General features: G+C 40.2%; 2 protein-coding genes across 7 annotated transcripts in view; one reads left to right on the forward strand and one right to left on the reverse strand.

The window, feature by feature from the left end:
• Positions 1 to 28,667: 28,667 nt before the first annotated feature.
• On the reverse strand, positions 28,668 to 400,236 carry POU6F2 (POU class 6 homeobox 2). The gene is made up of 10 exons (XM_073329486.1): positions 400,132 to 400,236; positions 337,696 to 337,867; positions 248,843 to 248,934; positions 247,586 to 247,814; positions 143,395 to 143,723; positions 95,142 to 95,288; positions 57,178 to 57,384; positions 41,039 to 41,207; positions 32,810 to 32,978; positions 28,668 to 29,428 (listed from the first exon to the last, which is right to left on the reverse strand). Exons 1-10 carry the CDS (start codon positions 400,234 to 400,236, stop codon positions 28,924 to 28,926), a joined length of 2,124 nt encoding a protein of 707 aa, XP_073185587.1. The 3' UTR covers positions 28,668 to 28,923.
• Positions 400,237 to 438,071: 37,835 nt separating this feature from the next.
• VPS41 (VPS41 subunit of HOPS complex) overlaps positions 438,072 to 576,716 on the forward strand; it is a 171,768-nt gene continuing 33,123 nt past the window's right edge. Inside the window, exons 1-24 of one of the 6 annotated variants that reach the window (XM_073332850.1) lie at positions 438,072 to 438,137; positions 443,061 to 443,099; positions 468,107 to 468,214; positions 471,181 to 471,258; positions 471,927 to 472,069; positions 472,672 to 472,879; positions 496,525 to 496,599; positions 503,860 to 503,922; positions 504,738 to 504,803; positions 521,231 to 521,350; positions 524,138 to 524,284; positions 525,621 to 525,687; positions 536,827 to 536,924; positions 540,172 to 540,301; positions 546,875 to 546,990; positions 552,861 to 552,917; positions 557,387 to 557,448; positions 558,440 to 558,521; positions 563,396 to 563,488; positions 564,869 to 564,996; positions 565,918 to 566,062; positions 567,492 to 567,533; positions 567,659 to 567,709; positions 569,031 to 569,168. In XM_073332850.1, coding sequence (XP_073188951.1) covers positions 438,117 to 438,137; positions 443,061 to 443,099; positions 468,107 to 468,214; positions 471,181 to 471,258; positions 471,927 to 472,069; positions 472,672 to 472,879; positions 496,525 to 496,599; positions 503,860 to 503,922; positions 504,738 to 504,803; positions 521,231 to 521,350; positions 524,138 to 524,284; positions 525,621 to 525,687; positions 536,827 to 536,924; positions 540,172 to 540,301; positions 546,875 to 546,990; positions 552,861 to 552,917; positions 557,387 to 557,448; positions 558,440 to 558,521; positions 563,396 to 563,488; positions 564,869 to 564,996; positions 565,918 to 566,062; positions 567,492 to 567,533; positions 567,659 to 567,709; positions 569,031 to 569,168 — 2,277 coding nt within the window. In that variant the 5' untranslated portion in view covers positions 438,072 to 438,116. Of the gene's footprint in view, positions 438,138 to 441,105; positions 441,203 to 443,060; positions 443,100 to 468,106; positions 468,215 to 471,180; positions 471,259 to 471,926; positions 472,070 to 472,671; positions 472,880 to 496,524; positions 496,600 to 503,859; positions 503,923 to 504,737; positions 504,804 to 521,230; positions 521,351 to 524,137; positions 524,285 to 525,620; positions 525,688 to 536,826; positions 536,925 to 540,171; positions 540,302 to 546,874; positions 546,991 to 552,860; positions 552,918 to 557,386; positions 557,449 to 558,439; positions 558,522 to 563,395; positions 563,489 to 564,868; positions 564,997 to 565,917; positions 566,063 to 567,491; positions 567,534 to 567,658; positions 567,710 to 569,030; positions 569,169 to 576,716 lie in introns of those variants that run through there. The other 5 variants (XM_073332852.1, XM_073332851.1, XM_073332853.1 and 2 more) reach the window with 5 other exon arrangements.

Below are 576,716 nucleotides of genomic sequence, written 5' to 3' on the forward strand. Positions count from 1 at the left end.
CAGCCATCCCCCATATATCCCTTTGCACCCCCTCCCCATCTGTCCTTGTGCCCCTTCAGCCAGTCCCCTCCCCCTTCCCCGTACCCCCTCCCCCCGCCCCCAGTGCCTCTATGCCCTCACTCAGCCCACCCTCCTTCCTCCATGTGGCCCTGCACCCCTCCCCCATGTCTCTGTGCCCGCATTCAGCCACCCTCTTCCCCCATGTGGCGCTTCACCGCCCTCCCTCTGTCCCTATATGGCCCAGTACCTCCACTCCCATTGAGCCCTTACCCCTGAGGAACCCCGGTCTGTGACCCCCACACTGTCTGTCCCCCCCATACTCCTTGTCTCCTGACCTGACCCCACAGGCATGGCGCTGCCAGTCAGGCAACCTCTTCTTTTCCTTATTGGCAGCTGGGGCAGGAGCAGCTGCTCTGTTCTAGTGCCACAGCAGCCCCTGGTGGGCAAAAGGTGGAACTGCAGGAAACTTTCCGGCAGAAGTTATTTTCTGCAGGAAAAAAAAAGACGTGCAGCACATTAATTATGCACATGAGCAGGGGCACTGAATTCCCTTAGGAGTAAATTAGGTGCATAGGATCCTATTTTTTTAAGGGGGTTGAGGAGAAAGGGACTTGTATGGGAACCATTTGGTCTTCTGTTGCTGAAGGGAAATGTCTCTTCCCTCTTCCAACTCTCTGGCCAAAATGACTCCACTGATAATGCAGGCATCTTACATGTAGCAAAAGTGTGATAACTGGGGTACTTTAGTGTATGACTCATGTAACTACAAAGACGTTATTTTCGTGCACATTGTATCTGCTATGTGAGTTCAGTGGTAAGTAAATGTATGGAAAATATAACTAGTGTAACTACAGCACAGATAACATACTGTACAAGGTCGGCAACTCAAACTATTGAAACTTGCAAAACCTCATGCTCCACAGGGCTGATCCGCCATAGCAATATCCTTATATTGGGCTGAATGAACTGCAAAGATGAAGAAGACATGGTGTTAAAACTGCCATAGGATATTTGCCTCCAAGGAATTTTTCACCCATATAACGCCTTGCATGCAATGAGCTCAAACTACTTTAGGACCTGCTTCTGCTCGCGGAAATCAGTAAGAGCAGGATTCTGACCTACTGAATGGAGGCACAGAGTGACTGAGTTTCTTATCTAAGGTTCTATAGTGAGAATGTGGCTGAGGTGGGTGTAGAACTCAAAGGTCCCTACACCCAATTGACTGCTCTAAGTGCATTATGAGATTCGAATCTGAGCTTTGGTATTAAGACCTAGCGCCATGCAATGAACACACAAGTCAACATTCATCATAGCCCTACCAAATGAGATTTTGCTCTTTTGCTGCTTTGAGCTTCTTCTCAAGATGGATGTCATTCTGTTTATCTCCAGGGGTTCACATCAAGAAAGAATGAAGACTAAGGGCAAGTTAGTGTGTGGCAAGACTGGGTTTGAATCTACAATACATCAGCTTGCTGTGCACTAATGCCCTGCGTGGTCACTGCTACGGACAGCCTCACTCCAGGACTTCCACTGCACTGTATCTTTGACCACATGGAACGTTAGTGCATGGCAAACTATTGCATTGTAGATTCACACCCTAGCTTGCCATGCAATAATTCACTGCGTAGACAAGTCCTAATTCAATTGAAGGTAGAATTCTCTCATCTTGACTAGATAGCTACCAGTTTTACTGTGGCTTGCAAACATTGCTAACACTATGGTCATTGTCCTGTGGGGAAAGGGCCAACTCCCAGTGATTTAGGTTAAATGTCAGAGTTAAGGTTCAAATATTTGTCTCTGGGGATCACTAAGTCAGTTATTTCACTACAGTACCAGAGTAAAAGGAAATCCTCTGTATCATCCTCCATCATTAACAACTATTTCTAAGATAGTCTGCTAGGAGAAGACTTTTTTTCACACTGATCCAGTGGATCACGCTGACAAGTTTGATTGAAGATATAGCATACCTGACCTGATGAGGGATGATGATGTTAGCCAAGTCCTTACCCACAAAAAAACTTACCAGACTGGTTGATCATGCTAGGGACCATCATCTTGACTGGCCCAGTGTGTGTGAAATATGATATCTTCAAAATTTGAGTCAGAATACAGCTGAAGATGTCCATGAATAGAACGTTCTGTGGTGGTATATAGGATATTACTAAACATATGAAGCAGGTAGATAAAGTTGCTTGTGGTGCTCCCTCAAAAGTTCTATAAAATGGCATCCATGCCCTTGACTGTCTAGAAAGAGGTGATCACTTTAGTCTTATCAATAAGTGCAGTCTTAAGTCCTATTGCCCAAAGCTTAAACTTCAGGAGTCACCATTAAAAAGCCAGCATTTACCAACAGCTATCACATCATGATGTCAGTGATACTGCAGTTATTCCCTATTAAGTATAGGGGCCAAGATTTTCAAAAGTGACTAGTGATTTGGGCCGGGGGGGGTGCGCGGGTGGGGGCGGAAAGAGTGTTCAATTTTTGGGTGCCCAACTCGAGACACCTTCATGGTCCCCGATTTACATAGATTGGGTGCTCAGCTGTATTAGAGTAGATTAAATTGTTGCAGCATGTTGGACGTGACTGACATATCTTCCAGTGACTTGATTCACTTGCCTCCATTGTCATGCTGCTTGTACATATTAGGCTCACTTTGGAACAAAGGTCCCCAGTGGTTCCTAAAGCAGAAATGCAGCACCTAGTCCATGCTTGTAGCATTCTCTACAGCAAGTGAAAACAGAAGAGCTAGCTGGTGATCACTCTCCTTGTTTTTGAAAACCCAACACCGGCACAGCAATTTTACGTTTATTATTACAGGCTTCAGAAGTATCGTCTGCATCTCAGTTTACTCCCCCGTAAGAGGATTCTAATCAAGTCACAGTGGGTGACAAGGATAAGCTTCTTCACTGCTCTGACACGAGGCCTAAATCTGCTGTCCAATAGTCAGCTGTTGTAACTGATGACTTTCTCTACGAGAAAAGTCTGTCCACCAAGAGGTTAGCTTCACCTTGGTGATTCTATACCAGATAAATAAATAAAAATATCTAAAGTCATGACCCTTCTGTTCCACACATTCAGCATGTTTTGCCACTATAAGCAGCCATAGTTCAGGCCCAGAATATATAAACACAGAGATTAAAATGCCCTTTTGTCCTAGAGTTTGGCACCTTGCAAGGAGGGGATGTGCACTGGCTGAACTGTGATAGGAAGTCAACACAAAGGCCACCTGCACAGTCCATTGTCTGAATTGTATTGTTATTGCAGATATCAGAAGAGGCCTAGAAACAGTGAATAGATAGCACAGTCAATCACATGCATTTGTCTCTTGCAAAGTTTTTGTAGAAGAGACTGGTAGGTGAGGGGTGGGGTATAGAGTGTTACTGTATATATGGCAAACAAATTACATTGTCATTAATATTGCAAGCCTTTTTTTACAGCAGAAAAAAAAAATCTCTGCTTTATTTTAAGGTTTTTAGTATGGTTTATTCTGAGATTTAGAAAACACAGGAGAGTCAGGCCTTCCAGACAAATGCATTTACCTTGACAGAATGCATTTGCAATAGCTTTACAACAATGGCCTAGAGAATACTCACAATTCACATTGGACTTCATGTTTTTTTTTTTTTTTTTTAGTGCTTAGAAAATGGACCAGGTTCGCGGGCCTAATTCACAGCTACCACACCTACTCTTTCTGCGCAGAGAGCGAAGAGAATGAATGGGTCAATCACCTGACATATTTCCATCCAATTTCAAGGGTAGAATGTGTTCATTTTCTGACTAATGGCATGTCATTTTGCAGAAGCCTTTGGTCGTGAATTAATCCTGGAATCAAAACAGATTTTCCGGGGAGCAATCTTCCATCAAGTATTGATTTTTTTACACTCATGGAGTCTGTACTCCCTAATTTAACCTGACAATGATTCTGCACAATGGGCTGAGAGCACCTTGGCAACTGACAGAAGGAACTTTTACTGTCTTTTCTTTCTGCAAAGTGGGGGTGATTGAGGGGGGAGAAAAGGGAAGAAAATGGCATAGTCAGTCACTAGGGGGGCATTTACTGTTTGATGTTTTATTTCTGATTATTTGGAATGGGCAAAGAGATGCCGTCTAACTTTAGAAGTAATGTACGCTGGCAATGTCTCTGAAAGAACACATGACTTTGTGAAATCCTGTTTATAGCAACATTTTTTTTCCAAAAGGCCAATAATGTACAAGTATAATGGCATATCTAGTAACAGCCATTGTTTTCATGTGATGACATTTTACTCTCCAATAAATAAATAAAAACAATAAAAATGCCTCCTTTACCAAAAGGGGTTTTTGTCTTTGGGCTCAAAAGTCTAACTTCTAAGACTTATGCTTTTTTTAGCATCTCCTAAAGGATCAACGCCTTTGTGTCTACTTCTCCACGTGTTGTGTATTATACATCTGTTCTAGCTATTTATGCTGTAAATATAACAAAGAGGAAAGATGAAATGTCTATCCGTTGTGAAACAATAAAAAGAACAGAATAAAAAAAGGCAGAGATCATTTGTGGGCAGGAAGATTGATGGGACTAGGTGTGAAGAAGATGCCATCAGAGCCAGGTCCTTAATAGAAACGCAAGGAAGTTTTTCTTTTTTGAAAGGTACCACTGCAAAAGCAAAATAATGCAGTATAATCATTACACCCAGGTTAAAGCTCCTTTCTCATAGAGGAGATACAATACATATATTTAAAAGAGACTAGGCAAGCTGTCAATCCTGTTGCTTATTCTGAGCTGAAATGGAAGAGGTTTGAGGCATTGAGACAACTATCTTCACAGAAAAATAACAATGTCTCTCTGCTGATGATTTCTTCATTAGAAATGGCATGTTACTGGGAACATTGCTATATGCCCTAAAGAATAATACTCCCCCCAGCCCTGTCTGCCATTTTGGAGGTGCACAAAGTTCTGAGACCCTGTTTCTGCAAACAAACAAACAAATAAAAGAAGATTTCCAGCAAGATACTTTTCAGTTTTACAAGGAAGAAAAGGAATAAAACAGCCCTTCTGGGCCTAATGGCAAAAACCGACCTAGAAAAGCACATCAGTCTTTTCCTCACTCCAGCCATCACACACAAACAATAATAAATACAGGATAGCTTTGTTTCTAGAGTGCATCATATGATCTAAAAATTGTAGACCTCCTCTTTGCAGTTTTCTGGGTGCTGTAACTCTAGCACTGCCCATGTTAAATCAAAGAGAGGGGGGAAAAAGACACAAAAGAGGAAAATGACAGGGAATAACTTAAAAGAATACTATGGAATCTGATTCTGCAGGCTCAGGTCAATAAGTACAGCAGCAAAGTGCTTTACAACTCTATTTGATAACTTCAGCCATGCAATTAAGTGGCTTTTGAGGTATTTGTGTTTCACTTCAAACAGTTAGAGCAGGAAGATGCTAAAATACGTATCCATGTTTGACTTTATTAATTTGTAAAAAAACCCACGTAAGTCACATGGATGTTAGAAGGCAAAAGGTATGTCTTCACTGCGGAGTTAACTTCAGTTATCTGCACTTGAATAACTCCTCTTGAGTTATCTTAGCTAGCGTGTGAGCGGCCACATTGCGAAATCACAGTCAAGTTTTGTCCACGCTGGCACTGCACTCACTTGTGTGTGGTGCTAAGACTCCTGGTGGCACATCCCATGGTTTTTAGAGGTGCAGTGAGCTGAGTCACCTGAGGAATTCTTTCCAGGTGAATTGTGGGAGAACTTGTCTGTCTTTTCTGGGCACATGGGGGGAATTATGGGAAGGCACTGGAGGACTAGTGGCCGTGTGAGGGAGCTGGCTTGTATCCACTCAGTAGAGTGGAACTGTTAGCAGCTGATGAGTGCTCACTCAAGCTTTAGCTTATATCCCTGCTGGGCCAGAGAACTCAAAGAACCACTACAATGGAGTTAAGGGTCTTTATGTGTGGTTGGGACTTGAGTTAGAGGCAACACTTCACTTATAACTCAAGTTAACTTTGCAGCAAAGACAAGTCCTTTGTTAGTAAATAGTTGTAAAAGCATTTTGAGATTCTTGGATGAAAGTTATTTTCAAAGTATAAAGTATTGCAGGTGGTGGCCATCCAGATCCATGATTACTTTCTGTGACGTTTCTTTCTTGCCTGTGTCCAATCTAAAGTCCTGATCCAGCAAATCACTTGCTTGGCTTTAAGCACACAAATAATTCCATTGACTACAATTGGAATATTCACATGCATAGAGTTAAGCATGTACTTTGCTAGAAAAGGGCTTAAGTTCCTAACAACCACATTTCAGGGCAGATGATTCTAGAGGTCCAGACACCAAACACATATAGTATCATTGCCAATCATGACACAAAACTTAAAGTTAAAGGGGTAATGTAATGAGGCAGGCTCCTCTCCCACCCTGGAGTTCCTCACAAACAGTCTTGGATGCTTTTTGGTTGGTTATCACCTCTTAGAGTGATATTTTATTTACTAACTTCACCAAACCAACATCGTGTTCCTGTGCAGTCAGTCTATTTACAGCTTTTCCTGATCCTCAACTCTTTCTCATCACCCTGAGTCATTTCTTCCTCTGGACTCTGCTAGCCTTCCACACATTGCACCTGCTTCCTGGGCTTTTAACTAGACTCCCATGTAGGGGGTATAAATAGCTCCTTTGCTCATCAACTCCCAGTTTGCTTAAACAACGAAGTACTCTCCTCCATCAGGTCTTTCCTGGTGGAGATAATTAATGCTTAAGTGATCAGAGTGCTGGGCCAGCTACTGGCTCTCAGCACTCTGTCACAGGTATCCAGGTGCAAGAGGTCCAAATTCAGCTTCACTAACAATCTTAAAAACAAGTTGGTGTTAGTTACTTCAGAACACTAGCAATGTTTTTGTATTTCCCCATGATACTATTTTTGGAATTCTTTGGAGAGCCCAATATAAGTGTGTTCTGGCTTCAACTAAAATATTAGGGTGGAGCGCTTTTGTGTGAAAAGTTTTGAGTGACACAATATGTTTAAATGGTTACAAACGTTTATAAAAGTACTTCTAGGCATAAAGGTGAGAACTAAAATCATACAGTGGAACAGCTTAAGACAGCTTTCTTATTGTTAAAGACCTCTTTGCTTCCCTCAGTTTTTTTCTACTTTCATTTCATTTTCCAAAGACAGTTTGAAAGAGGGCTGCTTCTCTCTTTCCTTGTTTTATGAAAGTGCTTCTGTACATTAGCAAAGTACTTTAATAACATATGCTTTATAAAAGTCAAAATGATCACTGTCAGAAAGATGAGTCAAACTGCTTTCAGTCTTTGAATGGGATCAAAAGTCAAATTTATCTCAGGTCTGAGTTTCTTTCAAATGAGAATGCCTTCTAGCCGTTAAGTGGTTAAAATGCTAACTGGTTAATAGACTTACACCTTGTCTACACACAAATGTTGTACTGATTTACCTAAATCCCCCATCCCCCATCCTTTCCATTGTCACTTAAATCAGTCCAAGAATGCCTTATATTTAACTGATTCCTCACCAACTTACGCAAAATTGAAATAAGGCACTCTAAAACCTATTCAAGAGTGTTCAAGGTGTGTGTGGCCGGGGGATGGGGGTGGGGTGGGTGGGAAGAGGGTTGTGCTGATGTAACTAAAATTACTTGCTAAACCAATTTAATTTTGTATGACGACAAAGCCTAAGTGTGCCAGGTTAGTCCCATGCCAATTGGAGTTGAAGCCATGCCTATTTTGCTTTTGTATTTGGAATGAGAACTAAGGTTAGATACCAAACCAGTTAGAAAATGAAGTTAATGAAAGAACTGAACTGGTTCATGACTGAATTTAGTTTTCAATAGTGAACAAATACATAATAATAATAAAATAATAATACCCAGAGAAAAAAATTGTAATTTACTACCTGCCTTTTACTACATCCACCTGGATTAAGACTAGTTATAAAAGGCTCAATCCATAGCCCATTTCCGTTGTCTTCAATAGCTTTGGATCATGGCTTAAAAAAGGTAAACCTCCATTTTCAGAACCTGTGCTCACTCTCTGTTATTATTGATTCATATGATGGTGCTTCCTAGAAAACTCAGTCAGAATAGGGGCTCCATTGTGCTAGCCCTGTTGGGCTGCCAAAGGCTGGCAGTGCTGCTCAGAATCCGCACAGCGTTACGTGTTGTGGCCCATAGCCTGACATGTCCTCCACAGCAGAGTTTGCGGATGAAACCTTGAAGAACAATCTAAGCTCCCCTTATATAACACTTGTATCTGAGGGAATTCTCCCCGATTTGCACTGGAGCTCAATGGAGCTTTAAATACTGCCAGTGTAAAAGGGCTATAGTTAAGAGGAGTATCCCTCCCACAGGAGAAGGGAAACGACTTTCCCAAGTGTAGGCCTGGCTTGACATAAGTAATTTGCATCACGTCTTAGTGGGTGTAATTGGGAAGGTGAATGGAAGGTTAAGTTGTAAGTAGGGGCTTGACAAACAGTCTGCTGGAGTCAGGAAGTCTGTGTTAGTTAAGATAAGCAGCAACACTAATGCTAGGGACTATGGATAAGATAAACCTGGAATGTAAAGATCAGGTTCCACATGAACAGCACACTGACTGTGCATGCTGTACAGGGATTGGTTCCTGGGAAGTAACCAGGCCAATCCAAAAATGTGTGATGTAATATATAGCAAATGCAATGTCATGTGTAAATGTATATAAAGGAAGCGGTTTACTGTGTAACTGTGGATGTGAGGTACACCCTATGCCCATCCCCTACTCTTGAGTCTGATCAACTCAGCATAGCTTTGCCGTATTCCAAATAAAGGAACCCGAGAAATGAAATCCAGAATCAAACTGTGTGTTTTGGATCCCAGGGAACTGGATGAAGTGTTCTCCTAGAACTGGACAAGGTGCTCTGGATAAGAGAAGTGAAAAAGGTCTTGGCGGGAATCCCAAGGTCAGACAGCAGGTATTGGCAGAGCTGAGATTACAACTCCCAACTGCAAGCCCTATCTACCCCACACCACACTGTCTTCCCCACAGTTGATGTGAGAAAGAAATAATAATTCATAGCCCATCATATCATCAGTAGCTTGGAGATTCTAGAGCAAAACTGTCATTATCCTTTGGAGTCAAGATTAATGGAATAAATATATTTCCTGTTAAGCAGAATTGCTGACTCTGCAACTTCCTTAGTCTCCTGCTTTACGGTTTGGATAGTAGGAGGTGTTATGTGAGTAGTGTGACTATATACTCTGAGATCTGAAAGTGGAGATATATACATGTAAGATATAGATAGGAGGGGTGAAATTCTGGCTCAGCTGAAGTCAATGGCAAAACTTCCATTGATTTCAGTGGGGCATGGATTTCACTCTAGGTTTCTCCCACCACCACAAAGGGTCTTCATGACTGGAGAAAAATCCCTGCATCTATTAAGTTGATTGGATGAAGTGTGCATGGGGTGGTAACCAGATTGACCAGGTAGCATCAGTATCTAAAAATACATTCTTTCACCTCCACCTTGCTTGGAAATTTCACTCTTTCCTCCTGGATGAGAATCTGGCCATGCTTTTGTCATCTTCAGGCTGGATTTCTATAATTCTCTGTATCTGAAGCCGAATGTGATGACGATGCACAGGTTCCGGCTGGTACAGAATGAACTTTCTTCATGCTCTAGGCTCCCCCCCTCCATGAGCACATCAGGCTCATGCTCAGGTGCCTCCACTGGCTCTCAGCCATTTTAAGATACAAATTTGAAAGCTAAGTCCTAATCTTCAAAGAAATGAATGGATCAAGCCCCAGTTACATTAAAAACCACATTTTGATCTCTGAACCACCATGACAGCTGCACTCCTCTGGGACAATACTGATCTTAGAGCCAAGGGAAAAGCACATGAGAGCTGGGGATACAGTGTTCTGTTAAAGGGATCCAGCTATGGAATGAACTTCCAGAGGGGATCAGGTGAATCTAGAATCTGACCACCTCTAGAAAACTCTGCAAAATCTTCCTCTTCCACTGCAGCAAGAATAACATGACGTTGGCACCCTCATCTTCCCAATGCCACACCAAAAAACCTGAAACAAACAATATAATCAGCAAATAAAATAGAATACCACCAAGCAGAATTTCTTCCCTTAAATGTAAGAGCCAGACACTCCATGAAGCCCACCGGGGACTTTGCTATTGCTATAGATTTTAAACAGACATGCTCAGATAGTGATTCCAAAGCCACATAAGTTAAAACCAGAGAAAGACACTCTAATTCCAGACTTAGAGTTCATATTGGAGTTCTAGTGGTATAATTATAGAGATGTAATTATGTTGGCATTATTCTGCTGGTAAATTTCCCTTTGTAAATAAGCTTGTATATTGAGTATGTGACAAAGTTCCTCCTCTACCTTGATGGGTATTGCGCTTATTGGCGGATTTTCTCGCCTTGGAGCTTCACAGCAGCCCTCAGTTCGGCCGTTTTCATGAACCCACAGTCTAGGTCAACTCCTCTTGTGTCTGACCAGGAGTTGGGAGGTTTGGGGGGAACCTGGGCCTGCTCTCTCCTCCGGGTTCCAGCCCAGGGCCCTGTGGAATGCAGCTGTTTAGAGTGCCTCCTGGAACAGCTGTGCAACAGCAACAACTCCCTGGGCTACTTCCCCATGGCCTCCTCCCAACACCTTCTTTATCCTCACCATAGGACCTTCCTCCTGGTGTCTGATAATGCGTGTACTCCTCAGTCCTCCAACAGTACACATTCTCACTCTCAGCTCCTAGCGCCTCTTGCTCCCAGCTCCTTACATGCGCACCACAAACTGAAGTGAGCTCCTTTTTAAACCCAGGTGCCCCGATTAGCCTGCCTTAATTGAGTCTAGCAGCTTCTTGATTGGCTGTAGGTGTTCTAATCAGCCTGTCATCTTAATTGTCTCCAGAAGGTTCCTGATTGTTCTGGAACCTTCCCTGTTACCTTACCCAGGGAAAAGGGACCTACTTAACCTGGGGCTAATATATCTGCCTTCTATTACTCTCCTATAGCCATCTGGCCCGACCCTGTCACAAGTAATATCTTATGTTGTGAACTGCCCCAATGGGAGAGTGAGGTACTACTCAGTGCGAGTAAGGGTGGTAGAACTTGGCCTAGAAATGCCAACACTGTATATTACATTATTTTGGAAGTGAGAACTTGCCTGACCTGTAGGGAAAGAATGGGATGGACAGCAGGAGATAGTAATGAGGCAGAAGGAGGGAAATGAATAATTTATTTAAACTCCTGTTTTGATTGTTTAAGTCTCTCTTCCAGCACCTGGACAATCCCTTATTCTTTGTTTCTTGATATTTTACTTTCCTCTTACTTGTCTGTTTTAGCTGAAGGGAGTGAGAAGACAGCATCTTTGTTGCTGGCAAACAGCTTGAAAATTATGACTTGAGCCAATCAGAAAAGAGGGATCATAGTAGCCAGTGAAACTAAAGAGATCTGTATATTTATAGAGTTACCATACACCCAGGTTTTCACAGACATGTGTCTACCTCCCTTGGAATGCAGACCCAAAGGTATATTATGAAATCCACCTCCTCCCTCAATGTGGAGGAAGGTATGCACCACTTCATACCCCACCACAGCCCCGGTTTAAAGGGGTAGCAAACTGAACAAAGCAGATTACTAAGCAAATGGAACCAATCATGCAAACTAAGCTAGTTTCAGTAAAGAAATTGATTACAAATAGTATTTCTCACCCTAGATATTGTTACAGGCAGATTACAGAAAGTCTTGAAAGGCAGCTGCACTGGTCTTCCTCTTGAGACCTCAGGCGTTATTACTCACAAGATAAACGCCCTTCCAGCTTGGGTTCAACCCTTCTCCCCTCTGTTCAGTTTTTGCTTCCAGGTCTTTTTCAGTGTCTCTTTGGAGGAGGACAGAAGAGAACCCTGATGATGTCACTCCCCTGCCTTATGTAGCTCTTGTGTAAGGTGGGAACCCTTTGTCTTCTAGTTAAAAATCACTGGTATTCCAAAAGGGGAGGAGGAGTATCCAGCACCAGGTGACTCAGACCCATGTCTCTGCATGGCTGTGGCAGCCATTGCTCGTAGGCTGTCTCCACCGTCCACAGAAAGACTAAGCTCTTTCACAGTCCATTGTTTCTGCTAATGGCCCATTAGCCCTGTCTGGCTTTTCCACTGTTGTATCTGAAGGGCTGGTTGGGGTTGACACCCAAAGTAACACATTTGAAATATAGATACATAGTTAATATTCCTAACTTCAGACACAGAAATGATACAGGTGTACAAATTGGATAATCACATTCAGTAAATCATAACCTTTCTATTGATATCTTACACGAGCCATCTTGCATAAAGTACATCTTAGTTATGCTTATTCATATTATAAGCATATTTTCATAAGTAATATGGAATGGAATGTCTCACACTGATTATGCAAATGAGACAAACAGCCTATCAGAAGGCATTTTATAACAGAGCAACAATCGTACTGTGCTGAATCAGTAACTGAACAACGTCTGTAGCCTTAGATTGACTGGGACAATTACTTGTTGGGATACTTTTTTGATAGCTTCTTGACTTATTTCTATGTAGTTTATAATGAAGGCCAACTGACAAATCAAATACTATGATGAAATCCTGGCCCCACTCACGTCAATGGGAAAACTCCCATTGACTTCAGTGGGCCAGGATTTCACCCTATTGGCTAATATTGACAAAATTCAGCCATTTCAAACATTACTCTTGCCACACCTTCAATTGTGTTATACCCCATGTTCTGCCCTATTGCTATGCTACACTCCCAGCTCTGACATACCTGTCACACATCTGACTCTGACCTATCTTTAGGGCTATTGAATATAACATACCTCCTGTTTCCTAGTCAGAGATTGCAAGGGAGAGCTTGTAAAATTGGGTCTTTTCTCAGCTATCCATTTATTTGCTGCAACACAATAAAATAAATAAATAATAAATAAATAAATAAATAACAACAACAATAATAATTCATAATTAATAAAATACTTCCCAGGACAAATGCTGGACACCAGACTCCTAGAGAATTGTCAGCACTGAGAAATGTTATTTTCAAATATGCAGACATCTATGTTGGTTATAAATGCCAGCACCATTTTAACATCCATAGAACTCGCTAATGTTAATGATGAGAGTGGATCATACTGTAAGTGTATTGGAAATGGCAGCATTCAGTTACCTGTAAATGTTAAAACATGGTCTCCTAAGAGCTGACAAAGAGGATCAGCAGATGCATGTTTTAGTTTGTCGGACATTCAGCCCCTGAAGACCTGTTCCAGCTTGCTTTGTGCTCATCTGAACCTTTTGTTCATGGTTCCAAGAGGCCAGATTTGGCTTGAGACTTTAACGACTTTTGTCCCGGGGAAGGAGAGCGAGGAAACAATAAAAGCCTCAAGATGATCTAAAAGGAAGAGAGACATTTGCTGGCATCACAGGTGGTGGTTGCTGTCTGAGTGTATTTGTAGGAACCTGCAGTGATTCCATATTGTCTTTATTGGTTGGAGCTCAGGAAAATTATTTGAAAGGGTGTCAGAGAAAATAGTAGGGTAATATGCCCTTATGGAAAAGTCCTGTAGAATTTAATGCAGATGAAACTAGAGAGCTCTATAGATGTGTTACCGGCTTCCACAGAACGTACTATGAAAACTTAATATAATTTAATAGGAAATGAGAAGCTTTTCATAGATGTTTATAGACCCTATAGATTTCTATCACAAAGATATATTTCTCTATTAAATTCTGTAGAATGGCTTAAAAAAGTTTTGTTTTCTTTGGCAAGGGTCACTTGCTAAAATATAAATACAAATTGAATTTGAATCCTTTGGAGGCTATATAACCTTCCAAGCACACATTTGGCTGACAGTATGCAACATGGTAGAGTTCTAAGAGTTAAATAAAGTAATTTATGTACCCCTTATGTAAATAGCTCTATTTTATTAGATGTATTGTATTGGGCAGTGGAAAATAACTGCAGTATAGATTGCATCAAGTAATTTCTAATAGTGACAGGCTATCTTGACAGGACAATTTGTGCTTGATTTCACAATATAAAGCATGGAATCCACTGCTGAGCCGGAATTATTCCATCACAACTTCAAAACAGGCCTGGTAGCCAGAAGCCCCTGATTTCTAAGTCTGGCAATGACATTGGCTCCTTAAGCTTTGGGTAAGTCACTTGTCCTCTTTGCCTCATTTGTGCCTTAGAAGACCTCCCACAAAGTAACTAATAAGCCAGGTGCCAATTATGACTTTCATAATTTGAACTTTGCTTGCAATGGATAGTTGAGCTTAAGATGTAGAAATATAGAGGACATTAAAGTGGAAGACCATGAACGTTCAGAGAAAATAGGCACAAAAGGGTCACAAACAAAATCTAATCAAAATTCACCTTTGCATTTCAACAAATATATGCAGAAGTCATTTTTCCACTGTTCACTCAGTTTTAGCTAATTTTTACTGTCATTGTTACTGATTATAGTATAATGTCACAGAATCAAAATCACATACACACACACATTTCCTTGTTTTAGAAATGCTATAAGGGTGAGTTACTATATAAATATCTTACACAAAACTCTCTCTGAATTTTCTTCCAGGAAGACATATAAGAAAACACTCTGAAAAAGTTGTTAGACTTTTATGTGGTTATTTTGTGTGTGCATTTACTTTGCTGCAGGCTAGGAAAGAAGAAAAATCAATCTATGTTTGTATGGGATGAAAAGATGAAAAGAAAAAAAATACATACAAAATAATTAGCTGTGTGGTGTAAGGAATGAAATCAGCAAAAACAAAGCAAGCAAGAAAGCAAACAAACAAATAAGAAACAACCCCAAAAATATGACCAGGTCTCCTGCTGCTGCAGTTCTGCCCTTAAAATACACATTAAAATAAATTGTTATTAAGGTTTATTTTGGGGTACAGACTGCTCTTGTTCTGAAGACTAATTGTAACTAGCCTTTTCTGAAGCCTGGAACCTCCTGAGTTCTAGGGGTTAGTGCTTTAAAAATGCATCTACAGCCAAAAATAACATAGAAAACCATTTATTTTAAAAAGAATAAGTGGGTCAACCATCAATTCAGGAATGGATTTTGGACTTAACTCAAAATGTCCACATCTGAAAAGGTCACACTCTCTCTTTCTCTCTCTCTCTCTCTGAAGAAATCTGGAATCCACTCCTAAAGACCATAGCCTCCCCTCTGCTAAATGACTCAAATCACACCTAGGGGTTCTGGGGGGAGGGGAAAAGGACATGTAGATGTAATATGTCCCCCAACTGGAAAATATTTGAAAAATGGAATGGCCTTTAAATGTTTAAACATGTAGTCATACCATGATGGTGCATTAAGAGTGCCAACGTAAAACACGCCTCCAGCAGGAAAGATTAATATTACTTATAAAAAGGCCCATGTAGAATGTTTGTTGTACTGCCAAGAACACAGTGTAGCAGGTGATTTTTTTAGTCTCTGGCAATGATTTTTGCACAACATAAGGCGTAATCATGGTCTACAATGCCCTTTTTTCCACCATAAAACCTGTAGAAGGAATAATAATGGCCCTCATTTTTCCTCTAGCGTCTGAGGACAACTCTAAAATATCTACCTCATGGCAGGAGTCCATAAACTCCAGTTGTGATAGAGCAGTATGCAACCTGAAGCTGGCAAGATCAGTATAATTATTAAACCAACAAATAAATATCCCTATAGTTAGTCTTTTTAGGGAAAAGTTTAGAGAAACCTATATCTATATATATGAAATACACAAAGAGGCCTTTATGAGTTGTAGGAGGCCCAAAATATTCAGTGAACACATGCTGGCTTTATGCTGCTACAGTGATCATCAGAACTGGGACACTCAGGGTTTGGTGCTAGCTATTTCAATGTTGATGAAAAAGAATGTCATGCTTCAATTCCTTTGGCTAATATAACCAACCATCACTTAATTTCTTGCTCAAAGAACATGCTCTCTGTGCTTCATTAATGAGAATTCATTTATTTATTGGAACTCACTTATAATTTTCTCTCTTTGGCTTGATGAATAAGGAGTTTGGTATCAGAAAGGAATTTCCCTCAAAAATCGTTTCCTTTTTCAGAACAAATTCCATTGTCTTTGTGTCACCAGAGGAAAAAGTATTATTAAGGGTACTTAATCAAGTAGCATGTTCTAGGACCCTGCATAGGAATGCAAAGCTCTTCTGTTGAATTTCCCTAAGTAATTTCCCTACGTAAATTTTCCCTAAGTAAATTCCCTAAATTTCCCTAAGTAAAGTGCTAGGACTCTGATAATACACATTGCAGTGTTTTCTGACTCTTGTTGGCAGGCGAATCTTTTTTGCTCCAACCACTGTCTCCCTCTAAAGCAGAGGGAAGGAGGGGCTGTAAGAACAGCCAGGTGTGGAAGGAAAACTTACATCCAGGTCTATATTCAATTTATTTTGAAGTTTACCTTTTTAACAAAAAATGGGTGAGATGGGTTATGGCTCGTTTCAAACATTTGGCCTTCCCATTTCAGCACAAGCAGGCTAACTTTGTATTTTCCCTTACCTACCATAGTGAATTCAGTCAGCATCCAGGCTTATGAAACTAAAGAGTGGGAGATGGGTGCACCCCTATAAAAGTTCATTCTTAATCCAACTGAAACCCATGCCAGCAGCCCTTGGGAGGAAAAACAGCACAAAAACGGCTTAAGGATTGTAACAGAGACTAAAGCTCAACTGCATCCTCTAGCTATTAGCACATGAAAGAATTACTTCATAATGCTGCTGTGATGCTTGGACCCTGGAATCCACTACAGTAGTCAGAGGTGGCATTCTTACCTTCTTGGCATTGGGAATATCACCTGTACAGTGCATCCATTCGTCTCGTTGCCAGTGGTTGAGGCGTGAGTAGTTGGAGCCTTACTCAGATCTCCTATGCTGCAGCATGATGTGCTACCACCATGCTGGAATAGTCTTCCCCTTCAAAAAAACAGGAAATTAGTGCTGTGGGGATATAGATATGCATATGCCAATCACAGGGATTATCATGAGATTGTAAGTGAAGTTTACTCCAGCCTAAAAGACAACTCACTGAATTGGGAGTATGACTTCACTAGCATTCACAAAATACTGAGTCCTCTTACACTCCTTGGAAGGAGAATATGTTTTCCTACTTGGGATGGCTAGATTGCTGAGGACAGCGGTTCTTGGGAGATCAGTAAACCTCACTGCCAGGGATGATCAGCCTTTACACCTATACATTAAATTGGGTATCGACTTTGCTGCCCTAGATTGACCTATTTAGCACAGACATGTTGAAGGTAGAGAGATTTATAGCTTTTTTTGAAGTATCCAACCAGCATTAAAAGGAGATGTACAAACACCGTCCATTTCTGGAATCCAATGAGTGAAAAACCTACTCCAAAGTCAATCAGCTGGGCAACCAACCAAGTTGAGGTAAAACCCCTCATTCACTCAAGCACATTGTTATAGGTAGCCATAGAAAAGTAAATTGACCAATCCAGTTTCCCAGATTCAGCTGACAGGTGTTTGCAGAAGTGGCCTTAAACAGACCTGAATTTCCTGAAGTTAATGGATGCAAATCTGATATCTTGATTTTGCACCTGTATGCATTAATGACCTAGAGATTTTGTGATACAAACGCTCAGTCAAAATACCACCTTATATTTTACTTGTTAATAACTCCAGCATCTTATAATCAGGTTTTATCAGAAGTCAGGTAACTTGAATAGCTCTTTCAGTGCACTAACAGTGGAAATCCACTTTCAGCTAAATAGATTGTGTAAATTACTAATAAATACTGAGTTGAATCTCACCAACAAATGAAAATTTGGTGAAAATGACATTACACATGCTTCTAAACTTGTCACCATCTCACAGTAAGGAACAAGCTTAAAGAAAATGGAGGCCTAAACATTGTGTGGAGAAAAATGCTTGCACTGTGATTTAACTGCATACTGCAGGGTTTCTTCTATGCCATTGTCAGAGACAGGCCACTGGACTAGACAGACCACTGTTCTGAGTCAGTATGCCAATTCCTACACACTTGTGATTATGCATGTAAATCCCATGAAAAATTGGCTAGTTAGGCATTTAACTGCATGCAAAAATGATTACTTACTTATGCAATTGTTGCGATTGCATGCACCATCCTGGGGCACTTTTTTTGTACAGGATTGGGCCTCTGCTTCTGGATCATAAATGTCACAGAATTGCACCATCTGAGTGGAATTAAAAACAACTAAACGTAAAGTGCCTATGCTATTAAAATAAAGGAGCACTCATGAACCATCTAAGTTTATTTGAAAATATAACTTTTCCCTCTCCTGCCCTCTGTTGTCCCTTTCTGACCCAAGAGGTTAGTCAAAGTTCAGGGCTCTGGGATGTTCCAGCTGGGAGTAAAAAGTGATGATGGAGGCCAGTATGTTCTTGTTTGTTTATAAGGAATGTGCAAAGTCCTGCTTCTGTAAATGCAGGAGGAACTAAAACCATGGGATGGCTTCTTTGCTTACAGCCCATGCCTCTTTCAGACGCAGCCATGACCCAGAATCTTCCTCTAGGCTTCTCCCAGGGTTACACCTGCTGCCTGGCTTTCTTGCTGCCTGTCTCTCTCTCGCTGGTGCTGGGTTCTGCGTGCCTTCCCTCACACTCGCCTTCTCCCAAAACAATACTCAGCAAAACCCTTCCACCTATACAGTGCAAAACTCCTGAGTGGGGTCACATAACCCTTTTTTTTGTCGTACGTGGGAGCTTGTGCTTAATTTAGCCTTATAGTAAATTGAAGGATGCATGTCCACCCATCAATCTCAGCATGGTTTTAAATCAATCAATCAATCAATCAATCAATCAATCAATCAATCCATCCATCCATCCATCAAGGGGTTTCAGCCCGCTCATAAAACCTCTCTCCAAAGGATAAATTATGGAATATGGGGCCAGGTTTGTATTTGATTTAGGAAAAGTATGTATGATCTTCTAAAGAAATTCTAAATCACATGGTTAAACTTTTTTTTATATTAGCTTCTTTCGAAAGGGCAGATTTCAGTTTTATTATGAAATTCAAGTAATTTCCAGATATAAATTTACCTTGTCGTTTTCTCATCTTCAGTTGATATGTGGGCCAGGGCCTGGTTTTTGATATCACACCTCTAACCACAGTAAAAGAAAGTATGTTATAAATAATACAGCCTCCTCATAAACTTGACCTGCTCTGATCCTCTGCTCTGTTGATACCAGGTGCTGATAGCCTTTTGTATTACAGCAGAGAGCTGAGCTAATAATTCAAAACAAAAAACATATTCAGTTAATTTGCCTCTTCTGCTGTTAACAAAGGACCAGAGATAGTGACTTTCTGAAATGTATTCTTTATTCTAAATTACTCTCTGAATGATTGCTGTGAAGATTTCTTGATTCCTAGAGATTATGTGTGTGTGTGTGTGTCAGTGTAGGCTTTTGCTCCTTGAAATGTGAACTGTTTTGCTTAGAAACATAGGCCACATTATACGTCTGTTCTCAGATTTAAGGGGGGAGGAGGGGGAAATAATTATTAGAATCAGGTGCAAATACTCTTGATTATGATGTTTTTAAATTCTGTTTCTGTGAATTGTCTACCCTAGTCACTTGAAATCTGAGGTGTCTATGAGCACTACTTACCAGTTAGCACATTTGCTAGAATATCCCGAAAGAGTAAACACAGCAGGGATGTGAATGAAATTGAAAGCAATTTTGCGCAAAAATATGACAGAATATTTGTGGATTTTTTTTCAGTATTTGCCAGCCCCCATTTTTATATATGATCTAGATACAGTGGACGAGAAGCTGGATATGAGTCAACACTGTGCTCTGGTTGCCAAGAAGGCCAACGGCATATTGGGCTGTATTAGTAGAAGCATTGCCAGCAGCTTGAGGGAAGTGATCGTTCCCCTCTATTCGGCACTGGTGAGGCCACACCTGGAGTATTGCGTCCAGTTTTGGTCCCCCCACTACAGAAGGGTTGTGGACAATTTGGAGAGAATCCAGCGGAGGGCAACGAAAATGATTAGGTGGCTGGGGCACATGACTTCTGAGGAGAGGCTGAGGGAACTGGGGTTATTTAGTCTGCAGAAGAGAGGAGTGAGGGGGGATTTGATAGCAGCCTTCAACTATCTGAAGGCGGGTTCCAAAGAGGATGGAGCTAGGCTGTTCTCAGTGGTGACAGATGACAGAACAAGAAGCATTTGTTCCCCCCACTACAGAAGGGTTGTGGACAATTTGGAGAGAATCCAGCGGAGGGCAACGAAAATGATTAGGTGGCTGGGGCACATGACTTCTCAGGAGAGGCTGAGGGAACTGGGGTTATTTAGTCTGCAGAAGAGAGGAGTGAGGGGGGATTTGATAGCAGCCTTCAACTATCTGAAGGCGGGTTCCAAAGAGGATGGAGCAAGGCTGTTCTCAGTGGTGACAGATGACAGAACAAGAAGCAATGGTCTCAGGTTGCAGTGGGGGTGGTCTAGGTTGGATATTAGGAAACACTATTTCACTAGGAGGGTGGTGAAGCACTGGGATGGGTTACCTAACGAGGTAGTGGAATCTCCATCCTTAGAGGTTTTTAAAGCCCAGTTTGACAAAGTCTTGGCTGGGATGATTTAGTTGGTGTTGGTCCTGCTTTGAGCAGGGGGTTGGACTAGATGACCTCCTGAGGTCTCTTCCAACCCTAATATTCTATGATTTACTGTTTCTCCAGAAAAATTCCTTCAGTTAGCTTTTTGTACCTTATGCTTATGGCAGTGATTTACTGTTCAACACTGGTAGCTAGGGTAGAACCGAGAAAGTAGATGCATCTAACGTTTGTGGAAAGATATTGTCTCCCCTCAGTGGTTTGTGTTTTAAAAATAATAAAGTATGTAACAAAGTCATCTGAATGATCCTGGAAAGACTTATGCATGTGAATAACTTACTTATGTGAGTAGAACCAAAATGTCAATCATCTTCAAAACAGCTGTGTTTGGTTATTACTGCGTGTGTATGTGAGCGTGTGCGAGGAGAGAAAGATGAGTTTGAGTCAAATCCATAATCCAAACTTTGGGAGGTGTTTGAAATCCAGATTTGAATCCAGATCTGAGTTTTGTGACTTCGGCCCCACTCACGCTAATGGCCATTGGGTTGGTGCCTAGAGTGGTACAGGAAGGTATCTGGGGTTATGAAGTGATGGAAATGATTAGCAGACGATGGCAAGTTCAGTGCTTTTCGCCAACACATGAAAATGACAGGTTTTATATCATACATATCTCCTACCAGGCTTGTACTTGAAATCCCTGCTACTGCTTTGGTGAGATGTCTGTGGCAGACACTATTGAGCCAGTATGGGATGTTTTCTCTGGGCTACCTGATTCTGAGTTTAAAATATGTGGGAGCTAGGGAAATGAGAGACTCTGACTACCCAGTCCTGAACCTTTCTGCACAGACTACTGCACAGTGCAACTGACTGTGACTGAGACAGAAAGCATGCGAGTAGCGCAGAGAAAAAACACTTACTCCTCAATTATTTTTAAGATCACCATCTCATACAGGAACGATTCATATTGAGACTACTGGCTTAACAAGCTTATTTAGAGACATGGTGAATCCCCAGATAAAAATGTAGCCAAGTCTCTAGAGAACCCTCCTGCCTGATGAATCTATTTTGCTTTTGGAGCTTTCACTTCATTGAAGTTAAAGTCAGCAGAAGAGCATGTCAGTTCCAATATTCGCACTTTCTTTTTCCAGCTGTAGCACTAGACTGTGACTAGTCCCAATATGGCTGCCCAGGGAATAGGGTGTGTAAGGATTCTTCTTCCCTTACATGGCCACCTGGTCTTACCTCTGGGTACTGGGGTGGGAACTGCAGAAGATGCATGCCAGATCTTCCCACCATGAAGCAAATCTGCAGGGAGGGGCAGGGGCGGTATGCAGGCAATGACTATGCATTGTCAAGTGAAAGTGTCACAGTGTTGCAGATTACTTCCCTCTCTGCCTTGCCACAAAGTGCAGAGCTCTAGGAAGAATTATGCCTCTGGGGCTCTTTGCCTCCAGTGCTCTGCATAGGCTGAGGCCTACAGGTACAGTCAAGCACCTAGGAATTTGTCTTTTAGGGAAGGGAAACTGGCTGGGATTTTTTGAAGCCATTTCAGAGGCTTCTACTGATGCTGGTTTGGGAGCATGTCTAGTGTTGATAAGACAAGGTGAGTGAGGTAATATCTGTAATTGGAACAACTTCTGTTGGTGAAAGAAACAAGCTTTTGAGCCACACACAGCTTGTCTTCAGGTCTGGGAAAGATACTTCAGGGTATGGCTTCACTAGCAACGTTAAATCACTGTTGTGGCACCAGCTGTCTCCCAGCACTGTAAAAAAAACCCCTCCACGAGGGGAGCAGCTACCAGCGCTGGGAGCACGGCTCCGGCACTGGTGCACTGTCTACACTGCCATGTTACAGCGCTGAAACTTGCAGCGCTCGGGGGGGGGGGGGAAGGGGTGTGTTTTTTCACACCTCTGAGCGAGAAAGTTGCAGCGCTGTAAAGTGGCAGTGTCGGCAAGGCCTAAGTGTCACAGCTAAATGCAAGGTGGACCAGGCTGTGTAGCGTAAGTAGTTAGCACATATTCCAAGGGACCACTCAAGGGAGAGTGGCCCATTAACACCTGTGCAGTCACAGGACAAAAAGAAGGGGTAGTGGGTTACAGATTGTTGTAAAAAGCCATAAATACAGTATCTCTGTCCAGTCCCTCTTTTGGTGCTCAACATTTTCTGGGACCTCCATCTAGCGCTCCCAGCTTCCCATCCTCTGTGCTCTGGAAATGCAGATAGTCACATCATGGGAGCAGAAGAAGGGAAAGGGTTTCCTGTACCCAACACACTTGTGCTGGAGCAGTTATGCTGTGATTTGGTCCAAAATACATACAAAAGGAGTTTCAGCTATTACTATGGTGTGTGTTCAAACAGCCGGGGTGTCCCAGTGCAGATGAACCTCTGTCCTTTACCATTCATATGGATCTCTTATTGCTGTGTGGAGAATGGAAGTCCAGCTTCATGAAGGATTTTGAGATTTCGAAATCTGGTTTAGTTCCGAATGGAACTGAAACCAGAACATTTCAGAATTCTCTGTGAGGGAAAAATCCAAATGATAGTTTGTTTCAGTTTGGACTCTGTAAAACTTTGTATTATAATGTATATGAATACAAAATTTAAAAAATTCAAAATGTTCTGAAAATATTGACATGGGAAATTTTGACATTGTCAATTTTTTTTTCTGGTTTTCTTCCAAAATTAAATTCCAACAAAACTGACCCAATTTTGTGAAGCATTTTGATTTTGATTGAATGGCATATTCTGAGGAATATGGTTCTGTCAAAGTTTCTTCAATCCACTCTAACGGAAAATCTTCCTTCTACCCACTACCATAGTCACAAAGGATGAAGAAAGAATTGAAGAGTGAAGCTATATAAATTACGCAAAAAATGTGAGAGAAACCTTTTGAGACAAATATAGAAGCCTAAAATCAGGCTAGTCAACTCTACTCTCTTCTTTCCTAAACTTATCTTGCTTTGTTATGGAAACTGTGGTGCACTGGAAGATTCAGTGGTTCTAGCCTTAACTTTAATTTCTGTTGTGTTTCATTTGGCCTTGGGGATGATACAAACTTATCTGAATGACTATGATATTCTTTAGACATTATCTCTACCCTGCATCCCATATTTATACAGAAATTAATAAAATATTGCTACGGTCCTACCAAATTCATGGCCGTGAAAAATACGTCACGGACCGTGAAATCTGGTCTCCCCCATAAAATCTGGTCTTTTGTGTGCTTTTACTCTAGACCAGTGTTTCCCAAACTTGGGACGCTGCTTGTTCAGGGAAAGCCCCTGGCGGGCCCGGCCGGTTTGTTTACCTGCCACTTCTGCAGGTTCGGCCGATCGCGGCTTCCACTGCCCGTGGTTTGCTGTGCCTGGCCAATGGGGTCTGTGAGAAGCAGCGGCCAGTACGTCCCTCGGCCCGCGCCACTTCCTGCAGCCCCCATTGGCTGGGCACAGCGAACCATGGCCAGTGGGAGCCGCGATAGGCCGAACCTGCCAGGGGCTTTCCCTGCACAAGTGGTGTCCCAAGTTTGGGAAACACTGCCCTATACTATACAGATTTCATGGGGAGACCAGCGTTTCTCAGTTTGAGGGGCCTGTCCCAAAAGAGAGTTGAAGGGGGGTCACAAGGTTATTTTAGTATTGCCACCCTAACTTCTGCGCTGCCTTCAGATCTGAGCAGCTGGAGAGCGGCAGCTGTTAGCCAGGCCCCCAGCTCTGAAGGTGGCACCCTGCCAGCTGCAGTGCAGAAGTAAGGGTGGCAGTACCATACCCTGCCTTTCTTTCAAGCATTTCTACCATACCCAGTACCATACGATACCTTTCTTTCAAGCATTTAACTATTTTTTTTATTGAACTGATGTGAATTTACATGAGCTCTGATCATGTGAATAATGCATGAGTTTTTCGACAAACACGATACAAGCTTATTTTTCATGTCAAACAATTCTTTATTTTTTATGGTACAAATTAAAAGTGACAGATCTGAAGCTGTTAAGAAATACACAAAGTGCAGCTTTACTGACCATACAGATATTGCTCTAGATTAAGTACAGTTTTTGTCAGTTTTTTTTAAAATGTTAAGCAACCTGTGCAGATAAATCAGCTTTGGTTTCAAAGTCAGAGCAGTAAGGAGCTTTTAAATATCCAGTTTGGCTTCTTGGTCACAAGTCCACCAAATCAACTCCTTTTTAAATTATTCTTTTTTAAATAACACAATACAGTCCATTTCGTACTGCCATCTTTCCTGCTGCATGCTCCATGCATGGAAAAGCAGATCTCTTTGCAGTGCTTCATAAGTGACCCTGGTGACCATTCTGTAGATTATAGCACATAGGACAAAAAAAGAAATAGTAATATCACTTTTTTTTTTAACAATAAATAAACTAATGTGCCCCACATAATCTCAAGTTGGAAACAAGCAAACCACATGACAAAAAGCTCATTACAAAATGTTATCCAAACAGATTTTACAGTCAAACATTGACATGGAAATCGATTTCCTCTCTTATTTTATTTCTTATTTGAATGGTGGTCATTAACTGGGTACAAGTAGAGTGCTGAGGTAAAACACTGATGAACAGTTTTATTTCTGTATTTCTTTTTTTTTAAAATAGTAACAGTTTAGTATTGCGAGATTGTCAGCAACATTTAGCCATATCTATACAATGTGCATATACCTACATACATTGAGCTTTGGTCCAGCATTGAGAAGACGAGCAAAGGCATTTTACATATTTCTTTTTGGTTATAGCTTGAGTTCTTTGATACGCCTCTACTTGTTCCTTCCTAGCTCCTTTTTGCTTTCTTGTTCTCTCTTTCTCTCTTTTTGTTTTCTTTTTTTCAGTTATAACATAAAGAAACCGGAACGTTTTGAAAGCATTTAATTTTTTAACTGTTCAAAATAGTTTTTAGTGGAAAACATAAAAAGACAAAAACAGAACAAAAATTTTACTTGTGGTTCATTAGTCAAATAATTATGTTTTTTTAAAAAATCTCCTTTTAAACAAATTGTAAAACCGATATGCAATCATACATTGCTAGAGAGTCTCTTGTTTCATTTGTTGGTAGCAGCCTACCTTTTTGTCACATGGAAACTTAAAAGGTATTCGAATGTAATTGATATATGAAATTTGTTTACAAATGGAAATGTAGCCAGTAACAAACTAAAACAAAAAGATTTATGAGACGCGCATAATTTATCTCCTAAGAATCTGTTCAGGCACCATATATGCCTTATAGCAAAAATCTGTTCATTAAAAAAATTAATACAAGAAGCATTACAATACCTTATAAATAATTTACAAAACATAATACAAAATTAGAAAGCTGTAAAAAAAAAAATCACCGCATATGAATGGTTTTAAGACTGTGGGATGAGCTTCATTTTTTTGTTCCAAACTGGCGATTTGTATTTATTTTACATTTTCACTGTCCTAGTTATATCCTTCCAGTATGTACTTTTGAACAGACCAGACCTTATATAACTGCTTTATATTTTTAAACATTTAGCATCCTTTATGTGATGTTTGGTTAACTTTCCTTCTCAGGGAATTTTTCTTTGCAGAATTTAGAGCAGTTCCTGGGAGATATGAACTCTAGTTTTTTGATAGAGCAAGGATGACAATTTTGGTCCCAGGGCTGTTGATTTTGTATGTGTGTGTGGAGTTTCAGAGGTGGTGGAATGGGTGATCACATTGCTGGTATTAATGACTGGACAAGCTGTAGTCCAATTAGTTGCATACTGAAGAGATGGGTAGGATTTTATGAGCATCCGCTTCCAAACACTGTCTATTCTTCATAGTTTCCAAGCTGGTCTCCTGATCATTATATAAATTCAGTTGCAGCCACAAATATACATACCACAACTTTACCTTAATTAGCTAACTAGCTATATAGGTGTGCTTGAGGAAGAGAAAAGAAGAAGAAAAAGAAGAAGCAGACCCAGAGGGGCAGATGTTGCTATGAAGTTATTTCGCTCATCACTTCGAATACACAGCTTGGATTAGGGATTTTTATTTTCTGTTTCCCCTTACAAAATTTACCTGCACTTATTAGTAGGATTTTATTTTTCACAGATATTTACATTTCAACAGCAGGGAAAGTGACTATTCTTTCCCCCCTCAGAAAAAAGAACAACAAAAAAATATCCTTATACACCCTGCTGAAGTTTGAAGCCTAAACAGTATTCACTAGAATGAGTCCAACCTGGGACAGTGGATCCACATCACTCTTCTCCTTTGAGCAGCTCAGATCTGGATGCCGTGCCACACATGGAAGGGGATCTCTGGAGACTTAACATTCCATGGGCCCTGCAGAGATTTTCTCATACTACAGGGTGAATTCCATTAATAAAGCATAGAGAGTGAGATCCAAAGCCCATTGAAGTCAATGGGAGTCTTTCTATTGCTTTCAGTGGCTTTTGGATCAGGCCCTGCATTCTTGAAAAAAATAATTCTGCAGGTGTAATTTGAAGGTTCCAGAGTTCTGGGACTGATTCAGATCCCATTTAGACTCTCAAAAATCCAGACCAACTCTACTGAAGTCAGTGGAGTTAACTGGGATTTATACCAGCATAACTGAGAGCAGAATTTTACTCTACATCTGTACAATAGACTGAACCTAATTCCCAGATGTGAACTTTTGGAAAGTCCAGATCAGGATGTGGTCTTTACTTTACAATAGCCCAACCCACAACTCTGGATCAGAATTTCAAGGAAGTTTGGATCCATATATGAGTTTTTCAGGTGAGGTTCACACCACACCCTTTTCCTTCTCTGAGCCTTGATATATTTTTTGATCCAATGACCACAGAGTTTTAGAAGATGCCAAGTCCATCAGGAAATGAAGCCACAGAGTGAGATAAGTTGCCTTTCAAAAAATTTTTTTTCAGATGAAAAATGTGACAAGTGACCCCCCTCCCCCATTCCCAAAGGATATTTAATGCATTGTTCCCAAATCCTGATTGTTTAGGTTTTTTAGCCTGCCATGGCAGTATGCACCCACACAAACCCACACACATTCCAAGAGTAGCAGTTGATAGGGAAAACGTCGGTGCCAGGAGGAAAAAGGAGAGAAAAAAAAAGAACGGCAGAAAAGATAAAAGTAGTAAAACAGTCCATAAGGGTGTAATGATCAAAATGTCCTCATTACTTCTTGACCTGTCCTTTTGTTTGTTTTCATCGGACTCTCACGAAACTTCTTTGGCTAGCAGACTTTGGAGAGAAATTGCTTCACACAGAACCGTAACATAGATGCAGTATCAAACCAAGTGTGCAGTTTATATTACAAAATTAGTTTTGGTAACCTCTCCAGGTTCATGGCCAAAGGACAGAGAAATCAGGAGCCATGCTGTTGACAATGAGCACAACGCTGAGCGTGTGTGCTACGCTGATAGTTCCTCAGACATAATTCTAATCCTTCTTTGTCCTCTATTGCATTTCAACATAATCTATATAAAAGTGTTTAGGTTTCACTTTTCTTTTAAAAATCTTTAAACAGTATTGGGAAAAGAGGAAGGGGGCAGGAAATGTGTTAGACAAATCAAAATAGAAACCAATACTTTACACTTTCAGGGGAAAAATACTGAACTCCACAATTCACAATAAAAAGAAAGTCATTTTGGCACACAAACACTTGGAGATTGCAAAACTGTGCAGATAAAAAAAAGGTGTGTGTGTGTGTGTGTTTGTGAGCACTATGGAATGGCTTTAACATCTGTTATATCCACCTGTAGGGGGTGTGACAAGGGTGGGAGAAATTAATCGTACTATTTTTTTTCCTCTTTGTAAAGTACAAATGTAAAAACTCATAACACAATTTTAAGCTTGTAAAAGAGTAGACTAACAATCTAGTTTGCAATGCCATGTTTCTGACTTTGGTTAATAGTTTTCATAGTGAATCAGCACTTGATACCTGAAAGGCTACAATCACTCCTCCAGGTGGCAGGCTTGTATTCTCTTTTAAACAGATAAAAGGTTTTTTTTTTCTTTTTTTTTCTTTTCCTTAAAACATATTCACATTTTCATAATTCACAGAAAAAAAGTAAGCAGTTATTTGGTTTGCTTTAAGTCCATTTAAAAAACTGGCTTTTTTGGGTAGGTGGGGGGAGCTAATTCTACAACACACACACAGACTAAGTGCTGTGTATTTTGTTTGTTTTTGTTTGGTGGTTTTTTTGTTTTGTTTTTTGTTTTTATATAGGAAAACCCACGGACATTTATAAACTATTCTGTCCATCTTGTAGCTTTCTCAGTCTTTTACTTACAAGGGTGATGAATGGGCATTTTCAGAGTCCAAATGGTTAAATTTTTGTTTGTGTGTTTCCTTTTTTTTTTCTTTTTTTCTTTTTAGGAGTTTTCTTCGAGAGAGTCTGTTAAGGGCTCCATAGGGACTGCTGTCGCAGGCTCATGCTGTTTTAAACGTTTAATTGTGTTCTTCAGTGCTTGCCTCTTATTGCAGAACCAAACTCTAACTACTTCCCGGTCATAGTTCAGTTTCTCTGCAATCTCTGTCATTTCCTGCCCAGAGGGATGAGTGTTCTTCTCAAAGTGGGCATTCAAGATCTCAAGAGCTTGTGGCGTGAATGAGGTACGCCTCTTGCGCTTTTTGGATGGTTCGCTTCCGATAAACTCAGTCAGGTTCTGCATACCTGCTCGATGGCGGGCCTCAGCCTCAGCCATCCACCGCTCAAGCACCGGCTTTATCTTCTGGGCACTTTTAGGGGTGATGTCCAGCTTTTCAAACCTGGCAGGATACAAAAGGCCAGGGTTCAGTTTGGCTGTCAGACTGCTAGCTATAGTGTTCTCTTGGGCTTCCTGTGGTAGGAAAAAGTGGCTTCTCAGGATGGTGTGTCTGAGGGAAAATTGAGAAAGAAGAGTCTTACACTGATGCTCTGCCAGGGTGGGACTTCCTGCCTGCCTGACTAATTGACTGGCAGAGGTAATTTACAATGGATTACAACAGAAAGCCATCATATATCTAGGTATATACAGATAGATAGTTAAGCAAACACAAAACGAGCACTGTGACAAAATACCGAGAATTCAGTATGCTACATAATACAGGCTATAAAGTTCAGTTTTCGTAGTTCAAGATCAATTTTTCATGATCCTCAAATGCCTGAAGACTAAACCTAATTACAGGAAATGACATCAAAGGCAACTGATTCTTATTCACGATTAATTATCTTGTTTACCCTTCCATCCCATATTGTCCAAATGCCACAGCTTTAGTAATACAAAGCAACAGTGGCTGCTAGCCTCTGAATTTCAGATTTCTTTTCCCATTTTTTTAAAGCAATTTTCACTGTATGCAAGTTAACACCGTGTCCCTTCTCTGGGTAGGAAAAAAACCTCCCATAGCTACTGTAGTGTTCGGCTCAAGCAGCTGGACACATTGTAATTATCTTGAATGCCCGCACAATGTGCTAAAACAGACTCATGCCTTTCGGATGAAACCCAGCATAATAGTGCACTAATCTGCTGTGGCACCAAGCTGGGTTTATTATGGGATATCTGCAAACTGTGCTGGAATGATATAATTTCCTGTAAATGAGGTCTTCTATGTATCGTTCTGCCATCAAAAGTCCTTTGCTAGATTTCAGATCAAGTTTTACAAATATTGTGAAATATCTGAAGAAACACCACACAGAGCTTTCATTCTTTCAAAAACAACCGTAAGAACTAACTTCACTTTTCAAGTCTTCATTGTAAGTCCTTGCTGCTTTGATTTCTCATTTTGTCTAGCTTTACATTTAAAATTCTTTAACTTTAATCAAATTCTATAACATCACTCATTTGTATTTTCCCCATCCTCATTTCCACCCCGACCTTAGAATATTTAATGCTGTTGAAAAGCAACATTACTGCCTGCCATCCTCTTGCACTATCCAGTCCTCATGGTGTGCTCTTGGTAATTAGAAGATGCTTTAAAGAGGAGGCAGACCGAATCCATGCCTTTATGCCTCTTAACCCAGGGTCTGGAACTGGGATTCTGTAGCTACCGGCGCAGCATCAACTGCAGAGAATTCTGGATGCACCAAGTGGCAAGCTTAGAAAGCATCCCAGGAGCAAATATAATCTCTCACACACAAACAAAGGAGGGGAATAACTAATGCGCCAGAAAATGTATAATTGGTGGTTACGTTCCTATGGCAGTACTGACTGCCAGGTTTTCCCCTCCTGTTGTCCAGTGATATTTTGATTGCATAATGTATTTTTATAACTGTGTCACAAGTTTGGAAAGCGCCAATATTGATATGGATTGCATTTTATTTTTGCATGAAGAATATGTTCGTAAAGTGGAATATTATATTGCATGCACTGCAAATGGCACCAAGATATTCCACTAGGGCGTGTGAGTTGGAAATTCAATTTGCTTATCCTTTTCCCATGATATTCATATAGTAGCTGCTTCTGTATCATTAAGGGAAAGAGAGAACTCAGTATTTCTGAGGAAGGGGTTACTGCTATTCATGAAGTGGCCTGCCTTTGTGCTTAACAAGAAGTGCACTGTCATTACAGATTATTGCATCCCAATGGGATGCCTCAAAAGGTAGAGGGGAAAAGGTAAAAATTATAACCTTGCAAGCATTTGGGACCAGATTCTGAACCTGTTACTCAGACTCAGCATTGATTCACTCCTCCAATACATCCACTGATCTCAATGGGGCTACTGAGGGGGGGGGGGTAAGTGTGTACTTAATGTCAGGCTCCCCACTTCTGGCCCTTAATTAGCTATCTCCTTCTAACTTAATCATAGCTGTGTTTTTCATTCTGATCACTTCGTGGGTAATCCTTTTTTCATTGTAATTCAAAGCATCCCAACCAGGTTAGTGGGATCTGCATGTTAAAGGCGGGGGAGACGGGGGAGAGGAGTGGAGGGGAGAAACAAGATGAAAATAAACCAAACATAAGCAAAGCAAACTGCAATTTATAAGCTTAAAGTATGGCATGTTAAAAAGCAATCTACAGCTACTACAAATTGGCAGTTGCCAAAAACACTTCCTGTTTTAGGTGTTTCTTTACCAATTGACCATACAGAAGAAATAAAATTAACAAGCAGCAATCGCATTCATATCATTGGTGTTGCTTGTTAGTGTTGATGCTTCAGTACACGTTGTTTGGTATAACAATATACAAGTCTTGAAACAAATTTCCCAGCAGTAGTATCCTTGTATAGACTGAATAAAGGTTATTTTCTACAGGGAGGTATCTTATAAGAAAAAACAGTAGGGGAGACCATAGAAGTGAGAGGATCCTATGGAGCTTTTTGTATTTAACAACAATCAATGGGTTTTATGGAAAATCATTGAGCAAAATGTGAGCTGCAAGCTCACTACCCCATACTGATGTTATTTATAACCTTAGTCTTAAACTGCAGGAAAAGTACACTTCCGTTCTATGGGGAATACATTAAAAGTATAAAGAGCAGATAAAAAGACAGAGCATTTCATGGATCACCAAGAACAAAATCCACTTAAATGAGCTTAGAGTTGGTTTCTTGGCTTTCACTGATGGAGGAGGACTATAAGGCATTGCCCAAGAGGAAAAAGCTGTTACCTAAGTGTGTTTGTTACCTCATGCATAAACATGGGATTAGTGTAACATACATACACATATACATGGTGTTTGCTTCTGACTACTTCACTTTAACTCCATCAAGACTGCATCATTTTTTTTCTTAAGATTAGAGCGGATTCTTACTCATTTTCTGTACATTTTTTTTAACACTTGGGTAATAAAAAGATGAACGCTCGGAAGTTTGCAAGATATCATGTACTAAATTTTTTCTCCCTTCTGTGTTGCCTAGGTAAATCATCATTAACATCCTGCATGTGAAGTGCAAACCACAATAATACAGGCTTTAACTTAGCAGGGATGCAGCCATGAAATATCTGTTCAGTAACCCTATCTGTAGAAAATGGCACAGTATGAAGAGGGTCAGCTGGTGCTTATACAGCATCAGCAGGGTCTCCTGCTCCACTACTGAATTAAGTCTCAATGCCAGGAACGTATTTATTGTTTCATACCTTCCGTTAAAAAAGGAAAAGACAAAAGTTGCTTTAGAGGTACACAGTAAGCACAGTTTATCTGCCAGATACCGACATTATTTGCTAGTCTAAGTAAGTAATGAATTCTAAGGACACATGATTAAAACACTCGTATACTCCAGAATAATAAATACAATTAAGAACAAAGAGAGGAGAATATAGCTTATTATGTAACTTGTTACCTGCAGATGGCAGACTGGCTATAGGCTGGGCCTTCTGTGGCACTTAGAGCTTGGCCAACTTGAGTCTGGGTCAGACCAAGAGACAGGCGCCGGATTTTAAAAGCTTTGGCAAATTCTCGAATTTCCTCCAAATTCACCCCATCCACCTCGCCAGTGGCTGTTTGAGGATCTGTTGAAATATTTTTTAAATTGTGTAAATGCTTCATACTATGTTTGAGCCGTCCAGAATTACTATATTTTCTTGGGAAGTGTAAAGTGGATTTTTTCCCTCTAATAGAGACAGATTGGTACTGTCAGAAGTTACAAAACATTCTTAATTATTTTCTTCACTAAAATGCTACCAAGTTTGCAGACCGAGGTATTTACAGTTCATTTCAAGGCAGTAGGGAAGATTTTCAAAGGCACAAATGGCAGGTAGGTGCCTCCACTGTAAGAACTTAAGAACATAAGAACGGCCATACTGGGTCAGACCAAAGGTCCATCTAGCCCAGAACAGGTAATCATCAAGTGAGCCATCCCCTGTCTCCCATTCTCAGCTTCTGGCAAACAGAGGCTAAGGACACCGTCCCTGCCCATACTGGCTAATAGCCATTGATGGACCTATCCTCCATGAACTTATCTAGTTCTTTTTTGAACCCTGCTATACTCTTGGCCTTCACAATAGGCTCTGGCAAGGAGTTCCATAGGTTGACTGTGCATTGTGTGAAAAAATACTTCCTTTTGTTTTAAACCTGCTGCCTACTAATTTCATGTGGTGACCCCTAGTTCTTGTGTTATGAGAAGGAGTAAATCATAGAATCATAGAATATCAGGGTCGGAAGGGACCTCAGGAGGTCATCTAGTCCAACCCCCTGCTCAAAGCAGGACCAATCCCCAATTAAATCATCCCAGCCAGGGCTTTGTCAAGCCTGACCTTAAAAACTTCTAAGGAAGGAGATTCTACCACCTCCCTAGGTAACGCATTCCAGTGTTTCACCACCCTCCTAGTGAAAAAGTTTTTCCTAATATCCAACCTAAACCTCCCCCACTGCAACTTGATAACTAAATAACACTTCCTTATTACTTTCTCCACACCAGACATGATTTTATAGACCTCTATCATATTCCCCCTTAGGCGTCTCTTTTCCAAGCTGAAAAGTCCCTGTCCTATTAATTCCTTCTCATATGGAAGCCGTTCCATACCCTTAAATATTTTTGTTGTCCTTTTCTGAACCTTTTCCAATTCCAATATCTCTTTTTGGAGATGGGGCGACCATCTGCACACAGTATTCAAGATGTGGGCATACCATGGATTTATATAGTGGCACTATGCTATTTTTTATCTTATTATCTATCCCTTTCTTAATGATTCCCAACATTCTGTTTCCTTTTTTGACTGCCGCTGCACAATGAGTGGATGTTTTCAGAGAACTATCCACAGTGACTCCAAGATCTCTTTCTTGAGTGGTAACAGCTAATTTAGACCCCATCATTTTATATGTATAGTTGGGATTATATTTTCCAGTGTGCATTACTTTGCATTTATCAACACTGAATTTCATCTTCATTTTTTTGTCCAGTCACCTAGTTTTGTGAGATCCTTTGTAGCTCTTCACAGTCTGCTTGGGACTTAACTATCTTGAGTAGTTTTGTATCATCTGCAAATTTTGCCACCTCACTGTTTACCCCTTTTCCCAGATCATTTATGACTATGTTGAATAGGGCTGGTTCCAGTACAGACCCCTCGGGGACACTACTGTTTACCGTTTTCCATTCTGAAAACTGACCATTTATTCCTAGTCTTTGTTTCCTATCTTTTAACCAGTTACCAATCCATGATAGGACCTTCCCTCTTATCCCATGACAGATTACTTTGCTTAAGAGCCTTTAGTGAGGGACCTTGTCAAAGACTTTCTGAAAATCTAAGTACACTATATCCACTGGATCCCCCTTGTCTATACACTTATTGACCCCATCAAAGAATTCTAAGATTGGTGAGGCATGATTTCCCTTTATAAAAACCATGTTGACTCTTCCCCAATAAATTACATACATACGTCTGACAATTTTGTTCTTTACAAAAGTTTCTACAACTTTGCCCAGTACTGAAATCAGGCTTACCGGCCTGTAATTGCCAGGATCACCTCGGGAGCCCTTTTAAAAAATTGGCGTCACATTAGCCATCCTCCAGTCATTTAGTACAGAGGCTGATTTAAATGATAGTGTACAGACTATAGTTAGTAGTTTCACATTTGAGTTCCTTCAGAACTCTTTGGTGAATACCATGTGGTCCTGGTGACTTATTACTGTTTATTTTATCAATTTGTTCCCAAACCTCCTCTAACGACATCTCAATCTGTGAAAGTTCCTCAGATTTGTCACCTACAAAGAATGGCTCAGGTTTGGGAATCTCCCTCACATCCTCAGCCATGATGCAAAGAATTCATTTAGTTCCTCCGCAATAGGCTTATCATCCTTGAGTGCTCCTTTAGCATTTCGATCATCCAGTGGTTCTGATGTACTTAAAATTTTTTGCTACTACTTTTTGAATCAATGGGATTTAGATGCTTCATTACCATTCCTGCCTTTGAAAATCTCCTCCAGTTTCAACAAATAACGCTCACAATCTTCTCTGATTATCTTTGGCTGATTATCTTTGGAGCTTAAAATGTGCACAACTGATGAAAATGGGCTGAGTCTTTAAATTTGAAATTAAGACTTTTCTGCTTTAGCTGGAACAAATGCAAACAAACCAACCAAAGGAAAACCAAAAAAACCACTCAAGCCCATCCCATCCAAATATTTCTGTTTGAAACATCTTAATTTTGTAACCAGTGCTTCAAACATGTCTTTGTGGGAAACATCCTTTCAGGGTTTACATTCTGCACCCATCACGTTGCCAACCAAGCAGCAGAGTATTTGCAACTTCAGCAATCGTGCTTTAGATGGTAGTGCTGCACAATATTTTACTTTTACATTAGACCCAGAAGATAATGCTTATGAAGCTGTGAGAATAAATTTGTCCTTTTTCTCCATAGCGGTTTACTGACACAGAAACCTTTGTCCCTGAAAGGGCACATAATAAAGGATGTCTACCATAGGAAGGCTCCTTTGGTGCTGGATAACTCGGTCAATTTAGGACTTATCAAGGGAAATGACACAACAGCTGGAGAATGAAACTTTCCCCCCCCCAAGCTACTGATCCCTGGCTAAATGAAAGCATTCACCAAGTCGGAGACAGCATGGGACTAGGATGGTGGAAGATTTCAAAGTCTTGTTCAATCCTGCGTGTAGTGAAGGCATTCTCCCTGCGAGACATCTCTATTGTTCTTCACCTCATTCCTGAGACTTCTTAGGTGAAAAGTTTTCAGCACAATAACCCATCAATTTCTGTAAATGCAAGGACTGTGCTAGACTACATTACTGTGCTGAACACCACATTATAGTGGCTCCTGCTAGTACTGCTACAGTTAAGGACTTGTCAGTAACAAAGCTCTCATTTTCAGGGGTTTATAATTTGATGTAAAAATTCCCTTAGGATTGAAATGTCATCTAAAAAGTCTCTTAGATGAATGAGAGCAAAAGAGAGAGATTTTTAGCATATCAATTTAGCCTATGATGATTAGAAACCCTAAATAATTTTTATCAGAAACAATGCTATTTTTCTCTTCCACAGTTTCAAAATAGCTTGGATTTTAAATGAAATTGCAGAGGGTTATATCCCATACTGTGGGCTATTGTATGCATGTCTGTGTGCGCGTGTGTGTGTAGTGTGGAGCACTCAACCATGCAACTCCTGTTGAAGTCAGTGGAGACTGCATGTGCTCAGATAAATTAGGACTTATATGTAATCTATAATAGAAAGGAAAGAAAGGAGGGAATATATACACACACTATACCTTTGTGTGTGTGCATAATATATATGTATAAATTGTATGTTTTTATATATAGTTAGTGTGTGTAAATATAACTAAGATCATTCGGGTTTACAAAGTTTGATTGTTCACAGAAAGTAACTGTTACCCCATAAAATGTTTGAAATATTCCTACTTTATGTACATACATGATTTACACACCACATTGGTTATTAATGGGGAAATTTTCAAAGACACAAATGGGAGTTGGGAGCCTAAGTGCCTTTTATGCCTTTCTAAATCTTTTCAGAAATGTATATAACCCCACTGACACAATACATTGTAAAGAGTCCCCTGAATAATCCAAAGGATACAAGGCATTAAGATGATGGCCTCCCCCATTTCTTTCCTTTCTTTGCTTTAGGATGCCCTAGGATGCTAGGGACAGACCAATGGACAAATCAGCCATTTCCAAAGTACTTTTAAATGTAGTTCTGAAAGCAGCAAACTCAGTATTAAGGGTATTTATAGCTATTGCTGGGAGTCGGTGGAAAGATTGAAGCCTGTTGGGAGGGAAAGGATAAAGGAGTAAGAAGCTAAGGCTTGTTTGTTTGTACATGATTATGGATGCTTTGCGTTGAGTTTTATTTCAACTGGACTCTTTTGTTATGGCAGGGTTGCCATAGTGGACTCCTCCTGTAGGTCATTTCCTGAACTGGGATCTTGGACTAGGGAAGAATTAGCCTGAACTCCTCCTTGGGCATGGAGATCAAAACCTATCATGCAAAACATGAACAGAGGAGGAAAATATCTGACACGCATGGTAGAGAATAGCTGGTATCTGTATTAGTGAAATGGCATGTTACTCTCATGTGATGTCTTTAGAATAGGGATTGTATTAGTAGACAGGGGTAGTACTGGAATACTTTCTTCCACCCCTGAACTTTGCAGAAAGTAGCTTTTGGATCAGATTTGATCAGATTTCTATTTAGAGTCTGATTCAAAGCCCACTGAAGTCTATGGCAAGACTCCTCTGACTTCAGTCAGACCCTTACTGCTCATATATGCAGAAAATTAGTTTTTGTATGATTCCTTTGACACAATCATCTATAATGGCTCAGGCCCATCTCACACTATTGCCAGGTTAGATTTTTCTTGCCATCTTTCTTGCTAAGTCTGTAATTTCCCTCCTGTTTTAATGCAAATTTCTCATTCTACATTGTAAAGAAGGTGGTTGATTTTTAAATCCAGCTGATAGCGTGGAGTAGATAGTATAATGCCAATGAGGAAAAAGGGGTATATGCCTGTCTTATGGAGTTGTCATGGTCAATAGTATCAGTGTTTAGATTAAAGCTCTACCATGGCTGCAGAGCTACCAGCTTCTGCTGAGAGGAGAAGGAGCCATTTGGGACCTCTACCGGGAGAGATGCATACTGGGAACCCCTCCACTTGAGGAGACAGAGAAGACACCACATGGAATTTCCTCTCTGGTGCTGGGGGCATTAATGGAGGAGGAGGCAAGAGAATCTGGTGTGAAACCAGGGGATTCAAAAACTCCTACAGATTCTTTCCTGTTCTCCTGCCTTGGAGAGCTTTCCTCCTTCTTCAGGGATGTCTCCTTCCAGTGTCAGCTCTGCAGGGATTAAGTAAGGCCTGGTATGCTTTTTCTCCTGCAGAATGAAAATCTGTTCCTATCTGTGTAGTAATGGACAAAAAACAGTGCAGAGGAAATAACACACCCTGAGGGAAGGTAGAACTCCTGGTGTGAGGAACACCAGCAAGAGGGAAGATGTGGGTGAGGACTTCCTCACTGTGGAAGACAGAATAGAGGGTAGCTGGTCAGGTAAGGACAACAGAAAGTAAATAGAGTAGGGAGAGGCAGGACAAGACAGTGCAGTTGGGAAATATGTGGGCTCACAGGAGAGGGGAAAAGGAAGAGAGAAATAGCTTTGTTGTAGTTCGTTTATTTGTGGGAAGTGCTCAGATACTATGGTGATGGGTGACCCGGATAGACAAAGAGAGAATGGGATTCAGGGAAAGATGGGTCCCATAGCGAGAGGAAGAGAGATATAGTATTCATAGCAATGTGTGGTGAGAAAGATCAAGAAATGCAGGGGAAGAAGAATTAGAGGTTAGGGAACTGGATGGGGAAGTAGGAGAAAAATGACCCTTAACATTTTTTCTTTGGGGGTATGTGAATAAGAAAGAAAGAAAGAAAGAAAGAAAGAAAGAAAGAAAGAAAGAAAACAAGTGGGGAGGAGTGAATTATCTGAGAGAAGAGTACACACACAGGATAAGAGAATAAGGGTAAGTACAGCATACCAGGAAAAGGAAAAAAAACAGAGTGAATCTTGCAGTCCTTGCTCAGGTCAAACTCTTATTTAAATTGATCATAGAATATCAGGGTTGGAAGGGACCTCAGGAGGTCATCTAGTCCAACCCCCTGCTCAAAGCAGGACCAATCCCCAATTTTTGCCCCAGATCCCTAAATGACCCCCCTCAAGGATTGAGCTCACAACCCTGGGTTTAGCAGGCCAGTGCACAAACCACTGAGCTATCACTCTCCCCCCATGAACAGCTTGAATGAGGACTAACAACTGCAAGATCTGACCTTAAAAGCTAAAATTAAAATAAAAACCTTTAAAGGAAAAAGACAGTGGGAGAGAGAGAGAGGAAAAGAAAAAGGAAACACAAAAGGAAACATAAAAAGGTATCACAGAACATCATCGGAGATAATCTATAATAGAAAGGAAAGAAAGGAGGGGATTAGAGAAAATATACAGAAATTTAAAAAAGGCTGAAAGATTTTAGAAAACATATTGGGGGAAAACAGATGTAAAATCACAAAGAAAATATATACATAGAATGAAAAACAAACAGAAACAGACAACATGGAAAATGTATTTCACTGGAAGCTATGAAGGGCCAGATTCTGTTACCCTTACTCATGCTGAGTAGCACCTTAGTCCGTGGATTTCAGTAGGACTACCTGTAAAGTAAGTTATGACTCAATGTGAGTAAGGATGGCAGAATCTTGCCCTAAGTAATTCATTAGATTACCACACAGATGTCACCCCTAAGTAACTTACCTCTTTTAAATAGACATGGGCACATGAATATTTGCAATGTTACTATTCTCACTAATTATACCTGAAATAAATACTGCAAATCCCTACTGAGGTAAAATTATGTAGGGCTGAATTGTAGCTCAAGACTAGACAGAGCTTTTAGAAAGTGGGTACATTACTGTCTCAGGAGCAGGACAGGGGTCAAATTGTTGTTTAAAGGGCCACAATTCCTCCCTTGCTTCCCACATGAGGTACTGATTTACTGCTTGCCTGTTGGAGCAGTAAGGGACTGATCCTACTGAAGTCAATGTGAGGCTTTCAATTGACTTCAGTGGGCATTGGATCAGGTCCTAAATTATTACCCTTGGTGTACTATCTCAGCCATGCTGGCCAATGTATGGGTAGGGATGGAGCCAAGGCTTTGTTCATTCCTTGCCCACTCTTCTTCCATTTGCCCAAAATGGAGAGTAATTGGGCATACAGTGCCTCTGACCACTTATGGCTGGAATTCAAGGTCAAGGCAGCTCACACAGATGAGTAAAGGGAAGCCTTACTGTCCGGTTACTCCCCTTTCCACACACAAATTAGTTCACACTCTCGGTCAACACACAAATTAGTCTTTAGTTATGTAAGGCAACTTTTTAAGGCATCACATATTTTGTACATCTTTTCATATTTTCCTGATCTTGTCCCATTGAAGCTGTTGGGAGAAAATAAACCTCACTTTAAGCAATATCCAGAAACCAGCAGGCAGCCAGTGCATACCTTTGAGCACTGGTGTCATATGTTCCTGGAAAGATACACTACTTAAAAAGCAGGCTGATATATTCTGCACCAGCTTCAGTTTCTAGGTTGGCTAAAGGAACGAAGCACTTGCCAGCCTGGATCAGATCCAAGATCCATCTAGTCAAGCATACTGTTCGATAGTGGCCAGAAACAGATGCTTCAAAGGAAGATGCATAAACCGCACAGTAGACAGATGTTGGGTAGTCCTCTCCTCATGTAGGTATCATTCTGATCACAGATAGTTAGAGACTGGCACAACATGAAATACCTTTTAGTTTTAAGAATGAGGATAGGTTGCCACTTTGTCCACGATTAGGGTAATCAATCAAGGGCTACTACAGTTTTTAGGACCATTTTTAGTGCTGGTTTGGATTTCTTAGGCCCCTTGAATCACAGCACTGAGCAATTCTTATTGGCAAAGATTACTCCAGTTAGCAATATACAGTCCATTATATGAATAAGAAGGAAAGGTAGATAAGGAAGATAAGCAAGAATGGAAACAAACAGATAGGAGAAAGAGAGAGCCAGGGCGCAATACTTACTGCTGACTAACTGGCCAACACTCAAAGCTGAAGAGGAGGAGGATGAGGAGGAAGAAGAGGAAGCCTGACGCACTGGGCTTTGAGACATAGATGCTTGACTGTGAGCCAAATGCAGAAGGTTGGATTGTGAGGCTGCTTGTCCCACTTGCGTCTGGGAGGGCTGATGGAGCTATATGTTAAAATGTAAGAATAAAAATTTATAAATGTACTAGTAATCAGAGACTTTCCCAAAGAAACTGTTGACTCTGAAGGCGCATATAATAACATGTGCAAAGTTAGATGACAAAGGGTTTACTGGGGCAGCTTGAGCTGCGTCAAACAACCACCCTTCCAATTTTGTTTAATATAATCAGATAATTTCTCTACTACTAAAAACTTCACAGGTTCTTTATATTTTTTTTATTGGAATGAGTATCAGAGAGATTCCTGCTACATCCAGCAAGACTCTGATTTTATCAGTATAAGCCCTCACCCTACAACCTGATCCATGAAGACAAGCCCTAATTCCCTATTTAATGTAGTCAATGTAGTTTCATGAAGGTGGAAGGGTCCTTTCAGAGTGGGACCATGGGACTATAAATAAAGGAATAGTCCATTTCGTGACACTAGCCAATGATTCAAAATTATTTGTAATGCCTTATTATTACTTAGTCCACAAACCTGTTCTTTCTTGGTAGCACCCTGTGACACTGCTGAAATCCATTCATGTACCATCAGGATTGGCATTTCTCTCTCTATTTTCCAATAGCTAAGATGTTCCTCAAATATGGCTAGATGCAATTCATATACCATGATACATTATGGATCTGACTCTGATCTTCCACCAACTTTACAATGGTATAATCCTGTTAACTTTAGTGGAGATACTTCTGATTTACACTGGAGGAAGCAAGAGGAGGATCAGACCCTTTCTCCTCATAAATGGACTCTTATGCAGGCCTGAAAAGCTAAAGACCATTGTCCAGGTATGCCGGAAGGAGGACAGGAGACACTGGATGTCATTCAATTAGGCTGCAACTTTATTCCTAAATGTCCAGGAGTACACAGCAGATAAAATTGTACAGTGCAGATAATTCCATAAACATTTACACGTGCCCAAGAGGGGAGGGCTGCTGTCTGTCTTCCCCCTTTACCCATTCTGGTTCCTACCCAGTTCACTGCTGGGACCTAATCCCCTCCTCAAATGAAGGTTAAGGGAGGTTATAAAGGAACAGGAGGGATGACTCCCGGACATACTGGTCATAAGAGCCCCGAGCCCCACTTCTTTCCACTCCTGTAAAGAATACCTTCTTTACCAATCCATTTTATCTGATCACCGTATCCCTTCCCTATGGAGTACCTGCACTAGACATCCACCCCAAGCTTACACAGTGAGCTGCAACATCATAATCTAACTCCCATTTCTTTTTTGCCCGAACTAAACCCCCACCCTGCTGTGGGGAAGGCGAATGCTCCCCCCATGTCGCTTTGCCTACCTGGGGCTGAGGGAAAAATTCCTTCCCATCCCTCTGAGAAAGGTGTGACTGGCATAATGCCCAAGTGGATCATGACAAAACCTGGTATTTAACTACCTCCACAGACAGGAGGGTGTATACTGCTCTGCCTGGTCCGGATAAAAGAGGTCTTTTTCTGTACAAGCGTAGACATATACAGTCCCCCCTTTTCTTCTGGTCACCAGGGGCAGGGATGGGTGAGCTTCCCCACGCTGACCTGGTATGGAAATGCCACTGCAAATCACTCCCTATCCCTTAAAGGGGAACACACCTTTTCCAACAAGCCAGGCAGCACCACCACCGCTTAATGTTCAGTGAGGTCAGTCTGTCTCACTCATTTTACACAAAACTCCCTCAAATTCAAGGGGAGATCTTTACCAGGAATGAAGGTGGGATATATTATCCTATAATATAAAACAGCCTTACTATATCCTAATATTATAGATTTATTATAACCTGGCACAGCCTTATTAGACTACAGTAAAATATCATAATATATCATCTTAAGATAACAAGTCCTTATTATCGCTTTATAACGTATTGATTCTTTCTGTAGGCCTAAAAGATTACAAAAATGAACAAAAAGGACTCATAAGTCATGCTAATTGTTAGCCCTGTGAGAAAATAAAGAACCACTTGGTGTTGTTGAGGAGGAATGAGTTACATTTGAATTTTTAAGGTGCATAAAGAAAATTATTGTTCGATTTTACTGAACAAGTAGCTTCACGTAAGAGGTCTGTTTGGCATCTTTAGTGGCACCCAAAATTAGGAGTACATTCCACATACACACAAAAAGACTGATGATAAACAGAGACACAATTAAAGTACCCAGAACAACTGATACCTGTTAGATGTATTTGTTCTAATTCAAGGTGGTTTACCACCTCCTTTGGAACACATATTTGCATCTTTTTTACTTTTAATGTACTTGTTCCTATTATAGAACAATTCAAAAATTGGGGGTTGGGGGAAAATCATGTTAATTTTTTAATAATTGATTTCATTTACTTGTATAAGTCAGTCTACCAGCTCTAGACTACTATGGTTTCCTTATGGATCGAAAAGCAAAATCATTTCACAGTCCTGAGGTTTAGTTAAACAATTGGATTTTCTCCAAAAAACTTCAAGCCCTATCAGAGTTATACTGGCCAAGGATGTGACTGACATACTTGCAACTTTCAAAGATCTCAATACATCAAAAATACCCGTAAAGATTTTTTTTCAGTTGGGGAGGATTTTGCCTATGGGCAAAATGTCCATGGAAAACCCCCAACATAGCAGAACTACTGTGGTAATGCTGGGAGGTAGGGAAGGAGCTCATGGAGGGAGCTGAATATGGCAGAGCTGGCCATTCCATCCCTTGTGCATAAGCCACATCAGAGCGGTGCTTTCAGGAGCAGTGCCTCTGAGTGGGTGGCTTCTCTTCCAGTCGCTGCAGAGAGGCTGGAGAATTACCCCATATCATATCCATGGGTAGAGGGTAGATTCCATCCTCTCTCCCTCCTGTATAGTTTCCTGCAAACCCCCTGTTTTAATTGTGTGATGGGTGGGCTGCAAATGTCATGCTTAAAGAACAATGATGGTGTTCTATGACATGAAATTGCATTAAAGTACTCTCTGTTTTCACCCACTATAATTTCCATTCCAGAAATAGGACTTAAAGAGAGGTGATGATTAGATTGTGAATAAGGCAGTTTGTTTAACTTTGACTTTTCCAGATGACACAATCAATTCAAGCTAATGCAAGCGTTGACATTTTCCCAGTTTTGGACATGTATGTAAGCCATGAGATATAGTTATGACTATTCTACATTTTCCATCCAAAGACAGAAGGGTGTATAGAAATTGCAGCAGCTGTTGCTGTATGTGTCACTCTGTGTAGGTGGATATAGTGGGCACACAGAGAATAACTACTGTATGCAACACTGATCAGAATCTGGCAGGGATGCATGTTTGTGCTACAGCCACAGAAATAAGATGAACATGAAAAACATCAAAATGGAGCATAATATTTTACAGAAATATGACTGCATTTTCACAAAAGTACATAAATGGAAAGGGCCAGATTATTATCTCTCTTCCCCCAGTTTTACATCAATGGAGTTAGTCCTGATTTATGCCAGCATAAGTGAGGACAGAATTATGCCCATAAAACTGAATTTTGTCACTCAAATGATTGTGTGTGATATTTTGCCACATCTGGGATTGTTGACTGTAAATATACAATAAGGCCCACAGGTGAAATTGGTGATCTTCTGACCTGCACCAGAAAGTTACAGGTCAATTGTGGAACATAAATTGCAGGACTGTGCTATGATTTTGCATAGACTATGAGAGGAGAAGAGTGAGAGAAGAGGAAATAAAGACCAAACTAGGGGAAATAGTCTGCTCCCAGACTGCACACAGAACTGAAATTGACTTTACTTGGAGTATGGACAAAGATCTAGGCAAAATATGGCCCTACAGAAAAGAATGAAAGGCAAGGAACTCTGAGAGAAGAGGAAATAGACAACCAATCAAGAACAGAAAAGGATGAGAAAGGCAACAAGAATGAGGAAAAAGGACAGAGTAGGTGAGATTAACAGGAATGACAAGAATGGTATGAAACATTTAAAAATAAGACTTTGGTAATAAAAATAGAGGACTGTAGTTTTTCTGTTGTAAGTACTATTTTTTGAGAAATATAATTAAAACTGGTCAGAATTTCTTTCCCCCCTGGAAAATTTGACAAAAATGAAAACGAATTATTTTTTGTCAAAGTTTTCCATGGATAAATTGAATTTTTCTCACAAAATCAAAATATGAACTTTCTTGATTCTGAAATGTGCATGGGATGCTTCATGGGAGTTGTAGTTTGGGTGACTGATGTTCCCATTCCCCTCTATAGGCTGGATTCCCTGTTTAGACTACATATCCCATGATGCACCACAGCCTCTCCTCTTGGTGAGGGGAGGTGGTGCATCATGACAGTGTCATGGATATAGCACATCATGAGAGATGAAGTCCAGCTCACAGAGGTGAATGGGAGCATAAGGCACCTGAAATGCAACTTCCATGAGGCAACATGGCAACACTTCAGAATTGAAATATTTCAGTTTTCTGTAAAAATATTTTGGGTTTCAGGCATCCAGTATTTTGATAAAAAATTGAAATTTTCAGTGGAAAGCAGACACTTTTTGTGAAGAATTTCATTTAGTCAAAAACCCAATTTTCCATTGAAAAATAGTTTCAATCAAAATTTTTTGACCAGCCTTAATAAATGTCTATCCCACATTCTCTACTATTAAAGATGTGTTCTATTTATCTTTCCTTTGGGCCTCAAAACTAGTGATACTGTAATGTTATTCCCTGCATAAACAGGCATGGCATTCAAAAACAATTTATTAATCTTGCAGTGCTCAGCAAAACGCACACCCTTACATGCTTGCACCTCACACCAAATCCCACTCACACTCAAACTCAAAGCAGGCACACTCAGACCTAAACACTGTACCCAAAGCCTAAATTTAGCATACACACACCAAGTACAAACACAAAGTATCCCGTTCTATCCACCCTCAGAGGGTCCAGTCTTGCAAATAGATTTATACACATGGAGCTTCACTCCTATGTGGAGTTCTCCACAGGAGTAAGATTTTACACAAGTGGATCTGACTGCAGAATGAAACCCATATTTGACATTTCAAAATATACTTATAATCATCTTATGTCTAGGGAGCATGTTATGGGGGACTCCACAAACACTGCACAGCCGAACAGTGTGTGTGCATGTGCGAAAGTGGTGTGGTCAGAGTCCACACACACATTGTGCATCCTGAGCGTCAAACCTTCACAGGGGGAGAACAGCAAGGCACCGCCACTAGTACAGCCTGTGAACACTCATAGCTGTGAATAGGGCATGCAGATGCACTGGATCCTACACCTGAGTTGGGACAAGGATTCCATCCCCATAGCATCTGCCTACATCCCCCCTGCAAGGCCCTGTTCCTTGAGCTTTGCTTGTGGGACCAGAATTGCACTCTAAGTCCAACTTGTTGAGTTGTAAAATGCAGCCTATGACCACAATAAATCAGGTTGAAGAGAAAGTTGATCAGCAGCCAGATTTTTATTGATGATGTACCACAAACAACCAACAAATTCACTGAGGAAGGTATATGTATTGTGACAGACACAGACTGGTTGGGTGCAGGAGTCTGGCAGAAGGAAAACGCACTGGACACTGGATGACTAGTTTTCTGTTTCCTGACTGACCAAGGCAGGGGGCCAGAGCAGTCAGGAACGTGCTAGAAGCAATTAAGTCAGGCAGACACCTGGAACCAATTAAGAACTGATTAGAAGCAATCAAAGGAAAGAGGCTAATCAGATCACCTGAAGCCCATTCAGAACTGTCTGGGACTAGTTTAAAAGGAAGCCCCTTTAGAAAGGCTGGCTGGTAGGTAGGAGCAAGGTGTGTTCTGGGAAGACTGGGAGAAAGAAGGTGCCCAGTGAAAGAGCTGGAAGGATAATTATGGTCAGGTACCTAGGAGGGGCTGTTTGGGGAAGGGAAGGGCTATAGCTCTGGTAGTACAGGAAAACTATCTGTTGCTGTTGGCAATTAGGGTCCCTGGGCTGGAACCCAGAGAAGAGGGCGGGCCTGGGTTTTCTCTCACTGCCCCCGCACCACAAATACTCCCTGAGAAAGAGGACCGGGACTAAAGAGGGCTCTTACACCAAACCTGTTGACTGGCTGCTGATGAAGGTGGCTCAGTAAGCTGTAACCCTTGCCTCTAGGAGGGGAGAGAAGCTACACTGTGGGTCACAGCAAACCTCTGAGGCAAACCCTAACCACCTAGAAGCACAGGACCCCCACCCCGAGGCAAAGCCGATGCTCTGCCACAGTATGTATAGGTATATATCTGTATACACCCCAACCCCCCATCTAGGATATATATATATATGTCTGGTATAGGTGTGAGTATGTGTATCTATCTATCTAGTTCTCCATCCATCCACACCCATACATACATACATACATATAACTTCCTCATGGAATTTGTTGGTTGTTTGATTACACACACTTATTTTTTGTACAAAATATACTTTTATATGCAGCATTCAGTCTCCTGGCCCACCATCAGTACTGAAATAAAAATACTATTGTGTCAATTAGACTTAAACACATACTTAAGTGCTTAACACAACAGGGATGAGACCAACTAACATGCTTAATATTAAGTTGATTGAAGCCTTAATCTTTCTGTGCCTCAGGTCCCCATCTGTAAAATGGGGATAATAATATTTTCATCCCTCACGGAGATGTTTTGCAGATACAGTATTGGTTGTGACACTCTCAGATACTACTGTGATGAAAGCCATAGGTACATAGATAGGTGACCTTGCAGACTTCTGAAATCCTTAATTTTATTGGAAGGTTACTATGAGTATTTTGTAGCCTTAGTCTACCACATTAAAACAGCGATAATGGACAAAGCTGTTTCTACCCCAAAATTACACTATTTCACCCATGTAATTGGCTGAAGGATTATGGAGAATGTAATTAGTGTGCCAGAGACACAGATGTGCAATAGATGAAGAAATGAGAAAAACTGGTGTCATCGGCATCATCAAGAAAAATCAGATACTACGAAAAGCAAAGGAAGGGAGTGAAGTTAGACTGAGACACCGCAATTTAGTGGTGACATTGAAACACAGAGAAAGAAGAGCATGGTCTTCATAAAAGAACAAAGCAACAAGAGCGCAGCAGAGAAGAAATGATTAAGAGCAAGTTACATTTTAATGTGAGAGAAGAAAACAAGGGATTGCATGGAGTTGTGGTAATGAGGTGGGACAGTGGATGTGGTGGGAAGAAGCTGAAGGAAGAAAACTTTCTTGGCCTGAAATTTGGAATGCAGATGTACAAAGAATGAACACAGTCCCATCTGAGAGCTGTCCTCAGCCTTTCAGCAACAGCTAATTTGGAACATATAAGCAAAAATGACGAGGTGCAGAATATGTAGGAGAATGCTGCCTTGAGCATGTTTTATCCTGTTGGAGTGTAGCCGTACCCCAAGGCACTAGTGCTGTAAGACACAATGAAATATTAAAAGTCCTGGAAGGCACAGTAGACAAGTCAAGACTGAGGACAAGTCAGACTACATACCAGATTTACTGAATCTGCTATGTAGAAGGAAATAGCAAGAAAGTGCATTAAATGCAAAGGTAACTACCTCACCTAAAGCAGACTGGAAAATAACACAGCAGCCTTAGCAGGTACCTCTATGTACTGTGGGCGAGCAGGTGATCATAATAGCACCAACTATTAGGAATATTGTGTTGAAGTGATACATGAATTGGAGCGTGTTTTAAACACAAGTGGTATATTTAGAACTACAGTTCATTGGCCAAGTTCTCCTGTCAGTTACATTGGTGCAACCCCATGTAAGTCAGTTCTTCAGAAAAGAATATTGTGATGGCTGGGGTAATGGTAAGCCCCAGAAAAGACCCCATTATTGAGGTCCTCCAAGTATGGAAATATTTTAGTGTTAACAGGCTGGTAAAACAACAGCAGCTAAGCAGCTGTTTTTTTGTTTTTGTTTTGTTTTTCTTAAAAAGATGCACTTGTCAGTATACTATGGATTTGGATAAGTCCCTCACAAAAGGCTATTGAGGAAACTAAGTAATCAAGGGGTATGAGGTGAAGGTCTGTCCTGGATTATGAACTGGTTAAGAGAGGAAATACAAAGAGTAGGAACAAATGGTCAATTTTCTCATGGAGGGAGGTTATTATGGATTCATATTAGGACAAGTGTTTTATGATTTTAATAAATACCTGGAGAATACGGTGAAAAATGACCAGGTAAAATCTGCAAGTGACACAATGATGTAGGTTGGTACAGAAGACCATGAGGAACCCCAAAAGGACCTAAGATTCATGGTTGGGGAAACACCATGACAGATTAAATGCAATATAGATAGAATAATTTCAGTGACTCACACAAATTGTTGAGTTCCAAATTAACTATAACAACTCAGGGGAAAAACATGTGTCACAGTGGACAGCTCCCTGAAAACACCTACTCAAAGAGCACTGGTGATCAAAAAAGCAAACAAAATGTTAGATTGTATTAAGAGAAGGACAGAGAATCATACCAAAGATATAATGCCATTATATTGTTGCTGATGCACCTCACCATTATTACTGTGTTCAGTTCCGATTACAGAATCTCAAAGAGGTTATTGCAGAAATGAAAAGGGTTGAGACGAAGGCAATGAAAATGTTTAGGTACATGGAAAGAACTGGTTATGAAGAGAGATTAAAAACATGAAGCCTACAACAGGTGCACTTTAGTCATACCTTTCACAACATTAAAAATGTTTAGAAAGGTATTACTGGTTCTAGTAAAATTCTCATTATACATATAGGCAACTGTATATGCTTAAACTGATACCTTTGAAAACAGTAAAAACTTTGAAACAGCAACTATTTCATGTTTCAGAGTAGCAGCCGTGTTAGTCTGTATTCGCAAAAAGAAAAGGAGGACTTGTGGCACCTTAGAGACTAACCAATAAGCTTTCATGCATCCGATGAAGTGAGCTGTAGCTCATGAAAGCTTATGCTCAAATAAATTGGTTAGTCTCTAAGGTGCCACAAGTCCTCTTCTTTTTGCAACTATTTCATATAGCTTGGAGAAGAAATGGATAGGCGGTGACGTAATAGAGGTGTGTATATATAATGAATAGTTTAGAGCACATAAATTGGAAGCTTGTATTTATTTCTTATAATAGAACAAGATGGCACCCAATGAAATTAAAAAGAAACATATTTACAACTCATAGAAAGAAACAATGTTTTGCACAACACATAATTAACCTGTGGAGTCAATGCCACAGAGTATAATTGAAGCCAAGAACGTAGCAAGATTCAAAAATCCATTAGACATTCCAGTTACATTAGATAGGCTAGAAAGTATATAAGCAATATAAACCCTCATACTCAGAGCACAAGTTCATCACTAAAGGTAAAATTTTCAAAAAGTTCCTAAGTGACTTAGAAGCTGAAGTCTCATTGACTTTTAACTGGTAATTCGGCACTTCTGAAAATTTTACCCTCATTGCCTGGATTTAGAAAAGAAATTCCACTAAGAGTACTATATTTCATACTTGTTCATTGTAAGGTTTCTTGCATCTTCTGCTGATGCACCTGGTGCTGACCACTGTCAGAGACAGGATACTGGACTAAATGGGCCACTGGTCCATTATGCTATGGCAATTCCTGTGTTTCTGTGGCTGCCACTGGAGGGTTTTAATTAAAAGTGACTATAGATTGGTTTTGGCAAGTCTGGTGGCTCTTATGAGAAAGTTGGATGACTGAATTTTAAAATAAAACAGAATAATTTGGACCCACATTCATTTGGGATATAAGCTAGAACTAGGTTCACAATGCAGGAATATATTAATAGACTCATAGAATAGAATCACAGAAATGTAGGGCTGGAAGAGACCTTGGGAGATGATCAAATCTATCCCCCGCACTGAGGTAGGACCAAGAATACCTAGACCATTCTTGAGGAGTGTTTGTCTAATTTGTTCTTAAAAACCTCCAATGAAGAGAGTTCCACAACCTCCCTTGGGAGCCTATTCCGGTGCTTAGCTATTCTTATAGTTAGAAAGTTTTCCTAATATCTAAGCTAAATCTTCCTTGCTGTGGATTAAGCCAAATACTACTTGTCCTATCGTCAATGGACATGGAGAACAAATGATCACTGTCCTCCTCATAACAGCCCTTAACATAATTGAAGACTATCAGGTCTCCCCTCAGTCTTCTTTTCTCAAGACTAAACATGCCCAGTTTTTTCTAACCTTTCCTCAGAGGTCAGGTTTTCTAAAACATTTATCATTTTTTGTTGCTCTCCTCTGGACTCTCTCCAATTTGTCCATATCTTTGCTGAAGTGTGGTGCCCAGAACTGTACACAGTATTCCAGCTGAGGCCAGAGCAGGACAACTACCTCCTGTAGCTAACGTATGACACTCCTGTTAATATACTTCAGACCGATATTAGCCTTTTTCACAACTGCATCACACTGTTGACTCACATTCAATTTGTGATTCAGTAAAACCTCCAGATCCTTTTCAGCAGTACTATGTCTAGCTAGTTATTCCCCATGTTGTAATTGTGCATTTGAATTTTCCTTCCAAAGTGAAGTACTTTGCACTTGTCTTTACTGAATTTCATTTTGTTGATTTCAAACCAACTGTCCTATTTGTCAAGGTTGTTTTGAATTCTAACCCTGTCCTCCTGTCATAGAATCATAGACTATCAGGGTTGGAAGGGACTGTCATTCTGGACACCACCCGCAAATGCTAGGCATTCATTTAAAAAACCCAGAAAGAAGCTAACAAGGTACATACTTGACACAGGCTGCAAAGATTTATGAACAAACTATTTAGGAAATCACTGTTTTCATTATTTGCGCAGCACAAGTTGTGAATATGGTCAAGTCAAATTTCCCTTTTGAATCTGAATAGTCACAAATAACTTTTGCAGTACTGACTCGAAAAGGAACTGCTGCATGCTCTGGAATCTGAAAACTCAGCCAGGTGCCTAAATATGAGCAGAAACATTTTCAGCCCAAAATATAATTATTATTAGCTAAGGAATTGCCTCTTTAAGGGCCAAATTCTGGTTTCAGCTGCACTGGTGTAAACCTGGAGTAACTCCGTGGAAATAAGTAGTGTTCCACTGAATTTACAGTCCTGCGAAGTACTGGCCTCTTGGTTCAACTACTGGCTCTGTCGCCGAACTCCCACGTGACCTTGGGCAAGTCTCTTAAGGGTGGGACTTTTCAATGTGATTTGTGTTCCCAAACCATTGAAGCATTTTTGAAAATCCCAGGGTTAATTTTTCTGTTCCCCATTTGTAAAATGAAGATAATACTTTCAGTCTTCTACCCTCTTCTTGTCCATTTAGATGGTAAGCTCTTCAAGGCAGGATCTAACCTCTTAACATGAGTATGTACAGGGCCTCACACAATGCATCCCTGTATTACTGTAATACTACTAATAAAAATACTTTAACCATGAGCAGAATTTGGTTTTGTACATTTTACATACAAATATGGAATGGGAAAAGTCTAAAGAAAATTTTTCTGAAACACAGCAAAATAGCATGTGACTTTACTTCTATACATGATTTTGATAAGAACATAAAATAGCCCACACTGGGTCAGACTAATGGTCCATAATGGCAATGAAAGGTGCTAGATGCTTCAGAGGGAATAAATAGAACATGACAATCATCCCATCATCAAGTCCCAGCTTCTGGCAGTTAGACTCATAGACTTTAAGGTCAGAAGGGACCATCGTGATCATCTAGTCTGACCTCCTGAAATAAACCCAAACCTCTGGCTGAGTTACTGAAGTTCTCAAATCATGGTTTAAAGACTTCAAGTTACAGAGAAATCACTAGTTACATAGTTTAAACCTGCAAGCGACCCATGGCCCATGTTGCAGAGAAAGGCAACCCTCCCCCCCAGGGTTTCAGCCAATCTGACCTGAGGGAAAGTCAGAGGCTTAGGGACACCCAATGCATGGGATTGTCTCCTTAACCATCTTGGCTAATAGTCATTGATGGACCTCCATGAATTTATCTAATTCTTTTTTGAACTCTGTTGTACTTTTGGTCTTCACAACTTCCCCTGGAAACATGTTCCACAGGTTGACTGTGTATTGTGTGAAGAAGCACTTCCTTTTGTTTGTTTTAAATTTAATGACTATTTATTTCATCAGGTGACTGTTGATACTTGTGTTATGTGAAAAGGTAAATAACACTTCCTTATTCACTTTCTCCACACCATTCATGGTTTTATAGACCTCTATCATATCCCCCCTTAGTCATCTCTTTTCTAATTTAAGATGTTCCAGTCTTTTTAAATTTTTCCTCGTATGGAAGCTGTTGCATACTTATCATTTTTGTTGCCTTTCTCTGTACCTTTCCCAAGTCTCACATATCCTTTAGGAGATGGGGCAACCAGAATTGCATGCAATTTTCAAGGTGTGAGAGTACCATGGATTTCTATAGTGGCACTATATTTCCTATTTTGTTATCTATCCCATTCCTAATGGTTCCTAATAGTCTGTTTGCTTTTTTGACTGTTGCTGCACATTGAGCAGATGTTTTCAGAGAACTATCCACAAGATCTCTTTCTCAAGTGGTAACAGTTAATTTTGACCCCATCACTTTGTATGTACAGTTTGGATTATATTTTCCAGTGTGCATTACTTAGTATTTATCAACATTGAATTTCATCTGCCATTTTGTTGCCCAGTTTTGTGAGATCCCCTTTGACTCCTTGCACTCAGCTTTGGGTTAACTATCTTGAGTAGTTTTGTATCATCTGCAAATTTAGCCACCTTTTTCCAGATTATTTTTTGAATATGCTGAACAGGATTGCATATATTTTTATCTCACAATGGGAAAATATTTAATTAACTTGCAGAGTTTCCTTAACTGCCGAGTTTCCAAGAGGATGGAAAGTTGCATGATGAGTTGAGATTGGCTGTAACCCTATTTTAATACATCATTTTTACTTCATTGATTTATTTTTACACTCTCAACTTAAAAAAATGGTTTGCAATTTTTCTCCCCAATACACTTTAAGAAATTTGAAAATTATCTACCAAATAGAGTATGGGTCTGAGTTTCAAAGATCCTGAATACCTGTGGCTCCCACTGAGTTTAAATGGAGTTAGGTGCTCAGCTCTTCTGAAAATTAGCCTTTATAGCAGAGGAGTAGAGATGAGTTTAACCAAAATGTTGGACTGAAACATCCCTGGCCTGTGGGAAGGTTCATATCTACAGCCAAAAATTGAGACGGGTTCATACCCTGTTATCTGACAGACAACTTCAGTACTGATTTATAGCTTGTGCAATCCCATTTACTTTTCAAAGGGCCCAACTGCCAGTATTGTTACATCTCATTTGATTCTTTATCTGAGCATCAGCACTATCAACTTGTAGGACGAGGTTCTTAGGCCTCAGCTCTGCTCCAATTGTAATCAATGTCAACACTCCACTGACTTTAGTTGGGGGCCTTAGGTAAAAGCTTGAAGAGCCAGTAGAGGGAGCACCTGCAGCTCTGATCTGTAGGTCCGATCAAAATAGTGATTTTTATAGTATTTTTAATATAACGGTAATTTTGTATTCGATTTTTTTTTTTACATTCACACTGAGGAGGACATTCAGCATCAGCTTTCCATAGATTTAAGAAAGGGATTATTTTTGGTGCTGAACTACTCGGGGCAATCCATTGAAATCCTGGAGTTTGACTGAATAAGGTCAGTGGGATTGGGCCCGGAGATGCTGATCTTTTGAAAAATTGTTACTTAAATAAATCTTGAAAAAATATTTGTTATTTCTCCTTTGAAAATAAAATCCCTCAAGGACTCATTTGCTTGCTTTTAAAGATTCGCCTTACTACTCAATAGAACTTGAAGCAAATACATTATTTAACATATATCTGTGTTTCCTTCATTTATTGGTGGGCAGTTTACAGTACTCTTTTTTTTAATTTATATTGTACAATATGTAGCAGATCCTACATACTGACATACAATATGGGAAGACCAGATAGTGGCTCTTCAGCCATTGGACTGTCCCACTGCAACTAGTCGAACCACCTAGCAACAGTTAATAGAGGCACTGTGCTTCTCTCCATGTGAGGCTGACTCCATCAGCACCGCAGAGGAGGGGATGAGGCCCTGCTCCACTGCCATCCGCCCCCTTCTCACCTACTTTGCGGGATCTAGTACCACAAGCAGCTCTAGCTTGAATGGGTTCCTCTTCTGCATCAGCCAGCAGGGATTCCTTAGGAACCTGGCTCGGCAGAGAGTTGTGATGCTTTTTAGACCTCTAACAGGCCTCTGTGCTCCATCGTTGTCCTAAGATCCAGGGATCTCCCAGGGGATCCCAGGAGAGCAACAGTTTTTGTGAATCTCACTCCCTGCCTGCTCCCAGAGGGAGGGAAAGCCCTGCCCTCTCAGTGGGACAAGCAGAAGGAAACCGTGGGATGAAACCTGCTGCATTTCCTAACCCATACGCAGATTTTCCACTGCAGGGGCTCTGGGCTCTTTATATTCCTCTGTTACTAAACATTTAAGGGTGGCATTTTCACAAACACTCAACATTGGCCTAACTCTGCTCCCGCTAAAGTCGATGGGAGTTTTACTAGTGACTGCAATGGGAGTAGAGTTGGGCCAATGCTGAGCACTTTTGAAATTCCTCCCTTAAATGACCCAAAGAGTAGGCTGGCAAAAGAACCCTGTAGCCATATAAAGGTATGAGACCTAAGAAAAGAGCCATCTTAGAAATTCATTAGCTTTTTAAATCTCAAGCTAAACAAGGCACAGTTGAGATTAATTTATAGTTCACTCTATCCTAGAGTTCTCACAAACATGGGACAGCTAATTAGTATTTGGGATAGGGTGTGGGATAGACTTATTGGTGTCTAAAAATATACAGAGATTCAATAACACCACCACCATAATAACTTGACCATTGAAATGACTGACCCTTTCATAATATGACTTCTCTTGGCAATCACAGCGTGATATCATTGCACTGATCTGTTCTACACTTGGATTTTCCTTTTTCAAATGAAAAGGTTTTGGACTGGACAGCATTTGATTCTTTACAGACATGACAAGAACTAATTAATCTTGCCTGTTGAGCATTAGACAATCATGAAGGATTTAATGAACTATAGAATCTTTTCTGGACTATATGAGGTTGCTACATCCATCCTGAAATTTGTGGATTGCATGGTACATTATATTGAATGACATTTTTTCACTGCAACCTTTCCCTTGTTTTCCTTTGTGCATACACTCATATATATTTTAAAGGAGCAAGTTAGTGAATAGTCTCGGTTTTTTTAAAAGGAAAATGAAACTTGCTATATTTTTGAAATGAACTATTATGGAAGTGCCTGCAATATAAGTCACTCCATTCAACTTTAGACAACAATTTTTCCTTTCAGAATAACACATTTCTGGTTGAAGTACTTTGCTCATAAGAGAGAAAAACAAAACTACTTATTTGAATTTTTCCCCCTGCCTGAATGAGTCTGATTATAATTAAAATATACCTTTCATTCCATGACACAGAATGGTAACAAAACAGGGAACTCTGAAAAAAGGCTATGAAAGTGAGTAAGGAGCAGATGATTTCAGAGTAACAGCCGTGTTAGTCTGTATTCACAAAAAGAAAAGGAGTACTTGTGGCACCTTAGAGACTAACCAATTTATTTGAGCATGAGCTTTCGTGAGCTACAGCTCACTTCATCGGATGCATACCATGGAAACTGCAGCAGACTTTATATATACACAGAGAATATGAAACAATACCTCCTCCTACCCCACTGTCCTGCTGGTAATAGCTTATCTAAAGTGATCATCAGGTTGGGCCATTTCCAGCACAAATCCAGGTTTTCTCACTCTCCACCCCCCACACAAATTCACTCTCCTGCTGGTGATAGCCCATCCAAAGTGACAACTCTTTACACAATGTGCATGATAATCAAGTTGGGCTATTTCCTGCACAAATCCAGGTTTTCAGATGGTTATTTCTGTTGCAGCTGCTTTTGAAATCACTGAAGCTATAGATAATTTACCTGTTGGCCTGGTTTGAGTGGTGATAGTGTTATTCCTTGGGTGTTGATCACTGGTAGTATCTGGTTTCCAATGACTGTAGCAATGATCTGACCCTGGGCATTAGTCAATAACTGTGGGGTAATTGGCTGCACTTGAAGGCCCTGAGCTCCTCCTGCTGCCTGATTGGATGGGACTGGATTAGGCATCAGTGGAATTGTTCCAATAATCTACAAGAAACAAAACAATAGGTGAAAATCTACACATAACACAAATATTTATTCTATATTATTACTTGTTTTATATATATGCATTTTATATCAGGTAAACCAAAGACTGTCCTTTTTTCCCCACAAGTTCACTTTTCATCAATTGCTCAATACATTATAGGCTTACACCTCAAAAGTGCTGAGCATCCTGACTCCTATTGATTTCAGTGAGAATTCACACACACACACACACCTTCAGTGATCAGCAAAAAGCAGGCAAATTCTGGCTGACGACTAAGCAGCACAACACAAAAATGCGGGGGGGGGGGGCACTGACATTTTGACTAATAAAATGGGCAAAATGTTGCATTTATAAAAAATGACACGGAGCCAAATTTGGAGGGGACAAAGAGAACAGAAATAGCTGCCAAACTGAGTCAGACCGTGTTCCATCTTGCCTAGTATCCTGTCTCCAACATTGGCCTGTACCAGAGCTTCTGGGGGCGTGTATCAAAGAGGACAATTAGGGAGTGATCCATTCCTGTCTTCCACTCCCAGCTTCTGGCAGTCAGAGATTTCAGGTTGCCGCGAGCATGGGGTTATGTCCCTATCCTCCATGAACGTATCCAGTTCTTTTTTGAGCCCCGGTGTACTTATGGCCATCAAAACAGCCCACGGCAATTGTGTGTTGTGTGAAAAAGTACTTCCTCTTGTTTGTATTAAACCTGTTTCCTATCAAATTGGTCAGGTTACTCCTGGTTTTTGTATTGTGTGAAAGGGTAAACAACACTTTTCTATTCACTTTTTCCTCATAATTTGTGATTTTATAGACCTCTATCATATTCCCCTTTAATCGTCTCTCTTCTAAGCTGAACAGTGCTAATATTTTTAGTCTCTCCTCATATGGAAGCTATTTAGGGTGACTAGATGTCCCGATTTTATAGGGACAGTCACAATATTTGGGGCTTTGTGTTATATAGGCACCTATTACCCTCTACCCCCTGTCCCGATTTTTCATACTTGCTGTCTGGTCACCCTAAAGCCATTCCATTTCCCTAATCACCTTTGCTTCTCTTCTCTGAACCTTTTCCAGTTCCACTGTATCCTTTTTGGGATGTGTTGACCAGAACGGGACACAGTACTATAAGTGTGGGCACGCCAGGAATTTATGTAGTGGCACTACGATATTTTACGTCTTTTTTGTCCTCTTTCCTAATAGTTCCTAACATACTTCTAGCCTGTTTGACTGCTGCTGAGCACTGCATGGAAGTGTTCAGAGAATTATCCATGGTGACGTCAAGATCTCTTTCTTGGGTGGTTATAGCTAATTCAGAACCCATCGTTGTATACATATAGTTGGGATTATTTTTTTTTCAGTGTGCATTACTTTGCACTTATCAGCATTGAATTTTGCCATTCTGTTTGCCATTTTGTGAGATCCCTCAGTAACACTTTGTAGTCAGCTTTGGATGTAATTATCTTGAATAATTTTATATTGCCTGCAAACTTTGCCATTTCACTGTTCACCCCTTTTCCAGATTATTAATTAATATGTTGAACAACAGAGGTCCCAGTACAGATCCTTGGCGGACCCCCTCCCCAGTTCACTTTTCCATTGTGAAAACTGACCATTTATTCCTACCCTTTGTTTCCTCTTTCAACCAGTTACTGCTCCATGAAAGGACCTTACCTCTTATCCCATGGCTACTTAGTTTTACTACTTAGTACTTTAAAAGCCTTTGGTGTAAGGAGCATAAATTACTATAAGGGTAATTTACCCATCACTTCAGAGTCTTTAAGATCCATAAGAAAAGATTGGGTCTCAGTTTCTGAGGTCTTATCTGAAAGAGCCACACATGGTAACCTGCACTGAACTCTAGTTAGACACCTCAGAAGGAAGAAGGACTGAGCGGACCCCTCTCTCATTTGAAACCTGAGCTTAGAGCAGTAAGCAATCCCCTGAAATATTAACATACCTGTAAAACTGAAATACAGATAAGATGACAGACATGTACTGATTGAAAGGCAGCAGGATCTTTACACAAATATTATAGCACATAAATACACCTCAGGTGAGGCTCGTTTTTTTTAAAAAAAAGTTTTTCAAGATAGTGAATGGCCAAAGTTATCTTCAGCATAAACAGGTGCAAATCCCACTGACTTCAATAGCTATTTTTAAAACATCAATGGAAAATAATACTAATACCACCCTAGTGCTTATATAGTACATCTCATTTGTAGATTTCAAAGTGCTTTACAAAGGAGCTCTGTGTAATTAATTTTTATGTGGTATAAGTTTTAACACAATTTGCTGTAAAAATAGCTTTAAAAATTGCTTAATAAGAATACTGGATGCTTGGTGGCCAGATCACAGAAATATTAGCTGGGTCTATTGAAAATTAAAGGGGATACACATGTGAGTTCCAACAGAGAAGAATGAAGGCCTCCATCGAATGTGCCTTGACATACAACTCAGTGGCATTCAGTTCTGTCCAGGGTGACGCTGACATGCCTTCTTTCTTAAACTAAACATTCTGGGAAGAAATCAGGGGTTGGAAGCATGGGGTGGGACGAGCAGAGGGATTAAGAGGAAAATTGTAGTTCTCAAAATGAAGACAGAAGAGAATGCGAAAGTTCCACCCTGAATTAGCTTTTCTGTGGGATGGCCAGGTGGAGTATTCAACCCACCAATTTGAACTATATAATGACACCAGGGTACATTTTACATGCTCAAAGCATTGCACAGATATTATCTAATTTAGCCTTACCACACCCCTGTAAGGCAGATAGTTAAATAACCAGATGGGGAAATTGAGATGGAGAAGTGAAGTGACATACTCAAGATCAAACTGCAAATGATTGGCAGAGTCAGACTTTGAACTTAGATCTGCCACAGCAGTGCATTTTTCTCTAGACCACACTATTTCAGGCATCCTCATTTGGGCTGCACCTATGTTACCAGAAAGAAGCTGTACCTCATGAAAGCTTATGCTCAAATAAATTTGTTAGTCTCTAAGGTGCCACAAGTACTCCTTTTCTTTTTGCGAATACAGACTAACACGGCTGCTACTCTGAAACCTATGCTACCGTCTCTGAAAGGATGATTAATCCGATGGGGATTAATTTGAATAATTAAAAAGAAAAGGAGTACTTGTGGCACCTTAGAGATTAACCAATTTATTTGAGCATGAGCTTTCGTGAGCTACAGCTCACTTCATCGGATGCATACCATGGAAACTGCAGCAGACTTTATATACACACAGAGAATATGAAACAATACCTCCTCCCACCCCACTGTCCTGCTGGTAATAGCTTATCTAAAGTGATCATCAGGTTGGGCCATTTCCAGCACAAATCCAGGTTTTCTCACCCTCCACCCCCCCACACAAATTCACTCTCCTTGTGTGGGGGGGTGGAGGGTGAGAAAACCTGGATTTGTGCTGGAAATGGCCCAACCTGATGATCACTTTAGATAAGCTATTACCAGCAGGACAGTGGGGTGGGAGGAGGTATTGTTTCATATTCTCTGTGTGTATATAAAGTCTGCTGCAGTTTCCATGGTATGCATCCGATGAAGTGAGCTGTAGCTCACGAAAGCTCATGCTCAAATAAATTGGTTAGTCTCTAAGGTGCCACAAGTACTCCTTTTCTTTTTGCGAATACAGACTAACACGGCTGTCACTCTGAAACCTTTGAATAATTAGTAGACCACAGGCTATTTTAAAGGGTCTGACTTTCATCATTAACTAAGATAGCACAGAGCACAGCATATTAGCCGGCTCACATGTCCTGGAAGGTTTTTGGACTATACAATATATTCTTTCACTTTCAGCAAGTGTTAACAAATGGGAAGAAGAACGCTTCTTCACTTCATCAGCAGAAACTTTGCATAGGGATCTCATCACTTCACCATGTCAGTAAAGGACATGCCTTGAGATGTTACTACTGGGCCTGTAACTTTAACCAGGAGGGTTTGAATTCCTGAAAGGCAAAACATGCTGCTCTGCTTTATCACTAATAGATATGTTTGCACCCACATTTAAAATGCATTTCTTGGATTGCAGCTGACATTTATAGACTGACAGTGCTCAAGACAACAGTTTGTAAGGTCAGAAGCAAAAGGATATCGATACGTGTTAGTATGTGTCACACCCTACTGTACTCTGTGCACTGTACACACACAGAGCCAGCAACAGAGTGGGGAAAGGATATATAGTACCGAGCTACCCTATACATTTAGGCACACAGACCTGTTGAGGCGTAGGTGTTATGATACAGTCTTTAACTACATGATCCCAGATGACTTTTTCCACAGGACTCCTGTCTCACTCAGTGCACAGGATGGATAGTGCTCAGGGAATGAGTCAGCCATTCAGTGTTTTTATCCTGGTCATTCAATTAGTGGTTCTAACCTATTTCTAAAGCCTGCAATGAATACAGAATTATTCACTTCCTCAGGGCTTTTTTTAAAATCACTGTAGTATTTGAGTTTTATCACAAACATTAATTATTTTGTCTCCATTGCAAAATAAGAGAGCATTATTATCTCCATTTTACAGTTGGGGAAACAAAGAGACATATCTCAGGCCACGGAGTGGCAGAACCAGGACGAGAATCCTTTTGCTCATTCCTCCAGGCTATGCTACCTTTAGCATCTTTAGGCTACTGTGTATACGTTTTTGCAATTCTTTTGCTTACACAAAGATAGGAAGCCAAAGAGCTGCTGCTTCCACCCTTGTAGGATGGGGTGGCTAATTGTGCACATATTTGCACTTCAGCTACCGAATTGTGTTTTTGTTTAAGTGTATAATACTAGTTGTTTATTTCCCAACAGTGGATCTTTTCTTATTGCTGCTGTTGCATTTATTGGGGTTTGAAATTTGTTTAAAAGTGACTATTAAGTTCTAAAATGTATCCTGTGTTGGATTTTTATTAGTAGTTCAACAAGCATTTACCTTCAGTCAGAAACAGGCATGCCGCCTTGTTTGGCTGCTTCCCAGCACAGCCAAAGGCAGATGGCAAATTGTGGCAAAATGAACGGTTTAACATCTGCCTGTGTCCCTGTTCAAAAAGAGCTGAGTAAAGGCAAAGTCAGGCTTCATTGGGCTGTTTCTGATGTAAACTAAAGGCTGCTTCCAAGCAAATGCTGCTGCTCATTTTGAAAACTGGTTATGAAGTATTAAAGAAGGGAAATGCTGAGGTTTTTTCAATAGCAGGGCCCAAAAGCATTTATCGCCTGGCTTTATTAGTGTGTCATATTGCACTTGAAAAATGTACCCAGTTTTGATCTTTTAATCAATGGAAAAGCTGTTCTAAAAAACAATCATATGCACATAAAACCCATTTAACATCCCAAACCACAAGCAGAATATGCGTGAAAAACTTATACTTAAAGTAGTGAGAATTGCTAAGTTGGTGGCAGGGAGGAGAGATGGCCTCTAATAGAATAGAACGAAAACCCCAAATCAATACTGAAAAGACAATACAGTGTAACTGAAAATAAAGCAGCTTTATTAATAAACAAATATTTAAAAAGAGAAATAATTATTTTTAGAGTGGAACTCAATGCTGTATATTCTTCCTGGAGCTCACAAGAAGTTCAATAGCTATCAGATGGTGAAACTGTTTGCTTGCTGCTTCCCATCATGGTCTGCACCAGGTTGTGCAGAAAAGGACTCTTGCTCTGCGCTAGTCTCCCAAGGTTCAAGCAACCAAGCTCAGTGGCCAGAAGGGCTCTCATGGCTAGAAGTGAACAGCAGCAGTCAAAATGTCTTTGCTCTTGGCTGTCAAACTCCTGCTCCCAATTACTAGAGGTGATCGATACCTTAGGGAGCACCATTCCCCAGCTGTGGAAAATCGGTCCACCAGCAGCAAAATATTTATTGCTCACATAGGGCTAACTCATAGTGTCTATAGAATACACTGGTGTGGTTGCTAGTAGGCTCTTTTTCTTCCCATGCAATGCCTGGGTCCCATGTGTGGCCTCTTAGCCCATCCATCCATAGCATTCTCCACCCCATCCAGGGACCCATCAAGTTTGCTCTGTGCCGAAGACTACACAGAATGTGGTGAATGAGTCTATGTTGCACTGATAAAGCCCTCCTCTTCCAGGCCTTCGGTTAATTCTCAAAGATACATAGTGATACGTGGTAGCAGTTCCCATATCTCATCTCATCCTGGTAATCCTTAGGAACTATTTCATCACCCACCAGGAGTTCTCTGGGTGTCACTGAATAAATATCTGCTATATGTGTGACTTCGGGCATTTCCATGCCCTGTGGTGGATCTGCCCGGATGCAGGGAAACACCACACTTAGGATCTTCGTCTGAAAGGTAATGTGTCCAGGACATTAATGTGTGCCAAAAGATAAAAGCAACAATGATACAAAACAACCCTATCCATCAGCTCCCCCGTTCTGATAACACATTTTCTCCATCTTGCTTGGCTAATAAATATGATGCGCCATGCACACCAGCAAGAATAAAATCCATTGCATGGCCACTGTACAGTGAATTATATTATCTCCCTACCAATGGCATTCCAGAGTAGCTTGGAAATGCTTTGGTCATATTGTACTTCCTTAGCAAGGTCTGCATTTTCTTGCTGACTTCATTTGTTGTCTCCTTTGGCATATACTTGGATTTCCATCTCCTTAGATTTTCACTGCAGCTTTAACTTACCTTTGCTATCTGTGGAGTTAAAAGTAACTTATTATTAGAGTGCAAAACAGCACCAACAAATACTGCCAGCCAGTATATAAAGGCACAAAAAATACAATATATTACTTTCCAGCTTCATCATCTCAGTCCCAAACATCCATCACTGTAGGTTTTCTTCAAGTAAGCTTCTTGTCAATCCTTCGCATTGCCTCTGAGTTCTCTGGTATCAACGATGTCTGAGATAAAATCATCCACTCAGAGTGATACAGATTTTTTTAGCAGGAAGATGGTGAAATGTTTTTGAACTAAGGGTAGTATAGCAAGATGATTATCCACGAATGTGCACATTCTATAGCTGGTCTTCAATTTGACGATCCTCAGGCATGAATCAGATGTCCAATGAATACTTTGCTGGCCCATTCTGCAAACAGTTCAGTGGCCATAACATAGTTAGATAACTTTGGTCATCACAACTTCGTGGTACCTGAGTCCTTAAGCTCTGCAAGAGGTAACATTGCAACACATGATTCATTCTCTGAGACACAAGTAGGTTTTTAAGCTTCCTGCAATGTACAACATATTGGGAGTTAAAGTATCATCTAAATACATTTCCTTTCTTAGCTTTTGAATGGAGAAAAGTGTCTGTATACAGAAATTCAGACAATAACCAAAATCAGAAGGGTCATCAGCATCATGCTGCACAAGTTAAAGACATATCTTATCTTAGGTTACATTTCTGCAACCCATTAAGAGAAGAATGAGAAAAGTGGAAATGAGTGAAATGTATTAGGGATTTTAAGTTACTGAACATTTGCCAGTCACTTTAAGGCTACTGATGGTAGGACCAACAGGATAACAAGACACCTCATTAGCCAAGAATCTGTGCCTATTTGTTTCAGTGTTTCAACTTTAGGATTTTGAATTATTCCAAGTAAGCTATAAGACCATAAGTATGTATGAAATATGGAAGGAAGAGATAAGTTCTTGTAATCTATGGTACACAGCACAATGTTTGATTACAGTATGGTGCATTTACTACAGGTTAATAAATTGCCTTCAGAATCTGTTTGTATTAATAGAAGGGTTCTTTCCTGATAGTCACTGTCCCATGATCGTAGATAGTTTGAGGATAAAAAGAGAGAGTAAGGGACAGAGTAAAGCAGGGTGAGGATTTTGAGGTGAGATTCCCATATTCTTAGTTACATCTACTCTACCAGTATGTATGGGAGTCTGTTATTGTGTACTTTGCACACTGAAGATCTGGAAGGTATAAGATGTAAGTTCAAGTCAATGAGTGCTTTGCACTTGCACCTTTTTCTGGCTCCTCAGTAGGTAAGTTACACTAATGTAGACTTCCTTAAAGATCAAGAGATTAGGTGTAAAACTAAAGCAGCCTGACTGAATCTGTCTGTCTACTGGGGTCAAAGAGATGATAGTTTACATCACGCGTATTTGCATTTGAGGCTGAGAGAGCTTGAAAACATGATACAACAGAATGCTCTTCCAGAGAATGGGGCATCAGATAATGAAACTACAGCCAAGTATCTATGAAAGTACATCTCAGGATTGTCATTGCATATAAAGAATTATGGTTTTCAAGGTTGAGCATTGTTCATACATCTCATGGTAAGTACCATAATGGAACATTGAATTTGACATTCCACGTTCCTACTTTTGCAGCAATTCTTTTTACCAAGTAGTGTTTGTACAGTAACACTACACTGTACAAGATTTTGTTTTTCATTGTAGCAGGAATGATGTGCTGAAATTATTCTCAAGCAAATACAATGATGCTCTATTAAAGGAGACACGTCTGTAGTTGGAGAAATGTCTCTTCTCATCAAACATCCCTAATAACACAGTTGGGGTTTTCATGTAGCAAAAACTTAAAAGAAATATAACAGACCAAATAAAAATCAGAAGTTATGTAGGGTTTCTGTTTAAGCTGGTTCTCAGGGAACAGTTTATTCAACAAATGTAGTTCCTTTTTTTGCTATGGGAATCCAAATTAGTCAAGAGTCTTTAAAGGCTTGATTTCCAGAGTTGCCTGGGCACTTGCTGAATTCGACTGGATATCTGGGTGCTAAGAACAGCACACCTGTCGATTTCTGCAAAACTGTTCATCATTTAAAACTGTTTGATGAACGGCTAATGCAAATGCATTTCAGCATATGGACTGCTTGCAAATTATTGTTGTGATTAAGTATTTGCTATAACTGGCTGTTTTAACTGTCTTCCAGTACCAGGAGCCTGTAAGTGAGTGTGGCTGCGTGGGGAGGGTGGCTGACATGGGTGTGGTGCAGTATATGGTTCTCCTGCAGCAAGCCTTATTGAGGGAAGGAAGGGAGCATACAATATGCCTATAGCTAGATAAGGCAAGTAAGGCGGCTTCAGCAGCATTGTGAAGATTTAAAGAGGCAGCGTTGGTTTAACAACTGATAATGAAAACACAGTTTCACGGGCTGTGACGTAATGGGGTACCAAAATTAACATATGGACACATTTGAGAGCACAGTAGAAGACTGGCCTATGTACATTGAGTGGTTGGAGCAGTATTTTGCGCTCCAAGATGCTCCACAAGAGAAGAAAATGGCTGCATTGCTGAATTGTATGGATGACAAGACAGATCATCTACTTGGCAGTCTGTCATCTCCAGACAAAGATGAGTTAGCGACAATATTACAAGAGCACTGACTATTGCACTGTACATTTACCATGTGTACTTCCAACAGGGTGATTTTCTTTCCTGTGAAAATATTTAACATAATGTCAGTCCATTCCTAATTGCTGTTACTGAAGGTTTCCAGGGATGCTTTTTGTGGAATCACAGACTCAGCTGAACCCATGTCCAGCTCCATCACAAGGGGTTTCCCATTCATCACAGGTGTCTCCCAGATACACACTTCAAGGCATGCATTGCTTAACTTGGTGAAGTCATCCGCGCTGTTTTCAGCTTCTGCTTTCAAACGTGTACTTTATGGTGTGTTTCTGGTCTCTTCTTCTTGTCATTTGGTGTTTTGTTCTTTGTGGAGGACCTGCAGACCCTTGAAGGGGCCCCTTTTTGCCACAGTGCCGATGGCCCCAGGCCAGAAACAGCAGTCAGTTGCACTCTATTCACCATTGCCACAGCGATAGCAATTTACTGTGACTTTGTCTTTTCTCTTCATTTTGGAATATAATGTAATTTGTGTGTAGAGTGTCCACTCTTACCTATTGTTTGAAACTCATTTTGACTCTCAGTCAGCACCTCTATAGAAGTAGCTATCTCCATAGTTCTCTTGAATGTGAAAGTGGTTGTTGTTAGAAGATGCTTCTGGGTTGTTTCATCTCTAATACCACATGCCAATTGATCCCTCATGGCAACTTGCAGGGAGTATTTCCAAAACGGTAGTGTTCTGCTAATCTTTGTAGTGTAGCCCAATGCATCATGATGGTTTCATCTTCCTGCTGGCTGTACTTATGGGATCTAAAGTGCTCAGCTATCTCTAAGGGTTTTTCTGCAAAATGCTCTATGCATCATTGTTTGGAGATGTCAGACTGCTGGCTGTACTTATGGAACGTTGTACTTATGGAACAGCCAAATAGCATTGTTTGGATGAAGGTGGCTGAACATTATTCACTTGGTTTGGCAATTGATCAAGGCTCTTCAAGTCCATGGCTAGCTCACAACAGCAGCTGGAAGAGATTTTATTTAGAACTCTGCCAGTGTTTCAGAAGGGCATTGGACATCTAAAGGGCATTAAAGCCAACTCATACTCCCAGAAGGGGCAAACCCTCAGCTCTTCAAGGCTCATCAAGTACCACTTGCCATCAGAGATGCAGCTCACAAGGACCTGGAATGTCTAGAAGGTATGGCATAGTAATCAAGATTAAGTGGACTGAATGGGCAACTCCCATTGTTCCTGTCATGAAGATAAATGATGCAGTAAGAGTTTGTACTCTGGATGGAACAATAACCCTTACCTCGCATTGAAGACATTTTCTTATCACTGGCCAGAGGGAAGAAATTCAGAAAACTGGACTTAGCTCAGGCTTTCCTGCAAATAGAAATAGAGGAAGGGTCGAGGAAATTCCTCACCATCAACACCGAAAAAGGCACGTTCCAGTACAACTGAGTGGTATTTGGAGTGGCATCCACCTCTGCAGCTTGGCAGAGGGTGATGGATCATGTATTCCAAGGAATACTGTAGCTGATATTTAGATGACATCATTGGCACCAGATCCAGTGATGAGGATCATTTGAAGAATGAGGCACAAGTTTTCAAAAGGTTGGAAGAATACGGATTACAGGTGAACTGTGAGCTCTTGTAATGGGGTGGCCCCCACCTCTCATGACTGTCTCCTTCTGGTTGACTGCATGTGCCTGCACTCTCTCTGATTGTGGTGACCCCTGTCTGTAGTTTCTCAGGCAGGTTTTCAGTGACTCAGCCCTCCGGCCAAGTCACACAGAGTCTGTATGTGAAACAGAACAGACCCCTTCCGGGGTATACCAGGGGCCTATCCCTGTATCCCTCTGTTGGTATCTCTGTAGTCCTCCCTGGGCTTACTCTTTAAATAGTCCTATCCCTGGTATGGAGCCATACCTTCAGGGATTCCTCCCTAGAGACATGCCTTTCTGCAGCCCTCCCTGGGCTCAGTCCTTACTCAGTCCCAGCAGCCAGCCAGGAGCTCTTTCTTGCTTTCCCAGTCTCTGCCAGCATTGATCTGTCTGTGATCTGCAGTTCCCTTTGGCCAGCCAGGAGCAAGCCTCTGCACCCTCTGGCTCCAGCAAGGAACTGACTGACTCTGGCCCTGCAGCTCCTTTTATGCGAGTCTGCTGGGCCCTGATTAGCTGCTCCCTGCAACCTTCCTCATTGGTTGATTCCCTGCAACAACTCTAGGCCACGTGGAGGACTTCTCTTCTGCTCCTCTCTAAGAAACAGTATGGTCGGACCGTGAGGCCTCCAGCAGGGGGCCTCTGGGTCTAGTTCACTGCATCACAGTTCTTCAAGTTACATACTGTGGACACATCATAGATGCAAAAGGACTGCATAAATCACCAGAGAAAGTTGAAGTAGTTACGAGGGCACTTTACCCTGAAGATGTGCCACAGGTTCGTTCATTCATCAGATTCATTAAATTCATAAATTCTTGCCAAATCTAGCAACAGTGTTGTATCCACTGAATCAGTTGCTTCAGAAAGGGAAATGCTGGAAACAGACTAAGCAATGTGAAGAGGCTTGCCAGAAGGCAAAGCTGCAAATGTTAACTCACTACAACCTGGAGCTAGCAATCTCCTTGGCATGTGATCTGCCACCCAATGGAATTGGAGCAGTGATCTCCCATGTGATACCTGATGGTCAGGAACAGCCTATTGCTTTTGTTTCCAGATCCCTGAGTCCAGCAGAACACAACAATGCCCAGATAGACCTTTAAGTCTGGTCTGGGGAGTTAAGAAATTTAGACATTAACTCTATGGTAGGAAAGTTTACGCTTATGATAGATCGTACACCCTTGTCCATTTTAACCCAAAAAGTGGCATTCGAGAAATGGCCGCTACTTATGTTCAGAGGTGGGCTTTATTTTGGGGGGGCCTATAACTGTGATGTTAAATTTAAGGGAACGGCTCAACATTGTAATGCTGAAGGGTTATCATGACTAGCACTATTGGATACAAGCTCCATGCAACAAGATGAACTTACAGCTTTTGAAATGTTCAATGTGGCACTGGTTGGCATACTTCCTATTACTCAGCTGATACTGAAACAAGAAATGTGCAAAGACATTACCTTAGCAGAGGTATATAAAGCTATCTTAAAAGGCTGGAAGACAGACCCAGTGGAGAGTATAAAGCCATTCTTCCACCAGAGGAATGAAATCACAGTTGCTCAAAGTCGTCTGATGTGGGGAATTCATGCCAACATTCCTACAAAACTACAGACAAGGGTCCCGGAAGAGCTGCATACAGGGCACTCTGGTGTAGTCAAGATGAAGATATTGTCCAGAGGGTATGTCTTGTGACTAGGTACTGACAGACAGAGAACAGTTAGTGAAGGACTGTTCTGGCTGTCAGAAGATGCAAAATATGACTGGCTTGGTGAATAACAATTCATCCTTGGAACTGGCTAATTTGCTGGTAACAAACTCATCTGAATTTCACAGGCCCATCCTTGGGTACCAATTTTCTAGGAGTAGAGAATGGATATTTCAAGTGGCCTGAAGTTTTCTGCAAGTCATCCACAATTTCTGCAAGTACCATACTAGTTCTGCAAAGTCTTTTTGCTTGCATGGGACTGCCAGGTCAAATTGGAAGCAACAATTGTCCATAATTTTGTTTCAGCGGATTTCCAAGCTTTCATGAAAAATAATGACATCAACATGTTACATCTGCACCATACCATCTTGCAACAAATGGCTTAGCAGAACACTTTATTCAAACCAAGAAACAAGCATTGACAGCTGCAACAGAACAATCAGGTTCATTACAAGCCAAAGTTGCAAACTTCTTGTTGGCTTATTTGAATGCCGCACATGCGAAAACCAACCACTTGCCTGCAAGTTTGTTCCTAGGGCACAATCTCTTATCTCACCTGGATTTGTTAAACCACACCTGCGAAGGTAGGTAATCAACAAGCAGAATGATCAAAGAAAGGACCATGGACACTCTTCAATTAGCGAGTTATGGATGGGACAATGTGCTCTTGCTTGAGATTACAGAGGTGACAACAAGTGGGTTTCTGGCACTATCCATGCTCAGAAGGCACCTTAATTTGATGCCATTGCATTGATACCTGCTAGCAGATTCAGGATTTATCCCCAAAACAAAGTGTCATGGCACTAGCTGTATGTGATCTGGTGGATCCAAATTCTGAAGTACAGGCACTGCATTTCCTTTGATTCCTAGCAGAAAGGAACCAGAACTGAATTGTTATCCAAAGCATCTATCCAAGTATCTACTCCAGAACCTGTGCACCAAAGGAAATCACCTAAGTGACTCAATCTGTAGTTTTAGATAGTTGATAGGTAAGGCTGATGAACGGTACAAAAGCAGAATAATCTGCTCACTCTGTCGGGAGTGCTCAGATAGCCTACTCTGACCTGCTTAGCTATAGCTGCAATTTATAATGTTAAGTTAGACATGTTTGGGGGAGGGGGACAATTCAATGGGGGGTGGGGGGAGATGTAATTGTGCATGTTTCATGACTAATCACTAGAAGGCATCTCTATGTATCCAGATCTCTAGAAGTAGATCAGAAGAGTGTGGCGGAGCAAGAAGCAACGCAGCAGCTGAATAAACAAGCAGGTTCCTTAGCAATCTGTCCATGTCCTAATTGGCAGGTTCCAGGGTCCAGGCATAAGAGATCTAACAGTATCCACATCCCTTATCCTTCTTTGATTTGCATCTTTATACCATAAGCCCTTCAGGTCAGGAATTGTCTCTCTTTGGTGCCCAGCACAATGGGACCCCAAATCCTAACCAGGGCTTTTGGCACTACCATAATATAAATATGTACCACTACTACTGCTAATGCCTTGCAGCCAAAAGATTGGACTTGATTACAGCCAGGAGAGAATCCAAGTACCAGCAAACAGGGCATATTATAGCAAAAAACATGGAGACAAACTCTGGAGGTCAGAATCAGGAGCTGGGGAGAGGGCAGCGGCTTGCCCTTTATTCTTGGAATTTTTAAATAAAATCTGGTATTGAAACGTTCATTTAGCTGAACATGAAACGAAAGTGTTTTCAACAGCCAGTGCATTTTTTCAGATGCTGTTTTCATGCTTCCTGTTGTGACATTTCCTTTTTAATAACAATCATTAAGTTATTGCCACTGTGTGTATGGATGCGGGGGAAGTTTTTGAAGCTGCTAGTTTATTGTTATCTCCTGTTGCCTCTTCCGGCTTGTCACCACATTTTCAGTGGGCGTGGAAGTGGATGCGGGAGATCAAACAGCAGCTTGCTTTTGCAATGCTTGAGCTAAGCAGGTGTGCCAGCAGTGTACTACTTTGATCTTCTATATTTTCCTTGTAGAAGTTGTTCTACAAGTGGTTTAACTTTCCTGTGAAAATCTGTTGAAACTAGAGCTGAGAACTCTTATTTAGTATATTTTGATTTTTCTATATTGGTGATTTTTTGTGCTTTTGAAAGGAGTTTTAAGCCCGATCTAGACTGGCCATCTGTAGGGGTCGAAGGATATTTCATTCTTCAAATATATTCTAGTCTTGACCTCTCTACTAAGACCGATAACTCCGGTGCCAATTTGTAGCAAGTGTGTATTTTTTATTTGGGCACTCGTCCAAACAGGAACGGGGCTGAAATCAGCACCTCAAGTTCATATCAAACACAAAACAACACCTTCAGAGAATAATAATGTTCAGCACAGCAAACCACAGTCACATCTGAACCAATAAGTTCAAGGTGAAAGGATCAGTAGCCCATCACTAAATCTTTGAGTCATCTAGTTTCAGCTTCCTCATTATCAATTTGTGCCACTATGTAAAATATTTACTGAAGAACATCTAGAAATAATGTTCAGGCTGGAAGTTTAAAGTGACATAAGCCAACAGACACAAGGGGGAAATGAGAGTTAATCACAGTCGGTCTGAGGCAGGAACAGTCTCTGAAATTACACTAAACTCTAAATTGGTACATAAGAGTAAAACTGTTGGTCTTATTATTTAATAATAATGTATACAGTGATAGTATCCAAAGGCCCAAATCAAGATTGAAATAGATGCTGGGCAAGCACACTGGAAGGCACTTTTCCCTTCCCAGAGGAGCTTACAATCTAAACAAGCTTAATCTTTTATAGCACATAAATGGCTTTAGGAACGGATATATAAATTGTTCAGAGGCATCTCTTCACCCACCACTGAAACACAGCCATCTATAGGGTGGAATTTGGCAGGTATAGCAAACCTATTCAAGAGTTTTAGGAGAAAAAGGAAAATGAATGTTTCATTCAGTGGGAAATGGAAGGAGAATACAGGTAGGCCGAACGTAACTAACGGAGCTGGAAAATGGCCATGACTTCAGGGTTATATACCCCAACATTTGCAAAAAGTGCCACTTGAGAACAAGTGTGACAAAGCTTTCTTGTATAATTCATTAGCAATACAGCACCTCCAATGACTCCTCACAACATACTGTGGTACTGAGAGACGACTGTTACTTTTGTTAGTACCTGCACATTCCTTAAAAATCACCTGTCCAAATATAAACCATACCTAACCTTGCTTTGCTTGTGAGATTTGACAGGACCACGGGACAAAGTAGTATGGCGGCAAAATAATCTTGAAAGAGTGATCTTTTTTGCTAAATTAAAAACCAGGATCGACCACTTACTTTCTTGAGTAATGGATGCAGTATTAGGTCCTAGGTATGTACAGGATGTGCAATGGTGTGTATACTCTGCTCTGCCAGTCACTTGCTGTTTGACATGGGCAAGTCACTTAATTACTGTGCCTCAGTGTACCCATCTGTAAAAGGGTAATAATAATAATAATAATAATACTTTCCTACTTGAGAGGGGTGTTGTGAGACTTACACAATGTTTGGGAAGTTGTTTGAGATTCTTCAATGAAAGGTTCTACACAATGGAAAGCATATAGTATATACAAGGTGACAATCTCAATGAAAGCATCCTAAACTAGTTCTTTGATTGAGTTTTAGCAGGAATAGTATACGCATCACACATCATAAGTGCAATAACTAAAGTATATTCTATCTTATGTAATCAAATGCACCATTAATCCATTGCACATGAGCTGACAGGTAGAAGGGAAGAGAAGACCTTTTCTTTTCATAGCCTAACAGACTAAATAAAAATTCTGTTCTGGTCACTGTTTGACAGAAGGGAGAAGCTCAAAATCCTGCTACAGTGTAGCATTATGTAATACTCTGACTTAGTTCCTGTGCTTATGTCAACCATTAATGGCTAGCCCTAGCAACTATATCTGAGCTCTTTGTTTCAGCTATAACTATTACTTATGACTCTCTTATGCTATAATAGTATTTTAGCTCAGATGATAGCAATTTGTGGGTCTGGTGCCGAAGATCCAAAGTTCAAGCCCCACTGACTACCCTTGTGTCACTATATATTTGGTTTATAATTAGATAAGAGTCCACCAGGGTGATTCAGCTCACTTATTTATAGACACGAGGGTGTGTATGCTTAAACTCATACCAAAATAATTACTGTTACATATCAGAATTCATATTGAGAGTGGAGAAGACACAACCTACTCCTGAATTTTCCAAATGGGGCAGTAAGTGAACAAGCAGAGTTTACAATCTCCCCTGGGTAAGGGTGGCATGCAGCTGTGCTGTCCTTGTTGCAAGTAAGAGTTGGAATAGCACCTCTGAGGCAGTTTCCTCTCCAGTGCCCCCTTGCTACAGTGGTGAAGTCATCTGCTATGGCTATCAACTGATATATTGAGGTTTTACTTTAATTATTTTAGTATGAGTCTAAACACGCTTGTCTTTATCTGTAGCAGTAGCAGATACTTCGCCATCCATGCTGGCTCAGTTCTTCAAGTCAGCACATCTGGGGCAGCACAGACACTATGCCCATTTCCCACCCCTATCTGCTCACCTGGATGGGAGGAGGGCTAGCAACCCCACAGAGGTTTCACTCCCCCCATGCTATGATCTACAATGGGGATAGTCAGTGCAGGGGAATAAAGGGCCACCTTGCACCCCCTTACTCCACTGTGTGGGGTCATAAGGGCAGGTCACTATTGTTTCCTTGTACTCCCCCCTTCTGTCTGTCTGAATCTGTTATCTCTTATCTTATGCTTAGATTTAAAGCTTTCTGGGGTAGGGATTGTCCTATGCCCTACGGCTCTATGGTAATACAAATAAATAATCATCATTTTCATAAATGTAGTTTTAAGTTTTCATTATTTATGAACATACCAGAAATGGGAGCTGCAATATATTTTGTTGCAGTAATGAGGCTTTTGTAAGATGAGACCTCTCTCAGCACACCATATAAGTGGGATGAAACCACTCTGGATTGTGGTACAATTACTGGGCTTACAGATTCCTGGGCGAACAAGGTTTGATGTTATATTCCTCACATGTCCGATGCACAATTAATGTAATATGGTGAGTAAAGGCTTTGTGATCTGTTCCTAAGTGAATAGCAATGCACTGAGGAAACAGTTTCATCTCAAGTTCAGGCGACATCATAAATAATTGTAGCTGCAGCCCATCTATTTATTTCTTTATAACTTAGAGCTCCTGTACCACTGGTATACACCAAGTTGCATGTGTCAAGGAATGCTATCATAGCTATAACTGAATTCCACTCATTCACACTTGGACAGATTCAGTCATTCTTACTCATGTTGCATCGGTCCTTACTCAGCAAGTGATACCAGTGAAATAATGGTCAGGACTTCACAGGCATTTAGGTGCTTAACTAATATCAATGGGAGATAAGTGCCTAAGAAATTTTAAGGATCTGGGCCTTATTCATGCAGAACAAGGTACTACACTGGTGACTGTGTGACTGTTTGTGATTTACTGAAATTTAAAAATTAGCAAATAAGGTCCAGATTCTTCTTCCTTAACTCAGGCTGAGTAGGACTTCAGTTTGTGAGTAGTTCCACTGAAATCAATAGGGCTATTTGTGGAGTAAGGGTACAATCAACCTGAGTAAAAATGGAATACTCTGGCCCTAAGAGAACAAAAGCAACATAAAAACAGGATAATGCAACTGAAAATGCACTTTGTTCACTTATTTGACAAAAATAATTTTGTTTTAATTAGTAGAAAACTAATTAATATTCTGTAGTATATTTTATAAAAGTACTGAAGTCTTAATAATATGAAACTTCACTAAAGTATCTGATGCTAAATCTCAGCTCAGAAGTGGGGACAAACCACTGTGTGTATGTGTTTGTGAATTATGAGGCATGAGGATGAGCGTAGTGCAAATTACCACAGTCCTACCTCATTGCAATTCATGTACAGAACATTTTAATTATGTCTAAGAGTAGATTTCCAACTTCACAAGTCATGTAGTCTGCTCACTTCTAAGCTACAGCAGGATGCTTTAACGACTCTTAGAAAACTATCAATATTTCTGCCTGCTCAAAAACCAGCTCACAGTAAAATGCATTATAAGATGAGAGGTCTTTGATGCTTTGAATATGTAAAGATCTAGAAATGTTGCCAATAACTTTGAGGAAGAGGCTAGAGAGAAAAAAGGGCAATTAATTACCACCATAATACAGTATCCAAAAATAAATGTGTCAGTGAAGTTAGCAAGGAATATAAAAATAATTACAACCAATAATTCTTTGTTTCAAGCCAGAATCCTCTGTCTTATTTCCTTCACTGAGGTGAAATCATATGCAAACATATTTGGCTCTGAAATGCAAGGTGCTCTTTGGTTTTCAAAATATGAGAGAAATAAAACTGGCCTAGACTTTAACAGCATGAAGCAGACTAAATAATTGAGATCCTAAGAGTCTTTTACAACACCCATTTCCTTATACTAACAGAGCGATGATTATGCTGCCCTTTAGTAGCAAACATCTACCAGGGAAATTTCATAGCTCAAGGAAACTGACAAGCCTCCAAGGGAAGAAGCCAGTATGTTGAAAGTCATCAGGCCTATTTCTGATTTCACTTGTATCGAATGTAAATCATGAGTAAATGCATTGACGCAAATGGAGTTAGACTGGGTAAAACTGACATTGGTGAGATCTCAGAGTAACAGCCGTGTTAGTCTGTATTCGCAAAAAGAAAAGGAGGACTTGTGGCACCTTAGAGACTAACCAATTTATTAGAGCATAAGCTTTCGTGAGCTACAGCTCACTTCCTCAGATGCATCTGAGGAAGTGAGCTGTAGCTCACGAAAGCTTATGCTCTAATAAATTGGTTAGTCTCTAAGGTGCCACAAGTCCTCCTTTTCTTATTGGTGAGATCAGAATCTTTTTCAATGTAGATATAATACAATATAACATTATACCTCAGTCAATTATTCATGCTCTCAGATCTCAATTTTTGCATGCGTTTTTTCATTATTTTTGCAGAGGAAGTCAAGTTTTGACCAAAAACATATTGGCCCTGATTTTCAGAAGCTCCTCAACTAGGCCTTCTGTGATTTTTGTGCCCTCACTTAATTGTGTGAGCACTGACACATCCAGCTACCTGCATGTGCCTGCAGATGAGATAGTTGGATGTTTAAGTATTGTGATCAGCCATTGGTTACCTGAAGGCATAAAAATGTGACATCAAAATTGGAGCCCACTTCTCAGAATCAGGCTTATTGCTTTTGAAGAGTGAAAATCTCATTTTGTCTAAGTGCACCATGTAATACAGTGGTCCCCGAACATTTTACCTTATGCCCCCCTTACTAATGTCTCTGCTCCCACTCCCCTTGGATCCAGGGTGCTCCAGGAGTGGGGGACATGGACAGGGGTAAAGGGGCCAAGGCTGGGGCCATAGCTGGGGGTGGGAACGGGGCTGGAAGCAGAGCCTTGACTGGGGACTAAGGCTGGCAGCTGGGGCCGAGGTCATGAAGGCATGGGACTGTGAACTGGGGCCCTGGGCGGTCAGCTGGGGCTGGGGTCAGGAGCAGAGCTGGGTGGCCCTCCCTCCCAGTCCCCCATGGGGGCTGGCCTAGGCCCCAGACGTGCTCCCCTGAATGTTCCTCCATGGCCCCCTAGGAGAGCACACCCCACAGTTTGGGGACCTCTGATGTAATAGATTAATAAAGTAAGCATTAAAATAAGATAAATCAACCAAATTGTAGGCCTTTCCTCCATCGCTACAGAAACAACATTGCTGAGTCAATAATGTGCCCTTTTCTACTTAGTGTCCAAAAATAGTGCTAATTTTTATAAGATTTTTCTTTTGCCTTGTCTAGAACTAGGTTTCAATTTCAACTGAAGTTTGAGGAATTTGGAGAGTATTTCTCCTTTTCCTTATTATACTTGGTTAAATACTACTTGCATTATTCAGGTGAGCTGTCCCATTGAAGCCAAAGGTATGACTCATGTGTTAAGAGAGTAGGATTTTAAATGAGGTAATTAAGTTTACCCTATTCTTCAGTGTACATTTGAGTGCAACAGAATGGCAGTTTCTGGAAGCCTTAATTAAGTTTCTGGATACTTGTGTTTGGGTTTCAATCTTTAGGGCCCACTCTTTCATTGCTTTATTAGTATTATTATTTGTATTGTAGTAGCATGTAGAAGCCCCTGTAATGAACTAAAATCCCATTGTTCAAGGTGCTGTACAAACACAGAACAAAGAGATAGTCCCAAAGAGCTTACGGTCCAAGTACTTTCCTTGAGTACCCAAAAATCCATTTACTTTAACACTGATGTCAAGAGAATCTTTCTGGTGCTCAAGAAATGCAGGATACATACCCAGATTTGAAGTTCACTGCCCAGTAGGGACATTTTTTAAAAGCAAATGTTCCCTATCTACTAGGATTCCCAACCCCATTCCAGCCTACTATAAACAGCCATGTGAGTTTCTCATACATGCCCTTATATTGAGAGATGATGAGGAAGTACAACTATTACTGAAATCAGTGGGAATTAGGAGGTGAGAACCCCAAACAGTAAAGTATTTCTCACATTAAAAGGGGAGACCATCCAACTCCAGCCTGCATAAGATTTACCACCTGAGGTGCTCAGATCAGAAATGAAGGTTTAAAGAAGTGTAAACAACAAAGAACCTTGACAAAGAAATAGGGGTCTAAAAAACAGAATGTTATCCAATATCCATTTGTTTATCACAATCGGGTTTTACAAATCAAAGCTGATTTATATATATTTTATGAAGAGCATAGCCATTGTAGTGGCAAAATTAAATGTATTTTGCAACTTGTATGTGACATTTATCTATCTGCACTATCAGAAAAAAGTTGTCATATTATTCAAACACATATTACTTTTTCAATTTCCTGCCAGTAATGTTTTTTTAATGTTCTTTAGGGCGAGACCACAGGATTTCTCATTTCTCACAACAAAGACCATAACTCATTAGAATTATGCTGATGAGTTTATCCCATAAAAATTGCATCACCCTTTTCATAGGTGAAGAATCTGCACTCTTATCCATGACCATCATGGCTTTTATTTCTTTATTTTTTTTTAAATACAGATGCAGGTAAAGAGAGCTGGGTGCAGCCTTTCAAACCACTCACACTCTCTTAGATACTTGCCTTCCCCTCCCCTTCTTCAGATGCTCATAAGACAAAATATAAAGTTACAGTGTTTTTTTATCATGTTTGAGATTCTGTTCTGAGCCACATGAGATAACTAAGGTAGCAAAACTATTGAAACTCCTTATCTCCGATCTCCCCTTCTGAAGGTTTGATTTTGTTTGCAAATGCGTATAAACCAAATGCTTAAGAGTAAACCAAATTGTTGTGTGCCAGGCAAGGTCAGGGGATCAGCAGGTATTCGTTGTTAGAGTTGAAGAAAATGCCCATTAGAGTGAATCAACTGAGGACGGGATACAGTTGCCAGGCAGTACAAAGGGCAGTTTGGCATCCAAGTCGGTGGGAATTGGGCGCTTAACTCCTTAGGTCCTATTGAAAATCCCAGCCCTACTTATTATAATGATAACATAGTAAGAGCCAGTGAAATCAATGTGACATCGAAGAGTACTGGATCATGTTCTTTGTCTTAGCAAAAAGGCCACATCATTCATTACAGTTTTTCTGAATGGCTATTAATACCATAATGTATTAAGGGCCAAACTCTCTGCTGGTATAAATGAGTGGAGTTCTATTGACCTCACTCATTTACACAAGCAGAGAATTTGGCCCTAAGTTACAGGATGCGTATACTGTCCTGCCATAAATGACAAGAAACATAATAAAAGGATTTGTTCCATCTTCTTCAAGTATTGGTAATACTTGTGGTGTATTTTATTGGGATGGAAATTTTACGTGCCAAGACTCTCCCATGAAATCTCTAGTACTTGCTGATTTCAACTATGCTGGAAATATAGTGAAACCAGCCCTTTCCAAAATTTCAGTACTTCCCCTTTCTTGTCCTATCTAAAACAAAAAAGAGCAGAGATGCACAGAAATTTAAAAAAAAAACCCGAGGCATACTTGTGCCCTCATTGTTTTTTGCTGATACAGACTAACATGGCTACCACACAAAAGAAATTTAAAAGGTGATCTACGAAAATAAAGGATTGTGCCCTTTTCTGTTTCTTAATGTTTGGCCTCAGTTTTTTATTTTAAATGCTGACTTGTTTTTAATCACAGAAATCTCAGGCATATCACGTCTTGTCTTCTCTATTTTACTAATGATCTTCTTTGGAGACCAGATAATGGGTGGAACAATTTCTCAGACCTTAAGTGCAGGGTCAGAGGTGTTGAATCTTGAGCAGAAAATTTCCCCCTAGCTGCTTATCCAGGTGTTTGAGATAAGTTGGCATTAACAAAATTACACCAAATCCAAAGAGAATCCATCATTTTTTAAAAGTCTGAGTAAGTATCACTCCACTTTTTAGTTGCTCGGCTTTCAGTTCCTTGGTACTTTGGATCTTGTAATCCTGCTAGTGCTCTAGTCATCCATACAGACTTTCAGGAAAACTGGAGTGGACAAAGAGTACGATTCTCAAAAAAATCTGAATGACTTATGAGCCCAACGGTAAAAATTTCAAAAGCATCCAAGTCCCATTTAAAAAAATGACTTCAGCACTAAATCCAAAATAATTTTCCAGATTAGGCGTTAGGCTCCCCAAGTCACTTAGGCCCTTCTGAAAAATGTTACCCATGATGTGAATTTCTATGTGCTAACGAAAGCTTATGCGCAAATAAATTGGTTAGTCTCTAAGGTGCCACAAGTACTCCTCTTTTTTTTTTTTGCAGATTTATTTCTTTATTTAAACACTTAGGCCTTCTTTATTCATCAGCAAAACACTTTTTTTTCCCTTTGCAAGTCACTGCTAAAACAAAATAAACCCCCTCACATCTCAAGAAAGGTTCACGAGGGTGCAACTTCTGTTCAACTTATGGACAAAACAAAACCAGTTTGCTCACCATTATCTAATATACTTATAAACACGGAAACAGTGATTCTTCCATTGAATGACTTCAACTGGGATGGTAATATCTTGACACATTTCCCTGGGAAGGATATAACTTAAAAAGCTCTTAAGAACTAATTTTGTTGATATTATTTTAAATGCTCAGGAATGATTCTAGACTGAAGATTTATAAGAAAGAATCACTAAGCATCTCTTGGAAGTCAAATGTCCATGTTCTGTACAAACTCAGTGAGAGAAATTGCCTTCTTGACATGATGCTTATTTATCTCCCCTTCCTCTGTATTCTTTGAGGGCTCCTTTTGCATCATTTTCTGGATAGTATAATGCCAATTTAAACATTTTTACCTTTATGTAGCTGCCAAAGACTATAGTGATTTAGTGAATCAGGCATGCATCATTCATGTTTGCTCTGTCTTTTCACTGCATATGATTTTTAAGAAGAAATAAAAGGCAGGAGGGAGCTCTGGGTGCTACTTTCCACAGTAAATGCTATATACCAGCTACCCTTTCCATCAACAGATCTGGTTATAAGAATTTGAGCTTGACTCAATAATATTTTACCTACGTTTTCATCTGTATTCAGAAAAAAGGGAATTGTTGTAGTACATTTACTCATGTGATTTTTGTTTCAGAAATACTGGACACACTATACTGTTGAGTAAGAACTTTCCCATAGGGACAACTCTGGCTTTTATGCCTGTATATGATAGACAAAAATAAAACATTGTTCAAACCTAACAGATTTGTTTACGAACAACATATATAGTGTAGCAGCCTAAGCATCAGGTTTGACATAATTTGACTAGAGCCGGTTAAAAAGCAGGCTAAAATTTTTGCAAAAATGTCCTTTTTTTGAAATTTCGACAAAAAACATGTGGCCAGAATTGCAACTTCTGAAATTTTTCAGTGACCCCTAAATTAGACTCCCCTAAAGACACAAGTTACAATCCTGGTAGGGTTTTCATCATCTATTTAATGCTGATAAACTGAGTACCATACACCTTATGTTGTGAGACTCTTTCAGAAGAAATCTTAAAGACTAAATGTGGTGTGTTGTACATAGATATTAAAGATACAGCAACATTTTTCATAAGGAGCTTTCTCTGCTGACTGGCCAAAATTTCTCACCATCCAATGTGCTGCTATCCTCTGTCCAAAATGAGAAAGTAGATGCAAATGTGTGAGAAACAGAAGACAGTATGTGGGTGTGCATGCAGATATCCCTTAAGATTTTCACTGCAGCCAGGTGTATTGCAATGAATCTTGCTTTAAAGAATGTCCACAAAAATGACATTTGTTTATGAGAATTTATATTACTTTGTTTATAGCATCACTAGTCAATTCTTCTCTATTTATATCGACCCTACCCATATATGTATACCTATATCTATATATACACACACAAAGATACATACATAAATTTAAAACATATACATATACATGTATGTGTAGATATGGATGTACATAATACAGAGATGAAGTGAGAGTATGTGTGTGTTTATACACACACGCACAGACACAAATATATGTGAAGGGGAGGGCTCATCTGCAGGTATGATCATGCTGTGGAACGTGTATTGCTAGACAACAAGACAGACTAATCACAAATATATAAGGTTTCATTGTAAATTACAATAATTGTGTGAGAGATTATAAATATAAAACAAATAGCATGAGAAGAATCAAAATGCACAGTTCACTATTATAAAATGCTATGAGATCAAATTTAAACTACTAAAAATTGAAACATCAAGTCAAAATTTTGGAGAGGGCAGAGAATTTGATGTTAATAAATTTGAGAGGCTAACGGAGTACAAGTCAGAGCAAGCGTGCTGTGGGCAGGAGCTGTGCAATCTTCCTCACACAGTTCTGCTAATGAACCTCAATTTTCTTGACCAGTTAAGTATTCCAGTCCTGGTCATCTTGTTCAGAGCCTGCCAATTGTACCAAACTGGGTGGTGGTTTCTAGCAGTGAAAGGATAGATGGTGCAGTGAGTTAAGGCACTATCTAGCTGCTTATAGACAAGCATTTATTAAGATTTAGATTTGTGTCTGTGGGCAATCAAGCCATTTTAAACTATGTAACTGTTTTTTCAACTGATAATCTGTAAATAATTTCATTGTGGAGGCACAGTTAGAGAAAAAGGACTAGAAGGAGAACGTTAGGAAATAATATAGGAAGGTTTTGTTTACCACAACTTGCGGTTCGTGTCCAGTGCAGATAAAAGCTAAAAGGACCATCTCCTTAAGGTAAATGAGGCTGGGATTTTGCTAGTGGACCTTGTGTCTGTAAGGAGAAGGGGGGACCTGATGTGTTTGCAGACCAAGGTCCTGCTTGGTATGGTCTACTCGCTTTATGGCAGGGGGAGGAAGAGAAGATTCAGAAGGCAGCTGAGCCCTAGCAGTTATTGTGTTTAATGTGCACTGCTGTGTGCATTGGATGGCCTGTGATATACAGGAGGTCAGACTGGATAATCTTGTGGTCCCTTCTGGCCTTAAACTTTGATTTTATGAACAGAGTCTAGCCTGAGTTTATGGTTCTAATGGTTCATTTAACTCTGCAATGGACCCAGCTAAGTGAGAGGAGATGGGTATATAGCACTCCTCCCTATTGATAAATTATAGAGTTTATAAAGATACAGGACTCTACCCCTGTGTCTATCTTTCATTCACCTGAGAGTCCTGATCATTGCAGTGTTTCCTCCTGGCCCCTGAAACTGACCCTGAAAGCTAGATAACAGGTATGTGTGTGAGTGCACATATGTTATGTTACAGCTTAGGGAAAAGTTGAAGGCAGAGGCTGATGGGGAGGATGGTAGAGAGAGGAAGTGGATCAGGCCTGGATTAGCCAGCGTGTCTTTGTGCACTTTCATGTGGCACCCATCTTCATGCCTCTCCCACACCCCTCCCCCCTGAACCACTTAGGGGGAATGCTGTCTATCTGCCCCAGCTCCCCAAAAAACAACAAGAAACAACCCAGGGCCAGGAAGGAGGTGGGGAAATCCTGCCTGCATGCTGTGGTGAGAGCCCATGGACTGGAGCAGGGAGCCGGGCCACCCCTGCAGGACTGGAGCTGTGCTGGGGTGAGTGTACTGTGGGCTTACACTCCAACCTTCCCTCCACTCCGCGTCCACTCAGGGCCTTCCACCCCTCAGGACAAGGAAGACAGGAGGGCCCCTAATTGCCAATGCGCACAAAACCCTATAATTCTTTAATCTGGCACTGATCAGCATGTTTTGAAACCCCAAATGTCACTGAGAAATACTTTAGCAGAAGGCTGGGTATCCATTCATCTTTAAATGTGCACAAGGCTTTCCTCTTCTGCTTAAAGAAGGAACTAACAAAAGCAAAGACAGAAAAGATTAAAGAAAGGGTACCTAGTAATCAAAGTAATAAAGCGATCGAGTGGGAGAGAAGAGGAGAAATTTGGAATGAAAGCAAGGACGAGGATATCTAATTTGATGGGATCTGTCTGACGGTACTATCATAGGGTTGCCAACCCTCCAGGATTGTCCCAGAGTCTCCAGGAATCAAAGATTAATCTTTATGTCATGTAATAAAACCTCCAGGAATACATTCAACCTAAATTGGCAACCCCACACTAACACCATATGCCAAATGGGTGCTGCTTCCTGCTCTGGACCCACACGACCGCATTATGTGAGTCTGATATCACCTGCTTCTCACTTTCATCCTGTCCATCTAGCCATCCATTGCATCAAATAAGCTGCATCATGGCTTAATATACTTATCCTGCAAGGATTGGGGAGAGAGAATCAGGCCTCTGGAGACTCTGACTAACCAGTTAAAATTAAACTTTTTTTTTCCAGTTGGGCTGCAATGACCTATTTATACAATTTCTTTCATGATTGCTAGCTATTTCTTTTAACATTATAACTTGTACCAGGCCTCTCTCATCTCCTGCTAGAACTGTCTCCCTGATGTCCCAATCACTCTCTGATCTATTTTTCTTTTCTTATCTGTTGGATGGATGCTAATATGACACATCCCACCTCTAAAACAAACCATTTATTTTAGAAGTTGTCTGTCAGAGTATTTGAAGCATCAAAAATGAAAATGAATGTTTATTTGGCTACTGGGTGCGTCGTGTCTTGGTGTTAAATTATTTCTTGAGAAGTGGATTTTTAAACTGGCAGGATGTGTGTATTGTTTCCTTAAATATGCAGCAGGAAGTCAGGCAGGAGGGATGACTGGAGAAGGTTCTGTGTAGAATGTCCACAAGTGAAGCAGAGAGAGCAAGAGAGTAGTTTAAGGGATTCTACTGTTTTCTTTATTTTAATAAAATCCATGTTGTGTCTAAAGAAAGAGACTCTTTCTGTGATTCTTTGCCATTGTCATATGACTAGTCATACATTCATTTTCTATCCTAGAGATAATATTTATTTAAATTAATGCATAAAATGCAAATTTCAGTGAAAAGGTCCTTTAAAAATTAGATACCTTGAATAGCGTCAACTAAGTTATTTTTAAATCCATTTTTCACTTTGGTACGTACTCTGTTTGCATACACATGCACACAAAACTCCCTTTGCTAACAATGACTATTACGTTTTCCTATCAAAGAAAAGACAAACGCCTACTCTTTAAGGGTCTGATCCAATGCCCATTGACGTACAGAGCAACCAGGATGACTTCAGCTTTTTCTGCTTGAATGTTCTATACAACTTTTAACAGAAGTGGAAAAGTTGAAAGGCGTAGAGGAATTCTCTGGGCCATTTCTGGATCTACGACCACAGCTCACAAATCCTATTGGAGAAGAATTCCTGTCATGGTGTTTCAGTTAGAAGTCAATAGGTCCATAACTAGGGTCGCCAGGTGCTGAGTTATCACTATAAATGCTACATAATAAAAAAACTCAGTTCTCTCTGACTTACCATAGTGTGACTCAGCCAACTGCCGCTGCAGTTTTCCTCTCCTTTAACATGAAGAGCTTTCAGGGATGAAAGGTTTTTCTCTTCCAAGTTCATCAGTTGGGCTGCTTTTCTGTGGAGCCAAGATTTCATTCCCTCTTGACTGTAATGTATGCCATTACTGTTGTGTTCTCTGTCACTCAGGGTTTGCCTGTTTTGTGTCTCATCCTTTTTGTTTTCAAGTGCCAGTGAAATGTTCACAAACACGAGTCAATTTATGCTCTATGCCTCCTTGAATAACCACTGACTCTGAGTCACTCTGTCATATAAGCATTTCCCCTTGCAATATGCATGTATCCATGGTTTATACTTTCATCTTCACCTTTTTTTGGGGGAAGACTTTCTTGGACATTATAGGGGCAGCCACCTCTGAAAGGCTAAGATGATGTACCACACTTCAAGTGGTTTTGCATGTTATGGGGTGGACACAAAGAGACATGAATTCCCAGCAGTCTCACTGAGACCTTTAAACTGACCTCTGAATATGACCTTGGTGATCTCAGAACCATCTGAATGGTTGATATGGGTTTGGCATGTCTTTCCTAAATATGAAAATGTTCTCTTTACCATAATTATTACCCCTCAAAGATGCTGAATAGCTTATTCTTTGAGATAGGATTGTGTTACAATACTGATAGGAAAGTCAAGCAGGTAGCTGGTCTCGTCTTCCCCTCTGAGTAAACTCAAATTAGCAGCTCACTGAGGAAGGGATAGATGTGTACTGTATCTTCTACTTGAGAGAGAGATACTACTCATTAGATCAGGGACACAATTTTTAAAAGTGCCTATGTGATTCAGGCACTTAAGAGCCCCTCTCTCATTGAAAGTCAGTGGAACATAGGCTGCCAAGTCCCTAAGGTTATGTCAACACAGCAAAAAAGCCCCCATAGCAGCGAGTCTCAGAACAGGGGCCAACTGACTTGGGCTTGTGGGGCTCCTGGTGTGGGCTGAAAGTAGATATTTGGACTCACGAGTCTCTCATGCCTTACTGGGTGTCTAAGACTGTAGCCCGAGCTTGAACATCTATTTTTAGCCCTGCAGTGAGAGCCCCGGGAGCCCGAGTCAATTCACCTGGGCTCTGAGACTTGTTGCTGCAAGATTTTTTCTTTTTCTTTTTTTGCTATGTAGATGAACCCTATGCCTCTTTTGCAAAGGAAACACAGACACTTTTGAAAATGTTATCCCACAACTACAAGCACCTTAGTAAGGACCCAGGCCATAGGTAATAAATCCAAAAGGCCAGATTTTATACCGATGTAAGATGAGTATTAAGGAAATGTAAAGGGCACTTCTGGATAGGAGTGTATAAATACTGACTACTTTCATGTCAGTAGAGGTCTCCATATGCACCTTTACCATCCTTTGTAAATCTATTTAGAGACTTGACCCGAGGCCCAGTACTGCTCTGACCTGTCCATATCTTTTGGGTCTTCACAAAATTATTCAGTAGGTTCTGTGTAACTTCTCTTCCAACGGTATTCCCTCTGTAGCTCCTAAGTGGCAGTATGTGTGATTTAGCTTCCCATATCAGCTCCTTCTTCTTAGCCTTCTTTGAGAGCGAGAAGAATCTGCTCTGGGAAATATGTTTGCATTCACCTCAGTATCTGATCTGATTTATCTGTAACACCTACTTCTCTGATACTAAACTGGGAGGAGTGGTAGATACGCTGGAGGGGAGGGATAGGATACAGAAGGACCTAGACAAATTGGAGGATTGGGCCAAAAGAAATCTGATGAGGTTCAATAAGGATAAGTGCAGGGTCCTGCACTTAGGACGGAAGAACCCAATGCACCGCTACAGACTAGGGACCGAATGGCTAGGCAGCAGTTCTGCGGAAAAGGACCTAGGGGTGACAGTGGACGAGAAGCTGGATATGAGTCAGCAGTGTGCCCTTGTTGCCAAGAAGGCCAATGGCATTTTGGGATGTATAAGTAGGGGCATAGCGAGCAGATCGAGGGACGTGATCGTTCCCCTCTATTCGACATTGGTGAGGCCTCATCTGGAGTACTGTGTCCAGTTTTGGGCCCCACACTACAAGAAGGATGTGGATAAATTGGAGAGAGTCCAGCGAAGGGCAACAAAAATGATTAGGGGTCTAGAACACATGACTTATGAGGAGAGGCTGAGGGAGCTGGGATTGTTTAGCCTGCAGAAGAGAAGAATGAGGGGGGATTTGATAGCTGCTTTCAACTACCTGAAAGGGGGTTCCAAAGAGGATGGCTCTAGACTGTTCTCAATGGTAGCAGATGACAGAACGAGGAGTAATGGTCTCAAGTTGCAGTGGGGGAGGTTTAGATTGGATATTAGGAAAAACTTTTTCACTAAGAGGGTGGTGAAACACTGGAATGCGTTACCTAGGGAGGTGGTAGAATCTCCTTCCTTAGAGGTTTTTAAGGTCAGGCTTGACAAAGCCCTGGCTGGGATGATTTAACTGGGAATTGGTCCTGCTTCGAGCAGGGGGTTGGACTTGATGACCTTCAGGGGTCCCTTCCAACCCTGATATTCTATGATTCTATGAGGTTTTGGAGCAAAGAGTTGCAGCCTCCTCTTTAAAGCAGGCCTCTTCCGCAGAGTGAATGGGTATCCAAACATGCTGAGTTGTAGTGGTGGTGGTGGATAGCGCCCTTCTGAATTTTTCTTCCCTTTTCTGAATCTTTTTTCTTTTCTTGTGAGGAAGTTAGAATCTTTTCCCTGAAATATGGGATATCTGTGACTCTGAAATGTCTTTCTGTTTCTATTGGCTTATCTGAAATTGTTCCTTTGTTTTGAGGATGGTAATTTTTTTTCAAACTACATTTTAATGATGCAGAAGTCCAAAGTAGACTGGCCAGATACACAGCTGCTGTAAATTGGCATAGCCCCACTGACTTCAAGGTAAGGATCTTGCCAATATATATTAACATTTCTACAATTTCCTGCTCTGTGTTCTTTTAAAATTGAGGCAGGATAACAGTAAAAAAACCAGCAAACATATTATTCCACAAACAAACAAATATTCCTTTAACATACAAATTCACTAGGGAGATAATGAAACAAACAGCTCCTTTCATTGCATAGCTATGGGGAGGAGAAGCCAATGGAGCAATTCTTTCCTTTCTGTTGACCTTTCTTAACAGGATGTGCCTCTTTTCTGCCCGAGAACACAGTCAGAGAAAGATACCAAACCCCTTCTTTCCCCCCACACCCGTAGTGTCCAAGAGTTGTAAATCCGCAGTCCAGTCAAATTTGGAGGGGGAAAAAAAGAGCATGCAGCTCCAGTCTGCCAATCTGAAGGTCTTTTGAAATAGAGTATTCTGGCAGTGGGCTTCCCAGGGAATGGCCCTAAGTCCTAATGATAGCAGAATGTTCACCAGTGCAAATCAGCCAGTGGTAATGGTAGCCTAGACAAGGCTGCCCGTGTTTTGATCCCCATTGTTTAGATGGCTGTGAGCAGTGTTAGATAACATGGTGGTTAAAACATTGGTGGCTAGCGGACATGAGTGTTCCCGTCTTTGCTACCAGCTGTGCAGCTCCAGTGGTGGCAGCCACAGTGGGAAATTTTAAAGAAAAAAGTCTAGTATGGACCCAGAATAAGACACTGGCAGATATGGAGAGTGGTGTGAATTGCAAGGCCTCAGAGGCAGCTCTGACAGGCATTTTAGCTCACACAGACACTGTGGCTCCAGAACTCCCTGTAGGGTAACAAATATACGTCCACTGTTAAACCCCATAAGGAAATGGAACATGCACTCACTCCCCTCCACAGCCAATGAGCTCTGCTGGCTGGTGCAGAACAGAAGCTGGGCCATGGCATAGCTTCTTCCAAACTTCCTTGAGATAGCTAGTGATACTAAAAGTGCTAGCATTGCATAGGCCTTGCACTGATGTAAGCACAAGGACTGTCATTTTCACCAGGCCCTTGCACACCTGTTCACTGGCTGGTTGCATCATGCTCTATAGGTAAGAGAATAGAAAAATCCTTTGTATCGTTTTTCAGGCATGAACGAGATGAACAAATAAGGTATTGTTTACCAAGAAAAATATATGCATTAGTCATTCAAGTTTTGTCTACTCACAGATGTTAAGTTACATTATTTTAATTTAATTTTAAACCAGTTCAAACTGCTGTGTGGACATACTTATTTTGATTTAAGAGTGGCTTATTTCACTTTAGCTTAATCAACGTAAACCAAACCAAAATAAGCCTGATTTAAACCAAAACAAGAATGCCCACTTGGACTTTTGCACCAGTTTAACTAAACTGGTTTGAAATCACACCTCAGATTAAGCTGGTGCAACTTCTTCGCATAAACACGTTCTATGGTTTAGAGGCACCCATAGGGCATATCTCTAGAATAGGAATAAAATGCTGCAATTACCTTGTAGCATATCTTGCTGCAGATATTGCATTCTTCAAAAGATGGGCATTGTATGTTCTTACAGAAAGAGAACAGTTATAACATTGTGCCTTATCATTTATAATCCAGTTTTGGACTAAACACATTAATTTGATGCCTATACTATCCCCAAACTTTCAAGAAGACAAGAGAGCCATCAAAAATGTCACTTGAAAACTTAGTTTACAGGAAAGTGCTTGTCACACCAAGGAAAAGAAGAGTTACAAAAGAACATGAGAATAACAAAAATACATGCATAAAAAGTGGATGCATTGAGAGAGATTTCTTTTTGATTGGGAGATACTTTAGTATTTAGCAAATCAATTGACAAAGAGAGTCACAATCCTACTCTGCAATCCTGTCCCCAGTTTTTATTGCTCATGACATATTACATTGTACCATATATTGCACAGGGTGATGAAAATTCCCCAGCTTATTTAATTGCAACTCTTCAATGAATTTGAAAGGGAATGCTTTATTGCCATTTCTTTAATTTATTACTTTTTTTAGCTGATGAAGTATTATTTTATTAACCCTTGTATTTGAGACCTGATGCTTAAAAAAAAAAAAAAAAAAAAAAAAAGAGGGGCCCTTGGCTGTATTGTGAAGGCCTGGAACTGAATAATGCCCTTTAATAATGAGGGATAGAGCTATGGCTTTCGCTGATGGCTGTGACCGGCTCTGTGACCTGATTATGTCTCAGAGTGTCAGCAGCTGAGACACTACAAAAGCGAGCACATCCCATCAAATCTATCTCCATTGTAATCACTCTCACTGCTGAGAGCCTTGTTAGGAGCAGAGAATCCATCAGGCCTCATTAGCACCATTTACTATCAAGAAGCTCAAAGAGCAAATGTGTGCCCTCTCATCAGAATAATGAGAACCAATGTACATCTATTATTGAATTGGATCAACAATGCCATTCTTTCTGTTTAGTTTTGCAAGCTAATTGCAGATTAAAAATTCTACAGATAGTTATGTATGTTAACCTCTGTGGATTGCACCAAAGGTTCTCTATATGTAGAAGGTTTTCATATCCAGGGAGTTCGGTACATGTTCAGTGTAGATTGAGTTCTTTAGATGATATTCTTAAATGATACTGATATCATTCTTTAAATCCACTGTATAATTAACATGTTCATTATTCATGTATATTAACACTGACATTATTTTCACATTAATATCAAAAAAGGAAAATTAGGTGGTTTTGTTCTCTCCTCAGCACAACAGAATTTTATAATATGATTAGATTTCACTTTTTTAACATGCTATGTTCTTCCACTCTGTGGTGTCATTTCTATTTTACAATCCCTCAGGTTGACAAAATGAGTATTTTTCTTCTTCAGAAGGTCTTGCCCTTTTTATAAAATGACTGCATTTCCTAAGCTGCATTGCACCCTCACTTCAAACCCATGTAAATCCTGCTGAAGTCAACAGGATTGCATGAGTGTAATTGAGGGTAGAATATGGCTGTATATTATAGTCAAGTAGAAAACTGGGCTGAGGGTAGCCTTTGTAGTAACCATCACCATAAAGCATGCTTTCGAATCTGTAGTGATTTAAAAGCTAGCGATTCAATAGGCATTACGTCCTTCCAAAATATTAATACCAACAGTTAAAACATAAAATTTCTATGATTTCTTCTACGTGCAACAGAGTAAAAAAATAGTCTATTTTTCTGCATCTGAAATAATTCCAAGCGCAAGTTGTACAAATGGGCTTCTTAACTTTGAAGACAGAATAACCTAATTTGCCTGTGAATACAGACAATTAACATAGACTTTTCCACTTACATGATAAACTAATCAGGTGATGTAAATTTGTTATCTAACTGATAAGATCTCTTCTGATATCTTGGTTGTGAAAAACCCAGGCTTCTCAAATGAGTAGTAGTGACATAAGAAAAGAAATCATACCGTCATTTTTAAATTCCAAAATTAAATCAATACAAATTTGCTACATAAAATGTTGTCACACTTGTATAATCTGGACACTCCGAACATAAAAATGGTTGGAGTTGAAGGTCAAGTCATATGTCACCCAAAAAGCAATTTCAGCTAGATTTGCAATAGGATTTCAGATTTGACCTATATTATGTCACTGTGTTACAAGGGATTAAGGATCACCATATATTTAGTCAACAGACAGACAATTATACAAGACCTAAAAAAGAAGGGGTCTGCAATTCAAATGTTTGCGCGTACAAATGGTAAATCACCTGAACATAACTTTTCAGAGATGACTAGTGATCTGTGGTTCCAAACTAGAGATTCTTTGAAGGAGCCTGATTTTCGGAGGGCAAGCGCTCAGGACTTTTTGAAAGTCAGACCCCCTTAAAGGGTCTCAGCTCGAGCACCCAAAAAAGCAGAGGTACCCAAACCCACGACTCACTTATGGATTCAGTTTTAAAAATCAGACCCACCATTTTTGGTGCTTTGCTAGAATTGTATTAATTGGCAAGGGCAGACTCGACAGAACTCCTCAGACTAAAATGCGATATGTCTGTTACGTGGACGGATAGCATCAAAAGCATACTATAAGCCATAGACTATTATAGAGATGGCTGCTATAGAAAACTCTTATTATTTGTATTATTATTGTCATTATTATTATTTATTTACATTGTGATGGTGCCTGGGAGCCATGAACCAAAGCCCTACTGTGCTAAGCACTCTACTGACACACACCAAAAAAACAGTCTCTGCCCCAGAGAGCTGAATAGACAGAAAGACACCGTACTTTTATTTAACAATAGAGAAAGAGTCTCTTTTTTTCAGAGCCCCTCTCTTTCGCTGAAACCTGTGGAGTTATTGGATTTTACTTTACCTGTACAATAACTAGCAGTACCCTGGCCCAATTGACCATAGTTTCATTCACTGGTATATTCATAATACTAATTCATTAAGCACCCGACTTACGTATATATTTCGCTTACATGTTTTCTGGAGAGAACATGTAAGGAAAAACTACTGAAAAACTGGCATGAATGTATATCTTCAACTCTTGCAATTTACATCTTAGGAGCCAAGTGTCTCTTGTGAGAGAACGATATGCACTATTTCTGGAGCACAGATATAAAGAAGCAAGCCTTCTAGATGGAGGTGATCTGACTATGAATTATAGGTATTATAACCAACTTTTCTTCCATACCAATACCCCATGCCTCCAGAAATCTTAATAGGCCTTTGAGAGCCTCCATTTAAAGCTGGCTGCATAAAATGATCCCTTGATGAAAAGGGATTGAAACAAGGGTTAAAGTAGACATTGAAAGGTTATTGTAGAGGGCACATTGTTCATACAATCCTCCTTTAATATGTGTGGTGTGCACCTGCGATAAGATGATTCATTAGATAAGGCCTCACTTTGACAAGCTCCATCGTTCAACCCTCGGGGTAGTGATGGAACAATTCTGTACCCACCCAGTAAATATAACAAGGTCAGCATTTTTTCTGGGACTTAGATGGGGAGACTGAAGCTCAGGATGCATCTTTGTTTATGTTTTATGTAAAAAAAAAAATCCCCATAAAGTTTGAGGATACTGTTTTTGTTTTGTATTGTTTTACTGATCAGAAAAAAATGTAACCTTTGTCTCTAGTAAAAAAACTCAGTGACACAAAATTATGCAGAAGAAAAGAAGAACTTATAATTTGTGCTTTTTTGAATTATAAGTCAAAAACTGTAGAATGAAACTTTATAATTACTGATATCCAGGGCTGTACCAGTCCATCAAACATCTCCTGAAGTGTCTGTCATCAGCTTGAATTTTTCATTTTAGTTGTATCTATTCTAATAACAGGTATGTTTTTTGGTATAGGAGTACCAAGTTAGCAGTATTAATCTTAAACAATATTATTACACTTATTATAATGAATCTTTTATAATATTATTTTCAGTGAAACAAACAGTCACATTACTTTTGTTACTGACAGACGATAGAATAGAGTCAGTCAGAGATCATGATTCAGGAAGGTACTTAAGAACCTGAAGTCAATGGGATCACTCATGTGCTTAAAGTTAGGCGCATACCTTTCTGAACTGGGGTCTATAGCAGGACCAGAGTGATATCAGCTTCAGTTAAGACAAATAAGAAACTCTGTGGATAAGCATGATATGATGAAACTTCCCATTTAGAATCTCAAAAATCTACAAATTATCGTGTTTAAAACACAGTATTAAAAGGCTTTTAAAAGACAACAGAGCCTCTTGAATTTGCACTAATGACTGGCAGATCCATTACAGGTTGCTACATTTTGTGATTTAATAAACAATGAACAAATAAGCATACTAAATCAAAGATACTGCATTACAAAATATGCTTTGTTAATTTATTTTAAAAATTTATTTTATTATAAATTTAATTTATTATAAAAAATAATGCAGTCTTAGTACTGTAAGACTCCAGTATAGATTTCTGTTATTAAATCTGTGCTTAGAAGTGGGGAGAGGCTGCTGTTGTTTTTTTGGTGAGAATTATCAGGTTCTTGAATTAGCAAATCAAGACTCAGCAACAATCTGCACACTTAAAATACCACATTGTTACATTCTTGTTATCTCTTCCCAAGATTGTATTATAAAAGCAAAAGCTAAACCATTTGCAGTTTAAAAAACAAATTCCCCATTCTAACAACCCCCTTCCCCCGGTCCTAAACATTTCTATTTCTTACCTTTCCTGGTAAACATTATTTATTTATCCTCAATATGTGCACTTACAAATTGCTGTCGTGCAAAAGAAATTCATTTTTATCCAAAGATCAATCTGCCATAAGAATTCACTGTTTTCTCCATCTTCCACTCACCTGTCCTTGTGCATTAGTGACTAGCTGACCTGTGACCCCCTGAAGACTGGAGAGTGCATTGCCAAAGGCCTGTGAGCTTGCTATTGAGCCCATGGCTGCTGCTGCTGCAGCCGCTGCTGCTTGACTTGCCAGTGGATTATTAACCAGCTGAAAACCAAAGAAAGAAAAGATCACAGTAAAACCACTGATGAGCAAGGAAGCACACAAAACACAATGCTAAATGAATATATAAATGCTACAGTACTAACATAGGGGAATACTCCAGTTTATCCCTAGAGCTTAAGCACTTCTTCAGAGAGCTTTTTATTTCTGATGCACTGGTCCCTTTGACAATGAATGTATCTAAGAATCCCAGAGGAAATTCCATTGTCCTGAAGAACACAATTGTCTTATCGTTCAGAGTTATGTTTGTATTTCCTTCTTAGGTGCATAAGCTAGGTACCTGAATTTTGCATCTATGTGAAATCAATGAAAGTTCAGTCTTTGACTTTAAAGGGAATAAGATCAGACCTTAAGTTTGGCCATTGAAATCAGAAAGAAACCTTCTTGCTTAGTGTTACCTCAGCTCAACTACTGAACCCAAATATGAGAAAAACCCACTGCTTCTATTGGTTTATACATTCAAGGAATGTTTCAACACAAACACAAATCACAGTCTGGAACTTGACCCTATGATTAGGTTAAATGGATGTCAACTGAAAATGAATAACCATCTCCACAACTTTCTATTTGCAAAACTATGGAAAATGTATTGGTATAGTTATTATTTGTTCTTGCCTGTGAATAATTAATTCCAGGGTTCACGTACAGTTCTCCAGCTGTCTGCATATTGCACGTCTTCTGCCATAATGACATGCTCAATATAAAACATAGCATGCATAAAACATTTTCACTGATGGACCAATTTTCAAATGGTCATCTCAACAGGATGTCCAAATCCCACGTAAGGACACTCTAAGCAACACTTGGGTTTGTAAAAGAACAAGTATGTGTTTAAATACAGAGGAAAGTGTCTCACTGAGGATTCAGATGTCCTATGAGAGACTGGTGCTAGTCATATAAACCAAGCCACAGATGCTAGGGAACATTCTGGTGATGAAGAATGATTGGAGAAATGACTGGTTCAAGAGATTAGAAGGTATCCGTCAGACAGATGCTTTCTGGAATGGAACATCTCTGAACCAGATGAAAGGCTGGTTCAGGTGTTAGCCTAGAACTTGGGAGACCCACGTTCAATTTCTTGCTCTGCCACAGACTTGGGCAAAAAGAAAAGGAGTACTTGTGGCACCTCAGAGACTAACAAATTTATTTGAGCATAAGCTTTCGGGAGCTACAGCTCACTTCATCGGATGCATTCAGTGGCTAGTGTCCTTTTTCTTTTGTAGAGAAGCAAAGTGTATGTTGTAAATGGTTTGTCTAGTTTTTGTAAAGTCCAGCTACGAGGAAGTTTGTGTGGAAGGTTGGTTTTTTATGAGAGTATCCAGTTTTGAGAACTCATTCTTAATCTTTCCCTGTTTGCTGTAGAGGATGTTGATCAGGTGGTTCCGCAGTTTCTTTGAGAGCGTGTGGCACAAGCTGTCAGCCAGAGGTGAAAGTAAGCCGGTACGCCCTGGTATGGAGTACAGGTAAGAGCCTATGTGCCATACCAGGACCGGCTTTCTGAGAGGGCAATATAAAGCCCTCGGCAGCGGCGGCGGGGCTGCGGCAGGGATTTAAAGGGCCCCGGGGCAGTAGTGGTGGCTGGAGCTCCGGGGCCCTTTAAATCCCCGCCAGAGCCCCGCTGCCACTACCCCAGGGCTCGGGGAGCAGGGCTCAGGCTGGGATTTAAAGGGCCCCGGACCTCCAGCCGCTACCCTCCCGGAGCCCTTTAAATCCCCGCCTAAGCCCTGCTGCCGAAGCCCTGGGGTAGTGGTGGTAGGGCTCTGGCAGGCATTTAAAAGGCCGGGGCGGTAGCGGTGGCTGGAGCCCCGGGGCCCTTTAAATCCCCAATGGAGCCCGGCCCAGGGCTACCCCAGGGCTCGGGCAGCAGGGCTCAGGCGGGGATTTATAGGGCTTGGGGCTCCAGCAGCTGCTACCACAGCGGAGCCCCAGGCCCTTTAAAGCTCTGCCAGAGCCCAGATCCCCGGGCCAGCGGTGGCAGCCAGGAGCCCCCAGGGCTCCTCAGTGATTTAAAGGGCCCAGGGCTCCGCTGCGGTCACGGCAGCTGGAGCCCTGGGCCCTTTAAATCGCCCCCGAGCCCCGGGGCTCCCAGCCGCCTCTGCAGCTGGTAGCTCGTTGGTGATTTGAAGGGCCCCAGGCTCCCAGCCGCCACTACTGCAGCTGGAGCCCTGGCCCTTTAAATCAAGATTTAAAGGACCCGGGGATTTAAGGCCACGCCTCTTCTGGTTGAGGCCACGCCCCCTGCGCAGGACTCTGGCGTACCAGTAAATCCTCTAACTTACTTTCACCCCTGCTGTCAGCATAGTCTGTGTGGTATGTAAATTGTAATGGATTTTTTACCTTCAGTCCTTTTGGTATGATGTCTATCTGTTTGCATTTGGAAAGGAAGATGATGTCTGTCTGTATCTGTACGAGTTTTTTCATGAAGTTGATAGATTTCCACTCCATACGGCTAAATTCAGTGCCTTACATAATGACAGGTTTCGTGTTAGTCTGTATTCACAAAAAGAAAAGAAGTACTTGTGGCACCTTAGTGCCACTGAATGCATCTGATGAAGTGAGCTGTAGCTCATGAAAGCTTATGCTCAAATACATTTGTTCATCTCTAAGGTGCCACAGGTACTCCTTTTCTTTTTGCGAATACAGACTAACATGGCTGCTACTCTGAGACTTGGGCAAGTCATTCAACTTCTCAGTGCTTCAGTCCCCATCTGGAAAATGGGGACAATAGCACTTCCGTATCTCACAGGGGTACTGTGAAGATAAAGACATAAAACAGCGTGGTACACTACAGTGATGGGTGACCTACAAGAAGGGAAGGGGGGTTTACTCTGCACCAAGAGGGAAGATACCCAGATGGTGTTAAATTCCTTCAGGCAAAGAGGGAAGAAACATAAGGGATTGGGTAGGCTGTACTGTGCTGTGGGAAGGAGGTGAAGAAAATGGAAAGTAGATGGTGTTAGAGATGGTTATAATTCATGGTTATAAGAAAACTACTAGTCTATTGGACTGTATAAAAATCTACAATGATTGATTATTCATTTATTAAAACATCTACTAATCATTATTAACCTTTCATAAACTATTTATAAATGGAACCTTGCTATAAAGTGTGCCTAAATGAGGACCAATCCATTCCCTCTAAAAGTTGTGAATAAATAACTGAATAAAGCTTAGCTGTGGGTCTGGACAGAAAAGAGTGACACCATTTTGTGAAACTTTTTCGAAATTTTGGGGGGGAAATTATATTGGCATTTCAAAAATTTAAAAAATTTCAACTAGCTGAACCTAGCAGTAATAAAACCAAGCAAAAAAAAATCTGTTAGACTCATTCTTTCTTGACTCTAAACTATGGACCCAATTCTGCTATATCCACACAAATCCCACAGTGACTTCAGTGGGTGCTGCATGGACAGAATTGGAAGCTAATCCCACAGTGACTTCAGTGGGTGCTGCATGGACAGAATTGGAAGCTATGTAGTGAACTATTTGTTGTAAATCACTGAGGAGAAAAGTGACCACCCTGAAAGGGTCTGGTTTTCAGAAACAGCGTTCAATTATGCATGTGTAATTTTGCCCCTGCAAATAATTATACTAGGTATTTTGTGAACCTTTACACATCTATCTGCTCACATCTTCAAATAAGATAGACGTATAAATGCTAGAATTTGCAACCACAATTAAATTTGGGAAGAGTTATTTGGGTGAGTATAAGTAAGTCCGCAAAACTGGAAACCACTGTAGCTTAAAGCCTTTTTTAAAAAGTAGATGCCATAAACCAGTAGATTCTTCTTACTATTCTTTTGACTTCAGTTTTCAAAAGCTGTATATTTATTCACAAATACAATGGTAAAATTTCACTGCAAACAGATTAGTTTTTCAATGTATAATTTGACTGTAAAAAAATTAGACAGATAAACTGGGTTTCTTTTTGTCATATCATGGAGATAGGCTACTCATTAAAAATTGAGGGGCAGATAGTGATTCCTGCACTCACAAAGAGCAGTATCATGCTTCATGCAAAGTCTCATTGAATGGGAGTATTCACAGAGTAAGGTATTAGAGCTGGTTGAGAATTTTCCAATGGGAACATTCTTTCATCAGGAAATGCTGATTCACCAAAACCAACTTTTCAAGGGAAAGGATCAGTTCCAGTGGAATCTTCACTGGGAAGGGGAAGAGGTAGGGGTGTGTGTGTGTGTGTGTGCATGCGTGTATCTTCCCCCAAAGGTTAGCCTACTTGCCTGGGATGTGGGAAATTCAAGTCCATGCTCCAAATCAGGCAGACCAGGGACTTGAACTCAGACCTCCCACATTCTCAAGGAAGTACCCTAATCACCAGGCTATTCTGAGGAGGCCTTGGTCTTGTTTTTTGTGAAACATTTCAAAAGGTCTCTTGTTTTGTCTCAATGGGAATGGCAACAAATTCCAAAACCTTACTTTTTTCCACAGGATGGAAAATCTGCTTTCCGACCAACTTTATAAGGTTTGACCAAATGTGAATAAGAATATCCCAACCTGCCCCTAAATCAGATTTTAAAATAATAGATTTTCCTCTGAATATTTTCAGGAGCTGTTGATGGGAGATTCAAACTTTCACAAACTGATTCCTTCTAAACTTTGATGCAAATTGGGGATGGAGGATTCAAGTTTATCCCAATTATTTGGACAACAGGGTAACATTTGACATATTACACCTTGCTCTAATTTTAAAATAATACCCATTAGCCTCTTCCAGCTCCGGCTTGAGAGATTTCTGCTATTTCAGAATGCAGGCGTTAGTACTTGGGAGCACTTATTGATAGAAATATATTATGAAAGATCCCATTAGAGGACTCTTCAGTATTAGTTTCAGTTTTTAAATAGTGATTTAATTTAGAATGCTGAGGCTCTTCAGAGCTGTCACTTCCAGTGCCTGAGTTTCTGCTTCCACTCAAAGCAGCAGCTGTAGCTGCAAGTCATGGAGATCTTACTTTAAAATGACAGGCCTAACTTCTCAAGAATGCCCCAGTGTCTGTTAATGAAATTATCTTGAAGTTCTTATGAGGAGGAGCCCTGTAGTATCTGAGTTGCTTCAATACATTTTCCCAATGTTCCAAATCTAACCTCTCAGGAAAAAAAGAGTCTATGGATCTGATTCTGAGCTCTCTCTTACACTAGGGTAAATCAGGAGTTACTCCACTGAAGTCAATGGAACTACATTATTTTCTGTGACCTTGAGAGCACACTGAAAGGACTCACCTATTTTCCCATGGTTTTTTTTTTTCTAGGGGAAGGATGTAAGAAGGGGTTTGATTAGGGTTGACTGAGTTATGGAACAGATGAATGGGAAGAGTTTGTTTTAGAGTTGGCGTGGCCTTTTTATGGAAGTTCTGCTGCTGTCTTCATTATTGTTATTACCCACATCATCATTGCTTTACTAATCAGTATATCTTTAATAATAACTAACACATTTAGAGTAACAATATCATCATTCATTCATTCATTCATTCCTCAAATACCTTAATCAGGAAGGACAAGATTTTTCAAACCTCTGAAGCCTAGGGAGAAGGGTGGCTTCAGAGCCTGAGCTCCAGCCCAAGCCACAACTTCAAGGCACTGTCTATTCAGCTATTTTTAGAGTACTAGTGTGAGCCTTGCTAGCCCAGCCCAGGCTGGGAGGCTTGCTCATGCTTGCTCCAAAATGCTGTGTAGACATACTTTTGATGTTAGGCTCCTAAATAAAAGTGAGCTGATTTGCAGAGGTACTGAGCAGCTGCCACTTCCTTTGAAGTTGTGTGACTTCCATTGACTCTGCTCCCAAATATCTGACTAGAGCATAGATTTATATTTTATAATATATGTGGCACTAATACATTGCAACCTGGCTCCCTGTAAAATCTAAAAATCCCTGACAGAATCTCATAAAGACACTATAGGTTGTCTTAGCTTAGTCCTTGAAAGGCACCTCAATGTCACAGGGATGAGCTCCAGTTAAATTCTTGTAGAAATAAATAATAAATAATAATAATAATTAGTAATAATTAATACTAGCAATACTCAGCATTTATAGAGTTTTACAATCATAAATTTCAAACCTGCATACCAAAGCTTACTTCACCTTTTGACTCCAAAACAAAAGTAGCCTCATTTTCAGAGGTGCTCTGTATATATAGATACACTGCACTCAAGAGAAAATTATTGATCAGCACAATATGTAAATCTAATTAATTAAATAAAATAAGTGAAATGTAAAAAAAGATACTCTACTCCGACATTTGGGACCCCTGGACATTTTAAATCCTCGCAAAGTCAGTGGAATCTATTTTTGCTCTTTTTTAAAAATCCTTTCTTGGATTTTGTATAATGGGATAATTACAACATTTTATGTTTCTAAATGAACAATGGTGTAGACTGTCTAATAAAAAGTTGCCATACAATTTAAATTTGCCCTCCTCTTTGAAGATAAACTCTTGCTAAGTAAATGTTGGAAGCAAACCTTTTTTTCACCCCAAATCTGAAAACAATCCGTCAACACTTGTTATTTTTAAACTGCTCAAGTCCATCAAGGGAAACATATACATTTTAAAATTGTTTGAATTTGTATTTACAAGTCACTGTAGAGAGCAACAATTCTGTACAGGCAAAACAGACATTTAAACATATGCACGTATCTATAAAATAGTTATATGTAAATACACATTCAGATAGATGCAATAGCATCAATGCTAGAGATGGGGTATTGAAGGTACAGACTTGCTAGGGACCTTTCAAATATCTGGGTCTCACAGATACGTATTTTGCTCATTATACACAATTATTGTGGCTGGGATATTTGCTGTCCAAATGTATGCTGAATTGCCTATCAGGAATAAGTACTGATAGGGGTATTGCTGATGTGACATGACTTGACTCAATGCAAAGCGACACAACCTGAGAGAGAGAACCCAGCTCTAATGTGCATCCTGGTATCACTTATGCAGCATGGACATTGGAGTATGCCTCAGAAATGACCACGCTATCTTTATAAACAAGGTGTAGAATGTCTAATGTGGTTAAATTGGAACCATAACCCCAAATCCACAACCTGAGTTTATACTATCAAAAAAGCTGTGTATGTGATATCAACAGCAAAGCAGTTAAACAACAGGCACCATTCCCACAGCTCTGCACCCTATTATGAAGATGATAGTGCCTGAAGTGAACAGACACCATTCCTGCCACGTTGATCTCTGCTCCTTTCACATAGAAAAGAAAAGAGGAGAAAGAGGATTGGGAAGAGGAATACTATTTGAATCCAGTCCTCGGCCCCTCTCAGGACTACGCCTTATGTTTGACAAAAAGAAAAGAACAAAACTAGAAAAGGAAGTAAATATATATCTTCAGATAGCTATGTGGATACTGGAAACAACGATGAGTAAAAAAGCAGTTAGAAATAGTAGCTGACAGAAGGCCTTACAATGACAACACTGGGCACCTACCTCCAATACTGTAAGTTCCTGGATGTCTAAATTTACTTATTTGTTACAGGCCAAACTTTCATTGAAGTAAACTGGTGTGGTTCCATTTATGTTAATAGAGCAGCATTCTTTACCCCAGTTAAGGATGTGGCCCTTTAAGGTTAACCACTCTCTTCAAAACCAGATTTCATCCTTACATGTGGCATAAACTTACTGTAAACATAAGAAGTCTGACTCTCCCCTAACTTACAGGGGTTTTTACATGAGTGTAATTCCACTGACTACAATGGAATGCCTGCTTATTTACACCAATGTTAGTGAGAGCATTAGGACCAAATACCACAATTCTATACTTTTCTAAAGTAATTTACATACATAGTAGGGATATATGCTAAGGGAATCTCCTAAACTTTCTGAAGAGGGTAAAATCACTTGAATTCAACTTAATGCAGTTCTTTGATTCCTAAACTGGTCTATTTTAGAATGCTTTATCAAGCTTCTGAAAGATGCTTTCTACTCAAGAAAAATGGTTACCATAGGGCTTCCTTGTTACCAAAAAATTGAATCCTCATTAAAAAGAAATTGCCATTTGTCCTCCTGGATAAGAGGCTGGCACTCAAGTATCAGCAATTCGGCTGTAGCAAGGTGTCACACAAGAGACAAAACAAATTAATCCCTTTAATCTAAATCATTTATTTGCCTTTAATTTAAATGTACAAATGGGATGTGTACATGTAAATTTGATCATTTGCAGGCACAAGTGATAATGTGCCAAAAACTATGTGGATGCAAATAGAGGCCACACTCAGAAAATGTCATCCTTTATGTCTAGATATCTGAGTAAATCTGTCTGAAATCTTTTGCCTTGCAATACAACAAATTATTTAAATACACATACACTCTGCACTATTTCACTGAAGACTGGTTCACAAAGCAGAATATTTTATGGAGAATCCAGGATTCTTCTCTCCTTTGCACACGTGTGTGAGTGAGTGAAAGACAGAACTTACATTTAATTTATATGGACATACCTGTATAAATGAAATCTACAAGAAAGTCAGGCAATGCCCTGGTTTAAGATTATAAACTGAATGATGTGATGAGATCTCTGCTATGTTTTCCACTCTTGGAACATAACATTTATAATGTAATAATCTCACATAATGGACCTGCTACCATATAAGCCAATGTGAAAACTTCTGTTGACTTCAATGGGAGCAAGATGACACTCTTCATATTTTTTGCACAACTCTAGAGCTATGGGGAATTTGTGCCTTTTATCTGGCTTCAGCTCCAAATTCAGGTTCACCAAAATTCACATATTTATTTTTGCCAAACCTGGGACAAGATTCAAGCACACTAGGGCTGAGTTTTGAGTGCCCCATAGGCCAATTGCTGGTAAAGATAGGGACCAACCAAAAAGTTCTCATCTGATTCAAGCTGGAGTGTATTTTGGATCTGGCGCAGTTCCTTGTGGAATCTGCAACTCAGCCTCTTCAATTGAATAATTTCCCAGGTTATTCTTGGCGACATTCTGCACAAATAAATAAATAAATAAATTCTGCATACAATATTTTAAAATTCTGCAAATTTTATTTGTCAAAATAACACTACATAATCATGCCAGTTTCAATTATTTTGGTAATTTATTTCAAAATACCTGTCAGCAAGTATGTCTGTAACAATACAGACACACAGAAAAATTCCCCCAGGAGTAGAGAGTTAACAAAACCCCTATGACAACCTAGTTCCTGTTTCTCTGCCCCCTTCCCTCACCCACTGTGCCAAGCCGGGGGGACAGACCCACAACCCTTCCCCCCCCAGAGCCCAACCACAGTGCCCTCCCCAGCCAATACACCCAAAACCTCTTCCCCCGCAGAGTCCAGTCGTGGGGGGCCCTGGGCCAGATACCTGCACCTCTCCCCCCCAGAGCACAGCCGTGGGGGCCCCCAGGCCTAGATACCCATACCCTTTCCCACCATGATTGCTGTGGGGCCCCCCCTTGCCCAGACACCTGCCCCCTTTCCCCCAGAGCCCAGACATGCCCCCCCACCCCCCGGCCCAGACACCTACCCTGTTCCCCCTCAGACCCTCGAGCATGATGCTCAGTCCCAGGTTTGCATGGAGTTCCCTGCATGTCGTCCTCGCCTTCCCTCAGGGCATGCTGGGAACTGCAGCTGCCAGGAACCCTCTAGCTCCCTTCCCCTCCCCCCAGCAGTGTCTTCTATGTGCAAGCTGGGCTCTGCCAGGTCCAGTGATTCCTAGTGGCGGCCAGCAAAACTGCAGCCCGTCTCTGTGGGGGAAAGGAAATTCTGCATGCACAATGCTAATTTCTGCCAAATTCTGCATTGTGCGGTGGCACAGAATTCCCCTAGGAGTATCAGGTGCTGAGCTGCTGCCCACAAGACACACCCACAGGAGCAAAGTTAAACAAAAACTTTACCGGGTGTCAAAGACATTAAAAGGCCTATCTCCAAATTCTCGTTTTGGGTGGAAAATGTGCAATTTGGAGGGAAACCAGTTGAAACTCAGTCTCTGATGAATTTTGCTTTTAATTTTTGGGTGCATTCAAATCTCAAAATTCAGAACAAAACTTGAGAGGCATGAACCCATACAAAACAAAACTGACAAAAGGGTTTGCCCAAAGCCCTGTGAATGAAAATCACAGTCTGATTAAACACATATAAGAGCCGAATTGTAGCTACCACAGAACATGTGACCTGAGTGAAGGCAGGCGGAAAGGCAAGGATGCTGGGAATTCCTTCCCCAAGTAATATTCTGATGCAGGATGCAGCCATTGTTTAGTTTGGCCAAGGTTGTATAGAGAGGGGTGGGAAGGTGACTTTTCTCTGCCTCCAATACATTGGACAATGCCTGGGGAACATCTGCTCCTTGTTTTCCAAAGATGGAGCAATGAAGGCCTATAAGCATGCTCTCCCCCAATATCAACAAAGGTATTACATGACTGCCTCTGCTGTATAAAGGTATAATGCCTCCAGCCACTGCCTCTCAGATGCAGCAACATTCTCCACCTCTAGAGGCTTTAGTTTGGCTCTAACTATACTACAGGGTGTACACATACTGGAGAGTATATTAAGATGCCCTGTATAGAGATTGGATTAATTAAAACACACAAAATCCACAGCTTCTGCACATGTACATGGATGGACATTTATCCTCATCATCAGCAATCTCACTCCATAAAGGTACATGTAAAATGATACCGAGTGTATCTCTATCATGACAAGAAAAGGAGTACTTGTGGCACCTTAGAGACTAACCAATTTATTTGAGCATGAGCTTTCGTGAGCTACAGCTCACTTTGTCGGAGTGTAGCTCACAAAAGCTCATGCTCAAATAAATTGGTTAGTCTCTAAGGTGCCACAAGTACTCCTTTTCTTTTTGCGAATACAGACTAACACGGCTGTTACTCTGAAACCTGTCTATCATGACAATGACCTTCCCCACCACAGTTTTCTACAGAAGAAGAAATGCTGAAGGGTTAATGCTGTAATGGAGCCATGTACAAAAAGTTTCCGCAGAGAACCCCTCCTTCTCAGTCACTTCCATCTGATCTGGTGTCAGCAAGCAGCCTGCTCCCAAAATGAGCTGTAAGTCCTGACACAGATGCTGCACTGCCAGAGCTCTATTAGGCATGCTGCAAGGGGCTGGCTCAGTTTCATCCCTTAACAGTAAGGTAATTCCAGGTGGAGTTTTGTTAATGTTCTTTTGATAGGTACACAGAACACAGTTTACCAGCTATCCTAATTCTATCAGTGTTCCTAGAAGCTTAATATTTTGTGCACAACTGTATCTATATCCCATATTTCCTCTAAGAGCTGCATTCCTTTTTTTCATTCACTGTTTCTCCTCGGGCTTGTTCTCCATTTTATTCCTTTACTCTGATCTCCTTTCTCTCATCTACTTTCTTGCAGTCTTGGACCTGATGACAAATTAAGTTTGCCATCTAGGAGTTCAGCAAAGACAGCGCTAAATCTGTGTTCATAAGGCTGTGGTGTTGCCATACTAAAAATTCCTAATTAATTTCAAAGCTGTACATGTATACATTTTACATTTTCAAAATTAAAATATCATCTAATGATTTGGTCACATGTACAGCATGAAATTTGACCACAGTAAATGGAAATACTGTTCAAGGTACATAGAGCAACTGTTCGTTGCAATCTAGGACTTTGCTACGGTATTAACACTATGCTACATGCACAACTTCACAGCAACAAAGCAGATAAAACTGAGATCCTCTCGCTCCAAAAGCACAGTCCCCTACTATTTGAGGTAAAGAACAACTGCTATTAGCAGTACGAAAATATGACATACAAGGATGAGTTACAGAAAATTTGCCATAAAATCGCTACTCCGAGGATCTTACAATCTAAGGCCACTGTCCTGCAAAGACTGCTTCAAGTTAAGCATGTGCATAAGTCTTTGCAGGATCATATCCTAAATATGAGGCTTGTTCTAGCATTATTTTCTGATTGTGTTTAGCTGACAGCCAAACAGACTGGATACATTTAAAATCTAATGATCTCAGCCCAGAAGTAAATTATTTTGTGTGATCTTAAGGCAGTCGCGAGGGGTATAAGTCATGGCAAATTATGGGCCCTTGTCTCTCTGTGTCTTGTACGATGTCGAATACAATGTCAGCACTTCAAAATAATACATAAATTATTCGGTATTTGTTAATGGCTGACAGCACAGATGGATGAAATTATAACGATCATTTATAATAATTTCAGCTATGTGCACTACCAGAGAAGATCTACTCACAGACATTCCCCCAACAAATTCTGCTACATGTGCAAAACTACCTACCATCTTTTTCTGCAGCAGCTCGGCTAACAACCTGAAAAGCTGTAACTTTTTCATTAAATCCCACATTATTGCCTTATTGTACATAGACTCTTGTTCTTCCATAAGGCACTGTCAGTAGATAGATAGATGAATTTCTTCATGTTCTAAGTATTTTCTACTTTTATCTATTGACCAGATTCACAAAATATTTATGGTCCCTTCAGGCACTCTTTGTGCGTTACAAAACAAAGGATTTTTGTGCTAAAAATAATATAAGTTCCAAGCTTCTGAGGCCTGATTCTGATTTCCCTCACACTGGAGTAAATCTGGAGTAATTCCAATGAAGTCAGCAGAGTTACTCTAGCTTTAAACAGGTATAAATGGGCTCAGAATCAGGCCCCTTGACTTCCTATACATACTACAGATTTTATATAATAGGATGGTATTTTCATTTACAATTCTGGAATCAGCTGATTACACTGATGTTTTACTTGAATCAAGTTTTCCCAATGTAAGACCAGCCTCTTTTCACACTTATGTCAGTATAAATTAGAAATAATTCCAATGAAGTCAAAAAAGATATACCATTATATAACCAGTGAGAGATGTGAGTCAGGCCCATTGGGTGAGATACTTACTCCTCCTTGCTCTGGTCCCTTTTATGCTGGGTAAATGAGCTGGAGCAGCATAAAGGAGTTCTAAAAGCCCCATTTCCAGCTGAGGAATGATTCCCTTGGGACAGGCACTGCAGAAGAGGGCCAAAAGGCTGTCCACTATGGACCCCTTTGCAAGCACTGGTGCGGGGGGCATGCCAGAGGTGGGGCTGGGGCAGGAGGGCCATGCCCAGGATGGACTTCCAGGTAGCCTGGGGAAGCTGCTATAACTTACACCAAACATCACAAGAGTTGTGACCAGTCAGATACGAGGATAAGTGAGTGGGGAATCTCACTACATGAATCAACAGGGAGTCCCTGCCACATGGACCACAAAAATACTTCTCCTGAATTTACAGCCCATGTGTACTTCTGCATATTTTTTCATCCTTGTGGATGCTTTTTGGCTTGATTCGAATAGTATCCTATAGACTAGCTCTTAAAAGAAATCATGCACAAGCAGATTCTAGTCCTTTAAGAAAGAAAATATGTGAGAGGTATTTATACTTATAAATATCACAAGTACATTATCATCTCCCTATGGATTTCACTCTTAGAAACCTGGACATAGAAGAACTCGGGCCACCGCAGTTATGCTTGCAAGAGCTAAATGAAGGCAGGCTTTGGCAGAAAAAGACATTACTTATATATACACAACTATAAAAGTGCTTCCCTTAGAATATAGTATATGCACCCATTTCTACTCTCCAAACTGAGAACAGAACATGGTCCTGGAAAAACCTCAAGCTAACAGTTTGAAAATAAGGCAAATGACTCCTATTGTGAGCATATAATGCCCTTTCCAAATCCCTTTGGCCATGATTTTATCCAAACTATTTCAGTGCTTAACTCTAGTTTTCTGCAGAAGGGAAGGGGCCAAATTCAGGTGTAGTGTTAACACACACAACTCAGTTGACTTCAAAGGAGCTGCACCCATTTTTACCAGGTCCAAACTTCAGCCAATAACTGCAGGGAAGATCCTTGGAACTGGGCTAAACAATCACTTATTGGACGGGTTTGGCACTGCAAGACTGTGGTAGCATTAGCTGTATTCTGATTGAACAGAAAATGCAGGTACTGTTCAGTCTTTTCCCATTGAATTCCCTTCCCTTCCCCAACACTGATTAGCAAAATCTACTAACTTCCTGATTAAAATGTAGATGCAGTTTATATGCTGTTCAAAGAACAGAAACCGAGGCCACAAATAAAGAAGAGGCAGGTGACATACACAACCCCACTAGCTTTACTTTCTGAACCACATGAGGCCACATTGCCCATCAGACAACCTATAACAAGATGCTTGAGGACTCTTAGTTCTAGGAGAACTGGGCAGATCTATATATCTATTACTGGGAAACCAATGATTTAATGTTTTCTTATATAGCATCAGTCTTTAGAAAAGTAAAAGTTACATTATAAACTAATACAAAAGTTGTTTCTCTTGCATGACTCTAAGAGCCATGTTTTCTGCTGAGCCCACCTTGCACTGGCAGAGCAGAGAGAGGTGTTTGCCAGTTATGACTCCCTTATTCTCTCTCTGGCCTCTCGGAACCATATGCCAATTGAAGATTACAGGTTGTCAGCTACTGTCACTGTGCCAATGGCTTCAGGAGTCATCTCTGCCAGCTTTACACCTCCCCACACAGGGGTATCCCCAGCCAGGGCTTTATGGTAGATTTCCCGTCCCTCTGTGCCACACGAGAGGTGCAAAAGGGAATAGAGCAGGGCCACAAATTCAGCTCCAAATATCCAACTGGGCCTGATTTTCATCTCAGTTAAACTGGTGAATAATTCTTAAAATAATAATAATAGAATTCTTATAGAATAATAGAATAATAAGAATAATTCTTAAAACAGTTACTCTGGGTTTACACCAGTGTAACTGAAGTCAGATGTAGCCTTCTGCTCTTACAGTCAATAGTACACACAAACTCTAGAAATGGATTCCCTTTCTAAGAATCACGGATCAGTGTAAGTAGATGCAACTGCATGGACGTCAACAGAATTTCACCCACTTACTGTGGGCTGGAATTTGACTCCTTGACAATAGCTACTGAAAAATTAATCGCAAACTTCACAGATATTAAAGTATGTTGGAAACAGGATACTTTACACAGTAATTACAAGTTTATTTCTCAGTAATTTACACTAGTGAGAGTGAAAACATCTTTTCACTGGTGCCTGTGACAGCAATAAGTCTCTTCTCACTGGCATTTGGGAAAGCAACATGAGCCTTTCACTGAGTTCATTTAAAAGGAAAATTCATGGTTAGAAAATTAACATTTAAAGTGTGAATATGAAAAACTTTCCATATAGTGAATTTCTTTGAACTGTGTTCAGACACCACACTGGAAGAGGGACAGTCCTGTGATAAAAGCACTTGCCTAAGGCTCCAGAAATTAGATGCAGTTCCCAGATCTTCCACAGACTTCTTGTATGATCTTGGCTGAGTTACTTTAATCTCTTTGTGCCTTGGTTTCCCATCTGTAAAATGGGTATAAAAATGCCCCCTTTCTCCGTTTCTTTTCTATTTAGATTGTATCTTTGGGCTAGACTACATACATCTGCCCCAAAATAACAAAAGGCATGAAACAAATTTCATTATTTCAGGGCAGATCTGTATGTGGGCCAGCCCTTAACATGCACTGTACAGCACTTGGCAGAAGGGGTCCCCATCTTGACTGGGGCCTCTAGGCACTACCTGAATACAAATAATAAGTATAAGCAACATCAATAGAGGGCATGTTCGTACGGAGATGGGAGTGGGTGGGTTAGCACCCAAGGAATCAGCAAAAGTCAGTCATCTAATACAGATGGACTTTAACTAAAAAAACAAACAAAATTTTAATGAAAACTGCAATTGGACATTTCAAAGTGGTTTCCTAAAACAGAAGGGTGCCTATTGGAGGCTGCACTGTATTTCACATATGATAGACTACACGTGTCTTGATCAGCTGCTGTTTGTAAATTAATTGATTTCACTTTGCTGATTTATATGTTATTAGAACCTCTTGAATAAATGAAAGCCTAGTATTCTCTCTGAGGTTGTCATCTGAAAATATAAATATATTCTCCAGAAAATACTAATTTTACCATTAACAGTCCAGACACTTGTCATAAGATAAATCAGCTGTTCAATTTACCACTGAATCTTTCTATCCACACTGAATCCTTTCAATTCTTCTGGCTCTTTGTTTATTGCAATGCTTCCGGTAAATGTCAGACACAATACCTTGATTTTATCAACCTATATGTTTATAATGAATTATCCTTACTCAGACTATGCTGATTTAAGCTGTAGATCTATTGTTGACCTCATCAAGCAGAAAAGACCACACATTTTATAAATGAGTCTTATCACACAGCTGTTACAAGTAACAGAAAGTCAGAAAAAAATTCAAATAACCCACAACAGCTGAACTGCAGTGTGTCACAAAATTGCTTATAATTGGCACTAACTGGCACCCAGGTTTGTAGCCACAGCAGAGAGAGCTGGGATTGAATGATTATAGACCCTGAGGCACCGTCCCTCACAATGGTTTCTCCAGAAAAGGGGTAATGCTGACTTAGCAGGGGAAGGGGACTTTGGTACTTTCCCTACTGGGTCTGTTCTGTGGATAAAGGACTTCATTCTCCACAGGGCTGATTCTGTCTTCCACCAGTTTTAGTCCAGTATAACTCCACTGATTTTAATGGAAGCATAATCTGCAGATTAGCAGCAGTGCTGCAGGGGCTGGCCCTGCTGCCCGAGCCCTGGGGATGGGCATGCAGAAGAAGCTGACCATCTCTCCAAACCACACCCATCCCAGAGCCTTGGTTGGCAGGAGAACTGGCAATAAAATCCTGCCCTTACTTCCCCCTGCCAACTATCCTGCAGCGGGAAGATGGATTGCCATTGGAGAAGGGACTGTGCAGGCTGCAGGAGACGCCATGTAGGAGATGAACTCAGGGCTGGGAGACAGGCCCAGCAAGCAACTGAGCATGGGGTACTTGTAATCTGGCATCACATGTGAGAATTGACCAGAGCCCCAAGGGAAGGAGGTGCCTGAATCAGGGACCGAGGAGCCAAGGCGGAAGATGAAATTGAAACTGTTTGATGGATGAAGGTAAAGTTCCTTTCTGGCCTGAGGGATTTATGCCCTACTGCCTTTCGTTGGGCTCTGAAATAAGACTGAAGTTCTATATATGCTAATAAAGGTGAGGGGATATATTTGTGTAGAGTGAGGACATAGACATAAAGAGCCATGCTTTAAGGAGCAACGACAGAACAACTCCATAACCAGGGGGTTTCTACCTTATTAAGCTTCCCGCTGCAACACATCTTGGTGATCTCTGGCAACTGGGGGCCAGAAACTCTACAGCCACTTCACAATCTGTGTATTGGAGTGATTTCTGCCTCATCAAAGGTTGTATGAGCTTGGAACAACCTAGTACAGAGGGGAGCCCTCCCCTACCACAGCAGTGATTCCTGGCTTACATAAATGTCAGTGAGATAAGAGTCAGGCCCCATGACTTTACATCCAGCAACTTAAAAATATGAATAAGTAGATAAATGAATAAACAATGTAATAGAACACATGCAAAACAATACAAAGGGAGGAAAGCTGTGGTTTCTTTACCTGGGAATAGGTAAGCAACCCTATATCAAAAATATCTTGGAAGCAGAACTACAAAAAGTAATGGCAGCAAAAGGAAAACAAACAGAAACTATTATAAATAAATAAATCACATTGGGATCAGTCCCTGTATGGACCTGATTTTAACAGGAATTGAGGGTGTTCAGCATCTCCAGAAGTTGCTCAGCACCTTGTAGGATTGAGCCCTGAAAGGGGAAGAATATATATGTGTGAAAGAACGGCACAAGGGCAAATAAAAATCCTTCTGTGCTCACAAAGCGTATTAAATGCAGGTTGCTCCGTAAATTTTAACTAAAGAATAACAGCCTAATATAGGCCACTACCTAATATAGCAGATCTGATATATCAAAGAAAACACAAAAAACATGTTGTATGTACATTTTGGGAATGTTCCCATTATCCAAGCAGAACACAAGTAAAAAATAGTATATAGAGATTAATCTTACCAAAGAGAAAGAAAATTACAGGACTTGAATTATGCTTACAGATGGAAAGCACCACTGAGCAAATAAAAGAAATAACTAATTCTAACATATCAACACTTGGTGGGAAAGGGAGGGAAGAACATAAAGAAAGAGGCAGCATCATAGGAATGACTGGAATGACAGGAATTATTTTAAATCAGACTCTCAATATACAACATCATAAAAACCCTAAATCCTGGGTTAGGGATAGAAGAGAGAAAAATATAGATACATCAAAACAGTCATGTATTTCTGACATTTGTCTGAATATCATGCAGCCTATCCTGCTGTGTGGAGGATCTAGAGGAAAAGATGATAGGCATATATAAGTCAACTATATAAGAGATGAGCCTTTAATCTATATGCAGGGATCTTAAAAGTATTCAGAATAAATCTATACACTTTTTTGCTAGTATTATTTTTAGTTTTACAAAATAGCGGGATAATTATTCTAGGCTATTTTACCTTAGAAAATAAGAAAAACGTGTAATAATGCATCACTAAAGTCTACATCCTGTTTAAAAATAGCCTTTAAAATAAATACCATGAGCCTGTGTGACTGTTACCAAGATAGCTGCTAAGGCTGGTTGGGAATTTTTTGACTAAACCTTTTTTTGCCAGAAAATGCAGATTCCTCAAAACCATTTGTGGGACAAGATCAGTTTTGATGTATTTTCCATTTCATAAAAATCTTGAAAAAAGTTTTGTAGTTGTTGCACTGTTTTGTTTTGACAATTGTCAAAACTGGGATGAAATTATTCTTTATTTTGAAATCTGAATTCATTTATAGTAAAAAAAAATGTAAAAAAATTAAAAGGCCAGAATAAAAAGTTTCAAAATAAAACTTGAAACTAAACATTTTGATTGATCCAGTCCAAAAATTGTTTTGCATTTTTGGTTCACAAACATTTTTGAGACTTCAACTTTTCATCCCGATTAGGGCTGGAAAAAGTGTTCAAAATCTTGGAAAGGCTCATGGGATAGGAAATCCTTCTTCCTGCCCAGCCCGCGTGTCCCCTTTCTAGTCTCTCTGAATGAATCCCCTCGTGTTTTAGGTCTCGTGCCTTTACCTTTCTTGAGGTGGAATTTTGCAATTCTTTCACACTTGGTACTGTGCTTATCAACTGTGATTACCCAGCAAGTCCAACTGCGTTTGGACACCTGCAGTTCTTCCCTTCAGGAGTCTGTGACCAGAGCTATACAGTGATCAGACAGCCTTTTGGAAACCAAAGTACTGTTTATTTTGCAGTAGGAACACAGTGTTTAGCGACAAAAGATTTTAAAACAATAAAGTCTACACATGGCTATCTTCCCTAAAGCTCTGTCATCCCCTGATGTTAATCTGGGCAGACCTAACTTCACCAGACACCCACAGTGGGGTCCCTGTGTCTCAGTCTGGTTCTCCTGAACAACTACAGTCCTCTCTTGAGAGAGGGTCCCTTTTAATCCTCCCAGAGTTCTTTAGTTCTTCTGTATTCCTGGGCTTTTGCCCATCCGGTCTAAGCCAGGCCTATAGGTACAGCAGGAGATTGAGAATCCATAAAACCAGTAATTCTGGTATTGTCCCTTAATGATTCTCAAATGTTTGCTGAGCAGTGGCTTATTTTGAGCCATTTTTCGCCTTTCTGCCCATTTTCCAACACAGCCCTCTGTTGAGTTAGCTCAACGTATTCATCAAGCAAACATACAGTATTAATAAATTATTACAGAGCCATTCCAGATCCATCACAACTTGCTTTTCAAATATGGGTGCCTTGAAAGGATGTTCACTTTCCTCCCTGGGATGCTGACATCAACATTTAGGACCATAAAACGGACAATTAGGTGCCTGATCCAAAGCCTAGTGAAGTCAATGTGAGTCTGTCCACTGACTTAGATGGGATTTGCATCGGGCCCTTAATGTCTAACGCCTCAATTCAGGAAAGCTCTTAAACATACATTTAACTTTAATGATGTGCTTAAGTCCCACTAACTTCAATGGGACTACTGCCCTTCCTTTAGGCACCCTATTAAGGCATGCCCATTTGAAATCTTAATTTCTTAATTCAAAATGATCTGTAATTCAAAAATAATTCTTAAAAAGACTAACCTCTGCCATTCTTCATTGACATCACTGGTATTTTGTAGTAGTATAGTTCTATAAAACTACCATATTGTCCAATATCACAACTGGAAAGAGACTCTATAAATCTGGACCCCTGGTCTTTTCACTAAAGCTCTATTTATGCTTATAAAAGAGTAAAGAAAAGGTTTAATCTCCTAGAAGGAACAGCTGAATTTAAACCTATTATGGCCACTATTACTAACAATAGTACTAATATTTATATATCTGCTCATCACAAACTTTTAAAGAAGGGGTCAATAGTCTCCCTCTCTGGGAGTTCATAAAATGTTCAAAAGCAAAGCAACAAAATTACACCAAGTAAATCAGCCAGATGCAGATGAAATCACATTCCATTTCAGGGGAAACACAAAACGATCCTACAATCTTCTGAATGTCTCTTTAATGCAGACATCTTTCAAGAACTTTGTAAACTAGCATTCAAACAGCAATAGCTCAAAGAACACCGTAAACAGCTTATTTCAGGTAGAAATCACATCACATCTCAAATAGGATTCATGCGCTGATTAGCAAGCAAATAGGTGAACCAACTGGGTATCACTATGGATGTTTTCCTCTCTGGTTCCTGCTTTTCTTAGAGCATTAAGGTCTGGAAACTCAATTTGTTTTACTATTACATTACCTATATAGGGTGGTCTCTAGTTAGTTGGCTCACCATTGTGCCAAGCCTTAGTCCTTGAAAAAACATCCATTTGATATCTAGGAATTATCAGCCAAAAAAGAAAGAAAAATCTATCTTGAATTAATATAAGTTCTTCCCCCTCAACCCCCCATCATTATTTTCTGGAAAATTGATCCAAACACTGTATATTATAAACAGAACTTGTTTTAGTGTTAGGCAATAAGGAATCCATTCATCAAACTGAAAGGTAAAGAAATTGCCTTTTTACTTTTGTAATGTTTTAATATGGGACCTGTTATTAAGAAACATAGTTTAAGTCACTTCGTAAAGGGATTGGTCCTTCTTTAGAGACTCGGACTCAGGAGATCTAGGTTCAACTCCAAGGTCTGCCAAAGACTTCCTGTGTGACCTTGGGAAAGTCAATCTGCCTGTGATTTAGGGCTTGTCTAGATGCATGGCAAAGCATGCCAAAGGGCTGTGATTCTTGAAGTACCCTAGTGTGTTGCACTCTAGCTGCTCTGCATTGATCCTGCTGGTGTGCTCCAAAAGGTAGTCATGTGGACTACGTGAATGTGAACTAGGTACCTTTTAGAGTGCGCCAAAAGGGTCTACATGGGGAAGTTCAAGCGCAACATGATAGTGTGCTTTACACATCACACCCCGCTAGTGTGCTTTGCCAGCACAATTTGGACAAGCCCTTTGTTCCCCATCTGTAAAGTGGCAATAATATACTTCCTTTCTCTCTTGCCTATTTAGAGTTTAAGCTCTTTGGGGAAAGGACAAACTCAGATTTTGTGCTTGTTCAGTGTTTAGCACAACGGAGCTTGATATTGGTTGGGGCTTCTAGGTGCTACTGTAATACAAACACATTGTCATCATCACCTTTTTTTGCGGAAGTGGCTGAAGGTTATAAACGCAGTAGGATGGCTGATCATGGAGACACATTACTGACGTTCCAATAAGCTGAAGCAAACTGAAGGGAGTAAGTCCAGCATGCTGTTGGGGTGGCAGAAGTGCTGACCAACATACAGACCAAGGCAACAGGGCGTTGGCTGTACAAGGTATTCCATGGGAACCTTTGGAAGCATTTCTGTTAGTGGCTGGTAGTTTAGGCTGCCTTTACCTTCTTCTAAGTGCCACTCTTAAGCACGCTCAAGTTGGTAAAGCTGGACAAAAGCTCACGATAAATATATTTATTCCATGCATTTTACCTTCTTTGCTCTTCATGAATTGTCTTGGAACAGATCATGAATTCCTTGAATTTACAAGCTATACATAATCAACAGCCCAATAATTCCGGCAATTAATCCTTGGTCTGTAGATTGCTAACCAGCAGGTCATTGCTAAAAGTTGAGATCCAAGAGTGTAGCCGGTGCGAGATGCGGTGCTGCTCCATTCTGATAACACATGGAGAGGGTGGATTTCATTTCTTTTATGTGGCTGGAGTACAGGAGAAATGAGATCCACCCTCTCCATTTGTTATCAGGGTGGAGCCTTGCTTCCCAGATCTTGCACCAGCTTCTGCAACGGAGGGGCTGAAATAACATCTGCAGCTGCTTTGTGATAGTTGCACAGGGTGTTGGGGGGTCACTGGATCCAATGGATCCCATGTTTCTTCCCCTCCTGCAGCCCAGTCCCATTACCTATTTTCAATGGTGTGAAGGGGGAATGCAGGCACTCGTGGTGACCTCTCTACCTGTGGTCCCTCAATGTGGAGTTTAAGTGGTGCTGAGGGCCTTGGACTAGTTTTTTGCACCATTGGAAAATTTCAGCCTTTCTTAATAAGCCCAGTTAAATCTTGCTCCTGTGCTTTTAGGTTTATTAACTAATAACAGATTTTTAAGCAACATAAAGCTCAAGTTTTTTGGAAGAGCACTTTATTCTCACTTGGTAATGTTTTTAACATGGTGATTTATCACTGCTACCAAGGAAAGAAAACAACCAGTGCAGAGTATTTGTACCAAGTCCCAAAGCATTTGATCCAGATAGCCTGCTGGCATTTTTAAAGACAGAGTCAAAAGTAATACAATGTGTACCTTTTCATTTTAATCACACAAATTCGAGCTGCTGAGGATAGCATGGAACTATTCAACACCTCTCAAGCAACAACTGGCCAACACCATGGGGTAATTAGCCAGTTTTGCTGTCCTGCAATCAGGGCAATATTTCCAGGATCAGATCCTCTCTTACTGCACCAGTGATTATCTTTTTTTAAATGCCACTACGATCATATAGTTTTGCACATGGAGCTTTGCTGATTCACACCAGCTGAGGATATGGACCACTGTTTTTCCTCTGCAAAAGTTTGAGGGGAGAACAGAGACTATAGAGGAGCCCAAGCCACAGAGCTTCAGTTCAGATCCTTGATACAAACTTTCCCAAAGTTCAGTGGCACTGAGATCTGTGTGAGAGTTGATTCCCACCTCGCACCAATTTGACACTTATTTATCTACTTTCTGTGGAGTTATTCCTGATTTCCACTTCCATTAAATCAGAATTAGGACTCTGGGCTTTGGTTCAGGTCTGTCTCTAATAAAGACTGGAATAATACTGCAAATACGAAAAGGAAAATATGATCAGGTGTATTTTGCAATCAATTTTGCAAAGAATATTGACAAGTATTGAACATATTGAGCAGTGCTCCCTTGGCCAGTTCGATCCATTGACCAGTTTTGGTGATGTAACTGAAGTCCTTATAAGGGACAATTATGGATGGAAATATTAATTAAAACAGGTGTAGGGAATCATGAACAAAACAGAATACTACATAAGGAAAAATGTTGTTTCTCATTTATTCCCTTTAGGAAGTTGTGGGTAAAGGAATCGTCTTAGTTTTATTTTATTTTACAAAGTAGTGTCCAAAATATTTACTAGTGTAGATGTCTAACTCTATGACTAGTCTAAATCAAAATGGTTCTTGGGTCCATCAAAATGAGCCAGGATTCTGTGAAGGAATCGACTGGAGTTTGATGAAAAGATATGATCAAACTGTGGGTGCAAGACAACTTTTCACTGATTCTCAGATCCTAAAAAAGCGAGGGTCACTTGGAGTTATAGATCTGTCTCGGTCTTTTCTTTAAAAATTTGTTTTTGTTCATTTTAGGGTGCCTGTGTATTTTTTTCCTGGTTCTGTGAAGATGACCCTTCTCCCTGCTGATAACCCCACAGACAGTAAACTACACAGGTAAAATGAAGCACTGGCTCGAAGATGGGTTGCTGCGACCTTCAAAAAGCATCTGGCCTAAAAGACCTGCAGCTAGGGTTTAGGGGGGCGGCGCAAATAGTTTAACAGAAAATCGAATATGCAATATATGAGTTATTCCCCACAACGGTCTACAACCATGAAAAGGAAACATTTCCATCAATTTCCATTGTGTCCTTGGTCATAATCAATAAGCTACAGACACAGAGATATTTCTGAACGAATGAACAGGTCAGAGAAAGTCAGTTATCAACACTGTGGAGCGTCATTAATGCAATGTAGTTAAAAACAAAAGCAGACACGCATCTGGGCATTCCAATTATAGTGTGAATTAGACTACTGTAGGGGGGTTACCACTTCATACTAGGAGTTAGTTTTCCTTGGTAGTATTTCCATTTCTGCTAATGAGTTGCTGGGTAAACCTTGGTCAAGTTACTTATGCCCTGATCTAGCACAGCACTCAAGCACATGTTTATGTGTTATGCTAGATCAAGACCTCCGATGTCTTGGTTTACTCATCTGTAGAATGGGTATAATCGTACTTGCCTAACGCACTGGGGTGTTGGAAGGCGTTAGGACATTTGGAAAAATGATGCTACAGAAGTGTGTTCATTATTATTATATCTTGAGCTAATTTGAAAGTTTAGTTTGCACCACCACTGCACTAAATAATAGATTCATGCCGTGTAAACTTCCTAAAATCTAAATAAACAACATCCTTTAAGGTAGAATGGGCCTAAAACTTTGTTCTGTGACTTGTCAGTAAAAATATAGGGCCCATGTTAAATTTAATTGAAATTAATGGGTATTATTGTAATGGGGGTGATGATACTTACCTCTTTTGTAAATGACAGATCTACCACTAAAGAGACTATATGAACATATAATTAATTATTATTATTATTATGGTCATTGTTGTTTCATTGAGAACAGAATTAGGCCTGTAGGTTTTGAACTCTGATTTCTAGTAATGTCTGCATCTGGACTCTAGAAAGAAAGCACAAGAAAAAAAATTCTGGGTAAAATGTTCAAAAGTGCCTAAAGGTCAGATTTTTAAAGATAATTAGATGTTTAAAGATACAGCTTGATGCGTAGTGACATAATCCAAATCACCTAGGTCCCTAATTCCCATTGATACCCATGGGAGTTAGGTGCCTATGTGCTTTGGTAAATCCCATTAGGCACCTATTTGCTCTGTGCCATCCAGTGATTCTTTTACACAGAGGAAATCCCCAAGGAGTTGGATCCACCAGGTTTTTGACTGCTTTGTGCTGCTGGTCTGGTGCCTTAGCAGATGGCTTGGGGCCCAGGATCTGGCCTGATGTTTCTCATTAGAAAGGACTGAGCATTTCAGTTAGTGCATTACAGAAAAGCTACAACAATTGCTGTATCATTTATCTACAGATAATGTATCATTATCATCATAATGTATCATTTATCTACAGATAATGTGTGAAATTGCAGATTTAAATACTGGGTCCATATTTAGAAACTGGTGACACTTGGGCTAAGTCTACACTGCAAAAAAAACCCCTATGGCAGCAAGTCTCAGAGTCTGGATCAGCTGACTTGGGCTTGCACTATATGGCGGCTAATAGCAGTGTAGATGCAAGGCCACGTCAATTGGTGCCTTGGTTTTTTTCCCCCCCCAGTGTAGACATACCCTTGGATTCCTTCTGGAAAGGATATACCGCTACATGGCTAAGCATGCACAGCTCTCCTTGCTACACAGGCTTTCTGAGATATGGCTGGGATTTTTGCTGGTTAATTAAACTGTCGGTGAATATAGTGACCTAACCAAATAGCTGTATAATTCAAATATTAACTGACTGCAAAGTTGATAAGGGGACTAGATAGCAAAGGTTAATTTCTTAATGTGTTTCAGGTACTGACAGGCAAACCTGGTCTGCAGGTTTGATTAAGCATCTGAAAGTTTATAAAAGTGGCAAACAGTCCTGTGACACCTTATAGACTAACAGACGTATTGGAGCATTAGCTTTCATGGGTGAATATAAGGTGCCACAGGACTCTTTGCCGCTTTTACAGATCCAGACTAACACGGCTACTGCTCTGAAAGTTTATATGATGCTTATTCAACTTGTTTGGACATCCTTATCCTGGAAATCTCATGAGACGTCATACTCTTGTAAGAATTTTAGTACTTCCTGTTTGCATCTAGACTGGAAAGAGGGCAGGGGCAGCCTTTCCTGTGGTATTTCTCCATTTCCACAGCCTGGACTAGCTAGAACCAGAGAAAATTTAGGGAAAGACCACCAAATGTTTTTGTACCTACACTGTTCATGTTAGATTCAGTGTGATTTGCGGGCAAAGGCTTGAGCCAGTGCCATTTAATTTGGACTGCTTTGTCCATGCTAATTTATACAGACACAACAGCCTCTGTTAATACTGATCCCAGCCTGTATGTTGTCTTCAGACAATTTAAAAATAAAAATGCCCCAAGTCTCCTATTAGTCAGTCCTGGTCACTCTTAGAGACCACAGAATTCTTGGGGAATGACGGCACAGATCTGGCTCAATAAAATGTCCATTCTCATCCAAAAAGTAAAGAAAACACACTTATTCCTAACATGCCCTGTGAATATGCTGCTGCAATACCAAGTTGTTGACTAACCATTGTTTCCTTTAGTTATTGCTGTTCCCATCATGCTTACAGTTTGCCTACACTTTTGCATGAGAATGGAGATTTTATTGAAGTAGATTTGTCCCATCATTCTCCAACAGTTGGTTCATAACATAGTACGATAACACCAGATGCGCAGGGTACATCTGGAATGTGTGTATCCATCTTACACTACAAGGGCATGTGAGACTGTATCGTATCTTAGCCTTGTAATGAATTTTAAGTTTCTCGAGACCATTACTCACCACCTGAAATAAGTGTTGGAGAGTAAATGAAAATAGCCATCCCCATCAGAAAAATATACATTCATTTAATGGCCGAAACAAAATGCCATCTCTGTTGTGATAACAAAAGGCTTAAAGTGCATTACTGTAGTTTCTCAATACACTTGCGGTCTGACTACTGGGTCAGATGGTGCAACAGTCCATGTAATCTCCTGAATGGAAAAAAATTAGGCTCAAAGTGCCAAATAGACGCCCACAACATAATATCAGGTAAAACAAACATATTCCTCCTACCCGCACCTCCCCAAATGTTAGAGAAATAGAGAGAAATTCCAGTCATTTCTCATTACTGTGAAGGTCAGCCTAGCTGGGAAAATTGTTTCTGCTTTACAATTCCCCAAACTGTAGAAAGCAGTTAGAGTTCTGGACAAAAACTAATGTTGCATTCAAAGGGAAAAGAGGCTGATATGGCATTGCTGCAGTAATAAGAGAATTTTTTACTCTTTCCACTTCCCCGTGAACCTAATCAACTGTGACATGAGAAAATATACTGGGCTCACCCAGCCAGAATCAGACTGCCACCTGAAAATGTCCTCAATATTCCACTGTTTGGGACTTTACAATGATCCTTCCGACATCAATTTTGTACATGTACATCAAAATGCCATTAGAAATGCTTACAAACACCTCCTGCTCACAGGCCTGCACTCAGATTCCAATCGAAGCCTGGCTGTAAAGACTCCCCAGTGGTTGACTAAAGGTTTCTTTCGATTACTCATATGAAAGCATTTGGTTATGGAAAGGCATCTTGGGGGAATCTGAGGGATCTAAGGATACCTACCCTGACCTCCCCTGTAAGCTCTCTTGAATGTCATTAGAAGCAATATATAATGAAGGTGCCTTAAAATCTGCCTTTCACATTTAATTAATATCTGTTGATTTATTGCATTTCTTTGTTCTCCTTAAGATCCACCAAATAGGTTGTGCCTTTCAAGGGATGCAAATCTGTGCTGGGGGGGGAGGGGCAGGGTGGGGGTAGAAAGTGTGTGGGGAAAAGAGAATGACGAGAGACTGAGAATATACACTATATACAGTATACATCTCTGATATGTACAGTATATTTGAGTGTATCCATACACATGTACTGACACACACATGCTCTGCATATATGATGCAAGCATAAATGAAGTTAGACAGTCTTGATAAATGCTTGGCAATTTAACGTAATTCTTGATGACAGTTTTATTATTTCTCAGTGATGAAAAGCTGAATAAATCTAATGTGACTGCACACAACGGTATTATCTTCCTCTTCTTTTGTTCTAATATTTACAGGAAATATTACAAGTGTTTGACATATAAATTGAGCATTTGACTGACTTTAATAACCATGTGATCAATAAGAAGTGATATTTTTATAGTCTAAGTTCAATATTTAAAGGGCCATGGGTGGAAAATCTTTATCACAGCAATAAGGCTAAAACTTTACTTTCAGAAACTATAATTCCTCTTTTTTACATTCTGTTCAGAATTGGCATTTTTAGAAGTCAAATTCTGTTAATAAAAATCTCAATTGCATTTCAAATGGGCATCAAACAGGGTAGAGGTAGGGGGGCATTTATTTATTTTGGGATTTATTTTAACTTTATTGTCAAGAAATTCAGCCTGTAGCTTTATTAAAATGATTTCTGATACAAAATCATTTGACACATATCTCAAAGTTTATTCTTTATCCTCACAAGAGACCAATTCTTTATAAAAACTCTGACCAGCTATATTCATATACAATATGTATTTCATATCTGATATCTGTGTATCCATCATCCTTTAAAAATATTTCCTTAAAATAACCTAAAACATTATATGCAAAATGGAAACAAACAAAACCCAGCACCCTCACATAAAATCTACTGCGCATGCAATGCTAAGTCTGCAAGATCTCTCATCCAATCAGGGAACAGACACAATACCACAAGACCTGTATGTCTAACCAAAAACTAACAGGCTTAAATTTGGAACACTCACAATGAACTGTTTGTGAACAACCTGCAAGCCAATAATTAACCATTATTTCAGCAAATAATTTAGAATAGCAGATAAATATGAGATAATGATAAACAGCTGGCAGCCAATTCTCAAACAGAAATTAGTCTAAATGCTTTGACTAAAGTATTCACTGTGAATTATTCATTCAGCTCTATTTGGAACCCTTTTGTTTGCAACCTGATCATCTGCATTCGAACAAGATGGACAACCACCTCAAGTGCTAATTTATAACCAAGCTTATAGAATTGAGAGCACAGAAAAAGAGTCACCAGGCATCTCAGACAGCAATGGATTGCAGGGCAGGGTAGGCAGGCCACCTACCCAGAGTGGTATGGTGGTTCCCACTGGCCACTGACAAACCTCAGTTATTGGGGTAAATCATCTTGGCAGGGAGTTAGGCCATTTGATTGGTGTGGCTCTCAGTGCTGCACAGAACAACCATTAGGCCATCACCTCTCATTAGATCAAACAGGTCTGGTGTGGGAAGTGCACTGATTTATTCTTTCTTCTTAATGAGGAACCTCCTTGAGAGCTCATTATCCTTGATAGGATGAAAGACCCTGGCAGAAATTAAGGAACAGCTCCCTACTGCATGGACCACACTTCACTAGTGAGCAGCCTTTGGGTAACTGCACAAGATAGCCTTTTCTGCTTAAATGTCTGGGTAGTATTTGTGATGTCCAGACTGATTTTCAGGGTGGTGATGGGAGCCACATGCAGTGTGATGAGTCTTTCTGCCAGGAAGCAGCTAGCAAAACTAACATGCTCAGAACAAGAATCATTAACAGGATTTAGCTAGTGCTGAAGACAACAACAAGGACCTTTGTTCTGAATATGGAGCAAAGAAGCCTAGCCCTTGTTGTTGCTACTGACACAAGTCAGGAGCCCAAGGGCAAGCAAGGTTTACTGGGAGGTTCTGGCAAATGAGAAGCAGGCATCAGAGGGGTGATATTTGGCCTGCTTCCAGACTTACATCCATCTGGAGTTAGCCAGAAGTCACTGAGACCTGGATTTTACCCTTTACTTTTATCACGTAGAAAATAAAACACCTCAGTTAGACAATCAGGCCTGATTTTCAAAACTGGGTGCCTGAAGTTTGGCTCGTAGGTCTTCATTAAGGCTCCCTGGTAAGTAGCCTCATTTTCAAAAGTGCTGTGCACCCAGCATGTTTTCCCCAAAAAGCAGAAAGCCAGACAGGCAGTATTTCTGCCTTTCATTCTGGGGTGAACTCATTTACAAAGGCATTCCATATTAATGTGTGTTATGTGAGACAAGATTGCGATGAAACTGGTCAGGATGCAGCAGCTAGTTCATAATGCAATAATGGCTGCTGCATAAGTAAGGACTGTAACAAGGGCAGATCAGATGTATATTGCTCTTTCTGTATATGACTGCTTCTCTTTCTGCTGACTCCATTCTCCCTTTGACCTGAGGAATCCTAGGATAAGTAACGCAGAGATCTCCGCTTGGGTTCCAAGCCACTGTAGTTTAATGACTGGTGAAAGCATGTCTTTTGGTCTCTAAAGAATTTGCATTTCACCATGTTCCCCTTGGCAAATCCCTCTCCCATAAATAATGAGTAAAACCGTCTCGTGTCATGCACTTGATCCAGAAGTACGTTATGTAAAAAGTTAAAGAACATTTAGTGAACTGTCACATCTTTGACATCTTCACCCATTACTATCACATTAGGAGAAAATATATTAAATAAAGATTTTCACCAGCAAGCCTAAAGGCTATCATGTTGTCTGTCACTCAGGAATAGGGTTCTGACACACACACCCTTGTGTGGATGCAGTTATATCATAGAATCATAGAATATCAGGGTTGGAAGGGACCTCAGGAGTCATCTAGTCCAACCTCCTGCTCAAAGCGGGACCAATTCCCAATTTTTGCCCCAGATCCCAAATGGCCCCCTCAAGGATTGAACTCACAACCCTGGGTTTAGCAGGCCAATGCTCAAACCACTGAGCTATCCTTCCCCCCCCCCCTTATATCAGTAAGGTGACTAGCTTATGGGAAGAGCCATATAAGAATAAAGCACCTTTATATTAATATAACTGCATCTTCATTAGGGGAGTACATAGCTTGAACTATACTGTGTAGTAAAAGCAGTATAACTTTTGTGTGTAGTCAAGGCCTTAGTAATGCAAACACACACAGGGTATTGTAGAAATCTATTTGAATGACTTCTAATTTTGGAATTTACAAACAAATTTGTCTTTGTTCCCTCTGACATTGAAAGCCAAGGCCAAGATTTAAAAAAAAATAAAAAAAGCACTAGCCGAAAGTTCTGGCTCCTAAGTCCATAAATAGATTCTTTAATAAGTTGTCTGATTTTTTAGAAGTGTTGAGCACCCAGCAGCTCTCTCTGAAGTCAGTGGAAGCTGCTCAGTGCTTAGACCTTTTGAAAACTGACACTTATTTAAGAGACTAGCTTTAGGCGTCTGTTTTTTTTTTGTTTTTTTTTGGGGGGTGGGGTGGGTTAATTTGCCCATATGCCTCTACCCTAAAGGATATCATGTAGAATTTGTATAAGGATACAGCAAAATTTCGTAATATTATATGTGACTTTACAAAAACTCCCTCTGGTTAATTTCCTGAACATCTTTGTCAGTGGCCATGCAATTGTGGCTCTCAGTCATAATCAGGTGAGAGAAGTCTCATTTTAAATGGCAAATGAGCACAGAGAGAACAGCAGCTTACATATAAAAGTTCATCACACTGAAACAGAAAGGAGTTGGTCTGATGCAAAGGCTATCATTAGCTTAAGTTGTCTATCAGATTCTGTCTCTATGGAGATTGATTCTGCTCTCACTGAGGTCAAAGGATGTTTTGAATTGGCTTCAACTGTAGCAAGTTCAGGCTCTGCTCAGGGCCTGATTCTGTTACCCACGATCATTCTGTCACCCACCATCATGCTGAGTGATGCCTAACTCTGAAAGCAATCCAGTGAAGGGAGAAAGGGTGGAGACAGGGGCAGAACTGGGGCTCATTTTCTTGCCTTCTCACTGCATTGTCTTGCACCATGGTAAAGTATATATATGTCCACTTCAGGATGAGATTTAGGCGGCACCGATGTGACTAAACTGGTTTCTAAATTGTTTTAGTTAAATGAGAGCAACCCCCTTGGGTTGGTTTAAAAGCGCCCACACAAAGAGGTTGCACAGATTTAACTAAAACAGTTCTCTAAAGCAAATGTGTTTGGTTACATTGGCGCAACGGCTGAGTGTAGGTATGCTGTCAGTAAATCCGTTAGGAAGAGCTTGTCCCATGACATGAGTTTCAGTCTGAGCACAATTTGAGCCTTTAACAAAAAAAAAAGGTAAGATTTTGAAAAAACTGTAACCTAAAGACAATTGTACTTCTGACTTTACAGCCCAAAGGGCTGATCCTACAAACCCTTACTTGCATGAGCCGTTCCATTGCCTAAGGATCACTCACATTGGGAAGGGTCTGCAGGATTGCACACTAAAAAGCTGCTGCTGTTCCTAGTGAATAATTGCATTTTCAACAATTTTTAAAGTGAAGGTGTTAACAACCCTTTGAAAAGTGACTGAATATTTCAACGTAAATAAATCTTGCATGTAAAATATAAAAATCTCTGTGTGTTGCATTTTAAATCTGATAAATATTTATTATCAATGCTGTTTGCTTTTAATCTGTTCAGGTTATCATTCCTCCAGCTTTTTAGTACTTAAACAAAAATGGCATTTACATTACAATATTGCTTGCCAACAATCTCATTTTCTGGTTTAGTCAGCAGCTTTCATGCTTGATTAGTCTTTAATTATACAAATACCTACATATTAAAAAAGTTTTCTTTTTTCCATACTTTGAGCATGTAATTATTTTCTCTTGCATGCAGTAACCTTTAATTTTAGGATTAAGCAACTGATTCTCTTTAGTATGGATGGATTTTTTCAAGTGTTAAAGCAAATTTGGTTATTGTATTACGAGTAGGAAAATTAACTTTAGGAAAACTTTCATTAGAGCATCTGACAGCACACTGATCAGCTACTGAAAGAAACTCCAACATATTCATACGTGAAAACAAAACAGGGGCCTGATTCTCTTTCTTTGGAAAGCAGTGGCAAAACATCAGAGGGAGGAGGATTGGGCCTACAAGACTATTCAACTTGAATTTTCTTGCTTTTTATAGTAGGAGTATGATTTGTATGACAGTAGTACCTAGAGGACCCAACTGAGATCAAGGCCTCATTGCATTGAACCACCACAATGTAAAAGACTGTAGTTCTAGAAGAGTTTCTAGATTCTAAATAGATCAGACAAATGGAGAATAAGAGAAAATCAGGGCACAGAGGCAGAGAAAGGTGAAGTGACTTGCACAAGGTTACATAACAGATCAGTAGCAGAGTTGGGGGTACAACAAAGGTATCCTGATGGCTGCTCCAATGCTGTATTTTCTAGACCACATTACCCTCCCTGTATATTAGTTTTAGAATATTAACTCTGCAAGAAAACTTTTTTTCAGTATCAATAATGAGAATAGAGTGAAACCCCATTCATATTCTATGCAGAGGAAACAGAGGTCCCACTCCTGCAGCCCTTAGTCACAAAAACTGTAGGACTGGACCCACAGGACACATGAATGTTATTGCTATCCATGAATGTAAACTTAAAATACCAATGATTTCTCTTAAACATACTCATCACCCCAAACTTCTTTGGGGAGAAACAGCAATGATTTTAGAATGGATTTGTTTTCTTTAGTTTTGTGGGTTTTGTATTTGTTTTACGTGTACTGTAAATATTGTAAATACACATATTGGTTGTATTGAGAACATGTTTTGTGGGTGGGATAGAGTTAAAAAAGGATGATGCTCTAATTCTATAAGGTTAGATTTTTTATTTCATAATGTCAGAGAGAGCCTGATCTTGCTTCATCTAAAAGCAACAGGAAAACTCCAACTGACTTAAATAGCAACAGGATGAGACCACAAATAAAAAGGAAAATTAGCTACAAAGGGTAGTAAACTGACAGGCATGAGGGAGAAGGAAATACACAGAATCCCTTACTTTGCTAGTAAGTTCTTTACGTTATTGAGCCACAGATTTGAGCGTGATTTGGGTGTTTTGGATCGCTTGCATTTTTTAAAATCTTTGGATCGCCTGAGCCTGACTGCTTCTTGGTTATGAGTGTGCAATGATTTTGCAACAGTGGGCTAAGCACAAATCTTTTTAAAATAAAATAAAATAAAATAAAATAATCTTAACCTTCCCTCCCCCCTTACTAGATCAATGGTTTCAGCAGTCAAAAACATTGTGAAAGACGTTTAATGCACTTAGTCTTTCATTTCTGGAAACTTGGCTTCAAATCCTAATTTCTGTCACAAACATAAAATTGTTTTTTTCAGTCTGAGTCCCTTGTGGCCATTTGGCCATATCTACAATGACCATTTAGAGCTGAGTGAAATACAGAATTTCTGTCCCAGAGGAAATTCAGATATTTCAACAACTATTTTCATCCCAAGTTGGGATGAAAAGTTGTATTATCAAAAGGTTTCACAACACAAAAAGTTCTGAAAAATGTCAATTAGAAAGTGTCAAAATGATTTGTTTCAATATTTTCTATCAAAGCAAACATTTCTACATTCACATTTCATTTCAGTGTTGAACTGAATTGAAACATTTTGCTTTGAGTCAGTTCGACACTAAATGGAATCTGCCTGTCCTGGTGAGGTGCCTCATGTGAACTGTAATTCGGGTGCCTCATGAAATCATTCTTTCCTTTGGGCAGAGCTCCCTGGCCAGACTACATGTCCCATGATACATCATGCAGCTCAGCCAGAGTGGAAATCACAGTGCATCATGGGAGATACATGTAGTCCAGATACAGCACCTGTCTCACAGGAAAGAATGGGGGTATGAATTACTTGAATCACAACTCTCCTAAGGCACTGTATCACTCTAAGCATGGGAGATCATGTAGTCCAGATACAGCACCTGTCTCACAGGAAAGAATGGGGGCATGAATTACTTGAATCACAACTCTCCTAAGGCACTGTATCACTCTAAGCAGATGTGGTTTAATGTTGAATTGACTCAAAACAAAATATTTTGGGTCTGTTTAACAAACTGAAATATTTTGCTTCAGGCTGACCCAAAATGAAATGTTTTGTTTCAATTTTCCTGGTGTAAAATCATAACATTTCCTTTGGAAAGTTTTGATTATATGTAAACCGCATTTTCCATCAAAAAAATCATTGTAAGAGAAAATTCTCTTTAGTGATCACGTTTGCAAAAGTAAAAATGGGCATATTTTGTGGCAACATTTTTAGGGTCATGAAATAGCCATACAAAAGACAAAAGTGGTGTCGCAACTACCACCTTCTGATGCAACTACATATTTCCCAGAGTGGGACTTTTTCTAGCAAGTTAGTGTTCTACATGAGTTTATCATGAAACACTGAACAAGTGTCACTACCAGTCACTTTGAGGAAAATAACAGCTTTGATAGCATCTGTACTTTTCTCTTCATTCCAAACACTATTCATCTCACTGAACACTTGTTCCACTGCACTGTTTGTTCTCGGCAAAAACACCAAATTCTACTCAGAATAGCAATAAATCTTGAACAAAAGTACCCCCCCCCAGTTGTTTTAACTGATTACAAAAAAACAAAACAAAAACAAAAAACAACCAAAAACACCAAGATGTTTTAGGTGTTCTGAATAAGTCTTGGCACATTTGGACATCCTATGTAAAAGTGAGGTGTACAGTCAACTTAGTCATAATATAATACCACCACACAATCTGCAGAGTTACTGTATATCAAGACTGAAGCTTATTGGCAGTACTTCACTTTTCATGAGCTCTACATTCACTTGCAAAGTAAATACTCCCTTTACTCACTGCTCAGCCCAGGCCTGACTTTTTTTTGACATTCAGCTTTTCTTTTCGTTCTTTCTTTCCCTCTTTTTTTTTTTTTTTTAATTGGTGCATACTTCTTCACTTCCTGCTTTTGGCTGGGATCAGAAGCAAAAATATTTAAGTACAGCACTACAGATTGTTCTAAAAATCGTTCAAGCCATGCTGACACCAAGGATGCTAGAAATCTCATGGGAACAGGCATTCTCCTGGGAGATGCTCACTCTGATTTCCAGATTAAAGAGGTTCAGATAGAGCCAGATCTTGGTCCAATGGTATAGCTCCCTTTGACTTCAATGGAACCAGGAGTTGGTCCCTAATTATTTTTTTACCTATTGTATAACATACTGCAATACATGGCAAGTACATGATTTAAAAATAAATCTTAGGATCATCTAGATCTGCAAGATGTCAAGTCTGATTATTGATCGATTATCTGCCAGGCCTCCCCTTCTCTCACAAGCTGCTTTCTATCCATTTATTTAACTTGTCCCTAGTTTAACAGCTATGCTTCCAGTTGGAGCTTTTAAAAGGACTTTTCCTGGCTGGAACCATAGGTCATGCCCTCTGATCTTTTGATTTTTCATTCTACATGTAATCAGTTGTTGGTTACTTCAAATGAAAGTAAAGAGGTGGGGGAGGGGAGAAAATGTAACAAGAGAGATTCATACAGCTCACCTTTCCAGTGCAACCACTCAGATAAAAGGAAATTTCTTTTTTGCCTTATTTGTTTCTAGTTGCAGCACTGAGGTCAGAATAAGCCAAGGGAATGAAGGGAATAAGCGTCCTGATGGGCTGCCCCAAGCTGGCGGATGTTATGGATCAGCGTAAAGCCAGCTCTTTTCCCTGTGCCTGGACCGATGTAACTCACTGAAGTGGCAAATTACATCAGACCTACAGCTGTAACCCGACATTATGATTAATTTGATCAGTAATTTCTCCTGTTTTTCATTTTAATCGGTGTGACTATTCTGCTGTGGCAGGTCTTTCAGATCTAATTAAGATAAATTTCAGAGTAAAAGACTTGGCAGAATTTTCGAGTCAAATCCGAGCGTCAAGTGTGAAGACCTGCAGCACCAGTCAATCAATTTCCAGTAAAGACGGCAGACTCTAACTCAGCAATCAACCCAATAACACTTAAGCAAATTTCATAATCTTCAGGACTGTGCTTAGTCACTCTCTCAAAACATTCTGGCTTAAAAAAATTATTATTTTTTTTAACATTCATCCTTTGAATCTGCTGCAGCTGCCAAGAGAATCCACAGGTGGACACTTGGAGAGATCTCTGCAGTGCTGCTGAAAAGACTTAGTTTAAAACTTTTAAAAGCCCAGAGCAGAGCAGTTTGCCCTTTTCTTTATGTCAGCACCTGAAAGCCAAGCAAACCTTGTGAGGTGAAGATGAACCTTTAATTCTATGACATCTGCAAGAATTTCATACCATTTGCCTGTTTTCACTTGGTCCACGTGTTATAGGTGCTGGAACTAGGGATGCTGCTGCACCCCCTGGCTTGAAGTGGTTTCCATCATATACTGGGTTTACAGTTTGGGTCAATGGATCTCAGCACCCCCACTATATACATTGTTCCAGAACCCTGCCATGTGTCTCCAAGCAGAAGGAAATGTTTCTCATAGGGCTAGAAAGACTGAGGGCTTCCAATATATTTTAAAAACAAGCCACTTGCAGTTAACTCCCTAAACAGGAGAAAGTGCCTTTTGGCCCAATCCTATGAAGTGTTAATTGCTGAATGGGAATTGAGGGCATTTAGCACTCATAGGAGGAGGTTCTTTGTTCTTCTGGAAAGGCCCTATGTGATGTCCGCAATCAGAATGCTTATGATATCCTCAAATTTGTAGGGCATTACATAAACAATAATGAAAATGATCCTACCTTTTTGTGTAACTTTTTTAGTTCATGGAACCATAGAATTGCCAGAACTGGAGGCAACCCATTGTTCATCATCTAAAATGGGACTTTCAAAACCATCTAAGTGACTTACTAGGACATTTTTCAATGGCACTTGGGCTGCTAAATCATTTAGGAGCTTTGAAAACCCCAGTCCTAATCTCTTATCCTTTTGTTTTTTACCCTATAATTATAATATCTCTAGTTTGTCTCCAATAAATGGGCATCAAGAGTGGCTTGGAGATTTCAAGCGACTTTATTCCATGGCCTCTTTTGTAAATTGATGCCATTCCCTAGTATATTTTACATATAAAAACACTTCTCCTTTAAGTGTCACCCTGGAAAGAGGTGTCTTGGATGTAGTCAGCAGGTACATTGTTCATTGGGCCCTTGCTTTTCTGTTCTTGGATTCTTTTGTAAGGACAATATTATAAAAGCTGTACGCCTAAAGAGTCCTGTGGCTGTGTGAAAAATGTGGGGGAGGAGGATAGGCCACTGATTCTGGGATACTTCCAGGTTCTTATTAACTTTTTGGAGCCAGTGATGAAAAGCAAGAGATATAAGACTAATACACTGATGACAGACAGATAGTTCCATTGGCTACAAAAGAACGTCTCAGGGCTATGTTGATTTTTCTGTCACTGGGATCCCTGAGGCTTGCTGTGCCATCAACAGGAATAGCCATCCTACCACTTACAGAGGCTCTGGAAATTTAAGACTTCATGGGATATGGATCGCTTCCAAAATTTGCCCGGGGGAATATTTTTGCTTTTATTTTTTTACAGTTTACTAAATACTCTAGTTGCTCTAGGGAGTTTATTAAGTACTCTCCTTTCAGAACCCAGAAATTGCTGGGCAAGCCAGCTCTACTTTCCCCTGCTTTCAAGAATTCTCTGGCAAATGGTTTCCTGTATTAGACTCAGCCTCTGGGGTGTTAATAATGCCAGTTGTTTGGCTTGAAGATTAATTTCTTTCACTTTAAATGTGAGTCGGAGACTGATGCTCTCTGCGCTTCTGAAATTACAACACCTGCAGAGTATACTTGGATGGACCAGGTTGCCAGTGCTCCAGCTGAAAGGAGCTCTCCTCAGGGAATGAAGACGCTCTCTTATGGGCTCTTTTCAGAACTCTTAAACTTCTCTTTGTTCTGTTTAAATACAGCATTCAGCAGCCTTACAATGTGATGATCGAGTGCTTCAACTACCAAAATAGTAGTAAGCTTCTGGGAGGAGGAAGCCAGCTGTGAAGAGAAGAGGACCCTTAACTGTATTTCTTTTGGCACTAATGTACTTTTTGTTGCAGAAATCTGAACTGTGGTGTGTTGCTGATCCCTAGCTATCCATCGGTTAAGACAAAATGCTGTTTCCACATAGGGCTGAAACAGTCAGAACCCCCATTGAGACTCTCAAATACATGAACAATGGTTAAGAGAACCAAATTGGTAGGTTACAAATATAGGGTTCAATCTTGCACCACTGAATTTTGCACCAGGAGCATTTTGTCTGTGTTTTTATTGGCAGTAGGATCAAACCCATACAGCTTCATCACTAAACTTGGCACTAATAACTGGCTTCCTCATTGACAGCGCCACTAGAGAGCCAGGACAGAATGGGTACAGAGGCTGAGGGGAATGCTCCAGTGCAGACTGTGAATTCTTGTGAATGCAGGACTTCCTCTCCAAAACTCTCAGTCTGGCAACTTTCCCGAGAGGGGTGGTGTAATGCAATTCATTCACCGCTGGAGGCGCCTCCTCAGAGTCACAGTGCTCTCTCTTTGTGACGCAGCGCTCAGGCCAGGTCACTATATAGTCTTCCCCATCAGGGATATGAAAGTCTCTCCAGATCAACTGTCCGGGTGCCGCTTTCACTGGTCCTGCACCACTTTTCCAGTGGCTGGTAGGGCAACCCAGGCCCACCTGCTACTCTGAGTATCAGCCCTTGGGCTTCCTCCTACTCTGTCTTCCACAGGCTTTCTTCCCCATAACTCCTCTGGGTAAACCCCTTCTGTCAGGGATGGGATCCCAGGGCTTTTGCTTCTCCCGGGTCTCCTCCTACCCACCTCTTTGTGCCCAGAGAGCAACTGAAGACTCTCTCCCTGCAGCCCCTTTCTACTCTCAGCTTCCTGGCTTTATACAAGCTCAGTCTGCCCCTGTCCAGCTGGGCTCCTTCTTCAATTAGTGCTTCTCAGCCAAGTCTGAGGCTGTCTACACTACCACTCAGGTCGGTATAAGTTGTGTCACTCAAGGGTACGAATAAAAAGTTCCACCTACCTAGGCACTGGTGTGGCCACTGCTATGTCAGCAGGAGAGCTTCTCCCACTGACACAGCTGCTGCCGCTCGTTGGGGGTGCATTAATTAAGTTGACAGGAGCAGTGCAGCTACACCGATGTAACTGTGCCACTCTAGTGTAGCCATAGCCTCACTCTCCCCTCAGGTGCAGCCTATGTTGATTAGCCCCTTTGAGCCACCTTAACCTCTTCAGGGCTGGTGTGGGGTGAACACCACATCATAGGCAGTACAAGAACTTGTAAGATTTCCAGGACTGTGAGCTTGACACCACACAAAAATATAACACGCTGGCAGCGAAAGTGAGGAGTAGCTAGAACAGGAGACTGGAAATCAGGCCTCCCAGGTTCTGTTCCTGCCTGAGCTCTTGACTGCTGTGTATCCGCTAACTCACACCCCAGGAAAGCTCCCTGTGCCTCAGTTTATCCAGTTGTAGAATGGGCATAATAATTACTCCGTTGCAGACAGGTGTTGTGAACATTACCTGACGTCTCTATAGGCAGTATATAAGCTCTAAGTATTGTATTATACTCCTCCTCATTCTCATCCTCCAGGGAAACAAGGACAGCAGAGAATAATATGAAAGATGTGAACTCATCACTTACTGTATAGCAAGCAACCATGACCAAAACACAGTAAATTTTATCTGATAAAGACATCCTGACACTTATTTTACCTAGCTTTAAAATAACCTGCTTTGACTGACTCAGAGGTGAAGCAGGAATGCCTTTGGCTCTGGTGATAGCTGGCTTTGGTAGCAATTTTAGAGAGGAGACCCAGAAAGCTAGTGCTACTTTTTGGAAATGATGCATGAATTTCTCCAGCATACTGTAAGTTACTCGACCCCTAAAGGACTGCACATCTGAGGAAGAACTCTGGTAGTGGTGAAAGCAAGAGGATAAGAGAGTTAAGAGTGGGAACAAGGCCCTAGAATTGCAATGTTAATGGGTTTGGAATGGGCTGTGCATGAATATGTGCAATCAATGACAACAAAATTGTTCAGTAGAGATTTTGAGACAAGGAGCTGGATTTCAGCGGGTGACAATAGCGTAGCTCCATTTATACCAGATGAGGATCTGATCCAAACACACAAAAAATAGTTTCAATTTTATCAGAATTCTCAGGAACAGGGCTTCAGCTGTGTATATTTTTCAGTAGAAAAAGCAACCCTATGAAACAATAATATGTTCACTATCTGTTTGGAATGAGGTAGGAAGCTATCGAGTATATTTGCAGCAAACTTTCAAAGTTTGTGTTTGTAAATGGCTGTGGATGACACTTGTTGAATGCGGGGAAAAATAATTTTCAAAGAGACACTGCCAATTAATTACATTTATTATGGATGAGGCCATCTGCTATTATTTGAATGTAAAAAGCAAAAACTTCGCCAATGTTTTTGGAAACCCACTTATGATTGCTGCATCACTTGACAAATTCATTCATATTAAAACTCTCAGCTGATACTTCTATCGCCTCTCGTATTGTAAAGATGCACTATCTCACTTCTAATCAGTACTAAACGTGAAGAATCATAGAATCATAACTCTTAAAAGGGACCTCGAGTGGTCAGTTAGTCCAGTCTCCAATCCCATGTAGAAGAGCAGTTCACATCTTCTGTACTTCCTTCACTATTTATCTTTACAAAATAGTGTTTTGTCAAGCTGTTCTCAATCATTTGGGGCCAGATTCTGTCACCCTTACACTGAGTAGTATCTTACACTGGAAGAGCTCTAATTAATTTCTATGTGACGAGTCAGCCAGTAGTGACACCCAGTATGATTATGAGTATTAGAATCCAGATCTTAACTAATCTGGAGTACATGAATGAAAGGAGTATACAACAATTTGAGAACTGTAAATATGGACAGACAGAAAGACAGGGCAATAACTACATCCTCTGTAAATTAATTATTTTCCCTGCCACTCTCAAAGCAATATAAACTCTGTTGTTCCTCCTGGATCTCAAAGATTTGTAATAAATTCCTGGAAATGTCAGTAAATGTTGAATTGAGCTCTTTTTTTTTTTAATGAGAAACTAACCCTTGAATACTTGTGGGGTTTTTTTGTTTTTGTTTTTTTGCCTGTCGGAGCCCCAGGCATTTGTATACATACTCTCCCTCATTTATAGCTGAGTTTTTCAGTCTTTCTGACTCTCTTTCTTTGTTATAAAAATATTGAGGTGCCAAATACATTATTTAAGATTAGCATGAAAATTTAATCTGAAGCTACAGTTTGCTTTTATTTGGAGGGCTTTTGTTGTCATCCACCCTTCCTCCCCACTTCTTTCCCTCTACCCCCTTTTTTATTTATTTGTACCTATCATCTTTCTTCTTCAGCTTCAGTTACTGTGTGTAGGCTTCTATGGCAAAAAGGTGGTTTGGCACAGTGTTTTGAATACTGTGAGAATAATTCTGCAGGTGGGACCCTCCACGGGGGATTTCCTGTTTGTCTGTTCAACTTTGCCCATGAGTAGAGCAGTGGAAATTAGTTGGGATCCTTCTCCACCTACAGTGGGGATCTTATTTTGAGGATATAGGTGTGGATGGGTTCAACTGATCCATAATGCTCACACATTAGGTCCGTGGTCAACTAGTAGCTAGCCTTGTCTTTGGGGCCAGATTTAAACATCGGTTGTCAACACAAAGTGTCTTGTTCTGGCTGCCAAGCCGATAATGGACTAAGTTATTCTCTAACCTGAATTTATATTGCAAATCATCAAGACCTGAGGGCTCCTAAAAGTATGCATGGAACAGCAAGTCCTCAGGATTTGCCTATTAAGAGGTGGCTGTTTATCCTTTGAAATTTCAGCATGGTGGTCTCCCAAAAACAGGTATAGTTTCCCTTTCAATAGCAGAGGCCATCCAGGATCAGAATTATATTTATTCCAAGATGCCAATAATTCCATTGAACTGAAGTCTTCTGCCACGTGTCCCAAATGAGCTAGATTCACTTCCCTATTCTGGATCCTTTGTGCTCTCACTTGGTACAGAGCAACTGGAAGCTGACTGCAGTTATCTTGGGGAGAAGTCCCCTGCTCTCAGATGGTGTAAAACCAAAAACCAAAAAAACCCTCCTTCACCAACTACCCCATCTTCAAGTCTGGATAAAAGGGGTGTATAAGGGATCTCCTGGGATGAGGTTGAATGCAGTTCCACTCCAGCAATACTCATCTAGTATATTGTCCTTTAGAGATTAGTTATGGACCTCATTCAGCTCTATTTCACTCACATGAACATAAATCAGGAGTAACACCTCTGTAGTCAGGGCAGAAAGAGGCCCACAGAGTGGAATAACCAAAACTAGGATTTCTCCTATGCTATTATAAAATAACGATAAGACTTGCTAAAAAATAATATATTTTTTGTAAATGTAATCCAGTCCACTGAATTGAATAAAGGATAGCAATAGAATTATAGTGCAATATTACAGAACAATCTGACAAGAATCATGCTGAGAATTTTAGCCAGTGTGCAGTGTATCAGCGTTATTAATTTCTGATCAGCTAGAGAAAGCACCTCACCCAGGTATACCTAAGCAAGTCACTTTCATTTAATTTTCTTTCTGAAGACATGACAGCATCTGTACATTTCAAGATATAATTGTTGTTATCTTTCAGAGTTTTTGAAACAAACACAATCATCCTTCTGAATTACTGGCTTTCCATGACAATCTTTTGCAGTTGCATTGTTCTAAACTAATATCTCTCAGACAGATTCTGAATAATGTAAGAGGATAAAACCCACATGAAAAAATAAAGAATTCATAAATGAAATTTAAGCTGTCAAATTTTAACTTAGTTGATCTTTATTCCCTTAATATTCCTCAAACAAAAAACATTTCATTCTAGTTCGTAAAGATCATTACCTTAGAGGCCATAATATCTTTGAATTTAGTTTCAGGTCGATTTTTAAGTTAAAGTATCAGACATACAAACAAACATACATACATACATTCTAAGCAGCTATTATAAAGTAGATATATAAGGTGATGCCAAATATCTGCTGTATGCTATTGCTAGTTTACTTGTACAAAAAAAAAAAAAAAACTTTGGACCCAATCCTGAAACCAGATCCACACAGATGTAAAGGTTCATCTTTGCAGATCCGACTGCAGGATTGGAGCCTGAAAGGTTAAATTTTGCTTGACGAAAAGGAGTTTACTATTAGTCTAGGCCGTGATTCAGCACATCTTTAACTCTGAGTATGCAAGTAGTCCTACTGAAGTTATAATGTAACAACAGCTACTTTGGAGGCATTTGTATGGGTATCAATGATCTGCATATTAAAGAGTCCCAAAGTACTGAACAACATAATAGTCTGCCCTCTAAATAGCCCTTAAAACAATGTGTTTTGGGAAGTTTAGAAGCATTATGTTCTGTTGCAGAAAAGGTTGGCAGGCTAAATCAATGGAATTACTCACATGCATAAAGTTAGGCATGTGGTCAAAAATCTTGCTGAATCAGAGCTTTTAGTCTGATTGTCAATGTGCAGCTATTAACATTTTTGAAGAGAATTATTTTGTTCATATTTTAGTGGTTAAAGAAATGATCATAGAAATACTTAAACTTATCAAGAACTCAAACTCTTTGAGGCAGGGTGAGAGTTCAGGGCTACCCGCTTAAAATCCCCAGGTCAGACTATGACTGTCCTGATGGTGGTGCACAAGCATCATCATCCCCATGTTACAATCTAATAACATACCAAGATCCCTGACCCAGGACTGGCAGAGTAACATCAACTTAAGTGCTAGATTCCTGAGTCTAGCACCTTTCAGCGGCACTAAACACAATTAATTAAAAACACATTAAAATAAAAAAATGGGTCAGCTACACTTAAATTTAAAGGAATTCTAAACAGAGGGAGAGAACGAGAGGCAGGAAGGAATGGTTAGGATGCTGGCCTGTGACTTAGGAGATCCAGGTTCAATTCTGTGTTCCATTACAGCCTTCTGGTGTGACCTCAGACAAGTCATGACTCCATGTGCCTCAGTTCCCCATCTGTAAAATGGGGATAATAGCACTGCCCTACCCCCAAGGTGTTGTGAGGATAAATACATTAAAGATTGCGAGGTGCTCAGATACTGTGGTAATGGAGGCCATATAAGTACCTCATACAAAGAGCAGTTACTGCTGTAACATGCTTCTTTGTGCTCCTCCAAGTGAAAAATGACTTTGTTTCGCTAAAACTTTGCAGTCATATTGGTCTGTACCTTTAGATCAGAGATGGGCCTAGGAGGGAGGAAGTGTTCATATCCACATTAGATTCAGTTTAAGGTTCGAGGCTACATCAGGGCTAAGGGTTAAGTTCTGCTTCAACGCTGATGACATCTCTTGACCAGTTGTCATTAGATCTTAGTCCTATCTAGTGGAAATCTCCAGAGGAACTGTTCTCACAGAGATTTGGATTCCCCTTTACCAGAACTGGGAAATATGCCCCTTATAATTTTGGATCTGACTTGCAGCCAGCGCTCCAGCAAGTGGGTTTGGATCTGGGGAACTGAAATAGGAGCCCCCCCAAAATGTAATGGCTCCTAGATTGAAAGGTTCTGATTTTGGCTCAGCTGTATTTGAGATGGATTGGAAATTAACAAACAGAATTAGAAAAGGATTGGTTTTTTTTTGTTAGAAGACCAAATGCACAGTAACTTCCAAAGCAAATAGCTAACAGGCATTTTTAGTAGTGTATAAAAAATGTACTTAGCGCGCACGCATGGCAGCTGCACTGAGACAATAAAATGTAACAGCAGCTCCTTTGGAGCTATTTCTGTCTGTGTGTGTCAATAATCTGCATATTAAAGAGTCCCAGAGCCCTCTCTAACATGATGGACTGTGCACTAAGTAATGCCTAAGTAGCCCTTAACACAATACACAGTAGGAACTCTAGCAGCATTATGCTTTGCTGTGGAAAAGGCTCACAAAGTAAGGACCTGTCTCCAATGGACTTTTAGTGTATTAGCTGAACCATTTTAAAACTCAGTTCTTATGCAGTTTAGTCTCAATGAGGTTGCATATGATCTGACTGGCCAGCATGGACAGGGCTGAGTGCCTCATTTAAACCAATTTTATTAATTGTGTAAAAAGCATTTTAAAATAGTGAAATCATTAGAGAGTTAAAGATGCAAGGTGAACAGGCCTGAAACCATAGTGTGGACAAAGCATAAAAAGGGTAAGGGCAAAGTTTATAAAATAAAGTAAACAAAAACCTTTTTTCCAGTGTTTCTAGCTGTTGTTTAAAGTACAGTTCTATTCTGAAAAGTGACTGTACAAAAACAGCACCTTTTTACTCCAGAGATCTTCTCCTTGCGTGTATTCACAGTCATAGTTGTGTGTGTCGTCAAAACTGCTCTTGTGGGACTTGGATCCAAGATGTTGAAATTCAAGTAAGAGCAACTGATCTTGTGAGTGTGGGTTTTTTTTTTTTTTTTTAAACAAAACTTTCTGGAACAGCTTGCAAGACTTTGGCCCCATCATACTCAACCCTAATCTGGATCTTAACACTGCTTCTTCACCTGCCTCTAGCTGAAATACAGCTATATACTTTTTTCGTCTTAAGAAATATTATGAACAAAAGTTTTAATATCCACCAATGCCTTTTCAAGTCTAGTTTAGAGTCATGAATCTATTTAATTATAAAGTGCACAATGGGATTGTAGTGGTTTTGATGGAGTTGTAAGCCTATTATGTCAGTTACTTCTACAAATTTGAGGGATTTCCAAACACCAGGAGACTGTACATTCTGTATTCTATACAGCGCAATAATTAGGCACGCAGGGCTTGTTCCTGCACTACTGAAGTTAGTGTGAATTCTTGCTCCCCAATAGATAAAGTTGTAGCTGGCTGTTTGAAATTTACGCACACATTAGCTGACATTCATAGATTTTAAGGCCAGAAGAGACCATTAGAGTCTAGTCTGAGCTCCTCTATGACACAAGCTATTAAATTTTACCCAGTTGCCACTATGTGGAATCCAATAACTTGGGTTTGGCTAAAGCATCTCTTTCAGGAGGGCATCCAAGTCTTGATCTGAAGACACCAAGAGATGGAGAATCCATTACTTCCTTTGGTCATTTGTCCCAATGGTTAATCTCCCTCACCGTTAAAATTTGTGCCTTATTTCTAATTTGAATTTCTTTGGCTTTAGCTCCCAAACATTAATTTGTGTTATGCCTTTATATATAGCTCTCTGTCTGCAGTACTGTATATTCATCTTCTAACCTTTCTAAAGCTGATGTGCAATGGCACTCAATATGATCACTAAGTACTGCAGGCCTGATACTCCTCTCACCCTGGTGTAAATCGGGAGTAGTTCTCCACTGTCTTTAATGGAGTTACACCAGTATACAACCAGAGTAGCTGAGAGAAGAATGAGGCCCAGTCTGTGCAAGTAGACATAGTTATGTCTAGCCATGTGTCAACAAAAGGCCTTATGAACAACAGAAAGAGCCACAAGTCACTGTAACTATGACAATGACAGTGGGACGAGGAGTTAAGGATGGAATTAACCCTGAATTTGTGGTCTGCCATTGGATCCTCAATATTGTTTAATATAACTTTTGTTCTTAATAAGACTAATGATAAAACATGGAGATGAGAGAAAGGACACCTTTCCTACCCTCTGCTTTGAAACTTTTTGGAAATAGTGGAAGCTAAAGCCTGCTGAACACTTACGTTATGACAACAGCATTCTTAATGTACACGAACGATCATTTTGGGATCATAATAACTTCAAATGGCAGCTGACTTTGTTGCTGCTTTCAGAAAATAGCCGATGGTGCGATTGATGGGCCAAACTGATCTCTGCTGTAATACCCATGAACCCTGTGGAGTTACACCAGAGAAGAATTTGTCCTGTTTCACCTGGGAGCTTACAATGTTTGTTTCAGGAGCAAAAGATAATATCTACCCTTCCGAAGGAAACAGTCTAGGAATTTCACTTGTTTTGTTTTTCTAGTTTCCCAAGTACAGGCTTTCGGTTCAAAGCAGCACGCACATAAAGGATTGATTCAAATTAGCGGACATTGAGCAGCATGTGCGCTCAGAACACGCAGTGTGCATTTTATTTTCCCCACAACGAGTGGATTGCTGCCTTCCAGAAGAGAGAAATTTACTATTCGTTGCTACACAGTAGAGATTTTTATTCATCAGGGACCATCATACCTGCAGTGGATTTGGAGAAGTGAGTGGAGATGAAAGGCCATGTCCTGGTGACTGGTTGGGTTTCTGAGGGGAGTTTGAGGACTGCTGGGCTGGCGGTTGTTGGGTCTGGCTCTGGGGCTGCGTTTGGTTCTGCTGTTGTGGCGGCGGCGGCGGCTGCTGCTGTTGTGGCGGCTGCGGTTGTTGGGCTTGTTGCGTCTGCTGAGCTTGTTGCTGCTGCTGGCTCGTTTGCTGCTGCTGCTGTTGCCCTTGTTGCTGCTGCTGTTGTTGATGATGCTGGAGCTGTTGAAGATGCTGAAGTTGCTGAAGCTGGGAATTCAGGGATGAGGTAGCTACAAATTAAAAAATTGAACCGCATTATACATGATACAGCTCATGTACTCCAGAGCCACTTACTAGGTGAATTATATACCGGACCAAATCCTGGTCCTATTGAAGTATATGGCAAAACCCCCACAGAGTCCAGCCTGGCCAGGAATTGGCCCATTGTGAACACCACAGTGCAGGCTCCTGCAAGAGTCTAAGAAATATTTCACCCAGAAAACCAGCATTCAGTTCTGCTAGTGCAGCTCTTTGGCGAACTCCTGGCTCCACTGAAGGCAAAGAGAGAGCCCGTGTGTAGGTCTGGGGCCTGATCTTGCCGTCTTTGCTCAGACAAACCTATCAATGAAGTCAGTGGGAATTTTGCCTGAGTAAGGACTAGAGGACTGGGCTGATGGGATGCTGTTACACATACCATAGCTTGATTTGATGCCACTACATAGAGAAAGAGAGAGAGAGAATCAAGGTTATAAAATAAAGCACTCCCTGAAAAGATGATCAATGACACAACAAAGCTGTAATATCGACATAGGGTATTTATATGGTAGGTATCAGGAGATAAAATATCAGGTGTGATGTTTTTTGTGCAGCGCATAGGTAATAAAAATAGACAGTAAAATGCATTTGTGCCTCTGAGCTTTGGGTCCACCTTATCATTCAGTCTAAAAGCTGCAAAACGCTTGTGAATTACAGCCAGCCTGGTCTACACAGCTCTCATCCGCTGGTGGCAAAAATATCACTTTTTCACTCGTATGGTGCCCTCAACCAAAAGCATCCAAAAGTGCGGGCTCAGTTCACCCTGTTGGCATAAAGAACACATGGTATCTCCTAGTGCCAGCAGGGCCACCTTAGTCAAATGGGAATCCAGACACGGAGGAGGGCACACAGTGTTTGCATTGGGGACTTCCTATGAGGAGGGCAATATTAAATTGCAAGCAGGGTTTCATAGAAGCTGTGTCAGCAGCAGCTGCCCAGAAGATTCACTGAATCAGCACATGTCCCAAGAGTCCATTTACCTATGCTCATCCATCACTTTTGGAGCTGTACTGGCTGGCGGCAGGAGCCCAATGGATAGGAGGCTGTAAGTGTCATTCACTGCTACAGCCCACCTTCCAGAGGGTCTTGTTGCCATCAGGATGCTCCATCCTGGGTTGTACCAGTGGAAGTCAAAGTAACCTTGGAGTGAATCAAGCCTATTATTTAGAAATATAATTTACATTTCATGGCAAGAAACATTGTTTACCAGGTTCAGTTGTAGATCTGTCAAATAAAGAAAGTTGATTCAGCTTTCTTTTCATGCTGATAGCCCTATTCCAGCTCTCTAGGTATGTATACACTACAAACGACACTGAGGTTTTGGAGAGATTTCTGAAGTCACTGTGTGGGTAAAGTGGCATAAAACAAAAGAAATAGGTGAGGAAGAGCAGGGAAGTATAAACCACATAGGATGCATGGTGGAGTGGGCAGCATATGGGAAGAGCCTTTAATCACCCCATTCCTATATTCCTAATTTATCTGCAATAATATACAGTTATTCTTCAATCAACAAAGAGAATCAAGTGGCTAACATGTATTTACATGAACTACCGTCATCTATGTATGACTCACCTCAAAAGCAAACTGAAAAGGAAATTAAACTGCAGCTACATCAAGGGAAAGTGAGGACTTGGAAGAGAAGGAGTCACTCACCAACCTAAGTTGCAAGGAAAATGATTTCTGAGATAACAGCAAATTCAACACCTGTTCTGGATGTAAGATGTGAAAAAGCTTGAGTTGAAAAAACCCGACTATAGCCTCTGGGTGCTATAAAGATATAAATATTTACTACTATTTACTTAGATGCCTAAGTCTGTTTAGGGTAACTGCTGAACACAGCAAGTGATGATGAACAAAACAAAGGACATGTGACTGGGAAGATGGTGCAAATATTAACAAGATGAGATGGGAGAATTGAAAGTGGAGAATGTGGAGAATAAGGAATGCTGCTGCCAAAATATTCCTATTACTGGGCTGTTGGAGAGGAAAACAAGCAAGTGTTTAATGGAAGCTAAAATGACAAAATAAAAATAGAGAGCTACCATCAAATTAAAGGGGCTTACAATACACCAGGCAAGACACATCAGCCGGGAGCAGTAACTGTATGCTCCCACCACTTAGAAAACAGAACCATGAGCTAGATCAGTGGTTCTCAAAGGCAGTCTGCCACTTGTTCAGGGAAAACCCCTGCCAGGCTGGACCGGTTTGTTTACCTGCCGCGTCCGCAGCTTTGGCCGATTGCAGCTCCCACTAGCCGCGGTTCGCTGCTCCAGGCCAATGGGGGCTGCGGGAAGCGGTGCAGGCCAAGGGATGCAAGGTTATTGTAGGGAGGGGGGTTGCGGTACGGCTACCCTTCTGCACTGCTGCTGGTGGGAGGCTGGCTTCAGAGCTGAGTGCCTGGCAAACAGCTGCCGTTCCCCGGCTGCCCAGCTCTGAAGGCAGCGCAGAAGTAAGGGTAGCAATACCAGGACCCCACTAAAATAGCCACGTGACCCCCCTGAAACTTCCTTTTGGCTCAGGACCCCCAATATGAGAAACACTGGTCTCCCCCATGAAATCTGTATAGTATAGGGTAAAAGCACACAAAAGACCAGATTTCACAGTCCGTGACGTGTTTCTCATGGCTGTGAATTTGGTAAGGCCCTATCTATAACCTATGATGTGTGTAGCCCATACAGAGGAATAAGGATGTAGTTTACATATCCTTACCCTATTGTGCAGGTGGACAGAGTGAGCCACAACCTTGCCTTGGAAGGCTAAACAAAGCCCCAAATATTGTGATTTTACTCTAGAAGAAATTTTTTAAAGTGTGTCTGGAAAGCAAAATAATGGTAAAACCACACTTTTTAGTAACACATTTGGGAACAAGGAAAGATGAAGATAGTATGATGCGGGGATTCATATGGTTCTGACCATATGAATGTGTAACAACAGAGTTGTCCTAAATTTGCTTTATGGTTGGAAAGTTTAAAGTGTGAAAAATGTAACATTAAAAGAAATACAACAAGATGCACTGTTAAAGTTAAAAGTGGCATTGCCTGGAGGTCTCAAATAGTCACTTGGGAGCACAGGCAGGGCAGGGCAGTGAAGAAAAGAAAGGCACAAAAAGAAATGAAAATATTCAACATAAAACAAATGAAGGGGAAGGTTCAGTACAGTGCTCAAATTACAAGGATATGTTTTTGCGACTGAGTAACGCAAAACAACTGGAATACTAATATTTTAATATTAATCTTTTTTCTCACAGAGCATATTATTTAATTTCAAAATGCTTCTTTTAATGAAATGTGACTTGTTGCCAGTGAGAGAAGTGCAACTGAAGTAACAGCACACGCTCTTGGGAAACAGATAATAGAACTGATGTTAAACTGTTTGCTTAAACCTAGGAGAGAAACACCTGAAGAGGTAAAATTTCTTTAAATCTATGAATCTTCTTGAAAGGAATGTGTCGCTTGTGACTAAAGCAGTGACTTCAAACCCTGCAAAGAAGTAATTTAATTTGATGGAATGGCTAGCCAAGGAATGGCTTCCTGTTCGCACCACTTCCATTAACAAGCTATGCATTAGGCCAGCTTCAGCACTGTACTGTTTCAAATTAAATCTTCATTAAAGCGTTTTCTTGATGGCATATTCTGAAAAACAGTACAATTTATTTTTCTATTTTACAAACATTTCTACCTTCATGTCCTCTCTTCTCCTTAACCCAAATAATAGAGACAAAGTCCATAAAACCAACCAAATCCCCCTCTTGTCTTACACCTTGTGACTTAGGGCCAGATTTTGATGCCATTCAACATGAATAAAGGTATCACACTGGAGAAGAATGTTTGGTGCTTACAGTGCTAGCCTGGGCTTAGGAGACCCAGATTCAATACCCTGTCCCACCACAGATTTCCTGTGTGACCTTGGGCAAGTCACTGAGTCTCTCTTGACTCAGTCCCCCACCTATAAAATGGGCGTAATAGCACTTCCCTGCCTCACAGGGGTATTGCGAGGATAAAGACATTAAGGATTCAGAGGCACTCAGATACTATGGTAATCGTAACCATATAAATACCTGTGACAGATACTCTATGATACTCCCATAGAATTTGACACTTTATTCGCCCTCGGGATGGGATGGGGTAGAAACAAGTGGAGACGGAGGAGGCAGGAGGCTCTTACTCTGTCTATTGGCAGTCTGAATGAATAGGGTTAATCAGACAGGTGGAGCCTTGAGAAGATGAGTGCATCTGACTTTGACTTGAGGGGTTTTTTTTCAGGTCCACCTGAAACTGTCAAAGATTGAACGGATATTGGGGCTTCCCCGCCAAAGCTTTCCAGTCAGCAGCCTCTTGATTAGAAAACTCTTGATTCAGAACTGGTCAATATGCCTGTGTCATTCAACACTAGAATGGAAGCCCATTTGTCCTTGGTGGTGTGGGAGGTGGTCAGAGAGGGAGATAGCTTTCCAGATAAAGGGTTCAGGCATTGCCTGCCATCACATGAGCTATTCAGATAAATTCTTGCCTGTTTGGAAGAGCGCTGTACAAATCCTCTCTGAAATAACACTTAAGTTATAAATTATGTTTATATGAAGAGGTAAAAGTAGGGATTTGTTTTTTTTAATATGATGATGATAAACAACTTTTTCACTGACTAACAAACAGATGTGGAATTGGAGGAAGGACTCTTGGAAACAGACACTGCTCTTGTATCATCTGAAATCCCATCAGGCTCCAAGCTCTGAAGAAAGTGACAAATGTCAGACAGGTATACAAGTCATAAAAGCGAAGGAGCGTAGACAAACTACATGATTTAATTGAAAGCAATAAATACATGACAAACCCCACTGTTTATACTACATACGCAGTTTGTGAGACGCAGTGTGATGAGGAGTGAGCATGGGACTGGATGCCAGATCTAGCACCCACTTTGACAGCAGATTCATTGTGTGGCTTTGGGTAAGCCACTCAGGATACATCTACACTGCAAACCCTCCTACTCCTCTCCCCCATGGCAGAGAGTTTCAGAGTCTTGGTCAACTGACTTGGGCTCACAGTATAGGGCTAAAAATAGCAGTGTAGGTGTTCCCACTAGGGCTGGAGCCTGGGCTCTGAAATCCGGCAATAGAGGAGGGTCTCAGAGCCTGAGCTCCAGCCCAAGTGAGAACGTTTACATGGCTATTTTTAGCCATGTAGTATGAGACCTGCAACCCACGTCAGTTAACCTGGGTTCTGAGACTCACTGATGCGTTTTTGTTTGGTTTTGGGTTTTTTTGCAGTGTCGATATACACTCAGGGATGTCTACGCTGCACACTATGCCGCTCTCTATTGACATGTAAAACATAACAGGTATTCACCTACCTCACAGGAAGCTTATGATGATTTTTGTGCTAATTATTGGCTAGAACTTTGGCAATAAGTGTGAAGTATTAATTTATTTCTTCAGAATTATATATTTTATCTAAGATAAACAAAATCAAATCTCTGCAAAAAGCGTCCTGAAGAAGATCCCTTTTTTCTATCATTCAACAAAGAAACAGTAAAATGCATCATTTTAAGGGAGAGATAAGTTTAATGGGCTAACATTTTCCATATTGTATCTAAACTGTAAACAAGGAGGAGGAAAACCCATGGGAACTGGAATTCATCTCAAATTCTATTAATGAAAAATGCGTATTGAATTGATGTTATGTATGAATCTAAGGAATCAGTTCCAGTCCTTTAGGAAAAGGAAGCTGGTAACATGTATTTATGCTTATAGACAAAAAGAAACAAGCTGGCTTTCTAACTTGAGTGTCTCCATTGTGAGCACAGTATGATCTTGTCATGCTACAGACTAGTTACGAATGTGTGTGGTACTGTTGCAGACACTCTAGTGCAGAACTGGTGTGTGTGGCAATTATGATGGATTCTTATTTGTTGCAGGCCCCTGGTAAATCTCCTGGGGGGGGGGGTCACACGTTTCAGTGATCACCACTTTATCTGAAAGGCTAACACAAAAACTCTATAAGGTAGAAAAAATATTTAGGGACAGACTTGTACCTGCTCAGCACAGCTCAAAATAAGGGGTGCTGTGGAGTCAGGCTGTGCCAGGGTGAGCATCCATGCCTTGCTTTTCTGATCTGCCCAGTGCCCCCACTACTACATCCCTTAATGGTTTCACTCTAGTGCAGAGGGAGGTCATGGGCTAGGCTTCTCCATGCCCCTCCCAGTTCCCTTTGCGCCAACATAATCTTCTTGGCCCTTATGTTGTTCGCATAAGGTGGGGAGTGGGGAAGGCCCTTTCATGCTTCTCCACCTCTCCCGTTCATCCACGTATCACCCATGTAGGAAACTGGCAGGTGACTTTAGCCATTAAAGATGATGCACTGGGTCCAATTCACCCCTGATATAACTATGCTGAAGGCAATGAATTTACACCAGGGATTCATTCTGCTCCACGAGTCTAACAGAGAGAAGGTCTGATTCATGGCTGTAGCAGGAAAAATTAAGGCAGTCATGGCACCTACTATACATGCTCCGGTCCCAGTTCTGCTTGGACTGACTTCAGTGGGAACAAGAGTGGTGCCTCATTTGTCATGGTTAGAATGTTTCTGCAAAAGTCCAGGCAAAAAGAAGGGCTCTGAGTGTCAACAATAGCAAAAGAAAAATTTATAAATATTTTTTTCCTAGCAACTGAAAAAAAAAGTTAACAAAACCACAAAAGCTTAATTTTATTTATTTTCAGATCCAGACCCATATTTAACATCCCATTCACAATATAAATTCAGATTCCAAAGATCTCTCAAGCCTAATCCTAAAATCAAATTAGAGCTCTTGCAATTCAATTTGTATTCTGAATTTGTTCTTGTGGATGAACTCCACATATTATCTGATTAGAGCGAGTGAGAAAGAGAGAGAGAAAGAAGAGCAAAAAGGGATTGTGGGAGTTTGAAGGAATACTTTATTGTTACTTTTCCCTAAAGCCTCATATTTGCATAATTGCACAGATGTTATACAGTGCCTTGATGTGATGTACAATTGACTAAAATGTAATGCGATGTACAATGGACAAAAAGAGAAAATCATACATTATACCTTTTCCGGTATGACTGAGCACAGAACTCAGCTCTAGCTGCTTTTAGAGGCTAATGTCTTTTTCCACTTCTCCAATAATAGAGAATGGATTTACATTGCCTCAAACTAAAAAGTGTAACTAACTTAAGCATCTGGGTTTGTGTCCGAGTTGAAATGTCCTGCTTTTTCCTGTTGTTTCTCTTTTAATGAGCTATATCTTCTTTGAAACAGATTTCTAAAGATTGAATGCACACACTGAATAGTCTAATGCAGGCCCGTGTTTACCCTCTTTCCTACTAGGGATAATGAGGGGTGGGTTAGCCACCTACCCACTTTATTTTTTGCATATGTTTGGATTTTCCTTTTGAGGGGGAGGTGAGGGTTGTTCTATTTATGTTAGCATTGGTAAAAAAAAAAAAAAAAAAAAAAGGAAAAAGGGTGGCACATAATGGCTCAAGAGATTAGCAATAGACTACTACTAATAGTAATAGACTTCTAAATCACCAGTTCAAATCTAGCCTGCGTCAATACAGGGAACAAAGTCATTTGATTCTGATGGTTTCAGGGTGCCCTACTTTATATAAAATGAATTCGGCATCACCTCGTATATATACTATTTACATCTGCAATAATGTCACTAAGTAGCGACTACGGAATGCATTGACGGTCTCAAAAATACTAAGCGGCAACATCATAAAAAACACCACTATAGGTGTCACCAATTGACACCTTTATTTGCAGTTTCAGTCAAGAGACTAAGGATTGAAAGAGGAAGGAGACCAAGTCATCTGCTCATGCCTAAAGGAGAACCCTCAAGATGAAGGCAGGGCAGAGGGGGAAAGCTTGCATTGCCAGTGCTCTTGTTATACCAACTCTGCAGATATGCAGAGGGCTTCACTTTCCACCATTGTCAAATTCAGGATCTTGCAGGAACACTAAATTCACTTTAAAGAATATAGGCAATAAAAAGGAAGTATTACAGAGAAAACCATCATAATTTATCAGGTGCCTGTGGTGTCTCAGGATTTTGATGTATAGTGGAACTTCCTTGAAAAATGACCACTGTATTAAATAAACCTGACATTTTCCCCTACCAAACTTTAAGATGTACAATAATACACTGGAATCATCAAAAAAGTTCTAGATGGGGAGGTGTGACTAGGTGGTAGGGAAAATGTATTTGGAATCGCTCCTGCTTTGAGATAATCTAGACGTTATTTTCTCCTGGTTTATGACAACATTTTGAGAGTAAAGTTCCTTGAGAGTATTGTAAAAATTGCATTAACCTATTTAAAATGCCCAAAGGCAAGAACAAGCTAGAGGAATTAGACTTTAATAAGCCATTATATGGTTAAAAGGAATATATAGAGTTATAATGTTAACGCTAATGAAGTTTATTGTAAGGGAGATAAAACCAATCTCTAATTATGCCTTTGCCTACACCAGTGGCAGCATGTATAGGTACGTGCAGCGAGATGCCACAATGAAAAGCAGGCTATGTCCGCACTGCAGTGTGTAGCTACTTGCGTCAATGCAGGTCTCTGGCAGGAGGGATGCAGTGGGGAAAGGCTCCAGCACTGGGGAGACAAGGGGAAAATATGCTGCTAAAAATAGCAGTCCAGACATGGGAGGCACTGTTTGGGCGCAGAGACAGCCATGTAGGGCACATACCCAAAGGTTCTGGCGGTGTCTGTATTCTACTCACCTACACTGTGACTCACCATCTATACTGCTATTTATACCTGTGCTAGGAGGGCATGTCATGTATGTACTCTACATGCTGCTGTAAGTGTAGACGTAGCTTATTAGGGTTGAGACCTTCGGGAGGGGCAGATTATTACACATCTGCCTACTGCAGGCTTTCTTGAACCTTCCTCTGAAACATCTGGAGCTGGTTACGGTCAGAAACAGGACACTGGACCATGGGTCTGATCCAATATAGCAATGCCTATGACCTTATGGGTAGTGTTTTTCTTTGCTGTCAAACTGCAAATAGCTCACACGTTCAACTCATTTATTTTGGAAAACAAGGGATTGAAATGAAAGAAATTAAATTTGAAAAAAAAAACATTCGGCTGACCAGATGATGATGATGATGATGGCGGCTCCCAATAGACTCCCTGACAATGAGTGGGCAGCACACACACACAAACCATGTACTGATTTTAATACTATCGCCTGTAGTTTATAATTTTTGCTACTTGTCTGTTTCCCATGTGATAATATTGCTGTGGCTCTGAGGTCTAAATCCCCATGGCATTTATAAAGACTACAGGCCAGAATGTGCCTTGAAGGCACTAGCTTGTGGTGGATGCAGTAAAGTGCCATACCATATTATGCTGTGGGAGCTTGGGAAGGATCATGCAGAATCCAGTTTTGAGTTCCTGGAAATGCAGAGTTGGGTCCGTAGTCCCGTGGGTGCATGGCCATTTCCACTGGCAGGAGCAGTGGAAATAGAGTTGGTACAAGGGCCATAGCAAGAGGGACTCGTTGAGCTGTCTGGAAATTCTAAAAGAGGATTTTGCATTCTTATGGACAGTGTTCCTGCAGCTGGGAGTTCTGTACTTGTCTATGGCACAAGGGTCTCCTGACAAAGAAATATTTATCCAGGTGCACCCATAGTATTGCTTCTTTTGAACATCAGAAATTATTAGAAGTCTCTCCAAAGAAAGTCTTTGAAGTGAATCATGTTTCCTTAACTAAAGGTGAAGTTACCGTAAGTAAAACATACTATTTTGTACAATACAATGGAACACTAGATCAAAGTGTTTGGGGGTTTAAAAGGTTGGCCTTGAAGCTCAGCTAGTGGAAGAGTCCTGGGAATGACAAAGGAGGGTATCACTTCCCACCAGCCTTGACCAAGATATGTAGCAGAGGCTACTGTGCCTCAGAGATGATTTGGTATAATGAGATGCTTTTATCTAACAGACTTTCATTATATCGGTGTTCTCTGTCATTTCTTATTGTCAATATAGGAAGCGTCTGAAAGAAATACTTGAGTATGTGGATCTTTGTTTAAATGTGTGTGCTGTCACTGGTTTTCTTTCATTCTGTGTGTGTTAAGTAGCTTTCAGGGACTGGCTCTGATTAGGAGGTTGTACAATGGGGCCCTAGTCATGACCTTCAGGGCCTCCAAATGCTACTGCAATACAAATATATAATAATCATGTTTTAATATGGAGTGGCTAGATTCTAATATATTATATGCTCTGACACTCCTACAGAGACACTGGCAGTGTTGATTTTGTCTAGTCAAATAGCTAGGAGACATGAGACAACTCCATGTATGTATTCAGAACTCTTCAAGTTTGAAAAAACTGAGTATTGCATTCCAAGGTCCAAATTCCAAGTGGCTAGAGAAGTAGGCTTAACAATGATGAGTGCAAGTCACTGAATAAAGGAAGAAGGCAAGAACGTGTGTGTAACAAGAATCAGGGAAAACACTGGTCCAAAAGTGTTCCGTTCCTTATAGACGGTAAAGCATCAACAGCGAGTGGGAGGCACAGATGCAAAACTGACAGAGGCAGCTCCATTTCCCCTTTAGAGCTATGCAACTAAATTAGCCATTCAGGTCTTGGATTTGGGTCCAGACTCATCAACACAGAGCTGCGCTTTCCCCATTATATTATCTAACTTCCTTTGCATCTGCCCCCCTCTTCCAATGTAAAGTAAAATTAAAAGCAATGCGGCAGGCTGGGCAAAAGAATAAAGTAAAACAAAAAGGAAATATGGTATTATTCTTCTTCTGTCCAGAAGAACATAGGGTCAAGTCCTGCAAGAAGCTGAGTGCCCTTAATTCCTACGGAAGTCAACAGGAGTTGAGGGCACTCTGCATCATTCAGGAGATGCTCAGCACATTGCACGATCAAACCTATTACACTGATGACAACTACACAATTAATTCAATTAAAAAATCAGAACAGGAATGAAGAACAGTCTCATGATCATTCAGTATTAATTATTATTTGTGCTACTACAGTCCTCAGATGAGATCAGGGTCACATTGTGCTAGGTGCTGTACATACACATAGTTGTATATAGTCCATACCTGCAGTGAATAACTTGTAATTTCGGCAGACAAGCCAGAGAAAGGAAGTATAACTTCCCTCTTTTACAGGTGGGGGATTAAGCACAGAGAGATTAAATAACTTGCAAAAGGTTACACAGGAAGTTTGTGAAAGAGCCAGAAAGTGAATCCAGATCTTGAGAGTCCCAGACTCATTGCGGGACCTGCCTGATTATATACTCACTCATTGCTGCCCCACAAAATGAGTCTGTCTGCCTGTTACTAACTTTATCTTGTTTTCTTCAGCTTTGTTCACTTGTTTGGTTCATTTCATTTACGATTCTATGTCAAATGAAAACAAGGCGAGCAAATGCAAGAAGCGTTTTGTTTAGGGGCTAGGTCCACCCCTGCCTCCTCAAAATATTACCAGCAACATTATCAGCTGATTTTGTTGTTTGCAGTAATTCCTTGGTAGGTGTAAGGGGCCCAATTATTTTTTCTCTCCTGTTTATTTTATTCATTTCTAAATAGATTAAAAACAAAGTCTAGCACTTGGTGCAACAGCAGTTCTGGACCCTGTTGCTGGCCACTCCTCTTCTTCTGTAAAAGGAACTATTGCTCATGACTTTATTTACAATAATGTGAGAGTGGATATAAAGCTAAGGGGTGGAAAACTGAATTCAAGCCTCTTTGGCCTCCTCCTCCCCCCAGCAAGATATTTGGGTACTCAGCACTCAGTACTCAGCAGAGCACTGTCATGCCTGGCTTCTACCTGACCCCTGGTTCCTCATTATCTTCCCTGCTTCACTTCTCAAACAATAGTGAATATTCTCTGCACCCCTAGATGCCTCTACCTACCTAACTTTGTTTGGCAAATATAGGGTATTATTCTTACTGCCAAAATAAGTGCTTCTGCTACTGAAATAAGTACAAATGAACACATGAGTACAAATGAGTAGTGGGAATTTTTGTTTTAACAGGAGGAATTTATTGTATCAGTGTCCAGTAGGGCAGCCATCAGTTAAGGTAGACACAACTGATATTACTGTAAACGTAATGGCTTAGTCCTTTTTTTTGTTTGGATAGGATTTGTCTCTTTCTGCTTGTATATGGTCACCTTTGGGGTGGAAGTTAAAGATGCTGGCCTGATTCTACCTGGTCCTCACACAGCTGCCTAGTGGGTGAGTGGCCCACTGGTGGCAGGGTGTTGGGAGCAGTGACCCCTGGTGTGGCTTGCAGAAGGACAGACAGAGTTTCAGTCCCCCTACAGCTGTCTGCTTGCTGGAGGTACAGGGTGCTCTTAAGGTGGCCAGAAAGAGGCAGCCTATGGTTCTGCCCCACTGCACCTGACTATGGGGCATGGAAAAGCAGTCTGCTCCCCACAAAGGAGTGTAGTATAAGGCACGGTCCCTCTTGTGCACTATGGATATGTTCTGCCTCCCAGTGCTCCCCCTAGGAGTGCTTTTGCATTGCCCCTCTCTGAGCTGTGCCCCACAGACACACTTTAGCCTTTTCAAAAAGTGTGGGACATAGCCCCTATGTTTTGTCCAACCTTCCTTCTCTCAATAAGATTAGAATGTGTGAATGCTGGGGAGCCCAGAATGGCTGCTGCATTTGTCTACATAGTCACTGCAATACCTAATTCATTGCTTTGTAAAGCCTGTCAGGATTAGAGCTGGACAAAGTTTTTTGGTTGAAACTTTTTTTTGTGAAAAATGCAGATTCAGTGACACTGATTTTACTGAATTGTCCTTTTAAAAACAAAAAATTCAACCCTCCCTGAAATGTTTGTTCCAAATAATACATTTTTGATTTTAAAATTTCCTTTAATTTTATTAAAAATGCAATGTATAAAAATACTTGAAATCCATATGAGACATATTAATTTTGTTGAAACAAAACATTGTGTTCAACCTAAAACAATTTTTTTCTTTTTGATTCACTGACAATTCTGGAAAAAAAACATTTTTCATTTGATCTGAAATTCCCCCCCCCCCCAACTATTTGAAATTGCCAATAAACCGAAGAATCTATTTGTCTAGCTCTAATCAGGATTCCTCATGTATGAAAGGTGACATTTAACCCTGGGTGCTATTCTGTATCTTATTTGGCTTAGTTCCCTGGTATACGACAAAGAAGCTATGAGGAATTTGGATGAACTGAAAGACATTACATGCAGTTAAATCTTCCCTTTGCAGTTAATCTACAAGTTTCTCCCACAGCAACTGATTAAGCATTTATAAATAAAAAGGGCTACACAAACATTTAATAAAAGACATTTCAGTTAATAATCCATTCATTTTTGAAGGGCATTTTTGGAAGGGAAAAAAATTTGAACACAGATGGCAGGCTTGCAAATTGAATGAGAAACCATTCATTATTACTGTCCAGTGTACTAATTCAGGGGGTAAGCTTTTTGCTGTTTATATGTGCTGATTGGTACCTTATTATGCAAATCAATGGGACTACTTGTGGAATATAGCACCGCCCAATGTGAGGGAGGCAAAATCGAATGCTCCATGTAGCTCACAGGGAGCTAATCCCTAATGCACTCCTTTAGGCACTGTTGGCTTAATTTAATAGTTAGGATAATAGTTAATTAAGTGTTTAAACCCTACCAGCTGTATGTGTTTTGCCGATTACTCAAGCACTAGCTGCAGTCTGAAAACATTCTGCTCATTGCTGTGTCACTTGTGAGCAGCCTCTACCCCTCCCTCTTGAACAATCAGACAAATGGCCCAGGCATGTGCACACACACACACAAATGCACACAGACATATATCTATAAACCATGGGTTTATTAACAGCCATAGTGTGTACCTATAAACACATTACTGCTGCTAATAAATATTAAAATTTTGGTTTTGGTCTAACCTCAAAATGAATATTAAAAACCTATTCTGTGAATTCAATCCTTTTTACAGAAAAGTCCTATAGAATTTAATAGGCATGAAACCATTACAAATTGAATATTCTGTAGAAATTACTCTAAGAATTTATAAAATTGAAAAGAGAAATATAGCTGGTCTATAGTTTTTTTTAGCCATCCTACAGAGCCTATTAGCAGGCACATAATCCTGTAGAATGTTTCAAAAATCCGAGAGAAAGGTTACAACTTTCTATCCAACTCTTTAGGACTTTTCCAAAAGAAAGGTTAAGATTTAACTTTAAATTGTAGAGAGTTCAGGAGATTTTGACAATTACTAGAATACTGGATGTGGTTGAAGAAGTTACTAACATTTTTTAGTTGGGTGTTGTTACTTAGGGGGAATTCTCTGTTCTGGAGTTTCCCCGTCTGTAAAAGTGGGAGTGATTACTTACCCTCATTAGGAAAGCCCTTTGAGAAGTATAGATGAAAAATGCAATATAAATGTTGGAGATTCATTATTATTATTATGCCATTTTAGAATGAAGATACTGTCTGTATCGAAATGGAGTGTTTTTAAATAAAAGGCCCCTGCTGCTACACAGTGCAAAAGAAAGGATTTTTATGAACAAATTTCAACTTGGATACAAGACACAATTTTACAACGTTTCTTGGTTTGCTTATATTAACTTTTAAAATTAAAAATCAAAGGTTTAAAGTGTATTTCAAACCATGTGAACTATGATAGGGATGCAGGAAGCAAAAGATACACCATGAGCACACGCAGACATCTGAAACCGCTACGTCAGATTTGTTTTGCCAACTTTTAACAAAATAGATGAAAACGGTTCTCTTTAGCTGCAATGCCAGGCATTTTGTTTTTACTCTGTTGATTTTAATAGCCTGTGCAGAAGCTTGGAAAGGAACATTTCTTCCTTTGTCAATTTTAAACTTTTCCGATTTGGCAACCCTGGGTTTTTTTCCACTGGTGTGTTTTCAGTGAAGCTGAACTTAATATGGCTCTCTTTGGTTTTGTATCCAAGCTTGCTCTCTGCTCTTGGTACAGAGCCAGGGCTCAATGCCCCAACTGTCCTCCTTTACTTCCCTTCCAGGAGCACCTTGTGTGCTGGAGTTTTCTAGGGAATATCCTGGGGGAGTGGCTCTTCAAGAAGGTCTCAGCTTTCTGGAAGAAGAAGAAGAGCCTCAGCAGCAAAAGCTATGACTAGCACCACCACTAGCTGACCTGCCCTTCCTCCCGCACAGAGCCAAATCTTTGGGAGTACAAGGCTCCAGCAGTCTCTGTGACAGAATACACCACTGTACTCACACCCCACACACCATTGTAATAATCGTTGTACAAGATATGCCTTGTAAGGTATCATTTAAAAAGTCATAATTTCCAGGTCAGTATTGTCCTGATAAAATATATGTGAACTATAATATAAATAATAATATAATATTATATTATTATTTTAAAATAATATATTTAAATTATTTAAATATATTTATATTTAAATATATTTTAAAAAAATATATTTAAAAATAATGAAGTTATAAGATTCCCCTATATGATGCGATTAACACATGTTCCAAACCCACAGCCCTGTCCAGGCAGAAGTTGGTAAACAGGTCTGTCCTAAACAAAGGAATGTGTGATTGCCTTAATTTGCATTGAAGCAGTAAACAGAGTCAGCAAGCTGGAAGGGAAAATAAAGGAAGCTCAAACAGGTAAAAAAACCCACTAGGGAACATCCTTCCAAATAGACTCTTTGTCTCCTGATTCTCTGCTGGAAATGTTTTTCAAGAGGAGGACTGAAACTATAAAAAGGAGGGGCAAACACCCCAAGGCACCCCACTTTTTCTCCCTGCCATCACATTCTCTGCACCTGAGATGACAAAGAAAAACAGCTGTTGGACTCTGGAGAAGGGGTTCTGAAGAAGAGTTTGGTCAGTAATCTTGCTGGAAGCATGTGGTGAGAAACATTGCTTGTATCTAATATAGTCTGTTAAGTTAGGCAATAGAAAGCATTTTTTCTTTATTTTTTCTTCTAACCATTTCTGACTTTTATGGCTCTTTACTTGTACTCACTTAAAATCTCTCTCTTTGTTGTTAAAAAAATTGTTTTATTGTTTTATCTAATCCAGTGTATTTAAGTTAAGGGTCTGGGTAACTCCATTTAATGAAATACGCTGGTGTAATATCCCCTTAAAGGAATAAAGGTCTTAATATATCTGTCCAGGAGAGGCCTGCGCAGTAAAAGACATACACTTCAGGGGGAAGTCCAGGACTGGTAGTGTGTTGGAGTCACCCTGCAGTATAACCAAGGCTGGTGAGATCCAGCGTGCGACTGGCAGCTGCAGTTACACAAAGACATCTGGGAGTGACCTGCATGCTGGTGGCTGTTTGTGAGCAGTCCAGGATGGAGCCTACAGCAGCAAGGTATTGCAAGGCAGCCCAGGTCACAGGGCATGTGTGACACAGCCCGCCACTGGTCTGGATTGTACCCTGGTATGACACAGCTTCCCTCCACGATCAGCTGTACAAAAGAGTGGCTCCTTTATAATCTAGACAGCCGTGATGATGCCAATGGTTCTGGACTCTGTGAGAACACGAACAAGAGTATAACCGTGAATATGAGTTTGGTCAGATATTTGTGTTCACAAAACCTTGTTCATCTGACTGAGAACAATGCAGTGTCAAATATCACTGATCTGAATTCACTAGTTTTAGTCTCAGGATTTTGTCACTATTCACCCAGCACACTTAAGACCCACTTATATCCATGGGAGTTGCACCTGTAAAGTGCTTACAAGATCAGACCTATATTTTAAGCCATCTAGGGGTTCTGAAACATTCATAGTGTGGAATTCATTTTAATGTAAAGCTTGTCTTATATGCACTTTCATGTCCTGCAGACCTCTTGACCCCCGATTCACAAGTGTGTAACATCCTACAGTTAACGGCAGCAATTGCTTACATGGAAGAGCATATTAGAAAAAGTATTTTATGCAGTTGCAGATGTTTTAATGAAGTTTAGCAGCTGGAAATAAAGTGGAGGAGGAAGGAACACATGGCCAGCCAGCCAGCTCTCTGCAGATAAACTAATAAGTCCATTCCATCACCAATTTTTATGATTCGACAAATGATCTTAATACTACACGTTGAAGGAAATGGTTTATACTGCCTGCTAGCCTGTTGCCAGAAGCTTTACTTGTTTAAAAAGTGCTACAGTGATTTTTAGATTGGGTCACATTGGCTATGCAAAATACATTCCAGATTATCAGTTATACTCTTACATGATTCAGGCCCTTCTTTGAACAAAAAACACTGCTTCCCATTCCACAAAATGGTGCTTAGTTTGATAGTGTGTGTATTGTAGGCAGACCTGCAGCTCTGCAAGCTGAAAGTCATCGGACTGAGATATCTCAGTTTATCCCCATCATCCTCACATGAGAGCATTCTGAAGGTACACTAGATGGGATAACAGGAGAACTGTGTTCACTACCACTCAGATGATCTCATGCCTTCTGTCAGTCTCTCTATGAATACACAACATATGACACAGAACAGTCCTCTAAACTGAAATTCAGAAGACTGCCCATGGCTTACATATTAAATTGAAACTTTACTCCCTCAGTGAAACAGTTTAATCAGAAACCATTTTCATAATTTGTAAACACTGCCAAATGTTTGATTTGCTAGTAAGTGATCAAGCCTTCTATCAGAAAATAAAATAAAAAATTCAAACTATCACACAAACAAAACTTTATAAATGAAACATGTTGTAGTGAGAAATACTGTTCTCACCCTATGCTGTAATTCTGTAATGCAGAAGGGCACAGTGCCCTGAAAAATCAGGTTTCAAAGCAACTTGTATCAAAAGGAGGCCACATCAGAAGCAGGAAGGGAGGATGGTACGACATGTCGTTAAGGCACAAACTTAGAAATTAGGAGTTCTATTCCTGGACTTACTACAGACTTCATGTGTGCCCTTGGGCAAGTTAATTAGTCTCTCTCTCTCTCATTTGCCTCATCTGTAAAATGGGGAATAAAGAAAACTTACTTCCCTCCCTCATAGAAGTGTTCTGTGTGAGGATAAATTCACTAAAGGAAGTAAACTGCTTTGAGATCCTCTGATGGAATGTGGAAGTGCAAGGTAACATGTCCACGTAGGAACTATCATGTTATAAAGCCATCTTAGATACCATGCTAAATCATGGAAAGGTGGTTTAAAAGCCTGAATTTATTGTCTCACTCACTCATCTCATGTACAAGGTGTATATTTTTGGATAAAAATTTCTGGCTTCACTAAAACATGTTTCAAGGGAAGATTTCATTTTGTCTTACTCTAAAGTCTCTGTATGAGTTTAGAACGTTCATAGACACCAGGGAAATAAACAACTTCTTTTAAATCTCTAAGAATTAGAATGCTTTTAAAACGAACTCTCAACTTAGAAACTTTATACACACTTACATAACACCAGATTTTAAAAGACATCAAATGATGAAACTAAATCCAGATTTCCTGGAAGACTAGAACTGACAGCCAAGCACCTAGACTACAGACACCTTCTTCATAAACTGGGGCACACCAACAGAGCCAGCTAAACCACACTAGCTAATGACCACGACAATAAAAATCCATGAGAAAGTTTCACCAACTAGATATCAAAGGTGACAAAGTGTTTCCTCCAGCACAGAAAGCAAGGCCACAGAACAGAAAGATGACAAAAGAAAATGAAGAAAGGAAAACAGATTCAAGGGGAATAACTATGGGCCCCAAGTGGGCTTATTATATGAATAGACTGCAGGTAACTATATCCTTCCACTGCGGTGCTTCATAAATTCTGTCATCTTGTTAAGACTGTGAAGACCACTGACCTCACTTCCTCCATTAATAAGACTGCACTCAGAGACTTTTATTTTGTTTATGAAACTTGAACCACTGTATAAAGTCTCTTCTGTCTGCAATGAAGCTCATTACTTTTGAAATCACAAGAGTAAGGGAAAATGCCCTCCATACCCTACTTACCAGCTACACAAAAATAATTAAAACAAAAAACTACTTTTAAGGCTCATTCATTCTGGTTTCTGAATATGCTACAACTAAAGATTTGTTGCTTTAGTTGTAATATGCTGGGAGAGGCCAAGAGGGCTGTGTGCTGCTCATATCTTAGCAAGGGATATTTTAGACAGCCCAAATAACTTCTCTTCCTAAAGAAATCAAAACTGTTATTTATAATTAACTATAGACAAAATTCAACCTTTGCACCACTAAGGGACACATATGGAGGGATAGGGGACAAAGAGGTAGTGGTCAACTGGAGTGTTCTTGGGACATTCTTTCTACACAGAGCAGAAAGACTCAAAAGACCAAGCAGGCAGCATACTCCGCAGCACTGTTTACTGCTGCTCAGAAAAAGCAGCAGCATACATTCCATTCAACACTTGCTTCCGGACAGCAACATGTGAGTAGGAGGCTGAGGCCACACCCAATCCAGTTGACCACATCCATCCGTGGCTGTGAAACCCTAGTAGGTGCCTACTTCAAGACAGCATGTGGGCTATGACCTGTCTTGTCCCTGGCCTCTGCAACCTCTTCCTCCCAACCTGAACAAGCACAAGACAAGGCAGAATTGTATCCTCACATAAAAAGGAAAAGATGCACTTAAACAGTATGTAATCCATGTTTTTTTTCCCTGTTGCTACAGTTCTGAGTGTTCTATGACCAAGCGCATACAAAGTATGTGTCTTTAAATTTCACAGTATGCAGCCCAGATAAATGTTCAGCCATTATCCTCTGACTATGAGACTGGAATCTTTACCTAAGTTGCAAGGACAGTCAATAAAAAAGAATCTTTCCTCTATAAAAGCTACAAAAACTCCCTGTGGTCACCTCTTGTATCTGGTGAACTGCAATAACGTTGCTGTTGCTGACTAGCCTTAGTTTTAGTGTCTCAAAGCAAAAATGCTGCAAATACATATATATCCATCACCAGTGCCAGTGAGAACAAGGGGGCAAACTCTGCTCTGAGTTACACACTGTAAGTATGGGGTAATGCCAATGAAATCAATGGATTTACCCTGGATTTATTCTGGTGTGTCCAAGATCCGAATGTAGCCTCTTATCTCTCAGTTCTAAGAGTTTTCTTTCTCACTGATTCACTTTTCACTTCACTTGAGTTACATATGACTTAGGTATGTTCAGTGCTTGCTTTGCCACCTCTACTAGATAACAAAAAGCTCTGTTGTCTAGACTTAATGCCCTTTCCAATAATGACGGAATACAAACATATGATAGTGCACATCACAATGAAACCTGCAATAAAACAGTAAAAGCAAAAAATCCCCCCCAAATCATAAAGGGGGGATCCCTAAAATTCCTTTTACTGGCTTTCTGCACAGTTGCTACATGGGCTCAGAGCCTGCAGTTACTGTGCTGCTGTTCTTATTAAGGAATGGAGAGTTCGTATTTCACAACTACAATATTTTCTTTAAAGCATGACATAACACAGCAGCGAGAGACTGCTGTAAACTTCAGCCACCATCTGTTGTGCCCCCCTGCAGCCCAGAATCCCTCTTTCCAAAACAGAAGATGACCTTTGGTCTCTGCAGCCACATCCATAGACTTACGTAACAATGACAGCAGCTCCACCCACTTATTTGCATCAGACACATCACGTAGACAGTGGCTCTCAAACCTTTTACTGGTGACCCCCTTTCACACCGCAAGTCTCTGAGTGCAACCCCCCCTTATAAATTAAAAACACTTTTATATATGTAACACCATTATAAATGCTGGAGGCAAAGTGGGGTTTGGGGTGGAGGCTGACAGCTCGCAACCCCCCATGTAATAACCTTGCGACCCCCTGAGGGGTCCCGACCCCCAGTTTGAGAACCCCTGACATAGAATATGGCACACTTGGAAAGAGGGTGTCAGGTTGCTGTTTATTTATGTCAGCCAACCCCCTCACCCCACACACAAGATATTTGCAAATTGAAGTTTTATTGCTGCCTTTCCTCCAACCCACCACAACCCCAATATCTGCCTCTTTCTCTCCCCCTCTCTCTCTTTTTTCTCCCCAGGACAATCCTCTGTTTTGTGTGCTCTGGTACACACCACACACATTTATCTTCTTGGACTATGCATTCAAAAAAAAAGTAGTAAAAGGGAATAGTAAAAATCCAGTCCAATGTGAGTGGCACAGCTATAATTCTTTATGAAGCAGCAGGTAAGATTGATTGTCAAGGGTCAAAAGGCTAGGTCAAACTCCGCTCATTCGTCAGCTGAATGTCATTTTTGTTTTCCCTGTCACCAGATAGCTTTAAAAAAAAATTGCAACTCCTTCCTCATTATCTGGGACTTGGCTCCTTTCCTGCCATCCAGTATTAATGAAACTGTGCTTCAAGCCTGGCCCACATCTTTGAGGTTCTTCTTCATGTACTTATTCCCTTTCTTAAGCACGACACAGCAAGGACAATTTTAAAGATCATTTTCTCACACAGAGAAGTTGGAAAATTGCTGCTGTGGTGAGAAGGATTTGAAAACATGCATGCCGTATGAACGTCTGGATGAACAAAAATGTAATTAAATCAAAGCAGGTCCAAAGCCCACACAGTGAGGTAATTGAATCATGGTTATATCTGTCCATCTCCTATGGAATCCTTAAAAAAAACCCCACAATATTTTGAAGTCCTCTAAAGAAAGAATAACTTTTTGGTGTTGTTATAATTACAAGCTGTGCACCAGTGGAATAATGCTAATAGTGAAATCATCCATTGATTTACTGTAAGCTTGATTTATACAAGCCTGATTCAGATGAAAACTTAACCAATTATTTCCTTAAAGAGAACTAAATATCTAAATTAACAGAAGTTTAATTATATCCAAGTGAAAGGGAATGGAGATGTATTACATGAACATTTGGGAATACATTTTCAAACCTACCTAAACAATAAAATAATGATGTATAGAAAATACCACTGTATGTGTGCAATTATATCTTTGTACACACAAATAAAGATAATAGTTTAGCACCTTTCACAAAAGGATCTCACAGCAAATTATAAGAAAAACTAGTTAAGCCTCAATACAGAACCAAGTCCGCTTCTTCTAAAGTCAACTAGCAGGACTGTCACTGATTTCGGTGGGAGTAGGATCAGTAACTCTTTATCGTTAGGGAAGCAAGTATTATTCAACTCATTTTACCGACTGATAAACTGAGACAAAATGATTGAATTAACAGGTTACACAGTGTGTTAGTGGCAGAGCTGAAAATAGAACAATAGACAACACTGCTTTCCTACTTAGTGTACATAAAGTGTTTGCATGTGCACATGCATATTTTATAGGCACAAGTTAGGTACCCATGTTTGAAATTTTGGCCCTTAATACCTTCTTTCATAAGTTCAAAAAAATAATTAGAACTCTAAAGTTCTTCAAAGCTTGAAAGCAGGACTAATCCTTTCAGTTAAAATCTCTGCAGTGATGAAGACCTCATATATACATTACTGTATTTCACTATGGTTTTTGTGCTGTAGTCCTACTGGAATTATTCAAACTTTTTCCATGGCTTTGGGCTACATCTTTAAAGATATGGGGCAACTTTTTCTTAGCAGGGTGCCTATCGGTCCCTAAATCCATTGGAGGTATTATTATGAGGGGTAGGAAAAATATCTGACCAATTTCAAAGCCACAAACATTGATGTGTCAAAAATCTGCCTAAGACTTGAACTTTATTCAGTTTCTGGTCCATGTCAGGAAGACTTTGAAAATAATGAGCAACAAAATGACAGATAGAAAACAATGAAAAATACAGGTTAAAAAAATTACAGACTGGACAGAGTGAAAAACAAATGCAGAAAGAATGTGAAAACTCAACTGAAAGAGGAGAGAGAACTCCAGTAAAACGAAATAAGTACATATACTATGTAGATATCTAGATAACTTCACCCAGCTGAGAAAGCCTACGTTTTGCAAAGTCATAGAATATCAGGATTAGAAGGGACCTCAGCAGGTCATCTAGTCCAACCCCCTGCTCAAAGCAGGACCAATCCCCAATTTTTGCCCCAGATCCCTAAATGGCCCCCTCAAGGATTGAACTCACAACCCTCGGTTTAGCAGGCCAATGCTCAAACCACTGAGCTATTCCTCCCCCCATTGTTCTTTTGTTCCTAATACCTAGGACATACTTCTCTTTAGCTAGAAAAATGACCTTTAAAATATTATTAATATTTTTAAACCAGGAGTTTAATTTATAAGGAACAATATTTCACACTAGTTTAAGCTACCTCTGTTAATTGACTTCAGTGGCACTAATTGTGGGGAAAATGACAGACAAATGAGAGTAATTGCCCACAGTAATAAGCTCAGCCACAAGCTCTTTGGTGGAATTAGGCTGCCATTTCAGAGTGCACAAGAACATCATGCAAGAGTTTAGGGAAATGAATACAGCTGGTTGAAATTCCACCTGTCTCTCTACCCCCACAATTTTGTGTGTGTGTGTCAAAAATGCAGTTTTTGTTAACATTGAAACATTTTACAAAAGCAGTTTGAGTTTGAGAAAGTCCTTGATGAAAATAATCCAAAACAAAACGAAACTTTCCTTTTGCTTTGACAAGAAATTTTCATTTTGTTTTTAATTTTTTATTACTGAAAAATGGAAATTTTCTGCAAAATTTTTTGAATGAAACTGTTTTGTTCAACATTTTTTGTGGAAATAAAACTGAATTTCAGCCAGCCCTAGCAATGAAAAATAATGCATCCAACTGAAACTGTGGGATGGGATGAGGATGGGGGAATTAAAGCAGGCAATCCTGATTCATTAAAAAATATCACTCATGGCACTTGTGAGTTTCATGATTTTCGAGCCAAGCTGCAGAGCGGACATCCTGCTGTGTGTGTGCTGCAGCATGTCAGTATAAAACCTGAATTTGCTCGATATCACTAATCTGGGAAGTGGCATAGTGGGGTCTGGCCAAGTGCATAGATAAGAGCAAATGAAAACCAGAGTTGGGCACTGTCTGGGAGACACTCCTTTCAGGCAGTAAAATGACTGATTATATGTTCCCAGCTGGGTTTTGCATGGGGCCTTGTTCACTAAAATATTAATACATGCCATTTAGCTAAACAGTACAACAAATCCATGATACCGTGCCGAGAGCGGCTGCAACTGACACATTTCAAATTCATCACAGATTACTGCCAAACCAGGATGCTTTCTGCTGACAAACTACAGCCTTGTCTTGTGTCCACAGGTTTTAAGAAGTAAGCTGTTTTCAGTAACATCTATGGCACCATTTAGCTGAGAGATAGTAAGTGCTGCATTGTACACAGGCAGGAATAGAGAGAACAAAGAGGCCAGTCCCTGTAGATACAAGCAGAGGAAAGGGCTTTATCTGTGGTGACCTGGAAGAGGCACAGACAGTCAGCACAACTGCCAGGTGCAGTGAGACCTATAGTGTTAGCTCTTTAAGGGCCTTCCAGCATATCTCCCTGATTAAGCTCCAGAAACATTTATTAATTTTGAAGAACACAGTGAAAATTCATAAAGTTTAATGGACGACATGGTAGATTAGCTGAATCTCTAAATTTCAGATTTCTTACATTTGCTAATGAATCCACTATTGAGCTATGACTAGAAATCTTTAGTAGGATGCTCCTTATTTGAACAGAATGACCAGGATGGTGGAACTTTGTTCTCAGCACTGCCTCAACCAGACTTTGGCAGCTCTAGAGCTAATTTCTATTGTGGACCTGTCCTTGTCTGGTTCTTCTTCCCCATTCTCAACATTCTGACACGGAGATGTCAACAACTATGTACCTGTGTCTGCTGTGAACATTTCACTGTGAAACATTGTCTCCTCACCCTTCTGCCTTGTCGCTATTTTCTGCATTCCCATGATCAGATATTGACAGCCCTATAACTATTTCTAATGTGGAAAACTCTTCTTTCTCTGATTCTTTTTCACCTCTTTCGTTCACTATACATCACCTCTACATGTTGTGCAGAACCATATAATTAAAACACAGCATCCCTTTTTCTGACATTCAGCTTCTTGGGCTGAGAACATTTTCCAGGGATGTTGGGGTGTCCTACCCTATATTCCATGCAGAGGTTTTCATTTTTTTATTTCCCCCAAAGTCACAGTTTCTCAGGTTTTCTGCTTTTTGAACTTTTTTCTTGAACCTCATTACATTGAGATTTGCCTCCTCATGATTTCCCAGTGTTATTCTTTGTGGGTGGCTTGGTTTCCCTATAACAGTTATGTTAATCAACTTTTTCAGTGTTTTGGATACATTCTTCTTATCTGAATTTAGGCCTGATATCATCAGTATATCATCTGACTAATCTCCCATGATGTACATCATTTTTAGAGAACCCGTGGTGTAACACGTAACAGCTCAAAATGGTTTCTCCATTTTGACCATGCTAATTTATCTCTTCATCTACACTTCACAGGCCCGATTTGTGTTGGCAGGCAGAAGCTAGCTCACAGAAGTCCTAGTGTCAGTGGTGGCAGCCTGTGTGGCCTCCATAGCCAGAAATCAATCCAGGGCAGCCACAAAAACCAATGGACCAATGAGTAGGGATTTGGCACTCCCTAAAGAATGAGCCCAGGAGTCTGTGTTGGGGACTCTGAAAATAAATCTGTGATTTTCAGAAAAAATTGCCACAAACTTTCCAACCTAACCATCGTTTTACTATTTCTTTAGCAGCAGAAGAGGCTAGTCACCCGCATTTTTCCCCAGTGAGAGCTGAAATTCTTTCTGACATTTACTGGTTTCTAAAAACGAGGTGCTCAGGACCTTAAAGGCTGCCTCTGGCACAAATTCTTTTCACATGGCCAACAAGCATCCATCAGCTAGCAATGACTCTTGTTCTTTATCAGCTTGGCCCCAATCTACAAGCTGTTCTGCACATCTGGACCCCTCATCTAAGCTGAGTCCCACTGACTTCAGTGGGACACCATGTAAGGGTCCATCCAAGTGGAGGAACTTACAGCTGTACATTACTTACCCTGAGCCAACCAGCTTCTCTTTTGATTTCAAAATAATCTTAACTACATCATATGGGGACCTACACAATAAAGCTATCTATACCGTCTTCATTTGAACACATTTTTGTTATATTAAAATAAGTTTTAGCATTTAAACACCCAACATTAATTGTCTCCAAATTTTTCCAGTTACCATGCTTTTGTTGAGAGCCACAATTTGATTTTATCTGCTACAAACAAAGTATATGAGACATTCACTTGGCAAGTCTTCAAAATTCAGTACAGGCGGTCTCTCTCCCCAAAATAAAAAAGGCCCACTAGTACTCAATTTGAGACACTCTTAAGAGGCCTGATTTTCACAAAGTGCTCAGCTCTGAAAATCAGGCCCTTCTAAGGTGTCTGAAATTGGACACCAAACAGCGTTGGCATGTAAGATCGCTAGGCACTTTTGAAAATTTGGGCCAAGGTTTATGATTCCCTTCCCTTCCCCTTTTTGGTCACTGTTTAGGGACTTATTTCAGTTTCACAGAACAACATGGTATATGGAAACTGGGAAGCTAAGAAGGCATATGAAGTGTTTTCCTGCTTCTGCACTTTGAAGCTAGTTGGACTTTCTTGAAGGAAACTGATGTCTGTCTGTATCTTGCGGAGAAAAAAGCCTTGTGCAATTGTAAAATGTGGAAATATGGATCAAAGGGTAGAGAGGGTGCCAATGTTGTTTCATTAAAGCATAGCACTATCATTTTATTGCATTGAATTGAAAGAACCATGAATACTCAGACAATGAGTCAGATCATGCAGTTATAATTTGGGCAAAACTTCCATTACAGAATGGATCCTACCTTGTTTTAAAATATTCTTTGTGCATCAGGCACAGAGAGACCAGACAACTACATACAAAATCACTTAGGAAAAGATTGTGGACAGAAACAATTCCTCAGAATTTGTAGGGCTTTATAAGAACTTGAGTGCAGAAAGCTCTGAATTGTATAAATTTGTTGCTTCCATTTTAACATTAAATGGAGATTTAATATGACTACTTTCATTTGTCATGAATGCACATAAGCAGTGTTGAAAGACCAATATGCAGAGATCTGAAATAGATTTTTTCAAAAAGAAGCTTCGTATTTCTGCGTGTGTAGCAATACCACAATTTTAAGAAATGAGGGTCAAATTAAGGATTTACTGCTGTTCAGTGTTGCCAATGGGGTCAGTAAATTTATGAACAGTTTATAATTTTAACTGTCTTCCAGACAGTGGGTCATATGTGCGGTAAAGTAGTCATAATAACCTGTCAGTAAAAATTTCCTGCAACACATTCATTGAGAAAAATGTTTGCAAATAGAGCAGCATTCTTCAGGACTGGCAGCACTATTTCCCTTATGAAATGATATAACCAAGTACTGTAAAAAGAAACTCCAAAAAGCAAAGGGTTTACGAAGTGGAATTTTAGGATTTTTTGTTTTTGTTTCCTTTGTTACTTTGCCTCCAGATTCCAGAGAGTTCAAGTCATCAAATATATATGTTTTAATACACAGGTAGTGACCGGAAAATATTAATGATGACATACAGACTCTGCCTCCAAACTAGAGAGAGAAAGAATAAAATATAATCTGTATTTGGTTTCTTGAATTATTATGTATTATTTAGAATACAGTAGTGTGCAAAACATCTGAGGCACTTTCCAAATACAGAGGGAGCTGGTGTCACCATTTCTTATTTGTCAGCTGGTTCACAGTCAGTGCATCTGAGACTAATTACTTGTGTATCTAATGTCTTCTTATCCTATTTGGTCTTGATCCTGCTCACACTGTAAGGTTTCCCATTGAGCTCAGTAGGATCAGGCCCATTCACAGTGCATTTGCTGTTCACTCTCTGTTGGCAGAATGTTTTCAAGGGTCTGCATCCACCTAGCACAGTATTGAAATCTTAAATATTACCCATCAGTCATTCTCAGCACCACTTGTCTCTCTTGGGGGTCATGGCTCCAGCAAGGTCAGCAGCAATCTAAAGTACAGTGCTCACTCACTAAAATACAGCCAGGAAAACATCTCAATTCTCTTTTCCTCTTCAGGAAGGCAGAAAATGCAAGTGAAAATATTTTGCTTTGAACCCTTTTGCTGTGAGCTGTTATTCATTGGGATATTAAGAGAGGGTTGTCATATACCCATGCATAACTCCCATGGACTACTGCAGGAGTTTTGGAAATGTTTCTGAAGGAAGAATTTGACCCTTAATCTACACAGTACACCACACACATTCAGAATGGACCCAAGCCATTGCATGATAGGCTAGATTCAGCCCTGGTGGAAGCAGGTTAAATTCACATTAAGGTAATTGAACTGCACTTCATTATACCAGGGAAGAATTTGACCTAGTTATTTCAGCTAAAACTGTTTCATATTAATAAACTAAAAGTTACCTGCTAATATTTTAACAAAAATGAAGTAACTGTATTTTTATGTGCTCATTGAGTGCAAGGAACATTCAGCACATGGCTCCTTTGAAATAATCCTCATTTACTCCCTGTATGTCATGCTCCAGAACGCCAGATTTATTCTGCTATATCACAGCTACCATGTGTCCCACAGGACTATGGAAATGGCTTTAAAAGGGGGGCAGAGAAGCAGCATCTTTTTATTATGATGATGACAAGATTTTTAAATTCCTTATCCCAGCTGGCATAAAACATTTTACAAATTGCACCACACCATCAAATATTGCCACTTATCTGATACTGAAAAGGCTAGCTTTAAAACCCAGTAGGACTGAGCAGTAGCTGAATGTCACAAAACAATGCATTCTGGGGTATCACAGAGTAGCTCAGCTCACCAAGATGACTTTGAAATGACATAATTTTTAAGCAATGATTACAATGGTATTAATTTAATTTAAGCCTTAATTTAAAATCTATTATGTGCTTTTTTCTTTTTTAAGTAGTGGCCAATGATATACATGCTTCAAAGGAAGGTGTAAAACTCCGAGAATGCACCTGGTCAATTAAGCTGTGCCATAGGGGACATTTTATTCTAACCACAGCTGGAGTTTTCTTATGCTAGGAAAGAATGACAGACCTTATTGTGGATCTAAAGCTGGAGCTAAGATTCTTACTGAAGTAATTGGGAGTTGTGTTTGCCCAGCACCTCTGGCATTCAAGTTGCTTATCTAGTTGCCTAAATATGGATTTGGGTTTTTGGCCCTGATTCAAAAAGGTACTTAGGGACATACCTAAACTTTAGCACTACTTGAGTAGCCTCACTGATTTCAATGGGACTAATCACATGTTTAAAGTTAGGTGCATGCTTAAATTATGTCAGTATTAGAGCCTTTTAAACACCCAAGTATGAAAATGTTGGCCTTAGTTCTTACTCAAGCAAAACTCCCAAAGGCTTCAAAATGGGAATTTTGCCTAAGGACTGAAGGATTTAATTCTTAATATTTTATATTTTATTCCCTTGTTCATACAGCCTCTATCTTATTCACCTTTTTGGCTTGCACTGTGCAATAAGCAGACATATCCTTTGAGCAATCCTTAACAATTCCTGAACATTTTAACTGATAGGTTACATCTAATTTAGAAGCGGTCATTAAATATGTATAGTTTAGATAGTTCCTGCCAATGTACATTATCTTGCACTTGTCTACATTTCATTTAATCTCCTGTTTTGTTGCTCAGTTATGTAGTTCAGTTAGTTTTTCAGGGAAGACCAGACCCTTTTAATGACTAGTTATGAATGTACTAAATGTACAGTTGTAAAGTATAATCATAATTACTGTTTTTACAATATGTAACTGTAATTGTCTTTTTTGTGTGTGCAAGTTTCAACACTATGATTGGCATAACTTTTAATATTGAAGTTTGGGTCCTTACAGAACAGAACTAAATCAATACAAAACTCCAGAGTGTCTTCCAGTTCTATCACATTGGCAAAATTGTATACAGTATTTAACTGATGACCAGAATGATATCCATCTCCCACAAGATAGACACCGGAACAAGAAGGATGTGCTACAGCAAGATAGAATGTAGCTGAATATTTCCCCAAAAAACAACGAGGAGTCCGGTGGCACCTAAGACGAACAGATTTATTTGGGCATAAGCTTTCATGGTGCTCTGTACCAAAGGAATAATGACGGGGTGCAGTAAGGTTTAAAAATGTTGCAAATTACTGGAAAGTAGCTGATGGCATTATTTAAACAAAATAAACCTACTTTTACTGAGACACTTGTAGAAGCAGCAGCAGTCTTCTACAATTTAACCCTTTCATCTCACTATTCACCCCCTCCAGTTGTCCCAAGATGCATGATTAACTGTCCCCAATATGATTTTTTCCTCCTCTCACACTGATCTCTGTATCCTCTTCCAAGCAGCTCTTTCTGCTGAGAAAACCCTCCCTGCTCTTGTCTACCATGCCTCCATTCTCTACTCCATTAATTCTCTCCTCAATGCACACTTCCTTCATGAGGCCTATAGGATCCGGTATTCCCCTTAAAAACGCGTAAGCAAAATAAACGCCAGAAACACTAATAAAGATAACACACTTCCAAACAAAATTCACGGCACTGACAAGACACAAGTTAAACACCACCACTCAGTCTTGTGGTCTTTTGTTGCATCTCATCCCTGTCATTCATCTGTGTCTTTTTACTTAGGGCCTGAAGTTGCAAACATGCCCTAGATGCAGTGTTTACTGTCATGAGTATCTGTCTAATGAAGGGTTTCTTACACCTTTCTCTGATACATCTGGTACCAATGACTGACTGGATAGATCTCAGGTCTGATCCAGGATGGCATTTCCTATTCTCTTATGACTCCATGGGACGGCTCATTCCCAGGCATAGTGCTTACTGCCATAAGTGTTTGCAGGACTGGAGCCTTAAGATTACTGACTCTTTGAGTCAGGGATCTTGCCTTCCTGCCGAATTTATGTGAAAAGGACTTAGCATGCTATCTAAATAGCAATAATGGGTGTCACATACACCACATGCAGTCTCAGCAATTCTGTTCTACTCACCAGACTAACTGCAAGTGTGACAGAAAGACTTATTGTTTCAATTTCAGACATAACAGTATTGTTAATAAATTATCAATGTAATCATTGCTTTTCTTTAAGAAACAAACCTGGAAAACAGTTATATTCCAAGAAATGTCCAGTAAGAATCAAGGATGGAATTTCCTGAACTTCTTACCTCTATTATTATAGTAAATTATTGCCTTCTATGGAAGACAATGTTTTTGAATTGAGAACTCCGGGTATGATGCTGATAGGAATTTTGTGGCACTTCATGCAGGCTTCTCCAGCGAGATTAAGTGGACACTGTAGTGATTTTGCTGCTGTGATAATCCGTAGTGGCCTACAGAGTTGCATCAGCAGCATTCCCTTAGCTGGCAGAATACTAAGATCTGAGGCATTTAATATAATTTTTGACTATAGAATCATTTCCTGGCTATAAAAAATATTCATACCACCAGCTGAACACAAAGCGGAGCCCAGTCTCTTAAATCCATGTAGGAGGATTCTTTTCTGTTTGTTTAGACTAGCACAAATGATATATCACCTGGCTGATGCTGAGACACATTAGGTATTTGGCAGGTGGAAGACAACATGTAGTTTGCATGTCATGTTGCAACTGACCCTCCAGAGTCTGAAACTATTTTCTTTTGTTTATAGTCAACCCTGGTAATGAAGTGGCAACTGGTGGTAACACTTGCTGCAATAGTCACATTACCATATGGTACCAGTGAACAAGAATGATCTATCTTAGATCATCACTCAAGGTGGCTGTAAGCAAAAGATCAAAGACCTTTATCTGTTTGATGCACTTGATCAATCTCTTCTTCTCTACACACTCTTCCTTGGTCTTCCATCACTTTCTACTTTCAGGATCCTCTCTTAACTGACTGACTGCTTTTCATGGAATCTTTTTCCTTTCCTCCTTGTTTCTGCATCATCTCCAGCATTCCTTTATCATCTTTTTGGGTGTTCTCATTCGCTGCTTTGAATTTAGCTATTACTTCTACACTGATGGCTCCCAGAGAGTTCTTCTCCCCACCCCTTCACCAATCATGCATTTTTGTCTCCCTTTCCAATGTCTCCTCTTCTTGGAGGCCTCATTGCCAGTTCAGTATCACCATGTGTAAAATGTATTATTTATACAGAACCATAGGTAGGCATGATGCTTGCCAGAGAAATACACGTGACAAGCCTCTGCCTTGAGGCCCTTACAGTCTAAAAATGAGCTTTATTCCCCACCAAATTCCATTCATTCTCTATCAACATTGACAACATGACCGTCCTCCACATTACCCAGATTTGTTGTAATCTTTGTCCTCTCTCTCAGCAAAATCATACTGGTTTTACTTCAATATTATCTCCAGTCCATGGGTTTTAGACACATCTTCCATTCAAATTAATAGACTCATAACCCACTTTTTTATTTCATATATTTTACTGCTTGTAAAGTGCTGTGTACCCTGCTGTACAATGCCATAAAACTAACTAATAATGACAGCCAGAAGGAGATGAGTGTCGTAAGGGAAGGAATACTTGTTAAAGCACTTTGACAAAATTTTCTCAATTTTAGTAGTGTGATTTATATCCTTTTGGAAGAGCAAACAGTGATTGGAGAATTGGTCTAAATTCAACAAGATAAAATTCAGTAAAATAAGTGTAAAGTACTTTATCTTAGGCAGGAAAAATCAAATGCACATCTACAAAATGGGGAATAACTGGCTAAGTGTTAGTGTTGCTGAAAAGGAGCTGGGAGTTATAGTCGATCCAAAATAGAATACAAGTCAACAATATGATTCAGCTACAAAAACGGCTAACATGATATTGGGGTGCATTAACAGGAGTGTCATATGTAAGCCATAGGAAGTAACTATCCCACTCTACTCAGCGCTGGTGAGGCCTCAGCTGGAGTAACGTGTCCCATACCCTGCACCAAACTTTAGGAAAGATTTGGACAAACTGGAGAGAGCCCAGAGAAAAGCAATAAAAATGATAAAAGGTTTAGACCTGAGGAAAGGTTAAAAAACCTGGGCATGTTTAGTTTTGAGAAAAGAACACTGAGGGGGACCAGATAACATCTTCAACTATGTTAAGGGCTGTTATAAAGAGGACCATGATCAATTGTTCTCCATGTCCACTGAAGGTAGGAAACGGAGTCATTGGCTTAAACTGCAGCAAGGGAGACTGAGGGTAGATATTAGGAAAAACTGTCTAACTACAAGGGTAGTTAAGATCTGGAATAGGCTTCCGTGGAAAGTTGTGGAATTCCCATCACTGGAAGTTTTTTAAGAACAAGTTGGAATAAAACCTGTCAGGGATCATCTAGGTTCACTTGATCCTCCCTCAGTGCAGGGGCCTGGACTGGATGACCTCTTGAGGTCCCTTACAGTCCAACTTTTCTGTTATTCTAAGATTAAATGATGGTGGAATGACCCAGAACTGTGTTCCTGAACTTCTCCATGTTTGGGTGCAGGGATATGCAAACTAAAGGTCACATACTGTCTCTGACTCACAAGTGGAACTGCCATAGATGTCACTACACAGCTCTAAGCATACTGTGCCCAGCCCCTCATGGGTAACATGCTAGGGAAGTTGCAGGTTTTACCTCTATTATTAGAGTTCACTAGAGCTGTGAGCCTCATTTACTCCTAGCCGGGAATAACTGGCAGGTGGGAAAGTCCAAGAATTTCGGATCACAGAGTTTCCTCTGAATTCTTCTGTCTGTGGAGAAGTGGAACTAGATTGGTAGTAGGCCTGATGCTATACAACATATTTATCAGGGATCTGGATGTACATATAAAGTCACTACTGATAAAATTTGTGGATGAGGCAAAGTCTGGGGACGTGGTAAATAATGATGACAGGGCAGTCAGACAGAGCAATCTGGATTGCTTGGTGAGCTGGGCCTATTCACACAAATTGTGTTTGAAAAGAGCCAAACACAAAGTTATATTTCCAGGGACAAGGAATGCAGGCAATACCTAAAGAATGGAGGGCTGTATCCTGGAAAGCAGTGACTCTGAAAAGGATTTAGAGGCTAAGTGGACAAGCAACTCAGCATGAGCTCCATGTGCAATGCTGTGGAAAAACGGGTCATGCAGTCCTTGGGGATTAGTGAGTATGAATATGGAGTTGCTCTGTATCTGTCATTGGTGAGACCAATACTGGAATACAGTTCCAGTGTTCACATTTTTTAAAGGATGTTGAAAAACTGGAGAAGGTGCAGAAAAAAAGCTCTAAAAATGGGCCAGAGAAAATGCCTTACTGTGAGAGATTTAGAGAGCTCAATCTGTTTAGCCTATCAAAAAGAAGAGTGAAAAGTGACTTGATTACAGTGTACCTTCACGGGGAGCAAATACCAGGTACTAAAAGGCTCTTTAATCTAGTGGAAAAAGGCATAACAAGAACCAGTGGTAGGAAGCTGAACCCAGACAAATTTAACTGAGAAATAAAGCAGAAATTTAACAGTGATTAAACATTGGAAAAAACTACCAAGCGAAGTGGTGGATTCTTCATCCTGATATCTTCAAATCAAGGCTGAATGCCTTTCAGGAACAGATGCTTTAGCCAAACACAGGTTTATTGGACTCGATACAGGGGTAATTCGGGGAAATGTAATGGCCAATGTTATATAGGTCAGACTACATTATATAATGGGTCTGGGACGCTCCCACCTCACAAGGTCCCGAGCCAGAACATCTACACTTCAATTAAACGACCCCTTAACCGGAGTCCCTCAGTGTAGACATACCCATAGTCCTTTAATTAGAGGGTGAGACATAGTGGACTGGATGGGTCTCCTGAAACTGTGCATGCATCTTCCACTTAGCTGAGTGTAAGCCTTCCTCTTTAACCCTCTATAAATGCTGTTTAGCAGTTTGGTAGCTGGCTAGCATCTTTTCGCCTTAGAACAAATGCATCCTCTATTCAATAGGTCTGGTTTTCCATTAGTTAGCCTTTAAGATCAGGTCCCCTGCTTAACAGAAGTACACCCTATCTCTCTAGTGCAATGTAAGGAAGAATGCATTGCAGATTTTTTTTCTGTTTTAGACAACAGGAACAACTAAGGTCTGAAGAAAATAGCTGCTGAATCGGAAGCAGGCCGAGTGCTCTCTAGACCTCAAAATAACTGAAAGGCATGTTAAAAGGAACAGATTTAAGCCTGCAACACCAACGGTCCATTGTCTTGGTTGATAGGCCCAAAGTATGACCTATCTGTTTACTGAGACACCGACATGTATGTATTTAGAGAAGGCAAATGGCCCTTCCCAGTTGTGCCTGTCTGCTCAGTCTTTATATCAAAACTTAAAAGGCTCCGCAACAATGCAGGATTCTTGTGCATACTGTACCTGTTTGGGTTATTGTAGGTTGTAAGCTCCACTGACTTTATTTACATTTTGGGGTTTTTGTTTCAGTGCTCATAAAGGATACTGGCTTGACAGCCCTGCAAAATGAAGCATTTATCCAAAGAGAACAGGGAATGGAAGTGCAAGGAAGTGCCATAACTAAATAAGGCCCATGGTGAAACAGTAACCTTCTCTCTTTTCTGAGACTGCCGATTATTATAAATTGTGACTCTGATGTTTGTGATGTGGACACCTCCCCACTCAAAACAGGTGCACCTTTTTCACAGGCCAGTGAATAGCCATCAGCCTGAAATATGTTTACCAACCTAGGCTTGTTTCAAACAGTTAGCCCAGACTTAATATCCTACTACTGATCATTTGAGCAATCCTATTTCCTCTGGCACTTAAAAAAAATAACATACATTTATTTGCAGACTGATTTATTTTGGGCATAAGGAGGGGGAGAAGCTTGTGCAAAGACTCAGGGGGACTCCTATCAATAAGTTGTGGAATCCTGCATGATTAGCCAAAATGTGGACCTAGTAACTCTGATGGCTTCCCTGTTAACAAACAACAACAAATAATGGTGAATCATGCTGCCTTTGTGATACCCTTAGCTGGATATTAATTTTTGTCCCATTTTACAAACATACAGTCCATAGGAATAACACAGTTAGGTAGCCTCATTTTTTTAAACTGGCCTGACTTTCAGAGGCACCTCCTGCTCCCACTGTAATTGCTCATCACCTCTGAAAATCAGGCCATATATTTCCACAGTCTCATTTGTATTTGCTTAAAAAATAATGTGTTGAAACTCCAGATTTGGTACCCGAAGAGTTAATCAAACTTTAGCTGATGAGGGAGAGTTCTTCCCTGCAGGTCCTCAGAGACAGTTGTAATTAATTTGATCTTCTCTAGTCATTAGCTCAGATTCATAGTGAGCTCTCCAGATATTACTCTATTAATTCACTGGAGATCAGTTCTTAGGATTCATTTAGTTAAGCAGCACTGTTGGATTACATTTTAAACCCCTTAAAACTGATGGTAATTGATGTCCGTTTATGGAAGCTTACTTTAATGGAGTTGAAGTGAGATGAAAATCTAGCACACGAGTCTGAGATAATACTTTACTGTTCAAAGCCTGTCTCCAGAGGCATCCAGTTAAATAAGAGACACTGCAGAATAAAATACATTCCTCATACATCACTAACCATCTCTTGGTATTTTTAAAATGGTTTTTAGCCATTCTGATTGTTGGCACCTTGGTAACCAACCTACAGTAGATCCTCATTGTACAATATGTGTACATGTGATACGTAGCAAGGGCTTGACCCTGCGCCCATTGATGTCAATGGCAAAACTCCTGTTGGCGTCAATGGTGCAGCATCAGATTCTAAATGCACAAATGCAAAGAGCGTTATATTCTTGTCCATTAGAACTCATTACAATTAATCCAATGGCCACCCTTCCAATTGCATCAATAGCAACATACGTGCAAACAGCCCTGCCAGAACTCCCCGAAGTTCTAAAGCACCAAGAAATCAAAACTAGTACTCTGCAGATAACATTCTGCCACTGCAGTTCACCACTCAAAAACACAGACTGGATAACTGGAATTTTATGACTGTTGCTTTAGACAATTTGACTGCTGTGTGTTCACTGTGGCTTTGAATTTCCATAGTTCTGTTAGTAATTGATACTTACAACTGTCAGCATTTAAAAAGGCAACACAGAGTGTATGGCTTTATCACAAAACATACAGCACAAAGTGACCTTTCAGGTTGTTTTAGGGAGAAGAGTGATATATAGTAATTAAAGTGGAAGACTGAGGTCAGGAGTGCTAGTTTCTATTCCCATATTTGCCACTGACTAGCTGTATGACTTTGAGCAAGTCACAAAGGTCAACATTTTCAAAAGCATCCATTGCATCTGCAAAAAGAAAAGGAGGACTTGTAGCACCTTAGAGACTAACAAATTTATTTGAGCATAAGCTTTCGTGAGCTACAGCTCACTTCATTGGATGCATTCAGTGGAAAATACAGTGGGGAGATTTACATACATAGAGAACATGAAACAATGGGTGTTACCATACACCCTGTAATGAGAGGTTTCAGAGTAGCAGCCATGATAGTCTGTATCCACAAAAAGGAAAGGAGGACTTGTGGCACCGTAGCGAATAACCAATTTATTTGAGCATAAGCTTTCATGAGCTACAGCTCACTTCATCGGATGCATCAGGTAAGGTGAGCTATTACCAGCAGGAGAGTGGGGCGGGGGGGAAGCGGGGGAAAACCTTTTGTAGTGATAATCAAGGTGGGCCATTTCTAGCAGTTGACAAGAACGTCTGAGGAACAGTGGGGGGGGGGGGAAGGGAGGGGAATAAACATGGGGAAATAGTTTTACTTTGTGCATTGACCCATCCACTCCCAGTCTTTATTCAACCCTTAGTTAATTGTATCCAGTTTGCAAATTAATTCCAATTCAGCAGTCTCTCATTGGAGTCTGTTTCTGAAGTTTTTTTGGTGAAGAATTGCCACTTTTAGGTCTATAATCGAGTGACCAGAGAGATTGAAGTGTTCTCCGACTGGTTTTTGAATGTTATAATTCTTGACGTCTGATTTGTGTCCATTTATTCTTTTACGTAGAGACTGTCCAGTTTGGCCAATGTACATGGCAGAGTGGCATTGCTGGCACATGATGGCATATATCGCATTGGTAGATGTGAAGGTGAACGAGCCTCTGATAGTGTGGCTGATGTGATTAGGCCCTGTGATGGTGTCCCCTGAATAGATATGTGGACACAGTTGGCAATGGGCTTTGTTGCAAGGATAGGTTCCTGGGTTAGTGGTTCTGTTGTGTGGTGGGTGGTTGCTGGTGAGTGTTTGCTTCAGGTTGGGGGGCTGTCTATAAGCAAGGACTGGCCTGTCTCTCAAGATCTGTGAGAGGTTTTAGCTGGGGGTTGAAGATGATGGCTAGTGGCGTTCTGTTATATTCTTTGTTGGGCCTGTCTGTAGTAGGTATTTTCTGGGTACTCTTCTGGCTCTGTCCATCTGTTTCTTCACTTCAGCAGGTGGGTATTGTAGTTTTAAGAATGCTTGATGGAGATCTTGTAGGTGTTTGTCTCTGTCTGAGGGGTTGGAGCAAATGCGGTTGTATCATAGAGCTTGGCTGTAGACAATGGATCGTGTGGTGTGGTCTGGATGAAAGCTGGAGGCATGTAGGTAGGCATAGTGGTCAGTAGGTTTCCGGTATAGGGTGGTGTTTATGTGACCATCGCTTATTAGCACTGTAGTGTCCAGGAAGTGGATCTCTTGTGTGGACTGGTCCAAGCTGAGGTTGATGGTGAGATGGAAATTGTTGAAATCATGGTGGAATTCCTCAAGGGCTTCTTTTCTATGGGTCCAGATGATGAAGATGTCATCAATGTAGCACAAGTAGAGTAGGGGCATTAGGGGATGAGAGCTGAGAAAGCATTGTTCTAAGTCAGCCATAAAAATGTTGGCATACTGTGGGGCTATGCGGGTACCCATAGCAGTGCCACTGATTTGAAGGTATACATAGTCCCCAAATGTGAAATAGTTATGGGTGAGGATAAAGTCACAAAGTTTAGCCACCAGGTTTGCTGTAACATTATCGGGGATACTGTTCCTGACAGTTTGTAGTACATCTTTGTGTGGAATGTTGGTGTAGAGGGCTTCTACATCCATAGTGGCCAGGATGGTGTTTTCAGGAAGATCACCGGTGGATTGTAGTTTCCTCAGGAAGTCTAAGTCTAAGTCTAAGACACTCTTAGTGGTGTATCGAAGATAGCTGGGAGTGCTGGTAGCGTAGGGCCTGAGGAGGGAGTCTACATAGCCAGACAATCCTGCTGTCAGGTTGCCAATCCCTGAGGCGATGGGGCGTCCAGGATTTCCAGGTTTATGGATCTTGGGTAGCAGATAGAATACCCCTGGTTGAGGTTCCAGGGGTGTGTCTGTGCGGATTTGTTCTTGTGCTTTTTCAGGGAGTTTCTTGAGCAAATGGTGTAGTTTCTTTTGGTAACCCTCAGTGGGATCAGAGGGTAATGGCTTGTAGAAAGTGGTGTTGGAGAGCTGCCTAGCAGCCTCTTGTTCATATTCCGACCTATTCATGATGACGACAGCACCTCCTTTGTCAGCCTTTTTGATTATGTCAGAGTTGTTTCTGAGGCTCTGGATGGCATTGTCTCAGTTGATGGGTGACTAACATGAGACAACTTGGGTCTAATTTTCACAGGTTCTGAGCACTCACAACTTTAGATAAAATCAACAGGACCTGCAGGTGCTCAGCACCTCTGACCATCAAGCCCAAAGCGTCTTAAGTCTCGTACCCAAAAATTGAGGAACTACAAATTAGTGTCCATTTGGAAAAGTCCGTGCCTCAGTTTCTTTACCTGTACAAGTGTCGATAAGCATATGTCAAATTCTCTGCTGTAATTCTATGGACTTCAATTTGCTCCAGTAACACTTAGCATTTTCACAGGAGTGTCATGAGGCTAAAGTAATTAAAACTTGTAAAATCTGTTGAGGTCCTTGGATGGATGCTATAGAAACCAAGAAAGTACTATTTTTAAATGTAAAATCATTATTGCTACAATTGTAGGGAAAGAAATGGGAGTTCTCATTTTGAAGCATATTTTGTTAGACTAGTATGCAGTTGATACACCTCAATTGTTGTGCAGAAGATCCACAAGAATAATACCATGGTAGCACCCCTTGGTGTATGAGTGATAGTTTTAAAGTTGATGGGACAAATTCTGTACTGACTTATAGCCAATGACTTTAGTACAATTGCACAGGGTGTAAATCAGTACAAGAATATGGCCCCTGATGGGATAAACATTTTCACTCTATTTTACCTCATAGGGTTTGATTTTATGGGGGGGAAATTACTTTTTAAACTCAAATACTAAGGGGACAGAAAATACTGAATGCATTTTATTCTTGAGCCCTAATTGCAACAACATATTTACTCAGCCTACTCTAAGTCCACTCAAGGCTTCATTCCTAAAGTACAGCTTGAGTTGTAGGGACTATATGCGCTTTCACAACAAGATGAGACAAATTGCCACAATCTTCTTTAATGTGATCTCATACCATATGAGCTGAACAATGGACTGGAGGAAGCCAATGGCAAACTTGACTGTTTCCTGCCAAATAAAAGTAAGGTGGAAATGGAGGTCAGTGATTTTCTTGGGTATAGCGTTCTTCTTGTCATAACAGAAGTGAAAAGGAGTTGGCTACAGCTCAAAGCAAATGTACTGGGTAATTTTGTTAAGTATATGTTCTTCGCTGCAGTTTATAATATACAAAAAATGTTGTCAGGCTCTCCCTGTCTGGAAAGAAATGACTAACATAGCATAAGCAAAACACAAAGTTAAAAGTGATAAAATGTAAGAAAATGGACAAAAGGAGATTTTTGATTTTTTAAATTTATTTATAGGCATTTCTATGGACCACCACCATATTATCTGAGCATCCTGTAAATATTAACGAGTTCATTTTCCCTACATGCAGGGAAGTATTATCTCTGTTTTACTGACAGGAAAACTGAAGCAGAAGATGATTAAGCAATTAGCCCAATGTCACACAGGAAGTCTGTGACAGAGCAGGAACCAGTACCCAAATCTCTGAAATCCAGAGGCTTGATCATAAGACAATACTTCCTCCCTTGGAAGCAGGTATAGAAATTGTATATATTTCTTAAGGTGGCTTTTAAAGAGTCTCCCAAATACAAATTTATTTTTTATTTTTTGTGTTTCTATTACTCTCTTTATTCTATAGTTGTTCAAGATGTTACACTCACAGTCCTGGAGATACCTGGTATATCTACCTTAACAGTTACAGAATGGACAACAGCAGTGAAAGCTGCCCCACGCTAACCCCCACCAGTGTGCTTCTACCTTGTTTCAAAGGTACCAATCTTTAAGGGAGCAATGATACTTCAATCTCCAAGGTCATTCAGACTGCCAACAAGAGTACCAGTTTAACGCTGTTTAGACAACTATCCCTGAGACCATCCACTCGGTTCATCTGTGCCAGTGGTTCTCAAACTTTTTTGTTCTACAAATAAAAGCACACAACTCATATTTTAATATCAGTGCTCTTACCTTTCTAATGTGATGGATCTAATGAGATGGATCACCCCACTGCCCGCTCCCACCTACCCCCTATTCCCTGCAAGGCCACCAAGTCACCTTACATGTGAGTCTTCTCCAGGGTCCAGGTACCTAATTAGTGGAAACCTGCCTGCGCGGCTCCACTGATTAGGTGAGTGACCCTTCATTTTCTCGTGTGCAGCCACCCAGGTGCGCACCTTAGAGGGAACTATCCGTGGACCACCTGAATGGAGTGGTCCGCAAACCACAGTTTGAGAACCTCTCATCTATGCCAGTTAATAGTGTGATAGTGAGAAGCACCAAGCACCTCCAACTCCTCACTGAAGGAGCTGCTGGTACTCAACATCTCTCAAGTCTAGTCCTCAGTAGTCAACTGAATATTTCACTACTGATAATATTTAATTAGCTAAAACAACACAAACTCACCTCAAAAGACCACAATAATGTCCAAGTATAAACAATCACAATTAAAGATGAAAACTCCAGTGGGCTGATCGCTTTAACATTATCAACTACGTCCAGTTTGAGCTGATATTGTATGTTTGATCCTCAACTCTAAATGCTCAGAGTGGTTTCTGGGTTTTATAGAAAGATGTATTGGGAATCTGAAAATCCTGTTTGCATTGCTCAAAAGATTTGAACAGGATAGTTCATCTCCAAATAGACTGCTAACTTGAATGGATTCCTTCACATTTCTTTTAGAAAATGTAATTTTCACTCAGTCAGGGGGTAACGCAGAGTGCAGCCACACTGGCAGTACAGCTGAGTATTATCTACGCGAGCCTATCTGTGTGGCTTTTAATGCAAGTTATTTCTGTCTGAATCCTTACAATTCCAAATTCCTTAGTCTCCTTTGAGGACATGTCTACACTACATCTTTCAGTGGGGTATCACTCCCACATTATTGCACACACCATACTATGGTGAGGTGGTCGTCTATGTATAGTTATAGCTGAGGCTTTCCTTTTATTATAAACTTGTGGCTTACAAGCACACACTTCACAAGAATATCCACTCCACACATGGTTGTCAGTATATTCTAACATTCCACAGCTCTAACTTTCCATCTCCTTCTCCTTCCCCGGTCTCAAAGAAGTACTGTTGCCATGGGGAAAGATACCATTTCACATTACTACTATTTGCATGTAAATAGTCTACTACATACATCCTACATAGGAAAGTGTGATGATATGGTTTTGAGTGGCCTCCCCAAGCAGGGGTTTTGTGATGCTAGTAAAGAATCTGCTGCCTTGGTGCCTCAAACCCAGGAGAATAAGGTAAAGAGAGAGCCAGTTCCTTCCCCAAATTTATGGCATAGGACTAAGATTCATTTCCTGGAGTCTTCTAAGCATGCAGAAATGGCTGCAGGAGACCCAGTTCAGATGGACTCCATACAGAATTTGAAGCAGAAGGGACCTTTTTTTAAAAAAAAAAAAAAGTTTTTAGGTGGTGATGGCTAGAAGGTGGGGGTAATATCAAGTTGACAAAGGAATGCAAGTTTCAGTCCTAACTATTGAGAAGCTACCACCTCTCCATCACAGGGTATATGCCTCTCTCTCTCTCATCAGATCTCCAGTTTCTGCTGCAGATATAAACTCTAGCCAACCATTACATTTTTTCACTGAAAACACAGTGGCCATTAAGCTGACATCCTTAACCAAACAAATGGCAAAGAATTTTGTATTTTATTTTGGAGGAAAAAGGGGCAAAGTTATGGCCTGCAGAGCATGCTTTTTAAAGAAACATATCTGCAATATTATACTCAAGTTTACGAACCAAATATTTCTATTTTGAAAAAAGCCTGCCATTCTACTGCCAAAGAAATCCACAGAACTTAGAGTAATAATGAATAGCTCTGTCTTTATCAAGCTATACTACTCTCTCAACATACCTGTTTCATGCTGCATCTGGGTAATCACTGTTATTTGATAAAGTGATTACCAGCTATTGCTATCAAATACCTATCATGATTAAACAAGTTACATGGGTCTTGAAGCACTGGAGCAATTTATGTGAATAATGAGTTTCTCCTTCAAATGGCATAATAAAAATATTTGAATAGTGTGCTAAAGTTAGGTCAAGAACAGGACCGGCTCTAGGCACCAGCAAAGCAAGCACGTGCTTGGGGTGGCACAATTCCAGGGGCGGCATTCCGGCCACCCTTTCACCCTTTTTTTTTTTTTTTTTTTTGGCTTGGGCGGTAGGGCAGTTGCGCTCTCGGAGCTTGGGACAGCAAAAAACCTAGAGCCGGCCCTGGTCAAGAACAATACATTTACGTTTGCTGAATGGCTACAAATACTATAAATACTATAATTTACTTTTTTCTACAAATAGTACAAATTACCTTAAGTAGCTCAGTTATTTTCCAGTCCCTTCTCTTGGTACGTTGCCTCATTGTGTATATAAAATTTGTAGCAAGATGGTTACAGCTGTCACTATGGCTTTCTGCACACCTAGCCTGTTTTATGACATTACAAATTTTCTTTTCTCTACCCAAAGTACAAGATACACAAATCAGCCAGAAAACAATGCGTAGCTATTCACATCCAAAATGTCAAAAGCTGTTAATGATCATTTGAGCTCAAGATCGCATGTAATCCGGAGGTTGAGATGAAAGAATTAGCAATCAGCCAGAGTGCTACTGAATCAGACTGTATGGGAAATCAGATTGACCTGTGACAGGAAATATTTCCTACCAGCTGAAATTACCAGCAAATAGATACATAGCTGCATTTAGTATGTACATTTCATAAGCAGAAAGCAAAAGATTTACTACAGTACAACCTTGATTTTTGTGAAGACATGAGGGATTTTGAATAAATTTGGATAACGGAGGTTTTGGATCATCTGGTAATCTTAAATGTAATTAATAGACATCTCTCCCCTAGGTCACTGCCTTCTTTGTGTCATAGTCAAGCCTAGTGAGGAAAACAGGAAGGAGCATAAACTCTGGCAAATCAAGTGTAAAAGTATTATTAGACAGGCCAAAAAAGAATTTGAAGAACAACTAGCAAAAGACACAAATTATCAGCATTTTTAAAGTACATCAGAAGCAGAAAGCCTGCCAAACAATTAGTGGGGTCACTGGGCTATCAAAGGTGCTAAAGGGGCACTCAAGGAAGACCAGACCATTGCAGAGAAGCTAAATGAATTCTTTGTATCAATCTTCATTGTGACTGAGAGTCCCACACCTGAGGCATTCTTTTTTTAGGTGACAAATCTGAGGAACTGTCTTAGATTGAGGTTTTGGAACAAACTGATACGTTAAGCAGTAATAAGTCTCCAGGAGCGGATGGTATTCACCCAAGAATTCTGAAAGAACTCAAATATGAAACTGAAGAACTACTACTTGTGGTCTTTAAACTATCACTTAAATCAGCCTCTGTACCAGATGACTGGAGGTTAGCTAGTAACACCAGTTTTTTTAAAAAGGCTACAGAGGTGATCCTGGCAATTATAGGCTGGTAAGCCTAAATTCAGTAGCAGGCATATTGGTTAAAACTATGGTAAAGAACAGAATTATCAGACACATAGATGACCAAGATTTGTTGGAAAAGAGTCAATACAACTTTTGTAAAGGGAAATCGTGCCTCACCAATCTATTAGAATTCTTTGAAGGTGTCCACAAGCATGCGGACAAGGGTCCTCCAGTGGATATAGTGTACTTGGACTTTCAGAAAGCCTTTGACAAGTTCCCTCACGAAGGCTCTTAAGCAAAGTAAGCAGACATGGGATAAGAGGGAAGGTCCTCTAATGGATCAGTAACTGGTTAAAATGACAGGAAACGAAGGGTAGGAATAAATGGTCAGTTTTTAGAGTGGAGAGAAGTAAATAGTTCGGTCCTCCAAAGATCTGTACAGGACCAGTCTTGTTCAACAATTCATAAATGATCTGGAAAAAGGGGTAAAGAGTGAGGTGGCAAAGTTTGCAGATGATACAAAACTAGTCAAGATAGTTAAGTCCAAAGCTGACTGCAAAGACTTAAAAAGGAATCTCACAAAACTGGGTGACTGGGCAGGCAGATTAAATTTAGAGTTGATAAATACAGAGTAATGCACATTGGAAAATATAATCCAAACTACACATAAAACATGATGGGATCTAAATGGCTGTTACAACTCAAGAAAGAGATCCTGAAGTCATCATGGATGGTTCTCCGAAAACATCTGCTTAATGTGCAGCAGCAGTCAAAAAAAACCAAACAAACCCCAACAGAATGTTAGGAACCATTAGAAAAGGGATAGATAATACAAAGGAAAATGTAATAATACCACTAAATAAATAAATCTAGGGTACACCCACACCCGGTATATTGCGTGCAGTTCTCATCACCCCATCTCTAAAAAGATTAGACTTGGGAAAAGTACAGAGAAGGGCAACAAAAAGGATTCGGAATGTGGAGCAGCTTCCATATCAGGCAAGATTAAAAAGACTGGGACTGTTCATCTTAGAAAAGAGACGGCTAATGGGGTACATGAAAGAGATCACACCATTCATGATTTTATAGAAGAAAGTAAGTGTTATGTACCCCTTCAAATAACACAAGAACCAGGGGTCACCCATTGAAATTAATAGTCAAAATGTTTAAAACAAACATAAGGAAGTACTTCCTCACACAATACACACTCAACCGGTGGCACTCATTGTCAGGGGATGTTGTGAAGGCCAAAAGTACAACTGAAAAGTTCAAAAAGAATTAGACAAGTTCATGGACGGTAGGTCCATCAATGGCTGTTAGCCACGATGATCAGGGATGCAACCCCATGCTCTGGGTGTCCCTGACAGCCAGAAGCTAAGACTGGATGGCAGAGGATGGATCATTTGATAATTGCCCTGTTCTATTAATTCTTTCTGAAGCATCTGACACTGGCCTCTGTGGGAAGACAGGCTACTGGGCTAGATGGACCATTGGTTTTACCCAGCATGACTGTTCTCACATTCTTATAGATTTTAGGACCAACAAGGACCAATCTGATCACATAGTCTGATCTTCTGTATCTCACAGGCCAAAGAACATCACTCAGTAGTTTTTGCAATGGAGGGAACTCCTCTTCTTTACTATATCCTATTGAGCCCAGTAACTTCCACTGGCTCCTTCTTGATTGCCCTGTCAGGTTTAAACTTCTTCTCTATTTCCAGGCTCTTCACAACTATGCCCTGGATAACAACTCAGATTTCATATTTTATCACATATCTCAGTTATCCCTTTGTTCCACCATGATGCCAGTCTCAACTTTCCTTTCTATGTCCTTCTGCCACTTGCATTCTTGTGCCCTCCTATGCATGGAATGTGCTCCAAGACCCAGTGCCCATCTGTCCTAAAGTCTCACTTCATCTATGAAACACTTAACCATCATTAAAATAATAATACATTTATTTTTTAATAACTCAACCCATATATCTAAGATAGTACTCCCCTCTGTCTTCTCCACATCTGTCATTTGCATTTTAGGTCCTGAAGAGCCTGGACTCTCTTTACATTTATTCCTTCTACAGCCCCGAGCACACCTCAGCACTTAACAAAATAAGTAATAATAGATATGAAGGATGTGGCCTTGTTTGAGGCACCAGGGAGCTTTGAATAAGTGCCATTTGGCTAATCAAGATTGTACAGTATTAGGTGAAACTTTACTTACTGATATATAACAAAACACTCAGAACAGATAACTAGATACAAAGGAAAGCAAATTCCTAGGCTCTGATCCTGCAAAGATTTACATATGTACTTAATGTTAAGCTCATGAGTAGCACCACTGAGCTCCACAGCTGGGTAGTCCAGTGGATAAGGCACTGGGCTAGGACGCAGGAGACCTTGATTCTATCCTCATTTCTACCCTTGACTTTATGTGTGCCCTTTGTCTTCCTTGGCTAGTTAGACTGCAAGGTCTTTGGGGCAGGGGCTGTCTCCTATTATGTGTGTGTATATATAGCCCCGAGCACAAAGAGGCCACAGTCTTTGTTAGGGCTCTAGAAACTGCTCTAAGTAGAACTAGGTGAAATTTTTCAGACAAATAGTTTTATTCACCAGAAAATGCAGCTTTGGTCAACCCAAAACTATTTGTGAATTTTACATGAATTCACCAAATAGTTTCTGTCCAGACAATGTTTTTTGGAATTTAGATGTCTTGTGGCAGAGGAGGTGGCCTCCATTATAATCTTTACCCAGGTGCTTGCAGCACTCACTTGGAATGTGGGAGACCTAGGGTCATTCTATTCCCTCCTCTACTGGATGTGATGAAAAGATTTAAACTTGGGTCTCCTCCCACTGTACAGAAGCATACCCTAGCCACTCTCATTTTCTTGGGCAGGCCTCTCTCAGTCTCTCCTGTTGAAGCTGTTCAACTTCGCATCAATAGTCCAATAGTAATTGGAACAGTGACTTGAACTTAGGTCTCCCACATTCTAGGTCAGTACCCTAACCATCAGGCTACAGAGTCACTCTCAGTCTTGTTTCCTGGACCATGGACTATTCATTGTCATTATGTACGAGTATGACTTGCTACCATGATTGACAGTCAACATGTTTTGTCCAACTGGAAACAGATTTTTTTTTTTCAATTCGCTGGAAGCTTATGAAATGTTTTGACTCGATTTGACCCTAACCAATTTTTTTTGAAGTTGCAACAAAATGAAAAAAATCAGCTATTCACCAGCAATAACTGCAATACAAATAAATAGATAAATAAGAATCAGATAGGTGAAGAATTGATAATATTTTTATACTTTCATAGATTTTAAGGCCAGAAGGATCAATGGTGATCAAGTCTCACTCCTGCATAACACAGGCCAAAGACGTCATGATACATGATGTCACTTGCTAATTTTTGAATCAAGCCCATAAGCTCTGTTTGAATTAGAACAGTGGCTCTCAACCTTTCCAGACTACTGTACCCCTTTAAGGAGTCTGATTTGTCTTGTGTACCCCCAAGTTTCACCTCACTTAAAAACAACTTGCTTACAAAATCAGACATAAAAATACAAAAGTATCACAGCACATTATTACTGAAAAATTGCTTCCTTTCTCATTTTACCATATCATTATAAAATAAACCAATTTGAATATAAATATAATTACATTTCAGTGTATAGTATATAGAGCAGTATAAACAAGTTATTGTCGGTATGAAATTTTAGTTTGTACTGTGCTAGTGCTTTTTATGTAGCCTGTTGTAAAACCAGGCAAATATCTCAATGAGTTGATGTACCCCAGAAGACCTCTGTGTACCCCCAGGGGTACATGTATCCCTGGTTGAGAACCACTGAATTAGAAAATAACTTTTGGAAAGACATTCAATCTTGATTTAAAGACTTCAAGTGTTGGAGAACCCACCACACCCTATGTATGTTGTTTCAGTGGTACTTACCATCACTGTTAAAAATTTGCACCTCATCACCCATGTTTGAACTCATACAGCTACAGCATGGTAAAAACTACAGAGCTTTGTCTCCACTTGGATTTTACATTGAGACACCTAACATATGACAGTTATCTCATTGTGAAAAACACATCTTTTTTGGAAGTGAAGACAAAGTCTGTGCATATTATGTCAACAGAATTACCTTTGTCAATCAAACTTGTAATCTCATAAAAAACGACACCAAGATTGTTTTACAAGACCTATTTTCCATAAAAACTAAGTTAATTGGTATTAATTATACTGCTATCTTTACATGTATCAGCCTTTCAATGATTTTGCCCAGGTTGATGTCAAATGAACTGTCCTATATAGTTATCTGTTTACCTTTTTCGAATATTGGCATAACATTTGTTTTTTTCCAGTCCTTTGGAACTTCCCCAGTATTTTAATATTTTCTAAATATCTAGATCAATGGCTCAGAGTTCTTCAGCCAATTCCTCTAAAACTCTTACGTGCAAGTCATCTGGTCCTGCAGATGTAAATATGTAAACTTGAGCAGTTGCTGCTTAACATCCTCCCTAATTACTGAAAAAAGAATGAGGAGTACTTGTGGCATCTTCGAGACATATCTGATGCATCTGATGAAGTGGGTTTTAGCCCACCAAAGCTTATGCCCAAATATATTTGTTAGTCTCTAAGGTGCCACAAGTACTCCTCGTTCTTTTTGCTGATACAGACTAACATGGCTACCACTCTGAAACCTAATTACTGAAAGTATTTCATTATCACTGTAAGTTGTGAATATGGTCTCAAGCTTCTTTCTGAAATCAGAACAAAAATATGTTTTTGCCTGCCTTTTCTCCATCATTTCTGAGAATTTTACCATCCCTGTCTATAACATATACCATTACTAAGATTTATTTTGTTCCTGCTGTATATTTTAAAATATCTGTGTTATTGTCCTTAATGCTACCAGCCACAGATGTTTCAATGAAACCTTTAGGTTCTCTTATCAACTGTCACCATTTCATGACTTCTAGTGTACAGTCATTGTTGCCAACTGTTGCCTTTTTTATTAGTTACTCATTTTTTTTTAATAAGTATTTATTGGCGCTTTCACTTTACTTTTGAATCAGGATGATTTTTTAACTAACAAAGCCTCCTTTTGCAATAGTAGAATTTGGGGTTTTGGACGTCTGGTAAACTTTAATTCCCAATTATCATTCGCATGTCAATTTAATTTTAATTATGACTTCTGGCTATTGTCTAATATGAGAGGAAGGTGAAATTTCCTGGGGGGAAAAACAGAATAAGACAATCCTACTTTATTTTATAACTCCTAGATTTTTCAGGAAGCAGAATTGAACCACTCGGCTCTTAATCAAGTTTCTTCTCTTAAAGATATACATAGGATGACAATGGTAACTCCCAGGAAGGAGACTGAAACATGTGAAGAAAGGGTTTATTTTAGAAGTAAACACTGATAGAAAAAGACTCTAGTACAGTAGGAAGGTCCAGTCCTGAAGAGGCTCCAAAGTCCTATGGTGCCACAGCTTGAACCCCTCCCCCCGCCCGCAAATTCCTCTGTTCATTTAAGTTCTCATGTTCTTTTCCCCAAATTTTTATGGAAATGCACCTCCACAATCCTTTTGAAGCAAATAAGAGGTACTGGTGTTATTAATCAAAGGCGCTAGTTTGGATCTATTTTGACATCTTTCCTGGTTAAGTGATGATGTACTATATTATTTTTATTATTATTCATATAGCAGAACAGGTGACCCAGATGCTTTATAGAGAAATAAAATGACAGGTCACTGCCCTGAGGTGCTTACAATCTACATTGGACATACAGTGAAAGATGAAAACAAACAATAAAAAGAGGCATGGAGGGTGAGGATTACAACAGTGAAAGAACAATATATGTGGCTTGTGTTTACTTCATTTGAATATTAATATACATAACTATCTACTTCAGTTCTTTGGGGGGGGGTTTATGCTTTTTTTTTAAAAAGACAAATTATAGCTAGAGGACACAAATGAAAGAAGGCAGGGGCTGAATATATATTACTATGCCTATCACAAGAGGATAGGACTTGAGGGCTATCTAGTATTCTCGACTAGGTCCCACAGGACTGGACTATGGTGGGAGAAGAAGAGAGGAAGGAGAAAAGAAGAGGAGAAAAACTTCCAAGGGGGTTAAATAAAATCAAAAGGTGAATTTCTTTTCAAACGTTTTATCTTATGTTGAGAGCTCTATACTACATGAAAAGCATACATACATTAGACCGTTACATTGTCTTGTCTATTTCGATTTTGGGGTTGGGAACCTGAATTTCCAAGCTGTGGAAAATTCTGACATTTTAAAAAAGCTGTTCTAAATCAGAAAGGAAAGTTGAGATTTGGAAATTTCTCATAGAGTGAAAATTCCAATGTTTTTGATTCAGGATCATTGAAATGATTGCAACAGTGTTGAAACATTTCATTTCAATGCTATTACTTTAACTAGTTTTGACTTTATAATATAGTATTAAATATATGTATCAAATATATAATATAAATAGTTAAAATATTTTAAACATAAAAACTGAAACAAAATGAGTCAACATAATACAGTCACCATGAAATGTTTTCAATTTTGTTGACTTTTGTTTCCAATTAATAAATTCTGATTTTTGTCCCCTCATACTCCTCACTGATCTACTTCATTTACTTCATTTTTTATGCATCAGTGGTATTATCAATGGCATCAGCGCCAGTGTTGTCACTGATTATTAACTCGATAAGTTTATGGAGGAGATAGTATGATGGGATAACATGGTTTTGGTAATTAAATATTCATGGTAAATAGGCCCAATGGACTGTGATGGGTTTTTAGATGGGGTAAGATCCAAGTTACCCGGGAAAGAATTTTCTGTAGTATCTGGCTGATGAATCTTGCCCATATGCTCAGGGTTTAGCTGATCGCCATATTTGGGGTCGGGAAGGAATTTTCCTCCAGGGCAGATTGGAAGGCCCTGGAGGTTTTTCGCCTTCCTCTGTAGCATGGGGCACGGGTCACTTGCTGGAGGATTCTCTGCTCCTTGAGGTCTTCAAACTACAATTTGAGGACTTCAATAGCACAGATATAGGTGTGAGGTCTTTTTTAGGAGTGGTGGGTGAAATTCTGTGGCCTGCATTGTGCAGGAGGTCAGACTAGATGATCATAATGGTCCCTTCTGACCTAAATATCTATGAATCTATGAATTATATCAGAGCTGATAAGTAAGGCTAAGATTTTGTCAGGGACATTTTTAGTAAAAGTCAGGGACAGGTCACAGGCAATAAAGAAAAATTCACTGAAGCCCATGACCTGTCCGTGACTTTTACTAAAAATATCCCTGACTAAATGGGGAGCTCAACTGCAGGGTCCCCACACCCTTCACAGAGGCTAGGCAGTTGCGGGGGCCCGCTTAGAGCTCTAGGGTCCCCTGCTGCCCTCAGCAGCTGGGAGCTATAGGTGGCTCCACTGCCTGTGGCAGGCTGGGAGCTGTGCAGGCCCCCTGCTGTCTGCAGCAGCTGGGAGCTGCAGGATACTTCCACCGGGGAAGAGGGGCACCTCGCAGCTGCCAGCACTGCGGGCGGCAGGGGGGCCCTGCAGCTCTTGGCCGCCATGGGCTGAAGTCACGAAGGTCATTGGAAGTCATGGATTCCATGACTTCCGCAAAACTCCGTGAAAACATCGCAGCCTCAGTGATAAGGCAACTTACTTCAGGGGTTCGAATCTTCCAAAAACCCTTTCGGAAACAGAACGGGGCCCAAGTCATGCCGTTCGGAACCAGACGCAACTTCAAATCCAAACTGTCACAAAAATCAAAATGGTGTTTCAGTTTCACGTTCAGCATCTTCTAGGCTATGTCTACACTTCGAGCTAGATGTATAATTCCCAGATACGTGAGACATACCCACACTAACTCCAATCAAGGTAGCATGCTAAAAATAGAGCGCAGCAGTGGCGGGAGCGGCTCACTTCCTCAAGTACGTGCCGAGCATCTCTGGTGGTTACGTTCTCCGGGCAGCTTGCTTGTGCTGCCATTGCTACCCTCTGGCACAAGGTACGTCCCCGTGAGCTGAGAATCACACCCCAGCTCGAAGTGTAGACATAGCCTAATGACAGGCGCAACTATGGAAGTTCAGATCTGGATCCAGATCATAACTCCCCCAAAGTTGTTTTACCCATGTCCAATTTCTACAGGCCAAGTTCTGCAATGTTTACTAACATTAACATCTACATTTTGTCTTGTTTTTGAGACTGGGTCTACTTTAGTGTCAAAGAGCTGATACTTCTGGAATCTTCACAGCACTCTCTATCAGTGAGAACGGCATAATGTAGAGAGAACCTGCCAAAATAGTGTCAGTCAGCAGATACATGGCAGTCCTGTGGTCTAATGGTTTGAATCCTTTGCTACAAACCAGTCTGTTCATCAAACAAATCCTAATTTCAACAAACTTTAGTTACTAATTTTTATAGTATCCAGGTGCAGTATTAGTCAAAATTAATTGGGGATATGAGGAAATTAACACATGGAAACACTCATACTAACCCCTTTTTTGTCACTTGTTATTGATCTATGTAATGTAAGGGTGTTCTTTAATTTTCACCTCCCTATTTCAGGAATATTTCCTCTCTGCAGCTTATCTGATTGTCTCCCAAAAATGAAGCCCAATGGGCAGAGCTCATTCAGGATCCCTGGAATGGTATATAATTTCTCTGCTGCTGCAGAATGTGTGGGGTAAGGAAAAGAGAAGAATATTAGTGTAAACAAAAATGAGTCCTTTGGCTTCCAGAATGATACTGCTGTAAATGAGACCTGAATTTGGGTCTGTGTCCACAGTCTGCCCCCTTCCACACCTCAGTAAGGGTCTCAGCAGTAGTGATAGAATTGAAGCAAATAAAATTACATCTGATTTCCTAAAAAAAGCACCCTCAACTGTGGAGAGACCCAAAGGGCTTCAGTGCTTAAATGGACACCATTTTACAGACCCCCCAAGCACTAGAGGTGTGGTCTGTGTATGTGGGTATATATTTATCTTAGTTATATACTTATTCCCCTGGCATACGTAAAATCGATTAGAAATCTTATATATGGAAAGAGACAGCCCTGGTTGACGGTTGGAGCATAGAACTAGGACCCGAGTTATATTCCCAACATTGTTTCTGATGACCGTGAACTTAGGCCTAAATTGTGAAAAACGTCCATCAGTTTTGGGTGCCTCAATTTTTGGGTTCTCAATCCTGAGAACTTCTCAAGCTGAGCACCCAAAAATTCAGGCACTCAACACTGTCTTTCACTTCCCTGTGCCTAATTTCCCCCAACCCGGAAATGTAGCTGTCACCCACCCTTTTAAAGAGCTTTGAGAAGTTAGGGTGAAAAATGCCATACACCTGAAAGGCATTCTTATTTTATACTGAATCGAGATTTTTTTAAATATACTACAACTTTATATTATACAAATGGACCTGGATAGCTTTAGAGCCTCAACCCAGAAGTCTCTATAGAAAATAATGCACAAATACCAACAGTTTTAAATATAGAAAATTCCAGCAAGGATCCTACCTTAAGGATTTAGGGTCTTCCTGAAGGGATTCTCTCCTAGGAATCTACCTCGAGATTATACTGGAGACTAAATCTGATCCTCACCTCCCCCAACACTGGTGTGGACACTTCATATTTCTTCTCAAATTCCCAGGAAGGGTGAAGAACACCACAAAAATGCACTCCTTTATTTTGATAATGTATTTTCCATAATGTGACGACAAAGATGAGTTTTAAGCCTGATATGGAGGCAAGAGGGAATTTTGTATCCATCTAAGCATATATTGATCTATCCAGATATTGCTAAAGCCATTCAGGATCCCAGCCAAGACTTATTTCTCTAAAGGTGGACTATGCTGATCTTAAATTGGACATGTCTATATTACTTCCTGCAAAACTGCGTATCCTTTCTGAGGGGCATAAATTTCTTTTTTACGACTACGATGATGCAAAGCAATTTTAAATGCCCGGAGGAGAGAGCTAGAAAAGATGTATGGAAAGGAATTGAATGATTCATTAGACTCAGAAGAGGATTTGATGAGGAATTCTATAATTCTGGACTTTTAATTTAACTGTCTGTCTCTTTATTACTTATTTTTTCCTCTTTACTTTCATGCAGCTTGAGAAAATAAAATTATCAAGAGCTCCTTTTCTTACAGAAAATAGTAAGAAATATCACACTATTATTTTGTTTGGCTAGTACATTTGGCTATACAGATTTTAGGGGTGGTGATTTATCAACCTTTTATTAGGCATGTGTGTGCACCTGGAATATCCTGATGCTTATTTCAACACAATTATGCCTTTGTTATGAATTTCTCATTATTTCTTATCTTTACAGCATTTTCTGTAGATGGGAGATGAGCTCTCTGACCTGTCTCCTTATTCTCTGTCCTATAGGCCACATTCTGTTCTCATTCACACTGGTGTAAAGCCACAGCAATGCCACTGAAATAAATGGAGTTGTTCTGGATTTACAAAGACACGTAAGCAGAATTTGGTCCTCGGTGTGTGTGTCTAAACTCCTGGTCCAAATCCCATTGAAATCAATGGAAAGACTCTCACAGACTTTACTGGGCTTTGGATCAGGATGTAAATCATGTTGTGTAATTAAGTAAGTTATAGAATTTTATATAATTTTCTTTTCAGTAATATAGATAGTGCAGGCTAGATTCTCAGCATAAATGAGCCTTGCACTGTTGAAATGAATGAAACTACACAATTTACACCATCTGTAAATCGGGTCCTGCCCTGAAAATTACAAATCTAGCATCTAATCTGTTCCTGTTGACTTCAATGGGCTTTGAATCAAGCCTCCAGGCTGTGATCCTCCAATCTGTTTCATTTAGGTGGACCCTTATATTGCTCAATGGGTGTCGAACACCGTTTTTAGGACCTGCCTACTATTTTCTAGATTATGGGCCACTCATGCAAATCAGTTAGCAAGGCCAATGTCTTGAAATGTGAAAAAGTCTTGCATAACCTAGAAGTCCAGGGAAACCATATTAACTATTCAGTCCAGCAACCCTTTCACACATAATTCAGGGTTACAGAATTCAGGCCATATACTATCATTTTTCTCATTTTACACTAGAGTTGTTTGAACAATGTGTAGAAACAGGGGGTAAATGCATTTTTTTCCAAGCAGCCCTATAGCTGGTAGCAGGGTTTTCACTATTGTGTTTTCTTGAATATTTTTCCAATTTTTGCATCAGTTCCTGTGTTTACCTTTTTGAAGAACATGTGTCACTTGTGCTTTCTTCAGATACACAAATTTTAGAGGTACAGATATCCTTTCTTTTCTTCACTTTACGGGGCAACCATCTGAAGGTGAGCACCAAGTTATAAGAGGCATAATGGTGAGTTTGGGTCCCACCCTTCTCCCATTAAGGTTAAGGTCAAAGGCAAAATTCAAGGGGAATCGGAATTGGTCCGTTGGAAAATGAATACCGCACTGCTATTTTTCTTTTAAATTACTTAATAATCTGAGAGGAGCAAGGGGAAAGTAAAGTGCTAATAGGTGCAATATATTGTTGATCTTTTGTTTACTGAAATATTCAAAGAATACACAGTTATATGCTTCTCATTGTTGTAGTTTTTTGACAATTTTTGTGGTGGTAGCATCACAGACTGAAATGTTGTCTTGTGTTTTCTTTGTCATACTTACTGAGGTCACAAAGGGAACCATCTGAGATGGTGACATAGGTACAGATCCTGCAAACACAAATTTGCTTAAGCACGAGCAGTAGTTCCATTGACCTCAATGGATCTACTCAAATACTTAAATCCTGCATGTGTGTCTACAGGATTAGGGCATTACACATTTTTTTTTTAAATCAGTGGGAGTTTTACATGCAATAACTGTAACATCTGGCTCCTTGTGACAGATTAGCCAACCTACACAGATTAAGGTTCCAGTCCTATGAAGAGTTATGTACATGCTTAATTTTATGACTTCACCTGGGCTACCCAAAGTGCAGAAAGTTAAGCATGTGTTTAAGTCTTTTCAGGATCAGAGCTAAAGGTCCAATCCAAAGGCTACTGAAATCAATGAGTAGATTCTTATTAACTCAGTGGATGTTGGTTTAGGGCCTTAGCTCCCCTAATCTTCCATTGTGAATCCTACCAGCCTGAAGGTGGTTTCAATCTGCCTATTCATGACCTCTTTATACAATTTACATTATCTCATCCACACATGCTGAAGAAAAGACCTGCAAGTAACAGGGCTTAAAGTCTTCTACAAGAGTGTGAACTCAATTTTCTTTTCTTCTTTTCTTTTTTCTTCTTTCCTTCTTTTTCCTCCAAAACAAAGACTAATTCTTCAAAACCAACCTCCTACACACACACAAACCTCAAACAAATAACCCTTTATGGTTTAATATATACTCCTCCTGCAAACTCCTTTCCCCTGTAAATCTAAACCAAACTTCCACTGGCTTAAGGATCCCTACCTTGCTCCTGAAAGCAATCATTCAGTCACTCAACAAATAAATAAGTATTTAACAAGTTAAATTGTGATTACATTATGAAAGAGAAAAATGGATTGAATAAAACCAAATTGGAGTTGCTATCATTTTGTACTAGCATGAAAGCTCAATTCAAAGTACAGGCACAGGAGAAAATGTAAACACAATTGACGGCAAGACAGATGATTATTGCAACATAATGAAGATTTGAGACTCCGGATGTGGGATCCTGTTAAGGGACCCACATGGGGGGATCCCCAAATCTGAGCTGTACTATCTAGTACAGGGGCCATGACATGCAAGCATTTTAGCATCATGATTGCAAGCCTGAATGACAAAAATCTCACTCCTGCAGTGCTCCTGCCTCTACCAGTCTGATGAAGTCAGAGCCCATAGTTAGCCATAAACCAAAGTCCTCATTCCCCCAGAAGCAACAGCACATGGCAATATCCAGCCACCCTGCTGTCCATTCCTGGTGTGAATTTAATGCTCATGACAAGGACCAGATTATCACTCTTGGTGATTGAAGCTGGATAGAACAGCTGCATTAGGGATAGTGGCATTACAAGTTCCACTGCCCAGCCAATGTGATCCAAAGCTATTTTGGAGGGAAATTAACCCTTTTCACATATTCACTGAACAGCTCTCAAATGACAACAACTACTGGTGACTATCTGCTCAGCTGTTTGAACTAGAAACCTAAAAAGTGAGAGGATCCAAATCTTACCCCAAAATGTGCTGAGCCATCCAAATTTTCCTTCTCTTCTCATTTGTCTCCATTTTGATACTCACATGTTTCACAGAGTCACCACGGAGCCAGCATGGGGAAGAAACCCCCAATTTGTTTCAGTCCTCTGCTTAGTTAGATCAGTCAAGTTTTTTAAAAATAAGTGCCTAAGGTTAGGGTCCTAAGTGTACATCTAGGCATCTAAATAAACGAGCAGTTGTCAGACATGCTGAATATCCAGCAGCTCCCACTGAAGGAAACAGGAACTGCTAGATGTTTAGTTATCACTTATGAAAATCAGCTTACTTGTTTAGATGCCTAAATAGAGATTTAGAAGCCTAACAATGCACTCACGTTTGAAAATCTTGTCTTGTTCATTTCTGTTATTATCTGTTGTTTCCCTGTTCAATCCAACAGCATTTTATTTGCTTTCCACTACAACTTTCATACTTCTCTCATGTATTTGAGCATTTTAAAATGCAAATGAGAGAGAGAGAGAGTGTTAGTGAGTGATCTCTCTCTCTCTATCTCTGTGTACATGTCCATGCATGTGTGAATGAGTGAGTATATGTTCTTAAACTATTCTATAAGTAACAAACAAAATCTTGTCCTGTTCTTCTGTCTCTTGATATCCTATGCTCACAAACAGGCTCCTCTCCTGGAGCTCATGCTCAAAAGTGGCATAATGTTCATTACCCTTCTGGAAAAAGCTCATTTCAGAGAATACAGGTCACCTCAATAGCTTTGGTTTTAAACAGAAACATTTCCTTTGATATACTCAACCTAAAAATATAATAAATAAATAATATAATTTCATTCTTTTCGCATTAAAGAAAGGGTAGTGTGATTTACTGCATCCTCAGTAAAACGAACAAAAGCAAACAAACCCCTAAAACACCCCCACAATGACAAAGTACGTTTCTTCTTAGCAGTGCACATTCTAATAAAAATATGATCATCTTTCTTTAAAATGCCAAATTCCAGTCCATGTGCACTCTAGACTAACTCCTATTATTTAAACATTAAAGATTTATTTGGATTTTGCATAAAAATAAGGACAACAGAAGCCATGTTTATAGTATCTCTCCCAGTCTGGAAGAGTCATGTTGCTGTATGACTACAACACTGAAATCTTTTTACAAAATGAAAAGAGAATTCATTTGCAATTATTCATTATAGTGCGGCCCACTCTCTTCCTATGATTGTTATTTGAAGTGAAATGGCTCTCTCCTTTTCTCTGACTAAAGTTGTGGGCTTTTTTGTTTACAGGTAAATTTTCCTCTAGGTGAATTCAACTTAATTTTAAGAGGTTTCATTGCATTATAAATTAATTACATCAATTGGCTGCAGTTAATGCACTTTAACAAACAGCTAATGCATTGTTGCAGTTGTTCCTGAGAAATTACTCCTTGTGGTGTTATTTCAGACTCATAGTTAGGATTACTTCTTCTGTCTTGTTCCATTGACATGATCCTATAGCAGGATGAATGTAGTTTAAACTGAACATTTAAATAATAAAAGACAAGAGAGAGAGACTATGAGAATATTAATGAGCAGAGGAACTCTTACCTGGCAGCAATCAGAGGAATAGAATGTTTCTATTAAGGAGCGTTTTCACTCCTGCCTGTCTATCATGGGGCCAAATCTTTAGATAAGGCCTTTTCAGCATGATACAAGATGTTATCAAATGCTGTTGTACAATATTTAGTCTCAAGGGCTGACTTAAAAGAAATGGCATCAGCTACAAAACAAAACAACAGCAAGAACAATAAAGAAACGTAGAAGCGACGTGGAGGAAGGGGCTCAAGTTTGATACACAGTCATTACACAGCTTTGCTTTTCCACAAAGCTGATTTTTATCTGGAACGGATATCGTTGATAAGGATATTATGTGTGTGTGTATGGGGGGGGGGGGACTGGTCTCTGAAATGGAGACGTGAAAGTGTAGGAGAGAAACGGAAAATAAAATTGAATGCCGACTGCCAAGATGGAAACGATATTTGTTTTCTATCACACCAGAGATGCACCATCCCAGCTTTTGTCCTTCAAAGCTGTGAGAGACCACGCTTTAATGCCTGCAGGTTGACCATGCATTGTTATTATACAGTCTTCATGTTCACATCATGTGTCATCTGACCAAAGGAGAGTCTACAAAGTGAAAGCCTCATGCAAAATTTATGCTTATATGGCTGTTTCAGTCAGTGGAAAAATCAATACTGCAGGCTTGATGCACAGAAATGACTGAGTGCTCTCTGACTGACACTAAAAGCACCAGGAGATTGAGGGGCTGCATTTGCCGTTCAAGGAATAGAGTGTATTAGAGCTCTTATAATAGTCTGCTCACCTTATATTAGCCTTTCCTTGGGATTATTTTTTGATAACAATTATGATTGTGGGGTTTAAGGCAATTACACTATTACAAAGAAAAAGCTGCTTTTTATGTCCTGTAAAGCTGTCATATATTTCAGACCACAACTGCCTTCCAATTATTTTGCTACAATGCACTTTGGAAGCAAAATGTCTTAACTGATATATATTAGTCCTTTATGTTTTATAAATAAAAATCAAAGCCATAATGTAATCCTTCAAAAGAAGCTTCTCAGTTTCCCAGATGTGATTTTAAAAAGAGTAAAATGCAATGTGTGCTGTAAGTCTTAAAAAAAGACATACACAGTATCTGTTTTTATATAGGAAGATAACAGACACCAAAGATATTACAAAGATCATGTAGTCAGTCATAGCTGAAAATGCTAATACTGGCTGTTGACGATGAGGGTCCAGAAAAGTGGTGTTTAAAGAAAAAGAGAAAAAAAATCCTAGAAATCATTTTAAAATCTGGTTTGAAGATGTAGTTAGATACCAGGGTAAACATCTTATATGCTTTATTTATTTTTAGAACCAATAAAGACTTCTTTGTCTGAGGAAATCAGTGTCAGAATTGTGGGCCAGTGACATTCAGTGTTTGAGATGAGGAACGAACTCTGATAGCCTAGCATAAGAAAAGACGGTTCCTGTGAACTGAGTATACTCTCACCATCATGACAAGTTTCCTGAGTAGAACAGACATGACTTTTTGTTGGTTTTTGTTTTTGTAATTTAAAATAGGGGGAAAGATTCTATTAAATGCTATTATGATACCTTGTCTTTTAATCCTAATGATTCATTAGGAAAGAGCAAAATGATTACGATAGATAATAAAAGAGGATAAAGCGAGAAGCTCTATGTTATATGTATGTGGGGGTTATTAACAACTGAGAGGGGTTTTATGCTGCCAAGAACCATGCAGGACGGGACCATTTTAGTGCAGCTCTACCCCTCCTTTAAGGAATGGGATGAGACTCAGACACCACCACCACATTGCCCCTCTCCTCCTCCAGACTCTGTGACATGCACTGTATAGGCCAGGAATCCACAGAAAGAGGAGAGGTGTTTTCTCAACAGCCTGGGGCTATTACACCCGGAGCAGCTTGTATTCTATAGCACAATGGAACCAAACTTGATGGCACTAGCCACCAAATTCTGCAAGCAGTAATTCCTAAATTCCACAGCACAGTTACTGCATTATATTGTGAAATACCGTTAATTCCCATCATTCCCATCCCCCAACCCTCCCCACTTCCACATGCAAGCCTACACAGTTGTATTGGAAAACACTCACTGATGTGAAATTAATTTCTAATTATTTTCAAGGAATTAAACACATCAAGTGAGAGTTGTTTCAAACACAGACTGTAGAAAGAGGCAGGAGAGAACTCCTCACACAAAACATGTAGGCCTGTCCAAGCACACATCTGGAATAAAAATTAAAAATGTGACCCACAAAAACCAAAGACAGCAACTGTCTTACTTATGACATGGGCATATATAGGGCATGGAGAATACAGCATGCACAATTAGAACAATAATTGCACTATATTTTCATGAATCTAGAATGATTGCTTCCTAGAATTTACAAGTGGCCGAGCCATCAGTGAGCTGTGTTCTACAGTATCTTCCCAAAAGCAAATCAGTAAGGGACTCATCCCAGTGAATAAACAGAACTGGTTAACATTTTTAGAATTTTCAAGAATTCGACCAAATTCCTCTCCATTAATTTTTTTCACCATTTTCCAAGTAGCTTAAACATATATAGTTTAGTCCACTTTTAAGATGAGGCTTTATATGGAATATTGCTTATGAGTAGGATTTACATCCAAAACTGCCACCACATTTATTTTTTTTCTGTACCCCTTCACCTTGGGACATCAACAAGCAGCTTCCATCCACACACTGAACAGGCATGGAAGCAAACCTGCTATAGAGCCCAATTTAACATTCTCTGCCCAGGGCCTAGTTCCAAGAGATCAGACACTTGCAATCTTCCACTGACTTCATTAGGAATTGTGCATGCTCAGCACTTCTCTGGATCAGGTCCAAAGTCCTTTATTTGTGCCACATTTCTGTGAAATTAATGGGAGTCTTGTGTTGACGAAGGCCTGCACAATTTTGGCTTTTACGGAACATAGAAGGGTACTTGGCACACTGATTGCGACAAGCAGGTGGGCTGAATAGAGTCTGCATAGACGGTGGGAAGGAAATTCAAAGAATTCTGGTGGAAGGGAAGCTGGCTCTTCATCTGCTCATTCTGAGAAGCAGGGAGAGACAGACAGCATCTGCAGAATCAGAAGGTAGATAGCTGATTGATGCTGATAGGAACTAGTGAATGTGGAGCCACAGCGAAGCCCTATAGGAGGTGGCTGTCAAGCCTCTGAACAAATGCTGGGGCTGACTTCTTCCTGCTGCAGAAAGAAAACAACAGGGAACATGCAGGTTGGCAATATTTCTTATATTGGGGGTGTTGTCACATAAATTCCAGTCTTGTCTGTCTTCACTTGCTGTCATGGAGGAAGGTTATGCAAACATCTGGCGTAACAGAGGAGTATGTGGAAGTGATGCAGATCACATAGCATACAAATGTCACAACGTGTTGCACAGATGTCCAGGGAACGTTTCATATGGTGTTAATGAAACCAACTCTTCTGGGAAGCTAACTTTCTATATTGTAAAACGTCTCCATAATTTTCTTGTCTCCCTCTTCATTTACCATGAGTTTCCATAGTGACAAAACAAAAATGAAGAGGATTGTAGAAAGGAAGCTGCCATGTAAAAATGTACTTTGAATCTTTACCATCATTTCTGTGTGGTCTTAGTCAAAGAGATTCATGATGTGAAAAGGTAGTCGCCATTTGAGTACAATCAGGCTGGTAGAAGGCAAGATGCTCAGATTCTACAGAGATAGAGGCCATGTAAGTACCTAGACAGGCAGATAGATTTCACTGCCTCAGATAACTATTTCTGGAAGGAATTAACATCACCCCATTCACAGAGTGATGTTAATCTTCATTAGCTTTCATTCCTTGCCAAGCATGCAGAAGAAAAGGAAAACATCCATGGAACAGAACATTCCCACAGGATAATGGTCTCTTATCACTAGATAAATGCTGAGCTGAAGATAAGGGGCTTGTTTCTGACCCCATTAGCTCCAGTGCAACGCTCCTGACTTCAGTGCAGCTGCTTCTCATTTACACGAGCTTAAATCAGAGCAGAATTTGGCCTGATCCAAAGTAAACTGGAGGCAGACACTTATTTTCAATTTGGAAAGATGCTTCTATTCTAGTCTCACGGTTCTAGTCTCACGGCTTTCCATTCAAACGGTTAAAAAATAAATAAGTAAAATAAAAGGCATTGCTAGATGTTGTTGGAAGAGAGTGAAAGTTTCTCATTGCACCATAATTAAGAACTCTTACTAATACTGCAATATTTTAAAACTTTAATAATGAAAACTAAGAACGGCAATGATGATTATGATCTGACCACCTCTGAACCCATTCCTCCCCTTCACCTCTTCAGAACCTGCAGCCCTCGGTTAACTCTCCCACTGACCAAAAGGGCCATTCACTTGACTTGAGCACCAATTTGTTCAGCAGTGTACAAGATACAAAAAAAAAGTCCCGCCCCTAAGGAATTTAGTCTAATTCTGCTCTCAGTTGCACTGGTGTAAACCCACATTAACTCCATAAGAATGAACATTTTTCTAGTGTTGAGGAAATTCACATCCATTTTTGACTCAGTTTGACTGAAGAGTTTTAATTATGATACGCACAATACCAAAGATGTTTCCACAGTGCCACAGGGAGGCCATGCAGAGCTCCATCCAGGGAGCAATGGGTAGAATAGGTGCTGCAGGAAGTACCACCCCAAGGACCCAGAATGACAGTATCATGAGGCCCTCTGATTGGCAACCATCCTATTTAACCCTGGAGGAAGTTGTCTGGGCAACAACACAGATGTTGGGTCTGCTGCAATTCCAGACCTCACCTCAACTCCTGATCTCTGGTCTCCAATCCCAGCCTGACCCTGACCCTTGCCTCCTGACTCTAGGCTGGTATTACCCTCTGATCTACAGTCTCCAACCCTGGCCTGGCTTTGGCTCCGGAACTTTGTTGTTGAACCCAGCTCTAGTGATTCTGCCAAACCCTGCTCACCGACTATCGTCCCTGATGTGTGGATCCCAGCCCAGCTGCGACTACTATGTCAGCCCACCTACACCCCTGTCCCTTACGCTTTGTGTCCCTCCACTCCCCCTTATCCCCTACAAGTTTTCTCTTATCTATTACTGTTCTACTATATCAATTTATGCCTTCACTTTGCCAACATAAGCAGCTTTTGTCACCCACCAGTCTGCATCTCACTCAAAATCTCCATGCTTTCTCCCAAGACAGACCTTGCACATGGAAAAAATTCCAAGGATACAGCCACAACGCTACTACATAATCCTCCTTCAGATCCCTCTTTAAGATTTACCTGAGCTACTGTGCCTACAAAGCTCTCCTGGCTGACAATGGGTAGGGAGGTGATGAGCTGATACTTCTGCTTGATGTACAATACCTTGTTCGTCTTTGTTAGCTTGTTCCCCCACATGTGTTTGTTAGTCTCACCCATTGCATCTTAACATAGTGTCAGGACAGGGACTGTCTTTGTAATGCATACCCGTGCAGTGCCTAGAACAAGGATTCTGGATCCTTGATTGGTGCCCCTGGATGCCACTGCAATACAAATAAATAAAACCACCAATAACACACCAATTGTGTGGCACAAACTGTTATTTGTTTCTGACAGAGCCATCAATATGCAAGGTGCTGTACAAAAGCAAAAGAGATTATGGTACCCGACCCGAAGAACTTACAGTCCCAAAAGGACAGATCAGAGTAACAGAGTGTGGGGAAAAGGCAAAAAGCAACAAACAAGTAAATGGGCCAGCCACTGCCTGATAATTCGTAGTTACAAAGGCACAGTTATCTTGGAAATATTATACACAAACACAATGTATAGACAATCTCAGATTAGTCTAAAGTTCTGCTGTTATGGATACTTGTGGGTGTTGCTGCCCACTGGGTCTTCAAGAGGGATATGAATAAGGCGAGGCCTTGCGAGCCAGGTCAGGAATTGTATTCCATGCATAGCGAGCAACAGGGAAGAGGGTTCATGGGTCTTTGTTAGAGAAGCAGGTACATGGCATACTGAGATAACATTGACTCCATCCCCTCCTCTCCACCAGCAATGTGAAGAGAGAAAAGGACAAAAAAAGTAGAGAGGGTCAGAATTAAATTGAGCCTTGAAGACGAGGACAAGAAACCCAGACAATTCATTGGAGGAGGAAGCAGTAAAGGTATTCAAATTGGGCAGGGTGATATGGTCACACTGATGGCTATAGTGACTGAGTTTTGTATGGACTGGATAGGGGCAACAGAGGTATTAGGAAAGGTAATGCTGCAGTAATCAAGACAGAAGATAGCAAGGATCTGAACAAGAGTTGGAATTAATTGAAGGGATAGACAGAAAAGAACAGATGCTTTGTAAGATGAAGTGGCAACATCTGGACATGGCATGGATGTGCAGGATAAGGGAGAGGGAAGTTAAAGACAGATTATAGGCCTGAGGAATGAATGGGATGCAGAATTGGACAGACTGAGATAACTCAGGAGTGGATGGGTAAATTTACAGAGTTTTCAGTGCAGAGACGCTAGTTGAAGCTATATGAGTGAATGAGAAATTAACATTATTTCCAGTTACACAGTTCAGTAATTAATAGGTAGCTGAATAATTAAAGGGTATTTCATGAAGTCTCTGTAACTCATGAATGCAAATGCTGTAAATACTGTGAATTCATTTTGTAACATCAAATACAGTACAATACCACAGATTAGTGGAGTACATCTGTTGATTTTTATACTGAACAGCTTTGTATATATAATGTATATAATATATAATGTAAATGATACTAAGTATGAACTGAATTTAGTCAGAAACCTCCAACGAAGTAGTTTATCTATCAACACAGAAATATTTTGCTGACTACAGAACCAGACATAAATGGGACTAGTCATGAACATGGAGAGTTCTAACCTTTCAATGGTTTCTCATCTGCTTACAATCTACATGTCCTACAATATTCTGTGCTTATATTGAGTGCATCCGATCACCATTTTTCACAGCTCCTCATTCACTGTCCGCTGTCCCCCGCCACACACAATCTCCCTCTTTCCCTCTCTCCCCTTGAGATCTTCATGGGGAAAACAATCTTTATTTGCCTCAATAACCACTGAAACTACTGGAAAAATAATATCCCAAATACACATCATCACACTTCTTTTCATTTATTCATGTGTTGCAAACCTGTGGCTTGTTGACAAAGGTCTCTCACACTGAAAACAAGCCTTACAGCTTTGTTCTCCTACGCAAGGTTGTCCTTCTGGACTTTACATGGCTTTGACCACGTTCAACAGCAGCATCTTATAAAATTGTTGTGCTCTTAAATGAAATACATTTCCCTTTAAACAAAGAAAATAAGTACCTGATGAAAAGAGGCCCAATTCTGCTACTTTTAGTCATGCTGAGTAGTGCCTCACTCTGCCAGCAGCCTCACTGAAATCAATGGAATAGTAATATTACGTAATAAGGCATTACTCAACATGAATAACGGTGGCAGAACTGGGCCCTAATGCAGCACAAGCATATTTGGTGCGCAGTGTAAAAAAGTCCTCCCCCAATTTCTTCCACTCATGTGGAATTAATATTTGCCCAATGCACAACACAGACAATCACACCTCAGGATCATCTGAGCAGGAGTGGAAAAGACCTATTGGATTACTAAATCAATCACCCTGCAGGTACAGAATAGATTTTAGACTGATACGACACGTGATCTTAGACAAAGAACCTTTGAGAGATGCTCTCAATTTCCACATTGGATCAACAAAGACATTTGGAGAGTTACATAAATTTCCAAGAGGCTCCGCACAAATATATCTGAGAGATAGATAAGTCAATAGGTTTCAGTGTTTGTTTGTTATCTCTATCACGTAACTAATATTTTGAACTCACGTTTCAATGTATTGGCATCCGAGGGTATGTCTGCACTGGAGCTGGAAGGTGTAATTTCCAGCTTGAATAGACATACCTGAACTAGTTCTGACCAAGCTAGCACACTAAAAAACAGAAGTGTAGCTGCAGCGACTAGCCACCTCAAGTACGATCCCATCCAAGACCCTAAGCCTGTATTTGGGTGCCTCTACCTTTCAGAGCCTCTACTTTTCATACCCAAACGAGTACGGTGTCTAACCCGTCAGAGGATGGTTGGTGGGCTTTAACACAACAATAGTTAAATCAGCTGGTTCAAGACCTATGAAACGGTGTAACATGTAGTCGGTCATTACCCACTTTGCCGTCGCTGTTCCTGCACTGGGGAAGGCGCAGTGGACGGCAGAGAAGAGTGGCTGTGGCAGTTTTAAAAAGAAAATCAGAGCCGCACCAGGCCTGAAAGTGGTTGCTACAAAAGCCAAGTTTTAGGGAAGTGATGGCCGGCAAAGGGCTGCTGCTATTAATTTCTTTGCATTTGCAGCTTGAGGAAGCAAGTGGTAGTTTGACCGCCTGTAGCTAAAGTGCTAGTTAATTTATTGCTGAGTATCTCTTCAAAGATGGAATTTATTTTTAAGTACCGGTTTGCAGAGAGAAAGTTAAAGAAAAAATGTCACTCCCCCTTCCTCCTCTATTCTTGCTCTGTCTGGAATGCTCACTCCATCTCTAAAAATATCACAGCCATCCACGACCTCTTCATATCTCGCTCCCTCCAGCTCCTGGCTCTCAGAGAGACCTGCATCCCTTTGTCTGGCACTGCTTCTGTAGCTGGTCTCTCCTTCTCTCACACTCCCTGCCCTAGTTCAGTCTATGGTGCAGGTGTTGCACTTCTTTTCTCTTGTTCCTGTTGCTTCAAACCCCTTCCTCCTCTCACTTGCCACTCTTTCTACTCTTCTGAACAGCACTGCATCGACTTTTCCCTCCTCTTCCCCTGCACGTTGCTATCACCTACTATCCATCAAACTCTTTCCCCACTAGCCTTCCTGATTTTGACTCATGACTCTCTGTCTTCCACTCCTCACAGTTTTCCACACTCAAACTCCATGACTTCAGCTTCCATGTTGATGACCCAAAATCTGACCTCTAATTTGCACACTTCCTTGCCTCTTCAGGCTGGGGTCCTGAGCAAGGTAGGGGGGTGGCTCAACTGGAAGGGGTGGGGCCTCGGACAGAAGGGGCAGGGCTGGGGGGCAGACACCCCAGCCTGCCCTTCAGCGCAACCCGGCAGTGATTTAATGGTCCGGGGCTCCTGGCTGCTGTTACCACTATCCCGGGCTCCGCTGGCAATTTAAAGGCTCCAGCTGTGGTAGTCAGAGCCCGTGGCCCTTTAAATCACCACCAGAACCCCATGGTAGAGGCGGCAGCAGCCGGGAGCCCCAGGGCTCTGGCAGCAATTTAAAGGGCCGGGGCTCTGGACGCTTCCAGGAGCCCTGGGCTCTTTTAAATTGCTGGGCCTCAGGGAAGCTGCCCCTTTTGGCCCCCCTCATTAGTGGCCCTGCCGGTACTGTTGGCTGTGTACCGGCTCTTACCACTATGCTGTACTGGACCATACCGGCTTACTTTCACCTCTGATCAGCAGTCTAACAGACTCTGCCTGTTTTCATCTCTCTCTTCCCTTTCTTCCATCCATATGGCTGTTGATTCTCTCCATGCTTAACTCTCTTCTACCCTTAACTCTCCCTCCCCCCCGCCCACAAAAGATCTATCCTGCCAATCCCCAGCCCTGGCTCACTCCCAGCATCTGCTCCCTTCACTCCTGCTCTGGCGCTGCAGAGCATCTCTGGTGGAATCTCTGTGACCAGGCTGATGTCCTCCACTACAAATTCATTCTCTCTTCCTTCAATTCTTCCATCTTCCTAGCTAAACAACTCTATTTCTCAAACTACATTGAATCCCATGTCTGCAATCCCAGCTGCCTTTTCGCCATCTTTGACTTATTCCTCAAACCCTCTCTCCTGCTCCCTTCATTTCATTCTCTGCACAGGACCTCACAAATTACTTCCAAGAGCAAACTGACAAAATATGATGTGTTCTTCCCCCACGCCTTGGATTGTCTTCCCATCCCTTCTGTCACAGATGCAGAAGTTTCTCAGCTGCTCTCCTCCTTTAACCACTTCATTTGCCCTAGTGACTGCATCCCCTCCCATCCTCTTCTCCTTAACCTCTCACTCTCCTCTGGCTCTTCCCCACATAATACAATGCTTTAATCTCTTCCTTCTTAAAAAAAACCCCTCACCCTTGACCCCACTTACGTCTTCAACTACCGCCCCATCGCAGCTCATTGCACATGCTGTTTACAAGAAATGTTTCGAAGTCCTCTCCTTCAATTCCACCCTAAACCCTCTCTGATCTAGCTTCTGCCCATAGCACTCCACTGAAACCACTCTTGGAAAAGTCTCTAGTGACCTCTTCCTAGCAAAGTCTAAGAACTGCACTCCATCCTTATCCCCCCTGAACTGCCTATGACACCACTGATCCATGCTCTTCTACCTGAAATCTTGACTTCCCTTGGCTTCTGTGACTCTGTCCTCCCCTGGTTCTTCTCCTACCTCTGTAATCACTCTTTCAGTATGTCATCCCTCCCCTCCAGCTTTCTGCTGGGGTTCCTCAGAGCTTTGTCCTTGGTCCCCTTCTCTTCTCCCTCTACATGTTATCTCTGGGTAATCTCATCTGCAAACACAAATTCTACCTCCATCTCTATGCTGGTGCCTTACAGATCTACTTCTCTACTCCACATCTGTCTCTTTATGTCCCAACTAAAATCCCAGCTTGTCTCTCTGACATCTCCTCCTGGGTATCCAGCCATCATCTCAAGCTCAACATGACTAAAACAGAGCTCTTAATCTCCCCCCCAAGCCCTCCTTTCTTTATCACTGTGGCGACCCCACATCCTGCCTGAAACTCTGGCCTGTAACTTGAGTGCCATCTTTGACACAGACCTCTCTCTAGGCCTTCAAGTTCAGGTTATGTCTAAATCTTGCAGCTTCTTGCAACACACCATCTTCAAGATATGGCCTTTCCAATCCAACCACACAGCTAAAAGTCTCATTCAGGCTCTCATAATCTTATATCTCAATTACTGCAACATCTTACTTGGCACAGACAAATGCAATCTTGTCCCGTTCATATCCTTTGAGAATGCTGCTGCAAAGATCATTCTCCTAGCATGCCTCTTCAATCATGTCAGCCCCCACTTTGTATTCCTCGACTGGCTCCCCCCTTCTCTATTGCATTGAACATAAATGACTTATTTTCATTTTCAAGCCCCTTCACAGTTTATCCCCACTTTACCTGTCATCTCTCATTTGCTAGCAAGATCTCTAGATTCCAGTCTCTGATCAGCCAATGATACCAGCCACCATTGCACACCTGTTAAATCTTCATACAAGCTCCTTCATGCTTTCTCTCAAGCTGCTCATCACCCTTGGGAGGACCTCCCCATAAACATCTGCAAAGCTACTTTGTTGTACTCCCTCTTCAAAACTCTCCTCTGCCATGATACCTATAAAAAACGTGACAATGGTTAGGCCACTGGTGTGCTGAGACCACTGCCCATCATGCCAACCTGTACTACGCCACTGTTTTCTTGTATTTCCCCATTGGTCTGTCTGTACTCATCTATTATCTCTTGTTTTATACTTAGATAGTAAGCTCTTTAGGGCAGGAACAGTATCTTTGTCCCACCTAACCCAATGGGGTCCACAACTGGAGTTCCTAGGCATTATAGTAACACAAATAATCAACAACCCCCCATCATTTGCAAGTGAAATCAAGGGGATGGCAAGAGAAATCAAAATGTGGCTGGGGAATGCATAAGAGCAATGACAGTGGTCTTTTAATACCTGTTTTGTTTTGTAAAGAAAATTATTTTAGTTATTGTTGTCTATTTTTTCCAGGAATCTCCTCTCATCTCTTCTGGGTATTCCAGCAGGGGTCACCCGATGTTTACTAACCATTAGTGTGGGCAAGCAAAGGAAGGGAAAGAATGTCTAGTGATTAGAGGCGGGGACTCCTGCGTTCGATTTCTGGCTCTGCCTCAGTGAACCTCTCAGTACCTTTATTTCTCCATTTATAAAATGGATATAGTATCTATCTACCAAATATATTGTGAAGTGTAATGTTTGTAAAGCTCTTTGAGATACTTGGACAAAATGCAAGTAAAGTAAAGTGTGATTCTTACACAAAGGAGGGGTAATTTTTATGTGACCACATAAATCTTTAATGGATATCTTTAAACCTGAAAACTCCCCACAATGAAATCAACTGACAATCCACAGGTCTCTTCCAACTAAATAGTGGAAAATGTTATTGTCTGGGGTACCCTGACTGCTCTTTATCCACAATACAATTAACTTCCCATTACGATTTTGTACCTCCTGGATCCAGTATATTTAAAGTATTGTGTTTTATCAGTAGCTTGAGATATGCATGGCAAGTGAGCCTCTTTTACCCTTTTAACATGATAGGGTAGTGCCAAGTAGTTGAAAGATAGCATGGCAAGGAAGCTGAAGTACACTTAACATCATAAGGAGTGGTCTGCATTCTGGGTAGTTCCCACAGCGTGCTGGGCACATCCTGTGACTTGCTAAGCATGACCAATGGGAGCTTTAAGGCTAGAAATGTCTCCTTTATGCCACATGGACACTTCCTTTTTTTTTCTTCATTTTTTGCATGTTAGATTCTGGTATGAAATGCCTGGCCTGCACTTTGTCAAACGTGTCATCTTTGTTTTCCTGCAGGGACCATGGTGACATCTACATGGACTGGGGATCTTAGTGGCCATCCACATATAACAGACAAAAATATACACACAGTCAAATAACAAAATCTGCAACTGAAGACAGAACGAAACCTTCCTGGGTGAGTGCCTGAGTGCCATTATGACAAAATCATTCAGAAATCATTTCAGGAAAGCCAAACCCCCACACTCTACTCAGGCTTCTCAAATGTATTAGCTGGAATTTAAAAAAAACCTGATGACTTGATTTGATGGTAATAACAAAATCTGAAACACCTCAAGGACAGCAGCACTTTCTGGTCATTTATGTAGCACACCGCTTTCTGAACACTAAATGTCATTAAGTATTTCTATCCTTGGGCTCGCTGATGTGGTTATTAAAGAGAGCTCCAATTATTATTTTTATTTAAAAATCCAGGAACCTCTATAAAGTGGAAGTTGTTCTATAATTTCTCTCCTTTCAAGTTGTTGTAGGTGTGGTACATAATTAAATAGGGACACCTGTACAGATAAATCTATTCTGGAGTTTGGGTGCTTTCTAGCTCCAGCTCCTATGATTCAAATACCACAGAAGGGCAGCAAATACAGAATAACGAACTCATTTGCCCAAAGTTTGTATCCACAAGCTATAGTGATAAAATATAATAATGAGTGCTGTTATATGGTGGCTAGCATAGTAGCATACCTCCTCCTTATAATGTGTGGAATCAGAAATACTCAAATGAGGGCCATAGGGTTCATGCTGCTTACTGTAATTCTGGTTTAACTCAAGAGGTAGGGATCTGCCATTCTGCATTAGGAGATGTCGAATTCTCTCCCTGCTCTCTCCATGAAATTCTGAATGGTCACAGTGCAGCATAGTGACACTCATGAAGTCCTGGTCATGTAGTAAGTTGGTGGGAACAGAACACAGACTTCCTCATTCCTAGTCCTGGACTTTAACCACTGCATTTCAAATATAAAAGAAATGCTGTTATATGATGTTTTATATTACATTTTATAAACAAACTTTCAAATCCCCTTCCAGTAACAGGCTTTCATCTTAGATTTGAGCTTCATATTAAAGTTGCATGCCCTCTCTCTCAGGGCTGAAAGACACTGTATATGTGGAGAATAGTGTAACTTTGTACACCAGTACAATGTAGGAACATTCAAATGCTTTCATGCTGATTCAATTTGTATTCCTTTTTCTACCCCCGCTGTTATTTTCAATTTTCAATTGTCCATTGTTGGGTGTTCAGGGATGCCAAAGTTGGCAATACTAATCACAGGCTGCTCATGGCTATGGCGAAACTGAAGTTTCTCAACTCATACCAAGCCTTCCATTAGTCATTTAGACTTACAGAAACTGACAGAAGCTGCTGTCAAAATGGAATATCAGGCTGAAATCTGCAAATAATTTGACACTCTTGTTCTTGCAGATAAAAGCCTTGAACACAAGCAAATCAGCAATTTGTGGGACTGTTTCTCTTCTTCTACTATGACACCACCACCAAAGTGCTAGGGAGAAGGCACCGCAGCCCCAAACATGAATGGATCACTCAACAGACCCTGGGCATCATAGAAACATGACGTGTGGCTCACTTAAACAGGAACAACAAAAACACTGATGCCTCAATGCCTTGAGTAACACAGCTTTAAAGCAGGACCATGAGGTGTTTTGGGCAAATAAGGCTCAATTGATGGAAGTTGCAAGGGCCAGAAATGACTACATTGCTGTCTATAAAGAACTGTGAAACTTAAAAGCTTGTCATAAGAACATAAGAAAAGCCATACTGGGTCAGACCAAAGGTCCATTTAGCCCCGTATCCTCTCTTCTGACAGTAGCCAATGCCAGGTGCCCCAGAGGGAATGAACAGAACAGGTAATCATCAAGTGATCCATCCCCTATCACTCATTCCCAGCTTCTGGCAAACAGAGGCTAGGGAAACCATTCCTGCACATCCTGGCTAATAGCCATTGATAGACCTAGCCTCCATTAATTTACCTAGTTCTTTTTTGAACTCTGTTATAGGCTTGGCCTTCACATCCTCTGGCAAGGAGTTCCACAGGTTGACTGTGCATTGTGTGAAAAAATACTTCCTTTTGTTTGTTTTAAACCTGCTGCCTAATAATTTCATTTGGTGGCGTCTGGTTCTTGTGTTATGAGAAGCAGTAAATAACACTTCCTTATTTACTTTCTCCACACCAGCCATGACTTTATAGACCGCTATCATATCCCCCTTTAGTCGTCTCTTTTCCAAGCTGAAAAGTCCCAGTTTTATTAATCTCTCCTCAAATGGCAGTCATTCCCCATCTCCCTAATCATTTTTGTTGCCCTTTTCTGAACCTTACCCAATTCCAATATATCTTTTTTGAGATGGGGCGACCACATCTGCAAGCAGTATTCAAGATGTGGGCATACCATGGATTTATATAGGATATTTTCTGTCTTATTATTTATCCCTTTCTTAATGATTCCCAACATTCTATTTGCTTTTTTTGACTGTCATTGCACACTGAGTGGATGTTTTCAGAGAACTATCCACAATGACTCAAAGATCTCTTTCTTGAGTGGTAACAGCTAATTTAGACCCCATCATTTTATATATATAGTTGGGATTAGGATTTCCAATGTGCATAATCCCAACTATACATTTAGGTATAGTCAATGGAACACATCCTTGCTTGTCAAAGATGAATGTGGTAACATACTGAATACTGATGCAGAAAGGTAGAATAGATGTACAGAACATTTTCAGGAGCTCATTAACCACCCCATCAGGGCAACGGCACCACAGCTCCAGGAAGATGCAAATAGTTCAGTGACCGCCCCTCCGTATAGAGGATGTCACTGCTGAGGAGGGTCAAAGCACCTATAATCTCAAGATTTGGCTGTGAGGCCAGTATTTATGGTTTAGCGGCCAAGCCGATCAAGCATGGTGGAGCTTCCATCTTGGAGCAGCTGACCCATATTATCAACAAAGTATGGATTCATGAGAAATTACCTAATGACTGGCACTATGGGATTATTGTCCCATTTTGGAAAGGGAAAGGCAATGCTCTGGTGTGTTCCAATCACTGTGACATCACTTTGCTTTTCATTCCAAGCAAGCTGTTCATGCTGGTTCGTCTTGCACATGTTGAGCCCGCTGTAAGGAATCTACATCTACAGCAAACTGAGTTTATGCCTGGCTGATCAACCACAGAACAGACTTTTATAATTAGACAAATTATTGAAAATGCCCAAGAGTTTTGGTGCAAGAAGGATGAGAGGTACATAGCCTTTATTGGTTTAAAATCTGCCTTTGACTCCGTTGTTCATTGCTCACTTTGGCTCTGCTTGTAAGCTGCTCGTGTGCCTGGCAAGCTCCTCAATCTTCTTGTAGAAGTGCCCTGCCAAAGTGAGAGCCGAGTGCACTTAGGTGTTAGTATGCCCAAGCTGAATTCAAGAACAGCATCTGCCAAAGATATGTGGCTGCCCCTGATCTGTTTAACATTTATTGACCAAATGATGGAAACTGTCCACTAGCCTCATACTGGGGTTGGGGGTGGGGTGGGGGGTGGTACTGCATGACTTCTGCATAACAGACCTGGAAGATGCAGAGGACATGGTTATATTCACATGCTCATGAACTAATCTCATCAGTGCCCTGAATATATTTATAGAACTAGCAAGTAAGTTTGGTCTTTAAATCAACTGGAAGAAGACTAAACTGATGTAAGTGGCTGATGGACCTCTACCTCTACCCATCATAGCTGAATTAGTCAGCTCATTTGAATATTTTGGCTCTGTTGTCAACACAAAGGGAGATTGCTTTGCTGACATGAAACACTGAATCAACAACATTACAGGTGTTATGCACGTTTTTGGAAGCCTCTGTGATATCAGCTAAGATGTACATCTATCAAGAACCAGCAGCTTCTGTCCTTTTGTATGTCTCTGAAACCTGGGCCACAGATGTATCTGCACCAGACTGGATGCTTTCAACATGAAACAGCAGCTATGTACTGAAGGCATACAGAAGTTTCATCATGTTACAAATGAGCATGCCAGGTGTCAGACCAACCAGCCTCCAATGTCTTCCCAAGTGACTCAATGCTGGCTCTGGTGGCTTTGCTATCTGCTCTATATGCTAGATTCCATACCAGGCCGCCAGGTTTATGCATTTGATCTCACAAAAGACAGATGCAAAAGACATCGTGGATTGCCTCATACGTGCTGGAGGGATGTCATGGCTTCCAACCTTGCCTGCCTCTGCCTTAATATAGAACAGGCCACAATGTTGGCAGGAGATTAGGCTCTCAGGAAATGGGTGATGCAATGTGTGCACTCTATGCTCCATGAGCAGAATGAATGAATGAATGGTCTACTTGGCCAAACCTCTTCGCTTTAGGCCTTTCCAGATCCTCTACATCTTTACAAACTTTGAATGCATGGTAACAAGAATGATGAACCAACTTCCACATGATACCACTTGTGGGTGAAAACTCCTTAGATTTCACAAGTTATGAGGGTGAGCCCTGATCAGGATTTCAATGGAAGATCTCCAGATAAAAGCCACTGTTTTGAAGGAAACTGTGTTGGGGATTCTGATGGTAAAACTCTCCCTTGTACATTTACTCACCCAATGCTCCAGAATGGTGTTAAAGGGCACTGTACGGCTGTAGGTGATATTTTTTCAGATGAGGTATAAAACTATAGTTTTTAGCTACTTGTGCATATTGAAGATCCCATTATTCTTTTTTCAAAAGCAGGAGTGACAGCTCGGATGACCGAGTCAAATTCTAATTCAGGAAATTAAACTCTGCTTATGTACATTTTCCCTGAAATTTACGTTGAGTATGACATTCTTCTCCATTTCTTCTTCTAAACAAGCCTGCATTGTTGCTGTGCACTGTTAAATAGCTATGTTCCACACTAGAAATGGATACATTTGAATAGTAGGTAAAGTGACTTTTTTATGTTCAGTTTTAAAAGTATGCAATGTGAGAGGTACTATATAAACGTTAGCTGTACTTTCCATAGTTTACTATTCTAGACCAAGGTTGTAATTAGTGTAAGCACTGCTTCACCTAAGTCATAGTTTACAGTCAACATTTCCAATGCAACATTCTGGCAAGATCTAGATTATTTTATGCTGGTCATAAAAAGCAGCTGGTAGTCAAATATTGTAATGATGGTCTGAAGAGGCTTTGAAATCAATACATGAAAAGTTATTGAAATTAGGAAGGCATGATCTATTGTTTTAAAAGCAGAAAAGGAGACACATACATTTTGTTTCACTGGCGCTTGTGATGGGACACCCCCCCTCCTCCGTCCCCCAATTCCACTGCAGCAATCCTAATGAGCATTCCAGCACTCAGATAGTGCCAATTAGGTGCATCTATAGTACATGCTCTAACTGGAGAAGGGGAGCTTAAAAAGACAAAGCTGGCCACAGAGCAGGGGGGGATTTTGCCCAAGAGGAGAGGCTGGTAGCAACTACTAGGGAGCCCAGTAGCCACGAGAGCCCAGTTCAAGGCAGTGACTAGCCGTCCTTTTCCCCCACACCTGTTTACCGCAGACAGACAGTGCAGCTCTGGATGTCTGCTCTCCATCAGCACCCTGTAGCTGGCCCTCAGGAGCAGCACCAGGGACCGGAGGTAATTGGATTAAAAGGACCCAGAGAGTGAGCACCATGCCTGCAGGTAACAGTGAGCTGGCCTAGGGGTAGGGGTTCTGGAGGGAAGCCAGGGGCAAGAGACACAAAGAGATGATGGCCGAGCCTTGGCTGAGAAGCATCAGACTACAAACCTCATTTTCTGGGTAATTTTTCCTTCTAATTCAAACTTCCCTAAATATTGGAGGGTTTTTGTTGTAGTTTTTTTTAAACATGGTTTTTATTTTAGTCAACTTATAAGCAATATTTAGAGGAACACGAGCATAGCAAAAAACGCTAACACCACTGGATATTTCAAGCCTGTGATTTATTTTGCAATGTAATTCAATTATTAAAACCAGCACTTTTATATCTTTCAATTCTGTTATATACCAAATCACAAAAGCCAGATATTTTCTATTAGTGTTTGATAGCATGTGGTTACTGAGGCTATAAAAAAATAAAGGGCACTTACACTTTTAGTATAAAACTATGATTAATTTTTATTAGGATGATACATTTATATATTATAAACAGACAATTTATTTGTAGATTTTTTCCCCCCGCAAGTTTAGTAGTTTGCTTTGGTGCAGAATGCAGAATTGTATATGAGATATTTGAGTGTCTAAAACGATGTATGATAAATGAAGTAGCATGCTACTTATACGCTTATCATGTTCCCTGACTAGCAACAGGTTCAGCAAAGGGCACAGCCAGTAAATGAAATTTTCCACCAGGACAATATATCATCACAAGAAATGTATGCGCTGGAAACTTACAAGCTTGCTCGAGATGCGGACAAGGTGTGAAGTGGTAAAAAATGAAAAGCAGAAACAGCATATAGTAAATTTCAAATTCAGCTATATTTCCATATTGACGGAGCTTGGTGCTTTAACTCTTTAAAGCCCTGCATTTCATAAAAAACAACACACACAAACATACATACAGGTCAGGTTTAACGCTGGGATAAGCTTCCTTCATTAAAGAACTGGCAAATTCCTTTACCAGAGTAACAAGGAAGCAACAACAAACAAAAACAACATAATTGTTTTAAAATTCCTTTCAGAGTTAAAAGAAAAAGCAGTGTTTTTAAATGCATATTTGTTTCTCTCAGTTATAGGTTCTGCTTCAGGAAACCTTTACCATAACTTTTCAACACTCTGAGGACTGCACCAATTAAAAAAAAAAAAAAGCATCTGTATATTTCCCAGTGGAATTCAGTTCACCTACAAAACATGTTTAATAAAAGGAATTTCTGGCATATTACCACTGAATTCTAACATACTCTGTTTTCTTATGGCTAGGTACAGCAAATACTGAGAAGGAACCTCTCAACGTCTTTGGTTTAGCTGAAATTCCTGCTGAAAATACTATGAGAATGTCTGTTCTCATGAGATTTCCTGACTGAAGAGAGTAAGGTGAACTTTGGACAAGCTGCTGAAGTTTTGGATACTAACCTGAATGAAGCCTTCTAACCTTCTTGAGATTACCCACCACTGCACTGTGCAAATTTATGTATGTGCCCTACACAGCAGGGTGAAAATGACTTGCAATTAAATAAGTTTGCCTCAGGCAGTAGCCATACTCAAGTGCTTTGCAAACTGATTTACAAACTGAGGGGCAAGTCTTGCTCCCGCTTCCATTCCCACAGGCTCAGAAAGCCCAATAGGCAATGGATCTGATGCAGTTCCATTGTGTGGGCATTCCAAAGGTTACCATTGCTATTCACCAGTAACACTGAATCAAGCTCAGAGTCAGGGCATAGATGGCAGTAATCCCTCATTACTCCATTACCAACAAAACTAAAACAACCAGTACCTTTCCAATCTGCATCCCCCTCCGCTCAAATTCATTTGCAATTAGAAATAAACTATATTAACAACTCTAAGATGTATTTAATGCTCACTGTCTTCTGTTAATCTCTCCTCTATCTTTTCTTGTGACAGTGCTCTTGTTCCGGTGGGAAAAATTATAGCCACTGCATATCCAATATTGAAATGTCAGCACTGCCACTGATCAGACAATAATGTTGGCCTCCATTGAACACTTGTTATATTTTCAAGCAAGCATTTTTGGGCTTTCTCCCATGCTGCCCCTCATACTTCAGAGAAACTCCCCATAATCATCCACAAAGCTACCTGGTTCTCCTCCTCCAAAACCCTCCTTTACTGTGATGCCTAAATAAAAAACAACAGTTAGGCTGCTAATGCATTGATACCATTGCCTACCATGCTGACCAATATTGTCTCATTGTTTCCATGTATTTCCTCACCCCAATCTGTTGTCTCTTGTTTTATATTTAGATTATAAGATCTTTGAGGTTCTTTTTTATGCCTTTTGTACAGTGCCCAGCACAGTGGGATTATGGTCCATGGCTGGGGCCCTGAGGCACTATGATGAGATTTAAATAATAAGTTGTGGCACAAGCAAAATCAACAGACCCAAAGATGCACATGCACTTGCAACAAAGAGAAATACTTTACTAACCATAAGCCTGAAGTTGCACCAGTTCTGAGCATAGTAAAACCTGAAGTATTAGCTGTCTAAGGGCTTTTAGACACTTACCGGAGGATTGACGCTGTGCCGATTGATGCATTGGCAGTTGATTTAGTGGGTCTAGTGAAGATCCGCTAAATCGAACGCCGATAGCTCTCCCGTCTACGTCGCGTAGTGTGGACCCCGCGGTAAACAGACCTAACCTACGTCGATTTGAGTTACACTATTCACATAACTCAAATTGAGTAGCTGAGGATCAACTTTTCCCTTAATGTAGACAAGGCCTTAGTGCCTTCACAGGGAAAAGATTGATGAGACTTAGCCATACATTTAAACTGGGGAACAAGGACAGACCACCTGGACTCTCAAACCTACAGGGAGAATTATTCTGCCTCACATTCAGCGGGCTCTCTACTGTGCTTTATTCTTCTGTATGACTTTAAGCTTGATCTTTTCCCTCTTTCGGTGGACTCCTGGCCCTACTGAAGTCAAAGGGAATTTTGCTACTGACTTCAAAAGGGCCAGGAATTCACCATCTGTCTTGTAGCTTAGCCTTCACCTTTCCCTCCTCCTGCTCTTTAGCTTTATGCTTAGTCTTTTCCTTTTCTTTTTTCTTTAACTGGACCCTTTCCCTTGATTCTCTTTCCTTCCACACCTTCCAACTTTGAGTAAATTAAGATTTTCCTGACTAGACAGTCTACCCTCTTCTGTGTCATCAAATCTATTAATGGTGGATCCAATTCCGAACAGCTGTCCATGGGCTTATCTTGGATATAAATCTGAGTAGAACTTGGGTCGTTTTCTCTAAAGCTCCAGTTGGGGCCTTGTCCATGAACAATGAGAGACCTGGGTCTGTGGAAAAAAAGTTCCTACTTCTTCACTTCAGCAACAGCAATCGGTAAGGTGTCCAGTGAGATTCATCTTTTTAAAACTGAGAGTAGGACCAAAACAAAGCCTCCAATGGGTCTCCCACCAATGAAATTTTACCTTCTACAAGTTCCAATGTCTTTTGAGTCTTTCAGATTAGTAGATTCAGTCTGCTTGGCTGGTGTGAAAGTTCTATATGTGCTGTGCTTTAAGTTTGCTACTGAATCCATTACTAAGCAATGATTATCATCTTCCATAAGGAGCTCCTCACTAGGATGTGGTGGCAGAACAGGTGGAAGCTCATTCTCAGCACTGACGTGAACAGACACCAACCTCTCTATAGCTATTTTTATGTAGATGTCTCTTTTTTCTGGATCATTTTCTGCATTCCCATGATCAGACATTGAAGTTTTGTAGCCATTTCTGCAATAGACAATTCCTGATTCTTGTACTCTTTTTCAACACAATCTTTAGTACTTTTTTGCTGTACATCATCTCCACCTGCCCTGAATATATGCGTAATGTGGTCCCCCCCGCCCCGCAATTTATGGTATACAGCTTATCAGGTTGAGCACATCTTCCAGGGATGTTACCACATCCACCACACAATATTCCATTCTTTATTTTCCTGTCCCCAAACCTATCTGTTGCTCAGATTTTTTGATTATGTTGGGCTCTTTTCTTGAACCTTTTTACAGTGAAATTTGCATCCTCAGGTGGTTCTTTGACATTCAGTGGGGATTTCTGTTTCCCAATGAAATACACAACAGATAGTTTCTTCATGGTCAGTGGTGGAGAATCCACCAGAACCCTTGGTAAATTGTTCTATCAGGTAATTACTCTCACTATTCAAATTGTATGCCTTGTTACCAATCTGAATTTGTCTAGCTTAAACTTCCAGCCATTGGATCATGTTATATCTTTCTCTGTTAGACCGAAGAGCTCATTATTAAATATGTGTTCCCACGTAGATATTTATAGACTGTGATCAAGTCATCCTTAACCTTCTCTTTGTTAAGATAAATAGATTGAGCTCCTTGAGTCTATCACTATAAGGCAGGTGGTCTAATCCTTAATCATTCTCATAGCTCTTCTGTGGATTTTCTCCAATTTATCAACATCCTTGAACTGTGAGTACCAGAACTGAACACAGTATTCCAGTAGCAGTCGCAACAGTGCCAAATATACAGATAAAATAACCTCTCTACTCATATTTGAGATTTCCTTGTTTATTCATCCAAGGATTGCATTAGCTCTTTTGACCATAGCATCACACTGGAAGCTCATGTTCAGTTAATTATGTACTACGACCCCCAAATCTTTTTCAGAGTCACTGCTTCCCAGTATAAGGTCCTCCATTGTGTAAGTATGCCCTAAATTCTTTGTTCCTAGATGTATACATTTACATTTAACCATTAAAATGCATATTGTTTGCTTGTGCCTAGTTTATTAAGAGATCCAGATAACTCAGAATCAGCAATCTGTTCTCTTATGTCATCTGCAAATTGTATCAGTGATGATTTTATGCTTTCTTCCACGGGGCGGATTAGGTTTTGATGGAGCCCATGGGTCAGAGCAAGTGGGGGCCCCTCCCACCCTTCCACCTGCAGTCTCCCCCACGTTCCTGCCAGGGAGCAGGGTCAGGGCGTGAGGGCTTGCCCCAAGCTGCCTGCCCGGCACTCTACCAGGGAACCAGGTCAGGGCGTGGAGGCTTTCCCCAACCCCACCATTTTTCTGAGGCCCCCCCAATTGACTGGGGCCCCTGGGTACAGGCCCCGTTGGCCCAGTGGCTAATCTGCCACTGTTCTTCCACTAATAACCCAAAAAATTAAAATATTTCCCATAAATTCTAACTTATGTAAGTATAAAATATTATTATTACTTTAAAAAGCATATAATAACTTGGCTTTTACCCCGAATTCCAAAGGCATGGACCTAATTTTTTTTCTGTATTTGTTTATGTTTCCATTTTAGATTTTTTTCCGTCAAATGAGTTGGTCTTGACAAAAAAGTTTGATATTTACCCCTATGTATCTGCAGCGCTGCTAAAATTCATTAGCAGTAGAAATTAAAAAAAAGATGCCAGCACTTCTATGTCATGCATTGGTGCAATTTTTTCTTTTAAAGGTTAAAAACAAAACAAAATACACACCAGAAAGTGAATCAAATTATTTACAAAATAAATTCATAGAATCGTAGAATCATAGAATATCAGGGTTGGAAGGGACCTCAGGAGGTCATCTAGTCCAACCCCCTGCTCAAAGCAGGACCAATCCCCAACTAAATCATCCCAGCCAGGGCTTTGTCAAGCCTGACCTTAAAAACCTCAAAGGAAGGGGATTCCACCACCTCCCTAGGTAAAGCATTCCAGTGCTTCACTACCTTCCTAGTGAAAAAGTTTTTCCTAATATCCAACCTAAACCTCCCCCACTGCAACTTGAGACCATTACTCCTTGTTCTGTCATCTGCTACCACTGAGAACAGTCTAGAGCCAACCTCTTTGGAACCCCCTTTCAGGTAGTTGAAAGCAGCTATCAAATCCCTCCTCATTCTTCTCTTCCACAGACTAAACAATCCCAGTTCCCTCAGCCTCTCCTCATAAGTCATGTGTTCCAGTCCCCTAATAATTTTTGTTGCCCTCCGCTTGATGCTTTCCAATTTTTTCTCATCCTTCTTGTAGTGTGGGGCCCAAAACTGGACACAATACTCCAGATGAGGCCTCACCAATGTCGAATAGAGGGGAACGATCACGTCCCTCGGTCTGCTGGCAATGCCCCTACTTATACATCCCAAAATGCCATTGGCCTTCTTGGCAACAAGGGCACAGTGTTGACTCATATCCAGTTTCTCGTCCACTGTAACCCCTAGGTCCTTTTCTGCAGAACTGCTGCCTAGCCATTCAGTCCCTAGTCTGTAGTGGTGCATGGGATTCTTCCGTCCTAAGTGCAGGACTCTTAAATTCTGTAAGGCAGAGCACAAATGAGCCACCCTAACAGATCTCACTGAATTTACTCTGTAGGCACTAAAGGTTATTCATGTGCCACCTTTTAAAGTCCGTTAAAACTGTAACAGATTTCCCCATCAGTGGCTTTGCTCCCTTCCCCAGTTGGAAATGGCTGCACTGGGAAAGCTGGAGAGTGAGCAGCAGCTGGTGAAGCTTAGAGGGGAGCTGGCTTTATGGAGTCCCCTTTTCTATTTTTGAGGTGACGTCCATGGGAAAGCAGCAGTTGCAGCTGTGCAGGGATCCAGCTTTCTAGTTTCACCTAACTACTTAGAGAGGATGTCTGGGGTAGTCAAATATTGAATGACAAGATCCACAAACTCAATTTTATGATGTTGTTAAAATCTTTGAAAAAAATAAAGCACAGATATTTCTGGCCATGGAGGATACCTGGTCTTCCTCCATCCCATCAAATCAAGGGCAGTGCCCCAATATTCTGAACTCCACTAAACCTTAGTGGTGTCTCTCCTTCACAAACTGGGAGGCTGAAGGACACACAGCTGTCTTCACATTTCCTCTCTCACTCAGTTATCATAATCTTGGTCTGGCTAGAGTTCATCCTTCAAGCCATGCAACTATTGATTTTAATGATAAAAGGACCATGGATCCCGTATACTGTCTTTAGAAGATCGTTAGATTTGGTGTAATGAGTCTTTGGAAATTATAAGATTTAGATACATCTTTTTTCTGAGGTACATTTTTATACTGGTTAGACTGAAAGAGCAGAAAAGTCAAGTGAATCAGGCCCAGCATTCTATACAAAATGAACTTTTCAGCCCTTTACTTCCAGTGCCTGCAAAATGTTAAAGATGAGGATTTAATTAACTCCAGCAGAAATAGATTCCACTTAACTAGGGGCAGGAAGAAACATAATGGAAAAACTGGCTTTCTTGGTTTATTTAAAGCACAGCCTCAAAAGAAAATCCTCTTTTTGCCAACGCTTTCTGTCTGAGGTTACATGTCTTAAGATTAACTTTACAAATCAAGAACTTTATGATGAAATAGATCTCTTAATTCAAATATCTCCAACCACTATTCAGTACTTTGTGGTCTGTGGAGACGTTATCTGATCATACAGTGATGTACTTGTGGTTAGTAAAAATGGGGACCCTAAAGATCATCAGAGCCTAAGTCTCCTCCCAGGGGCCTTTTTAGCCTGCTGACACACACTGCAAATCTACCAAAAATACACTCTCCAGAACAGCAATCATTAACTCATACATAGACACCGGAGAAAGGGTCTTGGGTTAGCAGCTATTAATTAGGATAATTATTCCCAGGGCTACAATTACAAACCACAGGATCCACTTAACATCTATTCTCAAATCTTGTCTTTCTGGAATGCTAATGTTTCTAAAAGGTTCATTTACCACCATTTACTGATTGCATTCACTATGGAATATTGTTTCAGATGGTCAGGACGGAAAGCCAATACCTAATATTGACCTTAACAGTATCCTGTGATTAGAAAGGCTGCTCCCACCATCATTAGCCACATAGTTTTATTGGAAGACATATATGCTGTTTTTGATAGGTTTGTGATATTTCTCCCCTTTCACACAGGCCTACAAAACGAACGTCCTGGAGAAGTAGCAGGGTGTATTTTAAGCTATTTGCTTCAACAATACATTGGCACCAGTGACTAGAATACTACTATCTGGTGCTTAAGAACATTTTAGTTGAAGCTGATAAACATACTGTAGATTTAAAAACTGGATTCTCCAATGTACATTTAGAAAAGAAAGAAAGCAGAGAAATGGTTCAATTATACAAGTCTGACTTTGTTTGGCAAGGACCCAATCCTGCACAATGCTGAGCAACCTCAATTCCCAGATGAATTTGGAAGGAATTCTGGGTGCTCAGCGCTACTCAGAATCAGGCCCTCAAATGTCCTTAAGAGAGAGAAATATATACACTGAAATACAATGCCATTTAAAGGGTCCTCCACTTGTATTCTGTGAGAGGGAACAGTGTGTATTCTATTTTTGACAAGAGTTTGATAGGACAGGCAGCTATTGTGCCGAACAGAAGAAGCTTGGAATAATTACCAGGAAGAGATTCTCTTTTCAAACATATCTCAATAATGCCAAGAATAGAATTTTCACTTGGCCCTAAAGAGTTAAGTCTCCATGTTGGGGAATTAAAGCACCAGTTCAGCAAAGAAGTTAAGCACCTGACTTCCTTGGGTCTTAAAACCACGCTAAAATGTGTTGCTCAATTGAACCCTAAGAGTTTTAAACACTTGCAGCTCTGGAGTATGGTAAATCAGAAGTCAAAAACTCACAACATCTGTCAGACATGGAGACTGCAGACAGAGGAAAAGTCACGAAGTGTAGCATTAAAACCCAGCACCACAATTTCTTTTCCAATCCCAGTCAGCTCATGCCAATGAAACAGGAAGAAGACGTTCCACGATAATAAAGAGAAGAAGTGGTGGGAGCAGGGCCTCGCATTATGATGACATGCTCCTCTTGCTTCGTTCTCCAAGAAGCTGACAACATGAGCAAAAATGGATGTCACACACTTAACATCAGAGTTCAAAGATGGGGGAAGAAAACATACAAACAGCATGATGCATTTTCAGGAGAAACTTTAATTCTGTTCCCTGTTACGACACTGATGAGCAATAGATTAAAATGGAAAACACAAACCCTTCGATATAGGGCAAAAGCTTTACACTGGCCCCACTTGCTACTTTAGGGTACATTTTACAGGCTCTTTCCTGGACATTGCCTCAACTATGCAGAAGTAAGTGGAAGCAGCAGTGTTGCTTTTAAATGTGCTGTTAGATTGTATTTGTGAGCATTTGATGTTCTTCTTTAATAACCTCAAGTAAAAGGCTGAATGAATTCAACAACAGTAGCTGAAAAAAGTGCAATGAGTCATATTATAGGAAAATGGAGAAAAGGATACAGGACTCGCCACTGAACACAATCCTATATTGTAGGCAATCTGTGATAACACCCTTTTCATTTCAGTTCAGTCCCATAAAATTACCACTAACATTACAACTCATGCAGAACACAGATAAATGTAAAAATGTCACAGAATTCTTCCAGATGGGACTTTTAGTTCCACTAGATCACCATCTACTTTTTTACTTGTCTAATATTTCATTACAACCTTCCATAAGTTAATTTTCTTTCCACTGACCATGTAAATCACAAATCAATTTTCATTTAAAATGCCTGACTACAGATTGCTCCTGAAAGCTCAAAGCACATGCTTCAGTGACTTCTCCAACATTCTTAATGCACATTAGAAAAATGTGCGTTTTTAAAAAAAAACTTTTTAAAGGAATTAATTTTACATTAAAGTCTGGCATAAGATCTGAATGGCCCTATTTTTTTTTCCTTTTAAAAAAAGCAGGTGTATTTTTACAGCATGATTTTATCTATAGCTAAATAACTGTCATGACGAAATTAACAGAATGTGTGATCTTCAGCCACAACTGAGGCAACACCATAAATTGCTCTAAATTTGCAGAAAGTATGTTTAACTCCGAACAGTGTTTAAATCATCTGCTGTATTATGGAGTACAAATAAAAAATCTAAGTTGAATGGTTGCGTAACTCATCTCTGGTTTAGAATTCTAAAAGGGCCTTGCATAACTGAAATATAGGACCAAATCTCGCAATCAGTCATACCAAAGTAAATAAGACTTGTGTGTGAGACAAGCAGGATTTGGCCCTTTAAAAATAAACCTATAAGAAATGCTTTTCAGAACTATCCAAGGAGTCTTTTGAAAATAGTATCCGTGAAATTTTATTTACTTGTTTTCATTTAAGTAATAATGCTCCATTCCTGCAAATGTTTGTGCATGTGCTTAAGTTTGCACATGTAAGCACTCCATTGGCTTCCATTTTGACCACTCCAGTTAAGCATGTACCTAAGTGATTGCAGGATCAGGGCTGAAAGAAGAACTATAAGAATTTGAGTGTTTGTATTGCCCTTTTCTCAGGGCTACATTTTAGCTTTCTACTGCTGGCAATCCACATGCCATGGTATCTAAATGTATTTTCAAAACACCTATCACCATGGTACCTAAGCACCAAACCTTCAAGTGAAGGACAAACAAAATAATAGAACAGTTTGGTGTCTTGGGAGGTGGGTCACTGGCTTCCCTAGAACACACTGGAATTATAATGATGTCTACACACTCAGAGACATGCAACTGAAGCATCATCCTGCATTGCTAAGGGTCTATCCACACTTCGAGCTGGGGGTTCAGTTCCCAACTTGAGGAGATGGACCTGCACTAGCTCTGATGAACCTAGTGCATTAAAGATAGAGCTGTGGTGGTGTGAGCTCCTGCTGCCATGGCTACACTATGTTTAGCATGCTAGCTTGTCTCCTCAAGGTGGGACTCACACCCCCAGTTCTAAGTGCAAACATACCCTCAGTCAGTTGGAGGTCTGAAGCACAAGAGAGGAGATACATGTGTTCCCCAAGTCCCCTAACTGGATCTGGTTCCCTCCGTGAACAGCCCCTTCCCTGCCCTCTGCTATTGCTCACTTTCTCCCATCCTCTTTCCACCTGCGACTGCCACATTTTTTTCTCCCCCTCAGCTCTGGGTTGCATCTCCATCTCCACCATTCATCTCCCTGCTGTTTCGCACCACTCCGTCTGCACTACTGGCAGCAGAGTACAAACTGACTTGAATCCCAACTTCTTCAAGCACGCTGACATTGGCATTCTAGCTCAGGGGTGATGGGAGGGCGTCACTTTAAATAAGGGTGAGTGCTTGTGACAATCTAAAGTACAAGTTCCATGGGGCTTTTTCTCATAATGTAGTGTGCCAGTGGGGTGAGGAAAAGCCTCCTGAGCACTCTCAGTGAGTGTCCTCTCACTGAACAACTTCTGGGTTTCACTCAGACTGCTGACCAAATCCTGAGGTCTTTAACTCAGTCTTTACCCAAGAAAGCTCCCACCGACGTCAACGTGCATAGCACTCAAGTGCTGAACTCAATGGGAGTTGTCTGCCTCAGTGAAAACTGAGTTAAAGGCCCCAGGATTTGGCTCCGTAATTGCATATCACAGATGTAATTTGGAACTGGTTGTTTTCTTGTAGTCATTCTCAACAATTACTTAAGGTACAAAAAGAGGCAGAGCTTTGTCACATTGCCTACTTTAGGCCAAACAGAAAACTGAAAAAGAAGCTACTTACAATACTGAAGTCTCCAAAGGGATTTACAGTAAGGATTACATTTTCAGTGACTTTTGAATGGTTATGTACAGTCAACCTTCCAGTCCTCTAATGGGCCTATGAATTGGTATGGGCATCCAGCCAATCAAAGTGCATGACCGCTAATCAGACAGAAATATGGTGACTTGCTTGTGAGTTGGTTGGTTGGTTGGTTGGCTGGCTGGCTGGCTGCCCCCCCCCACCCCTTTTTTTTTTTTTAAACACTAGCAACCCGTTTGGGTTTTTTAGCTGGCTGGCTAAGGGGATGAGGGCTGTGTTTCCTTGCTTTCTTTTTCTTTTCTTTAAAGCTTATCTTTGGAACCTTCCTTATGTTTCCTTTAATGCTCCTCTTTGTTCACAGAGCAGGAGACTGGCAGATGCAAAAAAGATGCATGTTGCAACAACTGATAAGGAACCTGAGGCAGCTAAACAGGAACTCCAGCAGCGGTCGGCAGGAAAATAAGTGGGGTACCTTCATTTGGGGGATCTGCTACTCCATTACACTGCTCTGTGAGCTCCGTGAAATGATTTTGCAGGATGAATTGGTTGGCTAAAAGCTCCCTGAGGAGGGTCTTAGCTGTGGTTCAGCAGGCAGGGTGAAGGAGGCTCAGAGTCTGAGTTGGGATATTAAAAAAAAAAAAGAAAAAAGCTTAGAACGCACAAGGAACTAACACTGACATTTACTAAAACAAATATGTTTTTCTCTGAATAAACAAATTAAAATAATTAAAAGGCGGCTGAATATTTTCTCCATGGATGCTTAGTAAAGATTTGTGCTGTGTTGTATTTTTGTATACAGAAATAGTGGATTGCAGTTGTTCCCATGAGAAATTGAACTTTCACACTGGATACAGTTAGACAGGAACATGAGTATGAAGGACGAGGTATGCAACAGCCCGGACAGGCTTAACTCCTGAACTCATCATTTTAAAAATGAGCCTCTCTCTCTCTATCCAGGAAAGGCTACTCTTCCAAGCTATAAATTCTCCTTGCAAGGCGAATATTTCTGAACTACCGACATTTTCCTGAGCCCACAGTGCTCATGGATGAAGAAAGTGTGCGAGATATGAAGTGTAGATAGTCCAGAGCTCCACTGTGAATCAGATCCTAAATGGTATAGGTCAAAAGAGTTCAGGCACCCAAGCTCATATTTAAACATCTAAATATAGATTTGCACACCTATCTTTATGCTAGCCAGTTTGAACACTAAAACATCACATTCCAACCTCCACTGCTAAAAACAAAGCCACCAAGTTCAATTAAGCTCTGGAAATGTTAGTGGTAGATTGTTGTTCATTCCATAAGCTAGACTATTCTACACATTGGGCATTCAAAGTCTTCTAGTGGAATAATCTACTTAATTTTGTTTTACATCATCAGAACATAGGAAATATACCTATTGCATGTCTAAGTTGCCAATTAGCATATTTTCAAAGTGCTGATGCTATTTAAGATAAGCATAAAAAACAATCAAAATGCATTCAGCTCCTCCTAGGCTTCAGCCACTTTAATGAGAACTCCCTCCCGCCCCCGTTATTGCAAGCAGGTTTACAATACACTGGGTTCCTGAATGTTGGGGCTCATTTGAATCTCTTCAATGCCATTTATAAAGGACATGATCTGATTGGGGGAAAAAGATAAAATAAATGGAATGTGAAATTGTATGAACTGTTCTGCACTAGAAATCCCATCCCATCCTATTTACTTTTTCTTAAGTAAGATAATTAAATTTGTATAGGTATAGATATGGCTATAGGTTAGATGCTATTGCAAAGCCACAAGGGTTTGTGATCTTGTTAACATGATGGCTGTCATAGTTTGTTTTGTTTTGCATGAGCCAGAGCTCATTACAGAGAGCCTGCTGTCATTCACCATTGGCTTGTGTCTTTTTAACAGAACATTTCTCAAATGAGTGGCAGGGCATATGTATTTCAATCCATTCTGCACTTGAGTTTTTGTGTCTGGTCCTGCTCCCTCTAAAATCAATGGGACTTCAGGATTTGGGCCTAAGACAGGAACCACTGTAGGCTGGGATTTTAAAAAGTCCCTAAGGGAGTTGGGCACTCAACTCCCATATGTGCCTTTACAAATCCCAGCCATAACTTTTAGATCACTTTGCTTTCAGCCATCCTTTTCAGTTGTCTATTTGGCTACCCTCTTTACAGAGCTACCACAGTCTTATTCACGGCTAGGCTCAAAAAATACTGTAGTTCTCCATATTCCTAGTGGTGCAGTGATATGGCCTACTATAAGCCTCATCCTATTTTGGTTAGCTAGTTTGCTGTGCAGAAGAGGTGAACTAAAAACAAGTCTCACTGCTGGGGAGGGTAACAGCAACTCTGCACTTGCAGCAGTCCCCTGCTAGGCAATCCGGTGATTGACACTGATAGTTGCTCTAGTAGGAATCACTTACCCTCCAAGCTAGAGGTAAGACGCCAGATAAGCAGTAGCCTGTAAAAAGGGATTTTAAAAAAGAGAAAACCAGGGGGAAACATTAAGATAATTTACCCTTGTATATTGCATCCATCATAAATCCATTGTCAGTATCTATTGTTCAAGTACCAGACAAACTTCTATTTCTACCCTCTCCATAAAAGCCTTCCTTGTTGGTAAAGTTGTGTACCTTTCATCGTTTTATAATAAACTGGAAGTGAGTAACAGTGCGATATCAAAGGAAATAAAACTCCAGTTGCTATTGCTGCTGGGGTTGCCTTCTGAATGTGGCTTATACAATATTTCATCTGTGCTGACACCTTTCACTCTCAATTATTTGGCTGCTGTCAAAACAAATCAATCAAATTATAGCACTGTGTCTTCATGTTACCATTCCATTGTAAGTTGGCTGCATTAGCTTTGAAATATATGGAAGTATAAATTTTATCTCTATTATTTATGTAATGCAACTTTCTCCCTTGTGCATTATCTTACAAACATAGCAAACTCAAATGATCTCATGTCAAATGCTGAATATATATATATACACACTTACTGCTAAGAAATTTTAAAATAATGGCACGCACGGGAACATAAACATATAAAAATAACTTGATAACAGTTTTACACGTTACCGACACTAACCTACTGATGTCACAAATACGATGTAGTTTTAATTTTGGATACAAGTCTACCGTGGTGTACACATCAGGTAAATGTAATTTAAGACGATATGATTCTGTACCATAGCTTCCACTAGAATTCTGAAGAAAGGTGAAACAAAGAGATCAAAAGAACTGATTCTTTTAGCAGTAAAAAAAATTGCTGAGCAAAACCATTATTTTTTAATTATGCTACATTGTTGTCTTCTTTTAAAATGCACAAACAACATGGGTTAGTATAGGAAAGGAAAGGCTTACATTTAAGTGACAGAATCAGAAAGAAAATATTTTGGTGGTACTGTTCACACTTCTGTAGTCACCATTTTAGAAGCATATAAACTCTAAACCCTTTCCTGAGAGTGGTTTTTCCATGTAAACATAATAAAAAGTTAGTTTTCAGGTTCTTAGCTGAAGCCCTGAAAATAAGCCATTTACATCAATTCCATTATTTTTTAGCTGGAGTTTTAGCTGGACTCTTGCTACTGCTCCTACTAATATAGAGATGCTTAATACATAGGTTATACATGGAAGCACATAACAGATTTGTAAACACCAGTTTATAAGAAATCCTTTTTATTCGTCACTACTGATATAATGGGAAAGCAATAATGGTCAAGAACACAGTAAAAATATATATTCAGTACCTTTTGGCACATGAATAATTTTAGAAGTCAAGCTGGGGTGGAGGATGTGAGAGACAAAGACCAGGAACATATGGACTGGGTGAGGAAAGAGGACAGAAGGCAAACACACAAAAAGGGAAAGATACCCATGGACCAGAGTCTGTAAATCCAAAGAAATGTAATTGAACTCAATGGAGCTACACCAGCAGAAATGAGATTATCATCTCGCCTCTACATGGAATAAAATATTTCTTTTTAACTGTGCACAATATAAAATAACTTATCACCACAAAGTACAAAAAAGAAATGAAAGAAGGTATTATAAAATTCATCAAGCGTACACCTGCTTCAGTCCAAAAAGTGACTTACGTGATGTCATAAATATAAAGGGAAGGGTAAACCCCTTTAAAATTCCTCCTGGCCAGAGGAAAAATCCTCTTACCTGTAAAGGGTTAAGAAGCTAAAGGTAACCTCGCTGGCACCTGACCAAAATGACCAATGAGGAGGCATGATACTTTCAAAAGCTGGGAGGAGGGAGAAAAACAAAAGGTCTGTGTCTGTCTGTATGCTGCTTTTGCCGGGGACAGAACAGGAATGGAGTCTTAGAACTTTTAGTAAGTAATCTAGCTAGGTATGTGTTAGATTATGATTTCTTTAAATGGCTGAGAAAAGAACTGTGCTGAATAGAATGACTATTCCTGTCTGTGGGTCTTTTTCGTAACTTAAGGTTTTGCCTAGAGAGAGTCTCTATGTTTTGAATCTAATTACCCTGTAAGGTATCTACCATCCTGATTTTACAGAGGTGATTCCTTTACTTCTATTAAAAGCCTTCTTGTAAGAAAACTGAATGCTTTTTCATTGTTCTAAGATCCAAGGGTTTGGGTCTGTGGTCACCTATGCAAATTGGTGAGGATTTTTTACCAAACCTTCCCCAGGAAGTGGGGTGCAAGGGTTGGGAGGATTTTGGGGGGAAAGACATGTCCAAACCACGTTTCCCAGTAAACCCAGATAAAGTTTGGTTGTGGCAGTGGAAATCCAAGGGTAAAATAATTTTGTACCTTGGGGAAATTTTAACCTAAGCTGGTAAAAGTAAGCTTAGGAGGTTTTCATGCAGGTCCCCACATCTGTATCCTAGAGTTCAAAGTGGGGAAGGAACCTTGACACATGATGTCAATTGGGAGTTTGCATAAACACAAAATGCATTTAAGATACATGTACTCTGTGGTTTCTATGCTTCAGATGGTGGAGATTCAGAAATATTGGCTGACATCCTGGGTGCAGTGATGTCAATGGAAGTTTTCCATTGACTTCAGTGAGGTGAGAACACGTTTTCTCACGTGGCTGTGCATCAAATGTTAGTAGTCCAAGGGCTCTATACACTCTACTACTATGTGCAAGGTTGCAGGGGTCAAACCAAATGGGACCTGGACCCTCCAAGTTGAAGGGGGAAAGCAACACTTTTGCACCAGTCCTGTGGGAAACTCTCCAAGGGGTTCCCAGCAGGGTTGGGGCTCCACTGTTTGGGAAGGGAGGGTTGTGGACAGCCACAGTGGGCCTGGGGAAGATGATACCATCTTCCCCACCCCCAAAATCCCTAGTATGCTGACTCCCTCAGCATTTCCTTATGGGGTGTCCCCCTGGCCATAGGAAGTGGAATCTAGTGGGAAGTATGGAAGTACCACTCCCAAGTAATTTGTGCTGCCATGAAGAAAAGCTGATGCCCCAACGGCCAGGGAATTTTCCTGCAGATCTCAAAACACGCTCAAGTCCAGAGTACTAGGACCACTACTTTTGTTGCATGAAGGGGAACTATCTATCTACCCCCTCTTGCCCATAGAGGGACAATTCAGATTCTACGCGTCCATCTAATTTTCATAAATTGAGGTTACTAATCTATTTTGAGATCCTAGGAACCTCCTCAAAGCACTTTCATGGTTTGGATGTCATTGGAATCCTGCAATGGAATTGCAGCTGTACTAAGTACAGACAGGGAGCATACAATTCCCTACCTGGCGTATTCTCCTACTTTGAAATTAAGCCTGTAAATGTCTCTTTTTCGCTCCAATGTTTGTGTTGCTATAAGAGATTGTTATCCTGTGACAACGTGTTTCTCTAGCACTCCCTCTATACGATATACTATATTTACACTCCATGTTCAGGTGCCTCTTGTTCAATTAATGCTCCAGTGCTTCAAGGATGAGTTGATGTGCATAGGTCATAATGTGGAGCATGCCTTTTAACACTGAATATATATAAATTTAAAACTCTGAGATACAGAAACCTATAGCAGATGCACAGTATCTATTCCTTCTGTTTTACTGTTATTTATGAAAACATAAAGGTTGCCTGGGCATTACTGAATATTAATTTACAAACTGAATACACTTAATACACATTGACTACATACTACTGTAAGCTGGATGTAACTTTTTTATGGGCTGAATTAAATCCTCACTGAGATTGATGGGGTGTGAATACACACTTCAATTAGCATAATTGAACGGATAAACTAATTCCAAAACTCCACCTAAGACTAAAGGGTTATGAGAACCTGCCCAGGATTTTTTGAATGGGTGAGTGGAGGGGCTTTTGCTGAGTATTGTTTTGGGAAGACTATGTGTGAGGGAAGGGAGAACAGAGGCAAAGACCAAGAAAGCCAAGCAGCAGCCTGTGAGCACCATGTATGACCTGGAAAAAGGCTAGAGAGAGAACTTCTGAGTCTGCTGTTGGCCAAAGAGGCTCATGCTCTAAGCTAAGAAACTGTATGTTTGTTACTGGTTCCTCCTGCTTTTGGAGAAACAGGACTTTGTAAGTTCCTTGTAAGTAAACAAAACTGCACCAAACTCCATGATCATTTTCTGCTCCCAACCGGAACGTGCCCAGGCCCCTGAACTTTGACAAATTGCTCGAGTCAAAAAGGCAAGAATACAATATAATAACCCATATGAAATTAATGCATTCTAAGGGCCTGAAACCATTGGTGCAGGTCTGGCACTCTTCTTTGAGTAGTTGCACACTCAGCAGGACTGTAGGATTGGACCGTAAGCTTTAATCACATTCTGAGATACCTAGGCCTATATCAGCACTTACAGTTTGCCAAATCATTTACAATGAATGGCTGTCAAAAGTGTAAGGACTGGTGTGGGAACCGAACTTCATCAACTAAACAACACCAGAGCACACCACATTATGAACAGTAGCTCCCCGCAGGCCCAGTTTCCATTTTCAGATCAACTTTGACTGCACGCAGAATTTTTAAAAAGGTCCAACAAAATGTTTCAAGTTGAATTCATGTAGAGACGTTTAGCAAGAAGGGCATAAACAGCTTCAACGCTTTCCACAACAATTAAAAAACAAAAAACAAAACATACAACTTCTTTCTCTCCAGGAAATGACACAGAACTAGACAGATTTTAAAGAAATTTCATTAAAAAAACTTGGCTCCTAGGCTATTAACTTGTATAATATATGGATTCAAAATCTGTATTAAAAATGCCTGTAAACTCAGCTGGTCAATAAAGACTTTGTTGTTTTTACGAGTCCCTAAATATATATGTACTCGATTAGAGTCTTGCTGGTCTATCAGGAACAGAAGTTTCTAGCCAGGAAGTTTTTATAAGGACTTTATTAATACAAATTCCATTGAAAAATAAAGGAAATTAAACCACAAAGACTACAAATGTCTGACTTAACTCCACCAAAGCAAGGAAATTATGAGTGAAGGCTGCAAATCTATCACAGTAATCCATCCGTAATTCACCTTGTGTTACTTACTGCTAGAGTCTAAGATCAGTGTATATATACACGTGTGTATACCACAGGGGTGGCCAACCTGAGCCTGAGAAGAAGCCAGAATTTACCAGTGTGCATTGCCAAAGAGCCACAGTAACACATCAGCAGCCCCTTGTCAGATCCCCACCCCCAAAGTCTCCCACCCCACTAGTAGCACCTAACCCTCTATCCCTGCACCTCCCGCCCACTGTGATCAGCTGTTTTGTGGTGTGCAGGAGGCCGGGAGCAGAGGGGAGGGTGGAGGAGGAGCAAGGGCACAGCAGACTCAGGGGAAGGAACAGAGGCCTCGGGGGAAGGAGTGGAGAAGGGCTTGGGCCTCGGGCAGAGTCAGGGGTTGAGCAGTGAGCACCCTTCAGCACATTGCGCCTGTAGCTCCAGCCCCGGAGTCGGTGCCTATGCAAGGAGCCGCATATTAACCTCTGAAGAGCCCCATGTGGCTCCGGAGCTACAGGTTGGCCACCCCTGGTCTACCATGTGTATGTATCATTCTATCTGCATATGACCCACCAGGGTATGTAGCATGCATGCTACAATGTTGAGCCAAGGCACAAAGTGGCAAGTAGCAGCTAGGATTTTCACTTTCATTCTGAATTTCATAGTTTCTGTAACATTGCAGTAATTTAAGAGTTTAACATTACATGACTGAATTTTCTGGACATTAATTTAAATTTGTCAGGGCCTAAATTCAAGAAGATTAAAGGCTCCTGAAACAGGTGCAAAAAATACTTCAAAAACAGCATTAAAATGCATTGATGTTCTGGCTGACAACAACTCTATTTACAACCCTGCACACATATTATTCCTGACAAGAGCAGTATCAGTCTGAGATTGGGGCAGGGGTGAAAGAACGCCAGTATGGGCCAGTACGGCGTACCTGTAAAAAGTGGCCACTGGTACTGGCCCATACACAGATGACTTTAAAGCGGTGCCACTTTAAAGTGTTTAATGTTACTTTCACCCCTGGATGGGGGACTAGTTATCGGTGAACAAAGGGGTATATTCCCATACACACTCGTCTCATACTTAAGTCATCTTTCAATTCCCAGCTTACAGCGTATGCCATGGTGGTGTCTGCAAAGTGACCAAACCCTGGGTTTTGGTTGGAGCCAGAAGAGGAGAGCACAACTATTGTCCTGCCCATCTGCTGCTTGGCATGTGTTTCTGGAGGGCATCTTTGTGTACAGGCTGCCAGAATTTAGCCTCAGACGTTTGGTTGATTGCAATCAATCCTGTTTTAGAATTAATCTGATCAGCACAGCCTTTTTATACCTCACTTATGTTCTCCCACAATTGGGAGCAGTACTGGAGTGAAAGGTTGGCATAGGTCTGTTGGAAATCAACAAGAGAGCATGCAAACTTTAATGCTACTGCGTCTCAGTGTCTCAGGTGTTAGGTCTTTAACTTACGGGGCAGAAAATATAAAGAATAAATCACTAGCACTCTGACAGTGATCAATAAATAACAAATAATAACTAATAAAGCCCTGAACCTTTCACATTCACTCCCTGAAGCTACTGTTTTGCCACTGTAGAAGATGAGCAATTAATAACATTGGGCCAGATCATTCCCTTTTGTAGGAAAACTCACAGGAAGAGCCTTCTGGGGGGATAGTCTATTCTCTCTTTTATGACCCTGAAAGAAGAAAAGCCTAGACATCCCCCCCACCCCAACACTGTGAGTCTTGGGACATCTGCCAGAGGCACAGTGTCTTCTGTGTGGTTTCTGCTCCAGCTTCAGGGATCTTTGCTCACCCTCCAATTCCCTTCCAGTGTGGCATCAGAGGAATCAGACTGTCAGGGAATCTTGATGTGGTGGAAGTAAAGGAAGTGTCCTAACCTGGAGGAGCATACATACAGTCTAGGGCTGTATCAACTTTCGCCTGGATTTCCGATATGGAATATGTGCCCTCTTCCCTCAAATCCTTTCCCTTCCCTTGCACAAATCCCTGGACCCACAAAGGTAAGGAGGTTGGTATTATAGAGTGGCTGACCCCTCCTTTCTGCAAGCAATTTCTGGATAGATGATTCCTTCCACCCATCTCCACCTTCTCCATTATTTTCATCAGTTTTAGAAGATGGACCACCCCCTCTCCCTTAAATCTTCCATGCAGCTGGCAGTTCTCAAGTAAAAAATTTACTTACAGCTCAAATTTACTTACAGCTTACTACAGTACTGCTCATCCTAAAGGACTGTACAAAGGTGAGCAAATAGTAGCCCAATTTTTGGTAGGTGGGGCGGCAAGGGATATTCAGTGACTTGTCCGAGGCTACACAGTGAGTCAGTGGCAGAGCTAGGAATAGACCCCAGGTCTCCGGGCACCCAGTCCCATGTCCTATATACTGCAACTGTGTTATATATAGCCTTCATATAGTGATGGTTGCGTATCTGGACTAAGGGTTTCACTGAAATTGCTACTGAGTGTAGCTCTTCTTCTTGGTCCTTGTCATTTTTGTTCTGGTTCTGTTAGTACAGTACAGAAGTACCTGGGAATAAACTATTCCTCTCAGTGAAACATCATTTTGATTATTACTGACATTGCTGCTCATTAAAATACACAAGTAAAACACAGACTTTCTGTAAGCTCTGAAAGCTATTTCATGTTACTTGAAGGGGAATACAAATGAATAGGGACTGTATCATTTTAGTTAAAAGAGGGAAATGTTCTAAGAACTGGAATCTGGACTCTAGATCAGTGAGCAATTGAGGTTTGTAGTTTATTTCTTTTCTGTCTCTTTCTTGTTTTTTATACTTATCCAATATCTGACTATTAAGCTGCATGTTCATGGGGAATGAAGAAAGTGCATGTTGTTTACTTTATATCTGTTCTGCAATTAAAGATACACTGCTAAGTTAAGATGAAACAAGATCTAATAAATGTAAACAATTCATTTTGCCTTTCTGGGACTATTATGTCTTTACACTGACTGATCAGATCTGTAGGTAAATAATGACTTTTTTTTAAAAAAAATCCTTTATCTATGTTTAGTGTTACCATATCAGTGTATTTTAATGGCTATCTTCCAGCTCTCCAGCTGTTTAATCCATTTCTTTCTCCATTGTATTGCAGTTAAAAAAAATGACCTGCTGCTGTTTAAATAATGTAATTTAATGATTTCACATTTTCAGCCACACAAGGCTTTCTTTCAGTCTGAAGCCGTTCACTAATGATTTGGGGAGATAGTTTGTTCTTGTTTCTTCCAGAACCTGGGACTGAAAAACTCAGACTTACAAATAAATTATTGGCACCCACTTTAGAAACATTACAATTTGCAGTGAAAATAAAACAGATAAGATTCGGTATTATGAGGCCAGAATTTCCAACTTGTTGATTCCTCTTGGCAGCAGACTGAGAGGTTCAAGTATTATTCAGCCTCCAAAACTGTAAAGGACTCTGCAACATTGTTACATTAAACCTGACATAATATATAGTTGAGATAGGTGCACTGGACCAGAGGTTCCCAAAGTGTTGTCTGTGTACCACTGGTGGTCTGTGAAACACATGCTGATGATTCAGAGAGAGCTGGCTGGTGCCAGGATGCTCCTTCTCATTTCCAGCTGCTAAACTGGACAACTAAAATGCATTAATTAATTTCCATCAAAGCAATTGCTATAGGTGCCACGGGGATGTAAAGGGAAGGTGAATGAGAGAGGAAATAAGATCCTTAGCAATTCCTGGGCATTGCTAAGCATCCCCAATTCCCAAAGAATTCAACCAAAGTTGAGGGCACTCAGCAGCACCCCAGAGAACACTCCTCAACAGACCTGAGGACAAGAGAACAATAAAACTATCAGGTGTTCAGTGCCACAAAAAAGCAAATGCTGTAATGTGGTATCTAAGGCAGATGGACAGATATATCAGAGAGGGCATCTCCATGCAGAATAGTTGATCCACAGGCAGAGTGTTCCTGAGCTCTGAGGCACTAAGAAAAAGCTATTACTAGATTGGAGAGACAAAAATGTTTAGAAAAACCTGACCTAAGAACTGAATTTCAGGGAACTGAATTTGGACAGCCTAGAGACAAGTCTGCTCAGAAATGGAGGGATGAAGATCTAGGTGAACCTGCTACAGGTTAATTGAAAAGGTGGCAGCTGAGAAGGTTGTTCATATTAGCCAACACAAGGATGGCTAGATGCAATGGACTAAAATTAAAGATGAAAAAACTTGGCCTAAATAGTAGACAACACTTCCTCTGCTTTTCTAGCATCTGCTACCTCTTTCCTCTTCCCACAGTCTCACCATTGTTGGTGTGTCAAAGTTCTCTTCTGTGCTTCAGTTCCCCATCTGTGAAATGGGGATAATAGCACGGGCCTACCTCACTGGGGTGTGGTAATGATACATACATTCCTGTTGTGAAGCGCTCAGATTCTATGATAATGGGGACCATATATGTATATAGATAAATAAAAGTTTTCAGCACCGCTGTACTTATTGATACCACTAAAGTCACACAATTTTGTTGCTGCTAGGGAAAGTTAGCCACGAGAAAATGGTTAAGGATGGGCATTTTAACTGAATCTGTGCCCTGTCCCTTATTCCCTTTTTAAACTATTTTAGTCAAGGTTTTGGAGGAAAATTTACACCTTATCAGGTCAGGGCTTTCAAAACCCACGTTTAAAAGTGATCTCAGTGTATATACTCATTGGCTGAAACCACCAAGACTGAACTCAAGTGCATTGGTTGTAGCTCTTAGGCCATACCATCCAATTTAGCAAAGCACAATGAATTAGTGACGTAAGAGGTCCATGAGCTTATGTTTATTTATAATACTATATACACAGAAATCATAAGCTGGTACACTCTTGAGTGGAGGGATACATTTTTATAATGCCTGTTTCCTCATTAAGATTTTATCATCTACCTACACTAAAAGGCCTCTTCCCTTCACTTTGTTATCTCTGCTTTTACCCGGTCCTGTTCCTGCATTATTTTTTTAATCTTCAATTCCCTACTTTACATGCACTTTCAAATTTTAAACAAGCAAAATTTGTGCATTAGTGTGTCCTTCTCATCTATGATTTATGAATGACAGGTTCCTCGGTGCAGCTTAATGGTATGAGAGAGACATTATTTTAAACATTAAAGTGAAAACCATTTACAACTATGATAAGAGAGGTCTGTTGAAATTAAACTTTAAAACACACACAAGGTAAAGGCAAGTAGTTGCACCAACAGGTGAGAGTACCAGGCACACAGTTTTGTTCAACACATTAACTGTCTCTCCTCTTCTCGGTTTCACAACCTGTAGACACTGGTGCTTCAAACAATCCATCAAGTCATCAGCAGCAACTGAAGTTTAATTGCCTAAAAAGTATTTAGAGTGCTGTGTAGAGCATTCACTTAATTGAACTCCCATCTTGTCTTTGGAAAACTTTTTTAAGCATTTAGGTCAGGAAAGAAAAATGGGGGCGGCAGTTAAAGCTATATTTGATTCTTCACTCACACCCTCCATCGCTTGCATATAGGATGTGTCCCTCCCCATTAAAACTACTCTTGCAATTTCATTATGGGTTTTTTGCTAACACTTTGCCTGTTGTACATTGTGCAACTCAACTCATGAGCAACCTCCTTCTAAGAAGCAATAAACACCATTGAGAATAATAAGTAAATTCCTTTATACTTAATATTAGATAAACTCCTCGACTGCGGCAGAGTTATTGTTATGGTACATTCATGCGCCAGGAGTGAACATACGGAACAACAACAGTTACATTTTACTTCGCTGTGCTGGGTTTTCAGTCTGACTTAAGATAATAAATGCAATGGGTGAGAGAGATCTAGGTCCAGATTCTCTGCTAAGGCGAACACAGTACACCTCAGGACATGGGGGCAGGGGAATGCACAGGTGAACTTTGTACTCCGAGTCAGGTATGGTGTCTATTCTAAATTTAAACAACATTCAATGGCCACAAGGGCTGAAATGGCAGCCAAGGACCAGAGTGGAGTAGTGAAATTGTGGCCACACCCCCTATACTGCCAGTAGAGATTAGGAGCCACTTCACCATCTCTGTGCCACCAGATGATATCATTAGTGCCACTTTGTGCTCGTACGATGTAGCATAGCCCCAACTGATTGCACCGCACTTGAGAATATGGGCATTGGTCTTTAAATTTTCCTATAAAGCTCCATGCACACATATGTTGCTATAACAGCCACAATAAGAGTAATGTGCCCTTGATGGATGCAACAGCCTCTTTATTTTAAACTGACACTCACGCACTTTATTTTAGTAGCTGTAGTGAGAGAATTAGCTTTATCACGGCATGACTTTTTTATTAGAACCTAGACCACTTTAGGAAGAACCAGCAGAAAGCAGGAACTAATTTTTAAGCGGAATGCAAATACCGCTTTGCTTCGTTTGCTCTTAGAGGGCCTGTTGGTTGGAATGCACACTGTTGTGGCGTATAAGGCTAAAGTACCACCAGCCACCTCATAAATGCGAGTATGGTACAGCAATACACGTCCTGGAGAGTCTAATAGCAGTTACAGAAAGGATGCTTTTATAATGTGGAAATCAAATAACAGATACTTCTAAATGACCACATCCTGATACTAAGCTTTTAGCTGCACCTCTTCCTTTACTCTTCCCTACTCTCTCAGCTAAGATTCAGCATTGGCCAATCTTATTCGAGTTCACAATGCTATTTTAAAATTTTAAGTGAACAGTGAATTAAAGCCATCAACCGGTATGATAGAGCAGACCAGTTAGCTATTTCCAGGATCTCATAGTACTGGCCTGTGGAACGAGAAAGAAGAATACTGACACAAAATGTTTACGAAAAATGCAGTATAGATTTGGTAACCTTTCAGTATATTTTTAGTATTTCAAAATAATTAAGGTTTTGAATTTTCAATAAAGATTTGGCATCATGAATAACCTTTTTGGTGGACAAATGGATCTACCTGTGAAAATACTGATTGATGAGGTTTACCTTGTAGATTTTGCAATGGCAAAGTCATAATGCCTCCTGCTGCAGCTGCTGCTACCAGCCCTTGGATGTTGGTGAGATTAGCTGTAGGCAGAGTTAGGACCAGTCCTTGTTGACCACCCAGTTGTCCAGCCATGTTGAAGGGAATAAGGATAGGTTGATTTAGGGCTGGAGTGCCTCCTGGCATCACCCCCGCTACCGCTGAGGCTAACTGTTGAGCTGTCAGTAATGGCTGTAATGAAACATATACAGTAAGCATATTTTACTGTACACCTGAATAAGAAATAACACCGATATCACTGTACTTGTGCCTGGGATCACCTGTAATATTACAATTCGTACATGCAATTACAACGCACCGTTTCTAATGTAAGAACATACACTTCCCTCCAACACAAAAAGCCTTGAAGATCCTGAAGATCGAGGCTGGAAACCCTGGTAATCATATCCAACCCACTGATCTCTGAAATCAGAGCCTGACTTAAGTTGCATCAACTTTGTAAAGAATTTACTGTACATGCCCCAGGATTGGTTTCTGAATCCAAGAAGGCCAAATTCAACCAAACCTACAAGTATTTAAACTCAAACTTTCCCAGAGCTCAAGTTGCAAAATTAATAATTTCCAGGAGCTATGTGATGCAAGGGATGCTCAAAGACTGCACTATAAAGTAGGCTGGAACATCAAGCATCTGCTTGCCTTCCCAGGGCAATTGAGCGAAAGCAGATATCCCTATACAAAGTGACACAGAAAATCAAGCGCTTTGTAACTGTTCAGAAGAACAGTATAACACCCATATCTTACTGCAAAAACATTTGGCTTAATAAAATAATGAATGGATTTTTTTTATTAATGCAGGAACTGTGTGTGACTATAGGATTGTCAAATCCAATAAGCTAGACTTGCATTAAAATTGCATTAACTTTTTTTTATATTAAATCATGACCAGTGCTTCCAAAGTAACTGATGTAAGGTTCAAATAACTTCATTTTATAAACACACAAACCATTTACATTTTACTCTTTGGAAAAACATATAGAAACAAACCTCGTCTGTTTGTTTTTAAAGCAAGACCACATACAGAATATTTTTTTTAAAAATATGTCACTTCCACATTTCTCTGTACACGTTTGTGTAATAAAACTTCAGCCAAACAATATATCACCATATTTTCTATATTTATACGGTTAGGTAATTTTCATTCATTGTTAATTACTTTAATCAAACTGCAATTTTAATTAGGCTAAATGAAAGGAACTGACCTGGGGCCCAACCGGGAATGCTGGGTGGGACTGACTGAGCTGATGCTGATCAGCTGTGCTTGTATCAGACAGCACTGGGTTTCCTCTGGCCCCTAGAATTCAAAGAGAAGCTCTACATTAATATCTAGCCCAGGGACCAGCACATTACATTTTACTGTGATGTCACAAAACATCAAGCTGAAAATGATACGCTAAAGTGGTTTATCAATAACGCAAGCACTCAAATCACTTATCAGCTGCATAAATTATGCTAACATTCATTCAGGCCAGACAGCTCATTCAGGGAGATACTGGAATCTGACAGCAGTGAAACTGAAGCTATCATCAACTCAGCTAATGTGGATTGCATTATACATCAATTTACACACTGTACATGAATACTCTGTGTGTGCGTGGCAATTGCATTTATAAGCTTAGGTGAGCAACAGCTATTCTAATTTCTCAAAGCAAAAATTATCTGGGAAACAATCAAGTCACATCTACTTTATAATGCCTCTTTTTTGGGGGGGTGGGCAGAGAAACCTGTACCGCTCATGATAAAAGGCATTACAAAAACTGAGTGCAAACATGCTTCTAAACGGCACTTTCTTCTTGTTCTCTAATTATATATGGTAAAGCAGAGCTTGTCATAACCAAGGTGTTTCTGTGCCAACTGAGACAATAAAAAACCAGCACTAACTATGTGCTTGAATCAAACACGCTGAGCACAGAACACCTTCCAATGTAGCTCTAGCTGGATTCTGCTGAAGATCACTGAAGAGATTTGAAAAACACCAAACAAACCCTAATAACTGTAACACAAGGTCAACAATCGGCTTTCAAACTTAAAAGTTCACTCCTGCAGTCCTGACTAGGGCAGAACTCACACTGACTCACAACTTCTTCAAGGAGGACTGCAGGATCAGGCCCACTGTTTGTTTCTGTATCTGAAGGAAATGGCAGCAAGTATGAAAAGCAGCAGCCGGAGCACTGTAGTTTTAAATAAAGAAAATTCCTGGATACAATTTTAGGATTTCTGGTCAGTACAGCAGCTTTTGTTCTGTTAGTTTTTTTCTGATGGATGGTTGAAATCCAATTCTAAGCAAACCTTAACAAGATCCCCTTTTCCAATGTTTGTCCTATGAATAGCAAGTACAAGGCAATTCAGAACCAGTTTATTGGCATGCCATGGTCTGTGACGGAAAAAAAGGATATGATTCTGTCATACTTATAAATTTTAAAGAAGGTATTATCAGCTCATTTAAAACAAATTCTTCTATATATTCTCCAAGGGGACAGACTTATAAATAATGGAAATGTGAAAAAAATACTTCATCACATTAAGGCACAAATAAAATTGACTGCTACATATTATTCAATTGACTTCTATCTCTACCGCGATGTGTCAATCACAACAGCATTTTATAATGGGATTAGGCAATAAATGTGCAGAGCCATTATGCAGAAATCTGATTAATTTGTAATATTTTTGTGTGTGCACAGAAAGTCAGAAATGGACATTGCTTTGGGAATACTTACAAGCGTTCTATTGAAATTTCTAAATTGATTTGGAACCAACTAATAAAAACACACAGACTTTTTGACATTTTATAAAGTGAAGTCTGTCAAAATAGGTTTGGCATTTTAATGACCACTGTCATTTAATAACTAGAATAAGCTGACCTATTATAATTGGTCAAGACTCCGACAACTGCCTAATAACGTGCATGAAGAGATTTAGGCATAGGGTGACCAGATATCCCAATTTTATAGGGACAGTCCCAATATTTGGGGCTTTTTTTAATATGGGCTCCTATTACCCCTCACCCCCATCCCTATTTTTCACACTTGCTACCTGGTCACCCTATTTAGGCACTACATTTTTTGTGCGTGATTTATTATCTGCGATGCTTGGAAAGCATGGAATTTAACTGGATGTGAGCAATACTGTGAAAATGTACACAATCTGAGTTTTTATATGCATAACAATGTCCTCACTCAGGCAAAACTCAAACTGCCTTCAACATGACTCCTGCTTCTAAAGGGACTGCAGGATCAGATCCATTATGAATAAACACCACTTTGCCTATGCTTATTTCCAAATATCAGCATGTTCTTTATTTATCTTCATATGACAGCTGTATACAAGGAATGATATACATCAAAGACGCAGGTCCCATGATCCTGACTAGCCCACCACTGAGGTCAAATTAAATATCTGTTTTTGTTTGCCTGCTTGAAGAAGTTAGAGCTTTGTCTTGGACTATGATATTACTGAAACAAGTTCCTAATATTCGCAAAAAGAAAAGGAGGACTTGTGGCACCTTAGAGACTAACCAAAGCTTATGCTCTAATAAATTGGTTAGTCTCTAAGGTGCCACAAGTCCTCCTTTTCTTTTTGCGAATACAGACTAACACGGCTGTTACTCTGTTCCTAATATTGTATCCTGTCAATGAATTTGCCTGGAAAGGCTTCAGAGAAAGTACAAAGCAACAACCAAATGTCTATTAGTACATGATCCTATTTTAATTAATTAAGGGCCTGATCGTACAGCACTTACTCTCATGAATGTTCCCAATGAAGTTTTCATACATTTTTTATTTAGTGAACACTATTTTCTGTTATGTATACTGTATGTAACTTGCAATATTTAATCCTGTGAGAAGCAGTTTGTACAAAAGGTGTCAGACAAAATCAGACAATAAAACTAGAGTACTATTAAATTATAATTAATTATGTCATTTTCTTATTGCATTGCATTAATTGCAATCAAATAGGATTTCATTCATTTTATATTGCTGTTTATTCAAGACACTGCATCTGTTTTTATTCCAGTGCATGAATGTGGTGCCTGCTTCTTCCAGCTCACTTTCCACACAGTTTAGAAGTCTCATTGAAATGGCATACAATTTCAGTGTATGAATGAGGTCTTACACAGTCTCCACATGAAATTATGCATGCTGTCTTTTCAGGATCAAAAAGGCATGTTTCCCCTCATGCCCATATTTATTTTTCTCATACACATGTAGTGTACTTAGTTTTATAGGCCCATCTCCTAATCTATCTGCTACAGCAGCCACTCCAGGCTCAAGTTTTCTTTCACAGTCAGGAGGGAAATCTGCAGCTTGTTGGCTAAGCAGTGAGTAAATGTGGCAGAGCAAGAATTTCTGGGTGATTGGAGGTTCCACTGCATCACCCAAGCAAACAGAAGTTGTTCTCTGCCACCTATTATCTTCAGTGATAAGCCCAGGCATAGACATCCAGGGAGGCAAAATACAGCCACAAAACGTTTGTAGAACGCTATGATTCATTCCTTCCCTACAGTATTATTTCTCTGAATTAGCAGGGCAGATTCTGCCACGCTAGAAGAATTCAGCTAACAAAGCCAAGTACTAAGAGTACCTCATGTTATATTTACTGTTTGTGATTCACAGAATCATAGATGATGGACCGGAAAGCCATCGTAGGTTATTATCTAGCAGCAAGATTTCTAGCCTGTCCTTCCACACAAGCTCTGGATTGTCCTCTCCCCTCTGTTTTAATTCAGTGGCTCTTAAACCATTTATTGTTGCTGGCTCAGTGACGTCCCTAGGCAAATGGGACCTTGGCTATTTTAAAAAGATTTGCCAAAGTGTTATTTTTCCAATGTTTGGATTCATGCCACTACCTCTTGTTAGATCAACTTCAACAACTGTACAGTCCTTTCACAAGGATATCACTGCCCTTTACAGACATGAATTCATTAAGCCTCGGAACACCTCTGTGAGTATAAGGCAGTATAACAACAGAAAGGGACTATAACAGAAATGGTTAGCAGTGTGAGATCAGCTCTGGCTGCTGTTTGCAGTGTACTCTGCACATATTAAGTGACCGGCTACTAAGCGGGAGCTACTATCTCTCCCCATATGCAGGCGCACCAGGCTCTCTGCCCCTATAGAAAAAGATCTTGTGAATGGGCAGGTCTTCTAGCCAACTCTGATATTGGGATGAAAGTAATGGCATGAGTGCTCTGGACTTAAATCCTTCTCACATGAGGGAGGCCGTGTAGCCTAGTGGATAAAGCATCAGCCTACGAGTTAGGGGCCTGGGTTCTTTTCCAGCCTCTGCCACTAGGTGAGCTTGGGCAAGACATGTTACAGACCCATGCCTCAGTTTCCCCGTCAGTAAAATTGAGATGATGATACAGATCTCCTTTATAAAGCGCTTTGAGATCTACTGCTGGAAAGTATTAGAAAAGAGCTAGGTATTATTCTCATCTTTTTTCCTTTCCCAATTTTGAAAATCCAAATAAATAAAGCACCACACCTGGGTCATCTATCCCCTCTTCCCATGTTGATGTTTAGGGGAGGTTGTGTCCTCACCTGTGTCCTCCACAATCTTCAGGAGGCCAAACTAGATGACCGTGATGGTCCCTTCTGACCTTATAGTCTATGTGAATGTACAAGTCTAATTACACTTGTAGGGAGGGTGACTGATCACCTTGTCCAATGTCATTCGGGGTGATCTGTCTCCTCCCTGGTACATGAAAGCTGTGGCATTTGGGTTGAGGGAGAGTAGAGATGGTGGGTGGGGTGGTCCATTTTGAAAATAGAAACAATCTTGTGCACAGGAGGGGAGCTGGAGCACAGGTTTACTAGCGGAGCCGCTCTCACAGGCAGGCTCAGACAGCATGCTCAATAATACCATGCTAATAGTCTGGGGAGCTGCTGCCAGGACACAAGCACCAACTTAGATACAGTTTTAATAATTAATAAATGTTATTATTAATACCAAATTAATTATTAAAGCAGCCCCTCACCTGTCAAGGTGTTTGGAGTGCATGACAAAAAAAACCAAATGAAACTATTATGAAAACATAATGTAAAACAACCCTCTTAAAAAACCAAATAAAACACAGAGGCAGTAAAGAAAAGAAGAGGAAAAAGATGGAAGGGAAAGGGAATTAGTCGGGTGCTAAGTGTGGTTTTAATAAGAGGGATGTTTTTATGGTTAAAGGCACTGGATTGGTGGTCTGGTTTCAGTTCCTGATTCGGTCATGGATTCCCGTATGACAATGTGGAAATTCAGTTCTCTTCTCCATCTGTCCTGTCTATTTAGACTGTAATAACTTCAGGACCATCTCTTACTACATGTCTGTCCAACAGCTACGGGTCAGGATCTCAGTTGGGGCCTCTGCGCGATACTAAATACTCCTATTGCCACTCATAAAATGCTTTTGAAATAAAAACTTGTTCAACTGTTTTTGAAAAGCGAGAAGAGACGAACCAGGGTAGATGTCAGTGGGGATTGAGCTCCACAATCAGACTAGCAAAGGCCTGCTAACCGTAGGTGAGATGATGGTGATGAAATCAGCATCAGTTCTAGCCAGGTCTTAGACTCTTTACCACACTTAGGTGGCTTCTGTGCCCCCCAATACCATAGCATGGAGCATCTCACAGTCTTATAATGTATTTCTCCCCACAGCACCCCTGTGACGTAGGAAAGTGCTGCCATTCTCACGCACAGATGGGGAACTGAGGCAGAGAAAGGCTAAGTCACTGACCTATAGCAAAGCAAAGAATCCAGATCCAACAAGTCCCAGACTAGCACCCTAACCACTGGACAATCCTTCCCTTCTGCTGGACCATCTTTCCTGAAAACTTTGGTTTTGTTGATTTTTCAAAGCCTAACTTTTATAATTCAGCTAACTACAATAATAAAGTTTTGCACTAACAGAGCCAAATAGATTCTGAAAATAAACGTTATTTTACACTACCATAGCAGGAAGGCAGCTACATGTGAATATAATGTAAATAAAGATACTAGCATTTCAAGCAACTAAACATATTAAAATGCTCAGTTCCAACCACTGTTCCCTCTAAGGTGTGCGCGCGTGCACACAGATCCTAAACCCCGCACACACGGCGAAACACCGCGCACACAAAAAATGAAATACTACTTCGGAGCCAGGCCGAAATATCATTTAAAGGCGACTTTTGACATTGTTCTCATTTTACTCGGTTGGGCACATTTGCCTCATGGCGCACAAATTTGAACTCTGCTTCAAATATTTGCACAGAAGAAAATTTTTGCACACACAGTCTGTCAAAAATTCGAGGAAACATTGGTTCCAACCCTACCTTGCTATCCACATAATTAATTTTAATTGTTCTCACAGTCAATGTGACTTACAATCGGAAGGTAAGAGCAGGGTTGTTTCTTCTTCACCATTCTGTTTTGCCTTACAAAAATGTATTAGAAATACTTGATGTGATATATTTAAACATCCAAAGTTAATAAACTGCAGTACTGACTCCACTGAGATTCAGTCTACTCATGTATAAAATATGATTTTACAAACCTAACTATGAAAACAAAAATATAATCTATGCTTACGCATGGTACTACAAGAGTATTTCATTATTTTAAGTCAATATCTATAAAAGCATACGCCCATTGTCCAAGCCTATAGACGTTTAGATCTAAAACAATATGATCAATAGAAACAGAAAACCCCCTAAATCTAGTATTGCCAACAAGTAGCAGCAGAAACAGACAACATGCAAAGTAAAACACAGTCCTATGAGGTGTTGAAAGTGGAGTTTCCCCAACTCTGCTTGACTTCAGTGGACGTTGAGGGAATTCAGCACCTGCGGAGATGGAGCCATAATTTGTAAGCTCTTTGGGGCAGGGACTCTCTTTTTCAGGAGAGGCAGAACCAGGAGAGGGGAGGCAGGGGGCTAGCCCCTGCAATGGAAATACTGTGGGAACTCTGCTCCCAGGTAAACTCATGCAAACATGGGGGAGGTTGGGGAGATGGCGGAAGGAGGAGTGGACCCTATTGGGCTGAAGCAGCTGCTCTGGGACTCAAGATCAGGTTGGAGAGTAGGGAATGGAACCTAGAAGGGATAGGGGGCAGGTAGAAGTCCCAGGACTCTCCTTCCCAGCCTGAAGCTGGCACCCCGCAGCCAAGTCTCAGGACCTCTCCTCAATTCCCCATCCACATCTCCATCACCCCATTCACAGGAAGCTTTCGTCCCCCCGTGGTCTTTTATTCTGTTTGTGAAGCACCTAATACAGACGGGTCCTGATCAATGACTAGGGCTCCTAGGTCCTACAGTAATACAAACAAACAAATAATAATAATAAAAAAACCAAAATCTACCACAGGGTAGCCTGATCCAGCAGGCTTCACTCACACAAAACTTCATTGTCATGAGAAAGGTCAGCAGAATCAAGCTTGTTAAAAGGAAAAAAAAACCTCAGCATCCCCAACCAATTAATCAACCTATTGTTTCGAACCCCAGCTTAAAAGTGTTGAGCATCCTAACTTCCACTGCCTCAGCACCTCACAGGATTGGGCCCATAGGCTGGTGGCTCTTCCAAATCCAAATCACTTCACTGTAAAGCCTCAGTAGAGAGATGGCTATGGATGGTGCACAGGGCCTTTATATGTCATTGGTATGATTCTAATAGTCACAATATTTGCACCAGAGAAAGCTGAGGTCTTCTGCTGATCTGCACTGAGGTGCTGACAAATTCAGTCAAAGGGCCTAGTCTTCCTCTCTCACATCAATTTTACACTGGTGTAACTCCTGACTTTCACTGGTAAAAATTTCACTCAGGCCGAGAAATTAAATTATTATAATGCATCACTCACAGAAGGTTACATGCTTACACCTGGAATGCTTCTATTTAATTTAGGGGCCAGAAACTGTATTCCTATAATGCCAGTTATAAAATTGACCAAGAGCAGGCATGAAACTGACTCAGCACATGGGCTGGCCCACATCAAAGGTTCTTTCGTGCCCATGATTCCACAGTACTTGCTCTGGAATTCACCACTTGCTGAAAAATTGGGGTCCAAATTCTGAGCTTTCATATAGAAAAATATTTCTACCCCTACCAAGAACCTGTAAAAATATGAGCCAACTGAGTCCTTGTAGTGTTGCTTCCTGAGTCTGCAGACAGCTTGAAACAATAGCTTTGAGGGGAGCAAATTGCCCAATTCATATCAATGGCTTGTTAACTATGAAACCTAAAATGACATTTAAATGTCAATACTGTTAACTGTTTCACTGCTGATCACTTTAATAGAACATCCAGCTAAGGTGTTCATTGCATAATTCCTAATTGCCCCCCGCACCTCCCCAGTCACCAAAAGTCCAATAGCCCCTTTCCCAGTTTACCCCTGAAAACATCTATGATGCAGCTAGGCACCGTCAACATAAATGTCTCTGGCATCTTCAAAACTGAAAATACGAGAGCAAAAAATAAATTGTATATAATATCCAAATAAACACCTCAGGGCTGATGTGCTCATTTTATCATTAAATTTCATATTTAATTAATTAAACCCCTACATCTTAAAATGTAAATAGAGCTGTTGCATAATTTGCAGACTGCCACAGATTTCAAATCCAGCTTGCCTTTGACTACGCAGGGATCTTTGTGTCGTCCTCTTGTTCTTCGTGGGAAACATCATGGTCTCCAAAAGGCTCCAGTTCAGCAAGGCACTAAAGCATATGCCTGATTTGGGATGTGCGAGTAAAACCACGGAAATCTACAGGACTAGTCACATGCTTGGCACACGTTTATGCACCTTGCTGAATCAGGCCTACAACACTGTGAGGTACGTGACTTGTAATAACGCATATTAGTTTATGAAAGTGATTCACATCACAGATAATATCTCACAGGGTATGATCTACACTGGAATCTAAGCCCAAGGTTAGTAGAACTCAAGTTAGCAGACCCTGGATTTGTTAACCTAGGGCTTGAGAATCTACACTTATTTGTAACTCTGGGTTAGGAACCGTTGAACCCATATGTCCCAACCTGGGGCTCCAGCGTCTACACGACATTATGTGGGACAGAGTCCAACAACCCGTATCCCACACTTCCTAGTGCCTTTCCAAAATGTGGCCACTAGCCCTTTGTTCACGGCGCAGTATGGGAAACTTGACTGTTCACCATACTTGACAAAGGAAGTTGGCCCGTGGGATTGTGGAATACTTTGGTGGACTCCCAGAGCATGAGTCCATTGGGGCTGCGTCTTCCTCTCTCTTCTTTTTCCCCTTTCTTCCTCCTCCATCCCTTTCCCTCCGTCCCCTTTATTTTGCTAACTGAAATCATTTATTAAAATAAACTTATGTTTTATTGTTAGACCTTATATCAATTATTTTTGCATTTGACATGCTTCACATGAGAAAAGAAGCATTGCTACTGTAGACAAGGGGAAGGGATATAATTGCAAAAGCATGTTCTTTATTCAAAATAGGCTCATTTCACTTTTTTCACCCTGTAACTACAGTGCATAAATATCCCCTGTTAATGGTACATGCATTTTTTATGAATTGGACCCTTCATATTGAGTGTTGTGGTTTCTTCTCTACTGTATGCATTAGCACAAAGATAATCACATTAAGGTCAGAAAGATCCTATCAGTTTTTCCTGAATTCATACAACATTTCATACCCACTGCTTGCTGTTAGTGCTGGTGAATGCAGTGATGATAAAGGTTACTTATTAGAAGATGGACGGTTGAATGCATTATTATTTCATGTTGGGCAGCTGATCCCTAGCTAAGCAGGGCAGGAGGCTTCTTTAAATTAAACTTCCTTTTCTTTCAATCCCTGCAAGCTTACTAAATGCCAAAGAGAGCACATCTATTTGGAGGAACTGCTACTGTTTTTTTTTTTAATTGGCATCTACCATTTCCTTATGATGTTTATGGCATTTATACACGTGTATTTACTTGGTCTACAGGACAGAAGCACCCCTCCCCCTGTAACAAGCTTCCCAACCATCCACAGCCCTTAACTCTAGCCCTCCCAAACAAAATTGACTATATGATGGTGTTGGACATTATACAGATTTGCACTGCCATTTGTCTGGGAGGACCTGTACAATTCACTCATTATTGGTTTAGCTACCAGCATCAGACCATTTTGATATACAACAATTGGTATACATAAACATTCGCATGGGGTGTGTTTGTCTGTGCACAAGAATATTTTACTGCCTCGCCTGATTTAGATATTTTGTTTTCAAAAGTTCCGATGACTGATTCACTCCCAAAGGGGAAAGCCACAAGCCTCATTCAACCTAGTGAGTGAAATTCTGAACTCCAACATCCTGTTTGGAATTTTTTAAAAAAATTGTGTAGGGAGAAAAGATGCTGCAAAAATATAAAATAACTTGAGTGTCCTACCAATCCTGAGTGAATGTGTTAAGGGAGCTGCAGTGAGTGTGGTTCAGTTAGTAGAGAATCTCTGAATAAGAGATGCAACGTACATTTAAATCCAATAAAAGCACCTGCATTTACAACTCCTACAGACCCACCTCTCAGCAGAAGACATGCTAACTACAGCAATCAGCTCCGGTGTGGAAGTTCCCTCTTATGCTAAACAAAGTTAAAGAGATACAGCATGGAACATCAGTTTAGGCATACAGATGGAGTACAAGCGGGTAATATAATTTGATATTGGGCTGGGATTCTAGGAAAGGGAACAGACAGCAATAATTCATGTTGTGTTTTCCATCACAAGTGACATGCTGTTTTGGAGGACAACAGCTCCATGCTCCCAACCTTGAACTCTGGCATGCTCCCATTTTGGCACTCCCACAAATCCTGTGCGATATCTGAGGCAGAACGCTTCCCAGAGTTCCCTCTGGGGTGTCACAACCTCATTCCCCCCACCCCGCCTGTGCTTTACTACTCATCACTGAAGCTACCTAAAGGAACCCCATTAAAAAAAGTTGTGATTTATTCAGGGTTGTAGTAAAGACTAGAGATGGCAAAAAGAGTTCTGAAATATGCTTGAAGTAGAAGTCAGAAGCTCTGGAAAACCTTCCTAAACCTTTACAAAGTTTTACTTTGGTTTGGGAGTGATTTTCTTTTCCTTTTGGAATTGCTTGACCCCACACTTCCTCCAGACTGTTCTAACTTGGGATCATGGTCATGTGATGGTGGCTTATGAAACTGCAGCTTTCATTGCTGAGTCCACTCGTCTGGTCTCATACCTGCATTGTTTTTGACAATTGCTCCCTCTCTGCTATGGCCTTTCTGCAGCCCTCCGGGGCTGCTCCATCAAGAGTCTCATTACAGGTTGTTCAGTTGTTCAGACTTTATTGAGACTCTTGAAAGCCCCAGAGATGCATACTGTAGGAGCCTAGCAGAGAGCCAGGGGAGCAGCAGCAGCTCTGTAGACATGAGACCAGGCTCCCAGATCCACCTAAATTACAAGCTAAAAGGCTACATTAGAAATAGATAGCCACAAATGCACTACTGAAGGTTCCCACCCACAAAATTCTAAACCCTCACTGCCTCCAGAAATCTGGCTCACCTGTTTGATACCCATAACAAGGTCTCATGATGTGTCACAGCAGGATGAGCCATTATTTCAAATGAAAGTGGTTGCAGTAACTATGAATGTTTCAAGTGCAGTAAATGAGTGTCTCAAGATCTTGTAGTTTTTGGCCTGAAACTAACTTGGGACTGTTTATTAGTGTCCCAAATCCATTGAAGCAATTATTTACAGTGGGATTTCATGAGGAATTCCCAAATACTTCTAGTTTGTCTGCTTTTTAGGACTATTGCAGGCTGGGTTCATTATCTAAGCTTGAGTCTGGTTGAGTTGAGGTTAAAAATGCAGCAAGAGTTGTTTATTCTCATTGTAAACCCAACCGTTAGATATACCGAAAGACCCAAAGAACAGTCTGCATGCTTGAAAAATCTGGGAAGGTATTTATTAGAGAGTTGCACTCAAAAGGCTTGTGTGGGAACTCAAAGTTGTGTTTCCCAATCATATGCTACTGATACGCAAAAAAAGATGTGGGGGAATAAAGATGTGAAAAAAGCGTGTTACAAAAATCTCTGACATCATTCCTGTAATTGGGCCTGATCTTGAGTCCTCTTCAGCCAATGGCAAAACTCCCACCAACTTCCATAGGTAAAGGATTAGTCCTGGAGGAAGGATTCAGGAACAGGGAGCATTGTATAGGGTTAAAAAGCTTTGCAGATAGCAGGCATATCCCCCAACAGTCATAATGCATGAAATGTGTGGTATCGCAGTGAAAAATCCTCTGGTTAGTAACACCTTGTCATGGCAAGACCTCTCTGTAACAACATGTTGTGCAGGCAGGAAATAAGCAAAAAAAGATGCACAGTTTAGCCTTGCCAAAATACCAAGTGACAGACAACTTTCTTCAAAGAGTGAGAGAGGGCACCATGATATTTACTAATGGGATTAAATGCTATGGAATATATAAATTGATCTACAGTTTCCAATCCATGAAAATGCCTGAGATCAGATTTTTACAAATCAGATTTTTATATCCCTTTTTATGTATTACTGGTCTGTTTATTTTTTCAGCATTACAGTAATTGAAAAATATCTACTGGTAAAAGATGCTATTAATTTAAGTGCATTCATAGCGTGTTATGTCACTAATAGACTTAGGTAACATTATTCTTTTATCCTTTTTACAAAGCATTATTTTATTGTCCTCTTATTTCTAAGATTTTAGTTCCACTTAAAGTCAAGTAGAGTGAGGGCTTCATGGTATTCTATTATATTATTGTCCTGTCATTATTCTAACTCCATTACACAGCAACACAAAACCAGCATCAACTTCCATTTGTCATATTATTTATTTTAAGGATTATGTCAGATCTCAGACTGTGCATACGTGCCTATTAAACATAATTTGGAGTTGGGCAAAAATAAATAATTACTTCCTTGTACACATACATTAGAAAATGTGGTTTCAAAGAAGATACTCTTTTTTTTATTCCGCATTTTGATAAGAACTGTATAATCTGAGCTCAGACCACATGTCATTTTTAGAAAAAAAGCAAATCTATGTGCCTTATCCCTCTATTCACAGAAATTAAGGGGTCAGAGCCTCAGATATGCCAGAGCATTGCTTGGCACACCTGAAATGGGGAGCAAAGGTGCCTTCCATCACCCTTCTGCCACCCTCTCTTACCCTCCCTGGTCATAGGGGTACATGGGAACCGATTTGGCATAGTTTTGAGTAGTCTCAAGATTTCTCTGAAGTTCTCCTGCTTGTAACAGCCAACCCTAAGAGAAGGATGGTCCAATGGTTAAGGTGCTGACCTCAGACTCAGGAAACGGAGGTTCAATTCCCAACTCTACTAAAGACTTCCTGTGTGATGTTAGGCAAGCCACTTGGTCTCTCTGTGCCTCTGTAAAAGGGGGATAATAGCACTTTGCAAGTGTGTTGTGAGGATAAGTACTTCAAAGGTTGTGAGGGCCTCAGAATTTACAATAACAAGAGTCATATAAGTATCTAAAATAGATTACATTGGCAGGGATGGTCCAAATGCAGCATGCTCCAGACACATCCCCCTCCTTCCCTAACACAGCTCCTATGCTAGCGGGTAAGGAGAAGTGACACAGAGCCTGCATACTCTGGACTTTATGCCAGGCGGGGTTCCCCTGTGTTGAAGGAAGCCTCACCCTCCAACTTAGGACAACTTTATGTCCTCTTTGTATCATCAGCATGGCACAAAGGAGAATTAGTGGGGCTGAGGATCTGGCCCTACATTTTTTATTTTATTTATTTGTTAAGTAACTTTACAATTTGGGGAAATGTAGAGCCTCTGAAAGATGCTAAAACTGACAATTCCCTGGCCTGAATCCACGGAATGGTTGAAGTACAGGCAGCTACAAATGTGTGTTTCCCAGCCTTGTTCCCAGCTCCCCACACTGCCACATCCTTGAAGCAGAGCCAAATTCTGCTCACCTACTCATGATCAGGAGGCTAGATAGGATATTTCCATCCCAGTGCCTGTTTAATTCTCTCTCTCTAGCCTTGCTATGACAAAGGTGCCAGTCATTATGGTGCTTTTGCGGTTCATTTAAAAAAGGCTACCACCCGTTAGAAAACTTTTGGTTACTAACAACCTTTAGCCACTAACAAATCTTTCTGTTAGTAGCCATACAGTCTGCCAGTTACATTATAAACTCAGTTAAGCATTTCCCCTTAGATACTAGAGAGATGCTATGGCAAACCGAAGATAAATAGGGAAATAGTAGCTCATCCAGTGGATTTAGCCTCAAAAGGAAAAGTTGAAATTTAAGCCAGACAAATTAAAAAATAAAAATTAGAGGCTACATCAGTTATAATCATGCTAAAGGTCTTTTCAATTAAAATAGTATTGAAAACAAGTGCTAGAACCCTCCCTCCACAGCTGCAACCTTTAATATATTGTGTACAATTAACACTCTTCTTGTAAATTCCCTCATACATAAGGTAAACAGGATGCAATATTACCGTAGATTTCAGTTTGGTTGTCATACCGAACACCTCTTGTACGTTTTAGTATATGTAGCAAGTACCCCCTTTGTACTGTTATAATAGTTTGCTTTCATGTAATGCATTCCAATTACTTTTCTCTGAAGAGTATCTGTGGACATCACAACTCCCTAAATGGTAACAATGGATAAACATCTGCTTGAGAAATTCAGGTCTATTTTATTTATGAAGCTGCAATTCTCCTGTAAATAACCCAGTTGTTAAAATGATATGTATCTATGTAATTGAGTCTTCTGTACACAAATAAATAAGGCTTTATTGCAATGTCAGAAGTTAACAGGCCAGTCAATAAAATCAATAACTCACTTTTTCTTGCTTATATATCTAACTTTTCTCCACCTTTCCTATGTCCTCTGTTTGTTCTGGTTACATATTAACACTCTGAAAGATATATCGCTCTTATGGTATTGTTCAGTAAAGGGTGGCTGGCAAAAACATTTTAAGAAACACCACCTCAGCAATTTAACACTCTGCCTATTTGTTCTGTAATTTCACATATATATGTCTTATACAAGCGAGTAGGAGAGAAAATGTCTTGATCTTTGTATCCGCGCACAATATATTTTTAATATGAATGACTATATGAAGAAAATTAGGTCCATATTGATACACTTAGCTAAAAGTGCTTCAGGCCTGTATTGCATTATTGTATACCTGCTGTCAAAACAGCATGGCTGGATTATAGCATTGCGCAGCTCATAGCCTCTATGGGTAAAGTTGTGTCAGCATTTCCATTATAAACCCATTTTTACAAGTTTATATCTTGACTGTAAAATTTGCTTTGGGCTGAAACTTGGCAAAAAGGGGCCAGATTCTGTAGACCCTTACTCGAGTGAGTAGTTCCATTTTTTTTTTAGCATTTAAGATTATTTTATTCTTTTTAAGAATGTACAAAATATGAGATTACTACCTAATTTTGTTATGTGATTAAGTCCATAACTTGATCAACTTCAATTTTTAATACTTAGGGGGAAAAAACGTAAACAGCTGCTGTGATGTAAAAACTGGCTTTACGGCAAGTGCACTAAATTTTACTCCACTAATTAAGTTGTCTCATGGATTTTCATTCTGGATCTAGTACATCTTCTAAATATGAAAAAAATGGGATGGCTCCAAAGGCATCCTTCTATGTCTATAAGGAACAGAAACATGCCCACAAAAATTATCTCATAATATATTCACCATACAGACCGTAAATATTTTTTATGCATGCCATAAAGGATAAATATAATGGCCCATCTGAGATCTAAAGATGCTTTATTTGTAGTAGCCACAAATTTGGGCAGCATGCTTCAAACTGAGTTAAGTCCTTAATATACATTGTGACAGCGTCGGGCCAGATAGCTAAAGGAGAGTAATAGAAGGCAGATATATTAGCCCCAGGTTAAGTAAGTCCCTTTTCCCTGGGTAAGGTAACAGGGAAGGTTCCAGAGCAATCAGGAACCTTCTGGAGACAATTAAGACAGGCTGATTAGAACATCTGCAGCCAATGAAGAAGCTGCTAGAGAGCTGGGAGCAAGAGGCACTAGGGGCTGAGAGTGAGAATGCATACTGTTGGAGGACTGAGGAGTACAAGCATTATCAGACACCAGGAGGAAGATCCTGTGGTGAGAATAAAGAAGGTGTTGGGAGGAGGCCATGGGGAAGTAGCCCAGGGTGTTGTAGCTGTCGCACAGCTGTTCCAGGAGGCACTCTAGACAGCTGCATTCCACAGGGCCCTGGGCTGGAACCCGGAGTAGAGGGCGGGCCCGGGTTCCCCCCAAACCTCCCAACTCCTGATCAGACACAGGAGGAGTTGACCTGGACTGAGGGCTCACGAAAACGGCCAAACTGAGGGCTGCCGTGAAGCTCCAAGGTGAGCAAATCCTCCAATAAGCGCAAGACCCACCAAGGTAGAGGAGGAACTTTGTCACAACACCCACAGTTTGACTTATAGATGCAGTATCTTCTTCTTGCACCATGAACTGATATTGATGGATTTGTCTTGTTCTGATGTTGCTCTTGGCTCATTGCTAACAGATGTTGTAACTTTGCAGTTACCTTTTGGGTCAAATTGTCCTTGAGTGCCATTTCACAATGCAGGGGAGGCAGGGACTGCTTGGATCTATGATACCATGCCAGCCTTCTCTGCCAACAACTGCATGGTAGAAACCCATGGATTATTGATGGGATGGCATTGGAATCCCATGTTGTAATATCATCCTCTAAATCCTTCCCAGTTAGGAAAATGGGTTCAGGGCCCAGGTTGCACAGCTCATTGTGGGGTCACTGGAGTTTTCAATATTTTGTTAGTGAAAATCAATAAAGCTGGTAGAGCTTTTAAAATATGATAGATAGCATGAAGTCAGTTGGGGAGCATTGGGATTCCTTCTGGAATTCAATTTAAAGAAAAGGACTGACGCAGGTAGGTGTTTCCTGTTATTCCTTGAAACAGAGGAACAATGTGATGCAATGGTCTGGTTCTCGGCTTGATTTTGGAAACAGTACTGATAGATAATTTTACTCATGTAAGTAGGCCCATAGAAATAACGAGATTCCTTGCATGTGTAATGCCTCTCAGGTAAGTGTTCATATGGTAAGGCCCTTTCTGTATAAGAGTAGAGCTGGGCGGGAAATAGTTTTCTGTCCTGCAAACATTTTTGAGATTTTGAACATTTTTCCCCTCCAGAACTGGGACAAAATGTTGAAATACTGAAAATGTTTGTGAACTGAAAATAAATTTAAAAAAAATTCAGTTCAGATCAACCAAAACACTTTTTTTTTCCTCAGTAATTCTGACATGGCTTAATTTCAGTTTTGATTTTTTTTAAACTATAAATTTCAAACTGAAAAACAGAACTCTTCATTTCAAAAAGGTCAAAATCTGACAATTTTGGAACTTTTTTCAAAAGGGTTTTTAAAAGGGAAATTTGTGGAAATTGACCCATTCCTCCATCTACTCCTTCTGGGTGAGCTGCTCTTGGAAGGTGCTTCTCAAGACCATGCAGTGCAGAGGCTGGAATTCTGGCCAGCCCTTACCCAGGCAGTGAAAGGGTGGACAAAAGTTCCTCATTCCCTTCCCTGCCGCTGTACAGCTGCATAAGAGACAGCAGCAATCTAGCCCTAAGGACCAGGTTCCTGGAACAATTTGTACAGTGGGGGTGCTGAGAGCCATTGAACCAAACTATAAACCCTGTATATGACAGAAACCACTTCAAGCCAGGAGATGCTGCCAGCACCTCTGCCTAAGGAATGAAATTGTTCTGCAATATAACTTTTGATACCCTCATAATCTGAGGGTGACACAATCCAATGGGGAAAACAGTAAAAATTATTTCAATCACAGAAAAAAATAAAGAAAAATTCTGTACCAGATATAGGTAAAACATTGATTGCCTTAACCTTCCATTTGTGTTTGGCGTTTTTTGTGTGTGTGTTTATAGATAGACAGATAAATTTCTAAAAGGAAAAAAATAATCTACAGTTTTTAAAATTGCATTTTTCAAGTAACATGATCGCAATAAAGGAAAAACTAGATGTGAAATACATATTTAAGGCTTTGCTCACATTGTGCCCCCTTTCCCTCCACAGTAATGCAAGTTAAGTATAGTGGAGAAGATCAGACCCTCCCATATGAAAAACCTGGAAATGTCACAGTTTCTGCAGCATCATCCCCTCTGATGGATGGGATCTTGGAGCCGGCAAAGATGAGGCCCTCTAATACAGCCAGACCTGTGAAGAAATCCTGCGGGTCTCAGGGTAACTATAGAGGGCTGTAATGTACATGCAGAGACAGTGTCTGTGATATTCCCAACCCCACCCTTTGCACGTTTTCCCCCTGGGCAGCACAGCTCCTAACATTGGGTTCGATTCTTCCATTCTTCTTCCTGTTAAGTAGCACCTGGCATGGCAAGCTGTCCAACTGAAACCAGCGGATCTACTCACTGGGGACCTGATCCAAAGTCCCTTGATGTGAATGGAAACAATCCCAACTGAAATAAGCTTTGGATCAGACCTACAATAAGGCACTACTCAAATGATTTTGAGTAACATAGGGTCCTATGTTTTTAACTAGTGCAGGAAAGGACTAGCCAACACTTCCTCACCTTCCCCTTTAGCAAAACGGTACAACATTTTAGTTAGGGGTGTGCACTGGGGACTGTTTTAAACAGAAGGCTGTAAGGAGAGGCTTCATCAAATGAATGTGGTGGTCTATTAACAAACATTATGGGACCTGCATAATGTACATGCTTTTTACATTTACATTGCAACATTTGAGATTCATTTGTTGAGAATGACCCCATGCCACAACAGGCACAAAGAAACTAATCACCCTTAGTTTGCATGGGATTTTGTTATTATTTCTCCCCTTTCTGTGCTTTTTTCTGCTAATCAAGGAAATATATGATCAACTAACATTGTCCAGGAAATTCACAGTTATGACTAAGATTCCATCCTTCATTCAAGTTTCCCTGATTTTCTACAGCTGACTGTGTGATGGAAAAAGTATTGGTCACAACTGTTCATTCATAGCCTTTAGTGGTTGGTGTGACATACCTTGATGACATTTCTGTGAAGTAATATATCAGGGAATATTTGCTCCGTATTAAAGAAATACTAATGACATGTCATAATGGTCAATAATTATGTAAGATGATAGCACTATTAGCATCTGTATATGGGGCCTATTATGCTTACCTGATCCTCACTAAAACCTAAATCCCCTTCGTTGTGAAAAGCCTGAGACAACAGACATTCCACAACGGATCTAAGAGGAGCTGGAAGGAATTAATTCTCTCTTCCAACATGAGCAGCTTGATGTGACTTAGCTTGTAATAGCAGGTAGAGCCCATGCAGAGGGTGAAACTTACACACTTATCCACTGAACACCCCCAACCCACCCAGCTCACAATCTCCCCTACTATTCCAGAGTGGAACACCATAGAGCTAAGACCCATACGCAAGCAGGGAATGCAAATGCAATGGCCTCCATCTTGGCAGACACTGAGAACTGAACCGGGGACTTCCAGAGCTAAAAGCATAAAGCTAAAAGTTCCTCAGCTTTAACAGAAGAGCAAAGCGCCGTTGGGAGGGGCAGTAACAGACTCCTATCCCCTGTGGATTAGACACAGAGGAAAACACATAACAGACACTGACCAGTGGGATACAATGAGGCTTCCTGCATGACTTTTCCACAGACTGCCTCCTTCACATTCCTACAGTGATTCTCTGCATTTAGGACGTTCTGCACAGGGGGAGTGATGGGTAGCTTTTGGGCTTGAGGGCATGAGGCCAAAATCTTTGGTTTATCCTATTACAGGCAGTCAGGTCAGTACAAATGAGAAGGGGAGGCAGATGAGGAAACTTTCTATGACCTGTGTGTAAAAGGACTCCACCATCACATATCAAAATACTTTCCCCCGCTCCCCAAATTTCTGCCCAGTATATATATCCCAACCCCCTCCTGATGCTAGATGTGGTGTAGGCAGTGTTGATCAAGATGCTGCTGGGTCTTTCCTATTGTGTTGCTTCTGATCTAATCTCTTCTCCCTACTTTGAACATTGGAGAATGGACTATAGACTGAGAAGGGGCGCTGAATAAACACAGTCCAGCCAGAGAGGCTCAGCTGCACTATGTGGGCATTACTAGTGCTCTCAGCCAACTGGTATGGGCAGGGAGCACACTATCAGGCTCAAAGCAAGTAAGGCCTGGTCCACACACAGACACTGCACTGGTGCAAACTAAAAGTGTGATGTTGCACTCATATAGCTAAACCACTGCAACTGTGTGTGTGGCCAACTTACATTGGTTTAAACCTGGCTTGCAGCGGTTTAGCTACCCCTATTACTGAAATGGTGCACCTTTGTAGGCAAGTTCTAAGCAGTTTTCAACATTTTGTTATGGTTTATTGTATGGAAAAGAGGATCTGAAATAGCGAGGAGATAACCTAAAGGAACAAGGGGGCAAAAGGTGAGAGGGAGATAGACAGTGTGAGAGAGTATGTAGAGGGAAAGAATCTATTCTGTTCTATATAGGTTCTTATACTTGCTTCATCATTGTAATATCTGAGCGGCTTCCAGTAGTGCAGGATGCCCAGGACTTTCCCCACAAATATTCACAATAGCCTTGCCTGTAATTAACCCCAACCCCATTCCCCCACTACTCCCTTGGCTCATATGTATCCCCAGTGATTTCAGGCACTCTTACCATTGAACCAACCAACCCTTCACTTCCCCTCTCTGGCTCATGCAGTCAGCCTACCATGCTGCCAAGGCTTGTCATGAAAAAGAATTGAGGCCATCTATCTGCAAGAATGTTGTATTGTTACCAACTAAGACATCAAGCTGACCTATTATCTACCACATAAAGTAATAAACAAACAACAATAATAAATGATGACTACATCTATAACAAGGGAGAGAATTCCTAATATTTATGTTAAATACCTACATTATGATGTGAGATCACTCAATATTTTTGTGCAAATTAAGAGGTTTATTAACCAAAAAAACCCACCTTGCATTTCCGTTCCTCACCTGTATTCCTTGAGGACTTTCAGCTTGCTGGTACTGTATATGGTTAAACAAGTACCTAAACATTACCAGAAGCTACTTCACAGAAGGAACAAAAGATATTTTAATAGAAAGTTGCAACTGCTTTTTCCCATAAAAGTTTTGGACAAGCATTTGTTCAACTTTTCCCCATAAAAGCCAAGTGCAGTTGTTATAATGTGTACACATTTCAGATCTTTCTTTTGAATTGAGACACAATGCACTAAATTCTGCCATTCATTTGCATGCATGAACTGTACCGAAGACTATGGAGTTTCCATGGTGTATGCTCATAGGCCAAGTCCCGGAAAGTTCTGAGTATCCTCAGCTCTCACTGACTCTGGTAAGAGCTTACAGCTTTCCATGTGCTAGTTGGCAGGAATGGGCTTTGAAGCCCCAACCCAGCAAAGCACTTAAGCATACATTTAAATTTAAGCATGCAAGTAATCCCATTCACGCCAAGTAGACTATTCACATGCTTAAAGTTAAGCACATGCTTAAGTGCTTTGCGAGATTGGGGCTTAAATGAGAGTTGAATGGAACCTCTAGTGCATGGCAAAAAGTACTGTACATAACTAGGTTTAAGCACCTGGCAATTTGCTAAGAAAATCAGTACTTTGCAGAAATGTTTTTTGTCTTGTCAAATGTTTCCTGCTCTCCGTTGTTCCAAACCATACAGCTACTTGAATTGACAATACAGTACTGTGCACTGAACCTGTCATGGTTACACACGTGATCCTGTGACGTGCAGTGCTGGTAATCAAAACCAAACTACTTCGGCTCAACACAAACCAGACCATTCCTTTGAAGACAGAGCATTTGAACGTTAACAGATAACTACATTACAACATAGTTAAAGCAGCTGCACTTTCAGGGCCTACCACCTTTTCTATTTTTGCAAAGAAATTTCACCTGCTGCTTTAGTATTTGGGACCTCTCTTCAATTTCACGTTTATATCACAAGGAGCGGAATAGCTGGTGGGTCTAAGTTTACACCAGCAGAAGCTTTTGCACTAAACTATTGCTCTAATGCAACATCCTTTTGTCCCAAAGAGCACAGCAAAACACGCGGTGCCTCTCTTCAAATAGCTACAAGATGCTGGGGTGCAGTTTAACCAATAGTACGAAGAAATGTAACTCCAAAACCAAAAGTCATTGTTTACTCAGGCTGGCAGAGTGTGAAACACTGTGTCTGGGAATAAACCTGGCAGCAAGCCAGGAGATAAAATCCAAAGTAGTACTGTGTATTCTAACACATGTCTCTGAATCAATGTTAAAAAACCAATATAATCCTGACCGATTTTCAGGGCTCCCTTTGACACTCACTTTGTTTGTTGACCAATATATTTCATGGTGTCAAATATGGGATGGGATGGTTGTCGGAGTGAGGAGGGGGTGAGTTTGTACAGGGTTCTGAGCGCTCAGCAGCATTTACAATTTTCAACGCTCCAAAGCTAATTTTCCCAGAAACAAGAAAGGAGAATGCAGCTTGGGTGCTTTGCCAGATGCCTCTCCAGACGAACCCTGGCACTGACCACATTAGGGGGTCTACCGTACAAGGGGAACTACTGCCCTCCATGGAATTTACCATGTCCTGATTGTGATGGTTGGTGCTTGATGGAAGCCTAGCCTATTGGTTAGGGAGTCAGTTTCTCCTTAGTGCAGAGAGGGATTGGTAAGGGAGCCCAGGCTGTCTCACCAAAGATCCAGCACCCAAGAGCACCTTAAGGCTGCCCTCCTTGGGCCATTTCCTACCCCCTCATTCTATAGTTTAAGCTTTGCAGTCTGTAGCAACAGGTAATGAAGAAAAGGTACTAACTGTACCTTCAGTCCCAGCAGACAGGCTCCTCTTTGCCCAGAGGAGATGCTGCAGCAATCCTTATCAGAAGCTCACAGGACAGGACCTTCTTCCTGCCTTGCCAGCCCCCTTCTAAGCAGTCTGGCTTCCTTTTAAGCTCCACTCCATCTGGAGCATGCTCTGCAGGTGCAGCTGCATCAAATCATCTGGGCCCAGAGCTGTTCTTTAACCCCTTCTGTTCTAGGGCGGGGTTTATACTCCCTGTCACACTGAAATCCAGTGACACTCCACAAAGGCAGAAAGTAGAATTATTTGCTTCCTTACAACCTGATCCAAAGCTCACAGATTTCAATGGGAAAGACTCCCCTTCATTTCAATGGGCTCTGGATCAGGCACATACCAGTAACCACCCCAAGTTTCCTGAAGCTTGCCCCTGCACTTTATCTGAGTAGATGCCACCACCTGCACTAGTGATGACATAGGCACAGCCCCACAGAATGCTAAACCAATCCTTTTGACGTCCACTGCACTAGTCCATAGTCCCTCAACTACCCCAGTCTTATACTAGACACCCCTTTAAATCCTGATTTTGCTGTTCTTGTGCCTGACATCCCCAGAGCTCCCCTAATCCGATAGCACACCTCTTTGTAGTGTCTCTTCCACAGATTGGCCTGACCACGGCAGCATTATGCCCTCTGATAACCAGAGTACCCTGTTGAGTAGTGGGTTAGCAAAGTAGCCACTCTGCCCTTCCAGGTATCCCTGTTTTCAGATGCAGCAACAGTCAACTCAACTTGTAAGACACAGGCACTGTCACTGTTTCAGCAGCCTAGGATCAAGGAAGTAAGGGCACACTTCCCCGTCACCATGATCCACAAGAACTATAAATATACCTGCCAATGCGACTGACATGATTGGGGCATTACTGAGTTATATACAGATCCATTCGCTACCCTCCTTTATAAACTTCATTTATGAGCACCGTTCATCATCCATTGTCTCCAAATAATTGTCGTTTTCTGCTCAGTGGCTAATAAGCCTGTCCCGTATGGACCCAATACTAAGCTAGGGTTGATGTTCCATGGCTGTACTCTGCCATCTCCAGCTGTGTCCCCATGGATCTCCTCACACACCTCTTCATTATCAGAAGGGATGAATTCATTGCTGCCAGACCTTTCTGTGTTCGAGGACAACATTGGATAGTATACATCATTGCAGAAACATCCAAGCCACCTTTGCAGGGTCATCTAATGGAGCGCCTCCAATCTCATTAGTGGCCATAACCTCATTTTCAGGATGCCAAATGCTCTCTTTTCTGACCATTGTGTTGGATATTAATGTCTTATTCTATCCTCGCTCAGAGTGTACGTGAGGGCGGATGATTGGGACGATTTAGTCACGGGTATTTTTAGTAAAAGTCATGGACAGGTCACTGGCAATAAAAAAAAAATCACAGCCCGTGACCTGTCCATGACTTGTACTATATACCCCTGACTAAATCTTAGCTGGGGGGCAGGGAAGTGTTGCTCTGCGGGAGGGGGTGGGCCAGGACCGCCCACTGGCTGCTGTTCCCGCTGCTCAGGCAGTCCCCAGGGTCACCAGCACCAGCTGCTGCTCTGGCAGTGTCTGAGACCAGGTGCCCGGGGCCGTCTGAGCAATGGCTGGTGCGGCTGGCCCAGGGAAGTGAGTGCTTGGGCTGCTGCAGAAGTCACGGAGGTCGCAGAAAGTCATGGAGTCCATGACTTCCGCGATTTCCGTGACAGATGCAGAGCTCTAATCATAAGTCATTTGAGAGGGTACCGTCTCCCTGAAGTGACACAATTTTAATGAGTGGGCATCTCAAACTCAGTTACAGAGATGAGCACGTGAGATATATTTTGCACTCACCAAGCATGAATCCAAATGTGCTGTCCCCTTTCATATCCCAAGATGAGTAAGCTGTGGCATAACCCAGGATACCACTTCACCACAGACACAAAGGCCAACATGGGATCACATATACTCATCCTATTCATGCTGCTTCTTCTGGAATGTAGCATTATCTGCTCAGAGCGACATGAGTCTCACCCTCAAAGTCCAGCATTGAGGAGAATTGCAGTATGGTATGAAATTCTTACATATTTTCTAGTTGTGCCTGTTTGTCCATGGAGCAGGTGATATACTGTGTTGCCCCATGACCCATGACATTGGGGACGTCCATGGGAATACATGGATATTGCCAACTGACATTCAAAAAGTTTCACCAATTATATTTTGAAAGGGCCCAGTGGCAGGAATGCCTCATCCAGTGCCTGGTTCAAAGAGGGCATGGCTCCTGTGGGTCTATCCGCTCCAGATCACCCCTTCACTTAATAAATGATGGCTGCAATGTTGAGCCTCTACCCCTGCACATTTGAAAATGAAAGCTCTTGAAAGGTTCTTTGTAGCTCATACTGTGAGCAGGATATGAGCATATCCTCCTCTGATTCTCAGTCTCCCTTACCTACTCTTCTCCTTCCCCCAAACCCAGGCACAGCGCCTTGCAGTATCAGGGCCTTAGCTTACAATATCCTAGGGGGAGGGAATATCTCTTCTTAGGTTTTGGAAAGCTCCTAGCACAACAGGGCCCTGGTCCTGACTGGGACTTCTGGGCTCTGATGTAAGATAAATGTTCAATAATAATAGGCACATCTGTTAGGAACCATTAGGAAAGGGATATATAATAAGACAGAAAACATCATAACATCTCTCTATAAATCCACAGTAAGCCCACACTGGGAATACTGCATGCAGTTCTGGTCGCCCTGTCTCCAGAAAGATATATTAGAATTGGGAAAAGCACAAAGAAGGGCAACAAAAACGATTAGGAGTATGGAACAGCTTCCATCTGTGGAGAGATTAAAAAGACTGGGACCGTTCATCTTAGAAAACAGATGACTAAGGTGAGGGGATGTGATATGACGCCCCCAATAAAGTAATCAAAGCAAAACAGATTAGTCAATAGTTTAAAATAGAGGGAATATTTGTGTCCTCTACTTGCCATACTGGAGGAAACTAAACTGGGTACAAATAGAGGTGGATATGCATAAATGGGGAAGCAGTAACTTAGCAGCACCCTTCCCTTCCCGGGTTCCTGTGGTACCCCCTCTGCATGTATGCTATGGGGTCAAAGATCCATGGGAATACAAGCGGGCCAGTCTGGGGGAAATGGCTGTGTCAGGGTTCCCTCCCCACTCTGAACTCTAGGGTACAGACGTGGGGACCTGCATGAGAGACCCCCTAAGCTTATTTCTACCAGCTTAGGTTAAAAACTCCCCAAGTCACAAATTCTCCTTGTTCCTTGGATTAGGTAATGCTGCCACCACCAAGTGATTTAGACAAACTCAGGGAAAGGACCACCTGGAGTTCCTACTCCCCCGTAACATCCCCCCAAACCCCCTTTCCTGATGAGGCTTGAGAATAAACAAGATGAGCACAGACCAACCTTTTTGGGGTTTTTTAGGACACTAAAAAAAACCCCAATCAGATTCTAAAAGAAACAGAACTTTATTAGAAAGAAAAAAGGTAAAAGAAGCACCTCTGTAAAATTAGAATGGAAGATCTTACAGGGCAATTAGATTCAAAAACACAGAGGATTTCCCAAACTTTAAAGTTACAGAAAGAAAACCAGGAATACACCTTCCTCTCAGCACAGAGAAAATCACAAGCCAAAACAAAAATAAGCTAACGCATTACCTTGCTAGTACTTACTAATTCTAATGGAGTTTGCTTGCTTGCTTCCTTAATCTGTGTCCGGCAAGCACACAGAACAGACAGACCAAAACCTTTCTTCCCCTTCTCCCCACCCCCCAGCTTTGAAAGTATCTTGTCCCCTTATTGGTCCTTTTGGTCAGGTGCCAGCCAGAGCTTCTTAACCCTTTACAGGTAAAAGGATTTTGTGCCTCTGGCCAGGAGGGATTTTATAATACTGTATACAGGAAGGTTGTTACCCTTCCCTTTATATTTATGATAGGCTGTCTAAAGCACAGTCCACCCTCCACCCTCAAAGCTGTAGAGAACTGATAGTGTGAGATCACTTATGCTTACTTCCCCCTCTGTACACTTAACACCCCTGAGCAGGGAGGGGATGGGAAGCAGGCAAAAGACCAGGGTTCCTGAGAAATTGTGCGGCCAGATGATGGGAGTAGGGGACTTAGATTGCAAGCTCCTTGAGGCAGGAACTGTCTTTTTGTTCTGTGTTTGTACAGCGCTTAACACTACAGGGTCTTCAATTGGGGCTCCTAGGTGCTATGGTAATTATAAATAATGATAATAATAATAGTAATAACAACGAGGGGCAGGGAGATGTGCAGAGGTATCACACAGCCTCTAGAGGTTAAGGGTCATGAACCTTGCCTATTCCAAGGGGGAGCAAATGAAATTTTCTACTCCCCTTCGATAGAAAAATCTACAAGCATCTGGCACAGTTTCCTAACCCTTACCTTCCCATTTCCCCCAATAGACAGACAGACAAATACATATATGGCCTTTAGTTAAGGAGTTAAGGCCACATTCTGCGATTAGATAGGCACAGTTGCCAAAGGACACTTCAATGATCACACACAAATATCCAAAGACAGATTCTTGCCCAAAGAGCTTATTGTTGGAGGCCCTGAATCAGGCAAGTATAAACCGGAATGGATTTAACAATGTGTTCAACTGCTTTCCTGAATCGGGGCCTATCTCAACAAGACACAGGGTGTGAGAAAGGAAGTTTTATTAGCCTCCTTTTCACAGATGGAGATCTGAGGCTTTTGCCCAAGGTCATACAGGGAGTCTGTGTCAGAGCTAGGAGCTGAACCCTCACCTCTGGAGTCCCAGTCCAGTGCCTAGACCAAATACTCGAAGCTCAAACTAAACCAAAAGCAAGGCACAAAACCAATTCAGAATACAAATTATTGCCAACAGAGGAGTGGGGAACTGATTGAAAGAGGTAGAAAGCTCCACAGGAAATAAATTCAAGCAATTCCCCAACTAGTTCTTCCCAAGAAACCTAAAACGCATGTGGTCACAAGAACACAAAACAACTGCGTGGTATTGACGTACAGTAAGCTTAATCCATACCATACAACCTGGGGAAAGCAGACAAACCTGATTTTTTTTTTTGAGACGTGATGAATTTTTTTCCCTCCAAAAAGGCAGAATAGAGCCTGTAGTAACCTTTGTTCAATTCCTGAATTGCCACTATTTTTCCCTTCAGGAAATACATCCCGCAAGATGTTTGTTGTGTCATGGGTAGAACACTGATTGAATTCAAACCCTTTCCTCTTCACCCTGTCTCTCTTATCCTGAGTAGTGCACGCAGTGTTCCAATTATAGGACAGGAGCAATCTGCAGTCATCCACGCTATTTATCAAGGGGATATATTTTAAATATGCACTCTTTTGCAACCAAGGAATAAAACCATGACGAGGTTTTTATTTGGAAATTAAATGCAGCTGTAAATTAATTTCTGTAATCACCATTCATTAATATTTAATATATTTATATAAAGGATAACATTCCTTAATCCCCTTGGCATCCCATATTTAATAATGTAGAAATAGCTTATCTTCTTCCCATCACAGAAAGTGGGTTTGCAATAACTGGTAATGTTAAATGTGTATTTTTTTTAAAAAAAAATCAATATTAAATAAATACATAAGCACTTCCCCCCAGAATGCTCTTGATGTTATTTACAAAATTAAAAAACAACAGAAGAGCAAGGGACCTTATAACCATTTCATTACTACCTCCCTAATTGCATATGGTGGAACTGCATAATCTGTTTATTGAAATTGAAATCTTTGGAACTGATTCTCCCCACAGACATTAACAATAAGCATCCTGTGCAATAACACCGTACTTAATGCAATAGTAACATTATATGCACCGGGCTTTAAATATCCTGTGGCTTCCCCTGCTGGAATTGGGCATTTTTTTTTTTAACAGTCTTATGTTCTGCCACTGCATTAAATCACGTATCTAATTTACAGACTGTAAAATACAATATTCACAGATTACAATAAATAAAGAAGGGTACATTCAGAAAACACACACACACAACTGATACTAGGACAAGCAAGACTACATTTAATAAAGTAGAAATAAAGTGACCCTTGAAGGAAATCTGAATGGATTTTGATGCCCGATATGAAAGAAATTGCTTCTGTTTTCCACTGTGTGTCCGGAAAAGCAGGCTTGCAAATAATGGGGCTGATACTGCAAGGTGCTGATCTGAAACTTGTACTTAGTGAGTATTCTTTACTCAAGTGAGTAGGCCCATTTGGACTGATCCTATACATATTTATGTTCATGAATATTTTTACTCAAATGAGTACTCTGATATCAATGGAAATACTCATCTAAGTAAAGTTACTCAGGTTTTAGTTTGCAGGATTGAGTCTAATAAGGACTAATCACATGAAGTAAGAAACATTCCTCTGCATGATCTGTCTCTAACATCAAACAGACTTTAAAAAAGCTACAAGGGGGAAAAAAATGGCCCATGTTTGCTTCTTTAGGATGTATGAAGAGGGCCTGAAAGATTTTCTATTTTTTATTAAAGTTCTTTTCTATTTCTTTTTACATTAGACATTTATTTTTGCTGGAAGACTATGGGCAACTGGAGAAGCAATAGGTTTATATCACATCACAGATACCAAGCAAATGGAACCTGATCGAGAGGGTCAGTGACTTTCAGTTCTTTGGTTTTGATAATATTAATTAATTTTAAATGCTTAATACCACAATAGTTAGGAAAAAAGTTAATTTGTTAAGAGATTCAACACCCTTTCAATTAAAGGATGACAAGATGACAAGATTCAGAGTGACAAGATGACAAGATTCAGATTCAGATAACAGCCGTGTTAGTCTGTATTCGCAAAAAGAAAAGGAGGACTTGTGGCACCTTAGAGACTAACCAATTTATTTGAGCATGAGCTTTCGTGAGCTACAGCTCATGAAGTTAGCTGTAGCTCACGAAAGCTCATGCTCAAATAAATTGGTTAGTCTCTAAGGTGCCACAAGTACTCCTTTTCTTTTTAAGATGACAAGAATGACTCCCGATATTTTTAAGGTAAAAAAGCAAGCACAAAAATTAGAGAAACAAAACCAAACATTTCAGGCTTTCTTAAAATATCTTAAATAGAAAAAGAGGGGACAAATGTCACTTATTTTTCCTCTTCATTTCACCACTAGTGTGTGTTAAAAGAGGCACACTGCAGGATTGAGCACCATATTTTTACAAAGTTCCTTCTCATAGGCAAGATTATATGCTTAATAGTTAGACTAAAAGAAATATTAGCTCCTGGGAAGTCCAGTTCCTTTTCATGCCCTTGGCTCCCACTCTGATGTGACACCTGGATGTGCACTATGCTATGACATTGTCTCCATCCCCAAACCCTAGTGGATCTTGGAGCCTGTTGAGGGAATGCCAGAAATGCTCTTCACAGTAGACTCTACAGTTGTGCAAAAGCTTTTAAAATATGTTATATCTTTCAAGGCATAAAATACTACTAATGAATACTTTGCAAAACTGTGAGATATACTTAAGAGAGGCACTTACCTGAACCTCCAAAGGCCAGCATCATACTCTAGCAGAGTCCCTTAGCTAACTTGATGTTACAGCAAAACTGGGCTATGTGCAGGGACAGCTCATCAAAGAGGAAGTCAATGGCTGAGGCTGGATGTGATAGGAACCGTAAAGATAAAAAAAAAAAAAGAAAATGTCTCTGTTGCCCTGCACCTTGTGTTCTCTACATGAATGCAAAGTGAATGTAGCTGAATGCTGCCATTCTGACTTGCCATTGGTATAAATGATTACACAAGGGGCAGGACAACACAGAATTATACCCCAAATACGCTGAAAGCCTCCTTTATTCATAGATACTAAGGTCAGAAGGGACCATTATGATCATCTAGTCTGGCCTCCTGCACAACGCAGGCCACAGAATTTCACCCACCACTCCTGCGAAAAACCTCTCACCTATATCTGAGCTATTGAAGTCCTCAAATCGTGATTTAAAGACTTCAAGGAGCAGAGAATCCTCCAGCAAGTGACCCTTACCCCATGCTACAGAGGAAGGCGAAGAACCTCCAGGGCCTCTTCCAATCTGCTCTGGAGGAAAATTCCTTCCCGACCCCAAATATGGTGATCAGCTAAACCCTGAGCATATGGGCAAGATTCACCTGCCAGATACTACAGAAAATTCTTTCCTGGGTAACTCAGATCCCACCCCATCTAACATTCCTTTCTAGGCCCCCATCCAGAAGAGTTCAGGTTTCAGAGCCTGATGCACCACTCAACGAAGTCAAAAGACAGACTGCACTGACTGTGATTGTGGGATGAGGCCCATATTGCTACACGTGAAGTACAATTATAAAGGAAACATTTGCATGTCAACTTTAAAACATCAGTGCATAAAAAGGTAGAGTAAATAACAGGGAAAGTGAGGAAACAAATGTAGTGTATTGAAAAGTAATCACATTTCCTCTTTAATTAGTCAATCCTTTGATTAAATACCAAATAGTGGGAAGTAGTGTAAATTATTTTCATCAATTAAAAGTGTATTGAAAACAATCTTTGCATAAGCCATGATATAAGACCAACTTGGCAATCATACACACTCAAAAATGTAATGGAAAAGATCATGCATAAGATCTTTCATTCATTTTGCTTGCTGTATTTACCGAGTTTTGCAGAATACTGAATGAGCCCTCAGAATTAACCTGGATACTTTTAGAAAGTTTGATTTTATTTTTTAAATGAATATTTTACCATTCAAAACTAATCTTCATAAATAGTCCTTTCCTCCTTATAAAAAAAAAAGATTAAAAAGATTCCTGAACGACTTCCCGAGATGGAGCAATGCAAATGGAAAGGAGAAGTATTTTGACTATATGCCAACAACTGGTTGCACTGGTGTACATATCCTTTAAAAAAATGTTTCTAGTGTACTCTTACGTATTTAACACTCTTAATGGTCAATAATAAAATAAATATTCATCTTAACTGTCAATTTTTTAAATAAATTGTTGCATTTAGAAGCTGGAAGCTGTATCTGCAATTTGCAGTAGTCCTGACAGCATGGTTATAAAAACACTCACTAAACTGCATGCACTGTATTTTATTTTATTTATTAATATCTATTTCACTTTCTAGAAATTAAACCACACCATGAAGTTAGTTCCTTGAGACATTCGGGGCAATAGCAAATTCAAAGTTAGTGAATTAATTAGAAGGAAGGATAAAGTTTTCACTTTTAAATACTCTTTGGCATTCTACTCATTTTCCTGATGTTCACTACAGCATGTCTAACATCTGTATCAAGTCTGAAAGTGAGGAGATTCCCAGAATCTCAGATCTCTCCTGTGTCATTTCAGTTATCCCATATTTTTCCCCAGTCTCCTAAAATCTAATACTAAAACATCACTGTATCTGTCATACCTGAAATTTGGAGAGAAAATATCATGTTTGAGGCTACAATGCAAGTCAATGCACTCTCAATGTATTTGTGTGTATTTGGTGGCATAGAAAAAGGACATATGCAGTTAGGGTCACATTTGTTACTGGTATAAGCAAACTCCATAAAAGTCAATTACACCAGTGGTGGATAATATGAGGTCCTTAGTCTTTTAGGAAAACAGAAATTAGCACAATCTTTTTAAGGGCCCAACTAGGGCTGGTTGAAAATTTTCAGTTGAAACTTTTTTGGGGGTGGGAGGGGGGGCGTTGGTTGGATGAAATTAAACTTCGCAGAAAGTGTCTGCTAACTGATTCTACACAAAATGGGTACATCCCCATATCCCACCAATTCTAACAGAACATCAGCTGAATTCAACATCACAGAGCTGAGGTGGAGGACCAATAGCAAAGCAGGTAACACCTACGTATGAGAGACACTAAACTGTAGATGCTCAGCATCTCTCAGAGTCAGGTCCTTGATATGAGGGATTTGTAACCAAAAAATGGAGCGGAGGGGGGGGAGAACTAAAGTAATCATTGTGATATACAGATGCTCAAGCTCCCAAGGAAATCTTAAGTGAGAATTTGCCAGCAACCAGATCGTCTTCATTACTCCAAGGTCTGATCCTATTCCCAAAGAAGCCAGCAATAGAAACTCAAGAAGGTTCAATGTGAACCAGACTAAATAACAATGTCTCATAAACGAAGAGGCATATTTTATTTTAGAAGAACCTTCTTGACACAAATGTAGCGTACAAAAGGCAGTAAGGGAAACTACATTTTCTAAAGATATATAATAGAACTGGTTAATACAAATGTTTGTCTTGGGAAGACGCTGATCTAAATTTCTATAAATACAGTATGCTTTGAATCTCTCCTTTGTACGAGCTCAACCCTCTCTTCTATTCTTCTTAGTAACTATGTCTATTCTGTCAGTAAGAGTGGCAGCACTTCAGCAGCAAAGGCCAGTAAAGCTGCTCACTATTATCTATTGTCATGATGTGCACGGTTACTCAACTTGTTCTTTCCACGTTCTTCCTCTTCTAGGAAAACAAACACCTTAAAGAGCACGAGAAAAATAACCCCAACAGCTCTGCCGAGGATTTGGAAACTAGGAAGGTTCCATTTGCTCATAGTAATGGGTTGATTAATTTTTTTAAGAAACCTGGTAAAGGAGGAGAGGAATCTATTATGTTTTTAAGAACCAGAGCCAGACAGGGAGAAGGTGCATCGCTTTGCAGATAACTGGAGGCTGTAAGACTGCAGAAACCAGGAGAGCCATAAGGCCTCAAGGGATGCTGTGGAGAGCCCAACTGGGCAGCAATACTATCCCTGTTCTACTGGAGTAGATTAGCTTCCACCAGTACTGTTGCCAAGCTTCAAACTGATACCTCCATTCCCTCGACTCTATCTGATGTCCATTAAACCATTGACTTTACTGGCATTGAATTGGACATCCTTCCCACTGGTGTGCTGCTGGTTGGCCTGATCCTCCTTACACTTCAGGGACATAGCCATCCAGATTATGTCCCTCTGAGCCTCCCACAGGGACAAAGTGTAAGATTGATTAAATGAGTATATCACTATCCAAACGCAGTGAATTATGGCCATTTAGACCAGTGGTTCTCAAACGTATTTGATTGCGCTCCCCTTCTTTGTGTCTGAAGTAGTTTATGCCCCCTTTCACCTCGTAAGTACATATACCAATACAAAAAATCAACACGGAACACTCACGAAAAACAGTAATGCACTAATTCAGACAGAGCCATTCAAGTATGTAGTAATGCAAAGTGAGATGGTGGTTACTTGCATCACACTGCTGTTAATAGTGTGATGGGTGCATCTGTTTTTTGGAGCACAGCAATTCCATCCTGGATTGGACACTTGAGACAGTTAACCAGAGATCAAATTCTACCTTCAATTAAATGTGCTGACTGCGTCGTAACAACGGATTGACATACAGATGTGAACAACTTTGTATAATGCTATGCAAGCTTAACAGAAATCCATTGTGACAAAGTTCCTGCTCTACCTTGGTGGGTCTTGCGCTTATTGGCAGATTTCCTCGCCTTGGAGCTTCATGGCAGCCCTCAGCTTGGCTGTTTTTCTGAATTCACAGTCCAGGTCGACTCCTCCTGTGTCTGACCAGGAGTTGGGAGGATTTGGGGGGAACTCCCGGGCCCGCCCTCTACTCCGGGTTCCAGCCCAGGGCCCTGTGGAATGCAGCTGTCTAGAGTGCCTCCTGGAACAGCCGTGTGACAGCTACAACTCCCTGGGCTACTTCCCCATGGCCTCCTCCCAACACCTTCTTTATCCTCACCACAGGAACTTCCTCCTGGTGTCTGATAATGCTTGTACTCCTCAGTCCTCCAACAGTCCACATTCGCAGTCTCAGCTCCTAGTGCCTCTTGCTCACTGCTCCTCACACGCACACCACAATCTGAAGTGAGCTCCTTTTTAAAACCCAGGTGCCCTGATTAGCCTGCCTTAATTGATTCTAGCAGCTTCTTGATTGGCTGCAGGTGTTCTAATAAGCCTGTCTTAATTGCCTCCAGAAGGTTCCTGATTGTTCAGGAACCTTCCCCGTTACTTTACCCAGGGGAAAAGGACCTACTTAGCCTGGGGCTAATATATCTGCCTTCTATTACTCTCCTATAGCCAAATGGCCTGACCCTGTCACACCATCAAAATGCACAACGCCATCTAGAGTCAAATGCACAGCACCATCTGAGGCACAGCACCATCTGATACGTCTGGAGGAATGAGTGTTGCTAGTTATTCATTGCTGTGGGTAAAGTGTGAGCAGTAAAGGTTTATTTCCCCTAAAGCTTCTCATGCCCCTCCTCAGAATACATTTTGCACCCCCCTGCAAGGGGAGCCCACCCTCCGGTTTGAGAACCTCTGATTTAGACCATGCTGGAATCTTTAATTAGATGCCCTTAAGGTTAGACTCCTAAATCCATGTCTAGACACAGGGATACAAATGTATGTTGGCTGAGCACATGCAGCTTCCTGTGACTTCAGGCAGCCATTTATAAACTTGGGGACAAATGTGTTAAAATGAGGGTAAACTTTGCTTTGTGTTTCATTTTCATGTTTTCACATGGAGAGAAAAAATGGCCCTTATAGTTACGACATTGGATTACGACTTGGGAGATCTAGGTTCAATTCCCATTTCTGCCATGTACTTCTTGTGTGACTTTGGACATTTGGGCCCTGATTCTGTAAGGTCCTTAAGCATGTGAGCTTTGAGTCTGTGAGCAGTCCCACTGAAGTCACTGGGGCTATGGATGAAATTAAAGTTAGGCACATGCTTAAGGTTCTTGCTGAATAAGGGCCTTTATCTTTATGTGCTTCAATTCCCCATCTATACAATTGGTATAATACTACTTTCTGTCTCCCACCCTTCACGCTCACAGGCTTAAAGTTAGGCATATGTTTGAGACCTCACCTGGAATACTGTGTGCAGTTCCAGTCTCCCATGTTTAAGAAGGATGAATTCAAACTGGAACAGGTACAGAGAAGGGCTACTAGGATGATCCGAGGAATGGAAAACTTGTCTTATGAAAGGAGACTCAGGGAGCTTGGCTTGTTTAGCCTAACTAAAAGAAGGTTGAGGGGAGATATGATCGCTCTCTATAAATATAACAGAGGGATAAATACCGGAGAAGGAGAGGAATTATTTAAGCTCAGTACCAATGTGGACACAAGAACAAATGGATATAAACTGGCCACCAAGAAGTTTAGACTTGAAATTAGACGAAGGTTTCTAACCATCAGAGGAGTGAAGTTTTGGAATAGCTTTCCAAGGGAAGCAGTGGGGACAAAAGATCTATCTAGCTTTAAGATTAAATTTGATAAGTTTATGGAGGAGATGGTATGATGGGATAACATGGTTTTGGTAATTAAATATTCATGGTAAAGAAGCCCAATGGCCTGTGAGGGATATTAGAAGGGGGGGATCTGAGTTACCCAGGAAAGAATTTTCTGTAGTATCTGGCTGGTGAATCTTGCCCATATGCTTAGGGTTTAGCTGATCGCCATATTTGGGGTCGGGAAGGAATTTTCCTCTGGGGCAGATTGGAAGAGGCCCTGGAGGTTTTTTGCCTTCCTCCGTAGCATGGGGCACGGGTCACTTGCTGGAGGATTCTCTGCTCCTTGAAGTCTTTAAACCACAATTTGAGGACTTCAATAGCTCAGACATAGATGAGAGGTTTTTCGCAGGAGTGGTGGGTGAAATTCTGTGGCCTGCGTTGTGCATGAGGTCAGAGTAGATGATCATAATGGTCCCTTCTGACCTAAATATCTGTGAATCTATGACTTAGGCTGTGTGTTGTCTGGGCAGGGACTATTGCTTACAATGTGCTGATACAGTGCATAGCATAATAGGGCCTCAATATCAGCTGGGGCCTCTAGGTGTTAACATAAAAGAAACGATATATAATAAAGACAGGTGACAGTGTGAGAAGTGATTATTCCTATACATTATGGAACACTGATGGGCCACAATAATGAATATCATCAATATGCAGCAGTTCTATAGCTCTTTAAAGTTCTTCAGAACATTGAATAGCTACTCAAACCTCACAACAGACCTACAAGGCAGGCTAGCAGAAAGACTTTCATCATGCTTTTTACAGATGTACTCCTGTACTCCAATCGCTAAATCTTGCCTCCAATAGCTAAGGAAGCTCCATGCAGGTACCACTAATCTCATCTTGATGCTAGAAGAAAAACAGACCAATAAACTATTCATAAGCTGATGTATAACTAAAGTGTTGATGTAATTTTTCTCTTGTCCATCAAGATCTTGCTATTCCTATTTCGTTTGCATTCCTATTTTGTTTGCAAAATGTATATTATACTTCTGGCGGATGTGTATACTCTGCTCTCCTCCCTTCTACAGTACTCACTTACATAAGAATATATGGGAGGAGAGCAAAGGAAAAACTAGTCATCCATTCCCAATATGAACTAGAGGTACTGACCTAAACAAACCCGCGCCATCTTCTCTCCACCATCATAGCTGCTCCAGAACTAAGGGAACCAATCCTCCAAGGTGCTGAGCACCCTCCAGACCTACTCAGGTCAATGAAAGTTGGGGGCACTTAGCACCTCCAGGAGTAGCTCTGCACCTAGCAGAATTGGTCCCTTAGTCTCTTGGCACTGTTATTCTCATTGAGTAATTTAACTTCACCATCATACCCATAAAAGTTTTTTTTTATTTGCTAAAACTATTGCACACTCTTTGGGGCAGGGACCTGTGTTTGTACAGTGCCTAGCCCAATGGGGTCTTGATCCATGACTGGATTCCTAGGCGATGATGATGATAATAAACCTTCCAAAAGCTGGCCATTAGAACCAGTCTGAAAATGAAGAAATATTTTTCCTGTGAAGTTTACAAAAACTTTTTCATGAAAAATCATCAAAAATTTCCAGCACTCTTTAAGTTAAACAGCAAAAAGCTGTTTACGAAAAATTGCATCAAAGAGTTGATCATTTCAACCAGCTCTACTTGACAATAAGAACTGATATGAAGCTTTCAGAGTAGCAGCCGTGTCAGTCTGTATCCGCAAAAAGAAAAGGAGGACTTGTGGCACCTTAGAGACTAACAAATTTATTTGAGCATAAGCTTTCGTGAGCTACAGCTGCTCTAGCTCACGAAAGCTTATGCTCAAATAAATTTGTTAGTCTCTAAAGTGCCACAAGTCCTCCTTGATATGAGGCTGACATTCTATGCTTCTCTTTCAGTGTAACCTTGATCAATATTAGTCTGATGTGCTTACAGATTGGAGCCGGATGGGAACTGGAATAAAGAATCTTTATTTTTTGTTAATTTGGTATTTTGAATCCAGAGCCAGTACAGACTTCATTACGGATTACTCCTGTGGGAATTCTGTGCTACTGCGCACACGCACAATTCATGTTCCCCACGGATTTTTTTTCCTCCACAGGAGGAGGCTCTGCAGTTATGCCTTTTGTCCACCAGCAGCTGCTATGGTGCCAGAACAGAGGGCAGCTGGCTCAGCCAGCTGTAGCAGTCAGCAGCCAATAGGGACGGGTCAGAGTTTGTGTTCCTCACAGCGCCCTGTCAGGTGAGGAGGCATGGGATATCGGAGGGTGGGGGGAGACAGACAGAGCAGGGCACATGGGGCTGCTATGAAGGTCAAATAGACTGCGGTTCAGAAGGGCTAGTGGGGGAGACAGACTAACGTGGGGGCTGAGTGGGGGTTCAGGGCCACAAGGAGATGCTGGGGTCCAGGGCCACATGGAGATGGGAAGCAGGGGAATGCAGGGCTGCATGGTACAGGGGGAGGAAGTGGCTGAGTGGGTGTGCAGGGCCTCATGAGGATGGGTGTGGGGGGTGGTGTAGGGACATATGGGGATGGGGTGTGTGTGCATGAACATATGGGAACAGGGTCAGATATGCCTGACTGATCGGGAGAGGCTATTATTTGTTTAACAGTGCAATTAAAACTGCAATTAATTGCAATTATTTTTTAAATTTTGTGATTAATTGCAATTTTTAAATGGTTTGACAGCCCTAATTAATATGCCTAATATTAATATTTGTCCAAAACATCCTGAATCTTTTTTGTTGTCTGTATTGTTACAGACATACCTGTTGAGAGGTCTTTTGAAATAAATTACCAAAATAATTGAAACTGGGATGATTATATTGTGTTATTTTGACAAATAAAATATGCAGAATTTTAAAATATTGTGCGTAGAATTTATTTTTTGGCACAGACTTTCCCCAGGAGTAACAGATATCACAACACCTCTAGTAATTATGGCCATTGCTATTTAGTTGGCCACATGGCTTTTTAAAACCGAGCATCACACACACACACACACAAAGAAAAAACAAAACTGAAGCCTACCAATAAAATTGAAAAGTAAACCACAATGCTACTGATGCATTTTGCCAGTATCTAAGCGCCCCACCTAGACCAAGCTGTGTCCCTTCTGGTCTATATATGTATTTTCCACCTTGTATGTTAGCAAGTGACTGGAAAAGAGGTATGTTCCCACCTCCACATCATCAGAACTGCATTGAAAGAAAAATTAGTAATAACTGAAAACAAGCAAAATAATTGTCATTTGTTAGTAATTACTTTGAGTTACTTATTGTTGTTGGAAATCAGTAATTTTAATTACTGATACAGAGTAAAATAATTGCTTGTTACTTCTTTTTACTAAGAGTTAATTTAACTCAAATATTAACACAAGAGAAATTCTTTAAGCCTAGATCACCCATGCCACTTAAGCACGTAAGTCAAATTAAGCAGAGCCCCTCCTGCGGGGAGTGGGGAACAATCACTCCCCGCTTCCTGGAACCCTGCAAAAGTTGTCATGTGTGTTCACTAGAGGTATTGCACATTCTGAGGTCTTCTGGGGCACTTTGGGTCTTATTCAGCAAAATCAGCCACACTGTTCACACACTTAAAATCAGTCATGTACTTAACTGCTTCCTTGATCAGGGCCAGAGTACTCAGTATCTTGAAGGTAGGGTGACCAGACAGCAAGTGTGAAAAATCAGGACAGGGGTGGCGGGTAATAGGAGCCTATATAAAAAAAAAAAAAAGACCTAAAAATCGGGACTGTCCCTGTAAAATCGGGACATCTGGTCACTCTACTTGCAGGATCCAGTCCATGGTTGCTAACATTTCTGGAGGAGCAGCAGCGGTGTTTCCTTCAGGCAGCCCACTGTGGACAGATTTATGTAAGTAATAGGTTTTCTTGTTAAAGTTTGCAACTCTATATTTCAGCAACATAAATAATCCCTGCTGCTAGACCCATTGGTAATCCTGCCCCTCCAGAGGAGCTTCCTCCACAGGGCAGAAATGGCACTGTGATAGCAGCACTAGTATCATGGTTGACTTTTGGGCACATAAAAAACATCCTGAATTTAGCACTGATTGCAGGTACTGTGGTCCCTACCATGATGATAGGATTTGAGCCACAGTCACACCTGGGTTAAGCAGGTGCAACTCCAGTCAATGGAGAGTTGCACTTCCTTATGCAAGGTATGAATTTTGTCTGCTATATGTGTGTAGGTGCACAGTATTCCACCCCCAAATTTACGTACACACATATACATTTTATATATTATATACACTCATCCACCTGTTGATAGAAATGTTGGGCCCTGGTATATCATGTTTGCTGAGGCCCCATCCCCTCCCATTTCATCTTTTTTTACACAGACATTACAGATGGTTGGGGGGCTGAGCTTGGGGCCAGGGTATAATTGTCCCCCACCTCTGCCATCTCCCATTGTCAGCCCTAATCCTTTAATTGATGTTTCTCTTGTTTTCCCTCGGCTGCTCCTTTCTACTGTTTCTTATATTCATCACTGTTGCATCCTGTCTTATATTAGACTGAACTATTCAGGGAAGGAATTGTCCTTATACTCTTGGTTTCTACAACACCCAGCACAGTAGTCCACAATCCTTACGGGGCTTCTATATGATACTGTACTACAAATATTAAATAATACTAACAACAATAATAAAAAGATACATATGGATGTTGTACCTATGAGAAATGGTAAAAGCATGTGATACATTGATTTATTACTTACTTCCTACTGCATCAGTTGCCCTCTGCTCACTAATCGAACTAACCCTCCTGGAATTTCTGTAACTTTCCAACGCCCTACTCAGCTTCAAGCAGCTGACTTTTTCAGAAAGAAATCAAACTGCCACTCCTTCTTTGTCACCCTCCAAAAACATGGAATTTCCACCCAAAATTCAACTGGCCCAAGACCCAAAGCAAGTTATATCCATTCTTGCTTCAGTGACAGGGTTAAGGTCGAAATCCTTCACAACACTGCAGACATCAAATTGAGCACTTTATGCTGAAAGAGAAGAGTCTCAGCTCTCGCTTCTAGACTTAGTAGGTCCCAAGATAGAGTACTTTAATGTTATGACAATGTTATATATAGAAAAGCTATTTTAGGATCTTTATTAGAGGTTTTTATGGTTCCCTATGAGCCCTGTGCATTCGGACTCATGATTACTAAGGCGCCTGGTTTGACAGAAGGAAGATTCAAACAGTAGCCTCAGTAAAGTGAAGACCAAATTATTAGCAGCTATATAGACCTTAATTCTGCAAACACTTATGTGCATGTGTAACTTTCTGCATGTAAGTACTCCTGCTAAAATCAGTGGGCCCACTCATGTGAGTAAAGTTATGGACATGTATAAATGTTTGTACGATCAGCACCTATCTGGGCTGATGATAATTAGGTATTCACTGTCAAAAAAATTTGGATCACAGACAATTAAAGGTTCATCCATTCCTTTGGCCAATCTATATTCCATCATGTCAATCCACTGAAAGACCCATTGAATACTATGCATGACAAATATAGCTGAGGCCATTAAGCACAAAATTTCTAAAGAAGAGTATTGGCAGATACTCATGGTTTTATCTTATATATTCTGTTATGCCAAATTTTTTTCAGGCTCTCTCCCAAGACATGCCAAGCAGGGCTCCTATGAATTCCAATTGCAGGACTAGGGACTAGATATGATTTGGGATACATTTATTATGAAGCTTGTTTCACAGGTCTATTATAATTTATTATGGATCTCTCAGCCACTTCTGAAGAGATGTCCTTGATCAGCCAACTGTCTTAAGTTAAGGGAAAACATTCAGTCCTAGCCTGTGTAAATAAGCTGTAATAAAAGCTAAACATTTCATGGACATGAAACGCTAAAAACAGCAGAAAGAAACCTCACTCAACTGGAAGCATAGTTTAAAATTTCTCTTGCGGCCACAATATATCATTATGATAAGTATATCTAAAATATCTTAACTCTCTGATTTTAACTCTCTTGTAGTATATGTAAACAATAGTGAAAGTGATTAAACAAAATCAAGACCATTACAAGTAATGTCAACGTGAGGGTAATATCCAGTTATTTACCTAGCTCCTAATTTAGTTTTAAAGTTTGGTATATTAGTGAAGGGAGATGGTTTCTAGCTAAAGAGTCTGTTTCTGATCCTCTTCTCTAAAAGTGAGCTATTCAGAGGGAGTTCAAAAAAAATGAATTGATATGTCTTTTGAACAGATTTCTGAGCACCAATGTTCTTCAATGATCATTATAATGCAAAGGTATTCATCACTGACACCCAAACAAATACTATAAGTCCCAGGCTCAGTTTGAGGATTTCATTAAAACTTATAGTGAGAGGGACAATACTTTAGAACTTAAGGTATGTGCTGATGATAGGCCCAATAAGTGACTGTGAAGTCTTTGATTTCCTTAAGCCACTTCTGTTTCCAAAGGCTACCTTATTAAAAAGCTCATTCCCCATTAGAGGAATGGAAATGCAAAGAAGCAAACAGCTGAGAAACCACTTTGGGGAACTTCTCTGTGGCTCTACTTGTCTCTTAAATTGATGTGCCCCTTCCATTCTCTCCAAGAGAAATTTTCACTACCACACAGAAGACACTTGAAGGTCCCTTGCCTCTTGCTGAAAAGCCAATATATGCAGCCACACATATCTTACAAAGAGTTCTCAAATGGCCTATTACAAATGGACTGGGAGAAGGAACTGTATTTGCTATTATGATGTGGGCCACACTATGAGAACTTCATAGAACCCATCTTACCTCATTTATTCCAGATTGAATAGCGTTGGCTGGTGTGTCCTAAGCAGCCTCTCCATACTCCCAACATACTTTTCTAAAGCCATCCCGTCTATCCTGTGGAAAGACGCAGGACAACTCCTGTTCTTGCTCTATATATTGAATTCTATGGCCTCATGGTTGGCAATTTTGGGTGCTTGCCTCCATCAACAGGTATTTTGTGTTGGTGCCTCTCAAGCTTGTGGAACTTTCCAAACATAGGGCTCAGTTCACACTACCAGCACAGATGGGTGAAAGCTACTGAAAGAGGAGCTGCTGCACTGGAAGGGAGGATTCACTCCATGTGAAGGAAGGCAGTGTTTGCACTACTGACATCTCCAAGGAGCTCTGCCAAGGAAGAGATCTTTAAGATACTGCTAGGGTTCCAAGGAAGTCCTGCTAGCAGTGTCTGTTTGGGGATGCATTGAATTAGCACATCTCCCGTGTAACCTAGTTTTGCCTCATGCCTTGCCAGTGACCTGGCTGTCTGAGAGCCACTGAAGGAGTTGAATTTGCAGGTGCTTTATACCACTATCAATCTACCCTCCAGGCAGACTTTCCACCAATGGGACTCTCTCACCCCTGAACCAGGCCCTTAATGTTTACTTGCAGCCTCAAACACCACATTCTCTTGGGAATTCTCATAGGTGTGGCATTAGATTGTTATGTGGGGTGATATGCTCTGTGTTTCATATTGCCAGTCTACATTATTATTTCACAGACTCATCAATGAAGTGAGCCTGGATTCTCTCGCTGCCTGGCCATGGATCAGAAGGATTAGCACAGTCACTTTGTCCCTTTGACAAGTGCCCTGGTATCCTCGCAGCTGTCCCGCTGAGGAGATAACATGCACCTTTCTGCTAATGAACTTGGGAAAACTCACCTTCCATGCAGAAAGCACTCGTCTGCGTCTGTAATGTTCCCAGAAGAACAAATGAGCCACAGAAGTCTCTTCTGATTCCCAGGAGTCAGCCGCTGTTTAAACGGAAGGGCTTTCTTTCCCTCCTCCAACATTTTCTCAAGGTTTATGAAAGACTCATAAAATTAAAGGGAGGCTCAGGGCATGTCAACAGTGGAGACATGATCATTTGCCTCAGAGTGCCGAGGACACTTACTGTACAGCAAATCTTACCATCAAAGCTGTCATGAGCTACAACAATCCGTCATCGACGTCTACTGCTAATAACGTTGGGAGGTGTTTATCATCCAACATTTCAGTTAGCTAGCAAACCAAAAGGTGAAAGGAAAAAGATAACAGCGATGTAGAAACTTTTGCTGCTCATACTCAAACACTACTCGCGGTGCTGAGGTCATCCCTTAATGTTACAGATCTACTGAATGTTACACCATGCTCGCTGGCATACTCAGCAGCACAGCCAACGCATTCCTGGTCATGGCCGCAATGTTCTACCTCACTGAGTTATTAATACCGTAACCATCACGCGTTTCTGGTGTTTAGCAGCAGTCTAGAGATGAATAAAAATAAATTACATGACAACTATATTTCTGAACTACCAAGAAAAATCAAATATTTGTTATTGCTAACACAATGGAGAAATTCTGGCAAACGAAACAAACAGCAAAGGAGCGAGCCAGCATGAAAAGAGAGGTGAGATGTGATTTCTTACACAGAACAGGTAAAAATTCCTTCCCTGGTGTTGTGAGTGGTGACAAAGTGTGGTGCTGACATGCAGTGACTATGAGTTACTGGTAGGATATGTATTTATATATCCAGCGTCCTGTGACTTAGAGCGGCTGACCACAGTATAGTGCTCTAGAAACAGGGGTGCAAGTAGGGCGGTATGACCTGGTATGCCATACCAGTAAGATATTTATAGCTGGTATGTCATACTGGAAAAACACAGGAGGAGCAGAACGTGGGACGGATGGGCGGCCCCATGCTGGCAGTTCCTCTGGTGCACCCCCCAGCCTTTCCATGCAGCTGCATCTAGCGTCTCCTATCTGAGATCTGGAGCCAGAGCCGCCAGAGGACAGGGCTGGGGAACGGTACTGGTACAGCCATGCTGGAGGAGCTGCCGGCATGGGGCTGCTTGTTGGCCCCGTGTTCTGCTCCTTTCGCCGCTGTGGTTCCCGGGAGAGCCCTGAGCCAGGGATCTCCTGGGAACCGCAGCGGCGAGGGGAGCAGAACTCCACACCGGCAGCTCCTCCAGCGCAGCTGTACCGCCCCTAGCCTCACCCCCCCAGCCCCATCCTCCAGCAGGGCTGCTGGGGGCAGGGCAGGGTCACGTGAGAAGTCACGTGTCCCCCTTCCCCCCCTTTAGCTGGTGCAGTGTACCAGTAAGAAATGAATTCTACTTGCACCGCTGTCTAGAAAGTATTAACAGCTCTGTGATCAAGCCCAAAGCACATGTGTACGACACAAAGACTTAGAACTTTATGGCATCTACATAAGATAGTTTTCTTCAACGAACAATTTCTGGCCCAAGATATTTTGGAAAATATACTAGGATAGTTGAAACGTACTGTGGTGATTAGAGGGAGAGCTACTGAGGGTGCAGCAGCAGCTTGGAAAAGAGGTTTCCACTTTAAAAAATAAAGTCCTGTTCAAGTTTGTTAGTACCTTGCCTGGCTACTACAACACATACATTAGGCATTTATTTATAGCAAGCAAGGCAATTATTACAACTCGTTAGAAGGTTCCATACTGTAACACGCTTTGGCTTCCTACATACAAACATTATGGTCTTCAGGTGAACTACGCATTTGTGGCATCGGGGATATAACCCAAGAAATTTGACTCCCAGAACACACTCTTCAAGTGGTGCTAGAGGAGAATTCCTCAAAAGCGGTCAGTGGCATTTGGCCTTCTATTGTCTGTAAACCAGGCCCTGTATGTCACTGTGATTGCACACTGAGCCAGTCTGATACATCATCCAACAGAGGACAGTCGTGCGCACGCACACACACACACATATGTTGGAACAACTCCTGCTCACTTGCCTCATGGAACTAGTCCAACCAAAGTCAGTGTATTATTTTTCACTGTCTTGGTTTACACCCTAACCAAACTAACACACCGAGGGCCTGATCTAGCCCTTGTGCGAGCTGGAATATATCCACCGACTGTAACGAAGCTCCACCTGCTTACAGCTAACTTCTTTTAGTGGGATTTCAGCACGCATTCAGCCCGAGAGCACTGCGCCGAATCAGCACTTTAACTGCGCAGGCCAGTTTCCCTCCCCTGTTTCTGACAACGAAGAGGTTAAAGTTCTGGACGTATTTCTAGAGTGAAGAATATTGTCAGCGAAAATAAAAAATTATGTTAGAAGCAGACGGAGCGAATAATTTCCCAACCTTTGCTACATAAACACAGAGTCTAAAGGCTTCAGGCGACTTTTACCCTCGACTCTGGTTTTGTCGGATCAATGACAAGTCACGTTAACAGCGGTGTTTAATTCTATCAATATGTGACCAATTGTGTTAGATTGTTTGGCCATTGATTTCACTTAGTGCTACAGTTGAGCTCTGAAAGGAACTGCTTTCCCTTGCATTACCTCACACAGTGACAAATGCCTAGTGCTGACTTTCCGTCTCGTACGCACACAAGCCCCACGTTAGGAACAGTTTGCTCACATATCAGAGGAATACAGCATGATAGAAATATTTTTTTTGAATTCACCAGGTCATCACATGCAATTCTATTTAGGTTTTAAAGAGAAAATGCACAGAACCAGTTAGCTGAGTAGCCAGTAAGAAAGATAGCATTTTGGCCATATGCAAGTGAAAAGACAGAAGAGGCTACATTGTTGAGGAGGTTGGCGGGTGAGAGATACAACCTGAAAAGCGAATTCCTTCATCATGACTGTGAATGGGCCAGATCCTGAGGCTTCTGGATCAAACTCTTAGGTCAAACTCCCTTTGATTTAATGAGAGTTTTGGACTGGTTAAGAACTGAATAAAAATTAAGTCCTTTATCCAACAATCTGACCCCCCCACTGCAAACCCCTTCACCATGCCCTCGATAAGGGCTCCACACATATGTCGCATATGTCTGCAGTAGTGAATCCAGCTATACGATCAGGGTTTAAGTATGGAGCTCAGGATCTGGTCATCTGAGGAAATAATCATCTGAGGAAAACATCTATAAAAATATATCTATTCAAATTTCAGTTTATTTATAAGAATAGACAAAACCATCAAAATAACAAAAATATCGTACTTTCAAATAGTGCTTTTCTGTCCAAACAATCCAAACGCTAAGGATGTTTCAAAATAAACCCACTGCCATAGAAGTGAGTCATGTTCTTGGGTCATTGGTAGCAACCGAGTGGACGATTGGCACACAACATAAAGCACAACAGCAGGACGACGGGGGAAATTTTGGCATATGACACTGGGAAAAAGCCCCATTCTTTAAAAAAAATTATGTAAGATATTTATGGATAGGATTCAACTAAGCTAATGCCTCGTCGCCCTGTTGGAGGATGCAACTAAGCTTGCAAGAAATGTGAGTGCCCACAAATGACCTGTAGGTTTGTATCTTAACACTGTATTTTCACATCTAACTACCTGATTTGCTCCCACAATTAGTTGGCCTACAAGAGGGAGGCCAGGTTTCCAAAAGTTTGGCCCTCGATAGAGCCTCAATTTTAAGGTCTTATTCAAAATAATCCAATTTCCATCTTCCTTGTAGATTGGGTTAATGAATGATAATATGAAAAGCACATTCATTTGTTAAAGCCTTAAAAGATATATTTTTATTTAATGAAAGTACTTCTAGTAGATTTTATGTTCATTTAGAGGTGAAATAGCGCATCATGCTGCACTAGTTAGTTTTCTTGATCTTTTAATATCTTCAAAGGAATACCGATAGGATCCAAAAAGAGCCAAGTTCTCATCTCCTATGAAATGCCTATGTATCAGGACTTCACACAGGGAGATTACCTATAGAGTAGGGAGGATAGAGACTCTTGCCATTCAGTGAGCATGTGAGCAACTGCACAGCCCCACTGTTCTCCAAGCATATTAGTCATGGTCTTCTGTGTGCCACCTATGCAAGGATTTTGGCAAGTGAATCTGCATAAAATTCACAGGCTCTCTCCCTCCCCTCCCTGCATGTGAACAACTACTCCCAAACACTCCACCCTGCCCCATGGTATACAGGGGGTCTGACTCTATGATTGCCAACCCCCAAGCATTCAAAAATTCATGAGTCAGGGCTCCCAAAAATCAACAGTATTTACATAACAAGTGTGGGGTTCTTTTTATTTACATTCTGATTTCTGAGCCTTTCCTGTGCACTTAGGTCACATTTTCAAGCTTTTCTCTGCAACCATGAAAGGAAGCAATTTACGTTTTGTTTTAAAATAAAAGCTGAGATTCTCTCATAATCACATGAAGATAGGAAATGGACTTTAAGAAAATCACAAAATATCAAAAGACTAAAAAAAATCTTGAGACTTGGCAACATTCCCTGCATGGTCTGTCCAAAGATGTGCTCCAGGACCACTGGGTTCAGCTACTTTTAGAGGTCAACAATGGGAACAGTATGTGCCTGTAAATGTCTAGACTGCCTATAGTGGTAGGGCAAAAAACAACTGAACAAACAAAGGGAAAACTATCTGGACAGTAACATGCTCTGAACTAAAGGCCCCAATTGTCGACTCTGAAAAAGCCACAGAAATCAGCTAAGATGTTCAGTGCAATGGCTTTCACAAATGGAACAAAAACCACAGCATAACCAAGGGAATGAGCATAGACTACATATCAGCTCAGAGGTATGCCACAGACAGTTAGGAAGATAAGGGCCCTCAACTTGAACTTAAAATAAGGTTTTTAAAACTTTGCAAATGTTATATTGTTCATTACAACAGGAGTTTTGCTTGATTCACCCATTATCAATATTATTTTATATTTGTAGCTAAGTGTGTTCTGCAAGTGACATTTTATATAATATTTATGCAAATAAATATGTATTTTTTTAAAAAATCAGAAACAAGTAGCAGCATCTCAGTTAAAAGCAAAGAATGAAACCAAAATGTTCTGCTCCAAGTAATGTTCCCACAGAAACCAACTGAAAGCTACAGAGAAATAGTTTCCTAGTCCCTAGCTGAATTACACCAAACCCCAACCATTATTTGAAAGTGGTAGTTTAATGAAGACACACTGAACCTTATCCTCAACCACTGTAGTCTATGGGAGCTTGCCATTCATTTTGATATTGCAGGACCAAGCCTAAAGGAAATACACTAATCTTGAAAAAGAATATCAGCAGTATCTTAAAATATATCATTATGCATGTTCAAAAGGGCATGTTCCTGCTCTTTAATTGAGCTGAGCCACTATTATCCACCATATTGAACCAGCTACCAAGCCTGATCTGATTCTGCTCCCACTGTAGTCAATAGCAAAATTTCCGTTGACTTTAATAGTTCAGGATATGACTCTTTACTCTAAACAAGAAAATTAGCTATTAAAGACAAGGGGGAAGAGTACAAATATTCATGTGCTGTACACAGTTTCCATGAAGCAGATACTACAGAGTTCAATCTGAGTTTTTCCTCTCCTCCCACTTCCCCACACTGCCTGAATCGCACTAACTTTCAACAGTATGGAGGACAGCACCCACAGGTCACTCTTAATTAAGATGGTCAGCAGGTGCACACATATTAAAAGAGCCTAGTCAGTGGGCTGTGGTGTGGAGTTGCCTAAAGCCTTTAGCCTTCATGAGCCTTTACAGCACTCAGATTATCAATTTACTTGCAAATGGCTCCCTGAAGTATTAACCCAGGTTAATTATTCGTCAAATATGATTATGCAGTGGTAATGTAAAAAATCGGAAATGCGGGATGGAATTTTTCACTCCAGCGGTTTGGCAATTGTGGCAGCTGGTGGAGTAGCTGGAGTAATTACCAGCCCATTCCAGCTGGTGGATCAGCATTCTGATTCAGAAAGGGAGGAGGGAGAAAAAGCAATAAAGAACTAGAGGAGCGGGAATATGAGCCGTGCCAATCGACGTGGGGAAAATTTCACAGCTGCTGGTGGTGATAAATGAGAGACGGTGGCCCTACTTCTAATCAATACATGTAAATGCTACTCATTACAGCTTTTATACACACTTCTCAATTAGCCTTTCCTCCCACTGGTAACAAGGAATGTCATGCTTTCTGGACTGTGAAAGTGGTTCAGCATTAAATTCACCTGCATCTGTAAGACACAGTAACAATGCTTCCCCGCTCAGCCTGGCAGCAGGTGGTAGCAGTGAAAGTCTAAATTCCTTCTGTAATGTGAACTAAATGAAATCCCAAGTGTTGTCATTTAATTAAATGTTTTTTTAAAATACTATTTCCTTTTTCTTGAAGCAATAACAACCGAACCCAGACACACTGCTTAGTACCCAAAAAGAACCCAGGAAACATTTACACAGTTATCTGGTTAAATCTTAAAACGTCTAAAATGAAACAATTGGGTTTTTTTAATCTAATCTCTGGCAATGCTATGGTTTAAAAAACCATATAATTAAGACCAGATATGTTGACATTTATTTTAAAATAACCTAATTTTTAATCTTAGAAGGGAAAAATACCCTTAGAGAGTCAAGCTGCACACATTAGCGCGTGTTTCAAACGGTTACTGTTTTTTGTGTGTTTGTTTTTTGAAAGGTGACAGCAAATTGGATGACCTCATGCAACAGCAGCTCCTTCCTTTTCTACAATGATGTTGTTCGTTCTACATTAGTTTTTTAAAAGAACTCAGACAGACATTAAGGGCCAATTCATGAACCCTTTACTAACACTCACAAACAGTTAATCCTATGAGTGGTCCCACTGGAGTCAATGGTACTACTCATGTGAGCAACTGCCCACCAGTCAGAATCAGAGGCTCACAGTCAGGCCCGAATGGAGGTTGTTTGACTTTGCCTGTTGAGAATAGGTTTTTATACAGCAAAAGAACCACTAAACTCCCATCTCAAGCTATATTTTTCCTTCATGAGACTTACATTTTCTGCTGATTCAAATGTCACTTTTTTGGTCTAATTCTAAACATGATATTCTCAACAAAAAAGAAAGAACACAGTATTTTAAAGGGGCCTAGTCTCCAAATTTGCGTGCCTACCTTTTTTGCACATGTACACATTTGCATGTGGGTACATAAACTATATTTGAATGTGCAAAATGCTTCATTACCAGCTTGTAATATTTAGTACTTTTCTTAAAGGCCCAGCTGCTGGAGTCTTCTGAGTACATGAGAATCGCAGCATCTGGTTTAAAAAAAAAGGAAGATATAAACCCTCCTGGCTGCAGAGAAACGCTTCAAAACATGAACCCTAAAGCCTCAAACCCAAAGAGCAAATAAAAAGAACCCCAAAATTATCCATTTTAAAATCTCATGATTTTTAAATTACTCATAATTTTTGAATACTTTGGGTTGGCTGTATTGAATTAGGTAGTTAGGCTCTTAACAAGCTCAGGTTGTATGAGCAAACACAGCTTGCTCATTTGAGGAGCACATTCTTACGTGTCCATATTTACAGCCTATTTTGGAAAATGCAGTCATGCACATTTTCTTCCAGCTTTGGACCAAATACTGATCTCAGCTTTGCACACAACCCAGGGTCCGATCTCTCTCTCATTATAATCAATTGGATTCTCCATGCACCGCCCTGGGCAGCATCTGACCCTAGAATTGAATGCATTCCTGCAACCCTTCTACATCACAACTATCATTGTCATTGACTTCAGTGGGACTGGTGTGTGAATAAGGTCCCGGGATAAGGCCCAGAGTAGTTCTTTGTTTGTTTGTTTTTTCTAGTGATCCTACAGAGAAATTAGAGCTGGAAGTGAAAAACAATTTTGAGCAGTGTGTGTAAATAAGTAATTTGCAATTGATCATGAGAAACAGACTTTACAGATTTCTTCTCATTTATGTGATAAGTAATATAACCAAATATATCTCACTCTCAAAAGTTGTTTAAAAGCTAATCCAGCAACCAGATATGTTAGATGTGATACTGTTCCTTTCCTGCCTTCTCTGTCAGCTCACAATGAGCCATTTGCCCTTGTTCTGAACATGGAATGCATTGACCTAAATTGGAGTTTTGCATACAGACAGAAAGGAGAATTTGACCTGATATTCGCACAGATGATTGTGCAAAATCCTATGGTAGAATTACTACTGTTAAGTATCAGGTTAATCTATTTTGCATTGATTTGGCATTGTGCAATGATACAAACTTCACTTAAACTTGCCTGCACAGACTCTTTAGTCGCAACATTTATTCAGTTTAAGAGTAGTTTATTTCAGTTGAGCATAAACTGTTCTAATTAATATAGGCTGACAAAATAAGAACTGGCTTAAACAGAAATGAGAATGTTCACTCAGCCTTTTGAACTAATTTAATTAAATCAGTTTTAAAAGTCCCACCTTATATTAAATCAGTACAACTCTGCAGGTAGACAAACCTTTAAGGTTCCTGTGGTTGGAAAAGGGGAGGGTAGGTGGAAAAAGGGTGTGACTGGTAATAGAGTATGTCAAAGGAAATTCCCGTTAAGGCAGCCCTATATTGGTATAAACTGCTGAAAAGTGGCTAAAAGGGATTCTAAAATAAAGTAGAACTCTTCCAAGCTTATCTCTGTCTGCTTGCCTGAAGAAAGAATCTTAAAATTCTAGTCAAATACACTGTTGGCCAAACATTTCAATATTGAAAATGTTATAAATATTATGAATTTAGAACTTGCGTCTAATACTTAAATATATGACACTGTTGTATTGAAAATACATTACATATTTCATAGCAATATATTTAGCAAAATATATTGATAATGCCCACATACACTGGATGTAGCATTAATTTAAAAGTTCCCTTTACTTGCTTTTATTAAATAATTTAAATATATTCACCTGTTTCAATATTTTTTATATTGAGTGTACATATGCAGAAAATATAACCTGATTTGTTTATACAAAAATATGACTCCTGGTTTAAGATTCATATATTGTCACATGTTGTAAATTATACTTACTTATTACACAACATTGTTGATATTTAAAAGAATAATTTGCATTAAGTATTAATAAGAGGGTGACCAATGCAAGAAGAAAAGGAACACAGCCATTAGGGAAGTATAAGTTATGAGACACAGTAGCATACTTTACAAGATGAATACATTTACCTATTTAATATTTAAAATGCACTTTTAACTGAAAATGATTCGTATCTTTTCTGAGGTAAATGAAACAAACTTTTTCAGTATTTTTCAGACTGGTGGCTCATCGTCGTCCTCAACTATCTGGGTGACACACTATAAGGGTCCCTATGTGCAGCGTCCTGGGAAGCTGTTGAGATTAGTGGTTTTTCCTGCCTCTCATAGGCAGTGTGTGCTGTCAATGAGCAGCGTTGCGACTGGCCCCTACAAGCCAAGTTGTGCTACACTCCTAGTTTGTCCATCATATTGTTCCAACCTCCCACCCACTGTGACTGGGAATTACACCTGCCTGATCTTGGACTTTTTTCTTAAAATCGCAGTACACTAACTTCCTGTTGCTACCTTTAAAATGAATCTGTTACATCCCTTGGCATATTTTACATCCTTTTTATAAACCCATCACAAGTTTTGGCCCCGGCATCTCACTGTAATGACACCATATAATTTCTGTTGATGTTACCAGTGTCTGGTGATATTTATTCCATGGCATTAATCAAAGCTGTTCATAGTAGTTAGGCTAAAATAAATCTCACTAACAACTAGAAGTAAGGGTGGGGAGAAAGGCCTAAATGACCAATATTCAGAAATGTGGCGATGTTTTCTCAATTACACTTAACTACGCTGACTCAGATACCCAGGAGGCTGAACCACATAACTTATTGGAGTTTGCACCTTACGGACTCGTGGCATTACGCTTATGTTTAACGTTTCTCCTAACTGTGGTACCAAGTCTTTCTATTGTTATGCAGTTATAAACCACAACCTCCACTGTAGATTCAGTTTTCTACATTGCTGATGAACAGCTACTAGAGATACAGAAAACCTTCAGTTTTCACTGTGGTCAATCAGAGTTGAGGGTGTTCAATTCCTCCTTGTTTACTTTGCAAGGTGCAGCATTGACTCCATAGAAACTGTGCACTTTTGTCCCAAACCTCTGGTCTGGCCAAAATGTGCTGAAAGCCAGGACTCAAGTACAGGGAGGCATAGGTTTTATATACATCACCTATATACTCCTCACCACCATCTCTGAGGTTGCCTGGGGCTAACAGCACAAGTTAGAGCAGTCTCACGGCTGCTATACCCTATGCTTATATGGGCCCTTTATGGGACTGTTACGCCAGCTGAGGATCACCAGACCACAGCATGCTTTAATCATGCCTCCTATCTCTCTCCTGCTACTCCCTCTACACCAGAGGGATTTGAAAGGGATGGGTTTCCCTCCTGTTGGGGGAATCCCAGGCAGCTCTATGGTCCCATTACACCAGAGCAGTGCAAAGAGGATATCTGGAGGCTTAGCATTCTCTCTTTCTTCTCTCTATACCCATGACTCTCTAAAATGATAAAAAAAGAAAAAGACATTTTCAGAGCTGTTAACAATCTGACAACATTATCCTTATTTGCACATGCTGTACAGACACATACATAATGTAAAATAAGACTCTCATTCATTTTTGAGAGCCAGTTTACCTGAAGTAATGCAGAATGTAATTGCCTCTTGCTGTTTTTAATATAAACACAAAATACATATAATGCACAAAAGTTTTCTCTTCTTAGTTGTCAGCTCTTGACAGGTATAGGTTTGATATTCTACCTGCTTGCATGTGCCACTGAGAATCTGCGAATTCTAACTTTTATTTTCCAATTATTTTTGTGAATTCTTGCCTCTCCCTGACATATTCTAAATTTTCTGGAAAGCTTTTTTCGTTACATGCGCCCTGTGCTTTGTGTGCTGACACTGGATCTTCACCAAGCAAATGAAGCCTGAAGTTTCCTCAAGTTATTCTGGAGTACGGACGGTAATTGTTTTGCCCCAAGAAGAGCCCTGAGAACCAAGATAAGCTTAAATATACCTTCCGTTTTCCCCAGGTATTTAAGATGCTGCATTTGTTACGCCTGCAGCTACATTATTTTTCCATCTTGTCCAAAGGCAGAATTGTAGCCTGCATGAACAGAGCGTGGGCATATAGCACATATGAAGCTGTGGTACTTGCTGTCTTGTGCAAAAGCTGTTAATGAGCTGTACTGAAATGGTAGCTGTCACTTTACATTGGATCAGAGCAAACCGTACTAGGTAAGGAAATTAAAAGCTCCCAGTGGCAATGGATCCTGTTTCAGTCATTAGCTGCTAGGGAGTGACAGTGACCATTCAGAGGACCAGACCCCATGAGGTTCTTGGGTCCTCAGGGAATTCACCACTAATGCTGTTTCATGCCCCACTTCTTTATGATGCAGAGTGAGCACAAATGAATTGTTATATTTATTTATTTAGGTCCAGCTAACATTGCCTGAGAAACAAAAACCATGAAAAACCCCACATGCATTAGACTAACAATCAAGATGGCCAAATACAACTATTTGGTGTGCACGCGCATGTGTGTGAGAGAGATATTATAATACAATGAATATAAAATTTATACTTCATCCTTTCACATTTGCCTTTGAAACAACTCTACTGAGAATGAATTAGAAAAGCAAATCCTCCAGTAACTCTTACTGCAGAATCAGATATATATATAAAATTCCATATATCTGAAATTCCACACATATATATATGTGTGTGTGTATATATGTATGTATTATATTTAAGAGAAAGTCTGAGAAGGTTTGCTTCAATCTTGGAGTTTCAAAAGAGAGCGAATCAAGCAGAAGGACAGAAGGTTACAGATTAGTCCTGGTCATTGCTCAAAGAGTGTGGGTTATAAATAATAAAGGAGGAAAGGGTGAAGGACACTAAAATATAACTTGGGGCTCACAATGAAATAATCAAAGCAACTAATCTAATTTCAGTTTAAAAATACCAACTAGCTTTGGATTCCATCTCTCTCTGTGGCAGTTTCTTCAGAAATATAGGAACTGATGTACAAACACACAGGCTATACATGCATATTTTAAAAAGTTCCACAAAAACAGCCCACAAAACCAGCATGTCATGTTTTCCAGTGTAAAATAGACAGGAAAAGTATACTTTTGTAAACAATTACATCAGAGAACAGTATTGTAAACTGCACAAATGATGGTCTAAATCCTGCCATACCTGGCCTCAGAGCAACTTCAGGGAAATAAGGAGTGCCCTCAATTCCCATCCACTCCTATGGGTGGTGAGGTTGTGCAGCACCTCCCCGGGAACATTCAGCACCTTGCAGGATTGGACTCTAAGGGCCTTTTGTAAGATCAGCTTTCAACCAGATGTACCACGAGTAGTCAAAGGACTTAAATCAATGTTAACTTGGTGTAAACAAGATCAGAATCACTCAAAGAACATTTTAAAGTTACAAAAAGGCCTATGGATAATAGTGTCTTCTAGACTGTTGGCTTAGTTCCCCAGTCGGTGTAGGTAATCCACCTCCCTGAGAGATAGTAGCTAGGTCGACTGAAGAATTCTTCCATCAACCTACCATTTTCGAAGCAGGAATGTAGTTGGCTTAAATACGTTGCTCATGGGTGTGGATTTTGCACCCTGAGTGAAGTCGCTGAGTCGATCTAATTTTCTAGTGTAGACCAGCCCTCAGTACTCCCCGGCTCTATTATGGAAAAGAGTATATTCTAATGGTTTATAGCCCCTGTGCCCCGTTCCTGCTTCTAACGTCCTGGTCTGTCCCTGTCACCCTTTGCTCCTGTTGTACCCCAGACAGTCTCTCCCTTCCCCACCCCCTGCTCCTCCACACAGGACAGAGTCTCCCATCTTATAGTGCGAATGCCACAGTGGCCCTAGGAACCAGGAAGAGCAACTGCAGGAAAAGTTCTGCTCAGTCCCTGCAGGCTTGGGCTGGAGTACGCTCGGTGCAGACAGACTCTTCAGAAAATTTGGCTGTCAGTGTCTATCAACCCCCTACTGAGCATTTGCAAATGATGATTTTTTCAGAGACTCTGCCAAATTTGGGTGGATATTCACCAAGACTGCAAAAGGTACCTTTTTGATACTGGGGTGACACTTTCTTACAAGATTTTTTTTTTTTTTTTTCAAAAACATTTGCACAATGTGTTTCTCCCCACCAACATAATTCTAGGAAATTGTTGAATCATTTCTGCTGAAAATTTAAATTCAGCCCAAGCCAGTAACAAGACATGGAAGATTTTAGCTCAAATGGTTAAAGTTTGGTAAAGCTACAAGCAACTGAAAAGATGGTCTTCTAATGGAAAGTGTTAGGCAGCCTTCACTACAGGTGTCAATGTCAGCTCTTCCTAGAACATATATAAAGCCTCACCCCAAATTACTTCCATACCCTAGATAAAATTTGCTACTAAGATCACACAAGCACATACTGTATTCTTTTGCATCATATCTGTGAAGTTTAACTGTATGCTTCTGAAGTTAATATAAGGGTGTGTGTATACATAAACACACACACACACACACCTCCTTATATTAACTTCAGAAGCATATATATATATACACACACACACACACACACACACTGTGAAATCTGGAAAGAAAAGTTACAGGATTTCACTCTGACAAACGTGAGATTGTACAAATGTCAGTACATGTAGCTGTAAATAAAATGAAGAAAAAAGCTCACAATAAAGGTCAGTTCAAGGAAAAACTCAAATTGTCCCTGCTAGAAATATAATAAAATATATAAAGTTATTACCTCACCTTCAGTGCCTTGCACAGCTCTGCCCCTGGCTACATCTCATTTTCAGATGCTCATGACCAACTCAACTTACCTATCTACAGTACTTATATGGTCCCATTACTGGAGTATCCAAGTGCCTCACAATCTATAATGTATTTATCCTCACAATACACCTGTGAAGTAGGGAAGTGCTATTACCTCCGTGTCACAGGTGGGGAACTAAGGCACAATGAAGCTAAGTGATTTGCCCAAGGGCATACAGGAAGTCTGTGGCAGAGCAGGGGCTTGAACCCAGGATTCCCAAATCCTAGGCTAATGTCCTAGCCACTAGATTGTCTTTGCTCTTTTTTGCTTTGCTTTTCTGGTCTGATCCCACAAGTACTTTATACCCTTTCTCATTTTCCCACTCCTGCGTCTAGCAGTCCCCTTGAGCCTGGGTGCCATTCACACACTTTCTTCCTTCAAAACCTTTTCAGTTTTACATTAGGAACTGTACTCAGCATATTTCCTTTATTCAGTGTGCTCCATTGCAACTCAAGCTAAATTCTCTGGCAAAAGGCCTGGATTCTGTGCCACTCCAGAAGAGCCGACTAGAAATTCTGTGACAGTTCAGATCAATTTTAAACACTGAGGGTTTCATTTAATTAAATATGAAAACAATACAGTCAAGCTGAATATTGCTTGTTTAATCTGATAATACATTTAATTAATTTCAGGCTGCTCCTAATATTCAGAGAGCCGCAGAATTTTGTACTGAAAATGCAGATCAGAGGAGTTTTCAAGGCAAAGCTGGAGGTTTTGGCAGTCAGATAGGGAACAAATGGGGCACTTTTGGCCTCCAGGGAAGCCCGGAGGGCAGATTGGAATTGTGGAGATAATTGTGGAGATAGTCGCTGGATGCTACTGCTAAAATGATTAGCAATATTAAAATGTCACTTACATAGTCAGCATTAGGTTGCGAAGTTTACTCTTTTAAAGCTGTTGGTACACTTAGTTTGCAGACTTCAGGCACATGTCAGTGCATCAGTTTACACTACATTCACATCAGACATTTTCTTTATAACTATTAAGGCAGGGAAGTTTTTATTTAATGAAAGCTTAGGGCTGGCTTTCGCTAGGAAAAAAAAAAACTAATGAGGTAAAATTCTAGTGAAGACAAGGCAGTTGGTAGCTGAGAAAAAGCCAACACTCTCCTATAGGGCTTACCTCAGCCTGCTAACAAGTGTAAAAACTGCAAACTGCATAGTTTTGAACCACACTTTAGTTACCACCTTTTTTCCATCGTGTGGACATACCTTAGCATTTGGAGCATAATTCTACAGCAGGACATAGAGGTCAGTGTTAAGGACCAATTCCAACTTCAGTGTATAAATACATTCTATCCATCAAAATGCTCCCGCAACTTTAACTGCATGTGGTATTCTTCACTTCCTGTCCTAAACTATCTTGTAGCACTATTGAGTGCTGTTAAACATAATCTATGTTTCAGAAGTGAGTGAAGCGATCCCCAGTTATGGTTTGTATATTTATTTATTACACTTATAAAGCTATTATTATCCTATGGGCTAAAAGATATATACATGCAATATATGATTGAAGAGAAACAGTTTCCATTTCACAAGATGAAGTGCTACGTAAAGATCTCATTTACGTGATGTTCACTTGGCAAATTCAGAGGTAAAACATTCTTTATACAAGTCATAAATTAATTAAAATTAAAATTAAATGAGGAACTATCAACAAAAGGAAATGACTCAATAAATGACGTTTTCCCTATAACCATAATGCAGCTAGGACACTGGCTCAGAGACAAACTCCACTATTACGGTCCATTACTGTGGACACCTGCTGGACTCCCCAAAAGAGGTAAAAGAAATAATTCCTTTCAATTTAACCTGTAAAAATGTCACCATTCTCCTAAACCTGTGGGCCTAAATCTGTCTGAAACACGTTGTTTATTAGGATATATAGCACATCACTTTTTTTTTTTTTTAAAGAAACATGAAATACAAATGCAATATGTTGGGTGTAAAAGGGAAAAATCTCTCCCTAAAGAGGTTTTAAGACTAACCCATCTATTGACCCACGAAGGGTAAATGCTAAATTCTTACAGTCGAATATTCATTCTAACGCTTTGAAAAAGATGGATGAGCTCTAGCTCCTCTTTAAATTACTGAGATGGATAACTAGGTACTATCATCCGGAAGGTGATTGTCATCAGTAGCACGATCACCTCCCAGCAGCTAAAGACGACTGAATTCTGACAAGGGAGCTTTGTTTACGTAGACATAAACCTATGACAGTATCTCACTGTCTTTCTCCCTCTGTATATATATATTTATATCATCATTTATATGTAGACTTGGCAGAATTTGATATTTAATTTTTGATAATTTCAACAGATATTGACATTTATTTTTAAGATGGTTTTTAAATTATTAATTTTAATTTTCACAGTTACAGGAAATTGGGGGGGGTCAGACAATAGGGGGAATCAGACAATTATTAAAAACTGTAACTGCTGAGATTCAAAAATGTACAGCTTTATAACTGTTAAAACACAAATTCTCAGCATCCCAGGTCAAAAAATAAAAAGTCGATATTCTTAAATCACACTAATAATTTTTCAAGCAGCAATTTTCTTACTTTGCCTATCTATAAATTTTGATAATCCTTGATGAAAATATTCTCCTCCTTCCAAACCTATTTATATGTGAATACAAATTTTGGATGTTGTAATGGTAGTCAGAGCCTGGGTGCTTAGTAACCATCTGCCATAATTTTATAAACCAAAATACATTAATAATTAGTTTCAATATGGCCAAACCTTTATTTGTGAAATCTGGAAGAAATTTATTAAACAATAAAAGCTTATACACTAGGTAAAAGTAGACCATTTGAAAATATGATGAGCGGCTTAGATACCCAAAAACGGTATTCACTTTTAAGATAAGAACTTAATCATGGATCCATGTGTAATTTTTTAAGGGCTTGATTATGACAGATGCTGAGTAGCTGCAATGATCAATGAAACTAGTGGCTATTCTGGTCCCAGGATCCACTCTAAGGTCTGACTCTAAGGGGTATTAAGAGCTCTCAAAATGCCATGTTAGTTCAGTTGAACTTGTTGGTGCTCAGAGTCTGAACCTTACACAATTAGGCACTTAACTGTACAATGAAATAGCTGAGCTGATCTAAACATCTAAGTCCTCTTCTTCTTGATGTCCCAAATGCCATCTAGAGGAGAGATAACAGGGGTAATAAACCAAAATTTCTGAGCCCTAATTCCACATCTGCCATGGACTTACCATTAGTATTATGAGTCAGACCCTATAAGTGCAAAGCCCATTGAACTCAATGGGCAGATCCCCACTGACTTCATTGGGCTTTGGACCAGACCCTTACAGCACATCACAAATATCATTTAGTTAGACCTCACAAAAGTAAGTCATCTTCATTTTAGAAATGTAGGGCTCAAGCCTGCTCCTACTAAAGTAAATAGAAAAACTCCCATTTACGTCAATGCAGTAGAATTGGACGTTAAATGATTCACTCATGGACTCACAGTGTGTGTCAGAACCTGGATTAAAACTAATGTCTGACTGCTAGGAACATCCCTGAGCACCTACCACATCAATGGGGCCATCCAAATAAATAATATCCCACTGAACCACAGTGTTTGTCAGGTGTGTTACTTTGCTGTATTTCTTTCTCACAGTTGCTAAGATTGGTTCATCTCCACCACGGTTAGCAAAGTTGGGCGCCTTGTTGCTGAGAGGTGGCTAATGTTTTAAACAACATATTTATTAGATTGCACTGAGAGACCTGGTGACCTGTCTACATGGAGGTTCCCAACTCTGGGCCAGATTCTGTTACCCTGACTCATGCTCAGCATAACCTTACTCCAGCACAGATTCACCAGGGTACTTAAAAACACCCCTAACTTTAGTAATCGACCAATGTGACTAACTCAGATGCTTAAAATTAGGTATGTGGTTAGTACCTTGTTAAATCTCAGCCTTTTCAAGTAACCCCACTGATTTCAAATGGAACAGAATTTGGCCTGTTTAACATCTGTGGAGCTGAACAAAGGTTGGCAATGGTAGGAACTTTTAGCCTAATTTTCTTAGAGTAGACACAGTGTATCTTAGCGTCTCCATCTATGAAGTGAGATAATACACAATAGTGTTCTGAGATTTAATTGATTTATGTGTGTAAAGTGCAGAGATCAGAGGTTGTATAAAGGGCAAGGAATTGCATTTTTAAAATCCAATGTATTATTTTTGTCATAAAGAAGCCTCAAAGTTTAGGGTGATTCAGAGTTAAAGTTGCACCAAGTAAGTCCAAGTCAAGCTCAAAGAAAATATTTGTAACCATTTAAAAATGACAAATAATGTATCATAATGTAACAGAAGACCATTCTTTATGGCATAATCACAAAGGGGTAAAATTAAGGTTGAGCTTTCAACCTCAATTCTGCTTTTCAGAGTGCTTGATTTCAACCTTTATGTTGTATAACACTAGTTTTTAACATGGGAAACACATAGTAGAGTCCTGTATGTGCTTTGCTTTTTCAGTCTTATTTTGTTTTTTCTTCCATATGACCCTTAGTTGTGTGGGTTATAACAACTCTGTTGCAACTCTTATTACAGCTGTGGGAATCTAGAAGCTAACATTTGTGACAGCAATGCCTACTGCATTCTCAATCAAGAACACATCTAAGTAGATAAGTAGTTGGGTAGATTAGCTTTACTGTCTCCCATCCTAATAAAAATGCAACTTTTTCCTCTCATCACAAAGACCCTAAAGAGCCAAGGAACCAAATACCAGGAAGACAGCATTCCCTTCTTAAATATATAAATGTGGTGAAGTTTGAAGGTGGAACTGGACGTGTGTTCAGAGATTAAGTTTAATTTTGTTCCTGAGAAACTTAATGGATTTTGCTTTTTAATATAGCATGATAGTTACAACTTAATAAAATTCATTGATCAATTTAGACCACAGATTCTATATATTCTTAACAGATTAAAATGGGAGATGTTTCACAACTAGTAAAAGGAAAACAACTCCATAAACTATATCATTGCTTTAGTTTACATTACCCACGTGCACTGGCTCACCAGGTCTATAATGTATTTTTCACTCTCTAGAGTTTGCTCAAAGAATATCAAATACAATATAAATTCCTCTGTCAAATCACACAATTATTTTTACTAATCCACTGAGAATGGCAGAAGCTGAAACATTTGAACTGAGTCAGCCTTATACAATAATCTAACAGTTCATTCAAGCAGGTGCAGGAAGTGTTATGTAAATTTCAACTTCTTTTTTATGCATGAGTACATCATATCAATATTCCTTGGGCATAAAATTCATTCCTTTGACAATCACTACCCGCTCACCATAGCTAGATATCATTGGGGCTGTATCAACTGTGAGTATTACAAATGGAACATGTTTCCTACCTACTTTAGTTAAAAGGGCAATAATCCTAAAGGAAGACTTGGCTTTAACTCATATGACAAAAATAATCAAAAGCAGCACTGTGATGTCCCACAACAATTGCTATACAGACTCCTGGGGAGCTATTCTTGCATTTTACCATATATTGATGATTTTCTTCCAAGAGTGATTGGAAAGCTCTTTCACTAAGAAACTCAAAGAAGTGTCTATTTAACTCAAAATTCTCTCGTGATGAAAGGTGTAAATATTAACATAATTTTTTCCAGCATCACTTTCTCACTCACTAGCACGTACCATTGCAACTCTATGTACTTTTTTTAATTTGCAAATAATTTTTATGAAGAAGAGTGTCATTTAGAATGTTAATTTCAGAAACAAATACATCTTTATTCAAATCTCTAACAGCTATTGTCATAGGGCTCTGTCCAGCATAGTGTAACATCATAGTGTAACATCTTCTGAGATGCACAGGCTGCAGAAGGCAGGCTTTGGATATTGAATACACAGCAGGCTAATTGACCCAGAAGAAAGATTTTCCTGCTGAGTAAGACTGAGAAAACGAAACACTCTGCACACTTCGGAATTACAGAATGGGCTGGCAGGGAAGGAAAACCCTATCCTTGGTTGGACACTTTGCCCTCCCAATTCCCTAAAAATGGGCCACACATCCTATGGAAATGACTACAGCCATCGGGCTAGAATAACCTCCATGTGCAATACAACTGGGTAGGGAGGACTAGCCCAATCTAAATACTAATTGGTCTGAATGGAATGACAACGTCTGGCTCACTGTGTTTTATCTTCCCCTGAATGAGCTCCAGGGTGAGGCTCTCAGCCAGAGAAGCCACCTTTGGGTTACAGAGCTACTTTGAAGGTCTACCCTAGCTGTCAATCAGACAGGGAAGAAACTTCCCTTTCATTAGGGCCCTGTTTGTAACAAAATTCTAGCACAGGATGCTTGATGTTCAACCGACCTTTATTTGAGGTTTCACAGCCCAGCATTTGTACCATTCTTTCAGCCACAATCCCACTCCTCACCACCATACCCATTTACTCAATTAACACTCTGATCATGCATCAGAAGATTAAATTCACCAAGTGGAAAGGGCCTCCACAAATCCCTCCACACCAAATAAACCCTTGCTGAGTCTGGAGATTAAGTGGTGGGGGCACCTGTCTGCAGGCCTCACCTTTCTGGGCTAAATATCATCCATGGAGCCAGATTCACAGCATGGTTCATGCTGACAGGACCCAGTGAAGACTGGAAAGTCCCCAGGGGAATCACAGTGGAACAAGGTATTTGCAATCTCCTCTCCTCCAGAGGAGCACCACTAAGCATGAGTGCACTTTCTGAAGGAAAGGTATCAAAAGAGTCGCTAGGAGATGTGCTGATTCAGTGATTCTGGTCAGGGGCGGCTCTACCAATTTTGCCACTCCGAAACAACCATCGGAGGAATTTGGACGTTATCTTCACCTGGGTAAAACCCTAAGGGGAAGGAGGTGGGGTAAATTCCCTTTACTCCTGTATTTCAGGAAAGTGTAGTTTGTACCTCTTGGAGCATTCAAGGTTGAGTCTAGACTTGTAAAGCATACGTTTTAAAGAGGGACTTCCTCAATGAAGATGGGGAGAATATGTCCCTTATTGTGCAAAAATGAAATAATAAATTAAAACATATCTGTGATCAAATATTGGAGTGTTTTTAAATAAATGAAATATTTACAACATTATAAAATTATCTACATTTACAAATGTATCATTTTTAATTGTGTAACCACATTTTTTATTTCAGTTTTGAACACAATGTACTTTATTAACTTCCCAGCAGCAAGAGCAAAGGTTATTAGCTAGTTTACAAAATGTGCCATATCTCACAAAACAGGTCAATAAAAAGTGGAGAATGTCAGCTAGAATGGTGACTTACAGCAATACATGCTTATGAAAATAAATGGTTTTACAGTTTTTATATTCCTGAGCTGTGTTTGAGATAAAAATATAATCCCCAAATCGAAAAGCTCATTGGCCTGCCTCGTTCCATGTGCAGTCATTTACATCTGTGCAAAGTATAGATTACATGTATTTCAGTGGAGTTATTCTTGACTTACATTGGTAAGAATGACAGAAGAATCGAGTCTAATATATCTCTTCTTCAGTTACATAACTTTTCATCTTCTTCCATGCCACTTCCTTCTTCCCCTTGTCATGTGTTAAATTTCATTTATTTAAAAACAATCCAATATTTGATCACAAACATGTATTAACATATCATCTCCGTTTTATGGCCTTCTTCCAAAACTCTTGGTCATGTGCCAGGCTGTCATGCAAATTGGTCTCTCTGCGGTCCACTGATACCTAGTCCATGAACGGATATCATGTATCGTACACCATATAAAATCGTTGCAAGCACTCCACTGGATGTGCCCTACCATTGTAGCCTAGGTTCCCTCAATTTGTCTTCAATAGGAGCAACACGCATTACGCTCCTTACAGTCTCATTTAGTTCCCTGTCATGAAGTGTCTAACCATTTGACCATCTCAACATCTCCATTTTGATGGTGGAGAGTATACTGGTTTCTTTTCTTGTGGCTGTCCATTCTATATATTGAGATGGGTCGAATTCCAGTTTTGTACACTCTATCTTTTAACTTTATTGGCATCTTTTTGCCACAGAGAAGTGGGGTCAGCTTCTACTATTTGCTCCACACAGCTCAAGAAGAATGCTGTCATCACTCAGGAAGGTACCAGTCAGTAACTATGCACCCGAGGTATTTAAATTCTTTCATTCTTCTAAGCTCTCTACCTGTGACTTCCTTTATGGTGAGTCCTCCTCCCTCCATTATCATAGCCTCCGTCTCACCAGCGTTCACCCTAAACATAGCCCGCTCCAAGCTATGTTGCCACTTTTCAAAGTTGACTTGCAGAGATTCACACCCTTCAGCAGTTCTAAGGCTATATCTACACTGGCTAGTTTCTGCACCCACAAGTTATACCACTTTTATTAAAACTCTGGAATTAAACTGCTGTTGTGTGTCCACACTGTGCTCCTTGTGAAGGTGGAGCGCATCCACATTAGCAGCTCTTGCAAGGGCAAAGACAGCAGTACATTGTGGTAGCTATCCCACTATGCAACTGGATGCAGGGTGCTTTGGGAAGGGTTTGCAAAGCCTCATGGGGCAGGCACAGCATCACATGATGCAGATTTCCCAATCCCATTGTTCTATGGGCATCCTACTACATTGCCAGCTGCTTTTCAACTGAAGTGTGTGGGGGGAGTGTGTGTGACAGGGACGGGGGGAGAAAGACAGTGTGTTTGAGGGGACAGAGTGTGTCAGCATGCTGTCTTGGAAGTTCAGACAGCAGCAGGAAGTAACCAGTCCTGAGGCAGGGGAAAGGAGAAACCCCGACATCAGCCCCCCACCTCCCTCCCTGGGCTCTCTGCACAGCAATCTCTCCCCCACCCCCACTCACACCCCTGCCTGTGTGTTCAACAGCATGACCATTCCACATTAATGGTTTGCTTTGTGTCCCAGAGCAGATCAACACAGCATTCAATGGCTGTCAGAAATGGTGCTCTGAAAGGGGAGGGGCACATGTCTTCAGGGCAGCCGAGTTCAAAACAATGAGCAGAGCAGTCACTTGAGGCATTGTGGGACAGCTCCAGAGGCCAATTACAAGCGCAGAAAGCAATCAAGTGGCTACACTGGCAATAGAGCGCTGGAGTCTCTGTGCAAATAGCCTTACAACTCTCGTCAAGGTGGGTTTTTTTGAGCACTGCAACTGAGGAGTTTCTGTGCACAAAGTGGCTTGGCAGTGTGTACACATCTGCAGTTTGAGTGCAAAAAGCTCTTTTACTGCACAGAAACTTGCCAGTGTAGACAAGCCCTGAGTCATCAGCAAAAAGCATGTTCCAAGGCAACTCCCTTTGTATATTCTCACTTGTCACATCCATGACAACCACAAACAGAAATAGGATGAATGTTGACCCCTGATGCAAGCCAATGTTTACTGGAAATGCCCTAGTGTATTCCATCTAGTTTTGACTATGGTAGTCACTCCATTATACGTATCCTGGCTAAGATGGACCTATCCTTCTGGCGCACCTCTCTGTTGCAAATTCCACAAAACTAGTTTTCTTGGTACACAATCCATTGTGGACCCAGAGAAGGCAAAGACCACACCCAGTTGCTATCTCTTTTCTCTGAACTTCTCCATGGAGGATTTATAGAGCAATCATGGCATCAATTGTGCTCCTTCCCAGCATGAATCCATACTAACCCTTCCAAATTTTAACCATTCCACACAGACGCTTTTCAATGATCTTCTCCCCCATACTTTCAAAGAAATGTGACATCAGCTTCATTGGGTGACAATTAGCACACAGTGTAACATTGCTTGTATGGTTAAAAACAGGCACTCCAAAGCTTGTTTGCCATTCATCTGGTGGCTTCCCTTTCTTGAGAATATCATTGAACAAACTTGTAAGATATTTGATGCTTTCATTTCCCAATGACGTCACTTCATCCACTGGTATGTCCTCTGGTCCAGGTGCTCTCTCCTTTTTCATTTTCCTAAGTGCCTCTGTACCCTCTTCATTCTATATGTAGTCTATTACCAGTTTGGTTTACATGTTCTTAATTTCTCCCTTGGGTTCTCCTCATTCATCACTCTTTCAAAATAATCAGTCCAAACTTTGTTGATAGATTCACCATTCGGTTGCAATGTACATATTACTTTCTAATATAAGAAAACTTGCTCACATCCCGAGCCATTTTCTTCCTCACCTTGGTAAGTCTATAGATTGTCTTTTTTCCCTTATGTCCTTCTAGTTGGTTATATAGCTCATCACATGACACACGTTTAGATGTTGCAACACTTGTTTTGGCCTCTTTTTTGCCTCCTTGTGCAGCATCTTATCACTGCTCAAGCCACTGGACTTCCATTTTTTTAATGTTTTTTTTTCTTCAGTGGTTTCTTTAACTTGAGGATTCCATCACCAAGTCTCCCTTCTTATCCCCCCCCCTTTTTTGGCATTGGTGTCATCACTCCTAAGTCTTAATGCACCAAGTCCAGTAAAGTTTACTTTAGTTTAAATCATCTGTCCTCCACACATCTCTGTGGGTGGTTAGGAAATCTACGCATTACTCCTGCTTTAAAGATATTTTTAAGTTTCTAGCAGTTAGTCCTCTCCAGTATCCCGGGGTTCAGGGCTTCTGAGGTCTGTGCATTCTGAAGTCCATGCTGTTTCACAAAGCATTTACCAAGTATTACCTTGCAATTTAGTATTCATGCTCTCTCATTATTAGAAATAAACCAATTTGGGACTTGTGTCCTCCCACTGGCATAAGTTGTGAGATGGCTTTCCCCCTTCTTAAAGTGTGTGAGATCACCAAAGTCCAGCACCAGACAAGTCTGTAGGACTGTTTCCTCACAGAGTTTCTAGGTCCAATGCCATGCCCTCCATGGACCGTTTCTATCCAGGCTTTGCAATTCTAATGTGTGCATTAAGATCTGCTCTGATAATTATCTTCTTATTGGATGGTACGTTTCCAATAAGGCAGAACATCTCAGCAAGAAGCTCCTATTTTATCTTTTGATCCTCTCCTAACTGTGGTGCATACCCACTTACTATATAGATAGTTACCTCTTCGCAACACAGTTTAAATACTCAGTCAGTCAGTTTGAACGTCTGGTAACCTCTATCGCATGTTTTTATATGGTTTCATCCAGAAGAATGCCAACACTGTTTCAGGAGGTTGAACTCCCTGGTAGTAGATTTTGTATCCCTTCACCAGCATCTTGGCTTTGCAACCATTCCATTTGGTCTTATGTACATACACCTGCCACATTTACTCTTCTCCTCTTTAAATCCTCACATAGCTTCAAACTTCTTCCAAATAGCATTCCTATAGTCCAATGTGCCCTTTTCAGCTTACATACTCGCCTCTTTAACTTTAGTGACCAGTGGCCCAGTTACAACAGCAGGCAAAGCTGTTGTACATTGCTTGTGGAGTATGTCATTGCCTCTGGGGTACACTTGACATGGATATCAGTTCAGATGATCATATTTACTGGATGAGCTTTACAGGTCAGCTGTCCAAGCCTGACACCTTTGTTTTGAAATCAGAGTTTTCCTTTTCCTAGATGAGCAGCCTACCAGGGCTGATGAGCTCTACATGCCCCAGTGGGACTTATTTTAAGGCAGTTTTTATTCACCTTGACATCCTCATCATAGGGCTTAAGTGGCATTTTATAGAGGTACACCCTGCTGAGGGAGATGGACAGTTGCTCCATGACTGCTTATTGAATAGTCACAGCTGTACTACATATCTGTAGGACATACCCCTAATCCACCATCGGGGCACCCATCTGATGAAGGTTGGTCACCCCTACATAGTCTTTAGTTACATAACTGTTTTGCAAGCTTAAACACCAATATTGGGTATTCTGCTATGAGGCATGTTTGGGCTTTATCATTTGATATTCTGAATTTTTATTTAAACATAGTTTGATAAATACAAAGCTGGAGTATTATGACAAGAGAAAAAGCAGAAATTCAAGATAAAGTACAAACTGAATATATTTGGTAAATGGTAATTAGTGATCCGCCTAAGATATATGGCTAGGACTTTAAAAAGTATGAAAAAAAATTATGAAATTATGAAAAAAAATCATCAACCACGGTCGCAAACATAAGTAAGAAGCACGGGGTTAGTGCATCACCATGCTTTTTTGGGACTAAATATACAGCATAGGCACCTAGAGTATATCCTAGCAATTGCTTCTGTGGAGTAATAACAATCCAACAAAGTAAAATGCATGAAGTTATTTCTGTATGATGGTTGATTACATTAAAAACCAAACAGCATGTATTTTAACTTTATTATCTGGCAAAAAGACAACACATAGTTAAAGAGATCTGAGATTATTTTAATTTATGCTATATAAACAAACCCTCCAAACATGTCAGTCCCCATTTGTCACCTCTCCTAAATCAAGCACGTTTGGATCCAGTTTCTACTTGCAGAGGAAGCCTCCAAAGAAAAGTTAAATAATGGAGGAAGTAATGGTGAGTCAGTTCTGAACTAATACCACAATATGGTTCTAAGATTAGCTCCTATGATGGTCAAATTACCAATTTTTTAATCAAATTCATTGATCATATACTCTAATTGAACTGTACCACCCATGATGCAAAATGAGACGTAAGCCTGGCTTAACCAGTTAGTTAAGTCAAACGTAGGCTGTATACCATTGCCGGGACACTTCAAAGCAGCCAGAGTGTACAGATGACTCTAGAACTCCATATTCAATTAAACTGATGGGAGTTGTGTCATTCACTTCAACTGGAGCAAGACTGGGCTTCATATATGCCATTATATCCCTGAATGCTTTTCATGTCTTAATCCTGCTACCTTTTTAGTAAGTCTAGAGTTATTGTAGCCTGTTTCCCAGGGAATTTCCTATTTGGATATTGTACATATCACCAACATAAAAAATTCCACCTACAGTTTCAGCTGGGTACATCATTATTCACTTCGCCTAAAATGGAGGCATATTGCTGCTGGTACATTCATCACAGAGGTGGTTACATTTGAGTAGTGGCGAAGATATCCCTAGATGTTCAGTAAGTAAGTGGGTGAGATTCTGTGGTCTGCGTTGTGCAGGAGGTTGGACTAGATGATCATAATGGTCCCTTCTGACCTTAGTATCTATGAATCTATAAGTAAGGGCTCTAAGATCCTTCATGATTAGGGGAACAGAGGACTCAGTATTAACAGATCTTAATAGCATAAGACCAAGCCACACTGAAAACCTCCTCCTGACCGCTGGCCTGACAGTATCTACACTCAAAACACCACAGGTTCAACCATCACGCTTACTTTAAGTGAATAGGCTTTCATTGTAGAGGTCTTATTGTGAGGAAATCAGTTCTCTTGACATTCATCTCAGCCTTTCCCTACTCCCATTTAAAAAAAAAGCCATCACCAAAACAAGTATAATCTTATTATTTAAAGGTCAGGATTTTTGGATGGACATCTCTAATTGTTACATTTGTTTCCTCTTTAAGCCTCCCCCTTCTATAGGTTGATTTCTCAGATTTTAACAAGTGGCATTTCCTTTTATTAGGTTTTGGATTTTGTTTTATTGTGACATTCCTGAGTGCTTTGGTGGCAATGGCTTTATAAAGTAACTGTTGGGTTGGATGATGCCCTCAGGTCCCTCCAAATATGAATAGCCCCACCACATGCTAAAAATGGGCTCAACCATCTCCACAGCAGCATCTTCCCCTTCCCCCAGAAACTGTGTGGGTCATATCCCCACTGCAAACAGAGCAATCTTACATTTCCATGGTTCCTTTTCATGGAAGGGATCCTCTTTAAAACAGGGAGGGCGAGCTCCAGCGAACAGCTTAAGGCGGCCTGACACTGAATCTTAGGGAACTCTGGGAGGAATGACATGAGGAGATGCAGAGCCAGTCATTAACCCCTCAGAATGCCCAGTGTGGCCTGTTCCAGTGGGGGATGGGGCATCACTGACCCCTCCTGTCCCTGGCAGAACCATTAGGGAAAAGACTTTTCAAGGTACATGAGGCATTTTAAGGGAAGAGAGTAAAAGATACAAAAGAAAAATGGTAATGATACCAAAATGCAGAAGTTTTATTTCATAGACATGGGTTCATTATTTATTTAAGAGTCAGTTCTATAATCCTATAAGACCAGGACAGCAGCTCCACTTTTAAAGAAAACCCATGAAAGCATTTACACAATAGGGTAAGTACAGCATCTCTGTGTGCTTTTGTCTAACTGGGATTGATATCTTGTGTTATCTACTGAATTCTATTTTCTAGAACCTTATTAATGATTTAATTATCTGCTTGTTGGACAAGAATTGTCTGAGTGGAGACACCAGGATGATGAGCATGGTATAAAAACTAGATGGAGAGGCAGAGGCTGATTTATGCCTTCAAAAACAGATTTATGAAAAATCATGCACCTGCACTTATGCATAGAAACTGAATACATAAAAAAGTCAACTTGTGCAAGCACTTACTTATTTTGCATATCCATTTACCCCAAATGGCTCAGATCCTGCAGGGACTTGATTTGACATACATGCATCTTCCCATTAACTTCATTTACTAATGTGTATAAAGGTAATTCTTCATCCTGCAGTCTTTGAAGGATCAAGGCTTTTGTGTGCATTGAAGTCAGCATAAATGAAGATGGAATCTGGCTTTTTCCTCTTAGTCCTTTAATTAAAGGACATTTTTAAATAATTGTGTTGCCTGAAATACTTTTTGGGTGTAAACTAATTGTAGGTCACTCCATTTCATTCCTCTGTATGCTAAATTCCCTCTCATCATGTTATTCTTCCTCAGAACTACTAGCAATGCTTATAAAAGCCTCTACAACAGAGTAGCCCAGAAAAAACATACTGTTCTTAATACAGTACAAGCCATTATAATGACTTTACACTCAGCTACCATTGATTTTTATTTCTCTATTGAAGTAGAGGCAGAAGCTCACACAATCTTACTTATAGCACCACCTGTATGATAAGCATTTGAAAATACCGACCACTCTATCTTAGAGTTGGGAAATCCTTTTCATTAGTTGACCCCACTATCAAATCTTGTAACAGACTCCACAGTATTTCACTTTAAGTACAATGTTTAGATATAAATTACTGAACATGTAAATATTTGCCCTATTCTCTGGTATCATCCATTTACCTCATCACATGTATTTCCCTCCATCTTCCCATCAAACTCCCATGGATGCCAACTGGAGTTTGAGCACAGTCCACGGATTACTATATATGGCATTATAGTATGTTGCTGGCCAGAAGCAGCACACTTGTGTTTGAGATGAAGAGATACAACTCCTGATGCAACAGCACCAGCCACAATAGAAGGGCCATCCTAGAGTAACAGGTCATTTAAGAGAGAGAACTGCATGGAGGTACCAAGGTGACAGACACTATATGAACTCAACAGAAACAGATAAGGCTGGCTACAAACCCAAGACACCCACAGTAAGTATGTGTATAATTGCTTCCTACGAGTGAGTATTTCCAATATCATTCAAGGGAACTTTCCCTGGGAACTCATCTCAATATGCCCCTGAGAAAAGACTTTCACAGACCAGTTTAGCTAATCAAGCAGAACAACAATTCTGGATAATTCATAAACGACAAGGTTTCAAAAGTCCTCATAGTAGAAGGTCCTTGACCAATCACTGGACATAACAAAGAGGAATCTAATAAAAGCATGGAAGTCCATCACAGGAAAGATTCAATATGCAATTTTTTAGGTCCCAATTCTTTTTCCACTGACTCAGTAACAAAACTCTTCTAAATTCAATGCTGCAGGATCCGACCCTTAATGAACACATATAGGGGACAACTTAACCAGAAATAATACAAATGGAAAGGCTGTTTCAAAAAATGGTACATGAGCCTCAGAAAAGATCCCCAGTTGACAAAGGTCACGAAGAAATGGGACTGAACTGTCCAGAACTGGATGAAAGGATCTACAAATAAATCCTGTCCAGTTGGAAACTAAATTTCTACTTGAGAAATACAAACTTTTTATATAGCTCAGCTTTGCATTGGTTTGCTATAGTGTTGACCCAGCACTACTACATCCTTGGGTCATATTTTCCCTTCAGACTTTACACAAAATTCCTTTACACTGTGACAATAAGAGTCCTGTGCAGAGAATATCAAGCGTTCTTCCAGGAGAGGCTAACCCAGAGGTTTTCAACCTGTGGGGCATTCTCCCCCTATGGAGACATAGAGAACATTTGGGGTGGGGAGCGGCGATGTCTGGTGGCTCGTGCAAGCCCCCATGGGGGTGAGGAGGGAGCACCCTTTCCTCCCCCAACTCACCTCAGTGGGCCACTCAGCCAGTGGGTCAGTGTCAACACCCACTGTGGACATGTCGATTTCTGCTCCCAGCAGCCTTCGCACCCAGCACTGGCTCCGCCTTCAGACACCATCACACACACCTTCCCGCACCCTGAAAACCCAAGGGGAGAGGGACAGGTACTGGCTCTGCCCTAGCAATGCAGCCTGGCTGTAAGGTAGAACCAGCCTGCTGCTGAGGAAGACATGGCTGTGCCATTGGTAAGTATCTGTGTATATGAAACTTACAGGTGTAGGTAATTTAATTAAAGTTGTGTCAAGGTCTCTGTTAGATTTATGAGTAGACTAACAAGCATACTTTTGCATGTGTCTATTTTTGTCTGCGTTCAAGGGGTGCAACCAAAAATTGTAACACAAAAGGGGAGGGTTGGGGGCTCTGCTAAAAGAAGTTTAAAAACTGCTGTGCTAGTCTGTCTGTGGAATAGAGCTAAATCTCAGATCAGCAAAATGAAACAGTTGGACAGAGAGTACCCTTAACATTAAACCAGCTACAGAGAAATCACACCAAGAATAATTTACTAGAGAGAAAGTGAGTTACGTAGATGGGTAAACCCATACATAAGGAAAGTGGGAAGGCCTCTCCAATGGCTATCTGCACTTTTGTATACACAAGACATAATAGATTGATATAACGAACATGCCTGTATATAAACTGATGTTTTACAACTACTAGACAATATAGGCATAAGGAAATAATATATTTATTATATACATATATAAATAGGATAGTATATTCCTTTGAAAAGTCACTCTGTATTACAGCATAAGTACTGTACCATTTCAGGTGGAAGTAGGTAATGTAACTTGCCAACAAATTAGTAGTGATTACTACTAACGGCTGCTATGTTTGTGTGGGGTATCTCTTCCCTCAAACTCTCAAGAAAAATAGAAACAAAAACCAAAAAATTAATGAACTGTAACAGATGTGACTAACCAAATATAGTGTAATATTGTACGTTTACAGAGCAAACAGTCAAACATTTAGGGTATGTCCATACTACTATTAAAAACTCGTGGGTGACCCATATCAGTTGACTTGGGCTCACGGGGCTCAGGCTACGGAGCTGTTTAATTGTGGTGTAGACATTTGGGCTTGGGCTGGAACTAGGACCCTTCTCCTTATGGGGTTACAGAGCCAGGGCTCCAGCCTGAGCCTGAACATCTACATCACAGTTAAATAGCCCCCTACCATGAGTCCCATGAGCCTGAGTCAGCTGACATAGGTGTTAAATTGCCTTATAGACAGACCTTTCGGGGGCAGATCTTCAACTAGTGTAAGTTATCATAGCTCCTTTGATTTCAATGGAGCTATGAAAACTTACACCAGCTGAGGATCCGATCCATAGCAGTGATAATATAAATCTTCACTTCGCCTCAGTTCTGCACAGTGATATGCGAGTGAAGGCATACAGGTGCAGAGAGTTGCCAAAGGAAGTGGGACTCGATGAGACTATCTGTATGCAGGATCAGAGCCTTTACATGTGTTTAAAATTGTATCATCTGTATTCAACTATCATATAAATTACTATTGTATTGCACAAAAAAGTGTGTCTAAACATGTTTTGAAAGGTCTCCCTTTATAAGTATTGTGCATATGCCATACAGGACTTACATCTGCAGTCCTTACTTAAGCAAAACTCCTTTTGACTTCTATAGTGAAATCTTGGCTCCTCTGAACTCCTGTGGATTTCAATGGGGCCAGAATACAAGCCCTACACTTGTGCAATATCTAAACAACTGGTAATTTTTTTCCTGTATAAATGCTTCTTTTACAGCAATGACAATAATCAGGTTTGGTTGTATTTTAAATCTATTTTTAATCATGACCTTTTAAAAAAAGAAAGCTAACAGTTTAAAATGTTTTTTGCTGAGTATTCAAATGTGAGTTTATTTTGTGCAAACTCATTTTGCACTTTTTAAAAAAAAACACTTTTTTAATGCTGCAAAAGTGTACTGCTAAATAAACTGACAAAACATCTTGGAAACTAACATAAACGTGCAATTTTAATGCCTCCTAATCAAACAAAATCAATAGAAGATTTTTGTACTTGTGCATGACCTTCTTCAAATTATCCCTCCATTTTGGCTGAATCAGAATGAGCGAAGGCTATTTGATAAAAAACACTAAGTGTGTGAAATGAGGGGCCCTCATCGCTTTTGCCAGACTCCTCTTGACAGAATGATGATAGAAGCATCGCATCCCTGGGAGAGTAAATGCAAACTGACAAGAGATGAGCCTTTAGATGTTGAATATAATCTTGAATTGTGCTTGAAGTGTCTTATTATCTTGTCTTTTGATGTCTGAAGGGGTGGCTCATTGTTAGAAAAAGGAAAACCCTTGCACATCTTTGCCATCTTTAAAAATTGTTTGGCCTTTAACAACTGCTTTTCCAACTAATGTCCATTTCTCCTGACAATAAATATGGCAGGTCGTCAGCAAGTGACAAACAATTTACTTTACATGCTAGGCTTTTATGGGTTTTGAGACCTCATGTGGAAGCATATTTTAAAAAGCACTTGGAAATTAGCACCATTACAAATGTTAAGATGCCTGAGATTTTTAGTGTATATATTGCCACATTGCTATTCATTACTTTTATTTCCTACAGTTTCTGTTTTCAGGTCTTGCCTTCACTAGCTTCAGATTGCTGCTAAAGTTCTTTATTTATCATTGACTAAAATAGTCAATAAAATATAAAGAAGAACAAGCAATTTTCTTCCACCCTAAAAAAAGCACGATTATGGATACAGTACCTGGGTAATGCATACAAATATATTTATTAATCATAACAAATCTATATCAGTAGTAGTATGGTACAGTTTACCTGGACATTCCAGATCCTTACATCACTATTTTTTGTTCCTCCACCCAGCTTGATGTTCTTAAACTTAAAAGTTTAACGACAAATCAGATCAATATGATTCTTTAGCAACTAATCACAGGCATGCTAATTTTTCCTGTCACAGAACCAGTTTTGCGAAAGCAGTCAAGTTCTTTTTTTCAGGTGAATCCATAAGAATTCTAAATGGATCATAAACTGTTACAGGGTTCAGGTTATTGTATCATTATAAAACCATATTGATACACTACAGATGACAAGACATGCAACTCTTGTGCTAGCCCATTACAACCGTCAGAATACCATCCGAAATATCAGATATACACTAAACAAAACAGTCAGCGGTAAACTTAGGAAAACTAAACAGTTTTTATCAGTCTTAGCCTGTTTTGAACTGAATCAGCAGCTTTGAAAAGTCCTACAATATGAACCAAAGATTTTCATAAAAAGAAGTGAAGGAGAAAAGGTTGCGGTAGGTTACAAAAACTTTTTTTTCCAACTGTTAAATTCTGCTCCTGTTGAAGCCAGTGGAATTTTGTCACTGACTTCACTAGCAGTTGGATTAAGTCTAAAAACAGGGGGAAAATCCTCAACTGGTGTAAACTGTGACTTCAGTAGAATGATGACAATTTACACCAGCTGAGAATCTGTCCCACAGGCTGTGATCCTGAAAGGGGAAAAGCACTGCCCAAGAGACATGAACCGTCCTCAGCTCACATGAAACGACTAGAGCCTGAGAGCACTCAGCTCCAAAATCCAACACCTCAGATGTGCAGGGCCTTGTGGAGGAATGCTGCAAGCCTTACTCGTGTGATAAATAAGACTGCTCAGACAAGGAAAGGGTTTGCTGCATCTGGCTCTTCTCTTTTATTCTTTATCTCATTAAACCAAAGACACAGCAAAGAGCTAGTAGTACCAACTGATTGAAAATGTTTGATTTTTTTCCGGTCAGTGATTGTTTTGAGAAGGTTGTTCAGTGTTCTGTATCCAAGGAGCTAAAATAGGAAAAGTCTGAAAGTGATGCATCAAATCCTACAAAACACAGCAACTCAAGAATTTCCTTCTTACTTGTCATGCAAAAAAGATTGAAATGACTCATGTGGATGTGTTCCATGATTAAATGTATATACTGTGCGTATATGTGTACTAAACAGATCAAATAAATGGGACTAGAAAAAATAACAAAAGATGAAATATTTCCATTTTCAAGATTTTTCCAGTTGTAAATTTTATTCTTCCTTTGGAGAAATGTGTGGTTTGCAGTCCCCAATATTATGAGAAAGGAGGAGAAATATCAAACCTGAGATGGGACATTTTCTCATTTTCACCTCGATCACTGTTCATTTGGCAATGAAGTTTTGCTTCCAAAATACTTATCCTGAAGTCTTTAATTATTTTTAAAAGCTTAGTTATTAAAATCAGATATATCTGTTCTCCCCATACCACAAACTCTATTATGTTATAAACAAGTTTTCTCTTTTGCCAATGATAATATCATTTCTGACATTATATATAATTTCCGCCACACAATGGGCCAGATCCTGTTCCCATTCAAGTCAATGGATGTTTTGCAATTGTGCATTATTGCAGGCAGGACCAGATTACCTCATTAATAATACCTACACAAGAGACCAGAATATCGCTGTTACAATGTACTGACTATATAAAACACATTTCATTATAGATTTTAACATGCATAAATTCTAGCCTATTTGGTTAAAAAAAAACAAAAGGTTCAAAAATGTATAAACATATATCCCTAGGCTTGGAAAGATTAGATTTTTACTGGTAAACATCAATGTCATGATGCACACACAAACCAAAGTTATTTTCATTTATCATTGAAATATACAGATAAACAAAGTAAGAAAAATGCTGCCGGAGAACTTCTTAGAGTTTGATTTAAGGCTATTTACCGTGTATCTTTTGACCTCTGATGTTTACAATTTGTGTTTTCAACTGTTATAAAGCTTTAATCTTTTGACTCTCAATGACATTTTATAATTGTCTGATCCACCTCCTAATTTCCCACGACTGTGAAAATTTAAATCGATTAAAAATAAAAAATATTTAACACCAAATATCGATATCGTCTGCCAAAATTATAAAAATAAATATATGTCTGTGTACAGCACATTAACACTGGCTAAATATGAGCCTAAGCTGGCATACATTTACTCACATGAGCAAATCCTACTGAAGTTAATGTAACTACCTGCGTATGTAATGACTGTTCTTGTGTTAGCTTGCAGGATCTGGCTTCCTATGTTTACTCAAATTCTTGAGCAAACATTGTCTCTCTATATAAAATATATGTATAAATACCTATTACTTGCAAAATAAAAAATAAAAACTGTCCAGAGAGGTATTTACTCAAGAGGTTAGAATGAATTTGAATGACCTCTCTTCCTCTGTGGTAAACACTACGCAATATCTAGAGATAATTATAAAAACTTAATGCTAGTATATTACAAAAATGCCTCAAGACATATTTACGATGAAGCAGTTCCAGTTTCTCAACTGAATAATGTGAGTTTCATATGCTCCTCGGAATATATGAAAAATTATAGTACTTTTCAGCAACAGGCAAAATCCACTGAAATCACTGAGGTTAGACAGGATGAGAGAGGGGGAAGAATTTGGCCTATGTATGGTCATATGCATGCCACATTCTTTATTATATATGTATGCATATAAACATGCATCTACTCCCACACACAAAATAAGGAAGGAGAGACAGATAGGAGAGACAAGAAAGAGGGGGATGAAGTGGAAAGGGAAAGAGAGGGGTTTTTGCTTTGTTTTTACAGGATTCAGTCAGCCTCAACTTTGCATTTATTGGCTGTTGGCACCTTTGCCACAGTCTTAATGTGCCAGATCCTTCTTCCAGTATAGGCAAGCGGAACTTTCCCATTGTCTTCAATTGGAGCGGGATTGACTCACTGTTAGTAAAGTTTTAGTTAGTATCTTAAAAACCATGTAAGAGATTCAAAAGGTGGGTCCATCTGAGATATACTGAATGTAGTGAGAAAGGTAAATTACTTAAATAGCACTATTAATAATAGCCATCTGAACTGAAGCATTAGAGTATTTTTAAAAAGAATGAGGAGTACTTGTGGCACCTTAGAGACTAACAAACTTATTTGAGCATAAGCTTTTGTGGGATAAAGCCCACTTCATCAGATGCATGCAGTGGAAAATACAGTTGGAAGATAGATATATACAGAGAAAATGAAAAAAGGGAGGTTGCCATACCAACACTAATGAGAGTAATCGATTAAGGTGGGCAATTATCAGCAGGAGAAAAAAAAATTTTTGTAGTGATAATCAGGATGGCCCATTTCAAACAGTTGACAAGAAGGTGTGAGGAACAGTAGGGGGAAAATTAGCATGGGGAAATAGTTTTTAGTTTGTGTAATGACTCATCCACTCCCAGTCTTTATTTAAGCCTAATTTAATGGTGTCCAGTTTGCAAATTAATTCGAGTTCTGCAGTTTCTCGTTGGAGTCTGTTTTTGAAGGTTTTTTGTTGAAGAATTGCGACTTTTAGGTCTGTAATTGAGTGACCAAAGAGACTGAAGTGTCTCCGACTGGTTTTTGAATGTTATAATTCTTGACCTCTGATTTGTGTCCATTTATTCTTTTGCGTAAAGACTGTCCGGTTTGGCCAATGTACATGGCAGAGGGGCATTGCTGGCACATGATGGCATATATCACATTGGTAGATGTGCAGGTGAACGAGCCTCTGATAGTGTGGCTGATGTGATTAGGTCCTATGATGGTGTCCCTTGAATAGGTATGTGGACAGAATTGGCAACAGGCTTTGTTGCAAGGATACGTTTCTGGGTTAGTGTTTTTGTTGTGTGGTGTGTGGTTGCTGGTGAGTATTTGTTAGGGTATTTTTAAAGTTACTATTGAAATAACTATAAATTCCACTACTTAATACAATTTTGTTGAACTATTTCCTCCTATATTCTTTAAAAATAAAAACTTTTTCCACCTTCAGCTGTAACACTAGATACCTGTGATAATTAATATTGGTTTATTAATTAATATTGATTTTTAATTTCTTGTTTGCCATGCACAACATTTCAACCATCACTGTGTTTTATACTACATTGTATTTTAAAAATCGTGTTTAAATGATATTCTGGTGACAGTAACTAATCATTTTGTTTCTATTACATTAAAGAGAAATTTATTTTCTTGGTGTGGCTTTCAGGGGATTATTCTTTCTACTGTAGCATTTTTCTTGTTACAGTTATAAACTGTTCAGGATCTAAAATGATAGTTTGCCTTTCAGAGAGTAAAGGACATCTGATAAAAAAAATTCTTCCCTCTACAAATTCAAAAACAAAAACGGAAATTCATCCCACATTTAAGAATAGACAAGTGGTAGCTTAATGTTAAATAAACATGTTCAGAGGGTTGTATCTTGATTAGGTGGATTCCTATATCCTTGGAATACTTACAAAGCAAACCCAATTTCAACCTCTCTGAGAAGGGCAAGCTTTCTTTAGCCAGACTGGATACAGTACTATTCTTCTCTAGATGACCTCCGTTTTCAAACTAAAAGGGCTTAGTCCTGCTTCTGATAGCGTCAAAACAGTTTCACTGTTTCATATTGTTATTGAGTCTGACTTTTATACAGCAAAAGAGAGAAAATAGGAATTTACATTAACAATTATATATCCATTTTCACTCAGCTTTCCTTTTTTTGGAAGGCATATCCCTGTTGAAAACCACAAATTAATAGTGAATGAAATAATTTTTTAATTCTCATTTGCTCTTTACTCACTGCTAATTTTATGATTTAGCTTTTATTTTTCATGTACTTTTGTCATTTATGCTATTGATCTCTTTAGAAATTATTTCTGGAGCCAAAGTACAGTATAACAACTGAGCCTGAAAAAATATATATAGGCAAAAAAAGAGACAATTTTCCCTACCCTCTGACCCCCACAAAAGAGGGGGGGAAGTCACAGGGAAAAAAGCTTAGCTAAAAAAAAAATTAAAACAAAGAAGAGCCCACAAGTGTGTCTGGAAAGAACAAAACCTAGGCAGAGAACACAACAAGAAAAATCCAGGCTACACAGGATATTAAAGAGAAAAAGGATCCACAGGAGAGTGGCAACTGTTACTATGAGCTTCCTACAGCTTTCTCTGCCTTTGGATATTTTAAATTTTTTTTATTAACCTGACACCAGGAAACTTTATGCAGCTTGCCCCCTATCAGGTTGCCAGTTTGGTATAAACATTTTGCTATCTTTTTCTTTAGCATAGGAAAATCAAGAGGGGTGTTAAGTGGTGCTATATGTACGTTTGGGCAAACATGACTTCTCCTCTGGCTGGATTGCTCATTCCCATGGAGGACTTGAATAATCATAAGAAGTCCAACAGAAAAATCAAATTCTCTTTCCTTTCCTTCATCATGCCTGCTTCCTTTTTAATGTCTGAATGTCTGATGTATTATTAATCTCAAAACATAAACCGGCAAGGTTCTCAATCAAAGGAAATACCAGTTCTCTCACAAATTATCTGTTTACTGTCTAGTAACAACCAAATTCCCTTTGAAACAGCCCGCCTCTTAAGTCACTTTTTAAAGGAACAAATTTGTTTGGTATTAATTTTTTTCAAAAAGCCAAAGAGGGTTAAAAAAAATCAACTAATTAAGAATGAAGCATTTCAAGAAATAAAGTCATTCAAGCTACAATCTATGGTTAAAGTTTATACACCCTTTACTCCTTTCCCCCAGTAATTAATTACACGGTGTACATAAACACATTATAATTATGTGACCCTCGATTCACAAACACAGATGACACATACAAACCTCAGCTCACAAAAGTTTAAACAGCACAGTATTATTTACTCCACTAGGATTATAAGCATGTCCTTTTAAAAATTTAATTACTCTTTTTCTCTCAAAAATGATGTGACGGACAGACATATCCAACGAGCAATAAGGGGATGATCTGTATCCATAAATCAAGGGAATTAATGATTAAGGCTGAAATATTTGTTATTAATGAGCCCAATCCTGCTTCTATTGGACCTAAGGAGAAGCGGATCAGGCCGTATCACATCAAAATCTGCTTTTTTTTTAGCATTAAGTACAGTTGTGTGTACACTCCCTGCTTGAGCTTCTTGAAATACCAAGGATGAGTTAAGGATGGATTTTCATCATTTCCTCCTCCTCAGGGTTTTAATAGCCGTCATATCTTCTTTAGGGTTTAATGGGCATACTGTGTTCATATGTGCAACCCCCCATGGACATCAGTGGGCACACCACCACAAATCAAGGGAGTATAGTAACCTGAGTCAGAACATTAACATTATTTAAAGATAAAATTAATCCACCATAAATCTATTATTTTTAAAAATTAAAAGTCCATGACTGCTTTTAAAACATGTCTAAAGAACGGTCTATATATGTACTTGTCCAATATATTCTTTAAAACTAATCTAGTCTGTCCCTTCAATTCAGTTTCAAGCCATTATTTTTAGAAATGTTCATTATTTGATCAAAAAATCATATTAAGGCATGTTTTAGAGAGCAGATTTTTGACCCGATGTTATTGACCAATCCTGCAAACCATTAACTTTTCTCATGTATATGGTTCCATTAACATCACTGGGACTCCTTGTGTTAATAAAGATGGCCACACACACACACACACGTTTGCAGGATTGGGCCCATATACTTTAATAATTGCATGAATATTTGACACAATGCCTTATGACAAAAAGCATCAATCCACACTGTAAATATGCTGAGTAAAATTATATTAATTGAGGAGAAACCTACATATGCAGAGTAAACAATTTTCTGACCTATGGGAACAGAAATTTTCACTTAAGAAAACATACATTATACTTTTTTTGGCACTCTTAACACATCAGATTTGTCAAATGGATCTTCCTGAAACTGGCAAAAAAAAAAAAAAAGTCCTTCTGGACGGAAACCTTGGTAGGCCAAGGTTCTGTGTGCAGGTGTATCTTCTGATCAAGTTTTAAATCCCCTTTATAAATAGGGGTTCCAATAGAAGTATCGAGATGGACTCTTACATATAATGATTCAAAGGGTGATGTTAGAGTGAAGGTTGCAATTTATCTACCGGCTAGGTACCATATTAATGACTCTAATGTGAGCTTCCTCACAATGACCTCTGCTCTGACCTGCAGAGGCCACTGTCTCAAGGAGTGAAAGACAATTTAGACTTTCATCCTTTGTATCTGAAATGACTCTTGTGCCATAAATTCTAATCAGGCCAACCTGGATGACAATTTAAAAAATAAATCACATAATGAATGTTTTTCTGCAAAAAAGAGGCTCTGAGAAGAGAGATATACTGTGGATTTTCTAGCAATTTAGCAAAGCAAAATTACTGTTCTAACTTCTATCCTGCTTCACAACACCACTGTCACACACAAGCACACTTAGAAGTAAAAATGTAGAAAATTCTAAATTCTGCATAACTATACTGTAAAGGAAACCAAAATGTCAAAACTGATTTTCAGTATTTAAAAATGGGAAATTAATACACACACACACACACACATTATTTATATATATATAAGCAAAGCAAGCCTGAGATTTAACTTGAACAGAATGAAGTGTTGCCAGTAGGAGAAATGTTGGCAATCCATCCTGCAATGCTGCAAAATTAAATATGCAACATTTATGCTAAATGAGCATGAGGCTTGATCTTGCATTCCATGCAAAATCTCTAATTTCACAGAAAGTTTAAGGTGTGTAAAAACACATGAGCAGGCCCAAAATGATTACATTTTTATATTTGAGTAAGTGATCTTAATATGGTGTAAATGTATCTTCATCATCAGCAACTGAGTTACCTCAGGAATGAATCTGGTCCATTAAGGGCTTGATCCAACTCCATGAAAGCCAATGGTAATCTCTCCAAGGACTTCAATGGAATTTGGATTAGGCTCTATGTTAGAGGAAGTCCATGAAGTGACTACCAATGGCTTTCAGAGAGTTGAATCAAGCCTTACATATTATTTTTATGTTCAGTACATATTGCTTCCATGTCTCCTCTCTATACCAAATTATTGAAACTGTATAATGCTAATAATTAAGTTTTTATTCCCCATTATCAGGCTTTTATCAGATGGATTTAAACATTTTACAATAAGTCATCAAGATACTGAATGAACACCTTGTAGGATTTAAATAATTTCGAATCTAATCCTCTAGTACTTATTCAGTCCTTACTAAGGTAAAATTCCTATCAACATCAATGGGAGCTTCCTCTAGGTATGACTCTAGGATTTGGCCCTGTATCATTAATTTGCAGCACAGTGCAACATAATCTACTTGATTTAAGAACAGCACTCTACCAAGTCAATGACTTACTAAACATTCTGTGCTTCTATTTGGCTCTTAACATAAAGGAGTCATGATTGAAATAGTAGATAACTCTTCTCCAATATTTACAAGAATAAATAATATGCCACTTAATATCATACACAATTACCTGATCTCATGTTACTCAACGCAATCTGGATTTATATCTCATAAGTATACTGTAGCTTTTATAACTCTGCAAGTTAAGCAAAATGTTACCTCTGATGTAATATGTTACAGAACACTAAAATCCTTTTCTGACATTTTGCACTTGCAGCAGCATCTCTTATCTTGTTTTCCCACTGTTGCTTAGCATGATTCAAACATTTAAAGTTTTGCATATAAGTATTCTCTAAAGATGTCAAAAGTCCATAGACACGTAAGTCTATGAGGCCTAGTTTAGGTAAGACACACAATATCGAAAGATCACAGAACAGACTTTTATTTCTAAAAACAAACAAAAAAGCAACGGCATTAGAAATAACGGGTTTGATCACGACTTTAAGGGGATACTCAAAGACAAAGGGCCATATCCTCAGCCTCTATAAATTAGCTGGTACACCAGTTAAAGACCTGGTTCAGAGTTTCAGACTGGAATTGCTTAAGATTTGTGGGAAAGCTGCCTCTAGTCGGACTTGTGTTCCTGGTATCTGAAAAGCTGATGCCTTCACCTCCTCTGCCACTGGTGGCGAAATAAACATTTAGGAGACAGGATTAGGCCAAAAATTCACTGTGCATCCTTCACATGCCAAAAATGAGTATAGTCAATCTTAATCCTGTATCTCCACCACTTGAAACTGAAGGTGCTGCTGGAGAAGAGTCTTTTCTAACACTAGTTGCTCTATTCTCTAGCAAAACAAGATATGAATATCTGTTGCTCCATTACTCTGAGATGCTATAAAAAAAGAGAGGGAGAGAGCACAAAAAAGAGACAGAGAGTGAACGAGCGAGAAAGAGAGAGAGCATGTGTGTGCAGGCCAGAGGTATCTCATCCCCATTATTCCATCCCTAGATACTGTTGAAAATGGGGTGTGCATTTTCTGAAACATTCTTGAAGGATAAAGGTACTTATAATAACAACAACAACAACAAACATGTCTGTCAAAAGAAAATTAGGTACCAAGTAGACACATTCATACCTGATGCTGAGGAAAACACTATTTGTGCCTGATCTATTCAAACTGTTATAAAATCAGTTAATCTATACGAAAATATGACCCAGGAAATGCTGCTAAGTTTAGCAAGACATGGGAAGATCAAATGCTGGTCATTCGAAGTAAGATAGTATACACAATTATTCCAAAATTTGAAGAAGACAATCTGTGTAACTTTCATCTATGGGCTAGTCTCCTCCCCTCACTTGTTACCAAGTATTTGGCAAATGTCCCCACAATGTGTACCAAATGCCAGATAAGAAACTCAGGGAATGTTAATCTTGTTTCATACGAAAGAAAATTATCAGAGAAATAATGCCAGTTTTTGCATCAATTTATGCACATCATAGACATGTAGAATACAAGAGACTGCAGAGTAAGGCCCAAAGTGTGCATTCCTAACATGCCATTCAAATTTCTAAACAGAGAAGCTGCTCTAGAATACCGCTATATTTTGTGTGTCATATTTTTCAAAGAAAGCAATTAAACACTGAATTACTTAACAAACTGTGTTACATCCGCTGAATACCTCCCAAGTGTCTTTGTCTTAAATAAGTTATCCAGTTTCATCCTGCCGAATAGTCCCATTGTCCTGTCTTTTACAATGTCCTGTCCCAAAGCTACAACAATTCATTGGTAAAGGTTACTGCTTAAAGGGAATACCTAGATAAATGCTACACAGTTCACTTTGAGGTAGTTAAAAACTATTTACTTCTGCTATGATTTACTTCGGTGATACCTTGTTAGAAGTATGAAAGCAGAGTAGCAGACACCTTAAACTCACAAATAAGTACTCATGCACAGTATGTTCACTTGAATCTTTTTCATTATGGTTTGCAGCTAAGCAAAATTAACAATTTACAATCCAAAAGGAAAAAAGATTACGGTACCTTATTTTTACCCTACACAGCAAATATAAGGAAACTACTTAGGTGCTCTACAGTGGTATTTAAACATGCAAAAATGACGACAACCCAGGGACATCCCACCCTTTATTATAAAACTTGCCTAATCTAAAACATATAACATAACCAAATAAAACCAGACTGTAAAGACATATTGGTAGTCTCAGGTTAAGTACAAATTTTCAGGATGTTGTCATATTTTACATTGATATTTTGAGATATATATTAATCTCTTGCCACCTAAACACCTGATCAAATAAAATACATGAACATCATTGAAGATATTTAGATCACCACACACAAGTATTAGCCCTCTGAATTTTAGACATCACAATTCTTCTCTTAATGAAATGGACTAAAATGATTCTTATATCGAATTTGAACATTCAAATTGCTAATGGAAATTCTGTTTTCCATGGAAACAAAAAATTATTGGGGAGGGGGGTTGCTTAAAACGGTGTGGCTACATTCCATAGTGGTCACTACTGTATTCTAGAAATTAAATCTTCACATTTTATTTCACCCTCTAATTAAGTTACTTAATAAAACATTCTGTACAATATGTGTCACTTCTAATAATATGAAAGGACACCTTTTAAAAAGAAAATTGCATGTATTTTTTGTAAAGATCATTTTGCAGTTTTTCTTAGTAGGTCTAGGGTATAGACACCACATTGCTACAGATTCCGTACAGATCATGAAATCAAAACTTGAATCTCAAAAAATGGGATCGCTCTCTCTCAAAACTGCATTCCCTTGTAAACAAGATCTTTTCCTCTTAAAGTTCCAGCTCTGAGAATTTGTAAAATGTAAGAATGCACCCCATTCCATCTAAGATTTTTATAAAGTCACAAATGGATATAATTAAAAGAAACTCTTTCAGGAGCAATTGCTCTAAAACCAAAATGTCACTATGTACCATGTAGTGCTGCTCCAGCACAGACATCTATCAACATCTATCACTCAAGCATGTGCCTCAACTACTCCGCTCCCTTTTCTGATTAGAGATCACACTTGCTTCAGTTGGCTTACAGGGTGTCATCTGTGTGAATGACAGATGTCTATTCTGGAATGTCACTCTCACTGCTCTTGTTTTGGATATGAAACAACTACACCTGAAAGGCTGTGTTTTCGTTTGCCATAAGATGCTGTGTAAAAATGTATTTTCTCCCTCTATCTCCTTTGGAAGCAATATTTTAGTTCTAATTTCAACTGTAAAAATATTATACCTGAAAGCAATCCCCATTGCACCCTTTGTTTACTTAATACACAATGTTTTCTATGGACATTTTTCAGTTCTCTTCTCTCCTAGCTTTCATTTTACTAGATATAATGACACTTTAGTTTACTTCATCCTCAGAAGGGACTGTGAGAAACTGAAATGCTGGAGTCAATAGTTAGGCAATAAATGTTAATAAAAGATGACAACAAAGCAGGATCACTTATTTGTGTTTATATTTGAGATCATTAAACAAGAGAAAATATGCAATGCCTACAACTTGCATGGAATAAGTTCACTGTTGACAAAAGTTTTCAGGACATGATGCTGTCATTCTGTTACCCAGTTGAAAGTCAGAGCATATGGCTGTACACCTGCAAACTCCAAGCTACTCCCTGGTATTACAAGAAAATTAAGCAAACAAAATAAGGAGGGGGGGGGGAGATTGCTCTTCCGGACAACATGGTAACACTGAAATGAAATACCTAGACAGACTTACCGAAGAGCTTGCTGGGAGTGTCCTCACTGTCATTTGATTCCACAGGCACAAGCAAGGGCTCATTCAGCTCGTTGTCTGAAGTAGCTGCCTTGTCCTCACCTCTCAACTCTGCATTCATTTCACTCCGCAGTGACAGCAAGGGCTTACTGACTTGTCCAGCTATCATTGGATCCTAGGATGGGGGGGAAAAAAGAATGAGGGGGGGAAAAGTGGCAGCTTTGGTGTGCGTATAGTCTCTCCCACTCCCCCCTCTCTCGCTCTCTCTCTCTCTCTCACACACACACACACACACACTCTCTCTCTCTCTTATCTCTTGCTGCTCCTGCTGTTATTGCTGGCTGCAGTCAAGTGAAGAGCTATTACAGATCCAATGAGTTTTCCATTACTCCCCACCCTATTAAAGCTCAACTAGCATGTGAGAGATTCAGGATGCTTTGGAGAAAAACTTCTATGAAAGCAACATAAGCAACACAGCTTTAATTGTGGGATGTGGGTTTTCTGTGTGTATGTTTTTACACCTCCCTCTTTCCTTAACGTGGAAAGAAAATAAAATTGCTGCAAGTGTGCTCCAACAACACAGAAGAGTAGCACCTTGTGTATGCTCCAGAGGCATTTAAAAAGCATCCTCACTTGAATAGCATTAACCAAATCATACACAACAATGTTCATCATTCAAATGTTTTAGTGAAAATACAAAGCAACAAATAACCATTTTATCATATACACTCAATACAGATATATTTGTTCTAACTATTCTTGCTTTTGGGATACTGTGCTCCAAAAGCCCATAAACACATTTTAAAAAAGCAATCTATACAGATATAAATTTTTAAAAGAGAAAATCAGTGAAGATACTTACACACAGTGTTTGCAATTATTCTTGTATTTGGGACATTATACTCCCATAAAATATTATATATATATTAGTTAAATTGGTTCTTGATGATTTGGATCTGTTTTATCTTCAGCTCATTCAGAGGGCATTTTGGGGTCAGATATTATTTCCAAGTACACTCTATTATTCCATTTGCAAACTAAGATGTATAATATCGTTACAGCTCAGAAACCAGACTCAAAAGCAAAAAAAGAAAAGAAACAAGTGACCTTGTTGGGCTATCTGGCAGCTATTTATTGCAAAGTTCATGCCTAAATGGTTCTTATGCAGAGAACAGGTGACCAGCGTGCAAGTAGGTTGGTTAGCATGTTCCCTATGTCCCATCATCACATTGGTCGATGTTTGCCTATGGGTTTTTTTAATGTATTCATGTCTGAAAAGTGAATTTGATATGACACATGATAATCTATGAAAATGTTAATCAATACAAATAGTTTAAGCTGTCATCAAATGCACTTCTTTAGTCAATACTCATATCGCTGAAAACAATGTCACTGTCACCAGGGCTTAATTTGCACAGCACTTAAATATTGGACTCTGTGCATCAATGCACTCCTCTTCAAATACTGTAGGTAAACACATTTTCTCCCTATTTAAGGCTGAAGCACTCAGCACGCATTTAGCTGAGCTGAATCCTCCCTTTTGAATACCTTGATAGGTCCACTGGAGGGCAAAATTAATACTTAATTGAATCTCACAGTCATCAAAATAATCAATACTTTTTTATTATTTATTCTTTACAGTCTGTTGACTGTTTCAAACCTCTGAGGGAATGGTGGAAAGGATTCATGGCTTTGAAACACTGTCATTTAACAAAGTAATTTTCAGTGGGGCATTAGGGGTTGTGAAACATATAATAAAACAAAAATGGTGGCTTATAATAGGAAGAAAGAAAAGAATTATATTTCTGCCATCTAACAAAACAGGATAAATAAAAAAGCAAGTGCAGGGAGAGGGAGAAAGGAGGGGGAGAGGGAGAGAAAGACTGGCTTTTGAAGGGTTTTATCATATCAAGAGCAGAGCTGAGCTTTCATAATGCTGACATTTCTCATCCTGACAATCCTAAACAAGTGGAAAGGATGAGATCGCAGATATCATCTTTCATCACATTCCCCAGCTTAAGAACCAACATGACAGCTTCTCTCCCCTTTACACTGTTAATTACTAAATAAAATACTGCTCTCTGTCAGCATTAGATTATTGCAGATAGCAACCACAAACATTACTCCATTGTTTTTTTTTTTTTAAACCAATGATACCTACCTTGAACTCTTCAGAAAATAAATTGGGCTTGTGTCTACATATTGTAAATATATGAAATATAATCAATTTAATCAATGCGGTCAGTCCACATTGTCAGGCTAAATTGCAAGTGATTTATTAACATTTTATTTACTGTATTTATTAGCTGGTAAGAATCTGAACATGGATTAGATATTTTTGGGGAGGAAACCCAGAAGTTCATAGATTTTTTGTTGTTGCTAATTTTATAAAAATATACGAGTTATACCATACACTGATACTACATTATATACAACAGCTGCATTTTTATTTTTATATGCCATATAAAGTATTTGTTAGTTGATTCACAAGTGAAAGGTTACCTGAGGAAGTCAGATACATTGTTTCAAAGTGTTGGGCGATAATTCTGCCCTCAGTTACATCTGGGTTCAGTGGGGTTGCACAGGTTTAATCCAGGACAAAATTTGAATGTATCATCAAAATGCTTTTGGGACAAGCTAATGCTGCCCACAGGCCCACACTGCTAATCTGAGGGTTTCCAAAATTTAGGGAGAGAACTGAGCCAGTTATTTTCCAAATTAAAGTTCTGAGGTACCAAATTTTCAAATTGAGTTTATAAAGAGTGGGATGGAGAATAATAAGGAAAATATCATAATGTCATTGGGCAAAATTGGACTCCACTGAGGTTATTGCAAAGCTCTCATTGACTTCACTGGGATCAAGATTTCACCCGTCTGTACATCAAAGGCACACCCTCAACCTGGAATAATATGTTCATTCTGGTTACCACCTTTCAAAAAGTTACAGCAGAAAGAGAGGGGGCTCTGAGATGTGTGATGAGAGATTGAAGAGATTGGAACATTTACCTAAGAAAGATGATATAAGACAGGACATGATCAAAGTATACAAAATAATAATGGACAGAAGGTAGATCAGGAATTACTCATCCTGTCTGATCTCACAAGAACAAAGAGAGACTGAATAAAACTGAAGTGTAGCAAATTCAGAAATGATGAAAGGAAATAATTTTTCTCACAAGGTATAGTTAGCCTGTGGAATTCACTGCCACATGATATTGGAGACCAAGGATTTAGCAAGTTTAAAAAAAGATTAAACATTTATATAGATAACCGGAATATTCAGAATTCTGATAGTTATCATTAAAACAGAAGATTTAGAAACAAAAGCCCATGGACTGTCTACATGTGAACTGACAACCCCTACCTTGGTATATAGTGCAGCCCCCATTTTGCCTCTGAAGTGGCCTTGCCAGCTGATGCACAATTCATGACCTTTTCCATAAGCATAGAGGGTGTGCAGGGAACTGTTCCAATGGCGGACCCCTCACACAGCCCTTAGATAAGTCTAGACAAGGCTTAAATGAAAAAAGGGGTAGTGGTGATGAGGGCAGAAAGGGCGTTATGTGAAAATTTGCTTTAAATTAACAGATATAATTTCTGCTCCAAGTTGTTCTCAGGCATTTAATCAAATCACACTGCATTTAATCAAATGGAAATGTGCCTGTTTCATAGTGATTTTAAAATTATGAGGTTATCCGTTACAAGATCAAAGTAAAAGTAATACATGCAACAAAGGAAAATCCTAATTCCCATACATCGTAACTGGACTGTGTGCTGCAAAAGTCTTTGGGGGCCTGAGTGGGAGGAGGATAACTCATCCCCTAAAATACTCTACAGCTGCTGTTACAGCCTCAGAGTTGCAGGAGCCTCTATAGCTCCTATCCTTTCCATGAGGAGAGCGGCAATAGCCACACATCCGTCTGCCCACTCCTCCTTCGCTTGCACAAAACCCCCAGCTCCCTGGGCTGTGCTCTGGAACACTGGCAGTCCATGCACAACAAATACCTATGGTGTGAAGAGTACCTGGGTCCAATGCACTGGGGCCCAGCATTCTGCTCCACCACACAGTGCAATCGAAGTGGATCGGGATTCCTTACAGTCATGGAGCGTGTGCTGGATAAGGAGGCAGGATTTGCTCCCAAATGTTTTTGGACATTACTTCCATTCCTTATCTTTCAAAGGTTACAGGATAATGTTACACTGTACAGCCTAAGACAAGAAATTGTATAGATCACAATATATACCATATGCTATCTAGTAAGTTTTAGCTTTCCATAAACAAAACTGGAAAACCCAGGAATGCAAGATGAAGCAGCATGAAGTGCTTTGTACATGGAATAAGAAGGCAGTAAAGAATAAAGTGGTTATAGTTCCACTTAGATCTGCTATCATCATAACCAAAAGAGTAAAGCTCAAATCACCAAAAAAAATAAATAAATAAAAATAATCCCAAACAAATTACCCATCATTCAAAATATACCCATTGTTTATTTTGAGTATGGATGTAAATCCCAGATTCATGTCATGGACACCCAAACAGCTAATGATTACTGCCTGTTTAAAATGACACTTCCCAATTGCTCTCTAAAAAAAGAAAAGGAGTACTTGTGGCACCTTAGAGACTAACAAATTTATTTGAGCATAAGTTTTCGCGAGCTACAGCTCACTTCATTGGATGCACGCAGTGGAAAATACAGTGGGGCGATTTTCTTACCCTGTGCTACGACTTTCTGTTGCCAATTTTGTGCACTCATCAGCTCCCACTACTGCTTTTCTTCCTCAATGGCTGCTTATTCCTCCAATAGCTTTGCCAGCACTAGATGCCTTACCTCTGCTGTTCTTAACCACTCCTAAGAGATTTTCTTCATACAAAGGCTGGTGTGCTTAATTTATTAATAATCAAATGAAATATGGTAGACTTGTAAATACAAAATCACAATACTTATCACATATCATAGTCATTCATTAAAGGCCAAGATTTTAATTATGTCCCTCTGCAAAGTTACATGAAATACTGCTTCTAAATGAAGAGAACTTTTATTGTTATTTTAAAAGCCATGTCCTTCACTTCCATTGTAAAGATGCAGCTACTAAGCAAAGTGGGCAGTAAACAAAGACAACTTATAAAGGAAACTATATGTTCCTTGTGTGAATCCTGCAGAAGACTAAAGATGGGACTGTGATCTACTTAAATCCTTAATATAGGGCTTTGATAGGTTCTCTCCACTAGGATGAATTTCACCCTTTTGTTCAGATATTGCTGTCAGTTACACTGGTGTAATAACAGACAGCTGCACTATTAGTGTTGTTACGCATTCCCTTTTTTTAAATAAGGTGAATATTAAAATTTCCTTTGACTTTATGCTGTCCTTATTTTTAAACTATTTGCTTTATAGCTATATTTATAAGTTTAAAAATCCTTTAAAAGTATAATATTCATCATTTCCTTATAACTTAGACAAGTCTATCAATTTACAATATCTGTATTAACTTTTACTGAAAAAAACTATTCTATTTTAGAGTTATACTTGTCACAACAATAAAGCTGAAGTCCCTGTTTGCCTCAGAAGTTTTAAAAACAGCAGCAAAGACTATATTTAGTGAACCAGTAGCCAGAACCATGATGATTAAAACACGTTTGTCATTAGGTTAAAAACTGGTAGAATGTAAAAATAATACTTTAAAAGAGAGATATCTCACTACTTGGTAATCATAACAGGAAATATAATGTACTCTACTAAGGCCCTGTGCCATCAATGAGTTCTGTCTGGGACACACTCAGAAGAATTATTTATTTTGACACAACAGCTCCCAGGAAACCTAGGAATGTCTATACATAAAAGGTGTATCATTTAAACTATACAAAGCACTACTGCCCTCCTCGTATGGACATTGGTATACCAATCATACTAGCATAGCTTATTTCTGGATAGGAAGGGAATAAGCTATCATAATATAAGGCATCTTTACACTTGTATAATTGTGTCCACACTAGGGGTAACTATTTTGATGGGGAAAAAATCTTACTCCTAATCAAAACAGTTTTACCAGAAGACAATCTGTGTATAAAATAGGCTTCAATAATGTTAGTAAGTGACAATGACTAATGTCTTCTCACTGGAACATGAATGACTAAAATTCCACTTTCTGAGAATTTGGAAGGGGTCCAGTCATTATATGGTTTGTTATCAGGTATTAAATAGGTGTACCATTCTGACTGCAAGTCATTGAATTTAAAGCCAGAAGGGACCACCAATATTTTAATACAGTAATTGTTAAATAAAATTAATAAATAAAGATCAAATTCTAAATAAAATATATAATATGAAAACCAGTGAATCTTTATGCCTGTATTTTATTCAGTGCATTATTTTATCTTATTAAGTGTTTTCAGAATGTATTTTTATGATATTTTAATCAGGACAGCTGAAGTAAATAGCCCTGGGTAAAGGCTATTCCAAGATTGGGATAATTGTGTTGACAAGGTTTTCATCAGGGTATATTTTATAAATTTTATAAATGTTGCCTAAGGAGAAGATTAATTTAATTGATATTTGACATAATTTACTAAAGCTTTTAGTATCTCATTTTCCCTTGATTCACCTGCAACCTAGTATCATGGCAATCACCTTATCACTTCTAGAGGTACCATAATGATAAATTCTTTTATAAATAAGAGCATTGGTTACTGGACACTTCTGCAATTGTTACCTCCTGCTGCCCTAAACATTGTTTTGTCTGCTACTGCCACTTTATCACTGGTATTCTTTCTCCGACACATCCAAAACTATGACTACGAAACCCATTCTAAGACAATTTTATTTAACTTCAACACCCTCCCACAAATCACAACTTCCTATCTATCCTTCCTTTATTCAGCAAAGCTATGGAGAACATCATCTTCTCTTACATCTCCCTGCACAACCACCTTAACCACTTTTAGTCTGGTGTTTCTGTAAGTAAAATGAGCATGACTACTGATATTGGGTTTATGAGTCCCCTCTTGGGCACAAATCTCGCTCTTTAAACTCACATTTGATTTTATTAAAACTCTCACTACTTTCAACCATTCTCTCCTTCTATAGTGCCTTGAGTAAGATGTTGATGTCTCCAGCATGTTCATCTTCTGATATGAATTGTACCTTTCAAATGATCTCCTCTTTAGTTCTACTGAAGGCTTTAAATTAATTATCTTCTTGTTTCCTCCACTACAGAAATTTTCAAGTTTCTTTTCTTCTTCCTTTTTCCATCTCCCCTTTCTCTGAAGTGTCTCATTATTAGCTTCAATCTTGGTATCATTTTTCTGCAGATGATGCTCAACTGTGCATCTAACATCTTGGCTATAGTTAAAGGAGGTAGTGTGTCTGGTTAAAAGTAATTTTTAAAAGACATATTTCCCAACAGTACCCATGTTGCTTAAAATACCTCAGATTATTTAAACTGAACAAATTTTAGAAGTCTAATTTACTTTTCACCATTCAGGCTGTTCATTTCCTTTATTTCGTTTCTCTTAGCTTAGTCAGTGAAAATACATAAGTCCATTTCACTTTTGTTTTTCCAGGCAAAATCCTTTTCATAAACATGTAAAATCCTCATAGTCCTCATTAACTAGTAAAATACTGCACATTTTGGATGCAAAGATTGCTAGGGAATCTTTATTTGTCTAAAAATGCAGTTTCTATTGGAAATTATCTTGGAAACATTACTTTTGGCCTTATACTTTGTAAAATCCTTTTAAAAATTTAGAGTTACATTTGACTTGGCATTGTCCCTTTAAGTTCTGTTCCCAGTACAAGATGGACTTTGACCTTGCCTTCAATAATAAAATGTACAGCAGACACACATTTAAAAAACAAACTAAAAACAATTCGCCCAACCCATGAGCATAAGTGTGAAAGAGAATCCCACACAACAGATGTTACTAAGCTCTGGAATGCACTCAGAAACCATGGTAGTGGGCACAAAATAAGAACCTGAGTACAATATAAATGTAGTAGTTAAGTTCTAGCTCAAAATATAATATAAATCCACTCAGACATATTAAATCTCCTAAATCAGTTGACAATACCTGTGGCATCCTATGCTGAGTAAGATGTGAATAGTGATTCCACAAAATGCAACACTGTTGAGGAGAAAAGTTAACTTGCTAGAGAAGACAGCTCTGGTCCCAGCTCCAGAGCAGCAAGATGCAGAGATGCCCAGCGAGGAAAGAACTCATGCAAATTAATTCCCTATTTTCTCACTCTCCACAATACACCCTATCTAATCCTCATCCTCGACCACACAACCTGTAGGAATCACTTGCCCTGACATACACCTAGTGGCCCAGATGTTTTACTTCCAATGCTATCCCTATGGAGTTGAAGTAACTACTCCTCTCAGTGACTGCTGGGTAGGAAGAGGAAACAGCTCTAGACCTGTCCTCCAGTTACCTGGGCTACACTTTTTAAAATTACAATATCTGGGAATAAAGAGCATTGTCATGCCCTATCCCAATTATTAATGTTCCTCCTATCCCAATTATTAATCTCACTCCATCCCTCCAGTTGTAGGGTGAATTATTCTTGTGAGGTACAAAACGCTACCTTCCTGCCCCAAGCTAGCAAGATCCTAATCATTTTAGTAGGTCCAAGGTCAAAATCTTCAGATCTCGGAGGCCTGCATAGCTTCCATAGGCCTACAGCCACAGAGATTATTATTCTTTTGAACTGTCACGCTCATCAATACTGCTAAAGCGCCCCACGTTATCCCAATTTTCTTGAGTCCCACATACCAAGCAGCTACTTCTCTACTCTGGCCAAGAGGAGTTTCTCTTTTAGTCTTGCCTTCTTTCAACAGGACTTCTCTTGTGGATAGAGTGCAGGCTTCTTCTATATTCTCACAGTCCCCTTATGGGTTCCTTGGTGCTCTGCATGTGCCTCTCACTGGGCTACCAAAAGTCAGATCTCATTTACATAGCCATCACATCTTTTGGGGCAGGCCTGCTACCCCGCTTCTGCTCGCTCCATTTTCTCAAAGCTATCTTCCTTTCTTATCACCCCTGAATTCTTCCCTTGTATCCCCATCTCTCTCGTTCCATTTCCTTCAGGTCTTTGAGCCCCACATCTACAACTTTACCTCACAAGCTACTACTCTCCAGGCTCTTCTCTGCCCCACCCTGCTGTCACTCTTGCCCCTTTCCAAATCTGAGAGTCTCCCTTAGAAATGCTGGTCCTGTTCTTCCTTCATCTTTCTCTGTCCATGCCTTCCCTTGTCGCTCATGTGATTCCCAGACTCTCTTGTCCTACTGTGCCCCTCACCCAGGTCCCCTTTGTCCTCCTGTCAACAGAAACTCTCCCCTTTCCTTCCTATGTCAGCTCTCACCAGTCCTGCCTCCAGCTCCTCCACTGTCAGGAATAGGAGGAAATGGGAGTAGAGACTGGAGTGAGTAACCATCAGGGGAAGTGAGGGGGTGTGCACATCTACACTATCCTCCTACATGCCTGGCATTGGTGTGGGAGAGAGGCCTCTACCAGGTAGGAAGTTACAGTTGGAAGAAATTTGGGTAGCTAGCCAAGGAAGCTAGAAGTGACTGCTGGGAAAAGAGACCTCAGACCACACGCCAGAGGCAATACAATGGAAAGAAAACAAGCAGAAAGATACTGAACTGAGCCATCATGCAAGCACTGGGACTAGAAGCCTGACTCTTCCACAGAACAATTTTTATAGTGGGGGTGCTGCTGGTGGAATACATGGAAACCATGTAGTTGGCATTTGTTATTGCTATTTCAACTCAGGGGTTGTGACAGCACCCCTAGTTCCATCACCACTGCTCTTCAACTCACATCACGATCACCCAACCTCAGCTGGGAGAAAGGAGGAGAATTTGGGAGAATTACAAAGAGCAATGGGGAGAATTCAGTTAGTAATCTGAGGGGAGAAGAGAGAAGTAATGCCAAACATAATAGACCATCTAGAAAACTGGATCTGTTTTGTGGCCCTGATTATAAACAAACATATTAAAATTAACCTAAAATTCACAAGAATGTGCATGCACTACCTTCCAATGCCCCTTCAATCTCAGCTTTTTTGAAGATTTATTCAAAAAATTTTCCTTACCAAGATGGTAACTATGGATTCTGCCTTCAGTAAACGTTATCAAGGATGTTTATGCACTTATTCATTATTCCTAGAAAAAATTACCCATTCTATCCTGATATAATAAACAGATGCCACAGTTGTCAGGAAGGAGGGGCTTTGTTACCAAAACAGAGGCCTCTCACTTGAGTTAAAGTGAGTAAGCATCAAGCTGTTATAGTCTCGGGGTCAGCCACTGCTAGAAGACATGATCCTCTGCACCAAACCAGAGCATTACTCTCACATGAGTGATCTTACATTGTATTCTGGTGGCTTTGTGGAACAATTTGGTTTGAGGGTTTTGTTTGCTTGTTTTTTGGTTGATTGATTTATCTTTTGTGGCCTGTGCACAAGGTCTCCCAGGTTTGGATTCATCCTCCCTTTAGTCCATCCTAGACCATACACAAAAAGTTCCTTCTTATGTTCCAGCAACATAAAGAAGATTGTCTCCGCATCAAGTAATCAAGTCACCTGCCCTTTGTTTTTGAGGAACTGCCCCTTTGGAATCAAGAACTACAAAGCATCCAGGGATGATTAGCGCTAGTCTTTCCTCAGGGAAAGTTAGGTCACCAGTATTGCCAACCACAATTTCTGAATATCACTTCTCTGACCCACTGACCATTACATACAAGTTAAAGCAAATGCAAGTTATTTAATCAACAATTAATATTAAAAAGAATAAGGAAAAATGGGAAAGGTTAAAGGAAACACATCAACCTGCTCTGTGGCAGGGAACATCACAAACAGTGTCTCTGGAAGGTCAGGGAAGTTCAGAGTCTGTTCCTTGTAAGTCCCAGGCCTCCTTCTCAGGCCCTAGCTGTGCTGCAGGGATGCTGTGGGTCGGACACTCGCTCTGGTGGTGGCCACACGCTCTCAGGCTCTAAGTGGTAGGACCCTTCTTACCAGTGTAGCCCCTGCCCTGTCGGGGTTACGATCCAAGCCTGGCCTGCAGAGCCTCTTGGCTGAGGCGTCTCCCTGTGCTGGGCCAGCTGCCCAGGGTCCCACTCGCTCTCCCCAGCTGCTCACCGCACCCAGCTCCGGACTACTCCAGCCCCAACTCCACCACTCTGTCTCTGCTGCTCTGCCTCCAGCTCCCTGGGCTGCTTCTTTGGCCCCTCTGGCTCTGGTTGCTGCAGCTCTGCTCCCAGGGCAAGTCTGCTCTCTCTGGGCTGTGCCTCTGGCTTTGGGGCTGCAGCTCTGCTCCCAGGACAGGGTCTGCTCTCTCTGGGCTGCTTTTCTGGTCCCTCTGGATCTGGCACGGCTCTGCTCCCCACCTTAGCTTGGGCCCCTACTTTCTCCTTAGCTTGGCCCCACTCTGTCTGACCCAGGCAAATCCAGCTCACATGGAGGATGGGACCTCCCTGGCCTCCTGACTCTCTGATTAGCCTGCCCGCCCTGTTATTCAGGCTGTCCTGGAGCATTGGCCTCTCCCCATTGTTCTTGGGGACTGTCAGTCTCAGGATCCTGATTTCCCATTGACCCTTCCCCTTTTAGTACTGGGAGCTAGCCAACCAATACAACCCCACTGAATGTTAGTAAGGGGGCAACAGTCCCCTTACAAACAGAAAAGGAGTACCTGTGGCACCTTAGAGACTAACCAATTTATTTGAGCATAAGCTTTCGTGAGTTGCCACTCACTTCATTTCATCAGAGACAATCAGCAGGAGGCGTCACCGGTGACTCTGTGCCCAGTTACAAATATAAATATCCTATATTTTCAATATTTACAAATCAAACACCTTATTGTAAAACCTGGATATGGCTCTATCTAAACCTTTAACCACATTTGAAGAGTTGACCCAGGAACAAGCTGGAAGAAAAGGTTTAATTTCTAAGACATGTACAATTTTGATTGAAAAAGATGTTCAGAAGAAAACCATTCAGATGAAAAGATTCATCTGGATGAGTGGGAGTCTGTATGGGAAAGGGGATGTATCTCTTCAATCTGAGTCGCTCAAAGAATTTTTTTTTCTCTAAATTACTGTATAGATGGCATTTGAGACTCATAGTTTGGTTACTAAGGAGGCACTCTAGTGGAGGTGTTGCAGAGAAAGAGGAACATATTGCATATATGGTAGCTGCATCCAGGAATTAGATGATTTTGTGAGGAAATTATTAAAGAGATTAATCTTGTGACAAAACGCTGACTTCCTAGAGATCTGTTGACCTGCTTGCTTAATACTCCAGTAAAGGATCTACATTTTAAATAGAATGACACATGAATTTATTTTTTATTGTTAGCAGCAATACTTTGTATTGCACATTATTGGAAAAATGGTGTTCTTCCTTCTGTGGAGTTGTGGTACAGTTAAATACAGACTGGCCTTGTAATGGATATACCAAGTACATACACATGAGAAGTACCAAAAAGAGGACAGGTATTTAGAAATTTGGTCACCCTTTTTAGAGTACTCAGAGAAGCCCAGCAAACCAGAATCTTTAGCCAGGTTATCTGACTATTAACCTGATTCTAATTGAGTTACATGCTCAATGCAGTATGTTCACATTTCACTGTAACTTTACCTTAACAAAAAGTTTTGAAAAAGAATGAGTGGAACGACCATCTAAAATCCTACAGAAATCCCTGAAGCACTGGCCTGGCTATCCTCTCTGCAAAGTCCCTGGAGAAGGGGCAAGGAGAATTGCTTAGCCACTAGGCAGAGCAAGAGGAGACATGTGGCTGTCTGAAACCCCAATATACAATGCAAGTTCGTTCAGAAAGCTAAGGCCTATGTTTAGGCTCCTAATGAAATCCAGGAGCAGGTGAGCATCAGCTGCTTTAACTATTGTGATTTTGTTGCAAGTATTCTGTAGAATTCTGATTACAATACCTAGTCAGAGGGTGGCTCTGAGGGTTAATATTTTGAAAGGCCATTGACTGCTTCAGATGAAGGATATAGCAATGCAAAAAGGAAAAGTAGCAAGTGTTACCCAGTCTTGCTGCAGCTGCTGCTACTGCCTCAGTTTCTCCTTGTTCCCTAGGAAATCAGTCTTCACACTGCAGTTGTTTCCCTCCTCCTTCAATACAAAGCTCACACTAGCACATCTTTACCCTTGCTTTCTTAGCTGGCTCATAACCTTTAGTGCAGGGTTCTTAGTCCTATACCCCACAGAGGCTTTCCTCCCCACACTCACTCTCTCTTAGCTGACTCCTGCTTTCTGCAGGCTTATATCACCCAGGCCCCCTAACTCAGAGATAGCAAGAGCTCCTCTGTACAACACAAATTATCTGACTCATTTAAGTCTCTACCGACATTCACCCTCACTAGGGTCAGGCTGCCCTTTATCTCTTGCAGTAGGCCTGGTTCTAAGTCACATGCTCTCATCATGTGACACTCCTGGACTCATTCCCTTCACCTGTGGAGCTGGGCTGCACCTGGCCCCAAAAATAGAGGGCCAGCTCACCAGCTGATAGGCAGCTACAACAGGGCTGTATATTTAGCAGAACAAGCCCCTTAGAAACCTTTGTATCTATGTGGAAGAGCCTACAGAAAAGCAGAATACAAGCAATATAGGTAGATTTGGGATGAACAAAACAAACAACTTCTGCATGTTTTTCCTTTTCTGTTTGCTTGCCTTTTACAAAAGATTCAAATTCATACATTTAAATTAATCCAGTTCTGAGATCCAGTGGGATCCATTCATGCCCTTTACAACATTTCATTTATCTATCAAGGTACTTGTATGGCTCTTACCATCGTAGCATGGGAGCACTTAATCATGAACCTATGATCACTACATGTAAATGTAGCCTGTCCCAGGAACCCATGTGGATATTAAAATGTTTTTTTCCATAAAATCAAGTCGGTGTGCAATTACTGTAGTGAGACACCTTATGTAAGCGTAAGGCGACTATTGCCCCCTTACTAACATTCAGAGGGGGTGTTTTAGTTGCTAGCTCCCAGTACTAAAAGGGGAAGGGTCGATGGGAAATCAGGACCCTGAGACTGACAGTCCCCAGGAACAATGGGGAGAGGCCAATGCTCCAGGACAGCCTGAATAACAGGGTGGGCAGGCTAATCAGAGAGTCAGGAGGCCAGGGAGGTCCCATCCTCCGTGTGAGCTGGAATTGCCTGGGTCGAGTGAAGGAGAAAGCAGGGGCCCGAGCTGAGCTGGGGACCAGAGCTGTGCCAGATCCAGAGAGAGCAGACCCTGTCCTGGGAGCAGAGCTGCAGCGCCAAAGCCAGAGGCACAGCCCAGAGAGAGCAGACTTGCCCTGGGAGGAGAGCTGGAGCAACCAGAGCCAGAGGGGCCAGAAAAGCAGCCCAGGAAGCAGGTCAGTGCTGGGAGCAGAGTCACAGAAGCAGCCTACAGAGCAGACCTGTCCTGGGAGCAGAGCTGTAGCAACCAGAGCCAGAGGGGCCAGAGAACAGCCCAGGGAGCTGGAGGCAGAGCAGCAGCAGTGCAGAGACAGAGTGGTGCAGCTGGGCCTGGAGCAGTCCGGAGCTGGGTGCGGTGAGCAGCTGGGGAGACCGAGGGAGACCCCTCAGCCAAGAGGCTCTGCAGGCCAGGCTTGGATTGTAACCCCGACAGGGCGGGGGCAACACTGGGAAGAAGGGTCCTACCACTTAGAGCCTGAGAGCGTGTGGCTACCACCAGAGCAAGTGTCCAACCCACAGCATCCCTGCAGCACAGCCAGGGCCTGAGAAGGAGGCCTGGGACTTGCAAGGAACAGACTGTGAACTGTCCTGACACTCCAGAGACACTGTGATGTTCCCTGCCACAGAGCAGGTTGATGTGTTTCCTTTAACCTTTCCCATGTTTCCTTATTCTTTTTAAAATTAATTGTTGATTAAATAATTTGCATTTGCTTTAACTTGTATGTAATGGTCAGTGGGTCAGAGAAGTGCCCAGTGCAGAGAGAGTACTCTGGAGTGGGGACACCCTAGCCCCTGCCCTAGGTGACCACAGCAGGGTTGGGGGGTCGAGCCCCCCAGGAATCCTGGGACCAGCCTTGTTGGGGTTATGAGGACTCTGCCAGACAGGAGAGTGGAAGGGGAGTCCTCAAGGGCAGGGAGGCCACTGGGTAAAGGAAGTGGGAGCGAGGACTCAGATCCTTTCGCTAGCCCACTTCACTGGGGAGTGCAGAAGCCAGGAAAGTTCCCCACAATAACGGGACTATCCCCCCGCTTACGTAAGCGTGACATTATGTCTTCACTCTAAACAGTGTAAGTCAATAAAATTATATTGTAGCCATTGACAACACATACAATTTTGCCTGTTTGATATCCCATTAGCAGCCACAGTAGTTATAGGAAAAGCTCTTCTCTTTCCCTAGGATAGTATTATAGTTTTTGCTCTCACAATTTGGGCATATTTATAGGGAGCAGAATAATGCCACTTAAATTGCTGTAACAGTGTTTGTTACTTTCCAATATAATGTGCACAGTAAGTATTCCATCCACACGCCTTCATACAGGTTTACTAGTAAAGCAGGGCCCACATCTCCTACATGGCACCAAATTTCTCCTACGTGGCATCATTCCACCTGTGCATCCAAAGAATCAAAAGGGCAGAATGCTGGTAGACTACACACTGAGCTTAGATGTGCAAGAAATTGCAGTACACTAGATTATGCACACATCTTTCACATGAAATACTTTGAGCTCTATGCCAAGGAAAGAGAGATTGGGACCTATGCACGTGTACTATCTTTCCTTGTTTACCTTCTTCACAGCAGGACAGGTGAGTTATGAATGCATATCAATATTACGATGGAGAATTCCTAAAGCATAGAATGCCTTAAAGTTTGAAGGAAGGAATATAGGGTCAGAAGATCAAAGCCAAGTAATGCTGGGGTTAAAGATATATGAGGACTAAAAGAGGCTTTAAAAATATATCAGGGTAGAATAAATACTAGATAGGAGAGCGATTAATAAAATGAAGAGTGAATCTAAACCAGCAATGATCCTAAAATGGCTCTGCTGATAAAATCAGATATTAAAAATGAAGGAAGTAGTGAATTCCAGTCAATATAACAGCTAACAAAAAGTAAGTACGGGGATTATACTATTACCCATTTAGACAAATCAGCAATTTGCTAGGAATCTGGAGCCATTAAAGTGGTATGTGTGCTTAAATAGAACTCTCCATTTTGGAATTCAATTCACTTCCTGTCACACCAGCTAACAAGCTACCTTGCAGTAGTGATCTAAGATTTAGGTGATCTGTGTTGCTCTCTAGACATGCCCACACAATCTACCACTCGCTCAGACCACTGTTACTGATTCTTCATCAGTGGTCCAGTCTGACCTTAGCACCAGTAAACTGTGATAAAACAACTGAGAGTGAGCCCTGGTCTACACTAGGACTTTAGGTCGAATTTAGCAGCGTTAAATCGATGTAAACCTGCACCTGTCCACACGATGAAGCCCTTTATTTCGACTTAAAGGGCTCTTAAAATCGATTTCCTTACTCCACCCCGACAAGTGGATTAGCGCTTAAATCGGCCTTGCTGGGTCGAATTTGGGGTACTGTGGACACAATTTGACGGTACTGGCCTCCGGGAGCTATCCCAGAGTGCTCCATTGTGACTGCTCTGGACAGCACTCTCAACTCAGACGCACGATTGTTTGCCGTTGCTCTGAGGCAGGGAGGGGCGACTGACGACACAGCTTACAGGGTTGGCTTACAGGGAGCTAAAATCAATAAAGGGGGTGGCTTTACATCAAGGAGTATTTCAGGCAGGACTTCACGGAGGGTTCCAATAAGAAATGGTGCACCTAAGTTATTGTCCTTATTGGAACAAGAAGGTTAGCCTGGCCTCTGATTGATACATGGCTAGATTTACCTCGCTGCACCTTCTCTGTAAGTGACTGCAGTGTGATCTAGAAGAATGAGTCCCCTAGACAGGGGAGGGGGGGAAAGCAAATGAGTACAAAACAAATCTGGTCTATTTCTTGTTTTGATCCACTCCATCTATCTTTTACATCTTTGGCTGGCAGCAGACGGTGCAGAAGGACTGCATGCCATCCACATCTCATGGCTGCTCGGCAGAAGATGGTTCAATAGGACTGCTAGCAATCCGTATCACCTGCCTGTTCACCATAAGATGGTTCAACAGGACTGACTGCAGGACTAAAGAGAATGACTTGATCAAGTCACTCCAAATTTAGTCCCTGCACCCATGTCTGCCCAGGTGCTCCTGATCGACTTCACACAGGCGACCAGGAGCACCTCGGAGATGACGATGACGGCTACCAGTCCTATTGCACCGTCTGCTGCCACAAGGCAATGGGTTGCTGCTGCTGTGTAGCAATGCAGTACCACGTCTGCCAGCACCCAGGAGACATACGGTGACAGTGAGCTGAGCGGGCTCCATGCTTGCCGTGGTATGGCGTCTGCACAGGTAACTCAGGAAAAAAGGCGCGAAACAATTGTCTGCCCTTGCTTTCATGGAGGGAGGGAGGGAGGGAACGGGGGCCTGACGATATGTACCCAGAACCACCCGCGACAATGTTTTAGCCCCATCAGGCATTGGGATCTCAACACAGAATTCCAATGAGCAGCGGAGACTGCAGGAACTGGGGTATAGCTATCCACAGTGCAACGCTCCAGAAGTTGACTCTAGCCTCGGTACTGTGGAAGCACTCCGCTGAGTTAATGCACTTAATGCACTTAGAGCATTTTCTGTGGGGACACACACACTCAAATATATAAAACTGATTTCTAAAAAACTGACTTCTATAAATTCGACCTAATTTTGTAGTGTAGACATACCCTCAGGGATAATAAACAGGGAAGGGAGGAGGATAAAAGTAACAGTAATAAGGTTGGTTTCAGAGTAGCAGCCATGTTAGTCTGTATCCGCAAAAAGAAAAGGAGGACTTGTGGCACCTTAGAGACTACCAAATTTAACTGAGCATAAGCTTTCGTGAGCTACAGCTCACTTCAGAAGTAAGCTGTAGCTCACGAAAGCTTATGCTCAGATAAATTAAGTGAGCTGTAGCTCACGAAAGCTTATGCTCAGATAAATTTGTTAGTCTCTAAGGTGCCACAAGTTCTCCTTTTCTTTTTGAGTAATAAGATTATGTAGATACATGATTTAACAATATGAGCAATTCAATTCCATACAATCCTTAGGTTTTGGTTTTTTGCTTTGTTTGGTGCTTTGTTGTTTGGCAGGAAGAGATGGACCTTTGGTACTTGAGAAAGTGTAGGATGTAACTTGGGATCATGAGGTAAACATATGAGCTGGATGCTCCCAATACAGTGAGCAGAAGTGAAGTCACCCTTGTTAGGTTTTAGAGTTAATCCCATATCTAGATGAATGGGGAGTTCCCATCAGCTATTATTCCAGACTTAGAAAGAAAACATTACACTGGTTTGTGTTTGGAAGATTTATATATATATTTAATAAAAGCTTAGATTCTGCAGCGAAGGGTGCATTCTTCAGTAAATTCCAAGGCTGAGGAACTGCAGAACAACCCTGACATGGTTTTTAGTGGCATGTTACTGCACAATGGCAGGAGGGGGGGGACTTGTGACACAAGATGGGGAGGGCTCTGAGTTACTACAGAGAATTCTTTCCCAGATGTCTGTCTGGTTGGTCTTGCTGACATGTTCAGGGTCCAAATGATTCCCATATTTGGGGTTGGGAAGGAATTTCCCCTCGGGTCAGATTGGCAGAAACCCTGGGGGGTTTCCACCTTCCTCTCCAGTGTGGGGCACAAATGACTTGCAAGTTTAAACTAGAGCAAATGGTGGATTCTCATAACTTGAAGTCATTAAATCATGACTTGAGGATTTCAGTAACTCAGACAGAGGTTATAGGTCATGAGTCGGTGAGTGTGTGACACATGCACATACCTAAATACATGTAGGAAGAGACAGCCCTTGCAATCTAAATAAATACAAGCAAGGGGTGGAAGAAGGGAAGTATTATTAGCCTCATTTTACACATGAGGAATTAAGGCACAAAGGCCAAATCCACTAAGTATTTAGGGTCCTAACTTCCATTTGAATTTCTCCAGGCCAGAGAGAATAAGTAATTTACCCAAGATAGCAGAGCCAAGAATTGAATCATCCAGAAGCTCTATCTAGTGCCTTAACCTTAAAAAAATTCTTCTGGTCAGGGCAAGTCTACACTACAATGCTACATCAGCGCAGCTGCAGCAATGCAGCTGGGCTGCTTTAGTGCATCTGGTGAAGACATGCTATGCCGATGGGAGAGTGCTCTCCTGTTTCATGCTGTCCACACCAGCGTCCTCTTCTCGGAGAAGTGGACGCTGGTGTGGACAAGAGGACGCTGGTGTGGACAGCGTGAAACTTGCATGGCTCAGTTTTTACATACCCCTAAGTGACATAAGTTATAGTGATTTAGACCTGCCCTCAGTTTTCAATATTTTCCACACAATTTGCTCTTCACAGTGCTCCAGAATTGGCTACCTGGAGCACACAGAGGTTAGCTAGGAGGTTTTGCTGTATTAGAAGGAAGGCACTACAGAATCTGGGGAAGCAAAGTTTGCTTCCCTTTCTTCTATAAGGAAAGCACAACAATCCATTTAAATACACGTATTAAATCTGAAGCTAATATTACATCTTATATAGCATTTTTAGTCCATATACGTAAAAGCACTTTACAACTAAACTAAGTATCACGATTAGAACTTATCAGGAAAGTTCCAATTAAATGTTATTTCATCAGAAAATGCCAATTTGTTCAAAGTGAAACTTTTCACAGGACAGAGTTGGCTTTGATAATTGTTGACTCAAAAAATGTTTGAAAAATCAAAGTTTTAAAATTGTCAGTGTTTCATTTTGACATTTTCTAAATTAAAAAAATAGTATTCCTGTTGAAAATCAATTTTTTTGTTTTTAAATTTAAGCTATTTATAGGAAAGTAAATTTACAATTGTCAAAATCAAAATTAAATGTTTTGAAATTACTGAAATGAAATATTCAATTGACCTGAACCAAAAATTGTTTTACCAATTTTTGGTTTGTGAAATTTTTTTCAGTTTTTGACATTTGATCCAGATTTGGAACAGGAAAATTATTAGTTATCTCCATTGTACATATGGGGAAACTGAGGAAAAGAACTTTTCAAGTGACATCCACGGTCATGCAATACAGCCATCTCCTCGCTCCTAACCCAAGTCCCTTTCCACTGGCCCCCCCACTGCATTTGTTACTCACTTCAGTGAGAAAAAATACAAAGGGAAATATGCCAAAAATTAGGACAAGAAAGTACAAAATGAAAACCAATGTAAAAAAATAACAGCTAATACATCTGGAGCAAATTTTTCAAAAGCACCTGAATCCTTTAAGAACCTAAGCCATATTTTCAAAAGTACCTAAATCACTTAAGGAGACATAGGAGAATAATAACCAAAGTGCACATGCGCATGCGAACACACACACACACACACACACACAAATAGGCAGAAGATACATAAAACTGCAAAGCAAAAATACAAATAAATAAGACCTAGAAATTATATTGGGATACAAGCTGGATACTGAAAATAACAAAGAAATAGCAAAAAAGTCAGTGATATTTTAGTCTGAGTTCAGGTGTCCTATCACAGACCTGGGATGTGACTGTTCCTTTTTTCACAATACTACACAGCTCTGCCAGAGATCCTCAGATGTTGCGTGCAGTTTTAGGAACCTCCCACCAGAAAGATGACAACAAACTGGAAGGAATTCAGAAAAGAGTAACAAAACTGATTACACAGTTAAAGGGATTGACTTGTTCTTTAAAGAAAATGTAAATATTTATATTTGGGCTAAATTATGGCTTAAGGATATATCATAGCCATTTATAGTACTTATACCCTTCAACTACATAAGGTCCCAGTCCTTTAAGCATTCACACATGTGAATAACTAAACTCACATGAGTAAACCCACTGGAATCAATGGGACTAATTACATGCTTAGAAAATAAGCATGTGCATGAGAATTTACAGGATCATGGCCTAATTGTTCGGAGTAGACGATGGAGGTAGCTAGAAGGAAAAGGATGGAACTAAGAAACGGAGAGTGCAGGATGAATATCAGGGGAAGAAAACATGAATAGATTGGAACATTCTCACAAGAAGCTCTATTTCTTGAGCCAATTGAAACCAGACTGGACAAAGCAATGGGGAGTGTAAAGGAGGGAGCAATCATGCATTGGCAGGGTACAACAGTGGTAATGATATTTCTTGTAGTCCTCCAAGCAAGATGACCCAATACTGTAAGTTTTTCCCATCTCTACTTCTACGATTCTATGGAAGGGTTCTGCACTGTGAACTGAATGAAAGCACAGTGCTACTTTGAAAGTGATTGTAAAAAAGATAATGTGAATTTCTGCATCTATTTTCCTCAGGAGCTCCATATCAATTCTGCTCAGTTTACAAATAAAAAAGTAAGTGTTTTTTCTTCACCTGTAAAGTCTGCAAACTCAGCCTGGGATCTGAAAATCAAGTTGGGTTCCTTTCTGCTTCAAGAACCATATCAGTACCAGTAATAAATTATTCCCCACGTTACACCTATTCTAATACTCCTCCTTTCAGTGGGGTTCTACAAGTATAATTTTAGTACATCAATTGAAGTCAATGAGATTGCAAAGGTAGCCTATCAAAGTCAATAAGATTACAAAGGTGGATTGTTGTTGATGTTGCACCACAGAATCCATTACAGTCACTCAGAGCTATGTTAGTTATGCAGATCTGACAGTAGTAAAACTTGAATATATTAAAAATCATATTAATCTGAATAGATACACAAAGTAGATTTGCTGAGTTAGGAGCTGCCACTTTTATATAGACAATTCTCAAAGCAGAACCTCACTTTAAGTACAAACATGGAGATTCCATCTTTCCAACCATATTAGAGAACATATTGTGGTTCTACAGTCAAGGTTCTAAGTCCTATTTTTAGTGCCCCTCCAATCTCTCAAATCCGATTACTTTGGCTAGTGCAAATTGATCTGTCCTGAAAAATGCCAAATACACTCTGAAGACCCAGGAGAAAATTTACACGAAGTCTGAAGGAAACGGTCAAACTGTTTTCAGTTGCAAGTAATGAAAAAATTACCGTGATCCTAAATTTTTGACTAGTGACTAATGTCTCTCTGGTTTCCTGTAGTTCAGGACAGCTTGTTACCAGCTCTCCACACTTGACATAGAGTTAAAATGCTTGAAATAGTAAAGCACAGGCTCTATTTGAAGAAATGAGATTATGATCAAAGTGTTGTCTAATTAGAATAGTTATAGCTTGCATGTGAGAGAGAGCTTTTCATATGCACTAGGACTCTGTGTGGAGGTACAAGCCTGTAGGCTTATAGTCTTAGATTAAACTCGATAAGTTTATGGAGGAGATGGTATGATGGGATAACATGGTTTTGGTAATTAAATATTCATGGTAAATAGGCCTAATGGCCTGTGATGGGATGTTAGATGGGGTGGGATCTGAGTTACCCAGGAAAGAATTTTCTGTAGTATCTGGCTGGTGAATCTTGCCCATATACTCAGGGTTTAGCTGATCGCCATATTTGGGGTCGGGAAGGAATTTTCCTCCAGGGCAGATTGGAAGAGGCCTTGGAGGTTTTTCGCCTTCCTCTGTAGCATGGGGCACGAGTCACTTGCTGGAGGATTCTCTGCTCCTTGAAGTCATTAAACCACGATTTGAGGACTTCAATGGCTCAGACATAGGTGAGAGGTTTTTCGCAGGAGTGGGTGGGTGAAATTCTGTGGCCTGCGTTGTGCAGGAGCTCAGACTAGATGATCATAATGGTCCCTTCTGACCTTAGTATCTATGAATCTTAGACCAAGTGGGTAGCATTAGATCCAATAAAAAGAAAAAGACTGAGTGAATGTCTGAGGTGAGCGGGCTAGAGTGAAAAGTCTTGACAACAGACCAGTTTCAGTGAGGGTTTGTAATCAAACAGTAGATTAAGATGTGATTTGTGTGGTCTCTTGACCACAGCAGGAAGCTGGAATTGGGGAGAGTTAGGCCTCTCTTACTTACATATTAAAGAAGCAAGAGGTCGGTGCCTCTCACCCACTATTGAACTAGAAGATGGATCAGGCACCATAAATGGTGGTGGTTTGTGAAAGATTGTAGCCCGTCGTTCATATGTAAGGTGAGTGGATGTAAGAGGATTTCTAGCAGCTCGGTTAAGACTAGGAGGAAAGGAGGAGATCAGTGCTACTACTGGTTTCAGATTAGCAGCCGTGTTGGTCTGTATTCGCAAAAAGAAAAGGAGTACTAGTGGCACCTTAGAGACTAACAAATTTATTTGAGCATAAGCTTTCGTGAGCTACAGCTCACTTCATCGGATGCATGCAGTGGAAAATACAGTGGGGAGATTTATATACATAGAGAACATGAAACAATGGGTGTTACCATACACACTGTAAGGAGAGTGATCACTTAAGGTGAGCTATTACCAGCAGGAGAGCGGGGAGGAAAAAACCTTTTGTAGTGATAATCAAGGTGGTCCATTTCCAGCAGTTGAGAACAACATCTGAGGAACAGTGGGAGGTGGAGGGGGGAAATAAACATGGGGAAATAGTTTTACTTTGTGTAATGACCCATCCACTCCCAGTCCCTATTCAAGCCTAAGTTAATTGTGTCCAGTTTGCAAATTAATTCCAATTCAGCAGTCTCTCGTTGGAGTCTGTTTTTGAAGTTTTTTTGTTGAAGAATTGCAACTTTTAGGTCTGTAATCGAGTGACCAAAGAGATTGAAGTGTTCTCCAACTGGTTTTTTAATGTTATAATTCTTGACCTCTGATTTGTGTCCATTTATTCTTTTACGTAGAGACTGTCCGGTTTGGCCGATGTACATGGCAGAGGGGCATTGCTGGCACATGATGGCATATATCACATTGGTAGATGTGCAGGTGAACGAGCCTCTGATAGTGTGGCTGATGTGATTAGCCCCTATGATGATGTCCCCTGAATAGATATGTGGACACAGTTGGCAACGGGCTTTGTGCTACTACTGACAGTTGATGGACATCATCTTTAGCTCAAGAGGTGGACTAATAAGTCCCTACAAGAAGGGATCCCTCATAAATTTCTTGGATGGAAATAGGAAATGGACGTTTGAAATAATTCTTCACTATCTACCTCTGTTTATACTCTGTATGGTCTTTTCAGTCAAAAAGAAAGTGTTTGTCTCCATATTGTCTGCTGCTGGTGCCACTGAACACTCTGGAGAGATGGGGAAAGAGCTCACTTTGGATGAGGATAATCAATCAAAATCTTCTCTGGAACTAGAACTGTTGTAAGAATAGATCAATAAACTCTACTTGTTCATCTACAGCATTGGAATCATGAAGGAGTCTACTCAAAAATATGTATATGTTTTATATATCTACATCTTTTTCTCTCTATTTCTTTGTGTACACACACACCCTCATCTCTCTCTCTCTCTCTCTCTCTCTATATATATATACACACACACACACACAAGCTCACGTATAGTAAGATCCTGAATCTCCTTATTAGCATGAGAACTTGCAAAAGGGAGAAAGCAAAAGAATCAAATATTAATGGAAAGTGGGATTTTCCTTGCAATAGCCTCAATAAATATGTCTGTTGGGGGAAAAAATTAGGACAAAAATAGAAGGCTTATATCTCCGATATCAAAGAAAAGAATGTTTGTGTCAAACACATGGGAGAAATTGCTCACGAATGGTTCATCTGTGTGAAAATATGACCCTTGAATTGGTGCTAAGATCAGCAAGACCTAGGATGATCTGTTGAGTAAGTGCTGGTTGCACAAGTTAAAAATGCCTGTGGGAAGCTTTAATTTACGTGTCCATTCCCTCCCTCTCCCCAAAATGTTAAATAAGAATATATAAAAGCAAGAGAACAAGGTAACTCTTCAGGGTGATACATTAGCATGTTATGTTGGATGTTAATGGGAGTTGTAAAGCTAAATCCCCATTCACTACACTTGAATTTAGACCAATATGAAATTGCTCATTTGAACAGAACATCTTTACTTTTACATTTTTCTGTTTCCTTTTTGGCATTTCATCTGGCAGCCTTTCCTGATATGCGAACCAAAATCTACAACAAAACATCCAACAGACTTACTGAATTTAAACAGCAGAGCCACAAAGCCCCACACTCTTTATTAGGCACAAGTGTGAGGTCTGCGCATGATACATTCTAACATACTTACTCAGAGCCCAGTCCTGTGGCTATTCCACACATGGAATGCCTAATTCTTTCCACGAGGATTCTGCAGCTACAGATTTAGGCTTTAGACCTTCCAAAAGCATAAAATCTAATGAAGTTTTGCCTGATTCAGGACTATGAGATTTGGCCATCTGTGGCCTGATCTTGCGAGAAATAGAGCCCCTCCTGAGAGAGTTTAGGACACTCATCACCTCAAAGGAGGGAACCTGTGGGATTTCACTCCTGATATGCAAGTAAGGGCAAACTATGGAATTTGGATCAGGCCTAAAGAACCTAAAAGGACAGACTCTTAATTACCAAAATCAAACCTGGTGTGAACTGGCACAATTTCCACTGACTTCAATAGGAGTTGTGTCCTCTTATATCCAGGCTGAATTTGGTCCTATCCCCATCTTGGTTTTTGGGGTAGGGAAAAGTAAGAAAAATAATTCACTAAAAGTATCAGTAAGTGAGGTCCATTAAGTGAAAACTGGGGATTTTGTTGTTGTTTTTAAATGTTTCCTTATGTATTTTTAGATTTTATATACAGTATCCAGCAGCTCATTTTTGTATTATGTATGTGAGTGTATGCAATCCACCTATGATTGCTTGCTCCTGTTAACTTCCCAGGACTTATTTGATAGTGGGATGTGGTTACAGCAAGGGATTTTTGTGGCTGGAGTATTTAATAAATAAGTTAAATCAATCAGTGAATTTGTTTCCAGAGATTTGCAATGGTTTATCTGAAAGGGGTCTAAATCAGTAACACGTTTTAAAAACACAACACTAAAGACTATTTAAAAGGTTTTGTGTTTGTTTTAAATAAGAATAATATAAACTGAAGTGTTCCTACAAAGGGCACAGATGAAAACATAAACAAATCATTTCAGGTGAGCATACATTCTGCTTGAATTGTAAATGACCCTGCTAACAGAAATTACATTGAAGCAGAAACTTCAGTTGTTCTCTTGCATACATATACTTATGTACACTTAGTCATCTTTGGGGCATTTTTCCAATTTTAGCAGACAAATTTAGACTTGTGCTGTACAGAACCTCCGCTTGTCAATGTTTTTCCTGCAAATATTCAATTAATTCATTTAAAAATGTTTGAATGAAAAAGACTGTCAAAGCCTTTGCTCGTTTGTTTATTTTGGGGTTGGTTTGTACCTGCCGTCAGTGATTACAATTTTTTTCTAATCTCATATAAAAATCCCATTCTACTGAGGAATGGGGAGGATGGGACTGAGAGATACAGGGGTTTGGGTTTATTTTGCTCATTTGTCTGGTGGATATTTATTTGTGTGCTAAGGTGGCATGAACTGTCCTTTATAGTTGAATTTATGGGATGATTCCAAGGGGCATAGGATGGGAATCCAGAAAGCAGTTGTGCGGGGTTATTCTTAAAGAAAAATATAAAAATGATAAATAAACAGTTCACTTAAACCCATATATAAGTAATTCTTTCATTCACAAAACACAAGTCAAGAGCAGATTTGCTCTGAAACAGACAGGTGCAGATTCTGATCTCTATTACGCTGGTGAAAATCCAAAATAACACCACTGATTTCAGTGGAGTTACTTCAGACTTGCACCAGTGATCAGAAACTGGCCCATAATGTTCTTTAATTTCTCATTCATTCAATAACCAACATAAATCCCTGCTATCAGTCAATTATTTGTTATTGCCTGCTTATTCCAACTGTCAGAATCACGGATCACACCCTTCCTGATTGCTTCCTTCATTCTGGAGAGATCATTTCATACAATAAAGAGGAAACGATAAACATGTTTCAGCTGCTTGAAAACTTTAAAGGACACAAATGAAACACACAGTTCTGTCCCAAGAATTTAAACAAGTATCTACTTTCCCTTTAAGAGAATGTAGTGTCTTAATATGATTTTAGTGACCTGTGGAAAACTGAATCTTCTGAAGGAAACTAAACAAATGTTTTTATGGAGTATGTGATATTAAGAAATTAACAGCCAAGAGTATATTTTATATAAAATCTGAAGCCCTAGTATTATTTTTCAAATCAAATAAATTAGTAGCTCTTGGATTTATTTAAATGTTATCTAAATGTCCAGACAGGTACAGTTTTGCACAGCCAGAGAAAAAACTAATAGTTATTAACATTCAAAGTAGCTGCTAATTTGTCTGTTTATTTTTCTGCTCATAAAACTTCACAATAGAGTTTGCAAGACTAATGTGTTTGGATATGCACCCAGTGTGCAAGCACAGTTATTAAAACAAACAATACATTTACAATGCATCTTACTCTCAATCTATTAAAGCTGAGCAAAACCACATTTGAAGCTCTGAGACTCACACCCAGCAGTGTCCACTTTAAATAGAAAAATCTCATTGATTGCATGAAACTCAGGTCTCATTTTTGTCCATCGATTCCCCTAGTGACCTTCTGCAGCATCAAAGCCCAGAGCGAACCCAATCTGACCCCGACTTTATGTGCATTATTATATTGAGAGACAGGAGCTACTTACAGACCATGCCATTGTCTCCGTAGATATGTAATAAAGTATTCTAGAACTGCTCCTGCAGAGAACACTTCATGCACTCGGCATTTCCTTTTCTCTGTCTCTGTCTCTCTCTCCCTACCACTCTTAAAATTCTTCCCTTTGCTGTGTTGAATGCTTTTTTCCCCCTACAGTGGACAGCTCAAATGAGCAACTTCAGACTTTGACTAATACTCACATAACTCTCAGTAAACAACATCCTTCACACAGATCTATAACTAATAATAATGCTCTTTATTAAGCTCTCCTGTGAAACAATATGTCTAATAAAAGCTGCTCTCTATGCTGTTTTAATTATAATAAATCACCTTCATTATGATGCATACTTCAATATAACATGTCTAATGCTTAGCTACCGAGGATACTACTATAATGAGGACAGAGAGTAGACACATCTTGAAGAAAGTTATTTACACATGCACTGAAAAATTCTACAGTACCCTACTGCTTTGCAACATGAATTTCAACAACTTTTATCTTACCTTACCGTTCATAACATCACAGCTGAGATGAAAAAAACACCCTGAAACATGCTGTTTACACAAATAATAGTACCCAGAATACATCCACTCACATGGAAAAATAAGTCCTTACAGTGCAACCATTTCTCTATAAATGTATAAAAGTATTTTACCACCCTGTGTAACAAATCAGTGATGAGACTATAGGCTGTTGTGCACCAGTACCTAGGGATTTCATGTCAAAGTCAACTTCCTTGGCAATCCCAAGAGACCTCCGCTGTGCACATTTTCATGAAAGGTGTGAAAATCTGATTTTCTAAAATGGATCAGTAATTCTCTATGAAGTGGAAAAGGATCGATAAATCTTTGCTAAGTAGATTGTAAAGGAAAAATTATTCTTTCAGGGACAATACATTAGGATCCTCCAAACAATCTCAATAAACTAAAGACATAGCATTTCTCCACCAACTACTTTTGACTTCTGATATATTTTTGTAATCTCAGATCATTCTGCAAGGCACATACATTTATATTTGCTAAGCAATGTTCCATGTTGATGTTGATTTATGGGTATGTGCCATTATAATACTTGGCTATGAGTACAAAAAGAAAATTATTAGCTGCTTGTAACCTGATAGATGTGATACAAGGAAATGTCATTACACCCATGAACACATATACGATTGTTACTATATCACTCTTACATTGTATATATCCTGCAGTCTGCCTCCATATACACACTTTTACCATGCTATGTGTAATCATATACATTTATGCATCTGTGCATATATAGCTTAATTTTTAAATAGAGCAAGTTAATTATAATTTATATAGCACCTGTAACTGTGCGAGGTACTTTACAGCCATTTGATAAGACCTTTGCCAAAGCTGCACGCACAAACTGGCATTTGCACTTGCAGATTGGGTAGTAGTGCTATACTCAGGTGTCTGATTTATACATGGAAATAGCATTCGTGATGCTGGTTTGATGATTTGGCCCAAAAAGAGCAACCTACCCATACAACCAAGCCAAAAGTGGGCCACACTCATGGCCAATGGAATTCTCTAATGTTTTCTGGATAACTGCTTCTTCATGTTGCAGGGGAAAAGAGAATCTTGTCAGAAATGTTGTACTGTGAATTCCACAGTGGTGGTAATATGTACAGTGGATGCACTTAAAAAGTTCATTCCAATTTTAGGCACCTTACCAGTTCCTGTAACAGGTCCAGCCCTGCCCTACTCACTTCCGTTCCCAGTTTCCACCCAGAACAGAGACATACTAGGATTAGCAGCTGTAGGCCTTGCAGCAATACATGATGGGAAAAGAGGCAGTTATATAAGGCACTGCTCTTTTTCTGGTGTAGTGAGACCCCCTAGAGGAAGTGGGGCTACTTGTTGGCCTCTCTGTTGAAGAGAGCTACGGAGAGGCAGCTTACTAGTGGGTCCCTCCAGCGAGAAAAGAAGAGATGGAAAAAGAGCCAGACATATACAGGATCTTTATGGGGAGTTTGGAACAGACTACTGAATCAAACCTGGGAGGAAGGCTGAGAAAACCTGAAACAAACTAGGAAACCCAGCGTAAGGTGAAGGCATGGACAGGAGAAGTTTCTTGTATATTTATCCAACGACTATTCTGTGGCAGAGTAGATTAAACCAGTCCCCGTGAGGGGTACATTCAGACCTACATAGAGCTATTCATTCATCCTCCAGCTGATGGAGTGTAAGGTGCACACTTTGGATCACCTGTTTCCAGAGGGCCCGGTCTTCACTGTTGCAATCTGCTCCATATCAAAGCTGAGGTGGGCGAGGTTGGAAGCCACAACATCCCTCCAGCATACGCGAGGCTATCCGTGGGGTCTTCTTCACCAGCTTTTGTTGGATCAACTGCACAAAGCTAGCCAGCTGGTATGGACTCAGGCATACAGAGCAGATGGCCAAGCCACCTGAGCTGTCACTGCCACTTGGGAAGACACTGGAGGTTCATTGGTCCCACACCTGACATCTTGTGTCTGTACCATGATGAAACCACCATATGCCTTCAATACGTTGTTGCTGTTTCATGTCATTACATTGGGTACGAAGGTCCAAAAATCATGAGTCCATCATTCAATGAGGGGGTCTCTCCCAGTTCCAGTTTGAGTAATGTTTCGTGTGCAGTTCATAGCAGTGAAAGCCTGCACCAGTCCCCTCCCGGCAGCGGGCGATTCAGGTGTGCTGGCTAGCTGGGTCTGCACCACTCTAGGCAGCCTAAGATTAGTAGGAGAGCTAGCAGCCACAATTGGGGAAATTATGCTCCATGAAATGTTCACCACAACAGGGGCTCCATGAGAAGTATCACCACTCACACAAAGCTATTCCTGTACACAAAATGGGGAATGCTGCTAGAACCACTAAGAGTCCTAAAACCAGAATGAACATTCCTCACCGAAATAATTCATCATTTATTACAGAACTATGGAAGATGAGGCCTTTTATACCAGTTCCACAATACAAGAATCCTACTTGCAACATTGAACCTTTTCAGTACTTTTTTGTACAAACAGGGGCACTAATACTGTGGGAAAATGAGTATGGGTGTTATCCCAGGAGCAGATTTAGCAGAGGACTTCAGCTGCCCTGCCAGCTGAACAGGTTCAATATTGCCACATGCTCTCAAGTGAGCAGCAGAACGTGATTATGATTTTTCTTGTTTTTCTGTCATCTCCATATCACACTGCCTTCAACCCTACCACCAACATGGATGAGGCTGGAGCAGGGATGGTTAGGGGAGAGACACAAAAAGAGGCCACAGGAACAGCTGCAGCATGCTAAAACCTGACAAAGCTGGACTCAACCCTACCGCTCCCCAGTTCTCCGTGGTGAGAGGCAAGAGGATAAAAATACCATTTTTTGACTTGTGGAGAGAAGAAGGGAAGAATCTCATTTCCACTAAAGAGCACCAGGGTAGATGGTCCACAACTGATTCCTGTAGTCTCTCCTTAGATTTGTGCCTTTTAGACTTCACAACACCTCTGTGAGATATAGCAGGGGATAAAAATAGTTCATATTTTACACATGGGGAACTGAGGTACACAGAGGTTTTATCCACCATTTTCAAAGCTGGATGCCTCATTTTAGGCACCTGAGTCAGAAAATGTTGACCTAGGTGGCTTTCCTAAAGTCACACAGCAAGTCAATGTCAGAACCTAGAAGTCCTACCTCCCCATTTTCCCACCCACCTGAGAACTAGTAAGACTAGGTTCAACTTCAGCCGGATTCACTTTGAAATGGACAACGTAGGCCAACTTTAGCCCTGCTGTAACTTCACTTAAATCAATGAAGGGATGATTTTGGCCCATATTATATATCTGAGAATGGAGTGATAAATGAAATGTTATGTAAAATATTGCCTGTCCAAAAGTACCTCAAACAGTTATTAGACTCTCCCACCAAAAATCATATGAGTATCTCTCCTGTTTTCTTCTCCTCATCCTCTATTTTTATTTGAAATGTTTTGAACAGGGATATTTTAATTAAAATATAGCTCTATATAAATTCTGAATGGCCAAGAACAGGCTGAACAATCATGATCTTTCTATAACATCCCCAAAGTAACTCTATACAAACTAGCAGGACAAGGAGCCTACCTCTTATTTCTATCACGGATTATAATAGGTAACCGAGCATATACCTACATGTGTTACAATAAGCCTCCCCTCCTTAGGGTAATGACCCATGATCTACTATGTTAGGTCCCTGTAAGTGTGATAATAAGCACTGTGTTTTTGAACTACAATTCTTACTCTGTAAGATATACGTCAGTACATTCCTGTGGCATACAATGATGGCTGTTTCCTCCCAAAGTGGTATTACTGATCCATGCCAGCTGTATGCCAGGTGTTAGGGGTGTGATGGACTCTGACCCAGAGCAGCATGAAACTCATTGGTTTTAGTCTGAAAGGATTTGTTCAAACTTGTAACAGGCCAAAACCTACAAAGTTTGGATCCTAATCCCAGAGTTCAGGGTAGGGAGGAGCTGACAGGCATTCAGGCCCCTTTTGGTTTGCACTGACAGAGTCTCTGTTTGACTTTAAGTAGCATAGTTTTCTTCAGCAAAACTGGATTTTTATTTTCCACTGCAACAGAAGCAGGAGTAGAGATGTCATAATAAATATTACTTCTGTGTCTGAAATTTGATTAAGATATTCTTTTTGTGAACAGCACTTTAAGCTGTATTTTTGCTTACCCAAAATAAGTGCATTGCTGTTGAATTAGAGGTGTGTGGGGAAGAAAAGAAATAAAGAACTGGGCAAAAAAATTTTAGTTTTACATATTAAACAGTAGTTTAAAATATAGCCTGTGTATATGGAACTCAGTTTAATGCAATATTTTACTTGCCAATTTTTGGATCTGAAAATTTGTCCTGTCAAAACCACATAATGGCACTCTCAATGGGAAGCCAGCCTCTGTCTAGCACACGGAACTTCTATGGTCTTCTAAGAACAGAAAGCAATGAGGGTAAATCCTGATTCCAGAGGGGGTAGTGAACCTTTGGAAATGTTTGCACAATCCCAATGAAAGTATATCATGTCACCTCCTTCTGACTATGCCTGAGCATCATTTATGCTCTGGGAAATTATACTAAGGAAATGTACAGCTCATTGTGGGCCTGATTTTATGAGGTACTGATTGTCTTGTGAAAGAGAGGATACTCAGCACCTTCCATGGTAGCCCATAGGGCTAGCTTGCCTTTACTATATGGACTGCCTTGCCTTCATTATATTTAGCTGCTTTTATTATATTCAGCAGTAATGCAAGGAACTTACAGGCCAGTAGATCTGGCTACACAGCTTAAATATAAAGCCTGGGGCCCAATCCTGTTCCCACTGAAGTCAAGCACAAAATTTAGTCATCCAAAGGGATGCTGATGACCTCCAAATCCAGTGAAATCAAAGGGAAGTGCAGGGTCTCAGCATCTCTGAAGTTCAATCCCTTACCAATTATGTCATAAAATGTACATCATAAAATATACCAGTTAACATTGCTGTGGGAATCTTAACAGAGGTATTTCCCAGCCTTCTGTGATTTTCTTTTAAACTGTGCATTGGTATCATTGTTTGTCTATAATTCAACATTGCCCCAAACATCTTTAAGTTATGTTTAGTAGGCATATTAACAGGATTAAGCTACCTGAACATTACAATAATGCTATATTTTGTATGCAGAGACACAATTTAAAGGATACATGCTTAGAAAATTTCAGATAAATATTTTATATTAAAAATCATACTTTTTATATTAAAAATCAATTGTATCAAAGGCACGTCACAGTGAAACTAATATGACTAGTATGATGTGACATCAAAACTTATTAAGGATGTCACATTAACTCTGTAGTTAAGGCCAAAACTTGCTTTCCATTATAAGGTTGTGATTGTGCACCTTCACCCCCAACTTCTTTAAAAAAAGGAGCCAATCTACCTTTAATTTTGCATGTCACATATCATCCCAAAGTAGTGCTTTTCTGAGAAGTTTTGATAAAAATCAGAAACTGAGTTTTAATGTTACGGCATTTTGAAAACATCCCCATGCTTTACTTTTGAAAAATGTCCTAACTTTTTTTGGCTCTTTATGTCTCCAAATGGTCTTGGCCTAGCAACTCCAGTTTTGTTTTGTTGGCCTTAGCAGAGGAAAAGTGCCTTGTAGTATTTCCGTTTAGTTTTTGTTTCTTTAGGTGAAGTCAGGGGTGGGAGGTGGATAAAATACAAAGACTTCTTTACATGCATAGAGAACTATTGGTATGACATAAGTTGAGCTTCTGCTGGACTTCAGCTTTTGCTGCTAGTAAGCTGAGCTGGAGATCAGGAGAGCATTATCTGGGAAATAGAGACGGAGGTAGAGCGCATGGGGAGAAAATGGGTAGGACAGGAGTTCAGGAGAGGAGGCCAGAACCAGAAGGTACTAGGGGGTACACAGAAGGTGAAATGAAGCTGTACACTTCAGTCTGAGAATGGGAGGCTCTGGAATAGGCAAGAAAAGGGTAGTGCACAATAGTACATGAAGTGCTGCCTATAGAGGTTCTGCATGGAATTAGGAAGGCATATAGGAGAGGGCCATAGAACGAGAGGGGAGAGAAGGCAGAAAGGGGTACTGGGGAGGCATAGAGGATGTGTGTTTGTGCAGGACATTGGGGGCAGGTATAGATGAGGAATGCAGGGGACCAAAGAGGGACATGGAGAGGAAGTCATGTGCCATGGAGAGATAGAGGGAAGGTGGGTTTCAGAGGACATAGAAGGGTATAAAGGGTACTGGGTAGCAAAGAGGGAAAATGAAAAGGGGCAAGAGGGCATGTAAGTGAAATGCAAGGGGCTGAGTGAGACATGGATGTGGAGGTGCAGTGTGAGACACAGAGTCAGAGATGAAGCACATAAATTCATTAAAGACTTAGGGGCTTCCACACAGATGTAGTTGCAGGCTTGGAGCCCATGTTCCAAAAATGTAAACTGAATATAGATTTTCAATACAGGGAAAAGTGATTGATTAATCTCATTATTTATGTATATAATTTTATAGGATCACAAATGAAGATAAATTTTAACCGGTTACCTACTGTTCAATCTGTGCATATATTAGTGATGGCAGAGTTAGATCAAGAGACTAGACTTAGCATCACAATTTTAAAAATGCAATTCAGATCTAATATAAACAATCATGTTTTAGTTAAAAATAAACTGAAAGGCATTTAAGGGGAATTAAGTGTTTCCCTCTGAAGTGCTATGAATCCAATAACAATAGCAGCATGAACACTAGAAAGCAAGACTGACTATAAACCTAAGTGAAATTGACCTGTCTCATTTTGTTGACCAACCAAAATAAAATGCAAAAGTAGGCGGTTGGCATAAACCAGGAACAGTTAGATTTTTAAAATATTTTCATTTTTAAAAATCAGGGTGCTAGCAGCATTGCAGCTACTGCAAGGAATTTATTTTCAATACATCAGAGGTATGTGGAGAATGGCTTTGGGAATGAATGCAGCATCATGACACACCTCCAAATTATTTCATGCATAAGATTGACAAGTCTTTTTAATATTAAGTTCTACTCTAATTCCATACGTGGGACTCCCATTGATGTCAATGGGAGTTTCACACAAAGAGCAAGTATAGAATACAGCCCTCAACATCTTTTAGTAGTTAAAAAAAAATTCAATAAGTTTACTGAATCCATCAAACTGGCAGACTCAGGCATTAGCTTCCGTTATAGTGCTGTCAGTGCTTGGTCGAGCCTAAAAGCCTTCAAGCTTAAGCAAGTCTTGACACAGCATAGAAGCAGAAGCTCAAGACAGCCCACTGCATGAAGTAAATAAACTTTTAAAAACACAAAAGAATAAAGGATTAAAGGATAAAGAACATTATTTCCCCCATTTATATCAACTTTTTCCACAGTAAGGAATGTATGTTTTTAACTGAAACCCTGCAACTTGAAAGACTGTGTAAAAAGGAAGGACGGACGCACAGGGGAAAGAAAATGAAGCTTCCTAATCCTGTGGAGGACAGTCTTCAGGACAGTCAGGCCAATATAATGGGAGCGTGAAACAGCTGTTGGGGCACCCCATAGCTGGGCCCCATGAAAGCTCAAAATGGGTTAGGGAGCTCATGCCTCTCACCGTGGGAGCTGCTACCGCCTGTCTGAGGGAAAGCGGGGAAGAGTTGTGGGAGATCAGGTGCTCAGTCAGAGCTTCCCCAAAACCACTTCTTTTCATGGGGAAGATTGCAAGAGGGCACTGCTGCCCCTTTCTTCCCCCACACCTACCTCCAGTTGTCCCAACAGCACTGTCTTTGGGCCAACAGGCCTCACTACTGTGTGACAACTTCAGTCCAGAGGGCTCAGCTGACTCCTGTGCTTGCCAGCCAAGTCCCACGCTGTCTCCTCGACTGTCACTTTGGAGGGTCCAGCTGAGACATTAGGAGAGGTACCAACTATTCCCAAATCCCTCCCAATGACCTGGTGCAACACTATGGGGGGTCCACTCAGATCAGTAAGGGGTTGTGTCACCACCAGCCCTGTAATCCTGGGTGCTTCTGTGCTGTGCACTTTTGGTTCAGAGCCCTGACCCTAGCACAGCGACCTCATCCTGGCTTCCACCTGCCTGGTTACTCTGCAAGATGAAACCAATAACCCCTCCACTCTAGAGTCTCCCTGAACCATCTCCTGTTGACTTCAATGTGCTTTGGATCAGGCCAAGTAACAGCAAATATGTTCTATTGCCAGTTCCCAGCAAGCTTCCCTTCTGACTTGCGAACAACTATACCTTTTAGAATTAGGTAACAAAGCACATTTTGTCCTGGGGCCCTTTCTGTAAAGATCACTGCCTGCTGCAATGGCGCAGGCACCAGTTTCCATGCAAATATCATCTCTGTAAGGTAAGAAGAGATTTGTAAAGCTGGATCTCAGCTGCAATTACTGCCTGCTGCTCATGCTCCATGCCTTTCCTTAGCAGTTTGGCCATCTGTTCCTTTTGTCACTGTTGAGGTAAGGAGTGCTTTAGAAAGGACTTTTATATTGATGGGGTTTCATTTTTCCAAGCTATTGTGGAAGAGCTCAATCCTGTAAGGTGCCAGGGACCCTCAACTCCCGCTGATATTGCAATAAGTGCTCAGCATCTGTCAAGACCAAAATTTATTTTTTCCTGGGTTAGGGTATTGGGACCAGTGGACTAGGACCAGAAACAGTGCCTGATCCTTTGAAGTACTAAGTCATACTAAAGTGACTCAATTAATCTAATTCATGACATGTGCCGAACACCCTCAACTTCTGTTTACTTTAATATGATGTTAGCAATGCTCAACACCGCTTAGAATCAGGACCCAAGTCAATAGGAGTGGAGAGCTGCTCATTTAGACCACAAAGAGCTTCATCTAAACCATTAAGAGCTTGAACCTAAAAAAACCTCACTCAGGTACTCCCATTGAATTCAACTAAACAACTCTTATGAAGAAAGTCTCCAGGATCGAGTACATCTATGGGCAAAGAAGGATATTTTCCCAATATCCATATTGGATCACTGCAGAAAATTCTGAGTTAGCTACTCTTTGCTCATGAGCCAGCATAAGCTTCTTTTGATAATCCTACAGTTATCTTTTCTTTAGACTCTGTCCACTGCTCTGGGGGAAAATGCACGAACAAAGCAACCTGAATATACAAATTAAGTACAAAAATTCTTTACAAATAGACTCTTGGTAGAATATGTAAGTGCAACTAGAAGTTCTACAGCACACCCACAGAGCTTATTTGTAAAATGAATGAAATTATGCCAAGAAGATGACACTTCAATTCACCTTCACTTACATTGGCTTCACTTGTTTTACTGTTTCGAACTAATACAGTTGGCAAACTAAAGCGACATAAATGACAACTTTTGACAATTACACAATGCTCAGTAATATATGTGCTGAAGTATGAAATCCATTAGCACCAGATACATCAAAGACCAAATTAATTTTGCATCTGGAAAGTAGGTTCAGAGAGGAGGGAAATACCACTCACTCCAGATACAAGTACAGCATTTTTGGTTTGTTTCTTCATTTTCTTTGAACACAAAAATCTAGTTTTCAGAACATCCCTTTCCGATGGCATCCTGACACTCAATAAAATACATCAAGGTAGGTATTTGCTGTAGAAACACAATAATGTTCTTTGTGTGGTGTGACAGTGAGTAGCAAAGATGGCAACAACACTTGGGAGCTTTCACTACAGGTGGGAAAATTATAATAATTTAAAAAGCAAAAAAACTAAACAGGATGTCCCAAAAAGAACAATAGGCTCAGAGAAGAATAAGTTTTTTGAAGGGAGGCACATGAAATGACAGGAGAGTGCACTGAGGTGTGATGAAATAGAACCTGTGCTGGAGTTCTACTGATCTGCTCCTATGGAGCCCATTAAAGAAACAAAACTTAAGAGCCCAGTTCTGTATTGTTTTGCATATTCAAACTTCCTACAGACTCCAAAGGGTGTTCTGGGAGTGCAAAGGGTGCAAGATTGGGGCTTGCTGCAGCTGATTGTTTCTTCATGATTTTTTTCCCTGCCGTTTAGACACTAATTGTGCAACAACCTGTTTTAATTAAATGTTGTCCTGTGTTCTTCCCACTCTTGGAGAATAAATAAATGTTAATTTGGGTGAGGATAGCTCTTTTTAGCAATGCCTCATTTGCTGCTTGATCCCAAACTGTGAGAGAATCAGGCCAATTATTTCTGAATGCAGGCATGATGTGCTTTAAAGAAAATAATACACTTCTGATGTTTTTATGAATGGTCAAGTCTACCTCTGAATGAAAATTCATATGCAGGGATAAAAAGCAATGCAGTGCAGCTATTCTCCCATTTACACATAGTAAAACTGTGATTACCTCTTTTTCTCTTCACGGAATAAAAGACTACTACTCTAGGGTCAATGTACAGTAGCTTTAGTGTATAAAAGAGAAACTGGGCAAGTAATTTCCACTCTCACAATAACATTCAAAATAAAATCCATCTAGACAAAAGGCCTAGTTTCCCTACTGATTTGTGCTATGGTGGAAAACAGTTGTCTGCTACATTAGTGAGAAATAACAACTTCAGACAGTCAGACACATGCTGAAATGTTTCAGTTGAAATCAAACTCTGAGAAATTTTTAAATGTTTTCAACACATCAGCATGAAGCATCGACCTAGTTGGAATCACTTAGATCTAAAGCAAATGCACTGATTGTTTTCACAGCATGCTTTTCTTCTTCAAGCTGCAACAGGCAGACTGGCAACTGCTGTTCGGAAAGGTTTTCAGCCCCCTGCTTTGGTCTGCTGTAGCCTGTGACACGATCAATACCAGGGTTAGAAGGCAGAGGAAGCTAAGGAAAGATTATGAAGATGAGGTGAGTGACAGAATTACCTTACAGGATTTGTTCTCTCTCTCACCTTGAATCTCATCTGTCTCAGACAAAGATGGAAAACCATCAGAGCACAAAAATCAAGAGAGGTGGGGGAGGGTCTATGTGGCGTCTGCACAGACCGCACCCAACAACATATTTTAAGCATGTAACATTAATCAGGCATTTTCAGGCAAGGAAGCAAATCTTCTGGAGGGCATCTTAGATATACATATGTTTCAACTGATAACATAAAAACTGCTTTTCTTTCTTCATTTAGAACAATTAGCATTTGTAGTGGAAAAGTTCACGGTGAAATAAAACTTGAGATTTCATTTTTAATCCTTTAACTGCACAGGCTGGGCATGGTGATCTGTAGGCATCTAGGCATCTATGTTACCACCCATCCTGTGGATTAACAAGGAGCTTCAAAATCAGGGCAATATCTCACCCTCCCTTAGTACTAGTGCATAATATAAGAAAGTCACCAGTTATTCTGATTAATATATCACTGCATTGAATGCTGTAAATTAGGTTATAGTGTTATAAAGCTCTTAGCAATATACAGCTGATTAGATATCACTTCAATAATTAAACATTTTAACTGTAACCCTACCAATTTAAATGTGCTACAATATTTGTTGGACCTCCTATGACAGGAAGTCAGATTCTATGACCTGCATGGAAATGTGATGCTATTTTTCTGGCTTTACGCCAGCACTGACTTACCTAGATGGGTCCCTTGGGCACACTCAGTTCACATTTCCATTTTAGCATGGGATAAAATAGAAGATGAGGATGAGAGCAGAAAGTTTTGCTTTTTTAATAACACTACACTGTTATCTCAGTGCTCTACAACACAAGTATCTAGTTTCCTGTAGAAACCATAAGTAATCTCAGTCAGGACAGAATGCCTTATCTTCGCTATGTGGCCTGTTCACAAGACACCCCACAGTAGTTACAGAATTAACCCCAGGACATTTCTTTACTAAATGCTTAAAAACTTTCATGTACTATATACAAAACTTGATTTTTAAAAAATAAGAGGTATAATTAATGACAGAGGCCCGATTCTCCACTGCATTGCACCTCCTATAGTCATTTACATCTATGCAAACAGGGGTAATGTGCTACCAGTTCAGAATAGGAGCATTTTTACATCCATTTTGCTCAGGTGTACAGGACTACAATCTGTATAGCAATATCGTACAGTGGTTTCCATTCCAATGGATTCCAGACTTTAGTAGTAGCTATAGAAGTCAGAGAACACTGACTCCAGCCATAATCTTTGATAACCCTGACCAGCAAGTCAGTCTCTTGCCAACCTGTTTCTGAGATTCACCCATGTTGTATCAAACCAACCATTTCAAGGGTGGAAAAGTAGCACCGTTTTACGCTAAACGTCAAACGAGTTTAAGAAAGGAAGTGAAAATAATTAAAACTACAGGGAGAATTTAGTTAAGAAGAACATAATTACTCAAATTAAAAATTCACCATCTTGTCTGTTAAGAAAGAGTCCACGAGTTCTTAAAATGACCACAAATGACCAGAATTTTCTATGTCCCCTGAAAACAGCACCACCATCAGCACAGTATAACATAGTACCATTCTGGTATCTCAGCTCAATGTTGACTTGATGTGAAGAGTGCAAATTAACTTTCATCACTTCCTGCAGCTCTTGGGCTTTCCTTAGAAGTTTCCAGTCCAGGGATAGTACTAATGAGGCACAACCCTGCCTTGCTTGAGAGATCTAATAACTCAACATGATATGACTGCGCATTTATTATTTATAATAAATTCCTTGTTATTCCTAACAGTGAAGCAACTACTCAACAGACATTACCATATGTTAACAGACCAAGTCCCATCCCTACCTCAAGCAGATTGAACAATGTGATAGCGGCAAATGGCACGTTTTATTTTTGGTTTGGTATGTTGCTATGGTATTAGGGGATTTTCTAGATGGAAAGCCGGGTGAAGGGCATTGGAGACCATGAGGGAAGAGGCATGAGCGGTTGGAGCAAACAGCCAGTCATCATAGGAGAGAATATTCGGAGTGAAAACTGCAAGAAAGCAGTCTGATGACATCATCACTGTGTTCCTTTGTCCCAGCTTCATCTGCTGTGCCAGTTTCAGTCTTTGCTCTCTCCTCCCTGCAGTTTCGCCCCCGCAATGGGGAAGGATAGAACTACATGGGTCCTAGCGTCCCCTGAGAGATAGGTCTGCCCCCCCCCCACAATTTTGGATCCAGGAGTGCTGGGGAAGATGGGTGGCCGCAGCCAGGCTCCATTTTATCTCCTTCCCAGTTGAGCCTTATCTGCTTGAACTGATCTCTACAGCTGCTAAACCAACTTCAAAAGCCTCCTAAGTTTTGGCTTCTCCAAAGCAGTAAGACAACACAAATCTCAGCCTAAAGTACTACTTCCCTGAGCCTGGCAGCTCCTAAGATTTCCTCTGTAGGCCATCTCTTACCCACTTTACATCCTAGCTGGAATTAAATATACCCATCTACCACTTTGACTCAACAGTGGTTACCCTAAATTTTTAATGCAGGGTTTTAGCACCACAACCCAGAACTACAACAAAAAAGCCATGCACTCCTTTACAGGGTCTTAGCATCTGCCACACTCCTGGACTACTGTATTTAAATGAACCACAGTGTGGGTTTGAAGCACTATTCTCTGTACAATAATTATTCTCATTTACAAAACACTCTGAAAATCACCCAACATTCTCTCAGCTTTTTGTCTCATATTTACAGAACATCATCTGGCTGTGAGATGCTTGTTGTCAAATTGCCACCCACACTTCAAAACACTCCTGATGTGAGACAGAAAACACAAAATATTTATTCAACCCATGGTTTTGAGGGCTTTTCTTTTGGGGAGGGAGTACCCTACAGACTAGTCTGTCACTTGACAGTATTGTTCATGATCTGGCAATATGTTTGGTAATTGTGTCAAACTGACACTTGAGAGTTCAATTAATTCCTTCTCAAAGTAAGAAGCAAGTTTCGCACATGCCAAAACCTTTTCTTTCTTAAATTATACATAGATGTTTTGAGATCTTTTTATAAAAAACACAATTTTTTAAAATCCACAATGCAGCATGTAGGTGACAGACTCAAGCTAGACATTTCAGGTGCCGAAATTTATGCTAACATTTAAAGACATCTGATTACCACTTTACATGCGATTGATATATAAAAACAACAGACTGAGCACATGTAATCACATTGTCATCTAAGAAATAAACATGTACATAGTCAGTACAGTACTCCTTTGCTATGCAGCACATTTAGATACCAGACACAAAACACATTGTCCATTAAAGGACATGGAGTGAAACCCAATCCTGTGCAAAGAACAAGCACAAAGCCTATGAACCACTTGAGATCCACTTAAGCCCTCAAAATAAGACTTAAGAGGGACTTAAGTGGTACATAGGTCCCACTGCACAGGGATGAGTTTCACCTTCAATAATTAAGAATACAGATTTTGACGTATTATTCAGCTGTTTCTAACCTGATTATGACTAGGGTCTAAGAACTGTTTGCAATTACACAAAATCAATACATTTTAAATAGGCTATGGTAAAACCGAGAAACTCGCACAATAACTTCACCAGGGAGAGACAATACCTGAAAACTTGAAGAGAATTATGGATCACTTTAATTAGTATTTTGCCCTTCCTTTTCCTGCTGTGAAGAAATTTATTAAATTAATAAACTACGGCTAAAAAAAATGTTCACCATCTCTACCTTTAAATATGTTATTTTTGTCCTCAGTGTACTTGTTATGACATCATTACACATCCCAGCGAACCCCACATCAGAAAATCAGCACCTTCAATTTCACACTGCAGCTTTGCCTAAAAGAATGAACAGTAAAATATATAATAGCATCTGCTGCTGGCGACTGATAAAAGCAAACAAACTTTCTGGAAAATGTGCTGTTATGCCTTCAGTACTCTATTTACTGCAGAGCTCTCAAAAATGGGGGTGTGGTGGAGGGTGTCTGAGTACAACCCAGATGTTCAGTCCTGTCCTACTGAATTTGCTGGTATTTTCCATTTCTTTGGGTAAAATTTTGGAAACTAGCCCATCAGTTCCTACTCTAGGGCCAAGACTTTGAAAAGTGGCTGGTAATTTGGGGAGCTTAAATTTGAGTGCCCAACTCCAGACCCTTTAAAGACTGAGTTTTGGAGATGAGGCACTCATCACATTCTGAAAGTCAGGTCTCAGTTGGGCACTTATGAAAAACAGGGAGAACTCCATTCTCAAGGATGATGGTGGGAACATTTGCAACACACCCCAGTAGTAGTCAATTCTCAAGAGAATCAAGTCATCATGGCCCATAGGCCATGAAAAAAACAATTTGAATGACCTCTTATTTAAGTGGTTGGGGTGGGACAAAGGGGAAGGCTGCATCCTCACAGAGTGGATATCTCAATAAAATCAAGTCAAACAACTTCCAGTAGGAAAAAAAAAAGTTAACACTACTTTTAATCTCCTCTCTTCACACAACGCAATCAGTCTGTGGAACTCTTTGCCAGAGGATGTTGTGAAGGCTAAGTCTGTAACAGGGTTCAAAAAAGAACTGGATAAATTCATGGAGGATAGGTCCATCAATGTCTATTAGCCAAGATGGACAGGGATGGGTGTCCCTAGCCTCTGTTTGCCAGAAGCTGGGAATGGGTGACAGGGTGGATCATTTGATGATTACCTGTTCTGTTCATTCCCTCTGGGGCACCTGGCATAGACCACTGCTGGAAGACAGGATACTGAGCTAGATGGACCTTCGGTCTGACCCAGTATGGCCATTCTTATGTTAATATCTTACCATCTATTCATGTTAATCAACATAAAATTGTGCTAAGCCATTTATATTTTGTTAACTTAATGTGAGTGAACTGTTATAAAAAAGACTTCAGCATACTTCTTACCAGGGTACTATGAATGTTTAAAGCAAAATATTCATGATCAAGAAAGTCAGGGATATAAGAAATATTAGTGATTATTTTCCTAGAAAAGGCACAGTTCTGTCTCCTGGCCCTGCCTCACTAGAAGATCCTGCTTTCTTGCAATTTCCATTGTTCTAAGGGAAAGCTACAGTACGTAGCATACAGAGTTATCGAACACAGATGACTATTAGCATCACTTGTCTGGATGCAATACTTGCAGAATGCAGGTTTTCAGAGAGACAATGTTGAATTTTTTCTTAAAGGACATGAACACTGAATACATATAACATTGAGTTCATATAATACATCCTATTTGGGAGTTTTTAGGCACCTTATTTTGAGGGCAAACTTCAAAGCTGAGATATTATGCTACTAAAACACTAGTGAATAATTATCTTGAGGAAGCATCTAAATCTAAGACTTGAGCTTCAATTTTAGTCATTTCTCAAGGTTAACAAATTTAAGGAATATAGTATGTTGGTTGGGACTGTCTCTTTATTGGTGCCAGTCAAGCCAAAATATGGCAAGTGATGGGACCTCATGTGGAGTTTTATGATAATTGACTTTTATCTTCTAGAATTTCAGAAACATCTTTTTAAACAAATCTCTCTATTAACAGCTACTAGCGCAACTAAAGATGTAGCAATAGACAATACATATATACAAATAAAAATGATCCTGCTATAATTGCAAGTCTGTTTGGGGGAAATTACCTATTAAAACATATAAAATGATTTATAAAATATGTCAGTGCATCTAGAACACTGCACATTCTTCAGATTTTCTTTTTATTTATTTATTCACAGTTAGAAAAGTACCTCCCTAGGACATGAGATGCTTGTTGAACAATGGAGTCAAGCAAATCCCCCTTGATGACTTCAGTAGTATGAGCAGGACCTAGTGAGGTGCACTTAATCGAGTCCCATATCCTTCCAACCGCCATAGCCACAGCACAATTTTAGATCATTCTCTACATGGGATTTTAAAAATTAATTTAAAACTCAGTTTTAAAAAAATGTAAATTGAGTTAAACAGTATTTGGTCAGATTAAACCACTTCAGCTAACTCAATACACAAATCCTTACGAGTCAGGATGAATGTCATTCTCCATCTGGGCAGCAACAATCTTTTTATCATATGATAATGACAATAGTTACAAAACTATATATCCAAAGGTGTCTTAACCTCGTCTGAAAAAGAAGCCAGGGCTTATGAGTTCTTTTTGTCTTGAGGGGTATGATTTAGATGGATGACAGTCCTTTTCTGTTATATTTGATCAGAGGCTGTAAGCACTATAAAGTTTGTCTGTCTTCCTGTCTTGAGGCTTATATACAGAGAGCATCTCAGATGAGTACATGGAATATCTTTTTGCTTGTGTGGCTGGTACAGGACCAGCTAGAGTAAACTCATGTAAAACTGTTACATCTCCCACTGAAATTAATGTGATACATGTCTTTATTCCAATGAACTTTTACATGTATGTTCAATCAAATCTCAGGATTAGGATGACTAAACACTGATCCCAGCAAAGTTCGTTTTCAAGCTAATAAGGGAAATTATGTACCTAGAGCCTGAGAAAGACAAAGACAAGACTCCTCTACAAAGACCACTAGAATGCTATGCCAACTTCATTTCCCTGTTCAGAGTTTAGGCCGCGATCCAGCAAAGTACAGGTTTAACTTTAAGCACATTAGCAGTCCCATTGACTTCAGTGGAACTACTCACATATCTAAAAATAAGCATGTGCTTAAATGCTTTTCTGCACTGAGCCTTAGATACTACGGTAGCTGTAGTAAAACATTAGGTAGCTGTAGTAAAACATTAGGTAGTTGTTCTTCACACTCACAATACATTATCTTCAGATGTTACAACTTTTTCTCAATCATAAGTTCCCATCAAACAAGGAAAAGCACACACTTTTCACAGAAAATATGTATGTTAAATGCATGTAATATATATAAACACTCTATACTTTGGACTATTTTGATAGTGATCAATTAGATTTTTTTCATTGCCCCTTTTTTTCCTCAATTTCCCTCCCAATTTCAGTCAGACACAGTGTAACTAATCAATGTGTTACCCGTCATGTGATTTTATTTTACGAGTTTTTTTAAAACTAAAAAGAATTTCAGTGCAGAAAACAATATTGGAGGAAAAATATATCTGACAGCTGAAATCCACATAAGTTAGGACATTCAGAAGTGATGGTTCCTACAACAACAATAACTCATGCAGGCTGCATACACACACACAGACACAAACACAAACACACCAGCACAAAAATTAACTGCATATTGTGACAGGGTTGGGCCAGATGGCTACAGGAGAGTAATCCTATTGGGATCGCTAAAGGATCCCCCCCTGCCTAAGAGGGGGAGAGTAATAGAAGGCAGATTACAGGAGAGTAATAGAAGGCAGATATATTAGCCCTAGGTTAAGTAGTTCCCTTTTCCCTGGGTAAGGTAACAGGGAAGGTTCCGGAACAATCAGGAACCTTTTGGAGACAATTAAGACAGACAGACTGATTAGAACACCTGCAGCCAATCAAGAAGCTGCTAGAATCAATTAAGGCAGGCTAATCAGGGCACCTGGGTTTAAAAAGGAGCTCACTTCAGTTTGTGGTGCGTGTGTGAGGAGCTGGGAGCAAGAGGTACTAGGAGCTGAGAGTGAGAACGTGTACTGTTGGAGGACTGAGGAGTACAAGCATTATCAGACACCAGGAGGAAGGTCCTATGGTGAGAATAAAGAAGGGTTTGGGAGGAGGCCATGGGGAAGTAGCCCAGGGAGTTGTAGCTGTCGCACAGCTGTTCCAGGAGGCACTCTAGACAGCTGCATTCCACAGGGCCCTGGGGTGAAACCCGGAGTAGAGGGCGGGCCCGGGTTCCCCCCAAACCTCCCAACTCCTGGTCAGACACAGGAGGAGTTGACCTGGACTGTGGGTTCATGGAAATGGCCAAACTGAGGGCTGCCGTGAAGCTCCAAGGTGAGCAAATCCTCCAATAAGTGCAAGACCTACCAAGGTAGATGAAAAAGAAAAGGAGTACTTGTGGCACCTTAGAGACTAACAAATTTGTTTGAGCATAAGCTTTCGTGAGCTACAGCTCACTTCATTGGATACATTCAGTGGAAAATACAGTGGGGAGATTTATATACATAGAGAACATGAAACAATGGGTATTACCATACACACTGTAACGAGAGTGATCACTTAAGGTGAGCTATTACCAGCAGGAGAGTGGGGGGGGGGGAGGGGAGAAAAACCTTTTGTAGTAATAATCAAGTTGGGACATTTCCAGCAGTTGACAAGAACGTCTGAGGAACACAATATACAGTAATTCAAAATGCTAGGTTTGTGCAATGTTATGGGATCCTGACCTGTTAAACAGCAATAAGGATGGAGACAGAAACCAGAACTGCAGCCTTGAGTTTTACAGGATCTTTTCCAGGAATCCCCTACCATAAATTGCAGTAACTTGGCCAGGGAACATTTTCATTGGTATCTGAAACAGGACTTGACCTGGGGTTGGGAGTAGAGGAGTAATGGTACTTATCTAAGCAGTGTCCACAGGCCCTGTAGAAAGTTGGAATGAATCATAGAATTCCCCTCTTCCCAAGATTCCTAGCGTAAACCATGGCATCAGATGAAGACATCTGAAAAATGTTAATAGAAGATGCTATTGGGATCCAATCTTGAGCAGGATATTATATAGCAACCTCTAAAGCCTTTCAATATGGTAACTCAAATCTCTTTAAAGTCAGCCCATGTTTCTCCACTGGAAGAGTCAGCATTTTTGTCTATTCCTTTGCGGTAGTAGTAACTTTTCAATGTCACTAGATCCTAACATACAAATATTTCAAGAAAACATAAATATTAAAAAAATACTTAATTTATGTACTGGTTCCAGCTCTATTAAACAGTAAGACAGTATGGGAGTATTAGTGCCACAGCTGATGTAGAATATGGCTATAAAACGTAGCTGCTACAACATAAAAAAGTGAAAGGGGACAAGAGAAAAGATGCATTCTTTGGGAGCTGAGGTTCCTTACACCACAAGTTATGAGTATATCTTAAAAAGTCCTGTCCTTCATGGTATGCCATTGGGATGAGTTAATATACAGCTCTTTGAAGATGTAAAGTTCTCTGTGGCTTCAATCCTACATTGGGATCCACTAGAGCAGATCCCTGAAGAGTCCCCCGATATCACAGAGTTTCTACACTAGTTCCCACTGTAGATTCTTTGGGTGAAATTCAGGCACCACTAAGTCAATGACAAAATTCCCGTTGACTTCAATGACGCCAGGATTTTACCCTTAGTTCAGAGCCTTAGGGAAAGGCTTACCTTAGTTTTCAGCTTGACAGCCCATTAGATTTGGATAAATGCACTGTATTGTATTTATAGAAGTAAATTTCCAGTATGGTATCCTTTTAGGCAGCAAGGTGGTATTTTACTCTGTCATACAAGTAATGTAGTCAGTTCACATTTGTTTAAAAAGAACAATACATTATTTCTAGCTAGGTGAAATCCAGACTTTTTTAGAACATTCAGGGACTCTCAGGAAACAGTTGAGTCTCTCAGAAATAGCACAGGTAATTTGTGAATACAACAGGCAGCTATTGCTAAAATACTAATTAATTAATTACCTTGGACCTGATCTAAAATCCATTAACTTCCCATTGACTTAAACAGTTTTGGATTAGACCTTTAGTATTTATAGTGGCCCTGACTGTGTTCAGGGCAAGGATCTGTATTTGGGGCCAAAGTTTTTGCGTGATTACCAACACTGAATGTCAGACTATGTCTGTTAAATTTGTAATGTTTTGTTTATCATGCATTTCTTTTTACATTAAATGTGCATGATTTGAATAAGTGAAGGTTCTATTTTTTAAAAAATATAGTACAGTAGAAGATTTACATGCCACTTTATACTGCAATATTGGCTCCCTCTTTCTTCTCCCATGATTTGTGAATGCAGCAGGGTGAGCTATTTCACCATATTTTCAGACAAATAAAAAATGCTAGCAAAATTACTTAATACGTATAAACAATAATGGATTTGTGAGCCACTGTTTTCATAAGAAATATGGTAAAAAATAATTCATGGAAGTGGGACTTGCAGAAACATTTTCTTTTTTTGCCTTTCAAAGTGCAAAGGAACCCCCATCTGGATTGCAAAAATAGCGTTGCTAGCCTGGCCAAATGCAAAGCTGAAATGGTCACAATCTGCTTAAATTCCATGAGAAGTTGCAGTTGGATAAGATATTCCTCACTTCTTGTCCCAAACTGTTATGTAAATTTGCTGTGTGCTGTTAAACGTTTGCATTGTTTCACCTCAGTGGTGGATGAAATGATCCTTGTAGGTTATGTTTGTAAAATCACTCTGGAATACATAAATACATTTAAAAGATGGAAAACATTACATAAATGGTTTATATAATTATTCAGAGGATCTAAAAATGAGACTCTGCTCCACAAATAATGGTAAATGGTTAAATTAACAGATCGTATAGACCATCTCTTCAGAATCCAGCCATGTTGACTGTACTGTGATGCAAACTACTTGATACAACTCAGTAAATTATGGATGGGATTTTCAACGGCAATCAATATTTGCCTAATTCTGCTCCTATTGAAGTCAATGGGAATTTTACAATTGACATCAGTGGGAACAGTTAGGCCAGTGCTAAGAGCTTTTAAAAACCCTGCCTTTCATCATCATTCCTTTTTATTTCAAAGTCTTCATGATGCTGTTGAGAAAATAAAAAGACAAAGACTACATTCTAGTACAATGTGGTACAGTAATTTCATTTTTTGCTCATCCTTTTAAATGTAATTATATAAACTACTGTTTCATCTGTGGTACAATCTCCCCTTTTACTCTGAAGGACCTCCATCCCCTATTCAAATCCATCCTTGAAAATCAGGTCTTCAGTGAAGCCCCTAAATATTTCAGTGGAAAGATAGATACCACCCTCTCTCTTTGCCCTCTCCCCCAAAATACTTGAACTACACCGCTGGAACTCCAGAATCAATTATCATTTCTTTTCTTCAAATGTCACAACTTTAACTTTATTTTCATGGGGCACACATCTTGTCCAGCATTTATTATTTTATTTATTATTTTAAATCATGGTAGGAATATCTCTATCACCAAGGACCTTAGCTGCAAAATTAAAACGCATCTCATCTTCTCTCCCTCCCTATCATTTCTTTCAAAATATTAGAGATATTTTTAATCATTACCTCATGTTTCCACTGTATATCATAATTAGCTAACAGATACACTGAATTTAAGATAGTATGTTACAAAATAGCTCTTAAAAGCCCAGCGGGCATGACAATGTATATACTTCAAGAGTTAATCTTTTAAATTTCTTAGTGTTAGTTGTGGCATTAGATTGTTACAGTTAATCCCTAAATATGGGAATCATGGTAGGCCCCAATTTTGCAATAAACTCTGCATGAGTGGATCCCTGCCTACAGCCACATGAAGATCACTGCACAATCTGGGCTTTACAAATATTTACAGGGGAAGACAGAACTGATAGCCTCCTTTCTGCTGAACTCTTCAGGATTTAAATGATCCCATCATCATGTTTGAGTCTGCAGATTACTGAATGAACATGTCAATGAATAAACATATAGGACCAAATCCTGGTCCCATTAAAATCAACAGGAGCTTTGCCACTGATTTCAATGGAACTGGGACTTGGCCCATAATCTAATGTTAGCTCTGAATATGATGGTAGCCGGAGATAGATGTGCAGTATGTGGCACAAGTTCCCAGTTTCAAAAGGGTTAGAATAGTGAAGTCCCATGCAATATGGTGAGTACAAAGCATAAAGGGCTCAATTTTGTCTCCATATACATGGTTTTCAATGCCTTTGACATCTATGGTGGCTGCATCTGTGCATGCGAGTAGAGATCTGAGCCTGCAGCACATAAATAATACCGTGATATGAACCTTAAGAGGACATCTAGTCTATGTGAATCACTTTTTAACAATCCACCTTGTATTCATGGTGAGAAAACAAAGAGATATTAATTATTTTAAGTAAAACACAATATGGTTAAACAAATCACGAAAGTTCTTTTTTCACCTTCCCCAGATCATTTTTTGAGGGACGCACAAGTGGGTGGCCAGGAAAAATATTTCATCTTTCCAATCTCACTGAGAGCCATGCCAGTGTAGTGAACACCTAAAATGGCTCTGACCAAGCGAAGGCTGGTTGAACAATACTAACACAAAAGTGTGTTTTACTAAAGCAATTCCAAAAGACTCATTAAGTCACAGCAGGAGGGGGTCAGCAGCACAGCCAGCTTCACCTTTGCTAACAGAACAACTCTGGAAATAAGTCACCTTTAAGGATTGCTTTATAGTCGTAAGTTACATAAAATCAATAATATTTTAAATGGTAGCATCCCGGATTCACTGCCACCTGAACTCCCATTCCCCTCTATCCTCAATTAATGCAGAATAAAGGAATTTAAGAGATTAACGTTTGACACTCACAGCCATTAGAAGTTTTTTTGCAAAATTTTGGTTAAGAATGGTAAGATATCAGGAGCAGGTTCTGAGTTTACACCTGCATTTCTGTTAGCTATTATTTTTTACGTAGCACCAACAAGTACGTTAGGTGCTTTGGAGACACTCGTTAAGACAGGTCCCCCAGCTTAGAGACTAACACTGACACTGAACAGACAAAGATGCAGGGAAAGGATATAACACGTACGTGTTTTTATAATCCCTAGCCCATTTTCCCCTACTGTAGTCTCATCCAGCCCTTCAACCAGCCTAATCTTGATTATTAGTCCCAATAATCCAGTGGGAATATATTACGTGAACATGTAATTAAAGCATGTATCAGAAGGCACACACAGAAAGGGGCTGAATTAATGTTTCACAGGCAAGTAGTACAAGTAGTGGGCTGGAGTCTTAATCTTGGGGTGGAGCATGTTCAGTGTGGATGGAATGTTCAGGGAATTTAGCTGGTAAATCTAAGAAGTCTCTGCTGAGCACGTACAAAGTCCATTTTTCAAAGGTTTATAACCTGGCCAAATTTTGGTGGATTATGACAAGCAAAAGATACACCCCTGACAAAAGGACACCGCTCTGCCAATTATCAAGTCCCTGCTCCAAAGTATGGGGGCGTTAGAGCTGTTCAAAGAAAAGGTCACCAGAATTTTTTAATATGGGCAAAACAATGTATTTTTTCCAAGTCTTGTTGTTGACATTTTCCAAAATAATTCAGCTTGGGGCAGATACTTAGCATGTAATTCTTCAACACAAGCAGTTAAAATTTGGCAAAGTTATAAGCAACTGAAAGCAGGGTCTTATAATGGGAAGTGTCGGGCAACCTTAATACTAGGTGGTGCTACATGCCTATAATTTTCTCTCAGGCTGTCAGAGAACATGAGCACTGTGGAGGCAGTGTACTCAAAAAGCCAAAGAGAGATTTCCATAGCACACTGTAGAAACCCTTTTAAGCCTCATACAAGGAGCAGCACTGAACCATGGAGCCATGTCTGCTGGAAAGAGGTTTATCATGAGGAAGAAAGAAGAATGTATAGGGAGCTTTTAAAAGTTTAAAGACAACTTCAAACCTAAAAAAATAGCTACTTCAATATTTTTCCAGTTTTTGACTGAATTTTAAAATGTTTCTTATTGACATTAACATCCGGGAGTACTAACAGAATAATGCACTGAGAAACTAGACCTTTGTCTGTTGTCTTGGGAAACAACACTGAAGCCTGTGGGTTAAAAAATGTAATCAATTAAGCCATTGCAATCTGTTGAGAAGGTAGCTCAAAAACATACTAGTTTAAAATCATAATGCATTTGATTGAGAATTATTAATCTGCTAAAATTAACATCAATTAAATGGTATAGCACAAGGTCTTCCCTTCTGATCTCCCATCCTCCTGTTTGGTGTTGGTTCTTGCTGGGCTGTTTGTGGGTCATATCATACAGTCTATAATCAATCAGTGGCTTCAGTGGGAGATTTGCCTGAGGGTTTGTCTACGCAGAGGGGCAATGCACACGACAGGGGTGTGATTTTGGAAGTGCATTAACTGGTCCATGTACTGAGCTGGTGCTCACTAAAAGTACCCTCTAATGTTAAAATGAACTTGGGAAGACACACCCCTGAACTGAGCACTGATGAACGCTGCAGACAAGTCATGAGTAAGGACTCCAGAATTTTACCCTATTAGTTTAGAGACTGATGCTGGTCATGTTTGCACCAGTGTAACTCAATTGACTTCAGTGGAGTTACTCCTTATTTATATCAGCAAAATTGAGATCAGAGACAGACCCTTAGAATATACTTCCATCATACACTTTTTAAAGAAAATTGTCTTTTTTTATTTATTTTTTATTTTCTCTTGGGAAAGGAAAAAAATACCCTTGCAGATGTCTTTCAGTGATTATTAAATGCCAGAGTAGAAATCTATGTACATAGCCTAATAAACTTACAATAATTTCTGTAGTGAAAGACATCATGATGCATAGTAAGTCTACAAATTCTCTTCTCAACACAATCTATGCACTTTTTAATTTAATAAAATATTGTGTGGCTTTGTAAAAAGAAAGAAAGAAATACTACAACAACAGCATGCATTTCTACGGTGTCCTTCACGAAAGAGACAAAGTGTGCTTTACAAGACAATCCATTGCTGGATATAACCTTTTAAATAAATAAATGATGATTTAAGGGTTTAGAAAACACTAGATTACAGAATGTAAACGCTGAGATCTAATAACCACGGTGATGCACACAGTATCAGAACCTGAACAGAAGAGAACATCGTGTTTGTACTAGCTGTTAGTTGAAGTGTCTTATAAAGCAACACTAATTCCCTAATTCTGGAACTACCTTCAATTTCCCCTTTTCTCAGAATCCACTGTGAGTTTAATAGTAAATTGAAAACAATGTTTGCAGGGAAGAAATTCGAATCTTGTAATTTTTTTTTAATTTGGCCACTCAAAATCTAGATATTATATTTTTTGGAACACCAAAAAATAAATTACTTCTCTTAGATTTCAGATATAATATATCCATTTTCACAAACTACCCCAAACCCTAAAATGCTGAATTACATTGTGTTTGTGTGCCAGTTTGTGCCCCCAGTTTGTGTTCAAATTCTATTGAAGCCAATTTGGCTCCAAGGCCTCAATCCTGCCTACACTTAAGCACATGTGTAGCTTTACTCATGCGAGCAGCCTCCTGATGTCAATTGGGACTATTTGTGTGAATTATATACATGCTTAAGTGTATGCAGGATCAGCATCTAAATAAATAACATCACAAAGAAATAGCCAACTTAATGTTCTCCTCATATACTTGTTTTAAAGAGTGCTCACTTTATATCTTCAGCTTGGATCTGAAACCTTTGAACATTGCTCATTGTTTTGTGCACAAAGAAATTCTTGCTTTTTTCGATGGCGGTAAAGGGTAGGTAAATACAGCATTCAAACCTGGTGGAAAAACCCTGTTACCTTTTTTCATGTCTGACCTTGGGCATTACACCCCACAAACCATCATTTCTGCCTACCATTCAACCAGCATCTTGTCAAATCTGGCTGCAAGATTAAGTTTCCTGATTCTGAATTCAATATTGCAACCCTAAGGATATAAGAACCAAGCTGGAACATTCTGTTTTTATTTTTTTTAAAAAATGGATAAAATTGTTTCAGCTCTGAGACCACAGTTTGCCCTGACTATAATGATAAATCATCATGAACGACACTAAGTGAAATGAGTTTGATGTTCTCTGCTTTATTCATCCATGTTAGAAGCCATTTTTACATTTGCCACAACTTTTAACCTTTACTCCAAAGGACTGAAGGAATCTTGTTTGCAGATATTATTTCTGCTTTGTATAATCCATCTGATGAACGTGAAGCACGTTTTCTACACAGAGTGGGATGGACATGGTGTGGAGAAGGTAAAACATTTAGCAAGGAATCCTACAGTGGTTGTGTTTCCCTAGACTAGCTTAATATACCAGTACTAGCCACTCCTCTTTATCACTTAGTATCAAAATAAAAAAAATAAATGAAAGCTTCCCCTACTGAGATTTTAAGGCCTGATCATGCTGAGAAAGGGACTAAGGAACTTTCAGTACTTTCAGGATTTGGTCTCTGCTGAACAACAGCAGCTCCTACTGAAATGAATGGGAACTGCAGGTGTTATGCAAGTATTTGGCACTTCTCAGGGTTTGGTCCAATACCAAGAACTACATAAGACTCATTACTGTTACTTTATTTACTACTTACCTGTTTAAACGAAACATTTCTTTTAAACAAATATCAATGTTGTTTACATCTTTACCCACCTTTTACAGTTACGGTTTGGTATGCCTCAGGCAAAATTCTCTACTGTGAGCTGTATAAGAAAACTGAGCCCGATAGCATCTGCATCATATTGTGGGTAAACAATAATAGGCTTGATTTGGCTCCAAATGAGGACCATGGGATTTTTGGACAATGAGAACAAGACTGAGACCACACTCTGAAACAAAGAACGAATCATAAATATTGTAGTCTTAGCTCATCTGGTATTTCTTTAATACTATATCTTCCAAACATGGGCTAAATCCTCGAGTTCATATTTAGATTTTAGTTCCAGCAAAACTCCTATTTACTTCAGTGTGAGTATGGCCTGACTAAAGCCTAACTAAAGCTGACTTAGCTTTTAACTCAAAAGCTGGCCCAATAAACAGAAATGCAGTTGGAGAAGTAAACAATTCAGTAAAATGGACAATATTCCGATATGTCAATAATTATCTACTGTAATATGTTTAACCGCAGCTGTTTTGCATCATATTATCACCAGTTTACTTAATCTGCTTGTAAAAGGCTCATGCTCTGTTATTGTCTCTTGAATGAAACTCTTGTTTCCATAGCACGGGGTTACTAAAAAGCATTTTTGTCCTATTATTTGTGCCCTTATTATACTTCCGTTTTGGAAGTGCCATTACAGAGCTCGACTGTGTCTCCTAAACACACGAGCATGAGATGTCTGAAATTTGTAAAACAAAATTTACTTGATGGAAACAGTGAGTGAAATATTATGTGGTTTGTTTTTAACTTTTTTTTCCCTTTTGCTTAAAGACCTGTTTTTCTTTGGAATACCCCTTGCTGTCTGTGAGCTATGCCTAACTTAGGGCCCAGTACCGCAGTTACAAGTAGACAATATCAGGCAAGTAGTCCAACTGCGGTCAACAGAACTAATCTCACACAACTCAAGCGATACAAATTTGCAGGATCAAGACTTTTTACTTCCCAACTGGCTGTAGATCGCTTTAGTGAAGTGAAAGAAAAACTATCATTGATATTAACAGGAGCAAGACTTCAGAGTAAATCCTTTCTCACATGAGTAACAGATTGCAGCGCAGCAATGGTACTATTACTGTGACTATGGACTGCTGTCAGTAAGGGTTTACAATATCTGGCTGTAAGGCCCCAACCTTCCAAACACGCACATGCTTAACTCCATGTTAAGCATGTGCAAGTCCAAGCCCATGAGTAGTCCCGATGGAGTCAATGGGTTTACTCATGAGAGTAAAATTAAGACTGTGCCTAAGGGCTTGCAGGTTCAGGACTTAATTTTGCCAAGAAATAGTATAAAAGACATGAACAGTACATATATCTTTAATAGTGGAAATATCCATTTGCAATAACTAAGATCTTTATTTTACATTGCTTAAGAAAATTCATTTATACCATTGGACAGAAGAGAGTGCTTTGGTATAAAGCTTCCCGCCCTCCCCCTCCCCCCCACTGTCACTTTCAAAATAGCTAGGAATTTAGAACAGTCTCTTGATCTTCAAAATTTTCTTTTGATCTCACAGTTAGATAAAACTCTCCTATGCAACAGCACTACCAGTCAACAGAGAATCAGCAGTAAATATCAACAGCTAATCTCTCTCTTTTGAAGACACAGTCCTACATATCAGAAAGGTTTCAAAGCCAGCGATAAAACAAAAAGCCTGAAGCTATAGTCCATTTACCTGTAGTCCTGACATTCATGAAAAATGAAAATGTTCAAGAGCCTTAAATTACTCTCTCTTGTCCTAACAGTCACCTCTAATTATACAACAGTGTGTATTGTAATTATTTAGCCGGCATTTAAATCAGACTTCCCTGAATTTATGAGCAACGACAGTTTGTAAATAGGCAGCCAGGGCCTGATCCTGCATACTTTTATTCTTGTGAGTAGTCCCACGGAGTTCAGTGTTGTACAGAACTACTTGAACAACTAAGGGATACTCACACGAGTAAGGATTTGGGTCCCAACTCGGCAGCGCACTTAAGCACATTTTAAACTTAAAGCATTTGTCTTCAACTGTCTTTTATTTCCTCCATTTGAGTTTCAGTCCAGATCAGAGGCAAAAAATAAAAGCCTTGTTACAGCTACATGTCAGATAAGAGGCTCAATGCAGTCACTTCCATGTACTATACATAGGAAAAGTGGCCCAGACTGGTATTCAGTTTATCAGGCTAGAATCAAGGAACCACAGCAAAGGTACTTGAATGTAAATGCGTTGCCAGAAGATGAACATCTACACAACTGAAAGATTGTAGCATGCCCAGCAATTTAAGGGTCATATCCTGTGCATTGTTTTTCTTTATGGTTAAAATAATGGTGAATATGTGTGCACTTTAAATCACTGCTCTTTAAACATTTGACTTCATAAATGGGTTCAATCACCAAGTAATAGGCTAGACTACACAACAAGATGAAAAAGAAATGCACTATGAAAACAAAAAATACTGATAAGAACGTTTTTAGAGGGCTGATATCAATTAAAAGCTGATTTTGGTGTGAAAGCAGGAAAATAATTTTAAACATGAAAGAAAATGATAAAAATCCATCTTTTGCACTGTAAAAGGAAAAGTCAACAGTGAAATGCATTCTTTTGCTGGAATCCAGGACTAGGACCAAAGAATTTACATATATTAAATTAACTAGATCCAAACTCCTCTACAACAAATATTTATATTGTAAAATATTACAGCCACATTCCTCCATCTCCTTACAATAATAATTCTTATGGAAACTCTGTACTGGAGAGCATATAAAAGAGTGTGTTTCTGTGGAGATGGAATGTTTCATTATCAGAGTACCAGGGTGTACATAAATATTAAAAATATGTTTTTAGACATGATTCTTTCTGTTTACATTGTTTTCAGCACTACTGAAAACAAGATTTAATGTCTACCTGTCCATAAGCATCTCACTTGCTCTCTCCAATGATAGAATTCAACTGTTGGTAGCCATATAGGACAATGATGTCTCTCTCCACAGTAGTTCTGTAAGTAGACAGTGGGTCAAATACCTTACTCATGCAAGTAGTCCTACTCACCGCAATGAGACTAATTTTGCCAGAGAGAACAAGAATGGCCCAAAATGTAGAAAAAGGGTTTATTCCTAAAATGTATTTAATATAAAGTTTAGAATGCTTAAATGTATAAGATTCTTTTAGTTAAAAGAATAAAGTTTTATGTGTCCTTCAGATTAGAAATAGGAATGTGCATTTGAACAGCAAAAGATTCTCTGTAGGAGTACTCAAGGAATTGTTTAATGGATGTTCAAGCCAAACTAAAATATAGATATTCTCTTCACTGGTTAAAAATTAGCCAGCTGCAAATGCATTAATCAGTTTAAAAAACCCACTAATTTGGACATTTAGATCAATCTTGTGAAAAGTGACCAGTAAGTCACTGAAATGAGTGACTTCTTTTCCAAGGTATCCCACTGCTTAAAATAATTATAACAAACAAACAACAAAGTAAAAACTGAAGAGGACCCAGCTATGCTGTACAATGTATGAGATATCAATCTCATAAATTGGTCTTTGGAGCCAAACTCTCTATGGAAAAAGAGCATGTGTTTACTCTTGCATATACAGCATTTGTTAGATTATGAGACCATATGGGAGGATATAACTGAAATATATAAACATGGCTGATGTTAAGAAAGGCAACCCAAACATACTAATATTGACAAGTTCTTGCCTTTTTGAAGAAGATTTTTACTTTTTGCTAATTTACTTCATTTGTTTTTATTACCATCTAATTTCGTATCCCTCTGTTCTACTATATTTCCAAAAACCAGTGAACACAAATGTGCAGCCAGCATGGGCCCTCGGGCCTCTGGATCAAGATGGCAGGCTGGCCTTGGTTCCCCTGGGGACAGCAAAGCCAGAAGGGTGATTGGACACAGTGACCTGTCTGCATGAGATGAGACAAAAACAAGAGGGCTGTAATGCTGATGAACTAACCTGTCACTCACAAGCTCAGGTCTGCAACAAAAAATAAAAAATAAAAGAAGGTGCAGTAAAGATTTAGTGAACAGACAAGGTAGAAAGATGCAGTTTAATTAATTAGATGATGATACAGTTAATAACCAGTTTCGGCGGTCTCAGGGTAAAGGGGGAAAACTGGTTTGGAATCTACTTAAATGTTCATGTAAAAGGATAAAAAGAAAATAATTTTAAACAGCTATTATGGTTCAGCATGTAAGGAAGGTAGCTGTCAAAGATCAGGGTTTGATTCCAAACACACCAGTTATGAATCAAAATCACAATGAGCAATGAGCTTCTAGATCTTGACACACTAGGCAAGGAGGTTGTTCTTCAGAGTACTTGGCTGCTTAATTGCTTGCTTGGGGGAGGAAAAATCCAGAGGGATGGTATATAAGCAATTCTGGGAGCCAGTACACCAGCTACTAGATAATGATTAGGACTGCAATAATATGCCTACCATTGCCATCACCAACAGAATTTGGTTCTTAAAGCCAGAGAGAAATATTGTTACAAAATGAAAAAATTTAAATGGTAAAAATTTCTTTAAAGTTTTAATTTTTGGTCCTTGAAAGTTAACAAGAACTCATAAGAACAACTTTTTTCAGCACTATTATGGGAGCAAATGAAATGGTCATTTTTAAAAATACCGGTATGTATAGAATATTCATAGCTTTATGATTTATCAGTAATAAAGAATATATAGTACATGTAATTTTGGAGAGATTTTATGGAACCTAGGGCATGTCATTTGATAGTTATTTTCTCTTTTTATCAGCTGAATGTTTTAGACCCACAGGAAAATCAATATTTCTATTTTCATTAATATGAGCTAATTAAAATGATTGTTTTATGCATCCTAATTTTAAAATGCATTTTATTTAACAAACCGAAAACATATATCAGCAGTTCTAATCAAAGGGTAAATCTTTTTTAAATTTTTAGCTATTTATTCTGCATTAGCTATTTATGTAGCTATTCATAAAAAACTGAAGAGAAGAATTTATGAAAACTAAAATAAATTGACTTGAAAATACTGTATGTATGTACACAGACATATATAGGTATACATGTACACATCCTATATGCACATACGTCCACACATACATAGCAGAAATGCTTGGAACACATTTATAACTCACACATAAGCTGTATAAGTGACTTAATTAACAATACTCTTGAATTAACACAAAAAAAGAAAGTTAGTTCCTAAAATTGTGAAATGTATTTTTCTTTTAAGTGCATGCTTTCATTATTGATTTTTGGAAAATGACATACAACACCACACTATAAATATTTTTTCAGACATTCATCTAACTTTGTTTTTAATTGAGGAATATTAAACATTATACACAAAAGAAACATGCTCATACTCATTCCACTGTCAAAAATCATTTTCAAAAATATAACAAGCATTAAATAAAATATAGGTAACTTATACACGGGAAAAGTTACATTAATGAGGATACTGCAGCTCTCACAAGGTTTGTGATTCTTCAAGCCTTCAAGTTACATTTCCTGTCAACAGTATATATGTAAATCCTTATTGTTACATTTGCTTTAATACCATAAAATATATTTATTTAACACTGAACAAGTTGGCACAAAAAGGTAATTAGCACTCTCCAAAACATATTTTTTCAGGCAATTTTATACTGCCAAAAAAGTGCCACTTTTTAAGTGCTAACAGAAAGCTATTTAATGTTTGGGGGATTTTTAATAAAAAATGTATTCTCTCTTTTTAAAATATTTAAAGCAATACTAGTCTGTGGTAAACATGGTATTACGTATCTGACATTTTCCATGTAAAAGTGCATTACTGCATATGATGATATTAATAAACCATATGCTTTGAGAGACTTCAGTGCTTTGCTGTAATTTAGTTGAAAATAGTAAAATGTGTGTTTTTCCACCACTGTATTAACATACAGGGAATACAAATACTGTGTCATCACTTTAGCAGCATGTGTTCACTATGCTGGAAACATATGCAAAAAAATAACAAACTTTTGAGAGTTCATAAATATCCTTTACCAGAGACTGATTTATGAGTCAATGGTTAATGAGAAAGTGTTGAGTACTTAAAATTTTGTTAGCAAAAAATCAGACACCCTCTTCCCACTCCTATTGCACTCATAGGGAAACAGCCCTTCCTATGCAGCAGGACACTATAATTTCTTTCACCACCAGTCCAGGTTATTATTTGAAGGCAAATGAAAAGACAATGATTCTTCTCTCTTCTGGTTAAGCTCAAAACAGATCATTTAAAACACACACACATAGAACTACAGACTTATCAGAAATCACAAAACAGAAAGAGAAGGACTCACTGACCCATTTGGAAGACAAAAGACGACAAAACGGAAAAGCTCTAAAAATCAGCTTGTGAGGCCTCAGAGAGATATTCTTCTGGCATTTCATCCCAGCAGCCCCAGACCAGTTCACTTCCCTGGATACAGGGAGGGAGAACTAAATAGAGCTGTTTATTAAAGCTGTTGTGCTGGATTGCATTAGGAAGCACGAGCAGACCACCTGGACCTTTCAGATTGTGGCAGTGTTTAATTTGCAGGCTGCCCCTCTGCAGCAGCAAAGACTACTACATTTACCAAGCTCAATCACACATTATCTGGGTTAGGAGTAAAAAGCAAAGAAATCCACAGCCTCTAGTATAAAAATGCAGCCAATATACAAATAATGAACAGCATTAGGAATATGAAGCAACTCCTTAGTAAACATAATACTTTTGCTCTTCACTTCTTCTACTTCAGTATATTTAGACAAAATACAAAGGTAAATTAAAAAATAAATATTGACAAAGCTCAGACTAAATTATAAACTGGGATTATTAAAGCAAAGCATGACATTTTTAGGTTTAACTAGTGAGTCCCTGGCCAGATTAATATGGTCTTTTGCCTTTCTCACTTTCAGCACTACACTTGCTGGTAGCTGAAGATACAGATAGAAAGATGGTACTGTAAATATGAATTACATGAATCATATGGTTAGACCCTTGTGAAAAAAATAAAAGGGGAGTTGAGAAATGGCTGACTCCATACCTGACCAATTACAGCTTGCATGGTCCCTGTGTCCTGCTGAGCTGAAAGATCGCAATCCATCATATGTAGTCTTTGAAAAGGAGAATGGGGGTTTCTGGCATGCATCTGTCAATCAACTTCTGCACTCACAACCATCACCAAAAGCAAGGGAAAAAAGTCAAGCTGCTCCACCAAATAGGATGAAATAGTCATGTGACCTTCAGCACACTCACACACATACATACTTCCATATAACGTATGAATTTTCTGCAGATATGAAATGACATTGACAAATACCCAACACCAAGTAAATAAAGTGAGACAAACAGCTACTCACCAAAGACAAAACACTTGCTGTAATCTTCAGCCTAAAGATTTAACAAACCCAAGAGGTATTTTGAACTGATGCTTTCTCTTTAAGCCTAAACTTTCCAGATAATGTGATATCATTTTATGTATGGATACAGTGGTCAGAACTTTAACCCTTTGTGTTCTCTCTTTTTATTTATTTATTTCTCCCTTGTTATTCTTCTATGGGCTGACTGATTTCCTGATTTCTTTAAGTTTCTTTTTTGTCAAAGTGAACAGTCTTGCTGTGCCTCTTATGTCCATATACAAGTAGTATGAAATCAGTAAAAACTAGAAGAAGGGGGAAAAAAAAGGGGGGGGGCTGTGAAACTGGTGCCCTTAACTAAAAGCTTAAAATAGTCCTCATTGTAACCCACCATCACCCATTGAACATTTGCTGATTGGAAATACATATTTAAGTATGAGTTTGTGTGAACTGTGATGAGCACTAAAAATATAAAATATTCAAACTATGTAAATCCTACTCACAGAACCCTTTCCATTTTGAAGGTTAGCAGAGTTTTGGTTCATTCACTGCTCCGCTGAACTGACATAAAATGTTGTTACTTATGATGGCAAACATTACCATTTTTTTCGAATGGAAACAGTTTGTTTCATATATCTTCCCTTCTGAGTTAAGATTTGCAAGAATTTCCAGGACTATTTTTTTTCTTTCTTGTCAAAATATATCATGCACTTGTCTCCAAAAGCTGAGTGTTATGAACAACACGTTACAGCATTGATTGCTGATGTATTATTGGCCAGTGATTGCTGAAGGGTGACATTAATGTAACCCAGTAGCACTTTAACCCTTTGAGGATCAATACAGCTATCTGGCAATATATTAAAATAACAGCCCTGATGTTTTTGCAGTATTACTGTTCAACATCTAGCAGGAGAGTGAATTTCTGTGTGGGGGGGGTGGAGGGTGAGAAAACCTGGATTTGTGCTGGAAATGGCCCAACTTGATGATCACTTTAGATAAGCTATTACCAGCAGGACAGTGGGGTGGGAGGAGGTATTGTTTCATATTCTCTGTGTGTATATAAAGTCTGCTGCAGTTTCCACGGTATGCATCCGATGAAGTGAGCTGTAGCTCACGAAAGCTCATGCTCAAATAAATTGGTTAGTCTCTAAGGTGCCACAAGTACTCCTTTTCTTTTTGTGAATACAGACTAACACGGCTGTTACACTGAAACCCATAAATATTAGCTTCATTTTCTTGTCCTCATTTTAAAATTCCAGTTACTTTACTACTGTAAACAAGCTGGCTTTGAATAACTGTCAGAGTAAAAAGCAGTACCTGCACCTAATATTTGCATCATACCCTTTCCAGTTTAAACAAGGTTATCAGTAGTTTTTTGTGAATAATTTTCTTTTTCAAAAGGTATTGTAAATATTGACCTAAGTATTCCTAATTCCACTTATGGCTTTAAGAAAAACCACTTGGAAATCTATAAAGTAAATTTCTTAGTCATAAAACACACATATGATCATGAAAGATGAAAATTGTATAAATAGCACATTTTCTGGTCCTGCTTTTTGCTGAATTTGCTCGTCTAATTAGTCTAACGATTTAAAATTAAGACTCCAACAACCAGGGATGCTTAAAACATAACAGCATGTCAATGAGTGTTTGTGAGAAAGTAGAAGGTGGGGGACGTGAGAGAGAGGTGCCAATTTGATTTTGCATTTTCCAGTTCTTCTACTACAGTTATTTTAAAATTACTAAGTAGAAACTTCAGAAAGAAAGTTTTGCTGCATATTTCAAAGAAAATGTGAAAGATACGAAAAAAGAATTTCCACATCGGTACATACAAGGAGTCAAAAAAACAAAATATGGGACAAAAACTTCTTCTAATCAAGGACTGTAAAATATGTGCAATATTCACGGGAACTTTCCCCCTTGGAACTGGAAAGGAGTACTTGAAATGGTACTTCCAACATCTGCTCTGCATTTCATTTCTAAACATAATTAAAATACACCACTCATGCTGAAATCTTATCTGTTCCTCCTTATCCAGTATCATCAAACTAATACCCTGGGTTGCCTTTCAGTCAATCTAGAATTTGCTGCGGTTTCATTCTTCAAGACGATCCTTTAAAAAAATAGTTATTGTTGTAAAGGGCATAATCATCATCAATATGATCAGCGTGAGTAAAATAAAATAAACCTACAGCTGGTGACTGGGAAAGAGAGCAGAGGGGGCTGCCTGAGCAGTCTCCACAAAAACAGCCTCGCTAAGGCAAACATAGGAATCTGAAAGGCAAGTTGAAGATGTTTGTTTTATGGTTTCTTTTCAGGAAGAGCCTTTCTGCAGCGGAAATGTATACACTCATTTCAAATTTCTGTAACTTCTCTACGCAAAACAAACCTCTTACACTTGTGGGGATTTTATTAGCATACACCATGACCTAGACACACCCTTCTCAATAACAAACACTTCACTGTGTACACACACACACAGAACTGATACCCCCTCCTTTACACAGACACACCCTCTTGCACACAAACACTCAGAAGCTGGCAAACCACAAAGTCCCTACCACACTCACAAGTATATACACACCCGCAAGGAGGAACTCTTTGCTTACATTCAGAAATGTGCTGCCACTCAGTTTACAAAGACTGATGAAAATTAGAATTCACTCTTCTAGTAAATGCAAATCTATTTAAAAAACTTCCTTTGTTCAGTGCCTCTGCGTAGAACTAAAATTATTGACAATAGTATTAACCCTAACAGCCTGGAGTTTCTCCTCTGCCACCCATCATTTCCTCTCACTTCTGTAATGCATGCGGTTTGTTCCCTCAGCAAAGTTTGCCTGCATTTGCAAGCATCTGCCACTCACGCATGACTACTTTGTCCTGTGGTCTGAAGGGTCCACTCCAGCACCTCCATTGCTATCACCCCCACAACTTCACTGTGCAACTTCCAGGCCCAACCTTGGCCATGCTCGGACACTTGTTGATGGTGTTCCCCCCCATTCTTGTTGTTTATGGGGGAGGGGGGAAATAGTTTTCTCCCCTGACTGCAATTCTTTTTTCTCCTCAACATAGTAACTTAGCTCTATGCTCACTAACCAAACTGAAGAAAACAACAAGTGAGGGAAAAAGGTAGCTCATGCCATAGTACAGATCCTAGGTGGGGAGCAGAGCTCAAGGTGGTATTTAGAAGACCAGAAATGAGCTACGATTCCCTTCTTTGCAAATAATAATAATAATTGAAGGATAAAAATGACAAACCCTGCAATGCTGTGATGTGGCATCACAACCTGTTGTGTTGTTTACATAATGGGTAAATTCTGTTTTCCTTTATAACTTTTTAATGTTGCTGATGTCAATGGAATTCCCTGGGTGTAACTGAGAGAATAATGTATTTGTTGCGTTGTGATGACAATACATTTCTGTGCAGGACCATGCACAGCATTCTTATATATTTGTACCGTGCCTGGCACAAGGGGAACCCGATCCTGATTGGCACCTTTGTGATATAAATAATTAACACATTAATAATAGTAATGACTCACTCAGGGACATTTCCCTTTATATTAATACAATTCAACAGACAAAATTCTGTTCTCAATTACACAGGTATAAATCCAAGGTGACCGTTCACTTTATTGGATTTACATCAGTGTAACTGAAAGCAAAATTTAGCCCATGGGATTTTGCACCACGCACTCTATGTACATGGTAGACCCATTATATCCATGAAATCTGGGACAAGCAGTACCTCTCAGCCCCCAAACACAATAAAACAATACCAGTTCTAATTAACTTTATTTTCTCCCTCTTTTTTCAAAGTTTATTTCCTTTCATCTGCTGATAAATTCTCGGCAACATTTTTCCTTTCTTCAGGTGAAACAATAAGAAATTTTAAAAATGATTTAAAATGAGCAGTAATTCTGCTATTGAGCACCGGCTGGAAAAATGTCTCTGAGCACAGTCCCTGGACTCTTCGACACCTGCTCATGATGATACTGACACAGCAATGGTCCAATAAACTCTGTACCTTCTTCCAGGGGAATAGCTGTTTTGGAAGAGGCCAATACAAATTTAACAATGACAGCAGAGCATCACTTAATTTTTCTTTTGTAATGATTAAAATGCTTTAGAGACAAATTCACTTCTGTTCAAAATTTATGGTTTTTCTTGCCCTGCCTTGAAATGGGAACGGATAGTCCTTTGATAGATAAGCAGACTGAAAGGTTGTCTAGTTTCACTGAGGTCTTTTTAAGCCTCTACTGAAATGCTAATTCGGAACTTCTTACAGCAGTTCTCCTTAGAGAATCAAAATAGATACCTCAAGCTTCTTACAGCAAGAGTACACTAGGGGGACTATTTTTCCTCTGTCTGCCACTACAGAGCACAACATTGTCAGAACAACCCGTGCTACCTTTAGAACACTGGCCCTTTACTCTCGAGAGCTAATAGGTTAAATACATAAGGCCCAGTTCTGCACTTTTGAAGGTAAACATGCTTAACTCTAAATTTTCATTGGATCTCTGTGCAGCCTGGGCAGCACAACTTATGCTGTAGTTTGCCTTTTTATTGGAGGTGGGTTTTCCCCATGGGCCAAATTCTCCTCTTATTTAAACTTAAATATTCATATTTACAGGGACTGAGAGTAGAATCTATCTGTATATGTCAATTTGGTAAACAGAGTTAGTATTTTTCCTGGATTTGGAACTTTATTTCTTTGTGCCACTTCTGTGTGCCTCATTTTGGCTTTCACAGTCCTATGTACGTCTTTTCTGATTAAGCCACACAGTGTCCCTCCCCAACCAGCCATAGAGGTGGGGTGAGCACTGTCTCGGCTAGCATGGGAAAGAAAACACTTGGCCCCTTTAAGTATTGTAATCCCCGCCCCTTGTGGGAACTCAGCCTATTCGTGGGTGCAAGGAAGGCAGGAGGTGGCTCTGTGGATTGGTTGGACAGAAGAGTGCAGCATAAGCCTATTGGCCCCTGCAGACCTCCAAGGGAAAGCACTGGGAAGAAAATCCCCATGTCCCATGGAATTTTTTGGGCTTTGATATTGGCATCATGCTAGTAGCCTTTTGTGGACTAAGAAGGAATTTTCCCCTCATTGCCCAACTGACCTGGGCAGCGTGGGTTTTTTGCCTTCCTATCAGCAGACTAGACTGGTGGATAGGTTAGGTTGTCAAACTCATTTTTTTTACAATTGGCAGGTGCCCAGTGCAGGTATTCACTGAATGATGGGCTCAAAGTTCCCTGATAAACTGGAATTGGAAGCAGATTAGGAGAAGACATCCCCTAAAGAAGGTGAGGACTGCTGAAGTCTGGTGCAGCAAGGAGACAAACCTTCTTCCCCATCCCTTTAACCTAAGGGGAGGATAATGGGTTCCAAACAAAAGTTCTGGGCCCAGGTTATCTGGGTGAGGGAGGCTGACAGCAGTCTTCCACCAGGTGGAACAGATTACAAAGGAAGGATGACTTGTATTGGATGAGCTATTCTCAGATGTGTTACTTAATAGTTAAACCATATTCCAGGCATCTTGCTTTTCTTCCAGTGGTGTTTAGGACAATGCTCCTTTTAGCCATTTCTTTACCGGAAATAATATACATCACAAAAGAAATTATGATTTGCATTGTATGAGGAATTAACAATAGTTGGCTGAAACAACAGGATTCAAGCAACTCAGCTAACATGTGAACAAGCAAGAAGTGATTCCTATATTGCAGTGGTTCTCAAACTTTTTTTTTCACGTACCACTTGAAAATTGCTGAGGATCTCGGTGGACGACTTAATGATCTTTCCAAATGTTGTTCGTACCATTAGCTAACTATTGTAAAGCACATTGGATAAAAGCGCTATATTTAAAAAAAACCCTTAATAATAATGAATGTTTTTTTGTTCTACAAATAAAAGCACACAACTCATAGTTTAATATCCGTAGTCTTACCTTTTTAATACGATGGATGTGCCCTCTCTCCCCCATCATGGCAGCCTCGAGGTAGGGCTGGGAAGGAGGGGGGGGGGTGTCTCTACCTCTCTCTCCCACTGCAGCAGCCTCCAAGCTGAGGCTGGGAAGGAGGGGGTCTCTCCCCCACCACAGCAGCCTCAGAGCTGAGGCTGGGAAGGAGGGCCATCTCTCCCTGGCCGCCACAGCCCTGGACCTGGGGAAAGTTGCCTCTTTCTCTGGCCACCGCAACCCTGCATGTCCGAAATTCCCCCCACCCCCTCTTTTCACCCCACTGCCCCCTCCCACCTACCCCCTATTCCCTCCAAAGCCACCACCTCACCTTTCATGTGTGTCTTCTTTAGGGTCCAGCACCTAATTAGTGGAGCCGCGCACCTGCACGGTTCCACTAATTAGGAGGGTGGCCCTTCATTCTTTCATGTGCGGACGCCCCGGAGCACACCTTAGAGGGAACTATCCGCGGACCACCTGAATGGAGCTTGTGTACCACCGGTGGTCCCCAGACCACAGTTTGAGAACCTCTGCTATATTGCATATAATGATTCCATGATACTATTTTTACATATTTATTTGTAATGGTATAATCACCTGATCAATATTTACTGTACTACTTTTTGTATAAACAGTTCCCATTCTGTATTCTTCCAAAAACCTGGGAGGGGTTTGGAATTCCTCTGCTGAAAATGAAAACAGTAATACCTGTCAAGTATAGCTATCTCTCTCCAACTTTCTCCTAATTGAGGTAATGTTGTGATTATGTCAGTGTGCATACGGGGAAGTAGGTGTGGTTTCCCAGTGTGCTTGACTGATGAATAACTCCACGATCATTCCATATTCATTTGTTTCCCTTCTCATACACATTCCTGTCAGTAAGGTATGTTGAACAATACAGAGGCGGATTGTGTATACACAATACACAGCTTATTGGAGCAATACTGAAGGTATCCTCATAGGCAAAAAAATGCGTGTGGTGAAGGCAACAATACGCATTAATATTCACCAAATCCCGCAAGCAGCAGGTCTGCATATTTCACCAGTCATACGAAAAGACACCACAAATAGGTACAAATAGGCAACTCACGACATTAGAGTGGGTTATCTCACAGAGACAAGTGCTTCCTTGGTAGTCAACTCATATAGTGTGCTCATGCACTTTAAATCTTTCTAAATATCCATTATGCAACATCAGGTCTGAGCAGATGACAGGTTAGACGAAAGCTATGGAAACATGTTAACATACTAAAATATCAATTATGTAATATTACTCATTGTTTGTTTTGGTATCATTTGTCAATGGGGTGGACCTGAATGTTATCTACCTTTGCACATGGCAAAGTGTTTCATTAGCATATAGTTATTATTAATTATTATTATTGTAGGCAGAACTGATAGCAATGCCTACAGTGAAGGTTATCCAACATTTTCCATTTTAAGACCCTGCTTTCAATTGCTTATAATTTAGCTAAACTTGAACCTTCGGGCTGAAATTTTCTATGCAAGATGTCTGCTTCAAGATGACTTTTTGTTTAAAGTTTCAGCTTAAACAGTTCAGCCATTACTATGAATGAATTTAGGGAAAAGCATCTCAAAAGGGAAAACATTGTTTTGCCAATGTTAAAAAATTATTGCAGCCATTTTGTTGAGTTGTTCCACATCCCATGCCTTGCAACAAGAAATTTTAAATTTGTTGAGGGGGTGGAGAATTCCTTATACTACAAATGTGCCTTTTACCAACCCCATGAAAATCTGCCCAAATTTGGTTAAATTATACGCCTCTGAAAAACTGCAGTGTTTTGGGGTGGTCACCCCAGGCAGGCTTGAAGGGGATGAAGTAGGCCACTTAACCTTAGGCTGTACCTGGAGGAAACCCAGAGAGTTCTAGGGCCTAATTGCGCATGAAGGCCAGCTGCGGGAGGAGCGGAGTGGGCTCTATAAAGAGAAGAAGTTGGTTAACTGCAGGTTTCCTCCCCATAGCCTTACTCCTGGATACAAGGGGGGAGGGCAGGAAGCTGTAGGAACAGAGTAGGAAGCAGTTCAGCGAAGGAGCAGTAAGGGCTGGGAGAGTAAAAACCCAGACTCCTGGTGCGGGGGGGGGTTCCGGACTGGAACCCAATGCAGAGGGTGTGCCTGGGTTCCCCTACAAGTCACTGCTAGAGTCACATTAGGGATAGCCCATCTGGGATGGTTGAAAGCAGTCTGGAAGCAGACTTTGATGATACCCTGGAAGGGGGGAGAATTTGACTCAGTCGAAGGGCTAGGCCATGAACAGGAAAGTGCTGCAGCTCCCAGCTCATGCAGTAAGTGAATGGAAGGACAGAATTGAGTAACTGCAGAAAGTGGCATCAGATCAGGTAGCAAAACTAATTCTGCAGATGAGCCACAAGGAGGCGCTACTGAGTTATGAATAGCGCAGACCACATCATATGTGGTTTGCATATATTCAGTAGAGACTTGTTAGAATTTGACAGCTACATTCTCTGAAGATCCCATCTGCCCTGAATATGCTCCATGTCTTCACAACTCCTTTTCCAACTGAACTGCATGTACACCACCCCGACGGAGTGACTGAGCATGCTCCAATGTAGGGTTCCAGGGCCAAGCAAGATTTTCCTGCAGTTGCTCCTTCTTGGCTGCCGAGGGCCACGGTACGTATGTCTACGCAGCGTTTTGGAGCAAGTGGGAGCAAGCCTCCCAGCCTGGGCTGACGTACTCGGGCTAGCAGGGCTTGCATGAGCACTCTTAAAATAGCTGCACGGACAGCGCTTTGAAGTTGCAGCTTGGGCTCTAAAGGCTTGTGGGATGGCTGGCTTCACGGCCCCCGCTGCAACTCCGAAGCACTATCTGCACTGACATCTTTAGAGCAGGGTTTACTGTGGGCTCCGCTAGCCCAAGTCTGTGAACCTGGGCTGGAAGGCTTGCTCCAAAATGCTGTGATGACATACCCTGTGGGCCCCAGGACCAGAGCAGAGAGCCTCTCTCCTGTGCTGATGCCCAAGTAGCATGGGAGGGTGAAGAGGGACAAAAGCAGAGAGGATCAGGACAGGAACAGGAATTAGGGAGGGGGTGTAGGACAGGAGCAGGGTGGCACTGAGCATAGCAGGGGAGGAAGGGACAAGAGCAAGAGCTGGGGTGGGGGAGACAGGAACAGAAAGTGGGAGCAGGCCAGGATCCAGGAGAAGGAAGAGGAGTGTGAAACTGTGCTGCTGATGTGGATGCCTTCTGGGGAAGCTAGTGCTCAACTGTCAAAAGATCTAAGTAATGAAGAAACTGTGAATGGTGTTACCCTGGGGGAACTCTGCACCATGGCACGCATGCAGAATTCATGTCCCTTGCAGATTTCTTTTCCTCGCAGAAAGCAGATTCTGCTAGGGATATGCTGCAATTACACCTTTCACCCATCCGGCGCTGCTGTGGCACCAGAAGAGAGGGCAGCCGGCTCAGGGCTGGAGCAGCCAGCTGCGGAGAGGGAGTGGTCAGAGCCTGGCTTCCTCACAGTGCCCTGCCCACGGGGCCAGGTGAGGAGGCATGGGTTATGACGGGGGGACAGACAGAGTGGGACACATGGGGCTGCTGAGAGGTCACAGACTGGGGTTCAGAAGAGCTCATGGGGGGGACAGACTGGGGCAGAGGCACAGGAGCTTGTGGGGTGACAGCATTGAGCCAGGGGTTGAATGAGGCGGGAGCAGGGACACATGAGGACAGGAGGGAGAGGGTGGCTGAGTGGGGCCACAGGGACACAAGGGTATGGGGGAAGGGAATGCAGGGACACATGGGGATAGGGCAGATGTGCCTGACTGAATGGGAGAGGGTAGGGGTCAGCCAGGGTCTGCATGGGGGAAGCTCCCCAGCTCCCTAACAATCCCTTCCTGCCCTCTCACCAAAAAAAAAAAATCCTGTTCCATACTTCTCCCACCCACACCCAACAACCCTCCAGTTTCACTCCCAGACTGCTTCCCATCAATTACTTCCCTAAGCTCCTCCATTACCCCTAACTGCCCCGAGCCTTTGCGCTGCTTCTGAGGGGAGGTAGAAAATATGTTTCTGTATTGTAGTTTAAATGAATTATTACTCAAAGTTCTGTATTAATATGCTTAGTAAGGAATCTGTTTGTCTAAAAACATTTCCTGAATCTTCTTTGTTGTCTGTATTGTTACAGATATACTTGCTTACAGGTATTTTGAAACAAATTACCAAAATAATTGAAACTTGTGTGATTATATTGTTATTTTGACAAAATATGCAGAATTTTGAAATATGGTGTGTACAATTTTTAATTTTTTGGCACAAAATTACCCCAGGAGTAATAGTATGGTTTGTATGTGTGGAAGAGCCGCTAGGACCCAGTGTCCCCCGGCAGCTTGCTCCTCATGACTCTGGTCTGGAGTGAGGAAGCTACAGTACTCTAAAACAGTTCAATAAAACAAAGACTATTTTAAATTTATCTTGATAGTCAAAGCAAGCTTAATAGGATGCAGATAATTGGGACAATTGCTTAATGAAGAGGATCAATTTAATCTTATTGTGCACAATGTGTGACATGCCACTTTCATGGGGTGATCATAGTTATCCAAGTTGCTTTGTTGGAATATCTTTAGGTTTTAATTACCCTGTCAATTACAATTAGTGGTATTACTGTGGAGGTGAAATGCTACAGATTGCTTGTGGCTTCTGTTCTCTGCCTGTTTGCATCCATCAGTCTTGAATGAGGAAGACTTTACACATTTTCTTGACGTGGATGCTAAAAAGCTTCCGGTGAGAGGTACGCTGTATCCGATGAGGAGGTGCCATGAAAAGAACAAACCCAAATAATGGCATAATGGAAAAGCATGAAGAAGAGTTTGACATGGATTGCCTGATTATAGTGGAACACTTGTCTGTTTACCAACACTCAGGAACAGAATGGAATTAGTTGGTGAATGGAAACAAACTGTTCAACGGAGAGTGTTATGAAGAAAAACAGCCATATTTGGAGAAAACAAAGCAAAATTACAAGTGTTTTGTATCAATGGAATATACTCCTCGACAATTATGAAAATCACATAAAATGAATAGTGCTTAAGTGGAAAGAATAAGGGCCAACTCCTCAGCTGGTATAAATCAGCATAATGCTATTGAAATCAATAAAGTTATGTTGATTTGCATTAACTGAGAATGTTTACATTTCTGTAACGTGCGTAGCATTTTGGATGAACTTTGTTTTGTATTTTTGTGAGGCCATCACTGAATGAAGAGAAAACCAAATCACTGAGACATCTATATCAGACAGCTTATAAAGTGACCTCGACTAAATTATACTTAGACTGTATGGTACTATGTAATCCAGTCACTTGGTTATGGGACCCAGAATCCTTGTCCTGCAAAACCCTGTTACTGAAAGTAATTTCACCCACATGAATGGCGCTTACATGAATAAGAGTTGCAGGTCTGTGTTTTTAAAAGGATATTGTCAAGTTAAAAAAGCTGTGTATTAAAAACATATTTATCTTGTGTTACTAACCACCATAGAGAATAAAATTGAAAGACTTTTAACAATCAAAACTGTTTCTGCTGTTGGTTCTGCATTTCAGTTAGCTTGGGCAACAAAAGTAGGTTGGTCAGTGTCCCCTATATCTTTAATCAGTTTCTCTTTCAGGTTCCCATATACAATGCTGCAGTACTTGGACTGGAAACATAGAAAGGGAATGATAAAATTCATACAAGAACTATTTTAATTCAATTATTTCTCCATAAAATATTTCTCCATCTCTGTTTATAATAGGCTTTGTAAACACTTGATTTATAAAACACCTCAAAAACCTTTTTCCCTGCAAATTTAGGACCCAAAATACTTAACAGTGTCCCTTTATGCATCATTTATTTCCAACAGCCCATGCATGCAACTCCATTAATATCAGTGGGAGTTCCATCATAGTTCAAAGTTAGGTGATTACCTGCAGAGTGTGTTATCTCAGCTAAGGTCTGCCGTAACTTATGTTCACTGAAGGAAGAACTTTACAGTTGCTGGACATGTTTCCTTTTGGCCAAAGTACCACCCCTTTTGCTGTCACTCAGACAAATGGGATGTGATACTGGAGAGCCACACAGTTTGAAGGATTTCAGATACTGAGTGATTAGAAGTTAAATGCTGAAACTGGTGTTTATTTAATTCTTCTGCACAAGTCTGAGGGCAGATTCTGACAAACTGCAAAGGAGGAAAAAAAGGCATTGTGGTCTTCACTGCTCCTTTTAATGTATGAAGATGGCCATAAAGATTATTATTATTGTATGTGTTTCTGTGCTTTTTAAAAAAATTATAAATATCAAGAATATTGATCTTAACGTCTGTCTCTGTTGGAAGATTATTTGGAGAGCCACAGTGAGGTAGTGACATCACACTATCCAGCCTCCAGCAACCCTTGAATAAGGGAGGCACAAAGGTAACTTAGCACCTTTCCTGCAGACCCTGTGCCATCCTTAGCACAGTGATGAATAAGACCCCCCCACCACCAACCCTACTGAGTTAAGACTATAAAATCAAGCCAAACAGATTTCTATCTTTTCACCAGAAATACTAGTAGTCTGCTGCATCATTACTGTTAATTAAGGGCCACGACTTTGTTCCCTGTACTCAACCTGAGTAAACAGAAGATCCTCTGTAGTGGTTGGGAGAAACTGAATCTGTATCTGGAAATACAATAGCAATGCAAACTCTCCATAATCACTCCCAGCCACCTCTGTGCTATCCTTACACAGGCTAGTGGATCTATACAACTGCAGTTTCTCCACATATCCCCACAGCTTACCAAAGCTTCACACATGTCAGTCCCAAACCTCTGTATGACTTTATACTTGTTCTGCCCCTGTTCAATAAGCACCTACAATAGATACATCAGACAAAACGGTAGCAATTGTGCATTGGTAACCACGTGATGTTACAGACATAAAATAAAATGTCTGAAGCAGACTGCAGCCACAAGATAAATGCCTTCAGATTTTTTCAAAAAACTAATGTTACAGCTCTAACCAATTTACATGAAAGTGTTTTCACTGGTGGGATACTGAATGTTTCAAAGATGCTGTCCTATATAAAATCAAACCCTATTATTATACAGCAAGGGAGAAGCTATTCCCTTAAAATCAGGGGCCTCTTTAAGAGGTGCCAGAAGGAAAAGGCTAGTGTTTTGTGCACAAGCAGTCAAGAAAAATATCTCAGAGGGAAATGTTAGCTTCAGATTAATTTCTGTCAGATTTCATTGAAAACTCACACATAGCTGTCCATTGGAGGTTTGTGACCTGACTCTGCTTGAATGAGATTTGGTAATCAAATAGAGAGCCCTATACCACATTATATCAATTTCACTCTAGGCAGGAGATAGCAGTACAAATGCATAACAAATAAGAATACAATTAGAACAAGTGGATTTTGGTAATATGTATATGTACACACACAAATACATATACTCACACATATCTATGTGATTACTGTGTAGTTTTAATTTTTAATTGAATGAAAAAATGTCCATATTAGAAATAAAAACAAAAATAACTCCAAGATGAATGTTCTGCTAATGGCTTACAGGTTGTTCCACTGTTCAAATGCATCAGAATGGATTTCCCACAACAAACTATCAAAACTAGAAAGCAGGGCCCTATTCTTCATTTCTTGTGCATCAGTGAAAGTTTTGGGAATGTAAGTAATGCAGGATCAGTCTCCAAATTTCTTACTGGGTTTAATCTAGTACTATTATATAGGTGTGCATTAGGGTTGCCAACTTTCTATTTGCAGAAAACCAAACCCTCTTGTGTTGGCCCTTTTCTGAAGCCACACCCCCCTGCTCACTCCATCCCCCTCCCTCCGTTGCTCGCTCTCCCCCACCCTCTCTCACTCAACTCATTTTCACAGGCAGGAGCCCTCACTGCCATCCTCACCCATAACTATTTCACATTTGGGGACTATGTATACCTTCAAATCAGCGGCACTGCTATGGGTACGCGCATGGCCCCACAGTATGCCAACATTTTTATGGCTGACTTAGAACAATGCTTCCTCAGCTCTCGTCCCCTAATGCCCCTACTCTACTTGCGCTACACTGATGACATCTTCATCATCTGGACCCATGGAAAAGAAGCCCTTGATGAATTCCACCATGATTTCAACAATTTCCATCCCACCATCAACTTCAGACTGGACCAGTCCACACAAGAGATCCACTTCCTGGACACTACAGTGCTAATAAACTATAGTCACATAAACACCACCCTATACCGGAAACCTACTGACTGCTATACCTACCTACATGCCTCCAGCTTTCACCCAGACCACACCACACTATCCATTGTATACAGCCAAGCTCCAACTCCTCAGACAGAGACAAACAGCTACAAGATCTCTATCACGCGTTCTTACAATTACAATACCCACCTGCTGAAGTGAAGAAACAGATGGACAGAGCCAGAAGAGTACCCAGAAGTTACCTACTACAGGACAGGCCCAACAAAGAAAATAACAGAACACCACTAGCCATCACCTTCAGCCCCCATCTAAAACCTCTCCAACGCATCATCAAGGATCTACAATCTATCCTGAAGGACAACCCATCACTCTCACAGATCTTGGGAGACAGGCCAGTCCTTGTTTACAGACAGCCCCCCAACCTGAAGCAAATACTCACTAGCAACCACATACCACACAACAAAAACACTAACCCAGGAACCTATCCTTGCAACAAAGCCCGTTGCCAACTGTGTCCACATATCTATTCAGGGGACACCATCATAGGGTCTAATCACATCAGCCACACTATCAGAGGCTAGTTCATCTGCACATCTACCAATGTGATATATGCCATTATGTGCCAGCAATGCCCCTCTGCCATGTACATTGACCAAACTGTACAGTCTCTACGTAAAAGAATAAATGGACACAAATCAGATGTCAAGAATTATAACATTCAAAAACCAGTCGGAGAACACTTCAATCTCTTTGGTCACTCGATTACAGACCTAAAAGTGGCAATTCTTCAACAAAAAAACTTCAAAAACAGACTCCAACGAGAGACTGCTGAATTGGAATTAATTTGCAAACTGGACACCATTAACTTAGGCTTGAATAAAGACTGGGAGTGGATGTGTCATTACACAAAGTAAAACCATTTCCCCATGTTTATTCCTCCCCCCCCCATTGTTACTCACATTTTCTTGTCAACTGCTGGAAATGGCTCACCTTGATTATCACTACAAAAGGTTTTTTTTCTCTCCTGCTGGTAATAGCTCACCTTACCTGATCACTCTCCTTACAGTGTGTATGGTAACACCCACTGTTTCATGTTTTCTCCCCATTGTATTTTCCACTGCATGCATCCAATGAAGTGAGCTGTAGCTCACGAAAGCTTATGCTCCAAATTTGTTAGTCTCTAAGGTGCCACAAGTACTCCTTTTCTTTTTGCGGATACAGACTAACACCGCTGCTACTCTGAAACCTCCTTATTTTCCCGGCTTGTCTTGATTATCACTAACCCTATAACTGAGAAACTAAAACATGCATGTTTCTGTTCAAATTTTGAATACATATAACTGTTCATTCATAAATCGTAATGGTTGGTGATTTGTTGTGGGGGAATCAGTTTTTTCTGCAACAGAATTCGTAATCAGTGTTGACATCACTGTTACCACCAGTCAGCTGAGTGACAGGAAGCTAATGATTGGCTTTCCAACACAACAGCCTGGGAATTCTGCTTTAGATTAAGAAGTGAACTCTGCTAGGGTTCAGAAAAGTTTCAGTGGGCTAAACTGTTTTTTTCATTTAAGTAGTGACGTGTTTTAAAAGGCACCTACATTGCCTGCTTTGAAGCAGGAAAGATTTGTATCATTTGAACAACATGAAGAGATGAGCCATCTACTGAATATTTTGGTGGACATTTTAAAAATGATGACCCACCACCTGAGGAAAAAGGTGAACTAATTACATGACCATTTCTAAAGTTACTGGACCAGCAACTCAGTGGATTTCCCTGAAGTGTTTTGAATGAAGCAGCAGCTGTTTGGTTTTGTTATTTGTTTGAGATATCCAAAGTGAGAAATGGCATTGATAATCCTATATTGGTTTGACCTGCAGGCCCTAAAACTTCTCAATAGTAATGCCAGTGGCCAGGAAGGGATTTTATTAACACCAAAAAGACAAAGCTGACTTCAGACCTAACCAAAACATTAAAATGATCTTATTTTTTTATCCTGAGTCCCACCATAGTAGTATCTGAACATCTTCCATGTAAAGTCAACAGCCATAGTGAAGTCCCTACTGGGCTTCATGTAGCATGAAAAGTCAACTGCAGAGTCAAGGAACTCTGAAAGAAAATTTTGCTATTTTTATGCCTATCACTAAGTGTGCTGTGATGGCCAGAAAGCCATCTGAAAAAAAGTTCAAAAGTCAAAAGTATGATTGAAATTAAAAATAAGATTTAAATGAAACAGGACCTGGTCCTTCAACATTTACCAGTATGAGTAAAGATTATTCACTTCAGTCAAGATCACAGGACCTGGCGTGTATTGTGCGGGGGATTTGTTTTATTTATCTATTCATTTATGACCTGCTCTGAGTTGACATTTTTCAGGATTTTTGAAGGTAACAGGCTGCTATTCTTGTAAGATAATTATTTTTGTTAACCAAAGCATAGTAGATTGGAATTTAAATATTTTTTTCCACTGCAAACACAGACTGGCATTCTCACATTTCTACTTCCCATATCTGTAATAGTTTAAGTGCAAGATTCACAATTATTTTAGACTTTTTGAACTGTAGTGTTTGGTTAAAGGTTGTAGAAAACACCATTATCTCCAGTGCACCAGTTCTGCATTTAATACGGTTTGTACTGTGTACAGAGGAAAAAGAGGATTATAAAGAGGATGTCTAAAGTCAAATTGCAAACTGCTAGAAAGTTTTTGTATTGCCACTTCAAAAGAAGAATTATGGCCCTTCCTGTCCTGTGGACAATAGCCATCTTTAGATCTGAGAGAGTCCTAGTTTCTAGTGACTGTATTTGCTGTTTTCATAATAACTGTGACTTTCGTATTGTCACTTTACTTTTTTAGAAGCAGAAGTTTTGCTGCTTCTGTCCACTGAGTTTGAGTGCCTCATTATCTAGGTGTCTAACTGGAGACATACTAAGAGCTGTTCTGTCTCCCTTTTCTAAATTATCAAAAGACCAAAATGGTAAGTACAAGCCCAGAAAAAAAACATTAATTAACAGAATGTGCAACTTAAAAATCTGTGGCTGTTAAACAGTAGTGCTTCTGTGCATCAGGGTTTAAATTGTATATCATAAAAACAGAACGGGGAAGTTATTATTTGTTACATTATCAAAGTTCACCTCATTTAAGCAAACCAAGGCTTTTTGTGGTAACAGAATGATAAAGACGGATACACGGACTACAAACTTATTTAACTGTTTTCAACATTTGCTTGAATTTAGTAAAAAACAAACCCAATCAACCAGTTCTACTTACATGACCAACTCAATGTCATGCCTTAGTAACAAAGGGCTTGGTCTAAAGCTCATAGAAGTGGATGGCATTCTTTACATTCCGTGTGCTTTAAATCAGGTCTAGGGAAAAATCCAAATTGTGCTTGTCTTACTCAAGGTAGCAGAACTCTATTTACTTGAGCAAAGGGAAGACAGACATGTGCTGGGGAAGCAGGGTGGTGTTTGTGCTCCTCTGTCAGCAGAGGCACAAGATTGTTCCTTAAGGGCTTCTCAGATTTTCATCCTTGATTCTTTAACCCTCTTCCCGCCAAGAGAAAGAGTATTTAAATGGATTACGTTAAATCAGAAAAAGATACTCTTATTTCAGAATGAGTGTCTACGTGGGCTGTCAAGGTTCCTCCCCCACTCTGAACTCTAGGGTACAGATGTGGGGACCTGCATGAAAAACCTCCTAAGCTTATCTTTACCAGCTTAGGTCAAAACTTCCCCAAGGTACAAAATATTCCACCCGTTGTCCTTGGACTGGCCGCTACCACCACCAAACTAATACTGGTTACTGGGGAAGAGCTGTTTGGACGCGTCTTTCCCCCCAAAATACTTCCCAAAACCTTGCACTCCACTTCCTGGACAAGGTTTGGTAAAAAGCCTCACCAATTTGCCTAGGTGACTACAGACCCAGACCCTTGGATCTTAAAAACAATGAACAATCCTCCCAACACTTGCACCCCCCTTTCCTGGGAGATGTTGGATAAAAAGCCTCACCAATTTGCATAGGTGACCACAGACCCAAACCCTTGGATCTGAGAACAATGAAAAAGCATTCAGTTTTCTTACAAGAAGACTTTTAATAAAAATAGAAATAAATAGAAATAAAGAAATCCCCCCTGTAAAATCAGGATGGTAGAGACCTTACAGGGTAATTAGATTCAAAACATAGAGAACCTCTCTAGGCAAAACACTAAGTTACAAAAAAGATACACGGACAGAAATAGTTATTCTATTCAGCACAGTTCTTTTCTCAGCCATTTAAAGAAATCATAATCTAACGTACCTAGCTAGATTACTTACTAAAAGTTCTAAGATTCCATTCCTGGTCTATCCCCAGCAAAGACAGAATATAGACAGACAGACAGACCCTTTGTTTCTCTCCCTCCTCCCAGCTTTTGAAAGTATCTTGTCTCCTCATTGGTCATTTTGGTCAAGTGCCAGCGAGGTTACCTTTAGCTTCTTAACCCTTTACAGATGAGAGGAGCTTTCCCCTGGCCAGGAGGGATTTCAAAGGGGTTTACCCTTCCCTTTATATTTATGACATGGGCTTATACTGAAATAAGTATTCCAGAATAGATATTTCAGTACATTTCCAAGTGTAGATAATCCCTAAACATTTCTTCTTTTGGGACCCACTCCTATGTGGTGCTAGTGGCCCTTAACAGCTCAGCATATCGTGAGAGCAGGCCCTTGCTATGGATCTTCATTGCTCAGTCTCGGTTAACGTACCACAAGGACACACAGACATCACACAATTCCTGAGAAGCCTAGACGACTGCAGAAGCTTCCTGTGTTAGTGCTTCAACGGGAAAGTTGTAGGTTAGTGTTCACTGATTGCAGCCTCTCATTCTCTAGCGTGTGTCTCCATCAGTTATCTCATATACCTTTGTCAGCTGGAGATTTCCTGCAGTTGAACTTGACCTTGAAAGGTACATCACACACTGTTTGGTTGGAAGAAAGGTTTTAGAAGAACACATAGATGCTAAATTTGATGCTTGTGTCCCCAAGTTGGAGAACGTACTACTGCTCCAAAGAATAAATCTAAATAACATAAACACAGAGTAAACAGGATGCCTTGGGGAAAAAAGTGGGAAAAGAAAATAACTAGGATTTCTTATTAACTATTATTATTATTATTATTACTATAGTACTACCTTGTGACAAGATACAGGCACTGGTAGACTATAAAAGGAAGGGCAAATGGGGGTCTATGGAGAAAGTGTCCCTTCTCCCATACTGGCTGACTGGCATTGAGAAAGCCACTGGGGATTATTGCCCAGTGTTTTTCAGTTGATTTTGTTTTGGGACAGTTTTGTGTATAATAAAGAAAGCCCTCTGGAAAGGGCCTTAAAAGGACGAATGCTTGGAGCATTATTTCCGTTCCTTGACTGGTGAACCCATTCATCAGAATACATACCGTAGAGAGAGACCCTGACTGAGATCAGACCTCTGTTGTGCTAAGCACTGCACATACATGTAGTGAGAGATAGTTGCTGCTCCAAAGAGCTTACAGTTTAAACAGGGCAGGTACATGGTGGGAGAAAGGAAGTATTACCATTATAAAAATTCTTTCCAAGCTCAGACAGGAGAAAATCTTGTTTAACTTATGAGACTGTTTGTTTTTACGACAGGTATAATTTTAACTTTACTCATGTTTTTCAATGTTGTGGCCTTTATTGTCTGCTGCATAGGAGCTGCTTTGCAATGCCCCTAAACCAGCACTAAAGCCTGATCAGTCAGTCACCTGAGGATTCCTCCTGCATAGGAGGGATCCTTGGAAGGCATAGAGTTACCATAGCAGCTCCTGCACCACTCCACCTAGCCAGGGGAAAGGAGGCTCTTCTGAGGCTCCCTTATACCCTAGTGAACTCTGGCTGCTGAGACAGGCAGAACCACAGGTATCCAACATACATTACAGTCTACTAGTGGTGACCTTGGTGGACTGACCATTACTAAATATGGGCTCAGAACCTCAGGCTTTCTTTTACTGCCAGAAACTGGAATGACTGAAGTAGATAGGCTACCTCTCCTACGCAGTGTTGACACAGGAGTTGCCTGGATAGAGATGAGTAAGTTTGGTCTCTGAGGCCTCTGTTCTGGAAGGAGCTCTAATATAGACTTCTGAGCCCATGCAGAGTACCATTAATTTCAAGGAGGCTCCATATAGATAAAAGGGTCTTCACGTGTAGTGTTCATTACGGGATTAGAGCCTTACCTTATAAGCCATTATCCTTCAAATGCTTATGTAACTATGCAGCACTTCAGAGAAGTCACTATGCTGTGTAATGCAACAAGTAATGTAGAACTGAAGGACCATTGTGGGAGCCTGAATCTGCGGCCTTTTCTCCATCAGATCAGAGCTTAGACATATTTGGAAACACAGGGAGTTTGGTAAGACTGTAATTTTCTGAATTTGAAGCAACCAATACACCTTTGCCTACCAGTGATTCAGTGACTTCTTTGTCTTGCCATGAATACCAGTGATACCACATGCTTTGCTGATGAATTCATTCTGCCCCAGAGATCATTTTAAAAAGACTTTCTCACTCCCTAGTCATTTGTTCAAGTTCTACACAATTAAGCATCCTTAAAGGGGTGGCAGGAGGGGCATACAATCATTTGCATTATGAATGTGGTTGATTATTATACTATCTTATGGCCTGACCCAACATCCATTGAAGTTGATGGCTCCAATGATGTCATGCTCTAAAAAGATGAGCCCATATTAAAATCTTGGATACAAACAAACAGCAGACATTGGAAAAGTTTAACTCTGAAACCTGAGCCAAATTTCAGACAGGTCCCTCTGTTTACAGAGGGCTGAACCAAAATCCCAAATATGAATGCTTCTAAACTTTGCAAAAGTTTGGATCTGGATCCAAACTTTGTGCCTTGAACTGTGCTGGAGACTTCTCTTTCTACTCTATTTAACCTAGATCTCACAATTAAAAACCTGCCTATCACTTTTTTAAAAGCATGTCTTATATTATTTATACAAACACACAAAAATCTTTAAGTTATATAAATTCTAAATGCAGTTACTACCTTTTACTTTTGGAAAATTTCAAACATTTATAAATAAATCATTTTTAAAAGAAAGAAAGGAAGCAAATGGGCCCGATTCTGATCTCACTAACACTAGGGTAGATCAGAAATGACTACTGAAGTTAAGGAAGTGAGCCCAGCTTAGGGGATGGGTGCAGCATAACAACACAAGTGGATAGAAAACAGCATGAGATCAGAACAAGGCTTCTGTTTTCTTTTACATGAGTTGTCAGGTTTATGGTAGCAATACAAAGAAATAATAGAGTAATGCGTATCAGAGAAAAAAGGAATGCACACATTTAAAAGCTGGGGGATTTGTGGAGAACTTTGATAGCAGGTTATCCAAATGAGAGAGCGAACTACAAATTTTACAAGTTCAATTGAATTATGTTTCTCAACAGTGTCAAAGTTGTTTAAGTTTTTCTTAACAAGATAGATGACAGACATACAAAAAGGAGTGATCATGATTTGCCATTTATTAAAAAGTCTTGCCTTTGGCTTGGTAATCAAGTACAAAAGATAGTAAAAGATATTTTGTAGTATGTTTTTTCAGCAGCATCAGCGATTTCAAACACAGTGTTCATCATTCTGTATTGGCCAGAGCACAAGAAATACGAAAACATCAGAGGCTCTATTTTGATATACAGTTTCCAGCTGATTAAAGGATATACATTCAGGACTGGATAACCAGTATGGGAGATGGAGGAGGGCTATTCCAAAAGAGACATTGTCGGGCCAGGTCCTATAGTTCTTTAGCCGACAAAGCTCCTATTCAAGTCAGTAGGATTTTGTTCCATTAAGAATTTCCTCTTTAGTGTGCTCCAAAAGTACAGCTTGCAAGGGATGAAGGATGGGTTTGAAAGAGTCACTAGGATAGGTAATACTAATACGTAAATAATTATTTACAATTTCTGCAGATCTACTGTGCTAAAAGAAGGAGAAAGGTGAAAAATATGAGCAGCCAATTTATTTTCTATAACCAGAAAAATTTCATATAAAAATATTTACCGGTTACATAGGCCATTCATTTGAGGATCTCAAAGTACTTTAGAAAGATACTTAAGTGGCATTGTGTTATTAGCCCCTTTTCACAGATGAGGGAGCTGAGGCACAAGGAGATTAAGTGACTTGCACAAGATCATAGAGGAAATCTGTGGCACAGGCAGGAGGAGCAGAATACAAATTTCCTGGCTCCTATTCTTTTGCTTTAACCATTAGTCCATAGTGCATGTGATTCTATTTTGCCAATGGCTTATTCCCTCCTCTCCCAATTATATTTAAACACACATTTCAAGTGCTTGATGCCTAACTGCAAAGCGTGCTGAAGACAAACATTGCCCAACCACAGTAAATAACGTGTGAAAAATTTAATGTAAACATTAGTGTACGTCTGTTCTGCAGATTTCTCATAAACTACATAGACCAATTTAGGGAATAAAATAAAATAAAAAGCACCTTCGAGGAAGTAATAACCCAGAGGTTAAAAAAATATTGATTAGGAAAAAATATTATCTTAATAAAAAATATGTCTTTTAGCAAAAAGAGGCTGTATAATCTCAAGCAAAAGAAAATGAAGTGTGCTCTGAAAATACACCTTTCATTTGTTGTGATGTTTGTTGAATAATGTACAGAACTGTCATTTGTCTTACAACCCTCTCTCACCTTATATTTCACCATGAAAGGTTTTAGAATTTCACAGAAAAGTCAGTGTAACTTCATTTATTAGCCTGAACAAAAATTAAACACTTTTTAAAAATTTTGGAAAACAATGTAACTAACTACCTTTGGTGCCTAATATTTTCCTAGAAGATACAACCTCAAATTTAGTATGGATTGCCACAGACTATATTTACTGCTAATGAGACATAGTTACTCCTGATCTTTTTCATCTATCTTCAGAGAAGTAAGATTTTTTTTAAAAAGCTTGTTTCTGTCAGAGTTCGTTCTTTGGTGTTAAGGAAACATGCTGGGTTTTTTCTTCTCTATCATCTAAGTTTTCACCTTGATCTTGTAAAACATTACAAATAATCAGACAAAACAGATATGTATATATTGTATTGCTATTTTGTAAATTCAAACTGAATTTGCAATCTTATCAACAGTCTGAGATAATGGCAATGATAATAATAATTTAGAAATAGATTCTGTTGCATTAACTTATGTCAAGTACTTTATTACTCCTTTTGTAATCCCGTTGAGATCAATGGGGCAACTTGAAAAGTAAGTCAGCAGGTAAAGAAAGCAGAATCAGGGGCCTTCCATTGATTTCAGAAGGCTCTGGATCAGTGTTCTTAACACTTTTCCTCTGTAGATATCAAAATGCTTCACACAAAGGAGAGTATGTATTAATACTCCCATTATACAGATGTGGAAACTGAGGGAGAGTGGTTAAGTGACTTCTTCCACATCACATAGTAAGTCAAGAAAAGAGACTCCAGCTCTCTTGACTTCCATTATGTATCTACTTGAACATGTGGTCTCACAAAGATCACTTTAGATTATAACATTTGGGTCTGTTACTGGATACACTCATGTAATTTTGTTCCAGTCTTCAAAATCAGCAGAATATATTGAGGAATGTCCCATATCCCTTGACTATACATATTCTATAAGTAGAATGCTGATTTTTCAGGGCTAATACTAGGAATATTAGTAATTCTCCAGTACGCTCTGTGCCACCTCTAGCCCTCATTACGGAGACTCCCGTATATTTTTCCTATCTCCCCCTGGATACACCCCATTCCTTACTTCAAGGCATTATGATGACTTCAAATTAAATAACATGTTGATTTTGAAAGTGTTTTTTTTTTCAGACAGGAACTGTGTCCTCTCATATGTATTTGGACAGCACCTAACACACTGTGGTGACTACCACAAACTAAAGAGATAATTATAATAAGGAGCAGGATACTCAAAAAAAACCAAGAAATAAAATCTCTGAGTGTACCAGTCCTGTTCCTTCTGAAATGTAGTGTCTTTTTCAAATGTTGGAGGCTAGAAAATCTGCTTGAGGTTACATATTTAAAGAAAAAAGCTGTCACTTTGTCACAGAGAAACATTTTTAATAGCCACTCTTTAAAACATATAAAAAATAAACAAATAAAAATGTTCTCAGTGCCCCTACTGGATAAGCAAAGGCAGATAACTAATAAATACTGTTCCCACGGGGTCCACAAATAATGAAGTAACCAAAAAAGAGCCATGTTAATTTCTATTCCATTTTCAAGCACGGGAGGGAAATCAATATTTTCTTAATGGAAAAAGACAGTGCTGGAGGAAGGAAGGTATTGTGGCTGAAGTATAGGGTTGGGAGTCAGGAGACCTGGGTTTTGCCCTTGCTTCACCACAGATTTCTGGTGTGAATTTGTGCTAGTCTCACAATGGTGCTGTGCCTTAGTTTCCTCATATGTAAAATGGAGATTGTGATACCTACTTCACAGGGGCATTGTGAGGCTAAAATACATTCATGTTTGTCAAGTGCTTTGGGTGCATCTCTGAATGGTGGCATCTGGGAGAGGAGAGTTTCTGGTAGCCCTGTCACCTCCCACAGGCAGCACTGATACCCTTGCAGCCACATGTAAAATTGAGACTGCTCCTCAGCATTGTATTAAAACCTACTTAATGATGCACAGATGGCCTGTCTTAGTAAAGTAAATGTAAGGTTTCATTTTGTTGTGGGGTGAATAATGGCAGCTTGCCACTTTACACAGTCCCTCAGTATCTGACCCATGAGTTCAGGAAAGCCTGATCATCCGCAAAAATACCTGCTTTTAGTCTAAAGAATGAGAAGAATGGAAACAGTGTAATGCAAACTCAAAAATTGCTTTTTGGGGCATATTGCCCTATTATTGCCTTGTGGCAGCTGTATTTATCCACATATATTGTAGATAGCAATCATTTCATTAACATTTTTATACTCTAACCATATGCTGCAGGAATGATGTGTATTCATGTAAAAGCTGTATTGTCTTCTGTCTCCAAAATACTCATATCTTTTGAAGTCTTTGAAGCTGAATCACTTCCTTAATAGGGACCATGACTGTTTACCTTTCATTAGTTGTACTTCTGAGATGGGGGTATGGTATTTTTTAAGTCAGGAGCATTTGCATATCATAACATGGATAGCCTTATATTTTAATTTGCTTAAATCTACAAATATATTACCTGCATTTGATAGTCTCCCAGATCAAAATGCAATTCCTTGAAAATGTATTTAACTGAAAAGGTATTTTACTTCGAGGGTGGACGGAGGCAAGAAGAAGTACTTAAATAGTCTGCCTATTACCTCAGGCACCACTTAAAGGCACTACCCTGCACACCAGAGACCTGGATTTTGACTCTGACATTGCTTCATAATCAAGGATTGTCCTGGGGTGAACTGTCAGACTTCAGTTATGTGGTCTAGGATCAAATCCTGAGGGGATGTAAGAGGAGGGGGAAAGATAAGAAGGAAAATCTATTTGTGTGAGGCACAGGAAAGAATTGATACAAGCGGGTAAAGATGTAATGAAGGAAGCAATCGTTTTTATGAGAATTTTTTTTTAAACAAGGCTATGATTAGAGCCTCAGAAAATACAAAAGCTCAGCAAGGATTGTACTTTCAGTAAATGGAAAATGTGTCTCATAGGTATGGGAATGTATGACTAAGGGAGAAAAATTAGAAACTCAAGGCCTAACTCTCATTTATACTAAGGGCCTGTTTCTGCTACTCTGGCAGCATAAATATAATTTTTTCCCACATGAAGTCCCCTTTTCCCTGCCAGAGCAGGGTAAAGGAGCATTACTGTAAATAAAAATTAAGCTCTCAGTGCTGACAGGTAGCAATTACAAATATTGTACACTTTCTAGAAAACTAAATAATTTTGTACACGTCTGTCACACTCAGACAGTGGTCCCAAAAGAGATGATGTCTGAGGTAACTCTGCGGTACCATAACTGGAGAGCAGAAAGAAAAAGTGAATTCGCGGAGGCAGTCTAGGACTGCTACTAATGGCCAGGCTAGATTCTGCCACTCTTATTCATGTTGAGTAGCATCTTACTCCATGAGTAATCCCAGTCAGTTCAACCAAGTTAAGACCTCAGTCCTAATCGAAGTTAGTGGGACTACTCATGGAATAAAGAGCTAGTCAACAAAAGTAAAGGTATCAGAATCTGACCCTAAGCATTAGCACTAGCATTAGTGAACAATTATGTGAATTTTGTTATATAGGTTTCCTTCCTTTTAATAATAAAGGACTAGATTCTCTCACTCAAGCTTATTACTATGCAAGTAGTGCCACTAAAATTAATGGGACGTTGCAAGTTGATGGTATCCTGTCAAGTATTCACACCAGTGCAGGATGCCACAGCTTACACCACTTTAATTAATATCATGTTGTGGGTTAAATGGAATTAGACTACTTAGAGCTTGTCTACACTGCAAGATAGTACATCACAAACCAGGATTTGCATCAAGAGCAGACCAGCTTGCTGCACATTAATGTCCGGTACAGACATTGCTACAGTTCAGTGATCGTTCTGGAGTGCAGTTTAGCATAGTGGCTCAGAATGAATGTGGTGCTTGTGAAGGCAGTTATAGTGCCATCTCTGAGAATGAAGTCACCCTTATATCCACAGAACAGATATGGAACAGACTTCTCCACACTAGCCAGCCATGTGCCTCAACTTTGACTTGGAGGAACATCTTCTACAGGCAAGGGGTAGTGTCATTTCCTTTCCCATTCAATGTTGTTAATGCTCAAATAAACAGGAAATGGGGCATCCTGGATTCCCCAGGTGAAACTTTAGTCCCATTGAAGTCAATGCCAACACCCCCATTAGCTAAAATGAAGGCAGGATTTCACCCTGAATCTTAATGTGTGTAATAATACCAACCTACTTGAGAGGAGGTATTGCTGGGCCTTAAGTAATCAATATATCCTGCTTCTTCTCCCATCCTTTTCATTTTTGTTTCATAGTCTTCTGTTTTCTTTCACTCTCTGAATCTCAGTTAAGCAGGACTACACAAAAGTTAGCGGTTAAGTGGTATAAAAATATGGTAAAGTTGAAAATTTACTGTATCTTAAAATACTAGGATAATATGGCCAAACCTGTAACCATAATATTATGAGCTGAAAAAGTGCAGTACTTCTCAAGGTAGGGACTTTGATAACCTCATCAATCATTTTCTGTGTGGAAAAATAAGAACCTGTACATACAATATTTAGGTAAGTGGAAAGCTAAGTACTTTTCCTTGACGTTAAGTGTTTGTCAAAAGAAGAAATCAGAGGTTTTTCATTGCAAATTACAGCAATTTTGTTTTCCTATGATCTATTTAACATTAACATTAATATCATTAAAAATCTGCAATAGCAGAATAAGCCATGAAAGACCAGAGAAAAAAATTAGAAATAATACTTACGAAGGAAAAAGAACAGAAGAAATTCCACCAATGACTGATCTGACCCCTGAGGTCAAAGACAAGAGATAAAACAACCAGAAGCAAAATGATTTTTTATTTGTAGGCAAACATTTTAATACTGGTATCTCTTATGCTAACTGTTTGAAGAACAATGGATGGAATTTTCAAAATTGCTCAGCACTGAACTAACTCTGCTCCTATTGAAGTCAATTATAAAATACCTATGGACTTCAGTGGGAGCAGAGTTAGATAAATGGTTAGTTCATCTAGAAATCCCACTTTATAGCTTTTTTGGGTTTACTTCTTCTATATGCATGTGCAATCTGTAGGTTCTCTCTGTAATCAAAGCAAGTGGAAGAGATACAAATAGATACTGCCCATGCCTCAGTCAGAAAGGACTTCCAATGAAGTGAATAGAGTTACACCAGAGTAAATTCAGTGCAAGGGAAATAAGAATGAGGCCCAGAATGTGCTTTGCCTGTCTGGAGAACTGTCAACACTTTCCTTTGTTACAATTGTAGCCATTAAAAATTTAAAATTTACCATCAATTACTACACAGTAATATCTGAAATGTTGCAGTTATTCTAGTTCTAACTTATTCTAGAGACAAACTATGGTGCCTCACGTATGACTCTATGGTTACTGTGTAAAGTGGCAGATGCTACAGCCCCGGAAAATAGTGTAAAAGACTTCATTTGGTCAAAATTTCCATTGAGGCTCAGCACATCTAATCATTGTTATATTAATTCAAATACTGTATGTACATTACTTATAAGCAGTTCAGATGTAAGCACTGCCCATTTACAAATTAGATTTCCTTTTACATATATGCAGGTTCACTTGCTGCTATTTATATGTATTGTTTAACACAGATGGGCCAGAATTGGAAACACTTTTCTGAATCTCTTTCATAAATGAGGAATTTTGGAATTCAGAGAAAATTGGACTGTGTTGGACCCACCCAATAAAACAAAAGACAAGGGTTTGCAAAACCAGAAACATCTCTGGTTTTGTTCATCAATAATTTCTACTTGAAATAGATACCAATGCAACTTGAAACCATTTATTCCCCCACTCAATCTTTGGGTTTCAGATAAAGTGAGTCCCAGAACTGAACCATCCTGGGTTTTATAAAACCAAAATATGGGTAATAAAACTTAAGAAATCCAAAGGGAAGGTAATTCCCAATTTTGCTTGTTGCTTCCCATCGTTCTCTTAGAATGAAAGTTTGATCCCCTACACAAAGCATTAGGGAACAGGTTTTGAACAGAAAACCAATCCACCAACCCAGAGACAGGGAGTGGGGCATCTTCTGAAATTTAGTAATTACTATATTCCATGGGCTGCTAGTTACGGCTATGGGCCGCTGTTACAGCTGTCTACAATGGGCTTGTGGCTACTGGGTCTTGGATCTACTAGCTAATCCTCTGTCACTCCATAAGCTTGTCCACAAATTCCTGCTCTGTGGTCCCTCTAAGAAGGCCACCTGGGTGTTCAGATCCATGAACCCGAGGGATTTCAGAGTTTCCCTGTGAGGCTCTCCACTTCCATTACATAATACAACTATTGTGGTTCTGCTGGTTTTTGAACCTGTCACAGTTCAGCTGTATCTCACATATTTCAGTGTCAAACAACTAACAGCAGCAATTCCTTATCTTGTGATACAATCATCTCTCCATCTCAGACTCACACCCTGTTTCCCTGCTCCTTCATGTTTTTGAACAGTTAGGCTTTTAAGAGGTCTCAGAGTGCCCCTTTCAACTTAGCCCTTGTTTGTCTTTAATAAATACATAATTGTACAGGCTTTATGTTGTTTACTATTCACACTTTTTCATCTTCTTTGTATGCTTTATCTAGCAGGAGAGGGTACCATGCAATAAAGTTAGTCTGAGAAATAAAATAAAACAAAAAACAAACAAAAAAAACCCAGAGAGGGGGATGAAAAATGTTATTTCTTGAGTATTTGAAGACAATTCAGAATACTTTTGAGGAAACTCTTTTAACTACAGAGAATATAAATCAACTGGTTTAAAGTATAAGTAGTAAAAGGCATGCTGTAATCCATGCTCTTCACTTTTGTAATAAGTGTTGATAATTTAGTGTAATTTTTAAGTACCACATAATGACAGGATATGTATGTAATAAATGTCCCCATTTTTACCTTGTCTTTTTAATGGTATGGTTACTTTTAAATCAGTTTAAGGAACACAAATAATATAACATTCACACACAGTATTTTATATCATTTAACGTACATACATACACACCTGTGATACCAATAGTACTAAAGTGAAAGTCAATGGGACCTTGGTCTACTACGTCACTTAGGCACTTTTGAAAAGTTTACCCTAGAACATTAACTCTGATTGACATTGTTAAGTTCTTCAGTTTGAAAGTCATGGGATCATATGACACTATGTGATTATGAAGTAATAGCTATGTATAACATTAGAGAGTGATCCTGTAAAGACTTACATATGGGCTTAGCTTTATACATATGAGTAGTCACATTGAATTAAACTTAACTGCTCAACATACACAAAGTTAAGCATCTGCATAAATCTTTACAGGATCAGGAATTTCACTAGGGCCAGACTGTGATAGCTTTACCCCCACTACATAGAATATTACCCTATGAATACTCCCATTAAAGTCAATGGGAGCAATTGTGAGTGAAGGTGCTATTAAACCACAATAAGTGTATCGCAATCTAGCCCCAATCATAAAAAAAGATGTGCATGATATATCTCACTTGTAATTGGAAGAGTTATTACATTCTTTTTTCAAATAATAATTTAAAGAAAAATCTCATAAAACGTTTTTAAAAGTGAACTAAAAAGTATTAAGAGAGTAAGGTGGGTGGGTGGTGTTTCAAAACAAGATAATGCTACCATGTGAAATACAAACATTTTATGAAGCACGGCATTTTATAAGAAGCTCAAGGTTACATTCATAGAAGCTACAGCTCAATTTGAGAATAGACTCACAAAAATAATTCTTTGATGGTATGTGATAAAGACTTTGCAAGTTTCTTTGTAAAATCCAAACACAAACAAAACAAGAAAAGCCTTTGAACTTCTATTCTTTTGATGACAATATTAGCTACATTTTATCAGGCTTAGTGTTTTTAAATGCTATTAACTCATAGACTAAGCCATACTTTCTTAACAATGTAAGTGGTGGTGGGGGTCGAGGGAGATAACTCAGCTGAAGTTTTCTTTATTTGAATCAGTCCTACTTGAAAGACACTGAGTGCTCTTAGCGCCTGAGACACATCATTATCTAGGAAGTGGTATGGATACTTGCTACTGCCATGTTTCAAGGCAGAGATAAGGAAAGCAAAAACCCATTCTGTTGGTGCTTGGAATTTGAACATGGATCCAGACCTATATTCCAGTGACAATTCCTATCTATATAAGAGGATAGATCAAAAATCCAGATCAAAATTCTTCAAAACTTTGGAGCATTTGAAATCCAGATTTGTAACTGAATACCTGATAGACAGCACACCAGGGGCTCAGCATCCTTTTAGGTGACTACTACAGAACTCCATATAGCTGGAAGTTCTGTATTACAGGAGGTAGTCCAAACTTTCAAAAATCCAATTGTGATAGTGTGAAAACCCTTATTTGAGTATCTTATGAAAAATGTTCTCTCTTTTCTATTAGGAGTACTGCCAGAGTATCACTCTGATTCTAAAGATGTGCCTAAACCAGAACTTTGATGTGCTCAGAATATAAACCTGGATTCCAAATGTCCCGTAGTTGTCTAACTGGCTGCCCCAAACCTTTCGCACCCTCACTTTGGCAGGCAGTGTCTCCAGCAGCACAGAGGAAATGTATGCAGCAGTAGTTTCTGCTGAGCGTTTTAGCACAGTACAACATTCCTCTTATACAGTACTGCATTTTCATCTATACTAAAGTGTAGGTAAGTATTTTGTTTCCAAATGTTGATTGAAAATGAAAGATGCTCTATAAAGGCCTGACTCTGCAGGATGCTGAAAGCCTTAGGTGCTGAAGGCTTTCAAATCCCACAGATGAGATTAGGAGCTGACAGTTCTCAGCACCTCCCAAGAGGCAGAATCAGGTGCTAAAATATTAAATTTTCCTGACACAATAAACACTTGTAATCGTGGCAGATTGAATTCATACTTTAAGTCTGAACAAACAAAAATTAGTTTTGTGCTTTTCTGCCAGAAATAAGAAAGAAGCACATTGTAAGTAAATTGCATTGTTTATACCACTTATTCTATCTGTGGTCAAAACAAGAACAGCTGTTCTTTAACTGCTTTCTTTGTGACAAATATATTCCTTCATGTACTAGAGTACCAAAATTTGCCATTTCATTGCAGACTTTTACTTATAGGTGTTTATAAGTCAGTTATTAATATTCATTCTACTTTAAAACTTGCCATAAATGTCTCAGTCCAGAAGCAACTTTGTCTTTTCTAAAACTGGAAAAATATATTGGAGGCTGTTTCTCTTCTCTGTAATTACATTTTCAAACAGTAAATAAGATAGCTTGACCATTAGCCATTAGGGTGAACTCTTGGCCCCAATGAAGACAATAGGAGTTTTGCCACTGATTTTAATAGGGGTAGGGTTTCACTCTGTATTTCTATGTTCAGTAGATGCAATTGATCAGTTTAAAATCCACATAAGAGAAAGACCCTCTTGATGTTAGGACAAGAAAAAAAAGATTGCATTTATTAAAATATTGACATATGTTGGGGAGAATGTTTTCTGATACTTTAGGGCCTGAGTATACAACCATTATGTGGACGTACATCCCTTGGAAGCAAATGAACATTTTTATGTATATGCAGGCTCCAGCCCTTACTCTTGACTTGGTTTCACTTCAGTTAAATATATGCTAGAATGGAGAGAAGGTAAATGGCCTGAATTATGCCATGGAACCTCATGAAGGGGAAAACCATATATGTATCACACCAACCACCCCCCCCCCCCCCAAAAAAAAAGAGAGTACTTGTGGCACCTTAGAAACTAACAAATTTATTAGAGCATAAGCTTTCGTGAGCTACAGCTCACTTCATCAGCACAACACACGGAATTAAAGAGAGTTAAAAATATAAAGCTACTTGTGAAAAAACATTAGAAAGTTGCAGGCTTGTTCCTAGTCAGTTGTTGAAAGCTGATAGGGGTAGGCTCTCATCTTTCTTGTTGTCCCAGATCTTAGATATTTTAAAATTGTTTTTATACTGTAGTCAACTTGCTAAAGTTTTTGCACCACCATCCATTACTGTACATTAACAGAATTGTAAAACTATGCATCGTATATTTACACTGCTAATAGAGAGTCTCCTTTAACAAGTGGTATCGGCCTGTGTTTTTTGAGCAGCAGCATTAGAATCTCTGACCGCAATTGCTGGGAAGTTCCAAGTAACTATAGCATGCAGCATAGCTGCAACCACACAGTGCTAGGACGCTACAGAATTGTTATGATATACAGTATGCTGCAGTTACTAATAGTGTCATTGATGATACTTTACTCTTATTAACCTATATTATCAAAGAATCATAGAACTAGAAGGGACCTCGAGAGGTCATCTAGTCCAGTCCCCTGCACTCAAGGCAGGACTAAGCATTATCTATACCATCCCTGACAGGTGTTTGTCCAACCTGCTCTGAAAAATCCCCAATGATGGAGATTCCACAACCTCCCTAGGCAATTTAATCCAGTGTTTAAACACCCTGACAGTTAGGAAGTTTTTCCTAATGTCCAACCTAAACCTCCCTTGCTGCAATTTAAGCCCATTGCTTCTTGTCCTCTCTTCAGAGGTTAAGAATAACAATTTTTCTCCCTCCTCCTACAGAATTTTCTGTAGTAACTGGCTGGTGAATCTTGCCCATATGCTCAGGGTTTAGCTGATCGCCATATTTGGGGTCGGGAAGGAATTTTCCTCCAGGGCAGATTGGAAGAGGCCCTGGAGGTTTTTCACCTTCCTCTGCAGCATGGGGCACGGGTCACTTGCTGGAGGATTCTCTGCTCCTTGAAGTCTTTAAACCACGACTTGAGGACTTCAATAGCTCAGACATAGGTGAGAGGTTTTTCGCAGGAGTGGTGGGTGAAAATCTGTGGCCTACGTTGTGCAGGAGGTCAGACTAGAGGATCATAATGGTTCCTTCTGACCTAAATATCTATGAAACAACCTTTTATGTACTTGAAAACTGTTATCATGTCCCCTCTCAGTCTTCTCATCTCCAGACTAAACACAGCCAATTTTTTCAATCTTCCCTCAGAGGTCATGTTTTCTAGACCTTTCATCACTTTTGTTGCTCTTCTCTGGACTTTCTCCAATTTGTCCACATCTTTCCTGAAATGTGGCACCCAGAACTGGACACAATAAGCCAGTTCAGGCCTAATCAGCACAGAGTAGAGTGGAAGAATTACTTCTCGTGTCTTGCTTACAATACTCCTGCTAATACAGCCCAGAATGATGTCTGCTTTTTTTGCAACAGCGTTACAATGTTGACTCATAGTTAGTTTATAATCCACTATGACCCCCAGATCCCTTTCAGCAGTATTCCTTCCTAGGCAGTTATTTCCCATTTTGTATGTGTGCAACTGATTGCTCCTTCCTTAGTGGAGTACTTTGCATTTGTCCTTATTGAATTTCATCCTATTTACTTCAGACCATTTCTCCAGTTTGTCCATATCATTCTGAATTTTAATCCTATCCTCCAAAGAACTTGCAACTCTTCCCAGCCTGGTATTGTCCGCAAACTTTATAAGTGTACTCTCTATGCCATTATCAAAATCAGAGGGTCTCAAACTGTGGTCTGGTCCGCGAGCTGCATTCAGGTGGTCCATGGATAGTTCCCTCTAAGGTGCATGCCTGGGCGGCTGCACACAAGAGAATAAAGGGCCACCCACCTAATTAGTGGAGCCACGCAGGCATGGCTCCACTAATTAGGTGCCTGGACCCCAGGGAAGATGCACATGTAAGGTGAGGTGGTGGCCTTGGGGGAAATAGGGGGTAGCTGGGAGGGGGCAGTGGGGTGAGAAGAGGGGGTGAGGGGAATTTAGGATGTGCAGGGTTGCGGTGGTCAGAGAAAGAGGTGACTTTCCCCAGCTCCAAGGCTGCAGCTGGAGGGGAGAGACAGCCCTCCTTCCCAGCCCCAGCTCAGAGGCTGCCACAGCGGGGGAGAGACCACCTTGCTTCCCAGCTCCAGCTCGGGGGCTGCCACAGCGTGGGGGAGAAGGACAGACCCCCCTCCTTCCCAGCCCCAGCTTGGGGGCTGCCGCGGCCAGGGAGAGAGGGTACATCCATCGCATTAGGAAGGTAAAACTACTGATATTAAAATATGAGTTTTGTGCTTTTATCTGTAGAACAAAAAAACATTAATTTTTATTAAGGGTTTTTTTATATAGCACTTTTATCCAAAGCGTTTTACAATAGTTAGCTAATTTGGAAAGATCATTAAGTGGTCCACCGAGATCCTGAGCAATTTTCAAGTGGTCTGCAAAAAAAAAAGTTTGAGAATCACTGATCTAAATCATTGATGAAGATATTGAACAGGACCGGACCCAGAACCAATCCCTGCGGGACCCCACTCATTATGCCCTTCCAGCATGACTGTGAACCACTGATAACTACTCTCTGGGAACGATTTTACAACCAGTTATGCACCCACCTTATAGTAGCTCCATCTAGGCTGTATTTCCCTAGTTTGTTTATGAGAAGGTCATGAGAGACAATATCAAAAGCCTTACTAAAGTCAAGATATATCACATTTGCTGCTTCCCCCCACATCCACAAGGCTTGTTACCCTGTCAAAGAAAGCTATCAGGTTGGTTTGACACAATTTGTTCTTGACAAATCCATGCTGACTGTTATTTATCACTTTATTATCTTCTAGGTGTTTGCAAATTTATTGCTTAATTATTTGCTCCATTATCTTTCCGGGTACAGAAGTTAAGCTGACTGGTCTGTAATTCCCTAGGTTGTTCTTATTTCCCTTTTTATAGACGGGCAATATATTTGCCCTCTTCCAGTCTTCTGGAATGTCTCCCGTCATCCAGGGCTTTTCAAAGATAATTGCTAATAGCCAGATATCTCCTCAGTCAGCTCCTTCAGTATTCTAGGATACATTTAGCCTAGAAGTTGCAAAGAGGCAACTCTTTTAAATACAACAGACATTTAATTTTTATAGTTAGAGAAGAAAATTATTTAAATACTTGCAGGTACAGAAGAGACATCTTGACTCCTGCATTGCAAACTGAAGGTATAAAGTTCTATACAGTAACTCTAAAATGATAACTGACACTGCATTTCTTCACAGCAGCTCTAAATTTGCAGAAGTTGGGTTGTTTCAAGAGATCAAAAATCATGAGTGAGACTCCAAAATATCATGAGATTGGCACCAAAATCATGAGATTTTTAAAAAGCTTATATTGTGGTCTTTTGATTTTTGAACATATTTTGTACTTCCTTGTGTGTGAGACAATTAGTGCTGCCCATTCACTCAGTTTTATTGGTAAGGTGATTTTGACTTCTGCTGCGGGTACTCTCACTCCGACATCTGCCTGTTCCCTGCCCAGAAATTTATTCTGTCCCCTATCAGTGCAGCCAATCTCCCCTTGCACCCATTCAGCTTAGCCCTTGGACCATTAGTTCAACCTCCCCTACATCAGTTCTGTCCCACCCAGGCCCCAGCACCATCAGTTCACCCCCTCAGCCTCACCTCTGCTCCTCCTGGGGCGCTTCCCTTTCCTCTCTCAGGCCTGAGGGGAGCTGCAGCAGGGTCCCTTGAGTCCTTCCAGGCTGGGGGGAGGGTGGCAACTGCAGGGTCTCTTCAACCCCCTCCACTGTGCCTTCCAAGGCCAGGTATTGTAGACAGGAAGTGGGGAGATCACAGGGACTGTCCCCATTGCTCACAAGTGGAGAGAGAAAAGAGAGAGCAGCAAAGCTACACTGAGCTGTTGAACTTTTTGCTCCCGCTTCCCCTCTTGTGAGAATGGTGTTAGCCGGTCGCTGAGAAAAAGGGAGTGCTCTTCCTACAGCAGCGCTGATTGCTCTGCCCCAAGCAGTGGGCAAGTGGAGTAGATAGCTTTTCAGAGCGGGCTTTCCCACTGGCAGGGCTCAAATTTGCTAGAGAGCGAGAGCTTCACTTCTCTCCCTCCCGGCCTCTAGCACAGCCAAAATCATATCACTAGCAACAAAATAATGGGAGTTGGCAACACTGGAGGAAAGCAATTTTGGTCCCTGCTTCAGGAGCTCTCACAAGAGAAACCAGCTAAGAGCTGGGCTCCAGTGTGCTCGACACTGTTCAAACACATAGTAAGAATTGGCCCCTGACCTGAAGAACTTGCAATCCAATGCAAAGCATGGTGGTGAGTTTGTGACATGGGAGCTGTAACTTGTCAAACTCATCTCATCTCATCTGGGGCTACTAAACTTGTTAGATAGCAATAACTTTTAATCCCTGCTGAACTGGGCAGGATTCCAGTTGTCTTCATTATTATTTTAAGTCTCCTAAGTGGTGTTTTTCTTAAACCCCCACCTTCTGAAATCATGTCAATACCTCAGGATCTCAAGCTTTCATTTTAAAGTAGGAAGTTTCTAGCCCTCGTGGTTGAGGAGAAAAACATGAAAATGCCAAGTTCCCCCTAAAGGCTTAAAAACCACAACAAAATAACAACAGGTTTATTATTGTTCTAATTGCTCGTCATGTTTAAGGCAACCTCATAATTTCTTGGGGCCTAGCTCCTGGTTTTTTTCAATGGTTGTGGCCGGCAGTGCTCTGTCGCTTACTAATACTGTCTGATAGTGCAGCCATTTGCACCAAGGTGTTGCCTGTGCACCAGTGAGGCAGGCGCATAGGTTAAACGCGCTCATGAGCTTGTAAATCTGTTTAATCCCCCCACCAGCAACGGCAAGGCCGGTACAGAGGCCTCCCCCCTCCTGCCAGCCCTAACCCCAGCAGCAGGAGAGGAAGTAGAAAAAACTACATTACCCAAGCTGCCTCCGCCGCCCTCTGGCTTCCCGCGGCCTCTCACATGACTGCCGGGCGGCTGCAGCATGGCGGAAGCAGAGGAGAAGGTAAAGGCTCTGCCAGCTGCACAGTGGGAGCCCCAGTGTTTGCTCCAGGCGGAGGAGTTAAACTAAGGCAGCGGAGAAACCACTGTGTTTCCATGAAGGGGAAGAGAGAGGCTTCTGGAGGGGTAGCAGCAGCAGCAGGGGGCGGGGATTAGGGGGAGGGCTGTGGGGGGGCAGCGGGAGGGGGTTGGGATTGGGGGAGGGTTGTAGGGGGCAGAGGCGGCATGGGGATGGGGGGGCGGTTGTGGGGGGCGGGAGAGGGTTGGGGAGGGCTGTGGGGAGCAGAGGCAGTGGGAGGGATGGGGATAGAGGGGCAGAGGCAGCAGGAGGGGTGGAGTTTGGAGGAGGGTTGTGGGGAGCAGAGGCAGTGGGAGGGATGGGGATAGAGGGGCAGAAGCAGCAGGAGGGGTGGAGTTTGGAGGAGGGTTGTGGGGGGCAGAGGCGGCATGCGATGGGGGTAGAGGTAGCAGGAGTGGGTGCGGATTGGGGGAGGAGTAGGAGCTGCAGGAGTAGAATTGGGAATGGATGTTTGTGGAAAGCAGAACTGGAGGGCTTTGTGGGCAGAAGGGTGATGTAGAGGGTTCGTGCACAATTTTGCTGCCTACTCTGTATCTACTCTTTTTGAAGATACCAGTACAGTGTGATCCTGAAGGCATTTAAAGCTGAGGCTGAAACCCTGTTAATCTCTGTCTGAGGTTCAGAATCAATATTGTAGTCTCATTCATTTTCACATATGCATAAAAATTGCTTAAAGTCCTGAATTAATGAGCATGAAATCACCAGCCACACTAGTTTGACTTCTATAAAGCTATTGGATATTAAATATCACTCATTTATTAGTTATATCAAATTCTTACTGAGTTTGGTGGCTATGATTTTGTCAAAGTTAAGTTCTTAGTGTTATTTTATGAGGAGAGAATATTACCGTTTCTTAAATTATTTTAGAGATTATTATTGGTGAATTCTGGGTTGGACCTATTCTTAAATGTTATATACCAACAATTTGTTTTAAATTACTTTTATAATTGGTCATATTACCCTATATGAGAAAATCCTCTTCTTGGGAATTGTATTGTACAGGGAAACCTGTCTTTAGAGTTTGTCCAAAATTTAATCTCTTCCATGGTCATTCCATGGTATAGACTAGAGCTCTGCTTCCTTTAAATGTTTTATCTTTTTTTTTAAAGCAACTTTTATATTCTGAGGGCGAAGAAGGAGGTGTGTTAAATCTTCGAATGACAAAACAAATCTTTGATAGTCATTAAGGTCTTGATCTGGTGTAGTGCACTGTATTGGCAGATCAAAGAATTTAGGAAGATCCAATAAAGGATTGGACATTTATATGTATAACAGGAATATCCAGAGTTATCTTAATAGATAACTTTTGGGTGGGGGGGCAGGGGAAAGAGATACTAAACTTCATGCCTTAGAATTTAAGGCAGTCTCTAACTATTGGATATCCGGGTGAAACCTAATGGGGAGGGGTGGCGGCAGATTATCCCATGCCTGCCTATTGCAGGGTTCTTGCACTTTAGAATTATCTGGTAATGGCAGACTGGGATTCTGGACTAGATGGATTTCAGGTCTCATCCGTAATGGCAATTCAAATGTTTCGATCCCTCTACATGCCTGGAGCCCCTTTGAAGTGAGTCCAGGGGTCAGCATGTGCTGAGCTCCTGGCAAGATTGAGGCTGAAGAACCTCATTCTGCAGTTCTATGAGTGAAGCAGTTTTAGTATTAAATTTAGTATGTGACTCAAGAAAAAGTGGTAATCATTACAGTATTAGCCTTTCAAATAGTGTAATAGGCAGTATTCTATGTGTAGGGTCCAGTCCTGTCAGTGTATAGTCGGTGGGATTACTCCTGTGTAAAGTTATACATTTAAATGTGGGCAGGACTGGGGCCTAAGTTTTAATGTAATATTTTACAATAAACCCTGGCAGGTAGGCTTTAAGGCAGGATCTTTGGAATCTGGGGGCAGATGTAATAATGTCAGGGTAACGTGTGAACGCACAGCTGATTGTTACATGCAGACTGCTTCACTTCAGAGGAAGATCAAGAATGCAGAGGTGGAAGAAAGACATAAGTCCATCTGAATTGGTTGGGAGAGAGATTCTCTTCTGGAAAATGGGGAACAAGTATGGGGGAGAGTGGGATATTCTCTGGAAGGCAGCTGAAATTTTGGTTGTTCTAGACCACCTTTTAATACACTTGTTACATATAGTACTTTTCAGCTCAAAAAGACTCTGTCTATGGAGCATTCTTTGGAGTTGGTTCCTGTATGTGAGACAAGAATAAAATAGGTTTAAGAAAAAGTTTCCCAACCCAAGTATAGCAGTTTCATATGCTATAAATATAATTTGTTTAAAGCCTTCAGAAATTTGGCTTTCCCATATCTTCTCCACTGCCACACACACGCTTTCTATCAGTATGTAGGGCATAATAAAGCTTAGGAGAACTATTTTTCCCAGGATTTACTTCCTAACTATGGAGAAATTTAAATTCTCTGAAGGAGGCAGGTCCTACTGTTGGTATTTATCAGATATGCACCTCTTCTACAATGTTGTGGATTTTGTTGGTCGAGGCAGTTTTTGTGTTCTTTCCATTGTCTTTGTCACTAAAATCTATAATTAGTGCACCTCATTAAGGCACAGTCAAATATAAAAGTATCATTAAAAATCCTTACTTTTTAAATTAATGAACACCTTTTGATTATTAAAACACTCTGATTTAATTGTTTGCATTTCTCTCCTTTTGGACTATCATATGAGAGTGGTCGTTTCACTTTTGCTTATGGTCAATTTTGCATGTAGAAGATGCTGTGACTTATGTTTGGGTTTCCCTACACTAGAGAGGAACTATAAATAGTGTGTGTATGCAGGTGAACTTTCATTGGAATTTAGGTTTTTTGATTTTTCTTCCGTACCTATCTAAGTTACAAGCCTAAAGTCAGTTGATGGCGTCTGTTTTTAGTGTAAAGGGAAAACCCTCCCACAACAACGTGGATGGAAGACTGCATTTGGTGAGATGCATTGTCAAGTTTGCCAAATCAGAGATTAACTATACAGGTTAGGAATACTTTTAAATTTCCCCAGTTTTCTCATCTGTGTATCATTTCTCCATTCTTAGGCTTCTTGAAAACCAGCATCTGCCAATTGGCTGAAATATACAACACCACTGATTCCCCGCCCCCCTGACCCCAGAGTGTGACAGGCCTGCCATTGATAGTTACTAGTTCACTGTTTGGGATTCTGGTCACCTACTAGTCACTCAGCAGGGATTTTCTGTTCACAGTTAGGAGACTATTTTAAAAATAAAAAATAGAATTCAGGATAATCCTCTTGGTTCATACATTTAAAAAAAACCCATCCCAACAAAACCCCATTGTAGTCATGACTGTGGTTACTATTCCAATTTTACTTGTGGGAATGGGAGAAGTCAGGCAGAAAGCTTTTCAGAGTAGCTCCCTTGCATCATGAGTTAGCAGGGTACCTGTCAATTCTAAACACCCAAAAACACTGCCAGCGTCCTATCAGGTGATGCAGAGTCTGTTCATTAGCTTCCCAAATCAAGATTTCCTTTTTAATTTTGAACTATGACTTGAACAGAGAATAAACAGTTGCACCCGTTTAAGGACAATATTTTAGAGATGGGCCTGTCTGTAGTTAATAAAGCTTGGAAAGGCAGATGACTGTAAGCATGGTAATGTCTTGTATGGAGTCACTAACAGTAAATGGAAATGTGACTTTTTTTCCCCTCTCTAAATGGTTTTGCTTGGTTACTAAAAGTGATCTTCAACCATGCAGAGAAGACATTTGTTATGTGCTTAGAGGTTACAATAAGCACATTTTTATAGCACAAAAATAAATAAATGTGACCAACAAACTAAAGATGAAACACTGGTAATCATCAGTATTAGATTTTCTTTCCGCTTCATCTCTCTTCTCATTGTCTGTAACTTTGTCTCTCGTGAATGCTGTACCTAAATATCTTATTGTCAAAATATTACTTCATAAGATTTGAAATACTTCTTCTCTTTTGTTCGTTCTTTGTTTATATCATGGGCTGTTGTTAAAATGCTTACGTTCACTGTCAGCATATTAGTTGTAACCTTTTATTGCTATTGATAACTATAAATACGTTAAGTAAATCTTCATTTTGCTGACCTTTTTGAGGAGACATGGCATCAGCAGATTTCACCAGTGGACAGGTGAGAGATTAGCAAGAGTAGGCTCTTCTTTTTTTTTTTTTTTTTTGTAGGATGGCAAGATTCATTGTCTTGAAAGGCAGATGTTTTAAAGGCACAGTTTCTTTGAAGGTTTGAGCAAGCACTCTGTCTGAATTGTGCATAAATGGAAGAGTTATTATTTAATATGCATCATCATTAGAATTTTCTGGGAAACTGTTTTAAAGAGTTAACCAGTTCAAAATAAGCCAATGAATTAATGGGCGAATAGTGGCTAAATACAGAAGTTGGCCTGTGGATCACTTGAGCATGCAGTTCTGTCCCGTGGGCCGAGATGCTGGAGATTGCTTTGCAAGATGGATTGCCCATTGCTGGTGAGGGAAAGCCTTTTACAGGTACCTGACTATTGCTTAGAGTCTTAGATGGTGCACGTTTCTGGAATGATGTGGTATTAGTTACTGTCTGCTTTAGGGTAGCCAACAGTAGCGTCACAGCCAACCAGTGCCAGTGACTGTCAGTGTGGTACCAGATTACAAGTCCTAAACACAGAATGGGTATGGATAAATAAGAAAATCAGAAAAGATAATCATTTATCTGTAACACATTCAGAATCACTTGAAACTCTATTGACCTTTTGCCTCTAATAAAAAGACTTGTAGAATTAAAAAAGTAAAGATAATTATCATTTGCTCTGCACACACGTTAAATTTTTTTCTTCATGCTTTTTTTATCGCTTTCAGGAAATCAGATCTAACGAAGAATCTACAGATGATTCTGAGGTAAGACTGTGTACAGGGGCCTCATGGTTGTAGTGTTTAAACTGCATTGTTATCAATATGCAGGGTTTTTTTGGGGTCTTGTTTTTTTTTGTTCGTTTGTTTCTATTTTGTCAGCCGCTTATTTACAAGAGAAGCTGTGTTTGTGTTCTAACAGGTAGTTTGAGCTGTGGGCAAATTAATAGTGAAAGTGCATCCTTTTAAAAAAAATAAAAATGCAACTTGATATTAAAGCCTGGGATCACAAGATTTTAATAAAGTGAATCATGTTAGAAGGTAAAACTTAAATTCATGCATTTCTGCTTTGAACAAATGAAAATGTGATTGACAATGTCATTTCTATATATTACATTAAAGAAATGCAACTGATATTTAATGATTTCACAGCCTGAATTTAGTCTTAGTTTATGCAGCACATGTTTGCCAGATCGTATTTTGAAACAAGATTGGCCTATTGACTTAAAATGTTTGCACCATCCAAAACATTTAAGTATTCAGGTGGTGTTATTGGGTGAGCAGAAGAAAGGGAGCTGAAATGAATCCAAGTCTTTCCTCCTTACGCCAGTGCAGTACATCCAAACTTAGTTCTTGGGTGCGACTGCGGAAGTCCAATGTACAGTACTTCAATTTTTGCATTGTATGTAAACACAAGGGTCAAACTGGGGGCAGGGGAGGGGAGTGGAATAGGTGGCAGTGCTCTCCCAAGCTCTCCCAATAGGGTGGTGGACAGATGCTATCATGTTAGGCATTGCCTCGGCATGTAGACTAGAACAAGGGTGACCGTCACCCATTATCAATTAGATAGTTTAAAGTGGCTCCCAATGCTCAAAACTAGAATGAAATGGTGATGATAGAAACATTGCTCTTCACCTAGGGGTGTTAACTGCACTGGAGATTGGTATCTAGGGTTCAGGCATTGGCTGTGATTAGGCTGTCTAGTCCCCTAGTGGATTTTGTTGGTGGTCCTGATTCCCCTCTTGGGTGAGTTTGTAGTCGGGGGGGGCCCTTGAGTCCCCTGTGCTGGGTTGACCTCTCCTTTCCTTGGTGATTGTGGTGGCTGTATTTGTCCTGGGCTGGATTTTCTCCTTCCTTCCTGGCTGCAGGGTTTGCTATGATATTTTCACTCCTTGGCCTCAGCAACCTCCTGGCTCCTCCTGCTGTCCCACCCCCTCTGCCTGCAGTTTCAGCTGTTGCAACCCCAGCTTGCAGCTACTGTTGAAGCAGCTACCTGAGCCAGGGCTTTCATGACTCAGTCTTGGGCAGCAACACTCTGGAATCTTGTCACCCCTGGGTCTGATTGGCCTGTGATAGTGATGGGGATAGGCAGTGATGAGCTGCCAAAATCTTAACCGATTCTCTCCTCACCCCACGAGGGGGTCGTGGCCCACCACTGCCCCCCGGGGACTCCTGCCCCATCCACCCCCCTCCCCTGTGTCCTGACTGCCCCCAGAACTGGGCTGGAGGGTCTCGTGGGCCACTGTAGTGGGTGCCCACCCCGCCCCTAAGAGCCAGAGGGACCTGCCGGGGGGGCGAGGTGGGGAGTCCTGGCGGTGCTTACCTGGGGCAGCTCCGAGGAAGCATCCAGCAGGTCCCTCTGGCTCCTAGGGGTGGGGGAGCGTAGTTGGGGGGGAGCAGGGGGAGCGGCCGCTCCCCCCACTGATCACATCAAAAGTGGTGCCTTAGGCGCCGACTCCGTGGGTGCTCCAGGGCTGGAACACCCATGGGGAAAATTTGGTGGGTGCAGAGCCAAATTTGGTGGGTGCCCAGCCCCAGCTCACCTCACCTCCGCTCCGCCTCCTCCCCTGAGCGCGCCGCCCCGCTCTGCTTCTCCGCACCCTCCCCCAGCTTACCGTGAATCAGCTGTCTGTGCGGGAAGCCTGGGAGGGCTGAGATGTAGGCGGCGGCTTCACGCTCAGAGGCGGAGGTGAGCTGGGGCGGGGAGCGGTTCCCCTGTGCCGCACCCCCCCCCCCGGGTTACCTGCTGCGGCGTGGGCGGCCCTCCTTGTGTCCCAACTCACCTCCGCTCTGCCTCTGCCTCCCTGGGCCTGAGCGCGAAGCCGCCGCCTGTTTCTCAGCCTTCCCGCACAAACAGCTGATTTGCGGGAAGCCGGACGGTGGGGGGGGGCGGGGGAGGGCGGGCGGAGAAGCAGAGCGGGGCAGCACGTTCAGGGGAGAAGGCAGAGGCGAGCTGGGGCCAGGCGCGGGATGGGGAGCTGCCGTGGGTGCTCTGCACCCATCAAATTTTCCCTGTGGGTGCTCCAGTCCCGGAGCACCCATGGAGTCGACGCCTAAGGTGCCACTTTTGGCCAGTTGTTAAATTTAGAAGCCCTTTTAGAACCGGTTCTAAAATTTAACAGATTTAAAATTTAAAATTTTAGAACAGGCTTCTAAATTTAACAATCGGTTCTAACGAACCGGTGCGAACTGGCTCCAGCTCACCACTAGGGATAGGGCTGCATGGGATGAACCTCAGCTATGTGCTGATGCCACCCATTGTGTACAACAGTAACCCACTCTCCATTGCTGTCTTCAGATTCCGTGACTTCTTTGACCTCTGTTTCATAATCGTAGCCTTACTAATTGTTGAAGGTGGAGCTGGGCAAAAAACAGGCTGCAATTTTTGTCTATATTTTCAGTTTTTCCCCTTAGTTAACTTTGGTCCAAAAAATTGTCAAAATTACTCATGTCAAAATCTTTCAACCAGCTTGTGGCAGTGCACCTTTATGTTAGTCTATAAATACACAGAGTAATACGCACCTACTTTTCAGTCCTATTGAGAAGGTATGACAGGACCTAAAGGATCAAATCCTAATTCTGGTTCCTACTCAAGATAGTGAAGAACTACTCAAGATAGTTAAGTCCAAAGCAGACTGTGAAGCTTTACAAAAAGATCTCCTAAAACTGGGTGACTGGGCAAGAAAATGGCAGATGAAATTCAGTATTGATAAATGCGAAATAGTGCTCATTGGACAACATCGTCCCAATGATACGAATAAAATGATAGGGTCCAAATTAGCTGTTACACTCAAGAAAGAGGTAGTGGAGTAATTGTGGATAGTTCTCGGAAAACATCCACTCAATGTGCAGCGGCAGTCAAAAAAAGCTAACAGAATGTTGGGAATCATTAAGAAAGGAGTAGATAGTAAGATAGAGGCAATATGATCTTTTCTATGTAAATCCATGATACGCCCACATCTAGAATACTGCATGCAGATATGGTCGCCCCATCTCAAAAAGAGGTATTGTAATCGGAAAAGGGCAACAAAAATGATTTGGGATATGAGGAGAGATTAATAAGACTGTGACTTTTCAGCTTGGAAAAGAGATGATTAAGGGGGGGTACGATAGAGGTCTATAAAATCAGGACTGGTGTGGAGAAAGTAAATAAGGAAGTCTTATTTACTCCTTCTCATAATGCAAGAACTAGGGGTCACCAAATGAAATTAATAAGCAGTAGGTTTAAAACAAACCAAAGGAAGTATTTCTTCACACAATGCATAGTCAACCTGTGGAACTCGTTGCCAGAGGATGTTGTGAAGGTCAAGACTATAACAGGATTCAGAAAAGAATTGGATAAATTCATGGAGGATAGGACCATTAATGACTGATAGCCAGGATGGGCAGGGATAGTATCCATAGCTTCAGTTTGCCAGAAGCTGGGACTGGGTGACGGGCTGGATCACTTGGTGATTACCTGTTCTGTTCATTCCCTCTGGGGTACGTGGCATTGGCCATTGTCGGAAGACAGGATACTAGGCTAGGTGGACCTTTGGTCCAACTCAGTCTGGACATTCTTCTTCTTTTTTTGTATAAGGACACGTGATGTGTTGTCTTTAAATATTTAGCTGTTATAACAAGCCTGGAAACAATATCTAAAATGTGCTGGAGTGAACTAGTGAAACACATCCATGTTACCTGGAGGTCCACATCTTTGACTAAACCGTTTTCTATGATCATTCATGCATAATTATCAAATGATATATGCTGGCCCTTCAGACGCATGAAGACTACGTGTGGTGAATTGCTGCTTTAATTCTCTTGATGTGAAATGTATATGGTCATGGATTAGTTTGTCCATATCACTGTGTTTTCACTCTTTTTTTTTTATATACTAAACATAATACATTATGAGATTAGGAGTTGGTATTGATAGGCAGTGTTATGTAGTGGTTATAGCAGAGGACTGGACTCACTGAACCCATGGCAAGATTTACCTATGTGACTAGGGCAAACTATTTTAATTCTCTGTGCCTTGGTTTATACATAAGTAAAATATGTATAACATTTATTACATGGATTTATTATAGGCAGTTACCACTATATTCATAACAAAATTAATGGCAGACAATTGATGTTAGCTTTAATCCCTTTGAGATTCTTGAACATAAGGGACAATTGCAAATGATGAGCTTGTTATCAGAGGAGGCAAGGTGTAATTGCCCATGTTAAGCTTTATCTTCTTGCAAAAATTTTCTTCTGTAGTGTGGAAAGGGTGAATGAATAATCATAGAATCACAGAGTTAGAAGGGACCGCATGTCCCTCTTTGAACAATTCCTCCACCTCCCCACTCTGAATTGAGTGCACACAAGGAAAAAACTCTCTTCTGTTAGTCCTTACTGTGACTTCACAGCACCATCTTGCTGTCTTTTTTTCTATTAGATTGTAAGCTTGTTGAGACAGGGACTCTCTCCATTCTGTGTGTCTGTCAAAAGTGAGCATATTGTCTGCTCTTAACAAGTGATAATATAATGCTAATAATTTTCCCACTTGCATAGTCTGCTTTGAGTTACCTGTTTGTTTATGAATGTTAAGATGTTGTTTGTACGGAATCAATGACAGAGCGTATGATGTTTTGCAAAAGCAGAGCATGTGATCAATCTCAGACGTGTGATGTTTTGCAAAAGTGACTGTTTTGCCTATATGATGTCACACAGCTCTTCATTGCAAATCTGGTTTCCACTGGTCCTGTAAGTTGAATTCCTGAGGCCATTTAAATGTGTTTATTGTTTTCCAGTTGTTTAAATTAGAATGTCTAAAGCACATAGGTATAAGTTAGTAGAGGTCGTGCATATTTTTGTATGTTCAGCAAACCTTTCAGTGATGATGGTGGTAGTTATTTGTGTCACCACTATGCAATTGTAGCAGATCTTTCTTGGTTACTACACTACAGTTTACTCTCTCTTTCATATCCTTACATATGATATGGGGTATTATGAGCTTTTACTTATCATGTAGACAGGCTACTATTTATTCTCCCATGATATGGTGAGCAAACAATATATCTAAAATGGTATTTTAATTCTCGGGGGGCGGGGAGGAAGTACTTTAGCTGCAAAGTATTTTCACAGCAATCTTGAAGCACTGACATCTATTTTTTTTTAAACTTCTGTCATTTTTTAAAATGGCACATGTGATGTACATCATTTTCCCCAACCCATAAAACAATCAGGTGTGCTACATTTTAGATTGAACAGGTTTATTTCACAGAAAAGTTCTAGATACGATGCTACTTCATGGGTGTATTTAACATTATTTTACAGCACCTAGAGTTGCGTATTAGGGCTGTCACATTTGATGAGGCCTTAAAAAGCAAACAAACAAACAAAAAAGAATATACTGACCTTTGACTGTTCATAAACAGTGGAGAAGAAAGTCTGAATAAATTATGTACAGCATGAAGCGAAATTTCTCTGTTTTTAATATTACTCTTCCTTCCTGCAGTGTACCTGTAAGTGGTTACTTTTACAACTGAGCTTGCTTTTCCCAACCAAATCTTAATTAGATTTTGGTATCTAATTGGCAAAAATCTTCTCACGTGTTTGTTAGCTTTATATCAATGCTTCTTAACAGATCTGTGGTACAAAGCTGAGAGGTAAGTGTACATTTTCCTCGACTTTTTGAGTTGAGTATAATACTCAGCTAGGATGTGCCTTGGCTTTGCAGTTTAGTTCTCTATTAGCAAATCATGTTGCACTGAATGATGTAATGTACCATTTTAAAAAAAAGAGACAGTGATACTGCACTAGTTCTCCCTGGTAGCTTATATTGCAGAACCCACACATGGATCTCTTTTGGATCCTCTCTTCTAAGTAGAGAGTCTTTTTACGCTTGCTTTTGAAATTTCCAAAAGCTGCTTTTGTGCAATGTGCCTACTTGAATTTTGTTTATATTCGGTTCCCTGATGTTTATCACTCTGGACCTCAATATTGTTTTGCATTGTATCATGATAGCCAACCAGAAACAAGGCTTGATAGCTGAACTACCTCATAGTATCTGCATAATGTGACATAGTCGTGGGGCAATCTATGGCATTGTTGTGAAATCTTGTGAGCGAATGTGGATTTTACTTCTGCCACCAGTGTATGTCTGGTGCACAAAATAATTATACTTATCCAATACTTACATATATTTTTCCATCAGTATAGATTATCACTGGTCTGCACAAAGGAAGTAGCAGATTTGTCAGTTAACTTGATGATACACACATTATAGAGTGGGCAGAATGATTTGGAGCACCATACTGGGGCTTAAGAGACCTTCAATTCCTGTCTTAACCACAAACTTTCACTGTGACCTTGGGCAAGCACTTCAACTACATTCCATCTGTTCCCCTCTGTAAAATGAGAATAATAATTTCCAGCCTTATGGGGTGTTGTAAGGATTAAAAAAATCCAGTGATCATTGTGAGTTGCTCAGATACTGCTGTGATGATCATATAAGTATTTCAATATCTGAGATTAGGAGCTTCCTGTTTGTTGACCTGTTGAAGTTTGGATATGTTGTTGTTGTTTTTTTAAAGTGTAGTCAGACTCGTATCCAATCTTATTTTTAATGGAATTGTTGTTGCAATAGTGTTATAAACCTTTGACTGCATTCTGTGCATGCCTGCTAATATTTACATGTCTTCCCATTAAACTCAGAAAATGGACAGCTAATGAGGGCTGCTGATGTACCTCTGTACTGAACTTCTGAGGGCATGGCTACACTTACAGGTGTAGAGCGCTATGAGTTAAACCAGCTCTCGGAGACAGCAGCAGGGAAAGCACTGCCATGTGTTCACACTGTTAGCTGCAAGTGCAGTGGCATGGCCACATTTGCGGCACTTGGAGAGGCATTGGAAGCGGTGCATTATGGGCAGCTATTCCACAGAGCACCTCTTCCCATTCTGGCACTGTGGCTTGTGGGAATGGGGGGCGCAGGGCATCCTGGATCCTGCCCCAATGCCCCGTGATGCATCGCTTTGCATCCCAGCAATCCCTGAGCTTCCAACCACATTTGGCACCATCTTTCAATGGTTTTTGTACTGCATGCTCTGTCTTTCCTTTCGGTCTGCGGGACTGGATCCCAAACTTGTGAGGAATATGCTGATAGGTCTCGCCAGCACGTCACGAATTGCAGTCAGGTTACTCCTTAAGCTACAAAGTGACCGTGAGGAGTCCAACGATGATGTCGACTCACATAACGCATACGACATGAGATTGCTTGTGGCATTCACGGATATGCTCACCACAGTGGAATGCCGCGTTTGGGCTCGGGAAACGAGCACTGAGTGGTGGGATCACAGCATCATGCAAGGCTGGGATGACGAGCAGTGGCTGCAGAACTTTCGGATGAGGAAAGCTACTTTCATGGGACTGTGTGCTGAGCTTGCCCCCGCCCTGCGACGCAAGGACACGAGATTGAGAGCTGCCCTGCTGGTGGAGAAGTGCGTGGCTATTGCAATCTAGAAGCTGGCAACTCCAGACAGCTACCTATAAGTCGCTAACCAATTCAGAGTGGGAAAGTCGACCGTTGGAATCGTGTTGATGCAAGTTTGCAGGGCCATTAATCACATCCTGCTCAGAAGAACCATGACTCTGGGCAATGTGCGTGACTTGGCTGGCTCTGCACAAACGAGTTTCCCTAACTGCAGAGGAGCGATAGATGGGATGCATATTCCAATTTTGGCACCAGACCACCTAGCCTCCGAGTACATAAATCGGAAGGGGTATTTCTCAATGGTTCTCCAGGTGCTTGTGGATCACCGTGGGCGTTTCATGGACATTAACACAGGCTGGTCCGGAAAGGTGCATGATGCAAGCATCTTTCAGAACACAGGCCTGTTCAGGAAGGTACAAGCCAGGACTTTCTTCGCAGACCAGAAGATCTTTGTAGGGGAAGTCGAAATGCCCATTGTGATCCTTGGAGACTCCGCTTATCCTTTAATGCCATGGCTCATGAAACCATACACAGGGAGCCTTGACAGCAGCAAGGAGTGGTTCAACAATAGGCTGAGCCAGTGCAGAATGACTGTTGAGTGTGCTTTTGGCCGTTTAAAAGGCCGCTGGCGCTGTCTGTATGGGAAGCTGGACCTGGCTGATGACAGCATCCCTACAGTTATAGCCGCATGCTGTACCCTCCATAACATTTATGAAGGGAAGGGTGAAAGCTTCACTCAGGCATGGACCACGGAGGTTCAGCACCTGGAGGCTGAATTTGAATAGCCAGAGACCAGGGCTATTAGAGGGGCCCAGTGCAGGGCTGTAAGGATTAGGGATACCTTGAGGGAGCAATTTGATGCTGAAAGCCCCCAGTAATGTTTGGTGCCCTGCATGGGAGTGAAGTGCAGTGGTTCCAATGCTAGTGGGCATCTGTGTTTGCTACGTATGATGCACTGACTTGCGTGCCTGTTGATTTCCTGGGCTACGCTATCTTTTACTTAATGCAATAAAGAATGTTTGCAAAGCCAAAAAATTAATTTATTGAAAAGAAACACATGGGAAAACACATGGCATGACATAGCTGTGCTGTGTGGGAGGAGGGAAGGTAATGGGGGGGAACGGGGCAATCACAGATTTGCGTATGTCCTGTTATCATATTCAGCCTTCCTGTCTGGAGTGCCGCGCAATGAGTGCTGCACTTCAGGCTAGCTAAAATGCATGATGATGGGGGTTGAGTGCAGTGGGTAAGAGTCGTAGTTTGCAGGGCTGGGTGGTGAACCTACAGGTGTTGGAGACTGCTGGTGGTGATAAGAAACCGGATGTTGGAGAAAGTGGGTTGGCGGTGACATGGGGGCACAAGGGAAAGAGTTTTGGGACAAGGGCTACGGGAGGAGTGGGGGGCGGCGGGCATGGATCTGCTCCATCTGGAGTGCTATGAGCGCCTGCATTGAGTCCGGTTGGCATTCCATAACGCTTAGGACCTGCTCCGTGGTTTGTTGCTGGTGATCCGCATTCTGCTGGCGGAGCCTCCTTTCAGTCTACCACCCCTCCTGTACTTTTTGATTTTCAGTAAGGGACTGCTGGATGACTTCATGCAGAAGGTCTTCCTTGCTTCTTCGTGGACGCTTCCCGATTCTTTGCAGCCTTTCGGCCATTGATAACAAGGACTGCTGGGATCTCAAGGCTGCATCTGTAAAGCCAAAATGCAACCCTTAACAGAAGCAGCATTGTTCACACTAGACAGAGCAATGATTCGGCTGAACTTAAAGGCAAGCACAGTGCACACAATAGCAGAAAGTGCCCATCCCAAAGCGAGCGCACATAACCCACAAGGGCCCCGAAATAGTAAGTAAGCACAGGGGCAAGGGGGACTGAATGTTTCAGGGCTGTACTGTCCTCTGGGGTTCTGTGCCTTAGGGAGAGCCAACAGCTGCAGGGGACGGGCTGAACAGTGTCCCCTCATTTTTCAGAGGATGAGTTCATCCTGGAAGATATCTCGCTTCTGAGAGTGACTTGGGAAGCAAGGGGAGGGTCTTCTACTACAATGCAGCTTCTGCCCTGGCCCTTATGCCACTTGCTTGTGTGCAGCAGTGGTCCCCCCACCCCTCATGGCACAGTGGTGCGGACATGTTAGCCTGACTGGGACAAGGAGCATAGAGCTCTGCCAAGGAACCTGCACAAGCGGATTGCCCAGCTTCTGCATGAGACCTTCGATGAGATCACTGAGGCCGATTACCGCGATGTGAGAGAGCACATCAATGCCTTATTCTGCATCTAGGCATGCACGCAGCTCTAACCCTTCTTTCTGCAACCCTCCTCGCCCCAAGAGCCCGCGCCAAAGAACTCCCTTCCCAAAATAAAAGCTGTGTACCAGGCACCTCCTCTGCTGTTTGTTCTTCCGCAAGCACCGTCCGCTCTGACTGGCTACCTTCTGACTGGCTTGAGAACAGCTCCTGGCTGCATGCATCTAAGGACGCTGGACCGTCCTCTGGCTCTGGGCCCCACTCCTCCTCAGCACCCATCACTCCTGCTTTTCTCCTCCTGCCTTGTTGAACTCTGGGCTGCTACAGCCTCTGAAGTGTCCATGGTGCTCTTTGGAGTGGAGGTGGGGTCGCCCCCAAGTATTGCATCCAGCTCTTTGTAGAAATGACAAGTCATGGGGGCAGCACCGGAGTGGCGGTTTGCTTCCCGCGCTTTGTGGTAGGCATTGCGCAGCATCTTCACGTTAACCCCACACTGCAGAGCATCCTGACCATGGCCCTTGATATCTGCCTGTAGGTATCGTAATTCCTACTGCTGGAGCGCAGCTGGGACTGGACAGCTTCCTCCTCCCAAACACTGATGAGGTCCAGCACCTCGCCATTGCTCCATACTGGGGATCACCTGGCACGTGGAGGCATGGTCACCTGGAAAATTGTGCTGAGAGCACTCCACGCCTGGCTGAGCAAACAGGAAGGGGATTTTCAAAATTCCCAGAGAATTTAAAAGGCGGATCTGATGGTTGATCACCTGAGGGCACGGCAGTAGAGTTCAAAGTGGCTAGAACAGGGATTGTGGGACACTTCAGGAGGCTGATCAGAGCACATTAAAGCATCAGAGCACAGTCCACACTGGCACTGCGGTCTCCAGCCGGGGCGCAGCAAGCGTTATGCTTCTTGTTGAGGTGGATTACCAGGGGTGCTCCAGCTGCGGAGTCCGGGTGCTCTATGTTCCTTGCCAGTGTGGACACCTCAGGAGTTAGGGCGCCCGGGGCTGATTTACTGTGTTCCAACTTGCAAGTGTAGCCAAGGCCTTAGTCTCCTAGATAACGCTGAACTGATCTAAACCTAATTACAAATGTTTCAAGTAAACACAGCATCTGGTAAAAAAGGGTTTCCTAACCCTGCTACGTTCCCCACCAAAATATTCTCTAAGCACAGGGCATCAAGCACAGATGGGCTCTTCCACTATTGTTGTCGTTAAAGCGACACCATCAACTTGACAAAAAATGAATTAAAAATAGATTCAGATACTACATCAGCCTACATTGCATCTTTGCCATTTCTTGTATTTCAGCTCCTTTTGTCTGACAATTCACTGTGTCCCCTTTGGCAAGCCACTTCGCTTCTCCATGCCTCTCCTACTCCATCTGTAAAAGGGGGTTATATTAGGGTATGTCTACACTACCCATGTTACAGCGCGGCTGCGGCAGCGCTGTGACATGGGCAGTGCGGGCATGTTTGGTCACTGGGGTAGAGCTCTCCTGGCAATAAAGCACTCTCTTTACTGGCACTTTTCAGTACTAAAACTTTCATTGCTCAGATGTGTTTTTTCACACCCCTGAATGACAAAAGTTTTTAGTGCTGAAAGTGGCTGCGTAGACATAGCCTTAGTCTTCCTTTTTTCTCCTCCAGTTCTTTGAGATCTACAAATGAAAAAGTTCTGTATATGAACTTCTTTAAAAGTTTTTATATTTTCTTTTTCTCTCTCTTTCTCTCTCTCACACGCTCACTAGCCAGAGAGAGCTCACTTCTTCCTGCATACCTAAAGTGAAACGAGCCATTTAAATAGGGTGCGGAGAAAGGGAAGGTATGCAATAAAAAAACAACTCTGTTAATGAGAAAAAGTATCATGCAAATAATTTATCAATTTGAGTCAGTGGGATGAGCATTGTAAATAATGTATTGACGTTTAAATGGAATCTTTTCATACATTAATTTTAAAAACATGTTTTCAGTGACAAGTGACTAAGATTATAATATGCATCGTTCTAGGATTGACTTCCAAGAAAAATGGGTTACTGGTTTTACTGCTATATTCTTCTAATATCTGCTGTTCTTGTGTGAAAATTAGATACTTCACTTAATGAGCTATTAATATTAAATAGAAGTGCCAGTTCTCCTGTGTGTTTTGGAATATATAAAAGGTAAAAATACTGCCTTGCATGTTACATAAATTAAATGCAATTGAAAAGCTACTGTGTCAACAGTGTGTGCAGATGTGGCCTTCCCAAAATACTAATTCATTGATGTGGATGGAGCAACACTGAATTTTCTTTTTCAATAATTTCCTAACCAGTTTCACATTTCAGCGAGTTGATAAAAGAAACTTCAAAAATGACTGTTCCCAAAATTGCACTGTAGGGTATTCATATGCAGTTGATCACAAAATGGCAACAGTTAGTGCCCAAGTAGTGTTCATAGGGGAAACAAATAGTTCTGTTGAAATTCCTTACTCAGCAAAGGGAAATACAAGAGGAAAGGTGTAGTTTCATTCAGATTTGAATTATCTTAGGCTTTTCCTTCCCTTTTGGAACTTGTCTGGGATATCAAAAATACAACAAGCCATTTTATATCACTCTTATGTAATTAAAGGTAACTAGGATTATTGTGTGTAGTTGAAGTGGTTTTATAATTCCCACTGGCTTGGTGTACACAAAACTTCAAGTGAGAAAAAAAAAATAGCTGAAGTGAAACCAAATACTATTGTGGACTATATTTTTTTTACATGTCACTTATGAGGATTGTTCATGTGCAGTATGTCTTCTGTACTTCTGCTTCACAACTTCGTTTATGTCCAGAGTTGTTGGGGTGAATCTGGAATTGGTGTTCCACACATATTGTGAGACTTTCTTTATATCATGGCAGTCCTGAAAAGAAATAAAATGCTGTGTGCTTTTTCCTTTCATCTGTGTATTACTTCATCCTTGGAATGCAACCATCTTAATATTTATTCGTGGGCAGCCATATCATTGTAAATCCTTTGCTTTAGTATACCTACATTTTCCCAAAGAAGACAAAGGATTAAATAAATCCTCATCAGATCCATAAGAAGAAAAGATTTCACACACTAATTTTCCTGACAGCCTGATCCATATTTGCCAAAGATTAGCATGTTGTTGGTGATTTGGCTTATGAAGAACCATACTGGGGTTGCACAGGAGGTGATTCACTTCATTTCCTTACTCAGAAAAGCAGTGTATTTTCACCATAATTCTGTAGAGGTCAATATTTTTGGCAGCATAAAATACAAGGGTGACTTCATGGGTTGGTAACCTCAATCTGAGCACCTCCATTCCATTGTATAGCAGTAGCCATATTAATACAAAATTATTCTTCTACAGGTTAGAAGCTTGCAAGGGTTTTTAATATTTATTTCAAATCCATTTTTAACCAGCTTAGTCCACATGGGGAAAAAAGGTGCTATGTTGTCAGCCCTGGAGAGAGGGAGAGAAAGTTGTCCTTTCTTTGCCTGTGGAGTAGGTATAACTGGGGCAGTAGCATACATTTCTTCACACTGTCTTGCCAGTGGTTCTCAACACTTGCCTAAAGAATCCCTTCTGCTGTTAAGAGGAGGCTTAATCTTCAGGGGCACTCATTCCTTTGTATCTTTGCTGAAGCTGCCATCGAGGTTGTTAGTTGCGGTGGAGTTCTTCTGTGATGTGGCCATCTGTCAGCTGGGAACTGGCTTGATACCACAAATTCATTTTGGTAAACCAAAAGCCATCAGATGGTAATAACTTTTTGCCAGTATCAGCCTGATCTGAATTTGAACTGACGATTCAGATGAAAGTCTCTGTATGCTATTGCTAATCCCTTAACTCTCCCAGTCATTCCTTCCCTGCTTTTTTAAAATTTTCTAATCATGACAGTTTGATTTTTCGTCTCTCCTCCCCCACGTCTGACCAAAAGCAATTATTTCTTTCTTTGAAATAGGTTTACCAGTGTGAATGGGTTTTGCATAGTCTTATATCAGTGTTACTCCCCAGTATATCTGCAGGCTGGTCCCCCACTACCTCTCAACATTTTACCTTCAACTTGATGAGCAATAGAATAGCTTACTTTAGAGCTTATTCCAGTTTGTTGCTTGGCTGTCCAGCAAATTAGGGTTCTGAACATGAAAGGCCACCAAATGTCTATTTTTCCTGTCTAAAATTCTTTTATTTATGTACATCATAGCAATATTTCTCTGACTGAATTGAGAAAAATTGACAAATCATTATCCTAATCCTGACAACACAGCTTCACCCTTCATAAGCAGAGAAAGCCCCTTGGTCTTTTGGACAGGAACAAAAAGTCTAGAAGCTTTATCCTAACACAGTACAGGTGATTAAAAGGGTGATACGTAGTGATTTAGCTAGCAAGCATACATCTTGAGAAGCTGGAAATCATACTCCAGCATGAAGTGGCCATGTACCCTGAGTTGCAAAGAACCTCAAAACCATGTTGCACATCCTAGTAATGTTTTTGAGGCGATCACTTATCATTGCAGCATGTTAGTGCAACAAAATGCTTTATACCTAGCAATTAATTTCCAGATCCCTTTACAAACACTAATCTTTGCATATTGATGCCACATCACTATATAACTGTGTGTGGCATCCTCACCTCTGGTCAGTTTTGTTCAATTTTTGAATTCAGTAGCCAAACTGTCAATTATTATAGGGGAACAGGTGCAATACCCTCACCCACATCATCTGATTCCTTACCTAGAGGAGTAAAAATGCTATCGTAAGAACATAAGAACGGCCATACTGGGTAAGGCCAAAGGTTCATCTAGCCCGGTATCCTGTTTTCCGACAGTGCCTAATGCTAGGTGCCCCAGAGGCAATGAACAGGTAATCAAGTGATCTATTCCCTGTCTCTCATTCCCAGCTTTTGGCAAACAGAGGCTAGGGACACCATCTCTGCTCATCCTGGCTAATAGCCATGAACTTACCCTCCATGAACTTATCTAGTTCTTTTTTGAACCCTATTATAGTCTTGGCCTTCACAATATCCTCTGGCAAAGAATTCCACAGGTTGACTGTGTGAGTTGTGTGAAGAAATACCAGGGGTGAAAGTGCGGTACCGGCCCATACGCACCCCAGGATTTGGCTTATGAAGAACCATACTGGGGTTGCACAGGAGGTGATTCACTTCATTTCCTTACTCAGAAAAGCAGTGTATTTTCACCATAAAACTGTAGAGGTCAGAAGGGACCATTATGATCATCTAGTCTGACCTCCTGCACAATGCAGGCCACAGAATCTTACCCACCTACTCCTGAAATAAACCTCTCACCTATATCTGAGCTATTGAAGTCCTCAAATCATGGTTTAAAGACTTCAAGGTGCAGCGAATCCTCCAGCAAGTGACCTGTGCCCCATGCTGCAGAGGAAGGCGAAAAACCCCCAGGGCCTCTTCCAATCTCCCCTGGAAGAAAATTCCTTCCCGACCCCAAATATGGCGATCAGCTGAACCCTGAGCATGTGGGCAAGATTCACCAGCTGGATACCCAGGAAAGAATTCTATGTAGTAACTCAGATCCCACCCCATCTAACATCCCATAAACTTACCGAGTTTAATCTTGAAGCCAGATAGGTCTTTTGTCCCCACTACTTCCCTTGGAAGGCTGTTCCAGAACTTCACTCCTCTGATGGTTAGAAACCTTCATCTAATTTCAAGTCTAAACTTCCCAATGACCAGTTTATATCCATTTGTTCTTGTGTCCACATTGGTACCGAGCTTAAATAATTCCTCTCCCTCCCTGGTATTTATCCCTCTGATATATTTATCGAGAGCAATCATATCTCCCCTCAGCCTTCTTTTGGTTAGGCTAAACAAGCCAAGCTCTTTGAGTCTCCTTTCATAAAGATAGGTTTTCCATTTCTCGGATCATCCTAGTAGCCCTTCTCTATACCTGTTCCAGTTTGAATTCATCCTTCTTAAACATGGGAGACCAGAACTGCACACAGTATTCCAGGTGAGGTCTCACCAGTGCCTTGTATAACGGTACTAACACCTCCTTATCTCTACTGGAAATACCTCACCTGATGCATCCCAAGACCGCATTAGCTTTTTTCAGAGCCATATCACGTTGGCGGCTCATAGTTGTCCTGTGGTCAACCAATACTCCAAGGTCCTTCTCCTCCTCCGTTACTTCTAATTGATGCGTCCCCAGCTTATAACTAAAATTCTTGTTATTAATCCCTAAATGCATGACCATACACTTCTCACTATTAAATTTCATCCTATTACTATTACTCCAGTTTACAAGGTCATTCAGGTCCTCCTGTATGATATCCTGGTCCTTTTCAAAATTGGCAATACCTCCCAGTTTTGTATCATCCGCAAACTTTATTAGCACACTCCCACTTTTTGTGCCGAGGTCAGTAATAAAAAGATTGGTCCCAAAACTGATCCCTGAGGAACTCCACTGGTAACCTCTCTCCAGCCTGACAGTTCACCTTTCAGTATGACCAATTGTAGTTTCCCCTTTAACCAATTCCTTATCCACCTTTCAATTTTCATATTGATCCCCATCTTTTCCAGTTTAATAATTCCCCATGTGGCAGTTTAATAATTCCCCCGTATCAAATGCCTTACTGAAATCTAGGTAAATTAGGTCTACTGCGTTTCCTTTGTCTAAAAAATCTGTTACTTCCTCAAAGAAGGAGATCAGGTTGGTTTGGCACAATCTACCTTTTGTAAAACCATGTTGTATTTTGTCCCATTTACCATTGACCTCAATGTCTTTAGCTACTTTCTCCTTCAAAATTTTTTCCAAGACCTTGCTTACTACGGATGTCAAAATAACAGGCCTGTAGTTACCCGGATCACTTTTTTTTCTTTCCTTAAAAATAGGAACTATGTTAGCAATTCTCCAGTCATACGGTACAACCCCTGAGTTGACAGATTCATTAAAAATTCTTGCTAATGGGCTTGCAATTTCATGTGCCAATTGCTTTAATATTCTTGGATGAAGATTACCTGGGCCCCCCGATTTAGTCTCATTAAGCTGTTCGAATTTTGCTTCTACCTCAGTTATGGTAATATCTACCTCCATATCCTCATTCCCATTTGTCATGCTACCGTTATTCCTAAGAACCTCATTAAAGACTGAGGCAAAGTATTTGTTTAGTTAGGGGGCCATGCCTAGGTTATCCTTAACCTCCACTCCATCCTCAGTGTTTAGCAGTCCCGCTTCTTCTTTCTTTATTTTCTTCTTACTTATATGGCTATAGAACCTTTTACTATTGGTTTTAATTCCCTTTGCAAGGTCCAACTCTACTTGACTTTTAGCTTTTCTCACTTTGTCCCTACATGTTCTGAGCTCAGTAAGGTAGCTTTCTTTGCTGATCCCTCCCTTCTTCCACTCCCTGTATGCTTTCTGCTTTTTCTTAATCAGCTCTCTGAGATGCTTGCTCATCCAGCGTCGTCTACAACTCCTGCCTATGAATTTTTTCCCCTTTTTTGGGATGCAGGCCTCCGATAGCTTCTGCAGCTTTGACTTGAAGTAATCCCAGGCCTCCTCTGCCTTTAGATCCATAAATTCTTCAGTCCAATACACTTCCCTAACTAATTTCCTTAATTTTTGAAAGTCAGCCCTTTTGAAATCAAAAACCCTAGTCGCAGATTTATTTTTGTTTATCCTTCCATTCAGTTTGAATTGAATTAGCTCATGATCACTTGAACCAAGGTTGTCCCCTACAACCATTTCTTCTATGAGGTCCTCACTACTCATCAAAACCAAATCTAAAATGGCATCCCCTCTTGTTGGTTCAGCAACTACTTGATGAAGGAATCCATCAGCTATTGCATCTAGGAAAATCTGAGCCCTATTATTATTACTCGCACTTGTCCTCCAGGCTATATTTGGGAAGTTAAAGTCTCCCATGATCACGCAGTTTCCATTCGTATTTACTTCATTAAAAACATTAAAGAGGGCTCTATCCATATCCAAATTAGATCCTGGTGGTCTACAGCACACCCGATAGATACCCATATGTAGTGGTGACGTGCACAATCCTTTGTCCAGCTCTGAGTTTGCTGCCACATTTTGTGGTGGCCTGGAGTCCTTTCAGTTTTCACGGTAAAAAACTGTTTTGCAGGCCTATCCCGCCTAGGCTAATGCTGTGCCATTAATACTGTTGGCAGAGCTGGTATCTGAATTCCTATGAATGTTGCTCTTAGAAGTGGTACATGTGATTATAAGACCCTACTCCTTCCAAATCAGCTGTGGGAATTTTTTCAAAGACCCACACAAACCTACTCAATGCTTTCCCTAGAAGCAAGCATACAGAAATTATTTATACATTTGTGACTACTCAAATTAATATGCCTGATATGGGACCTTGAGCTGACCAAAAAGTAAGGTATTGCCTAGATAACTGAATTCTGCTAGATACGTTTAGCTGAACATTGTATTTCCATATAGAGAGGAAGGCAAGTAATTCTCCCTGGATACTGTGTAAAAGTACAGAAGTCTTGTAATCTTTTGTAATCTGTTAAAGAATTCTTGTGACAAATAAAGCTCCTGTGAGCCAGCTCACAAAGGGTATGTTTTATGCACTCTGCATAACCATAAGAAGCTCTCTGAACCTTTGTTCTAGACTGAGAAGAAGTGGGGAGAATAATTGGAGGTGGTAATTCTCCGTTGACTTCACTTAGAATCTTTGTGCAGTGCCGAAACTAGTATTGCCAGAAGTGTAGCACAAATCCTGTCAATAAAACATCCAGCTAGCTCAAATTTCTTTTCTCTGTGGTACAGTGATCACTATTTAAGTCCAAAACTTGTCTACGGATGTCTTTATTCCTCGATATTGTCCTCTTTTTGGTTTTAGTAGGATTGCAGTGCCTAACTCTTCCTTCATATTCTTTAAGCATTAATTAATCAAATGTTCTGTATGAAATCATCTTTTGGTTGACTCCTATTTAGCTTGCAACGTGGCATTTTACTGAAGTTTCTCATTCCGATGTTGTGAAATCGGAAGTTATCTGAAAGATAGTCTGGTGAGAGTTGGCGGTGAGAAATTACTTTTTCCTTGTCGGGGATGCCCTGCTAAAAAGTGTGTGTCACAGCAAAGCCTTTTAGCAAGTAATTTTAAGCATGTGCATTGTCACATTATAATGACAGGTTTCAGAGTAACAGCCGTGTTAGTCTGTATTCGCAAAAAGAAAAGGAGTACTTGTGGCACCTTAGAGACTAAGAAATTTATTTGAGCATAAGCTTTCGTGAGCTACAGCTCCCTTCATCGGATGCATACTGTGGAAAGTGTAGAAGATCTCTTTATATACACACAAAGCATGAAAAAATACCTCTTCCCACCCCACTCTCCTGCTGGTAATAGCTTATCTAAAGTGATGACTCTCCTTACAATGTGTATGATAATCAAGGTGGGGCATTTCCAGCACAAATCCAGGGTTTAACAAGAACGTCTGAGGAGGGGGGGGGTAGGAAAAAACAAGGGGAAATGGGTTACCTTGCATAATGACTTAGCCACTCCCAGTCTCTATTCAAGCCTAAGTTAATTGTATCAAATTTGCAAATGAATTCCAGTTCAACAGTTTCTCGCTGGAGTCTGGATTTGAAGTTTTTTTGTTGTAATATCACAACTTTCATGTCTGTTTCTTCACTTCCGCAGGTGGGTATTGTAGTTGTAAGAATGCTTGATAGAGATCTTATAGGTGTTTGCCTCTGTCTGAGGGGTTGGAGCAAATGCGGTTGTATCCGCTTCCTGGACACTACAGTGCTAATAAACGATGGTTACATAAACACAACCCTATACCAGAAACCTACTGACCGCTATTCCTACCTACATGCCTACAGCTTTCATCCAGACCACACCACACGATCCATCGTCTACAGCCAAGCTCTGTGATACAACCGCATTTGCTCCAACCCCTCAGACAGAGACAAACACCTACAAGATCTCCATCAAGCATTCTTACAACTACACTATCCACCTGCGGAAGTGAAGAAACAGATTGATAGAGCCAGAAGAGTTCCCAGAAGTCTCCTACTACAGGACAGGCCTAACAAAGAAAATAACAGAACGCCACTAGCCATCACCTTCAGCCCCCAACTAAAACCCCTCCAACGCATTATTAAGGATCTACAACCTATCCTGAAGGATGACCCAACACTCTCTCAAATCTTGGGAGACAGGCCAGTCCTTGCCTACAGACAGCCCCCCAACCTGAAGCAAATACTCACCAGCAACCACATACCACACAACAGAACCACTAACCCAGGAACCTATCCTTGCAACAAAGCCCGTTGCCAAGTGTGCCCACATATCTATTCAGGGGACACCATAACAGGGCCTAATAACATCAGCCACACTATCAGAGGCTCGTTCACCTGCACATCCACCAATGTGATCTATGCCATCATGTGCCAGCAATGCCCTTCTGCCATGTACATTGGTCAAACTGGACAGTCTCTACGTAAAAGAATAAATGGACACAAATCAGATGTCAAGAATTATAACATTCATAAACCAGTCGGAGAACACTTCAATCTCTCTGGTCACGCGATTACAGACATGAAAGTTGTGATATTATAACAAAAAAACTTCAAATCCAGACTCCAGCGAGAAACTGTTGAATTGGAATTCATTTGCAAATTGGATACAATTAACTTAGGCTTGAATAGAGACTGGGAGTGGCTAAGTCATTATGCAAGGTAACCTATTTCCCCTTGTTTTTTCCAACCCTTTCTCCCCCGCCCCCAGACGTTCTTGTTTAAACCCTGGATTTGTGCTGGAAATGCCCCACCTTGATTATCATACACATTGTAAGGAGAGTCATCACTTTAGATAAGCTATTACCAGCAGGAGAGTGGGGTGGGAGGAGGTATTTTTTCATGCTTTGTGTGTATATAAAAAGATCTTCTACACTTTCCACAGTATGCATCCGATGAAGTGAGCTGTAGCTGATGAAAGCTTATGCTCAAATAAATTGGTTAGTCTCTAAGGTGCCACAAGTACTCCTTTTCTTGTCACATTATAGTCACTTCAGTGAGATGAGTTGTGTGCTTAGTTATGCATGTGTTTAAATCCATTCGGATCAAGGCCTAGAACTGTAGGGGCCACTGTATTAGTTGGGATCCATTAGGCGCTATGCAACAAAGAGAAGGGTGTTGATTAAGTTTATTTCCATGAAAGGCTTTATTTGCAACATGTAGGTAGGCTTTGAAACTCATAATGACAAATCATGCAGGAAGGATGGGAACTTCATTGTCAATGTCCAATACACAATTAGGGTATCCATAACCAGTAGAGCATATAGTCCATGTGACACACTATCCTGTGGGCAAACCCTATGCTGCAGGAATGAATATTCACTAATGTAGTAACTCAACAAACTGCCCACAGATTCTCTCTTGAGATCATCTTTGTAAGGACCTTATGTCAGTTTTCACTGAATATTGGGTTCTATTGCAGTCCTTCTTGTAGGCAAAGCTGGGAAAGACTGATTCAGAGTATCTCAAGAGAGTTAGGTAATGAATCTAGTATTGAGAAATCTGAGTGATGTCTTCCTTTAACTAAACTGGCCTTTTAAAGACTTACTGACACCTTTTTAGCTTGCTGTAGTTTGATATAGTTTGGCTCATGAAGAGTTGGTCGTCCACTATATACAGACAGATTTGAAGAATGGAAAGAGGGGCATCTTCCCATTTCACTTAAGGAGCTCCATATTAACAAAGGATACAGCTCTAAAGAGAAGTTCTCTTTTGGTCTTATTAGTTAATTGTGTTTTTTTCGTGTATGGCTTTCAGGAGGAAATATTCAAAGATAACTGGAAAAGATCTTTATAGCATATACTGGGTGTTTTCATTCTCAGAATTAGAAAATCTAAGGGAAATGGAACAGCAAAAAAACCAATGGAAAATAATTTTTTAAATGGTGTTCCCTGTGGTTTACAAATTGGTAATTAGTTAAGCTGTAGCATGGCTGTTCCAGCTTTTTTTGTTTTACTTAACCAAGATTTCAATATCTCATTTGCAGAGCGCTTCAACATTTTTCTTCTACCAGTACATTTTTTTTTTTTTTTACCTTCTAACTTTGGGTATTTTCAAGTGCTGTTTGAATAATACTAAACAAATGTATTTGACAAAAATTTCAAAACTCTGACGTAAGTGTTACGAAGTATTAGTTCTCTGGGTAACAAAAATGTGAAAAACATGTTAAGCTACAGTACAAGTAACCATGATATAAAATTTATTTGCAAATGTTTGAGAGTCCTAGGATGGTTTAAAGGACTGGTCGTCTAATTAAAAGTGCCATACACTTAGTAAAAATCCATGTTAGTTGAGAAATTGATTTTTTTTTTTTTTTGGAAAGCTAAGTTTTCTTGTATGGGGTAAATGTCACTCTGTTCATATCTTAGCTTTGCTGCAAGTCAGGACTTGTACTATTCCACCAGGTTGTCATAGAAACGCAGCTAACTGTCATCTCAACTCAGGCTGCTGATGGTTTTATTTGTAGGTTTGCAGGATTATTAAAATTTAACAAAAAATATTGATTTGCTTTTTATTAATGCTGGCTTGTGTTTACCTTAGAAGTTCAGGCTGCATAAAAGCTTTTCCTGATAAGAAAATATTTGTAAGATGTTAAGCTCAAGTACATTAAATGTGTTTGACATTTTCTCTCTCATTTAGAACGCGATAGTCTGTGGCAATAGAGTAAACTTGTATTTTTTTTTTACAAATCATTTTTCATTTCCTTTTTTACAGTGAGGCAGAAATTTTTCAAATTCACCTTTCCCCTGACTTTTACTTTACATAAAAGATACCTGTCAGGAAAGCATGAAGTGGGCACATCATTGTGGCTAATATTTGAAGTTTTCATTTTATATACATTTTCGTGAAGCCTGGCAGAATGCTTCAGTGCACTGAGTTTTGAAAGAATATATATTTTTATTATGCATGTGTGGGAGAAATTATTTAGTTTTCACTCCTAAATAAGACAGGCAAAACTTATTTACAATAACACTCTCTAATGGCCCGTGGATGAATGCTTTTATGCAAAATACTTGAGAGACTGGAATTAACTTTTCACATTGGTGTCCAGACTTCAGCAACATGTGGAATCTTATTACAAAAGCTATTTGCCTAGAACTGAATTTTTACTTCACATATTTATGTCAGGATGCACAGATCACTGATGCATTTCAAGTGTAGTCTTTGTAATGATGTAAGAAATACAGTAATGTATGTATTGTTGTAAAATATATAAATAAAAAGCACTACTTTTTTTCTTGCTTTTTACAATTTTCATCTGTTAAGGATTTGGAAGCACAGGTAACTTAGCTGACTCTTATATAAAGCTCTCTAATTTGACATTGTCATTCTGACTGGTAACAACTTTGTTCAGTGTTGGATTTACTGAATAAAATTTTCTTGCTGGACATTTTGACATTTCACTTCAGACAATTATGTTATGGCTGTTGACATCCCTATATTAATTCCTTTTGTATTCAGCCATAAAACTCTCTAACAAATTTTAAAAGAACCTTTTATTCTAGCATGTATACAGTAAGTTGGTGGTATGAAATATTGAATTTCTACCAGAGTTTCATATTTTTATTGTGTTTTCTGGAAGAGAACATATATCATGATAACATGTGAGATAATAGTTTAAACAGTCTCAGTAGTTTAGTATATTAAGTAATCATATTGGCTTTTAATATAGCAAAAGACTAGTTTGTTTTTACTTGAAGAAAGGCTTAAATAAAATTGTTGTTTCTCCACTGGGAGTTAGCCTTTATACTCATTAGACAGGAAAAAGGAGCACATCTATAGCGCCTTTTGTCTCAGGCTCTCATTATGCTTTGTGAATATTAATTGAACCTCCTACACCCCTTTTTGAAGTCAATATTAGAATCATTTAATCCATCAGTGGGGTGGAACACCGGAGCTGTTTTAACAGTGCACAGCAATGATACACATCAATTTTAGGACAGAAAGTGAAAAAGAATACTATATCCAATATGTATACGCTAAATACTTACTTTTGATAGTGGTGTTCTCATTCTAATTGAGAATGGGGGGTGTCGTAGATATATTACTTCATAACGAGGATGCTTTGGAACATATAGTATCAAATGAAACTATTAAATATAAAATGTATCCATCTGAAATATATATAAAACTGCAGTGTAGCATTTTGGTATAAATAAACACCCTAATACTGTATTGCACCTTGAGCATTCATTTATAGCAGGAAGACAAATAGATTGACTGTTTGTTTTGATCAGCTAGCTTCTCTCTCTCTCTCTCTCTCTCTCTCTCTCTCTCTCTCTCTCTCTCTCATCTAACCATTCTCTTTGTGTCAGTTTTATGTGCCTTTCCTCTGTCCTGAATGGTGATTGGATGACGACATAGTTTGTTTAAAGGGTAACAACAGGGTAGGTTTGAGGTCCTAGAAACGTGCTAGATCACAGTTTACCAATGTGAAAGTTACTATGTCCAGGTCTGTTTCTCAAACAGTTTTGCAGCAACATTTCTACTTTTTGTTTGTTTGAACATAAACCCCATTGACATGTCTTATACAGGTAACACATTCCTAGTAGATATTTTTATTTTTATTTACAGCGTTTTGTGTCTGTCCTTCCTACTGAGGTGCAGCATCTTGTAAAGGTCTTCAAGTTTCTTGTAATGTGCATGCTTCAACTCGGAGCTAAAAGTGGCTACAGCTGCATATTTTATTTTTATCAACTTTGCCATATCCATACTTTTTTTTTCTTAATTGGGAATGAGTAACTTTATTTAACAAAGTACCCATGTACATTTTCCCTGCTTGTTATAAATCAACTAAGTGCCTCTTACAGTTAAACTGTATCAATTTATTTATTTACATTACTGTATTTAGCTGCACCCAGAACTCTGGTACCAATAATTGGAATGTTACGTATAGTGGCTGTTGTTGAGAGATCATAGAGAACCATCTATGGCTGTTGCTGTGTGATAGTATTTGGAGATCTCTAAGTATTTGGTATTTTAAATTAAACTTAAAAAAACCTCTTTCTTTTCCCTCCCTCTTCCCCAAACTCGTAATAACATAGGAAGATGAGAGTGAAGAAGAACCCAAGCTGAAGTATGAAAGGCTTTCTAATGGAGTGACTGAAATTCTCCAAAAGGATGCAGCCAGTTGCATGACCGTGCATGAAAAGGTACTTTTTTCTTTTTTCTGGGTAGGGATATGAAGTAACTGTTTGCTTGTTTTTAAAATATCTGTCTGTTTATATGTTATCTCTCTCAAAAAAGTTAGAGATTTATGTTAAGGAACTGACAAATCTGAAGATCGTCTCAGCTAAGTACAGTGCAAGCAACTGTAATATGAGTTGACTTAATAGAGTAACCTCTTGTCGGACAGTGTTTCTCTCTCTCTCAGGTGGTAAGAGGTAAGAATTCCGTATTTTGTAAGGTGGAATGTTTATATGAGTTACTGTGAGATTTAGTTCTAATTAAAAACTGTATCATAGGCTCAAGGTATCAAGCCTATCAAGATGCAGTCAAGATCAAGATGCAGTCCCAAACATACTTTATCAAGTAAAGAACTCAGCACCTTTTGAATCATTCCAAACAAACTCAATCCTGCCAGGGGCTGATTTAGTTGGAGAGGGTATTCATCTGTGGAAGACAACTGAGGTTTTATTAATAAAACAGGAAAGTAATTAAAATACATTTATTCCTGATCCTTTACAAGTAGCCTAGGCTCAGTAAACTCAGACCAGGGGGTGGGACTCAAAACCTGTACTAATAACATTAGTCTAAAAGACGCAGGAGCAAAAGAACACTGAAGGTAGAGGGGCTTGCACTGATGGGAATAAAAGTACAGGTTTGTGAGATGAAGATGGAGTGGCAACTTCAGCTATGATTTTTGTAACTATGTGTCTGTTCATCAACTAAACAGTTTTTTTCTTTTTCTGAATTTACTTGTTTTTAATATTAAAATATTAAAGACCAGGTGCTGTACATTTGAAAGTATATGACTTTAATGACTCCTATCAAAAAGGTGTTGTAATATATTACAAAATGTAATATATACAGTTGTATTTTTTTAATTTATAATTTTCTGGCTGCTTAATGCATAATGGCTGCTTAATGGCTGCATAATGGCTGCTTACCAGCTACCATTGGGGTGTCTGTGATATGTTGTTTTGTTATACATTCAAGATTAAGACTTGTGCAGAGTGTATTTTTTCTTCAGAATACTGGTGCAGCTGCTCAAGAGGCCCATTTTAGGGTAGTTAAAGTTCATGTTTTAAATTTAAGTTAAATTTAACTGTATGAATGAAAAACAGTGAGTCTCTCTTTTAAACATTAAAGACTTAAAATCAAACAGATATTTTGAAAATTGGAAAGAAATTCCTCCTAGTCTGGGATCATTTTTCAGTCTTAAGTGAATTTTTAAACCCAACTGATTAAATAGAATTTTATGTATGGAAATTTCCAGAATACCAACCTTAACTATAGGGTCACAAAGCGTGACTCTACAGTAAGGCTGTTTTAAGTATCCAAACGTTCTTAGATTTCTAGCAAACTAGATACACTATTTATGAGGAGGATCAATATTATTAGAAGCTAGGGGATTGGTCTTTTGGGAATTGGTCTGTTACAACAGAGAGCCTAAAAGCAAAGGTACAGCGTAAGCTCCTTTTTTTTTTCTTCCGTGGGTGGGGGAAGGTTAAGGAAAACCATACAAAAGGGTTGGCACAAATGAAATTATAGTCGTATTATACACATACTTCTGATTAGAACAATTTGACTTTGTTGGGAGTCCCAAATTCTGGCTTATATAGTCAGACTAATTTCTCCCCGGAATTATTTTTTCTTTCAATGCTATAGCATCATATTTTCACCAGGCTTGCTGTCTGCACTGGATGACTAATCGTCCTGGCACCTGGTGCATTCAAGCAGGCCTGTGCAGTGGAATAGTCATACCTAGTTATGTCTGCACACCTGATGTTTTATTAACCAGTATTGATTTTTTTACCCGGAGGACTTTTTTCTTCCTGAAAAAAGGCAACCTTGCAGGAGTGAAAGGCATTGCAGGGGATGAATTTCTAATGAAACCCTTCTTTCCCTTTTTTTTGACTCCTCTTTAATGTAGCTTCATATTTTAAGTGCCTGAACTGAAATTTTATTTTAAGCAATTCCATTTTGATAAATCCTTTTAAGCCTTGACTTTCTGTAAGGTTATTTTTTAAAGATTGTGCTGCTTGACTGACACGCTTAGTAGTGCTTGTAAATTTGAGCATTTCATTATTGGTTGCAATGAAGCATGCTCACATGCAGTGAAATACAGAGAATTTAGGAGCCTAGGCCATTTGAGTAATGTTAAATAGAAAAAAAAAAAGAAAGAAAAGAAAAACCCGTCTGTCATATATCAAGTAGTACTGAAGTTTCTGCTGGTTTGTTTAGGATTGGTTCACACAGTTCAACTAACAGTGGCTCTCCTGGAATCATTTGCCCTTTTTACATCTATCAAATAAATGTGTAGTGCTGTTATGTGTATTTGTTGAGAAATAATTTGTCATAATAAGACTGTCATAGTATAAAATGGCTGGTGAATGCATGCATCATTAAATGTCAGAATATCACAGTGTCAAAGAAAATAAAGAATCAGGATAATATTAAGTGCATTAGATCTTTAAATAGCTTTCCATGTTATGGTATTCTGTGTAATAAGGGCCTAATAATTGGTAGCTTTGTTTTTGAATATTTATTGTATTGGCAAAGAAGAATTAAAAGTAAACAGCTTCTTAATAATTTCCATAGCTTTATTTTCAAGTGTATGTTACCCTTGCTTTCACACTACATTTTTAATTTGCTGCCACAGTCCATCAGGCAATACGTACAGAGTGCAGACATACCATTCGTTGTCAGTAGATGAGGGTTCCCATGACTCATTCTGACAGCTAACTTGCACGATCACAATAATATGGGCTTCAAGCCCTGTTTTATTCTTTAGGTGCATCCAAAATAAGCTTCGTCCATAGAATAATTTCTTTTAGGGTGCTGTTAAAAATTAATCTGCTGAATATCCTGGAGTTCTTTACCTGGTGGGATTTTTTTTTTTAAAGTTGCAATGTATTTATTTAATCAGTCTCTTTTTCTCTTTTTCTTATCACAGTTTTTGGCACTGGGCACACATTATGGCAAGGTTTATTTACTTGATGTCCAGGGAAACATCACCCAAAAGGTTGACATTGTAAGTGAAACATAATTTAGAAAATTTTATTGTGATGCAAAATATTGTGATGTACCAAATAGTAAATAAGGTTATTGCTCTCAATACACCTGAAATTTTAAAAATACATTTAAAAAACTCCTACTGATATGAGAGGATGAATACAAAACATGGAAAAAAGACAGTATAACACATAGTCTCATATGAACACATCTAAGATTGTAGGATGTGTTCATCATTACTACAGACAAGGAAATACATATTTGTGATTGTAATTAACAATAATCATCTACCTCCTCTAGAGGCTCTTGACTTCCTTAAGGTATTAGCCGACTATTGTTGATTGTTAGTATGTGTGCTATCATCTTATCAAGATGCCAAAAGTAATTGAAAATTGATTGATTGCCTTGCTAGTTCAGTTTATCTACTGCAAATATATAAAGCTAATATTTTATGTGAATGTTTTGAAGCTTAGGCTCTTAAGGGATTGTATTGATTGAAGGAAAAGAGGCAGACTACCTTTTTTAATTTTTTTTTATTGTTTCTGGAATCATTGAGGATGAATGAAATGTTGAATTTAAAGCTGTGTTCTAAGGTATTAAATGCACATTTTTAAAGTATGGAGGGTTTGAGTGTGTGCGTTACTTTCTTTTTGCTTTGTTTTATTTTAGTAAATTTTTTGTTTCTAGCATTGTCACAAATTCCAGTGGGCAGACCTCCCTTTTTCAAAAGCAAGCGTCAGCTCTTGTCAGAGTATGTATCACAAGATGGCGACATGTTTGCAAAATAGAACACATGTTCTGAAGCTGACACAGCTAGCTGCACATGAAAGGTGAAAGGTTATATTTTTATATTTGAAAAATCTAATTACACAATTGTTTCCAAAAAAATAAAAACCACCAAAAAAAAATCTCCTAGGAACAGCCTTTGAAGGAAATTTTTATATTATCGTGGTCAGATTGACAGTGACCTTACTTGAGATTCGTGAAAGTCAAGTTAACTTTTTGTGCTCCGTCAGCTCGACAGCATTTAATAGATTCATAGATTCCAAGGCCAGAAGGGACCATTGTGATCATCTAATCTGACCTTCTGTGTAACACAAGCCATAGAACTTCCCCAAAATACTTTCATGGGAAGAGGGGCTTTGCCTGGCTTCCTTCCATGTTCTGATTACTTTACACAGGTGCTATTTGCCAAAGACACACACTTGTAATTTTACTCCAATCTGATTTATTTGAGGCAGATCAGAATTTTATCTAAAACCCAATTTCTTCATTTCCAAGGTATGCATTAAGGGACCGATCCAAAATCTATTAAAATCGGTTAGTGTCTTTCCCCTAGATTCAGGCCTGAAATGCATCTGCCTGATAGTTATATTTACCCCACAGATAGACTCTGTGTGTTACATGCCTGAAACACTTCCTCTTGTTGCAGGTCTCCTCTTCCCCCCCCAGTCCTACAACTAGTGGTCACTAATGCCCCAATCCTACAAGGTGATCCACAAAGCCCCGTTGATTTCAGTAGGGCGCACTGCATGGGCATAAGGGCTCATCTGCACAGATCCCAGGCAGAGTCAGAACCTAAGAATAAGATGGATGCCCTACCAGGAAACAGAGGCAAAAAAACCCCAGTCCCTCAATGTGTATGTATGTTGTTTGCTTTATAACATACAATGCTAGCCACAGCTACTGTTTTATGTTTGTTATAGTAAAGTTAAGGTAGGTTACTTAAGCATTTCTATTCTAAAATCCCTTTTTCAACTTGCTTATAATTCTCCTAAAATTTTACTATTCCAGGTTGAAGTTTTCCAGGTCTTGTTTATTTGTAAGGATGATTGGTTCTGTTGCTCTTGGGGTCGAGCACAGTATATGTGTGTGGGGGGAAAATAAACTGTGCCTGTTCAGTTTTACTATCTTTAATTTTTTTCAACTTTTTTTTCAGCAGCTGTAATGCATCAGCAGTTTATTGTTTCATGATTTCTGTGTGTATATAAAGTCTGCTGCAGTTTCCACGGTAAACATCTGATGAAGTGAGCTGTAGCTCACGAAAGCTCATGCTCAAATAAATTGGTTAGTCTCTAAGGTGCCACAAGTACTCCTTTTCTTTTTGCGAATACAGACTAACACGGCTGTTCCTCTGAAACCAGTTTAGAATAGAAAGCTGAAGTTAAGTAAGGTTTAGGAAGAAGAGGGGTCTTTTAAGATTCTGATTAAAATTGTTCTTGATATGACAGAGTGATGAGGGTTCTAAATTGTAGTGTAATATAATGCATTTTATTAATCACCTGGCATTCTAAAGCAAAGAGGGCTGCATGTGTGTGAACTGTCGCAGTTCTGAAGTACCCTTCCCAAGCTTACTGTACAATCCCTTGAATGCCGTTTCCCAAGATGGAGAACGGCAACTACTGAGGCAGTTTGTCCTCATTGATGTGCCTCTTTCCATGCCAAAATCACTGCCATCCAGCCTAAACTGTGTCTGAAGTCACTAGATTACAGAACAGAGAGACGCAACCATCAGATGGGGAAGGAGCATGACAGCCTTCCTTCCCCTTTCTTTTTCCCTTTGTCTACCATTTTGTCCTGCACAGGGTTGTGAAGAGAAAAAAAATCTTCTCAGGAAGGAGAGAGTCACACAGTATCCCCCAATCATACCCTTCAAAAGCCTAAGATTTTTTTTAAATGCTCTGCAGTTAGGAGAGCTAGTTAACTTTGGTTCTTGCTGGGTTCTGTCTCCAAGGAGTAAATCTGCTGAAGGCCTGTTACAATGAATGGTGGAATTTATTATTTGAAGAAAAGGATTGTTCAGGTAAGTAGGCTAAGGTTTCTCATGAAAGAAATGTTACTTCAGATTGTTGCAATCTTGGAATCATTTGCAGCCCTGGCAAATGAAGAACTTCAAGACTAAAATTTCACACACCTTTTTAAAAAGTTCATTTTTTTTAAAGCATAGCTTCAGATTTCTCCTTTTAGTATAGTTAAAAGGACACCAACAACTCAAAGTCTGTCTGTTTAAAAGAAATGAGTTAAGTAATTTCAGGTACCATCCATGCCCCTAAATGTCTCTGCCATTTTTGTGGTTTTACAGCCAATGTTTTACTGTATCTTAAAAATATTCTTCTCTTTCACTGTCACTGTGAAAGATCTACACAAACAGGAAAAACTGATTATCAGGAGAGACCGTGAAAATGACCATAGACAAAATATTGCCAAATGCAAAAAATAAATTGGGGGAAGGGGGAAAAAAAAACCCCCACCTCACCCACCTTGTGTCTCTAGATTAAAGTAATTGTTTTTTTTTTTTTATTGGACCAACTTCTGTTGGTGAGAGAGACAAGATTTTGAGATAACACATTACTCTCATTTATAGTGATCTTAGGTTTTAACGGTAATGATAGTAGGTAAAGATATTTCAGACAGACTTGACTATATTGCTTTAGGACCAAAAACCACTCAACCCCATCCTTTAGTTTAACTAAGCTAACCACTATTAGGAAAACTCATTCCTGGGTTGAAAGAGGAAAAAGTAGTCCAGAGGGTGTTGCCACTTAGGCCTGGTCTACACTACGGGGTTAGGTCGAATTTAGGTCAATTTTAAAATGAATGCGTCCACACAACCAACCCCATTCCGTCGACTTAAAGGGCTCTTAAAATTGACTTCTGTACTCCTCCCCAGTGAGGGGAGTAGTGCTAAAATCGACCTTGTTGGGTCGAATTTGGGGTAGTGCAGACGCAAATCGACGGTATTTGCCTCCGGGAGCTATCCCAGAGTGCTCCATAGTGACCGCTCTGGACAGCACTTTGAACTCCGATGCACTAGCCAGGTACACAGGAAAAGCCCTGGGAACTTTTGAATTTCATTTCCTGTTTGGTCAGTGTGGCAAACTCAGCAGCACAGGTGACCATGCAGTCCCCCCAGAATCTCAAACGAGCTCCAGGATGGACCGAAAGGGAGACACTGGATCTAATTGCTGTGTGGGGAGAAGCATCTGTGCAGGCAGAACTCTGATCAAAAAGAAGAAATGCAAATATATTTGCCAAAATCTTACAGGGCATGTTGGAGAGAGGCTACAACAGGGACACACAGCAGTGCTGTGTGAAAGTTAAGGAGCTGAAACAAGCCTACCAAAAGACAAAGGAGGCAAATGGTCGCTCCGGGTCAGAGCCCCATACATGCCGCTTCTGTGATCAGCTGAATGCCATTCTAGGAGGGGACCCTACCATTATCTCATCACTGTCCGTGGACTCCTGCAAGGGGGGAGTCTCACGCAACACCGAGGAGGATTTTGTGGATGAGGAGGAGGAGGAGAATGCGCAGCAGGCAAGCGGTGAATCCGTTCTCCCCGGCAGCCAGGACCTTTTCATCACCCTGGAGCCAATACCCTCTGAAGGCAGGATCCCCGACCCTGAAGCTGAAGAAGGCAGCTCTGGTGAGTGCATATTTGTAACTACAGTACAGGGTTTAAAAGCAATAGTGTTTAATGTTTGATTTGCCCTGAAGAATTGGGATGCATTCGCGGCCAGTACAGCTACTGGAAAAGTCTGTTCACATGTCTGGGGATGGAGTGGGAATCCTCCAGGGACATCTCCATGAAGCTCTCCTAGAGGTACTCTGAAAGTATTCTGGAATCATTGCAGAACAAAGCATGGCAGCGAATGGTCCTGGGTTTTGGTCACATTTGAATGGACGTGCAGATCCCTTTGGAAATCTTAGACAGAGTCTGCGGATGCCCAGGGTGCACAAGATCATAGAATATCCGGGTTGGAAGGGAACTCAGGAGGTCATCTAGTCCAACCCCCTGCTCAAAGCAGGACCAATCCCCATTTTTTGCCCTGATCCCTCAGTGGTCCCCTCAACAATTGAACTCACAACCCTGGGTTTGGCAGGCCAGTGCTCAAACCACTGAGCTCAAGCAACATTCGGTCTATATCTTTCTGCATTAGCCTCAGGAGTGATATCATTCATGGTCACCTGGTTGAAATAGGGGAATTTTTGTAAGGGAACAGTAAAAGGATTCCGTTCATGCTGGGCTGTTTGTGCTTGGCTAAAAGGGATCATCACAGAGAATAGCCACACGGTGGGGTGGGAGGAGGTGTGTGCTGCACATCCACCCGAAAACCGCAGCCCCTCCTTTTAAATGTGAAACCGAACCCATTGCTTGCTATGGGAAAGGATGGCACTGCAGTTTGAAACCATTCCCACATGTTATGCGTAAGAAGCCAACCCCGCGTACCCTTTGCCTTACCATGGATGCATGGAAACCGAATTCTGTTGCCCAGCCATGTGTGGTGTGTCACCATACCAGCAGGCGCTTAATATAAAAGGCAAAATGCGACCCTGTACCTAAAGCACGTGTGCTGACTGCTGTGAATTGTTTGATTCACTGTGAAAGAGTCTCCCTTTTGTTCTCAGAAATGCATCATCTTAAACTTTACTCTCCCTTTATATTTCCCCCTGGTGCAAATGTTTCTAGGCTCCCCCTATCATCTCCATCCCTGAGGTTATTGCAGATCAGAAGGCAAAAAAAATGCACTCACGATGACTTGTGTTCCGAGCTCATGAAGTCCTCCTGCAACAGCAGCGGCGAGCTGAGCAGGCTCCATGCTTGCTGTGGTATGGCGTCTGCAGGAGAGCAGAGTTGCAGCGGAAGCAGTGGATGACGACGGATGCCACAAGAATAGATATTTATACAGAACGACGAGAGGACCTGCAAGGTGGATTCATGGCATCAGGAGAGCAGAATTGCAGCGGAAGCAGTGGATGATGACGGTTAGCAGTTGTACTGCACCGTCTGCTGACAGCAGCACCCAGGACACAACAGGAGTGGTGACGCTGAGCTGAGCTGAGCGGGCTCCATGCTTGCACGGAAAAAAGGCACAAAATGATTATCTGCCGTTGCTTTCATGGAGGGAGGGGCGACTACTGACGTACCCAAAACCACCCACGACAATGTTTTTGCCCCATCAGGCATTGGGAGCTTAACCCAGACTTCCAATGGGTGGCGGAGACTACGGGAACTGTGGGATAGCTACCAACAGTGCACCGTTTCATAAGTCGATGCTAACCACGGTAGTGAGGATGCACTCCGCCGACTTAATGCGCTTAGTGTGGACATACGCAATCAACAGTATAAAATCAATTTCTAAAAATAGACTTCTATAAAATCAACCTAATTTCATAGTGTAGACATACCCTCAGATTCCTCTGAAAACTGACAGGTAATTTATATGATTGTTATGCAAAATAAATGAGAAGTTTCCTCACAGTTTTCCCTTGGTACTCTCCATTTTCCCAGTCCCTTTTTTTTCCTTTCTCTCCTTCCCAACCTCAGGAATATATGCATATGGGAACCTAATTATCTACATTCTGCTTTTTTCTGTTTCATAGTGATTAAAATTTATTTTGATACAAAACATGAGGCTGATCTTGGAAGACTGGACTCTTGCAGTATGGTTTTTTTCTGTTCGTTTAGCTTTGTCAAACTGGCACGAGATGTGGAAAGTACCTTTGCAGAATCTCTACTGACTAATGTTGATTATGTGCTTTCTGTTGAAAACTGAAGTAATTCGGTACCTTCCTATAATACTTTGCAAATTAAAATCAGGCAGCTCTAGAAAGTAGCTGGGCACTTTGCATTTTTCCTTTATGTTTTTTTTTTTTTTTTTTAAACTCCTAGGGCTCTTGATTCTGTAAGGTGCTGAGTGGGGAAGAAACTTTCCTTCTGGGCAGGTTATCCCATAAGCCATGAATGTTGGCTCTGATTCTGTGAAGACTTAAACACGTACTGTACTTTATACTCTGGGAGTAATCCCATGGAAGTCAATGGGAATACTTAGTGTGTGTAATTTTTAAGCATGTGCATAATAATCTTTGCAGGATTAGGGCTGGAGTTTTCTGCACCACCTTCCTGAAGCATCTGGTACTAACCACTGTTGGTGATGGGATACCTTGAGGTGAACAGGTGGTCTATTCAAGTTTGCAATTCCTGTGTTCCCAGAAAAATGAGTAGAGGGAATCCAGTAGGCCCCAACAGGTTTGGAGGCCTTCAGCCAGGGGGGATTAAAGGAGAGGTGTTTTCTTGGTTTAGGCCCTGCATTTTGGTGATCTCATAATTGCTATGCTAATATCCTGGTACAGACACCTTCTCCTCACCTAGGATGCCTTTGCTTTCACCAACATGGCTGTTTTTGTTGGTGAGAAGCACTTACGATTAACTGATATGCATCCTCAAATCACATGCATTTGACAAACTGGTGTTCTTTTGTATTAAGGTTCAGTGCATTGAGTGATATGAAATGCGTCAACCACTTTGAAAATTATGACTAAAAGGCCAAAAAAACCCCAAACCCTGATAATTCCACTGACAAAGGATTGTGCAGAAGTGATTTACAGCGTGTGAATTCCAAATGCCTCTACATCTTTGTTTTTGTCTTAGACTGTCTACAATTGATTAATATAATTATTGCCTCAACTGACATCTTGTGGATTAAGGACTTGTAGCTATGAGGACAGCTGTGCAAACATTTAGTTAAGTAACAAATCAAAAACCCTTTTGGGGGCAAAAATAGATGCCTCCTTTCCCAGGTGTTTTAATAAACATCATGTTTAAAACACATGTGGTAACTAGTCTTGGCTTGTGCCAATGAAGACCTATGCTTAGCCTGTATTTCCCCCTCTAAGAGCCACTTTATAATTAGGGTTGGTTTTTAATATTTAATATTATTTCAGAGGTGGTGCATGAATGCAGAAAACAAATTTAAATAATGTTTTAAGGCAGTCTTTTGGTAGGAAGAATTGAAATCTTTTTAGCATGTAACATTTTGGAGACCATCAAGACTGGAGAAATTTTTTAAAAAGCATGAAATATTTAAGAGACACCCCTTTTGTTGTAGAATTTTATAAATGCATATTTCACATCCCTTCCAGGCTGGGGCTTTTTATATATATAAAATGTAATTATTTTTAGGTCACCTCTATAAGACATATCTATATAGGTGTATATATATAGATATATATAAAAAAATTGTTAGGTCAATTGTTAGGTTGACCTAACAATTTTTAATTAATCAAGGTGGCAGAACAAAATAGTAAATAGGTTGTCTCTTGCAATATTGAAAATTCAAACGTGATTTTGTTTTAGTTATAGAATAGTTACACTTAGTCCTGCTAAACTTTCAGCATCTCCTGGCCAATAGCTGGTTTGTCCTCCTTGCTTCAAGGTACGTCAAATGTCCTGCCAACATACCTGATGTCTTAGTAGGTTGTGAACAAATGCTGCTAAGGCTTTTGAGGATAACGTGAGGCTTCAGTTGTCGTGACCCAGCTTTGAAAGAACTTCCTATCTTCTGAGAACCCAACTTCAGCAATGAAACAGCAGTGTTTGCTGTGTTCTAGATGCAATTGCTAGGGATGAAATAGAACCCAACCAATGGCGGTAAGGGACATAATGCAGCATTCTTCTCTGAGTAAGATCACTTTTAACATTTGATTGTATAATCATAGAATCATAGGACTGGAACGGACCTCGACAGGTCATCTGGTCTAGTCCCCTGCACCATGGCAGGACTAAGTATTATCTGGACCTTCCCTAACAGGTCTTTGTGTAACCTGCTCTTAAAAATCTCCAGTGATGGTGATTCCACAACCTCCCTAGGCAATTTATTCCAGTGCTTAACCACCCTGACAGGAAGTTTTTCCTAATGTCCAACCTAAACTGCCCTTGCTGCAATTTAAGCCCATTGCTTCTTGTCCTATCTTCAGATGTTAAAGATTAAAAATTTTTCTCCCTCTTCCTTCTAACAGCAATTTTCAAATACATAAAAGGTTATGTTCCCTCTCAGTCTTTTCTTCTCCAGACTGAACAAATCCAATTTTTTCAATCTTCCTTCATAGGCAGGGGTGAAAGTAACTTACCGGTACACCGGAATCCTGAGCAGGGGCGGAGCCTCAACCGGAAGACGCAGGGCCTTTCAAGATTTGAAGGCCCTGGGGCTCTGGCTGTGGCCTTTAAATCACCCCAGAGCTACCAGCTGCAGAGGCGGCTGGGAGCTCAGGGGCGAATTAAAGGGCTCTGGGCCCTCTAAATTACTGCAGGAGCCCTGGCACTGCTACCCTGGGGCGGTAGGGCTCCGGCGGTGATTTAAAGGGCCTGGGGCTCCCCGCAGCGGTTGGAGCCCCGGGCCCTTTAAATCACTGCCGGGGAAGCCGGTCCAGTCCAGCACGTACCGACTTACTTTCACCTCTGCTCATAGGGCATATTTTCTAGACCTTTAATCATTTTTTTTTTTTTTTTTTTTTTTGCTCTTTCCTGGACTTTCTCTACATTTGTCCTGAAATGTGACATGCAGAACTAGGCATAATACTCTTGTTGAGGCCTAATCAGCGCAGAGTAGAGTGGCAGAATTACTTCTCGTGTCTTGCTTACAACACTCCCGCTAATACAGCCCAGAATGATGTTTGCTTTTTTTGCAACAGTGTTACATAGTTGACTCATATTTAGCTTGTGATCCCCAGATCCCTTTCTGCAGTACTCCTTCGTAGGCAGTCATTTCCCAAGAAGATATTACTCTAAATGGAACTTTTGTATTGTTTTAGTTTTAAACTTGCAAAGTGTCACTTGTTTTGATAAGCTACTTAAAATTTTCTGTTCATTACTTTATCATTTTAGTTGGCATTGTCAGGCTGTGAAAGAAGATTTAGTGGTGCAATGAAATGAAACAAAAGAATTTAAGATAAAGACCAATTAGCTGAAAAACCTCTTTTGTAAAGGTCCCACCAGAATTTCCTGGCTACTTTGCAATACATGGCAGTGTACATGTGGATGTGTGCTTAATCTGTCGTTCCAAAAAAGAGGGTGATCTGCCTTTTATTTTTTAAGGAAAATTAATACAAGTATTGTATTTAAACAAGATTACAGTTGTGACATAAACTAATTGCCCTTCCAGGACTCAACTTTATTTCCTCTCTAATGTGAATTAAGGGCAAGCATCTGGCTCAAGCTGGGTTTTCTATTTTCTTATTCCTCAGACATCACAGCTTTAAGTCCCTATCCTGTTCCAATTTAAAGCAGTGAGAAAACTCTTAGAAATTTGAGTGATTTAGGATTGGCCCTTAATGTAGGGGATGTTCTTATTGGATTTTAAAGAAAATCTTTTTGGACTTTGATCTTAAGACTATCAATTGTATGATAACTAGGGCTATATGAATAGTATAGAACATCTATTTAAAACACTTCTGTAGTGACTTCAGATGATTCAAGTTTGCTAAAAACCTAGGAGTGACTTATATACCTTTTTATGAGTATAGGTTTTTTTCAGTGCTAGAAAGAGATAAACTATGATCTTTCCCTGTTCTTATTGGTATTACCTAGTGCCTAGGAGCCCTAGTTATGACCAAGGACCCCATTGCGCAAGGTGCTGTACAAATAAAGAACAAAAAGATGGTCCCTGGCCCAAATATGGATGTTTTATTGCTGGTGAACTCTAATATTTTTCAAGTGGTCTGGGGAGCTGTTGAAACTTCTCAGTCTTCAAGTGATTCTTCCTGATAGTTTGGCCCACTACAGAACCCTTCTAGGGCAGAAGTCATTACCACCCTGCCCTTTTCATATTACTAGATAGGAGGGGGATCTTAGCTGGATGAGGCAGAACAGGTGATGTCCACTGGACTGTTCTAGGGTTTAAAGAGGTTCTTTTGACCAATGAAGGTATAAACAAAAAAGCCCTTATGGGTATTCTGCGTATCATCTTCATGTAATTCACACGTACTTTTGGAATAAATGTTGGAAGTAGGAGAAGCAAAGAGATTAGACTAACATGGGGGTGGTTGCAGGCTGCGGGAAGGATTTATTATGGATGTAAAAATCTTATGTCCAAGAAAAGGAGATAAACTGTACCAATACAAAAGAAGTTGGAACCTTGGCATCAGAGTGTTTTTTCGTTTTTTTTCCACCCATAATCTCACCATTGTTTGTTCATTTGTTTGTTAGTTAATAGGAGCCAAATCAGGGGAGGGTCTGTGCTATAGTTGCTGCAGGCAAGGTTTTAAATTAGAATTGGCAGAAGAACTGTTCCTTGAGAATATCTCCGACTTAAGGTGGGGTCCACAATGTGAGAAAGTGTCGGAACCACAGTTTTATGGCATTTGTAATTTGAAGCCAAAGTGCAGTATTCCTATACTAGTATGGATTAAAACAAAGAGCCTTATAAGGAAGCCAAATTACAATCAGCAGGATTCTTTAGGGTTTTTTAATGTAACTTGACTGACACAGTCAACTCTGTTTTTTTTAATTATTATTGCTGTTATATGCTTAGTTTTTAGTAGTTCATAAATTTAAGTAAAACAACAAAAAGTAAAGTGTATCTTTTGTTCAAATACATAGCTTGCAGCTTACAATAATTGTACTGTTTTTAGTATATAAAGATGTCAAATAGTGTCATCTGGGTTTTTTGCCAACTATTAAAAAGTCTAATAGTGTGCTTACATTCATCTCTTAAATACTGTTGGCCATCATGTGTCAGCTTTTTTGTGGTGTCCAGATTTTTGCTAACAATCATAAGTAGTAGCATGTGTTTTACTAGTTAAATTAATCTAAATCAGATTGTGAAGTCTGTCTGCTCTCCCATTGATTCCATTCTACCATATTTTCCTCCTTTTATAGTTTTAACACTCCTCTCACAGTGTCTATCTATGCAGTCTGCACACCTTCTCCTAAAATGATTATCCTCCTCCTAAGACTAAATTGCCTTTCTACAGCTATTTGGTTACTGCTCAAACGTGCATCACCCCATCCTTCTCCTGACACAGTGTCATCTTCCTGGAGCCTCAATCTGACTGAGTCCTGACTTTTCTATTGGGTCAGTTTCTTGTATTGGTTGTGTAGCAGTTGAACTCTCTTTGCCATTTCTTGAGCCAGTCGGAGGCGCTGTATTAGAGCTACCTACCATGCAGCTCAACGTGGTTGAATAGGACTGCCAGGGGAACTTGCTAATGCCACTTCTTAATAAGCTGGCAGCTCCTACTTGATGACTTTGGTCTTCTGTTTGGTAGTATAGGAGGAGCTCTGGGTGGTAATGGTGGAAAATGTATTAAATCCAGTTTCCTTTTAAGGATTACCCCAGAAATACAGTTAATTCTCATATTATGAGAGAATGCTAAATTTTAAGTAGATTACAGATGCTATCTTAAATATAGATATGTTAGTAAATTAGAAGGAAACTCTCTCGCGCGCTCTCTCTCTCTGTTTTTTTGGTATGTGTTAGCAGAGCACATAGTAACTCAAAAAATGTTAAACCCAATAGAAGACTTTACTACTGTTCTACTAAGTAAATTTACATATTTCCTTTTCAGCCTCTTGATCTTTCCTTTCCTTAGAACAAAAATAACAGTGACAGATTGTACGCAAAGCACAATAACGATCAGACCTATTTGTTAGTGCTCTTTTGTTTTATCACTATCCAGGTTCACTGCATAAGTTCTCTGGATTTATGCTGCATCCTGTGACACTTGAAAAACACTGTACTTAACTTTTAGTTATTAAAATTTATAGGCAGTTTTTCAGAGACCAGTTGCCAAATACAACATTTTTCAATGATAGGAGAAAATTAAGTTTGAAATTATAAATTAGTTATTATTTTTTTGAAGAAACTTACACAAAGAATATTTATACTTTTCTTTCAGTTTTGATTTTAGAGGGAAAAGTATTTCCAGAGGGTCTACCTTTTTAAAATCCCTTTATTTAAAGTAAATACTACAATTAAAAATGTTGTTTTTGAGGTAAAAGATAACTATGAATGCATCTTTACACTCCTTTCTCCTTATGCTTTCCAAATAAGCTTAGTTCCTAAAAAATATAAGCTGCTAAAAGGTTGCTGTACATCTATCAATTGTTAATATTTCAGAGACCACCACTTCCCAGCATAACTCCTTTCTAAATTTAAGAATTGGCTGGCAAAAGGCATTTGTTTAATGAGTGACCATCTCCTCTCTCCACTCCTGTTCGAACCCTGATGCACCTCCCCTGCCTGAGCTCCGTCTTGGCTAGTGGAATGGTCCAGCTACAGCATTCCCTGTAGTCGGAGTTCAGCCGTGTTAGAACTCGTACAGTGCTGTCTTTTAGCAAAGAGAAGACATATTACATAGATGTGCATTTTCTAAATCCTAACAACCTTTAAAAGCATAGGGAGGATTTGGACAGGATTGGTTCTTAAGAAGTTAGTATACTGCTGATTTCCAGAACTGTTTTCCTTTTGTTAAACTGCATCTTATATTGGAGACAGCCATTTTCCTGCCTAGATAAGACAGGGTCCTGTGTGTCTATACACCAAAATCAGAAGTTTCCTTGTCAGAATTATTCAGAGTTCTGGCATTAATAAAATATTATTTGCATTAGGAAATGTTTTTCTACTTAGAAAGTAAAAATCAACTGAATCCTTCTTGGAGGACAGTGCTTGTTATCTAAGGTGACATTAATGATGGGGCTGAAGCCCTTTGTTTCTATTTAAAAAAAAAGACTGTTCTTTTAGGAATAAAAAAATGACATAACAGGGACATAACATGATGAACAAAACATGAAGGGAAAACTAAGATTTTATTCCCACAGGGAGTAAGGTATTGTTGATCATGAACTTTGCACATCTAATTCAGTTTCCCTTCTGAAAGATGACTTATTTATTTAAAAAGACATGACAGGGTATATGGTTGTTTTTTATTGTAGCCCCGATAGAATGCTAAACTCAGACAATTCAGATTGGTCGTAGGTGTTAATGCCCTGAACATGACTTGTATAGCAACAGTAGCTACTTTCAAGTTGATCCTTCACTGTGGCACGCAGGAGGAGGCTAATCCCTTCCACCCCTATGTTCCACAAGGAAATGAAGAGGAGAGAAAAGTTTTGAAAATTTGTATCGTTGCATTTCACTATTCTGAAATGCAATCCTTTGCCTCAAAACTACAGACCAGCTGGTATGGATTACTAAGAGTAAGCAGGCACTGTATGACACTGGAGTTTTGAAGATAGAAAAATAGATGATACATATGTCGGGTGGGGAAGGGGGAAACAAACGGAGAATGAGTTTTTGTGGTTTGTCAGTGCTAAATAAAGTATAGTGGAGGTCCTTTCCCTACTATGCCTGATATTGAAATAGAACCTCTTTATATGTAAATGCATTGGAGAAATTATTTGGGATCAATTCAGCTTTACATTTGGTTTTCTCTGTCACAGTTAAGATACTGCACACGATATGCCACTTTCAGTAGGCTACTGTGCGCTGTATGATTCAGAGTCTCATTTCTTATGTGAGTGCTCTCTCACTCTTCACCACCTTTTTGGTCTGCAAATGTAGCTTAGGATCCTTCTGAGAATGAGAAACGTGGCTTGATCATCACTTAGGATCTCTCTGCCAGACATGGTGTATGCTTTTCAGATATGACTACAAACCAAAGGAAACTCCAGAATTGCCCCTCTGGTGACCAAACAATGTAGAATTTCTATGGACTCAACAAGCAGGAAGCTTGAAATTTGTTTTCACATGTGTCCTTTTAGTGCTTATTTGTGCAAATATCTAACTGACAATAACTGAAAATATATATGGGAAATTGCATTTTATTTGTAGCCAGTGACCTGAGTTTCAGGTTCGATTGACTCAATGCTTGGATATTTTTTATTTTGAAATACATCAGGAGGATTTCTATTTATTTTCCTTTCAGGTAAGAGAGAGACTTCATTCCTGTATAGTAGATCTGCTTCTGCCTGATTCAGTGCTTATGACTCTCATTGACTTCCGTGACAATTGGAGCAGGCCCCTAATCTACAACTCACCTTTAGAAAATGACTTACACAGATTGTCGCCCTTAAACCTATCCTCCTATATTTTAATGGTTACGTTAGAGATTTGTTTTGGGTTTTTTTTTTTCTTTGCTGGGTCTCAAAACTTCCTGTTGGTGAAGATCTTGAAGCCCTCTGTGTAGTTGGCAATGTCAGTGCGACACTGCACCCTCTCTAACCTCCAGTTCATATATCACTAAATCTTGGAAAATCTGAGCTAGCTAAACTAAAAATGACTATGGTTTCAGTCTGTCCTGTGAGGTGCGGAACAGTCTGTCCTGTGAGGTCCCAGTCCTGTGAGGTGCGGAACATCCTCAAGTCCTGCTGTAGTTGGTTAGTTTTGAGGGCACTCAGCACTTCACAGGAGGTGCTCGGCACTTTTCAGGCTCCAGCCATAATTCTCTATGGATCACTCTAATGGGGCAAAATATTCTGTGCTTTCCAGTGATTTCATTCTGATTTTTTTTTTAAAGGTGGGTGTTAAAGCTGCAATTTCTCCATTTTTTGTGTTTTATACCTTTATCAGAGATGCATGTCTCACAAAAGTGCATTTTTGTTGTCATTTTGCTTTTTGTGGGAGGTAACATAGCTATTCTCCTTCCTCAAATGTGGGCATGCCACATGTAAACCAGTTGGCTGAAGATTCAGTTTATTCAGAAGCGATCATTGAAAGGTGTATCTTCCAAAATTGTTTGGGGTTTCTTCCAAAACTCTTGTTGTTTTGGTACATTTTTACATTCTGATCAAGAAAGGGCATCTTTCTCTCTTCTACCTCCATTGCTATCTACTAACATAAAATATCATAAAATATCAGGGAACTAGTACTAAACCAGTTGTTGATTCTTCCAGTGGTTAAGACATTTAAAACTTAGAAATATTTCAAACGCCTTTCCCCAGACTTCCAGTTTCTAATTCGGGTTGGTTTTTTTTTGTTGTTGTTGTTTTTAAGAAGTTGAGAAGGAGGAGGATTTTCTATATAGCCCTTCTGTTTTTAACTGCTTTTTCATAGAACTGGAAGGGACCTAAAGAGGTCATGTAGGCCAGTTCCCTGCACTTGTGGCAGGACTAATTATCTAGACCATTCCTGGCAGGTGTTTGTCTAACCTGCTCTTAAAAATCTCCAATGATGGAGAATAACAGAAACCATCACAGAAAAAAAATCTAGTTTTTCTTGTATGCTGTGAGCTGGGATTAGGTGCAATTGATGCAGTTCCTGAGGTGGGTGTAGGGAGAGATGAGTGTTTTGTGTTGCTGAAATGATCCATAAGCAGGGATGGCAAGCTCTGTAAGGGAGTTCTTTCTACTTTCCTTTGCCCAAACAAGGGGAAAGAGTAGATACACTGGAAAACCTTCAGAGTAGCAAGATTGGCAAGAGGTTGAACGGTCTACTAAGGAAAGGAGTAGAAGCCCCATTACTTGGTGACATTTTAAAACTAGACTAGACAGAGCACCCGAAAAATAATAGCTGGAGAAAAATTCTGCAATGTGATGTGAACTTTGACCTCTTACATCTCTACCATCAGTTACTTCTCAAATTACGGATAAACTGTGATTCATAGGACTTCTCACGCTTTCCACCCCCATGGTAAAATGCTAGACAATTCTATGGAATACTTAAACGGGGTAAGAATTGCAAACGTAATCATTAGCCCATTTCTCCAAGTAACTTGAGTCCTCCTCAGAGGTATGAAAGCTGAGCTTCCGCTAGTTCACAAAGTGCGGTTCCTAATTCAAGAGCAGATCAGGAAATTAACATTCTGAGATGAATACTTACTAAAGTTGACCATAAGGGGATACCATTATTCTAATGAAAATAATTGGAAGAAAGCAGATTCAGGACTGTTCCTAACTTTTATGGATTTATAACCTTCTGGGTCGTCTTACCTGCTTATAGCCAGTAACTTCCACTCAGATGTTTCTAAAGTCCCCCACGCCCTCACCACACCTCTGTTTGTGAGGCCTTGCTTCCTCTGGTGACTTCTCTGTATAATAAATAGGATAGCCAAGAAGTAGAGCTAGATTTAGTGGATTTAATCTTCAAATCAACCTGGTGGCACCGAAGTTAGACCATAGATGGGAAATCAGGGTTTATAGGTTGGATGTCTTTATTTGACGCAGGGCTTCTGGAAAGATGTGGATCTATGCAGTTGTATAGGTCACATGGGCCTAAGGCCATCAGTGTTATAATAGATGAAGGACTTCATTTTGTATCTGTCAGAAATAAGATGGAAGCCGAACTCTGCTAGAAATCAAGCGTCAAGCTCTCCAAGTGGATTTATTTCTGATAGTAGTGCTTTGTTTTGTCATTCCTAGGCAGACATACTGATTATCTAAATCTGCTCCAGATTTAGAGAGATCCCTTGTTTTAATTTTAATTTGGAAAGTTTTTTGTGCCTGTGTTTGACAAAATTAAGGAATTCACTGAAATGGAAAATATTGAAATCACTATAGGTTTTTCTGTCCGTCTCACTCTCCCCTAACCCATACTGAGATTTAGACAAACATTTTCCTATTCATCCTCTGTCTTAGATTTAGGTAAACATTCATGATCTTTTTCTCCCTCTGTCTGCAGATAATTCCCCTCCCTACAGAAGAAATAATGGCTTATATTGAGTTATTCAAAACCCCAAACACTGCTACTCTTTTTTTCTTTCTAACAATACAATTTATGAGTTTTTATTTGGAGAATGAAAATGCAAGAATTTTACAAGAAACACACTTGAGCAAATAGTCTCACTTTTTTACAATACCTTAATTCCAATATTATTGGATATGGGTTGAATACATTTATTTCAGATTAAAATTTGAATCTGAAAAATTCAACATACTACTTTCTACCAGTAAAGAACTTCTTATATTTGTAAACCTCATATTTCAAAGTTCATGCCACTGCATGAAGTTTCTTAGATTCTATCAATTGATCGATTTATTGATTGAATGCAAGGTTCTCCCTTTGCTGTAAATTATATTGAAGCCCTGACGTGGCATCAGGATTCACCAGTGTGGTTGCTTGTTCCTGTGCAGAGTCACAGAAGTCAATTTTCAGAGTAGCAGCCGAGTTAGTCTGTATCCAGAAAAAGAAGAGGAGTACTGTGGCACCTTAGAGACTAACTAATTTATTTGAGCATAAGCTTTCGTGAGCTACAGCTCACTTCATCGGATGCATTCGATGAAGTGAGCTGTAGCTCATGAAAGCTTATGCTTAAATAAATTTGTTAGTCTCTAAGGTGCCACAAGTACTCCTCTTCTTTTTACAGAAGTCAGTGATAGTCTAGCTACGTAAGATTTTCTCTAGATAGCCCAGTGCATCAAGACTTCAGTGAGGATGTATAAAATGCATGGCTTTGGATTTTTCTTCTTCTAACACAAGTTTTTCAGTACAAGACATTTGGGTGGTATGCGTGTATCCTTGGGTTCAGCTCAACTTACTTAGAAAAAGTTGACAACATTCCAAACTCTGGGATTAAATACTGATCTGGTGGGGGAAAGCATTATTTCTCACTTTAACACACGGGGTGCTTGGTCTCTTTCTTGGAATGGCGAGAGAGTTGTCCAGATTTCGTCCCTTTTCTCCTCCACAATCACTTCACAACCTGGAAAGGCACCCAAAAGGGGAGAGCTTTCTGACAAGGTACACTTAATGGAGTTCCTTCCATAGCTCTCCATTGAGGTTATGTAATTTGGTCAAATTTGTGCCAGTAGAGAGAAGTAATACTTAGCACTTATACAGCCATATTTATGTTTAAGCTGCTTACAGGCATGATCTAACTAATCTTTACAACACAGTAGTTGAAGTGCATATCAGTCTCCTTTATGAATGGGGAAACCAAGGCAGTACCATGAAATGCCCTACCAGAGCTAGCTTTTTCACCCTGCACAGTGCACAAGGTTTGTATTTCTGGGCAAGTATTTCTGGACGGTTAATGGCATCATAGCTACAGATGCATTATTTTTTTCCTTATTAATCATTTACATTGTGCTCGTGCCTACAGGCCTCAACCAAGTTTGGAAACTATTACAACACAAGTAATGGTTGCTATCCCAAAGAGCTTACAGTGTGAAAGTGGGTTGGCGGTTACGAGATTAAGAATTAGGATTTCTGTAAATTGCAGGAAATGTATCCATAGTTGGTATTGTATAGGCATCCTAGTGCCATGGTGATTGCCACAAATATAAATTATTAAAATAATCAAAAGGCACCAGCAGGAGACAAATTGATTTTTGTTTTTGAAGATTAAATCTCAGCAACTAGTTGAGGGTTGGCTGTGGATACAGGAACTGACTGTTTTTTTGGAGGGGGGTGGTTTGCCCGTTTAATGGTCTTGTGTTAGCTCCGTAGTTGATGCTTGGACCCAGAAATGATAATCATCTTGCATTGCAGAAAGAACTATGAATACTTTTCTTTTGGAAGTGTTTATATGGTACTGAACCTTGGGTTAGGTTGTGTTTTTGTTAAGCTATGAGTGGCTTAAGAAAAATATTTTTAAAGACTGAACGGAAATGCCACTTATCTCTGGTGTATTATCAATGGGGGCCTCTTAAAGCTCATTTTACTTTACCATAAGTATGATCGAACACTAGATTGCTTTTCACACCCATAATATGTGTATTGCTTGCTCACTACCCGTGGCTAAAAGGCATGAAGTCACAGACAACTATTAAAACGTTTAGATTCTAGCTTGTAAATATTGCATGTCTCACAGAATTCAAGTGAAAGCCACTCTTATGTTTTTTTATTCATTCCACTTCATATCCATGGGGATGCAGCATTTGTGAAAGAATCAATTATCCATTTGTTAGTCAGAGGAGCTTTACAAATTATACATTAGCAGATTGATTTCTCAGGTTCACCATTGGGGGACTGATAGTATAAGGTGGGATGATGATGAGTGTCAAGGGAGAAGGAGTTGCCACAAAGAACACAATTAAAAGAGGCTTTCTGAATGGCCGTGAATTTATTCCTAATTGAAGAGCTGACATAATCCATACTAAGTGTGTTTATTTCAGGCATTTTACATTAGGTAATTGATTATCACATGAGGAGCATTTGTTGGCAGTTACTTGACTTCCTTTCCTTCAAATTTATGCTTTTGCAAAAGCCTGTATTATATAGAAGATGCCCACTGGCCTTTTTTCCTTTTCCTAAACTTTTTTTTTCCCATTAAGGTAACATTTTTTTTGTTCCATCGTGTCAGCTTGGCATTTATTGATTTTGAACAGTCAAACTTACTTACATTGTCCAGCATTCCGAACATGTCTCCATCAGAAAGAAAACTGCAGCTAATGGAAATTCAGCTGAAGACTCTTCCTCCTCCTGCATGGCAACTAGCACACTTTCTTTATGAAATTCTGATTTTGTTTTGGGGTTAATCATTTTAGTCGAGTTCTTCATAACTGGAGTGGATCCTCCTTCCTGCCAGAGTTAAAACACACTGCTTTTTGTTTCATGTTTTTAAATATTTGGTTTAACATCACTTGTACAGTACCATAAGTATGCTTGGTGTTTCACAAACAAATAAGTCATGGTTCCTGTACCAAAGGGTTTACAACCTGAGGACTTGATTCTGTAAACACTTACTATCTGTCATACTTCAAAAGCCTTGTGCCCAGTATGTTTGCGGTATAGGGCCCGAGCACCACCATTACTATTCACTGAATAATATTGATATTACTAGTTTGTGGATTTGAACTTTGCTTCCATTGCTTATAATGTTTGGATTTATAAAAATAAGAAGCAGCTTATAGATTACTACTTTAATTTTCTTCTCTTTTGAAATCCATCCACTTAAAAAAAAATACCATAGATCCCACTTGGTAGTCTAATCTTCCTTTCAGATTTTAATGAGGTAGCGAATAAATGTCTATTTCCTACCACTGACTAGCTCCTCCTCTTTAACCTTTCTGTTGAGCAAAGGTGACAGATTCTGTATAGGGAGTTTGTTCCCTTTCTACTTTAAAAACCTGTCATTAATGCCAGACCAATAATACTGTTGCATGCACCAGTTGAAATCAGGCTTAAACAAGTAAAGGACGGCAGCTGTACCTATGTCGTGATGGCTGAGTAAATAAAGACATGTGCATACAGTGTTTTTATTTTATTTCCTGGTCTTTTACGTTTGTGACTTTTTTTACTCCACTATAAAATTTAATGAAAAAACTTAGGAGCAAGAGGGGAAAAATGTACAACTTTGTGCATTTCTTGTTTCCTGAAAAACCAACATTCTCTACAAACTGTTGACAGAATATGAATATGGCTAAAAGCAAGTTGAGCCTTGGTTGGTTGGTACATTAATACAGTTTATAAGGCTTCTGATTTAAAAAAGATGAGTTGGAGTTACTTTTAGAAGTGCATCAGTTTAGATAACATATGAAGCCTTTTGCTATCTAGTCTGAATTCAAGAAGTGCTAGGTAACTCTAGGTTAGTTTTGGATGGTTGACAAGTAGAACATAGCTTTGGCAATTGCAGCCTTGACTATTAATTGTTCTGGATTCTCAAGTTCCCTGTGTTTTGTGTAGGATATAAATTTTTTTAAACTCATGCGTAATTCTTTATTTTAAGAAGTGTGCTTAATAGTCAAACATGAGTATTCAAAAAGAATACAACATTTTGAGGTTCCATGTTTATCACCGCTCACTGACCTCAAGGTTACAGTTGTTGAGATTACAAGTAAGGAGAATTTTCCAATGGCCGGCACCACAAATTTAACTTGAGCTTTGAAAAAATCAGTCCACGTTCTTTCTAGCTTTGTGCATCATCGCCAGTTATAATGTTTTTGCAGTTGAAACTTAGCTGCCAGTTTGGTTGACAAGCAGCAAGTATATCTGATTTTGATTACATCCACTTTGATCTTCTGTCGCTGTAGTCTCTCTGTAGTGCAAATAACAATAACTTTTTTTTGTCATGAAAGCAAACTGATAATAAAAGACACACAAAGCAGGCATGTTGAGTAGTAAGATGTGGTTTTAAACAATAACACCTTTAACCATAACCTCACTTTTATTTTAAAATGTTAATGGCTCCAAAGCACAATGTAAAAATGTGAAGATGTGGAGAACATTGCTTAAGCGAAAGAAGAGTCTAAATGCTGCAAAGTAACCTTGCAAACTTCTACTCACACAAGGCGCTTACGTTAAAGATATTTGGCTTGCTAGCCACCTATTTGGTGTCCTCTAAGCATGCCTTTGAAAGCATGCCTTGCATCCACCCAAATGTGTCACAAGTGTTTTAGTTACCAGTTTGCTTTGAGCAAAACTGATTAATGTGTGATACTCTACCCTACCATATTCTACCCCTGCCGTGCTCATGTGGGTGGAAATTGCTGATGCCATAGCTATGCAGAGAATTGTTTCCTTACCATCCCACAATGCACTTGTCACTGCTTATGTAACATATCGGGTCTGTTTTCTGGACTCCACTGCCGAGACAAGATATGTACCTGTACAAATAGAGCTGTGCACACTGTGGGGTTCGATCACATGCTGCTTTCATATAGTCAGATGCCTCTGAATCTGTTGGTGGCAGGTCCAAGAGAAGGCCAGGTGCTGCCAGCTGTCATGAGGCTGAGATGCGGGCACAGTTGGCAATGTAGGAAGATAGGAGGTACTGGGACAGCTGAATTCATTCGTTACAATTTAATCTATAATCAGGTGCCTGGCAATGGCCAAGGTGGATATTCTATCATCAAAGAGATAAGGGGATTGAAGATCCTTTGTAAGAAAGCTGTGACAATAACAGTAGGTCCAGTTCAGGACAGAAAATGTGCCCCTTTCACAACACACTGGACTGAATCTTCAGTACATACTTCCAGAAAGCCAGAGATGTTTCTGGGTAGCACAGAACATGGAGGAGACCTGAAGTGGCATTTCTTAGGCCTTGTCTTTAAGCAGAGGAAAAGATGACTGCTCTCCTCTTGCTGGTAGCTGAGCAAGAGAGGTTTAGAAAAGCAGTCTCAAGGCTGAGTTAAGAGAGGAGAGGATGTTCCTACACTACTTGTGAAGATGCCAGAGACCAAGGATTTGCTGCAGTGGTTCTTCACTCCCCACACTTGGGACAATCAGCTATGTGTGATACTTGAGGATAACTTTCACCAGCTAGAGCACCGCTTAGGGCCTGGACCACAACAACACAGGTGGGAGCAAGTTGTTATCGAGACCTGCGATGAGTGGTAGTGGCTGCATAATGTAAGATAAAGGAGACTTTTTTGTGTGCTGAGGTAGCCCCGGCATTCCCGTGCCAGTCTACCAGAGTGAGAGCGCAGCTCCCCGTGGAAAAGAGTGGCAATTTGCCCAGTAGTAGTTGGCTCCCTGGAATAGTTGCCCACTGATTTGAGCACCAGTTTGGGTTTAGGAAGCCCATGGGGAGTGGCGTGGTGGAAGTTTGTATGGCAATATATAGTGTCCTGCAGGAGGAGATGTTCAAGGTGGCCAGTGTGCCAGAGATCATTCAGAGTTTTGAAACAGTTGGGATTCTTGAACTTAGCTGGAGCTGTTGATGGAACCCCTGTGTCCATTCTGTATCCCCACCCTTCCCTAGCCCAGTTGTATATTAAGAGAAATGGGTGCTCCTCAAAGGTGGGTGATGTGGGCCTTCACAGGTCAAAATGGCTGATGGACATGTACATGAGGTAGGCAGGCAAAGGGTATAATGTGAGAGTTTTTGAAAACTGAGGCAGTAAGGGACTCTGATCTCACCTGACAACATTGACATTAATGGTGTGTTTATCCCCATTGTGAATCGTTGCATGTCCCTTAATGAAACCATTCCCAGATTACATAAATCTGGAGAGATACTGATTCAGCTCTGTACTCAGCGGATGCAGGATAATGATGAAATTTTTGGGAGACTGAGCTGACAGTGGAGATGACTCTCCTTGAATGACCACGTTAGTGATTAATGTAGCAATCATCATACTTCCCTGTAGTATTTTGCAGAACATATATGAAACCAAAGGTGTCTTCTATGCATACAGGAGTGAGGAGGTAGAGAGGCTTGCAGCAACCTGTGCATAGCTGGATGGATAAGTTATTGAATCCGAGGCTGTTACTTAGAGCAGCCTACGATAGGAATGCTGACCTAATCATAAATACTCTGTGCAGGTACTTTCCAAGGTAATGATAGAGAATTGAGGATGGGGTAGTGAACTGAATGTCCCAGAGTTTGATTCCTTTTCCTCATAATTCCTTTAAGCTTCCCAAAGGCTCCCAGAAGGCCTTAAGATATCTCCTGTAGACTGCTGAGCTAGGAACTGTGATATAAGACAGTGTAATTATAACAGCAAGTGTGGACACACAGCAACACTGTATCTGAAATAGCATGACTGGCATTAGACACACTACATTACTGCTATCCTGGTAGTGCAATTACAAATGGCTTCCCTTTTCTAGTGTAGACACTGCTAAGAGTTAGGTTATTTTTTCTTTTCTTTTCACAAGTGAGTACAATTTACTATTCCTTTTTACATCAAGTTCAGCATTATAGTAAGTGTTTGAGTGTATTCTGTGTGTGGGCTATTTTAAATTTTCATGACAATTTTGCAAAATCTTTTCAAACGTGTAAGGGATCTTGAAAATGGTAGGTGAAGATCCTCAAGTGACAAGAGCAGAAATGAGACATTTATTTTATTTGTAACTTTGGAGGTACATGGGATTGTGATTGGCATAGTGCACAAGCAAGTTTTAGATACTTGAGTATAGTCAGATGTGCTCATATTTGTTGGATTGAAATACTCTGGAGCATATTATGGGGTTAAATATTTGTACTCAAATTATGTTTAACAAGTACTTCTGAAGGGAAGGGCAGATGCTTCTGTTAAATTACTTGCAAAGTGGTGCTGTGTAATCTCATGGGCTGCAGATAACCATTTTGTTCTATCATAAATGAATGGTGAAGATAACATCACCATGATTTAATCGTGAAGGCCTCTTCCAAAATTATTTGGTAATGACAAGGTTTAGGTGATGTAGTTTTGTGTTGTTTTGCTTGAATACCTTCTTCTAAGATAGTGTGAAAGGTAAAACTGAAAAAAGTTAAAACAGAGATTTCTAGGGAGAAAATAATTTCTAGTATCACCATGGACCAAACTGGAACAACTGAAAATTCTTACGATGTAACATTCTTCAACATGTTCTTTAAAAATGTGCTCGATGCCAAGAGAGACTCATAATGAGTATGTTGTACAGGTTCAGAACTATGAGTTGTACAGGTATCTCATTTTACATACATCTCAAGTCCCTGCAGTAGGTAATAAGAAAAATGTAGGTTTCTGGGTTGGGCACAAGGCTAGAAACAAAAATGTATTTTAGCACTGGGGTAGAAAGACCTTCTTTTTTATGTTTCTTGAACTCATGTAGCTAAAACACAGGAGAGATTTTATTGCTTAAATTCTTGCAGGGGCGCTGGGGGGAAAGCAAGGTATTTGACCATTGATGCAACTTTTTCCTCAAAGTTTACATATTCTTTTTATAGAGCCCAGTGAAGATAAATCAGATCAGCCTGGATGAAAGTGGAGAACATATGGGCATCTGCTCGGAAGATGGCAAGGTACAACTAAACCACTTACATATTTAAAGAGGCACCAGGCAGTGTTTGTATACTAAACTTTAGATCCACATGATATCTGTGCAGTAAATACCTGTGTTAGAAGTCATTTGATCTTCCATTTCCGGAATTGGGCTCACCTACGAATACTCATAATTAAAGTCAAATATATTTTGCACAAACGTGCCTTAGGAAAAGTAATTACAAGAATGTCAATAATGTAACTGGTATTAAGCTGATTAACAGCTGTTGCAGGAGGACATGTCACCTTAATCATTACTGCTGTGCCAGTTATACTTCAGTGACTAGTCTGCTGCTCCTGCAAGACAGTAGTTTAATGCCTTTCTGCTATAAATCCACAAAATTGGATTTTGTGGCATGATTTCTGTGGGCTGTTCGTTTTCATTTTCACACGTTATGAATGTTTCTCTTGAATTATAGAATCTTTTGATAAGCAATCATAGTTTATCAGAAGAATAAAGTGTCTTACAATGGCCACATTAAATAAATGCAAAATCAATATATGTACAGTCCTAAAAAACTGGCACCTACTTCCTAGACTGTGGACATATATCATTCGTACAGTGTATAAATAACAATTATCATTGCTTCCCTGAAATGTTGAGCTATGACATTTAGTGGTTTTAGTGATTGATTTTCCACTTATTAGAATGTCTCTTTTGTTTTTTAAGTCAGTGGCAGTCTCTTCTAATGTTGGTTTGCAGTGATAACATTCTAATGCACATGGTGTATTTAAACTTCTTGAAAATAATACTGCTAGTAGACACAGTGCATTAAAAATCAGTTCTTAATATCTATCTCACTTGCTGAGTATAACATGGTTTTCCCTAATCTAATTTGGTGGGGTTTGTTGATCCTAATCCACTGATCCATTAAGGATCAGTAAATTAAAACTAATGTTGGCTCTTGTGATAGGAAAAAGAGGAAACAAATCCATTTAATTTCTATTTACTTAAAAAAAAATGAGTTTTGCTTCTCATGCATGGAGCCAGCTTATATATCCAAGCCTAGTGTTTCTCAAAGATATCTTGATGTTAGTATCTTGACCCAGTAATTGGGATACTAGTGCCTATCAAAAAGGGCTGTGGAATTTTACAGCCTGTGAGAAACTCAGGAAGGATGATGTAATCTAAGCAAGATAATGGAAGGGTCAGTAATTGTTTAAGGGTAATCATATATGTTGCGCTAGAATTGTTGGGTTTGAATGTTTTTGAAAAGAAAAAATAATACCCTTTTGTAAGGACTCCTGTGATACGGCTGTAAATTAGAGTTGAAATAAGAATATAACAGAATGCGGCCTCAAATCATACAAATGTGATTCACTAAATTAATTTCAATAATTATAAATTAAATTTTAAGAATCTGCAGACATGCACATACTGTAGTCTGAATATTGGGTAAACAATTATTTTCCAATGTGTATTGTAACACAAGGCTTTATTTAGAAAATGTTTATTACTTTGGAAAATGAATTATGTTTTAACCAGGAATCTAGGTCAAGCTTTTGGTTCTGTGACTCCAAATGATCATTGGCAGATACAATTATGCAACACATAAAAGACAGTACAAGCCTCTGTCTCACAATCCAGTTCTGCTTCTGGCACGTTTCTAGTTAAGTGTTGAAATATGGAGCAATGTGCATAGGAAAAAAAAATGAATCAAACCACAGACCATCTATTTAACTTGCTTTGCCTCTTTCTCACCATTTTACTTAACACTACTCTTGTCCCTCAGCAGTGAGGCAGTATGGAAAATACGACTACAACTATTAATAGTATTTTATTTTTATGACAGTAGGTTTTAGAATCTTCAACCAAAGTTAGGGGCCATACATGTAGCAAAAAATGGTCCCTCCTCAGAAGGCTTTGCTATCTAAGTTCCTGATCCTACAAAGGCTTAGACACATGCTTAACTTTACGCACTATGAGTCGTCCCATTGACTTCAATGGGACTGCTATCATTGTGCAAAATTAAGCACATATGCAATTGTTTACAGGATCATAGGTAAGTCGACAAAACAGACAAAGATGTGTCCGCCTTGTCTTTTACTTCGATAGTAAGCTCTTCAAGTCCAGGAGTTTCTTTTTGTTACTTGTTTGTACAATGCTTGTCATAATGGAAGCCCGGTCCATAGCTGGGGCTCCTATGCACTTTATTATCACATTATTATCATTGTTTTCTCTATTTTACATATAGTGAACTGAGGCACAGAGAGATAAAGTGACTTGCCTAAGGACACATTGGAAGTCTGTAGCAGAACTGGAAATTCATTTTAGTTCTCCTGAGTCTTAGTTTCTTGAGTCAGCCAAGCTTCAGCTAGTTTCCCATAGCACCAACCTTTATAAGAAACCTGGCTAGAAAGTGTTTATAGAGCTCCATCTTCTCCCGATTGCTAATTGTGTCGGTACAAAACATATATGCAGATGATAAAATCAATAAACATATTTACCAAAAAGTTTGATTCTGTTGAATCAGCTTCATTTATAAAAGAGAATGCAACAAAGAACAATTTCTGTGGATTTTGAACCAGCTATGGAATCTCTATAGATTTTGAACCATCTACAGTGCCTCAAGTATTCTTTATGAATTAATGAACAGGTATAGCCTTATAGGCAGTCCCTGGTAAAGATCTTTGCATAAGGTAAAGAATGTGTTTTCTCCAGAGAGGAGTCAATCTGCACAGAATAGAGGAGTACAATTCACTTCCTGAAGGAAGATTTTGAGATGAGCTGCTTTGTCACTTATGTATTCCTCTAAATGACACACTTTATTTTTCTTCACCGTTTTTCCTTCCTTATTTCTCCCACCCTCAACCTGGCATTGGGCCAACCTTTGTGACTGAGGAAGGGCATAGGCACTGGCCCTGAGTTAGTCATAGAAGTCAGGGGAGAGCAATGAAATATTTCCAGGCCCACCTGACCTGGTATCAGTGAGCATTCTAGAGCTAGAGTCTCAGACTTGAAACCCATACATAAACCAATGAACAAATACATCTGGAAGCACTGTGTTGTCAATCCAGTCCTTTCTACCCATTTAAGTATAAGGGATACTTAAGGCCCAGAAAGTGAGTCTAAAATCAGATACAGAGATACTGTGTGTCTATAAAATCAGATACAGAGGATCTGTGAAACATAATGGCCTCCCATTGTGGGATGCCTTTTAGACTATCTAAAAATGTGATAAACTGAGTGGAGATAGAAGGTAGAACTGGATAAATCCAATATAGCTTTGTCATTTGAAAAGAATCACTTTCTCTTTGTAGAATAAAAGACATTAAGGAGTAATAAACTGATCTGTGGTGTCCCCTGAGTAAATATAATACACGTTTTATAATGTGGGGTTATTTTCCCTTTAATTTACTGGATCCATTTTACTTCCAAATTCTGAAAGAATATAAATGTTGAAAACATGTATCACTGTGTGAATGGGCAACACAGTACTACATATTTATTGGAGCTGTTATAATTCTAGCAGCTACTGCTGATGTTAATTTTGGTTATTCAGTTTTAATTAATTTTAGAAGCATGCTGGTGTGGGTTTTTTTTTTTTTAAATAAATATATAGGATGATTTTTCAGATGGATAGGAGACTCTCATGTTTTAACCTCTTATTTTTCCTCCCTTCTCCTTGGTCTCCTTCCCTTCCTCTGCCTGCATCTGATTATTTTGTTTACTCTATTGAATCTGAACGCTATGCCAATTGACCAAAGATACCCCCCGCCCAAAATAACCTCCATCCCCAAAGATTATTGTAGCTGTAGAGTCAATCTCAGTTTAAATATCACACAGTCGTCTCTACCAGTGGTCCCCAAACTGTGGGGCATATCCCCTCAGGGGCACAGAGGAATGTTCGGGGGAGGGAGGGGTACGCAGCAGGGCCTAGGCCAGCCCCCACAGGGGGCGGGAGGGAGCACCACCCAGTCCTGCTCTGTGCCAAGCCCCAGCCCCGCTCTGCCCCCATCCCAGCTCTGGCCCTAGCCGCAGCTCCACTCTGCCCTCTGCTCCGCCCCCAGGCCAGCTCTGCCCTCATTCCCTCTCCGTCCCCCAGCTATGCCTTCAGTCCAAGCTCCTCTGCTGAGGAAGCCTTGGCTGTGCAGTATTGGATTGGGGTCGTGGTCAGATTCCATTATTGGTGAGGGGGAGCGTAACAGGAAAAGTTTGAGCACCACTGGTCTGTACAGTTCACTGGCTGACTTCCACCATCACAGACTTGTGGTGCTTCTCACTGTCTCCAAATAATGTCCAAGCCTCCGGAGCAGTAGCTTGGCCCCAGTTAATATGTGACACACTCTTTAAGGCTGGTTATTATAGACTGCATATGCAGTAATGAGTAATGCACTGACTTGGCAACTCTGCTGAGGAAACAGGAGACAAGTTGGGTAGGGAGAGGATGAGATGCCATTAGTTCACTTAGTCTGTTAAATGTACAATTAAATCAAGGTCTACTTAGCTCCTCAGCCAACTACTGGTTCATATGGCACTGTGTTCAACCCATCTTGCAATTATTTAAAGCACAGTTGACTGCATATGGGTGCACAAACACAATATAGCTGAGGTTCAGTTCGCAATGGAACTGATACTCAGACCCAATGTAGTGAGTGCTATGTGTACTCTCATGCTCTATTTCCAGGTACTCTCTAGGGACCTTATCACTGTAATATCTGAGGCTATGTCTGCACTACAAGCCGGAGGTATAATTCCCCTGCTTGTGTACATGTGCTTACGCTAGCTCTCATTGAGCTAGTGCATGAATAAATAGCAGCATAGCCGCAGTAGCACGGGTAGAAGAGCGCAGGCACGGCTGAGCTGTGCCAAGTACAACCTCCCCTGAAATCGGCGGATATGTTCTCTGCATGGCTCAGCCTTGCCCCTGCTGCTGCTGACTGTACTATTGCAGCTGTGCTGTTTTTTATATTCATGCTATCTTGATGAGAGCTAGCTCAAGTGTATGTACAGGAGCGAGGGAATCACACCTCTAGCTCTTAGTGTTGTCTCGTAGCATGAGTAGATCTTCCTGGGGACATACTGAACTGAAGTTCCTTTGGCCCGTCACTGGTGGCTGTCCAGCTTTATTCTAAAAATCCTATTACTTTTTTCTGAAAGATTCCTAAGGGGCAACAATAGTCATAAAAGATGGAATTGGAAAAAGCCAGTGAGAGAATTGAGTCCATTTCCTTGAAAATGCAGAATAAAATCTGCTGATAGGGTTATGTGTCTTGGAAAACTAGGGTCTGATGTCCAAGTCTGTATGTACGCTGTTGCTGCTCATTTGCCTACACAGTGATTGTTAAATATTGCTGTTGTTTGCTCCCTGTTTGCAAGATAACCACATCGTGAGCTAAATAAACTTGGACTAAGTTAATTAGCCCAAACAGTGTATAAGAAAATGCCATGGTCCAGAAGAGCATCTCTTGAACAGAGTGATAAATATATTTTTACTGGAGAGCTCAGAGGCTCATTCTGCTGTTGGTATATGTGTCCTGAGCATCTCCTTCATCCCTCCACTTGAAATGTATGGGTCTCTCAAGTGTGTATAATGCTTGATAGAAGCACAGAGGAGACTCCGTTACAGCTTCTGGCCCCCAACTCTACAGAGACTAAATACAGGTTTCAGAGTAGCAGCCGTGTTAGTCTTTACCCGCAAAAAGAAAAGGAGTACTTGTGACACCTTAGAGACTAACAAATAAGCATCCCCAAGTACACATGCACCTTTCTTCTCTTTCTCTAGAGAGGCTGGGATAGTACCACTTACACGGACTTAAGATAATGTTTTTGAAATGTTTTCATTTTCCATTCATTCCATTTTGTGTTGTCTTTATCCACATTTCTCCAGGAATATTTTTCACTTTCATTCACATGGTCATTGACACAATTATTCAGATAAATCTTTTATCTTGCTGTTTTGTTCTTTCTTCATTAAAAAAATCATTTATGTTGCATTCATGGCTTTGATTATTCTCATCTATTTAAAGAGAAGAAAACATTTTTCTGTTTTTAAAACCTATCAAACATCTTTACTGTTATGAATGTAGTTTTGTTTGTTGCCGCTGTATTTAGTGTGCTTGGCTCTGATTGAAGGAGAACATTTATTGTATATAGTTGCAACTGCAGTGGTGACTATTAAATAGCATTTATCAACAGTTACTTCAGCACACTAGAAGAGGAGAGGTAACTTTTCACAGAAGGAATTCCTAAGTGTAAGGAGAAAAAGCATTGTGCTGCTGGATGCTTTTAGGAAAGACCATGAAAATTGTGGTGTTTAGGGCATGTCTAAACTACACAATTAGGTTGACTTAAGTTTGGTTGACCTACAACCACCACAGTAATTAAATCAACTGTTCATGTTCACGCTACCCTCCTTCTGCTGGCAGTGCACATCCTCAGCAGGAGCGCTTGCACCAACTTAAGGGGGGCATTGTGTGGGCTGACAGCCCAAGCAGTCTGCTGGAGCCCTGCCACCCTGGAGTGCTGGGCCTGTCAGCCATGTTGCCCTGGGATGACCTCCGGAGCCGGGCTGCCCAGGGTGGCAGGGCTGACAGCTTGGGCTGTTAAAGGCTGCAACAGTCAATGGTAAGCAATGCAGTGTTTACATGGGCGTTGTGTTGACCGAACGACATCGACCTAAGCGCTATGCCTCTTGCAGAGGTGGAGTTATTAGGTCGGTGTAGTGGGCAACTTACATCAGTGGGAGCAACGTTGTCGTGTAGACGCTTACAGAGTTAGGTTGACATAAGTTGCCTTATGTCAACCTAACTCTCTAGTGTACACTAGGCCTTAGATTTCATGCTAGTTTTGCTTTATAGTCTGGAGGAGATTTTTAAGACTTGAAGGATTCTAAGAAGCATCTCTGAAGCTGAATTGTATTAACCTTTTTTTTTAAAAAAATGCACTTAGCTTTTCAGAAAAGAAAAGCTTTTAATATATGTTCCATTGAGTTTTATTAAGAATATGTGAATGCTTTTCATATCTATTAGATTAGTATCTGTTTTAACAGAAGTGATCAGCCTAAAGCAAAAAGAACTCTTATTTCTTGTGGTGCTTGTAAAACCTAATTGCAAAGAAGCATTCTGGTACTGTTTAGTTTCATAAAATACCTTAATGGAATCCAAGGAAGTTTCAGATAACCCTGAATTGTTAAGTGTACTGCATTGTTTTAATAAGCATGTTAGGGATTAGCATTTTCATTCACCTCCCAGCGTTTCAGAGTGATTATTATGTGATTTGATTTTAACTGTCTCTTTAGGTGCAGGTATTTGGATTGTATTCAGGAGAAGAATTTCATGAAACATTTGACTGTCCTATCAAAGTAAGTACTTATTTAATCCTTAACAAGTACATTATTGTTGCTTTTAATAAAATAAGGGTTACACTGATTCTGTTGCTAAAAAATACTAGTTCTTTGCCTTAATGTTATTTAAATCTCTAGAAAATAGTCATCTATCCCAGTCCAAAAGCTTTTGAGCTGGTTAGGTTGGGGAAAAGCTGATCTAGATTTTGTACAGTCTAGAGTATTATTGATGTTTTTAAAATACAAAAAGCAAAGCATGAGGGGGAAATTGTAAGGTTTCAGTTGTTTCCTGTCTTAGCCTATTCCTCTCTTTGTAGATCTGTGATTATAAATCTTGATGGTTCTGATAAGTGCTAGGTCAGTATTTTTGAATGGATTAGAATCTTAAATCTATCCTGGAATCAAGTGGTGGGTGATAGTGTTCCAATGGTGATCCCTCTGTAGTAAGGGAAAACATCAGTTATGCCCCTCTTATCGTAGACCAATTGGCTGTCGTCAGAGAATAGCAATAATAGAGTTGTGTGAAGAGCTAGGTGGCTTTTTCTTGGTGGGAAAGAGGGCAGTTCTTTTGGTGTATGATTTTCTTTTATGGAAGAGAACCGTGATAACATTTTTCCAACAATACTGAGTTCTGGCCTCTTGGGAGCTACCAAGCCATCTTAATGCAGAAAGACCCATTTTTCATCTCTCTACCTAGGAAAAGAGGTACAGCTGTAACAATCCATAATGGGTAAAGGTTGCATAGTGTGACAGTTGATACAGCATCAGTGTTGCAATTTAACAAATAAACAAATACTTCAGCCATTATACTTTTTCTCCCCCTTTAAACACAGATTGTTGCTGTCCACCCTCAGTTTGTAAGATCCCATTGCAAACAGTTTGTAACGGGAGGAAAAAAGGTAAGCTATCTCAATATTATAGATGACTTTTTACATCTTGTCTTCCCTTCCTCTTATATTTATGGATTCCTCTGTTAAAATGAATAAATATAAATATATTAAAAAAACCCCACTTACTAAATGTATCTATTTGAAAACCTAGAAGAGAGAAGCTATTTTTTCCTTCTCTTTATCCATTCTTTCAGAAAAACAAAAACAAAAAAACCATAAGGTTAAGTCATGGAGGGAAAAATTAGCACTTTTTTAAATGTGAAGGACATTTTAATTATTTAAAAGCCAGGACTAAGAGAAATAATAATAAAAATAGTTTTGTGTTCTGACAAAATGTTGATGAGAATAATTGGACTTCATGGGCCAATTTCTTTTCATACCTCCAACCCTTTCACATGAAAAATGAATTTGGCTCATAGTGTTACCTTCTGTGGTATATATTTTCTGGCTCTGTCCCTTTCCCTTATGAATAAAAACAACATATGCCAAACTGGGTCATAGTACATTTGTCCTTTAAGTCAATCTTGGGTTTTCATTTTTGTGCTTTAATGGAGTACGTAATCACTTGTGAGAGAGAATTTAGGCCCCTTAGTGGTAAACTTTGTGTGTCAAGGATTGACTTTTTGTCTCTTTTGTAGCCCTTGGTTCCAGGCAATTTGGTCTTTCTAAAGTTAATACTAAGATGTTTCATTCCTCACCTACCAAATAATGTAGTTTTGACTCCCAACTTCATTGTCCATAAATTCCAGAATTGACCCTATATCATTCAGTGTACATTTTAGGGTAAAACAGGAAAAAAAAATATTAACAATGCAACATGTGGTGATATTAGTTACATTCATGTAGCCATTTATTGTGACCCTTTCTTTTGAATTAAAAAAATGAACATTGACAGTTTTAGATTAATCAAACCGAATGAACTGTATCTGCTTTGCCAGATGACACAGCAATTCCAGTGCTGCTAATAACCTCTTTTCCATCCGCAGTACAATGTATTACTACTAGTTATTATTTAAAATAAATAAAATTGCTATGATGTGAATGGTTAAGCCAGCTTTAGCTGGCTGGCCAGAGCTGGCATTGCACTTTAGAATAGTGATTTCCAAATGGCACTCTCTACCCTAGCAATGCAACCTTAATCCCAGGTTGGTGCAGAGTGAAGGTTGGTGGTGTGGAGGGCTTGGAGAATGAGCCCCCTCCGCACTTAGCGTGCAATGGCAGCTCGTGTTCCACAGGGCTGGGTCTGGCTTCCCACTCAGGAATTGCAACTTAGCGCATAGGGTCATAGTGTCACTGCAGGTTTGACATGGATGCCCTTCCAGCCAAGTTCAAGTGAATGGCGCTGCAATCCTGTGCTCCCTGTCACAACGCCCAGAACGGGGAGCCGGAGCCAGGCCCAGCCCAGCATGGTCAGTGTGTGAGGTGGGCTTGGTCTCCAACCCTCTCTTCCCCCTGCCCTCCTTGGTCTCCCCTCTACACTGGGCCCACAAACCATCTAGAACCTTCATGTGACCCACTGGTCACAACCCACTAATTAGAAACCACTGCTTTAGATAATGCACATCAATGGATGTCTCTCCCGGCAACGAAGTTGTCAAGCCTTTGAGTGGTGGTAATGATGATGTGGAGAGAGAAACTAAGAATTCATCAAATCAGGAAGCTCTGTCAGGTGGTAAAATAACTTGGATTCATCTGATGCTGAACGGAAAAAAACATCAGGGATTTAACACATCTCTTTGGTTATCTTTGATTACTTGACAGGCTGTTTTATATTTTGCCCTCTGGGAGATGGTATACTGATTCCTAATGCATGCCCATTTCCCCACTCTTCCTATTCGTTTTTTGCTGAGAAAAAACTTTCCTCTTCAGGAAAACTTTAACTGATATCTTAGTGTATGATATTTAACATTATAATAATAAAAAAACCTAGAAATTTGTAATTTTATTCTATTAGAATATTTATTTTTTTAAAACCCTGTAATTAAACTTAAGATTGTGGCCCAGTATAAAAAGTGCAGTCACATTGTGCACTTAGTCTTTGCACAATCATACCCAGATCTGTAATGAGATCTGAACAGACAGGCCTCTACACAATTGGGTTAGAGCGGAGATGGCATGCAATACCAACACTATTAGGTTCTGCTGAAACTAATGGGACTACCCTTTCGTTTACCCCCACCCCCCAAATCTAGCCTTTCAGATGTGAAGAAAACCATTTTAATATGACCAACTGCGGTGTCACCTGTCTGAGTAGCATCTTGAAATAATAGCTTTGAAAATCATGAACTGCCCCCATCCATCCCTGCAGGATTTTAACTCTGGTACCTAATAATAGTTTATATGCTAACATTTTTAACTGTTTCACTACTGATCATTTGAGCAGAGATCCAGCTATTGAGGAAGGACTCTACATAGAGTACGCCCACTTTTTTCATTCTCTTCTAGTTACATTATACATAGTCTTGAAAGGATTAGATTTCTATCAGTAAATGTGGATAAATGTTGTTTTCACCATACACACACAAAATGAAAATATTTCCATAGAGAATTGAAATTTACAGGTAGGCAAAGTAAGAAAAATGTTGCTTGAGAACCTATTAGATTTTGATTTCAGGCCATGTATTTTGTATATTTTAACATCTAATTCGGACAATTTGTGTTTTAATGGTTATAAAGTTTTAACTTTTTGAATCTGTGTCTGCTGTCATTAAATAATTATTGTCTGACTCCTACCCATTGACTGACTACCCATTGACTACCCATTCATCATTTCCCTCAACTGTGAACATTTAAATAGATGAAAATAGAAAAAAATGCTTACAACCCATAATATTGCACAGCTGTGAAAATTTAAATTGATAAAAAAATACAAAAATGCCTAATATTATAAATTATAAAATCATAAAAATCCAATTCTGCCAAGCCTGATTATTCATATAGTCATTTCAGAAAGAGTGAAGGCTGTTTACCATTTGAATGCTTGCACCTATTTAAGGTGTCTGCAAGCCAGTGAGCCGAAGCCAGATACTTTTCCCATAATCATACCGGTGGGGCAGATCGCATGCCCTGTGTATGGTCATGCTGCTAGCCAAGGGCATAAATGAGTGAATTGTCCTGAACACTCTCAGTTCCTTCTCACTATCTGCGGACGGTAGTTGGAGCATGTGTCCTTGTTGTACTCTTTCCCGTTTTGCCTTTAGATAAAATGTTTCTAGATTTTGTTGTTGTATTGGTACTCATTTTAGGAACATTTTTGTTTCATTTTGTTTGAGCTTTAAGCTTGAACTGGGGCATGCCTAAGACCCCGGGTTTTAAGCTCTGTTCTGAATGTAACAAATCTGTACCTGTCAGTGATCCTCACTCCCGCTGTTTTAAGTGTCTGGAGAAGGACCTGTGAGGCATAAGTGCCCTATCTGTAGGAGGGGTTAAGGACTAAGAAGTGGAGGGACATTTGACTAACACATCCTACTGAAGGCAGGTTGGTGCCCATCCTTGGCACCTAGGTGTTGGTACACAGGGGTTCAGACTCTACTCCATCTCTGAGCATACCACCAGGTTTGGTGACATCTCTGTGTTGTTGAGAAGATACGATTCTCTGTCTCTGTTACCGCACAAGCAGCAGCAGTAGTTGAACGCTTCAACCTCTTCTAACCAGAAGAGGCCCTCTTCTAACCAGAAGAGGCCCTCTTCTTTGAATGCTAAGCCTCTGACAGAATCAGACAAGAAGATTGATACCAAGTTTTGAGCTAAGCCAACTCCAGATAGGTGCTCCCTGGTACCACATTCATTGTCTATGATGTAGAATCATTCATTCCACTGCTACATGAGATACTGTGGAGACTGACTCCATTGCTGGGACCTCCTGTGGCAGGGGTTCTCAGCCTTTTTCTTTCTGAGGCCCCCCCATCCCCACCCCGCAACATGCTATAAAAACTCCACGGCCCGCCTGGTCCACAACAACTCTTTTTCTGCATATCCAGTAGATTAAAAGTCATGGCTGGCATTAGGGAATAGCAAGCAGGGCAATTGTCTGGGGCTCCATGCCACAGGTGGCCCACAAAGCTAAGTTGCTCAAGCTTTGGCTTCAGCCCAGGGCAGTGGGGCTTGGGCTTCAGCTCTAGGCCCCAGTGAGTCTACCACCAGCCCTGCTCTCTCGTTTATTTTGGCGGACACCCTGAAACCTGCTTGCGCGCCCCCCCCCCCCCCCCCCCGCTCACCATGGGCCCTGGACCCCTGGTTGAGAACCACTGTCCTGTGGCATCAATGTCATCTATAATGCATCTTAAATTCTCTGTACCAAAGATGCCTGAGACATTTGCGGCAGTCAGGGGCTTCCTTTGCCTATCATTTATGGACTCACCACTAATGCAGGATGAGGTTCAGGGACCAACAATTCCTGCTATCTGAGCCCTGGTCCCAGGATCATCCTCTGCACCTATTCACTCAGTGCTGTTATAAACTGGGCACTTGTTGGTGTTTTGGGGGACCAGATGCTCTTAGAATCATAGAATATCAGGGTTGGAAGGGACCCCAGAAGGTCATCTAGTCCAACCCCCTGCTCGAAGCAGGACCAATTCCCAGTTAAATCATCCCAGCCAGGGCTTTGTCAAGCCTGACCTTAAAAACTTCTAAGGAAGGAGATTCTACCACCTCCCTAGGTAACGCATTCCAGTGTTTCACCACCCTCTTAATGAAAAAGTTTTTCCTAATATCCAATCTAAACCTCCCCCACTGCAACTTGAGACCATTACTCCTCGTTCTGTCATCTGCTACCATTGAGAACAGTCTAGAGCCATCCTCTTTGGAACCCCCTTTCAGGTAGTTGAAAGCAGCTATCAAATCCCCCCTCATTCTTCTCTTCTGCAGGCTAAACAATCCCAGCTCCCTCAGCCTCTCCTCATAAGTCATGTGTTCCAGACCCCTAATCATTTTTGTTGCCCTTCGCTGGACTCTCTCCAATTTATCCACATCCTTCTTGTAGTGTGGGGCCCAAAACTGGACACAGTACTCCAGATGAGGCCTCACCAACTCTTCAGTGCAACAGGGCAGACATTTGGTACCTTCAACAGCAAAGCCACCAGTGCTTCCTGCAATACCATCTAATTCCTGTCAGACCAGGTCCTGGTCTTCTGCTACTCTCCCCAGAGCCACACCACCTTGTCCTTCAGACTGTTTACTACTTAGAATCAAAGATGGCATCTTACATTCATTACAGAAGGTTTTATGCTTCTCCCCATTCATCCTTGCATAAGTCAAGTTCTCAGCACAGTCATTTGTCATAGAAGCAGGTTCAGGGAGACGATGTCTTGAGGCTGGGCTCTGGTATCATATGAGGTACAACAGTGGCCAGGTTCCCCCACACCCTCTTAAATCCTCTTCTCCTAGCAGCTGCACTTCTAAGTCAAAGTCACTGTCAAGGCACGTGGTATGTGTCCTGGTACTCCGCAAGCAACGAACCTTATTCCTCCTGTGCCTGCCCCTTCTGGTACAGAGGTTCAGTGGTCAACAGAACAGATTAATGCAGATTAAGGAAGCTCAACACTTCCTTAGCTTCCCTGCATGAGGTCATCATCTCTGAATCATCCTTCCCAATTCCTCATGACTATAAGACATATCAGGAACTTTAAGTAGGGTAGCCACGTCCCTGGGTTTACAGGTGAAACAAGTTCAGGATAATTCACACAAGTTAGTGGATATTCTGCATACTGCAGGACCTGCTACAGTGGCTTTACCTATTAGAAGGTCATCTTGGAGCCTTACAAAAACCTTTGGCAAACTTCCTCCTCTCTGATGCCCACTGCTAAAAGGACTGAGAAAAGATATCCGTTTCCTTCCCAGAAGCATGGGTGTTTTTATTTGCAACCAATCTGAGGGCCTCTGGTAATGACTGCTGTGAATGAAAAGGTGAAATGGGGATGACCTATATCTGCTCCCAAATACAAAGATGCAAAGAAATTGGATTTGTTTGGGAGAAAGATGTATTCTTCATCAGGATTGCAGTTTAAAATTGCAAACCATCAAGCTTTGTTGGCTCACTTTGACTACTCTAACTGGGCTTCCATCTTGAAATTTATGGTCAAATTGCCAGATGATGCTAAAGTGGAGTCCAGAATACTGCTGACTCTTGGTTGCTCAGTGGCTAACTCCCCAGGAAGCTGTTTCCTTGAAGTTTAGAATGTTCTCTTAACTAGCATGAATGCTTAGCTTAGAAAATGGAGGAGGTTCTCTGTGATCTCAGTAGAAAAGTAACTCTCCTTCACAGGCTCCCATACAGTGTATTCTGGTCTACCTGCTTCATCTGAAGGAAAAAAGAACTCTGCCAGTTCCCTGAAAGTTAATCTGGCAGCTTTCTCAGCATTTCATCCTCCTATAGAAGGAAGGTCTGTTTTTTCCAGCCCTATGACTGTTAGATTCTTAAAAGGATTGGACAGGCTCTTCCTTCCTATAAAAGACCATACCATCCCAGGATCTAAATTTGGTACTGGAGTTTTAATGGGGCCCCCTTTTTTAAGCTTTTAGATACTTGCACCATTTTTCATGTCTCAAAGAACGTGGCATTCCCAGTGGCTATTATTTTGGCCAGGAGCAGCAGAATTTCCAGCTTTGGTTGCATATACGGTTTTTAAAAATAAAAATACAGTTAGTTTGTGTCCACACCCTACATTTCTCACTAAAGTAGTGTTTGACTTTTCATCCAAATCAGCCTATATAGTTACTAACTTTTTTTTCCCCTGAAACCTCACTCTCATAAAGAGGAGTAAAAATGCCATACTTTGGATGTCCAGAGGGCATTAGCCTTTTAACAGGTCAGGATTAAGCAGTTTCAAGTGTCTCCATAACCATTTGTCTCCTTTGCTGACAGGATGAAGGGACAACCGATCGCTGTGTGGAGGCTCAACTATATCCATCTGGGTTATCTGGCTAAGGTTCTACCGCCTCAAAGAGTTTTAGCACACTTTACGAGAGCACAAGCAGCCTTGACTGCTTTCTTATGTCACATACTCCTTCGTGACATTTTCAGGGCTGTGACTTGTTTCTTTGTTCATACCTTCACCACTCATTATGTTCTGTCCCAGGCCTCAAGGGATGATGCTAGATTTAGGAGAGTGGTCCTTGTTTATGTAGACTCTGATACCTTCCTCCATGTGGAACTGCTTGTGAGTCACCTGATGTGGAATGGACATGTGCAAGCACTCAAAGAAGAAAAAAGTTACATAACTATTCGATAACGGTTGTGCTTTGAGATGTTGCATGACCCCTCCATGACCCACTCTCCTTCCCCTCTATGCTGGAGTCTCAAAAAATACAGGTTTTGGGTGTGAAGGAAATGGAGGGTGGGGTCAAGGTGGCTCCATCTCTTTATACCCTCAGCTAGCAACACAAATGTGCACAGGGTGCATGCACCGCCTGATGGATACCACTATGAGAAAAAGACCTCTGGCTTTGGGTCCTCTGGCATACACACACCTAAAGTAGAATGGACATATGCAACATATCTTGAAAAACAACAGTTATTGAACAAATATGTAATTATTTTGTTTGTTTTTTCCTTGAATGTTTTGCTTGCATTGGTCTATCCCACTATATACTATTTTAGTAGCGTTTGCGGCCCCTAGTCTAGAAAGCACTTAAACATGCGTTTTATTGCATCCCCTTTTGTTAATTTTAATATACCTGCTTTAGTGTTGCACTTAATACCCTGAATCAGGGCCTATGTTTATTAATTACCTCCTCCTCAATGCTATTTGCTTTGAGACAAATCAGTCCTTCATAAAGGATATGGCTTATAATATCTCATAATGTCCAAGGAGCTGCTATTATCCATTATGTGAATATTGTGGCCAAATTATAGACATGAAAAAACATCTAAGGGCTTGGCTACACTTGCAAGTTAGAGCACGTTAAATCAGCCCTGGGCACCCTAACTCAGAGGTGTTCACACTGGCAACGCACTTAGAGCGCCTGGACTCTGCAGCTGGAGCACTCCTGGATATCCGCCTCCATGAGAAGCATAGAGCTTGCTGTGCCCGGGCTGGAGCACCGGGGTGTCAGTGTGGGTGACGTGTTGCATTACTGCACTGTGATTGGCCTCCGGAAACGTCCCATAATTCCTTGAAGTCAAGTGGCCACTCTGGTCAATGTTTTGAACTGGGCTGCAGGCATGCGGATATTCCCTTTCAAAGCTCCGTTTCTGGCAGCCGGGACACAAAGCAAACCATTACTGTGGAATGCTCCTGCTGCAGAGGCAGGCATTTGTGTGAGAGAGAGAGGGAGGGGTAGGGGTGGGGGCTGATTTCGGGGTTTCCTCCTTCCCCCCCGCTGCTGTCTGAACTTACAAGACAGCATGCTGACACACTCTGCCCCCCAAAACATAGTCTCTCCCCCCACATACACACAACACACTCCCTGTCACACTCCACCCATCCATTTGAAAAGCATGCTGCAGCCACTTGCACACTGGGATAGCTACCACAATGCACTGCTCTCTGTGGCGTTGCAAGAGCTGCTAATGTGGCCAGGCCACTGCGCTTGCAGCGAACAGTGTGAACATATGCTAGTGCTTTCCCTGCTGCTGTCTCTGAGGGCTGGTTTAACTCCCGGCGCTCTACATCTGCAAGTGTAGCCATAGCCTAAGTAGTGTGCTGGGTGTAAGGGTATATAATTATAAAATCTTGATCCCAGCATTGAGTGGATCTTCGGAATCTGTGTGGTTCTGTGGGTGAATATATTTTAAAAACACCATTGTACTCAATAAACAACAATGGCTCCTTTAGGAGCCATTAAAGTGATCAGACATTGAAAAAATTTATTTATGTTGTACAAGCTCTGCAAAGCTACTAAACTTAATATGTTCTGTAGACACTTCAGAGGTTTTTAAAAGAAAAAACATTGTGCTGTGGTCAAATTAAAATGCAAAAACAACCTTTTACTTACACAAATTGTAAAATATATATAATATATATCCTGCACTGTTAAATCCATTCGTCTGAATAAGAAATGCAAAATTATTGAAAATGTGGATAAAATAATTGCCCTATATTGTCGGCCAGGACCAGCTTTTTAGAAATAAATGTTTTTTCTTCTCCTGAAAAGAGTAGGTGTATTATGGAAGTGCACTGATACGAGCTCAACTAGAGGCAATGGCTACGGTACTAAATACATTGTCCTTTCTTAACTCTGCAATTAAGTACAGTACCATTTTGAATGGAGCACTTGGCAGATGATGGTAACCCTGAAATAATAATAATAATAATAATAATAATTAATAATATATTGTAAATAACAGGGCATCCCTGGCCAGAGCAGGCAGTAGAGTTTCAAGGCATGGGGAAGAGACAAATACTGTGCTATTGGAGGCAGTAAACTTCTGCCTGAAAAAAAGGTCTAATCTTTAAAAATAACAGGGTGAAAGCTAGCTAATGAGGGTGGTAAAGCTGAAATAAAGGTATTCTTCACTTCACCCTTAGAATGCTGGCATTTACTAACCTATTGGTTAGGTGAACAAAACAAGTATCCCCTGTATTTGGAGCATTACAGGCAAAATGAACTGGGAAGGAAGATAAAAGATATGTAAGTTCCAAAATCAAGTTATTGGATATTATCTCTTGTTCAAAGATACTTTAAATAGCTCTGCTCTTCTGAACTCTTTCTCTTGGTAAAGCCATTGATGACACTTTACACTTCGTGCTTTGACCAATATCAAAAAGTGATTAGTGAAGGCACTTTTCAGGATATTGCTAGGATATTGGTTAGTTACTGATGCCTTCCACTGTTACACGGGATCAATTTAGGTATGTTTGTTAATTAAGATTTTGTGGGCCTATCTTACTAGATGGTGTGGACACTTAGCACATTCCAGCTGATGCTCAAGCCTCTTGAAATCAGTAAGAAATAAGGGTGTTCATCACCTCATAGGATCAGGCACTTAATTCTAGGGCTTACATTTTTCAGAGTGACTAGCGATTTTGAGTGCCACAATTTTTGGGTGCCCAACAGGAAACACCTTTTAAAGGAATGTAATTTTTAGGCTAAGGGTGCTGAGTTCTTTCTGGAAATGAAAATCTTTCTTAGGATGTCTTAAGTTGAGCACTCAAAATTGCTAGTCACTTTTTAAAAAATTAGGCATAGATTTCTGTTGTTAGAGAGGCTGGAGGTACAAGGAATAATTTTCAAACATGGATGTCCCCAATACATTTTCTAAGCATATATGTATGATATAGTATTTTTTAAAGAGCATCTAATTTAGGTGCCCAAGTTTGAACACTAGGCCCTTTATCTTGCATGTCGTAACAATAGCGAAAAGTCTTTGGCATATTGGCAAACTCTTAGTTTAAACCCCTAAACTAATTTTTTCAGTACTAGAATTCCAGGGCAGCATTCATAGTCTCCACTGCTTGACACATCACAAACAAGTTATTCTAAATTCTGTTTCACTTCCAATTTATGGCAATCTCTAATACAGAAATAGAATAGAGATCTTGAACAATTCACAGATGGGAAGGGAGAAATAGCATTCTTCTCATAAAGCTGCAGCTGCTGCTACCAGCATAGCAGTGAAATTTGTATGTTAAAGTCAGGTCTGCCACAGAATGTCTCAGTTTTTTTTATTTTTAATTGTCTGATTTTTTTTTTTTTAGTGTCAGCAGATGCAGTTTAACTTTGCTTTTTGAGTGAGCAGATGACCTTTACCTCTGAACCCTACAATATGTACTTCATAATCGCTGGCTGGACTACTTTGACAAATTATTAAATTGTCAGGATGCTGTTTGCAGCAGAGTCCATTTTTAGAAACCAGATAGTCAGCTGTTTGGCATTGCGTTGTGTAGAAGAAGAGTGCCAGACAAGAAAGGCAGATTGCTTTGTAAGCTGTAAAATGTCAGTCAGTAAATACTGAGAGGTCCAGTTTAAGTGAAGTGAAGTAAGAGCAAGTACTATGGCAATCTGTGTCCAGGCATTGGGTAATTTACCTTAAACAGGGTACAGGCTGAAGCATTCGCCAAGCCAAAGTAATTTCTAGCTATGACTTGCTCACAAGGATGTAGGATGTTTTGAATATACTTGATATATGTAGTGATATTCTTTAGATGAGTGCTCTAATAGTAGTGATGTCTTCTTCACTTAGTAAACAGATAGTCTAATACGTATATGTCACCTGATGGGCTTTTTCCCCCAGTCAACACCATATGCATCTTGTTCAGTCAGAGAGAGAGAATTAGAATTCACTTGTGTAGTATATGGAAGTAAATCATATTTATAATCCATATATTTGTGTGTAGAAACATACAGTGTATGTATATAAAAATATTTAACAGCTGTACCTGAGATCTAAACATAAAGTATCAAAATACATGAAGTGTAGAAAGGTATACATACGTTTAACAGGATAATTAACTTCTTAGTATGGGAAGTTTGGATTTTCAGGTTAAATCATGCTGTTGGCAGTTTGTGTGCCGGTGATCAGCAGAATCCATCAGTTAAAACAGTTAAGATTTAATCCAATAGAAATAGTCTCCCTGAATCCTCCTGGGTTTGAAGCTATGGAATTTATTCACAGTTATGTTGTTGTTAGTTATAGTTTATTTGGGAGAAACGGCCCTCTATTTATTGGCCACAGCCTCTGCTGCCTTCTTTGAATCCACCCACCTCATTGCCATTTGTAACAGGAGTATTTATTTGCACTATACATATATATAACATTGACTAATTCTGCATTCCTGGCTAAATACAAATCTTAATGTACAGTATTAGGTTGGGTTAGTAACGTGTATCTGTACCTTGGGTTTGTCACTTAACCTCTCTGATTTGATACGGAAAAAAAAAATGGGCACGTTGCTTCCCCACATCCACTGCAGTAGTGTCCAATATCATGTGCAAATGTTAAAACTCTTCAGTATCTTCAAGGAGAAATAACTACACGTTATTTTTATGTGATCTAGATACAGGTAATATCCCACATTTTGCATGTAGAAATTAGCTGTAAAGAACAATTTGTTCCCTTTGAAACTTTTGATTTTTGTGTGGAAAGAGTGTTTTTCATTTCATTGTTGTGAAAATAGTATTTGGTAGCTGGAAAAAATCAGTTTAAATTTCATCCCATTGACACTGCTGTTGCTGTAGTCTTTGGTATCTTTATTCAGATGATTGAGGATTCCTATTCATAGTTTAAAGACTGAGGTTACATGTAATTAGGATTAGTGCTAATTGCATGACAGGCTCCATTAGGTCAAAACACAAGTCTATTCTCTTTAGTGGCTGCACTCCACAGAAGAGTTCTGAGCTCTCTCCAAGAAGGCTGATATATTAATAGTGCAAGATCCGCAGAGTGGTGTTCAATAATCCAGTTGAATTACATTGACTCAGTTTTAACATCAACAAGTCCTCTGCTCAATCCCGTTGAACAAGCTACCAACGAATACGTTTCAGCAGGCTTCTCTTACTGTTGCCACAGTTAGAAGTGCAGGGGTTGACTATAGGCATGTGTGTGCTTATTCAACATTTAGAAAATTCCTGAGGAGTCTTTCATTAAAACACCATAAAACAAATAAAGTGGTGAGAAACCAAGAAGATTCCAATGTGGCAAAGCTTTGCCCACCCCTTCTCTGTAATAGTGAGGAATTTGGGTCAAGGCCTGTATCTAGTGTGATAATGGCAGAGAAGGTTTAGGTTGGTTTGTTTTATTGCAGCCATATTATAATATGATACATTATACAAGCAGGAGATATTGGGATATGCATCTTAAACACTGCTATACTGTAACAAAGAACTGGAGAGATCTATCAGTACAAAACAGAGAGAAGAATGAAGGATATTGTAGAGAATGCAAGGAAGTGATTTTGCTACTGTTGCTGAAAAATAAATACTGACAGTGCCAGCTGCCAGAAAGTGGATTTATGGGAAGTAAAGCCCTAAAATACCTTCCCCAACCAGAAGGAGAGAGGACAGGGGAAACCCTGTCTTGGAAACTTTTTTTTTCTCTCTACGTACATAGCTCCCATTGAGTTTAAATTGTTTTTGGTTTTGTGATGATGACAATTCAATATTATAGCTGTGTGGAAAATGAACTAAATAAATTAACCAACTGTTTTTAAGAGAAATATGCTCAATGGATTACAAACTTCTAAAATGCTTTGTAGAACATTCATGTTCAGTGAGTCTCAAGGTGGCTGTATTGTGAGGAAAAGAGAAATAGATTTTATTAAATGTCAGTAAAATAGTGTGTATAGTTTTATTGCAGTTAAATTAGTATAACATTTTTGAGAGAAGAATGTTGTCTTATTGAAGCCACTAGATTAGGAGTTCTTTCTGTTGGCACCAGTATTAGTTACTGTTGCACTTTTGGAAATGGAAGGCTGACCTTGTGATTAGGACACTGGTTTGAGATTTAGGAGACTGGGTTCAACTCCCTCCTCTGCTACAGACTCCCTATGTGACGTGGAACAAGTCACTTAATCTCTGGCCCCAGTTCAGGGAAACTCCATACTTATGTGCTGTCCTGTATGGGGACGTTTTCCTCAGTGGGGTCTCTGTTTCTTCATCTGCAAAATGGGGTTAGCAATTCTTCTTTTCTCCCAGCCTTTGTCTGTGTCAACTCTGATCCGGCAAACACTTGTTTTGCATTTCATGGGGAAACTATTTATGTGCGTAAAGGTAGGCACATGTGTAAGTGTTTGGGGCTTACACCTATAAATTATTCAGGGCAGGGGTTGTCTGTTGTGGTGGGGTGAGATTTCAAAACAGCAATACGGCACAATATGTAGATGTTTCTTCCCCCGACTCCCCCCACAAAAATATTCTTCACTATAGGCAGGTGGGTTTACACAGGTATTAAGAATCCATAAAGGACATTGTCTACCATAATATAATAATTCTAAATTGGTGTGTATTGTGGGTCTAAATAATGTAACATTGCCTATCCTATATAATGCTTTAGGAAACAGTTGACATTCAAATAGAATTTAGTTGAACTTCAAAGCTATCTTTAATACTTTTTCTACTAAATTTATATTATTGAGGAAAGTTTAGCACCATTTAAATGAACCAGTGTAAGCAAAAATTTTCACATTTATTTTGGAAATCTTAAATTTCTCAAGTATTAATTTAAGGCCTAATTTTCAGAGGTGCTGGGTACCCACGATTTGCTTGGAGTTGAGGGGTTCTCAGAACCACTGGAAATCATTTGTTATAATGGCTATCAGTTCTTTGCTGCTGTTTTAATTTAATTCCTTGTTACAAACCTCATCTTTTTTTCCAGTGTGTTTGGCCAACAATAGGTAACATATAGGACCAAACAGTGGGATGTATGCTTTCTTAAACCCTGATTTGGGCATATTTTTGTAAATATATTCAGTTTGTTCTTATTCAGCAGCTTGTATATGTAAATATCATACATTCTGAAAGTGCCAGGAATTTATCCTGAACGAATAAACACTTGAAAACTTGTACCAAAAGTACACGCGTTTACTGTTAATTGTTCATTATTCTCTAATCTTAAAAGTTTGTCACTCACTGTGGGAGCCTTAACAAAACCACGTATAATAGAGAGGTTTAAAAGTGTTTTTCCAAGGGAACTCAGTGAACACTTATGAATAACAAATATATTTTCAATGATCACAATCTGCTCACAAAGAGAAAGGGGTTAAATTTGCAATCAATATTGTTCACTATAAATGTAGCCACTTTTAATATTGGTGTGAATAATAAAGTTAACACTTCTTTCTAGTTAAGTAAATATCACACATTTGAAGTACTTTAACTTAAAAGAATTAAAACAAACACTTGAAGAATAACTTTATTTTTTTTCCATCAAGCCTTTCTTTAATATTATGTAAATTAGCAAAAATCATTTCCAATTCTATGTAGCCACCAATAGGAACAATTTCTAAGTTCCCTGTATTAAAGTTCTCTTGTCATTATTTTTCAGTTCAGCTTAATTTTATATTAAAGCAAACAAGCCAAATGATTCATACCACTTAAAGTTCTTTTGTTTGTGACTTGTTTATAGATTATATGAACAAAGAAACAATTATCCATAGACATTGACAGGTGTTACTGAAATCATCTCATTTTGATGGGGGAGAAATTGCAAAGCGTGTGTTAAGTTAGAAAGTGTTCTCTCTGCAGTGCATTTGACATGTAAAACTTGCTGATAAAACTTCCATTTTCTGCCTCCAGTTAAACTTTTTCTGGGAATATCTGTCTTTTGGTGCCATCTTGTGGTCATACAAAAGACATGCAATCTGTATAGCTGTCACCTGAAGCCTTGTTTATAATAAGTGTGTTTTTTAAACAATCATCTCTGATCATCCAAATCATTTATGCATTTAGAGAAAAAAATGTTCCATCTGTAGGCAAGTTTGTCTGTAATAGTTTCTTGCATTTGAATTGTTTCCTTGGTATCTTAATATCTTGGTATCAATACATGCATAAGTGGTTTCAGGGAATAACTTTACACATGAGTAGTCCGGTTATATGCACATGAGCTACTCATTGAAGTAGTTGAGTTACTCATGTGGATAAGTGTTGGCAGGATTGGGGCCTTCAACTGTAAGCTTTCCAGGGCAGGGGCTTTGGCTTTTTCATGTGTTGCTAATAAGCTGACCGCACCCCAGAAATGTTAATACCATATTAAATAAAAATGTGTTGGAAGTACACTGGAATGGATTAACACTTGGTTTGTCCTGGAAACAATCTTCATTTAGTTAACCATTATTTCTCTTTTGCTGTGAAGTACTTACCAGTTTCAGAAATTATTTAAAATTACTGTATATGGTTTTTAAATATAATAGAAACCTTTCTTATAGGCAGAAGGCAGGGTTCCTGTCCCAAAGAGTTTGCAATCTAATCTGCATGGGTGGCCTCTTATGCCTATGTAGAGCCCCCATTGAAATAAAGGTGGTTCTGCATGGCTGTAAGGGATCCGATCGTGGGATTGGAGCCTACATATCATGGCTTGATTGGTGCTAGTTATGCCGTACATGCAGAAAGCTATGTCTAATCTCCTATTACGTGAAAGGAGCAGTGGTCCCATGGTTAAATTGATGGACTGGAGTCAGAAGATCTGGATTCTATTCTCAGTTTTCTCGCTTACCTGCAGCCACGTGAGCAAATCACTTCACATCCCTCTGTGGCTTGGTTTCCCCACCTTTATAATGTGTGTAATTATGCCCTCCTTTTCAAAGCCATTTCATAAGTGCCATATAAGAGCTTATTATTATTGTTAATGTAGATTTAATTCTGAAATAATAAATGTATTGCTTTGACATTGGAAACTATTTAAAATATTTGACCTTATTGCTTCTCTTTTTGTTTGGTTGGATGACACTTTTTTCTTTTTCAATTCAAACACAAAGATTAGAAATACTTACTAATCAAAAAAAGTTTTATTTTATATATAGCAGTACTTCACAGAACTATGCTTTTGTTACACTCCTCCACAGTTGCTATTATATGAGAAGACTTGGATGAACAGATGGAAGCCTTCTGTTTTACACGAAGGAGAAGGAAACATAAGAAATGTAAAATGGAGAGGACACTTAATTGCTTGGGCCAATAATATGGTAAGTATTTACTATTGTATCTTGCCATCTCTGGTAAATATACATGGAAAGTTACCTGGTATTGTTGCATCAAATTTGGCCGATACTTGAAGCATTTTAAAGTGTCAGTTTGTCAGAATGCTCCTTTTATAAAATACTCTACTATATTAAAACATTTGTCTCCATTATTCAGAATATTAATGCAATCAAACATTGAGAAGAATGTATTTTTGAGGTGTGTTTTTCTCTCTCTGTCTTCAGTACACTCACTGTTGCTGTATTCTTCTGAAGGACTGTAGACACTTACCCCTGTGCAAACCCCTATTAGAGATGCACCCTGCCCCTGTGGAAAGCAGCGCTGACACCAGTGCTGCTTGCACTGGGCAGCCGCCATACTGAATCACATTATTGGATCCCTACTTTAAACTGATGAATGGTGTCTACATTGAGGTTTGCACCTGTGTAGTGTGACCAGACAGCAAATGTGATAAATTGTGACAGGGGGTGGGGGTAATAGGAGCCTATACAAGAAAAAGACCTATAAAATTGGGACATCTGGTCACCCTACACCCGTGCAACAATATCAGTGTAGTTCCATGGGTGCAATCTTTTTTTAAAAAAAAAATCCTAATTTGGATAGGCCCTTGGGAGTCCCCCTTGGAAAATACTTAGCAGAAAATCGACTCTTTTTAATAAAAGTATAATTCATAGATTAAGACCTAAAGGAACCACTGTAGTCATCTAGTCTGACCATCTGGATAACACAGACCATGGAATTTCACCCATATTTGCAGCTCAAACTACAAGGTCAGGGCCTAAATTGAGTAAAAACGCCAAAGCCCAATAGTGATGAGTAAAAAACGCCAAAGCCCAGTGTGGGTAGCATTTTCAAAAGCAACTAAGTCTCATTTTAAATGTGACTTAGGCACTTAGGAACCCATCACTTATGAAAATGGGATTTTAGCCCTTTTGAATGTTACCCTTTTTCTATTAGTTATTTTTTGAAGCTGAAGTATTCAAGGAATTTTTTTCAGTAGTTGCTCTGTTCCACTTTTAGAATTAATTTATATATAATCAACAGGCATTGCCTGCCAAATCTGAGACATGCTTCTTCTGGACAACTCTGCCATTGGAGAATGCAGCTTCAATGGCTGTTTCATCTTCCTGCATGACCACAGCTGAAGAGCCATTCTTTTCAGAGCCATGCAATTAAAATATTTATTCTATGAGAATCTGCTGGGAGTAGATATGACAGTTGAAGAGAGGTGTCTCTAGAGAGTACCACATAGGAACATGGAATACTAATAACATGCTGAAAGCCGTTTGTCAGAGACAAAAAAGTCACAGCCAGGCTTTTTCTTATGTTGAAAGTGAAATGATGCTTGCCCCCCAGAAGATGAATATATTTGACTCTTGACTCTTTGTTTTTCTCTTAGCCTTTTTAATTTCTAATGTACTCCTTATCCAGTGCAGTTAGTGTTCCGTACTGTTGAGACCACTTTAAAGAATGCCTTTTGTGTCCTCATAACTGTCTGTATGTTACCATTTAGCTATGTTGGTCTTATTCTCTCCTCAAGTTCCTTTTGACATGTTGTGTACAAATCTTTTGGGCTTCTGCTATTCTGAAATAGCCATCAGATTGAATCTATAATTGTAAGGCCTGATTCTGCCATAAGACATGTTTGTTGTTTGTTCCCCTCTGTGCTTGAGCCACAGACAGCATGAGCTAGTTACAGGGTTTACAGTTAAGGGACACAGGGTGTATCTACTGGGAACCTCCAAAGCTAAAAACATGAGCCTTTTCAGTTTAAGCTAAAAGACTAAGGACTTGTCTACACAATGCTTTAGTCTGCACCAGAGGGGTGTAAATGTTAGCCTGCATTAGCATGCGGTGCACTAAGTGGTTCTGTTTCTATGTTAACACATGCTAGGGAATTTTTAATGCTCCCCAACACAGCTCAGCAAGATTTTGAAGGTGGGACTGGTTTTAGAGATGCTGGAGCAGAGGATTGGCCATCCTTTGTAGCATCATCTTCTGCTCTGTCTGCAGATAAACCTAAACCTCTCATTGGGAGAGGTAGTGCTGCTTAAAACAGCATTAACCTCCGTGGAGACTCCTCCTTGGCTGTAAGTGAACAGCTGTGGAGAGGCTCAACTGATAGAATCTTTTACCTGTATCTGGTCATTCTCTCCCCAAAAATGTTCTGACAAATCTGCAAACCTCACCAGGCTCCTCCTTCTAGAGTGGGTAATTGCTAGCAAACTTAATAAAAGAAACACTGCAGCTTTCTACTATGTACTTTCTATTTCTTTTGATTGTTTTCTTTTAATTTTGAGTTTAGTTTGCTTTAAAAAACATTGTCTTCTACTTCAGACATGCTGATGCTCTTCTTTTTTTTGTCTCCTCACTCCATCTGCACATCCAGCCCCTGCCTTCTCTCTGTTCCTTCCCACAATTTCACAAGATCCTTCTGCTCTGGAGCTCCTTCTGTCTCAGATGTTGCTATCTGGTGCTTTTTCTCTTCCTCTTTACTGTGTCTCTATATCCTATCCTATCACTTATTAAATGGGTTAAAATATGTCTCCCTTGCTTGTATCTCTTGAATTTCTCTTCTCCTGGGTTATATTGGTCTTAATATTGAACACTTATATTTTTCTGCCATACATTCTTTGGACACAGCTGTTTGCTGTAACTTATACTATAAACTGAACATGCTGTCATGTAACGCCGAACACCACAATGTTTTGAGATGCAGTTTGTAGGAGAGATGGCATAGTAAGTAAGATTGGATTGTATTTAACTTCCAGGGTGTGAAGATACTTGACGTGATCTCCAAGCAAAGAATTACCAATGTGCCTCGTGATGATATAAGCCTTCGCCCAGATATGTATCCCTGCAGCCTTTGCTGGAAGGATAATTTAACACTGATTATTGGCTGGGGAACTTCAGTAAAGGTATAATTACCTGCCCTTGTAATAAATGCTTGCTGTTATCACAGATAGAAAAACAAAGGATTAGTTTTGAAAAGCAAAGACAATTGAAAAGAATGGAATTTGGTTTGACAACTGTGTGCAGAACTCCCGCTGCCGTAGAAATATCATTGGGCTGACCCTCATGAGGAGGAGTAATGACAGACACCCAACGGTCAGACAGATTTCTCTGCACATACGGTGTGTGTAATCCCCGGGGAGTTTTTTCTTTTCTGTGCCTTCAAGAGATTACCTCTTTTGAAAGCACCTAGAGAGTTGTCGAATTCATTTATTTTTATTAGCATAAGCAAGAACAGCTTGTCATGAGGTGGGCTTTTTGTGACTGCTGAAATGGATACACAATTTCCTTCAGCCATGGAAATGGAGAGGAATATTTTTCTTTCAATCCTGTTTTAGCAGGGAGCTGGCATTTTAAACACGTGCACTGGAGGCGTGTGTTATTTGCTGAGACTCGTGCCTGATAAATTTGTTACAAGAATGTTAGATGCTTTCTAATAACAGACTGCTACATTAGTGCTCAGTGGGAAATTTAAAAATGGCTGGTCTGAACAAATGGTATGGGGGAGGATATAATGAGATGGGAAACATCTTTTTTTTAAAAAAAAAAAAGAAAAGCTTTTTTGTGACATTTATATCTTGGAAGAGTTTTCTATACTATGAGGTTTGTTTAAAAGTTTTGCACCTGTTTTTATACATTTGCAAGTTGTATCAGTTTCATAACATTCATACACCTAGACCAAGAGTGCTTTGTAAATCAGCTAAACAAATGTACAGGGCCTGGTTCTGCCACACTTACTCAGAATGAGCACTACTTTAGTTCCATTGAAAAGCTTGAGGAATCACTCAATGGAAGAAGGATGTGACACAGAAACCAAGCCCATAGTTACTAATATATACGAACCACAGTAACCAGATTTTAAATTGTCATTTTTCCTTCCTCCTCCAACGTTTATTTGTGTGACTATGGGTTACAGGTTTCAGAGGAACAGCCGTGTTAGTCTGTATTCGCAAAAAGAAAAGGAGTACTTGTGGCACCTTAGAGACTAACCAATTTATTTGAGCATGAGCTTTCGTGAGCTACAGCTCACTTCATCAGATGTTACAGTAGCACTTTCCTGCAGCTCCATCAGTTTTTAATGGTCTCCTTCTAAATGATAATGGTAAATAGTAATTGCCCAGCTTACAGCAATGCAAAGCCCAGGCTATGCTAAAACTCTAATAATGCATATGTCTCTAAGTGTTTCAGAATGCAAAATAGTTTGCGATGAATAGTACTGAATAAAATCTCTTTGTTTTCTAGATATGTTCGGTAAAGGAGCGGCATGCCAGTGAAATGCGAGACCTGCCCAGCCGCTATGTAGAAATAAGTATGACCCCACAAACTCTCTCTTTTTAAAAATAACAGAAAAGGTTTTCACAGCTAAATTTCAATATTACATAATTTTGGAAGGCTTGTTTTCTCATTTCAGAATGAATCCGTGGCTCATTCAGAGGTAGCAATTTGAAATAACACAAAGTCATCCTTCTTTTTAATCTGTGAAGTTTGCCTAATTCTGTCTTGTGACGCTCATGAGTCTGAAACTTCTTCGTGTTGTGGCCCTTTTCTTAAAACAGAGATTGTTTGTGCCATAGCTCCTAACTTCCCAATCCCACATCTTCTCAAGTAACTATGTGCTGCTTGATTGCCTTGCTCACCACCTTCCCTCCATTTTCTCTCTCTTGGGCATGGTGTTGTGCAGCCTCTACTGCTCCAATGTCAGGTTTCCTTGTAGTTTGCTTTGCCTCCCTGGTTTTTGCTATCCTTTCAGTTCTGGTCATGTGTGTAACTTTGGTCACCATTGAATATACAGGGGAAAAAACCCCTGACAAACAGATACAAGAAGCAGGGTACAAAGCAGGTTGTGGGAGGGGTTGTTTTGTTTAATTAAAAAATAAAAAGCCCCCAGAGTCCCTGGAAGATATTCCTATTCTGGACTGTGACTAGCAGGAAGCATAACCTCTTGAAAGAGTGAAAGCTCTCACCCCATTGTAATGAAAACAACTCTGTGGGTACGTGGAAGCAGTGCATGGACCACACTTTGAGAACCTCTGCTCTTACCTGGTCCTCTGTTATGAGGACATGGGATTAGACAAAATTGGTTGCCATACAAAATTGGTTTCCAGCCAGGTCCTGTTTAAAAATAGTAAAATTCCTATTGATTTCCATCGGGCAGGATTTCGCTCTCTGTTGTCTAACTTCAGGACACTGAATCAAGTGATTCCACAGGAAATAAATTTATACTATTCATTTTGATAGTGATTTCAGGCAAATGTCATAATTTCATAAATTACAGTATTTAGTGACTAGTACTGATTGGGCTAGATCCATAGGAAAAAATCTGAAAATTAACTGGGATGATCCTCAGTCTCCATCTGGACATGCAAGAAGTTTGAATATTTTGAGAGGAAGGAATACCTGAAAATTAAGTGGATTACAAAATACGTTTATTGAGCACTGTTCTGTTTTTCCTACAGAATCATCTGAATGGAGAACTATATAATTTATGAGAGAATCATAAGTAGAAGGAGAAGTTTAGCCTTCTGTTCCACTCTCAGGTCATCTGCATTTTTCAGTACCCAAAAGCTTGTTGGGTTTCCCCTTTAGAAAATAATAAAATGGGATGATTTATATAATAAGTGATCAAAAACAGCTTTTAGTTTTTCAGGAGAGACTCTAATACATACACAGGTAGTTGACCTTATTGGACTCTGTGTGGAACTTCGTTTAAAAAAAAAATGTAAGGCTTTATCAAATTGCATAGACACATGTCTGAAGGCTAGCGATTTTTGTGGAGGGAACTTCTTAATCTTACCTCTTTCAGCCCCGTGTCTTCAGTGTATATTTGAGGATCAGTGTTTTATCTCACTTACCTGTTAAGAATCTGCTTGAGATTTTCCTTTCTGGTTTCAGGTCACAGCACTGAGACAGCTCTGCTGAATGCTCTGAACAGCACTCTTAAAATATGGGCATAAGGTTGGGGAGCATCATTTGTTCAAGTCTCAATAGAGATTACAATAGCTTTTGATACCTTTTAGAAGATCTTTCTAAAGAACTTTGTATCATACAGTGGCATCAGTTTCAGTTTTACTGTAGTTTAAACTTTACTTTGAGGTATTAGATAATGAGATCTGGTAATCTCAGTGGACAGCACAGCAACCAGTTTGGTTTTTGGCAGAAAACATTAGTATGTCAAGTAAGATACTGTACTCTTACTGTATGTGCATTTAATGTACAAAACTTAAAGCAAATGAAATTCAATGAGCAAGAAACTACCACCAGTGGTTGAATGACAAGTTTCATCATAACATCCGGGCATCTTAACTTTGTAAAAAATCAAACAACCAAAGACAATAACTGTTATCATGTTGAGGCTTTGAGGTTTTTTTTGTTTTTTTCCAAACTTCACATAATGAATGAATCCCAGAGGTGGACTGTGAAGCATCACACTTGGATCTTTGCTCTTCAAGATACTTATAGGACAGATAACAGTTCCTCCTTGAAGGTTAAGAGTGCTCAGATTTGCACCACTCTAGAGTCATGTTCCTAGTGCATCATAAGTTCATGTGTTTATAACAGTACAGACTGTATTGGCATCAAGAGAGTATAAACATTTTACAGTGGCTTACAGCTTGGTGAATAGGAAACTGAACAACTCCTGCTCCTTAAATTTTACGTTGGAAAGAAAAGGTGCCAAGTATTATAAAGCAAGTTCTCTCTCGCCATCTCATTCTGTGATGGTTTGTTTCCTTGTGGTAGTACAGTCAGGAAATTAAATGTGGCATCTATCTTGCTTCTAAACCAGGCTATCCCATGCCATGAGAGAAAAATTATACTAAACTGTTCTAACTGTACTTTTTTTAAAATGCTGATGCCTTGTTTATGCCTAAGAGAAATTAAATCAAATATCTGGACAGGGTTCAGATGTTAAGGCATATGTTACAGCAGTAACTTGGTATCTTTCAGTCTAGTAGCAATGATGTAATAATTTTACCTTTTTTGTCTTTTTTCTTTTATATGCTACAATTCCCTGCTTGCATGGTTCTTACATAAACTCCACAAATGTTGCTGCCAGGGTAACAGTTTGTTAGATGAGCTGATTGTATCAGTTCAGCTCTGTCAGCTACCCCAGTGAAGTACCATATTGATTAGAAAGTATTGGTATTGAATTACAAGTTTAACTTAGACTAAAGACCACTGTGATATTTTAAAAGAATTTTTTATATCTGTGCTTACTCCATCTGATTTCAGAGTTCTTGCTGTTTGTTATACTTCACTAAGCCATTCCTGTTGTTTGCATCTGCATTACTTTTTTTATTTAAAAAAAAAACTTTAACGCTAATTTAGATTTTTAGTATATACATAAAAATATAGATTGATCCGCATGCTAAGGCTGCAGTTCAGGAAAGAACTTAAGCACTTGCTTAATTCCTCTAAATATGCATAAAGTTGAGCATGTGTTTATGCACTGACCTGAATAGGGATCCTTTCCTCAGCGAAGACCTAAAAAGCAATATGAGAATCTTATTCTAAAGGGTAGGAAATAATTAATATTTTCCACTTACATAATGCCTTTCACCAAAGATCACACAGCATTTCACAAACCATTCCTTACCGATCCTGGCTAATAGCCATTAATGGACTTAACCTCCATGAATTTATCTAGTTCTCTTTTAAACCCTGTTATAGAACTAGCCTTCTCAACCTCCTCAGGCAAGGAGTTCCACAGGTTGACTATGCGCTGTGTGAAGAACTTCCTTTTATTTGTTTTAAACCTGCTGCCTATTAATTTCATTTGGTGGCCCCTAGTTCTTATATTATGGGAACAAGTAAATAACTTTTCCTTATTCACTTTCTCCACACCACTCATGATTTTATAGACCTCTATCATATCCCCCCTTAGTCTCCTCTTTTCCAAGCTGAAAAGTCCTAGCCTCTCTAATCTCTTCCAAACCCCTAATCATTTTAGTTGCCCTTCTCTGAACCTTTTCTAATGCCAGCCTATCTTTTTTGAGATGGAGAGACCACATCTGTACGCAGTATTCAAGATGTGGGCGTACCATGGATTTATATAAGAGCAATAAGATATTCTCCGTCTTATTCTCTATCCCTTTTTTAATGATTCCTAACATCCTGTTTGCTTTTTTGACTGCCGCTGCATGCTGCATGCATTCAAAGAACTATCCACGATGACTCCAAGATCTCTTTCCTGATTAGCTGTAGCTAAATTAGCCCCCATCATATTGTATGTATAGTTGGAGTTATTGTATTGGAGTAAAATGTAAGATGAAATCCTGGCCCCTTGTAGTCAGTGGCAGAGCTCCTAAAGACTTCATGATGGCCAGACTTTCACCCCAGGGGACTTATTCAAAGTCCAGCTTCTAACCAACTATAACACCTCCAGACACTCGTTATTTCCAAGTAGAAAATACTTAAGGTAGACTGCTAACTGGTGTAAAATTGCATGTATAGTGGATGTGCTCCCCAGCGCACCTTTGTGTCCCAGGGAATGGTCACAGAACTACAGATCAATCCATACACGTTTCCTAGTGAAATTGCTACTGATGAATTTCAGCCACTGGAAAGTCAGATTTTGGATTTTGATTGAAGTGGACATCGTGACAACCAATTTGGTTTTTGGAAGAAGATGCTGAATATTTCAGTTTGGCTCATAGAGATACTGTACTCTAGCATTGTAAGAACTTTAAAAAAAAAAAAAAATCTTATTAGCGTCCACAATCAGCAGAAAATTGTCACCAGTGGTTAAATGCCAACTTCTTTATATATTTATGTAAACATTTAATCCGAGACCCCTGCACATCTTAAGTCCTAAAAATAAATAAATAATCTAACAGACAAAACATCATACTACCCATATAGTAAACCCACATTGACTCATACTGCTATTACCCCTTTAGCCTCACATGATGACAAAAAAGGCCATATTCACAATTAGCAAAATGCCTGATGAAATAAGTGAGGCTAATACTGTGATCTGAAGGCTGCCATATTCCTCCCCTGTTGGTTGCTGAAGTTGCCTATTTGTAATTTTGCATACACACACAATTTTCCCATTCAATGTACTTTTGTGAAGGGAAGGTCACCTTTGAGGCCATCAATATTTTTAGCTTCTAAAATTCTGTCAATCTGTTGTTAAAAGATGACAAGGATTCTATGTGATTTCCTTGAAGACTGTATGTAGGGCCCTACCAAATTCATGGTCATAGGATTTTTTAAAAACCATAAATTTCATGATTTTAGCCATTTAAATCTGAAATTTCACATTGTTGTAATTGTAGGAGTTTGCCGAGGGGGGCAGGTGTCACAAGGTTATTGTAGCGGGAGGTTAGGTTACTGCTACCCTTACTTCTGCGCTGCTGCTGGGGAGGTGCTGCCTTCAGAGCTGGGCTCCCAGCTAACAGCTGCTGCTCTTCAGCCACCCAGCTCTAACAGCAGCGCATAAGTAAGGGTGGCAATACCACAACCCCCCTAAAATATCCTTGCCATTCCCCCCTCCCGTGTAACTCCCTTTTGGGTCAGGGCCCCCAATTTGAGAAACACTGGTTTCCCCCTTGAAATCTGTGTAGTATAGGGGTAAAAGAACACAAAAGACCAGATGCCTGACTAATCTAATTGCCTTCTGTGACGAGATAACTGGCTCTGTGGATGAGGGGAAAGCGGTGGACGTGTTGTTCCTTGACTTTAGCAAAGCTTTTGACACGGTCTCCCACAGTATTCTTGCCAGCAAGTTAAAGAAGCATGGACTATGGATGAATGGACTATAAGGTGGATAGAAAGCTGGCTAGATTGTCGGGCTCAACTGGTAGTGATCAATGGCTCCATGTCTAGTTGGCAGCCAGTATCAAGTGGAGTGCCCCACGGGTCGGTCCTGGGGCCGGTTTTGTTCAATATCTTCATAAATGATCTGGAGGATGGTGTGGATTACACCCTCAGCAAGTTTGCAGATGACACTAAACTGGGAGGAGTGGTAGATATGTTGGAGGGTAGGGATAGGATACAGAGGGACCTAGACAAGTTGGAGGATTGGGCCAAAAGAAATCTGAGGTTCAACAAGGACATCCTGCACTTAGGACGGAAGAATCCAATGCACCGCTACAGACTAGAGACCGAATGGCTCGGCAGCAGTTCTGCAGAAAAGGACCTAGGGGTTACAGTGGACGAGAAGCTGGATATGAGTCAACAGTGTGCCCTTGTTGTCAAGAAGGCCAATGGCATTTTGGGATGTATAAGTAGGGGCATTGCCAGCAGATCGAGTGACGTGATCGTTCCCCTCTGTTCGACATTGGTGAGGCCTCACCTGGAGTACTGTGTCCAGTTTTGGGCCCCACACTACAAGAAGGATGTGGAAAAATTGGAAAGAGTTCAGCGGAGGGCAACAAAAATGATTAGGGGGCTGGAACACATGACTTATGAGGAGAGGCTGAGGGAACTGGGGATGTTTAGTCTTCAGAAGAGAAGAATGAGGGGGGATTTGATAGCTGCTTTCAACTATCTGAAAGGGGGTTCCAAAGAGGATGGCTCTAGACTGTTCTCAGTGGTAGCAGATGACAGAACAAGGAGTAATGGTCTCAAGTTGCAGTGGGAGAGATTTAGGTCGGATATTAGGAAAAACTTTTTCACTAGAAGGGTGGTGAAACACTGGAATGCGTTACCTAGGGAGGTGGTGGAATCTCCTTTCTTAGAGGTTTTTAAGGTCAGGCTTGACAAAGCCCTGGCTGGGATGATTTAGTCAGGGATCGGTCCTGCTTTGAGCAGGGGGTTGGACTAGATGACCTCCTGAGGTCCATTCCAACCCTGATATTCTATGATTCTATGAGATATCACAATCCATGAGGTTTTTCATGGCAATGAATTTGGTAGGGCCCTAACTATAGGCCTCTGTCTGGAGAAATATATGCTGTAAATGGTGGGAAATGTTCCCATTGATGACTTAATTGCTGTGAAATAATAAAAAGTGATGGGATGTTTTCGGCAGTAGTACAATATGTTGCTACATTTCACAAAGTAAAGTACTCGGCAGTATTGGGGAAGACGTAGATAAGGATTTGCTTAGTTCCATGAAAGTGATGTAAATGTTTCATAAATGCTATTTATTCTGGGTAGTACAGTTATACAGCCAGTCTTAATGCTGCTGACATTACACTATGCACTACATTTTTTAACATAGGGACCATCTTGCACTGCCAAGGTGATGGACTAGATGACCTAATTGTTCTCTTCCATTTCTAATTTGAGAGTCTGTAATAAGTAATGATGAGTGTTTTGTTTTAAGAGCAAGTTTTCCGTTTGATTCCACTCTACATCCGTATCCAGTAAGGTGACAGCTGTTAATCATGAAGGGTTTAACAGAGCCCCAGCTTTATCTAGCATAATATTTCTTGCTTTCTGATCACACCCATCTAATTCAGTGTTGACAGGTACTAACCAGCCCTAACCCTAGCTAATGAAATCATATTCTACATCAAAGTAGTGAAAATACTTAATCCTTCGGTTTGTGTCTTTCCGGCCAGGTCAGGAGTGGTTGATTGGTGATTTTTTTTATCTAGCCCCACTAGTTCTGAACCTTCCCATGTTACAACAGAAAGTTTTGAGACCACCTTCTCTCCCAATCTACCCATGTGTTGGTTGTGAGCCATGGAACCAGTTTGTAACTCTCCTTGGGGTTGTGAGCTCCAAGTGGAAAACCCATCTTGTGTATCCTGTGCAAAATCTTGTACTGATGCCAAGTCTGGGGTACACACAGAATTTGACATTTGGTATCAGTTATATCCTATAAAGTGCTCCTCCTATGGAAACTCAAGTAAAATAATGTTTTATTAGAATGTCATTTGAATGCATTCTCAGTTAGTAGGTAGTCACTTTATTGCTCATGTAGGACATGATGTAATTTCAGGAGAAGAATTACAGTGAACTGTAAAGGCACACTGCTGCCTTAGAGTACAAATATAGGATTCCCATGTTGACTATTTCACTGTACTTGCACAAAAAGGCAGAGTTCCTGTTGAGCCCTTGCTTTCTGATGCATGGCCTCTCATGTACTGTTAAAAACTAGTTTCATTTCCTTCCTAATTTTTAATCACAATTGACATCTTTTAACTTAGAAATGTCTGGTAGTTTCTTCTGTTCAGGTTCCCTGCTGGCTGGAAATGCTTCCGTCCTTGAGATACTATCACTTTACAAAAATAATACAAAGAAATTAGCTAACCTTTAGGTGGATAATGAAAGAGAGCTTACTGTAAATATTGAAATACTTAAAATGTCCAGGCAGGATCTTAGAAATGGGTCTTTCCAATCACAAACATTAATGTTACAAAATCACATACATATTTTTTATTTTACTTAATGCTTATATTTCAAGATTTTAGGCACTTTTAGCAATGTGCCTAAAAGAATGGATGTTAACTTTTTCTTGGTAAAATTCAACCCTGTGCAGATGATAGCACATCGCGTGTACATCACTTAAGCCCTCAAAAGAGAGCTTGAGAGACACTGAAGTGGTGCATAGGTCTTTTGCTGGCCCCTCTATACAAGGGTGAATTTACCCACTATGACTAAATGATCACTTTTATTTTCTGTTGGATGCAATTGTATGAATCTGAAAACAGCTCAGATCAGCATGTGATATTTTGTGACCTATTTTGTATTGCTTACATAGTCTAGGCAGAAAATGTGCTAATAATTGAAGACCATCCTCGAACCTGTAACATAGGAAAGACTGGAGACATTCTGTGCTCTCCTATATCAGTTCCCCCCAAAGTTAAGATATGGGAAGGTTAGGTTGTGAGTGAATTCCCTATGCCAGTTTAGTTTAGTCTTCTGCTTTCTCATCTTAGTGGATGATGAGTGAAATCCTGACTCCATTGAAATCAATGGCAAAAATCTCATTGACTCTTTGGGGTCAGGATTTCATCCAATATGCCTGTAGCATAACAAGGGAAACTATGTGCAACTAAATAAGTGAAACAAGCATTTTGGTTTTAGTTTTTGTCTACAGCAGCGATTCCCAAACTTGTTCCGCCGCTTGTGCAGGGAAAGCCCCTGGCGGGCCGGGCCAGTTTGTTTACCTGCCGTGTCCACAGGTTTGGCCGATCGTGGCTCCCAGTGGCCGAGGTTCGCTGCTCCAGGCCAATGGGAGCTGCTGGAAGCCCGCCAGGGGCTTTCCCTGCACAAGCGGCGGAACAAGTTTGGGAACCACTGGTCTACAGCATTGTTGTGCATCTTTAAAACGTGAAATATTAACAGTTATGCACTTAAACCAGTTTTATGTGATTAATTTGGTAAAAGATGCAGCACAGTATCTTGTCACCTCATTGCATTAGCCTTTTTTTTTAAATGGACAAGATCAAGGATTTCAGCCTGCTTTTCACTTTTCAGTATTTTTTTTTTTGACAGACGAACATAGAGCAGAACTGATCTGAATCAGTGTGTCTTGCATCTTGGTTCCTGTAAGCCTTAATCATAAATACGTTTTACTTGGATGTGGTCTCATAATGCATATAGATGCTTGTTTTGGTTTAATAGTTTCATGATCTTGTTCAAATTAATAACAATTCTTGATTAGCTATTCGTTGGGTGGTTCTTTCTCTCATAACAAACTACCTGTAAGGTTAGGTTAATTTGGCTCACTACGAACCTTGTGTTCTGTATGGCTATAACGTTTGTAATCTGTTCAATAAAAGCCTTTTGATTAGCTGTTTCAAAGTCTTTTATCAGATAAACAAGAAGCATTTGTACTAGATGTTCTTTGTTCAAGGCTGTAGCAAGAGAACTATAGCACTGTATTTCAACAAGGTCTCTTGAGGAGGATGAGCTATAGAGAAGCTGATCTTGAAACCAGAAAAATTAAACTCTGAGAACAAAACTTACTGCAACATTCTGTTTCATCTTGCCCAACTGCTGTTTTGGTTTATCCCATCTTCACAGCTAGGTGGACAAATAGGGTAAAGTTTTCAAAAGTGCCAAATTGATTTAGGAACTGTAGTCCCATTTGAAAGTCAATGGAAATTAGATTATTTAGAATGTTCTACCCAGGCTCTTTCTAAAGATGTCACTAAGCGCCATGTTCTTCCCCCAAATTGAATCCTCAGTCTTCTTTAAATGTCTCTCAGAGCAGTAGACATCTTTTTTAGCCACCATTTGATAAGTTGTCAATAAATATTCCTCTGTCCTCCTCGTTTTTCGTTTTGTCCATTTTATTTTGTGTCTTCAAGTTCTCCCTCTCTGCTTTGAGTATTCCTTTCAGTCCTTAAATGCTAAATTGAATGTCAGGAGCAAGATATATTATGTAGATAATGTTTCTGACATCAGCTACTCTAAAATCAGCACTCAAAACATGTGATATATTCCCAGCAGCATTGTCAATCTTGCAGGACGGAACAAAATAATTGCCTAGAGGATTAAAAATGTCAGCATATTCTACCCAGGGATATTGTTGATTGACTGTTTAACCTTATGTGACGCATTCATCCCACAATGATGTCACAGTGTCTGCGTTAATTTTTTTTATGTGTATTTGCTTATTCCTTTAGAGACAAATGTTACATTTAACTCTTATTTCATACCAGTTTTTCTTACTTAATGGATGATAATTTCCCCTCTTTCCTCCCCATTTCTTTTACGATCATTTCTTTAGCTTTCTTTTATTTTATCACTCAAGATTACAGTGCATTTCCTTCTTCTAATTTAATTAGTGGTAACTAATGGCAACACATTCATTATCTGTGCTCAGTTTCTTCTAAAATGGAAATGAAAATCACTGTGCCCGGGATCTACACATAGGGTTATATAAAATGCACCTTGCTAGTCCAAATGCAATCACTTACAGATCTTCTCTGTGTATATTTATGTTACCTATATGGTGGGCAAGGATCAAAGAGAGAAAAAGCAGCAAAGTGCTCCCTGATGTTAAATGTACAAATGTAAACTGAGCAGAAGAAAAAAATATGTAATTTATTTCCATTTCAGGTGATGTATATGATGTGGTTCACTGTATACTGAAACAAAACTTTTTTTAAAAATAAACATTCAACTGTTTTTTGCAACCCCTCCCCCAGCACAATTACAGTCAGCGTTCAAATCCCCTGGGTTCAGGAGTGATCTTGGAAATTCATTTTCAGTTTTAAAAATCAGGCCAAAGAAGGAAATATCAGCAAACATTTTCTTTTTTTAAAAAATCTTGATTCCGCTTATAAAAATCACAGCGATAGCATATGATGGAGCCCAAAAATGTTTCTTTTCCTAACCCTTAATTTAGTTTCATTTGCAAGTTGCAATCTTCTGTCACCCAGTGAGTCTAACAAGGAGTACTGTAGGCTTGTTATATACCGTGGGCCTGATTTATTTGAGATGCTGAGCATGTACAGCTGGCCACCTCTGAAAATCAGATCCATGTTTTTCTGGGAGAGTGGATCATGCTCTTATATAAATCTGTGTCTTTCCTGTGTTGCAGTTTTCCAGTTCGATACTGAATTCTACATCAGTGGACTTGCACCTCTCTGCGACCAGCTTGTTGTACTTTCATACGTAAAGGAGGTTTCTGAGAAAACGGTAATTACTTTGGTGGTACAGTTGCACAGGAGTGCAAAACCTCCTCAGGTTTAAGTTAGACTCAATAATTATCTGTGAAATGATTCTTCATTAGCTGAGTCTGTAATGAACAATGGATACAATTTCCTTGACTTATAAAATAAGGTCTACAGAGGTTATGTTGAAGTCTAGTGTATTTACCTTTTAGAGGTCCTGCTGTCTGGTCTCCTTTGTTCCTTGGGGGGAACAAAGAAAGCCTCTCTCTCAATCTTTTCTGGTGTTTGTGTATGAAAAGGAATGAAGGATACATCCAACTGAAAGGACGGGCAACTTGCTGACATTGTGCATTTTCAGGAATGAGAGAGTGAAGTTGATCAGTTCTAACAATAGGAGTCAGTGTATTTGGGGCAGTGGAAATTACTGGAAGAGTGGTTGATTGTTTCCTTCGCCTCTGAGACATCTGGTTTGTGCACTGTATATTTTTGTAAATACATAGCACTTGGAATTAATATCACTACCAGGAGGGAAACAACCATGCCTGCCTCGTATATTTGTTCCAGAATAGACCATAAAAAGTGGGGAAAGGAAAGCCCTTGAAGCCCCAATATAAGAGTGGCAGATGTTCTTGATCATCTCTTTGATAGCGTGCCTGCGTTAGACAGTCATCGCTATAGTAACCTTAAGCAACTGGGTGCACGTGTTGCTAGGCAATGAAGTGCTGTAGGCTCAAACTAATGCTCAAACCTATTGAAATCAATAGGGTTAGCTTCTAGCCCTATTGCAGGATGTCAGATTAGTATTTTTTATTTATTTATTTTAAGGCAAAAAAATAAAAATGCCACAGCAGCTTCTTCCGAGAGAGATAGTACAGTAATTCCTCTGATGTGAGAGAGTCTTTTGAAAGGAAGCAAGGTAACAAATGAAAAGGGAAATGGGAGAGTGAAATGCTAGTAAGCAAGGAAATTGGAAGTCATTGTTAATGAAAAAGTAGTATTGGAAAAGAGCTGGGATAAAGCAAGAGTTAAATGAGAACGATGAAAGAAATTCTGACTACTTCAGGGAACAGGGAGGGAAAGAGAATTTCAGGTCAAGCAATAATAGATCATAGCAGAGAGATTTTACATGTATTTGCATTTGTTTTGTGTTTTTGTGAAAGATGCCAAGCTGATAAAACTGAATCCCTCTAATTGTCCAAAGCAAACATACAAAGGGTGAGCAAATGCTGTGAAAGGTTCCTTTTGCTGTCCTGCCTATATACCTCTGCTATGACCTGGAGAGGGACATGTCTTTAAGGGGGGATAAAGTAGTTCAGTCTCAAGGACCTATCAGTTTGGTCTCTCTGCTGTGATTGCCAGCAATGGTGACAGTTACCATCAGTGATGATCTCCGTGTTGTAGAATTCTGTTTGTTGTGAACTAATGAGCCCACCAACTCATTTCAGGACTGGCAAATAACTTTCAGTCATTACAAACTAGGATTAGATTTGAACCAGTGACTTCAGCTGACCACTTCTTAACCCTGGTCTACACTACAAACTTGCGTTGGTATAAACATGTTGCTCGGGGGTGTAGAAAATCCACCCTCTGAGCAATGCAGTTATACTGACCGAACGGCCGATGTAGACAGTGCTGCATCAGTAGGAGGGCTTCTCCCATTGACACAGCTGTCACCTTTCGGGGATGTGGAGTACCTATGCTGATGGGAGAGCACAGGTAGCAGCTTCACTAAGTACTCCATTATTGAGTTTGATTCATAACTACTATTTTTTTTAAGTGACAGTGCTAGGGCCTTGGCACAATTAAAAATACAAGGCTGTAAAGCCAGTAGTTTCACCTGATCCCAAAATCAGAAAATAACTAACCACACGTGAAAGTCCAGTCCCAAACTTTATGCCACTTGACCCACAAATACTCAGAACAGACTCGCTATGTTCCAATTACTCGAGCTCATCAGTGTATCAAGAATTCTGGATTACTTTCAGATTAATATGCTCCTGCTTTGACTGGATGCTTAAAGGATAAATTTAGACTGAAATCCACCCTGCTTCAAAAAAAACCTGGCACTGGCCCCAGTATACAGTTAAGCCCAGAATCAGGTTGCTGCAACCTGCCCCTTCGTGGAGCTGTGTCTCTGCAGGGATTGGACACAGCTGAAGATCTAGCCCACTAGTTAATTTTTTTAACTGAAAACTCAGATTCTCAAAGTCCATTGGTTGATAAATATACTAGGTGACCACCATTATGATGCCATTAGAAATATGACTAGTGCTATTAAATCACAAATTTACACATTAGTAACTTTTGCAATCATCTAGAAGTAAGCTACTTTTCAAATCTCAAAAATCAGGAATTTTATTTGCTAGATGGAACCAAATGAGGTTGGATGCACCCCCAGAAACAAGTGGTAGAGCCCACTTAAAAATCTGTTTAATCAGTCTGAGATAATCCATTTCATTTTGAATTCTAGAAAATTAATTCCTTACTCTGAGTGAGTGCTGTGTATTTAAGGTACAGTGTATTATTCATACATACCAAACAATTTTTAATCTTTGATGTAAGTGCAAATTTCTGTGTGGCCTTAGCTGTGGAATCACTAACATGCAGTTATAACTTATGTACCTAACACAATGTAAAATTCTATTTGTGTAGTCATTTGTGACGTGCATTTTGCTCTGTGTTGGTTACATAACTTAAGGGCAAACCAAAGAAAGAATAGGAACATTACCATGTGATATATGTACAAAAACTAATCAACAGCACACAAATTATGAACTGCAAAATTTACAGTAGAACACACAATTTGAAGTTCATATCTGGTGAATATTTGAGCTAAAATCATTTTTCACGAAACTCTGTTTGCAAAAAGTGAACATGAAAGGGTAGTGAGACATGGCTAAATTGAAATTTGCTTTCAAATTTGAATGAATATTTGTGGAAAGTTTTTTCCACTCTCGTCTCTACTCCATTCACAGTGTAGAAATTTCACTCCACTCTTCTCAAATGGTGACATAATTGTATAAATCTACAAAACACAGTGAAGGAAGATTTCAGCTGTTTGTTTCTTGTGGGCATAACCACTTCATAGCTACAGAGAACTGGGAGTTTAAGTCTGATACTGACAATTTGGGCATGTCTATTGTCGACAATGGGTATCCTTCTGGAAAACTCAGTGGCAGAAGTTGGTATTTAAATCTTGTTCTCAGGTGACCATCAGTTGATATAAAGAAGACAAATTGCATAACCTATTTTTGTGGTTGAATTTTTCCCAGGAAATGGAATGTTGTGCAAGACCTAGACTGGATATTATTCAACCCCTACCTGAGTCTTGTGAAGAGATCTCCTCTGATGCTCTGACTGTTCGAGGATTCCAAGAAAACGAATGTAGAGATTATCATTTAGGTGAAAAGTTTCAGTATCTCTTATTAGGGGTTTTTGGTTGTTTTTTTTTTGGGGGGGGGGAGGTGGTGGTAAAGAAACAGCCTTGACTAATTACTCTCACAAAAGTCAAAACATTAAATTGCTACCATATCCTCTAGTGCCTCTGTCAATATCTATCTATGGCAATTGTCCTGTGTACTGCAAAAACATGACTTAATGCAATGCTAAGGTTGCTAAGTTAAAATTACAAAATGTCAAGATATTAAAAAATTAAAGTTCCAACATAACATTCCCTGGGCTGTGTTGCATTTGCTTGGTTGCCTTGGATATCCTGAAGGTATTATATGTTGAGAATATTTAATTATGTAGATTACATATATTAAGTTACACATTTAACCACAAAATAATGCCATCTGTACCAATGCTGCCAATGAGGTTTGTCCGCAACATCTGGGTTAACCTCTACTAACTAATTTTGTCATATAATTTCTGCATCGGTACAGAACCAACAACAATGGACTCCTCGTCCATGACTGGTGCTTCTGTTCTATGCAGGATATAGGATGCCATCAATGAAGACTTAGAGGGTAGCATAATTAATGCTGGTCAACAGACTTAATAGAAAAATAGGACTTGTCATACAAATTGATATAGTTTATTGTTGAGATTGCACGTTTGGTTGATTAACGGGAACTGAACTAACAGTTTACTTAAATTTTTGTACGGCACTTGACTTATTACGACAAGGCATTCTCTGGCTAACCGAGGTACTTCTGTGGCCCTGGTTACCATAGAATCTGTGTTCCTTGCAATCTTTAATGTATTGATCCTCCAGGGGGGATTGGTTTAAATCAATGCAATTTAAATCACCTATTTGAATCATTATTTAGATCAGCAAGCAGGAAATCTGGATTTAAATCATTGGTCTTAATTGTGTGTTGCATTGGTACTTTTAAGTTATTTTCCTTAAGAAAGGTTGATTTCACATTAATTGGTAACTATTAAAAACATGTTTATTTGCAACTAAATATAGTCTTTACCCCAAATTTGGTATTTCTTCTTGCTAACTAGGAAAATACACTATATCTATGCAGATTTATATAGCTTAATTTACCTTTATTCAGATTATAATTTTTTTATTATGTTAGAAAATGGTGAATCGTGTCAAACTCTGTGTGGAAGGAAATTCAATTAAAAATACACTAAAGCAGCATTTTAGTTTTTTGTTAAATAAAACTACCTTAAGTGCTGGATACATAAGAAAAACAAAGCTTATCAAAAAGCGTATTAAACATGTTTTGCATTTAAAGCTAACTGACTTACTTAAACAAAGGAAGTATTGTTTCTAGTAAATGAATTGAACTGACAGTTTCTGGTCACTGTATTCTTTCGGATTTTAGAACTAATAGATCTTATCCTCTTGCACCCACATTTTTTCCATAGCGATTGGAAGAGGGGAAAACAAGCTTTCCTGCTTTTTCAACTCCCAACTGGTTCCTTAGCTTTGAATGAACTAGTCATTAAACTGAACTAGTTGAATAAACTGAAATAAAGAAAATGTTGTCTGTGCACTTGTAGAAGGGACTAATGTCAAAAGCTTGTTTAGCACTTCAACAAACTCTTCTTCCGGGTGTTGATCCAGTGATTTTACCAGTTCAGTTATGTGGCTTTTTTTAAAACTTGGCAGCAAGCATGTACATCTTAATATTTTTGTGTTTCATTTAAACCATTTAAATTATTTTAGTAGATTATAATAAGTTTAGGAGTTAATGTAGGCTCTTCTTCGTGTGATTGCACATGTCCACTCTATTTCATGTGTATGTGTGCCCAGTGCACCAGAGCCAGAGAAGATATTTTTCCTGTAGCAGATCCATCAGGGCAGTGCATTTGCCTTTACCACCTGGTGCAATTGATCAGTGTAATAAAGGACTCCCTCATTTCCATCAGTGATTTGTAGTTTGAGCATGTGGACTTATTTACTGAAGTCTTTCCCCGCTGTCATTAGTACAACGCTTTCTTGCCCTGTTCAATCCAGTTGTAAACCTGGTATGTTCTTCCCAGTACTGGCATCATCTGGCAGACATTTGCAGTCTCTGGCACAGAGTGGCACAGCACTACTGTGGCTGTCAGAGTACTCTGGATATGACTTGGAGTCCAAGGTTACCTTGTATGCACCACTTTTCCATGACAGGAAGCCTCATCAGTCATCGCCACCAGCAGGAAGAGCTTGGTACCTATCTGATTGGAAGATGTTCCAGAGACTAGTACCCATGGAACAGTTATGGCTGGGGTCCTGTGCCACCCCACTGACTTTTTGGAATCCCTGTGGTATATCTCCCATTTCAAAATCTTCTACTGTTCTTCCTGCTGCAAAGTCACCTAGTAGGTCCTGAGCCATTATGAAGACAATCAGGCTCCTATCTCTGCATTCCTCCCACCGACAGGGGGCGGATCAGTGTTTTCTGACCTTATAACCATGAGACCCTTAAGGGGTTTGGTCAGGCTTTACATCTCTAATAGCAGATCCCACTTGTCTCTGGGACTTCATTTTGGTATTGGCAATGCTAATGGGTCTGCCTTTTGAGCTAATGGCCATCACTTCTTTGTTACATCTGTCTATGATGGTAGATTTTAATGGTGGCCATTACCTCCATGGGGAGGGTGACAGAGTTACATGCCCTGGTTGCTGACCCTTCATACATGTTTTTTTGTAGGGACAAAGTATATTTATGTCCTCATTCAAAGTCCTTCACTGAGTAGTTTGGAAGTTCCACTTTAATCAAGCCGTATACTAACCATCCTTTTTTCCTAAGCCATGTTCTCATAAGAATGAAGAGAGGCTTCATACCTTGGATATCAGAAGGGCATTAGTGTTTTACTTGAACAGAGCTAGATCTTTTAGAAGATCTAACCAGCTGTTTGTTTCAGTTATAGAGGGGATGGAAGGCCTCCCAGTTTCTATGCAGAGGATATAATGGTGGATTTCATCCTGCATAAGTTTGTGCTACGACATGGCCATAGTACATCCACCAAGCAGGTTTGTAGCTCACTCCACAGGATCCCTAACAGCTTCTGTGGCTTTTCTGGCTCGGGTACCTCTAAGAGACATTTGTAAAGCTGCAACGTGGTCATTGGTGCATACTTTTACAAAGCACTATGCTATAGCCTTGCAATCCAGAAACCATGTCAAATTTGGTTGAGTAGTTCTTCAGTTGTTGTTCAGCTAGACTCCCAAACCTTCCTCTAGTCTTAAATGCTTGTGAGTCACCTGAAGTGGAATGGACACATGCAATCACCCAAAGAAGAAAAAACGGTTGCTAACCTGTTGTGTAACTCTTGTTCTTTGAGATATTTTGCACATGTCCATTCCTCAGCCCACCCTCCTTCCCTTCTATCTAGGAGTCTATCTAGTCAAAAGGAACTGAGAGGGACCAGGGGCAGCTCTGTTCTTTATACCATCAGCTGGCAATGTGAGCATGTGAAGGCGCATGCACTGCCTGGACGAAGGAAAAAACAGCTCCGGCTCTGCTGCACTGCGTGCACGCACACCTGAAGTGCACTGGGCATGTGCAATGCATCTCAAAGAACAATAGTCACAGAACAGGATGGTAACCGTTTTTGTGATAATTTCAAATTTAATTTTAAATAAGTGTATTTAAAAATGCATATAACTTAAATAATATATTACTTAAATATATGATTTATATTATTTTTGAAAACAGTGTAGGTTTTTATCCATCGTGTTATCTGCACGTCACTTCTGTGAGGTAGGGAAGTGCTGTTATCCGCATATTACATATGGGAAACTGAGGCACAGAGACATTTAAGAGAGCTATTTAAAGTTATTCAGGCATCTAAATGCACCGAATTTTAGTGGGAGTTAAATGGCTAGGCCCTTCTGAAAATCCTAGGGCGAGCCTATCTGTATCTCTAGGCACCTAAATAACTTTAAAAATCTCATCCTAGGTGACTTGCCCAAGGTCATATATGAGATCTGTGGTGGAGTAGGAAATTGAACCTGGGTTTCCCAAGTCTTAGGGTATGTCTACACTAACGGCCGGATGGGGTGGGCAGCGATCGATCCAGCGGGGGTCGATTTATCGTGTCTCATCTAGACACAATAAATCAACCCCCAAGCACTCTCCTGTCGACTCCTGTACTCCACTGCTGTGAGAGGTGCAGGCAGAGTTGACGGGGGAGCGGCAGCAATCGACTCACTGTGAAGACACCACGGTAAGTCGATCTAAGTATGTCAACTTCAGCTACGTTATTCCCGTAGCTGAAGTTGCGTAATTTAGATCGATTTCCCCCTCCTCCCCCCAAGTGTAAACCAGGGCTTAAAATAGCATCCTAACCATTGGGCTATCTTCTTCTGATTAAAAGAATTAGCACTGTACAAAAACAATGCAGAATACAGTAAGGGTATTAAAAACTGACTGACAGATCTCAAAAAAGTAATTATTGAGGTGGAATCATCATTCAGTTGGGTTGTTTATCATGAGATTCTGTTGCCATGTGTTCTTGGCCCAGTGCTACCCAATATTTTTATCAGTGATCCAGAAGAAAATATATGATCTTTACTGGCAATGTTTGAAGATGACACACAGATTGGTGAAATGGTAAATAATAAATACAGGTAGATTATGCAGAATGATGTGGATCACTTGTGCTCATTTAAACATGTGTTTTAAGGTCAAAATCACAACAGGCATCTAGGAAAAAAGAACTTAGGTCTTGTCCCCAGGATGAAGGGTATCACCTACAAAGCAGCGCCTCTGATGAGGATGTGGGGGTCATGATGGGTAACCAGCTGAATGTGAGCTCTCAGTGCGATATTGTGGCTAAGAGGACTAAAAGTGATCCTTGGAGAATATGGAGTAGGAGTAGGGAGGTAGCATTACTTGGTATATGGCATTAGTAAGCCCATTCCTGGCATACTGTGCTCAGTTCTAGCATCTGCACTTTAAAAAGGATATTTATAAATTGGCGGGGGCTCAGAAAAAGAGCTACAAGGCCTAATAACGGTCTGGAAAACCTGCTTTACAGCATGAGGTTGAAGAAGCGTAATCTCTTTAATTTCTCAAAATGAAGATTGTGATTTGATCACAGACTATAAGAGGGTAGATTTTCAAAGGCACTGGGATCCTAACTTCTGCTGACCTAGCCTGTGCTTTTGAAAATCTACCCCTACGTACCTACACAGAGAGGAGATTTGAGAGCAGAAGACTCTTTAATCCAGCAGACAGAGGAATGACAAGATCCAGTGGTTGGAAGCTGGAGCTAGACAAATTCAGACTAGAAGTAAGGTACAAATTTTTAACAGTGAAGGCAGTTTTATCATTGGAACAACTTACCTAAAGATGTGGTGTACTCTCCATTACCTGAAGTCCTCAAATCAAGATTGGTTGTCTTTCTAAATAGGTATTTTCTAGTTCAAACAAAAATTATGGGCTTGATGCAGAAACAATTGGGTGAAATTATATAGCCTATGTTATGCAGGAGGATCATAATCAGTGCTTGCTCTGTGCCAGGGCTTGCCAGGGCTGATCCCCGGCATCTCTAGGCTTCCTGCATCGGTTATAAATGTTTAAAAAATTGTTCGAGTCCCAGCTCCTCTTTCATTACAAATTAAGTACTGATCATAATGGTCCCTTCTGGAGTCTCAAAGCCGAGTCTGATTTAAACATCTTACCCAGCAGCAAGTATCTCATACAGTCAACTTCAAATCAAAGTAGGCCTTCCAAACGTGAATGCACATCCATACCCTTAAGTAATTGCAAATGCAGTGTACCCTCTGCCAGACTTCAAACCATTGTGTTCCCATCAAGAGAATTGGGGTTGCTTTATACCTATGCCCAAACACAAAGCTGGTCCACACTATGGTGCTCCACTTTTCAATTAACATTCTGATTCATCTACCATGTATGAACTTTTTGATGGTTTAGAATATACAGAGTACAATAAATTGTTTTGTGGGTGTGTGTATATATATAGATAGATAGCGTTAGGGCAAATTTCATCCCTGTGTCTACAAAATATTGAGAAGATTTTTTTTTCGGGCTTTGGGGAAAGAAATGCACTTTTGAGCAGTCGTCTTCTATGCAAGATTTTACCTTTTTGAGTGAATTTTTACTTCAAGCTTAATCAAACTAAGGGTTTAAATGATTGGTGAATGCCTATAAATTACCACATTGCAAATGCATTGCTGTAATGATGTACCAAGTCCCCCGGGGTTATGACATCTATCACTTATGCTTTTGATGGCCTTGACTTGGATGGGGAAGGTGGGTTTATTGCAGACTTAGTAGTATAATAGTCCTCTGACAGTATAACTGTGTGTTCTAAACCAACATAAAGTTTATACATAAAGGATGAATCAGAATTTTCAATAAGCTGTGGTGAGTATTGAAAGCTGTTTTGCTTTTTAAACCAGTTTTAATTTATTGGAGCATACAGCACCTAAAGTCATCATATTCTGCAGAAGCGGCTTGCTGTCTTGGTTGCATCTCTATTTATTTTTTTCTCCCAAAGATGAACTAAAATGCAAGGCTTTTCTTTAGGAAAATAAAATAATAAAATGTCATGTGTTTGCAGAGCATTCTGAGGGTGAATCGCTGTTTTACATTATTAGTCCAAGAGATATTGTTGTGGCTAAAGAGCGGGACCAAGATGACCACATTGACTGGCTTCTTGAAAAGAAGAAATATGAAGTAATTTTTATCACTTTATCTTTAATTTCTTATGTTTGAAAGTGGTGTTCTCCATAGTAATGTTGCCATCCCATGTGAATGATTAGGCCTTATTTTAAGCTTGGTTCCTGATCCTGTAATCACATAAGCATATGTGTAGCTTTACTCACACATGCAGTCCCATTGCGTAAATCTTTGCAAGACTGGAGCTTAAATGTGTAGTTTATGGAAAGGGTGTGTCTGTGTCTGATTCGGAATGTTTTAGATGTCACTAAAATTAGTAATGCTATTTGACTTTGAAGAAGTGAACTGGGAATCAGATATTTTTTGGGTCCATACAAACTGATTAAGGAAAAGAGGTTCACTTTAGGTGCATCAGAAGTCACCATTCTGAGACATTAGATATTGAAAGAGGTAACACACAGATGTAGTTTCTTTTATATGTGGCACAGTTTTTAAAGTATTAAATAATTTAGGACCAAATATACAATTTTTGCTGCCTAAAGTAGCCAGACTCTGAAAATGGCTGAACACCAGCAGTGGTAATTGACTACACTAGGAACTAAAGTGCTTAGCTTCTTTGAAAAATCTGGTCATTTATTTAGGTGCCTAAATACTGATTTTAGGCACCTAGTATTGGTTCCACAATTTGCAATGTGTCTTTAAGTGGAATCTTATAGGCAATATTAATGCAATACCAAAGTTTTCTGATTTCCTGTAGTGAAACAGTTAGAGGACTTGGTAGACTGTTTAAAGACATTTGCAAAGGTTAATTTAAATTTATTAATGAGCTGAATGCATGCGTTTAAAAGTCAAATTCAAAACGTCTGGGAAAAAAGAACATAAGTCTCGTCCACGTTCAGCACGTATTTCTGTGGTTAACTAAATTTTGATATCCCCGATGCAGATTATCTTGAAAACATCCATGAGGATTTGTTTCTCCTGAGGAATAAATTCAAAATGGTGAATGCAGTTCTGTAGTTATGCAAAACACTGCAGTGGGTCCCACAAGACTCAAGTACCTTTCAAGTGGTAGCTTGTGTGTCTTGGGGTAAGTCTACACTACGGAATTAGGTCGAATTTATACAAGTCGATTTTTTAGAAAGCGATTTTATACAGTCGATTGAGTGTCCACCAACACTAATGCACTAAGCGCATTAAGTCGGTGGAGTGGGTCCACAGTACTGAGGTTAGCGTTGACTTTCGGAGCATTGCACTGTGGGTAGCTATCCCACAGTTCCCTCAGTCTCCGCTGCCCATTGGAATTCTGGGTTAAGCTCCAAATGCCTGATGCGGCAAAAACATTGTCGCTGGGTGATTTTGGGTACATGTCGTCAGTCGCCCCTCCGTGAAAGCAACGGCAGATAATCATTTTGTGCCTTTTTTTCGTGCAGGCGCCATACTGCTTTCAGCAGACAGTGCAGTAGGACTGCTAACTGTTGTCATCCACTGCTTCCACTGGCACTCTGCTCTCCTGGTGGTCTTGCAGGGCCGCTGCTGCTGCAATTCTACTCAGCTGCTCTTGTCTTGCCATACCACAGTAAGCGTGCAGCCCGCTCAGCTGTTGTGTCGTGGCAGCAGACGGTACAGTAGGTCTGCAAAAGTGGTCATCCAACCACCGCTTGCCCTGTAACGCTGCTTTCCTGCAGAAGCCATACCACGACAAGCATGAAGCCCGGTCAGATCACCACTGCAGTTATGAGCATTGTAAACACCTTGCGCATTATCATGCAATATATGCAGAACCAGAACCTGCAAAAGCAGGCAAGGAGGCGATGGCAGTGCGGTGACGAGAGCGATGAGGACATGGACACAGACTTCTCTCAAAGCACGGGCCCCTGCAATTTGGACATCCTGGTGGCAATGGGGCAGGCTTATGCCATGGAACACTGATTCTGGGCCCATGAAACAAGCACAGACCTGTGGGACCGCGTAGTGTTGTAGGTCTGGGATGATTCCCAGTAGCTGCGAAACTTTTGCATGCCTAAGGACACTTTCATGGGACTTTATGACTTGTTTTCCCCTGCCCTTTTCCCCTGCCCTGAAGCGCAAGAATACCAAGATGAGAGCAGCTCTCACAGTTCAGAAGCAAGTGGCGATAGCCCTCTGGAAGCTTGCAATGCCAGACAGCTACTGGTCAGTCGGGGATCAATTTGGAGTGGCAAATCTACTGTGGGGGCTGCTGCGATCCAAGTAGCCAACGCAATCACTGAGCTGCTGCTATGAAGGGCAGTGGCTCTGGGAAATGTGCAGGTCATAGTGGATGGCTTTGCTGCGATGGGACTCCCTAACTGTGGTGGGGCGATAGACGGAACGCATATCCCTATCTTGGGACCAGACCACCAAGGCAGCCAGTACATAAAAGGGTACTTTTCAATGGTGCTGCAAGCACTGGTGGGTGGATCACAAGGGATGTTTCACCGACATCAACGTGGGATGGCCAGGAAAGATACATGACACTTGCATCTTCAGGAACTCTTGTCTGTATGAACAGCTGCAGCAAGGGACTTACTTTCCAGACCAGAAAATAACTGTTGGGGATGTTGAAATGCCGATAGTTAACCTTGGGGACCCAGCCTACCCCTTAATGCCATGGCTCATGAAGCCATACACAGGCACCCTGGCCACTAGTAAGGAGCTGTTCAACTATAGGCTGAGCAAGTGCAGAATGGTGGTAGAATGTGCCTTTTGACGTTTAAAAGCTCGCTGGCGCAGTTTACTGACTCGGTTAGACCTCAGCAAAACCAGTATTCCCATTGTTATTACTGCTTGCTGTGTGCTCCACAATATCGGTGAGAGTAAGGAGGAGACGTTTATGGTGGGTGAGAACTTAAGGCAAGTGGCCTGGCAGGTGATTACGCACAGCCAGACACCAGGGTGGTTAGAAGAGTACAGCAGGGCGCGCTGCGCATCAGAGAAGCTTTGAAAACCAGTTTCATGGCTGACCAGGCTACGGTGTGACAGTTTTGTTTGTTTCTCCTTGATGAAAACCCGCCCCCTTGGTTCACTCTACTTCCCTGTAAGCCAACCGCCCTCCCCTCACCCCTTTGATCACCGCTTGCAGAGGCAATGAAGTCATTGTTGTTTCAAATTCATGCATTCTTTATTAATTCGTCACACAAATGGGATAACTGCCAAGGTAGCCCGGGAGGGGTGGGGGAGGAGGGAAGCACCAGGTGGGGTGGGGGAGGAGGGAAGGACAAGGCCACACATCACTTCAAAACTTATTGAATGCCAGCCTTCTGTTACTTGGGCAGTCCTCTGAGTTGGAGTAGTTGGGTGCCCGGAGGGCTCTTTCCGCCCCCCGCATTCTTGGGCATCTGGTTGAGGAGGCCATGGAACTTGGAGAGGAGGGCGGTTGGTTACACAGGGACTGCAGTAGCGGTCTGTGCCTTTCCTGCACCTCAACTATATGCTCCGGAGCATATCAGTTTGATCCTCCAGTAGCCTCAGCATTGCATCCTGCCTCCTCTCATCATGCTGCCGCCACCTTTCCTTTTGATCCCGCCACCTGTCCTCTCGCGTGTCCCTCCTGTCCTTGCGTTCATTTTGTGCTTTCCTGGTCTCTGCCATTGTCTGCCTCCACGCATTCTGCTGGGCTCTTTCAGTTTGGGTGGACTGCATGAGCTCAGAGAACATTTCATTGTGAGTGCGTTTTTTTCGCCTTATCTGCGCCAGCCTTATCTGTGCTAGCCTCTGGGACGGAAATGCTAGTGGCAGCGTTGAAACATTTGCAGCTGTGGGAGGAAAAAAGGGAGAGTAAAATTGAAAAAGACACATTGGCCATTTAAAAGGAGGGGCTGATGTTTTCGGGTTAACATGCAGCACAAACCCAATTAAACCCCCCACCACACCCAATTCTCTGGGATGATGGCTTCACCCCTCCCCCCACCCCATGGCTAATAGCGGTGATGATTTCTTTTCAGCCACAGGCAAACAGCCCAGCAGGAACGGCCATCTCTGAATGTCCCCTGAATAAAATTCCCATATTTCAACCAGGTGACCATGAATGATATTACTCTTCTGAGGATAACAGAGAGAGATAAAGAACGGATGTTGCTTGAATGCCAGCAAACACCAGGACCACACGCTGCCGTGCTTTCTTATGCAATGATTCCAGACTACATGCTATTGGCCTGCCGTGGTAAAGTGTCCTACCATTGAGGATGCAATAAGGCTGCCCTCCCCAGAAACCTTTTGCAAAGGCTTTGGGAGTACCTCCAGGACAGCTTCATTGAGATGTCCCTGGAGGATTTTTGCTCCATCCCCAGACACGTTAACAGACTTTTCCAGTAGCTGTACTGGCCGCGAATGCATCCCAAGTCTTCAGGGCAAATTAATCATTAAACACGCGTGCTTTTAAACTGTGTATTATATTTACGAAGGTACACTCACCAGAGGTGCCTACTCTGCCTTTAAGGTCCGGGAGCCCGGGTTGGGAGGGTACTGTCTCCAGGGTGGTAAACAGTTTCTGGCTGTCAGGGAGAAAGGTTTCTCTGCTTGCCTGGTGTGCGCTATCTTCAACCTCCCCCTCCTCTTCATCTTCCTCCTCCCCAAAATCCTCATCCCTGTTGCATGAGATTCCCTTGCAGGAGTCCACGTACAGGTGTGGGGTAGTTGTTTCTCCTTGATGAAAACCTACCCCATTGGTTCACTCTACTAGAATTGCATGCAGCTCATCATAGAAGTGGCACGTCTGGGGCTCTGACCCCAAGCAGGCGTTTGCCTCTTGGGTTTTTTGGTAGGCTTGCATGAGCTCCTTAAGTTTCACACGGCACTGCTGCGGGTCCTTGTGATAGCCTCTGTCCTTCATGTCCTTGGAGATTTTTTCAAATATTTTGGCATTTCATCTTTTGGAACGGAGTTCTGATAGCACAGATTCGTCTCCCCATTCAGCGATCAGATCCAGTACCTCCTGTTCGGTCCATGCTGGAGCTCTTTTGCTATTCTGGGACTCCATGGTCACCTTTGCTGATGAGATCTGCATCGTCACCTGTGCTGATCAGCTTGCCACACTGGCCAAACAGGAAATGAAATTCAAAAGTTTGCGGGGCTTTTCCTGTCTGCCTGGCCGGTGCATCTTAGCTGAGAGTGCTGTCCAGAGCAGTCACAATGGAGCACTCTGGGATAGCTCCCAGAGGCCAGTACCGTCAAATTGCGTCCACACTAACCCAAATTCGACCCGCCAATGTCGATTTCAGTGCTAATCTCATCGGGGAGGAGTACAGAAATCGATTTTAAGAGCCCATTAAGTTGACAAAAATGGCTTCGTTCTGTGGATGGGTGCAGGGTTAAATCGATTTAATGCTGCTAAATTCGACCTAAACTTGTAGTGTAGACTAGGGCTTGGTGAAAGCCCTCCGAGGCTAATAACCAGTGACTGGCTCGTGTTGTAATCTAAATTAAGCTTTCACTTTTTTCATTTTGCTTTTAAAAAGCCATGTCTGTTTCTGCACATTTGAATTAAAGGAAGAACTACGAATTAAACTTAATGAAAAAACCATTCTGACTGGAGAAGGTATTTTGGTTGAGTATAATAAAGAAAATTATATCTTTTCTCAAACAGATTTTTCGTATAGGTTTTGCTAGCGGATTTTTGTTTGAACGTTAACCAGTGGTATTGCATTATATATTGTCATAGTCCTGAAATTTGATCCTAATATACTAATGTGGAGTGAACCCAGATGGAAACAAAAGCAGTTTTCTTTTTGGTTGACTGCTTTTGTTTGAGTATGAATTCTAAGCTGTTCATCCAACCATGGCATTAAAAATTCTAGTGCGTCAAACACAAGGCACAATAAAAAGGGTTTGATATATGCACTTCTAGAGCTTTCTATGTAGAAGTTTTGTATATCTGACTTGTATGTCACTTTTCTATCGTATGAATATAGGAGGCTTTGATGGCAGCTGAGATCAGTCAGAAGACCATAAAAAAACATAGGATTTTGGTAAGTTTAAAAACTACAAAAAAAAAATAAATTTTTTTTGCTCTTTAAAACACTGCATGGTGTTTTATATTCCTCATAGGAATGTTGGTTATTATATTCATCTGGCCACGTTATTCCAGACAATAGTTATACACTTTCCAACCAGCGTTCAGATTCCTGAGGTCAGTCCCAAAGCACAGAATGAAAAGGAGTACTTGCGGCACCTTAGAGACTAACCAATTTATTTGAGCATAAGCTTACGTCACCTACAGCTCACTTCATCGGATGCATACTGTGGAAAGTATAGAAGATCTTTTTATAAAGATCTTTTTACAAAGCATGAAAAAATGGGTGTTTACCACTACAAAAGGTTTTCTCTCCCCCCACCCCACTCTCCTGCTGGCAATAGCTTATCTAAAGTGATCACTCTCCTTACAATGTGTATGATAATCAAGTTGGGCCATTTCCAGCACAAATCCAGGTTGTGGGGCAAGTGATGCTGCTTTTCCACAATTTCAGCCCGTGCACGTCGGCGGAAGCACTATTGGACTTCTACAGTCCTACTGGACTTCTACTTCTCCGCCGACGTGCGCGGGCTGAAATTGTGGAAAAGCAGCATCACTTGCCCCACAACCTCAGCCATGCAGAACACAATGCCATCCACAGCCTCAGAAACAACTCTGACATCATAATCAAAAAGGCTGACAAAGGAGGTGCTGTTGTCATCATGAATAGGTCGGAATATGAAGAAGAGGCTGTTCGGCAGCTCTCCAACACCACTTTCTACAAGCCATTACCCTCTGATCCCACTGAGAGGTACCAAAAGAAACTACAGCATTTGCTCAAGAAACTCCCTTAAAAGCACAAGATCAAATCTGCACAGACACACCCATGGAACCCCGACCTGGGATATTTTATCTACTACCCAAGATCCATAAACCTGGAAATCCTGGGCACCCCATCATCTCAGGCATTGGCACCCTGACAGCAGGATTGTCTGGCTATGTAGACTCCCTCCTCAGGCCCTACGCTACCAGCACTCCCAGCTACCTTCGAGACACCACTGACTTCCTGAGGAAACTACAATCCATCGGTGATCTTCCTGATAACACCACCCTGGCCACTATGGATGTAGAAGCCCTCTACACCAACATTCCACGCAAAGATGGACTACAAGCCGTCAAGAACACTATCCCCGATAATGTCACGGCTAACCTGGTGGCTGAACTTTGTGACTTTGTCCTTACCCATAACTATTTTACATTTGGGGACAATGTATACCTTCAGATCAGCGGCACTGCTATGGGTACCCGCATGGCCCCACAGTATGCCAACATTTTTATGGCTGACTTAGAACAACGCTTCCTCAGCTCTCATCCCCTAACGCCCCTACTCGACTTGCGCTATATTGATGACATCTTCATCATCTGGACTCATGGAAAAGAAGCCCTTGAGGAATTCCACCATGATTTCAACAATTTCCATCCCACCATCAACCTCAGCCTGGTCCAGTCCACACAAGAGATCCACTTCCTGGACACTACAGTGCTAATAAGCGATGGTCACATAAACACCACCCTATACCGGAAACCTACTGACCGCTATTCCTACCTACATGTCTCCAGCTTTCACCCTGACCACACCACACGATCCATCGTCTACAGCCAAGCTCTGCGATACAACCGCATTTGCTCCAACCCCTCAGACAGAGGCAAACACCTACAAGATCTCTATCAAGCATTCTTACAACTACAATACCCACCTGCGGAAGTGAAGAAACAGATTGATAGAGCCAGAAGAGTTCCCAGAAGTCACCTACTACAGGACAGGCCTAACAAAGAAAATAATAGAACGCCATTAGCCGTCACCTTCAGCCCCCAACTAAAACCCCTCCAACGCATTATTAAGGATCTACAACCTATCCTGAAGGATGACCCAACACTCTCACAAATCTTGGGAGACAGGCCAGTCCTTGCCTACAGACAGCCCCCCAACCTGAAGCAAATACTCACCAGCAACCACATACCACACAACAGAACCACTAACCCAGGAACCTATCCTTGCAACAAAGCCCGTTGCCAAGTGTGCCCACATATCTATTCAGGGGACACCATCACAGGGCCTAATAACGTCAGCCACACTATCAGAGGCTCGTTCACCTGCACATCCACCAATGTGATCTATGCCATCATGTGCCAGCAATGCCCCTCTGCCATGTACATTGGGCAAACTGGACAGTATCTACGTAAAAGAATAAATGGACACAAATCAGATGTCAAGAATTATTATAACATTCGTAAACCAGTCGGAGAACACTTCAATCTCTCTGGTCACACGATTACAGACATGAAAGTTGCGATATTACAACAAAAAAACTTCAAAACGAGACTCCAGTGAGAGACTGTTGAATTGGAATTCACTTGCAAATTGGATACAATTAACTTAGGCTTGAATAGAGACTGGGAGTGGCTAAGTCATTATGCAAGGTAACCTATTTCCCCTTGTTTTTTCCTACTCTCCCCCCCCCCCCCAGACGTTCTTGTTAAACCCTGGATTTGTGCTGGAAATGGCCCAACTTGATTATCATACACATTGTAAGGAGAGTGATCACTTTAGATAAGCTGTTACCAGCAGGAGAGTGGGGTGGGGGGAGAGAAAACCTTTTGTAGTGGTAAACACCCATTTTTTCATGCTTTGTGTGTATAAAAAGATCTTCTATACTTTCCACAGTATGCATCTGATGAAGTGAGCTGTAGCTGATGAAAGCTTATGCTCAAATAAATTGGTTAGTCTCTAAGGTGCACCAAGTACTCATTTTTTTTTTTAATTGACTTTGATATTGAATTGATGGCTTACCTTTTAAAGCTGAAATGTGGTATTTAAAGAATAAGCACAAAGCATTGATTGAGATTTTTAATTCATAGTTAAATTGCAAGTGTACCCTGAAATTTACAAATAAATTCATGTTAGAAATAGGCTGAAAGTGTTTTACTGGTCCCAGCCTGAGTGCAAAAGTCTGTTTTCCTCTTTAAGAGCTGATGGTATCACAAGAATGTAACAGTTCAGTTCCTTGCATGCTTTAGTTGCCTGTGCCCTTTCAGAAGAAATATAGAAACCGGAAAGCAGGTCCTGGCCGGAAAGTAAAAGGGGAAATGCTCTACTAATATATGGCTTGTAAAATGTGTTCAGTTAGGATGAAATCCAATTAATGCACATACAGCCACAGTTATTAGTTTGTTGGGCCTGATCCAAATCCCACTGAAATTAATGGAAGAATTCCAGTTGACTTCACTGGGCTTTGGATCAGGCCCACAGCCAGTAAAGTCCACAGGGATTAAGTGGCAAAATATAGCCAACATATACATTTAAACAGGGGACAGGGTCATGTAACAGTAAGCTCCTCCCAAGGATTCTATATGTTGTCAGAATGGCTACACCCCTTACCGGTACCACTTACACAGGATGCTAGGGCCACCTGATCTGCATAAGTACAAATCCAGTCCCCATACTCTTTCCCATACTGGCCTCTACTTACCACTCCAATCTAAGCACGACTATAGTAGAATCCCTTACATAGTTCCTTCACTAGTTAGGACTCTCAGCCCCTTTCCGTGCTATTGCTTGATGTAAGTTGTTCAGTGAGCCTTGTGTGTAGTCCCATCAGTTTCACCTGTGTAAAGCTATGATGATATCATCTCTGAGCATTGATGTGATCACATCAGATAATAAATGGATGCTTTTTTTTAATGGCTGAAGTATCAAGTAGTGTCTTAGTTGAGGCACAGCAGATAATTTACAGCTGAGTAATGGGGTAAACTCTTGAGACAGGATTTATTATGTAAATGCAAACAGACCTCTAAAGTAGCTTGAATAGCACTGTGATTTAGTGCTTTTCATATAATAAAGCCTGTAACCTAGTTTCCTTTCCCTACTTCTGTGCAATAAAATGAGTAGCTTGTTAAATTATCAGTAATTCCTCTACTTTATGAAGCATTGCTTGGAGTTATGTTCTTGGCAGATGCGCTGCTTTTTTTCTTCCCCCAGACACCAAATCTATCTTTTTGTTGATGCAGAAAGTGTCCTGTGTCAGGGTCAACATTTTATAATCCTTGATCTAAGTGACTCGAATGTTGAATGTCTAGATACACATTTTGAGCCCCACTCAAGACTTGGGAAGTAGTATATTCTGCTAAGTATCAGAGAAGTCATGAGAAATTATTTAAAAGAGTGTCATATGCTCAAGAGATGAGATTTTAAAGTGAGTATTTCAGTGTGATTTATGCACAGGTGCTTATTTCTAAGTGGGAACGGGGCTTAGGAGGCGTTATCTCTGAGAAATAAGCACTGATGATTGACCTAACAAGCCACTGAATGTGAACAGAGCTGAAAGGTTTATTACAGCAGTTAAACACTTGATTCTTCAAGAATGTTTGACTTTGGAACTTTTATTGCTAGTTTGTCACATTTTTACATTTTTCCCTTTATTTTAGGACATAGGCTTAGCTTATATAAATCATCTAGTGGAGAAAGGAGAGTATGACTTGGCTGCCAGGTAATATATTTAGGAATGTCTTTGCTGTGCGTATGACTATGTATAATGCATGTGTGAAATAGATATAGGAATCCAGTGATATTTGTTTTACCCTTGTCCTTTAATTTATAAAGATAGAAACAACTGCAAGTTTGCTACTTTGATTTGTTATCTTTCCAGTCACATAAATCATTTTAGTGGTTAGAAACATACTACACATATTTTAGGATTTAATTCTTCTAGACCACATTATATCCTTGCTATTTAAACTGTCATTTGAATCCACTTGATTTGTATCTTAGACTTATCAGTGTTCAGTATTGTTACATGCTCAGAAAATAATTCACAACAATAATTATACTTTACACTTCATTTAGACTAAAAATTTCAAATCTGTCTACATGAAGTGAGGTGCCTAAATCCATATTTAAGCACTTAAAGAATTCTGGTTTTTAGAACTGCTGAACACCAGAAAACTCCATTGAAATGAATGGAAGCTGCAGTTGCTCAGAATCTCTACTAATTGAGAACTTGCCTATATATGGGGCTGATAAAGATAGCAATCTGTGTTGCTGATGACGTTTCCTTCATGCTAATGGGTGACCGCAAGCAGCAGATTTGTTACCTGTATTGATACCATCCAAATAATGGAATACAGTGGTAGAATAATCTTGAGCTTTTTTGATTATGTGGGGAATAAAGTTCAGGTCCTGGATCAGCAGTGGTTGGAACCAGAGCTGGGATGGCACATTTTGCTGCTGGAAAAGAGGATGTGAATACCACACCTGTTACGCTAGTGACCCTTTCTAGATGCCGAAGGAATTGTGTTGATATGCTCTGAAGAAAGCTGTGTCCAGAACACCTTGTTTGAACAATGACTGCTAAAACACAGGGCTTGAAAGGTGCCTTGTTTGGAGGGTGGAGGGAGTAGAGGGAACATAGCCAACACACTCATGTTTTTGTTCATCCATACATATAAATTTATTTGTAATTGCTGTCATTTTTCCCTCAGAAAATGTCAGAAAATACTTGGAAAAAACACAGAACTCTGGGAATTTGAAGTTTATAAATTTAAAGAAATAGGACAACTTAAGGTAGGTTAGCTCAGATTTCTTAACTGAGGTGTTTGTGTGGTCTGACCCATGTTTTTTTCTTTGGGGGCTGAAGTTGACCAAACATATGTGATATCCATTGAGCTAAAATTTTATATATGTATCTAATACACCGTGCACCTGAGATGCAGTAGCCTGCTGCAAATTGGTTCTTAAAGTCAAAATGTAATCTATGAACAGCATAGGGTGACTAGACAGCAAGTGTGAAACATCAAGACGGGGTGGGGTAATAGGAGCCTATATAAGAGAGAGACCCAAAAATTGGAACTGTCCCTATAAAATCAGGACATCTGGTAACCCTAGAACAGCAGGACAGCAGTTGCATGGTTCTCATACAGGTTAATACATATATGTGAAGCGGTGTTTGAAGTGTAGCACAGTTGTGTACCCACGAACATATTTTTAACTTTCTGCCCCTTTTGCCCCCCACCCATCCCCCCTCCCCCACCCCCCAGCGGTTTTTTATTTATGGAGAGTGGGATTTTCAAATGTGCCTAAAGTTGGTTTTTCAATTCCAGTTGATTTTCAAACACCCTTAAGGACCTTTTGAAAATCCGGAGTGGAATTCCTTTGCCAGTTTACTATTGCTGGGTTTAATGTCCCCTTCACAAAATTCTGAGCCCCCTCTGTAGAGCAGCATTTTTCCGTAATGGTCACAGCACTAAAGAATAATTAACTTGTAAAGTAACAGATTCCCCCTCTATTGGACACTGAAAACAGTAGGGGGAGGGGAAGCATTCTGTCCCCTCTTCTGTCTTGCCAGTAATAGCATAGCAAACTACTGTAAGAGTATACATTCTCTGTAAGAGTCTCAGTTAATAAATTGCCCACAACATAAGGTTAAAGTGCAGTCACTCCCAAACAAGTAGAAAACATTATGCGCCCTCCCTTTGATAACACATACGCATTTGTTTCTGAATTTTATGTCTTCCTATTCAAGCTCAATGAGCCAAAAAGGACATATTATTAAGACCTCACAGCATGCAGTTCTTTGCTGGTTTTGAGCTGTTTAGTTCTGTTCAAAGAGTGAAGATGTTTCAACATTACAGTTTTTAGAAATGTATGGCTTTTTTTTTGTAGAGTCATACTGGTAAGAGAAACAGCACCGTCTTTATATGAGTTCTTAGTGGTTCAGTGCACACTTTGCCACATTGGAAGATGAAATCTCATGTTTGTCCATCTGTATTTCAATCCGGTAAGGGACCTGAGTGCATGTACAGGTGAAATTGTGGTATGCTGCCGCCCTCCCCACCTTTTGGTTTGATTTTTTTAGGGGAGGAAGGACATGAGTGTCTAGAGTGGATGTTTTCTTGTATCCACTTATTTCATCCAGCAGACTGTAAAATATAAAAATATTTGCAGGTTTGCTGCAAAAACCTCTTTGTTAAATTATTGCCTTTCTAAACAGTTGGCTGTTTTCACCCTTCTGAAAGCAGACTGTAGAAAAACATAAGCTGTAATATGTTACATTGTCTGACTTCAAGCTGCAGTTCCAGCATATTCTTTTTTTCATTTCCCATTACAATTGTATATGGTCTTCCTCAGGTTTTTATGTTACCTGACTTCTACGAAAGGTTAATGAAGTCAGGCCAATCCTAACTGGACTGTTTCCTGAAGTGGATTTTGAATTCTCTTGTGTCTCATTAGAATATTTGTCTATTAACTTCGGTCAGGATTTATGTATTGTAATCCATAATCCAATCAATACATGTTGAATAAAATAGCTGATCCAAAATTTCACTATTTCTAATGTATTTTAGGGGGTTATGCTCATGGATTGAGACAAAGGTGCTTTGCAACACTAAATAGGGAATGAAATCATCTTAGAAATATATGTATGGTCTACTTTCATGATATAATTACTAATTTTAAAAGGGGCATCTTTTAAAAATAAAATCCTTCCAGGTATAAGGTGCTGTTTGAAGTATAAGGTTCCGGGATTCCTCAACAGTGAAAGGGCTATAGCTATGAACCATGTAGTATTGAAGCCAGGCATTTAGCCACTCAACTTCCAGTGGAGTCCTGGCAAAGCAGCCTTAATGTTTTAGCTGACAATCTGTTTAGCTAACAGCTGATGCTGTTGTCCAGACAATTGATCTGATCACAAGGAGCTTTAAGAATTTTCAGGACTGGACTCGATATGCTGATTGGCTCATTGTGCCTTTTTAGTGATGTCACGACCATCTATATTGATTCATGGTTGGGATCACCTCATGCACATGAAATAAGCCTCTATACCTATTACTGATTATTTGAAAACACTTTTAAAAGAGGGAATAAGGGGAGGAAGAATGTTTCTGTGTATTTTCCCCTTTTGCAAACTCCATTTCTGTAATGGGTCAAGTGGTGCAGGACTTAGCTACTAAGGCATCCAAGTACCTCGGTCTCTTATTTTTAATCCTGCCATCCCCAAGTCCTTTACATCCCTCCAAATTCCCCACCTCAACTATGGCTCTTAAACAAATCCAAACAAAATAATGGCATTAGGAACTTTAACTCAGCCTTTAGTTCAGCTTCTTAAGTGCATTTTAAAGCAACTCAGCTGCTGCTTTATCCCTGTTGGGTGCTGAGGCGAAACTGCAGGAGGAAGCAGCATTTTCCATTTGAAGCCCCTGTGCTAACAATGGTACTTCAAAGCAAAGAGTACTGCTTTCTCCCTGCTGCCTGGCCACAGCACTAGAGAAGTGTCTGGGCTGCCTTGCACTGAGGCTGTATTTAGGAATGTAAGGATTGCATTGAGATGTAGATCAGTTATTTTTGTTTTTAAGAGCCCTTGTTTAGGAGGCAGCTGAGGAGTAGAGAAGAACAGAATAGAAATATGAGAAGAGCAGTTAAAATCGCCTCTCCCCTCCCCGTCCCACCCCGAGTACATCTCCTTTGTCATGCTACTTCCAGATCCCTTTTCTATTACAAAGGGTCTCTGTAGGAGTATGGGGGCTTGCCTGTGTAGGGCAGCTTGCTGGATGGGAGCCCAATTTGTTATACTTAATATTTCCAAGTTAGATTTTCCAAAAGAAAGTGGGAGCTCCCAGTGGCCACTGGTAACAGAGGTCATCTAGAACAGTGGTTCTCATCCGGGAATCCGGGGCCCACTGGGGGACTGCAAGCTGGTTTCAGGGGATCCGCCAAGCAGGGCCGGCATTAGACTTGCTGGGGCCCAGGGCAGAAAGATGAATCCCGGCCGTATGGTTCTGAAGTCCGGAGCCCCGAGCCCTGCCACCCGGAGCTGACGCCAAAGCCTGAGCAACTAAGCTTTGCAGAGCCCCCTGATTGCTACCGCCTCATCTGCAGGCACCGGTTCCCGGCCAATGGGAGTGCGGAGCCAGTGCTTGGGGCGGGGGCAGCATGCGAAGCCCAGTGGGCCCCCCGCCTAGGAGCTGGACCTGCTGTTGGCCGCTTCCGGGGCGCAGCGCAGTGTCAGAACAGGTAGGGAGTAGCCTGCCTTAGCTGGGCAGCACCACCGATGGGACTTTTAACAGCCTGGTCGGCGGTGCTGACCAGAGCCGCTGCGACCCAGTGCCTTACATTCTGTGACCCAATACTGGGTCATGACCTACAGTTTGAAAACCACTGCTGTGATAGGTCCCATATCTCTGGCTGAGTTACTGAAGTCCTCAAATAATGATTTAAAGACTTTAAGTTACAGAGTATCCACCATTTACACTAGTTTAAACTTGCAGGTGACTCGTGCCTCACACTGGAGAGGAAGGCAAAAAACGCTCAGGGTTTCTGTCAATCTGACCAGAGGAAAAATTCCTTCATGCCCCAAATATGGCGATCAGACCCTGAGCATGTGGGAAAGACCCATCTAGTGTCCCATCAACTCAAAATAAGCATTAGTGCTGTTTGGAGAGTTGCAAAAAAAAATTAAGTTTTGATGAAAAATGGCAATCAAAAAATGTCCCTGATTGTGTTTTTGTCCCATTTTCTGACCTGCACCTAAGCAGATGTTTTAGCAGGTTGTAGGTGAACTTTTCTGGTGACTTGAAGGTACTTGGCCTTCAGCCATGTGTCTCACAGTCATAACACATCTAAAGTGTGCACTGATAACCTGCTAATGTAAACCCTATTGCTATAATAATATCACTTTATGTTTAGATAGAGCTGTAGTGCGTAATAATATGCTGTGTTGTAATTGCGTGATGTGAACTGATTTCACCCCTGAAACATGCTCCTGTCTCTCTTGAATGTTGGAATGTAATTTCTTAAGTAGGACATCGGATCAAACCATTCTATCCAGTGTTTGATGGAAAGACCGTTTTTGAAGTTATAACTTAGGTTTACAGGTTGTTTGGTGGTGGTTGTTTTTACTTATTCCCAGCTTAAGCTTTGTTTGGACAGATGAGATGATACATTGGCACAATAAAGTAAACTTACTTTTCAGATGAGTGATTTAATACCCTTTCAGTAAATGTGGTAGCACATTTAATCAAGTAGATTTTGTTGAGGTGCTAACTAGCAACTTGGACGTATAGGATTTTCCATTCAAATGGCTGAAGCCAATGAGGTCGGACTAAATGGATCGTGTACCCAAAAGTTATAAAACTACACAGAAATAATCCTCCGTACTAACTCAACAATGAGATGCATCTGTGACACACTGCCCCGTTGCAACATGAAAAAAAGCATAGTGACACCAGAGCAGATTTACTCAGATCAGGGCTATTTTAAGGTAAACTACTTTGTAGGATACTACTTAACATCTGAATTTACAGTACGTTTAATGTTTACCAAGGGCTGTTATTGCTTTTATACTTCAAATTGTTGGGAAAGAATTCATTTTTGTGTATTCTGTCTGAGGATATTTAAGCACAGTAATTTATTTTAAATCCATGCTATTCTGTTTCCACCTGTAGGCAATTAGCCGTTATTTGCCGAGACGGGATCCAATTCTGAAGCCTCTCATCTATGAAATGGTCCTGCATGAGTTTTTGGAGAGTGACTATGAGGTACTGTGTTCTGACACATCCATGTGTAATAGTCCTTACTAGAATATCATTAAAGAGCCATTTAGAAAATCGGTAGCAAACTCTACGGTAGTCAAATAGAACATTGATGCTCGGTTGAACAACAAAACAAAAATGAAAGCCAATAATGTTTGCAGTAAACGTTGAAATACTTATCAGTGCACCTTGTTTAGAGACCCAAGTGTTGTCTGGTTAATAATAATCATTATTATTCATTTGTTTAACAACACAAACTTGTGCTAGGTGCCTTACAAAACATGTAAAGTCCAAAAGGGTTTACTGTCTAACTAATGACATGATATGATTTATGAAGACAAGAAAAACAAAGGTGGTGGAAAAGGGTAAATGGAGGATAAAGTAAGGATGCTAAATGGCCTACACATTGTGATTTGCGTATTCTGAAAGTAACCAGAATATCTCTTCAGTCTCAGTCCAGATAGTTCGGTGATTCTGAAAGGAAGCTATTTAACTACAGCCAATTATTTAAAATATTAGTTATGATGGTATTCTGGCTTAGGGCTGGATCTTGAGAGGTGCTGACTGTCTTCAACTGAGGGCACTCAGTCCCTCACAGGAGGCACTCAGTACCTCATAAGATCAGACCCTTACGCCCCCAAACCTGCAACTTAATTATGCAGTGTGGAGTGCTATGACCATGCAGAGCCCCATTGACTTCAAGGGTGAGGGCTCAGTCCAGAAACAGCAATCTGCTTGTGTGTAACAAGTTGTGGGATAGAGACCTTGCACGGTAAGCTGCCTGGGTCTGGGAATGTTTTATGATGTGTTGGACTACATTTTCAGAAAGTTGCATGTGCACAAATCCCAGTGGAAGTGCCCGTAACTATGCATGTCATTTTTTTCAGAGCACACTTTCAGTGGATGTGTGTGCACACTATGGGTCTTTAAAATGAAGGTCTTATCGTTTTTGCATGAAAATGTGGACTCTACGTCACTGTCAGTAAGAGTATATCTGTGGAAGTCTGACCATTTATCCTTATCTTTTTGGTTATTCCAGATTTAAAAGCAATGTTAATTACTTAAATTTATCTGTTTTGTCCAAAGTAGACTGCCTCCTATTACATCTTGAGAGATTCTGTTTTGGCATATTGGTGGAGAAACAGTATGTCGCTCATCCTACAAAGTCTCACGTGCATAAAGTTAAATATGTTCACAAATCTATCCAGAATCAGCACCTAAAAAAGCAAATCTTGTGCCCTCAATTTCATATTTTTGTGGATGCCAACAAGTGGGTGAAAAATGGCTGGTGCGATTTTAGAAGTCTAGCTGAGCCTTTGATGCTTTGAAATATTATGTAGGCAGTTCTTTCCATTTCTGTTAATCAATGATCACTTCCACTTCTAGGGTTTCGCAATGCTGATAAAAGAGTGGCCCGGAGATCTCTATAACAATGCGATCATAGTTCAAGTAGTAGTGGATCACCTGAAGAAAGATCCACAAAATAGGACCTTGCTCAGAACTCTTGCAGAACTGTGAGTGCTCTTTAAACTCCTTTATACAAACTGAACTGTATAAGATTGTCTTTATTGAATGGTATAATATATTCTGTTAGTATTTGACTGCCTACCTTGATTGAAATTACCATCGTCCATTTTTTGGAATATCAACCACTTTCAGTTCCAGCTTCTCTGTGTAGATGTATTGATTGCAATCCTTAGCAATTCTTTACTATTTCCTTTTCGTTCGATAAAATGAGTTAAGAATGAAGTCAAGAAATTCTGGTGCAAGTTTGAATTTACCAGTTCCCTTGCCAAAACAAATGGCCCCCATCACTCTTCATGTTACTAGAACAGGCATCTTTTGTAACAAATGTGTATTTCAAAAAGGGTGAAAAGTAGTGGCATTTCTTTGTCCTCTATTTCAAAGGTACTAAATTCTGGGGAGACTAGCTTTGAAATGTGTGACTGGAAAATACGTTTTAACTTGATCTGGCGTAGTGGTAGGGCTCTGCACTATATGCCCAGTCTGACTTCCTGGTTAAGAGGTGCTGCATGTTTAGCCTCTGAACAGAGGAACGTATGTCCCTACTGCTCAATGATGAACCCTCCCAATCTTTTAAGGAGTAGCACTGATGGCCTCTGCAGTGAGCTCTGTTTAGTTGACCTTAACCAAAAGGACAGGGCTGCTATTGTGGGGCTTTGGAGTGACAGGAGGGGAAATTGGGGGATTTTCTGGGTGGAGGGGAGCAATGGGATGGAACCAAAATCGCATCTGGCTACTAATTTAATAAACAGTTGAAAATCATATTGCCCATGTTTTTTCTCAGTGAATTATTTAAACTCTTAACATTTTTGTTCCTCAAAACAAGTAATGTGTCAGTTTCCATCTTAGTGCATGATTTTCTTAAATTCAAATGTGGATGGCTTTATGTATCACAACGTCCTCTCTTTCAGATACACCTATGACCAACGCTATGGCAAAGCTCTTGAAATTTACCTAACACTGAGACATAAAGATGTTTTTCAGTTGATCCATAAACATAATCTTTTCAGTTCTATCAGAGACAAAATTGTTCTACTTGTGGATTTTGATTCAGAGGTATGATGATTTTTAATGATACTTTCTCTTTCTGAGCCATAAATATTTCAGCAAGTCAGAAGTGAATGTCTATTCAACAGAATGCTATAGAAGTGGGATGGTGTTCTATGGCTAAACGCATTTGGAGATGACATGAAGGCACTTACTATATTTGCATCATCTGGAGTCAGGAAAACCAAAATAACATCATACAACCCCGAGGGCAAAATCCTTCTCTCAAAATGCCATAGTGGATATTGGCTTCTGTGTTCTGCTTTTCCTTCAGCCACAGATCTCTTGTTGAGCATCACCCAGGGCTTTGACTGCTGTAAGACAGCGTTTCCAATCAAATTAGGAAGGTTAACGAGCCAAAAAGTAATAAACATTTGGGGAAATGGATTTAACCTCACACACATTTTGGATAGTCTCACCACTTTTCTTTGTATGCAGCTGATTAATTTGCTTGCAAAAGTACAAGGTGATCATCCTAAATCCCTAACCTAAGTCAGTATTCTTTCCTTGAAATTGGGTAGAATACAGACAGATGAACTTTTCTTGGTTTATGAATGACATGATCTTTGGGGGATGGAATTTACCTCACCCATCGGCCGAACCTGCAGCCACCCTACTGTTGCTGCTGTACAGTTGAGGCTGAAACAGGGACTTTGGTATTCTTGGTATCGTTCTTGGTATGCTGTCTTTACAAGTATTTACGTACAGTGAGTCTGTGATTTCACTTGAGAGATACAGTAGGTTATGTATGAAGATCAGGATTTTGACATGAGATTATTTCCTTTGTGGTGCTGGTGAGGGGAACAAAATTGGACCCATTTGGCCACACCCCTGATGTGTTCATGCCTGCCCATGCACTGTTCTACGTGAAGTTATCCCATTAATTTGTGCCAGGGCTGAGCCCTGGCACCTTTTGACTTGGCAGTTCATAGCCCTAGCACCCTTGGGTTTGATGCTTGAGCCCAGTCAGGAGTACTCTGTCAGGAGTACCACCTGCATGTCATACTGGGGTGTGGATTTCCTATGCATACCTTATCTGTAGGCAACCTGTCCCTTTGCAGTGTTACTACAATGGTTTGCTGCATAGGGCTGCAGTCTTCTGGGGCCCATGATTTGATGGGCATACTTGACATGCATCATAGTAATTGCATGTAATATTGACTTCCATTCAATGCTGGAGCTTATGACAAGTATTCTGCAGAATATCTGATAAATTCCAGCTCAAAGTAAATTAATTTCTCCCTTTAAATACTGGCATTTTGCAGACTGCCATCCAAATGAATGCAAATGAAGTGTGTGTGTCTACAATATCCAGCTGGTCAAGAAGACGTCAATAAGAGTCTTTCTGGATATCATATGCTGCTTTTGCCTCCCCATTCTCAGCTGTGCTGCTTTTGCATACCCATTCTTAGCTGTGCTCCTTTTACTTCATTTACAGAAAGCAGTGGACATGCTATTGGATAATGAAGATAAAATTTCAGTGAGTATAAATACTTCATTGAGTTGTCATCAGCTGACTGTCTGTACTACACATCTTCCTTTCAGTTCTATAGGTGAGATAACTGTTTCAGGGTTCCTAACCCATGTGTTTACTTTTTTTTTTAGATCGACAAAGTTGTAGAAGAATTGGAAAACAGACCTGAGTTACAACATGTGGTAAATATTAGTGTGTGTTTGTTTATTTTTGAGCTGAATATACTGGAGAGCTGGAGCGCTCTCTTGGCATACCTTTATAAATACTGTTAGCTGTTGATATGCAAATCCATCTGTTACTGCAGTAGCAGGGAATAAAGGTACACAACATTGAAGTCTTTTAGTCAGTGATCAGCTACATGAGTGGATGAAAGACAGATTGACTCCTCCTACCATTCTACTTTAACTTTGACCTAAAGACATTTGTAGAATAGTCAAATGATTTTTCTTTAAATGAATTCTTCTACCCTTTTGATGCCATACTGAGGACCATCACCTATGGTTCTGGACTGGAAAGCAGCCCAGTTTTGCTGTCAGTTTCCCTTGCATCCCTCCTCCTGTCCCTTACAGTAGAAATGTTGCCCAGTGTGGTGCTTTCCTTCCAACTAATACAGTGGAATATGGGTGTAATTTACAGATGCATTTCCCTGCTTGATAGACAAAGTGAACCATTTGGATTTCCAGAGCAATAACTTCCATAAAGCGTATGACTTATTTCATTCAGAACTACATCATTGGCCTTAAACTGTATTAGGGAAGGAAGCTTGTCCTGTTTAGTAACTGTTGCTGCTGTAGATAGGAGGGGGTCAAAGCTTTAACCCGATGGGGGTCAACTGAGTTGTATAATGGAGATCTAATTATAGCAGACACATGTATTAAGTGTAGTTTGATGTCAAAGAGCCTTATAAAGCAAGGACGATTAACTGCATGCCCAACAGCTAAGAGGCTGCATCACTTTCAAAGTGTTGTGTCTGCTTTCCTATGAATAAAAATAACCTTTAAAGTAATCCTCTCATAATTCCCTTTTTTCCAGAGGGGAGGAGCTTTACGCATTCTACTACTTGCGGTTAATTTATAGTTTGAAATACCTTATTTAATGCTTTACACATTACATGCATGTTGTATTTTTCATTTGATCTCTCTCTCAAAACTCGACCCATGGTCATCCAATCAATTGAGTTTATCTAGAAAAATAGAAAGCTTCCTAGGTTTTTGCCAAAATAGAAAATACAATAATTTTATGAATTAAAGAATGTCATGCTGAGTAACAAAGAAAACACCTATCTCAAAGTACTGACAGAAATAGTTGCTTAGCAGAGCTGGCCCGGGATATAGCCATAATGGGGGTACTATAGGAAAAATCTAAAGATTTGTATTCTATCCTGAAATGCACATTTTGGTTCAGTCTCAAGGAAGTTACTAATAAGGTTGGTTTGTGGTGAAAGTTTCACAGTGTAGCCGTTATTTTATGAATATTTGGTTCTGATACTTTTTGTTCATGCAGTATTTGCATAAGCTTTTCAAAAGAGATCATCATAAAGGACAGAGGTACCATGAGAAACAGATCAGTCTCTACGCTGAATACGATCGTCCAAACCTGCTGCCATTTCTCAGAGACAGTACACATTGTCCATTAGAGAAGGTAAGCCAGAGATCAGAGCGATGTCTTTCTTGGCTTGGTATGTCAGCCGCTTGCTGCATTGCAAATTTGTTAATGTGTGTACCACTGCCCTCTACTGGATCAAAAGAGAACTGCTCAATATACTGCTAACCGAGTTTCTCCAGTCCTCAAGAAACAGATGCTTATGTTTGTTGAAGTAAGAGGTCCTGAGTTCTGTTTTCCATGCTGCATATATATAGTTTAGCTGTTGGCCTGTGTACAGTCATTATGTAGCTCTGGCTTGTCGTAAGAAATCAAGAATCATATTGCAAAGTTTAGGTCTTAGTTTTATTGCTTGAAAGCAGGGCATATACAGCTGTAGTTTTAGTAATTTAGTTGCATGTATTTAATTAGCTATTATAAATGTGTAAAGGTCTATTTAACATGTATTAGGGAGAGGGGAATGGCATTAATAAACAAAAAGTTCATTTCAATGTTTAAAATGAGATCCAGTCTGTGATTTTCCCCTCTCTCCCCCCCGCCTGCCCCGCAACACACACACCCAGCTCAGTATTTCACTTCCTGATTGAAAGCTGGTGCCAGAGGGTATTATTTTGATATCAGTGGCAGGACTCAAAGCAGAGGCAGGGAGAAAACCGACAGTCCCAGCCTAGGATTAAGCTTGGGTTGTATGACTGTCATTAACTGAAGATGGGCAGCGGGGAATGTCATTTGTGTTGAGCTTTAGTTCTCAACTCCCCTAAAAGACGCACAATCATCCTGTGATCTACCGAATTGCACAATCCTTTAGCCATAAAGAATTGTGGGAGTTGTCACGGGAAGAAACATTGGAAGAGGGGGCAGGTTGTGGGGTGCCGAGAGTGTTGGCTGGTGCTGCAGCATGCCTCACTCAAATTAATCATGCCTCAGTTTTATGTGTTTTGTTTTATTTTGTTTTTCCAAAAGGTTCATGTGGCATGTGAGAGACGATATGGCCTCGTGATTACATCAAGAGAGTGGGAGACAGGAGGTTCTGTTCCCAAATTACTTTGGCCCTGGTCCTGCAAACTCATGTGCACACACAAACTTTACACACATCAGAAGTCTCATGTAGTTTAATGGGACTCCTCAAATGAGTAAAGCGGCTTGCAGGATCAGGGCCTTTGTAGCATTAATTATATCATATCTCTTCTCTGTGGCTCACTTGGCTGATTTGTAAAATGAGTACAGTACTATTTCATACGTATGCTAGAATCTGAAAGGCCATGCTATCACAGGATGTATTTGTTGATGTTGTTTGTAAAAAAGCCAAAAATAGCTGACAACTTAAAAAATTGGATGGTAACAGACCGCACGTCCCAGTGATGATTTGACTTTGGTGATGTTTTAAACAAAAAAGAGCTTTCAACCGAGCTCATAGCTGTTTCCATTGCTTCACACTGATTCAACAGACAGAGTGATGTTTGGAGTTACTGCATACGCTGATTGTGGTAGTGGTGTGGATGGTCCTGTTGATTTATGCATGGGTTGTGTTGTGCTGGGAGAGTTGTGTGGATTTGTGCAGATGGCAAATGAGGCCGGGGTACTGCAGTCAAGGACTGTGTGATTGGGATTACCGTATATGCTGATTATGTGGTCGTTGTGTTGATTTGTGTTGGGGAGGTTGTGCTGGTAGATTTCTATTGGTGGAGGTTGGGCAAATGGGTGAGGTAGCTGGGTCAAGTAATCCATCATCTGTACACTCTTCCTTATATACCCAATGAAATTGTTGCATGCAGATTAGCTGTGGAGTAAGATTGATGATTGGTTCAATTACCTCTGATGTCGCAGTGGTCTAGGACCTTTGGCATGGCATAGAAACATGTCTTACTGAAGCTAAACAACACATGGGTGTAATTGATACGGTCAAAATGGTGAGAACTTAAAAATTGGATGGTTACAGACTGCAAAACCCAGTGATGATTCAGTCTGGTGATATTCTGAACGAAAGGAGCTCTCAGCCACGCTTGTAGCTGCTTCCATCACTTCACACTGACTCTATCAATATTTTAGGCTTCAGAGTGACACACAAAGTGACCTTCCTGGAATCTTCGTTTTTGTGCGTGTAATTTAAATAATATGTTAAAATAACATTACTAAGGTTACAAAATCAAGTGCTCAAAGGTAAGGAAATGCTTCTGTTAAATGTGTCCATGCAACCTTAATTTGGTCCCCTTATGCATATGCGTTATGATGCAGTCATTTCATGAAATGATCACATACTATTTCACAGGGAGACTCTGAAATCCTGCTTCTATTTCTGGAGGAGAGTGTTCTCTATTTCCCCACAAGTGTGACCCCCCCCTTCTGCTCTGTCAACTCCAAACTGTACTCTCCACTTCCAATTTTAGTCTTCCTGTTCTCCTTGTCCAGTTTTTGCTAAATTCTGCCCTCCACTGGCCTCTAGTTGCACACATGCTTATGTTCCCTGTCCCCACTGGCTCTCTGTCCCCCTCCATGGTCTCCTGATCTCTTGCTCCTCCCCCCCACCCCATCTTTTTGTCCAAGTCTTTTTGTCCATCTACTCTCAGTTGTCCCTTCACACCTTGACTCCTCGTCAGAACTCTCCCCTTCTCTACCCGCTGCTTCCGCCCCTGTCAAACTGATTCCCATTCTCCTTGCCCAGCCATTCCAGTGTCCTCTGAGGTCAGACTAGATTATCTAATGGTCCCCTCTGACCTAAAAATCAGCGAAGTCTCTGGACCCCTGCAGCTCTTGCTCCCAGTCTTTTCCATCCATCTCCCTGTCTTTGCCCAATCAGTCCCAGGCATCTCCCCTTCCCAACTCCCAGTTCCCATTTTTTCCCCACCCCCTGACAGTGTCCAGTCCCAGCCATGCATTCCCCGTCTAAAGGTCCTTATCCACCTTCTCTGCCCCCCTCCATTTGGTTCTTCTCCCCTTCTGCCTTTGTGTTGCTTGGGGTCATTGAAAGCACAGAGAGACAGGTTCCCTGATCTCAGTTCCTGTGCTCAGCTCCAGCATGGCCTGCAGCAGTCTAGAAATGCAGTTGCAGGTGAAGTGTTTCTCTGCCCCAGGCTGGGGAATGCCCAGTGTGGGCAGAATATTTATCTGTGAAGCTCTAGCAAGTCTCTACTGAGCATGTGTGAACAGCAGTTTTTCAAGGGCTTATAATTTAGCCAAATATGGTCATATTTTCACTGGGATGGCAAAAGGCACATCCATGACACAAAGCTCACTCTCTTGCCAAATTTCAAGTCCTTGCTTCAAAGTATGGGGCCCCTAGAACATTTTAAAGAGAAGATTGCTAGAATTTTTAACATGAGCAAAACAACATTTTTCCAAAACCTTGACCTTGACTGAATTATTTTGGCTGAAATTAATATATATATGGAAAATTTCAGCCCAAGCTCTTAAAATTTGACAAAGTTTTATAAGCAAAACAGGGTCTTAAAATGGCAAGTGTTGAGCAACCTTAATAAATAGGTGGGGCTACCAGCCCTCTTTATAATGAGTGCAAGTTATTGTTGTTCCATTATGGCTCGGTGTATTATAATTTATTTTAGAGAAAGAAGTTTGAAGAAAAAAATCTCTTGCTAAATTAATCTTGAACAGATTCCCTGAAGTAAAGTTAAAAATTGTGAGCGACAGTAATTGGTTTTTCTCCGGTTTGATTTACATCAGCAGCATCTTCATAGGGCCAGATTTTTATGATGATGTCAGGCACATATTGCCTTATTTTTGAGATAAGCATCTGAGATTCAGATTTCACCTATAGTTTTATCGTTGACTTTGAATAATGTACAACATATGATTTACAAGTGTTTCATTGTTGTAGGTGCAGTGATCATGAATACACAAAAACTTTGCAGACATATGTAGGTGTACAATGGCTGCAACTATTTTTCCAAAATTCAAACAAATAATTACAATACAATCCAGTTAATTACAATATACCAACAAACTCCTATTATGCTAATCTGCCTAGCAGAAGGATATAGGCTTGGGCATAAGACTCAGTGTTACTCTGTTGTTGATACTGGCTCCCTTGTATTGCATCCAGGCTCAAGAGTTTGCTGACGTCTATTACACTGATTTCATAGTTATCCTGTACATCTAGCTGTTAAGCAAAAAAGTTTTTCATAGGAAAATAATTGGCACAAGAGTTCATAACAATGCCAGATGAACCATTTCACCCTGTACAGTTCTTGTTAGTTCCAGCTCAGGTGATAACTAGGGAATTTCTCATGACTGGCATCCCCCTTTGTTCTGTTCCACCCCCTTTTATATTTTTGGCACAAGGCGGGAAACCTTTGTCTCTCTCTGGGTTCCCACCCTTCCTTCTAAATGGAAAAGCACCGGGTTTAAGATGGATTCCAGGATCATGTGACATGTTCACATGTCCTGTGAGACTTCATTACCCACTGGCTGGCGCACAGGAATGCTTACAAGTAAACAGAGCCATTTACAACTAGTTGTCCTAGTTAATGGGAGTCATCAAGATTCTAAGTCACCATTAATGGCCTACAGTTTGCATAGTTACACTAGGACTTCAGACTAATACTTCATATTTCTAGCTTTAGATACAAGAATGATACATACATACAAATAGGATGAACATAGTAGATTATAAGCTTTGTAATGATACCTTACAAGAGACCTTATGCATGAATCATATTCCAGTTACATTATATTCACACTCATTAGCATATTTCCATAAACATATGGAGTGTAACGTCACAGTAATGATTACGTTATTTGTACATTTTTAAACAAAATATTTTACGAGTTCTCCTTTCATTTAATTGACATTATAAACTCATAAGTCAGTGCTGTACTTGCTTTACTTTTTTTCACATTCCACAGTGACAACCTTCTTTTCTTCCTTCACATCAGAGACTTCGGGAGATGTTCTCTCAGGGCATGTTTTCACTACTGGGGAGATGGACGCTGCTGCAATCGATGCAACAGGTATCGATTTAACGGGTCTAATGAAGACCTGCTAAATAGACAGCAGAGCGCTCACCAGTCAACCCCGGAACTCCAGCTCTCCGAGAAGAGTAAGGGAAGTTGACTGGAGAGCATCTCTTGTCAACACAGTACAGTGAAGACACCGGGGTAAGTTGACCTAAGCTACGTTGACTCCAGTTACATTATTCACATAGCTGGAGTAGTGTAACTTAGGTTGACTTACCCCAGTAGTGAAGACAAGCCCTTAGAGTAGCATCCCTGTAGGGTTGGTTTAAGTTGTTGCACAAAAATTGCCACATTAGGTTGTCTCAGACTTGTTTGTCAATCTAAAAGACTAATTACACTCACAATATGGTCTTCTGTCTGCGGGTCTTGAAGTGCCTTAGTATAAAAAATAAATTAAATTTAAATAATTTTTTTAAACCTAACTGTTCTTTTAGGTCTGTCACGGCCTGGTGCATTATTGCAGGAGTCCTGGATCTGTCTGTGAAGTTATATTTGATAGGTGTTGTAGTTCTTCAATACTTTAGCATGAATTTTTAAGTGGGCTACAACTGAGCTTCTACTTGTATGCACACAAATCATTTTCACATACGATTTTGTGTACCACCACTTACAGATGCAAATGATAGAGTTTACATTCATAGAATGTGCAAGGCCCATTTGTGCTTCAATTTTGGGGGGCAAATTACTTTTTTTCATGTATAGTCTGTCCTCTGTATGCACTAGTGATGCTGCAAAAAAAAACGGTGCACAGATTTTGAAGGTGCACAACTGAAGCCATGTTGATCTGCTTCTTGGCTGCAGGTGGAGCACGGTGTGACTTGGGAGGGTTATGGAATGGGCAGTGCAAGAGTGGATTTTAAGTGTGAGAAAAGAAAAGAACACTGCATTAGAATGAAAGTCCCTTATACTCCACAGATCTTGTTTACGTTTACTAAATACATTTTCAGCAAGAAAGTGGAGAGGGAAAAGAGAAAAATTGCCGAAGCAGTTTACAAATAACGTTATTGAATTTACCATCACTCTGTAGCCCTTCACACTGCTAAGAAATAATGAGAGGAACAAAAATTTACAATTTACCAATGTTTTCCGCTCCAATTAACCAGCTGTCCAGTATAAATTCTATAGAACCATATTCTAGATGCATAAATCCACTCTCTCACGATCAATCAATGGTAAACTGGCCAGGAAGAAATTATTTTCTTACTTAAAAACCTTTCTGAGAGGGGAAAACAGCACTATTATTGAAGTGCAATTTCACAGATGTAGTCGTATCAGAGAAACTGCAAGAGAAGAATTTACGTTCTCTGCTTCCCTCTATAGGGAGCATTATAGATGTGGTAATATTGAAGACCTGGCTATTTTTACTTCCTTTCACAGTGGAAAAAGACTTGTCAGCTCTGGTTATACCCTTATTCACTTGTTTGGGTTTTTGTCTGTAGATAGTGTGGAGAACTTCTTGGTCTGACTTTGTGTGCGACAGGATGTCCTTTTCTCTCTGTTCTGTGTTTCAATCCATACAGAGCTATGTGAGAGGGGGAGGGAGACTTAATCCACCCCTGGATCTGTCTTTAATCATGTATCATTCTTCTTTTGATCTCCATGAATCAAATTCCCTGCTGGTATAAATTGGCGTAGCTACATTCAGATCAGCATTGCTGCACCGGGGTACCACCGCAAAGATGTTGACTTTCATCCTCTGATCTTACTGATGTCTGAATGAACATCTACTAATGTATCCTCTAACCTTTGCCCTACTTTCCCTGGGTGGGTGGAAGAAAACCTTATTTTCAAAAACTTGACTCTTATTATAGCTTAGTCTGTTAATACAGATCACTTGATATGTTTCCTCTTTTGCCTTCTTCCCCATCCTTTTTCCTTGTACTATACGTAACTTCTTTAGAGTACCTGCAAATGTTGGTCTCTTCATTCTGCCTGCTGGCAAGTTTCAGGGTGACTTTCTCCAGTTCAGGATGTGGAAGAGGAAGAGCTACTTTCTCTGTTAGTTGGCCAGGAGGAAGTCGACTGTAAGTGTCCTCTGGCTAGAACCTTTCTTCCCAATGGCCTGGAGTTCCCAAACTTGGAACATTGGTGGTCTGTGGAGAGTTTGCTGGTCATATGGTACAGGATCTCCTACTTGTGTCCAGCTGCTAAATCACATAAAAGCAGCTAAAATATTTTTACTATTACTTTTCCTGTAGGCCATTACTGTAGTTGCCTTTAGGATGTTACATGATTGGAATGGAAGGGGAGAAAGTCTATGAGACAATCCCTCTACTAAGATGTGACCTATGCTATGGAAAAATCTTTCCTGTAATCTGTTGCATATGATCCCTGCTTGCCCCAGGAATGTGAGCCCTGAGGATATTTGTCAGTCTGAGTCCTGGGTATAACCCAAACTGTAGCATTAAGAAACCTACCCCTTCCACCTCCAGATAAATGAAAACAAATCAGAGGGAAAGATGTTCCAAAAAGTCTCTTCTTTTAATTAATTCTGAAGGCTCTGCCAGTGTATATTAATGGAGCTGTTCTCTTGTCCAGATGAGTAATGCATCTTGATAGAAAAGTATCTTTTGGCCTTTGTAACATTTGTTGATAATAAATATTATGGCATGGTAC

This window comes from Lepidochelys kempii, chromosome 2 (genome assembly GCF_965140265.1).
Source record: "Lepidochelys kempii isolate rLepKem1 chromosome 2, rLepKem1.hap2, whole genome shotgun sequence".
In the NCBI taxonomy this organism is placed as follows: domain Eukaryota; kingdom Metazoa; phylum Chordata; order Testudines; family Cheloniidae; genus Lepidochelys; species Lepidochelys kempii.

Bases quoted from the DNA above. Each gene is read 5' to 3' on its own strand.
- POU6F2 (XM_073329486.1), bottom strand. From the start codon at position 400,236: ATGCATGCCAGAAACCCCCATTCTCCTTTTCAAAGACTACATATGATG. The intron at 337,868-400,131 runs GTATGGAGTCAG...CCCCCATCCTAG, and splicing joins TGCAAGCTGTAATTGGTCAG to GATCCAATGATAGCTGGACA. The intron at 29,429-32,809 runs GTAACAAGTTAC...ATTTTCCCTCAG, and splicing joins AGCCAGTCTGCCATCTGCAG to ACACACCATCCTGAGAAGCC.